Genomic DNA, 576716 nt, shown 5'->3' with positions numbered 1-576716 from the left:
AATTGTATGTTCAGTGCAGTTCCAAGAAATAGTCCTGTTGCTTTTTTTTTTTTTTTTAGAAACTCTATGATCTTCTAAAATGTCTATGAAAGAATAAATGGCCATAAGTACCTAGGTTGTTTTTGAAAAAAAAAAAAAAGAAGACTCACCTCCTAGATATTAACATACACTACAAAGCCATGTTAACAGTAACAGTACGGTATTTACAATGAACAGACAATAGCCCAGTGAGACAGAACAGAGAGCTCAGAAATAAACTCATGTATACATGAGAACTTGACATAAGATAAAGTTGGCACCACACATCAGTGGAGGAAAGACATTTTCACTGTTGGAGAAAAATAAAATTGAGCCCTTACTTCACTTCATTTATGAGGGTGAACTACACACGGACTGAGGCCTATGGAAAGATAGAACTCTCAAGCTAATAGAAGAAATTGTAGGATGGTATCTTCGTGATTAGAGAGGAGGCGAAGGATTTCTTTAAACAAGACCCAGAAAATACAAACCATAAGGCAAAAAAATCAATGCATTATATCAAAGGAAACCCTGGTGGTATAGTAGTTAAGAGTTTAGCTGCTAACCAAAAGGTCAGCAGTTTGAATCCACCAGGCGCTCCTTGCAAACTCTATGGGGGCGGTTCTACTCTATCCTATAGGGTTGCTATGAGTGGGAATCGACTCAAAGGCAATGAGTTTTATTATATCAGAATTAAGAATTTATTTTAAAGATAATACAATAAACAAAGTTGACAATTAGCCAACAGATAAAGAGATTTGTACACCATGAAAAACTGGCACAGAAATAATATCTAGACTATATAGCGAATGTGATGGTTGATGCTGTGTGTCAACTTGGCTATGATTCTCAGTGGTTTGGTGACACTATATAATCACCACCTACTTTGTGATCTGATGCGAGCAACCAGTCAGTTGGAAGAGGAGTTTCCTTGGGGCCTGCATCCAGGATAAAAAAAATGCTCTGGCACGGCTCTCTCTGTCCTGCATTCGTCTCATGTCATCTGACCTCTGATTCTTGGGACGTTAGAAGCCTTCAGCCTGCTGCCTCACCTGTAGATTTTGGGTTCCTTGGCTCCCACAACCCACTGAGTGAGCAGTCTGCCACCTGACCTGCAGATTTTGGGTTTGTTAGCTACTGCAACCCTGTGAGTCAGGAGCAGCCTCCAGCCTGCTGCCTGGCCCACAGACTTGGGACTTGACAGCCTCCACAATTGCGGGAGCCATTTCCTTGAAATAAATCTCTCTCTTGATATTTATATATACACTTCACTGGTTTTGCTCCTCTAGACAACCCAGCCTAAGACAGTGAAGCAGAACAAAATAGGAAATTCCATAGAAAAATGCACAAAATGTGTGCATAACCAAAAAACCAAGCCCATTGTCATCAGGTCAATTCTGACTCACGATATCTCCATGTGTTACAGAGCAGACCTGAGTTCCATCGGGTTTTGTTGGCTATAATCTTTGCCAAAGCAAAATGCCAGGCCTTTATTCTGTGGCACCACCGGGTGGGTTTGAACCACCAAACCATTGCGCAACCCAGGGACCTCTTAGAAAAATGGACAAAAGGTATACATAGGGGATATCTAAATGGCTAACACATTGCTTAACTTCATTAGGTACCAGAGAAATGCAAAATAAAACAATGAGATACCACTTTATGGCCACTGAATTGACAACGTGAAAGTAGAGAGTTGGGCAATACCAAGTGTATGCGAGGATATGCCGGTACTTAGGGGCACTGCATATACCCCATGACCCATTATGGCTTCTTCTGGATAAATACTTCCGAGAAACTTCCTCACAGACTGACGAAAGGGCCTATCCACAGACGTTCATTCTCAGCACTCACAATAACTAACTCAGTTTTTTGTGTCTGTTTTCCAAGAACACATTGAGATGTTATAGTTATGGTGTCTTGCCTACAACATTAATTGTTCATATGTCTGTCTGCTCTGCCAGGCTGTGAAGTCCCTCTGAGCGGGACCCACGTTTTCTTCTCCAGTGTTCTCTGGGTACCTGGACCACAGCAGGTGATCAAGAGTTCTGTTGAGTGAAAACTCAGAATGTTTGAAAACCATGCATGAGTTCCTCAGAAGCTTAGAACTGAAGACTGTGGTACCTAGGACCAAGATTGTCTGGTTCTCCTTCTGCATATTTTCAAGGCAAGGTGGTTCAACATTGAACAGTAAGTACCATTTCTGTCCTTATTTTCTGTCTCCCTCAGTGGCTCTCTGCCTTCTCCCTTGGGTCCTCAGTCATCCTCTCTACTTGGGCAGGGATGTCAGCCAGCAGTGGAATTAATGTGCCATCCTTCCTGGTTATATAAGTGAGAGGGCAGGAGTTTACCTATCATGGCAATAACCCAGAAAAATCAGGCCAATAAAATGTGCTGCTCCCTGCTGGAGGCTAACCTGTGGGTCCTCAGGACACAGTCTACCTGATGTTCAAGTCCTCCAAGATCCACTCAGGTCTCCAGCCTCGGCTCTTGCCGCTCTAAGTGGCGTGATCTGATTCTCTGACAAGGGGTGGAACGTGGCCACCTGTTTAATTTTCTTTAATTCAGTAATTAATGCTTTTAAATAAAAATGATTAAAATTACGTAAGTAGGTAGGTGTTCTCAAGTGCTGCTCTGCAGAGGTGGTGTTTGCTGCAGGCGCCAGGTCCACAGCCCTCGGGTCTGGTGTTCCTGCTGTGCTGTTTGTATCTCACCCTCCCGGGCCCAGCTGTAGTTGTGCAGAGAACAGCCACTGTGCCAGGTGAACAGGTCGGAAAGAGCTCTCAGCATTACCCAGTGCTGGGGGTTCCCACCCTGTCCTTCTAGACCTACTCCTCTTCTGTCTCCACTCTTCTCTGAGCCCTGGGAGGTTGACCTCAGTGGACAGCGCCAAGCGGCTTCCTTGCCCTCAGCTTCTCACTGGGTTCAGCCAGTGAAGACACAAGTGTCCTGTTTCAGTGTGCAGGACCCTGAGTGATACACAAAAGCCACTGCTGTCCAGCCAATTCCAACTCACGGAGGCCCCATGTGTTAGAGAGTAGAATGGAGTTCCATAGGATTTTCTTGTCTGTAATCTTTCCAGAGGCAGATAGCTAGGACTTTGTTTTGCGGAGCCACTGGGTGGGTTCACACTGCCAACCTTTTGGATAGCAGCTGAGCACAGACTGTTGGCACCCACCAACCAGGGACCTTTGAATGATACAACCCATTGCTAAACCCAGTTCTCCTTTAGGAGACCACCATGTTTCTTAGTGGCAATTTGATTTCAGGGACTTCCTTGACCTTTCCTGCAACTCAGCATTGGCTGGAAGTCAGCCTGGTTGCCTGAATGCTCTCAGGAAACAAGATGGAATGGTTCAGGGCAGCTTCTACAAAATCGCTTCTCTTCCTCCTCAGGGATCTGCTTTGCAAACCAGGTGCCTTGGGAAATGGCAACATAGTGGAATTCTCCTTCAGCATCCCCTCTGAGGGTAACTTGCTATTTATTTTCATATACCGAGGAAAAAACAAACAAAAAACCAAATCCATTGCCATCAAGTCAATTCGGACTCCTGGCAAGCCATGTGTTACAGGGTAGGACTGCTCCATTGTTTACGGAAGCAGACTGCCGGGCCTTTTCTTCTGTGGTGCCATTGGGTGGGTTTGAACCGCCAACATTTAGGTTAGTAGTTGAGCACAAACCATTTAACACTGCCCAGGGACCTTACATAGGAAGATCTCTCAAATAAAGGTCAAACAAAGAGCACACGTTCCACGGTGACCTGTGCCTTCTGCCCTTAGACATCGGAGAGTCTGGTGTCAACTGTAATCAGCTCTGTTCCGCGGTCTTCCCCCAATGTTCTAGGCTTTCTGTTCATCCATCCTCACCAGCACTTGCGATTGCTGCAATGAGCCAGCCTCTCCCTCGCTCTTGTGCCTTGCTGTGCTGGAACCACTGGCCTGTCTGCAGTTCGCCAAGCTCCGCTTTTTCCAGCTGGGAAGTTGGCCTCCTGAGGGCAGTCTCAGTTAAGTCCCCCATCACAACACACTGTGTTGTAATAACCTGATTGTCCACCACCCCTACTGAGACTGGGGAAAGTAAAGATTAGGCCAGACTCTAAAAGTCTGCCTGATCACTCACCAGGTGGAAATAAAAAGACACAGATAAAATCAACGGCAAAGTTAACAACAGGTAATATTTTGCCCAAGGACATGCGGTAGCTGTAAAGTGCCCCCAAACTCCCTTCTTGGAATATGTAGTTTTCTTAATTGCTGAAAAACTTTTCTCTAAGTTTACAGACTATCAGAAAACGTGCCGTTTGAAATTACGTCAGTAAAAACGTAACGCCTTGCTCCTACCTGGAGGGTCTAAGTCACTTAGACACAGAGACAGTCTCCATTTGCGGCCCAGGTGCAGAGCTTCGGACAAAGGGTTGCTAGATACAACATTTCACAGCTGTCCTTCTTGTTTCCAGGAGAAGAGGTCCCAGGGTTCACTTTACAGTGCAGATCTTAGGATGACACCTTTACACACAGCACAGCTTTGCTTTGAGTCTATGAAAACACTGCATCGCTTAACGTAAATGCCACCCTTTTCCTAAATTCTCGAACTCCATCTTTTCTTTTGTTTGGTGAGGTATACCCCATGGACCTTCTGGTATGCAGCGTCTCTCCTTGCAAAAACCCAGGTGGATAATCTGGCTTTGTCAGACAACAGGCTTATTCCTGCTCGCCTCGGGCTGATCGAGGCAGGACAGACAGTAGGCTTTTCAAGGGCAGGACTGTGTCTCTTCTATCACTGTGGTGCTAGCAATGATCACAGTACCTAGAACAGAAGAGATAAGCAATATCTGTTAAAGGAGGGAGTGAAAGAGTGGATGATGCATTCCCCTAGACTAGCATGAGCCAGGAAGTGTATCTAGGCCTTAGCCAACTTGGATGGATGTAGATCAGGGTTTTGGAGTTGGAGTTGTGTCTCAATCCTGATCCTGATCCTGCCACTGACTAATTACGTAAGCAGACAAGTTTCCTACCTCTGTGAGCCTGAGAATGATATTTTATTGAGTATAATTTTCTCTCTCTTGCAGGGTTGTTGTAATTGGCAGAAAAAAAAGCCTAACTCTTGGAAATAAGCAAAAAAAAAGATGGCTGGGTGTCCTTTCAGGGGCGTGCTGGCCCTTGCTAAGGGATCTTCAGGGATATCTGATGTCATGGGGTTGTCTCCTTTGGATTAACTTCCTGCCCACTGACCTTTTTACAACTCTGTAGGGGTACAAGTTAAGTTGTAGAAAACTGATTGGAATATTTCCTGTTGTTAACAACGCTAACAATTCCCGCTCGTAGCCAGGCAAATTAATTTTGTCTGGAAGAGAATATAAATCTCTCAAACCAGCTTTAACATCTCTCTGGTATCCCCATTATTAATGAGTTGAATAAAACCCTCGGCAGGTGCTCAACTCACATTTGCATTAGAGTCATGGTTTTACCTTTTGAAATTATTATTCAGCATAAAGAGTGATAGTAGATGTTAAATATTTACTCTGCCGGAGACCCTCAGGTAATAGCTACGGTTATTATTTTATCGGCAGGCTGAGACCCTAGGCAGACAGGCCACTAGATCAGCAAAGGCACAGGGGTCATTACACAGCCCAGCCTTACTGCTGAGGCCAGGGAAGGGTTGACGATGTGGGCAATTCTCTGGCTGAGTGGATAGCATGTTTGCCCTTCATCTAACGTTTCTCTTGGTTACAAGCACAGGAACCTGCCTGGGACAATGGGGGCAGCTCATGCCACAGAAGCAGGCAGAGCAGCCAGACGTGTGCCTGGACCTGATGGGACACAGCCTGGTGACAGTGCCACCAGGGCATTTTCTCTGCATCTTTCCACTCTGCCTCTGCCTGTTGGCTTGATCTCTACTCCTGCACAGTGTCCTTGTCTGCACAGCTGGAAGCATGGCTGCCAACCGCTCCCAAGCCTTCCTCCCCAAGGCTGTGACCATGGGAGAAGGATAATGTCTCTTCTCAATTCCAGTTCAAAAGATCTAATGAGCCTAAGTGGGCTGCCTGGGAAGCTCCATCTCAGATAATTCAGTTGTCACTATGTAAGAGAAAGGTATTTCCTGTGTGACCTTATGACTAGAGTCAGAGAAAGAGCAGTTCGAGGGACAAGGGGGAAAGAGCCGAGTCGAGCAAGCAGCACGTTCTTTCTGTTCCCTGTTGGGACTGACTTGGAAGGTGAAGGGCAACCTACATAGACCCAGTCAGATGGCATTGCGTTGTAGAGCTAGCAATGGCAAGAGGAGGAGTAACAGTGCAAGGTGGGGCTCACACACCCTGCTGAGGGCATTGCCATGAATTCACACGGAAGATATTGTACAAGTGCTTTGTCTTAGTCATCTAGTGGTGCTCTAACAGAAATACTACAAGTGGGTGGCTTTAACGAAGAGAAATTTATTCTCTCACAGTCTAGTAGGCTACAAGTCCAAATTCAGGGCGTCAGCTCCAGGGAAAGGCTTTCTCCTATGTCGGCTCTAGAGGAAGGTCCTTGTCATTAATCTTCCCCTGGTCTAGGAGCTTCTCCGAGCAAGAACCCTGGGTTCAAATAATGCACTCTGTTCCCAGTGTGCATTTCTTGGTGGTATGAGGTCTCCCCGCTCACTCCCCTTTCATCTCTTGTAATGATAAAAGGTGGTGCAGGCCACACCCCAAAAAACTCATTTTATATTGGATCAGGGACACAACCTAAGGTGTTACAATCCCACCCCAATCCTCCTTCACATAATCTAATTTTGCCTCATTACCATAGGCAGAGATTAGGATTTACAACACCTAAGAAAATTACCATCTCAAATTGGAGGACAATCACAAAATACGGGAATCATGGCCTAAACAAGTTAACACATATTATGGGGGACACAATTCAATCCATGACAGGCCTGTAGAGTGAGTTAGATAAATGAAGTGCTCAAATAGATGTGCCGACTACCCTCTTTATGCCAGCCAGTGTGATGGCTTCCTTACTAATCTCATTTAACCCTAACAGAAGCCCACTGGGTAGGTATTATGATGTTCACTTGGCAGATAAGGAAACTGAGGCCCAAAGAGCTCGTGTAACTATGAAGTAGCAGTACCAGCTGGAGACGCTCTGATCCTAAAACCTATTTGGGATGGCCCTTTGGTCTCTGCAAGCACATATTATAATACAAACTGGACATTACTGTGATCTACTGTTCTTCCTTCATCTTGAGTGGGAACTCATTCTGAGCTGGATGGCCATGCCATGATGAAAATATACAAAAAGAGAGTGGTCTGATATTTGTATGTCGTTGTTGTTGTTGGGTGCTGTTGAGTCTATTTCAACTCATAGTGACCTCATGTAACAGAGCAGAACTGCCCCATAGGGTCTTCTGGGCTGTAATTTTTATGGGAAGAGATCACCAGGTCTTCTCTTCTGCAGATAAGACCCAGGAAAGTGAACGCTCACTTACTGGGTACAGGAAGAAAGCCTCAACTAGAGTAAACTGAAATGATTAAGGAAGGAGAAGTGAAGGCTGACATTTCCATCAGGGAGATGATCTCACCTACAAGATCAGGAATGAGAAGCAGACCTTGGCTGTATATTTAAAATGATAGGGGCCCTCATGGAACATGCTGAGTGGTTTTGTTTGACAGCCTGAACCTCCAGTGGTCAGACATGCTGATGGAGAGTATAATTTGATGGTGAGGACATTCCTTACCTCTTCCTTTTCAGTTGGGGGCAAAATAGGTTGAAATGAAAACAGAAGCCCACTCTCTCCCACTTTATAATACTTTACCATTTACAAAGCACAATCTTGAGCCTTACAGCAATACCATGAGGTGAGTAATGTCTTCCACCTGAGGCTCAGAGAGGTGAGTTGCCCTCACGGCAAGGAAGAGGCGAAGCCAAACGCCCTCTTGAGTCCACTGGACCACAAATGCCACTAGCCCCCATCCTTCCATCTCCCATCCCAAAATGTTCATTTGATACAATTTGTTGTAAACAGTCTATTTGATGTGAAGATTTAAAAAAAAAAATCCTTTTTCTCTCTGACATCTGCCAGTTCACTAACTTTTCTCTAGCCCTTTAAAAATGAATGATGATCATAAATGTTCATAAGGAGACTATCAGGACTCAAATACAGTCTATTGACATTGTAATAGTCCTACTTAGAGGGCTCAGTTATGCACATAAATCCGGCAAGCTTTTAGAGCCAGAAATAATTTACTGCATAATGTCTGCTAGTAAATTCAAGCATACGGTGATCCTGAATGTGTCTTGTCAGAAAGCAAACCATTCAGCTGTAAGAAGGGCAGGGTATCTATAAATACAGACACCCACCTTTGCATCAAGATAAATCCCCACCATCACGTCCTTCCCTCTAGCTTCTAGCCTTGTGGGGAAGAGGACAGAAACCCTTTTAATTTGCTTTAATTCTCCGAGATTCACAGCCTCATTGCCATTTGGAATGGAATTCACACAAAACTGAGCTTTCTACCTGTCCAAATGTACTTGTCAAGTTTGTTTCTTCTTTTGTCTTGTTTTGTTCATTCTATTCTCTAGGGCTGAGAATGGGATCTCTTTCCTTATTTACTGCTTTTTGGCCTTTTACATCAGGAAGTCTTGTTTTCTTTCTTCAGTAGTTTTAACCTACAGAAATCAAATTGAAGGTTAGGGTTAATTCAAAAAGAAACATCAACATGTGGCAGCAGCTTCTTTCTGGAATTTTTCTCTTTTCTTAGACAAGAGAGTACAGAGATGCATTACAGATTTTCTGTAGAGTGTTTTTTTCTCCTTTTTAATCTTCGGGAAAACCAGTTTTTAGATCTGTGGATAAAGGCCTAGTAGTCCACTAACCCCCCTCCTTCTTTGGCAATTTGTATTAAAAAAAAAAAAAAAAGAAAGTGTAGATCTTAGCAGCCAGAGAATAGCTCATATTTAGAGGTTGAGAAGCACTCCAAGCAAAATAACCCACAATCGTGCCATTATCTTCTTACATAGGAGAGTAGACAGAAATCAAGTACTCCCCCGGAAGATGGTTCCAAAAAGAAAGTTACAATTCTCAGTTCAATTTAACAGGTTTCTTTGAGCCAAGTTTTCCTTTACAGGAATGTTACGTTGCTTTTTTTTTTTTTTCGCTCTTTTATGACTCTTGACAATGTTTTGGGTAACCTGCCTGTTTGGTCATTTGGGTTGAGCTGCTGGGAAGTTGGAACGACTATTTTGCACACCACTTAAAACTGTCATTGAAAGGGAATGGGTCAGGAACCTTCTACAGTGAGTCTGATGGTACCAACTCACAGCAAGGCCCTGGCACGTCTCTGCTCTTTTTAGGTTGCATTTTCCCTATCAGTAAAATGCTGATATTGGTTTCACCCCTCCATTTCCAAACCTCCACAGTACATCTTGGCAAATGACAAGTTGGGGAGGGGAGATGCCACAGGTGATCATGAGTGGTGACTTTGTACTGAACGTACATTGATCACATTGTCTGCATATCACCTCATCTCTGGATTTGTTTTTCTTAACATTCTGTGGTGCTTGTCTTGTGGCTTTTTGAGAGCCTAACGTTGTCGAGAAACAAATGAATATCTAGATTGTTCCTTCTGTTAGCAGTAAAAGAGCTGGCATTTGTAGTATACTCTCAGTTTACAGAAAACTTTCACAGTTGCTGTCTTATTTAATCCTCAGATACCCACTGTGATATAACTTGAGTGGTGTGCAGAAAAGACACCTGTCCTCCTATCCAAAAGGTCTGCGTAATGTCACCTGAGGAACTGAAAGATTTGAGTAACTGATGATAAGTATGTAGGTAGGCAGACATCCATCCATCCGCCCGCCCACCCATCCATCCAATCGTCCAATCATCCATCCAGCCATCCATCCACCCACCCCCCACCCCCCACCCACCCATCCATCCACCCTCCCACCCACCCATTGATCCATCCATCCATCTTTTTGTTTCCGAACTAGAAAACCCATTCCCTAACGCAGGACACTGGAGATCTGATATACCTTTCCTTTCTTTTTTTTTCAAATTTACATTTAATAAAACTCACTGTTTTGTGGTGGACAAAAAGAGTTTTGACAAGTGCATGGAGTCGTAACCACCACAATCAAGATAAAGAACAGTTCTATCACCCCCCCTTCAAAAATTTCTCTCCAGTTACCCCTTTGTAGTCAAACTGTCCCTGCACCCTTAACTTCACCCCCCCTTCAAAAATTTCTCTCCAGTTACCCCTTTGTAGTCAAACTGTCCCTTCACCCTTAACTTCACCCCCCCTTCAAAAATTTCTCTCCAGTTACCCCTTTGTAGTCAAACTGTCCCTGCACCCTTAACTCTTGGCAACGACTGATCTGTTCTCTATCCCTGTAGTTTGGCCTTTTACAGAATACCATATCAATGGAATCATATAGTATTGTTTGAATCTGGCTTCTTTCACTTAGCCTAATGCATCTGAGATTCATCTGTGATGCCATATATGTTAATGGCTTTTATTGCTGAGCCCATTATATGAGCGTACCACAGTGTTGTCATTACTATTTTAATCCATTCCCCACTTGAGGGACGTTTGGATTGTTTACAGGTTTTGGTGATCATGAATAAAGTAGCAGTAAACATTCACATAAAGATTTTCCGTACATAAACATAGGTTTTCATTACATTTGAATAAACACCTAGGAGTGGGATTACCAGGTCATATGTTAAGTGTATGTTTAACTTTAAAAGAAACTGCCAAAGAGTTTTCCAAAGTGGTTGTACCATTTTGCATTCTTACCAGCAGTGTACGAGAGTTCCAGTTACCTTGCATCCTCACCAGCATTTGATACTGTCAGGTTTTGTTTGTTTGTTTTCAGTCATTCTAATTTAATAGGTATGTAGTAGTAATTCAATGTAGTTTTAATTTGCATTTTCCTAATATCTGTTGCCCCACTCATCTGTCATTTTGTTGTACTGTGGGGGCTTGTGTGTTGCTGTGATGCTGGAAATTACGTCACCAGTATTCAAATACCAGCAGGGTCACCCATGGTGGACAGGTTTCAGCTGAGCTTCCAGACTAGGACAGTCTAAGAAGAAGGACCCAGCGAAAACCTTATGAATAGCACAGAATCTTGTCTGACATAGTGCCAGAAGATAAGCCCCTCAGGTTGGAAGGCACTCCAATGCAACTGGGCCTCCTCAAAGTATGGTCGACCTTAATGACGTGGATGGAGTCAAGCTTTCTGGACCTTCGTTTACTGATGTGGAACAACTCAAAATGAGAAGAAACAGCTGAAAACATCCATTAATAATCTGAACCTAGAATCTACAAAGTATGAATCTAGGAAAATTAGGAATTGTCAAAAACGAAATGGAATGCATAAACATTGATATCCCACACGTTGTTGTTGTTAGGTGCCGTTGAGTCAGTTCCGACTCATAGCGACCCTATGCACAACAGAATGAAACACTGCCCGGTCCTGTACCATCCTTACAATCATTGTTATGCTTGAGCTCATTGTTGCAGCCACTGTGTCAGTCCACCTCACTGAGGGTCTTCCTCTTTTCTGCTGACCCTGTACTCTGCCAAGCATGATGTCCTTCTCCAGGGACTGATCCCTCCTGACAACATGTCCAAAGTATGTAAGACGCAGTCTCACCATCCTTGCTTCTAAGGAGCATTCTGGCTGCACTTCCTCCAAGACAGATTTGTTTGTTCTTTTGGCAGTCCATGGTATATTCAACATTCTTTGCCAGCACCACAACTCAAAGGCATCAACTCTTCTTCGGTCTTCCTTATTCATTGTCCAGCTTTCACATGCATATGCTGTGATTGAAAATACCATGGCTTGGGTCAGGTGCACCTTAGTCTTCAGGGTGACATCTTTGCTCTTCAACACTTTGAAGAGGTCCTTTGCAGCAGATTTGCCCAATGCAATGCGTCTTTTGATTTCTTGACTGCTGCTTCCATGGCTGTTGATTGTGGATCCAAGTAAAATGAAATTCTTGATAACTTCAACCTTTTCTCCATTTATCATAATGTTGCTCATTGGTCCAGTTGTGAGGATTTTTGTTTTCTTTATGTGTAGGTGTAATCCATACTGAAGGCTGTGGTCTTTGATCTTCATTAGTAAGCGCTTCAAGTCCTCTTCACTTTCAGCAAGCAAGGTTGTGTCATCTGCATAACGCAGGTTGTTAATGAGTCTTCCTCCAATCCTGATGCCCCGTTCTTCTTCATACAGTCCAGCTTCTCGTAGTATTTGTTCAGCATAAAGATTAAATAGGTATGGTGAAAGAATACAACCCTGACCCACACCTTTCCTGACTTTAAACCAATCAGTATCCCCTTGTTCTGTCGGAACAACTGCCTCTTGATCTATGTAAAGGTTCCTCATGAGCACAATTAAGTGCTCTGGAATTCCCATTCTTCACAGTGTTTTCCATAGTTTGTTATGATCCTTTGCATAGTCAACAAAACACAGGTAAACATCCTTCTGGTATTCTCTGCTTTCAGCCAGGATCCATCTGACATCAGCAATGATATCCCTGGTTCCACGTCCTCTTCTGAAATTGGCCTGAATTTCTGGCAGTTCCCTGTTGATATACTGCTGCAGCCGTTTTTGAATGATCTTCAGGAAAATATTACTTGCATGTGATATTAATGATAAACTGTTCTATAATTTCCACATTCGGTTGGATCACTTTTCTTGGGAATAGGCATAAATATGGATCTCTTCCAGTCAGTTGGCCAGGAAGCTGTCTTCCGTATTTCTTGGCATAGATGAGGGAGCACCTCCAGCGCTGCATCTGTTTGTTGAAACATCTCAATTGATATTGCATCAATTCCTGGAGCCTTGTTTTTCGCCAATGCCTTCAGAAGAGCTTGGACTTCTTCCTTCAGTACCATCAGTTCCTGATCATATGCCACCTCTTGAAAGGTTGAATATCGACTAATTCTTTTTGGTATAATGACTCTGTGTATTCCTTCCATCTTCTTTTGATGCTTCCTGCGTCGTTTAATATTTTCCCTATGGAATCCTTTACTATTGCAACTCGAGGCTTGAATTTTTTCTTCAGTTCTTTCAGCTTGAGAAATGCCAAGCGTGTTCTTCCCTTTTGGTTTTCCATCTCCAGCTCTTTGCCCATGTCATTATAATACTTTATTTTGTCTTCTCAAGAGGCCCTTTGAAATCTTCTGTTCAGTTCTTTTACTTCTTCAATTCTTCCTTTTGCTTTAGCTGATCGACGCTCAAGAGCAAGTTTCAGAGTTTCCTCTGCCATCCATCTTGTTTTTTTCTTTCTTTCCTGTCTTTTCAGTGACCTCTTGCTTTCTTCATGGATGATGTCCTTGATGTCATTCCACAACTTGTCTGGTCTTCGGTCACTAGTGTTCAATGCGTCAAATCTATTCTTCAGATGGTCTCTAAATTCAGGTGGGATATACTCAAGGTCATATTTTGGCTCTTGTGGACTTGTTCTGATTTTCTTCAGTTTCAGCTTGAACTTGCATGTGAGCAATTGATGGTCTGTTCCACAGTCGGCCCCTGCCCTTGTTCTGACTGATGATATTGAGCTTTTCCATCGTCTCTTTCCACAGATGTAGTCAATTTGATTTCTGTGTGTTCCATCTGACGAGGTCCATGTGTATAGTTGCCGTTTATGTTGGTGAAAGAAGGTATTTGCAACGAAGAAGTCGTTGGTCTTGCAAAATTCTATTATTCGATCTCTGGCATTGTTTCTATCACCAAGGCCATATTTTCCAACTACTGATCCTTCTTCTTTGTTTCCAACTTTCGCATTCCAATTGCCGGTAATTATCAATGCATCTTGACTGCATGTTCGATCAATTTCAGACTGCAGCAGCTAACAAAAATCTTCTATTTCTTTATCTTTGGCCCTAGTGGTTGGTGCATAATCCTACGCATTAGTGAGCTGAAATGGACTGGTATTGGCCATTTTGAATCAGGCAATCATATGGTCTACTATGCTGGGAATGACAACTTGAAGAGGAATGGCACATTCATCGTCAAAAAGAACATTTCAAGATCTATCCCGAAGTACAACTCTGTCAGTCATAGGATAATATCCATATGCCTACAAAGAAGACCAGTTAATACGACAATATTCAAATTTACACACCAACCATTAAGAGCAGAGATGAAGATATTGAAATTTTTATCAGCTTCTAAAGTCTGAAATTGATTGAACATGCAATCACAAGATGCGTTGATAATGACTGGTGATTGGAATGTGAAAGCCAGAAACAAAGAAGAAGGATTGGTAGTTGGAAAATATGGCCTTGGTGACAGAAATGATGCCGGAGATTGCATGACTGAATTTTGCAAGGCCAACAACTTCTTCATTGCAAATACCTTCTTTCACCAACATAAACAGTGACTATACACATGGGCCTTACAGATGGGATACACGGGAATCAAACTGACTACATCTGTGGAAAGAGATGATGGAAAAGCTCAATATCATCAGTTGGAACAAGGCCAGGGGCTGACTGCAGATCAGACCATCAATTGCTTATATGCAAGTTCAAGCTGAAATTGAAGAAAATTAAAGCAAGTCCACAAGAGCCAAAGTACGACCTTGGGTATATTCCACCTGAATTCAGAGACCATCTCAAGAATAGATTTGACATGTTGAACACCAAAGACCAAAGACCAGGTGAGTTGTGGAATAACATCAAGAACATCATCCATGAAGAAAGCAAGAGGTCATTAAAAAAACAGGAGAGAAAGAAAAGACCTAAATGGATGTCAGAACAGACTATAAAACTTGCTCTTGAATGTTGAGTAGCTAAGCAAAAGGAAAAAATGAAGTAAAAGAGCTGAACAGAAGAGTTCAAAGGGTGGCCTGAGAAGACAAATTGTTATGATAACATGTGCAAAGAGCTGGAGATAGAAAACTAAAAGGGATGAACATGCTCAGCATTTCTCAAGCTTAAAGAACTGAGGAAAAATTCAAGCCTCGAGTTGCAATAGTGAAGGATTCTATCGGGAAAATATTAAATGATGCAGGAAGCATCAAAAGAAGATGGAGGGAATACACAGAGTTACTATAGCAAAAAGAATTGGTCAACGTTCAACCATTTCAGGAGGTAACATGTGATCAGGAACTGATGGTACTGAAGGAAGGAGTCCAAGCTGCACCAAAGGCACTGGTGAAACACAAGGCTCCAGGAATTGATGGAATACCAATTGAGATATTTGAACAATCAGATGCAACGCTGCAAGTGCTCACTCATCTATGCCAAGAAATTTGGAAGACAGCTACCTGGCCAACCTGGTGGAAGAGATCCATATTTATGCCTATTTTCAAGAAAGGTGATCCAAATGAATGCGGAAACTATGAAAAATATCATTAATATCACATGCAAGCCAGATTTTGCTGGAGATCATTCAAAAGCGGTTTCAACAGTACATCAACAGGGAACTGCCAAAAACTCAAGCTGGATTCAGAAGAGTACATGAAATCAGGGATATCATTGCTGATATCAGATGGATCCTGGCTGAAAGCAGAGAATACCAGAAAGATGTTTACCTGTGTTTTACTGACTATGCAAAGGCATTCGACTGTGTGGACCAAAACAAATTATGGATAACATTGCGGAGAATGGGAATTCCGGAACACTTAATTGTGCTCATGAAGAATGTGTTCATGGATCAAGAGGCAGTCATTTGAACAGAACAGGGGATACTGCATGGTTTAAAGTCAGGAAAGGTGTGGGTCAGGGTTGTATCCTTTCACCATACCTATTCAATGTATATGCTAAGCAAATAATCCAAAAAGCTGGACTACATGAAGAAGAACGGGGCATCAGGATTGGAGGAAAACTCATTAAGAAGCTGTGTTATGCAGATGACACAACCTTCCTTGCTGAAAGTGAAGAGGACTTGAAGCACTTACTGATGAAGATCAAAGACTACAGCCTTTAGTACGGATTACACCTCAGCATAAAGAAAACAAAAATCCTTGCTACTGGGCCAATAAGCAACATCATGATAAACAGAGAAAAGATTAAAGTTGTCAAGGATTTCATTTTAACTTGGTTCCACAATCAACACCCTTAAACAGCAGTCAAGAAAACAAAAGATGCATTGCATTGGGAAAACTGGCTGCAAAAGACCTGTCTAAAGTGTTGAAAAGCAAAACTGTCACCTTGAGGACTAAGGTGTGCCTGATATAAGCCATAGTGTTTTCAATTGCCTCATATGTATGAGAAAGCTGGACGACAAATACGGAAGACCGAAGAATTGACACCTTCGAATTGTGGTACTGGCGAAGAATATTGAATATACCATGGACTGCCAAAAGAATGAACAAATCTGTCTTGGAAGAAGTACAACCAGGATGTTCCTTATAAGCAAGGATGGCAAGAGTACATCTCACATACTTTGGACATGTTATCTATCAGGAGGGATCAGTCACTAGGGAAGGACATCATCCTTGGTAAACTAGAGGGTCAGCGAAAAAGAGGAAGATCCTCAATGACAAGGATTGACACAGGGGCTGCAACAACGGGCAGAAGCATAGCAACAATTATGAGGATGGCACAGGACCGGGCAGTGTTTCATTCTGTTGTGCATGGGTTTGCCGTGAGTAGAAATCAACTCAATGGCACCTAAGAACAACGAACAACAATATCTGTTCGGAGTCCTGGTGACGCAGTGGTTAAGTGCTTGGCTGATAGCCAAAAGGCTAGCAGTTCCAATTCACCCGCTGCTCCTTGGAAACCCTATGAAGCAGTTCTACTCTGTATTATAGGGTCGCTGTGAGTCTGAATCGACTTGATGGCAACTGATTTTTTTTTTTTTAATGTCTAAGGATGTTGAACATCTCTTCATGTGCTTATTTGCCATCTGTGTATCTTACTTGGCAAAATGCCTCTTTAAATTTTTTACCATTTTAAAAATAAAGTTGTTAATCAATGCCCATAGAAGCAGTAGCCAAGAAATCAAAAGACATATTGCATTGGGCAAATCTGCTGTGAAAAATCTCTTTAAAGTGTTAAAAAAAAAAAAAAAGTGACTTTGAGGATTAAGGCGCACTTGACCCAAGCCATGATATTTTCAATTGCCTCATATGCATGTGAACGCTGGACAATGAATAAGAAAGACTGAAGACGAATTGACGCACTTGAATTATGGTGATGGTGAAGAATATTGAATATACCATGGGCTACCAGAAGAAGGAACAAATCTGTCTTGGAAAAAGTACAGCCAGAATGCTTCTTAGAAGCAAGGATGGCAAGACTCTATTTTACTTGCTTTGGACACGTTATCAGGAGGGACCAGTCCCTGGAGAAGGACATCATCTTGGTAAAGCAGACGGTGAGTGAGAAAGAAGACGACCCTGAACAAGATGAATTGACATGGTGGCTGCAGCAATGGGCTCAAACATACCTATTATTGTGAGGATGGCACAGGACTGGGCAATGTTTCATTCTGTTACACATGGGGTGGCTAGGAGTTGGAACCAACTTGATGGCATCTAACAATGTTTTTTATTGATGTGTTTTCAGAGTTTTAAAAAACATATATATATTCTGGAGACAAATTATTTGCAATTAGTTGATTTGCAAATAATTTTATCCAATATGCATCCTGTCTTTTCATTCTCTTATGAGTCTTTTGCAGAGCAAAAATTTTAAAATTTGGCAATTCTAATTTGTCACTTTTTAAAAATGGATGATGCTTTTCGTGCAGTGCCCAAGAGCTCTTTCCCTAACCCAAGTTCGGAAAGATTTCTCCTTTGTTTTAGTCTAAAAGTTTGCATTGCATGTTTCACGTTTTGGTTTATGATCCATTTGGAATTCATTTTTGTACAAGTTGTGAGGAATGGGTCAAAGTCCACTTTTTTTGGCATACTGATGTCCCATTTTGTGAACATCATTTATTGAAAAGATCATCCAGGTGTAATCAGAAGAGGCGTGCAGGAGGGCCAGAGTCAGAGGAGGACCTGTGTCCTGGAAGCAGAGGTCTGAGTGACGTCATTGCTGGAGGGGGCCATGAGCCAAGGAATGCAGGCAGCCTCTAGAAGCCTGAAAAGGAAGGGATTCTCCCCTCCTAGAGCTTTCAAGGGGCACAAGCCCGCCAACACCTTGATTTTAGCCCTTAAGCCCTCTTTTCAGACTTCAGACCACCAGAACTGTAAGATAAGAAATTTGTGTTGTTATAAAAACCCCCTTAAAACCCATTGTTGTGGAGTCGACTTCCACTCATAGTGACCTTATAGGAAAGAGTAGAACTGCCCCATAGCGACCCTACTGGAAAGAGTAGAACTGCTCCACAGGGTTTCCAAGGAGCGGGTGGTGGATTCCAACTGCCGACCTTTTGGTTAGCACTTAGTGGTAGTTTTTTATACCAGCAATAGGCAAGTGAGGCGCCTAGGTAAAAAATTTAAGGCAGTACCTGCATGAAGCTGAGGGTTCGCCTGCCTCAATCCTGTCCCGGCTCTGGTGTCCATTGCGTGTTTATCAGCATTCTCACGCTCGCAGCGAGATTACCTGCGAGAGCGATTCGCAGCAGAAGCCGAGGGCCTCGGTGCCCGGTACCTACTCTGCCCAGGAGGCTGATTTCCAGGTTCCTGCCTACGTGTGTCTGGCCCACACTCGTGCGCAGAAGAGAAGGGCAGTGCTCTTGGGCTGTGCTGGGTCGGCCGGGTCCATATCCGGGCGGATGGGGTGGGTGGGGCCGCCCCCCTCCGGGTCCCGAGGTGGGTTGGGGGTGGGGAGTGACGCGCGCGGTTTTCGTTTTGGCCCCCCGTGATCAGACAGGGGGCTACGCAGGGAACGTGGGGTGACCGGGCGTGCCTTTCGGACGTGCCCGCCCTGCGGATCGCGCCCCGGAGCGCCCTCGCCCCCAGGCCCGGGCAGTCGCAGAGCCACAAGGACAGGGAGTGGAGGCCAGCGCTGGGGCGCGCCGAGCCGGCCACCGCTCCGAACTGGCCCGGGAAAGTAGTGCGGAGGGCGGAGCCGGCCGGGCCTGCGGGAGGAGGGGCGGCCGCAGCTGCAGCCCGCGCTTGGCTTCCGTCCCAGCTCCCCTTCCCCTCCTCCTCCTCGTCCTCCTGTATGAGTCAGGCGTTTCCCGGGGATTGGGAGCAGCCGCGCGCCGCCTGGCCGCCGGGAGCTGCAGCCGCCGCCGCCGCCACCGCGCCCCGAGCCTAGCGCCCGGGCTGCCACCGCGGCGGGCACTCGCGCCCCGGGCGCGCACGGACCATGGAGAGGACGGCCCCGGGCGTGGAGGGCGGCGGCGGCGGGGGCAGCGACAGCAGCAGCCGCAGCAGCAGCCGCGCCACCTCGGCTGGCTCCTCGCCCTCCTGCTCCGTGGCGGGCCGGGGGGTCTCCGGCAGGTCGCCGGCGGCCGGGCTCGGCGGCGGAGGCAGCCGCAGCAGCCCGGGCTCGGTGGCCGCTAGCCCGTCCGGGGGAGGCGGCCGCCGGAGGGAGCCAGCGCTCGAGGGCGTGCTCAGCAAATACACCAACCTCCTCCAGGGCTGGCAGAACAGGTAACGCGCCCGCCGCCGCGCAGTGTGTGTGCCGTGTGCGCGCGCGGTGCTGCCACCGGCGGACCGGCCGTGCCTCGGCACCGGGCCCTTCCTGCGTCCCGGCTCCCCCTCGAGGTGGGGTCCCCAGGTGCGGGCGCGCCAGGACCCCACCCGGGACCGCACCGCAGTGGCAGAGAGAGGCCAGAGCCCTGGTTTTCTTCTGTGCTGGCACTTGCAGGCACTGGAGTGGCAGGGGAGCGTCCTGGTCCCCGTGCCTGGCCTGCCAGCGGTTTCCCCCACCGGTGAAAATAGCCCAGAAAGGGAGGCAGAGAGGGCCGGCTTTGGGCTTGGCAGCAAAAGCGTTAATAGTCTGGTCCATTCACCGCAATTCTCTTCACAGAATAGTCCGGTTTAAACTTTGGTGATTAAAACAAGAGCAAGCACCACAAAGCCCCTGCCACTTGTCGTCCTCGGCGCCCCCTAACGCGCGTGTAGCACCCCCTCTCCGGTTGGCCATTCGAACCTCCAATCTCTGCAAAGGAAATTTAGTGGGGTTTTTGTTCGTTTGTGTGTGTGTGTGTGTGTTTTAAACACTCTCTCCCCTTTCGGTATGGGCGGCTGGCTTTTTACATTGTTGTTATTTCCCCCCCTTGATGCTTTTTGAAGTTTTCTGCTCACTCTTCTACAGCTGGGAATATGGACACGTGGGCGGATGAGAATGTCCTGGGAAGCGACTCCAGCACACTTGGGGTGGTAGTAGTGCATGGACTATTGGAATGAGGAAGATTTTCAAATGAGTAGAAGTGGTATTACTCTTTAGAACGTTTTCCTTTGTTTTTTAAAAAGAGGAAAAAAAAAAAAAAAAAGAAGCCAGAGGGAAATATGAGTTGTCCATGCAAGTCGAAGAGGCCTTTCTGGAAAGGGGGTCTTGTCTTTGCCTTTAATAGCGGCATGGGTCTTAATAGACGAGGGACTCTTAGTGATGCTGTGCTTTCTGGATCACCCTGTGGGGGGTCTTGCTTATCTCTCCGTTGGTTAACCCAGATTATTGCTTGGTGGTCTGTCTTCCTGTAGCTTGTTTGGAAATGTTCAGCTTGGACATCCCAACTGAAGTATGACCTGCAGACGTGCATGAAACTCCACTAGGAAGGTGATGACTTCCAAAGTATGGAAACTAGGTGGTTTTTATATTGATACAGAACTTTCCCAGGCTCCTGGGTTTCCTTGGAGACCTGTTACTAAGTTAACCAAAGTTGCACTTTAACTTTTGAATCCTTGTATTTCTCAAAATAACCACAGTGTTGGCTCTTGCCTCTCCCTGGCCCCTTTCAGTTCTTGAGAGCTGAAAAAGACTAGGTAGAGTGGGAAGGGTGACGGAGAAGAGGTGACCAAATCTGACTTTCGTTCTTGGTTATTGTGTCTGGTTAATGGCGTCCCAGGGTGCCTTGTCAGTGACAGCGTTTTGTTTGTGTGTTGAGCAATCACTTTTAATGCTTTTTCTTCAAGTACCTTATGATGCCAGCAGAGCTTTTGCCCTGGATTACAGTTACTTTCCTTGCTTGGGGACACTGATGGTTTCACCTAATTGTAAATCCACTGGGGAGTGTAGATGGGAGGCAAAGTTGAGAAGAGGTAAAATCGCCGTCATCATCTTGTGTGATTGCAGGGTGTGTAGGTGAAAGAGGTGTCTTGTACACTGTTGCATTTATTTACTGTGATTTACAGCTGTCTGCCAATGTTTGTTCTACCGACCCTAGAAGCATTGTCTCAGTCTAATGGTTAATGCTTTAGTGTCAGGGTTTATACTTCCCACATCCGCGTTCTCTGAACGATGGCTGAGGGTTCATCAGTGGTCTGGAAAACATTTATGATGGCTCTGTGATTGCACACTCTTGCTTCTCAAGGAGTCTTCTAAAGAGAGACCTGGATTAGTGACTAGAGAGAAGAAAATGAAGATAAGAAACTTGGAAATGTGTTCATTTGTTCATTAATAGATTCAGTGATTATTTTATTGAGCACCTGGGCGATCCGATTCCAAAAGTTCACAGCCTTGGGAACCCTGTGCAGCAGTTCTGTTTTGTAGACACAGGGTGGCCATGAGTCGGAATCCACTCCAGGGCAACTAACAACTACAAACCAAACCCATCCTTCATACTCACAGCAACCTACAGGACAGAGTAGAACTGCCCCCATAGGGTTTCCAAGGCTGTAGTCTTTGTGGAAACAGACTGTCACATCTTCCTCCCGTGGCAACTGGTGGGTTCCAACCACTGACCTTTTGGTTAACAGTCAAGCGCTTAACTACTGTGCAAACAGGTCTCCTTTAACAACAACTATGTACCAAAAAGGAGTCCCTGGGTAGTACAGTTAAGCACTTGACTACTGGCCCAAAGGTTGGCAGTTCGAATCCACCCATAGGTGCCTTGGAAGACAGCCCTGGCAATCTGCTTATGAGAGGTCACAGCCTTAAAAACCCTATGGAGCAGTTCTGCTCTGTACTCATGGATTCACCATGAGTTGAAATTGACTTGACGGCAGCTAACAACAATAACACTCTGTACCAACACGGTTCCAGGAGCTGGAGTTTCACCAGGGACGTCTTCTCAGGAAGCAGTAGAGGAGACTCAGAATTAAGAAGTAGATGGAGCCCCCTTCCTAGTCCAGGGGGCCCAGGGGAATGCCTTGGTGTGAATAGGTGGGTTAACTGGTTCACGCTACCTTCCTTTTTGGTCCTTCCAGTGTCTTCCTTTGGCAGCTCTTTTCAAATCCCCTACAGTTAATGACGAATCACCAAATCACTTCTTTGTAAATCCTCCTAGGTTGCTGTGCTGTTTGTAACGCCCTCCAACTGCTCCCAGGGCTTAACATCCAATCAGCCACTAGTATGTTTTACCCTGATATCCTCCTGCGTGTCCTCAAGTTGCTGTGAAACTTCCACTTAACAGTCAGCATCATATTCTGCCTTTGTTCATTGCAGCACCTTCAGCCCCGTCACCAGGCCCTTAGGAAGGCAGCTTGGGCCAAAGCACAGAATAAATGGCATAAAGAGAGGGCATGGGCGAATGGTGCAGTGGTTGAGGGCCACAGCTGCTGGCCAAAAGGTTGGCAGTTCGAATCCATCAGCCGCTCCTTGGAAACCCAGTGGAGCAGTTCTACTCTGCCCTGTAGGGTTGCTATGAGTTGGAATTGACTTGATGGCAATGGTTTTTTGTTTTTGTTTTTTTAAAGGGAAACATTTCAGATAGAATTGTATAGACTTACAGGGTGGCATTAAAGAGTACATGCATCTAAACAAGTGAACAAGAAAATTGCATAAAGTGGCAAACGCTGTGAGAATTAAGTAGGGATGATGAGATAAAGGCAAGAGTTTGTAGAAATAATTTTAAGTGTGGATCTAGGGTCTTTACTCGGAGTCCGTGGGTGGCACAGGTGGCTAAGTGCTCAACTACTAGCCTTAAGGTCGGCGATTCAAAGCTACCCAGAGGTGCCTTGGAAGACAGGCCTGTGATCTGCTTCTGAAAACCCTATGGAGCAGCTCTACTCTGCACACGTGGGGTTGCCATGAGTTGGAATCAACTCAACCGCAGATAACAACAGCAGGGTCTTTACTGCTATTGACTTTTTAATCTAGAGTTCTATCTTATTGCTTATTTTTTTTGGTTTTCATAGTTTAGATCAGGGAGGGTGTCTGAGGAGGTGACGTCATCTGAGCCAGTCAAGAGAAGAAGAAGGCAAAGAGCACTCCAGGCAGGGGGCCCAGTAAATGCAAAGGCCATGCGGTGGGAACAGGTTTCAGGTGAAGCACAAAAACCCAGTGGCTGGATCGGAGTGAACCAGGGGCAGAGGGCGTCCCCGGAGCTTGGGGAGGCAGGTTGGTGCCAGAAGGGTTAGCATTTCATATGGTGTTCTAGTCGAGCAGGAAGGATTTTAGGCTGGGGAGTGACATGGTTTGATTAATGCTTACAGACGTTCACTCTGGCCACTGGGTGGAGATGAGGACAGAGAGTGGAAGCGGTGAGACCAGTTAGGAGGCCATCGTGGTGGCCCCTCCAAGAGATGCTGGGGGCTGGGACTCGGGGAGGTAGGGAAGTGGATAGAAAGGACAGGTTTGGGAGAGTTTTGACTCATGGTGACCCATGTGCGTCAGGGTAGAACTGTGCTCCATAGGGCTTTTAACAGTTGTGAGCTTTTGGAAGTAGGTCTCCAGGACGAAAATGGCTTGATGGGCTGGTGATAGAAAGAGAGAATAAAGGATAATGCTGGAATAGTAGGCCTGAGAGGTGGGGAGGGTGAGGTGTTATTTATGGAGATGAGGATCACAGGGTAAGAACGATTTGTGGGGACGTTGGGGAACCACCCAGAGCTCTGTGTAGACTATTCAGTGTGAGATGCCCACTCCATGTAAGAAATCCGGTGTGTAAACTCATATAGCCTAAGATAGTCTTGAACCAAAATGGAGCTACTTTGTTTGGGGTTGCCCATAAAGGCAAGTGTTCTAGGAAAGAATTTCTAATTAGATCTGGGAACTGGTATTTAAATATTTTGGGGTCTTCGCTGCCATTCAATTTTGGTTTTGTTTGGAGAAAAGTGGATGGCAGAGAAGACCCCAAAATATTTAAATATAGAACCAGCCTCCAATTAATTTTTTGGTGGTGGGTGGAACGTTTCATTTGGGAGCTGTCTTGGTTATCTAGTGCTGCTTTAATACAAATTTCTACCACAAGTGGATGGCTTTAACAGACATTTATTCTCTCACGGTCTAGTAGGCTAGAAGTCCAAATTCAGGTTGTCAGCCCCAGGGGAAGGTTTTCTCTGTCAGCTCTGGAGGAAGGTCCTTGTCATCAGTCTTTCCCTGATCTGGGAGCTTCTCCACACAGGAACCCTGGGTCCAAGGTGAGCTCTGCTCCTGGCACTGCTTTCTTGGTGGTATGAGTTCCCCCAGTCTCTCTCCTCCCTTCTCTCTTTTCTATCTCAAAAGAGATTGATTTAAAACACATCCTAATCTTGTAGATTGAGTTCTGCCTCATTAACATCATAAAACCCCCCAAAAAACCCAGTGCCCTTGAGTCGATTCCGACTCATAGCAACCCTATAGGACGGAGTAGAACTGCCCCATTGAGTTTCCAGGGAGCGCCTGGCGGATTCGAACTGCCGACCCTTTGGTTATCATCATAGAGGCAGGATTTACAACACACAGGAAAATCACATCAGATGCAAAATGGTGGACAATTACACAATACTGGGAATCATGGGCTAGCCAAATTGATACACATATTTTTTGGGGACACAATTCAGTCCATGACAGGTGCCATCAAGTTAATTCCTGACTCAGGATGACCCCATGTCTCAAAATAGAACTGCCCCCATAGGGCTTTCTTAACCATAGTCTTTATGGGAGCAGATCACTAGCTCTTTCTCCTATGGAGTGGCTGGGTGGGTTCCAACCTCCAGCCTTTCACTTAGCAGCTGAGAGCTTAACTGTTGCATGACCAGTCAAATAATGAAAAGCAAATCTTGAATAGGATGAGGAAGACGTGTTGGCAGAAGAATAGCTCAGGCTACTAAACCAACTCAACCCAGTGCCGTCGAGTTGATTCCGACTCGTAGCGACCCTATAGGACAGAGCAGAACTGCCCCACGTGTTGGGAGAAGTATTAATAGCTCAGGCTACTGGTGGACATTTATTTGGAGACGTAGAACGGTGTGGCCTACAGACTCAAATCCTGATACCACCACTTAAGAGGCGTAAGGTCTTGGACCAGCTTCTTAAGTGCTCTGGGCTTCCACTTTCTCGTCTGATAAACAGGAAAACGATGGGAATCTTACTAGTTCGCTGTGGGGATTAAATGAAGATGCTAGCGTGTAAGGGATTGAGAATATTGGATAGCAAGAAACAGAAGTGGTAGCTGATATTGGACCTTCAGTTTGTCCCTTCTTAAATGGACCCTTTCTGGTCTTAAAGGTCTTGGTTTTAATTTTTGAGTGCTGCGCGGTGTAGAGGTTAAGAGCTCCAGCTGCTAACCAGAAGGCTGGCGGTTCGAATCCACCAGGTGCTCCTTGGAAACTCTGTGGGACAGTTCTGCTCTGTCCTATAGGGCTGCTGTGACTCAGAGTTGACTCCATGGCAACAGGTGTGGTTTTTCTGGTTACCTTGAGGAGCTCTGGTGGCACAGTGGTTAAAGCTTTAGGCTGCTAAGCAAAAGGGTCGGTGGGTTGAACCCACCAGTCTCTCCTTGGGAGAAAGATGTGGCAGTCTGCTTCTGTAAAGATTGCAGCCTTCGAAATCCTATGGGGAAGTTCTACTCTGGGGTCGCTGTGAATCAGAATTGACTCCACGGCAGTAGATTCGGTGTTTGGTTTGGTATGGTTACCTTGAGGAGTCCGTGGGTGGTGCACATGGTTAGCACAATCAGTTGCTAATTGAGGCCACCCTTAGGTGCCTCGGAAGAAAAGCCTGGCAATCTGTGTCTCAAAAAGCAGCCAATGAAAACCCTATGGGGCATAGTTCTACTCTGACATCACATGAGGTCGTCATGAGTCCACTTTGACTCCTTGGCAATTGCCGTGTGGTCTGTGGGCGTTCGGTGACCAAATATCAAGGGCTTGGTTTTTTTGACTCAATCTGCATAAACAGTAGGCTTCGAGAATGTACTCTTTAGCCTCTAGCCATGATTTCTCAGCATTTTGGAGCCACTTTTCCTATCCCCTCACCCCCAACAGTGGAAAAGTCTGCAGCCATAAAACTCTGTTCAAGACCGATCACTTGTTCTATTTTAAAAAGTCACTAGGACAAATATTAACTTTTGAAACTCTCATTCATTACAACAAGTGTTTTTCTTTTTTTAAGTATCCCAGTAATGCTAGAGGTAATTGGTGATACCAAGGTTGAGGCTCACTGCTCTGGGTTTATGTTCTTACCTGTGTGTACTTAGGTCTTAGCACATTGTGTTTTCTAGGCTACCTGATTCGTCTGAGCCTGAGCACTAAAGTCTTTCAGGGACCCTCGATTGTTTCATTGACAATAAAGGGCTGGTTGACTACTGCTACAAAGCAGGGTATATGATTTATTCATTGATTGTTCAAAATATTTACTGAGCACCTACTGTGTGTTAACCGCTCCCTGCTGTATCCCCCTCCCCACTTTTTAAAGTGTCTTGTATTTGGGAAGATTTATACCAAAATGATTACTGTGGTTTTCCTTGGTCAGTGTAATTATGAATGAGTTTTATATTTCCTTCTTTTTTCTGTTTTCCATTTTTTTTTTAACCTAAAGTGAATGTGTATCCATTTTGCAGTTTGAAAAAATTATTGAGAAAAAGAAAAGCTGCTTAAGCTTTTCACGTAATCTCTGAATAATTAAATTTTGGGGGTAAATTTGAAGTCTAATGTATGTTTAGAAAAATACACAAATAAGTGTGCATTTCAATGAATTATCACAAATGGAGCACAGCCGGATCAAAAAATAGCAGCCAAATACTCCCCCTGGTTTTTATAGCCATCCCCCTCGTAAAACCAAACCCACTGCCTTCCAGCCGATTCCAACTCGTAGGTGCCCTAGAGGAGTGAGTAGAACTGCCCCATAGAGTTTCCAAGGTTTCTGTAAATCTTTATGGAAGTCAGCTGCCACATCTTTGGGATCAGCTGGTGCGTTCGAACCACTGACCTTTTAGTTAGCAGCTGAGTGCTTAGCCACTGTGTCACCAGGTCTCCACCCCTCTGTCAGTACCCACTATTCTGACCTTCAACACTGTAGATTAGTTTGAGCCTTTTTCAGCTCCTTATGAATGGAGCCATACAGTATGTCATTTTTTGAGTTTGGCTTCCTTCTCTTAGCTTTGTGTTTGTGAGGTTCATGCATGTTGCTGTGTGTAGTTGTGATCTTTTCATTCACACTGCTGTTTGGTATTGTACGAATCCATTTGGTAGTCCGTTACGTAATATATTTATATCTGTGGGAGATTGACATTTGGCTTTGTCTCAGTTTGGGGTTCTTATGAATTATGCTGCCATCAACATCCTGTTGTTGTTGTTAGGTGGCATTGAATTGGTTCCAACTCATAGTGACCTCACGTATAACAGAATGAAGCATTGCCTGGTCTGGTGCCATCCTCACAGTCATTGCTGTGTTTGAGCCCGTTGTTGCAGCCAATGTGTCAATCCATCTTGTTAAGGGTCTTCCACTTTTTTTCTGACCCCCCTACTTTACTAAGCATGGTGTCCTTCTATAAGGGATTGGACCTTCCTGATAACATGTCCAGAGTAAGTGAGACAGTGTTGCTATCCTTACTTCTAATGAGCACTCTCGTGTTTTAGAGAACATTTTGTATGCATATCTAGGGGTGCGTACCTAGCAGTGGTAATACAGGGTTATTAAAAAAAAAACAACCCACTGCTGTTGAGTTGATTCCGACTCCTAGTGACCCTATAGGACAGAGTAGAACCGCCTCATAGAGTTTCCAAGGAGTGCCTGGTAGATTCCAACTGCTGACCTTTTGGTTAGCCCCTGTAGCACTTAACCTCTGTGCCACCAGGGTTTCCAGCTGGGTTATAGAGTTGACAAATGTCCAGCTTATTAGATACTGCCAGACTGTTTTCCAAAGTGGTTGTATCAGTTAATGGTCTCACCAGAAGTGTGTGAGAGTTCCAGGTGCTCCACATTGTCACCCACTTGGTATCATCTTCTGTTTTCATTTTAGCCAATCTGGTAGATGTGTGAAGTCCTAGTGGTGCCGTGATTAGGAGTTCAGCTGCTAACCAAAAGGTCGGCAGTTCAAATCCACCAACTCTTTCTTAGAAATCCTATGGGGAAGTTCTACCTTGTCTTATAGGGTCGCTATGAGCCGGAATTGACTCTACAGCAATGGGCTTATTTTGGTTTGGTGGATGTGTGGCGTGATATCTTATTATGGTTTTAATTTGCCTTTCCCTGACGACTAATAAAATTGAACACCTTTTCATGTGTTTATTGGCCATTGGGATGTCACTTTTGTGAGTAAATGAATAATGTATTTTATAAGGATCAGCACAAAGCTGGTTCCTATGAGGCGGAGGTTGAAGACTTCCCAAATGTTCAACTTTTCCAAGCTGCGGTCCCACTCCATCATCGCAGACATCAACTACTCCCTCTCCCTCAGTACTCTCCCTCCTGTCTTTGGGTTCCCTAATTCCCTGCAGCGTCTCACAGAACTCACAAACCCATGAACTGTACTTACAGTTAAGTGGTTTATTAGGGAAATAACAGGGTACAATTCAGGATCAGAGTCAGAAACGACTCAGGATACAGATCTTTGATCAGGACTGCTGCTTCTTGCCCTCTGCTACCGGGCCCTGCTGGGGTCTCCTGCTGCTGGTCCCTGCTGGGACCCCTGTGGGCAAGCGTTATACCTCTTAGCTCCATGGGTCAGTAAGTCTGACAGCAGCTGTCTTGTGCCGGTCTCCTGGTTCTTGCCATCTCCTGCCTCCATGTCTCACTGTCTTGCATGTTACAGCTCCTCCCACTCTCTCCGTGTCTCCCTAGCAGAATGGCAAAACTGACCAGTTCACTTGTTAGTGTTCCATACACCTTATTTGCATGACCCCACTCCAACAAGGATGCCATGCGCCTTATTTACATTATTAGCAAGCTGTCCAATCCCCTTGATGGGCCACAAGCACCTCATTTGCATAGCCCTACCCAGTCATTTGGTGGGAGTTACAAAGACTGTGGCTAAAAGGTCTGTGTTAAGCAATCCTTTGCACCGCAGGCCACCACCTGGCTCTTCTAGCAGTTGGCCCTTTCATACTTGAAGGACTAACTTCCCTCTTCCAATCCTTTTACCGGTCTAAAACAGCCATTAACAATTAGTCCTGCAGTAGGGCGAAGAGTCCTCAGGGTGAGGTTATTCAGGTACCAGCCATTCAGGTCTGTGGCAATTGTCCATCTGATCTGGTCAGATTCTCCAAAAGTCATCTCAACTTTATCCTCCGTGGTATCTGATAGTATTTAACTGAGAGAAGATTATTCCCTTGCTCTAAGCCTATCTTCGGGTATCAGCATAATGTTAGATTTCCCCTGCTGCATAACCCATTTTTTCATTCCTTTACCATCAGCTATTCTTTCTTCTTCCTTCCATGATACCCCCTCTGCTCTGGAATTCTCTTTTAAGCCTAGCTGGATGGCAAAAATGACCAATCCTCCCAGTAGATTTTCATACACCTTATTTGCATGGTCCTACCCCCGCAAGGGTACCATGCAGCTTATTCGTATTATTATCAATCTCTCCAATCCTCTTGGTGGGCCACAAGCACCAGTCATTTTGTGGCAATTACAAAGTATGGCTAGAAGGGCCATATTAAATAATTCACTGCACTGCAGTGAGGTTCTATTTAAGTCCTATGCCCAATTATCTATTGAGTTGTCTGGCTTTTTCTTATTGATTTGTAAGAGTTCTTTTTATATTCTGGGTATGAGTCCTTTGATGGATACATGTACACTCCGCACAGAAACCATGTGTATAGAGAGAGCAGATATTTTCTTTCACTTTGCAGTTAGCCATTTCATCTCATAGTAGGTTCTTGATAAACAAAAATTCTTATTTGTAACGTAGTCACATTTGTCCATTTCTCCCCTGTTAATGAGTAGTTCTTTTTGAGTCCTCTTTAGGAAATCTTTGCTTATCTTGAGGTCATGAAGATGTTCTCTGATGTGTTCTTCTAAGAAAAAAAAAATTTTCTATTAATTTGAATATTTCTTAGATGTTTTGAATTGATATTGATGGAACGCAGGCTGCCGGCAGGGCAATACTGGATTTTACACTTGTAGTCTGTATTGGTTTCTTTTGACTCCTGTAACAAATAACCATAAATCTGGTGGCTAAAAACAACAAAAATGTATTCTCTTAGAGTTCTGGAGGCCAGAAATGGAGGAGGGTTGGTCACACTTGCCTCTTCTGGTTTCTGGTTATGGCCAGCATTCCTTGGCTTGTGGCAGCATCACTCCAACCTTTGCCTCCTTCTTCATATCACCGTCTCTTCTGTGTTTGTCAGATTTCCCTCTCATTTAGGATTCACTCAGATAATCCAGGATAACGTCCCCAACTAAAGATCCTTAATTTAATCACACTTGCAAAGTCTTTGCCATAGAAGGTCACATTTGTAGGTTCCAGGGACTAGGGACTGGGCATCTTGGGACACCATGATTCAATCTCCCACACAGCCGCAGTTCTGTGGTTGCTCTTAAGATTTTCGTCTCCCTTCCTCCCTCTACTTTTTCCACCCTTCAGTGGTTGCCATGGTGACAGGCACCTCTTGCGTGGGAAGGCACAGGTTGTCACGACTGTAAGCGGGTTGGTTAAGAAGGGTTGGTGGACGTGCTCATCTCTGTCTACTAGACAGGCCCCACGGGCAAATGGAAGGTAATATTGTGAGGGAAATTTGTTTCTGATGCTCATGAATAAACTTAATTTCCTTTAACAGCAGACAAGAGTTTCTTTCAATATTAATGAGCAGTCAGTTTTGGAAGGATACATGTAATAATCCACGTTTTCGGTTTTATCCTCAGAATGACTCATTAGCCTGAGGGCTTATTTGAAAGATGTAATTAACATATAGTACAAGGCCCAGGTCTTCGCATTCTCTTGGATGAATTCTGACAATTGTTTATACCACATAACTACTACTCCAAGAGACAGAGAGCATTTCCACCCCCAGGAAGTTTCCTTGCATTCTTTCTAGTCATTTCCCCTTCCACTGCAATCCCTTTCTGATGTCTATCACCGTGAATTAATTTTGTCTCTACTTGGATTTCATACAAATGGAACCACGCAGGCAGAATACCCTTTCTGGAGTCTGGCTTATTTAGCTCAACATAATGTTGTAAGATTCATCTGTGCTGTTGTACCTATCAGTAGTTTGCAATTTCTTCATTTTGATTGATGATAATTAACTGTCGTTACACCACAATGTGCTTATCCATTCACCTGTGGACAAGCATTTAGATTGTTGTCAATTTGTGCTATTATAAATAAAGCTTCTATTGTATTCTAGTCATTTCTCTTGGGTAAACACCAAAGATTGGAATTGCTGAGTCATAAGGTGGGTGGGTGTATGGGGCTCTGGTGGCACAGTGGTTTAGAGTTTGGCTGCTAACCAAAAGGTCAGCAGTTCGAATCCACCAGCCACTCCTTGGAAACCCTATGGGGCAGTTCTACTCTGTCCTATAGGGTGGGTATGAGTCGGAATCCACTCAACAGCAATGTTTTTTTGTTTGTTTGTTTAGGGTAGGTGTCTATTTAACTTCATTAGAAGCTGCCATACGGTTTCTCAAAGTGGATGAGACATTTCACACCCCCACCAGCAGTGTGTGAACATCTGGGTCACCCCCTACCCTCGCCAGCACGCTTGTTGTTACCCTGAGAGCTTTGGAAAGCAGGAGCTGTCTCTTTCTCAGCTGAGCCACATTGCTTCTGAGAGTGGCAGTCTGTTGGGGTACACGCTGGTGACCTCCTTCCCATTCTGGCTTTGCCTGCTTTTTGCTGTGTGGCCTTGAGCAGGTTACTTAGCTTTTTGGGCCTTGGTCTCCTTGTCTGTAAAATGACACTAACGTTGTAGTAGTGTTGTGAGGCTACCACAGGCTGCAGCTCCAGCACAGTCGTTGGGCTCACAGTAGGTCTCTGGCAAACATTTGTCACGCTTGTGCTTTAGTTAGACCAACGAGTAGCTTCACGGAACCTGTTGTTGTTAGGTGCCGTCAAGTTGATTCCGACTCATAGCGACCCTGTAGGACAGAGTAGAACTGCCCCATAGGGTTTCCAGGAGCACCTGGTGGATTTGAACTGCCGACCTTTTGGTTAGCAGCCAAGGTCTTAACCACTGTGCAACCAGAGCTCCACTCATGGAACCTAGGGTTGAGTTATGGCTGCCAACCGAAAGGCTGGAGGCTGGAGGTTCAAGTCCACCCAGAGACACCTCAGAAGAAAAGACTGGTGATCTACTTCCGGAAAGTCAGCCACTGAAACACAGTTCTACTCTGACACAAATGGAGTTGCCATGAGTTGGCATGGAATCCATGGTGACTGGTAAGGAAAGTGAGGGGTGATTTGGTAGTCATAGGAGACCCAGCCTTAGAAGTTACGCAGGCATTTCTCAGCTCTTCCTCCCACTGAGTGGGGGACTTAAGCTTTTTGAATTGCATTGTAGGTGACTGTCCACATTTGCTCCTGAGCCAGGGGCTCCTCTGTGTCTGCTCGGTGGGCAGTTGATGAGAAGTCTGGAAAAGGAGAGAAGATGTGTCCCAAAAGGAGGGGATTGAAATGACTGTGCCGGAAACACAGGAGCCTTTTTGCATTTCTGCCTGGCTCCTGACTGATGGGATTTGGGGCCAGGCCAAGACAGAATTAAAAAGAAAACCATCCAGAATTTGATTTTTGAAAACTCTGATTGGCTTGAATATGGTCACAGCCCAGAAAAAAAGTGCTTTATTTTGTGCCTCACGCAATTATATCGATAATAATGAGAAAATTAAGAAACAGCCCGCACGGTTTTTTGTTACAAGCCTTGTCTTTGAAGGTCTAAGAAGGTATTTGAATTAGGAATAACTGTTCCACAGTGTGTTGTAGTTTTCAGGGAACTATTTGTGCTTTTGTATGGTTTTGGTCCCTTCCTATAAATATTTTGATGGCAATATAAAAAATGGAAAGGTGACCAATCTCAGTTTTTTATAGCTCTTTTCCAGGAGGTATTAAGTGTTGATCTGAAATGCTGGCCGTATGACCAGTGAACTACAAAATCAGGCCAATGTGGGAGTTAGGACGTTCCTGGGAAATGGTGAAATTAGTCCTCTCCCCAAGTGTGTATAGAAGTGGGCTCTGCCACGCCCTCTTTCCTAGGAGCTGAATGGATTAGGTAATATAGAAGTTACCCTGCACTCCTTTTCTACACAGGTTTTCTATTAAAGCCATCGTGGGCCGCTAACAACGTAACAAAAACCTCCAAGCACTGGGCCCTAGGTTCAGAGCTGGGAAATTGTCCGTATCTGAAATGAGCTGGCAGCATCACCCCCCAGCCACACTCTCTGCATGTAGTTAGGGCTAGTGAATGTTTAATATCCCACATTTCTGTTGAGCACCTTTTCTGTATATGCCAAGTAGCATGCAAAAAGCAGGAGACACAAGGAGAAGAAATACAAGCCCTGCCTTAAGGAACGTAACGGTCTAACCTGTTACTGTGTGCCATCGAGTTGATTCTGACTCATAGCGACCCTATAAGACAGAGTGGAACTGCCCCATAGCGTTTCCTAGGTTGTAATCTTTATGGGAGCAGATTGCCAGGTCTTTCTCCCATGGAGTGGCTGGTGGGTTTGAACCGCAGACCTTTGACTTAGCAGCCGAGCACTTAACCATTGCACCACCAGGGCTCCTATAGTGTAAAATAACCCATTGCTGACTCATAGTGACCCTACAGTATAGAGTAAAACTGCCCCTTAGATTTTCCAAGGAGCGCCTGTAGATTCAAAGTGCTGACCTTTTAGCCATAGCTCTTAACCACTATGCCACCAGGTTTTCGTGATCTAAAATAGGGGTTGGCAATCTTTGTCTGTAAAGGGCCACATAGTAAATGTTTCAGGATTCGTGGGCTATATGGTCTCCATGGCAACTACTCAATGCTCCCATTGTAAAATTGTGGATGTAGCTGTCGTCCAATAAAACTTTATTGACAGAAACAGGCAGTGGGCAGGATTTGCCTGCAGGATGTCTAAAATGTCACACAAAACTAAACCCGTTGCTCTCAAGTCACTTCCAACTCATAGCGACCTTACAGGACAGAGTAGAACTGCCCAATAGGGTTTCCAAGGCTGTAAATCTTTATTTATTTATTTTATTATTGTACTTTAGATGAAGGTTTATTGAACAAACCAGCTTTTCATCAAACAGTTAGTACACATATTGGTTTGTGACATTGGTTAACAACCCCACAACACGTCAACACTCTCCCTTCTTGACCTTGGGTTCCCTATTACCAGCTTTCCTGCCCCTCCTGCCTTCTCGTCCTTGCCCCTGGGCTGGTGTGCCCCTTTAGTCTCATTTTGTTTTATGGGCCTGTCTAATCTTTGGCTGAAGGGTGAACCTCAGGAGTGACTTTATCACTGAGCTATAAGTGTGTCTGGGCACGATACTCTTAGGATTTCTCTAGCCTCTGTCAGACCAGTAAGTCTGTTTTTTTTTTTTTTTTGTAAGTTAGAATTTTATTCTACACTTTTCTCCAGCTCTGTCTGGGACCCTCTACTGTGATCCTCATCAGAGCAGTCAGTGGTGGTAGCCAGGCACCATCTAGTTGTGCTGGACTCAGTCTGGTGGGGGCTGTAATACTTGCAGTCCATCAGGCATTTGGACTGATATTTCCCTTGCGTCTTCAGTTTTCTTCATTCTCCATTGGTCCTGAAGGGGTGAGACCAGTGGAGTATCTTAGGTGGCTGCTCAACTATATGATGCTAGTTGAGCTAGATGTTCCCCAAGACCATGGTCCCCACAGCCCTCAGCCCAGTAATTCGGTCCCTCAGGGAGCTGGATATGTCTATGGAGTTTCCATGACCTTGCCTTGGACAAGTTGTGCTGGCTCCCCCAGGATTGTGTACTGTCTTACCTTCACCAAAGTTACCACTTATCTATTGTCTATTTAGTGTTTTTCTGTCCCCACCCCTCCCTTCCCTTGAACCGTCATAGATTGTTTCTTCTTGTGTGTAAACCTTTTCATGAATTTTTACAGTAGTGGTCTCATGCAGTATATGTCCTTTGGTGATTGACTTATTTCACTCACCAAGGCTATAAATCTTTACAGGAGCAGACTGCCACATCTTTCTCCCTCGGAGCAGCTGGTGGGTTCGAACCACCCATCTTTCAGTTAGCAGCCAAGCGCTTAACCACTGTGCCACCAGTGCTCCTTAAAATGTCGCACAGATGCCTTATGTGAGCAGTTGTGGCAGCCTGGTGTGGTGGCTGAGAGCGCTGACTGGGATCTGGCAGACCGGGCTTGAATCCCAGCTCTGTCGTTCACGACCAGTGTGGCCTGGGACAGGTGGTTTAACCTCCCACTCTCAGTTTCCTTGTCTGTAAAAGGAGGGCTGTATAGTGCCTGTGTCTTGGGGTTGTGGGGATCAGTGGAGAAGCTGTGTGTAAAAGGGCTCAGGATAGTAGCTGGCACAGAGAAAGCACTTAGTAAACGCAAGCTGCTTTTAGGAGACGGGGTGATGAGAGCAATTGTGGAGGACGCATCTGAGATGAGACAGCACCAGGCTGCCTGTGCACATGGAAAGTGGCAGAGTAACCAGGTGGTGCTCATGCAGACCGGGGCTTGTGATGGCTTCCCTGGCTCCTTGAGTGCAAAGGCTTGGAGACATGAAAGAACAACTTCTGTTTGATGTGGGTGTAAAATGCAGGCTGTGTGGGGCGTGGCAAGAGGTGAGGCTGTAAAAGATAGACCAGGCTGTGAAAAGACCTTGTAAACTGCTGAGACCACAGATCATTAAATGCCAGTGTTATCAGCAGGGGAGGGAAAATATCCGTGGGCCCTGGAAGCACCAGACCCTTTACATATTTTATCCAATTTAATCCTTAAGTGGTCTCAATAAGGTCGGGAGGGGATTGTCGTTATATCCATTTTCCTCTTTCTTCTATAGAATCCCAGTTTTTATTTGGATACATGGCTGTCCAAAATAAAACAGAATTTGGTGCCCCCCACTCGACGGCAATGGGTTTTTTTCCCCATTTGTAGCTAGGGATGCCGTGTCATTACATTTAGATATAAGCAGAGTTGTCCCACAGTAGTTCGCTGGAACCTTCGTTTGTATGTTCTTTGTACCTTTCCTTCTTTTTCCTTTCCTCTTGGAATACAGACATGAGGATTGACACTGGAATACAGACATGATGGCTGGAATTCCAGCAGCCCTTTTGAACCTTCAGGTGACTGGGATGAAGGCCATCAAGGCAGAAGAAACCTGGCCTCTAAGTACTTTGTGGATCAGAGCCACCTGGGCTGCTGACCTTTGGAGTATTCCATGAGGGAGAAATACTCTTCTTGTTTAAGCCAATAAGCCAGTTGCCATTGAGTCAATTCCTACTTGTAGCAACCCCATGTGTGTCAGAGTAGAACTGTGCTCCATAGGGTTTTCAGTGTCTGATTTTTTGCAAGTAGATCACCACACCTCTGGGTGGACTTGAACCTCCAACCTTTTGGTTAGCAGCCGAGCATGTCAACAGTTCACACCACCCAAGGTTGCCGAACCTATGAAAAATCCTTATAAATGAGAAAGTTCCTTGGTTACCTCTTTTCCAGATAGTGGATGGAAGTTACAGGCTATCCATTTATTTTCTTGAATTTTTAATGTTCCCTGGTCCCGTCTTGAATGGTCTGGGCTCCATGGTGAACCGTTAAGACTCCTGTGTCATAACTTTTGCATTGGGTCATATGGCCTTGTAGAAACCATGTTTCAGACCCTGAATAAGCGCTCACTCCCACACTCCAAACATCCCCTCATTCCGTGCCAACATCTCCGTAGGCCCTTCTGTACCTCTGTGCACATGACCTGGTGTCTTAGTTATCTAGTCCTGCTGTAACAGAAATACCACAGGTGGATGGCTTTAACAAGAGCAAATTTATTCTCTCACAGTCTAGGATGCCTGAATTCTGAATTCAGGGTGCCAGCTCCAGGGGAAGGCTTTCTCTGTTGGCTCGAGAGAAGGTCCTTGTCATCCAATCTTGCCCTGGTCTAGATGCTTCTCAGCACAGGGGCCTGCATCCAAAGGATGTGCTATTTTCCTGGCTTTTATATCTTGGTGGTATGAGGTCCCCATGTTTTTCTGCTGGCTTCTCTCTTTTATATCTTGAAAGAGATTGATTTAAAACACAATCTAATCTTGTAGATTGAGTCCTGCCTCATTAACATAATTGCCACTAATCCTACCTTATTAATATGATAGAGGTAGGATTTACAACACAAAGGGAAATCACATCAGATGACAAAATGGTAGAAATTCACACAATACTGGGAATCATGGCCTAGCCAGGTTGACAGATAGTTTTGGGGGACACAATTCAATCCTTGACACCTGTCATCCTGGCACTTTTGATACCAGTACTTGCAGCCACCTCTAACCCCTGCCAATGCAGGCAGGATCCCAATTCTTCAGATGAGGAAATGGGGGCCTAGGGTGACGTAAGCTGTACAGTTCATAAGTTGTGGAGCTGGGATCTGTTTTACCCCAAAGCCTGTTTTCTTTCTACTACTCTGCAGAAGAACTTGGTGATCTTCAACCCCCTCGTTGTAGAGATGAGGTCACTGAGGGTTTTGCCTCAGGTTAAGCCAGTACCAGCATATTCCACTGCAGGATAAACATTATTCAGGCTCCAGTAAGAGCCTTCCCTAAAGAAGACATCTTGGAGCCCCATGTTTTTTTTTTATTAATTAAATTTTTTATTGTACTTCAGATGAAGTTTTACAGAACAAGCTAGTTTCAAATTAAACAGTTAGTACACATATTGTTTTATGACTTTGGTTAACAACCCCATGACCATGACCCTTCTCAACCCTGGGTTCCCTATTACCAGCTTTCCTGTTCCCTCCTGCCTTCTAATCCTTGCCCCTGGGCTGGTGTGCCCCTTTAGTCTTGTTTTGTTTAACGGGCCTGTCCAATTTTTGGCTGAAGGGTAAACCTCAGGAGTGACTTCATTACTGAGCTGAAAGGGTGTCTGGGGGCCATAGCTCTCCAGTCCGTGTCGGGCTAGCAAGTCTTGGTCTTTCTTTTTGTGTTAGAATTTTGTTCTACATTTTTCTGCAGCCCTGTCCGGGACCCCCTATTGTGATCCCTGTCAGAGCAGTCAATGGTGGTAGCCGGGCATCATCTAGTTGTACTGGACTCAGTCTGGTGGAGGCTGTGGTAGATGTGGTCCATTAGTCCTTTGGACGAATCTTTCCCTTGTATCTTTAGTTTTCTTCATTCTTCCTTGCTCCTGAAGGGGTGAGACCAGTGGAGAATCCTACATGGCAGCTCACAGGTTTTTAAGACCCCAAGTGCTACTCACCAAAGTAGAATGTAGAACATTTCCTTTATAACCTACGTTATGCCAGTTGAGCTAGATGTTCCCTGAGACCATAGTCTGCAGCCCTCAGCCCAGCAATTTGGTCCCTCACGGAGTTTGGATGTGTTTATGGAGCTACCGTGACCTTGGCTTATACAGGTTGTACTGGCTTCCCCAGTATTGTGTACTGTCTTACCCGTCACCAAAGTTACCACTTACCTATTGTCTATTTAGTGTTTTTCCATCCCCACCTCTCCCTTCCCTTAGAACCATCAAAGATTGTTTCTTTTTATGTGTAAACTTTTTCATGAGTCTTTACAGTAGTGGTCTCATACAGTATTTGTCTTTTCGTGATTGACTTATTTCACTCAGCGTAGTGGGGCCCCATGTTTTAATTAGTGATTTTGGTGCTCTCTCTGGGGGCAGGATCTCTTTCTGTGAATCAGTGATGTTTGGTGCTTTTTCCTGGTCAGGAACCGTAGCTCACACAGCTGTGTTAGGGCTGTGTGTTCAGAGCTTTTGTCTTAGACACTCTTGTCTCCTCCGGGCTGGTCCTTGGTGAGGGCTTTCCTTGCCTGTGCTGTCCTTTCTTTACGCGCGCTTTTGAAGGGTTGAGTGAGGAGGTGAATCATTTTGGCCCGGTAACTATTCGTAACAGGAGCTCTGGCGTCACAACAGTAAAGCGCTCGGCTGCTAACTGAGAAGTTGGAGGTTCAGACTCACCCAGTGGGTCTGTGGAAGAAAGACCTGGCAATCTGCTCCCATAAAGATTACAACCGAGAAAACCTTACGGGCTGTTCTATTCTGTCACATGGTGTCACTAGAAGTCGAAGTCGATGCGACAGCACCCAGCAGCAACAACAGTTTGTGAGTGCTGACCGCTGAAACTCGATTAACATGGAGCTCTCCCAATTCAGGAGGCTCAGAGTGTGGACTTCAGCTGAAATGGTCACGTGTTTGCAGCATATACTCTGCTTTTGGGATTCTAGTGTTTCTGAGTTCCACCCTATTACTAATACCTTAAAAATGGGCCCCCTGATCCTCTGGGCTAACCACAGAGCACAGAACTTTTCTGAGCATATTCCAGCTGACTAATACAGAGGATTGGTCCCTCAGTTTTGAACAGAACGAAGCCAGTTTATGTTGGCAAGAGCTGTCAAGGGTAATCATTGCACATTCCTCCTATAGCATTTCATACTTGGGTCTCTCTTCGCACCAGCAAAGTCCTTTGCGGCTAATTTTTATTAGCCTGGCTAACGTGCACCTTTTTCTTTCTACGAGAAGCCCACTGGTGGTATCTTGGCCCCAAAGGCATCGTATCACTGTTACAGTTGCTTAGTTCAGTTAGAGTTTCCTGTAACTGGAATTTTTCTATCAAATGTCAGTTTTCATGATTTCCTCCGGATTCAGCTGAATTTCAGGAGAATGTATTAAAAGCCAAAAATCCTCTTTTTTTTTTTTTTTCCCCATGCTGAATAACAGGATTAAAAGAAGAAGAAAAAAAAAACCCATTGCTGTCAATTCTGACTCATAGCAAACCTGTAACACAGGCTGGACTGCCCCATAAGGTTTCCAAGGAGTGCCTGGTGGATTCAAATTGCCAGTCTTTTGGTTAAGCTGCTATAGCACTTAACCACTACACCACCAGGGTTCCTGAGTAACGGGATACAGGATAGGTTGTTTATATAGGGCAGATATAAAGGTATGCTTGAGAAGGTCTTTGTATCAAAGAAAGAGGACTAAACCAATATCTGTGAAATCAAGTTTATGTCTGGATGAAGTCGTTTTTTGAGTAAAAGCAAAGCATGACCTAACTTAGAAGAAGCTAAATTGCGGTTTTCCATGTCATGGGATTGTCTGAACTTCTGTTTATCTCAGGGGTTCTTTCCTTTTCCTTCACAGCATTGTAGCAGCTTATCAACATCTCTAACGTTTTGTTTGCTTGTTTTAGCTTTGTTTCTTAGTTTGGAACTGTAAATGTAACTACATGTAACTGGTGACCTGATATGTTCTTTTTCTGTAAGTGACATTATTGGGACACTTGGCAAACACTGTAGACGGTCGGTTGCTGTGGTTGCTGTTAGCTGCCATCGAGGAGTCGACTCTGACTCACGGCCACCCCATGTGTGCGGAGGAGAACTGCTCTTTAGGGTTTTCAATCCTGCGACATTTTGGAAGCAGATTGCCAGGACCTTCTTTCAAGGTGCCTTTGGGTGGATTTGAACTACCAATATTTTTGTTAGTAGTCAAGTGCTTAGCCATTTATAACACCGACGGACTAAAAAAGCCACTTAGGGGACTGATGAAGCCTTCGTGGTGCAATGATTGAGCACTCAGCTGCTAACCAAAAGGTTGGTGGTTTGAATCCGCCCAGCAGCTCCACAGCAGAGAGACCTTGGTTATCTGCTCTCATAAAGACTAAAGCCTGGAAAACCCTATAGGGTAATTCTCCTCTGTCACACGGGGTCGCTATGAGTTGGAATCAACTTGATCGAACCCAGCAACAACAACTGGGGAGTGATAATGAAAAAAAGGTCGAGAAACATTGTTTTAAACCAGCGATACCGAAAGGTGTTTGAGCAGGAGAGCTATGGGATTTGAACAGTTTCGAACTGGGAAGGTGTGGAAGGTGATGCCATTGAATTATAATTACAAGAAAAGATTCTTATCCAGAGATTTTCAATGACTGTGGAACAGAAGGAAGTAGAACTAAGTTGTAACATGGAGAAAGCGGGTTAAATGTGAGGCAGTGGTTTCCGCTGGAGGGCCTCATTAAGTCACACAGGAAGGAGTTTTAAACTAATGAGCATTTCCGTCTGCCAGGAGTCCTTCAGGAAAGGCCCTGTGGAAAGGAAGGGGGAAGCTAAGTCTTCTCAGGTGCTTTCGGTCCGTTGGTGGTTGAGGAGTTGAGGGCCTGGCTTTCCTCTCCCCACTCGTAATTTAGACAATAGGCGGAATTTGAATCTAGACTGCTTATTAGGGAATACTACTGAATCAGTGTTAAAAATTGCTAGAAATTGACAATGATGTCCTTGTTCTTGGAAAACATCCACTGAAATATTTAGGGATAAAGGGCGATGTCTCCAACTCCTTCTCAAATGGTTACAAGAAAACTTTATATATGTGAAGAGAAAGAGAGGGAAAAGGGGGACGGAGTGGGAGGGAAGGATGGGGGGAGCAAGAGAAGGGAGGGGGGAGAGAGGAGGGAATCTGCAGGAGGAAGTTCTTTGCAATAGTCTTGCAACTCTGCTGTAACTTTGAATCATTTTAGAGTACAAAGCAGGGCAAGGGAGGGAGGAAATAAGAAAACACTTGGCCCCTTGGAGAAGCAGGAGTCACACCACGTCCTGTAATGTCATTTGAAACTGCTGGAGAAGTCAAGTGTTTTGGCCGAAAGCACGTCATTAGATGGCAAGATCCCTGAGGGCAGGCACTAGACCCGGTTCTGGCACTCAGTAAATGCTGGAATAATGAGAGCAGCAGCAGTGCTTTGGGCGGCCACGTTGCTGGCTGCACAGGTGCCTTGCACCTGGCCGATGAGGGTGTGCTTCCCGAGATGCTCCTTCCTGCACCTCTGTGGACGTCCCGAAAACCACCAAATAGGAACGTTTATCTCGGGACCTCACGTTACAATTAGTGCCACAGAAATGGTGGCCGCCCAAATCTTAGACTTCCTGCTGGTAAAGGCAGAGCTGCTACCACGTTTCCCCTGTGTCAGGTCCCATTCGAAACGGAGGAAATAGCCAAAAAAAGAAAAAATATTTAGGTAGAAGCTGAAGTTACTTTTATTATTATTGATATTTTTTATTTTATTGTGGTAAAATATATATAACACGACAATTGTTGTCTTAACCATTTTTTAAAATAATTTTTATTGTGCTTTAAGTGAAAGTTTACAAATCAGGTCAGTCTCTCACACAAAAACCCATATACACCTTGCTACACACTCCCAATTACTCTCCCCCTAATGAGACAGCCTCCCCTCTCCCTCCACTCTCTCTTTTCATGTCCTTTTCGCCAGCTTCTAACCCCCTCCACCCTCTCATCTCCCCTCCAGGCAGGAGATGCCAACATAGTCTCAAGTGTCCACCTGATCCAAGAAGCTCACTCCTCATCGGCATACCTCTCCAACCCACTGTTCAGTCCAATCCACGTCTGACTAATTGGCCTTGGGAATGTTTCCTGTCCTGGGCCAACAGAAGGTCTGGGGGCCATGACCACCGGGGTCCTTCTAATCTCAGTCAGACCATTAAGTCTGGTCTTTTTATGAGGATTTGGGGTCTGCATCCCACTGCTCTCCTGCTCCCTCAGGGGTTCTCTGTTGTGCTCCCTGTCAGGGCAGTCATCGGTTGTAGCCGGGCACCATCTAGTTCTTCTGGTCTCAGGATGATGTAGTGGCTGGTTCATGTGGCCCTTTCTGTCTCTTGGGCTCGTAATTGCCTCGTGTCCTTGGTGTTCTTCATTCTCCTTTGACCCAGATGGATTGAGACCAATTGATGCGTCTTAGATGGGTGCTTGCTAGTGTTTAAGACCCCAGACGCCACTCTTCAAAGTGGGATGCATAATGTTTTCTTAATAGATTTTATTATGCCAGTTGCATCTTAACCATTTCTAAGTGTACCACTCAGGGACGTGAATTACGTTCACGATGTCATGCAGTCATCACTACTGTCTATTGCCAAAACATTTTCATGTCTCCAAATAGAAACCCGGTACCCGTAAAGCAATACTTCACCTCTATGAATTTGCCTATTCTAGATATTTCACATACTTTTGACATGTTGTCCGGAGGAATCAGTGCCTGGAGAAGAACATCATGCTTGTAAAGTAGAGGGTCAGTGAAAAAGAGGAAGACCATCAATGAGATGGATTGATAGAGTGGCTGCAACAATGGGCTGAAGCATAACAATGATTGTGAGGATAGTGCAGGACCGGGCAGTGTTTCTTTTTGTTGTACACAGGGTTGCTATGAGTGGGAACCAACTTAACGGCACCTGACAACAACCGGTATTTCACATAAGAGCGATTATACAATATTTGTCCTTTTGTGTCTGACTTATTTCACTTTTCATAATGTTTTCAGGCATCATCTATGTTGTAGCATGTATCAGAACTTCATTTCTCTTTGTGGCTGAATAATATTCTATTCCATAGATATACCACGCTTCGTTTGTTGATTCATCTGTTGATGGACACTTGGGTTGTGTGTACGTTTGGGCTATGGTGAATAATGCTGCAGTGAACATTGGCTTACGTGTAACTTCTACTGTTTTTTAAATATAAAAATGGTATTTGTCTGTTGAAATAGTATTCAGAGATGCTAGTCCTCTGAGCTTCAGAAGACATTTTTCTCCTGGAGCCTTCCCTGGCTTGCCTGACCAGTTGAGACCCCTCCAGCTCAGGTTCTTCTACCGTCCGTCCTGACTGGTGGCTCATGACGTAGTTCCACCATGAAGGCAGCTTAGTTTACAGTTGTTGTTGTTAGGTGCCATTGAGTCATTTTTGACTCATGGTGACCCCATGTGACAAAGTAGAACTGCCCATGGGGTTTTCTTGGCCGTAATCTTTATGGAAACAGATTACCAGATCTTTCTCCTGCGGGGTGGCTGGATGGGTTTGAACTGCCAACCTTTTGGTTAGCAGTGGAGCACTTAACTGTTTGTACCACTAGGGTTCCTTTAGTTAGTAGTCGGTGCTCAGTACTTGCTTGTTGAATGAATGAGTTTGCACAGTTCCAGAACTTGGTTTATTGTAGCCTGGATTAGAAGTATTTTGGGGTGGGTTGCACATGAAGAATATTTAATATAGAACAGCCCTTGTAGGAAAAAAAAAAGAAAAGAAGCAGCACCAGCTTGAGCAAAAGGTTGACAGAGGGAGTTCTCCTAGGGCATACATGAACTACAAGGTGGTTTACATCCATTTTTCAGGCAGCCTTGGTGTGTATGTGGAGCTCTGGTGGCACAGTGGTTAGGAGCTCGGCTGCTAACCAAAAGGTCAGCAGTTTGAATCCACTAGCTGCTCCTTGGAAACCCTGCGGGGCAGTTCTACTCTGTCCTACAAGGTCGATATGAGTCGGAATCAACTCAACAGCCCAGGTTTTTTTTTTTTTTTTAATGTATGCTTACATTGTGTTTCTACCCTTTGTAAGTGAGGCTTTTGGACTTTGAAATATATTTTCTCTTTGAAAGGAGAGAGAAGGATTAAAAAGGGGGATGGTTTGTGCAAAAGATTGAGAGCAGGTAATTCTCCCCTAGGTGGTGACACAGGAGAGAGGAACACAGATGCCACATGGCTGATGCCCCTGAGGGAGAAGTGGGTCACACAGTGTCTTGTGGCAGCTTTGGGGAGGTTCAGAGAGGCTTGGCTGGTATCTGAGCTGGTGCAAGGGGAGGCCAAGAGAGGGAAGGGTAACTCCATTCTTACTAGGAAAAGGATAGCTTGAAGCTGGGGGTAGGCCTGTGGCATATAAACTAGCTTGCAGACTTATGGTGTTCACGTCGCCTTGCTGTCTCATTTAGATCGATTAGATCTGATTAAGGAATTTGGCCAGATGACAAAATATTGGAACTGGTTCCTCTATTGCATCTCATTTCCATAGTCTGTTTACAATGCCAGTTGATGGAGATGCTCTTGGTATCTGGAATGTGAACTGAATTCAGGGCTCTGGTTTGTTTAATTTTCAATCGTATTATTGAGTGTGGGCTGGGTAGCTGAGGGTCTGAATGATAAACCAGGTCTAGCCAAGGACAGTCATGCTTTATATGTCACCTCTGGCATCCAGGGCTACCCTGATAAGGCGCTGTTAGTTGGGAGGATGATAAAACCCCAAAATGACTTCAGGAAGGGGATCTCTGAGGCTCCCTGTTTGCAGAATGCTTGGGTCTCGAGCTGTTTATTGCTCACGGAAGCTTTGGAGTATGTGTGTGTGTGTGATTTATTAAGCATTTATGGAAGGATTAAAACGGCCCTCCTGTCCCAGGGAGTTTTGAAGAACAGTTTCACAGTTGACTACATCAGACTTCAGGAAGGAGAGTTGACTTTTTCTTAGCTGATGGGCAGCCTTCCATCTCTGCATTTGAGAGAGCCTGGTTTTAAGAAGGCTTAGAACCCAGGAAAAATCCTGGCTTTTTATATAGATTTTTTTCCTGGAAGCATTTTCTGAAATAAATCAAAATATCTTATCACCAAGGGAAAGGCTAACATTTCCCTTTGCAAGACATTGTTTTGTGGCCTCGAGGGACCTCAGGTGAACCGGCCTGACCTTCATTTTACAGGCAAGGAAACAGCCCCAAAGAGAAGGCATTGAATTCAAAGTTGCATACTGAGTTTGTGGCAGAGCGAGAGCGAGAAATCTCAGTTTTGAAAGAACTCCGGAAGGGCAAAGCTAAAAACGATTTTTCAGCCCTGTGGGTTTTGTTACATAGCAAAGAATACCCACTGGCTTCTCATTATCCAGCCAGTGCCCTGAGACTCATCTGATGTTCTGGTTTATTTATTAGCTGTTTTGAATGATGGAGAGAACTTCAGAACGTAGAGAGAGGTTTTCTTGAACCCTGTGTTCCTGGGGTATTAAAAGATGGCATTTGGGATAGCATATCTTCAAGCCTGTTGCTCATTTCCTCTAGTGTATTACAAAGGGAGCTGGGTGCAACAGTAGCTTCAGTGATGAGCTTGCATTTATCCCCATTCCACCCCACCCCCCGCCCCAGATTATGAATCAAGAGCCAGCCTTTAGGTCTGCTTTTAATCTATTTGTAGATAGCAGGCTGTTTTCGGTGCTGCTAAAATGAAAGGCAGACTCCTAAAAAGTCAGAAAGTACGTGGTTAAATTTGGTTAGACTGGATTAAAGTCATGAGACTTCTCTCTACGGGCTGATGTTTCCTCGGTGTTCTTTAGGGTATCTTTAGGATAGTGCATTCTTTAATTGCTCGGGATTCGTTCTTGTCTGGGATGAGACTTGCGGGGAAATGTTGCATGTTTGGTTCAAGAGTCCACCACTCTTGAAGAACTGCTCTTTGGACTGTAATGAATGAAGGTGTCTCTTAGGACCCTGGCCTCTTAGAGATGTACTTGTCCTCTGGGGAACATGTCCCATGGGGCGTTAATAAGCTCCCCGTGGGCTCCAGGCAGTGCATCTTACCCTTTGGTTTAGTGCAGAGCTTGGCGAACTTTTTCTGTGAAGGGCCAGAGAGTAAATAATTTAGGCTTTGCGGGCCAGATGGTCTCTGCTGCAGCTAGGCAGCTCTGCCCTTGTCGCAGCAAAACAGTCTTAGGCAATACGGGTGTTCCTATAAAACTTTATTTATCAAAATGGGTGGTAGGCTGGATTTGGCCTGTGGAACATGGTTTGCTGACCTGTCGCTTAGTGGCTTTTCAGAAACAAGGAGGAAACATGTTTGACTCCTGTAGGTGATGGAGAGAAGAACCCAGTACTCAGAACATAAACATCCGAGTTAAGGCTTAGCATCCGTGGTGGTGAAGAGGCTTTTGTAGAAATTGCAAAGTGGAAATAACTAAAAGGTTTTTTTTTTAATGAAAAAATGGTGTGTGTTTTTTTTTTAATCCCATCGCTCTTAATACCACTGTATTTTCCTTTTTGTATGTTTCTTCCAGTCCTTGTCCTCTTGTGCATGTACTTTGCAAAGCCCTGAGCCCTGGTGGCACAGCGGTTAAAGCGCTCAGCTGCAAACCAAAAGGTTGGTGGGTTGAACCCACGGGCCACTCTGCAGGAGAAAGATGTGGCAGTCTGCTTCTGTAATGGTTTATAGCCTTGGAAACCCTGTGGGGTTGCGATGCGTCGGAATCAACTTGACGGCAGTGGGTTTCGTTTTGTTTTTTTGGTTTTAAAGTCTCAGTTTGCATTACTACAGAGCGTAAAACACCACACACCTGACAGTGGTCTCGACATCGGTTTCAAGTGAGACCCAAAAGGTTTAAACCAGGTTTGGTAGGGAAGATATTTTTAAAGTCCAATTTGTGAGGGACACTGACATTTTCTGTGTTTTGATTTTTTTTCCCGGTAATTTCAAAAATTTGCTCTTTGTACTTCAGCCACACAAAATAACAATACCCAGAGGACTAAGTATTGGAAATTGGAAACACTTAGTAAATCGGGTAATTGGCTATTCAGGGGCCAAACTATTGTCAGTGCCAAGATCAGGCTTTAGCTCTGTCTTCTTCACCTTGGTCACCAGCGGATCATGGCAGCTTGAGAGCCAATATGGCCTTGCACGTGGCTGCCATTTGACTAGACAACAGCAGATTTTTAGTTTTTTCTTCCTTGGGAGGCGCACACCCAGTAAACCAGCAAACAGGTGCCCAAACTTCAGTCTCGCTCGATAAGATGTGACCGGAAAGATGTGGTTTTTGGTTTTGGGTAGAAAACGTGTGTGTCCCCAAAATACCTGCCACGTCAGCATTCTTCGTAAGTACAGTTCAGTGACATTCATTTCTGGTCGTCCTGTTGTTCAGCCATCACCCTTGTAGAGGTGTAATTTTCTAGACAGGAATCTCCAAATATGTCTTATCCAAGTAGGAGAAGATTCTTTTTTATAACAGGCCTGCTGTTGCTCAAAACATTTTGAAGCACCTGTTTTTGGAATTGCCCTCAGAATAAGTTAGAAGCCGCAGCAGAAAAGAAATCTGCCTGCTTCATCGTCTTGCCTCATTGTTGACTAAACATGGCGTCAGTCAGCACAGCTCCCTGACCTTGGCTGCCACCCTTGGCTCTAAGTTGTTGTTAGCTGTTTCCAGATCCTATCGCCATGCTCAGAGGAAGTGGATTTGCCTCAACTGAGCTGAAGATGGTGGATGGTGATGATAAACCAAACCCATTAATGTCGAGTCCATTCCGGCTCCTGGTGACCCTATAAAACAGAGTAGAACTGCCCCATAGGGTTTCCAAGGAGTGGCTGGTGGAGTTGAACTGCAGACCTTTTGGTTAGCAGCTGAGCTCTTACCCACTGTGCCACTATATAATTACTGTACTTATTATCATTAGACCAGTACTTTCAGGGCCTCCACCTTTTTGCCTTTTTTTCCATTTCTTTTCCTCCTCTGATCTCTGAATAATAGCGCCCCAGAGATACACGTGTCCTAATGCCTAAAACCCAAACCCACTGCCACCGAGTGGATTATGATTCATAGCGACCCTATAGGACAGAGTAGAACTGCTGCACAGGACTTCCAAGGAGCAGTTGGTGGATTCGAACTGCCGACCTTTTGGTTAGCAGCCAAGCTCTTAACCACTGTGCCATCAGGGAAACTGGGGTCTTCCTTTGGAGGGCAAAAAAATATTTATTTGTATGTGGAAGTTGTGATAGTTAAAAAGAAAGAAAAATCATGCCTTTGTCTGTCATTAGGCTGTCCCTAGACCACCAGGCCAACAGAGTGGCTTTTGAATGAGATCATCATGACATGAAGTGACCTCTGAGGTTGACCAGCGTGTGCTTGAAAGGCCCTTGTTTTTATGTGCTTTCTTGTCCTCTTGACCTGAATGGGTGTTCTCAGTTTACTTTTCTGGGACACTGCATGTATCAATAGAGTCTGAGACATGGTACTGTGTTCTCCCTACTTGTCCTCCTCTATTTTTCCTCTAACATGGGAAGTGGGAAGCTTTGGTCCTAAACTAGGGAGATTTGTTATCTGGTAGGCAGATGTGGAGGCTTAAAGCTTGAAAGGTGGGATCAGAACTGTTTAGAAGGCATATTGGTTAGGGTCTTAACTGCGGAAAATGGACTCCTTCTAAGTAGTCTAATCAGTAAGAGGTTTCTTAGACGGCTTTACAGTGTTTCTGGGAGAACCAAGCTTGGATGCTCCATGTCCAGGAACAACATAGCTTAGTGAAACATCCAATCATACCATGGTGCTAGTGGAAACCCCACTTCTACCTGGGTACCAGGGATGCCAGGAGGAGAACACTAAACTCTCTGCCACAGCCGCCCCAAGGAGTCAAACTTAAGTATCACCGTCTTGCCAGAAGACACGATCTCCCAGTGGCTGGCTACTGCCTCCTGTGGCTCCTCCTTGCCTTTCGAATCTCACATGGATGTGCCTGCTTGGAGGAACCTATCTGCAAGGGAGTCAGTGAAATGTGATTTTTAGCGTTGTAGCCTCTGTAGACCAGGAAGGTGGGCTAGAAAGCTGTTGGATGGTGCTGAATGAGCCACATTGAGGTGTTTGTTACTAAGGATGTGTACATGGAAGTCATGGCTGAATCCCTGATGGGTGGATTCTGCTTGTAATGAGAGGAGCAGAAGGTAGAAGACTAAGTATAGGAGACTCCATAAGGGCTGTTAGGAGAATTGAGATCAGTGTGTTACCAGGAGGCGGCTGCTCACTGTGAGGTGGGGGGCTTCACTGGGTAGAGGCTAGGTGCCTTGCCATGCCTATGCCCTTGTTATCCTCCTGGCCTTAGTAAGAGAGAAGAAGTGCCAGGCTCACAGCTCTTTTTCTTATGTAGCATAGCAATTTTGAGACTGGAAGAACCAGCCTCCAGTTCCAGCTTGGCTATGTGTTACCTGTGTGTGTTTGAGTTTTATTGCACCTTCTGAGTTTCAGCCTGCTTACCTGTAAAATGGTGCTATGCCTATCTTGCAGGGAGGTTGTGAGCATAAAATTAGAGACCACGTGATGTTCTGGCATAGGCCTCTGCCCAGGACATTGTTACTATTGCGCTGATTATCCCATCTTTCTTTCTCTTTTCCTTTGTCTGAACAGTTCATGGCTGCCTTATACCCCAGCAGATACAGTAGCTTCTATGCTTTTTATTATCAATTAGCTTATTCTTTCTACCCCCTGGATGGCTAGCTTCCACTCTGTCCCCCCCCCATTTTAAATTATTAAATCTTTCAAAAATACAGGAAAGTCGAAAGAATTGTACAGTGTGCACACATGTATCTACCACCTCGATTCTACAGTTAAAATCTTATTACCTGTCTTATCACACATCTACCCACCTATTCACCAATCAACCCGTTTTATTTCCTTATACATTTCAAAGTAAATTATAGACACCGGTACATGTAAATATTTCAGCAGGCATATCATTAACTAGAGTTCAACTATTGTTTACAGTTTTTTCTTTTGATGTGAAATTTCACAATGAAACACACACAGCTAAAGTGTGCTTTTGCTGACTTTTGACACTTGTGTACACCTGTGTCCCCCAAAACCTTTTCGAGATCTAGAACATTGCCATCTCTCTGGAAAGCTACCCGTGCCCCCTGCCCCTCCCACCCCAGGGCATCAACGTTCTGATTTTTTCCTCCACTGTAGGTTAGTTTTGTCTGTTCTAGAATTTCATATAGTTGGAACCACATTGTAGATGCTCATTTGTGTCTGGCTTTCTCTAGTGAGCGTACTGTTTTGAGATTCATGTACAGAGTCCTGTGTATTGGGAGTTCATTTCTTTCTATTGCTGAGAAGGCTGGCCTTAAAATTCGGCCTGGCTGCCGCAAACAAGGAAGAATTGTAAGCCCTCCTCATGGATTCAGAGAGTATTTCTTCTTTCTCCTCTTCAGGCTAGTGTTATCAAGGCACAGAGACTCTTTGTAAACTATTAGAGTTGAAGGGGGTTAGAGGCCATTAAATTCAGTCCCCCTCCTCTCCCGTGGCATCTCGGACTGGACAGCCTTTTCTCCTCCCTCTTGGGACCAGCGTTGGTGGGATTCATGTACATGAGGAGTGGGCCAATGTATGGGTACATCAGACCTTTTATTGCTTTGTGGTTAAAAATGGGATGAATCCAGCCTTACTGTTGGGGATTTGGTTATGCTGAGTATATGCTAGAAATGATAGGGCCAGTCTGCTGCGAAGGCTAGAGCTGGATAGAAGGTCCTATTTAGCTTTTCTGTTAAGGAGTTAGACAGGATTCTGAAACTGCTTAACACCGTGATGGAAAAAGGAGTCGTTTTCCTGTCTCCTGTCCCCATTTCCTCCCCCACCCCTTCTCCTAGTCCTCCTGATCCTCATCCTTCTCCCTCTCTCTCTCTTTCTATCTCTGGTCTCTCTCTCTTATATATACACGTGCTCGCACACACATGCACACGTGCATTTTGTGCCCATTTATGTGTAATGCCTTCTCTGAAAGTTTGTGGTGGTTGTTGTGTACTGTGGAATCAACTCTGACTCATAGCGACCCCATGCGACAGAGTGAAACTGCCCCCAAGGGTTTTTTAGGCTGTACTCTGTACGGATTCCTTGCAACGTTAGGCAATATTGCGAAGAATAGAAGTTCCAGATCACCTAACTGAGCTCATGAGGAGCCTGTACATAGACCAAGAGGCAGTCCTTTGAACAGAATGAAGGAATGCTGTGGGGTTTAAAGTCAGCGAAGGTGTGCGTCAGGGTTGTATCCTTTCACCATACTTACTCAGTCTGTGTGCTGAATAATCCAAGAAGCAGAACTTTATGAAGAAGAATGTGGCATCAGAATTGGAGGAAGACTCATTAACAACCTGCGATATGCAGATGACACAACCTTGCTTGCTGAAAGCGAAGGGGACTTGAAGCACTTACTGATGAAGATCAAAGACTAAGCCTTCAGGATGGATTACACCAGAACATAAAACAAAAATCCTCACCACTGGGCCAATAAACAGCATCATGATAAACGGAGAAAAGATTGACATTGTCAAGGATTTCATTTTACTTGGATCCACAATCAACGCCCATGGAAGCAGCAGTCAAGAAATCAAATGAAATATGGTACTGGCCAAATCTGCTGCAAAAGATCTCTTAAAAGTGTGGAAAAGCAAAGATGTGATTTTGAAGACTAAGGTGTGCCTGACTCAATCCATGAGATTTTCAGCCACCTCACATGCGTGTGAAAGCTGGGCAATGAATAAGGAAGACTGAAGAAGAATTTGAATTATGGTGTTGGTGAAGAATATTGAATGTGCCATAGACTTCCAGAAGAACAAACAAGTCTGTCTTGGAAGAAGTACAACCAGAATGCTCCTTAGAAGTGAGGATGGCAAGACTTTGTCTTATGCACTTTGGACATGTTATCAGGAGGGACCATTCCCTGGAGAAGGACGTCATGCTGGGTAAGGTAGAGGGTCAGCAAAAGAGAGGAAGACCCTCAGCAAGATGGATTGACACAGTAGCTGCAACAGTGGGATCAAACATAGCAACGATTGTGAGGATGGTGCAGGACCGGGCAGTGTTTGGTTCTGTTGCACATAGAGTCGCTGTGAGTCGGAACCAACGTGACGGTACCTAACGACAGCCACCTTCATGGAAATAGACATCCAGGTCTTTCTCCTGAAGAGCTGCTGGGCGGGTTCAGACCACCAACCTTTGGGTTAACAGCCAAGTCAGTCCTTCAGCCATTTGTGCCACCAAGGCTGCTGATCTGAAAGTTTAGGTAGATCTTTTTTGAAGGTGATTCACATGTTTGAAGGGAAGAGGGAAGATTGATAAGGAATGGTCACTGCTTGGTAATGGCAAGGCAGCATTTTGGAAGGATACCCGTTGGTGTAAAATTCTGGCTGCCTTGGCTAGCAAGGTGCTAGACTTACATCGCCTCAGTTTACCCCTGTGTAAAATGGGGTGAGCACCTACTCTATGGGGGTACCCCTTACCTGTTGCCATCAAGTCGATTTCAACTCATAGCAACCCTATGGAACAGAGTAGAACTGCCCTGTAGGGTTTCCGAGGCAGTAAATCTTTACAGAAGCAGACTGCCACGCCTTTATCCTGTGGAGCAGCTGGTGGACTTGAACCTCCAACCTTTTGATTAGCAGCCCAGTTCTTAACCACTGCGCCACCAGGGCTGCTTCTATGGGAGTAGGTTATTAAATAATCTAACTGTGGCAGCCAAGTATTGGGCTCAGAGAGGTTCTGTAGGTGCTGTATCCTTCCTTGTCACACATCAGTGCTTTCTTTTTTCCTGTGCAGAGGTTCTGGAATCTGACTGCATGTTAGAAGTGTCTGGGAAGATTTTACAAAAACATTACTGCCAGGTCCCACCCTGGACCACTTGAACCAGAAGGTTCACCTTCCTCCAGGCAGTTCTGAAGGACAGGTTTGGTTTAAAATCACTGACTTAGTACCTTAGAGACCTGTTTTTACCCGTTTAATTCTAATAACCATATAAAGCAGGTAGGTTTTAGTAATACAGTACCTTCATGTTTTAGCTGACCAAGCTGAGGCCGAATAGAAATTCTAAGGAAGCTGAGTCTGATTGCAAATGCCACGATCTTCCCTTTCTTCCGTTTTCCCTCTGAGCCCCATTGTGTGCAGAATTTCACTTAGTGGAGGGTTCATTGCTTTGTTCACTTGCTCATTTATTCTTAGCTATTTTTTTTAGCACCTGCCAGGCACTGTGCCTGGAGTTACAATGGGAAATGCTGTGGACAGGGGCCAGACCTCAGGGAGCAGGGCGGCTAGGAAAGAGACAGTGAACGGGCACTCAGGCAGCAGCATGGTACTGCTTTGTGGAGGGCCAGGGCTCTGTGGGAATGTGACGAGGGGTGTCTGTCTAGTCCAGATGTGGTGCACAGGGAGCTCATTCTGGAGGAAATGCCTCCTACGCCTAGCGAAGACCTGGAGGCATGAGAAAACAAGCAAGGGCTCTGTGGGGACTGAAAGAAGCTCAGAAGCTGAAAGCAAGAAATAATAGAAGGAAGAGAAGCTGAAACTGATTATCACCTGAATTGACGTGCTTCAGGGAAGAAGAAATTTCTCCACCCAGCCAATCTGCATTGAATTCATGATTTCTTATTTGATGGCAGGGTTCTTTATCTGCATTGGTGGAATAAAACAAAATGCTTGATATAGGTTTTCTATAAATTGCAAATTTCATTGAATTTAAAAAGGTTAAAAAAAAATTGTGTTGTTGTTTAATATGACTGTATGTTAAGAGGATGTGAGTAGATTTCTGACTTAAGAGCTAAGAAACCTGGATAAGTAATGCCCATTTGCAACCACTTACATAAGGCACAGTTGCTAAGGGAAATTTTGAGTTCATCATTTTGCCATTTTATAAATAAATTATTTTTATAATAAACATTTTAAACAAATTATATATATGATCTCTAAATAATGTATCATTTTAGTTTTGTTTTTCCCTTTTATATATTTAAAAGAAAACATGTATAATTTTCTGCAGCTGTTTTTTTCCACTTGTTATAATTCCAAAATGTATCCCTGTTGTCATGTTTAGTTGTGGCTCCTTTGTTTCCAATGCCGTATAACACTCCTTTGTGTGACTATAAGCCCCTCCACGCCAAAACAACCTAAACCCGTTGCCATCGAGTCGATCCTGACTCATAGCGACCCTATAGGACAGAGTAGAACTGCCCCATAGAGTTTCCAAGGAGCACCTGGTGGATTCGAACTGGCGACCTTTTGGTTAGCAGCCACAGCACATAGCCACTGCACCACCTCCAGTTATTTATCCCGGTGATGGACATGTAGGTTGTTGACCATGTGTTGCTCCTGTGACCAGTGCTGCTGCTCTGTACATGCTTGTACACGTACTTGGGGCACATGGGCAAGTATTTCTCTATGATGTACACGTGGAAGTGGAATTGTTGGGCTTTAGGGCATCTGCACGCTCCCCTTTATAAGATAATGCTAAACTGTTTTCTAAAGTGGCCGTACCTACCAGTTTACTGCCTGCCAGCACAGTGTAAGTGTTCCATCCTTCCACATCTTTTCCGATGTTTAATATTGTCAGACTTCTTAATCTTGTAAATGGGTCCTCATTATTATCTTAATTTGCATATTTATATCCACTAAACCAAAAACCAAACCCATCGTTCAGTGACACAATAGGACAGAGTAGAACTGCCCCATAGTGTTTCCAAGGAGCGCCTGGTGGATGTGAACTGCTGACCTTATGGTTAGCAGCCATAGCTCTTAACTACTACATTGCCAGGGTTTTCTTATATCCACTAGCTTGACAAAATTAGAAAGATCCCTCGTGGCACAGTAGGTAACTGTTCCCACCAGCCACTCCTTGGAAACTCTATGGAGCAGTTCTACTCTGTCCCATGGGGCCGCTATGGGTTGCAATCAGCTTGATGACAGTGGGTATTGTTTTTGGTCTTGATTGTTAGAAAGATGGACCCCGCATCATGAGCTTAAGCATCATTCTTCTTCTTTTGTGAAATTTCAGCTTGTGTCTTCTGCCCAGTTATCTATTAGGTTTTTTTTTTTCCACATTGTTTTGTAGGAGTTCTTTTTATATTCTGAATACTTGTCTTTTGTTCGATATAGGTGCTGCAGATATCTTTCCTTAGTTCATAGCTTGTCTTTTTACTTTGTGATGCTTTTGAAATTAATTCTTACTGTTTTCATATTATCTTCATAATTATGCTGCCCATTGTTGATAGCTGCTCCACTCACTGACAGAAACACCCATCGCTCCCAGTAGTCCATCTCAGATGCCTGGGAAGCCAGCAGAAGCATATAAAACCAGGATTTCTCACAGGCACCTGCTTAGAAAAAACTGCTGACTCTCAGATCTCTACTTCAATCCATAGCAGAACTGACAACTCGAATTTTTCACTAAGAGTAGCTCCCAGCTCTGATTCAAAGCAAGTCAGTCCGTAGACATGTCAAGAAGTTCTTAATTTTAGTGTGGTAGAATTTCAGTATTTTCTTTTATTGATAGCTTGAAAGATATTCTCCTGTATTTTCTGCTGAAGATTTTCGAAGTTTGCCTTTCTCATTTAAGCCCTTAATCATCTGGAATTTTGAGCCTGTGATGTGAGGTGGGGAATCCAATATCCTTTTATTTTTCCTGCCATGCACAGTGTTTTCATGAGAATGGAAAGTAATGTAAGCACCCAGCTCCTTGCCCAGTTCCAGCCACATGAAGGTTGCTTCTTAAAGGTTATAGTTGTTATTGTTTGCTCTTGAGTCATGGTGACCCTGTGTACAACAGAACAAAACATCGCCCAGTCCTGCACCGTCTTCACGACCATTGGTATCCTCGAGTCCATTGTTGTGGCCACTGTATTTCGAGTGCCTTCTAACCTAGGGGGCTCATCTTCCACACTGTACCAGAGAGCATTCTGTTGTGATCCACAGGGCTTTCATGGGCTAATTTTGGGAAGTAGATCACTGGGCCTTTCTTCCTAATCTGGCTTAGTCTGGAAGCTCTGCTGAAACCTTTCCACCATGGTTGACCCTGCTGGTATTGGAAGTGCCAGTGGTAAGCTTCCAGTATCACAGCAACACACAAGCCACCACACTATGACAAGCTACAGATGAGTGGTGATCCTAAACCTTAGCAGTTGCTATTTGAACTCTTACTTGTATGTCTTTACGGTTGATTTCCTAGTGACCCGATAGGACAGAGTAGAACTGCCCCATAGAGTTTCCAAGGAGCTCCTGGTGGACTTGGACTGCCAACCTTTTGGTTAGTAGCTGTAACACTTAACCACTATGCCTCCAGGTTTTCCCATGAAATCGTTAGTGTGTGCTTTTTAGGAGAGAATTGAAGGCTTGCGTTGGTGAGAAACCAACCTGGTACAGCCTTCTCCCCCCCACCCCCAGCTTCCCCCTAGCATTACCAGAACCTTGATCTGTTAATTAGTAAATCATAATTAATGAGTTAATTGATTGAGCACTGATCTATTTATTTGTTTTGACCTAGCTGATAATCCAAGAATTTCTCTGCTATCTTACAAAATACCTACTTCCCCCACCCTGCATAATCAGATAGTCTTTCATTATAGGGTTCATCCTGCTAGTTTGGGTTTAGTTATTCTACTACTTATTGCCATAGATATACCCTCTAAATACATCAAGATCAGTGCTGGGGGCTCTAGCCGTGATGCTGGAAGTTAGGACCAGATTGTACATGCTGGACAGAAAACTTGCTTTGGGGCCTTTTCCAGTTTCTTAGCCGTGCCTTAGTGGAAAGGAGAGGCGGAGAAATACTTGGTGGAAAATGAAAACTGCTTAGCAGCCCTCCTGGGGCACGCTGAGCTCATACAGTGAAAGGTGGATAGTAAAACACGGAACTTTATAAAGTGTGCGTGAAAGGCTACATAAAAATTGGAGGAAAGTTGTCAGTTATATGGCCGAGGATGACTGTCTGTTTATTGCCCGAGTGCGGTCATGGAGGAACCCCTCTGAGGCTTGTGGGCTCCTAGGCAGAAGGAAGCTGAACTGCAGGCTTTGCTGCTGCTTTTAACAGGGAGCAATAAACCTTCTACCTGGGAGTTAAGCTTCAGTCTGACCTGTAAAATTACACTTCACGCTCAAGGCTTTTCAGGAATGCTCAGCCACCTTGTGGAGATGAGTTTGTTAACCTTCTGAGCAGTTTCCAGGGAGATAAAAAGATAGATTCATAGTGAAGAATGACCCTTTTTGCTCCCGCACGTGTCTTTGTTCTCCTGGACTTCTGGAATGGTCTCAGTAGCAGATGTTGCTGGTACCCTGCCCAGATCCCCTTTACTGGGCCAGTGCACCCAAGCCTCAGCTACTGCAGGTGTTGGTTGCTCACCTGCTGTTAGCTCACACCTGTCCCCATCACTGGACAGTTGCTGGACAGAAGCCTCCTAACTGGACTTGACTGGGAGTAACACCCCATCCTCCACCCTGGGTGGCCTGTACCCAATGACTGACTGAGGTGGGGTATAAAAACCCAGCCCCTGTCCTCCAGGTAGGACAAAATCTGCAATGCAAACCACACTCCAGAGCTCCCCTTGGGATCAGATGGAGACTAAGGCTCATCTCAACTCACACCGTGCTGTTTCCTATTTGGCTTCCCTCACCTTCTTACAAGTTTCTTCGAGAGCACTCCCGCATAAATTCGCTTGCACAGAATCCCCACATCAGGCTCTACTTCTAGGAAACCTGATCTAAGACAGATTCTTTGCCTGCTTCTGTTATGTTCTGTGTTCTAGTTTTGGGTTGTCATCTGATATTACTGATTTTCTAACCGGAGGACTCCCTTTAGTATTTCTTGTAATTTTGGTTTGATTTTTGCAAATTCCCTAAACTTCTTTTTGTCTGGAAATGTCGTAATTTTGCCGTCATATTTGAGAGTCAGTTTTGCTGGATATACTTGGCTGGCAATTTTTTTCCTTCGAGCCTTTATATATGTCATCCCATTGCCTTCTTGCCTGCATGGTTTCTGCCGAGTAGTCTGAGTTTAGTCTTATTGACTCTCCTTTGTAGGTGACTTTTTGTTTATCCGTAGCAGCTCTTAAAATTCTCTTTGTCTTTGGTTTTGGCAAGTTTGCTTATAATATGTCTTGGTGACTGTCTTTTGGGATCTAACATGTGTGGGGTTCAGTGAGCATCTTGGGTAGATATCTTCTAATCTTTCACAGTATCAGGGAAGTTTTTTGCCAACAAATCTTCAACAATTATCTCTGTATTTTCTGTCCCCACCACCACCCCTGTTCTGGTACTACAGTCACTTGTAGGTTATTCCTCTTGTTAGGGTCCCACATAATTCTTAGAGTTTCTTCATTTTTTAAAATTCTTTGATCTGATTTTTCCTCAAATACCTTGGTGCCAAATGCTTTATCTTCAGTCTCACTAATTCTGACTTCCATTGCTGCAAGTCTGCTCCTATGACTTTCTATTGAATTGTCTAATTCTGAAATTTTATTGTTAATCTTCTGAATTTCTGTTTGCTGTCTCTGTATGGACTCTTGCAGCCTATTAAATTTGTTATTTGCTCTTATCTAATCTTCATAAGTTCCTGTAATGCTTTGTCTGCATGCTGGCACTCCACTCCTGGCACTTCTTTCTTGGTGGCATGAGGTCCCTCTCCTCTCTGCTTGCTTCTCTGTTTTGTATGTCAAAAGAGGTTGACTTAAGATACAACCTAATCCTGTAGGTTGAGTCCTGCCTCATTAACATAAGTCTTGCCTCCTTAATATCATAGAGGTTTGGATTTACAACATATAGGAAAATCACATCAGATGACAAAATGGTGGACAATCACACAATACTGGAAGTCATGGCCCAGCCAAACTGACACATATTTTGGGGGAATACAATTCAAACCATACCCGTAACACCCCTCGTATCCGTGAACAAGATTTTGTCTGGCAATAGGATCTCTGAAGATGTTAACGGTTAAGTTAGCATGAGATCATACCAGAGTAGGGTGGGTTATAATCTCATCTGAGTTACAAGGGATGTTATGGTTTGGTTTGAGTTGTGTCCCACCAAAATATCTGCCAATTTGGCTAGGCCATGATTCCCAGTATTGTGTGGTTGTCCACCATTTTGCAATCTGATGTGATTATTCTGTGTGTTGAAATCCAAACCTTTATGGTGTTAATGGGAAACCCTGGTGGCATAGTGGTTAAGTCCTACAGCTGCTAACCAAAAGGTCAGTGGTTTGAATCTACCAGGTGCTCTTTGGAAACCCTATAGGGCAGCTCTACTCTGTCTTACAGGATCGCTATGAGTCGGAATCAACTTGATGACAGTGGGTTTTGTTTTGGGTTTGGGTGGTGTTCATGAGGCAGGATTAAAGGCAGTTATGTTAATGAGGAAGGACTCAATCTACAGGATTAAGTTGTATCTTGAGTCAATCTTTTGAGATATAAAAGAGAATCGAGCAGAGAGGAAAGGGACCTCATGCCACAGAGAAAGACAGACAGAGGAAAATCAGCCACATGACTACAGAGTTATGCTGCAGAGCAAGCCAAGGAAGGCCCGGGGCTACCAGAAGCTGAGAGAGACAAGAAAGGATCTTCTCCTAGAGCCTTCAGAGAAGGCATGGTCCTGCGACACCCTGAATTTGAGCTGCTATCCTCCAGAACTGTGAGATAATAAATTTCTGTTGTTTAAAGCCCCCACTGTGTGTTATTTTGTTACAGCAGTCCTAGGAAGCTAATAAAGTGGTTTCCAATCTTTTTTTTGTAATTATCAAAAAAGTGAAAATTTTACATCTCCACTCGCAATTTTAGTAGCTCCTTGAGTATCTGTTGTTTTAGGAAATACCTAATGACAAAAGGCACTCCGAATTCAGTTATGCTCTTAAGTAATTTGGGTTTTATTACTCAGGACAGCATCGGCAGACATTTGAAAAATAGCCATATTATGTGCATAACACATGACTCAGATTAGACCAGGGGTCACAAATGCATGTGGTTTATGGGGCCCAGGCCATGCCACTGAAACTAGGTGTCAGGAAAATAGTACAAACCTGATGACCGAGGGCTGTTGACCCTGCCTCGCCGTCCATCAAGTCTGGAGAAGGCAGAACTGTGGATACCTGGAGAACGGGTCTCATTTGACAGAGTGGCTGCCTCTTGCCTTGGCCTGCAGTTGTCGGGTGGTGTGGTGGACGCGGCCCAGTATTGACAGAGGCATGGACTTCTATAAGATGCTACCTTAACTTATTTATTTTTTAAATTGACTAAAATCCATACATATAGTCTATTTTTTAGCTATATAAATTTACCCAGATAATCTGATTTTTTTAAATTTAAATTCTTAAAAAATTTTATTGTGATAAAATAGAAATCACACAAAATTTGCCATTTCAGTCATTTTTTAAGTGTACAATTCAAGGGCATTAAATTGCATTCACAATGTTGTGCAGCCCTTCATTGCTGTTTCCAGAAATTTTTCCTTACTCCAGACAGATGCTCTGTACCCATTAAGCAGTGGTTCTTAGTTCCTCCCACTCCCTCCAGCCCCAGTAACCTGTAATCTACTTCCTGTCTCTATGAATTTGCCTATTCTAGATACTTCTTATAAATGGGATCATGCAGTACTTTTGTGTTTGACTTATTTCACTCAGGTTCATCTATGTTGTAGGATATATTAGAACTTCATTCCTTATTATGGCTGAATAGTATTTCATTGTTTATGCGCCATATTTAGTTTATCCATCCATCTGTTGACGGGCACTTGCATTGTTTCCACCTTTTGGTTATTGCAAATCATGCTGTAAGGTACATTGGTGTACAGTATTTGAGTTCCTCCTGAGTATTTTGGGTATATACCTAGGAGTGGATTTGCTGGGTCATATGGTAATTCTGTTTAACTTGTTGAGGAACTTCCAAAATGTTTTCCATAGCAGCTGCGCCATTTTACATTCCCACCAGCATGGATGAAAGTTCCAATTTCATCACACCCTCATCAAACTTATTACTTTCTGTTTTTCTGATTATAACCATCTTAGTGGTTGGCACAATTTGTTAAGCACTTGCCTACCGACTGACAGATTGGTAATTTCAACCGACCCAGGGATGCCTTGGGAGAAATGCCTTTTCATCTGCTTCCGAAAGGTCACAGCCTTGAAAACGCTATGGAGCGCCGTTCTACTCGGCACACATGGAGTCACCATGAGTCTGAACTGAATCAAGACAATTCTTTTTTTTTTTTTAAGTGGGCGTGAAGTGGCATTTCATTGTGGTTTTGATTTGCATTTCCCTAATGACTTTTGATGTTGAGTGTCTTTTCATGTACTTAGTGGCTGCTTCTATCTTTCTTGGAAAAATGTCCATTTAAGTCCTTTGCCCATTTTATTCATTCATTTATCTACTGTGAAAAGATATGCAACAAAACATACATCAATTCAAACGTTTCAACATGTACAATTCAGTGACATTGTTTACATTCTTCAAGTTGTACCACCTTTCTTGATATCCTTTTCCAAATTATCTCACCATTGTTGACACAAACTGACTGCCTCCTGAGCTTCTCAGCTAACTTTTCAAGTTGTTGTTTTCAATTTGATCCCATATAGATCATTCTTTAAAAGAACACAATGTTCAAGGTGGACATTCTTTTCTAATTAAGCCAAACAACTATTGTTTGGTTTAAAGATGACTTCAGAGGTTAGTTTTGGTTTACAGTTTAAGGTTTAAAGATTTTGTCAGGTCAGTAGTTTCAGAGGGTCATCCAACCTCAATAGTTCTAAAAAGTTTGGGTTTCGTGAGAATTTCAAATTCCATTCCGCATTTCCCCCCTTTTGATTGGATTCTTTCATAGAATCTTTGATCAAAATGTACACAGTGGTAGGCAGGCAGCATCCAGTTCTTCTGGTCTCATGGCAAAGGAAGAAGTTGTTCATGGAGGCAATTAGACTCACATTCCGGCTCCTCCTTCTCTTCCTGATACTCCTTCCTCTGTTGTTCCAGGTGAGTAGAGAACAATTGTTGTGCCTTGGATGGCCACTCGTGTGCTTAGAAGGCCTCAGGTGCAATACAACAAACTAGGAGGTAGAACAGAAGCACTAAAAACAACATTAGGTCAGTTGACTGGAATGTCCCATGAAACCATGACCCTAAACCTCCAAACAAAAAATCAAATCCCTGAAGTGTTTGGTTGTACATAAACAGTATCAGCAGCTACTTTCTGTTGTTGTACAAAGGTATATAATACAATGTGTGCCAATTCAACCTTTTTCAGGTATAGTTTAATGATATCAGTACCATTAGTCATGTTGTGCAATCATTACCCTTAATGGATGCCAGATTTCCCATCACCATAAACAGAAACTCACTGCTTCCCAGATAATGGCCCCCCCTTTCCCTTCTCTCCCCACCCCCAGGAACCACTAATAAACTTTGGTCTCTATACATATGCCTGTTATTGTCATTTCATGTAAGTGAGATCATATTTGTCCTTTTGCGATTGACTTATCTCACTCAGCATAATATCTTCAAGGTTGATCCATGTTGTAGCATGTATCAGGACTTCCTTTTTCTTTATGGCTGAATCATATTCCATTGTATGGATATATCACATTTTGTTGGTCCATTCATCTGTTGATGGGCATTTTGGTTGTCCTTTGCCCATTTCTTCAATTGGGTTGTTTGTCTTTTTGTCATTGAGTTGTTGCCTTAATTCATCCATTAACGGACATTTAGGTTGTCCTCTGCCCATTTTTTTTTGATTGAGTTGTCTTTTTGTCATTGAGTTGTTGACTTAATTTTTAAAGATTGGCAACTGATTCAAAATTAAAAAACCAAAATGAAAACAAAACAAAAAAATCCCAAACAAACAACAACAGCACAATGAACAAAAGAAAACACCGTGTTTTGGTAAAACAAAATGGATGTGAAGGCTGGCTCCTGTCTTGCCTGCTGTCATTTTTTTTTTTTAAATAACAACTTTACTGAGATATACTGCTAACTGTCATTTTGAGGCTCTGGTCCAGATGGCGTGGCCTGAGTGTGTCTGTAGTGATCCTGGGGATTCCAGAGTCTCTAGAGCTGAGCTTTGGGACTACAGCTTCGGACGAGAAGTCCTGGGGGTGGAAATTTGGCACCCCGTTTGACTGATGAGGGAGGGAATTTTAGGGAAGCCCCTGCTCCCAAAGTGACCTCTGAACCCCTCCTGTTATTCGGGCTGGTTCCCTCTTTCCATGTGAAGCAGTCAAATTAGCCAACTGATGAGCTGGGCATGGGGGTGAGAGATGGTTCTCTCCAAGGTGATAAGTCAGTGCTAGAGATTGGAATTGTTTTTTTAAACCACCATTTGTCTTTTTTTTTTAGGTGTTTGTTGGTAAAGTTGTAGAGGGTGAACCTGCCCTTTTTACTAAAACCCAGTACTGGGTCTTTCTTAAGGAAATAGGCTCTAGGCATTAGAATTTCCCCTTGTTATTGTTAGGTCCTGTTGAGTTGGTTCCAACTCATAGTGACCCCACGTACCAACAGAACAAAACACTGCCTGTTCCTGCACCATCCTCATAATGCTTTAGCCCATTGTTGCAGCTACTGTGTCAATCCATCTTGTTGAGGGTATTCCTCTTTTTCCCCAACCCTTTACTTTACCAAGCATGATGTCCTTCTCCAGGGATTTTCCCTTAGTTTATTTAAATTGGGTGAGGAGAGTGTTGGGAAGATTTGGGGATGGGAGCAGCCATCAGGAAGGCAGTGTTTTATTTAAAGATTTCTGCCAACATGTCTATATGAGGAGCCCATGGGCACAGTGGTTACGAGCTACAGCAGCTAACCAAAAGGTTGTCATTCAGATCCACCACATGCTCCTTGGAAACCCTATAGGGCAGTTCTGCTCTGTCCTGTAGGGTTGCTGTGAGTCAGAATTGACTCGATGGCAACGGGTTTTGTCTATATGTGAATATATCACTACTTTATGATGTCTATTTATTAGTTTAAAATATGGACTACCATTTAAAAACTTAAGCATTTTCATCGATGCCTAACAGGTCTTTGAGCCTGGTCACATCTTTTAGAAGAAAAGAACTAGAGCCTACAGAGGTTAAAAGGAGGTGTTACCACACGGTCTACCAGTTTGCTAGCAGTTCTTTTATATTGGGGCCCTGGTGGTGCAGTGGTTAAGAGCTCAGCTGCTAACCAAAAGGTTGGCAGTTCGAACCCACCAGGCGCTCCTTGGAAACTCTGTGGGGGCTGTTCTACTCTGTCGTATAGGGTCGCTATGAGTCAGAATCGACTCAATGGCGGTGGATTTTTTTGGTTCCCGCCCTCCAAAAAAATCTCACTGTTAGTTGTTTTTTTTTTAATATATTTTTTCACTCAGCATTATACCAAAAGCATTAATTCCACTGACACTAAGTGTGTTCAGAAATATCATTTAATAGCTATCTAAATAATATTTCATCAGGTGGATAAAGCATAACTTTATTAACCATTCCCCTATTTAGGTTGTTCCCTATTTTTCAGTCATAAATAACACAGCAATGAACATCTTCGTATATGACTCCTTGTTCACTTCTTTGATTACTATCTTAGGATATATTCCTAGAAGTAGAACCACTGAGTCAAATACTGTGAACATTCTTAAGGCTGTTAATAAAGATTATTATTAATTATTGTATATAATAATATATATTAATTACTATTACATTTGTCTTCCATAAAAGTCATACCAATGGTGGTTTAATTATTTTTCAGATTTTCCACAATGAACAGGAAAAAATTCGTTTTTTTTTTTTTTTTTAGATTATTGAGTGTTTTATATAGAACGTCATGCGAGTTAGCCACTTGTACGTCTGTTTGCTTCCCTCCACACTGTGTTTGCATTGAAATGACAGTGGCTGTTGCTTTTTGGTTCATTAATTTCAATTTTTGATTTTCACTTTTATCCCTACAAACACTCCTGAGTATATAAATGTGTTTTTTGTTTGTTTTGAAGGTTTCAGATGCTGGGCTCAGACTTTTGATAATGAAACAGGGGGTTAATAAGGCATCTCTAGTTACCATCGGGTCAACCCTGACTCATGGCGACCCCGTGTGTCTCAGAGTAAAACTGTATGTCGTAGGGTTTTCAATGCTGATTTTTTGGAAGTAGATCACCAGACTTTTCTTCTGAGGTGCCTCTGGGTAGACTGAAACTTCCAACCTTTCAGTTAGCGGCTGAATGTGTTAACTGTTCTGTACCACCTGGGGACTCTAATGAACCACCTAGGAGGATGTCTTAGTTATTTAGTGCTGCTATAACAGAAATATCATACGTGTTTTTTTTTTAAATAGTTTTTGTTGTGCTTTAAGTGAAAGTTTACAAATCAAGTCAGTCTCTTACACAAAAACCTGTGTACACCTTGCTACACACTCCCGATTACTCTCCCCCTAATGAGACAGCCCGCTCTCTCCCTCCACTCTCTCTTTTCGTGTCCTTTTCGCCAGCTTCTAACCCCCTCCACCCTCTCATCTCCCCTCCAGGCAGGAGATGCCAACATAGTCTCAAGTATCCACCTGATCCAAGAAGCTCACTCCTCACCAGCATCCCTCTCTAACCCATTGTCCAGTCCAATCCATGTCTGAAGAGTTGGCTTCGGGAATGGTTCCTGTCCTGGGGCAAGGGAAGGTCTGGGGGCCATGACCACCGGGGTCTTTCCAGTCTCAGTCAGACCATTAAGTCTGGTCTTACGAGAATTTGGGGTCTGCATCCCACTGCTCTCCTGCTCCCTCAGGGGTTCTCTGTTGTGTTCCCTGTCAGGGCAGTCATCGGTTGTAGCCTGGCACCATCTAGTTCTTCTGGTCTCAGGATGATGTGGTCTCTGGTTCCTGTGGCCCTTTCTGTCTCTTGGGCTCGTAATTGCCTTGTGTCCTTGGTGTTCTTCATTCTCCTTTGATCCAGGTGGGTTGAGGCCAATTGATGCATCTTAGATGGCTGCTTGCTAGCGTTTAAGACCCCAGACGCCACTGTTCAAAGTGGGATGCAGAATGTTTTGTTAATAGATTTTATTATGCTAATTGACTTAGATGTCCCCTGAAACCATGGTCCCCAGACCCCTGCCCCTGCTACGCTGGCCTTCGAAGCATTCAGTTTATTCAGGAAACTTCTTTGATTTTGGTTTAGTCCAATTGTGCTGACCTCCACATGGGTGGTTTTAACAAACAGAAATTGATTTTCTTACAGTTTAGGAGGCTAGAAGTCCGAATTCAGGGTGCTGGCTCTAGAGGAAGGCTTTCTCTCTCTGTCCGTCTGGAGGAAGGTCCTTGTCTCTTCTGAGCTTTCGCTTCTGGGCCGTCTTCATATGCTTGGCATCTCTCTTCCCCTCTGCTAGCTGGCTTGTGTGTTTAATCTCAAAAGAGATTGACTCAAAACACACCCTATACTAATCCTGTCTCATTAACACAACAGAGACAACTCATTCCCATATGGGATTATAACCACAGGCATAGAGGTTAGGATTTACAACACCTATTTTGGGGGACACAGTTCAATTTTAACAGAGGGTTTAAAATAATTTGTAAAGGAAAATGTGTTAGTTTTAATACTGTGCCATACATTGAGTTCTTGACTGGGAAGAGAAGGAGGAAGCAAAAGAAGCCTTGGTGATAACCAGCAGCCGATAATAGTTCTGAAATGTTAAAAAGTATTCTGGCAAGTCAGAGAGTACTGGAAGAAATACAGCCAGCACTTTTTTTGCTTTGGGGATTTATTTGGCAGTGGGAAGTGCTATAGGAAGATCTTCTATTCTCTGCTTCCTGATATTTAAAGAATGCATCTCACTTGTCATTTAACACTAGTCCATTTTCTTTGCTTTACAAGGGAAAGGCTGTGGCCCTCCGAGACGAGAAAGATGGTGGTGACTGAAGCTGCTTCCCTTGAACTTACTTCTCAGCAATCCATCTAAACATGATATGAGAAGCAAGAAATTGGGGTCAGCAGGGATCTTGGCAATGGGCAAGCAGCCAGACCCATCTCTGGGGAGTCTGAGGTGTCTAGACTTAATGCTTTTGGACTCTTGGTACACTTCCTGATCTTTGTTTGGCTTTTAGCTTCTTCTATTGGAATTTACACAGTTTGAGAGGTTTGTTGGACTAAGTAACAGCTCCCCTTAAATCGTCTGAAGACCACTTTTATATTCATCGAAGAGCCTTTTCTTTGTTCGCTATGCCTTCCTTGGGATTTATTTATTTACCAAAGACGCCTTCCATTTTCCTTTTATCTTGGATTTTGGAGTTAGCAGAGGCTGTTTGTCTTTTCCTTTCTGTTTCCACCAGGTCTTGATACAATACAGTCTCCTGTCTGTATGTGGTTACTCAAATATTAAGTATAAAATATTTACCTTTTGTTCTTTTGGAGTTATTTCCTTAAATATTGATATGGCAAGTTTCTGTATCTCTGGGTTTAGTTTGAGAAGGAAACATTTTTTGAGCATTTATTCACCCATTTAACAAATATTAATTGAATACTTGGTATTCTCAGCAGCTCACACATCCAGCAGTGATTAGCTCCCAGGCCCTATCCTACCCTCAGGGAACTTACATTCTAGTGGAAATGGAAATAGGAATTTCAGAGTTAAAACCCCAAACCAAACCCATTGCCATCGAGTCCATTCCAACTCATAGCAACCCTATAGGGCAGAGTAGAACTGCCCCATAGAGTTCCGAAGGAGCAGCTGGTGGATTTGAACTGTCAACCTTTTGGTTAGTAGCCATAGCTCTTAACCTCTTCGCCACCAGGGCTCCTTCAGGGTTAAAGGAGTTGTGATATCAGTAAGCACTGGGAGTTACAGCAGCCCAAGGGGAGTATCTAACTAAACTCTGGGGGAATGGGAAGACTACCTGGAGGAAGCGACATCTACACTGAGTCTTGAAAGTCAGTAGATCTTGAAAGTCCCCAGTTAATCAAGGGGTGGAGGCTTTCCAAGCGAAGGGGCACACATGGAAAGTCCTATAGATGAAGGAGACTGTCCTCTGTTTGGGAAAATATAAGAACTTCTGGTGTGAGAACAGTGTAGCCCAGGGGGGAAGGTAAGGGAAGAAGGGGTAAGAATGAACATTGAACGGGCTCGTTGGTACGATGTTCCAGAAGGCTTTGTCGTGAGGTCACGAGAGCGTTCAAAAGAATTTAAGCTGGGAGATGACTTGATCATCTTTTAATTTTTGCAAACTTACTGTGGCTGGCTTAAGAAGAAAACGTGTGTGTGTTTACACACAACGAAATGTAAAATGCCCAGATCTTAGGTGCTCGGTATGATGAATTTTGACTCATGTTATCACTACACCAAATCAGTTCTAGAACATTGCCATCACTCCAGAAAGTTCACTCGAGTTCCTCTCCAGTCAGTTCTCCCCCTTCCCACCTCCCTACAGCCACTTTCTGACTCCTGTCACTAGCTTTGTCTTTCTTGAATTTCACGTAAATGGTGTCATATGGTAGGCACGCTCTTGTGCCGGGCTTCTCTCAACTAACATAATAATTTGAAATTAATCCACATTGTTGCGTTAATCAGTAGTAGGTCCTTTTTTACGGCTTAGTAGTATTCCATTGTAGGGCTGCACCACTGTTCGTTACCCATCCTTCTGTCGGTAGATGCTTGGATTATTTCTAATTTTTGGCTTTGATGAATAAAAGTGCTATGAACCTTCTTGTACAAGTCTTTTTGTAGATGTATCTTTTTATTTCTCTTAGGTGAATACTTAGTAGTGGGGTTGCTAGGTCTAGCTGTCTTTTAAAGAATATATTGGAGTTAAAGGGCTGGGGACAGAGAGACCATGGTATACAACCTAAGTGAGAGATGAATTCAAATGAGAGAGGTGGTCAGAACTAAAGTAATTTAACACTGGAGGTGGGTAGGAGGGAAAAGCTGCCTCTGTTCAGAAGGTTGAATTGACAGGACTAGGCGATGGAGCCCTGGTGGTGCAGTGGTTAAAGCCACCAGGTTTCCAGTGGTTAAAGAGCTCGGCTGCTAACCAGACCCCCACGTGCCTGTCAGTTCGTGATACTGTGGGGGCTTGTGTGTTCCTGTGATGCTGGAAGCTGTGCCACCGGTATTCAGATAACCAAAAGGTCAGTGGTTTGAAAACACCAGTGGCTCCTTAGGAGAAAGATGTGACAGTCCGCTTCTGTAGAGATTTACAGCCTTGGAAACCCTGTGGGGTCACTATGAGTTGGAATTGACTCAATGGGAGTGGGTTTGTTTTTTTTTTTTGGAGGGTAGGTGGTGGATAAAATGAGTGACATGAGAGGGGTTATGGATTGAATTTGTTTTTCCAAAATATGGGTTGCAATCCTTACCCTTATACCTGTGAATGGACTAGGATGGAATCAACTTCCACACAGACGTCTAACGTAATGTAACAGTCGATCAGTTGATTTCAAACCTAATCACTTCTGAATTCTAAAAACAGCTAGACTAGACACAGACACACACACCGGAAGACAGTTGCCATGCTCGGATCATCTACAAGTCAAGGAAACAAGGAACGCCCAAGCTACCCTACCCGCAAGGAAGGAATCAACACGGCCAAGATAATGATTTGGGCTTTCAGCCTCCAGAACTATGAGAAAATAAATTTCTGTTCTTCAAAGCAACCCACTTGTGGTATTTGTGTTACAGCAGCATTAACTAATGAAGACAAGAGGAAAAGGAGTCCTTGTGTCTGAGGGTGAATGGAAATGTTTTCCCTTAAGCCAAGGAAAGCAGCATGTGAAGGGTTGGGAGGATGGTAATGAGTTTAGTTTGGGACACACCGAGTTTGAGATGCTTGTAGGCAGGGGAGAGGTGCAGGAGACAATTGGCTCCATGGATCTGGAGGCCAGAAGAGACATCTGACCTGCAGGTGTGGAGCAGGCAGTGGTCACCATGGGGAAGGTGATGGAGGCCAGAGAAGTGAACAAGACTACCAAGGAGGGTGAGAAAAACCACAGACGAGTAGAACATGTATATGAGAGATCATAATCATCACTGTATTTGGTTTCAGAATACATTAAAGAGCCACTACAAGTCAGTAGGACAGAGGTAAACAAACTAATAGAAAATGCACAAATAAGAAATGGCTTCTCGGCGAAGAGGAAACAAGAATAACCACTAAGCCCATCAAGATCTGTCACCCTCACTAGTCATCAGGGAAATGCAAATTAAAACCATAAAGGCATACTATTTCACTCCCTTTAGATTGGCAAAAATAAAAAAGTCTTGACAACAAGTGATGGCAAGGATGTGAAGTAACGGGGCTCCTGCTGATAAACTGCTGACAGGAGTGCAAGTGGGGATGACCTCTTTAGAGAACAATTTGTTGTAAGTAATAAGTTGGAAATATAAGAGGGCAGTAATTCTACCCTTGAACATACATCCAAGTGTATCTGTCGCATATTTGCACCAGTAGTAGGCACACAAATATTCGTGGTGGCATTGTTTACGTAGATACAAATACGGAGACAGCCCAAGTGTCCATCAACAGAAGGATGAATAAAGTGTGTATTCATTGAGTGGAGTACTATTCAGCCGTGAAAATAAATCTAGTAGACGGGAGATTTCTACACAGATGAACCCCACAAACGTGACGTTAAGAAAAAAAGCAAGGTGCAGAAGACTACATGTAACATAACATTCTTTTGAAACATTTCAAACCAAAGAAACCAATAATATATATTGCTTTAAAGACCCACATCCACACATAGTAAAAATATGAAGAAATGCATGGCAGAAATAAATTACAGTTGTGATTTCCTCTAGGAGTGTGGGAGGGTTGGCTGTCAGCACTTTTTAAAGCTCTGTTTACTTGATCAAGGTGTTGAGCACGTGAGTATTCATTGTGTTACTCTATGCATTTTTCCACTGCTGAGTGATTTAAGAGAAAAGGGGAAAGGCATGACAAAGCCTCGGAAACTCCAACAGGGGGTTTTAAAGTGTTTTGACTCTGATGCACAAAAAGAAATATTTTATATAGCACACCTACATGTGTACAAAAGTAGAAACAAAGCACCAGAAACAAAAGTTTCATGAAAAATATTCATTCTTTCTTAGGTGATAAAAAAAAAACACTCTGGTAATTTCTGTTTTATTTCATTTTGTTAAAACGGGTATTGGTTGTAGCCCTTAAGTCAGTGGTTCTCAACTGAGGTAATTTTGTTTCTCAATTTCTTGGGCAATGTCTGGAGACATTTTTGATTGTCATGACTGGGATCTAGTGGGTAGAGGCCAGGAATGCTGCTAAACATCCCACAATGCACAGGGCAGTTCCCCTCCACAAACAGTTATCCCGTCCCAAAGGCCAATAATGCCAAGATTGAGAAATCCTACCCTGGGCTGATTTCCTGACTTAGCTTCAAGACCTCTAATTTGAATTTGAAGCAGTGGTGCAAAAGGCAGCCAGGGAAATGAGATTAAAGGGGTGAGGTAGTATCTTACTGGAAACCCTGGTAGTGTAGTGGTTAAGGGCTACGGCTGCTAACCAAAAGGTCAGCAGTTCAAATCCACCAGGCGCTCCTTGGAAATTCTATGAGGCAGTTCTACTCTGTCTTATAGGGTCACTGTGAGTCGGAATCGACTCGGCAGCAGCGGGTTTGGGTTTTGGGTAGTATCTCACAGTACCTATCTAATGGCTGATGACGTTGAGCATCTTCTCCTGTGCTTGTTGGCCGTTTGAATGTCCTCTTTGGTGAGGTGTCTGTTCAAATCCTTTGCCCAATTTTTTGATTGGGTCGTTGGTCTTTTTGTTGTTAAGTTGTAGAAGTTATGTATATATATTTTATATTAGATCGTTATCAGACATATGGGCCCCCAAAATTTTCTTCCAATCCGTAGGTTGTGTTTCACTTTTTTGATAAAGTCCTTTGATGAACAAAAGTGTTTACTTCTTACGGGGTCCCATTTATTTTGTCTTTTGATGCTTGTGCTTTTGTTGTCATGTCTAATAGTCCGTCATTAAAAGCTAGGTCCTGAAGTCATTCTCCTATGTTTTTTTCCTAAGAATTTTATGGTTTTAGTTTTCACACTTAAGTCCTTGATTCATTTTGGTTTGGTTTTTGTGTATCATGTGAGGCATGGATCCTGATGAATTGTTTCACCTGTGGAAATCCAATTTCTCAGTACCATTTATTGAATACTCTTCCTTCCTCATTGAATGGACTTAGCACCTTTGTTGAAAATCAGTTGACCATAGATGTATGAATTTATTTCTGAACCCTCAGTTTTATTCCATTGGTCTGTATGTCTATTATTATACCTGTACCAGGCTGTTTTAATTACTCTAGCTTTATTATATGTTTTGAAATCAGGAAGCATGAGTTCTGCTTTATTCTTCTTCAAGATTGCTTTAGCTGTTCAGAATCCCTTGCCATTCCATATAAATTTGCAGGTTGGCTCTTCTGTTTCTGTAAAGAAGACCATTGGGATTTTGATGGGGATTGCCTTGAATTTATAGATTGTTTTGGTAGTATCGACTACCCAAAGAGTTGGTATAGAGAAGAGTTTGAGGGTATAAGTGAGAGTTAACTTAGTGCCTGAGAAGGCAGGAACGGATGAAGTCTTGAGAGGGGTGTGTGTTGAGTTGACCCTTAGGTAGGAGGGAGGAAGAAGGACATTTTCCCACTGAACAGGAGGGAGGGTGTTAGAGCAGTTCTGAGTGGTGGCTGGTAAGTCCAGAATGGGTCTCTGGGAGGAAGCCAGTAATACAGAGGAGGCGGTTACAGAATGAGGTCAAGTAACCGACAAGCCAGTGTGCTTGGTGGGTTGTCACTGTGGACCCTAGTTTCTTTCAGAATGATGGCTGGCCTTGGTGTCTCAAGGTAGACTGAGCCAGGGGACAAGGTTTTCAATGAATGAGGGAGAATGGACTGATAGAGGTAGGTGGAAGTTTCACCCAAGGGTGGAGGAGTCTTATTTTTGAGCCAGCTTTGGGGAATGAGAAGAGGCTGCAGTAGGTTTCCAGCAGAAGTTCCAGGCTTTAACCAAGACAGGAAGAGAGGTTGTAGTTGGGTGTAGTCTTCCAAGTATATACAGTAGAAAGATTTAGGAAGGTGAGAGCAGGGGGAATTTAGATGGATCGGAGGGAGCCTTTAGGAGTGTGAATGTGAGATGGTGGGAAAGGATGACTGGAGGGTGAGAGAAGCATGACGGGAGAGGGTAGCTATATGGTTCTCTGAGCTCAGCTCCCGTGGTGCTTGGGAGGGTCCAGCCTGCTTTCTGGAAGCAATTTGAGAAGTGTTCTGCTGCCCTAAATTGATGTTTTCCAATTTCCAACTTGGGGTGAGTTAGCTGCACCTTCTCTGTAAGGAGTAACCACAGCCTCTAGAGAGGATGGAGAATCCATATAGCCAGGAGTTGGCATTAAAAGGCCTTTTATGGCATTTGAATGTTTTATAGTCCTTTGGCTTCATAGAGGCTTATCTCCTGGAGAAGTGAATATTCTCAGTGGCTTTTTTTCTGACTTCTAGAAAGCAGTGGGGGATAATTTCATAAAATGGGTGATAAGCCATGTCTGGTCCTTCAGAGTCAGCAGTGAATAAACCTTTCCCAGTATAGAACATGGAATTCCACTGGGGAATTTTAACACATTTTTCTGTAATGACTTAAATGAAGTGTTGCTTTTTTCATGAAAATTTTATATATTTGACCTATTTTTTTGGTCTTTTCGAAATAAAAGATGGCATTTTCTGACTTCCTTTCTAAGAAAAGAGAACCACTGGATTTTTTGGCAAGGAGATACCTGTGTGCACCGTAGAAATGGATATTTGCAAATGTGAAAAATGCACTTAACCTTTTTTTTTTTAACTATCAAAGTAGATTTTTAAAAAAGTGAATATTTTAATGGAAGTGGATATGATAAATGTCTTTCTTTTGAACACTTTAGAATCAATGAAAAATTGTTTTGATTTTTTTTCCCCCTTCATTTTCTAAAAATATAAACATTTCTTCTTGGAAGTATACTAGAATCTGCAGCAACATTTCATTGGCAGCAGCCTACATAAGGTATCCATGGGTGGTGGTTGGAAAAATCAAATGAAACATATACAGGAAGGATTGACTCAGTCAATAAATGCTAAACCCTAAATTGTTTTGGTGGTGTAAATACGATAATGGGCAAAGAAAGAAACAATTAAAGCGTGGTAAGCTGTATCAAATTACGAGCAAAACCTTGCAGAGCCTCTGAAACTGACACGTTTAAGGGCAGATCGAAATGCTAGAACGGAATGGAGTTACATGAAGAAATGAGGTGTGATCATCCTGAGACCAGAAGAACTAGTTGGTGCCCAGCCACAATCGATGACTGCCCTGACAGGGAGCACAGCAGAGGACCCCTGAGGGAGCAGGAGATCAGTGGGATACAGACCCCAAATTCTCATAAAAAGACCAGACTTAATGGTCTGACTGAGACTAGAGGAATCCTGGCTGCCATGCTCCCCAGACCTTCGGTTGACACAGGACAGGAACCATCCCTGAAGACAACTCATCAGAAATGAAAGGGACTGGTCAGCGGGTGGGAGAGAGATGCTGATGAAGAGTGAGCTAATTATATCAGGTGGACACTCGAGATTGTGTTGGCATCTCTTGTCTGGAGGGGGGATGGGAGGATAGAGAGAGAGGGAAGCAGGCAAAATTGTCAAGAAAGGAGAGACTGAAAGGGCTGACTCAAGAGGGGAAGAGCAGGTGGGAGTATGGAGTGAGATGTATGTAAACTTATATGTGACAGACTGATTGGATTTGTAAACGTTCACTTGAAGCTTAATAAAAGTTATAAAAAACAAAAAGGTAAAAAAAAGAAATGAGGTGTGATGAGGAGGAAATAAGGTGTGGCATAAAGGGGAAAGTGGAAAGATTTTTCTCACCTGGATCGTGATTTTACATAAAACGTGAAATCACATCAGACCCTGCTTGTAGAATTTTGTTATCGCCTCAGTAATTTTATTTGCAGATCTCTTTGCTTAAATACAGCACATTCCCTTTACTAATCTGAAGTATGGAAACTAACTCTTATATAGTAGTAATTTTTCTTCTTCTTTTAGTTGGAAAAGAGCATTTTCCAAGATGTGTTTCACCAAATGCCGTTCCAACAGTCTGTTCAAAGAAGATAAAGAGTTTCGTAAGCTAATAAGTTTGAGAAGTTCTGTGTTAAGAAAGAAAGAAAAAGTTAAAGAGGTTTATGTACTGCCTGGTTTTTGAGAGTCCTTAATATCAAGTATCTGCGTTTTGAATTTCTAAGAGAAACGGAATGGCCCTTGTTAATTCCTCCTCAAACACCCAATCTGTCTTTCTTTTTTAATGAAACCCTGGCTTTGTTCTGGGTGGCAAAGAACCTAGTTAAAATTTCTCACCTCCTGGACTCCCTTGCTGCTAGATATGACCTACTACTGGCCAATGAGGTATAAACAGAAATCTCTGCAGGGTGGGGGCTTCCAGGAAGGTTACTGTTTCCCAGATAAAAAAGGTCTAACAAAGCTGACACGTCTTTGCCTTTGCCCTTTCTTCTTTCTTCCTGCCTAAAGGAGCGATAGCCGGCTTGCAACCAAGTAAACAGAAGCCACGTGTTAACCGTTGCAAATCTCAAAAAGATTGAAGGAGTTCTCTGTGGCATCATGAAGCTACTCTACTGCCAGCCCTGGAATCTCCATCTTCAGACTATCTTTGAGTAGAAAAATGAAGCCCTATTTTTGGTTAAACCATTGTAGTTGGGTTTGTATTATACATGCAGCCAAATGCCATCCTAACTCACAGAAGGATGATGTAGTAAGAATAAATTGAACTTTTTTTTACTATATGGAGTCCCTGGGTGGTGTAAATGGTTAAGTGCTCAACTACTAACCGAAAGGTTCGAACCCACTCAGAGGTGCCTCGGAAAAAAGGCCAAAGCCCCCAAAACCTGTGGAATACAGGTCTGCTCTGCACACACGGGGTCGCCATGAGTTAGAATCAACTTACAGCAACAGATTTGGGTTTTTTTTTTTTTAATTTTTACTATGGAAATTTTTTTTTTTGGTCTACATAGAATAGACTTTGGTAGATGCTGCCTTAAAGAATGTGACTAGAAATATATTCATATATCTGGTCTTTTTTTTTTTTTTAACAATTACAAATTTTTATGATGCTTTGTGATTGTGGAATTATAGGTTTGAATCTTTGTCTTTTTCTGCTGCTCTAACCCTCTTGACCCCTCACATGAGAAGTTTTTGCATCTTTGTTTTTGTGTGTTTGTAACTTTTTTTTTTTTTGGCCTTTTACCAAGTCACTTTACATACGCCAGATGTTTAGAAAACTGTCTTGTTAGCCTGTACTTGCCTCCTTAACACAGTAGAACTCTTCCAAAACCTGTAGGTGAATTGACTGAGAGGTACATGTACCTCCATCATCATAGCAGAGATGGTTTCTTTTGAATCGTTTTATTCTCGACTGGGGCACTTAACATTTTTCTGTCTTCTTTCCTTTCAAGGTTAATGTTCTATAAGCCAACACCTAAATGTTCCTAGGAACCTCTTCATGTGGATGCTTTTTGTAAAGCAGAGAATCCTTTCGTAATTTGATTGAGCACCTCGTAATTACTCTCCTTCTGTAGGCAGGGTTTTTTTAGGGTTTCTGATAGCATTAGGCTCAGTTCTCCGATACAAGAATTTCAAGTCTGTTAAAGGGTATTCAAGGAAAATTTCAAATCTCTAGTAGAATATAAAATCAGAATGCTAAAGTTGAAGGGGACCTTAGCAAATGAGACCAACCTCCTCATTCTGTGGCTTGAAGGGACTGAAAACTTAGTCAAGGCCTCACTGTTGAGTTAAATGGTGACAGGAGTGGGATTCCAGCCCATGAACCTTGCTTTTTCTGATGACGGCCTTGACAATAAAGTTAGGAAGTTATGCAGTTTTTTTTAACTAATCTGAGCCTCAGTTTCCCTCAGAAAACTAGAGTAACGCCTCATTTTTCCAACTCAATAAAATCTGTGACGTGTTTTGAGTGGCATGGAATTGAGTATTCTTTGTAGTATACCATATTTGTTGGGAAACAAGGATATTTGGTTTCAGAAAGGTTTATTTTTTTAAATCTGGTTTATTGTGGCAAATGAAATTCATTCTTTCCAAGAGTATCATTTGATGAGTTTTGACAATGTGTATGGTTTGTGGAACCACCACCATAACCAAGACAGAATATTTCCACCATCCTAAATAGAGAAGTTTATTTTCCTTTGATTAATATGAAACAATACTCTTTGTGTCTCATCTTTCTTGTTCCTTTATTCCTCCTTTACTTCTTTCTTTTGCATTAAGTAAATATTTTTTAATGTAGCATTTTAATTTCTTTAATGATTTTTTTCATTTTTGTTTTTAAGTGGTAGCCCTAGGGTTTACCATATACATCTTAATTTATCAGAATCATCTTCAAATATATACTAGCTTAATTCCAGAGATATACAGAAATATTACTCCTATATAGCTCTGTTCTCTTTTCCCTCTTTTTGTGGTATTATTGTAATACATATTATATCTATTGATGTTACAAACGCAGTAATACGTTGCTATAATTATAGCTCTACCATCTATGTAGTCTTTTTCTTAGCCTATTATAGCTTTGCTTCTACCTGCTTTGCACTCTTTGTAGCAACTATATTACACATATATTACATTTCTATATGTTATAGGCCCTGGAATACGTTATATATATATCTCTCATATATACATATTATTTCATATGATTACTTTATAAGCCAGTTAAGAGAAGAAAGGAGAAAAAAAATGCATTCACAGTGTCTTTTATAATTACGTACCATATTTTTACGTGAATAATGCGTGCCTTCTATGTTCGCCAACAGCACCCTACCCCCATGAGGTATTTTTAGAAGTGTACTATGCTAATTTTTAAAACAGTAAACATGTTAAAAAAAAAAAAAGATAGTGGCGCTTATGAAAATACCTTGCGAGGGGAGGGTATGGTTGGCAAACAAATGTAGAAGACATGCGTTATTTGTGTAAAAATACGTAATTACCTTTACTTGGTAATTGTTTGTAGGTGTGATTTATTTGTTCATGTGGATTCCAGTTACAGTTTGGGGTCATTTGCTTTCAGCCTAGAGAACTGCCTTTAGTATTTCTTGTCAGGTGGATCTGCTGGTAACAAATCCTTTCAATTTTTGTTTATCCTGGAAAATTTTATTTCACTTTCATAAAGATGTTGTTAGTTGGTGTTGAGTTGATTGCAACTCACCGTGACCCCACGTGTGCAGAGTAGAACTGCTCTACAGGGTTTGCAGAGAAGTGCTGCATAGCATTTTAGAGGGTGACCTTTAGGAGAAGGAGCCCTGGTGGTGTAGTGCTTAAGTGCTCAGCTTCAAACCAGAAGGTTGGCGGCTTGAACCCACCAGCCGCTCCGCAGGAGAAAGATGTGACAGTCTGCTTCTGTAAAGATCACAGCCTTGAAAACCCTGTGGGGATAGTTCTCTGTCTTTTAGGGTTGCTATGCATTGGAATGGACTCAACGGCAACGGGTTTGGTGTTCTGTTTTGTTTTTTTACCTTTAGAAAACAGGTCACCAGGCCTTCTGAGGCACCTCTGGGTGGGTTTGAACTGAAAACCTTTTGGTTAGTAACCAAGTGCTTAACTGTTGACTCTACTAAGGGACTTCTTTTCGTAAAGGTGGCTTTAGTGAATATAGGATTCTTGATTGACAGTTTTTTCTTTGAACACTTGGAATGCATTATCACATTGACCTCTGGCTCCATTGTGTCTGCCAAGAGGTCAGCTGTTAACATTATTGGTTTTCCATCATGAGTAATGCATTGTTTTTCTCTTGCTTTCAAGATTTTCTTTTCGTCTTTGCAGCATTTTTACTATGAGGTGTCTGTTTTTTTGGGTCTCTTTGCATTTATCTTACTTGTACTTCATTGAGATTCCTGATCGTGTAGGTTATTGTTTTTCAATAAATTTGGCAGTTTTTCAGCCATTATTTCCTCAAATATTTTTTCTTCTCCTTTCTTTCTCTCTGCTTCTTCTGGTAGTTCCATTATGTACGTATTAGTATGCTTAATGGTGTCCCACGTTTCACCGAGGCTTTGTTCATTTTCCTTCATTCTCTTTTCTCTCTATTTTTCAGCTTGTGTAATTTGCATTGATGTATCCTCAAGTTCACAAATTCTTCTGTCAATTCAAATTTACCGTTGACCTGTCTAGTGAATTTTTTATTTCAGTTATTGTAGTTTTCAACTCCATAATTTGCATTTGGTATTTTAAAAAATATAATTTCTGTCTTTATTGATATTCTCTTTGGCATGACGTCACCATCATATCTTTGGTTACATCTTTAATCATGCTTTCCTTTAGTTATTTGAACATGTTTATAATGCTTACTTTGGAATCTTTTTCTGTAAATTCCAATACCTGCTTGCTGTCACAGGCGGTTTCTGTTGGCTGCTTTTTTCCAGTGTATGGGTAATACTTTCCTGTTTGTTTGCATGCCTTATAACATTTTATTGGTAACTGAACATTTTAAGGAGCCCTGGTGGTGCAGAGGTTAAGAGTTCAGCTGTTAACCAAAAGGTCTGCAATTCGAATCCACCAGGCGCTTCTTGGAAACCCTGTGGGGCAGTTCTACTCTGTTCTATAGGGTCGCTATGAGTTGGAGTCGACTTGATGGCAGTGGGTTTGGTTTTTATTTTTTGGTTTGGTGGTGCAGTGGTTAGGAGCTATGGCGAGCTACGGCTGCTAACCAGAAGGTCGGCAGCGTGAATCTGCTAGCTGCTCCTTGGAAACCCTGTGGGGCAGTTCTACTCTTCCCTGTAGAGTTGCTATGAATCAGAATCGACTTGACAGCAATGGGTTTGGTTTTTGGACATTTTAGATAATATATTGTAGGGAAAAATATCACAAAGTTTAGTAAAGCAAAAAGAAAGTTTTATTTGGCATATATTCAAAAAGGCAAAAGTGGGAAGCGGACAAGCATGCTGCGAGAGCCGTGTCTGTCCGAGTCCAAGGAATTATTACAGAATAAGCAAGGAGGGGAAAACGGGCAAGCATGCTGTCGCAGCCATGTCTGCCGGAGTCCAAAAACAGTTGCAGAACCGTCAGAGTATATTAACATTACAAATGGGCAAAACCATTGAAAGCTTCACCTTTTCACAGATTGGCTAGAAAGTGAGATCCTATTTTTTTTTTTTTAATAATTTTTATTGTGCTTTAAGTGAAAGTTTACAAATCAAGTCAGTCTCTCACATATAAACTAATATACACCTTACTCCATACTCCCACTTACTCTCCCCCTAATGAGTCAGCCCGCTCCCTCCTTCCAGTCTCTCCTTTTATGACCAGTTTCTAACCCTCTCTACCCTCCCATCTCCCCTCCAGACAGGAGATGCCAACACAGTCTCAAGTGTCCACCTGATACAAGTAGCTCACTCTTCGTCAGCATCTCTCTCCAACCCATTGTCCAGTCCCTTCCATGTCTGATGAGTTGTCTTCGGAAATGGTTCCTATCCTGGGCGAGATCCTATATTTTGAACCATCTTTCTTAACAATCATTGGTACAAGTTTCAGTAATGACAGTCAGAAGGGCCTTCACTGGTCCAGCAAGTCTTCTGTTCACTAAGTGTTAATAGAAAAAGAAAAGAGTGGAAAGTCTTTTATGTTCGTTTGATTGGCTTATGTGAAAGGTTCCCTAAAAGATATTTTCCAAGATAGCCCTAGGTATTGTCTGTATACCTCAGGGCCCACTTAATGTGTCCTTGTGAGTCCTTGTGAGCCCAGCTCCAGCTGGGTCACATTCTCTATGCTCAAGGACAGGAAATAATGACTCTAAATACTTCCTAAATCAATTGTAATAACCCTGGATGCCAACTCCTCCTCCACCTGGGGCTTGTTATTTTTATTTGTTTAGTGACAGGATGGATTATTTTAGTGAAGTCTGTCATCCCCCCCTCCCCCGAAGTGTTAAGTCCCTAATGTTCCTCCTCAGGGAGGTGCAGCTTTGAGTGTGTCCGGAGTCACCCTGGAATGACAGTGTTACTGGTAAGGCTTTCTCGCAGCCTTTCCCTGAGCACGCTTGGCTGTTAAGCTTCACTAGTTGCTACACAATTGCTGTGTCGGTTTTAACAATGCCTTGGGGCATCAACTTCACTACTAATTCAATCAAATTGTGGCTCCTTCGAAGGAATATTTTCTGAGGTCAGTGTTTTATATTTGTTCTGACCCCTGAAGGGCTCATTCCTGCTGTCCTACTTCCCAGTTCTCTCCTGCAAACTAGCTGTCCTGTAGCCTAGACTGTATCTTCATTGTTGTTGTTGGGAGCGCCAGAGTCAGTTGTGACTCATGGAGACCCTGTGTACAACAAAACACTGCCCGGTCCTGCGCCATCCTCACAGTCTTTGTTATGCTTGAGTCCCTTGTTGCAGCCACTCTGTCAAACCATTTCATTAAGAGTCTTCCTTTCCTTTGCGGACCCTCTACTTTACCAAGCATGATGTCCTTCTTCAGGGACTGATCTCTCCTGATAACACACCCAATGTGAGACATAGTCTTACCATCCCTGCTTCTAAGGAGCATCCTGGCTGTACTGCTTCCAAGACAAATTTGTTCATTCTTTTGGCGGTTCGTGTGGTATAATCAGTATTCTTCACCAACACCATGATTCAAAGGCATCAATTCTTCTTCTGCCTTCCTTATTCATTGTCCAGCTTTCACGTGCACACCTTAGTCTTCAGGGTGACATCTTTGCTCTTCAACACTTTGAAGAGGTGCTTTGCAGCAGATTTGCCCAATGCAGTGTGTCTTTTGGTTTCTTGATTGCTGCTTCCATGACTGTTGATTGTGGATCCAAGTAAAATGAAATCCTTGACAACTTCAATCTTTTCTCCATTTATCATGATGTTGCTTATTCGTCCAGTTGTGAGGATTTTTGTTTTCTTTATGTTGAGGTGTAATCTGTACTAAAGATCCGCAAATTTTCTCCCAGTGCGTTTTACTACAACCTCTACTGTTGGTGAGAACGTCCTTATGCTTAAACTTCTCTGTGCCCTGTTGCAGAGAAAGCTATTTCCTTTAGGAAGAGATTAGGAGGTATCTCTTTTACAGCCTGCTTCTCCCCCCAGGCAAATTCTCTGGAGTTGGGGATGGGGATGGTTAGTTGTAAGTTTTTCTCTGTGTGACTCCTGCGCTCCAGGAGCTGAGTCATTGTAGAGGAAGGGCAGCAGCCTGAGCTTCTCTTGGCTTCCCTGTCCTGGGATGGAGCCACTCCTCTGGAGCTGGGACATGGACTCTTGGGGCCCCAGTATTCTCAGTGTGCCATGCCCAATGTAGACCTCTGCTTCATAAGTGGGGGTTGAGAGAAAAAAGGGACCCCACACTGCATTGCCTGGGACTTAGCCTGAGCAAAAGGTAGCTGGGGCAGGGTAAGAAATACTGGATAATGAAAGAGGAAGATGGGAGAATTGAGGCGTTCACACTGTGATGTTGGCGAAGAATATGGAATATACTGTGGACTGCTAAGAGAACGAACAAATCAGTCTTAGAAGAAATGCAACCAGAATGTTCCTTGGAAGCAGGGGTGGTGAGACTTTGACTCGCTTACTTTGGACACGTCATCAGGAAAGATCAATGCGAAGTGAAAAGGACATCATGTCTGGTGAAATGAAGGGAACCCTCGGTGAGATGGATTGACACAGTAGCTGCAACAATGAATTCAACCAATTGGTGGTCACGCAGATGGCGCAGGACGGGGCACTGTTTCATTCTGTTATCTATGAGGTCACCACGATCTGGAGCCAACTTGATGGCAACTAATAACAACTCACTCTTCATTACCTTTGTGTTTAGAAGTTTTCTGGCTATTTTTTTCCCCTTGGTATTTCATAGAAATGTTAGATATGCTTGTCCACTGCCAGCATCACCCAGAAAGATTTCCTAGTACAGGTAGTCCCTGAATTACGACGGGGTTCCGTTTGGACAATTCTGTTGTAAGTCCGTTCTGGCGTAAATTACATACCTCATTATCTTTGTTGTTGTTGTCGTTATTACTGCCTTTTATTATCAGTATCCTTATCAATCATAACATTGAACATCTTCGAGTGAACATCTGAGAACGCTAACATCAGCAAATTACACCCCGTACCATTGTAGGTAGCACGTATTACTAACGCTAAGATGTACAAAACAAAAAGAAAACAGATGGTTGTAATTGAGGTTCACAGTAACTCGAATACGTCGTAAGTTGGGGACTACCTGTACTTTTATTGAAATCCTGTTGGGTTCATAGATTAAGTTAGAGAGAATTGACATCTTTATGATGTAAAATCTATCTTCCAAAGATAGTATATCTTTCTTTTGTTCTTTTTAGGGATACCTTGTAGTGTTTTAAAATTTTCTTCATATGTCTTGAACATTTCTTATTAAGCTTATTGCTAGATGTTTTACCTTTTTGTTTTGTATCCATCAGGAATGGGGTCTTTTCTTAAATTACATTTTATGATTGGGTACTTTTTTTTTTATCTGTACTAAAGCAACTTATTTTTTGTGATCATTTTGTATTAGTAAATTTCTTTTTTGTTTAATTATATTGGCTAGGATCTCCAAAGCCATGTTTAAAAAATACTGGCAATAGGTGATATTCTTGTTTTATTCCTGACTAGAATTCCTCTGTTAAACACCATGCTGGCTTTTGTGCTGAGATGTATTTTATGGTGTTTGTAAAATACCCACCTCTGTCTTTTTTTCCCCCAAGCGTGGATGTGGCGTATTTTCAGATGCCTTTTCAGTGCCTCTGGCAATGATGTGTTATCAATCATCTAAAATATATATATTTTTTCTGAATCCTAGTTGGATCTGAAGGAGGTGTAGTCTTGGGAATGAGATGGTTGGGGTGGCTGTCTCTGTGCTGCTGTTGTGCAACTCCACCCTTTTATCAAAAAAAAAAGGGCTCTAATATTTCATAAACACAGGCCTGATAATAGATTGGCTTTGGATTTTGATTTTAATATGTCTACCTATCCCTGTCAATGCTCTTTGGTTGCTTCTAGTTAAATTTCTAGTCTTAACCAAACCAGATGAGTCGATTCCGGCTCATGTTGACCGTAGGTATGTCAGAGTAAACTATGCTCCATAGGGTTTTCAGGGGCTGGTTTTTCAGAAGCAGATTGCCAGACTTTCTTCCAAACTGCCTCTGGGTGGACTCAAACCCCCATCCTTTTGTCTAGCTGCCAAGCATGTCAATCATTTGCACCACCCAGGGACTCTACAATTCTACTCTACCAGTTACCAGTTATACTTGATTCCAACTCATACCAACCCCATGTGTGCAGAGTGTAACTGCCCCCCATAGGGTTTTCAGGGCTGTGACCTTTCAGAAGCAGATTGCCAGGCCTTCTGAGGTGGGTTTGAACCACCAACCTTTTGGTTAGCAGTCATGTGCTTAACTGTTGGCACCACCCAGGGTCTCCATATTTCTAGTCTAGATGATGTTAAATGGGTGTTAATGTGCATTTTAGACATTCTTAGCTGAACAAGTTTAAGGTAGATGAGAAGGGCTGAGCCTTCTGAATCAAGAGGAAAATATTGGAGGAAGCGGGGAAGGGCTGGCTCACGCAATAGTTATTGTCTGGGAGCATACACCTAAACTTAAAAGTCACCTTGACGTATGAGTTGTTCCTGAAACTCTCAATTAGTGGTTTTTTCAGGCGGTTTGAGACAGATGCCAAATACACAGGATGTTTTGGTTATGCGTTGCCTGTTTTAAAAAAATCAATACGTTGGTATTAAAGCTCTGTAAGGACCTAAGTACTCATTTTCTATAGAGTTTTAAATAACATCTGCAAATCTCAGTTATTTTCTTTCAAGGTATTTGTGCTTTAGGAGTAAATGCGATCATTGTAAATATAACTAACCCGACATCCACCCTTGGGACTTTAATGACCTTATGTTTATTGATTGTGGCTTGCTTTTAATTTTTTCTGCCTTTTTGTCCTTGATTTTGTCCATACAACCTATCTTTTTTTGGGCCCCTTTTTATTTCTAACTCCTTCCCTATACCTCTGCCTTCCTGTTGCTGAATACAAGTGTTGGGGGAATGAGGAGGAGGAGCCGCAGGGCAGTAACACATGCAGATATGATGAGTATTCACAGGCTCTGAAGCTCGTTAATGGTGATTTGTAGAACTTCTCAATGGTTCAGTCACTCAACCTCTCACCCATGTTTTCGATAAGATGTTTCTGATGAGTTACTTTCATACCAGATTTCTAGAAGAGCTAAATGAGAAGAAGCTAAGCTGAATGTAAGCTACAAGAGGCCAGTACATTGTTTGCAACAAGGAGTTATAGTTTCAACTTAATGGATGATGCTTAAAAATTGTCACAACAGAGAATGGGATCTCTAAAACTATAGCCATTTGGGGGCATTTAGTGAAGGGGCAAGCATTTGGGCCCTTTTGAACAGGTGGCAAAGGTTGTATCAGTATGATGTTGTTTGTTGTCAGTTGCCATCGAATAAGCTCTGGCTAATGGCTACTCTGGTGGCGTGGTGGTTAAGTGCTACGGCTGCTAACCAAGAGTTCGGCAGTTCGAATCCGCCAGGCACTCTTTGGAACCTCTGTGGGACAGTTTCTACTCCGTCCTATGGGGTCGCTATGAGTCGCAATCGACTCGATGGCAGTGGGTTTGTTTTTTTTTTTTTTAATGGCTACTCTGGCTCGTGGTGACCTTATATATAATAAAATGAAACATTGCTTGGTCCTGCACCACTTTCGTGATCATTGGTGTGTTTGAGTCCATTGTTCTGGCTGTTGTGTCGATCCATCTCATGGAGGGTTTCCCCTGTTTTTGCTGACCCTCTGCTTCAGCAAACATGATGTCCTCTTCTAGAAATTGATCTGTCCTGATAACCTGCCCAAGGTAAGCGAGTCCAAGCCTCACCATCCTCGCTTCTAAGAACCATCCTAGTTATATTTTTTCTAAGACTGATTTGTTTGTTCTCTTGGCAGTCCATGGTATATTCAGTATTCTTAGATAACACACAATTCCAACGCATTAATTCTTCTTCTGTCTTCCTTTTTTCATTGCCCAGCTTTCACATTAATATGAGACAATTGAAAAGACCAGGGCTTGGGTTAGGCACACCGTAGTCATCACAGTGAAATATTTTCTTTTGAAACTTTAAACAGGTCTTTTGCAGCACTTTTGCCCAATACAATATGTTCTTTGATTTCTTGACTGGTGTTTCCATGGACATAAATTGTTGATCCAAGTAGAATGAAATCATTCACAACTTCAGTTTTTCACCCTTTATCATGATGTTGCTTTTCGGTCCAGTTGTGAAAATATAATACAATATTGAAAATAGTTCAGATGACCCTGGATGTCCAGGAGAGGTGAACTTGATGCTGTTTGTTCTGTTTATGAAGGCAGAGAGTCCTGTGGTATGTCTTAGGCTCAGTTATTTGGAAAATTTACTGAGTGAAGGCTGAAGTATGTAGATTTGTGTTAATGAAAGCTTAAAGGGTTTGTTCTAATGGAAGCAGTTAAATAGTTGACGGCCAACTTTTCTTTAAAAATTAATTTTGTAAGATTGCTGTTGTGGTTAGGTGCTGTCGAGTTGGTTCTGACTCATAGCGACCCCATGCACAACAGAATGAAACACTGCCTGGTCCTGCGTCATCCTCACAATAGTTGTTATGTGTGAGCTGGTTGTTGCAACTGTGTCAATCCATCTCGTTGAGAGTCTTCCTCTTTTTCACTGATCTCTGCCTTACCAAACATGATGTCCTTCTCCAGGGACTGGTCCCTCCTTGTAACATATCCAACGTACATGAGACAAAGTCTTGCCATCCTTGCTTCCAAGGAGGATTCTGGCTGTATTTCTTCCAAGACAGACTTGTTCATTCTTCTGTCAGTCTCCATGGTATATTCAGTATTCTTCTCCAACATCATAATTCAAAGATACCAATCCTTCGGTCTTCTTTATTCATTGTCAGCTTTTGCATGCACGTGAGGTGATTGAAAACACCATGGCTTGGGTTAGGCACACCTTAGTCCTCAAAATGACATCTTTGCTTTTTTAACACTTTAAAGAGTCACATGGTTGAAAACATCCTCTAAATAGTCTGAAGGTTCTTCAGTGGCATTTGAGTCTCATAGTAGTTGAGAAAGTTTCAAATTGAACTTTTGTAACAAATGCAATTTTATCTATTTTAGATCCCAACTGTCAGTAACACGGGAAGAGTCCAGAGCCTGTAACTTTCACTTCACCTTTGTTTTTGTGTATGGTTGAGGAAGGTGCCCTTGTATTACTACTTTTTCTGCTGCCTATGTTCTGTATCATTTGTATGTCAAATTAATAAACTCAACACGAGAATAACATGCAAAGCACTCTGTGTAGCGTTGTGTATCCACGCTGCCTTTCAGAACAATGCATGAATCTGTATAAGAAGTTTGAGCCGTTTTCACTTGTTCTGGATTGTGCTAAATCCTTGAACGCTATGGCTTTCTGAATATGTTGATGGCATATGTGCTGAAAATTGTCATGACTTTCAAGCTTCTTAATTCAATTCAGGATTTGCAGTAAATTGAAGAGGGGAAGTGAGCTGAAATTTTAAGTTGATGCTATGGTTTCTCAACCTCAACACTATTGGCAATTTTGACTAGATAACTCTTTGTCTTGAGGGGCTGTCATGTGCATTGTAGAATGTTTACCAGCAGCATTCCTGGCCTCTATGTACTAGATTCTGGTAGCATCTTCCCTAGTTGTGAAAGCTACAACTATCTCCAGACATTTGCAGATGTCCCCAGGAAGGGAAGAAAGATCCCAGGTTGAGAATGACTGGTTTATACTATTTAAAGAATGGTTTTGAGGACAAATAAGTAGTTTATGTTATTATAATAACCATTTGTTGAGCATAAACTCTAAGGCAACCCTACTGCAAAGCCAGGGTACAGAGGAAGTATCCCTTTCCTTAAAGGAAACATAGATGTGAACAATTAAATATAATACTGGGTGATAAAGGCTCTAGTAGATAAAAAGATGAGGAACGTTAACCAAAGCAAAAAACCAAACCTGTTGCCGCTGAGTTGATTCCAACTCCTAGTGACCTTATAGGATGGAGTAGAACTGCCCCATTGGGTTTCCAAGGAGCAGCTGGTGGATTGAGCCTTCGACCTTTTGATTGGCAGCTGAGCTCTTAACCACTGCGTCATCAGGGCTCCAAGGGAATGTTGCTTCTGCCAAAGAGGGGTCAGCAAAAGCACAGAAAGGGGACGGGGGGATTTAACTCGGGCCTTGAAGAATGAGTAGTAGTTCACCAGAGTGGCATACCAAGGACTTTCACACAGAGAAGTCATGAATAAAGGCTCAGTGACTCTATGCTTTCTTTGGGCTATCCTTGTCCAAGTTTAATTATTAATAGCACTCTTTTCACTCTCAAAATCAATAAATTTTTTTTGAACCTGGTTTGAACAATAAATTACATAGTCACTCTGTAAGGGCCCTGAAGTGCAATTAGTTACTTTTGTGTGTGGTCTTTCTAGCCATGGCCTTGTAACTCCCACCCAGGTGATTGTGTGATAGGGTAATTGTGGCCTACCAAGGAGATTGGTCAGTTTTGCCTTAAAAGAGAGCCAATTCCAGAGTAGAGAGGAGGAGCCCACCACCATCACCAAAGAAGGAGAGACCAGCAGCAGGAGATGGTGAGGTGGGCTTCCTGGCCCACAGAGAGAGAAAGCTGAGTGTCTTTAGGCAGAGACTAAGGGCCAGGGAGAGGTGTGCCTGTGAGCAGGGCTGTGGAGAGGCTGTCCTGATGAAAGAACTGTATCTTGAGTGTTCCTGAGCCTGAAATGTAATGGTTACTTCCCTTGTAATAAACCCCATAATTGCGAGTATGATCTTTGAGTTCTGTGTGGCCATTGCAATAAATTCTCAAAGCCAGTAGAGAAGTAGAGAGTGCTGTGGGAGGGATGGTTGGTGTCAGAATTGGTAAAGATGGTGGAGAGGGAAGGCTTGTCTGGCCTCTGCCTCATGGGAGTCAGCCTTACACTGTTGACCTTGGTTCTCCTTCCCTCTTGTCGGGTTGGAGGAGGTCAGACACTGCCCCCACACTGTTTTTGCAGGCTCAGAAAGTTGAAAGCACATGAGCGAATGATGAGTTTGAGGTGCAGCGAGTCCTCTTGGGTTGCCGAAGTGTGGTTTAGGAGTGGGAAGAGATATGGAAGATGTCTGGAGATAAGATTGGGACCAGTTGTGGAGGGTTGTGGAGGGTCTTATGTGCCACGTTACGAAGGTCGGACATGCTGTGGATACCCTAAGAGCCAAACAAACTTCCAGGCAAGGGAATGTGCTAGGAGGAGAGCAACAGAGAAAATGAGCTGTTGAGACACTCGAGAGGTTCCAGTCTGATCCTTATGGTTTGTGCTTCATCCAAACTCTTCATCTTAGAGAAATTCAGTCCTGAGAAATTCTCCTTGGCTGGACTTTGTTTGGTTACGTCCAGGTGTTCACAGTTGTGCTACTTTCAAATAAGTGTTTTAAGGAATGTATAAAGGAGACGTTTTAGGAGATCCATGTTGAGTTCCTTCCTTGTTTATGAATGCATGAGCATTTGCTGTTACTGAAGTTTGAATGGATGGTTACTGTTTTAGTTTTAAAAGATGGAATTATCTATTCCAGGGGTCGGCAACGTACATTCTGTGGGCCAAATCCAACTGCTTGTTTTTATAAATAGAGTTTTATTGGAATGTTGCCACAGGTATTAATTACGTATAGTCTCTGATTGCTTTAGCGCTACATTGCAAAGCCAAGTGTACAGAGCTGAGTAGTTGTGACAAACACAGTATGGCTCCCAATGTCTGAGATTACTCTGGCCACCTGGAGAAAAAGTTTGCCAACCCTTGGTCCAACCGAATTTGATAACTTTTCTCTTAAAAATCACTCAGGTATTTTTCACATCCTCACTCTGGTTGAGATCGTTTTAGAAACAATCTAAATAATGCTGTTTGGGGCACATGTTTGTTCCAAGCTGGCCTTACATTTCATTTTACAATGGCAATGGTGGTACCCAGGATTTTACCTGAGTGAGTGATAAAGCTCTAGAACTGGCTTTCCTTTCTTCCCGGAAGTCCTGAATCTACTCACGTGATCTGTGACTGAACTTACAGGGGGTGCTGTGGAGGAAGTGCTAACCAACCTCAGGCAGGCTCTGTGTGAGGTGTTCTCCATGCTGGATGCCTACATACCTGCACACCTAGGACATCACTGCCCTGACAGGCTTTGAGCATGTCTGACAGCTTTTCTTTTTCACCATCACCGTTAGAGCCATAAAGGACAAATATATTTCACAACTTCAAGTTTTTTTTTTTTTACGTGTTATTTTACTTGAATTTGTATGTTTGAGAATATTACTTGAATTTGTATGTTTGAGAATGTTATGTTTTTAACAACACACAATGAAAAAGAGGCAGGTTTTTGGTCGACCTAGTGTACTTCCTTCCCATAATTCTCTGGTCTCTTCATTTTAACCATCATGTTTGTTTACTGCCTTTCAAAGTGACTCTTGTGCTCTGATTAGGGATGGTCTGCACATTGGTGTCTGGGTTGGAAGCGGATCTTTGGAGTGGGAGCCAGGGACAGCAAGATGGACGCCAGGGGCGATGTTAATGCAGCCAAAAATCCAGTAACAGCCCCTCCCCGCTTTTCTCCGCCATGCTGGATGCCCGGCTTTTTATAGGGTTTGGTGCTCACCTTCAGGGACTCTTCAATAAAAGGAGGGTGGTTACCTAGGAAAGCAGTTCAGATAAAGGAGGAATGCGTGTTAGTCGTTTATGGCCTGGGGCTTGCCCTTGTCCTTTCTTTGAAAAGTGTTCAGGTGATGGTTTCCCTTGTATTTTAGTGGCTCCTTTAAAGCCCCAAAGTGATTTTTACGCCCTGCAGAACCTTTACATCAGCTGCTTGAAATGTTTCTGGAGATTCCTATCATCACTTGAAAATAGCTTCTGTTTTCTGCTCTAGAAGGTTCTCGTTGCTGAGTGCTGGTGGCTATGCCTTCAAGGTTTTCTGTCCAGATGTATGTGCCCTGCTGGGATGAAGAATTTCACCCCAGCAAGACAGAGCCACCCAGAAGCCATGTGGGGGGTGGGGAGGGGGTGGGGCAGACCACTTAGCATTATCTGGAGAGTGACAACCCCAAATCTTTGCCCTGTGCTTCTCCTGATTCCTACTTTTCTTTAATTCATAGATTTTATTGAAAAAAAAAAAAAAGGGGGTTAGATTTACAGAAAAATTGAACAGATAAAGAGTTCCCCTACAGCTTTTCATTCTCACCCAGCACACACTTTCTCCAGTTATTAACATCTTAGCGTGGTACATTTGCTACAACCAACCAGCCAGTGTGAAAACACTGTTATTAACTAAAGTCTGTAGATTACTCAGATTTCATGGGCTTTTACCTAGTGTCCTTGTTCTGTTCCAGGACCCCATCCAGGACACCGTATTATGTTTAAGTTGTCATGTCTCCTTAGGCTCTGTTGGGCTGTAACCGTTTCTCCACATTTCCTCGTTTTCGATGACCTTGACAGCCTGGAGGATTACATTGTGGGATGCCCCTCCACAGGAACGTGTTTGTTTTTCTCATGATTAGACTGATGTTATGGGTTTGGGGAGGAAGCACAGTGGTATTTTTATCACATCATATCAAGGGCACATACTGTCTGCATGACTTATGACTGTTGGTGTTGGCTTTCATCATCTAGCTGAAGTAAAGTTTGCCAGGCTTCACCTGTAACTTGTAAAGTAACTGTGAAGTTATTCTCCCCCCCCCACTCTATTTTTGGAAGGAAGTCACTATGTTCAGCCCACACCTAAGGAACGGGGGCTATGCTCCCCTTCCTTTACCCATTGCCGTCCAGTTGATTCCAACTCATAGCGACCCTGTAGGACAGAGTAGAACTTTCTCACAGGATTTCCAAGGCTGTAATCTTTACGGAAGCAGAGCGGCTGGTGGGTTCAAACCTCCAACCTTTTGGTTAGCAGCCAAGCACGTAACCACTGCTCCACCAGGGCTCTCCCTTCCTTTAGGGTGAAGTATTTACATAATATGTGTGGAATTCTCCATGAAAAATTTGTCTCTTTATGAGTATTTCTGCATGTAACCCAACCATCTGTATCCATATTAAGTTAGCTGAGTTCTTACTGCTGTCTCCAATTCTAATTCATTACCATATGGATTGTTCCAACTTCCTCCCCTTGCTTATCTGTAAATTCCCACTCCAACAGTAGGAATCTGCCATCCTTTATTGTTCAATTCCATCATGCATGGATACCAAAAAACCAAACCAAATCCACTGCCATCGAGTCGATCCTGACTTATAGTGACCCTGTGTATAGCAGTATCAGAATTGTTAACCTGTACCCTTGTGGGAAATGACTTTATCAACTCAAAAACAGTGCGAATGTGCAGTTGCTTCTGCCCTCAGTTTTACAGACTCATTTCCAGCGATACTTAGGTCAGCACCTTTTCTCCCACACCCTTCAGTGAGGTTGTCTCCTATGTGTGTAATACAATTACGTTCTTTCGTCACAGTCTGGATTCCTTCCTAGGAGCCCTGAACCTCCTAAATGGTTTTTTAAAACTTGCATGTATTAAGATTTACTCTATGTCTTGTTCACATCTGTGGAATTTGATCAATGTAGTATAATGTCATGTACCCACCACTACAGGATCATACAGATTCATTTCACCACTCTAAAAACTCCCTGTGCCTCACCAGTTCATCCCTTCCTTCCCCTGAGCCACTGGCACCCACTCATCATTTTTCTCTCTATACCCACTAAAACCCATTGCCACTGAGTCTATTCTGACTTGTAGCGACCCTGTAGGACAGAGTAGAACTGCTCCATAGGGTTTCCAAGGAGACCCTGAGGGATTTGAACTGCCGGCCTTTTGGTTAGCATCTGTAGCTCTTAACCACTACACCACCAGGGTTTCTCTCTATAGGTTTCCCATTTCTATCTTCTACCTTTCAAATTCTTTCTTAACATTTTAGTCTCTTAGGTAAGTATCCATTGAAGATGGCTTGCCATTCAAAGTTCACAGTCATTAACTCTGCTCTTCTGGGATGCACAGGAAGTTGGGCTTCTTTTTGGAATAAAGGAGAGAATAATTATGACAGCTAAAATGCGTTACCTCGACACCACCTCTACATGTTATAATCTGTTTGTGCCATTGTCCTCTGATAAAAAGTGTATTTGTTCCAACCTTCTGAGCAGCCTGGCTTGGTGAGCCGACCTGCCCCACCTGTGTTGTACTTCTGTGTTTTCTCAGCCCAGGATAGTGATCACCATTTACTCAGCAAAGAGTTTCAGAGACACGTTCTGGAAGCCATTCTTCGTTCTCTGTGAACTGCCTCTCATGGACCTTTGGTAACCATGTGTGTCCTTGGCAATATGATTGTACAGGACAAGCCAATCAGATCATCCCTGGAGAATTTTGATTTAGAGAGACAGCCAATCATGTTCCTGGAACTCTAGAAGGTGCTGCCTCGGGAGCTAGAACAGTCATGTTCATCTCTCGAGAGACAGGTGAGAATCAGAGAGAGAGGACAGGTCTCTCTGTGGGTTGGATTTCCAGTCTTGGCTTCCAGGCCCTTCCTGAGGCCTGACCTTGGCTTCTGTGAGATGCCTTAAGCCCTTCAGTAAGTCAGCCCTGTACTGATTTGCTTACAGACTCAAATTGGTTTCTGTAATTTGCATTGAAGGCACCCTAATGGAGTCATCTGTGCTTTAGTTTGCTTTTTACTCTGCCTGGTGCTTTTCTAAGCATATTTGATGCGTCACACTTAAATTTACAGTGGTACTGAAGTGTGATAAGGGTGGGATGGAAGTCAGTGTAAGAGGCACAGGAGGAGTGGTTGAATCTACCTGGGGCAGGAGAACATGGGCTGTGAAGGAGGCAGTCTTGCTAGGTGGCCAGGGTGTTCTGGGTAGACGGCACGGTATGAGTGAAGCCCCAGAGTTGGGAAATGGAATCGCCTTCAGGAGCTGCAGGATGTTTGACATGGGTGTGATGAGGGCCGTGGCTGCAGTGATGGCGGGTAGGTGGGATCCAGGCCATGGGAGTCTCCTGCTGTAGAATCTGACTGTATCCTGTAGACAGGGCTGGATTACCCAATAAGCAAGGTATGCAGAGGCCTAAGGGGGCCTTCCCACCAATCTGCAGTGCACAATTTCCCCTATCCCCCGCCACGTCAAAGATGTGGTGAAACCCATGTGAAATTGCTCACCACAGATTAGCAAGTAAATACAATCAAGCCCACTCATACCTTGCTCAGTGCAAGCTGGTGCATACCATGCTTACTAGTTAATCCATGCCTGCGTAGGTCAGAACCCACAGATGGGCCTTGGTTGGGTCATCTGCGGCTCACATGTGTGTTTTGTTTTGCTTGTGCAAATATTTTTAGTCATTAGTTGCTATGATTTTCACTTAAAAATCTGGGTGTGTAAAAAAGCCACTGTTCAAAATTTTCTGGAAGAATTAGATGGCATAACAGCAGTAGCTTGCATTCCACATGGCATTAGCTAACAAAATATGCATGCTCTTTGCCATGGTGCCCCGCCTGGTCCACACCACACGTTGCCTTTGCCTCCCTGGTCTTTATAGACCTTGCCCCCCAGCTGGAGGTAGCGGGTTAGTGACTTTCCTGGACTTCCATTTGGTTCTTCTTTAGTCAGCACTGGTGCTGATGGTGACCACCTTACATCTCATTAACCCTTTTCCTTTCTGCGGTGACTTTCCATTCCACACGCTTTAGGTGAAAGACATTGCCAGCCTGTGTCTAAGAGGACTTATTTCATTTTTCAGGGGACTTGTTGCCTTCTAACTTAACTTCGTCATTATTACTGCTACTTTTTTTTTTTTTTTTTTTTTACAGCCAAAAGCAAAGGTTTAAAATAAATAAGATAAAGGTTAAACAAATTGTTACTGTCTTTTTAATACCCGAGGGGGCTTTTATGATCCTTTTCAATTATTATTCAGTTTTTTTAATTTGAAATTTAAAAGCCTAGTGTTTCTTAAGCTTTAAGCTCAGCTTGTAGACATTATTTATAAACTAGTAATTTTCACATTAAGAATGGTTCCATTGAGTCATTGATTAACATTCATTTCTAAATTTCACAAATTAAAAGTTTCTAAGGCATTCAGCACCAAGTACAAATTTAAATAGACTCCTTTGATATTTTAAAGTATAATCATGAGTTTAAAATGTTTCTCCCAAGCAATTAATGCAAACTAAGAAATCCAAAAAAGCAAATTCCTCAGTACTTCAGTAACTCTTGAAATTCAGTAAATCAGACATATCCATTTAGTAAAATAGTTTTTTAACATGATTCAAATATCTTTAAAATGTATTCATAAAGTAACATAGAACTTAAGTCACCCCCTCTCAAAAATAGTATTTTTAGTATGTGGGCTTTAAATTACTTGTTTTCGTATTTATTTTTATATGGTCGAGGGCTGTGGTAATCCTACTGTATGTCAAAAGAAAAAGAGTGTGCCTTAGCCTAGTCAGGAAACCCTGGGCTCAGTGGTTAAGAGCTACGGCTGCTAACCAAAAGGTTGGCAGTTCGAATCCACCAGGCGCTCCTTGGAAACCCTATGGGGCAGTTCTCCTCTGTCCTATAGGGTCGCTATGAGTCAGAATCGACTCCACGGCAATGGGTTTTGGTTTTAGTCTAGCCAAGGTTGCACGTTTTGACATATTGATTGGTTGAGTCTTATCTGCTCACCCTCCAAGGTGACTTACACTAAACAGCTGGCTGGCCGATGATAAACAAATTTACATCAAACTTTGGGATGTAGTGGGGAGCTATCCAATTGCATTAGCGGTGCCTTTCTGCAGCCAGGTGTCCTAAAGCAGGGGCTCTTGAATCTTCTACAATCAAGATGCAAGAATTTATTCTTTTTTGTTGGTTTGTTTTCTGGAAAATAGCAAAAATCACCTCAGTAGCTTTTCACTATAAAGACTGAATTACTTCCTCATCCAGTTAGGATTCCAGTCGGAGTCTGGCACTTGAATTTTAATTTCTTGTCCGAGGTCCTGTGATCCCACCTCAGATGGATGCTGTTACCCTATCATGTAACATATATTCAGCCTGCGTGTTTCTTAACAGGAGTTGAGGCTGACCATAAAAACATTTATTAAGTGGACAGTTAAAGATGCCAAAGGAGAGGTAGTCAGCCATATTCAGGAGGGGCTGAGCAGAGGAATCCTCACCATTGGGTTCTTTGGCAAGAACATGAAAACCCAAAGATTCTAATTTTGTTAATTAGAAAGAGCAAGGGAGATTTACAGGTGCCTGAGAAGCAATTAACCACTGGAGCCCTGGCGGCGCAGTGGTCAAGAGGTCAGCTCCTAACCAAAAGGTTAGAAGTTGGCAGTTGGAACCTGCCAGCTGCTCCTTGGAACCCCTATGGGGCAGTTCTACTCTGTCCTGTAGGGTCGCTGTGAGTTGGAATCGACTGGACAGCAACGGGTTTGGTTTGTTTTTTGGTTGTGTGGGGGCAGGGGGAAGGCGAGTGTTGAGTGGAACAAACATTTATGTTTTTATTGCACTGATTAACATACTCCACGAAGAGCTGCTGAACTGCAGAAGATGATCATTTTAGGGGGTAGCAGGAAGACTAATTCGGTTCAGGGGGTATTTGGTGTATGGCGAAGATGTAAGCTCTGTCACTTCTCTTCTCTTAAGAACAGAGGCATCATTACTGCTCCAAACCTGTTGTTACACTTGACCCTTCTGTTTTTAGCAGCAGTGGGCTGTCTGCTTACTCTACACCTGCCAGATCCACTCAGCCAGGAAAACAAACTGAGAAGGAACATTTTAGGGTTTCTTTTAGAATTGAGAAATATGTGGGCAGGAAGCTACATAAAGTATACTCGTTGGTTTTTTTTTTTTTTTTGCATGTTGAGTAGTTTGTAGGTCCTCTGATTTGAGTCTGATATCAGTGATTCCACATTTGTGTGTTTAGCCCTTTTTTGAAAGAATTCAGTGTTGAAGAAAATACTTACTGTGCATTAATTATTGACCTCTTGGAGACAGTGCTGGATCCACGCTAGGGGAATATGGATTGCACGACTCATTGCCAGAGAACTTGAGGTGAGTTGGGGTTGGGGTGGGTAGGGCTTAGAACAACTCCAGGGAACTGCAGACAGAGCAGGGCAGGGTTTATTCACTGTGGTATCATTGGTTTTCCCTTACCATTTGTCTTAGCCATCTAATGCTACTATAACAGAAATACAAGTGGATGACTTTAGTAAAGAGAAGTGTATTTACTCACAGTAAAGTAGGCTAAAAGTCCAAATTCAGGGCGTCAGCTCCAGGGGAAGGCTTTCTCTCTCTTGGCTTTGGAGAAAGGTCCTTCTTGTCAGTCTTTCCCCGGACTAGGAGCTTCTCTGTGCAGGGACCCGGGGTCCAAAGGACATGCTATGCTCCAGGCACTGCTTTCTTGGTGGTATGAGGTCCCTCTGTCTCTCTGTTAGCCTCTCTCTTTCATATTTCAAAGGAGATTGCCTCAAGGCACAATCCAATCTTGTAAACTGAGTCCTGCCTCACTAACACAATGCCGCCCATCCCGCCTCATTAGCATTGTGGAGGCAGGTTTTATAACATATAGGAAAATCACACGATACTGGGAATTGTGGCCCAGCCAAATTGATATACATATTTTTGGGGGGACATAATTCAATCCATGACACCATTCAACAGCTATTTATTGAGCACCTGCTGCGTTCCAAGCATTGTGTGAGTTGTCGCTGGAATACAGTAGAAAATACAGCAGATAAATCCCTGAGCACGGAGAGCTTGCATGTTAGGGCAGGGCTGTCAATAGAACCTTCTGCAGTGACGGAAGTTCTCTGTAGCTGTGCTGTCCAGTACAGTAGCCAGTGGCCACATGTGGCTCTTGAGCACTTGAAAGGTGGCTAGTGTGACCGAGGAACTGAATTTTTAATTTTATTTAATCTTAATCAATTTAGATTTAAATAGCCATATGTGGCTACTGGTTAGTGTATTGAACCCAGGTATAGTGGGTCAAATAGATCCTAATTAAAAAAAAAAAAAAAAACCAAACCCAGTGCTATCGAGTCGATTCCGACTCATAGTGACCCTATAGGACAGAGTAGAACTGCCCCATGGAGTTTCCAAGGAGCGCCTGGCAGATTTGAACTGCCGACCCTTTGGTTAGCAGCCGTAGCACTTAACCACTATGCCACCAGGGTTTCCAGATCCTAATAATCTTCCCAGTTAGACTGCCTTATTCTAAGAAACTAGAAAAATTTGTACTAAAGACCGGAGTCCCAGGTTCAAATAATCCCACATGTTGGGAAATCAGAGCTCCATCCAGGGCTTTAAAGTGGTTTGTTCTGGTTCAAACTTGTGCTGAGAATTTGCATTTCTAACAAGTTCCAAGGAAGTTATACATAAGAATCACCTGGGGATTGTGTTAAAGTATGAATTCTGATTCAGTATATCTGGGGTAGAAATGCAAGCTCTTGGCAGGGAACTTGCATTTCTACTGATATACTACATCAGAATCCAATTTTAACAGGGTCCCCAAGTGATTCTTACGTACAACTTCCTGGGAACTTATTAGAAATGCAAATTCTCAGCAGGGGCTTGAACTGGAATGAACCAGTTTGAAGCCCTGGTTCCACCTTCAGTATATTTTTTCTGTGGCATTTCCCAAAGTTCTGTGAAACACTAGTGCTATGACATATGCTGCCAAAAAGAGTGCTGAGTTATTAATTATGGGAAAAACTATCCTGCTGCCATATTCTGTGGAGCTCCATAATACACATGGCATATCACAGATTCTTGTAAGTCACTCAGTAGAGGAACAGATGTTTGGCTCAATTTAGTACTGGCTTTGTCAAAACTCAGCTGACCACAGCACCCTTTCATTCACTGACACCTGTGATCACACAGGACACTTTGGGAAATGCTATTCCAGGGAGACAGCTGAACTTGATTTAGGGTGGTTTAAATGCAAAAAGGAGCCCTGGTGATGCAGTGGTTAAAGCACTTGGCTGCTAACCCAAAGGTTGCTGGTTCAAACCCACCAGCAGCTCCTCAGGAGTAAGATACGTCAGTCTGCTTCCGTACAGATTTACAGCCTTGGAAACTCTGTGGCATTGCTATGAGTCTGAATCAACTCGACGGCAGTGGGTTTTTGGTTAAATGCAAATGGGAGAAACTGTTATAATTCTTTGCTTAGGTTTTGGTTTCCAAGAAAATGGGAATCCTGCCATTTTCCTAGATTTGGGCAGGTAGAGATGCGACAGAATCAGGGGCAAGGAATTGCAATCTGGATACTGGACACCTGCTTCTTATCAGTAATGACTAAAACCTTCAGAGAATTTTACGTATACACATTATTTTGTATTCACCTCGTCTGGTCAACTTTTCTAAGTTTTTCTAAGCTGGCCTGTGGTTGAAGGTAGCCTGAATTAATACTAGGAGCCCTGGTGGCACAGTGGCCAAAGCGCCCGGCTGCTAACCAAAAGGTTAGGGGTTTGAACCCACCAGCTGCTCCGTGGGAGAAAGATGTGGCAGTCTGCTCCTGTAAAGATTTACGGCCTTGGAAACCCTATGGGGCAGCTCTACTCTGTCCTGTAGGGTTGCCATGAGTCGGAATTGACTTGAGGGCAGTGGGTTTCTTTTTTTTTTTTTTTGATTTTGAATTAGTATGTGAACAGAAGTTAAACTGTTTGATTTTGTTTATCCCTTTTATTTATTTGGATTCATAAGCCTAGTACTCAGGAGGCCATTACCATATTCTGACTCAGTTCACAAAGACCTACATGGATTCCACGGTTGTTGTTGAGGTTCCCTTATGTACTTGGTGTGAATTAGAAGCACAGAGCTTAGACTATATCAACCCTGTACAGTATTTTGAGAGCCCCTGGGTGGCACAGATCACTCGACTACTAGCCAAAAGGTAGGCGGTTTGAACCCATCCAAAGGCGCCTTGAAAGACAGGCTGGTCGATCTGCTTCTGAAAGGCCCCAGCCATGTGAACCCTATGGAGCGGTCCTACTTGGCACACATGGGGTCACCATGAGTCAGCACAGACGCAAGGGCAACCAAGAAAAACAACATACAGTATTTTAGAAATTCTGGTTAAATTGAATTATATATCAGTCTCACTCGTGTGTATATATATGTGTGTGTATGTATGTGTGTGTGTATGCATGTACCAAAACCAAAAAAGCAAACCCATTGCTGTCAAGTCGATTCTGACTCATAGCGACCCTAAAGGACAGAGTAGAACTGCCCCATGGGCTTTCCAAGGCTATAGTCTTTACGGAAGCATACTGCCACTTCTTTCTCCTGAGGAGCAGCTGGCGGTTCGAACCGCCAGCCTTTTGGTTGGCAGCCGAGTGCTTTAACCACTGCACCACTGGAGCTCCAATGTATGCAAGTACACACATATACAAATAATAAGGTATCCAAGTTTGTTAATGACTTACTTTAAAAACAAACAAAAAAACACTTGTTAGACTAGATTCAAGGTTATTCATACAATAATGTAACACTTTTTCACCTTCTGAAATGCTTTCTTGAGTAGAGAGAAGGAAATGGAGTGAGAAGCCGTGGGAGTGGATCCCGCCTCATCCATCATGCTTGCGAACACCATCCATCGCGCACTTTGTGGTGGGGAAAAGTTGAGAGCTGCCGAGTAGTGTATCTTCCCAGGTCCCTTTCAAAGCTGAAATTCTGTCATTCCGTGACAGCTTTATGGAGAGGTGTCATTGTAGTGAAACAGTGTTTCGTGGGCTAACTTAAACCCTAGCATCAAAGGAAAGACGTACACACGATACTTAAAGGCTTCAATAAAGAAAATGTGATGTAAGGAAACCCCGGTGCCGTAGTGGTTAAGTGCTGTGGCTGCCAACCAAAAGGTTGGCAGTTTGAATCCACCAGGCACTCCTCGGAAACTCTATGGGGCAGTTCTACTCCATCCTATAGGGTTGCTGTGAGGCAGAATTTACAGCAACGGGTTTTTTTTTTTTTTTTTTTTAAATATGATGTGAAAGGGCCAGAGCTTCTTGGATTCCTTAAGCGTTCTATTTTGTTCTGAGTTTAGAAAAACCTTGATTTTGCCATTTGGGACTTCTTAATAACCAAGTCTTCCTCAGATTTACCTTTTTTAATCAGTGCTTGTTTATCATGGAAGGTGTGAGGGAATTAGGTCAGCCCTGGTGGTGCAGTAGTTAAGTGCTCAGCTGCTAACTGAAAGATCAGTGGTTCAAACCCACCAGCTACTCCATGGGAGAAAGATGTGGCCCTCTGCTTCCGTGCGGATTACAGCCTTGGAAACCCTCTGAGGTACTTCTACTCAGTCCTATAGCATCTCTGTGAGTTGGAATCGATTCGAGCGCAACAGGTTTGTTTTGTTCTTTTTTAAATGGAAAATTGCCTACTAGGACCTGCTCTTCCAGCACCTGTCCTGTATAATATATTGAAACTACTGTTTATAAGCAAGGCCTGCCAACTAAAATCAGCTATTTCTGTAATATAGCTATATTTACAAAAAGAGAATGATATTTGCCTATTTCTTGCTTGAGGCCACTTTGCTTCTCCGACAAGACATGGGGGAACGATGGAAATATTACCCCAAGTCCAGTGGTGTTTGCCATTCCCGTGAGGGTGTATGGAGATTTCACCATAAAGCCCGCAATCGCTGACCCGGAATAGGTGATTAAAAGGCTTAGAATGTGTTATGGATTGAATTATGACCCCCCAAAATATGTACTGTAAATCCTAACCTCTGTGGTTATAATCCCATTTGGGAATGGGTTGTCTTTGTTATGTTAGTGAGGCAGGATTAGTGTAGGGTATATCTTGAGTCAGTCTCTTTTGAGATATAAAAGAGATTAAACAGCAAACAGAGGAGAGATGGGGTAAGATAGACTCCAAGACACACAGAGATCTCCAAGAAACCAGGAAACAAGCTAAGGAGACAAGGACCTTCCTCCAGAGCTGACAGAGAAAGCCTTCCCCTAGAGCCAGTGCTCTGAATTTGGACTTCTAGCATCCTAAACTGTGAGAAAATAAATTTTTGTTTGTTACAGCCACCCACTTGTGGTATTTCTGTTATAGCAGCACTAGGAGACTAAGACAGAACACCTCCTTTATTTGTTGTAGCAGTAGGTTTGAGATTATCTGTCAAATCCTGCCTACCGCCTGGTTTTGTTAATAAAGTTTTATTGGAACACAGCCGTGCCCATTCTTTTACTAGCTATTTAGGAGTTCTGGGTGGTAGACACGATTAACCCGCTCACAGCTAAGGAGGTTCAAGTTCACACAGAGGTGCCTCAAATGATCTACTTTTCAAAAATCAGCCATTGAAGAATCCCCAATGGAGCAGTTCTACTCTGACATGTATGTGGTTAGAATTGACTAGGTGGCAACTGGTTTGGTGTTTTTTTTTTTTTTTTTTTAATAGCTGCTTTCCTGTTACATTTGCAGAGTTGGGTAGTTGTGACAGAGACTGTTTGGCCCACAGAGCCTAAAATATTTACTGTCTGTCCCTTTACAGAAAAAGTTTGTGAACTCTGGTTCTTGGCCTCAAGTAAGTCTGCTCTGAGTGCCTTTACAGTTCCACCTCAGGCAGAGGGCGGAAGCAGGATGGGCCAAGTGAGTACCCTCTGGGCCTTGCATTTAATATGGAACCCTGCCAGGGTGTCCTGAAAGGCTGCGCTGTTGTGATTGGAAGGATCTAAGTACCAGCCCAGGTGTGGCAGGCCTTGAAGCAGTGTGCCCTGATTAAGGAGAACATTTTGTTTTGTAGACCATGCTGGAGAAGAAAGCTTACTGAGTTATGTAATGATTTGAATAAAGGGATTGTGGTCCCTTTAACTCATGAAGTGGCTTATTAGGAAGGTAATTTAAGCATGCTATAAATATTTGTAAGGCTTGAGAGATTTATGGATTCCATTGAAGGAAGTGACGGCTGCTCATTATTTTATAACGGCAGCCTGAGCAGTATTTCAACACTACTTTTGATTCGTTATGCACTCCATTTGCCAAGTGCAACGGTACAGAATCTCTGGACTCCTTGCGTCTGAATTCTGCAAATGTTATCCCTTACTCATGCCCCTGTCCCTGTGTTTAGCGGCTGGAAGGCAAGGATGCAAAGCACTTGTCTTCCCAGTCCCCAGGACAGCTCGCCTCTAGGTGCCCTGGATAACTTCATTTCAGTGTCTTCAACGTCTCAGATTTTCAAACAAAATGGATGTTAGGTGGTTGATTTCCAAGCTGCTACTCAGAGTGGGGGCGACTCAGCTCCATGGATGTGAGGTTCACAAAAGGCGGAATAGGATTTTTGTTTCTCCTGGGATGTGGGGAGCGGCCCTGGAAAGAAAAGCTAACGTGAAGGAGGAGGGTTTTTAAGTCACAGGGTGCTCATTTGATGTGAGACAAGGAAAGGGAAATTGCTGTGGTATCATGGTGGCTCTGCTGAACTGGTGAGCCACTGTACAAATGTTCACTCGCATTTTTTTGCTGATGAAATAATTTGCTGAGAGGAGACAGTTTATCCAGAAGGTCCTCTTCTCTTTTCTTTTTTTTTTTTAACCTTGACCTACACCAACAATAGCTTTCATTAGCCACAGAATCATAGAGTTAATGGAATCTTTTATTTGCCATTATGCTACTCCCCTTTTCCAAGACTCATCTCCAGGTGCCTTAAAAAACAGCCTCACAAGACACCATGCAGAAGACTAGAAACCAAATCAAGTTGGCATTCTGGTTGAATGTCAATAGATTTCTTTTGGTGGAGAATTCTGTTTAGCAGCTCTAGGTCTTGGTGATAGAATAATTTGTTGCCTTCGCAGCTACAACAGAAAGGAGATTGCTTATGGAAATGCAGCTTTGAGAGACCACCTGAGGGCCAGGGCCAGCTCTCTGAACAGGTAATAGAAGCCTACAAATTACTTAGTTTTTTCATTAACCCCTAGGTAAGTTTCACCAAAGCTCAATCTGTAGAAAGGAAAAGGAATTAACACAGCCATTAAGAATCCTGATGAATGCTAGCCGTATTTCTAACGTTTCGTTCTTTTAAGACACCTCTTTCTAAGCTGAGCGATACTGCTCTCCAGTGACTTGAAGTTATGTCTTTAGAGGGCCCTTGATGAACCTCGCTCTCTGAAGAATGCTGTTGCGAAAGTGATTTCAAGGTTTCCTGTTGGTTACTAATCACCAGTTAAGTGAAAGCCAGATAAAACAATGCTACTTGTAGGGTCCCAGGGGAGCTACTCAGCTCCTCTTTCCATCTCTTTGTCTGAAAGTGCTGCCATCATCCATAGGAGATCAATATTCTCTGGGTACTTAAGAAATATCTTTGCCTATGGAAGTGGAGTATTATATCAGCCAATTGATCGCCATAACCCAAAGAATTGTAAAATACTGAAAGACAAACATCCTGAAGTAATAGGAAACCAGAGTCGACGCCACACCTTTTGGGTGTTCAGTTGTCTCCTTAACCTCATCCTCGCCGGTGATCCTCAGCCGATACAAGGAGGCAATTTATGTGGGAAAACCGCTGTGCATGGTCGTCCCAGGCTGACCTCCTGGCCTCTAGATCAGGTGGTAGTGCAGAAAGTTATCTGACTGCAGACAGAAGAGAAGGGGGTAGCTGTATCAGCTCCGCTGGAAAAAAGAACAAAAGGAGAGCCTTGGTGACATCTCTCTATATGTTATATATTGCCTTAAATTGCTGCCTGGGCTGTTGCAGTCAGCTGTTAAGGAACCTCACTCTTGTCTACCCACCCATCCACTTCTGCCATCATTCCAGAGTGGTCCTCTGCAGTCATTCCAGGGGCCTCCCCTCTCATCTGGAATAAAGCCCCAGTCCTCACCATGCTCAGAGGGAAGGCCCTGTGTGATCTGGCCCCAGCTGCCTCTGTATGGCTGTCTCCCATCACCCCCCTTGCTCACTCTGCTCCTGCCGCCTGGCTTTTCTTCTGCTGGTCTCCAGCACGCGGGCCTGTTTCCACCTCGGCGTTTGTATTTATTGCCTAGAACACACTTGTTTCCTTCAGCCTGCACTGCAACCCCTTGCCTCAGGTCTCTGCTCAGATGTCACCTTACACATACCTTACTTCCGTGAAAGTTAGAATGCTCCACTGCACCATTTCACTCTCCAACATTATGTTATTGTCGAGCTGGTTCCGACTCAGAGCGACCCCATGTGCAACAGAACGAAACACTGCCTGGTCCTGCACCAGCCTCAAAGTCGTTATGCTTGAGGCCGTTATTGCACCACTGTGTCAATCATCTCCTCCAGGGTCTTCTTTTTTTTTGCTGACCGTCTCCCTAGCATGATGTCCTTCTCCAGGGACTGATCCCTCCTGATAACATGGCCAGAGTACATGAGATGAAGTCGTGCCATCTTGCTTCTAAGGAGCATTCTGGCTGTACTTTTTCCAAGACGGATCTGTTTGTCCCTGGTTCTAACACTATACCTACTTTTACTTATTGACACTGAACACATTTGCTTATAAGTTTGTAATTTGTCTCCCCCCACTGGAATATAAGCCCTGTGAAAGCAGGAATTTTTATTGCTTTGTTCGTTGCTCTGTTGTCAGCATCTGAAACAGTAAATATAAACATAAAGTATAGATAACCCCATAACTTAACCAAATAAGCTGTAGATCCGAAGTCAAATATCTGGTCCTAGTCCTGGCCCTTCTACAGAGCAGCTGTGAGACAATGAGGAAGTCACTTAAATTTACTAGCTTTATTTTCATAGCTGTGAAATGGAGTGAAGACCACCTGTCTTATTTATGAGAAGATCAAATGAGTTATTCAAATATGTTGGAAGCTTGTGATGCTCAGAATTAAAGTACTTTTGTGGGTTACCACAGGGCCTTTGCATAGAGCAGATGCTCAAAGACAATTGGCTTGACATTGCCTTTACCCCCAGCCACAGCCCCCTTGGGTACGTGATGTTGCATTCAGCAGGGTGACTTATGACCTAATGCAGACCTTTTGATAAAGTATGACATCAGTAATTCAGAGGCAGAGGTGTGTAATTTCACTACTTCTCCAGAGGACTGGAGAAATGTCCTGCCTCCCAGAACCATAAAAAGTTATCTCGAGATAAAATCTTCTACAGAAGTGGATTTGGCAGGCAAACTGTCTTAAATGACTTCAGTGATGGCTTTTCAAAATTGAGTTTTACTTCAGCGAGTTCTTTGTTAGCCGTGGATGATCTAAAAACATCATTTTAGCCCTCAGGTACAGCCTCATTTTTCCCCTGAAACTTGAATCCCATCTGCTAGTGGCCAACCGTGCTTGGCAGGTTTGGTTCTCACCATTTCTTTCTGCTCAGAGAAGAGGAATGGTGGTGGGAGAGGAGAACCAGAGGGTCAAGGTGGCCCCCAGATCCATGAATCCATGAATGGGCTCCTGAATGATTGGACATTGATCATTTTGCGAACTGGTGGTCTCTGACCAGGAATAAGTACACTCGGTAAGATGCAGAATTCGTTTTAATCTTTCTCATCCTGGTGCTGGAGCCTTGAAAACATAGAGTTGCACAGGTATCTGGATGTGGAGAATAGTTTCAGCTTTAAAGAGCTTACATAGTGTGATAATGATAAATGAGGGCGCTAATAATGGTCGCATTTTGTTTGCTGATCTTTTTACCCATGGCCCAGCAGGGAACATGTGTTAGACTCCTCTGCGAGCACAATAGTGTGCCAAGCCCAGAGGGAGCTTCATCAAATGACATGGCCCCAGAGGACTTGTCAGAGGTAGCCACATAAAGTGATAATAAAACAATAGGAGACTGTCATGGATTGAATTATGTCCCCCCCCGCCGCCCCAAATGTGTGTATCAGCTTGGTTAGGCCATGATTCCTAGTATTGTGCGGTTGTCCTCCATTTTGTGATTGTAATTTTATGTTGAGAGGATTAGGGTGGGATTGTAACACCACCCTTACCTAAGTAAAGGGAGTTTCCCTGGGGTGTGGCCTGCGCCGCCTTTTATCATACCAGAGATAATAGGAAAGGGAAACAGGCAGAGAGTTGGGGACTTCATACCACCAAGAAGGCACCCGGAGCAGAGCCCATCCTTTTGACCCGGGGTCCCTGCACCGGAGGAGCTCCTCAATCAGAGGAAGATTGAAGTCAAGGACCTTCCTCCAGAGCTGACAGAGAGAGAAAGCCTTCCCCTGGAGCTGACACCTTGAACTTGGACTTTTAGCCTACTTTACCGTGAGGAAATAAATTTCTCTTTGTTAAAGCCATCCACGTGTGGTATTTCTGTTATGGCAGCACTAGATGACGAAGCAGAGACCCAATGACTTCCCACTTTTTCTCACTACATCAATATGCTATTGGGGAGTTGAGAGATTAATTCTGGCCGAGGGTGGTAAGAGTAGGTACCATACCATACTTTCTGCCGTCGAGTCAATTCCAACTCATAGTAACCCTATAGAACAGAGCAGAACTGCCCCACAGGGTTTCCAAGGAGCGGCTGGTGGATTTGAATTGCAGACCTTTTGGTTAGCAGCCGAGCTCTTAACCACTGTGCCACCAGGGCTCTGTAAGAGTAGGTGGGTCATATATATTTGATGACAAAAAGTATTTAACAGGTGGTTGTGGAAAGGGTATATGTGAAGAACTAATCGAAAAGGAATTAGTTCTTTGGCTCCGTTACTGTGAAGTAGGTTGTTTTGTTTTGCTCTGGGCTGGTGAACTAGAGTGGCAGATAACCTGCAGTGTGAACTAAAAGGATAGAATACCACCCTTCAGTATTTGCTTCTTTGAGAACATGAATTTGGTTTGCAGTGTGAAATCTCAGACAGCTTAAGGGAAATCCCAAACTCACATTGTTTCCATAGGCGAGTAGATTAATAAGGTTCATCAGTGGCAGCTGGTGCTCAAAATACAGGCTAGAACTTTCCCGTGGGTGAAGAACACAACTCTTCTCATTGCTTGCTTGCTTCTGTTTCTCTCTTCTTCAAGGTGGTGAGATTAGTCAGAACAGTTCATCCAGAGATAGATTTTTGTCAAGGGATGTGTTGAATATTTATTATTAGAGGTGATATAAAGGAGATTTCAAACCAGGTTTGGAAAATCTCATAGGCAGTGCTTGGCCTTCAGTTGCTATTAATCTCTGTCCTCATCTGTCACCAGGCCTTCATCTTATCTATTGAGATGAGTGATGGTCAGGTTTGTTGACATGGTGTCACCTGTGGTAGGTGCTGTTTGTGGAATGCCACACAGTCTTTGACACACTGATAAGTGCTGTGCCATCATGTGATTTGAAAGACCAGTTTACCAGTAGAAAAAATGGCTGTGTATGCAGAATGCAGTCACAAACACATGTCTCTGAAAAAACAAAGCTGTCTATGTAGGCAAGACGAGTATTTTTAAGGGTGATTGGTTAGTATTTATGTTATTTGACAAACATTGTAGGTCAGTTTGACGGCAAAAGGTTTATATGCCAGGCACCGTTCTAACAAATAATAATTTCTTTTAGGAGCCCTGGTGGTGCAATGGTTAAGCACTTGGCTGCTTAACGGAAAGGTTGGTGGTTCGAGCCCACCAGTGGCTCTGTGGGGGAAAAGACCTGGCAGGCTATTGCTGTGAAGATTCCAACCAAAAACCCCATTGCCGTTGAGTTGATTCCAACTCAGAGACCCTATAGAGTAGAACTGCCCCGTAGAGTTTCCAAGGAGTGGTTGCTGGATTTGAACTGCTGACTTTTTGGTTAGCAGCTGAGCTCTTAACCACTGTCCCACCAGGCTTACAGCCTAGGAAACCCTATGGGGGCAGTTCTACTCTGTCTTGTAGGGTTGCTGTGAGTCAGAATCGACTAGATGGTACATAACAACTGCAGCAATTTCTCTCATCCTCACAAAAGTCCTGTGAGGTAGACACTCCTGTTACCTTGTTCCTTTGCTGTTTATACATTTATTTTGTGTTCAGGCAGCACCCCGCAGACAGATGTTTGCAGCTGCTTCTGGCTTAAGAAAAGTTCTTTGGCGAAAACCTCAAAACTGAGAATTCTGTCCATTAACTGTCACCCCTCTACCCCCAGGAAATTGGGGCTTTCCACCTTTAGTTGGGCTCAGCGGCCAAGCGCCGGCTGTCACAGATTTGGACAAGTTCAGCCGCGGGTGGGAAATGATTCTGATAACAGGTCGCTCGTGAGTCTGTGGTGTGTACCAAGGTTTGTTGCTAAAGTGTCTGCCCACTCTGTCCTCAGTTTGGGATTATGTGTTCCTGAGAGCCAGCCCCGTGCCCACAGTCACTCAGGAGGCCCTGCGTGACCTCCAGGCGGTTTTGTTTTCTGACTCGGTGTCTTTGTCACAGTGGATCATGTTGCAGACAGGATTTGGAGCAGGTGCAGGAGGGACAGTTGGGATCTTAATCTTGCCTTGGTGGCGTTTTTGGCATTTGACTCTTTCATGTTAGTTGAATTAAATGCCAGGCGGATTTCATTTGGAAAACATGTCTATTTCCCCAAAGCCCTTTGTGGCAGCTCCATCTGATTGTCCATGCATCATCTTGGCTTCTTGCATTCGTGCCTGGACCTCACTGCCTTACCAGTTCGAATCTTCTCTCCCCAGAATGTTTGAAAAGAGCTCTGAGACCCTGGGACTGGGTGGCTGTTATGCCCCCGCTGAGAGTTTTGGTTTCCTGCCAGGCTGGGAGGCTTGGGAGCCCATGCTGGGGAAAGGTAATCAAGCAGTAAAGCTAATTCTGGGTGTGAGAAGGCAGAGGATTAAAGTAGGAGCCAAAGAACCAGGGAGGGGGGAGGGAGCTAGCCACCCACAGTGGCCGGAAAACCCAAACCCACTGCCATCAAGTCGATTCTGACTCATAGCGAGGCTATAGGACAGAGTAGAACTGCCCCTAGGGTTTCCAAGGAGCACCTGGTGCATTTGAACTGCTGACTTTTTGGTTAGCAGCAGAGCACTTAACCACTGCACTACCAGGGCTTCACAGTGGCTGGAAGAAGTGGGATATGTGTTTGATCCTGGAATAAAGCCCATCACCCCTTGAGGATTTCTTGGACAGGTAGTTTGGCTTTTCCCCTTTCATCTGCTGTTCTTCTAGATTTTAAGTTGCCTGTGTAATCCTTTGAGGAGAAATTATTTCCTGACAGCCTCAGTTGCCTGGTTGTAGCAGACATTTCACGTTTGACATTTCCTGACCAGTCTTCCCCCTCTCCCCAGTCCTCCACCTTCAACTTTAAAAAATCTTCATTGTTGGGACCCCTTGTTCTAATCTGGAAGATTTAGTATGTTCTTATCTTTCTGAGGGGAGTCACTGGGTGGTGCAAACAGATAACGCACTTGGCTATGAACTAAGAGGTTGGCGTCCACCCAGAGGCACCTCAGAAGAAAGGTCTGGCAATCTACTATCAAAAGATCAGCCATTGAAAACCCTATGGAGCATTGTTCTACTCTGACATGTGGGGTCACCATAAGCTGGAATCAATGCAACTGGTGTCTCTTTTTGAGAAAGGAGAATTCGTAGTGATTACAAACACAATTCTGGGGCCTGATTGCCTGGGTCCACATCACCTCCGACTGTGTGACCCCAGGCAAGTGAGAGACCCTTGCTGAGCCTCAGTTTCCCATCTTTAAAAAGGAGCACTAATAATGCCATATAATATATATACATAGGGTTAGGCAAATGTTAGTAATTCTTATTTTCTCTACCTCCCCTGGAGCCCTGGTGGCGCAGTGGTTAAGAGCTGTGGCTGCTAACCAAAAGGTCAGCAGTTCGAATCTACCAGCTGCACCTTGGAAGCCCTGTGGGGCAGTTCTACTCTGTCCTGTAGGGTCACTGTGAGTCGGAATCGACTTGACGGCAATGGGTTTTCTATCTCCCCTGTGCCCCCTCTGTAGAGGATCCATGATATGAAGGCAGAAATTTTCTCTGTCTTTTTCCCACTGCTGTATCCCCAGCACCTAAGAACAGCACTTGGTACTTAGTAGGTGCTCAACAGCTCTGCTGAATGAGAGTAGGAGATCCTGTGTGAAGGCTCTTTTCTGTGGCCTCTTGGCATTTCACGTGTCTTTGAACTAGAGAGAGGATGAACGTGGAAGGGCCTGGAACTGTCCATCAGGCAATGTGAGAAAAGGGTGAGAACTAATAACCCCCCCCCCATTTTTCCACACACTCCCAGCTTTCTCCATGGCTGAGCTGTCCCCTGTGGAACCTGAGACTTCCTGGAAGGGTCCCTGTGGGCTTTGGTGACTGACTTGGGGACCTGTCAAGAAGCAACTTCTTAGCACTTTCTTGTGCTGGACACAGCTTTAAAGTGCTCATTTAAGGCTTAGTGTAACTCTGCATGGTGGGGTTTTCCTAGCCCCATTTTACAGATGAGGAAACTGTGGCACCTAGAGGTTAAGTGACTTGGCAGAGACCAGGCAGTATTGAAAACAAACAAATTGGCTGCCATTGAGTCGGCTCTGACTCATGGCAACCCCGAGTGTGTCAGAGTAGAACTGTGCTCCATAGAATTTTTCAATAGCTGATTTTTTGGAAGTAGAGCATAGGTCTTTCTTCCGAGGCTCTTCTGGGTGGTCTCTAACCGCCAACCTTTTAGGCAGTAGCCAAGTGCTTAACTGTACCACCCAGGGAATCTAGGCAGTATTAATAAATAATGATCAAATGCCGGGAGTTTGTGCTGAGAAGGGCACTGAGGAGCCATCAGTGAAGAAGCTCGACATGGTTCCTGCCCTCAAGGAGCATCTAGTCTAGCGAGTGTGTGGGTGTTAACAAATGATCGTACAGGTAACTACTTACTTACATATGGCTTGTGAGAAATGCTAGGAAGGAAAAAATGCCATGAGAGAGTGATTGGGGTGCCTGGTGTAGACTGGTTGGGAAGGGAAGGCTTCGTGGAAGGGCAGACACTTTTAAGCTGAGATCTGAGCAGACAAGTGGGAATTAGGCAGGCTAGGGGTAGGCAAGAGGTTTCCAGTCAGCCACAACAGCATGGCAAATACTCTGAGGCCAGGTATTCCAGATGTGGGAACAGTGTGGAGGAGCCAAGAGAGTGAGGAGTGCGGTAGAGGAGACTGGGGAAGTGGGTAGAGCTACACTGTGTAGGACCCTTCAGGATTTTAGATTTCATCTTGGAGTACAGTGGGAAGCTAGTTAAGGATTTTAATCAGAGGCGGGAGGGCTTCTAATTTACAGTTTTAGAAAAGTTAAGTGGAGTAGAGGGATTAGAAGTAAAGGCAAATAGATTTGGGGAGATCAGCAGGACAAGTTTATGCTTTGACTGCAGGGTTGAAAAGTTATCCACAATCCGTATGATCTCTTCAATAGATGCTGAAAAGATAGTTCATGCAGCTCAACATCTATTTTTATTAAACTTTTTATTTGGCAATAATTTTAGATTTACAGAAGTGCAAAGAGTTCCTATGTATTATATACCTGGCCTCCTCTAATCAGCATCTATTTTTAATTAAAACTCCCAATAAATTAGAAATGGGTATTTTCTTAGCATAGTGAAAAATTTCTCTCTGAAACCAGCCACCAACGTGGTACTGCATGGTAAAATACTTCGAAGTGTTTCCGTTTAATACGAGAATGATACAAGGTTGCTTGCCCACTTATTTCAGAACATTCTGTGCTATGCAATAAGACAAGAAAAGGAAACGAGAAGCAATTAGAGAAAGAGAAAGTGGTCTTTCTCAATACCTGTGACACCCAAAAAAGTTGATTGAAAATCTCTTAGAGTTAATGTGATCAGTGAAATGACAAAATGGCATATAAATATCTGAAAGTCTACACCAGTGCCAGAGAGAGAAAATAAATTGCTATTTAGAGCAACTGACTACAGTAGCTTTGGCCCTTAACGTGTGCTATTTTCCCTTTGGAGGAACAGCCTGAGAAGTGGTGAGATTTGAGGAGAGATCTTGGGTACCAGTGGGTCTAGATGACAACAGGCCTGGGATTAAGTAGGAAAACTGTCTAGGGAAAAATTCCTCCTGGTGGCCACAGCCAAGGGACCAGGAGGTGGAGCATTCGGCAGGGCGCAGCACTGCAGGATACGAAAGGACAATGCTGTGGTCACTGATTTGTTTTTAAAAGTTCCATTTCTAGCTTTGTTGGTGAATAGAAATGCAGTTTTTTAAATGATAGAATCTAATACATTGCTAAAGCCCTTTTAATCGTAGTTATTTCTGTAGAATTTTCTCTATGCTTTACATAGGCAATTCTTAGAGTTTCTATTTTGTTTGGGCTCTTGCAGACTTGTTTTAATTTTCTTCAGCTTCACCTTGAACTTGCATGGGAACAACTGATGGTCTGTTCTGAGGTTGGCCCCTGGCCTTGTTCTGACTGAAGATACTGAGTTTTCATCATCTCTTTCTGTGGATGTAGTCGATCTGATTCCTGTGTTTTCCATCTGGCCAGGTCTGTGTGTATAGTCACCATTTATGATGTCAAAAAAAGGTATTTGCAATGAAGAAGTTGTTGGTCTTGCAAAATTTTATCATGCAATTTCCAGCATTGTGTCATATTTTATAACTACTGATCCTTCTTTGTTTCCAGCTTTTGCATTCCAATCACTAGTAATTATCAATGCATCTTGATTGCATGTTTGATGAATTTCAGACTGCGGAAGTTGATAAAAATCTTCTATTTCCTCATCTTTGGCATTAGTGGTTGTTGTTTAAATTTGAATAATAGTCATATTAACTGGTCTTACTTGTAGGCATATGGATATTATCCCATCACTGACAGTGTTGTACTTCAGGGTAGATCTTGAAATATTCTTTTTGATGATGAATGTGACGCCATTCCTCTTCAGTTTGTCATTCCCAGCGTAGAAGACCATATGATTGTCTGATTCAAAATGGCCAACACCAGTCCACTTCAGCTCATTAATAGGATATCAATCTTTATGTGTTCCATTTCGTTTTTGCCAACTTCCAGTTTTCCTAGAGTCGTACTGCATACCTTCCACGTTCCAATTATTAATGGATGTTTGCACCTTTTTTTCTTATTTTGAAGTCGTACCACTTCAGCAAATGAAGATCTTGAAAGCTTGAGTGAATCCACGTCATTAAGACTGACTCTGTTTTGAGAAGGTAGCACTTCCCTAGTCATCTTTTGAGCGCCTTCCAACCTGAGGGGCTCATCTTCCGGCACTATATCAGACAATGTTCTGCTGCTATTCATGACATTTTCACTGGCCAGTTTTTTCAGAAGTAGATTGCCAAGTCCTTTTTTCTAGTCTGTCTTAGTCTGGAAGCTCCGCTGAAACCTGTCCACCAAGGTTGACCCTGCTGGTATATGAGATACCGGTGGCACAGCTTACAGCATCGTAGCAACACGCAAGCCACACTGACAGACACATGGTCTTTTCATATGTCGTTCATCATATTAGTTCTGTCTTAAACAACACACATTAGACAGCTTTATTATTTTATGCAGACAATATTGTTTGCATTTTTCTCTATATCATTTCATTCTTCATTTCAGACTTCTTCGTGGAATCCTTTTTCTTTTCCTAAAGAACTTAAAAACTTCCTTAAATGCAGGTCTCTTGGCAATAAATTCTGTGTTTCTTTATCTATAAATGAGTTTATTTCATCCTTATTTTTAAAGATAGCTTTGCTGGTACACAATTTTTAATTGAAAGCTATTTTCTCTGTCTTTCGAAGACAATATTCTACCATCCCCTGGCCACTGTTGTTTCTATGGGAAATCCTGCTCTCATTCTGGTGGTCCTTCCTTTGAGGAAGACCTGAAATTTCTTGCTGCTTTCAAGATCTTCCCTTTGGTGTTTGCAGTTTTGTTATGATGTATTTAATTGTTCATTTCTTTTTATTTATCATGTAGTATCATATACTGCAGAGCCCTGGTGGCACAGTGGTTAAGAGCTTGGCTGCTAACCAAATGGTCAGCAGTTTGAATCTACCAGTGCTCCTTGGAAACCCTGTGAGGCAGGTCTACTCTGTCCTATAGGGTTGCTATGAGTCTGAATTGACTCCACAGCAGTGGGTTTGGGTTTGGTTTATCGTATGCTGCCATCAGTTTTGGGAAATTCACAGTCCTACTTCCTTAAATATTGCCTTTCCTATATTCTCTCTGTTTTGTTCTCGGGCAATCTGAGTAGATCAGCATTAGACCTCCTGACCTCCCAGTGTATTAAAAAAAAAAGTTATAGTCTGAATTTCTGGAGGTTGCATTTGGCTTGCAAATCTGCCCGTCCTCTCCTGATAATCTCTCGTTAGCTACGCATGTTTATGTTTGCGCCTTTCTTTCTTTAAATATTTCAAACCCAGCTGTTTTGTATTTTATAATCTGACAGTTTTAGTATCTGCGGGTCTTGGAGGTCTGAGTGCATTGTCTGTTGTTTCTGCCAAGCCTCACTCATGGTGGCTTGCTGTCTCTTGTGCTTGGTGATCTTCAATTATGAGCTTATTGTTTGAGCTTATTCTGTGGGAGCCCTGAGGATATAAATTAGGGAAGTTTCCTCCAGAGAAGATTTACTCCTCCCCCCTACCATAGTAGCCAGGAGGCGCCTGTGATCTGAAGCCACTTCCTGTTGCCCTTGAGTCGATTTCGATTCATAGTGATCCTGTAGGACAGAGTAGAGCTGCCCCATAGGGTTTCTGAGGAGCAGCTGGAGGATTCAAAGTGCCTACCTTTCGGTTAGCAGCCGAGGTCTTAACCACTGCACCACCAGGGCTCCAGAAGCCCTTCAGCCCCTCCTTGAATATCTTGGCTCAGAGGGAAATCCCAAGCTGGGATTCTCCCAAATCTGGGAGGAGCCTGGCTCAAGGTCCAGCTTGCCAGGAGCATGTGTTCTAAGGGCATGCCTTCATTAATCTTCCAGCTCACCAAGTCATTCTTCTATCACGTTCCACTCGTCCACCATTCTTTTGGGTTCCTTTTTTCAAAACCCTTATTCTCCAAACACAGTATTTTCAATTGAGCGTTCTCAGTGCTCCTTCCACTCCACATTTTCAATTGCTTCCCATAGTTCACAGAGGCTATTTAAGATATTCATTTTGTTTTAGTTTTTATTTATTTACTACTAGCTCTGCTTCTGGTAAAAAATTGTTCCATTCTTCTTTCTCACTTTCATTGTGCTTAAATTCCTCCTATGTAGTTATTTTTTCCCATGGCACACACCTTTTATTACCTTGTGATGTTCAGCTGATGCACTGCCTACTTGGGGAGGTGTGACTGAAGCTCAGGCACTCACTTGTGCAGGCAGGTGAGATGACCTGTTGGGGAGGAGAGGCTCAGGACTGAAGTGCAGTCTGGGTCCCTTCACTCCCTGTCTTTCCTCCCCTTTCACCACGGATCCTCCAGAGGACATTGACCCCAAGGACTCTGACTCCTGTTTTTGTTAACTGCCTGGCTGTAGGGCTACTGAGGTGTGGAGCAGGGGAGGAAAACATGGTCAGGAGTTGACTGGCCCATCCTCCTTGTTCCCGTTGGTGACTCACCTGAGCCAGGCTCCTGCAGTGCCCTGGTGTCTCAGCAGCCCTTCAAGCTGGTGGCTCTGCTTGTCTATCTGTGATAGTGATATGCGTGACCCAGCCAGAGGGCTCTCTTGGGCTCACCACTGCGCTGTGCTTCCTAATCCTCTTTAGCTTCAAACTGTCCCTGCAGTTCAGAGCCCATCCACCTCTGCTCTGCATGGTTCCTTCAACTCTCAGCTCCTTTTGTCTGCTGTGGCATCTCCAGAGTTGGATTCCAAGGAAGGAGCCAGAAGGGATACTGATTCTCCATCTTGCCCAGAACTGGAAGTAGTGATCCAAAATCCATGTATTTGTAAAAAAAAAAAAAAAAAAAAGAACCTTCCTTTGTAGAAAATAAAAGTTTCCTTTTGATTAGATCCTCTGAAATGTAGAGTCTTCATACTTAGAACCTGGTACATTTGACCCCCAAATCAATGTTGTTTTTAACAGTCTTTTGGGGAGTAATTATTGTTTTCTGGTGAAGTCTGAAAAACGATGCAATAACTCTCTACCTTCTACAAAGTTTTTAGTGGCTTGGCAATCGATCATGTGAAAATCTAAAGGGAGTCTGTGTTTTGAAAGTTTTATGACAAATGGTGAACAGTTCGTTCATGCATTTGTCATACAGTTCTTGGAGTTTGAGTTTCTTGAAATTACAGTAGCATTGTTCCTAGTTGTCATAAATAAAATGTGTAGACTGTACTAAGCATCATTGTTAGGGCACAGTGTGTGTGTATATATGTGTGTGTGTGGTGGGAATACAGCAGTAATATTGAGTTGCCTCAGTTATTAATTACTGAGTGCTTTGCCAGGCGCTCCTTGGAAACTCTATGGGGCAGTTCTACTCTGTCCTTTAGGGTCGCTATGAGTCGGATTTGACTCGACGGCGCTGGGCTTGGTTTTTTGTTTTTGGTTTGCCAAAACAAGGAGCTAGAATTGTAACTAGTTGTTAACTTTCATTGAATGTGGTGGCATAGTATGATTTCGTCTCATCCACCCCACTTCTCGCGGGCCCTGTATTATGATTCCCCTAAATAATCGTAGTCATTGTATAGTTCTGTGCTTTTGATCGTAGAGGAAATTCATGTAGCTTTTCAGAAAACGTACCTGTAAGTTTCTTGAGGGCAGGAAATGTGACCTGTGTATCAGTGTATCTTCAGTGTCTGGTGTGTAGTGTTGTTGTGTGCTTTCGAGTAGATTCCGACTGAGAGAGACCCTATAGGATAGAGTAGGACTGCCCCTTCGGGTTTCCAAGGAGTGGCTGGTAGATTCGAGCTGCTGACCTTTTGGTTAGCAACCTGAGCTCTTAACCACTGTGCCACCAGGGCTCCAAGTATTTGTGGAAGTATTGAGTATCATAGCCCTGTTTTGAAGATTTTCATACTGTTATAGGGAGGTAAAGTCCCTAGGTGGCGCAGATGGTTTGCACTCCAGTACTAACCTAAAGGAAACCCTGGTGGCGCATGGTTAAGTGGTATAGCTGCTAACCAAAAGGTCGGCAGTTCCAATCCACTAGGTAATCATTGGAAACTCTGTGGGGCAGTTCTGCTCTGTCCTGTAGGGTTGCTATCAGTCAGAATCGAATGGACAGCAACGAGTTTGGTTTTTGGTTTTACTAACCTAAAGGTTGGTAGTTTGTACCCACCAGTGGCACCGTGGAAGAAAGACCTGGTGACCTGCTTCCATAAGATTACAACTAAGAAAACCCTGTGGAGCAGCTCTGCTGTGTAACACATTGGGTCACCGTGAGTCTCAATCCACGTGATGGCAGTGGGCTTGGTTGTTTTCGACAGAGATGAACCCAATGGTTTGGTGTATCAGTTAGGAACTGTGTTCAGCTGTGAGTAATAGAGCTGCGTAAGGTGGATTCAACCACTGGTCCTGCAACGAGGCTGCAATTGCAATCACCTGGGGAGATTTTTAAAACCTACCAGTGCGTGGACATCCTCGTTTAGTTGGTCTAAGCGCAGACTGGGGATTGGGAGTTGTAAAAAGTCTCCAGGGGATTCTAACGTGCAGCCTTTATTTTTCTGTCACATAAAAAGAAGTTTGCAGGTAAACTTTTCAGGGTTGGTTTGGGGGTTCCACAGGTTATCAGAAGCCCAGCCTCCTTCCAACTTCCTGCCATCCCATCTCTAGAGTGTGGTCATGTCCTCCTAGTCCAAGAGGACTTCTGGAATTCCAGGCATCACATGTGTCTTCTAAAAAGCAGATGGAGAGAGGGAAGACATCACTGATTCTCATTAGCAAGAACTTAGTCAAATGACCACATCTAGATGGAATGAAGGTTGGGGACTGTATTCTGATGTAGTGTGTTGTGCCCAGCTAAAACTTTTTTTTTTTTTAATTTGAGAGAGAAGAGAAAATGGATGTCTTGATGGGTAGCCAGCTGTTTCCACCATACTTGATTTCAGAGCACAGATTATCATTGGCAGAGCTGAGGTTGCAGACCCTGGATTCAACCCAATAATCTTTCCACTGTCATTGTTGGTGGGTGCTGTTGAGTTGATTCTGACGTCTAGGGACCCTATAGGACAGCGTAGAACTTCCCCATAGGGTTTTCTAGTCCGTAATCTTTACAGAAGCAGATTTCCAGGTTTTCAGAGCCACTGGGTGAGTTCTAACCATCAACCTTTTGGTTAGCAGCTGAGTGCTTAGCCATTGTGCCACCAGGGCTCCTTAATCTTCCCACATCTCCCAGAAAAAATGGAACATGGATATTGGAAAACAGCCAGTGGACTTTGGCAATAAATATTTGGAAGAGAAGTTATTTTTCTGTCACTTGGGCTTACTGCGTCAGTAAGAACTGATTTGCTGACAGTAAAGTTAGGGTCTTGGGAATTCTCAAATCTAGAAATATACGGAGAGAGAGAGAACAGTGTATGGTCACAAAGAAGACATATTTTGGTTTTTACTGTACTAACATTTTGTCGGTATCTGACAGATCGACCATTCCCTCCCTTTCATTAAAAAAAAAAAAAAAGTCTTACTGTGGTAAAATACATATAGCAAAACACTTGCCACGTCACCCATTTTTACGTGCACCGTTCGGTGACATGGATTATGATCACTGTGTTGTGCAAGTATCACCACTGTTCAATTCCAGACTTTTCCATCACAGTTAACAGGAGCTCAGTACCCCTTAAGCAACACCTTCCCTTACCCCTTCCTACCTGGTAACCACTAATAAACTCTGGTCTCCATGCATTTGCCTGTTCTCAGGATTTCATATAAGCAGCTCTATACAATATTTGTCTTTTTCTGTCTGACTTATTTCACTCAGCATATGGTTTTCAAGGATCATCCATGTCATCGCATGCATCAGAACTTCATTTCTCTTTGGGGTTGAGTAATGTCCCACTGTATGAATGTGAGATATGGAGCCCCTTTGCAGTGGACGATTTGGCCTTTTGGTCCTGGGTCTGCGGGTTGGACCACACCTGAGGCCAGTGAGTGGGGGCCGATGCTGACTAAGCCTCAGAAGGCCCGTGGTGGGGCCAGGAAAGGCCTGGGAAGACCAACACGCACTGGAACTTCCCAGGCTAGAGAGTACAAACATTCTGCTCTCAGAGAAGGGGTGAGCACGTCTCCTGGGGACACGGAAGCTGGGTGCTAAGCAGTGCCTCTTCTTCCTCCAATCCTTGTCCCAAATGGAGACAGCAGCCTGGGGGATGAGAGATTGAAAAAGACTGACAGCAGTAATAGCAAAAACCCTGAACCCTGGTGGAAGACAAGAGGTGGGAGAAACAGGCAGAAGCCGGGAGAAAGTAGAAGCTGGTATCCACTGATCAGAGGAGAGGCAGCAGAGTGGTCTGAGGAGGGGGCTGAGAACTTAAAGGGCTTCGGGCTGCTACAGCACTGGAAGCAGCAGAGACCACCAAGTGGCCCAGGTAGTGGTGGAAACCCTGCTAAGAGCGCAAGGTGGCCTGTCCCCAGTGCAGAGGGGGGCCTGCCTGCTGAGCCTGGGTGCGCCCAATGTAGGGGTTTGTCTTCAGAACAGCTCTGCGTCAAGAGTTGTGACACCAGCCCAGGGCTGGCCTGAGGCTGCTGGGTGAGACTGGGCCAGCAGCGAAGGGGGCAGAGCCAGCCAAGATGGCCCGTCCAGTGATATGAGTTAATACTGACTTTCCATCCTGAAAACGTTATTTAAGAGTGAACATTGATTTCTGTTTATTGTTTGCTGTCTACTTACTGTGTGCTCACATTTTGGGAGTGTCTTGTGTGTTCTGGCTCTGACTGGATGAATGTGGTGGTAAGTGAGCACCTGAGTTTACAATACACAATACGTTTACATTGTCTAAACAACCTGTGAGTGGACACCACATAGATACACTCATTTGTTTATCCATTCATCTGTTGAGGGACACAATAGCTTTTAAAGCTTCAAATTTCTAATCTCTGCTTTTGCTGCATGTCTTAAATTTCAATATATTGTTTGATATTCATTTATAGTTTCCCTTTAGATGCTTTTTCAATCCATGTGTTAACTTAGAGGTGTGTTGTTTAAGTTCTACATATTTGGAGTGTTTCCAGATTTCTCTCTGTTGTGTTTTTTCTAATTTAATTCTGTCAGAGAATATGCTTTGTACGGTTGCAATCTTTTTGAAATTTGTCGAGATGCGTTGTGGCCCAACAACTTCAGAACCCACATTCTTTTCAAGCATACGTGGAACACACTCTAGGACTGTTCACAGGATATCTGGATCATGGTTCCTGGATCTGTAGACTTATTTGGCAAGTTTTTGGCCATTTCTATACAGACTTTTTTGCCCCTTCCTATTTCCTCTCCTTATGGGATTCTCATTATGTGTATGTTGGTATGCTTGATGTTCTACAAGCCTTTAAGGCACTGCTCATTTTTCTTCAACATTTATCCTCTGTTCTTCAGATATGGTTAACTTGTATCAACATACCTTCGCATTCATGGATTCATCTGCCCTCTCAGATTTGCTGTTAGCCCCTCTAGTCATATTCTCATTTTATTTATTGTACATCTCAACTCTAAGATTTCCAAATGGTTCTTCTAATCTCTGTGTCTTTATTGAGATTCTCCATTGGTTGAGGTGTTTTGATCCTTTACATAGTTTCTTCCTGTGTACATATCTATAATAGCTTCTTTGAAGGCCTTTGCAAACTCCAACATCTGGGATCAGAGTTTCTATTGGTTGTTTTTCTCTCTGAGTCTAAGTTATACATTCCTGCTTCATTTCATATCTCATCATTCTTTGTTGAATACTGTATGTACATTTTTGATCGTGTATTATACTCTGGAGTTCTATTCCTGAGAGTTTTGGTTATTGTTGTTGCTAGTTTTTTGTTTAGTAACGTGTCTGAACCTAATCTGTGAAGTCTGTCTTTCCTAAAATGAGTGGCTACTGAAATCTTTGGTTTTTTTCCCTCTTGTTTTTTGTATTTAAGTCTGGTGTTCTAGGCATTGCCCTTTGTCTACATAGCTCGGTGTTCAGCCAAAGGTTGGTCAGAAATTTTGCTCAAAATCCTTTAGCCAATCAGGCATCCACTATCAGTTGGATAACAGTTCGTGGATTGGGAGCACACAGCCCTGACTTCCGCTTTCCATTAGGCTTTCTCATGTCTGCTTTGCATGTGAGCACAGACTCCACTGGCCAAGGCAATGTGTGCGACTTGGCCATGCTCTGGCGTCTGCTGCATTTGAGCACAGCCACTGGTCAACCATGGAACGTAGAGAGCTTATCAAGCCCTATGGTTTTCTCATGTCCTGGAACTCTTAACTGCTGGTTGGTCTGCTGGTCCATTGCATGCTCCAGTCAGAGCTACAACTTTAGGCTAGCAGAGCCCTGTGCATTTGCAAGCAATTTTGCCACTTTAATGGACATTTCAAATCGCGTGAGCCCCTCCAGCAATGACTGCAAAGCTGCTGGTTTTCACGGCCTGTTTCACCCTGGTTGAATTACCATGCCATCATCCTGGGGTGGGGAGATGGGAATAGTCTCCGGGAAGATTACCATGGACGCATGCTGTTCTTATCAAAGTTCAGTAGTTTTCATGAATAACTCCTGGTCGTTCATTTCATGCCTTTGGTTGAGATGGATTTTTTGACTTTTGTCCGGCTTTATAGTTGATTTTGGGGGAGAGAATTTGTTAGCCTCCTCCCTTAATGATGCTGAGAGTGAGTCTCGGCAATAACTTTGGATCTGCTCTCTGCTTGCACCCTGGCTCCTGTCCAAGTTTTGCACTCTCCTATTCTTGTCTCTGCTTGAAGCCCTCCATTGGAGTCCCATTGATGGTAGAAGATGGCTAACTCTCCCTATCAGGCCCTACATGTTTTGCCTTCTCTATGCATGTCCTACAGCACATGTTTCCTCATCTCTGCTCCAGCCACCCCGCTGCACCCACTCCGATCCACAGGGCCATTGCACTTGCTGTTTCCTCTGCCTGGATAATTCTCTCTCCTCTCAGCCAGTTCCTCCTTATTCTTCAGCTTTCTTCCTTTGCACATGTGAAAACCAAGGCTCACAGTGAGTAAGCATCTAGGCCAACATTATAAAATTGAGAACCAGTGGTTCTCAGTGTTCCCAGATCGTTTGTTCTCAGGAGGCAGCCTCTGATCTTCCTGGCTGGGTCAGATTCTCCTAATTTAGTCACTTCTGTGTGAGACTCTTATCACAGCTGTATTTTTGTATCTCTCTTAGTGAATAATTGATTGTCTGCCAGCCCCGTTCCCCATCCCCCACATCAGAGCAGTGTCCTTGTTTGCTGTTGATTCTAACTTATGGTGACCCTGCACATGTCAGAGTAGAACTGAGCTCCATAGAGCTTTCAATGGCTGATTTTTTGGAAGTAGATCTCCAGGCCTTTCTTCCCAGGTGCCTCTGGGTGTACTCCAACCTACAACATTTTGGTTAGCAGCTGAGTGTTTTAACCATTTGCACTCCCTTTTACACACCTACCCATACCCACAGACACACTCACCCACCCACCCATATGTCCTTAGCACTTAGCACAGTGCCTGGCACATAGTAGGCACTCAGTAAATTTTTTTAAATGAGTGAAAAGTTTTGCAAACAAAACTGAGTTTTGAGACTAGAGCTAACTTCAAAAAAAAAAGGTTGGGCTTGTATGAATTCTCTTTAACCAAAACGTGAGTAAACATATCCGGAACACTTATATCCGTATCACAGGGCCTGTGTAAAGCCAACCATGTTGAGAACTGAATGTGGGTCCCTGACAAATAATATACCCGTGGCATCTGCAGAAAGAACAAATACAGGCTCTCATTTTGGGTTCTGTCTGGTTGGCATTGTGGTACCTTAACTGGACCGCGGATACAGGAGCATCAGCGTCAGATCTGATTTCCTGTCTACATTTAGAAACACGTGTACTTTTGGAAGTGCTTGTCTGATAACCAGACAGGCCTTTAGGCACTGAGATGGTGGAATGGTCTGCAAAAGGGAATTAGCCAGCTTTCTACTTTTGCAGATGTGGAAATTAAAGCTCACAGTGGTTAAGTATATTGTCCAACATTCCGTAAATGAGAACCAGTGGTTGTCAGTGTGTGGTCCCTCACCAGCAGCACCAGCTCCACCTGGGAACCTGTTAGAAATGCAAATTTAGGAGCTCTACCCCAGACCTGGAAACCCTGGTGCCATAGTGGTTAAGAGCTACAGCTGCTAACCAAAAGGCCAGCAGTTCGAATCTACCAGCTGCTTCTTGGAAACTCTATGGGGCAGTTTTACTCTGTCCTGTAGGGTCGCTATGAGTCAGCATCGACTCGACAGCAACAGGTTTTGTTTTTTACCCCAGACCTGCTGAATCAAACTCTGGGGGAGGAGCCCAGGAAGTTGTGTTTTAACCAAACTTCAGATTATTCTCATGCAGCTAAAGTTCGAGAACCACTGTATTAGGCCACAATCAGGACTCTGACTTGCAGATCACACCTTTCTCCTCACCACCTGTCTGTCTGTGGTGGTTTGCATGTTGCTATGACGTTGGAAGCTTTGCCACCAGTATTTCCAATACTAGCAGGGCCACCAGGGGCAGATTTTCCAATAGACAAGGTAAGTATGGTGTTTACCTTGTTACTAGACCATCTGCAGTGAACAATTTCATTTTTTTTTCACCATATCAAAGATTCTGCTTCTAAGGTATGGCTGGCATCTGCCTTCTTCTCCCAACCCCACAGCACCTTCCTACAGAATCAAAGTCTCTTTTCAAATTTACAGTCCCTCACAGGGGTGGATGACCCAGTAAGGGACTCACAGCTTACTAATCTGTAGTGAAAAAATTTCACACCAGAGCCTTTATGTGGTTAAACCTGTGTGAAATTGTCCACTGTGGATGATGTGGTAAGCAAGGTAAGCACCGTACTTACCTTGCCTGTTGGATAATCTGCCCCTGTGGGTCACCCATGGTGCACAGGTTTCAGCAGAGCTTCCAGACTAAGACAGCATTGGAAGAAAGGCCTGGTCACCTACTTCCAAAAAATTGGCAGCGAAACCTTGTGGATCACAACAGAACATCATCTGACCTGCTTGGTTTGGAAACCGTATCAGGAGGAATCAGTCACTGGAGGAGGACATCATGTTTGGTGAAGTAGAGGGCCAACCGGGATGTGTGACTTGGTACCTCAAGCTTATAGTACAAAGCAGAGATTTGAACTAAGACCCGGCCCATCTCCAGGATCCCTAGGCAAGTTCCCGGCCTTATTGTTGGCAAGAATGAAAATGTAAGTTGTGACTATTAAGACACAATGTTGGGATGTTTTAAAAAAATCCTTAAAATTGTGGAAACCCAAGAGTTAAAACAGTTCAGAAGATGATGAGGCAATATTCTGAAAGCCTGCATTAATCCTGGTTATTAGGCAGGTCTCGGTTCTCAGTGCTTACTTTCTGTGTTAAATCACCTTATCTTTAAAAGCAGATCGAATCTCATCATAGATCAAGTCCAAGTACAGTGTGTCAAGCCCTGTGTTAAAAGCTCCCTTTGACAAGGTCACACGATAACTATGATGAGCCCAAGAGACAGAAAGGGCCACATGAACCAGAGACTTACATCATCCTGAGACCAGAAGAACTAGATGGTGCCCGGCCACAACCGATGACTGCCCTGACAGGGAGCACAACAGAGAACCCCTGAGGGAGCAGGAGAATAGTGGGATGCAGACCCCAAATTCTCATAAAAAGACTAGACTTAATGGTCTGTCTGAGACTGGAAGAATCCTGGCTGTCATGGTCCCCAAACCTTCTGTTGGCCCAGGACAGGAACCATTCCCGAAGACAACTCATCAGACATCGAAGGGACTGGACAATGGGTTGGAGAGAGATGCTGATGAAGAGTGAGCTACTTGTATCAGGTGGACACTTGAGACTGTGTTGGCATTTCCTGTCTGGAGGGGAGATGGGAGGGTAGAGAGGGTTAGAAACTGGCAAAATGGTCATGAAAGGAGATACTGGAAGGAGGGAGCAGGCTGACTCATTAGGGGGAGAGTAAGTGGGAGTATGGAGTAAGGTGTATATAAGATTATATGTGACAGACTGACTTGATTTGTAAACTTTCACTTAAAGCACAATAAAAATTATTTTAACAAAAAAAAAAGCTCCCTTTGACTCCTGCTGGTGCTTCATCTGGTGGTTCCTCGGTGCGGCTGTTAACCGGCAGGTGCGTGATTCCACCTGGCCCCCTCCCTTCCCGTGAGCATCTGCAGATGGGAGCTGTTGACCTGATTCTGCTGAACTCCTTGGCAAGTGATTTTGTAACGTTTCTTTAAAACCTTTCTCAAAAAATGACTTCCGGAAGCGAGAGAATCAAGAAAAGCAGCACATGGGCTATCATGAATTAGGAGCTGGGTGTTGGCTGTTTCAGACCTAGACAAAATGAGGCCGGCTGGCGTTTACAGTGCTTCGTTCTGTCGTACATAGGGGTCACATGAGTCAGAGCCTACCTGTTGGCACTGAACAATGTTTAAATAAACCGGGTCATTATAGGGGTCTGTGTGTGCTCAGATGTTGAATGAATGATTGGGGGAAAGCACAACAGAGAAGAAAAAGGTAACCAGTGGTGTCCCGTCTAATCTGGATTCCGATTTTGCAGTGGCTTTCGTACTTCAGAGGGCTTCAGAATCTCTTAAACAACGTCTTGAAATTTCACATTCCTGATTTCCTGACCTCATCCACAAGGATTCCGATTTCTCTAGGTGTCAGCTGGGACTCAGGAACCCACATTTTTAAGCAGATCCCAACTGATTTCAGAAGCAGGAAGTAGCTGGATCAAACTCTTAAAAGAAGCACTGATTTTAGAAAGCAAGACTTCAATCTTTTAAAAACTATATTGGCTTTTAATGTTCTTTATTTTTTGCTTTAGAGATACTTTTATATTTTTTATTTAGAAATGTGTCAGTGCTTTATGGATTTGCTTCCCTTGTCATGTCTTCCTACTAGGACAGTTGAAAAATACCCACATTTTCTCTTTGCACTTATTTTAAATGTCAGCCTTTAGCATACCACTTTTGTATTTTGCCATGAGATGTAGTTAAAGAATATAACCTGTAAGAGTTCTGCTTTTTTGGTATTGGATCTTTTTTTTTAGCCAGAATTTTGGAAAATGTTGAGTGCACATTCTAAAAAGTCATATTCTTCATGGGGGTTTATAATTTGTAAACTCTTAAGTAAAGCCTGTGATTACATTGTTTTGAATCTGTATATTCTTAGTTTTCTCCACATCTGTCAAATTTGGGCAATAGGGGGATTCTGAAAGCCTCCAGTGTGATTGTGTTTTTTTCCTGTATTTTGTTAGTTTTTGTTTTATTTATATTTGACCTTGTGTTGTTGAGGGCATATGAATTTCAGCTGTTCTTTTCACTGAAACTTGTATTTTAATCAGTACACAATATCTCAGTGGTTTAGAGCCAGATATTAAGGAAAAAAAAAAAAAATCTGTTGCCATCGAGTGAATTCTGACTCATAGCAGCTTTGTAGGACAGAGTAGAACTACCCCCATAGGGTTTCCAAAGAGCAGTGGGTGGATTTGGACTGCCGACCTTTTGGTTAGCAGCCGTGCTCTTAACCACAGCACTACCAGGGCTCCAGAACCAGATTACCTGGGTTATTTCTTCTCTGTAAGATCTTGGTTAAGTTACTAACTATTCTGCATTTCAAGTTTTTCTTCTGTAGAAGTTACCATCGTGTCTAATTCTAGGACTGCTGTGATGTGTGAATTATATGTGCAAGGCACACAACTCATGGCACAGAGAAAATGCTAAATATTAATAATTACTTTATTAATGGTTGAGTTTATATCTTTCAAGATGTCCATAAATAAGCATAATGCTTATACTATAGACTGGGTCACATATTATATAGTTTTTCTTGATATAGTTTAGATTCAACTTGCTGCATTGCATGTCTGAGTATGTTTAGATTGGATTGTGTTCTAATGACATTTTTATGTACTTGAATATATTTGTCCCCAGCTTGGTGAGGAGCCTTAAGCCCCTTTGATAACTTAGTGTTTCCTGGACTGTGTTGAAGTCTTTGTCTCTTGGTGGTTTTGGAAACTGAAGGTAATGGTGGTGGAAATCACTGGCCACTAGTTGAGTAGTAGGATCACAATGGCTTTAAGAAGGCCACTGCGTTTATCCAGCGATTGATAGCATTCCAAGAACAGAATTCCAGACTTTAAAGCTTGGCTAGGCTTGAGGTTGCCTCCAGGTGTTTTGTCTTGAAACCTGTTTGTAAGGTTTTGTCTATTGTTGTTAGGTGCCATGGAGTCAACTCATAGTGACTCTATAGGGTTTCCAAGGAGCAGCTGGTGGATTTGAACTGCCAGATCTGGTTAGCAGCCAAGCTGTTAACCACTGTGCCGCCAGGGCTCCAGGGTTTTTTCTGTAGGATCCAGCATCTTCTCTCAGGGAGGGTTTATCATAAGAGAAATTTTTGAACATTTATCCTCCTCTCCCAGGCCAGGTGGACACTCTAAGAGTCGAGTATGAACTAGTCAGAGGTGACGAGACCACAAGGATCAAGGAATTATAGGTCCCACCTGGGGATGTGCAGACATTTTCTTATGTGAGCCCGGTAGCTCCAAAGGAGGTAACTTTGGAGAGCTTAAATACATGGATCTCCAGAGATGGAAAGAATTTAATAAATGATAACTAGATTATATTAATTTCGAAGACTATAAGGTAAACTTAGGAAAATACACCCACAGTTTTATATTTTTCTCACTTCATATACGGGATTTTGCTTTTTTTCTAGTAAGCAGTAGATTGAAAGTTTTAGAAACACAGTGATTCTAGAAACAGTGCTTCTAGATCTCAGAAATGATTTTTCAGGGTTTGTGGGTGGAAGGGAATTGAAAACCTCAACAATCAGATTGCTCAGTGGGGCATTGAGTCTGTGCCACTTAAGGCCTGGACAGTGGAAGCAGGAGGAAGAGATGGTGCTGAAGGGAGAGAATGCCAAGTGTCTGTGCCATTTTGGTGTGTTGGTGGGGCGTGGAGCTGTGATTCTGGAAGAGTCAGGCAGCAGATAATCCAACCTGGAGAAGGGGAAGACAGGGTGAAGGACAAGGTCACTGCTGTCATTGTCAGGTCAAGGCGAGGCGTGGAGCCCTGAGCAGAGGCCGTGCTGGTAGGTTGGGGGCCTGGACTAAAGCCTGGCAAGATGCAGCCCAGCAGTTTGGAGCAGGTGCTTCTCAGGGGAAGGTGAGGCAGAGCCCAGCAGGAAGGACACCTGCCACTGAGGCTGCAGGCCAGCCAAGAGCTTGGCTTTCGTCCCTCCCTTGGGGGATGGTGGGCTTGGGTCAGCAAGGGATGCCCATGGCTCTGGTCCGACACCTGGTGTGAAGACGGCGGTGCTGGGGATCACGAGGGATATCAGGAGGTCCTGAAACCTCTTGGGAACTGGGTCTGAGAGGCATTCTGCTTGGTCATCAAAGAACGGGTGACAACGTTTTCCCAGGCCCTTTATTCTTGTCATTTTTAGTTTTCGCTTTTAAAATCAGATGAAATGATTTAGCTTTTTGTCAGTACCAGCCTGTCTAGCAAAGCTCCTTTTCAAAGGAGGATTTTTTCATTCCATTTTTTTTTTCCTTCGTAGTTCTCCTGTAGCTGGAATCGTAACTTCTGCCGGTCCGTAACGAGTGCCTCCTCCTCCCCCATTTGTCTCCTTTATATTTCTCTTCCTACAAAGTTGGGCTGGTGGCTGGTGGTGTATTCCTAGACCCCATTCGGTTCTTCCCTTCAAAGTAAAAATGTGTTTTTCAACTTGTGGATCCTGAAGTCGAACTGTAACCTGTGTCAGGCAGACGGGGGTGGGAATTAAAGAGCCACAGGTGCAGAGAAAACGACTCATCAGAGATGCAAGACTTAGAAAACATAAGGAGTAGGTAAGGTCATCTGCTGTGTGTGTGTGAGCGCACACGAGTGTGTTGGTGTGTGCATGTATGTGAGCTGAAGTGAGCACATATAAGTATGTGAGCGTGTGTGTGTGCATCTGTGTTTGTTTCTAAAGCAGTAGGGTTTGTCTGAAGGGTATAAGTAGACAATGGCTTGTCCTCAGCCCTTCCAGGAAGGGGCCTGGTGACTACCATGGCTCCCAGCTTTGAAAATGGGCAAGGCCACCACCAAGAAGGGATTCCTGGGTAGACAACGGTTAACACACTTGGCCGCTAACTGAAAGACTAGTCATTTGAGTCCATGCAGAGGCACCTCAGAAGAAACGCCTGGTGATTTACTTCTGAAAGATCAGTCATTGCAAACCCTATGGAGCAGCCTCTGCCCCGACAAACATGGGGTTGCTCTGAGCGAGAGTCAGCTCGATGGCTGGTGCCGCTGAGAAGCCAGCCCGATGCGAGTTCAGATGGCCTTCTTCACAGGCTGGTTTGATTTCCTCCTTCTTTCTCCCCCAGCACACTCTTGTTAATGTAGCAGATAAGCTCTCTGGATACAGTTAAGTTCATACATCAGTCAAGTTCATACGTCAGTCTAGTTGCACACTTAAGCTCAAAGATGCTTTTCTTTTTTTTAAGCAGTAATTAAGTTTGTCTTACTCATTTCTTTAGAAGGGAAGACCTTTAACAATATTTGAGGATTGTATCTAGCAATTTCACTTGGTTTAATGAAGCCTAGCCGAGAAATACGTAGAGTGAAAGCCATGACTTTCAGATGTAGCTGCGGACGCCAACCAGCAGCACCGGACAGAGCCGTGACGCTGCAGGAAACCCAGTTTAATTTCTTTCCTCCCAGGGGATATGACCCCGGGAATTGCCCCTCTTAATGCCTTATGGACAGCTATTAGCCGTATGTGACACACCCTCACTTGGCTTTCAGAGGCCGTCCTGAAAGAATGCTGGGCTTTGATGCCATTTTTAATCGTTCTCCCATCACCCCTTTCCAAATACGATTGCATTTTTAACTGCCTTTAGCAGAGGAGTGATTTATTGATGACCTTCTTTAGTCCATGGGATTCAAACCTGTGCATTTGCATTTGAACTATTTTAGGAAGCAGTGAAAACATGTTTGTTTTTCCATCAGAGGCAGGAGGTTAGAAGTAAGACGTCAGTTTGAGCTAGGGACTATGAGAATCACTGTGTCCCCGTATCCTGCAGTGTGACATCAGTCGGCCGTTCTGCCACCCTTACTGAAAAATAAACGGCATTCACTTCATTTCTTTGTACCAGCTTCTGAATAATGTCCTCTGCAGATACTTAGTTATTTGTTTGAATGGGGTGCCATTTGGGAAGTGGCCCCTGGGGGAGAGGGTGGGGTGACAGGATGGCAGTTGATAGGTCGGTGGAAGCAGTTAGCAGGAAGACCCCAAGCCCTTTCACCATTCCAACCAAATGCATACGGTGGATGGAGAAATTGAGGAAGTTGAGGGCAGGTTGCTCATGCCTTGTCCTTGAAGCCAGTTCAGATGACGCCTTACTTTCCTACTTCCCCAGTGTAGAAATGGTCTGCCTGTGAACACTGGGTGTGGTGTCTCCACCTCTGTGTGTGCAGACACAGTATATACATTGTGTTACCTTGTATCCCTTTCCTACATTAGTAAGGCTCATTGCTGTGAACGCTCTGACTGGCCAGGAGCAGTGTCTGCAGACCTGTAGTCCAGGGATCTGAAATGTAGGTCAAGGTGAAAGGTGTGGAGAGAAAAGTCTGGGCAGGCACTTTAATCGACCATTGGCAGGTTAGATGTCATCCTGGTTCTTTTCTTGAATTTAGTTTTTGCACCACTTAGAGGTAGGGGAGCCCTGGTGGCGCAGCGGTCAAACGTCTGGTTGCTAACGAAAAGGTCAGCAGTTTGAATCCACCCTACCCTATGTGGCAGTTCTACTCTGTCCCATACGGTTGCTATGAGTCAGAATTGACTGCATGGCCACGGGTTTGGGGTTTTTTTTTTTTTTTTTTTGTGGGTGGCGGGGGGAGTGGGTTTAGAGGTAGGAGCAAATTTCACATAGAAGGATATGAAAATAAAACAGATTTTTCTTGAATTAGTCCAGGTAAGCCTAGCTACAATGATAGATCTCAGTCTTAGTGGGCTGATTAAACAAAAGTTTCTCATTTATGAGCAGTGCGATGTGGGTGTTCTTTGGAAGGCTACTCTCTTCCAGGAGGTGATGCAGGGACCCCAGTTTCTTCCCCCTTGTGTCTTTGCTGTATCCATCATAGGGCTCTCTAAGCCCTGCAGGTTATCTGCATTCTAGTCTCTCTGTCTGTCTGTTTCTGTGTGTATGTATGAGACTGTTTTAGGGGCTAGGCCTGCGTTAGTTCTCCTTACATTTTGTTGGCTCTGTCAAATGGCCACACCCTAGAGGGCTTCGTTAACAGTTTCCTGGGTCCTTCCCCTAGAATTTCCAATTGAACAAGTCTGGGGTGGGGCTCAAGAATGTATACTTCTAACAAGTTCCCAGGTGATGTTGATATGGCCGGGCCAGGGACCACACTCTCAATACCCTGGTCTCTGACACATCTCTGTGTCTTGATTTATCTGTGTCACTCATGAGAAATCCCTGAGTGGTGTAAATACTTAACATGGTAACGGAAAGGTTGGCAGTTCAAGTCTACCAAGATACGCTTTAGAAGAAAGTCCTGTTGATCTGCTGCTGGGCAGTCAGTGAAAACCCTGTGGAGCGCCGTTCTACTCTGACACACCTGGCGTTGTGATGAGTCAGAGTCCATGTCGTGGTAACTGGTGTTTTGGTTTTGATCATGAGAACCAGAAGTGTCTTGATTATAGTGACTCAAGACAGGAGGGAAGGAGAGGGGTGAATTAGCCTTGGCCAGGCCGTGTGAAATGATGAACATAATTCATTAAAAGTGGAAGAGCTGGCGTTTTGGAGGACTGAGAACTGCACAGTCACGTGCTACTGAGATGAGTGCACCTTGATCCGCAGGACAGGGTTGCTGCTCCGCAAAGGAGCTTTCAGCTGTATTAGCACGTGGGAATCACGTGACTTGGATGGAGCAGGAAGGTTTGGAGAATAAAGTACACACGTAGGTACAGGACAGGTGACAAGGAGAAAGTGATGCTTCCTCCTCACTTTAGGGAGAACTCGAGTGAGAATCAAAGGGGAGTTAGGGATTGCTAGAGTGGACGAGCCTGGCCGTTGAATGCAGATGAGCTGGGCTTAGACTCACATGATATTGAGAGGTATCACCCTGGGCAGGTTGGAGTCGCAGGATAATCAGTAAAATGGGGGTGATAATGTCTGTCTATTGCAGTTGCTGGGTGATGCTAACAGCTAATGTGTTCAGCTGCTAACCAAAAGGCTTCTCAGAAGAAGGGCCTGGTAATCTACTTGTAAAAACCACCCATTGAAAACCCTATGGAGCACAGGTTTACTCTGACATACATGGGGCTGCCACGAGTTGGAATTGATATGTTGGCAGCTGATTTAATGTCGTTAGGAAACCCTGGTGGCATAGTGGTTAAGCGCTATGGCCGCTAACCAAAGGGTCGGCAGTTCGAATCCACCAGGCGCTCCTTGGAAATTCTATGGGGCAGTTCTGTTCTGTCCTATAGGGTCGCTATGAGTCAGAATCAACTCGACGGCACTGGGTTTGGTTTTTTTTGGTTTGTTAGGTTGTTAGGAGAATGAATTAGGTTGGAGGGACCCAAAATTTTTTGGTTCATGATGCCTCTAGGCTAAAAGAAATAGCTAATAGTTTTACTTATTAGTTAGGTCCAAACAACTTCCTAAGTATTTATGTCCTAACAACTCAGTAGCCATTTGAGAAAAATAATACACAAATTGAAAAACAATTTTTTCTTAAAAAACACATTGACTTATTAATGGGGTGTGTATATCTATGGGGGGTTGCACAGCTTCTCAGTCCTTGGATTCAGATTAGACATACTCTCTGGTCCTGGGCCACAGTGAAGCTTGCTTTTTATCACAGCAGTGGCTGAAAACCCAGCTTTGCCAAGATGTGATTCTGTGGAAAGCAGTGTCGCCCAGTCTAGTGTTGGAACTGTGAGGACCACGGTTAGTGTGGACGGTATCTGACTGATGCTGAATGTTGCTGTGTGTTCCTCAAAAACGTGGTATACAGTTTACAGTGGCTCTGAGTTCACCGTAGTCATCCAGGAGTCTCGCTGCCCGCATTGGGAACTATGGAGGGCTGTTTTCCTTTATTCATTTAACAGATGTTAGCCGAGTATCAGTAAAGTGTCAGGCACTGTGCTGGGCAGGGTGGGGCGGGGGCGGGGAGAGGGGAGGCATCCTGCCTCCAAGGAACGTAGTGTCTCGTGGGAAAATAGACATTGAAATAGGTAATCCCACAAATGTAGGCTCTCCCACTGGGACCAGTCCCGTGAAGATGTTCAAGGTGCTGAGAGAGAGAGAGTAGGAAGAATATTTGACCTGATTGGGAGGGACTTTTTCACAGGGTTGACACTTGAGCTGTTCCTGAAGGCTGAGAAGGTAACTAGGCAAGAAGAGGAGGGAGCTGTATTCTAGGCAGAGGGACTTGCATTCTGGGCAAGTATTTCTCCAGCTGTCAGTGGTGAAGGGCTTGCCTTTATTTTTCATTGCACTGTGGTCGAGTTACAACCAGCATGTAGCTTGTGTGTGTAGTCGTGTTTGATATCTGAGCTACCTCATGAAACGACTCCCCTGGCCATGTTGGATGTTGAGGTGAAGCCAAATTGCAGGAAAACTTTTCAAAAGCCCATAATGGACTGGTAACAGTTTGTGGACCACACTTTGAGTAGCTGCTTCAGACGGGGCAAAGAGCACATGCAAAGGTCCTGTGGTGAGAGGCACCTTGAGAATGAAGGAAGAGTAGGTGAGGAATAGGATGCCAGTGTGGGTGGAACAGAAAGTGAGAAGGCTGGAGAGCCTGAAGAGGTGCTTGGCCTCAAGGCCACAGGAAGAAGTAGAATTTTTATCCTGGTGTGAAGGGGGAGTTGTGTTGACTACTTCCTAGTTGATAGACTGAGAATGTAGACAGGCCAGATATTTGGCGAGGAAGATTCGTTGAATGATAGGTGACTTGCACTTTCCCTTCTGTTACCTATAATCTATGGCATTTCAACCTCCTAGAGCACAGAGGGAATTCTTGCCTGTTTGTTGCGGAAAATTATGAAAGAACTTACTGGCACATGCCCAGGTGGTTGCATAAGTACTGTAGGATTCTCACAGAGCGATACCCGGGAAGCAGCTGACTGGAGCCCCTGAGATTAGCCAAGTGCCAAGGCTCCTCAGCACCTGTGCTACCTGGGTATAAAACGACCTCACTAGCTGTTCCTGTGAAGTCATGGAACCCGTGACGAGAAGCCATCCGTTGCCATCCTGAGGTTGAATGTGACATCTGTGGGCGCTGGGAGGAGTAGTGGACATTGCACCGAGTCTGAGTGGACCAGCATTGCCCGCAGTAGCCTGTTACAAATGCCATTCTTGTTTAAGAATCAAAGTGCTCTCCCCCTGCTCATGGGCTGGGCTGACTTCCGAGGGGCACCCGGGAGGGATTTTGTTTTCCAGCTCCATGAATTCGGAGCCTGGTGTTAAGTAAGGATTGCTTTGTTTTTCCGCTTGGGCGTGCGGAATGGGCTGGGGGAGAAAAACGATGCACTGTGGCTTCTCTCTCTCGGAATGGGCTGGGGGAGAAAATGATGCACTGTGGTCTCTCTCTCTGCGCAGGTACTTTGTGCTGGACTTCGAGGCTGGCATCCTGCAGTATTTTGTAAATGAGCAAAGCAAACACCAGAAACCGCGGGGAGCCCTGTCCTTGGCTGGAGCCATCGTGTCCCTGAGTGACGAAGCTCCCCACATGTTAGTCGTGTACTCTGCCAACGGAGAGATGTATAAACTGAGAGGTAGGATCTTCTGAGAACTTTGCAGACAGGCCTCATGGGCTCCATTCATAGCTGCCATGGTGATGACGGGGGTGGGGATGTTAACCACCTTTACGAGTTTGCTGTGTTCTGGGGCTCTGTGTAGACAGACTCCTGTCTTACCCCTAGGGCGGGGAGATGGAGCTGACATTAGAAATGGGTTGTCCTAATTAACTGAGGAATTAAGGACAAAGAAAAGGTGAGGGATTTCAAAGCCAGCAGAGCCTCAGAATGTTTGCAGACTTTTTCTATTAGCTCAGTATGTATTTCCTTTGACTTTGTGGTATGAATCTTCCCAGCAGTGCCCCCGAGGTGGGGGGGAGGGGCTGTGGTTTGAGGATAAGGGGAGCTTTTAAGGTCATAGTCCTCTCCTGAAGTCTCCCTAGAACCATCTCTTGGTAAAGAGCCCCATTTGCTCTAGAATTGTTTTCACTGAAGTTTCTTTCAATCCATTGTAATATCCCAGCCTGTTGAGGCAACTGTTGTTGAGTTAATCTTTCTTTGTATGCTTTCTCCCATTCTCTTTGTTTCTTGAATTTGAGGTGTGCTCAGCATTCTTGGCAGTAAAGGTGGTTCTTGAGGGAGCCCAGCATTCAGTCGTAATAGGGGCCCCAAAACCCACTGCTGTCGAGTCCGATTCTGACTCATAGCGACCCTAGAGGGTGGTTCAAATGGCTGCTAACCAAAAGGTTGGCAGTTCAAGTCCACCCAGAAGTGCCTTGGGAGAAACGCCTGGCAATCTCCTGGAAAATCAGCCATTAAACCCTATGGAGCACAGTTCTACTCTGACACACGTGGGGTCATCATGAGTTGGAGTTGACTTGATGGCAACTGGTAGATCCCCTAAGGCAGATCCACCGCACAGGTTTTCAGAGATGCCAGACTTGACTGTAGCAGTATGATTTGATCACTAGATCATTCTACCAGGATTCTGATATGGTTGCCTTGTCATGATTCCACTGTCAGTTTTCTTCTAATAATAAACAAAACAAAACAGCAACAGACTAACAAAAGTCCAAGTGTGCACACACATGCATACTTAATATTATTTAAGGTCTGTGGAAAGGTGGTATGTATTAAGCTTTGGGGGGTGCTTAGTTATTCTGCCTTTTTGTATATAATGTTTTTCTCTGCTCAAGTAAAGCTACAGCACAAAGAAACTAAAAAAAAAAAAAAAAAGCCCACTACCGTCGAGTCTATTCTGACTCATAGAGACCCTATGGGACAGAGTAGAACTGCCCCATAGAATTTCCAAGGAGTGCCTGGCGGATTCAAACTGCCAACCCTTTGGTTAGCAGCCATAGCGCTTAACCACTATGCCACCAGGGTTTTGCACAAAAAAAAAGGTCTGTATTATCTCTCTCCAATAACGGGGGAGCTGACCATGACAGGCAGTCTCTGCAGAGCCAGACTGAAGGCCTAGATTCCTCATCTCTTGGTCTAATTCTCAACGTTCTAGCCGCAAACTTTATATACAATAGCACAAACCCATAAAAAAGAGATGGAACCAACTAATTTTTTTTTAAATCTATATACAAGTCATATTTTAGAATCTATAAAAACAATCCAAAAATCTATGAAATAAAAATGCACACGGTTGGAGAAAGTTTTTTGGGTTTTGGGAAAACGTGCTAAGATTCCTGCTGTCTTGGTTAGATTCATGCAGTGCACTTTCCCACCATTGATGTTTATGTAGCGCTGGGCTTTGCCTTGCTGCTTACTGCTTAATAAATCATCAGATCAGAAACAACAGCAGGTGAAAAACTAAATGACACTTTTTTTTTTTTTTTTTACCCCTGCCTGTGGTTTATAAAATGACATAAAACCCATTACCCATTGCTGTCGAGTCGATTCTAACTCATAGCGACCTTATAAGACAGTAGAACTGCTCCATATGGTTTCCAAGGAGTGCCTGGTGTATTCGAACTGCTGACGTTTTGGGTAGCAGCTATAGCTCTTAACCACTACACCACCAGGGTTTTCATAAAATGACATAAAACCCACCAAAACCCACTCCATTCAAAAGAAAAAGCCAACTAATAAGACAATCGAGGCATCTCATTTTGCCTTTGAGTTGTTATTCTCTGGATGATTAAACCCCAGGTTTTTGTTTTTTTAAGGATAATTTTAATAGCAACTACTTTGCAACCATGGTGGCGCAGTGGTTAAGAGCTCGGCTGCTAACCAGAAGGTTGGTAGTTCAAATCCACCAGCTGCCCCTTGGAAACCCTATGGGGCAGCTGTACTCTGTCTGTTAGTGTCTCTATAAGTTGGAATCGACTCCATGGCAACAGGTTATTAAAATTTTATTATCTGTGTGAAATAATCACAAGAGCTGAATTTGGCTTAAACTTCATCAACTACAAAAAAAAAAAAAAACGCAGGATACGTTGGTATGTATTTAGAACAAGTCCTCAGGCCATCCGACAAGGAGCTGGGCGTTAAATTTTTTCATTTCCCGTCTTACCTACGTGTCCCCAGATTCCTTCAGTGTGATGCCTTCGAGGAGAGTTCCCTTGTGATGTCATGAGAAACACAGCTTTGGTGAACATGTCTGGGTCCAGACTTCTGGATAGTACTGCTGCAAATTGGCAATTCTTTAAGTTTCCTAAGGAAACAAAGGCCCTGGTTCCTGCAGAACCCTTTGTCTGTCTTTGGAAGTTGGGTTCACCTGGTCTTATTCTATATTTACCAATTTTGTGCCCCAGGCCTCCTGATGGACCAGCCATTCTGGTTTTGGAAGGACCGTCTTCACGCCCTAAATGGGACTGAGCTGAAGAATATTCCTATTTTTAGTGCTAGATCTCTTCACCCGAGGAGCCCTAGTGGCGCAGTGGTTAAGTATTTGGCTGCCAACCGAAAGGTCAGCAGTTCAGATCTACTTGTCGCTCCTCGGACACTATATGGGGACAGTTCTCTGTCCTATAGGGCTGCCGTGAGTGGGAATCAACGTGATGGCAGCGGGGTTTTTGGTTTTTTCTTCACCTGAAGGTTCAAGCTGAAGTTGGGTTTTATTTACTAATAACATTTAGACCCATTTTTGTCAACAGTTAGGATTTCCAGGGGTCATTCTGTATGTGGGCTTTTTTTTTTTTTGCATAGTCAACATTTATGCAGTTAATAGTTAAATTGGTGCTTTAGATTTTGTTAGAATGTGCTGCGTGCATGTGATTATTTTAAGAGAATAATTTTAATAACTACTGTTTGAGTGATGGAACACAGATGGAAGAATATGACTGTGTAATTGACTTGATCTTCAGTGTCTCCGTGGGGGAAATTTGAGGATCTCTGAGGCAGCGTTTGGCACCTTAATTCTGTCCAATCACGATATGAATCCTTGAGAACACATATTAAAATGGTAATTCAACCCAGTGCTTATTTGGTAAATGATACTAAACTCCACGGTACAAGCCTGGTAGATAACAAAAGGCCGTGAAAAACTGTGCTTTGTTACTGATATTAAACACCTAAGGTGGAGGCGTTTAAAAATAATCATGTTTTCCCTTCGCAGCTGCCTATTTAACAGTAGAAACGAGTTTTTCAGAGGAGGTTAAAAAAAAAAAAAGGCAAAATTGCTTTATAACAGACATTTTAGAATACATTTTTCCCCCTGTGTTTAAGAACCTTTATTAGTCTCAATCGGGACGTAGTCTGGCTGAGCGAAGAAACCATACACAAAAGTGTACATTCTGTATCAGTGGTCAGTAAACCCTTTTCTATAAAGGGATGGATAGGAAGTAGTTTAGGCCATGGAGCCACGTAGGATCTGTTGCCTATTCTTCGTTGTTTTGCTTCCTAAATTTTATTTATCTTGTTGTTCTTGAGAATATACACAGCAAAACATAGAGCAATTCGACAGTTTTCTACACCTACGTTTTAGAGACACTGATGACATACTTCAGGCTGCACAACCATCCTCACCCTCCTTTTCTGAGTTGTTCCTCCCCCATGAACATAAACTCACTGCCCCCTGAGGTTCTGCCTAATCTTTTGAGTTGCCGTTGTCAGTTTGATCCCAAAAAGTTCTTAAAAAGAGCGAAATGCTCAAGGCAGGCTTTTTTTTTTTTTTAACTAGTTAAGCTAAATTACTGTTTGGTTGTAAGATCATTTTGGGGGATGTTTTCAGAATACATTTTTTAGCGTGGTTCAAGAGAGAATTTTCTGTTGAGATTTAGTGTGATTTGTTTTTTGGTGTAAGTACAGGCTGGCTGAGTATATCAGCATCTGCATTTGCTTTGCCTTTACCCCTGGCTCCCCCTGGCTCCCCGGGCCCCTCATCCGCTCAGGTGGGCGTAGAAATAGATCGTGCGTGTTTTGGAACAACTCTGCAAGCATCGCTTTCTCTGTTTTAGCTGCCGACGCAAAAGAGAAGCAGTTTTGGGTGACTCAGCTCCGAGCTTGTGCCAAGTACCACATGGAAACGCATTCTAAGGTAAGTAGCAACAGGGCAGCCGGGAGGTTCTTGAATAACACGGATGGCTACCGTTCCAGCCACAGTGCTTGGTTTCTTTGGGGAAAATGGTTTTTCATGTTACCTTCTAAATTATCCCCGCAGTGGAATTCATACTTGTCCTGCTGTGTTTAAATTTAAAGCCAGGAAGAGTGGTTGGATTCTCTTGTAGGTAGAACACAGAGGCAAGCAGAGAGTCTACAGACACAGATTCTAGAAAGACACGTAGGTTGCTTTCCATGCTGTCCATGGAGGCAGCTGTTAAGTGGTCTGTTGAGAAGTCGCAGTAGATGATTACATTCTGGAGGCAGGACTGACAGTTCACGACGACTAGCTGTTGTCACTGATCCTTAAATACGATCGAGACCCCAAATTGATGATGGACTCTGCAGGGATCTCTCCTGAATTTTAAGCATGTAAAAACGTTCTCGGGTAACTTGGCTTCTAAAAAAAAAAAAAAAATTGGCTTCTAAGCACGACTTATTTTCTCCTCCGGATTTGGTATGACATCTCGCATTAGATGTGTGGGAATTACGAGGTAGGCGCTGTCGTGGATTCTCGTGGATGGTTTCCTATCATGAAAACAAATCATTGCAGAATAATTTGAACCAGGCCAATAAATACTGGTTACGATTAAGGTTTAAAAGGCTATGCCATTGATATCCTTAGCTCAGATCTAGTTACTGTATCCAGTTGCTGTCTTTTTCTGCATTCTGGCATCTGGTAGAAAGACTCTTCACTTGCTAAAGATTGCATATATTATGCCTGTCTGCTTTCTCGCTCAGGGCTGTGTGAAGTGTCTTGCATAGTTAGACCTCTGTTACATCTTTGAATACAACTCGAACTGGTTTCTTACAGTGAAGTTGGTTTTATTGTTTGTTTTTGATATAGAGCTGACCCCTTTCTGAGACTTGCTCAGGACCGCTCTTGACTTGCGCTAAAGCTGAATCTTGGGGGAACCGTAGATACGGCTCTACTTCTAAAGCTTTTTTCCTTCTGGTCTCCTTTATTTTCCAGGATTTAATAGTTCTTCTGGACTTTCCATCAGTATTGTATACACAACTAGGCAGGACAGGTTTCTTCCTCTTTTATATGTATCTTTTTGCTTTATTTTTATAAAACACAACAAAAGAGGATAAAATGAAAAGGACCTGTCCCGTCCTATTGCACTTGTGCTCATTAGAGGTAATCACAGTCATGGTTTCTTCTCTGGCCTCCTGGGGATGTTTAGGGATGTGTCAGAAAGTTTAGTGTGTGTACGCCTATGTATCTATCTCTGCCTATACCTACATCTGTATTTGTACAAATGGGGTCATTGATAAGTACACTGTTGTGCTTTTTGGTACTTTTTTCTCTGTTAATAAATTTTGGCAATCTTTCCCTATGAGATAGCATGGCTCTACTGCAGATACATGGGTCTGCCGCAGTCTTTGTAGGATGGCCAGATGGTGTTCGGAGGGATGGGTGTCAGTGCTTTATTTAACAGTCCTCTCTGATGGACAGGGAGGGTGCTTCCTTTTTTTGTTGGTGCGCTGTTGGTTTGTTTAATGCTGTAAGAAGCACCTCCATATGTACATCTTTTTGCACCTCTAGGCGTTTATCTATAGGATGGATTTATGCCAGTGGAATTGCTGTGTCATAGGATATACGTCTTCTAAATTTTCATGTTGTTACGTGCCGTTGAGTTGGTGCCTACGCATGGCAACCTTATGTTATTATAGAACGAAACCTCGCCTCGTTCTGCACCATCTCAGACTCGTGGGTATGTTTAAGCCCAAAGCCCATTTTCATAGACATTGCTAAATTGTCCTCAAGAATTGCCCTTTTTTGTAATCCCACCAATACTGTGTGTGAGGCTGTTTCCTCTCTCGCTAAATGTGGGTAGTATTAACATTTACGGTTTGAGAGTTTCACAGGTAACAAATGGATACCTTGTTACTTTCATCTCTGAAATCATGACTGGGGCTGGGTATGTCCCTAGGTGTTTATGTGGCCACTTCTATTTGTTTTATGTGAACTGCTATTTATATCCTTATGTGTTCCATTGAGGTCATGTTTTTCCTGATTTGTAGTAGCTCTATTTTTTTTTTTTTTGGTTCTATGTATGTGAAGGCCATTTGTCCTTTGCCTGGCATCTCTACGGTAGATGTTTTCTGGTAGGTCGCTTGTAGTTTGAGTCTGTATAGATTTCTTGCTATGTAGAATATTTAAAGTTTTGTAGTCACATTTATGAATATTTCCATTTTTGACTTTCATTTTATGTTATGTTTAGAAAGGACTTCTCTGCTCCAAAATTATGAAAATCTTCTTCAGCGTTTTCCTCCCATGATTTTATAGTTTAATTTATTATGTTTAAATAATTGATTCAGCTAGAATTTTATTTTGGGAGTAGGAAGTGAGGTAGGGGAACCAGCTCTAAGTGCTTTGGTATTTTGATGACTCACTAGAGAGAAAGCAAGAGAAAAGCTCCTAATGAGTATTTCTGAGGGATTTGATTTTCTGATACAATCTCTATTTAGTTTCGGGAATACCAATAAAATTATTAAATTTATTAGGGCCAAATAATTAATGGTTTAGAAGTTCAGGCCTATAGGATTCCTTATCTGAGAACTGGAGGTGAGATTGCTACCACCTCTAATTTTATAAAAATAAAAATGAACTATCTTTATCTTGGTAACATAGCTACAGTGATAAGAAATAATAATTTAAAAAATGTGTGAACAGACCTTGTTATTCAGCAGATACACTGTGAAGCCAAAGGCTGCTTGGGCTGAGGTTAGTAGTGAGAATGAAGTTAGACTTAATGTGAGTATAAACTTGATATCAATTTAGCTATAGGATTACTGCTCAGTTTGTACCATAGTCATTAGGAATACATGCTAAGCTGAGGCCTTCTCGTATTACTGTGTATTCCTCATTCTCCCTTAGCCAGCTAGATCCCTCGCCAGTACATTATAGAGAATATTCTCCCTACAGTGGCTTGAGATTTCACTTTTTATAACCTTTTTATTTAAAATCAAGTGCTCCCTGGAACAAATACTAGGCAGATGAGATGGTGCTATCATTCAGTCTCACTTTAGTGAGAATTACAGGATAACCAGGCTCAAAGAGAGAACTCTGGAGCTGAAAAGGGCTTTAAAGATAACCAGTGCAGTGGTTTCTAAACCCAGACCCGCCTCTTGTCAGTCCCTGGTGAGGCTCCCCGAGTTCAGAAGTGAATGAGGAAAACAAGGAAGGAGTAGTTCCTGAAGATACCTTTATTCAGCGTAAAGGACTGTTCTTTGTTCAGAACTTAAAGTTGCTTTGCTTTTGGAAGATTAAAATATTCCTTCCTTTTCATTGTAGAAGATGGTAGGGTATTTATTGCCTTAAAAAAAAAAAAAAAGTCAGGTTTAATGAGGTCTGTTTTACACCCAGTAAACAAATGACATATCGCTTAAAATTTTTAAAAGCAAAGACGTCACTTTGACTAAGGTGCTCCTGACCCAAGCCATAGTCTTTTCCATCACCTCATACACATGGGAAAGCTGGATAATGAAAAAGGAAGAGTGAAGAATGGGTGCATTCAAACTGTGGTGGTGGTGAAGAATACTGAATATACCATGAACTTTCAGAAGAACAAGTAAATCAGTGTTAGAAGAAGTACAACCAGAGTGCTCCTTAGAAGTTAGGATGGTGTGACTTCGGCTTGCTCGTTTTGGATATGTCATCCAGAAAGACCAATCGTTACAAAAGGACCTCATGTTTGGTAGAGGGCTGTCAAAAGCAAGGGAAACTTGATGGGTTGATGCAATGAGATAGACTGAGACAATAGCCAGCACAGTGGACTCAAACATACCCGTGATCCTGGAGATGGCCTCGGACCCGGAGCCATTTCATTCTGCTATACATACGGTCACCATGAGTCAGAGCCGACTTGATGGCAGCTAACAAAAACAGACAGTGAGGAGATGGGATGAAGTGGTTTAAAATCTCGATGGAGCTCAGAATTCCTTGCTGCCTCACCTGGCTTCTTCCTGGCCAGTAGCACCCACCCACCAGCACCAGTGTGAACAGAGTCTTACACTGTGAATTCACTGCTGACAGCTTATGAAAGACTTTTGTTCCGTAATGGAAGTATCACTGTTTTTTTTTTTAATTATGAAAGTGTCTTAGTCCGGGTTCTCTAGAGGACCAAAATCAACAGAGTATTATTAATCGGTTGTGAATTATGTCCCCCAAAACCATGTGTTGTAAATCCTAACCTCTATGCCCGTGGTTATAAGCCCATTTGGGAATGGCTTGTCTTTGTTATGTTAATGAGGTAGAATTAGCGTAGGGTGTGGCTGGAGTCTCACCAGATATAAAAGGAGCAAATGAAGCAAGCAGAGATGGGAAAGAGTGATCCCAAACCACATGAACATGGCCCAGAAGCAGAAACTCGAGAGACAATGACCTTCCTCCACAGCTGACAGAGAGAGCCTTCCCATAGAGCTGGGAGGCTTGAATTCAGACTTTTAGCCTCCTAAACTGTGAGAAAATTTCTGTTTGTTAAAGCCACCCATTTGTGATATTTGTTAAATAAAGCAGCACTTAGAAAATTAAAACCCATATAAATACCATGTTTTTATGCAAATGACACACACCTGCCTTTGTTTGCCAACTGTGCCCTCCCCACATGAGGTATTTTTGAAAGCATGCTATGCTAATTTTTTAATAGCAACATGTAAAAAAAAACTGGCATAGCAGCACTTATGAAAATACCTCACGGGCGGAGGGCGTGTTGGTAAATGTAGAAGGCACATTTTTTTTGTGTGAAAATATGGTGTATATTTTTTATGTAGAGAGAAATTTACTTCAAAGAAATGGCTCATGCAGTTGGGGCTGGCAAGCCCCAGATCTGTGGGTCAGATGACAGGCTAAAGACTTCTACTGGCTCACCTGTGGTTGCAGGGGCTGAGAGGCTCAAAATCTGCAGACCAGGCATCAGGCTGGAGGCTGCTTCTGGCTCACAGCATTGCAGGGGTTCGTGAATCCAAAATCTGCAGGTCAGATGGTAGGCCAGAGACTTTTGCAGGCTCAGTTCCAAGAGCCAGAGGACAGGTGATAAGAGTGCAGAATCTAGAAAAAGAGTGAGCTTTACCAGAGCATCCATTTATATACCGGAGGCTGGACGTACCCCAAGGAAACTCCCCGTTCAACTGATTGGCTGCTCACATCAGATCACAAAATGGAAGGTGGTTACATAGTGTCTGCCAAACCACTGAGACTCATAGCCTAGAGGAGTTGACACAAAGCCTTAACCACCACTGAAAGTTAATCACAGTGTAGAACATTCAGGAGATAGGGTAATATTTTTGTTTTCTTCCTCATAATTTCCTAAATCCCACCTCTAGACATAATCTCTGAAGATACCGTGAAGATACCATTTGGGGATACATTCTTCCAGCCTTTTTTTCTGTGTATGTCTTTCACCTTCCATCCATCTCCCCTCCACCCATCCCCCCAAATCTATCTACCTTCCACCTGTCCCCCCTCTATCCATCCCCCCAAGTCTATCTATCTATCCCATCCATCACCCAACACCATTTAGTCTACATCCTTCCAGTCATTTTTCCGTGTGGGTAAATACAAAGAGATCACATGACATCATCTGGAGGTCCATTCTTCCAGTCTTTTTTCTGTGCAATTGTATGCATAGAAATCACATGCATTTGTTTTTGCAAGCACCTTACACCTCTGTGAGCATGGGCTATAAATGCAGGATTTGGCCACAGACCCATTCTTTGGGTCTGGGTTGTTTCACTTTTAAAAGGACCGTATGAGGGTCTGGTTGGGGACCTGTTCCTTAGACTATTTCTCTGGTCTCCCCTAGGCTTTATCTTCCAGTCAACTACTTGCCCTTTCCTCTCTGCCAGTTCACATCTCTTATTCCTTGTCCTGTTCTTTAGATCCAGATGGGAAGTTGAGGGAATAAAGGGATGTCCTTACTGTTATTTCACCCATCTAACAACACAGAAAGTCCAGCATATTTCTTTCACCTATGGGGGAGACCAAGTAAGGCCATGTAGATACTTGAGGCATTTGAAGTAGTTTACAATGTGGAAATACTCATTTTAACACCTGTTCATTTTTGATGTGGTCAGTGCAGGCAGCCCCCCTTCTGTGGATGCCTTCCTTGAGCCCTCATCCTTCCTTGGAGCTCACAGAGCCCAAGCCTGACCCCATCCTTGAACTTAACTATGTTGGGCTGTAATGAGCTGATTCCCTGTCTGACTCCTACACTTGACCTGTGTTCCCCGAGAACAAAGACTGGCTACAACAGTCACTTAGGAAGACGAGTTACTGAGGAATCTTTGTCTGCCTAAGGGGTCTGAAGATACTGTGGTTTGATCGGAGCCCTCGTGGCGCAGGGGTTAAGAGCTTGTCTACTGACCAAAAAGGTCAGCAGTTAAAGTCCACCATCTGCTCCTTAGAAACCCTATGGGGCAGTTCCACTCTGCCCCGTAAGGGAGGGCGGCAACTTTTTTTTTTTTTTTTTTGGTGGTTTGATAAGATTGGTATGGGGCTAGGGCTTGTTGTCCTTGCTAGGTATTTCTAAATTAAAATGCAAATTTTCAGATAAAGTCTTATGCTAATTTTGTCACGGAGGAATGTGATTGTCTAATACAGAATTTTAAATTCATTGTAAGTCTTAAGAGGTCTTGAATGAACAGAAAGCTACTGAGTTTTTGGGACTGTATATATAAATATTCATGTCAGAAGCTTCCCAAATCACAAGTTTTTTTTTTTTTTTTCCTTTTCCATCCTGTAGAATGAGAGCTGCATATTAATTCGTGTGAGGCTGTGTGGTATTTAAGCACTGTCTCTTCCGTGGGGGCTGTTGAGACAGCCCCCAGAGTTGGTGGGGCAGCTCTTTTCTTCCCTTAATACCTGAGAGGAAGGTAATGCCCATTAAGGACCTACCTGTGCTTACATAACCTCCCAGTGCCAGCTGACACTGCTGATCTAGTCTCTAACTCTCACCTCCTTCTCTTGCCACTAACACCTAATAACCCCCGCAGAGACGTTGAGGGGTCACTCAGCACAACGGGGCCTTAGTAGGTGAAAAAGGAGGCTGGAGAGTGATGGGGTGGACAGGCAAACTGGGTGATGCTGGTTGGTTCATGTCTGGTCTGACCTGGGAGAGCATGCTCTTTGTTCTTGTGTGCAGTTCAGTCAATTTCGACTCGTGGCAACCTCATGTGACAGAGTAGAACTGCCCTGTTGGGTTTTCTAGGCTGTAATTTTTACAGGAGCAGATTGCCAGGTCTTTCTCTTGCAAAGCCACTGGGTGAGTTTGAACTGCCAACCTTTCAGTTAGCAGCCGAGGGCTTAACCGTTGCGTTGCCAGGGCGTGCTCTATGGGTAGCTTTTGTCTCAAAGGCCGTGTGTGTGGCCACCTGGCCACCGTTCCCACCAGCCTAGTTCTGTGCACAGGAGTGGGTGGGGTGGAGAAGCCCAGCTGGTGGCCCCACTCCTTGGTAGCCTAGATACACAAAGTGTGCAGATACCCCTGTTTGGAGGCATTCAGGAACTTTATCTGGAGACTCTTGGGGGATGTGTAGACTACTTCGGGGAATTACAAGGTTTGTGTGTGTAGAAGGAGGAGGGGGGGGTTTCTGACAGTATGTTAAATCCACAGCAGGATGAGAAGATTTGAAGTTACTGTTTAATTATTCCTCTTAGCAAATCTAGTGTTTTCATGGCAAAAAGACTAGAAACTGTCCTGATTTTCTGCTGCACTTGGGGCCTGTGAACTAGAAGGGCTTTGGAGAGGTGCTCTGACATCTTCGATAGGTTGCTTGTCCTCAGCACAGCCAGAGTCACCAGCCTGCTGGGACTAACCTGATGACATATTAAAATCTAAAACTGTGTGGTTATAAGGGACCTTAGACATCATCCCGTCAACCCCCCCCACACCTCATTCCACCACTTGCACAAAAATGTACAAAATGTATGTTAATCATGAAGAAATGAGTTTATTCTAATGAAAATGATACCCAATTGTATTCCCCCAGAGAGAGTACATGCAGCACTGTTGGTAACTCCTTGGCTGAGTTCTAAGAATTTTGGTGGTAGCCTGACCAAAAAAAAAAAACAAAACATTGCTGTCCATTCAATTCTAACTTGTAGCCACCCTATAGAACAGGGTGGAACTGCACTATAGGGTTTCCAGGGAGTGACTGGTAGATTCGAACCGCCAACCTTTTGGTTAAAAGCCTGAACTCCTAACCAGTGCACCATCAGGGCTCCTTAAAAAAAAAAAGTCTGTTGCTATTAAGTCAATTTTGACTCATAGCCACCCTATAGGACAGAGTAGAACTGCCCCTAGGTGTCCAAGGAGCAGCTGGGGGATTGGAACTGCTGACTTTTTAGTTAACAGGTATAGCTCTTAACCACTCTGCCTCCAGGGAATCAACCATTGAGGAGTAGCATTCAAGCAAAATGTATCTTGGTTATTTTTTTTAAAGAGAGAAAAAGAACAATCCTAAGGATCACATTTTTGGGAAAAGGAGACAATAATAAATGGCATCTTTTAACGCATTTCTAGGTGGCTGATACTATGTTAAGCAAGTGTTTTTTAGATTATTTTGCGTATTTCTCATGACAGCTACGAGACAGGTGCTACCGTTACGTTTTACAGGTGAGAGAAGTTAATGTGCTGAAGGTCACATGGCAAGTGGTTCACACTTTTTTAATTGAGATATAATTTATATACTGTAAAATTTACCCTTTTAAAGTGTTCAGTTCTGTGGTTTTTAGTATGTTCACAAAGTTGTACAACCATCACTATTAATTCCAGATGATTTTTATCACCTCAAAAAGTCCCGTATCCATTAGGAATTACTCCCCATTCCTGCCCCCTCCTCAGCCCCTGGTAACCACAAATCCTCTGGACATTTCATATAATGGAGTCATATAATCTGTGACCTTTTGTGTCTGGCTTTTTTCACTTAGTATAATCTTTTCAAGATTGATCCATGTTGTAGCATGAAATTAGTATTTTACTGTTTTAAGCTTGGATATTCTATTGTATGGATAGACCACATTTTCTTCCTTCATTCTTCTGTTGATGAACATTTGGGTTGTTTCCACCTATTGGTTATTATGAATAGTGCTGCTATGAACATTTGTGGACAAGTTTTTGTGTGGACATTTCTGTTGGGTACATACCTAAGAGTGGAATTGCTAGGTCAACTGGTAACTCTCTGTTTAACTATTTAAGGAACTACCTGGCTGATTCCAAAGTGGCTGCACCATTTCACATTCCAAGCAACAATGTATGAGGGTTCCAGTTTCTCCATATCCTCATCAACACTTGTTTCTGTCTGTTTGATTCTAGCATCCTAGTAGGTACGAAGTGGCATCTCATTGTAGTTTTGGTTTGCATTTCCCTAATGACTAATGATGTTGATTATCTTTTCATGTGTTTATTGGCCATTTGTATATCTTCTTTGGAGAAATGTCTTACTCAAATCCTTTGTACATTTTGTAATTGGGTTATTTGTTTTCATTGTTGTATGAGTTTTAAAAAAATATATTCTAGGTACTAGACCCTTATCAGATACATGATTTGCAGATATTTTCTCCTATTCTGTATGAGTTGTCTTTTTACTTTGCCCATCTTTTAAAAAAAATTTTTTATTGTGAGTATATAAATAACAAAAAATTTACATTCCCATCTTTTTTGACATAAGCACATTTTTAAAAGGGTGTCTGGTACAGTGGACAAAGCAGAGAATTAGAGCCCAAGGACCTGGTTTCTGACTGTGCCTGGGCTACTCATGAGCCACTGACTAGCTGTGACCTCCAACAGTTTAATCTTTCTGAGTCTCAGTTTCCATTTCTGTAAATTGGGCAGAGTAATGGCATCAGCCCTACAGGGTGGTTGTTAGGATTAAGTGACAAAAAGCACATCACAAATATCAGCTCTTTGTAATCAGGTCGACCCAGCTCTGCTGGGCCACTCGGTTGTTGAGCCGGGCCACTGGGTTGTTGAGCCGGGCCACTGGGTTGTTGAGCCGGGCCACTGGGTTGTTGAGCCGGGCCACTGGGTTGTTGAGCCGGGCCACTGGGTTGTTGAGCCGGGCCACTGGGTTGTTGAGCCGGGCCACTCGGTTGTTGAGCCGGGCCACTCGGTTGTTGAGCCGGGCCACTCGGTTGTTGACCTGGGCGCCACCTGGACGTGGCTCACTCAGAAGGAGCAGCTGAGAAACTCTCCTAAAGCTTGATTGTAATGACTCTCCCCCAAAACATTTTAATGGATTGCTCAAATGCTCGTATTCCTCATGTATTAGAAAACTCTAGTATAATCCAGAGTAAACCACTTTGTCTTGTTCATATTGTGTGGTCTGGCAGTGTGTGGCTCTGGTCTCATTTTCTGTTAGACTACGAGATTAAAGGCAAGCAGTATAGGCTGAGGAATGGGATAGTACTGAGTTTAAAATCAGCCCTGCCAACTAGTGCAACCCTGATTAAGTTATCCTCTGACCCTGTGTCTCCGTCTGTGGAGTGGGGGCAGTAATTGTTGTTACTGGGATTGAATCATGGGTTGTGGTGAGGATAAAATAAAGATCACGTTCGTGGAGGTCCGAGGATGTGTGAGCCGGGCACTTAGTTTCCCTGAGAGGTGCTGGGCTGATGGAGTGACCCCAATAATGACCTCATGAAGTGATCACTCTGGAAAAGAGACAGTACTGGTCTGTGCAAGACAGGAAATGCAGAGTTTGTGAAATGGAATACTTCTGGTGAACCACTGAGTCTCTCAAATAGTCAGGACATATTGTTACCTACTTATACAACCAGCCTTATTAAAATTAATGAAAGGCTGAAAAAAGGTGTACTATTTTGGAATCAACCAAAATCTATGAAAAACAGAGTCTCCTCCCTCCCTCTTCCTCTTAAGTGCGTGCGTACATCCCTACAACCACCCCACCCCCACCAGGGCTGGGAACAGTGTTTGCCTTGGGGAGGAAAAATTTGGCAGTGATTCAATTAATTACATACATTAAAAAAATATATTTGCTAAAATAGTTAAAATTTAAACTCATAAAAAAAAAATTTTCTTTTTTTAAAGCTAAGCAGAGATTGGTTTTGTTCAGTGTGTGCTTTTCTCAGGCCACTGTCAAGTCGGCCCTTTTATCCTGCGGGGGAAGCTCGCCACCAGGCAGTCACAGGTGAACGTGCTTCTCATTATATTCTTCACTCAACAGTCTTTAACACCAAATGACCTTGAAGATATTCAATAATTCCAAATTCCTGCCTGTTCAGAGTAGGCCTTTATTCTCATTAGACAGGATCGATTTTACTTGATACGGTTTGAAGTGTTTTAAAGTTTAATGCTCTTTCGGGGACGTGCTACTTTGTTCCCATTTATCTGAACCAAATAGTGATTAATGATGAATTTAGAGTGGCCTCTTCCATCAGCTGGGCTCCTCTGTCATTGGGATGATTGGTTCATTAGCATAAGAATTAGCTCCTGTCCTTGGGTGGTGCAGCCAGCTAAGTGGTTTACTACTACTAACTGGAAGGTTGGTGGTTCAAAGCCACCAGAGATGCCTCAGAAGAAAGAGCTGGACATCTGCTTCTAGAAAATCAGCCGTTGGAAATCCCGTGGAGCTCAGGTCTAGTATGAAACACATGGGTCACCGTGAGTCAGGATTGACTCGAGGCCAGTGATTTTTTTTTGCTTCCATCCTAAATTCTACAAGCAGAGTTTCCTCGAACACCAGATGACAGAGAGAACGAATGCCACTGGAGATTGAAGGGGGTTCATGCTGCCCACCTGAAAATATTTTTAGAAGTCCCATGTATCTTTTAAAAAATTCAACTTGTGTATCCTACTGTATAATATAATAGTAGTGTTTTATTTTCTTTCCCTAAATTGTTGGGTAAAAAGCAAGATGTGCTGCATCCCCCATTGAGAGCCTGACATATAAGGTGCCCCAGGTTGAGAAGCAGAGCAATATGGGAGTGATGTGTTTTCCTAAGTAGCAAGTCTTTGGGTGGATAGAATATGATGTTTTATGCTTGATAAACTGTCAGTAAGTAATGTTGGACAAGCCCATCAGAGGACTGACTCTTCCCTTTCTGTTTTCAGCTATTGGGCAATTTTACTTTCATGTTATATGAAGCTCAGTGCCATTTTTCTTCTGGAAGTTTTCATAGGTAATTACTTTTTGGGTATTTAAGTGTAAAACAGCGCCTTCCTAACCACACCATCAAATTAACTAAATAAAACACAATTTAAGAACAGCTTTTATTAAAACGATAAAGTTGGGAGATTTATTATCGTCTTTATAAAGTGCAGTGATTTTGCTAACTTTCTCAAGCATAGTCTTAAAATTAGACTGACTGCCTTACCCAACGGGAAAGTAATAGTGGTATCCAGGAAGGCTGAGGTCCCGGAGATCTTCACACATTCTTTTAGGAAAAAACAAGACAGTGCAATTTTGATTGAGTTGAATTAATTCATTGTACCACTTATCTGTACTTAAGTAAAGCTTTGTTTCAGTGTAAATAATTCAGTTCTTGTTTTCAGTCCAGAGTATTGGTGGGTGACTTTATGTAGATAGCTCCTGTCCTTAAGGTGGGATGGACAACCCCTGGAGCCCTGGTGCACAGAGATTAAGAACTTGGCTGCTAACCAAGACGTTGGCAGTTTGAATCCACCAGCCACTCCTTGGAAACTCTATGGGGTAGTTCTACTCTGTCCTTTAGGGTCTCTTTGAGTCAAAAACCAACCAGACAGCAACAAGTTTGATTTTGGCTTGGACAACCCTTAGTCTGATAGCCCATTCTTTGTGCTAACTTTCACATTTATCTCTCTTTTTTTTTTAAAACAACTTTATGAAGTATAATTAACATAACATGAAATTCACCCATTTTAAGTATAAAATTCAGTGATTTCTAAGGAGTTGTGATGATTGCACCACAATTCAGTTTTAAGAACGTTTATTTCCATCACCCCAATAAGATTCCCTTTGCCCATTTGGTTATTCCCCTTTCTTGATCCCAGGCTCAGGCAACCATTAACCTATTCTATGTCTCAATTGATGTGCCTTTTCTGGGCATGACATATAAATGCAATCATAGTATACGTGAGCTTTTGTGTGGCATCTTTTACTTGGCGTGATGTTTACAAGGTTCACCCATGTGATAGGATGCATCAATGCCTCATTACTTTTTGTTGCTGAATTGTATTCCACTGTACAGATATGCCGCATTTCATTTGTTAATGGGCATTTGGGTTGTTTCCACTTTTTAGTGATTATGAAGAACACTGTTGCGAACCTTCATGTACAAGTCTTTGTGTAGACGCTTCTTTCATTGCTCATAGATGGCCATCTGGGAGAGGAATTGCAGTAGCTTGTGGTAAATTTATAGCCTTTTTGTTTGTGGTGCATCTCACATTCTGCTTTTGCAGTACAGTTGTTAGTTCTCTTGCCTTACTTTCTTCACCAGTCCTAAAATGCCTGAGGGCAGGAACCAACCCTCATTCATGTCTGTCTCCCCCATAATGCCTTTCTTACAGTATGGTAAATGAGCTATACGTTCTGCCCAATTGCTCTGATGCAGGAAGGAAGCTGGTATTACTCACAGCTGGGCTCTGAAGTGTGAGGTTGTGGCGTATCAAGGACAGACAAGAAGCTGAGGATCAGCAAGCTGAGTATAGGGAACTATGATCAATTGCGTTACTGCTGCCAGTTCTTCTTCCCCGTATCCACGCTCTCTGCTGTGTGACTTTCCAGACCCTTCCACTGAAGGCGCACCCTGTATCCCTGCCTCTTTGATGTTGGGCATGGCCATGTGACTTTTTCAGGCCTATGAGGTGTAGCAGAAGTGACAGCATATCAGTTCTGAGCCCAAGCCTTAAATGGCATGCTGTGTTTTCATTTGCTCCTGCAGGAGCTTCTGCTGTCGCCATGAGAAGAGTGTGCCCTAGGTGGCTTTTGGTCTAAAGATGGTGAGAGAGACACCTGGAGCAGACCTGGACTCAGTCTGCGGCTTGAAGCCTGACCAGCCTATAGATACCAGAATGAGAATAAATGATGGTTCTTTTAAGCTGCTGAGTTTGGGGTGTTATGTATGCAGCATTATGGTGGCAATAATTGATACAGAAGTAAAATAAACATTGTCCTAGTCAGATATAAAGCAATGATAATACAGACTTGGGATCCTGACTATGGGCCTGGTTGGCATAGGGGATGAAGCTAGAAATATGCAAATAGGGCTGGAGGAAGACACATTGGGATAATAAGGGTCTGTCAGTAGAAAAGACTGAGAAAGATGTGGATGACCAATGAGGATAATAATTTATATAAATATTATAAAATACACAATTATTATGCCAGTAGCTGTCCTTCATTATCAAATTAGTAGGCGTAGTGGTAAGTACTTTAACAGACATTGTTTCATTTAATCCTTACAATATTCCAAGTTATTTATAACCCTCCAGGGCTTCATTGACCTCCCAATGAGGTCAATGAAGCCCTGGAGGGTTATAAATAACTACCTTAGGTCACATACCTGGTAAGGGGCTGAATGTTGAATCCAGGTCTCTAATACTCCACAGCACATGGACTGGGCTTCCTCCCCATGTATGTGATCCCTGATGCATGAATAGCACAGGCAAGATGAACACACAGACTCCTTGTCTCTAGTACTTTAGAAAATAATATGGTGGTACTTCCCAAAATGTGGGAGAAGTAAATCGATAATTCTAAGTGCAGGAAAGGAAGAAAGATTTTGGTAAGTAGTAGATTGGTGACATCAAGGACATCATACATGAATAAAGCAAAAGGTCATTTAAAAGGTAGAAAAAAAAGGAAAGACCAAAATGGATGTGAAAAGAGATTCTGAAACTTGCTCTTGAACATAGAGCAGCTAAAGCTAGTAGAAGAAATGATGTGAAGTTAAAAGGGTTGAACAGAAGATTTCAAAGGGCAGCTCGAGAAGACAAGGTAAAGTATTAAAATGAAATGTGTGAAGAATTGGAGTTAGAAAGCCAAAAGGGAAGAACACGCTCGATATTTCTCAAGCTGAAAGAACCGAAGAGAAAATTCAAGCCTCAAGTTGCAGTATTGAAGGATTCTACGGGTAAAATATTGAACAACGCAGGAAGCATCAAAAGAAGATGGAAGGAATACAGAGTCACTGTGACAGAAAGAATTGGTCAACATTCAACCATTTCAGGGAGGTAGCATATGATCAAAACCGACAGTATTGAAGAAAGAAGGCCAGGCTACACTGAAAGCATTGGCAAAAAACAAGGCTTCAGGAATTGACAAAATACCAATTGAAATGTTTAACAAACCGATGCAACGCTGGAAACACTTTTCTATGCCAAGAAATTTGGAAGACAACTTCCTGGCCCACCAACTGGAAGAGATCTGTATTTGTACCCACTCCAAATGCAGAAGTTATCCAGCAATATCATTATCACACGCAAGTAAAATTCTGCTGAAGATCATTCAAAAGCGGTTGCATCAGTACATTAACAGGGAACTGCCAGAAATTCAAGCTGGGTTCACAAAGAAGACATGGAACGAGGGTATCAGTGCTGATGTCAGATGGATCTTGGCTGAAAGCAAAGAATACCAGAAAGATGCTTGCCTGTGTCTTATTGACTATGCAAAGGCATTTGACTGTGAATCATAAATTATGGCTAACATTGGGAAGAATGGGAATTCTAGAACACTTAATTGTGCTCGTGTGGAACTTGAATGTACATCAACAGGCACTTGTTCAAACAGAGTAGGGACACTGCATGGTTTAAAATCCAGGAAACGTATGCATCAAGGTTGTATCCTTTCACCATACTTATTCAGTCTCTTTGCTAAGCAAATAATCTGAGAAGCTGGCCTGTGTGAAGGATGTGGCATGAGAATTGGAGGAAGACTCGTTAACCTGCAATATGTAGATGACACAGCCTTGCTGCTGAAAGTGAAGAGGACTTGAAGCACTTACTCATGAAGATCAAAGAGTACAACCTTCAGTATGGATTACACCTCAACATAAAACAAAAATCCTCACAACTGGACCAATAAGGAACATCATGATAAGCGGAGAAAAGATTGAAGTTGTCAAGGATTTCATTTTACTTGGATCCACAATCAACGCCCGCGGAAGCAGCAGTCAGGAAATCAAACGATATACTGCATTGGGCAAATCTGCTGCAGAAGACCTCTCTAAAGTGTTAAAAAACAAAGATGTCACTTTGAGGACTTAGGAGTGCCTGACCCAAGCCGTGGTGTTTTCAGTCGCCTCATATGCATGCAAAAGCTGGACAATGAGTAAGGAAGACCAAGAAAGAATTGGTGTCTTTGAATTATGGTATTGGTGAAGAATATTGAATATACCGTGGACTGCCAGAAGAACGAACACGTCTGCCTTGGAACAAGTACAGACAAAGTACTCCTTAGAAGCGGCAATGGCGAAACTTCATTTCACGTACTTTGGACATGTTATCAGGAGGGACCAGTCCTTGGAGAAGTACATCATACATAGTAAAGTCGAGGGTCAATGAAAGAGAGGAAGACACTCGATGAGATGGATTGACAGTGTCCTCAACGATGGGCTCAAGCATGGGAATGATTGTCAGGATGGCGTATGTCTTAGGCTGGGGTTCTCCAGAGAAGCAAAACCAGTAAAGCGTATAAATACATATATAGAGAGAGAGATACCTGTTGCTGTTGACTCAATTCCGACTCATAACCCCTATATATAGAGAGATTTATATCAAGGAAACAGCTCATGTAATTGTAGAGGCTGGAACGTCCCAAGTCCGTGGATCAGGATAGAGGCTTTCCCTGATTCATGTAGCCACGGGACTGGCAAACCCAAGATCAGCTGGTCAGAGAACAGGGCTCTTGTTCACAGGCTGTGAAGGTTGACAAATGCCAATCAAGATAGGCAGGTAAGACTGCAAGGCTTCTCCTAATTCACATAGCTGCAGGGGCTGGCAAACCCAAGATCAGGAGGTTGGAGAGCAGGACTCTTGCTCACAGACTGTGAAGATTGACGAATCCCAAGATCAGCAGGTAAGCTGCTTGCTCAAGTCCCAAGAACAGGAGGTCAGATGAACAAGAGGCAGCTGCAGGATCCAGAGCAAGCCAAAAGCCTTGGTAAGGCGAGCAGGAAGTAAGTAAGTGGAGGAGGGTGGAGAGATGAAAGCTGAGGGGGTGGTCAGCTGCCACAGCCCTCACCCCTCACCTCACCATTACCACTCAGCAGGTTCCATCATGGGGGTAATCACATAACCAAATTTAAACAGGGAAGTGATCACAACGGTATAGAGCTGCCAAAACACTGAGAATCATGGCCCAGCCAAGTTGGCACAAAATCTTAACCATCACAGAGCAGGACCGAGCAGTGTTTCATTTGTTGTACATAGGGTCACTGTGCGTGGGAATTGGCTCAACACCTAACAACGGCAGTAGATCCTTACCATGTTAAGCAGGAAAACGGAAGATGTCTGGGAGGTTAATTGTACATTTTTGGGTTAATATCAGTAGGAAGGAGCCCTGATGATGCAGTGGTTAAGAGCTCAGTAGCTAACCAAAAGGTCAGCAGTTCGAATCCACCAGCCACTCCTTGGAAACCTTATAGGGCAATTCTACTCTGTCCTATAGGATCACTATGAGTCAAAATCGACTCGACGGCAACAGGGTTTTTTTGTTTTGTTTTGGTTATCAGTAGAAAGAGTTCTGGGCTGGATAAATTTTCCCATCTAGTTATCTAATGCTTCTGTAACAGAAACACAAGTGGATGGCTTTAACAAAGGGAAGTTTATTTTCTCACAGTAGAGTAGGCTAAAAGTCCAAATTCAGGGTGTCAGCTCCAGGGGATGGCTTTCTTTCTGTTGGCTCTGGAGGAAGATCTTTCTCGTCAGTCTTCCCCTGGACTAGGAGTTCTCTATGCAGAAACCCCGGGTCTAAAGGACACACTGTGCCCCCAGGGCTTCTTTCTTGGTGGCATGAGGTCCCCATGTCTCTCTGCTTGCTTCTTTTATGCCTCAAGAGATTGCCTCAAGACAGAATCCAACCTTGTAGATTGAGCCCTGCCTCACTAACACAACTTCCGTCCGTCCATCTTCCCTCATTAACATCACAGAGGCAGGATTCACAACGTATAGGAAAATCCTGCAATACCAGGAATCATGGCCCAGCCAAATTGATACACACATTTTTTGGGGACATAACTCAATCCATGACACCATCCATCCATCCATCCAAGCTGTGTTCCTGAGGTGGCCGTCTAACCCCGATTTGCAGGTTTTTGGTTCTTCCAGGCACCGACATTCCCAATTTCTCTTGCATGTACTACAAATTTTGTGATACAATTTCTCTACTCCAAACTTCACCCCCATCATCTTTGGCTCTTAGCTGCTTTTCTAGCCTTCACGGGCTCATTGATACCTACTCTTAATAGCCTAGGGAGGTTATCAAGAACTACATTTGGGGTTGGGAGACAAGAAACATTTTAAATGGATCCCTGAGTTCCATTAGTAGGTTGGCACTGCCTTCAAGATCTTTCTTCCCTGCTCTGAACCCTCCTTTGGCCAAGTCAGCAACTGGAAAAGGTTGCTGTTGCTTGATACATGTATTTAGGATACTTTTCATTCATCTTCTTGGCTGCTTATCTTAACGGCATCTTTCCATCCCCCGTAAGCCTTGCGACTTGGCAGATCTATATACCTCTTTGGAGTACAAGCTCTTTTCCCTGTTCATTGGCCAGTAGGCATTTAAAACCTGTCTTACTGTGTGTAGGCTGCTGTGATTGGGGCTCTTTCCTTTAGTCCTCACAGCATCGAAGCTTTCAATTTTCAGATTCTCATCGTGTGCTGATAATAAAAAAAAGGATAAAACCTTTTGTCTTAATGGAGGCAGCTGGTTCTAATGCCCCATAAATGTGTTCTTCATTGATAATAATTATAAAAGGTACATTGCAGTGTATGAGGTCCTTCCACGTGTCTCATCTTATACCAGGGTTTCTCGGCCTTATGGACTACTGACATTATGGGCTGGATATGTCTTTGTTGTAGGGGGCTGTCCTGTGCATTATAGGATGTTTAGTAGCATCTCTGGCCTGCACCTCTCCACCTCCCCCACCCCCCTGGCACCTTTTGGTTGCAACAACCAGAAAAGTTCTCTAGGCTTTGCCAAATGCTCACTGGGGGCCAAAAATCACACCCAGTTGAGAACCACTGCCTCATATTATTCTCACAACAGTCTTATTAGGTAGATATTATCTCCATTCTGCAGATGAGGAAACTGAGGCACAGAGAGACTAGATGGCCGTTTGGCTCTGGAGTAACAGAGGTGAGCCTTGAAGCCATGGGCCCTTCATCTGAGGCCCCTCTCTAGCCCACATCTTCTAGAACAGTGCTTCAGTGGATAAGAGAAGAGCTAGGCCAGTAAGGCTGTTTGCAGACGAGGCTTTGCTCTTGGGAAAGGCCCTATTCCCTTTGCCAGATGCGAGACAGCCGATCCATCACAACTCACGATGTCTGGACATCTCCTCCAGCGAGGAACACAGACGCCAACTGAGACATTTAGCAGCGAAGCAAGAAAGCTCTCTTGGTCCTGCTGCAGCTGGCCAGCAGGCTCTGTGCTCTGGGGATCCCCAGGCCCAGCTACAGGATGGAGAGAGCCCCAAACTCTGCAGCCCGGGATTCTGCACAAATCTGAGAAGCACTGGGTGGCGTCTCTCAGCATGTGTTGCCGCTAAGGAGGCAAATTACGTATTTTCTCAAGCTTTATTTTCCCCCATGCTCTGTGCCGTACTACCAAAGTGGAGAGGAGACCAGGGAGAATGTATGTTTGAGGCTGCAGCTTGACAGCCCTTGTGAGCTAGAGCTGTGGCCGGGCAGGACTGGCGGGCTTGGCCGGGGACGTCTGGGCCTCCTTATGGGCTGCACCCACTCGGCTGCAGTGAGGACCAACAGCAGCACCTCCTGCCTCATCCCGCTGTGGGCGGATGTGGAGACGGGTTCTTGCCACTTCCCTCACCCTTGGTCATCTAAGGTAAATGGGAACGGGTGTTTGGGGGTTGCGGCCGGAGGGGGGCGGTTATTCTGTAGCTCTTCTTCACCGCTTTTTGGCTGTGGAATAAGCACTTCTCTCTTGGGACAGCCTAGACGTAGGCTGCGAGGGCAAAGGGGACTTCTGCAAATCGTGAAGCCGCAAATGTTCTTTCCCCAGTGAGATACATGGTACCGACAGCTAAGCTGTGGGTGTCGCCTCACAATGTGATTGGTGAAGTACAAAACCCAATATTCCTAAGGAGTTGGCTGATGCTTGAAATAACAAGAAGCAACCCCTGTACCTTTTGACTCGTGACGTCTTTCTGCATCTTTAGATACCCACCTCAGAGAACTGCTTTTATTCGATGACTTTGGATGCTGACTTGAATTGCCGTGTTGTTACTGCTTTCCTCATTACCTCATGCGCCGAAGTAACCTGCAGACACCACATTGGTGGGTGTAATATAAGACTGAAAGTCAAGAAGCTTGAGTGTTCCGATGATTCCACCATTGGCCTTGACCTTAAGCTCTTTGCATTTTTTTTTTGTACCACAGTTCCTTATTCTTTGAAGTAGGCAGAGCATTTCCCCACGAGTATTACACGGAGGTACTGCCAGGTAAGCGAATGAATACTTTGGGAGAGGCTTCATGAGAACAGGCAGTGTGGCTACAACACCATGATTCTAATGTGACGGCTGCTGGCATCGTCGGGTTTATATGCCGGACGCGCTTCTCTGCTGACCTCTGTGGTTTCCGTGGGAAGGGAAGGAAGAACGTGGCTCTCTCGCTCTCTTTGTAATTTGGTTGTGTGCATAAAGTAGAATTGTGATTTGCTTTTTTGCATGTTGGAAGCCCTTCAGTGCCCCCTCACTCTCTGCCTTTCTGTCCCATTCTCATGCTCCAAAGTGACCATTCTGGGCATGTGCACGTGTGTATTGTTCTCAAAGAGGGGGGAAACGGGACCACATCTTACATATTGTTTTGTATTTTCTCACTTAATATGTCTTCGGAATCTTCCAATGCCAGTGTATATTTGTGTGTGTGTATATCTGTCCATTTTTAAAAATCAGCCTCGTTGTATTTAATGGAATGTATGTGCGATAATTCCTGTAAGTGTCTCTTGATGGGCATTTTTTGGGTACATAATAACCTCTTGAACCTAGAAAAGGCCTTGTTATGGTATGGAGTGGTAAGGCCAGTAAGACCTAGACTGTCTAGTCCTGGCTGTGTGCTCAAGAAGTATTTGCTCAGCCTCTCTTGGACTCACCTCTTTTTTTCAGGGGGGGGTGGGGGGGGTGGGTGGGGAAGATTTGAACTAGAAAGTATTCTCATATCTTATCCAGCTTTAAATGTTATAAATTCATCCTTGTGTATTACTTAACTATTGCTACATGACAAACATTCCTAAAATTAAATGTCATAAACAACCACCATTTATTTAGCTTACAGTTATGCTGGCTATTTCTTCTCACCTGGGCTGGGCTCAGCTGATACTGTTTGGGCTTGTTAGGTGTCTGCAGTCAATTGGCAGGTGGGTGATGGCTTGGCCGCCTCTAGGTGGCCTCGCATGTCTGGTGGCTGGCTGGTCGTTTGGCTGGGCTGTGGGGGGTCACTGAGCTGCATACATCTCATCTTCTAGCAGTTTCACCTGGAGTCTGTTTACAGGTGACTGGCTGGGGTTCTGCAAGCAGCAGAAGCAGAAAGGCCTCTTGAAACCTAAGCCTTGAACTGACATAATATCACTTCCTTTGCGTTCTGTTGGTCACAGCAAATCACGAGGCTACCCAGGTTCAGGAGGTGGGGAATAAACTAAACTCCATCTCTTGATGGGAGGAACCGCAAAGTATTATGGCCATTTTTACCATGTAGCAGCATATCCTTTAATCCGAGCCTTACAATGTCGATTAAAGACTGTAGGAATAGGAGGAAGAAACAGCCAGAAGCTGAATGAAGAGATTTCAAGAACTTCCCAGTCACTTCTAATGACCCTTGATGTGAAAAACTTTCCTCAGGCAAACACAAGTGATGGATATAGATACATGTGACATTCTGCCCAACACCAGAGCTATGAAGACAGATTCCACGTGGCAGCTGCTCCAAGACTGTTGAGTATGGGATTTGATAACTAAGCTGATAGAATGTAATCCAGAATGAGTGTTTCTAGTTGAAATATGCACCCAGTGCTGAGCAAGCCCAAAGGAAGGGCCCATCAATTCCATCTGACAGAGAAGGTTTTGTTGAGCTACGTCTAGCAGTATGAGTTGGTATTTACTGAGCAAAGAGGAGATGGGGTGGGTGTGGGGAGAGGTTTGCAGCTAAAGGAAATGGCATGAATGACAGTGCTGTGTTGGGAAGGTGTCACTGGGCCATGACAAGAAGTGCTTATGTCATCACTAAGAAGATGGAACCAGACAGTCCTAGGAGTTCTTTGGACCTCTTCTGAATGGATGAAAGTGAACCAGAAGTTCAGCATTTTCACTGAGTTTGTCCTTGAATGTTCTGGAAGCCAAAAAGGTTGTGTATTTATGTCTTTCGTTGTGTAGGTAGTTGTTGAGTCTACTGTGTGTATGCCATATACCAAACATATTATAATGAGGGAAAACAATGTCTGTCTTATTTGGCCCTGCCTGCTTGTAAAATGAGTTTGAGGTAGCTAAGAATAGCCGTGAAAGCCAAATAAAGAGGCTAATTGTGCCATACGGTTAGAATGCACTCAGAATGTGCTCTTGCTCTCAAGAGGCCCAGAAACGTGGTTCAGAAGCTTCTGTGACAGAGCTGTTGGATGCCAGCCCAGTAGCGATTCCCCCTCTGCTCTTGCCAGTAGAACCCTGATGAGTCCGTGAGCCACTTGTCCCTGGCCCAGAGATGAATTACTGCTTCTTCTGTGTCTCACAGGGCTTCTCCTGGTGCTCACTCTATCGGTTTCCTCAGTCTGCCATACGAATCACCACAAACTGGGGGGTTTAAAGCAACAGACATTTATTCTCTCACGGTTCAGAACTCCAAAATCAAGTTGTCAGCAGGGCCACGCTCCCTCCGGAGGCTCTAGGGGAGAATCTTTTCCTTGCTTCTTCTGGCTTCTAGTGGCTCCAAGAGTTCCTTGACCTATGGCAACATCACTCTAGTCTTCTGCCTCCCTGGTCACGTTGTCTTCTCTTCCATCTCCTCATCTCTTGTCTGTCTCAAATCTTCTCTGCCTTTCTTTTGTAAGGACACTTGTTGGATTTAGAGTACATCTGGATGATCAAGGGTGATCTCCCCATTTCAGGATCCTTAATTACATCTGCAAAGACCCTTTTCAAATAAGGCAGCATTGATAGGTTCTGGGGATTGGGATGAACACATATATTTGGGGGGCCGTTGTCTAACCTACTACACTAACTTACTAGCCCCTTTTGCAGCCAGGGGTGGTCACGAGACCCAGTTCTCACCAGTGGGTCATTAGGGAAATCTGTTAGAGTCAGAAGGGAAGGATTTTTATCCCTGGTAAAAGGAGAACACTACAGGATAATGCCCCTTGGTCTCTTCCTTTCTTCCTAGTCTGGATATTGATTGACGTATGAGGATGGCACCTGGAGCTGTGGCAGCTAGCTTATCACTGTGAGGGACTTGTGCCTGAGAGCCAAAGTCAGTATGCAGAAGGTGGCTGAGCACAAGGCTGGGAAGAGCCACCAAACCTTCTGGGACCACCCAACTTTGGACTTCTATTAAGTAACGAAAAGAGTCCTAAAGTTGAGGCCACTGTCAGTTGGGTTGCCTGTTTTATTGTAGCTGTGAGCATTCCTAACCCATAACAGTACCTAGATCATGAGCCAGGGTTGTGATTAAATAAAGGAGAGGAACAAATAGGGTGTAACTTTCACCCTATTCCATTTTGCTGGGTGGGACAATATTATAGACCATTTGGCTATGCTTTAGATGGGCCTCGCATTCTGGGTTTTTGTCTAGAGAAGCTTTTCCAGCTGTTCTTGTCTTAATTCTAAACTTTGGGCGGAGAGGTGGTGGCAAGGAGCAGGCACGTGGGAGGCAGGCAGTGCTCCCATTTATTCTGGTCTAAGAGCACAATTAAGAGGTTGAAGCAGTTGGTTTGAGCTTTGGTGCAGGAACACGTTGTTCTAGAAAATGTAGGCTGCTTTTTGTTTTAAACACAGTAGGAGGTTTGAGAATGGTTAGAGTGTGAGGTTTTTTTAAAGAACTGAAAAAAAAAATCACTGAGTAGAATTGGAACTAAACTAATGGAATTCGTGTTTGAAATGAGAATCATAAAATGTTTTTAACCATGACCTTGTACTTGCCATATGTCTATATTTGAACAAGCTGTTGGGGGGAAAAATGTGCAATTCTTCCAGGAAGAGCAAATAGCAATAGCAAAAGAGGAAATGAAGTGTTTCTCCGTGAAAGGGTGGGCAGTGCCACAAGAGGGAAGAGCAAAGGCAAAAGACTTGAGGAAAAAGCAACACGGAATTATACCAAAGTGTGTAGAACCTGACCATCACCGTGCCTGGGCGCAAACCAACAGCAAAACTTCATCGCGTGTGTCCTGTGGTGTAAAGCCTGATTCTGAATAATCTCGTACAGAGCAAACCTCCAGTGCTTCTTCTACTTTATCGTAAGGAATGACTTTGCCAGGCACCCTTGCTCTCTGTTTCCAAGTAGGTTTAACCAATGGGAGTGTCTTAGCTTCCCAGTGCTGCTATAACAGAAATACCACACATGGGTGGAAATGGATGGCTTTTAAGTGTAGAAATTCCTGGAGGCTAAAAGTCCAAATCAGGGTCTCGGCCATGTCAATTCCTTATAGGAGTCCTGGGAGTTCCTTAGTTCCTTGGTTTGTAGATAATCTTCACATGGCACCTGTCTTCTGCCTGTGTGTGTATATTCCAAAACCCAACCACACCAGTTGTGGTTGAGTCGATTCCGACTCATGGCAACCCCATGTGTGTAGAATGGAACTACGCTCCGTAGGGTTTTCAAGGCTGTGACCTTTGGAAAGCATATCACTGGAACTGTCTTCCGAGGCACCTGTGGGTGGGTTTGAACTGCCAACCTTTCAGTTAATAGTTGAACACATAACTATTTGGGCCGCTCAGGCCCTCCCTGAATGTGTGTGTTTTTGGGTCTAATCTGCTCTTATAATTCAGAAGTGATTAGATTTAGAACCCGTTCCCCAATTACATAACAAAGAAAATTCTATTCTCAGACAGGATCACTTCCACAGGCACAGGGGTTAGAATACCAACACATATTTAATCCATAACAGGGCAGTACTAGTGGAAGACTCACGGGCAGGAGGAGGGAGAAGCTGGCACGTTCCTCTCCTTCTGGCTGTGCCTTGGGTGAGCCATGGCTGTGTCTCCTGCCTCCTTCTCCACTGGACAGCCTCACCCTCCTCCGTCCCGGCTCCCACAGGCAGCCCTCACTGCGTGTGTCGAGCTCCTGCTGGTTGACTACAGCTACTGGGCTCTGCTTTCACCCCCTCCTCCCATTGCCCTTCCAGCCCAAGAGGTTGCGGTGGTTTCCTGATACAGCTAGTCTCTGAGTTGCCTTATCTTTCCTCAGTTGTTCTTTCTGCTCTTCCATCCTCTATAACCAGTTTCTCGTATTGAATTTAATGTGAGTGATTTCTGATTTCCTAAGTGGATCCTGGTGACACCCCTAATTTCGTGGGTGTATTCAAAATATACTGTTTCTCATAGGTGAATGTGGAAGGGGTCCCTGTTTTGAATGCTTCTTTGGACAACTAATTTGGTCATCAGCACAAATGTGGATTTGGGGTGGTGGCAATGAGCCAAACAAGGAGTGAATAATTCTGATAATGGAATACCAGACAGAGACAGGAATTGTTCTCAGAATGTGAAAAATGAAAGAACGAGTCGGGGAGGATCTAAGATAACTCTTGAGTGGAGGCTGGGATAGGGAAAACCATCCTGTGTAAATGATGTAATAAGGATGAGCCATGCCTGTGTCCCCAACGTGTGTATATACCAAAACCAAACCAAACCAGTTGTTGTCGAGTTGATTCCAACTCATGGCAACCCCATGTGTGTAGAGTAGAACTGCACTCCATAGGGTTTTCAAGGCTGTGACCTTTGGGAAGCAGATCACTGGGCCTGTGTTTGAGGCACCTCTGGGTGGGTTTGAACTGCCAATCTTTTGGTTAGTAGTTGAGCATGTAACTGTTGAGAGACCCTTTAGAGAAAAGCATTTGGTCGAGAGACACCTCAGACAGCGTTTTATAGATTCTTTGGAAATACGGGGTTCTTTTGAGTGCTGATAGTGGGTATTTGAGATTCCTCTGAGAAAAAGTGACCATTGAAGACACAAATGAGGAAAAGTTCTCTGTCAGGAAAAGTATATAAAAGGAACTGAAGGCTGTGCCTAGGGGCTCACCCACAGTTAGATGATGGAGGATAAAGAGAGGACATTGATGAGATAAAGGAAATGCACTCAGATATAGGAGGAGAGCTGGGGTAGTTTATTATCCCAGATGCTTTAAAAGGCAGGAGTGCTCAGTAGCATCAACAGCTGCAGACAAATAAAGAAGAACGATTGGGAAAAGGCCTTCAGATTTGCCCAGAGGAGGGTCAAGAAAATGGTATGTTTGTATGTGACCTACAGCACTAGGTTCATTGTTCCAAGTAGGACTTTAAAAACAGGCATTTCCTCATTTTGTCATTGCTCAGTTACCTCCAGTTTGCCCTATCCAAGGCACATTTCTCATCTTCTCTGTGCCCTGAGCACCGTTGTGCAGGATCCTTCTTGAATTCAAGTAACACACAGGCGAGCCATGAAAACTGTCATAACTTTGTCGTGGTTGCTGTTAGTTGCCTAGTCATAGTTGTAGTTAGTCAGTTCTGGCTCGTAGCGACCCCACATACAACAGTGTGAAGTGTTGCCTGGTCCTGCACCATCCACGTGATTGTTGGAATGCTTGAATCCATTTTTGTGGCCACTGTGTTTCGAGATCAGAGCCCTGGTGGCGCCGTGCTTAAAGCGTTCAGTTGCTAACTGAAGGGTCAGTGGTTTGAATCCACAGCTGCTCCTTGGAAACCGCGTGGGGCGGTTCTTCTCCGTCCTACAGGGCTGCTATGAGTCGGGCTCAATTCAATGGCAATGGAGTTAGTGTATTTTGAGTGCCTTTGAACCTTAGGGAACTCCTCGTCCAGCACTGTATTGAACAGTATTCTGTTGTGATCCATGGTATTTCACTGGCTAGTTTTTGGAAGTAGATGGCCAGGTCTTTCTTCTTAGTCTGTCTTAGTCTGGAAGCTCCACTTCTCACCATGGGTGAACTGCTGTATTTGAAATACTGGTGGTAAAGCTTCCAGCAGAATAGCAATGTGCAAACAACCACAGTGTAACTGACAGATGGGTGGTGGATGAAAATTTTCAATGTTAGCAATAAACGAACAGAAAAGAGGCTGCCTACTGGCTCTAACAGGAACCCTGGTGGTGCAGTGGTAAAGAGCTCGGTTTCTAACCAAAAGGTCAGCAGTTCGAATCCACCAGCCACTCCTTGGAAACCCTATGGGGCAGTCCTACTCTGTCCTATAGGACCACTGAGTCGGAATTGACTCGACAGCAATGGGTTTTGGCTTGGCTGCCTAGAACAGAGGTTTGAGGAGCTCTGAAAAGAATCAGCTTGCCTCCCACTTCCCTCTCTGTGGCGTGCGGAACAGTGGAGAATTTCAAACTCGAATGAGTAGCCATTGCTTTTGCCCTTTTTTCCCTTTTAATTTGTGCTGTCTGGGACTCTGCTTTGCTGCTCGTTTGGGTGAAGTCTGAGCCCGAACTACTTCCTGCGGAGTTCTGCTCTGTATGTTCTGAACAGTGGTTTCAGAATAATATAATTAATCCATTAGTTTAATTTTCTTATTACAAAAGTAATATAATTCCATATGAGAAAATTGGGAAAAGAGAAGACCAGCATGGTCTTCCTGCTCTAAAACAAGCAGTGTTAACATTTTGGGATAGTACCCTCAAAAATTTTTTCCTCTTGTGTTGGTGGATTTACTTCCTATTTTAATAAGAATTTTTGAATCCTTGTTTAGAATGCCTCACAGTCTTTATCCAGTAACTCTGGATATGTAGATCTGCTCACATGAAGGGGGAGTAAGACCAGCCTTTTAATAAAATATTCTATTGTGTTCCACACACGTTGTGTAAAAACCCAGCCTGCAATAAAGGAAAGGCCTTTCAGGATGGGGAGGGGGGGCGTGGGGAGAGGCAGACAGATCATGCTGGAGTTGTCCATGTGAAATTGCCTGATCCGTTAGGGGTCAACCTTATTCCTCACCCCTTGGGTCGTGAAATAACTCAAGTGGTGGCAGCTCACTTGATTTCTGGCAGCCCCCAACTGGAACCCCCACTTTTTGTCTCCTCTGAAGCACTCTTATGCGTTATATTGATCTTGGGTGCAGTCCCACGTATAATACACAGGGCCTCTTTTGCTTCACGGAGGGTGATTGGTGCTTTGTTACAGGAACCCTAGTTCAGCATCTTTCAAGTACAGTATAAAACATAAGCCAGAATATCATCTGTTTTATCACGATTGCTCATGGGAATGGACCTTCCTTTCCTGCCATGCCCCTCAGCAGACCTTAGTTCCGTAAACCCAGAGTCGAGTGTCCATGTCTGTTGCCTTTTCTACCCTCTGTCTGCTTAGAGTGTTCACGTTCCTGTCTGCCTCCTTCATTTGGTTCAGACTGCCCAGGGCCTTCAATGACTGTGGAGCCATTAATGTCCAACTCCCACAAGCATGTCCTAGCCACTGTATGCGTGTCCTGGAGGTAGCCTACCATGATCTACATACAGTGTCTAGATTGGACCTTTGTCTGGACATTTGTCTCTGTATTCCTCAATATAGTTCTTGATAGACTTGAACAAATGAACACTGGAGTCATGCCAACTGGGAAGTCTGCCTCTAGAAAGTAAATTTGGGTGAGAAAGGAAGGAAGGAGGACCAACAAATGTCAGAGATGACAGATCTAAGCACACGTAACATTTTGGTGCTGTCCAAGTCTTCTTGCCCCAGCATCCTGTGCAACAATGCATACCTATTGTTTTAGGTAAGTTCTTCCAGAAAGCAGAGTCTAGGATGAAAGCGTGGATGCAAGAGTGTGATCCTAGGCAGGTGGAGTTAGGGAGGCTGGGAAGAGTGAAACGTGGAAAAAGGCAACCAAAGGTGTGTTGTTGGCTTGGGTTACTGCTGTGAGCAATTAGAGGTGAATCCCACTGGTCACTCTCTTCGGAACCAGATAGAATATACTTCAGCATTGTCTACCCCAGCCACAGGAGATGGATTTATTTACCCGCTGGCTCCCATCTCCCACTGGTCAAGGGTTGCTCTACGGGGTGTTAACTCTTTTGTACATCTAGGTTTGCACATGTTCCTGGCTGAGCTGTTCCTACTGACTTTCCAAACTGTCTTCCGTAGAATAGTCCCAGGCCAGAAAGTAGGAGGTAAAATAGTGCAGCCAAGGCTTGGTACCAACATCTCTGCACCCCTGGAGTTAAACGGTGGGCTGAGAGGGTGTAAGGCGGGACACAGGTGTACAGCCCATGTAGTTGGCATTCCTCCATGTCTCTTTTTGGTTGTCACCCGAAGTCTTTATTTCCCAAGGCCTCAGGAGTATCCAGAATTGATAGTACCTTATCACGGATAGCTTTCTCATGCTGATGCCATGTGGTGTCCGTGCGCTTGTCCCAGTCCTTAACCTCCCTTTTCTCTAACTACATTGGGTGGAGTTAGGCCAAGTGGTCCTTTAGACTCAAAGCCACTAAGTCTGTTAAAGCTGTAGGAGTCCAATCAGATTATAACACAAAAGCAAAGCCCTTTAAAAAATGAATAATTTAGACTCTTCAACAGGAAATAAGTAGAAGCTCGGGAGATGGGGAGAAACGTGGGGAAATCCTTCATGCAGTCTCATGCAGAGTGATAAGAGCTTAATTTTCTCCTTCGTGTGCTCTAGACTCTGTTGTGACAGTGACATACTGGCTCAGAAACAGCTGAGTCACGGTAGGAGCTATTGTGTTTCTGTAAAGCCCAACGACTTTGCTTCTGCATTGCCATTGAGGATCTGGCCATCTTCCTCCCTGTCCCCAGAGTAGTGACACAGACCTGACCTGCCTAGGTGCTGCTACCTGTTAGCAATACCGTGGGCTCCTTGCTGAGCCAGCATGAGCGTAGTGGAGAATGTTTTCTTGCAGCTCAACATTGGAAGAGAGGCCCCACCAGGGCTCTGTCACCCTACTGCTGGGATGCTCTAGAAGTCTTCTTAACCACTGTCATTTGGAAACATCATCCCTCGATTGAGAACAGTTGGCTAGAGCAAGTGCTTTCAAACTGTAGCAGATTGAATGGTGGCCCCCAGAAGATATGTCCACTGGAACCTGTGAATGTGGCCTCATTTGGAAAAAAGATATAATGAAGTTAAGGATCCTGAGATGAGACCATCCTGGGTTAGAAAAAGAAAAATATGGGTTAGAAAAAAAGTGGGCCCTAAATCCAATGACAAGTGTCCTTAAAAAAGCAGGGGAGAAGGCACAGAGGGGAAGGCCATATGGAGGTGGAGGCAGAGACTGGAGTTCAGTGGTCCCAAGCCAACTAACACTTGGAGCCCTCAGAAGTGGGACAAGGCCAGGAAGGATTCCCCCCTAGAGCCTTTGGAAGGAAGGAGCACATGCTGACTTCCTGGCCTCCAGAGCTGTGAGACAGTAGACTTCTGTTGTTTTCAGCTACCAAGATTGTGGTGATTTGTTATACCAACCCTAGGAAATTAACACACAAACCTTAAATTGAGCATGTATGCTATTGAACTGAATTTTGATGTAGTTCCTAGGCCCTGTTCGACGATCCTGGGTTTACTGGTAGAGAGCCTGTGTTCTGTACCATCTCCCTGTATAAAGCGTATCTATAACACACCATCTATCATTTTCTGTTTTGGTTTATTTAAAATGCAAGGCAAACTGACTACAAGATCCTTCTGGATTTTTATAGGTGCTTTCTAGTCTTTCGAAGGAGTCGCTGGGTGGTGCAAATGGTTAACAGGACTGGTAATCAACTTCTGAGAGATCACAGCCCTGAAAACCCCATAGAGTGGTTCTACCATGCCCGCATGGGGAATGGCAGCTTAACAGCAACAAGAAGCCTGCAGGCTTTCTGGTTTGCCAGATGTTCACTTCCTGTGCCAGGTTCTGCAAATTTCAGTGACAGGAATGACAGGCGCTTAGTGCTTAAACTGCTGATTCTTCTAATATTCCCTGTCTTAAGTTTTTTGGTAAAAGTCAAGAGGCCTTAGAGGAATCTGGTTCTTTCCTTTGCAGTTCAGAAATTAGTAGAAAGCGAAAAAAAAAAAAAAAAAAAGGCTCTACGTACTTGTCCAGTCTTATATTTAGGTTCAGGATTCTTAAAAAACTAAGACACAATCTAATCTTCTTTGTGTTTACAAAAAATATGTCTACTTTGTGTTAACACAAACCTATGAACTTTTTTTTTTATGAACCTTATGGTTTATACTTTCATTGGCAAGATTAGGGAGGGGTTAAGTATATGTGCATACTATACCTGTATATATGTGTTCCATACATACAAAGATGCTACAGAAAAAAAAAAGGCAAATATCAATAGCTCTTAGGTACTGGTCCAACACAGTGTTCTCAGGAAAATTAATTAATTGATGTCCGCAGCTGCCTTGTCCTGTCACACAGCCCATCACGTGGGTTAGTAAGGTGCTGCCCACCTGGACCCACTGAGTTATCAGCAGATCTTGCCCTTCTGTCGTAGTCTCATTGGCAATACTGTGGTTTGAATAGATCCTGGAGAATTCTGCACACAGCTCAGGTGTGTTGACAATGGCCTGGTTTGATTTTTTTAGTGTGAAACATTTTGGAAAGCTGGTAGGAGTGTCCTGTGGAGCCTGGCACTTTTGTGCCTGAGCATTTGAGGAGATAATGATGTCTAGGTAGGTAGAGACGCCTCTGTCAGAGATTACCCATTGATTCTAAGAAAATCAAATTTGCTTCTTGAAATTGCGTTGGACTCTTCATCCCCATGGCTGGTTTGACCCGCTGGTAGGTAACAAGTTTAAGCATAAAAGTAGGAGCTGTCATGGCTCCCCTTTTCCCCTCTTATTATGGAGTGATCGTTTATAGAATTCCTGGGTGCTCGTTTGCCTTTTGTTCTGTGATTCATTTCTGGCATAAAATATCTTCTGGGTCGATGATCGTGAGACGTGAGAAGAAATAGAGAAGGGAATAAACCATGAAATGCCCGTCTTCAGGGCAGTAGTAATGCGATTTTACCGTGAAAATGATCCAAGAGAGATGATGCGTGCCATGTAGACATATGCTAATTGTATGCAAATAGAAATTTAATACCTGAATATGGCCCCAAGGAAAAAGCTTATTAGAGCCCATTGTTCTAATTGGCTCATCATTTCTGAGCCTCTGTACTGGCCCCAGAGCCCTGGTGGTACAGTGGTTAAGAGCTACAGCTGCAAACCAAAAAAGGTCGCCAGTTGGAATGCACCAGGCGCTCCTTGGGAACCCTGTGAGGCGGTTCTACTCTGTCCTATAGGGTCGGAACCGACTTGTCAGCAATGGGTGCTGGCCCTAGGTGATACCAGGGAGCTCTGCCGGCTGGCAGTTGCCCGTCATTTCTAATTCAGAAACTCGTCTCTCCTATCTGCTACTGCGCTGACCTCACTGCCTCTTGCCGTCTGCCATGCTCACTTCCACCCCAGCCACGCTGCCTCCTTGCTCAAGCACATCAGGAGGACGTCCACTCCGGGATCTTGGTACCTGCTGAGCTTCTACCTAGAACGTTCTTCCCCGATACCTACCTGGCTGGTTCCTTTGCTTCATCTGGATTTTAATCAAATGTTATCTTCTTGAGAGGCCTTCCCTGGCCACCTATCTAATATTGGAAACCCCACCCACCTTTGCCCGTCTCTGCTTTGTATTTTATTATCTAAAACACTTTGTATTTTACCTCCTTCAAAAAAAAATTTTTTTTTGACACAGTAGTTTTAAGAGCCCAGCTGCTAACCAAAAGGTCACAGTTCGAATCCACCACCTGCTCCTTGGAAACCCTGTGGGGCCGTCCTGCTCTGTCCTATAGGGTCGCTATGAGTTGGAATTGACAGCAGTGGGGTTTTTGTTTTGTTTTTGTTTTTGGTTGCCTCACCAGAGTGCCTTTTCCATGAAGGCAGGGATATTGGTCTGTTTTGTTCATTGATCTTTATTGTCTAGAGCAGTGCCTGGCACATAGTAACAACCAAAAAACAGTTGCTATTGAGTTCATTTCCAATTCATGGTGACCCTACGTGTGTCAGAGTAGAACTGTGCTCCATGGGGTTTTCAGTGGCTGATTTTTCAGAAGTAGATTGCCAGGCCTTTCTTCTAAGGTGCCTCTGGGTGGACTTGAACCTACAACCTTTCAGTTAGCAGCTGAGCACTTAACTGTTCGCACCACCCAGGGACTCCAGGCACAAAGTTGTTGTTAGATACTTCTGAGTTGGCTCTGACTCACAGTGACCCTATGTACAACAGAATGAAACAGTGCCCGGTCCTGTACCATCCTTACAGTCATTGCTGTGTTTGATCCCATTTTTGCAGCCACTGTCTCAAGCCATCTTCTCGAGGGTCTTCCTCGTTTTCACTGACCCCTTACCAAGCATGATGTCCTTCTCCAGGGACTGGTCTGTCCTGTCCTGATAACATCACCAGAGTAAGCAAGACAAAGTCTCACTGTCCTTGCTTCTAAGGCACGTTCTGGCTGTACTTCTTCCAAGACAGATTTGTTCATTCTTCCTGCGGTCCATGGTATATTCAGTATTCTTTGCCAACACCATGATTCAAAGGTGTCAGTTCTTCTTTGATCTTCCTTATTCATTGTCCAGCTTTCATATCCATATGAAGTAACTGAAAAATACCATGGCTTGGGTCAGGCACACCTTAGTCCTCAAAGAGGCATCTTTACTTTTTAATGCTTCAAAGAGGTCTTTTGCCACAGATTTGCCCAATGCAATCTGCCATTTGATTTCTTGACAGCTGCTTCTGTGGGCGTTGATTGTGGAGCCAAGTAAAACGAACTCCTTGACAACTTCAGTCTTTTCTCTGTTTATCATGATGTTGCTTATTGGTCCAGTTGTGAGGACTTTTGTTTTCTTTATGTTGAGGTGTAATCCATACTGGAGGCTGTGGTCTTTGATCTGATCTTCGTCAGTAAGCGCTTCATGTCCTCTTCACTTTCAGCAAGCAAGGTTGTGTCATCTGCATATCGCAGGTTGTTAATAAGTCTTCCTCCAAACCTGATGCCCGGTTCTTCTTCACATAGTTCAGTTTCTTGGATTAATTGCCGAGCGTACAGATTGGATAAGTATAGTGATACTCAGTAGCTGGTTGTGGCACCAGGTTGCATTTTGGACATTTACTGTTTTTGTTTAATTAAGTGTGGGTGTTGGCTCTTTTCTAGACCCATCTGCCTTCTAGGAAAAGGAGAGCTATGAGCCAGTGTTCTTATTTTTAAATTAGGTTGTCAGGAAAAAGACCGGTTGGGCGGGATTCATTGCTCTTAAGTATCTACTGTGTTCATAGCATTTGCAAGGTATGAGGCCCTGTGTCAGGTTACAGAGCGTAAAGTGGCCAGTTAGACGCAGTCCCTGCCTTGTGGAGGTCACAGTCTGGGAGAAGGGGTAAGACATGAAAACAGATGGCTTGTAGATAAAACAACATTCAGTGCCATGAGTGGTATGAACTACATTTTATCCTTACATCTGTAGATATGCTATTCATCAAACATTGCCCCTGTTCTCATGGTTAATTGGCTAAAAGCCATTTTGAAAAATTTAAACTATTAGCTCTAGGTATCTCAGCTCTAATGAGCTTAGTGTTTAAGTACCTGGGAATTGGCATGCTGTATGGGACTTTGATATTGAAAAGTATTTTTTTCCCCCAAATGCTAGCCAAGCTACCAGTTACGTAAAGAGTTGTGGGGGCTTTGGTGGTTCAGTGGTAGGATTCTTGGTTCCTATGAGGGAGACCCAGGTTCGATTCTTGGCCAGTACACCTTATGTACAGCCACCCCCTATCTGTCAGTGGAGGTTTTGGTCTTGCTATGATGCCGAGAAGGTTTCAGCGGAGCTTCCAGACTAAGACAGACTAGGAAGAAAGGCCTGACTGTCTACAGCACTTCCTAAAACCACCCAGTGAAAACCCTCTGGGTCACAGTGGTCTGATCTGCAACTGATCATAGGGCTGGTGGAGGACTGGGCAGCGTTTCCTTCTATCGTGTATGGGGTCGCAGTGAGTTGGGGGCCAGCTCCACTGCAGCAAACAACAACAGCAGTAAAGAGTTGTGCTGACTTTTTCGGACCTCAGTTGAAGAGAGTCGAGTGAGTCATGTCTAGCGGTGCAGGGCGGTGTAATGGCTGAGAGCAGGACTGGGCAGCTAGCTTGTATGGATTTGAGTCTCAGCTTCCTTATTTACTATCTATGTGACTGGGGAAAGGCACTCAATCTCTGTGCCTCAGTTCCCTCATCTGTGAAGTGGAAATCATAGTATTTTCCTTATAGGGTTATTAAGGGATTAAATGACTTAAGTGTATATGTAATACTTACACAGTCCGTGGTACAGTGTTACGTAAGGGTTAGGTATTATAATTATTACCATCATCATTGGATCATGGCAAACTCATCAGTTAAAACAAAGGCCACTCTTTAAAAAAATTTTTTTTACATCTTATAATTTTTTCCCTTTTATCTCTACTCCCATTCCCTTGGCCCTGTTAGCATCGATTCCTTGGGTACCTGTGGATCTTCGTTTTGTTTATGCATTTGTTTTAAATTTACCAAAATATGGTATTGTCCTGTGCATCTTGTCCTTTTTTTCTTTTCTGTATTTTTAAGTTGCACCCATGTTGCTCTACGTTCCTCTCAAGTCATTGCTTCCAACTGATGTATGCCCATACTACATTCCACTTACAGAAACTCAGTGGCGGGCACCTTTGTGCCTCAGACTCCCACCCTCATAAACAGTGCTCTAATCAACATTCCTGTATGCGCCTCTTTGTACAGTAGACTTGCTAGATCATTAGGGGTAAGCATATTTATTTCCACTAAATTCCCTGTTGCTACCAAAAGAGCTGTGGCAATGCAGGAAGCTCCAGTTTCTCAGTACCCTTGCCACACTACTTCCTGGTATTTGACGTCTTCGTTTTGGCAGATCTGGTGGGTATAAGGTAGAATCTTCTAGTTGTTTTAATTTGTATTTTTCTGATTACCTTGCTATACTCGTTAGCCATGCGTGTTTCCCCTTCTGTATATGCAAAAACAAAAAACTCATTGTCTTTGAGTCGATTCCGACTCGTAGCGGCCCTATAGGACGGAGTAGAACTGCCCCATAGTGTTTCCAAGTCTGTCATCTTTATGGGTGCAGACTGTCACATCTTTCTCCGTCAGAATGGCTGATGGATTTGAACTGCTGACTTTTTAGTTCGCAGCCGAGCGCTTTAACCACTGCGTCACAAGGTTCCTTGAACCTGGTATTATATATATATATATATATATATATATATATATATCTTCATTTTCTCAATTCTTCATTAATTTCTTTCCACAGAGTTTAAAAACTTTCTCCGTGAAGATATGATGTATTTCTTACTGGGTTAAAACCTGTACTTCATAGTTTTTATTGATATTGCGAATGATGTTTTATTTTCTATTAAAGTTTCTGGTTGGTTATTGCTGGTAGAGAAGAATACTATTGATTTTTCTGTGTTTGCTTCATATCTGACAACTTTGCTGAACTCGGTTTTCTTTCCTCATTTTGTAAAACGTTCACCTCATATAGTCAACAGCAATTTTGTTTCTTCCCTTCCTTTTCTTCTACCTCTTCTTTTTCTCTTGTCTTGTTGCGTTGGCTAGTGCTTCCAATACTGTCTTAAACAGCGATGATAGTGGCCATCCTTATTTCTAACACTGAAAGGAAAAAAAAAATTTCTACGTTAAGTGGATGGTTACCCAAGATCATTAGTATGTAATCTAATTAAGTTACAGAAACTTCTTCTATTCCTTGTTTTCAGCATTAAAAAAAAAAAGTGGCACATCAACAATTAAAAAGTCTCTGTTGTGTTACCTACAAACAATGTATATGAAATAAAATCCTGTGAGGATCTGTAATTTCAAGAGAGTATAGTGCACAAGTCCTCTTTCAGAAGAGAACTATGTGCGTATTTCATGATGACAGAGGATTGGGTTGAAGTTTTGGGTAAGGGGAAGGGTATAATGGATATCAGCTTTCCTCCTTCCTATCAAATATTCAGATGTCTACCGTGTCTTATTTTAGATAACTAGGCCCTCATTTAATTGAGAATGAAGGAGAGCTGAGTCTTGAATGAGGTTTGTAATTTGGACCCTACTTTTTCATGATTCATTTTCCTTTCGGGGGATGAGTTTTTAGATGTATAAAAGGAGAGGGCTAGGCTAGAATCATGTCTGAGGTTCTTCTAGTTCTAGAATTCCATAGTTCCATGGCACGAGAAATGGAGGGACTGGGGCTTGATCAGCAGAAAGAGAAATTCTTTTTTCATGCTTTGAGGATAAAGCATCCAAAAGGAAGCTTGGTACTCAAAATTGCAAGATCTTAAGCAAGGGGTGTTGGCTGGAAGATGCAAAGACTGAGAAAGTGACAGGTGGATGCGTGGAATGTTTTGAAGTCAACACTTGATGGCTTCTGGGTGGATTTGGAAGATGACAAGAGCTTGGGGAAGCAGAGAAGAAAGGGTTGTGTGTGATAAGGGGGCCAAGTGGACAAGACTAATGCTTTCAGCAGAGTTGGGACCTTCACACTTGACCTGGAGAGAGAGGGTGGGCAAGAGCACGGGTTAGGGATGCTGGAGTGGTTGGATTGGCTTTTAGAGAAGAGTTCACAGGATTGATGTGGGGCTGAAAATGTTGAGAGGAAAGGGTGACTAAAAATGTCAGGTTGTCTTTCCCTTTATTTGCAGGAAATGAGATGATGTGCGTTTGCCTGCACTGGTATTTCAAAGACCTGGTATTCACATATATAATCATCAGATTGGGACAGTATGTTTAGACAAGGCTAGAGATTGTTTCTCTGAAGAGAATCACAATTTTCCCCTCACGCACGCTTGTGCTTGCATTTGTGTGTGTGTGTGTGTGTCTTAAGAGTGTCGGTATAAAGTTAGTGGAAGATGTTTAAGGTATATAGTAAAATATTTGCGGATGACGATGGGAGAAAATTTCCTAGGCTCAGTAACGGTAACGTAACGGAAACTTAACCTGAAACTTTTGTATCTGCAAGAAAAAGCAGAGAGAGCTAACATGATTTTGAAAAGTTGATCATGGAAAGGAACTTGGAAGATGTCCCAGTTTTTTAAAAAATTTCCACTTTAGTCTTGTCTTAAGCTTGAGATAACAGAAAATTTAAAAAACAAACAAACAAAAATACAGGGTGAGTGAGAAAGTCGTTAAGCTATTAAGCATAACGCTGGAGTGGATTCATTTTTAAAAAATGACACGTTTTATTCAGATGTTGACTGTCAGGAAGGTGAAATTCTAATATTAAGGCTCCAAACGCACTATTGAAAAAATGGTTCTGATTTTCCTTTTGCTGATTTTCGGGTACATGTACTATTGAAGGGAGCCCTGGTGGCGCAGTGGTTAAGAGCTTGGCTGCTAACCGAAGGGTCAGCAGTTAGAATCCACCAGCTGCTCTTTAGAAACCCTATGGAGCAGTTCTACTCTGTCCTATAGTGTCGCTATGAGTCAGAATTGACTTAACAGCAACGGGTATATTGAAAGAAAAGGAATAAATCATCATTTTTATGTTTAGCTTTCACATATTTAGAAATGGTACATTAATTTTTTAGAGGAAGAGAGAAAGAATATAATGAAACGGTTGCAGTTGGTTAAAGTTGTTCTTCAAAATACATAACCAGATGGGTTTGATTTTTTTTTTTTTTTTTTGCCTCCCTTGGGCTATTTTCTTTTGAAATAATGGTCTTTTTTTTTTCTCACTATGAAAGAATTCAAAGAAATGAGAAAAATATGCTCCAAATTAAATATCATTTGGACGCTATGATAATTAGTTGAGTCTCAGAAATTTTCCAATCGGAAAAATTTTCAACAGTAGAAGTGGTTGCCACAAGCACACACTTAAGATATTTAGACCTGTGTTTTGAAAATGAATTTTCCCCTATCCCTTTCAGCTTTTAATTACAGAGCAGCAAGCCTTACTATACACATCTGATACAGGTTTTAAGAGGTTTTCAGGACCAGCTGACGATCTGTTCAATTTGGGACTTAGTATTTTATTCAAAAATATTAACAGAAAACTGCCCGTAAATGTTTTTTCTTAACTAGGATGATTGACTCTTAATATACCTTTTTTTTTTTTCTTTTTTATGTTCAAGTTTTAAGGCCATGTCTGAGTAAGGCATTATTGACCAAAAACAGCCTCTAAAAAGTGGACATATTTAACAGTTTAACAACCGCTCACCTAAAGTGGTACCTGAAGCCTCGTTCTTGTTAATTTATTAATAGTGATGACATTTATTGAGTGCTTTCTCTGTGGCACGTGCTTGGTGTACCTTTTGTCATTTTGTTCTTCAACCACTCGGTGAGGCAGGCAATACTAAAATTTTGGAGGTGAGGACGCCTAATTTAGTCTCGTAGGCTTCACAGTTCACAAGCTGTAGAGCCCAGACTTGAACTCTAGAAACTGTTGAGAGAGACTCCATCACACTGGCACGCAGACCACATAGATAACGGAATGGCTGAGAAGTCTTCCGACAGCCCAGGGCTTTTGCTCCAGGCCTTCCCAGACTCAACTTCTGTTTCCCTGGCTTGTTCTTGACTTGCCTGGTTGGATAGTAACCTTCAGTGCTTCCTCTCCCTTTCTAAGCATGGCTTTCCTTCATGCCAGCTTGGCCAAAAGATACAGAGTTTGTCCGTTAAACCCTCTCCCACAACCTTGGGAAATTTAGCCATCCAACAGTGTAGGGAAAAAACGAGAGGTTGGTGTCTTAGTTCTGAGAGGTTGGTGTCTTAGTCCTGAGAGGCTGGTGTCTTAGTCATCTCGTGCTGTAGTAACAGAAATACCACAAGTGGATGGCTTTAACAAAGAGAAATTTATTCTCTCACAGTCCAAATTGAGGATGTCAGCTCCAGGGGAAGGCCTTCTCTCTTTGTCGGCTCTGGAGGAAGGTCCTTGTCCTCAGTCTTCCCCTGGTTGAGGAGCTTCTCAGGTGCAAAGGACTCAGCTCTGGTCCTGGTGCTGGTCTCTGCTTGCTTCCGTTTAAAGGGTGGTGCAGGCCACACCCCAGGGAAACTCCCTTTACACTGCATCAGGGAGGTGACCTGAGTAAGGGTGTTACAATCCCACCCTAATCCTCTTAACATAAAATTACAATCACAAAATGGAGGATAGCCATACAATAGTGGGAATCATGGCCTAACCAAGTTGACACATATTTTGGGGGGGACACAATCCAATCATGGCAGTTGGTAAATACCATAAAACCCGATGGCATGTAGCATGCCCTGACAAGGTGTGAGAGTCAGGATTGTTCTTCCCTTCTACCAGGTTCTCTTTTTGGTGGCGGTTATCGTTAGTTGCCCTCGAGTCGATTCCAACTCATGGTGACTGTCTTAGTTATCTAGCGCTGCTGTAATAGTTAATGTAGTGGCTTCAACAAACAAATTAATTTTTTCGTAGTTTGGGAGGGTAGAAGTCCGACTAAAGGGCGCCACCTCTAGGGGAAGGTTTTCTTTCTGTCAGCTCTGGGGGAAGGTTCTTGTCTCCTCAGCTTTTATTACTCATGGTGGCATCTGTTTCCCCCTATCTCTGCTTGCTTGTTCCTTGTTTAATCTGCTTGTTTATAACTCAAAAGAGATTGATTTAAGACATATCCTACACAAATTCTGCCTCATTAATATAACAAAAATGAGTCCTGGTGCCACAGAGGTTAAGCGCTTGGCTGATAGTTCAAACCCACTAGCTGCTCCAAGGGAAGAAGATGTGGCAGCCTGCTTCCGTAAAGATTTACAGCCTTGGAAACCCTGGGGGGCAGTTCTACTCTGTCCTACAGGTTCACTGTGACTTGGAATCAAGTCTACGGCAATGGGTTTTTAAAACATAGCAAAGAAAATCTATTCCCAAATGGGATTATGACCACAAGTATAGAGGTTGGGATTTACAACATTTGTGTTTGGGGGGACACAATTCCATCCAAAACAGTGACCTCATATGTGCAGCATACAGCTGCTCCGTGGGGTTTTCAAGGCCATGACCTTTGGAAAGCAGATCACCAGGCCTGTCTTCCAAGGCATCTCTGGGTGGGTTCAAACCACCAACTTTTCGGCTAGTAGTCGAAACCTTAACTGATCGCTCCATTCAGGGACTCCTTCCTTTTTGGTAGCAGGCAAGAGAAAGGCAGGTGCTTCCTGAGGGAGGGGTACCGGGGAGCCAGATGAACCGCTGAGGGAGATATGAAGAGAATGAACTACTCCCAGGTACAAACTGTTACCCTTGACTCGGAGTTTTCTGCATATGGCATGCTTGCCATTTCTAGTTGCCTCCAAAAAAAAAAAAAAAATTTTTTTTTTCCATTGGAGTAAATATTTAGAACAAAACCCTGCCATGTTGTTCCTCAGACTCTGTTAATATTTTATTTTAAATTAGAAGCCAGCAACAGTTTTTATGACATTTAAGCACAATTTCAACACAAAACCTGGAGATTTTAGACAGGCTGCCTTTTGGAAAGACAGCCCACACTCTGCAATAACAATTGCTGTTTGCTGCCTTTTCTCGCCTTTTCTTCTGGTGTCTGATTACTTTTGGGATTCACCAAGAGTGAGACTTTTTTTTTTGCTCACATTTACCCGGAGAGGAGGCATGAGTATGAATTAAACCGTAAGAATCCCACAGTTAATGGAAAATTAAAGGTTTTTCGATTCATATTTACTGCCTGTAAATTCCAGTGACAGCCGTTAGTTAAGTAATGATCATGGGGGTAGACATCCACAGCAGGATAATTTGGTTCCTGGGTGACTTTCTTGATTCATTGCTACAGGGAAAGGTTGTCTATTACCTGATCTGTCTTCCTCTCTGATTGCTGATGGGTCCTGATTTTTACTCAGAATTTAGGAATGTTTTGCTCCTTCCCCCTGCCCCCATCTTGTTATCTAATCTCTGACCATGACCAGGAATTATTTAATTATAATTTGTGGTTCGTCACCATTTTGACCCTATAGAAAATAAAGAGCCAGGTCAGTGACTCCTTAGGATTTTGTGCTACGTGACTTCCTAACATTTTTAAAATCAGTAAGGTCTTCATTGATCAAGTTGAAGCAGGAAGCTTCAGAGCCCAGCCCTCCTGAGAGACACCTGCTCTGGCTTTTGCTCCTACACTGAGCAAAGTAGGCTACACATTCTTAAATTGTCCTTGAGAAGATAGCTCTAGAATGAGCCAGAAACTGTCCCCTTGGCAAGATAACCACAGAACAGCTAGTGGGCCCCAGCTGGTCTTAGCAGGCTTTGTATCTCAACACCCCAAGTGACCTATTACCTCAGTAAGTACAAAATACATATAAACACCCTGCCAGAGAATCGAAACCTTGTCTAGAGAAAATGCATAATCACCCTCAAGTCCGAGCACCTGCGTGAGGGTCATTCCTGAATATTCATGATGAACTTGTATTTCCTTGTCTGCTCTCTGCAGAAGCCCGCCGCCCCAAGCTGCCTACGAGCAGTCTTGGAGGCAACAGCCAGATTGCTCCTTTCCTCGAGCAGCAAAATAAAGGTGTCTTTCTGATCTCTCACCTTGGCCTCTTGTTTATTGGCTGTAACAAGTCCAGCCAAGCAAAACCTGTCTGGCAACAAAGTTTCACGTGAGGAAGGAAGGAAGCAGACACTGGTTGTGTGGCTCCTGCATGCCAGGCACTGTCCTCAGCGTTCTACGTGCAGGATGTAATTTAACCTTCATGATGACTCTTAAGGGTCAATATTATTAATCCTCTTTTAAAGACTGGAAAACTGATGCTTAATGAGAAAGCTTAAATAACTCGCCTGAACCCACACAGATAGAACCCGGTGGAGCTGAGAATAAAACTTGTCTGTCTGGCTTCAAAGCCCAGTGTAAAACCTGCCTTTCCTTGGATTGGAATAAGCCTCTCAGAACAATCAGAAGATATTTTTGTAGACTATTAATGTTTAGGCAAATTGACTGTAGTTAAAGAATTAAAGTCTCCCCCCCCCCCGCCCAAGTGTAAAGACTGTTGTGTTTCATTGTGACCAAAATGTATGTAAATCTAAGGCCACACATTTCTCCAATTACTTGTATGGACGGTTATTTAAAATGCAGTAGACTGCTTCCCAACCTTGTCTGTGTTCCTGTTAATTATAAAAAAATTATACTCACATTCAAATCCAAAAAACCTTTTATTAAGCTACTGTGGTATTGAGAGGTAACTCGAAATTCTGACTTCAATCTTACAGGGTTGCTGTGAGTCGGAACCGACACCGCGGCAATGGGTTTGGTTTGGGTTTTTGATCTTGGCTCTTACCAAGTTTCTAATCCTTCGGTGATTTGTGAAATTATAAATCATAATATTGAGCAACTTCTAGAGCTGTGCCTGTTACCTGTGGCGGGAGATTAAGACGGTTTCTCCTTTCTGGACCGTCTGGGTTTTCTGCTGCTTCATCTGTCTTCCCAGATCCTGCTTCAAGTCCTTCAGCCTCAGAATGTCCTTCTGGGGTGACTTCAGCCCTCATTTATCTTTTTCTTCTGAAGCTTTTTGGCATATTCTGGGTGTATTCCCAAATTAGCACCTAGGGTCACTCTGAGTCGAAACTGACTTGACAGCACCTGACAACAACAATACACACAGTCTTCCTCTTTGAATATGTTTGTGCGTGTTGTGTGATGTGTGTGTCTCTGTGTTCTGTGTCTCCAGCAATATTATTAACATCTCTTGTGAAAGGCTTTCTCATATCTTGTTTCTTCTTGACACCACACAATAGACAGATAGTTGTACTAGGTACATAGTAGGTGTTAAGTAAATATTAGATAATGGAACTACAGAAACTGGTATAACTCCAGCATAATCTTGTAACTGCCTTTTATACAACTGAAATCAAGTGTAGGAACAATCAGAACGTGAAGTTTACATAGGCTTAATTTTTTTTTTTTGAGTATGTGATGCATTTCCGTGGGTCAAAATGAAAGAATATAAAAAGCTACACAGTGTAAAAATCTGCCCCTTTCTTGATTCCCACCCTCCGGTTCCTTACTTCACAGAGAGGTTAGCACTTTATTAGTTTTATCTGCATCTTTTTAAAGTAATTTTGTATAATTTTAAATAAATAATAATATTTTCCACAGAACTTTGCATACTTTCTTTTTTTCACTTAGCTAAATAGAGACTTTTCCAGATCAACTCCTGGAGTTTCTCATTACATTTTTACAGCTCAGGAGTATTCTACTATGTCGGTGTGTATCATTTATTTCACCTGTCCCACAGTGACTGGCATTGGGGTTGTCCCCATTAAACATCCTGCTGTGGTGACTAACCATGTGCACGTGCTGTCTCACCTGGTGCAGGTGTATCCAGAGGATCCATTCGCGGATGTAGGGTTGCTGGCTCCCAGGGAAATGCATTTGCTATCGTGATAAGAGCTGCCAGGTCACCCTCTCGGGGGTTTTAGCCGCCTTACACTCTCCTAAATCTGTTTCTCTATGGCCCCATCAACACATTGTATTATTACACTTTTGGATTTTTGCCTGCCTTAATGAGTAAAAGATGGTACCTAAATGTGGTTTGAGTTTACATTTAACTTACGAATACAGCTGAATGTATTTTTATATAGTTAAGGGCCATTTATGTTTTTGGTGACCTATCTGTTCATATCTTTGCCCATTTTTATAATGGTTTGCTTTTCTGCTTATTAATTTCTAGGAATTAATATACCTGATACGTAAAATTTTTTTAATTAGGATTATTAGCCTTTTGTTTGTGAAAAAACTTGCAGATAGGTCCTAGATTATTGCTTGGCTTTGCTGGTGTGGTAGTGGGTCTCGTTCTGTTTCCCTTACCCAAGTTTTAAATTGTTAGGTAATCAGAATTTTCAAGCTTGCTCTTCTGTGCCTTTTGGATTTGAAGTATTGGGCCTTTCCTATGTGTTTTCTTCTAGTGTGTTATGCTTTTGTTTTTTGTTTTTTTGGCTGCTTCTTCCATTTAAGTTTTTGATCGATTTGGTATCTATGACCTGAGGATTAAATCCAGCTTTGCCTTTTAAATGGCTACCCAGTTATCCCAACACCATTTGTGGAAAAGTCCATCTCATCCTCACTGAGATGAGACGCTATCTTTATCATATATTGCGTTATCATATGGATTATATATTATCATAGGATGAAATGTAAACACTGGACTGACAAATGAGGATTAATGGGTGGGTAATTAGTTCATGCATTCATCAGCAAACATTTATTAATCACTTAGTAAATTAAACACTATGTGCCAGACTTGGGATATAAACATGAGTAAGGAAGACTCTTAAAGTAGCTGAACAATGAACAGGATCTTGATGTGGTGATATGAGCAGCAGAGAGACTGAGGAGTTGAGGGGATGCTTCACAGATCAGGGGACAACTGAACGGAGTCTTTTTTTTTCTGCTTTAAATGGTTTATACAACAAACTAATTTCTCATTAAACAGTTAGTATACGTATTGTTTTGTGACATTGGTTGCCAACTCCATGACATGTCAACACTCTCCCTTTCTTGACCTTGAGTTCCCCATTGCCAGCTTTCCTGTCCCTCCTGCCTTCTCATCCTTGCCCCTGGGCTGGTGTGGCCATTTCCTCTTGTATGGGCCTGTCTAATCTTTGGCCGAGGCATGAACCTCAGGAGTGACTGCAGTACTGAGTTAAAAGGGTGTCTGGCGGCATACTCTCAGGGTTTCTCCAGCCTCTGTCAGACCAGTAAGCCTGTTTTTGTGTGTATGTGTGTGAGTTAGAACATTGTTCTACATTTTTCTCCAGCTCTGTCCGGGACCCTGTATTGTGATCCCTGTGAGAGCAGACAGTGATGGTAGCTGGGCACCATCTCGTTGTGCTGCACTCAGTCTGGTAGAGGCTGTGGTAGCTGTGGTCCTTTAGTCCTTTGGAGTAATCTTTCCGTTATGTCCTTGGTTTTCTTCATTCTCCCTTGCTCCAGATGGGGAGAGACCAGTGGAATATCTTAGATGCCCACTCACAAGCTTTTAAGACTCCAGATGCTACTTACCAAAGTAGGATGTAGAACATTTTCTTTATACACTATGTTATGCCAATTGAGCTAGATTGAACGGAGTCTTGAAGGCTCAACATGGACTTGCTAGCCAGGAAGGGAAGGGTGTTCCAGGGATAGGAGAGGATGCGTGCAGAGGCACCAATCCGTGGTGTTTGGGGGAGATTTTGAGTAACTCTTTGTGGCCATAGTACAGGACATGTTTGGAAAAACACAATTGGGAATGGGACCAGAAGGATAGTTAATGGAAATTGTCTTTCTTAAGCAAGTATTTATGGGATTTGGTGATGTAATATTGTACCTCCTCCATGCTTTCATCTTTCCAAATTGATGAAGGGGAAGGATTAAGAGGTCCAAAACAAATGGGAACCAACACTTAGTCATGTTTTCCAGGTCATATGTTGAGTTCTAACGCCTGTTGCTTATTCTAGAGTGCTCCAAGCTCCCGAAGCCGAAGTCTCACTTTGCTCCCCCATGGAACACCCAATTCTGCATCTCCATGTAGCCCAAGACACCTCATTGCGGGGGCCCCCGGTGTTGTCACAGTCACGCATCACAAGTCGCCTGCAGCCGCCCGAAGAGCCAAGAGTCAGTATCCTGGACAGCTTCACGAAGTCAGAGAGGTAGGCTATGTTCTCTTACTAGGTTGTGTGGTCCATGGGAGCTGGGGGCCATGGCTGCTGCTCTGCCAATTTCTCTCTTCCTTCGTTTCATCTTGATTTATGAAGAGAGTGGACCCCACAGCCATGGCATTCCGTCCTGGTTAAAAAAAAAAATCGTTTTTGTTTCTTTGGTTAAGTAAGTTGTTAGCAAGCCCACACACACAAAAAAAAGAATGGAAGTACAATCAGATATGGCAAAGAAAAAAAAAAATGGCAAAGAAAAGACAGTACAAAATAATAATCAGGAAATAATTTAGGGATATTCTGAAGCTTGGGAAGCGTTAGACCTAAAACTTTTGCCCGCTCTCTCCTGCCCTTCTTCACTTTTCTTCCTGAAGTGCTTCTCTTCCTTCTTTCTGACAGAACACACTCAGGAGTAGTGTGGGGTAGCGTAAAGAGATTCTCCTTGGAGTCAGAAGACTCTCTTGTTTTAAGAACAAGTCTTTAAACAGCACTAAATCTCACTTTCTGTACCTGTAAAATGGAAATAACACAGACTTTATCATCTTTTCAAAGGAGCCCTGGTGGCACATTAGTTAAGTGCTTGAATGCTGACTGAAAGATTGGTGGTTTGAATCCACCAGCCGCTGCACAGGAGAAAGATGTGGCAGTCTGCTTCCGTAGAAATTACAGCCTTGGAAACCTTATAGGGCAGTTCTGTTCTGTCCTGTAGGGTCGCTGTGAGTCGGAATCGACTGGACAACAACGCATTTTTTTTTTTTTTTTAAATCACCCTGTGAAGGGTGATGCAAGGATCACTCATAATAACGCACATAAAAACCCTTCAGCTGGAAGTGCCTTAGGAATGTGATGTGGGGTTGTGTTTTATTTTTACACTTGCTAAACTGGGAAGCCAGGAGTTTTGGGCCTCCCCAGTGATATGATCCCTTAGTGTTCATGCCATCGTTTGCAGCTATTGTTGAGAATAAACTCTGTGTATAAAAAAAAAAAAAAAAAACTGTGTATAGGAAATAAATAATGCTGGTCTTGGTTGCCTAACCTCGTCGAGTGCTCAGGTTATTTTGACCTGCAGTTGGCTTGTATACAGACCAGCTGTTTTCTCAGAGAAGGTAGCACAGCCCTTCCTCTGTCGTGCAGGAGAATGCGACTCGAGGATAGGATTTCGGTGCTGCTTGAGTCGACGTGCATCTTGTTGTATTTTTTAAATGCATGAGCCAGGTTAGGTAGTGCTCTGTTGGCTGACTCTTTTGGCCTGATTTCTGGTGCAGGACAGAAAATCTAAAAATCTTCTGAATCAAATCTGTAGATGCCTGTGGAAGACGTTTCTTTCTTGGTAGATTTATACTTGCGTATACTGTTCAGTGCCTGTGAAAAAAAGGTACCGAGACAGAATTCTGAAATGTGAATTACAGGTAAGGTGCTCGCCTTGGAATACCTAGTCACTCTGGCATTTTAAAAAAAAAAAAAAAGCTTGGCTATTAGCTGAAATTCGTTCCATTATCTGATAGGATGAATGGTTTTGCACATACGTATATTGCCTTTCACTTGTCACAGCACCTGCTCAGGACGCTGTAAACCGTAACCTTAACTGGTTGCCATGAAGTCGATTCTGACTCATAGCGACCCTATGGGCCAGCGTAGGACTGCCCTGTAGGGTTTCCAAGGAGCGGCTGGTGGATTCGAACAGCTGAACTTTCAGTTAGTAGCCAAGCTCTTAACCACTGTGCCACCAGGGCTCTGTATTATGGAAAAATTTCAAATATACACAAAAATAGGATAGTATAATGTACCCTTCTCCCAGCTTCAACAGTTTCAACTTTATGTTCTTGTCTTCATCTATTTTCCTCTAGCCACCCTCTCCCCTGCCCCTTTTTTTTTGGTCTAGAGCATTTTAAAGAAATCCCTCAGCGTTGTATCACTTTGCCATCGCTAGGAAATGGTTCAGTATTTATCTAACAGATAGGAATTCAAACAAACAAAATTTAACCATTTGCCATCATCCCACTTTTCTGTAGATCTTGTTGTAGATGTTTTTACAAGTACTTTAAAGACTACAGCCTTAAAAAAAAAAAAAGAGTTGAAAGTTCATGGTATTTCACAAATTCTTTTTATTTTATTTTAATGAATCTCTGTTAACCTTACCGTTATGACTGATGATGGTGGGCCTGCCACTTACGAGGAGAAAAAACAATGGGATGGTTTATGGATGATGAGCAGTGGCTTTCATAAAAGTTGAGGCACTTATCGCTTGGTATGTAATTGCATTTGGTTCAATATAATGCCAACGTCTTTTCTACCTCCTTTTTTTAAAAATATCAAGTTAAAAAAAGTATATATATATGGTCTTTGTAGATTAAAATATTTAATTGTATGAAGTATATAATACAAGTATATATTGCAAAAGAATATGAAGAAAAAATCAATTACTATAATCCTATCTTCCACAGATAATGACTGTTAATTTTCAGTGCCTTGACTTCTGAGGTGTTTTTATATATATGCCTACATTTATAGATAATATAAGAACTCTCTATCAGTATGAGCTGCAGTTTGTGAATAATTACATGTACGTTGCCTTTTTATCATTCTGTGGGAGGGAAACATTGAAATTTCCTGTGGAGTTTCATTATAAAAAATAATTAGGCAAAACATCTCCATAGCCATTTTGATGTCTTTTTTTGTACTCTTGGGAAGCAGTATAACACTTCAGGTGATTGCTTTTGTATACCTATGACCTTTCTTGCTGAAAACTGTGAGTTTGTTGACGTGTGTGCAACACTGGTGTTGGAAAGAAGTGTTTAGCGCCAAACCCTTCTGACAAAAGAGTTGAACGTTTTGGTTCTTGGGTCGCGTGTCTGTCTCCTCTTCTGACTGGAGAAGTGTAGCTGTTTTGTGATGTCTGATATTTTCTGATGTGGAGAAAGCCACCTTGGGAGGTATCTTAGCAAATTTCACTCATACCAGAAAGTTCTTCAGTTCTAAAAGTATATTAGTTTCGGAATACCAAGGTCTCTGCTTTTAGATGCCAGTGTATTTATCTATAAGATAAATACAGTGAGGAAAATGGAGTGCATTTTTATTTCAGCTGTAGAGAGAAGATAAACTTGAGATCACTGAAGCGATGAGGGAAATCATACTTAAGACAGATGTGCCTGAATATCTAAAGAATAAAAGTCATACAGCCAAAGGCAATTGAATAAATATTAAATGGAATACCACAGCATGGGTGAAAATAATGGGACAGTTTAAAAGATTAAATGGTTATCATCCAAAATATAAAGAATCAAAATACCAAAGGTCGGTACCCAAAGTTCCCTCAGGAAGCAGTCAGGAGGGATGGAGATGGGGAGTTCTAGCACAATCTCATTGCAATGAACGAGCATAATCCTCACTAGCAATTCAAGAAATGAAAAATAAAGCAACTTGGTTGATCAAATTATCAGAAACAATTACAAAGCCATTATTGGTGGGGGTGTTAAGAAATGATGGGACTACTGTGTATTGTCTTTTTGCTACAATCTGGTGACAGAAGATAACTAAATTTGAAACAGAATTGTGTGTTGCCATTGACCCATAATTTTCTTTTGGGGACTGTTACAGGTTGAATTGTGTCTTCCCGAAATATGTGTTTTAAATCCTAACCTCTTTGCCTGTGGTTATAATCCCCTTGGGAATGGGTTGTCTTTGTTATGTTAATGAGACAGGGTTAGTGTAGGTTGTATCTTGAACCAGTCTCTTTTGAGATATAAAAAGAAATTAAACAAGAAAGCAGAGCAGAGATAGGAGAAGAGAGATGCCAAGCCATGTGATGATCACCCAGGAGCAGAAACTCAGAAGAGACAAGGACTTTCCTCCAGAACCAGCAGAGAGAGAAAGCCTTCTACGAGAGCCAGCACCTTGAATTAGGACTCCTAGCCTCCGAAAATGTGAGAAAATACATTTCTGTTTGTTAAAGCCACCCACTTGTGGTATTTCTGTTACAGCAGCATTGGATAACTAAGACACAATTTGGTACCAAGGAGTGGGGGTGTTCATATAACAGATATCTAAAATGTAGAAGCGGTTTTGGAATTACGTAATACGTAGAGGCTGGAAAGGTTTTAAGGTGTCTAACAGTAAAAGCCTAGATTGCCTTGAAGAGACTGTTGATAGAATTATGGATGTCCAAGGCAATTCTGGTGAGGACTCAGAAGAAAGTGAGGAGAGCTATAGAGAGAAAGTCTCTATCGTCTCAGAGAATACACATGGTGCTGTCAACAGATTGTTGCTAGAAATGTGGACATTAAATGTGCTTCTGGTACGGCTTTAACAGAAAATGATGAACATGTTATTGGACAATGGAGGAAAGGTGATGCTTTTTATGCAGTGGCAAGGAACTTGTCTAAACTTTGTTCAAATGTTTGGTGAAAGGTAGAACTTGAAAGTAATGAGCTTGGATATCTGGTAAGGAGATTTCTAAGATCCTAAAGGTGCTGCATGGTTTCTCCTTGCCACTTAAGTAAAATGCAAGAGGAAAGAGAAGGACTTAAAAATGAACTGTGCAAAATGAAAACAGAACCTAAAGATTTAGAAAATTCTGTTGCATAAACTGAGAACACATGTCCTAGAATGTTCGCCAAGGATGTGGCTATACAATCTTTTGTGAAAGAGATGAAGCCTGTGACTGATAGGTTTTCTGCTGCAGTAGTTGGTTAGATCTATCAGCTTGGACTGAAGGGGACAGAAAAAGAATGAAAGGAGAGAAAACTAAGTTGCCATTGAGTTGATTCAGGCTCATTATGACCCCATGTGTGTCACATTAGAGCTGGGCTTCACAGGGTTTTCAAGGGGTGATTTTTTTAGAAATGGATCCCCAGGCCTTTCTTCCGAGGGGACTTGGGGTGGACACAAATCTCTAACCTTTCAGTTAGCAGCTGAGTGCTTAACCGTCTGTGCCACCCAAGGCAAACCCTCAACCATATTTTTAGCAACTCTTTCCTTGTGTTTTAATTATTTTTCTAATCTCCCCACTAGTCTATAAACTCTTTCTCCAAAGGCATAAGCCCGTCAATAATAGTAGCTACTATTATACGAACATATGTGGAAACCCTGGTGGCGTAGTGGTTACATGCTACGGCTGCTAACCAAAGGGTCGGCAGTTCAAGTCCGCCAGGCGCTCCTTGGAAACTCTATGGGGCAGTTCTACGCTGTCCTATAGGGTCGCTATAAGTTGGAATCAACTCAATGGCCCTGGGGTATTATACGAACATAATATTTCATAGGTATTGAGATCTTACGTGCCACGTACTGTGCTCAGTGCCTCACTTGTGCTATCCTCATGTCAACCCTGAGAGGTAGACACTGTTATTGTCCCTGTTTTACAGACAGGGAAACTGAGGCATAAAAAAGCAAAGAGATTTATCAGTCCAGTTTAAACAAAGACACAGAACCAGGAGATTTATTGCAAGGCATTGGCTTACGTGATTGTGGGGCCTGGCTAGGCAGGTCCGAAATCTGTAGGCCAGACAGGAGCTCTCAGGCATAGGCTGGTGAAGGTGTTAGCTGCAGGCAGAAGTTCTTCAGGGAAGCCTCATCTCTACTCTTAAAACCCATTGCCTTGGATTTGATTCAGCTTATGGTGACCCCATATGTGTCAGAGTAAAACCACGTTCATGGAGTTTTCAATGGTGAATTTTTTGGAAGTAGGTTGCCAGGTTTTTTTTTCCGAGGTGCTTCTGGGTAATGGACTTGAGCCTCCAGCCTTTTGTTTAGCAGGTGAGCATGTTAACCATTTGCATCACCCAGGGCCTCCACTCTGCTCTTAATTAAGGCCTTTTAATTGAATCAGATCCGCTGCCATTGAGTTGATCCAACTCATAGCAACACTGTAGGACAGAGTAGAACTGCCCAGTAGGGTTTCCAAGGAGCTGATGGAGGATTCAAACTGCCGACCTTTTGGCTAGCAGCTGGCTCTTAACCACTGCACCACCAGGGCTCCAACTGAGTCAGGCCTACCCATATTTTCTAGGCAATCTCCCTTACTTATTGTGAACTTTACTCACACCTACAAAATACCTTTGTGGAAACATCTAGATCAGTGCTTGATGCAGTACCTGGGTACTGTACCCTAGCCAAATGAGCCCTGGTGATGCAGTGGTTAAAGCACTTGACCGTGGTTTGAGTGGAGAAATCAAAAAGAACATCACAAGAGGTCACATAGATATTAAGTGGTTGATTCTGGCCCAGAAAGTCTGTCTCCAAAGTCCACGTTGGTAACCAGACACTTAATATGCCAAGTGCCAATTCCTGTGTTGGGAGCTGCTAGGCAATGGCTGCCAAGAGCATGGCAGTCTTTGCTCTCCTAGAGTGTGGCATAGACTGCTGCCCTCTGTATCTCTCACTCCTACGTAGCCCCTGGCATGTGTGAATGAGTCACCAGGACACAGCACTTTTTAGGAGGAAGGGCATGGACCTTGATTCAGGTCCTTGGGGGCAAGTCATACCGCCTCTCAGTTTTCCTTTCTTTGTCTATGTAGGTGGAAATACTGCAATTTAACTTCTTCTGTTGTTGTGGGTGGAGGAGAAAGCACCAGAGTAGAGCATTAAGTAGGCGCTCAAGCAAACGATCAGAGATTCCTGAACATGTCAAGGTGACGTTTGAAAAATGGAAAATACCAAAAGCTGATATAATAGCTCTGCTGGCTTGTCAGGTTGGCTTGCCAAGAGTAGAGAGAGGAGGGGGCAGCCTAGAAGTGGCGCCTAACAGAGGAGCCCTCCTCTTTGTCCCCACTCCTTTGGGGAGCCACAGCCCCAGCTATAGCAGCAGTTCAGTTGTACCAGGGATCTACTTCCTTGTTGCATACCCTGAGTGTAGGCATACCCTTCCCTGAAAACGTGGGCCCACCAGTCCCAACAGGTGTGCGCTTGGCAGAATACGAGGTGGTGGTGGTTGTTAGTTGCCATCAAGTTGGCTCCGAATCATGGCGACCCCATGCACAAGACAGCGAATGTTGCTGGGTCCTATGCCATCTTCATGAGCATTGGCATGTTTGGGTGCATTGTTGCGGCCACTGTGTACTTTGAGTGCCTTCCAACCGAGGGGACTCGTCTTCCAGCACTATATCAGACAGTATTTTGTTGTGATCCACAGGGTTTTCATTGGCTAATTTTTGGAAGCAGATTGCCCAGGCCTTCCTTCCCTAGTACACGTTAGCCTTGGACGCTTCACTGAAACCTGTCCACCTTGGGTGATCTTGCTAGTGTTTGAAATGCCAGTGGCATAGCTTCCAGCGTCACAGCAACATGCAAGCCACCACAGTATGACAAAGTGACAGACAAGTGGTGGAAGTCCAGGGAGTCCTGGTTAACTGGTTAGTTTGTATAGGACATGCTATGATTAGTTCCTGGAGACTGTCTGCCAGTAACACCAGTAGCTTCTGAGAAGCCTCTGAGCACTTTCCACCCTAGCAAGTACTGATAAAAAGGTTTGTGTGGTTAAATTGTGACCAGCGTACTGAGCTTTATACCATGTGACTGTACCAACCTGACCAAAGCTGATTAGATCAGCTCTTGCTGCCTCGTCCCATAGCTCGCCGTTGGCCTGTGAGGTGGTCTCAAGGGGGAGCTCCATCCAGGAGGGCCTCTGAGTTAGATTAACTGCTGAGTTGGTGTGTGAATGGGAAGCATGCAGAGGCTCAGAGGCGCAGAGGTACAGAAGTAGTTAGAAGCTGCCAACAGTTGGAGTACAAGCAGCCTAGTCACAAGACGATGGGCTCCTACAGGTGGTATGAGGACATAAAACTTGTTATGGCTTCCTGTTTTGTTGTTGTGTGCCCTCGAGTCAATTCCAACTCATGGTGACCCTAGAAGACAGAGTAGAACTGCCCCATAGGGTTTCCAGGGAGCGGCTGGTGGATTTGAACTGCCAACCTTTTGGTTACCAGCGATAGCTCTTAACCACTGTGCCTCCTAGATGTCTTATTCCCCCTTGTGGTCTTACTGGATGTTTCTATCCCCTAGGGTCCCCTGACCATGTTCCTAGAAAGCTAAATGAGCCTGACCAACACTGGTCAAACTTAGCTATTGGACCAACTTAGTTGCTGAACACTTACTCAGGGTCCAGCACTGATCTCTGATGTGGGGGATGAAGTAGTACATACAGCCTGGCTTTTGTCCAAGGATGTGATGATCTACTTGGTTGGTTAAACTTTGCTGAAAATTATTAGATGTTTGCTTGGCTACCAACCGAAAGGTTGGTGATTCTAACCAACACACTGGCTCCATGGGAGGAAGACCTGGCAACCTGCTTCCATAAAGATGACAGCCAAGAAAACCCTGTGGGGCAATTCTACTCTGCTAGATGGATTGCTGTGAGTTGAAATGAACTCAGTGGCAGCTGGCGACCCGGTAGTTAACAGCAATAAGAATTTACCAGAAGGCGAGGCCAGTATGTGGGCTGGCTGACCAGCCAGGTGGACCTCCATTCTGTGGGCTCCACAGGTCATCTCTGGAAGAATCACTGCTGAATTCAGCATCCAGGTAGACTGAATTTGTGCCTTTCTTGCTTATGACTAGAATGTTCTGAATAAGGTTATACACAGGGGAGAGTATCTGTCTCTCCTCTCTGGCTTGCAGAAAATTCATGGTTTGGATGCCTTTTGCGCTCAGTAGGATGCTAAGTGAAAAGTTCTTTCATGTCACAGGTGATTCTGTGGCAGAAAAGGCTGTTGTGCCTGTTTTCACCTCGTGTGGCAATTTAATACAAGATGCCCTCCTTCAAGTGCTTTAAGACCTCGAGATAATAAAATATTTTGGATATTGAGTGAGTGGGCAAGGAGGGAATTTAACTAAGTTCATCCCATGGCACTGAAGCCAGCCTTGATATATCTATGTTTTCTGATCCTGTTGGAGATTTCTGCAGAGTATGAGATCCTCCCGGCCCCCTGCAGCGGCGCAGTCTGTTATTTCAGGCTAAAACAGATTCTCTCTTCTCGAAAACCTAGTCGTCTTGTTCTGTTTTTAGCAGAAGCAGGCTACTCTGGTTGTTCCCCCTCCCGCCCCCATCAAGTATACCTGTACATTATCAGCTTGGAGGTTTAAATACTGTGGTTTGCTTGCTAGGCAGCTTCCCTAGCCACTTCTCGGCCATCCAGCCAGGACCTTAATTGCTTATTACATTCATCTGAATTTTCTCTAGCTCTTCCTTTTTTTGCATCTGCTTTTATATGACAGGTTGAGCGTTATAAGCTGCCCTGCCTATTACTGTATGACAAAACTCCCCAAACTTAGCAATCATTTATTTTGCTCAGGAATCAGCTATTTTGGGCAGGGCTTAGTAGGAGGACTTGTCTGGAAGGATGATTCGAAAGCTTGGGGACAGGAACAGCCAGAGGCTGACAGGTATCTTTCTCTCTTCATGAATTCTTGGGGCCACTCCATTTTGACTCTTCAGCTTGGAAAAATCAGGGTAGTGAGATGTCCTATGTGGCACCTTAAGGCTCCAAGAGCAAGTGTTTCTGGGGACAGGAAGTAGAAGTTGCCAGTTTCTTAAACTTTTGCTTGGAAATTGGTGCACTGTCATTTCCACTGTATTTTATCGGTCATAGGGCAGTTACAGAGCCTACCCAGATTCAAGGGGACAGGACATTGACCCCAATCCTCCAATGGGAGGAGTGGCAGAGAACCTGTAGCATCTTGTAAGATACAAGCAAACCATATGTGTATCTTCTGTATGTAAATGAAGCCTGAAGAGCCCCCACGTCCTTTTCTCTTTATCCTTCACCTCTGGGATTTGAACCCTTGTGAAGCTATGTTTTTTATGTCATAGTGTTGAAGATTATTCCATTTTTGACTTTGTGTTGGTGACGGTGCATATTCCATTTTTGACTTTGCGTTGGTGACTGTGCGAAGAGCCGTCCCGCACATGTTCCAAGCTCTTGCCTTTGTTTTCGACTTTGGAAGCCCAGGCTTCACAGCATGGCTGGCCTGGCCTCACAGTTGGGGTGCCTGTCCTCTGTGTCTGGAGTGGTTCCAGTCCAGCAGGATTTTGTCAGGTACACAGAGAGTCTGCCCTGAGCCCTGGCACTCCCTCCTGCCACCTTTAACCTGTTCTAGGGTGAGAGAGGCCCTGAGGAGAGTTGGCTGCGAGCCTAGGCTCTCTCAGAGATTCTGGCTCAAGGCTAGTTAAACCTTGAACAGTGGCCCAGCCTAGAAGCCCAGGTGGTGCAGTGGTTAAGCACTTGAGTACTAACTGAAAGGTTGGTGGTTCAAACCCACCAGCAGCTCCATGGGAGAAAGACCCAGCAATCTGTTCCTATAAAAAAAATTATAGTCTAGGCAACCGTATGGGGCAGTTTTACTCTGTCACATGGGGTTGCTATGAGTTGGAATCGACTCAAAGGCGTCCAACAACAACAACAGTGACTGGGCCCAGTGCATGTACCCTTCGAGTTCTGGCTGTGCCGTGATGATTCCCTTGGATGGTACAATTCAGTATATACCTGCATACGTGAAGCCAGCTCACACTTACTGAATGCCTTATCCTGTGAAATAGGTTTCACTCCCACTGGACAGATGAGGACATTGAGGCTTAGAGGGCTAAGACAGACACTTCAGCTCATGCAAATGGGAAATGGCAGTACTGGAATTTGAACCTGGGGAAGGCTTATTCCGGAACCCTGCTCTTAACCATGTACACACAAAGCCCGATGTAGGTGCCCCTGCCCCCTCCCTACCCCAGTTTGCCTCCGTTTCTAGGTGGTAACTAGGCAGGAATGGTGCTCCCAGCATCTAGCGCAGAATTTGCACAGACGGTTCATTTTGTGTGTAATTCTCAGGTCGTATGTGGTATTAAATGGCAATAACAGGAAGTTTTTGTTTTCATAGCTTTCACTTATATTAACGCTTTTGTTGTTTTATTAAAAAAAAAATGGCAGAGAGAAAACAACTCTGCCTGCGTTCTGTAGGTAGTAAATGAATAACTGGTGTGGGCTACAGTGCTGGGTAGAGACCCATGTGAGGGAATGAGCCTGCCTCCTGGGTCCACCGGCTGCCCTGTGACCCCAGAGTGGGTCCTTGACCTTTGTTCCCACCTGTGAAATGAAGGTGCCAGGCGGGGTCACCAGCTTGAAGATGCTTTGATCATCTTTAAATCAGAGCTTGATGCCGCAGTGACAAGGACTTGATAGGATTTCTTTCCAAAGGTTATTCTTACCTCCAGTTGCTGCTTTCATACTTTTATGATTTTTCTGTCCAGTACAAGGATATACAGTAGTTTTCAAATGGATCTGTGAAGAAAATGTTTGTATTTTTATTTTTGGAGAGATTCCCTATATATCTTATATGTGTGTGTATGTGTATATATGTGTGTGTTTATACACATATATAACTGTATACCAAAAGCCAAACCCAGTGCCGTCGAGTTGATTCCGACTCACAGTGACTCTATAGGACAGAGTAGAACTGCCCCATAGAGTTTCCAAGGAGCGCCTGGCGGATTCGAACTGCCGACCCTTTGGTTAGCAGCCGCGGCACTTAGCCACTTCGCCACCAGGGTTTCCATATAACTGTATATGTGTATATAAATTCTTATTCTTTGTATTGGAGAGATTCCAATATAAAACATACGATATATGATTTACATTGATTGTCTAGTAGGGAGGAAATAAGAATCATAAATGTAAACAAAAACTTGTATCCTATAATTTTGGGAGAAAAACTACAACTTACATCATTTTAGTACAGATTTTTATCTCCAACAGAGAAATAATCGTCTTTCTGACACGTTATCGTGGAAATCATTTTTTTTGCCTGTCGTATAGCTGTACCAGCACACCTCCAGGATAAACATCAGATGGTGTAACACTTGAGAATAAGAGGAGCTGAGGTGAGGATTTCTCGCTGACAGGGAAATTGTCACAGGAAGGAGCGTTGTTTAGAATTTACTAACATTTAGGCACGTAAATCACAGCAGTAATGCTTCATAATTACACAGCGCCTTTCATTTGCGGTTTTAAAAAGAATTTATAGACCAACTTGTGAGATGTGACAGTTGTATTAAACTCTGTGCTTGGGATATATTGACAGAAAATTCCAGAGCCAGAATCTGGATGTGAGGAAAGCACCAGCTGTGGCCGTGCCCTCCAGTCCTGCCTTGGGGGGAGGCCCGGAAGTTGACTGACCATCAGGTTGTGTGTCTCGTAACAGTTTGGCCATTTGAAATCTGGAGTTACCTTTGTCCAGAGGTAATTTCTATATTAAATTTATTTCTTTATAGTTAAATTAGAGTATTGAATTGTTAATAAATGCACAAGGACCAAATTTAGAAGGTGCGTGCATATTTATAGAGAGATGTTGGCCATACGTTGACACAAGTCTTGCCCGACTCCTCTTGTCCACCTCCTACCCTGACCAAAAGTAACCACTATTATAGCTTCTTGTGTGTTCCATACATGTATCAACATATATGTTTATGTGTACCTGTATGTATATGTATATTCTTAGGTTTAAAAAATAGATCTTCCTGTTTCAAACACCAACTGTAGCTTATTATACACACTGTTATGTACTTGGTTGTGTTGTATTACAGGCTTGGCTTCTTTCCTTTGGAAATAGGTCCTTATCAAGGACTGCCTTCTGTAAGAACTGCCTCTCTCATTTTAATGTCTATGGAGTGCTCCATTGTATGGATAAACCCTAACATACTTCCTAACTTCTCTCTTGATGAACCATTAAGGTGTTCCCAACATTTTGCTTTTACGAACAGTGCTCTAAGGAAGAGCTATGTCCCTGAGTCATTTCACAAAAGTCTGGTGGATCCCTAGGCACAGTTCACAGACGGAGAATTGCTCCATGAAACCATTTACACCACTCCCAAAATGCTGGGGAGTGCCAATTTCTGACACTCCATGGACTCACTGTGCTATCATACTGTTTGACATTTTGTCAATTGGCTAGGGAAACATGGTACCTCCTGATTTTAATTTAAATTTCTCTTAAGTGCTGTTGAGCATCATTTCATATTTATAAGAAAACTCTTCATGTTCTTTGCCCATTTTTATTTCATATGTGTTCCTTTTCTTACAAATAGTCTAGGAATTATCTTTGAGTTCGTCATTGACTTGCCAGCAATGTGTTTTTTTTTTCCCCCAAGGAAATTAACCTTTCCTAATTTGCCAGCTATATTTTGAATGTCTTTTTTGCTGTGTTGACTTTTTAAAATTTTTTTGTAGTCAATTTACCAATCTTTTCTTTAGAGCTTTAATGTTCTGTGTCATAGTTATAAAAGTTCTTGGCTGCTCTTGGATTATTAAAAAAAAAAAAAAGTATTTTCAAATACTATTATGGTTTCATTTTTTAAACAGCTTTATTGAGATATGATACATACCACAAGATTCGCTCCTTTTAAGATTACAGCTCAATGAGTTTTAGTACATTGATGTAGTTTTCGCAGTATCACCACGGTTCAGTTTTAAAACACTTCCTTCACTATGGTTTTATTTTTATATTTGAATTGTGTTTCAGCTGGAGTTTATTTTGGTGTGAAGAGAGAAGGGAGTTCCTTCCACTTTGTCTTACTTAGCCATCCAGGCTTCCAACGCTGTTTATTGACTAGTTCATCTTCTTCACCACTGATATTTCAGTGCCATCTAAATTACATACTAAATTATGTATTTGGATCTGTCTCTTTTTTCTCATTGATTTGTTGGCCTGTTCGTTGGCCAGAGCTATAATGTTTTAAATATTGTCACTTTAGAGTATGTCTTCATACCTGGTAAGGCTAGTATACACTACTGAGCTTAGTCATAGCTTGTTTCAGCTGTTGGATGGTTGTTTCTCCATAAGACCTTTAAAAACAGCTTGTCTGGTTCTAAAAACACCACAGTGCCACTACCCTGTCAGCATTTTTATTAAGATTGCATTAAATTCATATATTAAGGACTGACATGTGAACGATACCCTTTTTTGGGAGTATTGGGGCATAGCTATTCATCTTTCAACTCACTTCGGTGTTCTTTTGTGCCCTCAAGCATTTTAAAGTGTACAGATCCTACGAGTTCCCTTTTATTGCTCAGTATTTTATCCTTTTGGTTGCTGTTGCAAGTGAGATTTTGTTTTCATTATATTTTCTGCGTGATTTGGTGACGTGATTGGGTGACTTTTGAATAGGGAGGCTATTGTTTTCTGTGGGTTGAATTTATTCCCAGAAATGTAAACAAATTCTCTGTTTTGTTATCGTTTCCCTGTATACCTTGAGTTTTCTAGGTATAAAACCTTATCTGTTGCTAACAGTGATAATTTTACCTCCTCTTCTGATGTGTATTAATTTCTTTCAATAATTACACTGGCTAGTATCGCCAAGATAATGTTAAGTTGTAGTGGTGATATTGCTCTTCCTTGTTTTAGTTCTGATTCTGCAGAAAACGCTCCTAGTTTCCCCATTAGGCATGAAATACACACATATATTTTTACTTGACTAAGTGTTTTTTTAGGGTCCCTGGTGGCATAGTAGTTAAGAGCTTGGCTGCTAACCAAAAGGTTGGCAGTATGAATCCACCAGCCACTCCTTGGAAATTCTATGAGGCAGTTCTCCTCTGTCCTATGAGATCGCTATGAGTTGGAATCGACTCAACGGCAATGGGTAAGCATTTTTAGAAACTTAGAAGTTATTCATTCCTTCATTTGATAAATATTATTGCAGGCCTACGATGTGCCGGGCAGGATTCTAGGCTCAGGAGGCCTGATGGGAGGTGAAACAGAGACACAGACCCTCTGCTGTCAAGAAGCTTAAAAGTCTAGTGGAACAGACAGAAACAGAAATCAAATAATAAATAAATGTCAGGTTCTGTGAAATAAAGACACAGAATAGAGAACGATGCAGTGAATTTAGCTAGAATGGTCAGAGAGGAATGTAAATTTTTCAAGTGTCTTTTATTTTTTAAATTTTTTTATTAATTGTGTCTTTTTGTTTTTATTTCATTTGAAAATTTGAATGCATTAGATCTCCTCTGGGTCCCTTTCCCCCTGCAAGTCTCCAGCATTTTTCCCAGCCATGAGGACTTCAGTGCAAACCCAATGGTTGACTCGCCCCCTAAGTCCACGGCTTGGTATTTGCTTGTTTTCATATTATTTCCAGCAAATCGATTGTTTAAGAAATGAACTGAATTTGAGAGTAGGGTAATTTATCACCTTGGATAGAGATACTGTTGCTAAGGCAACTGGCTACACTCAGGGACCACAATCTCCTCATGTGACACCTGATAAGATCTCGCATCCTTGTGAGCCTTCCCCAGCCACCCGCTCTCCTTGCTTGCTTCAGACCAGGGAAGCCTTTGTGTACCTTTTCTCTCTCTGTTGGCTTCTGGAACATTCCACCTTTGTCTCTTTTCTTTGGTCCTCCTTCCTCCAACCCTGTCAAGCTGCCGGGAGGATAGGAGTGAGACAGGGGCTTATGGCTTTAGTCTTGGTGACAGTACAGGGTGAATGCAGAGTAATGGCTGCTTCCCTCCACTGTACCACCTGGATCCAGGTGACCAGTCTTGAGCGATGCTCAGGGTTATTGTAGCTAGTTGCTCAGCTGACCAAATCGGGGTAGAAATGTAGACTGTGGCACCTTCATTCTTTATAATTTAGGGCAAATGGCTCTCCCATCCCCTGTGTTGTTCTTTGTCGGTAAAGATGAAGTTATTAAAGCATTATGGCCCACCATCTGTATTCCAATTCTTAAATAATTTCTTAAATGCCCTGGTGGCACAACAGCTAAACACTCAGCTACTAACCGAAAGGTTGGTGGCTTGAACCCACCCAGTAGCTCTGCAGGAGAAAGACCTGGTGATCTGTTCTAATAAAGATTCCTGCCTAGGAAACCCCATAGGTCAGCTCTACTGTGTCACACGGAGTTGCTATGGGTCAGAAATTGATTTGATGGCACCTAACAACTACTTTTTTTTTTTTTTAACGACTACTATCACTACTATTACATTCTTATTTCTTATTCTTTCTTCCCTAGAAGAGTTTGATTCTGAATTTGGGAAAACCATGTCTTACTGCCTCCACTGTTACTGCTGTGGTCCCAGCCACCGTCATCTTGTCTTTTAACTGTCCTTGCTTCTGTCCTTGGCCTCCATCCTGTATTCTCCACCCAGCAAGATAAGGTACATGTCAGATCGAGTAACTGTTGAAAAGCTCCAGTGGAGGTCATGGAAGCTCCATAGACATGTCCAAACTCCCTGAGGGACCAAATTACTGCGCTGAGGATTGGGGACCATGGTCTCAGGACATCTAGCTCAACTGACGTAGCTTATAAAGAAAATGTTCTACATCCTACTTTGGTGAGTAGTGTCTGGGGTGTTAAAAGCTTGTGAGCAGCCGTCTAAGATAACTCCATTGCTCCTACCCTGTCTGAAGCAAGAGATAATAAAGGAAACCCAAAGACACAAGGAAAAGATTAGTTCAGAGGACTAATGGACCACAACTACCACAGCCTCCACCAGACTGAGTCCAGCACAGCTAGGTGGTACCTGGCTACCACCATTGACTGCTCTGACAGGGATTACAATAGAGGATCCCTGACAGACCTGGAGAAAAATATAGAACAAAATTCCAACTCACAAAACAAAACAAAACAAAACACCAGACTTACTGGTCTAGCAGACACTGGAGAAACCCTGAGAGTATGGCTCCTGGACTCCCTTTTAACTCAGTACTGAAGTCATTCCTGAGGTTCACCCTTCAGCCAAAGGTTAGATAGGCCCAGGAAACAAAATGAGACTAAAGGGGCATACCAGCCCAGGGGCAAGGATGAGAAGACAGGAGGGAACAGGAAAGCTGGTAACGGGGAACCCAAGGTCGAAAAGGGGAGAATGTTGACATGTCATAGGTTGGTAACCAATGTTGCAAAACAATATGTGTATTAATTGTTTAATGGGAAACTAATCTGCTCTGTAAACCTTCATCTAAAATATAATTACAAAAAAAAGAAAAGAAAAGCTCCAGTAGCTTTTGACTGCACCTACAGTAAAACCCCAAATCCCAGCCATTGGCCTGCAGGGCTTTATCTGACCAGGCCCCTGGTTATGTCTCTGAACTCATTTCTTACCACTCCCTCAATGCTGTTTTCTGGGTTCCACCACACAGTAGAGAGCCTGATTTGGACTTTTCAGCCCCCAGAACTGTGAGAAAATACATTTCTGTGCTGTAAGGCCACCCGCTTGTGGTATTTTATGTGAGAGAAGCACTTGGAAGCTAAGATTGTTCTTAGTTTGCTGCTTCTTAGGTTTGTTTTGAGGGCTAACAGAGAAAGGCATGTGAAGAGCTTAGAACAGCGCCTGACGCTTAGTAAGGTCTCTGTAAGGATGACATACTGCTGTTGTCATTGTCATCATCTTTTTCATCATCGCTGTCACCTTCGTCATCGCTCGAAGTCTGTAAATCTCCTTGGGGAAGAGCTGCTCTTTCTTCTTGTTGAGTGATCTTGGGAAGGTCTGCCTGAATCTGCTGACCCTGTGGATCTCAAAGAGAATTTTAATTTTTTCTTAAGTTTTAAAAATATTTTATTGTGTCTGGGTGAAAGTTTACACAGGAAATTAGGTTATTTAATGATTTCTTTTTTTTTATATACATATTTTTCAGTGACATTTGTTACGTTCTTCACAATATATCAGCGTTCTTGTTATTTCCATTTTGGTGGTTCTGTTGCCATTAATATAGCTTCCCTCCATCCCACCCCCATCTTTTCATCTTTGGTCTAGGGTAAATGTTAGCCTTTTGGTTTCAACCAGATAATTATTTTGAGAAGCATAGTACTCACAGGTGGTGTTATTTATTTTAATGGGCCAATCTGTCCTTTGCCTGAAAGGTGACCTGTGGGAGTGGCTTGAGTTCCAAGTTTAAACAGTATCTCAGGGCCATAGTCTTGGGGCTTTATCAACCAGTCTGGCCTTTTTATGGGAATTTTGGTTTTGTTCTACATTTTTCTCCCATTCTATCAAGTCTCTGATCAGAACTGTTGATAGTGGTAGCCGGGCACCATCTAGTTCTTCTGGTCTCAAGGTAGTCATGTAGACTAGTGGTTCTGTAGACTAGTTTCTTCTTTGAGTCTTTGATTTCCTCCTCTCTAGCTCCAAATGAGTAGAGGCCAATAGTTGTATCTTAGAGGGCTGCTCGAAAGCTTTTAGGCAACTAGGATGTAGGACATTGTCAAAGAGATTTTTTTTTCTTACTTAAATTTTATTTTATTTTTGGTGAAAATATACACATCAAAACATGCTCCCATTCAACAATTTGTACACATATTGTTCAGTCACATTGGTTACATCTTTTACATTGTCTGAATATTCTCGGTATTTCTGCTCTAGTTGTTTCAACCCCACTGTCCTTAAACTTCTTATCTACGCTTTGGAGTTACTGTTGTCCCTTTGGCCTTGTAGAGATAATTTTTTTTTTTAAAGTGCAATAAATAAAGATGATATTCTTTACTCTTTGAACTAAACTGCTTGTTTATTTAAAGATGACATTAGGGAACAGTTTCATTTCAAGGTTTGAAGAGTACCCCAGAGCAATAGTCTTGGGGGTCAAAGAGAATTTTTAAAAGGAAGGTACATTTATATTTTACAGACGCTTTTTATCTGTTAAATGAGGTGTCTCTGTACTTGGCATTTTAACATACTTTGGTATTTAATGTGGATTGTTGCTCTTTAAGCCTTGCCCATAAGAACAAGTAGGCCTAATTTGTTAGTTGAGCATGCATGAAGGAGTGAACCCATTCATTAATCATTCCAGATTATATAAATAAAAACACGTATGACTGAACACTCATGGGAAGGTGGGAGAATGAGGAATATGAGGCACTTCACAGTCGCATTTACTAGTTTCTTTAAGCTCATAATAAAAGTCTTCGTCTATGTGAAGCTCTGAGCTTCTGGAAGGGCACGCTGTAGATGAGAGAACAGGAGGTATTTATTTAGTCAGCCCTTCACCTGTGCTTAAGGAGCTCCGGTGGCCCAGTGGTTAAGTGCTCAGCTGCTAACCAAAAGGTCAGCAGTTTGAACCCAACAGCAGCTCCACAGAAGCAGCATATGGCAGCCTGCTAGCACAAAGACTGGAAACCCTGTGGGACAGGCCTGCTCTGTCCTATAAGGTCACTATGAGGTGGAGTTGACTTAGCGGTTAACGAGTTTGGTGTTTGGATGTGAGGTTGAGAAGCCCTGGTGGTGCAATGGTTAAAGCACTTGGCTGCTAACCAGAAGATCTGAGATCTGAGCTTACCAGATGCTCTGAGGGAGAAAGATATGGCAGTCTGCTTTTGCAAAGATTACGGCCTTGGAAACTCTATGGGACAGTTCTACTCTGTCCTACAGGGTTGTTATGAGTCGGAATCGACTCCACAGAAACGAGTTCCACGTGGCAGCTACTGACTTGTCCACAAGACCCACATTTCAGGTAATTAGTATGAGGGCCTTCTGTGAAGAGAGAGTGCTGCACATTCCGAGAAGGGGTTAACACATGTAACGTCTTGGCAGGTTGTGGATTTTGCTTCAAAGCTTCCTTCCAAAGGAGGAGCCTGAAGTAACTTGCACAAAATAATTTGAGTAGTTCATTTTTAAAGAAACCACAAACCCATTACGATTCATACTTTTTAAGTGTGAGCAAAAAGATACTTCTTGAAGCTGAGAATGATACATCAGTCCCCAGGACCTTTAAAAAAAAAAAAATCAACAATAGTAGTGATGAGTTTGGTCCATGATGTTGAAAACCAGAAGGAAAGTCGGGCGTGATCGTGAGAACCTAAGTCGTTAGGGAGTTCGATCGTTAGGGAGTTCGATGTTCCTTTGGCGGTAGCATGGCTTGTTTGAATTAAAATCTAAATCATTCCCACTGAGCAAGACATACAAAGTGAGACTTGATCATTTAAAGAGTCCGAATAAATTGCAGACCCGAGCACATTTGGTCTTGGGAAAGTGAAGTCTTAAAGTTGAGTAACCTCTGAAATAGCTGAATTTTTTCAGCTTCAGTTGGATCACTAGTGTTGCTGTTCATCGCTGTTGGCAGTCAGCACGGGGTTTGCTGGTTGAACCCTCTGACTCCTGGTGAAGGGCCTTTGGCAGGATTATTCTGTTGTAACCACTGTGGGGGCGGGGAGCTCTCCCTTTAATGGTGCTGGGCCAGAAAGGTGGCAGGTAATTTCGAAGCAAGTAATTCTGCTTGTTAAAACAAAAAGCTCTAGATATTTCTTTTCCTTCTTCTGTCCTAGTATAGAGGAGCCCTGGTGGCACACTGGTTAAAGCACTCAGCTGCTAACGGAAAGGTGTACAGTTTGAGCCCACCAGCCGCTCCGCTGGAGAAAGACATGGCAGTCTGCTTCCATAAAGATTTACAGCTTTGGAAATCTTATGGGGCAGCTCTATAAGGGTCACCATGAGTTGGAATCAAATTGATGGCAGTGGATTTTGCTTTTGGGTCCTAATACGTGTCTACTTAGTTTTTGGAACACACTGCTTTTTTGTTAATTGATGATGACATCGTTTTTTTTGTACTGGAGACCAACTGGCTAATTCAGAATTTGGACCTCTATGTCAAACTGATGGCTTTGAATTTCTGCTGCTGACTTGCTGAGGGACCTTAGACATGTTTCATAACCTCTCTCTACCTCATTTTCCTAATATGTAAAATGGGGATAATATCAGAATTCACTATCGGGATTAAAAATGACTTATGTTGGTAGTGTCAGATTATAACCCATAAAAAAAAAAACCATAAAAATCCCATAGGATAAAATAAATATCCGTGATTCACGCTGATGTAAATACTTGAATAAATAAGTGGGGGAGAAGAAAGAACTCTTCCTTACAGTAAAATTTCAATTAATAAATGTAGAAGGAATGAGAGGAATAAAAAATTACCTTTGGGCCAACACCATAGTACTACTTGTTGTAGGGACAACCATTGATGGATACTAACATTAGTGGGTGAAGTATGGTGAGAAACTGGTTGTTTGCTCCCTTTGTATAATTCCAAGAAGTGTTTTGTCTTAGTTACCTGGCACAGCCATGACCAAAAATACCACAAATGGGCAGCTTTAAAGAACAGAAGTTGATTTTCTCACAGTTCTGGAGGCTAATAGTCTGAATTCAGGGTGCCAGCTCTAGAGGAAGGTCTTCTTTGTCTCTTTTAGCTTCTAGTAAACCAAAAAAAATCAAACCCATTGCCGTCGAGTCGACAGCTTCTAGTAGCTGTCAGCAACCCTTGGCATTGCTGCACTTGTCGATGGGCCTGCCTCTGTCTTCACATTGTGTCTACCCCTCTGTGTGTCTGTGTCTGTTCTGCTCTTTTTATAAGACAACACTCAGAAGGGATTAGATTTAGGACCCACCCTACTCTGGTATGACCTCATGAGCATAAAAAAAGAAAACCCCGATTTCCAAACAGGGTCACATTTATTACAAATCCAGGGATTAGGACTTCATCATAACTTTTTCGGGGACACAGTTCAACCCGTAACATCTTTGTAGAGCACCTCGAGTATTGGTTTCCATACCTTCAGCCTTACCCCTTGCTACCCGTCAGCGAATAAAGTCTAGCCCCTAAAAGCACAGGGGTAATAGTCCTGTCATAACTCTAGGGCATGAGAAGTTGGTGGGGCATCTCCTAGCGTAATACACCGTTGAGGGCTTTCATGGCTCTTAGTTTCTAAGCTGGTTCTTTTTTTTCCTTGCAGTGGAATTTGCTAGCTCTTGTAGGAAGACCTTTCTCGATGTTGACCCAGGTCCTTGCCTACAGTGCGAACGAGGCCACGGCTATCGATTTGATCCCTGCAGGGGTAGACCCTGGAGGCTGGTCCTGCTGAAGCAAGCCTCTGCTCAGAAGTTGACTTCTGATTTGCCCACTCTCCTAGTAAACACTCAGAAATGACCTGATTGTTGTTTTGCCCCTGGTTAGCAAGGCAGGTGGAAGCCAGAATCTCTAGAACTTTGGCATGGCAGGAGGTTATAGCCTACTGTCTCCATGTGGTCCAGGGTCAACTTTTCTTGCCTATTAGTCCTCCATCTGCTCGGGTAGAGTCTGCAGGAGCTGCTTGTCTCTGTAGGAAACGTCAAACTCAGAGCCTGGAACACTCACGCTGTGGAGATACACATGCCGTCCTATACAAACTGGTTTAGTTATAACTGAGGAAGGAGAGTCCCCATCCCATGCTCCTAGAAAGTTGCTAGTTCTCGAGCCTGACATTCAACCTCCAGGGACCTGTCAGAAAGTCAAGATGGCGAATCCTAAGCCTCCCCAGCCCTACTAGACAGCCCAGTTATGGAAATGCCTGTAGCATTATCTTTATCTATAAAGAGCACTTAAGAGGTTAACTTTTTCTTTTTTTGGTCAAGGGGATGATAAAGGATTATCTTATAGCTGAATTAAAATCTAAGAAAATTAATGAAGCCTGAAGCACGGTCCTTATTTTAGGCTCACATCAGAAAAACCTAACATGAAAAGCCAAAGGGCATGAAAAAAACGGAATTATTCTGATAACCTTTTTCTTATTATAGACACTTAATTTTGGTGTCGTCTTAACTCTTATCAGTATGGTTTTCTTTTTTTAAATAAAATTTGAATGTGTACCGTAAGTTTTTATAGCATATTGAATTTTATGATGCGGCTACGAAATTTAACTTATTCCCCAAATGTGGTTCATTGGACGGCTTTCCTTGCTGTAAACCGGTGTGGTTTTGTGATGATTGTGTATTCCTGTAAGCAGTGGTGCTTTACCAGCCCATTTGCTTTCAGTAAGAGAAGGTGCTTGGAAGGATGGAAAAGGAAACAGTTTTTAGATTGAGGGTTTATCATTAGTTGACAGCCTCTGGGCAGAAGTTCTTTTTATTAGTGTCTTAGTTATCTAGTGCTGTTATAACAGAAACACCACAAGTGGATGGCTTCAACAAATTTATTTTCTCACAGTTTGGGAGGCTAGAAGTCCAAAGTCAGGACGCTGGCTCTAGGGGAAGGTTTTCTCTCTGTTAGCTCTGGAGGAAGGCCCTTGTCTCTTCATCTTCTGCTCCCTGGTCCTTGGAGATCTCCATGTGTCTTAGCATCTGTCTCTGCTCTGTTTGCTTGTTTAATCTTTATATCTAAAAAGATTTTATTGACTCAAGATACAGCCTGCACTAATCCTGTCTCATTAACATAACAAAGACAACCTATTGCCAAATGGAATTATAACCACAGGCATAGAGGTTAGGATTTACAGCACATATTTTGTGGGGACACAGTTCAGTCCATAACAGTTAGCACACCCGTGAGGGGTTGGGACCCGGGCCTTGTTTGATGGCATGGGCTTCTGTATGGCAGCCTGGTGTCTGGACTGGGTCAACAGGTTTCTGAGACTCAGCATTATTACCTTTTCTCTGTTCTCCCAGACACTTGGGCTTTAATTGTACTTAGGTGTGATCAGAGACGGCATAGTACAAGAAATGTTGTTGCGTCCTTGTCCCATCGGGCTCATTTGGTGACCTGAAATAGTTATTGCGATTCCCACTTGGAAAAGGACAGGAGAGAATGAGGAAGGACCTTCCATTTTAGAAATACATGGGTTGTACTAAGACTGCACTACGCTTAACACCTCATCATCACGTGATTCACACCAACATGAGAAGTTGGGCAATCACTAAAATTATTTATCTGCTCAGAACTTCTTGCCCTTATACCCTTTGCATGACCGAACTGAACCCAGGCAGAGGGCATTAGAGAAAATAGAACCTTTTGCTTGTAGGTTTAAGCTTTGAGGTTGCTGCTTAGGAATTGGGTAATTTGGAGTAAGTAGCTTAAGTTCCTCCAAATTATGAGGAATTTGGAGGATGAGCTGTGCCCTGCAATGATCTTTATTTTACAAACAAGGAACTGGAGGCCTGGAAAGGTTAACTTGCCTCAAGGTCATGTTGATAATAAATGTGGAGCTGTAATTCAGACTTGAGATGATTGCCTTCTAAGCCCACACTGGTGATTGTGGCTGTAATATAGTCTTTCACTCTCTCTTGGCATATCTGAGAATAGGACCCAGACGATAAAAATGACATACCTCTCAAGAAGCATCAAATGAGATCAAATTCAAGAAGAGCCTTGCTTGTAAAAGACCTTCTTCCATCTGCCTTAGGTTGGCAGTTTCTGCAATTCAGACACAAACTCTTTGCATAGAGAAATTGAAGACTCCTCCTCCCTCCCTCCCCCACCCACATTAAATAAAATAGGAAGTAGATGGGATCTCTTTAGATGTTTACTTTGTTGGAACTGAGTATAGCATTCTGCAGGGTAGATCAGCATGGTCCAATCAAAATAGAATGTGAGCTATATATGTAATTAAAAAATTTCTACTAGCCACCTTAAAAGTAAAAAGAAACAGATGAAATTTAACCCAATGTATCAAAATGCTATCATTTCAACATGTGATCAGTATTAAAAACTATGAGATATTTGCATTCTTTTTTCATATTGTTATCACTTGCCATCGTTGGCTCCAACTCATGCGCAATAGAGGGAAACGTTGCCTACCCCTGGCCATTTTCATAATCGTTGGTATGCCCGAGTCCATCGTTGTGGCCACCGTGTTTTTTGAGCGTCTTCCAACCTAGGGGACTCATCTTCCAGCACTGTATCAGACAGTATTCTGTTGTGATCCGTTAGGTTTTCAGTAGCTAGTTTTAGGAAGCAGAACACCAGACCTTTCTTCCTAGTCCGTCTTAGTCCAGAAACTTTGCTGAAACCTGTCCACTATGGGTGACTCTGCTAGTATTTGAAATACCACTGGCATAGCTTCCAGGATCATAGCAACATATAAGCCACCACAGTATGACAAACTGACACACAGGTGATGGTTTTTCATGTTAAATCTTGGAAATTCAGTTTATATTTTACACACACTGCATAACCTCAATTCAGACCAGCCATGTTTCATGCACTCAGTAGCCTTCTGTGGCCAGTGGCTACCATATTGGACCGTGTAGAGGTAGGTATATGTCTTAAGACAGCCTTGCAGGCAGCTTCTTGTTTCTAGATCCAGAACCTGCAACAATTTGTGTAAAAGTGAAAATTGTTTCAGTTCACAAAACAGACTCAATGTATGAAGATCCCAGATTGTGGTAGCTAAAAAGAGCCATAGCTATTACTTTTCCCAGTGTCTACCCACCCCCTTGCCCTTTCACAGACGAGGCACTGAGGGTCAGGCAGAAGTCTGAGGTCACACATGAGTTATTGGCTTTGCCAGGACTCAAACCCAGTTGAACTTTCTGATGCACTGTATCACAGAAATGGCAAAAACTGGCCATGACTCACCTCAGTGTTCAGATGGAAGAGCTGCGTTTTTATTTTATATACCTCCTCTTGTGTGGAAAAATGGCTGTGACCCTCTACAGGGTTCACAGAAGTTGTAGAGTGGAGAAATGGAAACATCCTCTGAGACCAGCTGGTTCAACTTCATTTTCTATCCTGGGCCCTGAGGATCAGGGAGGTTAAGTGGGTTGCACGAAGTCACGGGGTTGGGTCTCTTGACTTGAAGCTGTTATTTTGCCATCGCAGTAAGGGGACGATCACAGGAATCAGTGGCTTTAAAACACCACAGTGTAAAGGCGGGAAATGCCGTCTAAGTGCTCGGGGTTATTCGTTTAGTATCTTTATATATATTTTTTGAAAACTTGAGCTTCCTCCCAGCCCTGAAGTAATTTGCAAGGTTTGTTCATCTGCCTGGGAGCATCCTGTGTGAAAAGGAAGTAAAATGTTTTGCTTTGTTTTTATTTTTTGGGGGGGGGGGTAGGTAAGGGGAGGCAGGAGGGAGGGTCATTACTGCTTGAAAAGACCATGAATGAAGTTGACACTTTCTGTGTTGGAACGCTGTCTTAGTCGTCTTAGTCATCTGCTGTAACAGAAATATCACAAGTGGATGGCTTTAACAAAGAGAAGTTTATTCTCTCATAGTCTAGGAGACTAGAAGTCTGAATTCAGAGTGCCAGCTCCAGAGGAAGGCTCTCTGACTCTGTCGGCTCTGGAGGAAGGTCCTGTCATCAATTTTCTCTGGTCAAGGAGCTTCTCAGCTCAGGGACCCTGGGTCCAAAGAATGTGCTTTTCTCCTGGCTCCTGTTTCTTGGTGGTATAAGGTCCCCATGTCTCACTGCTCGCTTCTCTCTTTTATATCTCAAAAGAGATTGATTTAAGATACAACCTAATCTTGTAGATTGAGTCCTGCCTCATTAACATAACTGCCAGTAATCCCACCTCATTAACATCACAGGTAGGATTTACAACACATGGGATAATCACATCAGATGACAAAATGGTGGACAGTCACACAGTAATGGGAATCAAGGAGCAGCCAAGTTGACACACATTTTGGGGGGGGGACACAATTCAATCTATAACAAACACCTAAGGCCAAAGCCCCTGGTGGGTGGTGTTCCCATACCAGGAGAGTGGCCAGCTCTAGGAAATGGCCTACAGCAGTAGTTCTCAACCCAGGCTTTTAGCAACATCTGGAGACTTTGGCTGCTGGTGTCTGGTGGGTAGAGGCCAGGGATGCTGTTAAACATCTAGCAACATGTAGGATAATCCCCCCAAAGTAAGAATTATCTGGGCCAAAATATCAATAATACCAAGGCTGAGAAACCCTGGCCTCTAGGGGATGGGGGAAGTAGGTATATGTCAGAACTCTCTGGATTTGAAGAGGCTAGTTTTCTTTAATACAGTGCTCTTAACACTCTTGTTTCTCCTGAGCACGAATTTAATTACAGTTGTGTTTTCACTTGAGAAGCTTCCAGCGTCTTCAAAATCCTGTGTTATTTTGTAAACCAGAGGTACTTTTTAAGAAGACCATGGTTGAGAATAGTCACTGTGAGTTGTGAGATCACCTCTTTTCAAGAAGGCGACTGTGTGTTTGGTGCTGAGTTTCTTAGCATTAACTTGTATGTATGACTCCTCCTTGAACCTACAGCGTTAAAGCCTAACAGCCCGGTAAATAAGCAGTTAGCAGGTCCATTGTCTGACATCTTTTGCTAATTAAATTACATATGAAGTGTAGAATTGTATTAAACCTTCCATATGTTTTAATTTCCTGTATACATTATTTATGCTGAAGGAGTCAGGCACATGGGTACTTGATTGCGGTGCTGAAGAATTCCAGCCAGGTGGAGGCAAGTCGCAGGGCTGGCCGCCTCTGCTGTTGGAGCTGTTCTAGGCAGAGAGCAAAGGACAGGCGCTTTCCCAGTCGGTCTGGAGTTCACAGCGGGTGTAGAGGCCGCAGGGAGAAGGAGACAGAACATGAAAGGGGATGAGTTGGTTTGTGAGTAGGGTGTGCTGGGGAAAATGTCAGAGCTCTGAAATTGGCTATGTAACTGTAGCTTTGAAGTTATAACAAAAAGGGACTAAAACTTGCTTATGCTTGTTGTAAAAAAAAAAAAAAAAAAAGTTTTTTTTTTTTTGTTAGTTGCCATCAAGTCAGTTCTGACTCATGTCGACCCCATGTGTGTCAGAGTAGAACTACCTGACAAAGTTCTCAAGGCTTCCTTTGGGAAGCACAGATCACCACACCGGGCTTCTGTGGTGCCTCTGGGTGGTTTGAAGCACCAACCTTTGAGCTCATAGTTGGGTACTTAACCATTTGCACTCCCCAGTGTGCTTGTTTGTGCTTAGCTTCTAGGAAACCCAAATTGTGTGAGTCCTTGAGGGCAAAGCCAGTTCCTATACTTTCCAGAGCAGCCAGTGCATTCGGGTAGCAGAGGGTTTAAAACACATACGCACACACACATATACCCCAAAACAAAAAGCCTGCTGTGGATTCTCTCATCTTCAGGTGCAGGTAGGCTTTGACTTATGATGGGCTTCCCTTCCAATGACTCCGTCATAAGCCAGTTCTGACGTAAGTCTATTTTTTAAAATTTTCATTATTTCCTTTTATCATCAGTATCTTTATAAATTCAATGTTTGTCTTTGGAGGTTGGCATGAGAATAACATCAGCAAAGTATACTCTGTGATATTGTATATAGTACATTTACAAATAAGATGTAGCCCCCCCCGCCAAAAAAAAAAAAACCCAAAATAGACGGTTGAGAGTGTGGCTGGTCGTAAGTTGAATATATCGTAAGTCGAGGACTACCTGTAATTACCAGCCTTTCAATTACCTCATACTTCAGGGGAGGGGGTCATTTTACAATGTGCTTAATATGGGACGTTTGAAAGCTGCCCTCAGCTTTCTCGAGAACTTAGAAAACTTCACTGAAATGATTGATTTAGCAGTTTTATAAATGATTGTTCCCTTCTTTGAATATTTACTGAAAGTTGAATGTAATATTTGATTCTCGAAAGCTCAAGGAACGGTCTATGAGTTTCTAGATTATAATACAGCTTGCTCATTTTTAAATCCCTCACAGCACCTCCATCCGCTGCCTTCCACCTTGCGTGGTCTTGGTAAATGTGGAAGTTAATGGGATGTCCCTGTGCTTTCTTTTCTCCTCATAAAACGTAGCCTTTGACATCACTTTTTCATTGTCAGCACTGTGTGCTTTTAAGACCATAATGAGTTACTTCCATGATGATCTGTTTTTCTCAGCTTGTCGTTACTAGCTCTTTAGGACATAAAGATATATATTTTTTAATGGATTCCAGGTTATTTTGGCCATATAAAGCTCAATTCAGTAAAGCTTTGTGGAGTAAAAAAAGGCCTCAGTAGTGTTCTCTGCTCCGTGAGCCAGCAAGAACTCAAGTTTTCACTGGGCCATGGCTTTAAGAGAAATACACGTTAGACTGTAAGTCCAGTGAGCTACCTCCAGGGTGGAAGTAGGAATTTATCCTGGCGTGAATGAATAGTTTCAGAAACAACGTGAGGCTATCGGAGAATGTCAGAACCTTGGGGGTAACTGCTTATTTTCATTTGCTGTTAATCCTTTATAACTCGGTCTTGGAAACTCCTCCCCCAATCAGATGCATACGAAATACCAGGCCAACTGGCTTTTACTAAATGGGAATTTTAATCCCAGGAATGTGCCCTCCACTTTAATTCTTCCACTAAAAGCCACGACAACGCATGTACTCCCAGTCTCTGATGCTTGAGAAGATGCGTCATGGTTTTTAAACGCTGAGATTTTTCACCTGGCTTAACAGCCAGATCTTTAGAAGAACAGGCTGTTGGGGTATTAAAAATGACACTTCTATTTGAAAACAGTACCATTTTGTTTTGCAAAAGGGTCACATAGGTTTTTTTTTTTTTTTTTTGCCTGTGACGTTTATTTTCATGATCCAGGTGGATCCAGAATCAAGCCCTCTCCATCCTTTTCGCCTTCTGCCTTTGGTAAGTCGTTTACGGGTCTCAAGTGTCCACTTCCTCATGACAGCCATTCAGGGAATCCTCTACCATATGGCCTAGATTTGGGGGATTGTCTTAGTCGTCTGGTGCTGTTATAACAGAAATACCACAAGTGGATGGCATTAACAAAGAGAAATTTATTCTCTCACTGTCTGGTAGGCTACAAGTCTAAATTCAGGGTATCAGCTCCAGGGGAAGGTTTTCTCTCTCTGTCGGCTCTGGAGGACGGTCCTTGTCATCAGTCTTCCCTTGGTCTGGGAGCACCTCAGCACAGGTACCTCAGGTCCAAAGGACACGCTGTGCTCCCAGTGCTGCCTTTTTGGTGGTATATGAGGTCCCTTTATCTCTCTGCTTTCTTCTCTCTTTTATATCTCAAAAGAGATTGGCTTAAGACACTACCTAATCTTGTAGACCTCATCAATACAATTGCTGCTAATCCATCTTATTCCATCATAGTGATAAGAATTTTCAACGTATAGGGAAATCACATAAAATGGTGGACAGTCACACAACACTGAGAATCATGGCCCAGCCAAGTTGACAGATATTTTTGGGGACACAATTCAATCTATGACAGGGATAATATTAAAGTAAGTTCCAACAAGCATATCTGTGTTTTCTTTACCATTTGGCCTTCGCACACACATGCAGTAGTAGATTGTTCGTGTCTCAGCTGGGTGATCTTATTTGAGTGTTGTAAGCCTGTTATCGAGTACCTTAGCTTCCTTGGATGCCGTAACAAAATACTACAAACTGGATGGCTTAAAATAAGAGGAAATGTATTCTCTCAAGACAGTTTTGGAGGCTAGCAGTCTGAGACCAGCAGGGCTATGTTCTCTCTGAGGGCTCTAGAGGAGAATGTTTTATGCCTTTCTTTCTCTTTGCTTCTGGTGTTGCTGGCAGTCCTTGGGTTCTAGGTGCATCACCCCTGTCTCTGCCTCCATTGTCCCATGGCGTTTACCTGTGAGTCTGTCTATCTCTTCTTATGAGGACAGTAGTCATATCGGATCAGGGCTACCCCATGACCATATCTTAACTTGATCCTATCTACAAAGACCCTAGTTCCAAATATGATCATGTTCACAGCTACTGGGGATTAGAACTTCAACATACCTCTTTCAGGGACACGATTCAACCCATAACACCCAGGGAAGGGTGTTGTGTAGGTTTCATCTAGTGGGTGGGTATGTCCTGTTTATTGCAAGGGCTACCAGGTGGCAGGGAGTGACTGGAGCCCTCAGACTTTGAGATTCAAGATTTGGGATCAGACTCCAGGGATTGGTCCTGGTTACAAGGAACCTCGGCACTGCAAACATCTCAGTGATGAGGGGAATGCCGCAAGAACCATCATCCGGCTGCTTCATCTTTAGCCCTACTTCATCCCCATCAGCATTTGGTGCTTGGCAGGTGGCGGATCCTAACATCTGTGATTCAGAGACATGAGAACTTTCTATATGTGGTACGTAAATCAGCTTCTCACTAGGGTAATTCAGGACACGTTTCTTCTGGAGCACATACTCGGGGGTTCACAAGCACCGCCACACACAAATGGTCTTTTGAAGGCTTTGGGAACATGTTGCCAAATGGCCCCAGAGAAAAGTCATCCCAATTTATATCCTCAGTCAGCCGTCTCTTTGCTCACTCTCCTGAACCCTTGCAACACCAAGCATTATTGTATTTAACAATTTTGCCAACTTGCTAAGTAGACAAAAAAAGCATCTAATTGTTCTTTTAATTTGTGTTTCTTTGATAACTTAGGAGATGGAAAATTTTCATGTGTTTATCGACCATTGGCAATTTTTATTTTGGTAATTGTGTTTACTGTTTGATCTGTGATTTCTGTTTCTTAGCTACAGTAAGAAACATCCATATGGTGCCATACTAGATAGCCTTTAAGATCATGTTTTAAAAAAAATACTTAATGATGTGGTGAAGTATTCATAATACGTTAAGTGAAAAAAATCAGGATTAAAAATGTGTCATAAAAAAATGTGCTTCTAATTTAATAAAATCTCAGTGGACTAGGGCACAGTGGTTAAAGCGATCAGAAAGGTCAGCAGTTCGAAACCACCAGCAGCTTCACGGGAGAAGGATGTGACAGTCTGCTTCCATACAGATTTACAGCCTTGGAAACTATGTGGTTGCCGCCTTGCATTGGAATCGGCTCGACAGCAGTGGTTTGATACAAACATGGCATCTGTATCTGAACGAGTCACAAACTGATACATCCTACAACTCGTTACGAAGAAGATATATTCTCTTTATTTTTGATGAGTGGTCCAATCACTTTCATGAGCTCCCACCCTAGCAGGAAGGAGAGAGTATTTTAGTCTCTTCTAGCCTGAGTCTTTTGGCCCTGCAAGGGTCTGATGATTCACCTGAGACATGGCTGTGCCTCAGTTTCCTTGAGTGCTGCTCACCCCCTGGCTCTCAGTCACATTCTGACTCCTCCCCCCCACTGGGCTTTTCAGCACCCACCTGCAGTGTCCCTCCCATGGTGGTGCTCCTAACTTTCACTTTGGCCCCCAGTGCTTCTCCCATGGACACTGTTATGGATTGAATTGTGTCCCCTTAAAATATGTGTTAACTTGGTTAGGCCATGATTGCCAGTATTGTGTGGTTGTCCTCCATCCTGATAGTAATTTTATGTTAAAGAGAATTAGGGTGGGGTTGTACCAGCTTTACCCAGGTTACATCCCTGATCCAATGTAAAGGGAGTTTCCCTGGCATGTGGTCTGCACCACCTTTTATCTTACAAGAGGTAAAAGGCAAGAGAAATGAGCAGAGAGGGGGACCTCATACCACCAAGAAAGCAGCACCGGGAGCAGAGCACGTCCTTTGGACACAGGATTCCTGCACAAAGAAGCTCCTAGTCTGGGGGAGGATTGACAGAAGGCTGACAGAGAGAAGCCTTCCCCTGGAGCTGATGCCCTAAATTTGGACTTTTAGCCTGCTTTACTATGAGGAAATAAATTTCTCTTTGTTAAAGCCATCCGCTTGTGGTATTTCTGTTATAGCAGCACTAGATGACTAAGACACACCTAGTTAAGTTCTTGCCATGCAAGACATACGTGCCACGCATGCTCTGGAGCCCATAGGGACATCCTGCAGTTCAGACTGCCAGGCTTTGTTCTGGAGATGGTAGGTTTCAATGAATTTCAGAACCTGCTTTCTCTTCCAACAAAGCCTGGTTAGACTAATGTCTCATGGTGAACTGAAACAAGACTTGGTGTCTGCCACATCCTGCCAGCCTAGAAATACTTGCATTGCGTCTGCAGATGGGGAGTTTCAAGGCCACATAATTTATAGGACATGAAAGTACATCTGAATGTATTTCATTAAACATCCCTATTGCATATACATTTGAAAGAAAAAATACTTGAATATACACCAAAATATTGGCAATTTTCTCTGGATTAATGGGGTTATAGGTGAGTTTTATTTTTTTTAATACATTTCTGTGTTTTCCAAATTTCCTACAATATCTATATAAATGGAGTTTTTCTCTTAACTTCCTTAAAATGTTATATAAAAAGAACAAAATGAATGATTAAGTATCATATGTTCCGTGGAATATCTGTAATTTTCAGTCATCCCTGTTTTTCTTTCAACTTCCCTACCAAGATTTGTAAAAGAAGATCAAGTATTACATGCATACCTGTCACAGATGTTACCTGGAACCAGGCAGAGGACTAAGTGGGATTATGAATTAAGGAAAATAAGTCTTGTGTGTTTCTTTTGACATTTTGATGTAAAATAGTTATCTTCTATTAACATTTGGAGGTGATCTTCTTATAGGATAAGACTTGATATGTTTTTTTTTTTTTTCAGTGTTTCTATAATATTGGTCTAGAAAAATAATTTATGTAAACCTACCAGCATTAAATTGCTAACACCTAAATCTAAACTTAGGTTGGTTCCTGAACAACTTTAAATTTTATTCTGTTTTGGGAGGAAAAAAATGTAATAAATAATGTGAAAGGAAATTACAAGAAAAACCAATTTTAGTGTTTTCGTAACATTTTCTCATTTTTGTCAACATAAATTGGTATTTTTCATATGGTTATACTTGTGGGTGGAAAACTTAATGTTTTTCACTTATATCTTTGTATTTATATTCTTTATATATATTAAATTAAAAACATAGACATGCTATACAATTTATTTAAACAACACATCCTACTGCTGGATTTTTGGGCTGTTTGCCATTTGAAAGTTTCTTTTTGGGAATTCCTTTAAAACTCTGCATAGATCGTATGTAAATGGCATGTTTTTTAGCAATACACTATGTGAGGTATGTAGCCTTTGAATGAATTTAGGGGTGACAGTGGTCTGCCTTTAATGTGTCATCCTGTTTATCAACAAGGTTGATGTGGCTGATCTGACCAGCCAATGCTTCTCAGAGGACACAGAAGAACATTAATATATCTTTCAAATCCATTATATATGGTTAAAGGGACCAGACTCGATGTGGCTAAATCAACCCACAAATAGCCTGGAAGCCTAATTTTAGTGTCTGTTGGATCTTTTTTTTATGACTTTAAAAGAAGGAGATGACTAAGTTGAGTTTTGCGTGATACTTATGTATTTTTTGGTAAGCAGTGAATTGCTCAAAAAGGCTCACAGACGAGGGGGAAATGAATAAGCAGGAGGGACAACTGTGTCTTGGCTGCCTAGTCTGTGGTGGGCACTGTAGGGGATGCCTTTCCATAGCTTTCTCATTTAATCCCAGAATAACCCTGTGACGCCGGTAATGTCATCTCACTTTATGGAGGACAAAATTGAGGGCCAGAGGAGTTTTAATCATTTGCCTCAGATTGCAGCTAGTAAGGAGCTGAGTTGGTTCAGAGCTGTATCTATTCAGTCCCAAAACTTCTGTGGTTGGTCTGGACCATGTTACTCACATAGGGAATACTCGGGGTCACAGTCGCTGGGAGTTATCAGAGAAATGAACTATGATGCATTCCAAATAGAGCAAAGGCTTAGGTGTAATAAGATGAAACTGTCAAAGTGCTTGAAAAAATCAGGCAAGAATTCCCTTATCTTGGAGTGGGGAAGACCTCTCTAAACACAACTCAAAAATCTTAAGCCATAGTAAAAAAAAAAAAAAAAACATAAATCTGACTTGATAAAAATAAACTTCTGCATGGCTGAAAATACACCGTAACAAAGAGGAAAGATAAACACAACCTTGGGGAAAAGTTGAAACACTCATAACACAGATAGAGGGAGAATCCCTGTGTTATATAAGGTTCTACTAGGAATTGGTAAAGAAAAGGCCAACAGCCCAATGAAAACGTGGGAAAAGAATATATGAAGATGGCTCACTGAAAAGGAAAGAAAAGTGGCATTCCTGGGCCAAGTTTGGGCCCTCCCACTTTTTAGCAAGCTGCCTCTACCTAAAATGATGAACAACTTGGGTTTGAAGCCTTTCTGAATCACATTTTGTGAATCATACCGTTAGTTGCTGTCGAGTTGGCTCCAATTCATGGCGACCTTATGCGTAACAGAACAAAACATTGCCCCGTCCTGCACCATCTTCGTAATCATTGGTATGTTTGAGTCCATTGTTGTGGCTGTGGTGTAGTGCCATCCAACCTGGGGGCTCATCTTCCAACACTATTTTGGACTGTATTTCATTGTGATCTGTAACCTTTTCATTGGCTAATTTTCAGTAGTAGGTTGCCAGGCCTTTCTTGGTTATGAATCATAACTGTGGTTATATTATGACCAGAAGTTTCAGTTACCAGCATTCCAAAGCCAGGATAAGAGTGCATTTCTCTTAAATTCAGAACACAGTTCGTTAAGGGAAGGGTAGGAATTTGAGATTATCATCTGTACTGGGAAATATTCAGGGATTTCCAGTGCTTGAGGACTAGCCTTCCAAAAGAAATCAGACTGGATCATTTTTAGAACTGTTGGAGAATCTGAGACACGCTGGAGTCAATCTAGTTCAACCTCTTCATTTTACAGATGAACAAAGTATGGCTCAGGAAGATCAGGTGATCTGTTCAAAGTCACACACGGTGTTTATGGTTGAGTTGAATCTCTTGACAACCAGACCAAAGTTCCCTCCATTGCATCGTGCTTGGAAGTGGGCCTGGGGGCCTCTTGAAACAGTTTTAAGACAGTTTCAAATCTGGAAATTCTTCCTCACTGATGACTATTTCTCCGACAATTGCCTGGTGAGACCTGAGTTTTTTCTTGGCTCCTTTGCTGCCTCTCTCCCTCCTACAAATACCAATCGAATGCCTACTGTGTGTCGGCACCTCCTACTCTTTAGTAACCATTGTCTAGTGGGACAGTAACAGCTCACCCCCTCACCTTACAGAGTGGGACACTTCTTTGAAGATGAAAAAACTTACTGGGCTTTTAAAAGTGTTTTCTGGTGCTCTAATAACTAATTAGAAAACAATTGCTAAGCTCTGTCACCACTGTGATGCTTTCAGTAATCAGAGGCCATGAAGAGATAAGCCGCAGGCATGGATCTGGTTGGGAAGTCCCTTCACCATCTGATTTTCAGAAGGCTTTGTGTGTTGAGAGAACCTAGTTCCAAAGCCGTCAGAACTTTGGACAACTTGGGGGGGAACCTTTTGAATCACAGTTTATGAATCATAATTTATAGCTATATTATGTCACAGGCATTCCAAATGCTCCCAAATCTTGGTATTCTTTGTAACTTCAACTCCTTCATAATCCCAAGGCATCCCATCCCCTGGCCATTGCTTCTTTTTCCAGATCTCTCCATCTAGCACCTTGATCTTTGACTTCGACAACCTTTTAGCTCTCCAGGATCCTACCGCCTTTCACTGTGGGTCCCTCCTTATACATTTTTGTTTTCCTCCTTAAACAGCTTAGATTCTGTGGCCATCACTGTAAGCATTCCCTTGCAAACTCAACTCCCTCAGCTATCTGCCCTTTCCCACTCGGCTTTATTCCCCTGACAGAACCCCAAATTTGGTTGAATTCCCAGCTCTCCTATACTTCCTTCCCCATCTTCACTCTTAGGTGATGACCTTGTTTCTTGTTTCACTAAGAAAATAGAAGCAACCAAGAGAGAACTTCCAACAAGCTCCTGCCTCTGTTACCAAATACCTTACCTTTGCCGTCTTAGGCCAACCCCTTGCATGCGTGTGCTCAGTCCCATCCTCTCTCACTGGCTGTAGGACATTGTTCTTAAAATTCTTCCTTCTTTCTCCTATCATATCAGTCTCCTGGGTTATTTCCATCAGTGTACAAATAAGCTTCTATCAAAACTCTTGACCCTACAGTCTCCGACTATGGGTCATTTCTTTGCTTCCCTGTAAGCAAAGCTCCTCAAAAGAATTGTCCGTATTCATTGTTTTCAGTTTTTCTTAAGCCTACCTTAGTATTGTTTTCCCTCCACAATTTCCACTGTGTTTTATCAAGGTTACCAGCCATCTCCATGTCAATACATTCAGTGGTCAGTTCCCAGTCCTTGTCTCAAAAAGATAATGTAATAGCTTGTAACATATGGAATATACTCCATGAGTCTGTATCAATAGCAAAAAGAAAACTTGGGGGAGGGGTTGGAATGTCAGCTAATAAATATGGAGTGATAGAATTAGAAAATCACTGTTGGCACCAGATGGTCCCTTCTTCCTCCCTGAAACACTGTCTTCCCTTCTAGCAGGACACCGTGTTCTCCTGATTTTCCTCCTGTCTCACAGGTCTCTTTTTAGTTTCCATTGCTGGTTTCATCTTATATATCCTATCTCTAAAATACAGGACTTCTCTACCTTTAGTCATTCTTCTGGTGATCCTTTCCAGAGTTATGCCTTTAAATATCATCTATATGCTGACAATCCCCAAGTTTATGTCTTCAGTTCTGACCTCTTTCTGAATGTCATGCTCAAATATCTAGCTGCCTCTGTGACATCTCCATTTGGATGTTGTCTTAGTTATCTAGTGCTGTTCTAACAGAAATACCACAAGTGGATGGCTTTAATAAACAGAAATTTATTCTCTCACAATCCACAAGGCTAGAAGTCCAAATTCAGGGCACCAGCTCCAGAGGAAGACTTTCCCTCTCTGTCGGCTCTGGAGGAAGGTCCTTGTCATCAGTCTTCTCCTGGTCTAGGAGCTTCTCAGTGCAGCTGTACTCCTAGCTCTTCTTTCTTGGTGGTAAGAGGCTCCTTCTTCTCTGCTCACTTCTCCCTCCTTCTATCTCTTGTAAGTTAAAAGGTGATGCAGACCACACCCCAAGGAAACTCCACTTACAGGGATGTGACCCTAGTAAGGGTGTTGCATCCTACCCTAATCCTCTTAAATATAACCCAACCTTGCCTCCTTAACTACAGGCAGAGATTAGGATTTACAACAAATAGGAAAATTACAGCAAATCACAAAATGGAGGACAACCACACAATACTAGGAATCATAGACTAGCCAAGTTGACATGTATTTTGGGGGGACACAATTCAGTTCATGACAGATATCTAGTAGGTATCTCAAAATAACATATTCATGTACCCAAAATCTAATTTCCAACTTTCTTCTCACATCCCTTCCCCCCATCCTTATAAACAAGTTGTTCCTCTGTCTTCCTGTGTTAGTACATGGAAACTCCATTTATTCCAGCTGCTCAGACCCCAAACCTTGGGTTGTTCTTTGTCATTGATTCCATTCTTACATTCCACATCAAAATCGTAAGAAAATTCCATCATTTCTTCCTTAAAAATATATCCAGAACCTGGCCCATTGTCACCACCTCCACTACTAACAGCACTGTCCTGGATGCGTGGAGGAGCCTTGCTTCCATCCTTACTGGCAACAGTGAATTCTCATTCCAACAGCTGGAGTGATCCTTTAGAAAATTCAGATACTGTCTCTTCTTTACTCAAAACCTACTAATGCCATAATGGCTGATTCCAGGTCTTGGGCAGGGGAAGTACAAAATGAACCTGAGACATAGAACCAGAAAGCAAGGATGTGCTCAGTGATTCGTGAGAGTATGTCAAAATGGATAGAGGACAGGTTGAAGGATGGTCAGTGGCCAAATATGGGATAATTAAAACATCAAAAAGTTAATATAATAGGTTATAACATTTGGAATAAAAAGGTACGCCATGAGTCTATGTTGATAGAAAAAGAAAAGTTGGGGGGAGAGGGTAGAATGTCAGCTCATAAATGTAAAAAGAATGATAGAGTTAGAAAATCACTATTTTGCAATCCCCAAAGAAATCATTGATTCAGGCAAGAGTCATTATTGAATGCTAAAACCACTAAGTAAAATAGTTGGAGAATGGAATATTTATAGGGTACCAAAAGTATCACTCCAAAGATAATTGACTAACCGATTGGTGTTTAGATGACCCCGACTCATGGTGAACCCATATAATGTCAGAAGAGAACTGTGCTTCGTCGTGTTTTCTTTCTTTTATTTTTTTAATTTTATTTATTTTGTTACCGTTGTTGAGAACGAACATGCCAACACTTTCAACATATGTAATTCAGTGACATTGATTAGTCTTTAAGTTGTGCAACCACTCTCATCCTCCTTTTCCGGGTTGTTCCTGCCCTATTAACATAAACTCACTGCTATGGCTGCTAACCAAAGAGTCAGCAGTTTGAATCCCCCAGGTGCTCCTTGGAAACTATGGGGCAGTTCTACTCTGTCCTGTGGGGTCGCTATGAGTCAGAATCGACTGGATGGCACTGAGTTTCTGGGCACTGCCCCCTAAGGTTCCTATCTAATCTTCTGAGTTGCTGTTGTGAGTTTGATACAGGATTTTCAATGAATTATTTCTCAGAAGTAGATTGCCAAGGCGCGTCTGGGTAGACTCGAACTTCTACCTTTTGGGTTAATACCCAATTCCCAAGGGTGTTGACTGCACCACCCAGGGACTCACAAAGATAATCACAAATGTAAAAATGTAACTTTAAGTGGAGGGACCTGGCACTGTCCACCTTATTTAGTGTTCAAACTTTGCATCACTTCTGTGGGACAACGTGGCAAGATGTGCCTGCTGACGTCTTAAAATCTGATGTTCTCAGCAACACTTATGAAGTATTTCCCAATCCAAATCTAATTACACTTCTGGACCTACGGCCTGGTTTACAAAACACACAGGGGAGAGAGGAGCAAGTGAAATACTACCGTAAGGAAGCAATCAGAGAAATTCAGAATGTGGGACCTTCTGTAAGACCATAGACCTTATCTCTGCAAATGTTGTTATGAGAGAAAAAATGAGAGGGAGACCTTGTGGCTTAAAGAGTCTAGCAACATAGCAACTACATTCTATATGCGATCTTTATTTTGGACAATTGGGGACATCTGAATATGGACCGTGTATTAGATAATTTAATGGAATTGTTAGTTTTATGGAATGTGGTAGTGGAGTTGTAGGCAGGTGTGAGAATGTCCTGGCTTTTAGGAGATGCGTGTGCCAGAATATTTAGGGGTGAAGTATCAAGATAATCTGTAGCTTAATTTCAAATGTTTCAAGAAAAAATGTACGTGAGAGAGAGACACACAAACACACATGCGTACGCTGTTAGGGCAAGGATGGCAAGGTGTGGGGTTTTATTCTTACAGTTTCTCTGAATACTGAAATTTAACAAAGACAGTAAGTAAACCCACCTTAAACCAAACCAAACCAACCCTCCGATGGCTTCCCTTTTCGCACAGAGTGAGACCAGGCCTTACGAACAGTCCAGAAGGCCCCATACCTGCAGCCCCCGCCCTGCCTCTCTGGCATCTTCTCTGTCGCTTCTCCTCCTTGTCCACAGGGCCGCCACGGCACTGGTCTCCTCACCGTTTCTGACCATTCCCGTCTTGCTCCCACCTCAGGGCCTTCGCACTTCCTATCACCCCTTCCTGGAGCACCCTTCCCTTGGCTCTATAGTGGCTTCTTCTCTCATTTCTTTGAAGTGTTTACTCGAAGTTCGTGGTAGTAAAGGTCTCCCCTCATCACCTGCCCTCTTTAAAGCTGCAACCCCCCTTCCCGCTTCCTTCACTCTTGCCCTTTTCCCTGCCTGATTCTGCTCCGTTGTGCTCATCCCATCCGACATGCTGCACACCTGCGTGTTTATTTACAGTCTGTCCTCCTGGGGGCAGGGATCCTTGATTTGCTCAGTGCAGTCCCTCAGTGCCTAGGAGAGTGCTTGGCATGTAAACCTGCTGAGGCCTAAAATGTGTTCTCAGTTTTTCTTCTCAGAAACTTTGTTGTTGTTGTTGGCCATGGTTGAGTTGGCACCTGACTCCTGGCGACCCCACGCACAAATGGGACGAAAGGCTGTCGGTCCTGCATCATCCCGTTGATCAGCTGTGGATCAGACTGTTGTGTTTTCATCGGCTGATTTTTGGACGTAGATCACTAGGCCTTTCTTCCTAGTCTGTCTTAGTTTGGAAGCGCGGCTGAAATCCATGGAGCATCACAGCAACACATAAGCCTCTGCTGACAAACGGCTGGTGGCCGTGCATGAGGTGTATTGGCCAGGAATCGAACCTGGGTCTCCTGAAAGACGAGGATTTAATGCTGAAACACCATGCCCCCTTGAGAAACTTTAAATAGCCTTAAAAAGAAAGCTGCCTCTGTGAAGTGTGAGGAAAACTGCAGCTTTTAAAGGCAGTGGAAGGTCATCTACAGGTGAACACCATTTTGCAACTGAAATCATGGTTTGAGCTGTGAAATCCAATAAAATCTTTTGTATAAAGGCTGCTCAGAAAATGATTCACCGAAAAAAGGTATTCGAAAAGCTTTATTCTACATCAGAATCAATACCTTTAAAGCTTTAAGACCATGTCTTTGAGTATATTTTTCTGAACTTGAATAACTGTGTTGGTAAAAATTGTTCCCAATTTACTCTTCATCAGAGAACTTCAGAATAATTGAGACACGTAAAGCTGCCTGTTCTAAAGCAGGAATAGCGATGAATGAGAAGTGTCTTTTTCTCTCAGTACCAAGTTGTTGTTAGGTGCCGTCGAGCCGGTTCCGACTCCTAGCGACCCTCTGCACAACACAAGGAAACACTGCCCAGCCCTGCGCCATCCTTGGAACCGCTGTTATGCTTGAGCTCACTGTTGCAGCCTCTGTGTCAATCCACCTGATTGAGGGTCTTCCTCTTTTCTGCTGACCCTGTACTTTGCCAAGCATGATGTCCCTCTCCGGGGACTAATCCCTCCTGACAACATGTCCAAAGTATGTAAGACGCAGTCTCGCCATCCTTGCTTCTAAGGAGCAACAAGAGAGGCTGGAAATTACGTGAAAGGAGAACAGAACTGAATAAGAGTCTCGTACAACCACACGCGTGTGTGTGTACATGCACACACACCGGTGTGTATTTCCCTTTTGAGATTTGAGTTTATGTTAGTTTGAGATATCTAGGCTTTAAGAATATTGGAACAATTTAAAAATATTTGGTAAAACTTTTCAAAAATAAAAGCAGCAAATACTTTTAGGCAAAAGATTCTGCAAGAAAAGTGTAATATGTTTTACGTTGAATATCTTGCTGCCTTGCTACTTAAATAAGTTCCATGATGTCAGGCTAAGATGTCACAGAATGGAAATTTCATGTCTGTGTTTACTTTCCCACCGGCGTTCACCATTACCATTGTTGTTGGTAACATGCCTATGGCTATTGTAAGCACTTTGTGTGGAATCTCATCTAATCTGAGTTCAGAATAGTATTAGTGGACGCAGGGATGGGGATGGCGGCAGCATAGCGCTTGCTGTGTGTTAGGAACTTTCTAAGCAGTTCACATTTATTAACTCATTTCATTCCTTAGCAGAAGCCTGTGTAATAAGAACTACTATGATCCCCATTTTACAGGTAAGGAGACTGAGGCCCTGAGACTCTATACTCCCAGACACCCAACTCTGCTGCTTCCTAGGGTTCTGTCCACCAAAAAACAAATACACCAGGTAGGAACTTGCACCCCCTCTCCACTTTGTATTTTACATTCTTTCTCATGGTGGATGGCTTTGCAGAAATGTGAGCATCTGAAGTCAAGCTCCAAGTTAGTGCCCGAAGGCATTTTGGGGGATCCGTTTTCTATAGGCCATATTGCAGCAGATGTCAGATAATAAACTGCTGTTGCCCAGACCAGCTTTGCAAACGGACGGACCTGTTCGCCAAGGACAAGTGACCGCACAGGATAAGTAAATGGTTAGGAATTGTGGCCTGTTGGGGGCTGCTCCTCCCCACCACCTGTTTTTAATCTTTGAAATCCTTGACCCGGGAGTTAGTATAGAGGATTAAAGTATGGTGGAGTTGGAATAATGCCCCTCACCATTTTTATTGCCCTCCAGAGGAAAGGAAGAGCAGAAGTTTTAAAATTTTATTTTTAGTGAAATTATACATGACAAAACACACACCCATTCAACAATTTTTACATGTTCAGTTCATTGTCAATGGTTACATAACATTGTGTCTCCATTCTTCCTTTCTCTGCCCATACTGTTTCACCACTGTTAACTTAGACGCTCTGCCCATCAAAGTTCTCGTCTGTGCTTCAGAGTTACTGTGTCCATTTAATCTCATACAGATAATTCTTTAAAAGAACTCAGTGCTCAAGGCTAACATTCTTTATTAAGTGATCTAAATTTTTGCTTAGTTTAAAGATGACTTCATGGGATAGTTTCAGTTCATGGCTTAAAAATTGTTTCCAGGCAATAGATTCCAGAGTTCCACCAGTCTCAGTGAATACAGTAAGCCTGGTTTCCAGTAAGACTTTGAAGTTCTGTTCCGCATTTTCCCCCTTTTGATCAAGATTCACCTATTGGGTTCTTGAGCAAAATGTTCAGAGATGGTGGCCAGGCACCATCTGTTTTCTTATGGTCTCATGGCAAAGGAGTTAGTAGTTCATGGAGGCAATTAGACCTACAGTCCAGTTGCTTCAATTCCTGAGTCTCCTTAGGAAGAGTAGATAGCTATCTGTTCAATTTAAACGTGAACATCAGTCTCTCAGTATTAGGAATTGGAGAACATGGCATTTCCCCCTGAAATGTTGTTTTATACCCTTTCTCCCTATCTGTACGAGAAGTTCCTAGTCTGAGATCCCCGGGCCTACGTATTTTAATTTTGTTTATTGATTGATTGATTGACCACCAGTCCTTTTGACAACCTAATGAAAGCTAAGGATTCTTTCTGCATGAGAAAAATGCCCTCTCACTGAATACATTTTTGTGAGTATTTCTAGAACCTTGAAAAGCCCAGTGAGACAAAAAGGGCTCATGGATTCCAGATTTACAATCCATTACCTCTTTTCTTTGCTGCCCTGACTAGAATTAGATGAACATTTGGGAACTCTGGGTTTTTTTTATGCAGATAAATTACTGAGAGCAAGGAATGCATGGTGAGCCGAGTGGGATTCCTTAGTGTGAAAAGGTGGGAACCACTGGCTTATATGGAGCTTCCATCTTCGTTGGCCTCATTCTTCCTAGAATCCTTTTTTTTTTTTTTTTAGCCCTAACTCTATAGCTTAGCAGTATAATTTTGTACAGTTCTTTATTTGATAGGTGTATGTTTTTCGTCCTCAGTTCATTCTTAAGACTCTTAAGGGACTGTGTCTATTGCCCCATTAGGCCAATTGGTTTCTTTTGTCCACAGCTACCATTTTTTTCTTAAGAGGGAGCAGTGTCGGGCAAAATTATCCACCCTTTCGTCAGCAGAGGGCAGCAAGGCAGTGGGTTAAAAATGGCCATTGTTCTTCAGATTCTCCAGGTCTTTCCGAGCTGTGATAGACTTTAGGGGAACACCTGCCTAGTGTGAAAGCTGAGGAAATTGTTCTTAAAATAAAATGCAGCTTTATTAAAATCTAGCATATATTTCGATTTTAAAATAATACTTTAAATTATTTTTACTACAGAGATTGTATTTTTTTAGATGCGTAGTTTTTTGTTTTCCGCCTGTGTATGGGGTGGAGGGTGAAGTACGGTGTGGGAAGCCTGTGAGGGCAGCTAGTGGGTAGTTCCCTGAAGCTGTTATCTTTTATTGCTGCTAAATTTACATGGAAACAAAGCCAATTTATCCCTGGAGTAAAATATGTATTTACATTGTAGCTGTGGAGAGAATTAAAGTGTGTGTTTATTTTGCAGTGGGGAAACATGAGACAATATATGGAAGAGTAGCTAATGTTACACGTTTTCTAAAAGGTTAGTTTAAAGGTGGTGGATTAACAACGCACAGTGAGTCTAGAGAGACATCATTGTTTCTTAGTTTTCTCTGAAGGAGGAAATACGTTTTCCTTCTGTAAATGCCCAGATTACCCAGAACTGTTGTGGTACACTGCCGACATTGATTCTGACTCATAGCAACTCTATAGGACAGGGTAGTAGAACTGCCCCCATAAGGTCTCCGGGACGTAATCTTTATGGAAGCAGGTCAGCAGGTCTTTTCTCCTGCAGAGCGGCTGGTGGGTTAGAACCCTCAACCTTTCGGTTAGGAACTAAATGCTTAACCATTGCACCACCAGGGTCCTTAGCCAAAATGAGGCAGCCCCAATTGTTGACAGAGTGTAACTACTGAAGTAGGGCATTACATGGAACATTTTTTTCCCCCATAAGCAGTTTTGGCTGAAGGAACTAACCTGAAGACCGAAACAGTGGACCCAGAGCTGAAAGATGTTTTCAGTGGTTCATTAAAAAGCTTATTTAGCTTCTTCCTGCACTGGTCTCCCCTGGGTGGCACAAATGTTAACACGCTTGACTGCTAGCTGAATGATTTAGTGGTTTGCGTCCACCAGGAGCACCTTGGATACTTCCAAAAACTTAGCCGTGGGAAGCCCTATGGAACACAGTTCTGCTGTAACACCCAGAGGGTCGCCTTGAGTTGGAATTGACTCAGTGGCAATTGGTTTCCATACTAATCAGGTGCTAAGGGAACATGGACATGGGTCTGCTCCCCACACCTCAAGGTCTAACAGGAGAGAAAGGCCAGTGCTCACAGGGGGCTTTGCAAGGCTGGGAGCATGGTGACTTCTGACTGGGGACATGGGGAAGACTTCATGAAGAAAGATTGCCCTGTGCCGGGCTTAGTAATTGGAAGTTTAGTAGGATTTTGATAGTGAGGAGGAGGGGGAAAGGATTTCAAGGCAGATATTACCTGGGGGAAAGCCAAGAGGTACAAAATCATCTTAGTAGGTACAGGCATTCCCCAGGTGACAAACAAGATCGGTTCCTAACTGTGTCCTTACATCGCATTTGTAGGGAAGTCGGAACAGTGCTTAGTCTGCCTTGCTTTAGTGCAAGAAAAGCCTCGAAGCCTCTTCAGTGATTTAAAAACTGCACGTCCAGCAAGGGAAGGTGACTGATGAATTTGTTGCAAGAAGAGGTTGGTTCAGTCCTTCCAAAGTGAGGGCAAATTTACATAACATTTTAGGACAAGTACAAGTTGTCCGAAGTTGGATGTTCATACCCCGGCGGGGCTTTAACTGTAGTTTATCTGTGAGGAGGCAGGCACAACAGGTACAGACCACCTTTTCCGAGAGTTACAGATGGTTCTTTTTTCCAGGTCCTGTACTTTCCAAGTGTTCATTGCCAGATTCAGGCATTTTTCTTGTAACTCTTGTTTTTGGCGATGGCCCTGGGAAAAGAAGAATTTATTCCCATGTAAGAGGGAACTGTTTTAGACACAACCGTACTGGGAAGGGAAACCCTGGTGGCGTAGTGGCTCAGTGCTACAGCTGTTAACCAAGAGGTCAGCAGTTCAAACCCGCCAGGCGCTCCTTGGAAACTCTATGGGGCAGCTCTACTCTGTCCTATAGGGTCGCTATGAGTCGGAATCGACTCGATGGCACTGGGTTTGGTTTTTTTTAGTTTTGCATTGGGAAGACTCAAGGGGGCTCTTGAGGCAGAATTGGCTAATGTTAGAGCAGAACTCAAAGCTCCTTGGTGGTAATCTTAATTCCCACAGAGTTAAGGAAATGTTAGACCCATGAACCCAATGTGAGAGAATAGATAACACAGCTAAGTGAGTTGTTTTTTTTAGACTTTGGAAATCAAGAGTCTCTTTTTAAACTCCTTTATAACCTGACTGACTATTGGCTTTTCATTATGAGATGCTGTAAGAAATTAAAAAATTTTTTTAAAGATGTGTGTGTTTCACACAGTTGGAGGTGAGTATTTATCATGGCCATGTATAAGAAGTTAGTATAGGGTTGCTGTGAGTCGGAATTGACTTGACGGTGCATAGCAACAACAGTATCCTTTTGGGACCCTCTGAAGGGAGTTGTGTAACCCTGGAGTTCATGTCACACAAGCATTAAATTTAGGCAACCATTTCATTATTCGGCTGATTCAGTTAAAGTGTAGACTCATGTTCCAATGGACGCATAAATCTTTTGAAGTGAGTTTTAAAAATACTCGTAAGGTAAATATTGTGTGTTTCTTACATTTCATGGATGTCAGAATCCTATATCGGGTTAAACATCAGCGTCAAAGAGAAACGGGTAGAGGGGAGACCCCATACTGGGAGGTTAGGTCTGTGAATTCAAATGACCGCTGTCTGACACATGCCAAGTGTCAGCCGATTGGACCAGCGAAGGCACCTCACTCAAGGCCAGCCAATCACATTCACTTTCTCTCAAGAGAACAAAAGTCATAAGATTGGATGTATTTGAATCCATAGCTCTGCTGGAATTTGTACAAGTAAAGCAAGAGAAAGAGAGAGACAAGAAGAGAACTTCGAGACTCTGAGGAGTAGAGATAAGAGTCTGTGATGTCTCTGAAGGCCAGAGAATAGCCCTTCCTGGCATCTCTTTCCCATGTTCGTGCACCAACACGCTTGCTATATTTACACAACAAATCCACTCTTCTTAAACTAGCATGGGTGAGCTTCTGTTCTTTACAACTAAACCTTCTCTATGACCATGATCAACCAGATTCTGAGAAGTATATAAGGGAAATGTGAAACCTTGTCCCTTGACTACAGAGGTTTCCAGTCTTGATATGGCCAGAAAAATTCAACCTGGTCCCATTCATCCCCAGAAGTGGTATCATGCTTCGTTCTTCCCTTGTCGATGTTAAAGGTCCACTGACTGTAATGTGGATGTAGTTTTTGGTTCCTTTTCCCATATGGATACATCTCTGAGTGGCATTCCGTTCTACCAGTCTTCTTACATGCCTGAAAGGGAGAAGACTATTCAGCTCCTGTCTCTCAAGTAGATGCCTGGGTGACCTCCTTCATAGATTCATTTATTCAGTCATTCTTTCAACTACTATGTTTTGCCTACAGTTTGTCAGGCCATGTCCTGGGTGCTGGAGAAGCAACTGTGAGCAAAAGAGACAAGGTCCCCGTCCTCGTGGAGCACTCAGAGCCTGATGAGAGTGAGAGATATCTACCTGCTAATAACACCAATTACTTAATTACAACCGCAATGAGTGCTACGGGTGATGGGGAACGTGACCTCTTTGGGGGGTGATGGAAGGCTACCTGATTGAAGCAACCTGTAGGCCGAGTTCTGAAGAAAGAGTACGAATTAACCAGGAGGAGGGATTCCATGGGCTGGATTGGAAGTTGGGCCTAGAGCCCATTTAGGGAGAGTCTTGTTATCTCCAAGATCAGATAGGTTAAGTTGGAGGCTTTTAGACACTTGGGACTATTGTTTGCCCAGAAGTGTCTAATGTGCAGTTGAAATGTTTGCCTCACTTTGGAAGAATGGTGCTGGAGAGGACTAATGGTTAGGGCAGAGTTTCCAAGGTCCCAGGCTAAAGGGGGAAAATATGCTTTATTCCTTGGGAGAAAGCAGTAACAATAGACTAGTGGAAACAAAAGGGAGTGTTTGGCTTTGCTAAAGAACCCTGCCAGCTCATTAAAACTTCCAGAAGCCTTGGAATTCTATACTTACTTTCCCCCTTCCTCTCCTTTCTACCCTGTTTTCATTGCCCTCACTTCCTTTCTCTCTCCTTTCCTATCCTCCACCCATCCACCCAGCAAGCACATATCAGCTAGCTCCTGTAATAGTGCCCTTTGATTAATAGTATCCCATGGATGCCAACTTCAGCTTAAAACACGGCAGGGGGTCAGTCTCTGGATGGTACAAATGGTTAAAGTGCTCCGCTGCTAACCCCAAGGTTGAAGGTTCAAGTCTACCCAGAGGCACCTTGGAAGAACGGTTTGGTGATCTGAAAAATCAGCCATTGAAAACCCTGTGGAGCACAGTTCTACTCCGTCACACACGGGAATCGAGAATCGACTGGGGGGCAACTGGTTCAGCTGGTTGTGGCAGGGGATTAACTGATCGATTCAGTCATTTTTGCTGCTGACACCTGACTTGGCCCTGGGGACAGATATGGGGTCAGTTACAATGTAAATCCTTGGTGGAGCAAGTGTTTAAGTGCTCGTCTATTAACCAAAAGTGTGATGGAAAGTTCTACTCTGAAACACGTGGGGTCGCTGTGAGTTGGAATCGACTGGAGGACAATATTGTAAGTTCTTTTTGTGTGCCTATTTATATGACTAGTGGCCTTGAATTATACCCCTTACACTGACTTTCTTAAAAAGTCTATGCCCATAAAAAAAACAAAAGCCAAACCCACTGCCATCAAGTCGATGCCAACTCAGTGACCCCAAAGGGTTTCCAGGGCTGTAAATCTCTAGGGAAGCAGACTGCCACGTCTTTCTCTCAAGGAGCTGCTGGTCATTTCGAACTGCTGACCTTTCAGTTCACAGTTGAGCACGTTACCCACTGTGCCACCAGGGCTCAAAAGGAAATTGGGGAAGAAGTTGGAATGGTTCCAGGCCAGTTCATTTTCATCTCAGCAAAGCAATTTCAAATGCAAGTGTCTGCAAAGCGTGGGTCCTCATTTTGCAAAGCGCATTGCAACATGTATTATTATTCTGTTTTCATAGTGAAGCGCGTTGAGGATGACAGTGTGAGCAGTTTATGCCCTGGAATTGTGTTCTTCCTTCTGTAAAACGGTGACTGCGGTGTCTTTACCCAGTGGGAATACGGCAAGTGTTAATTACTGGTGGCTTATCCCTTAACGGAATTTTCCCTTTCAGATTAATGAAGCAGATTCCTGATAAATGCATTCCTCTCTCCAGAGTTCCATTTGCCAGGTCTCAAGTGCTATAAAGGATTTGCCTGGAGGAGTGAAGTTCTTGCCCAATTTTTTTTTCTCTATCTCAAGCACCCTTTGGAGATGTATTTCCTTCCTGAAAATAATTGACACTAGTGAAATTAATTTTAGCTGGAAAAGAAGAACTGTGATGTCATGTTCTTTTTTTTATTTTGATGGATGTTTGAACTTAAAACAATACGTTTGACAGAGAGTACTACCAGTACTGGGTTAAGCTTGTTAAAAGTAAAATTTCCACAAGATTAAATGTGTGTACAGACTCAGTAAGCTTTATTTGCAATTCTAGAATTGGGGAGCGGCTGGTCTGGAGTCAGACAAGAGCTCTCGAGGACAAGCGGAAGAGACCCAAGTTATAGAAGCAAAGTGGCATAAGAACAAGGAAGCAACGTGGGGCAAAAAGTGACTGGTTAACTCTGAGTTACTTTCCTTGTAGGGTGTATTGGGAGCTTTCTTAGCCAGGTTTTATCCTGTAGCTGAAGCGGCAAGTGTGGATTGGTTCACTTAGGTCTTGGCTGCTGACATGGGGCTTAGCATAACTTAGACCTACTAGAGTCAGGTTAGCAAGCTAAAGGCCCAGCTGGAGATAAGTATACGCTACACAAGCTGAAGTTAGAATCTAGCCGTTTTCTTCAGGAATTCTTAAAGAACAATCTACTCTGCTGCAAAATAAAAGAATTTACCTAAAATAGAGATTAAACCAAAAAAAAACCAAACCCACTGCCGTCGAGTCGATTCCGACTCATAGCGACCCTATAGGACAGAGTAGAACTGCCCAATAGAGTTCCCAAGGAGAGCCTGGCGGATTCAAACTGCTGAACTCTTGGTTAGCAGCCGTAGCACTTAACCACTACGCCACCAGGGTTTCCAAAATAGAGATTAAACAGATTAAATACCTAGAAATTTAGACGTTCTTTGAGATAGGCTGAACCTGTATGTGGTATATGAGTATGTAAAGATGAAAAGATCTCACGAAATGGTTTAATTTCGTACTTGTTGCTTTTTTGTTGGTAAAGTACCATTTGGCAAGAGACAAAAAAACTCATGTATCATCTTGCCTTTGCTGAGAAGTGGCAGTAGATGAACCAGGAGACTTCGAAGGTGGATCAGTAAAGCAGTACTTTAGTTTGTTTTTGTGTTTTAGGTGATATATGTAAACTATTTCTGATTAGGCAGCTTCCGAGAGAAGCTGACACACTTGGGGGAGATGCCCATGCCATTTTGCAGAACAAACTCTTATTCTTTATTATTCAGTTTTTGTTAATTATGGATTAAATTGTGTCCCCCCAAAATGTGTGATAAATTCTAGCTCCTATACCTGAGATGAAAGCCCTGGTGGCATAGCAGTTAAGTGCTATGGCTACTAACCCAGAGGTCGGCAGTTCGAATCCACCAGGTGCTCCTTGGAAACTGTGGTGCAGTTCCACTCTGTCCTGTAGGGTCACTGTGAGTCGGAATCACTCCAGGGCAATGGGTTTGGTTTTAGTTTATACCTGAGATGCAATCCCGTTTTGGGAACAGGATTTTCTTCGTTATGTTAATGAGGCTGTATCAGTGTAGGCTGTGTTTTAAGCCAATCCCTTTTGAGATATAAAAGAGCAGATGAGTCACAGAAGCAAGCATTGATAAGGGAAGATAGATGCCGGTCACATGAAAGTCACCACGGAACCGAGGAACAGAAGCTGAGAAGAGACAAGGACCTTCCCCCAGAGTCAGAAGAGAGAGAGAGCCTTTCTCGAGAGCCAGTGCCCTGAATTTGGACTTCCAGCCTCCTAAACTGTGAGAAAATGGATTTGTTTGTTAAATCACCCACTTGTGACATTTTTGTTATAGCAACACTAAGAAACTAAGACATTTATGAATCGTGTGTTTTCTCGGGGTTTCACCTGGGAAGAATTTGTGTTCTAACCGTGTTCTCACTTAATTCAGGGTGAATTGGCCAGTGGAAAAGCTGGTTTGCCCCCCAAGCACCTCCTTAATTTTGGTGGAAGGTTGTGCCAGGTGAACGTCAAACAGAATGTGTGAGCCTTTGTGCTCTGATCTTGAAGCCCCTGTGGACCAGTGTTCTCTGTGCATCCTGGGCATGAGGCAGAGAGAGGGACAGAGAATTCTGGCTCTAGAACACTGGGTTCTAGTCCTCACACCTCCACTTCCGTGGTTATTATTTAGACAGATGATTTATCCTTTTAGCCCCAGGCCAGGGGCAGATTAACCAATAAGCAAGGTATGCACGGGCTTAATTGTGTTTACTTACTCATCTGTAGTACATAGTTTTAGAAGGGTTTCCCCACATCTTTGATGTGTTGAAAAACAGGTGAAATTGTGCAACTGAAGATTAGTAACTAAGCACGAGTAAGCCCACACGTGCCTTGCTCATTGGGTAATCCGTCCCTGGCCCCAGGATTGGATAAAATGAGAATAAAAATACCCTTGCCTTGTGACCAGGACAGAGTTCATGAATGTGAAAGCACTCCTGTAGACTGTAAAGTCCCCAGGAGCTGTGAAATGGCCCTGCTTCTGTTATTCATGGAAGTGACTCTTACTGGTAGAGCTTTTATGTTGGACGTGAATGAAGGGAGCGCGAAGAGAAAGGGAAATTTGGGGACGGCAAAGAGCTTCTCCCTACTTTTTCTTAAGCTTTAATGCTGGGCTGAAATCAGACCTGGGGGCCTCAGGCGGGCTTGGCAAAGGTGAGAAAACACCCATCCCTTACCAGTGGGTCTGGGGACAATATATTTGGGCCACAGGACCTCAGGGTCCAGGTAGAACTACTCCCTCTGGTAATATGAGTACGTGGGAATCTCAGGACCTGTTTCCTGTTGTCCTGGAACCTTTTAGGAGATAACTGGCTTCTTCCAGAGCTTTCTGGATTCACCTGGGTCTCCCGTAGCCCTCTTTTTTTCTCAGAATGTTCACTTTCCTTCCGTTGCTGGGTACCACCTTGCCCACACGCCTTGCTTAGTGCCCACTCCCAGTCACCCACATTGCTGCTGCTTCCTGAGGAAGGAAAACACACTCGCCTGTTCACGTTGGTCTTACTAGTTTAAATTTTCTTAACTCTCTATGAAAACTTCTTTCATCTTTCTTTACCCCACATTATGCTGGTACATGTGCAGTGAATTAAAACAATGAATTACTGCTTTGCTTTTTCCTGTGAAATTGGTTAGGGGAAAAAAAAAAAAAAGGTCTTGGCCAGTGATAAGGAGCAGAGCAGCTTACCCACTGCTGAGGGAATACAAATGGGTATAATTTTTTTTTCGATGGCCAGTTGGCAGTATTTATTGAAAGCCTTAAAATGTTAAATACCCTTTCATCTAGCAAATCCTCTTCTAGGAGTTTATTCTGAGAAAAATCATTAAAAATATATGCTGAGATTTAGCTACAGAGAAGTTCATTGAATTGTAATTTATCACAGAGAAAAACAGGCAGAAATCATTATGTCCAGCAGTGAGGAACTGGGTGATAAATGATGGCACATGTCTTAGTGATCTAGTGCTGCTATAACAGAAATACCACAAGGGGATGGCTTTAACAAAGAGAAATTTATTTCCTCACGGTAAAATAGGCTAAAAGTCCAAATTCAGGGCATCGGCAATGGAGGAAGGTCCTTGTCCTTAATTTTCCCCTGGTTGAGGAGCTTCTCAGGTGCAGGGACCCCAGGTCCAAAGGACGTGCTCTGCTCCTGGTGCTGCTTTCTTGGTGGCATGAGGTCCCCAACTCTCTGGGTGCTTCCCTTTCCTTTTATCTCTTAAGAGGTAAAAGATGCAGGCCACACCCCAGGGAAACTTCCTTTACATTGGATCAGGGATGTGACCTGGTATGGGTGTTACAATCCCACCCTAATCCTCTGTAACATAATATTACAATCACAAAATGGAGGACAATGAGAGGGTACTGGGAATCATGGCCTAACCAAGTTGATACACACATTTTGGGGGACATAATTCAATCCATGACAGCACATTTACGTGGTAGATTTAAATGGTATGAGAAAAGTTTATTGACATCGTACACTGAATGAAAAAGGATTACAAGGAGCGTTAGGGTGTGCACCTATTTGCATAAAAAGTAAAAGTACATAAATATTCAGAGAAAAAAAAATGTAAGTACACAAACCCAGATTTTAGTATCTGTTTCTCTCTGGTTTTGGATGTATTATGAGTCTTTTTTGTTTGATTATTTGTTTTTTCTAAAGTGCGTATTGCTTTTGTACTGAAAAAAATTTCTTAACTAAAAGCAGAGGGTGACCTGGTGAAGAATGGAACTGCCGCAGAAGCCCTGGTTTGGGGTGTTGTACTGGGGGGTCGAGATCAGGGGATAGGGAATTGGGGGCGGGGTCAATGCCGTGTCCAGGGAGCACAAGCACCCATTGGTCTGTGTTCAGGACCCCACTCAAGCCAGCGTCTTGGTGGGAAGCAGAGAGTGGATGAATGAGTACTCAATAATTGTTATTGTTAGTGGCTGCTGGCTCGGCCCCTGACTTATGGTGACCTCACGTACAACAGAAGGAAATGCCGCTGGGTCCTGTGCCATCCCCATGATCGGTCACAGCTTGGAGTATTGTGATCCATAGTGTTTTCACTGGCTGATTTTTTTTGAAGTAGATTGCCAGGCCTTTCTTCCTAGTCTGTCTTGGTCTGGAAGCTCCGCTGAAACCTGTTTAGCATCATAGCAACATTCAAGCCTCCACTGCCAGATGGGGGTTGTGCATGACGTGCACTTGTGGGGAATTGAACCCATGTCTCCCGCGTGAAAGGTGAGAATTCTACCACTGAGCCACTACTGTACTTGTTCAATACTAAGGCTTTTATTCTCCTGATCCCTTACCTTCTGTTTAAAATCCATCTGCTGGCCTGTGGTGTTCACTGTGGGAACAAGGTAAGAGAGATCGGCGGGCGTTGTGTCTTACACACTTGTTACCAACACATTAGCATTTAGTACTGACACTTGGCATTAAAAAGTAATAGTTTTTAACCTTTGTTCAGGGATCTTCTGTCACATAATTCCTACAGTGCTACTTTGCATGGAGTTAAAGCTTCTTATGCAATGCAGCCATTAAAATCAGAGCTATGTCTATTGATGTGGACAGATGTCTATAATGTATTTTCCCCGTGCGTCTTAAGAACGTATTATCATGAAAAACTTCAAACGTAAAAATAGAGACGATGATTTTAAACCACCATGTCTCTATCCCTAGCTTCAGTAGCCAATATTGTCACATCTATACTTCCCCTACAGTCCCTGGTGGTGGTACCCAACAGTCAACAAGCTCAGCTGCTAACTGAAAGGTTGAAGGTTCAAGTGTACTCAGACGTGCCTTGGAAGACAGGCCTGGCGACCTACTTCCAAAAGGCCAGCCATTGAATACCCTATGGAGCAGAGCCCAGTTCTGACACACAAAGGGTCGCCATGAATGAGAACCAACTCGACAGCCCCATGAGTGAGAACTGACTTGACAGCTGTGAATCCTGTGTCGTTTCTCCTTACTACTTCAGCATAGGTTTGCTTTTTAAAAGTCTGTCAAGATAAAACTTGCATTTTGTATTTGTGCAGTGTGGAGTTGTTATTGGAGGAGGTGAGGAAATGATTGTAGAAAAGCCTAAGGTGAAGAAATGATGGAAAGGAATCAGTTTTTAAATATTGCCGAGGGGCTGGTCCCCGTATATTCAGAAGGTGTCTCTGAGCGATGTGTGCGGTTCGGAATTTTACTTTTACCGTGGTTTGGCTTGGTTTTATGCGTCCTCACATTCCACTGGATTATTTCTGAGCAGAATCCATGCATTCTAAGTTATAAAAGGTTACGAAATTGTAAAGAACGATCCCTTTTAAATTGCCCTGGACAACGTGGGCTGATCTATAAACTGCAGTGCAACTTTGTGATAACGCTCAGCACAGGCATCATAAACTACCAAGAGACCAGAGCAGACTTCGGGCATCCTGTATCTCAGGGTTGACCTTTTAACCACTCTCGTCTTTCATCTTTTTTCCTCTCATCGTGTATAATAAAGGCCAAGTGTCATTATTGAACGTGAAGACCACATCAATCTGTCCTGCCTCTCAAGGGCGTGGGCGCCCACCCCCTGTACATATGTATAAATAGAAGAGAGTAATATGTACCAGAATGTTAACAGTGCTTATCTTTAGAAAGTGGGATTGCAAGTCATTTGTCCCGCCTTCTTTGTCATTGCTTTTACTGTCTGATCTTATTGGAGTGGCTGGTGATGGAGAGAGCCCGATCTTTTGTAGTCAGACAAAAATAAAAAAGCAAATTGGTCCCAGGTGGTAAAGAAGGATGGTGGGGTGAGGGGTGGTGGGAAGAAGATTTACAATGGTGGTTCTTTGAGCCAGGAGGTAGTATTTGCTTCCAGAATATGTGACAGTATCTGTCTAAAAAGCGAATTTACACAGGATCATGTCTCATCATAAAAAGGGGGGAGGATTGAGTGCCAGTCCAGCTTTACCACTACAGGTGTTGTTGTGTGTCCTTGGCAAGCTCACCAGGCCTCTCTGGTCTGATGTTTCTGCCAAATGAAGCAGAACACGATGGAGTGGTAAGATTCTTTCTGCTGTGAATGCTAGGATCACATTTTTCCTTAACATTTCGGCACCGGTTTGCTTTTTAAAAGTCTGTAAACATAAAATTTGCATTTTGTCTTTGTGTAGTCTGTGGAGTTATTATTGGAGCAGGTGAGGATATGATTGTAGAAAGGCCTAAGGTGAAGAAATGATAGAAAGGAATCAGTTTTTAAATAACGCAGAAGGCGCGTCCCCGTATCTTCAGAAAATATTTTTGAGTGTTTGTGTGCAGTTAGAAATTTTGCTTTTACCGTTTGCCCTAGACAACGTGGGCTCATCTGTAAGCTGCACTGAAGCTTTGTGATAATGCTCAGTACACTCTATTTAAGCTACCAGGAGACCAGAGCTTTGGATGTCCTATAACTCTGGGTTGTCCTTTTGGTCACTGTCTTCTTTCACTTCTGTCCTCCTCATCTCACATGATGAAAGCCAAGTGTCATTGGGGCCATGGCTTACATCATTTGCTCATGGTCATCCTCAGTAATGGCACCTTGAAATCCAAAGGCAAAGCGGATACACAGCCAGAAAGTAGGGGGAAAGCTAGAAATGGTGAGTGCTGTTCTGTCCGTCTTTAGCAAGGAAGAGTAGCTTCTCTTAGCCAGCAGTTAACGGAAGGTGCTCAACAATCTCCAGCTGGCCAGTTAGATCTCTTAACTGCTAAAGGGCTAGTTAGTCTTTAACTTGGAGATGGAAATAGGATGTCTGCACGTTTGAATGGAAAGTAGATTTCCGTGCCCTACAGCATAAATATGACTTCAGACTTGAGATTCCCCTCTCTAACCCATAGACACTGCAGGTGGGGGCATGGGCAGTGACAAGGGTGATCCTGCCACAACAAGGCTGGACCCTCTTTCCCTACCTAGGAGCACTAGTTGGCGGACCTGGGGAAGTTGGTTCTGTCCCCCCTCAGGCAGCACCAGCAGGGACCAGTGGGAACTCCAGAACGACTAGATAAACCAAGTGTCCTGGATTGAATCGTGTCCTCCAAAAATATCTATCAACTTGGCTAGGCCATGATTCCCTTGTATGGTTGTCTACCATTTTATCTTCTGATATGATTTCCCTATATGTTGTAAATTCTATCACTATGATTTAATAAGATGTATTCGTGGCAGTTATATTGATAAGGTCTACAAGATTAGGTTGTGTCTTAAGCCATTCTCTTTTGAGATATAAAAGAGAAGTGAGCCAAGAGACTGGGGGACCTCATACCACCAAGAAAGCGCACTGGGAGCAGAGCGCGTCCTTTGGACCTGAGGTTCCTGTGCTGAGATGCTCCCAGACCCAGGGAAGGCTGATGACAAGGACCTTCCTCCAGAGCTGACAGAGATAGCCTTCCCCTGGAGCTGATGCCCTGAATTTGGACTTGTAGCCTACTAGACAGTAGAAGATAAACTTCTCTTTGTTAAAGCGATCGACTTGTGGTATTTCTGTTATAGCAGTTCTGGATGAGTAAGACACCAGGCAAACCAAAATAGCACCACAGAGGCTCTGAAAATTGCCAGTGGAAGCACAGTTCACAAAAGTATTCTGGGACCTATGTGCTGAACCTAAAAAGGTGACTGCCTGCTAAAATGAGAACCTCCTAACGTAATAGCCAGATGTCCAGAATACAGTAGAAAATTACCTGTCATACCAAGATCCAGGAAAATCACAAATTGAATGAGAAAAGATAGACAATTAACTGATGCCAAACCCAAGATAGCTTCAATGTTGGAATTAATCTGACAAGGATTTTTAAAGCAATCATCAACGTGATTCAATAAGCAGTTACAAATTTGGCTGTCTGTTTTGTAAATAAAGTTTTATCAAGACAGCTGTGCCATTTGCTTATACATTGTCTATGCTGCCTTCGAGCTACAGTGGCAGAGTTAAATAGTTGTGGCAGAGACCAAATGGCCCACAAATCCTAAAACACGAACTCTCTGGCCCTTTACGAAAAGTTTGCTGACCCTGCAGTTTGGTCATTGAGGACCTTCGAATGATCAGTTTCTTTGAGATATTTCGTTCTTTTTACCTTTTGTCTTGGTTTCTTACTGCTGGTGTAACAGATACCACAAATGGGTAGCTTTTTAAAGAACAGGAATTTTATTTTCTAACAGTTCAGGAGGCTAGGAGTCCAAATTCAGGGCACCAGCTCTAAGGGGAAGCTTCTGTGTTGGCTCCGGAGGAAGACGGGATGATCCTTGTTCCATCTTCTGTGGTCCCCGCATTCCTCTGTCCCTTGGTGATCCTCCTGTGGCATCTGTGCCTGCTCCTGTGTCTAATCTGGTCTTTTTATAACTCAGCAGTGATTAGGTTTAGGATGGCACCCTACACTGATACAGCCTCATTCACAGAACAAAGAAAATCCCATTTCCAATTGGGATTACATCCACAGGTATAGATAGGGGTTAGGATTCCAACACATATTTTTTTGGAGGGGGACATAGTTCAATCCTTAACATCTTTTTTTATCTGTTTCATTTGATTTAACTGTAGTGTATTAATGTTCCTTATATTGGTGTCTCCATTCTCTTCCTGTGTCGTCTTACTTGATCCTTCCTCACTGTAACCTCACATTGGAGGTGGACTCCATTTCCTCCTGCTCAGCCTTGTCCCTTATTGCCCGTTTCAGTCTCTTAACCTGACTGAGAAATGTGACTTCTGTGGATTTTGAAGATCTGGGCACTAAATAGGATTTTCTTTCTCCATTTACTTAAGAAGCCCTGAGAGATACTGGGGAATCAGGAGTTGTTAGGACTGTTCTACACAGTGGTGTGTTTGGCAGTACAGGGAGTGATGTCCCAAGGGGGTCACAGGACCCTGCCTTAAGTGAACTCTCGGTAAGTTAGCATTCAAGGTAGGTAGTGTACCAGGAGGTAGGACAAGAGACATGACCCAGAAAGTTCAGGAGGAAGATTGAATGTCAGATAGAAGAGTCAGCAGCACACTGGGAGAAGAAATTGTTCAGGTGTGAGGCAGGACTTAGTATGCACCAAAACTCAGAAATTTGGGGAAAGACATTGGAAATTTGAATGCTGGCTTCCAAAATATCAACAACACATCCTGTCGATAAGCCAAAATTGAGTTTATTCTTCACTGGTGTAAAAGAGAACACCACCTCCATCGAGTGTTGGCTGTGTCTCTGAGTGAGGAGGGCAACGTCAGAATTTATTGAGAATTCGAACTTTGGTTTATGATGGGAGGACTTGATTAGGATTAGGTAAGAATCACAATACAACAGTCCAGGGTTTGTGGAAACAAGTCAAGGATTTTGAGGCAAGGAATTCTATGGATCTTATGGTCTAAATTGTTGATGATTTCTGTTAAAGAGTTGATGGGTCTTTTGGGTAATTCCTATAACGAACAGCCAAACAATTTCTGGAGGGGATTCTCCTGGAATATTAAAATAATACTAAAGGGGGTAGTGGAACGGTAAAGTCATGTTAATGGAGATAGTAAGCTCTATGGTGTGTGTGTAGATGAATTTGGTTTTGAAGATCTTTGATGCATAGCTTTTAAGCCTAGGTGAAGATTTTGGCCTAAGTGGATAAGTGTCTCAGTTAGCCAGGGACTGACTCCCCTGCTGTAGAGGGGATTCTTAGAAGGGGCTCAGGAATTCCACCAGACTGAGGAGAAATGTTCAACCCAGGCTACCTTGAGCTTGGCATCAAATCGTTCTGTCCACTTCCAGGAAGATGGATTGAGTTACCAAAGGCACTGGTGACCAGTGAGCCTGGGAGGCTCTGCCCACCAAGGCAAGAAGCCTTGATTGCTTCAGGATAAGAAATCTGTGGTCAGGAAGTGCATCACGCTAATCCTTTGATGAGTAATGGATGAGTGGCTGAGTATCTGTTGACACTTCACCTGCCAGGACTGGGCCTTTCAGGTGCTTCTGAAACCTGATCCAAGGTTTATAGCTCAGAAAAAGCAGAGCAATCAAGTTAAACGAGACCCTTCTCCCCTTGCCGCCCCCTTCAGTTCCCTGTTTAGCCTGTCTTGGAAGAAGTACAGCCAAAATCTTCCTTAGAAGGGAGGATGGTGAGACTTCGTCTCACATACTTTGGATGGGTTATCAGAAGGGACCAGCCCCTGGAGAAGGACATGATGCTTGGTAAAGTAGAGGGTCATCGAAAAAGAGGAAGACCCTCAACAAGGTGGATTGACACAGCAGGTGTAACAATGGGCTCAAACACAGTAGTGATTGTGAGGATGGCGCAGGACTGGGCAGTAGTGTTTTGTTCAGTTGTACATAGGGTCGCTATGAGTTGGAACCGACTCGATGGCATCCAACAGCAACAACGGACTTGTTCAGCTGGATGTCATTGGGTTTTGGTTTTTGTGTCTTGGTTTCAGGCTTCATTGACTGTGGTCTTTCATTTTCAATAACCACTGATCCTATTAGCATTAAACTCCTGTGACTTGGTTTTGTAATGGATGTGACGTTGTTTGTGCTGTGGGAAACAGGCCATAGGATTTACTCCCTGAGAAGTTGGTTTGCTTAACTGGTCAGTTGAATTTGACTTATATTTAGTCTGTTTCACTACCCTAGAGTTGACGTTTTTAAGAGGCAGATCTCTGAAATTTAGTTTGGGACCCCATTTCTGTACCTGCGTTAAAAGATGGTGAGGCCTCTGACTGTGGAAGCCAAACACCAGAAAGAAATGGAATTTGTGCATTTTTTGTTTTGATTTGTTTTTAAACACCACAGGTAATGAATGTTGGTGGCGCCTTGGAAAAAGTATCTAGGGTTCTGGTGTGAAACTTATGTAATTAAAGCAAGCGATTCGACGCGTTTTTAAGGACTGGTACCAGTAGGTGTGCTCAGTGACGACGGCTGTGCTTTGCTCTTGTTGATTTTACTCTTAAGTTGATAAGCTTTTAGGAACCTTGAAGGGGGCGTGAAGGGGCTGCTTGAAGATTTGCTCTTGGTGTTTTTCGGTGCACATAGTCTTTCGGTACCACATTCATCTTCTCATCTGTGCCCTTAATTAAAAATATTTGTTGTTAGGTGCTGTCGAGTTGATTCTGACTGATAGCAGCCCTGTGCACAACAGGATGAAATGTTGCCCAGTTCTGTGCCATCCTCACAATTCTTGCTATGTTTGAGCCCATGGTTGCAGCCACTGTGTCAGTCCATCTCCCTGAGGGTCTTCTCTTTTTGCTGACCTCATACTTTACCAAGCAGTCCTTTTCCAGGGACTGATCCCTTCTGACAACAGGTCCAAAGTATATGAGACATAGTCTCGCCATCCTTGCTTCTAAGGAGCATTCTGTTTGTACTTCTTCCAAGAGAGATTTGTTCCTTTTGCTGATAGTCCATGGTATATTCAGTATTCTTCACCAACACCATAATTCAAAGGCATCAGTTATTCTTCAGTCTTCCTTCTTTGTTGTCCAGCTTTCACGTGTATATGAGGCAATTGAAAACACCATGGCTTGGATCAGGTGCACCTTAGTCCTCAAGGTGACATCTTTGCTTTTTAACACTTCCAAGATCTCTTTTGCAGCAGATTTGCCCAATATAATTAAAAATACAGACACACGGAAATAGCTGAAACCTTTTCTTCGTGGGCTGATTAAGACTCTTCATCAGTATCTCCTCGTCTTTGCAAATGTTAGAAGACTAATAACTGTGATATACAGCTCCAGGGGTAGGAAGCCTACATTTCCTTCAGAGTTCACTCAGTTTCTTTTGGACCTAATTAAGTTGATGTAAAGTGCAGGTTGGCACTGATTGCGTCATTAAAGACTAGAGTTATGTTTTGCGTCACATGGAAAAATGGGAGAAAATGAATCTTGATGAGATGTCTACTATGTGCCAAGCTTGTCTTATATTTTAGTGTTCAGTTTGCCAAGAAATATGTGAAACCCATGAGGTGCCTGGTAATTGAAATGTTCTAGCCCAAGGTCACCCAAGGGGGTGCTGTTGTCATTTTGAGCCAGAAAGTTCTTCGTTTTCTGGGAGCGTGCCCTGACCTGCAAGAAATTGAATATTCCTAGCCCCTACCCAAGGAGCCCTGGGGGCACGGTGATTAAACATTTGGCTACCAACCAGAAGGTCAGCGGTTTGAACCTACTAGCTGCCTCATGGGAGAAAGACCTGGCGATCTGCTTCTATAAAGATTTACAGCCTTGGAAACCCTATGGGGACAGTTCTACTCTGTCCCATAGGGTTGCTATGAGTCGGAATTGACAGCATTGGGTTTGTTTTTTTGTTGTTCGTTTTAGCCCCTACCTACGAGTCTGGATAGCACAAGTGGTTTGCAGTTGGCTGTTAAGCTAAAGGTTGGTAGTTTGAACCTGCTCAGTGACTTCATGGGAGAAAGTCATGGCAAGCTTCTTTCATAAAGATAACAGCCAATATTATGCTAAGTGAAATAAGTGAATCACAAAAGGACAAATATTGTATGACCTCACTTGTATAAAAAGACAAGAAAAGGCAAATGTATAGAGAACAAAATTTGTTAGTGGCTGCCAGGGGCTGGAGGGAGATGAAGGGGGAGGAGGGTTAATGGTGATGAAACAATCACGTTGATTAAGGGAAGAGTTGTACAGCTGATTATTGTAATTGTTGTCAATAAGATGTACACCTATAAAAAGTTGAATTGGCAAAAAATACAGTAGTTTAGCTTAACTAGTAAAGAATGTCTGCCTTGAGCATTATGCTCTTTTAAACCCTTAAAACCAAACTCACTGGCGTCGAGTTGATTCCAACTCATAGCAACCCATAGGGTTTCCAAGGCTGTAAATGTCTATAGAAGCAGAGTACCACATCTTTCTCCCTCGGAGTCACGGGAGGTTTCGAACCACCAACCTTTCGGTTAGCAGTTGATTGCTTTAACCACTGCACTGCCAGGGCTCCTTATGCTCTTTTAAGATCTATCTGTATGGGATCAAATTGACAACATCAACGCAAAGGATTAGATAGGAACCTTAGGGGGCAGTGAGTTTATGTTAATGGGGGAGGAACAACTCAGAAAAAGAGGGGGGTGAGAATGGCTGTACAACTCGAAAAATGCAATCAATGTCACTGAATTGTACATGTAGGAACTGTTGGATTGGTGCATGTTTTCCTGCATATGTTCTCAACAACAACAAGAATAAAAATATAAAAAAGGAAAAAAAAGATCTACAGCCTAGAAAACCCAATGGAGCTGTTCTACTCCCTAACACATGGGGTCACTATGAGTCAGGGACTGACTCAATGGCAGCTAACGACAACAGCCCCTGCCCCCACATGCCGGTACCCCTCCCCAGTCACTGTAGTGCCAAATCCGCCCCCCTTCCATTTCCAGATGTCCCCTCTAAAAAGCAGTTCTGTCTCAACGCGTTGGCAATAGGCTTTCAATAAATACTCTTGAATTCTTTTCAAAGAGCAGATGTATGGATTCCATCTCTGGGGACACACTTCTCGTCATAGAGTGGAAGAGTCTGTAAGCCAACTTCATGTTTTTAATTACCAAAGATTTATAGTATTTTATGCTTGTGAAATAAGTATTTATCCTATGCCATGTAAATGGTGTACAGTTAGTTCCGTTGTTGAATTAAAAACAAATGTATTCCATATAGTTACAACATCACTCATAATTGTAAAAAACATAATCTATTACAGTTTTCATCATGATATTTTCTTCTCTCCTTCAGTGCATCATTTTTGTAAGGCAAGATTTTATGGTAGGAATTTACAGAAATGCTGACCACTAGAAATAGCCAGTCCACTTCTCTCTGTAACAGCTCTACTTAGAGTTGACTGTCAAAGAATGTATGGACGCTTTGTTTTGCTCGAAGTGAAATTTAACCAGTCGGCTGCATTTCTTGACAAACTGATCATGGAGGCTTGCTCCTTTACTAAGCTGCCAGCCGTATTATGCTAATTGATTAATAATTTATCTGGTCAGAGTGGTTTCTGCAGAATTTTGTGTCATAAATGGGTTCTGTTGCACTTTCAGTGAGAGAAGAGCGGTATTGGGGATTCATTCAGCAGGCATTTACTGTACTGGGGATAAGTCAGTGAAAACACAGGGAAGGATCTGCCCTTGTGCAGCTTACACACTAGTTTAAAACCAAAAACCAAACCCACTGCCATCGAGTCGATTACAAACTCATAGCGACCCTATAGGACAGAGTAGAACTGCCCCATAGAGTCTGACCTTTTGGTTAGCAGCCATGGCTCTTAACCACTACACATAAATGAACCTAATAATGAAATCACGAGCTAGGTTGGAAGGTGGTAAGTGCTATGGAGAAAAATAGGGTTGATAAGGAGAACTGAGATGTCAGGGATTGGCTGGGGATGTAATTATAAATGAGGTGGTTTGGGAGGGAATTTTCTTGAAAAAGTAACTGTTAAGCGAAAACCTGAAGGAGAAATAAGTATTGATATCCTGTGTTGCACAAGGCGTCGTGTTAAGATTTGGAATAGCTAGGGGTAACCTCTGTAATCTGCAGAAAACAGCCTGGGTGGCCAAATGAGGGGTGCGTATGTGAAGGTGAGAACTCTCCAAACCGTGTCGGTGCAACGTGTCTACTAACACTGATTTTTTAAACCTTTCTGAAGTAGCAGCACCAGTTTTGGTAAGTAGAGTTGCAATGGCTGAATGTCTTATTTTAAGCAGACAACTACACAGCGTGATTAAAAAAAAAAAAAAGGTATTTGTTATGAAAGGAAAGAGAAAAACAAATCTGAACATGGAATGAGTTTTGTGTCCAAGTCTGGAAACATGGCCACTAAGTAATTGTTGTTACCCCAGCCGACAGCTTCATGATGGCAACAGGGATCCTCCAGGGATGACAGTGCCAAAGCAGCAGATAGACGTTGCTGCAAATTAAGGATGGCTTTTGTGGGGGGAGCTTGAAGAATGGTGGACTGGAGCCCAGAGAACAGGATTCTGTCCCTGCTTCTGGTGCTAACCAGCTCCGTGACCTTGGGCAGCTTGCTTCCTTTAGCTCCTCTGCTCCTCGCTCAGGGCGTATTTGCTAAGCATGGTGCTAAGCACTTCATGTACAGCATCTTGTTTAATGAGATAAGTTTTAAAACGTGAGGGGGATGAACTTCACAAGATAACCATTAAAGTCCTTTTCTAGTGCCCAGCTCCTTTCTCCTTGATTTGTGAAGTTAAAGATGCAATTAGACTATCTCTTGTCTGTAACTTAGGAGTTGGAGCCAGGACATGAAATATGGTTATCTTGGATTGTATTAGCTTAAGCCATGGACCAGAACTAGAATCTCTGTGGGGTTTTTTTTTTTTTTTCTTCTTCCTTCTTTCTGACATCTTATACAGTGTTAAGAAAGTCAAATTCTTTGGGGGTATTTTTTTTTTTGGAGAGGGTGTGGTGGTTCTGTACTGGCTTCAGTGTGATCTCCCTACCCTAGATTTCACTTCTCTTTTTTGAACTTTGAATGGGACTGCCAAGGAGTCTAGAATTGGAGTTAGAGGGAAAGTGAAGAATTAATTTTGCTCTGAGACAAAGCCACTGGTGCCCCCACAATCTCAGATGACCTTCCATAGTAAAAGAGCTTTAAAGTGGTCACAAGGACTTATGCCTTTAATGTATCTGTCATTCCCATATCTTCTGAAGCTCTGTAAAACCACACACCCAGATGATCCTGACGGTCCCTTTCTGCTCTAATGTTCTAAAATTCTCTTTTGATTAGATTTGCGGGTGTGTGCAACTGACAGGCAGTGGTTTGGATAGACTTACCTGGTAGATTTCACCCAGGACTGCGTCCCATCAATGAGCATTAAACGTCCTCTGAGCTGATGCTCAGCTCACCCCTCTGGGTGATGATGGTTTCTCTCGCCATGTTCATCCAGTTCCATGGTTTAAGCGCGGGGCTCCAAGGCTGTTGAAAGGAAGACTTTCGAATCTCACTTCGTTGCTGTATTTTGCTTCTTGTAGATGATGAGCCAGGTAGAAGGACAGCAGAAGAACCTCGTGCATGCCATCGAGTCCCTCCCGGGTTCTGGCCCCCTCACTGCCTTGGACCAGGATCTGCTGCTCCTGAAAGCTACCTCTGCTGCGACCCTCAGCTGCCTTGGCGAGTGCCTCAGCTTGTTACAGCAGAGTGTACAGCAGTTGGGCCAGCACAGCCACAAGCCAGGGGCCTCAGGTAAGAGTCCCAGTGGGCGCTTCGGTGTTTGCAGTGAGTCCTGTCGGGTCTCTCTGTGTGTGTTTCCCATTGCCTTCCTCCTTTAAATCAATCCATTCATCCACCATCCATCCACCTATCCTTTTTCCCAAGTGTCTTGCCATCCACTCCTTCTTCTTTGCTCCCTACTCTGGCATATTTTTTTTCTTTTACAAATTAGAAATTTAACATCCGGTTAGAAATTTAGCTGACCATGTTTTCATGAATACTATGGATTTGTTTCAGACTTGCTGGCATCACATTATAGATTTCATTCCACTTGTTACTTTTTTCACTTGGCATTCTATTTGTGGAAACCCTGGTGGCATAGTAGTTAAGTGCTGTGGCTGCTAACCAAAAGGTCAGCAGTTCAAATCTACCAGGTGCTCCTTGGAAACTCTATGAGGCAGTTCTACTCTGTCCTATAGGGTTGCCATGAGTCGGAACTGACTTGATGGCAGCGGGTTTGGTTTTTTTTTTTTGTTTGTAAGATCCATTGCTATGTAGCACCCCCTCCATTAATTCTAACTGTGCAGACTTCTCCATCGTGTGAGTCTGCCATATTGTACCAACTGCTCTCTGATGACGAATACCCACACTTCCTCCAGCTCTCATCCCTGCTGACCTCGCTGCAGTGAATGTCCTCATGCGTGTCCCTCATGAACCTTGCGAAGACTTCTCTGGAATACAGACCAGAAGCATTTCTAATTCTTTATCAGTGTGTTAGAAAATATAATGCACTCCCTAATTATGCCTCAACCTTTTTAGAGGAGAGTTTAATGAAAAAATTAATTCATTAATAAAGGTGAAAATAGCTTGAGGTTGTCCATGTCATATATAATTATTATTATAATTAACAGAATAATAGAAGCCTCACCGAGCTTTGTTGCTCGGAGATCACTTAATTCATGAAGAAATGAGGGCAACATGGGTGATAAAGTGCAGCTAGGATAAGCGATGGTCTTCATATTTCATGTTTTCCTCAATTACTCTTTGCTCTCCATATCGCTGAAGGTTAAAAGTCATGGTTGGTTTTCCAGAGTAGATCATGTGGGGTAATTTGGGTTTCTTCTTATAAATCTACCATCATTTATTGAGCTCCGGTCCTGCCACTGTTTGGCCTGAAATCTTCACGAGGTAGATAGTATCACACCCATTCTTCAGATGTGGTGCTGAGATGCAGAGAGGTTAAATGATTTGCCTGAGGCCCTTGAGTAACATGGCAGAGTCAGGCTAGAGGTGCAGGCTTCCCACTGTGATATCTACCTTCCTCTGCTTGTGGTTCTTTGTTCATCCAGAGCAGGCCATCGAGCAGGCTCTGGGTTCTCCATACTGGGACCAGGAATACAGTCTGCTACCTTCACAGTTCTCTCAGAGCAGGGATATTTATTTTATTTTATACAGTTTCAGACTTCCAGAGAAATTGCAAGAATAGCATCAAAAATTTCCGTATACTTATGTCCGAATTCCCCAGATGGTAATGTTTTAAGATACTTGTTTCATTGTTTTCCCTCTAAGTATATAAGCATATTATAATTTTTTAACCACTTGAGTAAGTTGCAAACATGATGTCCTCTCACCTTTAAATTACTTCAATGTTTGTTTCCTTAAAAAGGACACTTTCCTGTATAATGCAAGTGCAGCAAACAAAATCAATAAACTAACGTGAACCCAATCCTATTTCTGTATCTACAGACTTTATTAAATTTCGCCAGTTGTCCCATTAAAGTCCTTTATAACAACAACAGCAAAATTTCTGCTGCAGGGTCCAATCCAGGAAAGAACATGTGTGTATTCAAACACAGTGAAAATGCCCAAATCTGGTTTTCTGCCTTTTCTCATCTTTTTCAGTCTGAAAATGAAACCCTGATCCTGCAACTCCAGTGAGACTCCTTGACATTTCCACATTAGAACAGATCCTTAGTGACCGCCATTTGGGCACAAATTCAGAGCTAAACCTGGAGGCTTTTCAAGGCTCTCCATGGTCTCTCTCCCCCCCTGTGTCGTAACTTCGAGCCTCTGCCACCTCATAGGCTCATGCCAAGAAAGAATCTTTCTACTCTAGATACGAGCTTGACCATTTTCTTATTCCTAAAATTATCCCCTTAAAACCTCTTTCCTCAAGGCTGGTCTCTAGCAAATTTTCAGTTTCCTTTTATAGAGTTCATTGAGCCTTTGGTGTTTTTCTGTGGGTGGTTTACACTCGACTACTAACTAGAAGATTGGCAGTTCAAATCCACCCAGAGGCACCTCAGAAGAAGACGCTGGGGATCTACTCTGTAAGATTCCCATAACCAGTTGTTGTCGAGCTGTTCCCAACCCATAGCAACCTAATAGGACTGCGTAGAACTGTCCCATAGGGTTTCCAAGGAGCAGCTGGTGGATTCGAACTGCTAACCTTTTCTTCAGTTAGCAGCTGAGCTCTTAACCACTGCGTTGTTGAAAACCCTGTGCAGTACAGTACTACTCTGTAACACGTGGGGCCACCATGAGTCGGAATCGGCTCAAGGGCAACAGGCTTTTGAAGGGACAGAAACTAATGGAGGAATTTCAGATGTGGTGACAGGTTGAAATGAGAAGTGTTTGGGAGGAGGGGAGTCCAAGCAGAGTCCCTGACATTGTGCCACTTAGAGTATTACCTTCCTCGTGGTCCCTTCCCTCTCCCCATTTCCCCATCCCTCTTCCTTTTGGCCATTTTGTATTCCAAGGAACCTGGCTGGAAGCTGGAGAATAGGGGAAGCATGAGGCATCACAATGGCTAATTTGTTTCCTTGTCTTGTTAACCCCTATGAAAGTTATATTCCCTATAACATAGCCCCTTCAGTTTGAAAACATTCTGCATGTATTTGTTAAATCCATGCCGTGCACTGGGGAAAAAGCTAAATTACTTCCTGCAGCCACAACATCTCAGCTGCCTGCAGTTAAAACAGAGTTCCGGAATCTCAAGCCAGCGGAGTGAGAACGTGGCAGCTCTGGGAGTATCGGATGGGATGCGTTTGTGTAAAATCTCGGGGCTCTCGAGGTTGATAAGAGCTATCGCAGCCTGACTACCACCAATAAAAACATAATGGTTATGCCTAAGGAGAGCCAGGCTGAGCTGATGGAATAAAAATCTCGTTAAAGTAAAACCCTGTCTGGGTTTCGTGTGAGTGTTCAACGGGCCGGGAGGTCCAGATTACCCGCAGCAGACCCAATATCCATACCGATTGTTCCTGCTTAGAGCTTCTTTGCTTTCTGACCCTTGCTCTGTTTTTTTTTTTCTACTAGCCCTTTTCTGAATCAAAAGTTAATTTGTGGTCTTGTAGCATTTGATCTTCTGTAGCATTTCATTCTGACTTCCAGGGAATAGGTTGGCTTTGGAGCCTTTGGCTAGAAATGTTGTCTGATGCTCATTTTATTTCAAACACTCAGCAACTAGACAGGCATCTGAAAGTACTTCCGTATTCATCTGCCTCCCATCTGTGTGTTTTGACTCACAGACCTTTCCTTGATGACATCTCTAAGATATGTCGTCGTTGTTAGCTGCCATCAAGTCAGTTCCGACTCACAGCGACACTATGTACAACAGAGCAAAACACTGCTGGTCCTGTGCCAGCCTCATGATGGTTGTTATGCTTGAGCCCATTGTTACAGCTACTGTGTTAGCCCATTTCGTTGAGGGTCTTCCTTTTTTTTTTTTTTTTTCGCTCACCCTCTGCTTTACTAGGCATGATGTCCTTCTCCAGGGATTGATCCCACCTAATAACATGTCCAAAGTATATGAGATGTGGTCTCGCCATCCTTGCTTCTAAGAAGCATTCTGATTATACTTTTTCCAAGACAGATTTGTTCGTTCTTCTGGCAGTCCATGGTATATTGAATATTCTTCGCCAACACCGTAGTTCAAAGATGTCATTTTTCCTTCAGTCTTCCTTATTCACTCTCCAGCTTTTACACACGCATATGAGGTGATTCAAAGTACCATGGCTTGGGCCAGTTGCACCTTAGTCTTTAAAGTGACACCTTTGCTTTTCAACACTTTAAAGAGGTCTTTTGCAGCAGATTTGCCCAGTGCAATGCATTGTTTGATTACCTGGGTGCTGCTTCCATGAATGCTGATTGTAGATCCAAGTAAAATGAAATCCTTGACAACTTCAGTCTTTTTTCCATTTATCATGATGTTGCTCATTGATCCAGTTGTGAGGATTTTTGTTTTCTTTATGTTGAGGTGTAATCCGTACTAAGGCTGTAGTCTTTGGTCTTCATCAGTAAGTGGTTCAAATCCTCTTTGCTTTCAGCAAGGAAGGTTGTGTCATCTGCATATTGCAGGTTGTTAAACAGTCTTAGTCCAATCTCAATGCTATATTCTTCTTTCTTCATATAGTCCCCCTTTTATAGATTGAATCGTGTCCCCCAAAAATATGTGTTAACTTGGCTAGGCCAGGATTCCCAGTATTGTGTGGTTGTCCTCCATTTTGTGCCCTGATATAATTATCCTATGTGTTGTAAATTCTAACCTCCGTGATGTTAATGAGGCAGGACACAATCCACAGGATTAGATTGTATCTTGAGTCAGTCTTTTTTGAGATATAAAAGAGAGAAATAAGCAGAGAGGAGAGGGACCTCCTTCCACCAAGAAAGAAGAGCTGAGAGTGGAGCGTGTCCCTTGGACCTTGGGTCTCTGTGCTGAGAAACTCCTAGATGGAGGGGAAGATTGATGACAAGGACCTTCCTTCAGAGCTGACAGAGAGAGAGAGCCTTTCCCTGCAGTTGGCGCCCTGAATTCGGGCTTCTAGCCTCCTAGACTGTGAGAGAATAAATTTGTTTGTTAACGCCATCCACTTGTGGTATTTCTGTTATATCACCACTAGATAACTAAGAAACCCCCTAAGATAAAAACGAAAAACACCTGTTGCTGGCGAGTTGCTTCCTACTCATAGCAACCATATAGGACAGAGTAGAACTGCCCCATGAGGTTTCCAAGAAGTGGCTGGTGGATTTGAACTGCCAGCCTTTTTTGTTAGCAGCCAAGCTCTTAACCATTACACTACCAGAGCCCCTATATAAAAAAGCCAAAAACCAAACTCATTGCTGTCGAGTCGATTCTGACTCGAAGCAACCCTACAGGACAGAGTAGAATTGCCCCATAGGGCTTCCAAGCAGCAGCTGGTGGATTTGGACTGCTGTCCTTTCGTTTAGCAGCCATAGCTTTTAACCACTATGCCACCAGGGTTTCCTTATGGAGAGGTTTGTAATTAAAATTAATAAAGTAACTTGGTGATGTTACGCGGCTCGCTTGCATTCTTGGTGTCTACTAAATCCAATTCACCAGCTTGGTGGAGGCAGTTGACTGCTGGGGGACTTGAGCATGCGTTTTTCCCAGCCTAGATGTGTGCCTCTAATTCTGCCAAGAAAAGGTAGACCCGTGCTCCCAACTGGAAAGGCTGCGTTCCTTGGGAGTCTGGGTGGTGTATTAGTTTCCCAAGGCTGCCATAAGAAGTTACGACAAACCAGGTGGCTTAAGACAACAGAAGTTTATTCTTTCACAGTTCCCAAGGCCAGAAATCCTAAATCAAGCTGTTGACAAACAAGGTGGTTCCTCGTTGGGGGCCAGGAGGAGAATCTGTTCGATGCCTCCCTCCTAGCTTCTGGTAGCTGCCGGCGGTCTTTGCCATTCACTGGGTTGTGGCAGCCTAACTCCGATCACTGCCTTTGCATCACGTGTTGTTCTCCCGCATGTCTGTGTGTCTGTGTCCAAATACCCCTCTTATTATAAGGATACCATTTATACGGGAGTTAGGGCCCTCTCTAACCCTGTATGACATCACCTTAACTTGATTACATCTGCCAAGATGTAATCCAAATAAGGCCACATTCACAGGTTTCAGTGGACATGAATTCTTGAGGGACACTATTCAACCCTGGTGGCACAATGGTTAAGAACTCAACTGCTAACCAAAATGTTGGCAGTTCAAACCCACCAGCCACTCCTTGGAAGCCCTATGGGACAGTTCTACTCCGTCTTATACGGTCTCTGAGTCAGAATCGACTTGATGGCAACGGGTTTGTTTTGGGGTTTGTATTCAACCCAGTTACAGAGAGATTTATAATGGTGTTGGGGTACAGAGTACTGTCTTCTGTGTTTTCTGGTAGCTACAGACCTTGATCCAGGGAATATGGTTCAAATTCAGAGCAGATACCTATAACCAGACAAGCACATTCTAGCACCAGATAAGAAGTGGGTGCCAACAGGATGATTAACGCAACGCATGTTTAGGAGAGGAACCTGGAGCCAGCACTGTCAGAGCAGGTGATGGTAGAGTCTTGGGGAATCCCTGTGGTTGACACATGTGACCTTGGGCATAAGTAAGAACAAAAGAGCTGACGACATGTATTTGAAGGGAGGAGGCCAGAGCAGAATTTAGTATGCTTTCCTTAACTCATCCTTCTAATAACTTTTTCATTTTCTTATAAAATTTGTGGAGCTCGAGTTAAATAAGCCATTAGCATGGGTGTTATGGATTGAATTGTGCCCCCCTCCCCCAAATGTGTTGGAATCCTAAACCCTGTAGCTGTGGGTGTGATCCCATTTGGGAACACTGGGAATAGGGTTTTCTTTGTTATGTTAATAAGCCCATATTAGTGTAAAGTGTGTCCTAACTCTAATGGCCTGATGACTTCTGAGGTATAAAAAGAACAGTTTAGATACAGAGAGAAGCAAACACAGATGAGGGAAAGTTAGAGCCTTGTGCATATCACCACGGGACCAAGCAACAGTGGGATTACAGAAGCTGCGACAAGTATCTTCCCCTAGAGCCCGTGCCCTGAATTCAGACTTCTAGCCACCTGAACTGTGGGAAAATAAATCTTTGTTCTTTAAAACCCCCCACTTGGTATTTCTGTTACGGAGACTCAGACAGTTGGCCTTCTCATTTTGGAGTTTGGCGAAAAGAGTCAAAAAGCCGAGATGTTTGTTCTTAGTTTTTTTTTAGTTTTTAGGAGGCTGTGAAACTCACAGTCTCTGAAATTGACAATCTCTAAATATATTAGTAGGTGCTCATTCATTCCTCAGTTATTTATTGAGCTGATACCCTGCCCCGCCAGCCTGTGTTCCTAGGTCCGGGGACACTGCCACGGGCAAGGGCAATATTGACCTTGCCCTCAAGGAACTGACCTTCTGGGGTGGAGAGAAAAACAGTAGCCAAAGGAAGTAGGTGAATTCAGATAGTGCTGAGTGCTGTGACGACCGTGAGCAGAGCCATGTGACCGGAGAGCGTCCTGGAGGTGCTCCTTTGGCTCAGGAGGTCCCACGAGGCCCCTCTGAGCTAGTGATGGTGGAGCTGACCCTGAGTTCACACAGGAGACCTCTTCCACCTCCATGTAGATGAACTTGGGGAGAGGAAAATGCACCTGCAAAGCCTCTGAGGCTGTAATGAACTTGGCTCATTCGAGAAATGGAGAAAATGCCCGTGTGTCTTGAGCATAGCGAGCCAAGGGAGAGAGGAGAGAGAGATGGTGTTGGGTGGGCGTGTGGCCTTGGGAGGTAAGCTGAGTAGTTTAGATTTTATTCTGATCGCCATGAGAAGCCATTTGAAGCTTTTCAGTAGCAGAGTGATGTGATCTGATACTTGAACTTAAAAAGCCAAAAAAAAAAAAAGATTCTTGAATAAAAGTATACTTTTTTGGGTAATACAGTGCACACTAACACATCCATGAGCACACGTACACCCCTTTGCAGCTGCCTGTTATTTGGTTTCTGTGAACTGGATTCCCTGGGGGTGTTAAAAGTTTGGGATACTTAGAAATTTTTCTTTGGGTAACTCTAGTGAAAAGGCTGACAGAACTATTTTAGGGCGAAAAGGTCGAGTTCTAATTCAGACAAGTCGGCCTCCACTTCAGCCTACGTTTTATTACTTATTCTCGTTAGACTGAGGTGGAATGTGCGTCTCCTCTTACCATCCTATTAGCTTCTTATTCGCTCCTTTGAAGAAGGGGTTTAGAGGAGGATATGGACAGCTTTTATTTTCGTAAGCTCCTTTGTGTCTTCCTCTTGTTTCAAAATAGAAACTTCCTTACCTGCATTTTTTGGTTTTTGTCTTCCTTGTTTTCATACTTTTTACTTTTGACCTTGTACGCAGTGGGCCCCTGGCTGTGTGTGGTAGTTGTGAGATGTCAGGTGTATAATAAGATCAGTTCACCTCCTCTGGGAGACCTGGCAAGAGCAGATCAACCCAGCGGGGCGGGTACCTGAGATAGACCATGTTATTAGCACTTGAGGAGTCGTTTATCCCCCAGTTCCATGAGAGAGAATGGTACTATTGCTAGGATAGTACCAACCAGAGATAAGATTTCTCTCCTGGCTTCTGGGATTAATGAGGGTGGGGAGAAGAGGGGAGGGTGGGCATAGAACCACAAACAGGGCATCCAAGAGATACAAGCAAATCTATAGACTGTAAATAGCTGAATTTGAGACCTGTTCAAATTCTAATAAGGAGACCTGGTGATGCACTGGGGCTGGGCTGCTAACTGAAAGGTTGACAGTTCATACCCACCCATTGGCTCTGCAGGAGAGAAAGACCTGGTGATCTGTTTCCATAAAGGTTAAACCAAAAAACCAAACGCATTGCCATGAGTTGATTCCAACTCATAATGACCCTATAGGACTGAGTAGAATTGCCCCATAGGGTATCTAAGGCTATAATCTTTACAGAAGCAGACTGCTACATCTTTTTCTGATGGAGTGGCTGGTGGGCTCAAACTATTGACATTTCAGTTAGCTGCCAAGTGCTTAACCGCCACGCCACCAGGGGAAACCCTATGGGACAGTTCTACTTTGGCATATGAGGTTGCTGTGAGTTGGCATCTACCCAATGGCACCTAACAACAACATATTCTTTTTTTTAATTGTGCTTTAAATGAACGTTTACAGTTCAAGTTGGTTTCCCATACAAAAATTTATACACACATGGTTATGTGACCCTAGTTGCTCTCCTATAGTGTGATAGCACACTCCTCCTTTCCACCCCAGGTTTCCCGTGTCCGTTCAACCAGCTCCTGTCCCTTTTTGCCTTCTCACTTTGCCTCCGGACAGGAGCTACCCATTTAGTCTCATGTATCTACCTGAACTAAGAAATACACTCTTCACGAGAACCGTTTTATGTCTTATAGTCCAGTCTAATCTTTGAAGAGTTGGCTTTGGGAATGGTTTTAGTTCTGGGCTAACAGAGAGTCCGGGGGCCGTGACCTCTGGGGTCCCTCCAGTCTCAGTCAGACCATTACGTCTGGTCTTCTTTACTAGAATTTGAGTTCCACACCCCACTTTTCTCCTGCGCCATCAGGGACTCTCTGTTGTGTTCCCTGTTAGGGTGGTCATTGGTAGTAGCTGGGCACCACCTAGTTCTTCTGGTCTCAGGCTGATGGAGCCTCTGGTTTATGTGGCCCTTTCTGTCTCTTGGGCTAACGGTTTCCTTGTGTCTTTGGTGTTCTTCATTCTCCTTTGCTCCATGCGGGTTGGGACCAATGCATCTTACATGGTGGCTTGCTAGCTTTTAAGACCCCAGACACCTCTCACCAAAGTGGGATGCAGAACATTTTCTTAATAAACTACAACATATTCTAATACAGAATTGTATAAGGTAAAGAAACTCACCTCTGATTACTTGTCCCATTGTTAAAAACCACCAAAAACCAAACCCATGCTGTTGGGTTGATTCCAACTCATAGCTGCCCTATAGGACAGAGTGGAACTGCCTCACAGGGTTTCCAAAGAGTGGCTGGTGGATTCAAACTGCCAACCTTTCAGTTAGCAGCCATAGCTCTTAACCACTGTGCCACTAGGGCTCCTCCCTTCAAAACAAGTCCCATTTAAACCCACCCTGCATTAAGTTGGGCCCATTTTAAGTAGGTCTCCTTATACAACAAGGTACAAATATTTCTTAAGCTATAAATGTTTAATTTGGAAAATACTTGGCATCATTCTAGGTCTTTATTTCAGAAAACATCCTGGGATGGCACGGGCCCAAGTCACATTCCACAGAGCAGCTGAAAAATGGGACCCTTGGCTCTTTGCCATCAGCCAGTGCCAACATAACCTGGGCAATTTTACCAGACTCCACTGAAGACCATCAGTCCTTACAGCCAGAGCCGGAGGTAAGCTAGCCGTCCTCTCTCAGTGCGTTCATGGCTCGTGTTATTGCTTGTTTCGAAATACAGTAATTATATTTGTAACTTGCTCATCTCTGTGTTTTAAGAGAAGACAAATTGTAAAAATGGAAGAATGGCCAGGAGAGACAAACTCTGCTACACGCACGCTTGCCACTTCTCTCATTCTCGTATCTGGCAGCTGCCGAGGGTGAACTGTTGATCCTGCAAATGAGGGATCTCCTATTTTCATTGAAATGGGGGTCATTTTAACTTCTAGTTGGAGAAATTCCACCAGGCCGATGAAAATGATGCCTGTTGACGTGACGGGAGCAGTTACAATATATGATGTCAGTCCATGCAGAGTAACGGCTTCGTGGTGTGGTTCATGCTGACACAGCCCCTGCCTCACACGCTTGGCTGCTGCATGCTCAGAAGCAGCCCAGGATCCAGGGGGTGGCGGGAGGGCAGTGGCCAAGGCTCTTGGTAGGCGCGAAGCTGCAGCCCAGGCTCAGGCTGCAGAGGATAACTGCCCGGCCTTGTCAGGGAGGAGCAGCCCCTGTAGATCTTAAGGACCAGCCAGGCTCCTCTCGTTAGACTTGATGGACATTATGTCGTCTGCCCACACCGCTCCCCGTGTAACTGCCTTTAAGCGACAGGCCCAAAGGGAGCCAAATGCAGTGTTTCCTTTCATCAATTTTACTGTGTCATGAGTGAGTTTTTGGTTTTTCTCTTTATTTTGATGCATATGTCTTCTTGACATGGTCTCTTGAACTGGACTGAGACCCACTTAACCACGAGTTTGAGGGCGTTCTTAATTTTAATCGAAATTGTTTTACCCTGAATGTTATAGAGCACTCACAAAATGGACTTTGTAAACTTGAAAGGCCCAAGGCAGCTTCTTCAATCAAATGGTCTTGGTTACCAGTCACGTTTTTTTCTCTAAGCTTCATATAATTGTATTTTCACAATGACTTGGTAGGTTAGCTCTTTTAGGGGCAAGTGAATCTACTTCACTGCACTGGGTTTTATTAGTCTGCCCACAGGTATTTAATTAGCATCTTTAAGGTGCCTTAGCAGAGTCTGAAGGGAATAAAACCAAAAAACTCCTTGCCATCGAGTCGATTTTGACCCACGGTGACCCTATAGGACAGAGTAAAACTGCCCCGTAGGGTTTCCAAGGAGCAACTGGTGGATTTGAACTGACCTTTTGGTGAGCAGCCGAGCTCTTAACGACTGCACCACCAGGGCTCCATGAAGGGCATAGGGAATGTGAATTTCTAGAAGGCATTTGGCTTCAACCTGTATAAAGAGTTTCAGGTTGAAAGAAACATTCAGCTGATGTATAGGTGAAGTGGAAGGTAAGTCGGTGACTGTGTAAATGGTAGGAGCCCCGTTGTCATGTTGCTCGTTTGGGAGACTTAGCTGGGTTGGCGTTTGAGGATGGCTGGCTGCTAAAGGGTTGAAAAAATGCACTATCCTTTTTCTCCTGGAAAAGAGCCTTTGTAGGCTCACACTGTAATATATGTATTTCAAGGCTTGCTCTAGAGGGAAATTAAGAGTAGAGAAATGAGTTATTAGATCTTCAGAAATCATTTTTTGAATCCTCATTCCCAGCAGCACTCTGGGACAAAACCAAACAGGTTCCATAACCTAATAAACTTACTTATTAGAGCTGGTTATTTTAATCCCTTACTCTCTGAATTCTTCTTAGTGCTCAGCTTTTCCCTGACAGGTGCTTCCTCTTATTTTTGAAGCTTGGTTGGTGTCTTAGTTATCTAGTGCTACTATAACAGAAATACCACAAGTGGATGGCTTTAAAAAAGAGCATTCTATTCTCTCACAGTCCAGTAGGCTAAAAGTCCGAATTCAGGGCGCTGGCTCCAGGGAAGTCTTTCTCTCTCTGTCAGCTCTGGAGGAAGGTTCTTGTCATCAGCTTTCCCTTGGTCTGGGAGCATCTCCGTGCAGGAACCTCAGGTCCAAAGGACACGCTTTGCTCCTGGCCCTGCCTTCTTGTTGGTACGAGGTCCCCATGTCTCTCTGCTTTACGTTTCTTTTTTATATCTCAAAAGAGATTGGCTTAAGACACTATCTAATCTTGTAGATCTCATCAATATAATTGACACTAATTCATCTCATTACCTCATAGTGATAGGATTTACAACACATAGGGAAATCACATTAGATGGCAAAATGGTAGACAATCATGCAATACTGGGAACCACGACCTAGCCAAGTTGACAGATATTTTGGGGGGACACAATTCAATCCACGACAGATGGCCAAGTCTCTTGTTTTTTCATAAAATTCTTACCCTGTTTGTCTTACCAGTCAGTAGAGTTGGCAGAAAATAGTACATAATGGCCCGTGAGGAATAAGTAGCTCTCAAGTTCAACTTTTAAAAAACACCCCGAGGACTAAGAACTAGGGAGATATTTTTCCCTTAAATTAGGAACAATTAATTTCTGGTTGTCATTTTTGCCCATACTCCTTTTATCAGAGTAATATTATAAGGTTGCTGTTGTTGTTAGGTGCCGTCGAGTTGGTTCCGACTCATAGTGACCCTATGCACAACAGAACGAAACACTGCCCGGTCCTGCGCCATCCTTAAAATCGTTGTTACGCTTGAGCTCATTGTTGCATCCACTATGTCAAGCCACCTCGTTGAGGGTCTTCCTCTTTTCTGCTGACCCTGTACTCTGCCAAGCATGATGTCCTTCTCCAGGGACTGATCCCTCCTGACAACATGTCCAAAGTATGTATTATATAAGGTATTATTTCATAATTTTTTATAGCAATGACAGACTTATGGAGTGCGATGCCGCTTTGATGATTTTCTGAGGAGAGAGAATTGAAGTTCTTTTGTGGAGGTTCCTCTCATCTTTTCCAGTGACAGCTCTGGTAGATGATTCTTACAACTCTAACAGCTAGTGTTGGTTGGACGCCATTTTTCTTTTAGGCCCTTGTGCTTTGTGATATATCTTTCTTTTTGTCTTATTAGTTGAAGAAGTTAGCAGTATCTACCCAATAATGTTCCTGTCAGAAGAAGGAAAATGTTTTCATTGCTTCCCTTCTCTACAGTTTGGAGAATTAACCCAAGAAGGAACGAAGTGAAATTAGTTCTAAAGACTAAAATTTCCTTAGGAGAAGGTTCCTTAACGCTTTTGATATATAGAATATAGTTATTTATGCAAGGAATCTGTTAGGCAACTAACTGTAGTTACGGTTTAATGGTTAATATGGTTTAATTTAGTTAAGCAAATTATTTTCTTCTGGTTTATTGTTTTAATAATGTTATTTCTTTGGGGGTAGTAATTAGGGTACAAAATGTTCCTCCCCTCCCCTGATTCTGGCTTATAAAATAACTCACAGACATCTGAAAAAGGAAAGCATTTTCGAGCTTAACCTGTTTTAATTCTCGGAAGAACTGAAGCTCTAAGACCAGTGTGTATTTAATACATAAGCTAAGAGAGATTTGTAGTTGGGTCTGTTATGAAATGATGTGATCTTAAAATTTTATTCTGCTGGAGCTGGAAGTAACTAAATGTGAAAATGAAACATTCTTTCATAATAAAATGAGTTAGGATCTTGGGTTTATCCATTAGTGGAACAAATTTTTAACTCTAACACCATTTGAAACGGAAATTTAGATAGAAAGGGTTTTTGTTGTGCTGTCTTATTTGAAGAAGGCTTTGTTTTGGGACACGAAGGATGGTCATTATGGCATATACTGTGGGCTGGCTCTCTCGACCTTCATTCCACCTTCCTGATTGGAGAGACTGGAAACCTAAAAACTCCATGTCCCAGACATTTCTTGGAGCTAGGTTTTTACATGCAGAAAGAGTGAGATGCATTTGTGTGAGATTTGGAAGCCTGAGATGGAGACCCGCTGCTGGTGGGCAGGGCTGTGAGGACACGAGTATTTAGAAGCAGTTGCAGTGGTCGAACCCAGTGTTCTAGGTCTTAGTGCCAACTGCATGGGTGTGAGAAGCCATGTGCCCATGGCGGCAGCAGCTTCTCCGCCTTTGAATCACGGCTACATATAAGGAATTCCAAAGTCTGAGGAGCTGCTGACTTCTTCCAGTGGTTCTACAAGCATCTACTTCTGCTATCAAGTCCTTTTCCAATGAAAGCACCTGAAGCGGGTTCTGCTTCCTGCACTGGATCAAGAGCCCAGTGGTGGGCTGTTGGGATGGGAGAGCATAGTGCTACCAGGAGACCCATCTTGAATGAAAGCTTATGTGTGATCATGCGTATTTCTGGGAGATAGATCTGAAGGAGAAAACCTTACATTAAAAAGAAAAAATCAAATTTATTGAGGTATAATTTGCAAACAATGAAATTCACCCTTTCTAATGCAGTTCTCTCCGTTTTGCCATCACCCCCCAGAATTTCCCCATGTCCCATTATAGTCAACTCTTCCCCCCAACCCTTGGCCACCACTGATCTGTTTTCTGTCTCTAGTTTTACCATTTCCAGAATGCCATATAAATGGAATCATTAGTATAAGACCTTTTGCTTAGTGTAATACATCTGAGATTTATCCATATTGTTGGCATGGATCAGTAGTTCATTCCTTTTTAGTGCTGAGCAGTACTCATTGTGTCCACAGTTCATCCATTCACCAGGTGAGAACATTTGGTAAACCTTAAGTTTGAGTTCCCCTACCCTCCTATGTTGTTGTTGTTAGGTGCCATCAAGTCGATTCTGACTCAGTGACCCCAAGTGACAGAGTAGAATTGCCCCATAAGGTTTTCTAGGCTGTAATTTTTGTGCGAGCAGATCAACAGATCTTTTTTCCCACAGCGCTGCTGAGTGGATTGAAAAACTTGCTCGGTTCTGGAGTTTTTAGGTCCCAGCCTCCTTCTCAGATGCTGTCATCTGCTCCTCTAGTTCCATAAGGTCTTCATTGGTTAGTTCTTCAATGGGAGTCAAATAACTCTACAGCATCATTTTGATTGATGTCTCATGCCAGTTGAATACCAATATCAATCTTAGCTTGCCTGGCTTTGGTGAAAAACATGCACAGATTAGGGGCACAATTTGTTCCCCACTCCTTTCATATTTGACTGCTTCACTTTGCCCCAAGAATCAATTATTTTTGATGGTATCATAGGTGTTATAATCCCTCCAGGACTCCCTTAAGCTCATCACATCATCTTGGGTAGCCCTGATTGCTTGTGAGAAGGTCCAGTGTAAATAATAGGCCTTATAGGAGGCTATGTGTCTTAGTCATCTAGTGCTGCTATAACAGAAATACCATAAGTAGATGGCTTTAACAAAGAAAAAATTATTCTCACAGTCTAGTAGGCTGGAAGTCTAAATTCAGGGCATCAGCTCCAGGGGAAGGCTTTCTTTGCCAGCTCTGGAGGAAGATCCTTGTCATCAATCTTCCCCTGGACTAGGAGCTTCTCTGTGCAGGAACTTCAGGTCCAAAGGACATGCTCTGCTCCCAGAGTGGCTTTCTTGGTGGTATGAGGTCCCCCATCTCTTCTGTTCACTTTCTTTTGTATCTCAAAAGAGATTGGCTCAAGACACAATCCTATCTTGTAGATTGAGTCCTGCCTCATTAACATAACTGCCGCCTATACCACCTCATTAACATCATAGAGGTAGGATTTGCAACACATAGGAAAATCACATCAGATGGCAAAATGGTGGACAGTCACACAATACTGGAAATTATGGCCTAGCCAAATTGATAAAAACGTGTATTTTTGGGGGGACACAGAATTCAATCCATGACACTATGACTTCCTGATCCATTGGCTGAAGTAGCCAAGTGGTGTTGGGGTGTAAAAATACGACCTTTACATTGGGGTGAAGGTCATCTAAAGTACTTGGATGTCCGGGCACATTGTCAAGCATGAGGAGAATCTTGAAAGGAATTTTCTTGGCCAAGCAATAATATTTAACAGCAAGGGCAGGATGGTTCAAGAACTAGCCTTTGAAGAGGGCAGCTGTAACCAGGCCTTCCAGATAACAGGAAGAGATGCCTTAAAGATACAGTGAAGTGTCCAAGGATTTAGGGAGCGATACACAAGCAAAGACTTGAGCTTGAAATCTCTAATGTGTTATCCCTAAGCATTAAGGTTAGTCAGCCTATCCTCTTTGATGTCTTATGCCCTGGTTCATTTTTTTCATCTTTCAAAATGTAGGTCCTTTCAGGCATTTTTTTCCCAAAATAAGCCAGTCTCCTGTACATTAAATATCTGGTTATCTGGCAGATAACCTCCCTCTTCAATTTTTTTCAGCATTTCAGGAAAATCTCTCACAGCACTTACATTGGTACTCACTGCTTCACCTTGCACTTTAATGTGATGTAAATTTGCCCTCACTTTGAAACAATTGAACCAGCCCCTAGTCCCAACAAATCCTTCATGGCAATCATCTTCACTTGCTGCAGGTGAAGCTTTTAAATATTGAAAAGGCTTCTAGATTTTTCTTACACTAAAGTAAGGTTAATAGGCATATTATGCTGATTTTGATCATCTAGCCAAATTATCAGTAGCCTTTCCATTTCAGTGATTAAACCAATGCATTGCTTGGTTTAATAATTGTAGGTTTCACTGGGGCAGAGTCTTTCACATGCTCCATTATTCTTACTTTAGCCTTTAAAACTGTTCCGCTTATTGACCGACTATAGTGTAGTGCTTTTCCAATGACCAATGACGTTCTGCCTCTTTTCAATCACTTTATTATTTCCACTCTATTTTCAATCGTGATTGCTTTCCTTTTCCTTGATGCATCACTAGTACTGGCATCCAATTTACGCTCTGGAGGCGTGGTTAAAAGAGTAAATAAGAGGAAAATTTAAGCCAAATACAAAGTTACACACTCAACACAGTGATAATGGCTTCGTGATCCAACCTAAAATGGCGGACAGCATTCTTCCCTAAACCTATGGACCGCTGAAGCCATGTAGTGTTTTCCTGAGCATCACAAAGTAGTACATGCATTCGTTATTAAGAACCATTGTATTTAACTCAGATTTTTAGTACAGTAGGTTTTACAGCAGTCCATTCTTAAACACTAGTTGTCTGTAAGTCAGATGTTCTTAACCAGGGAACTTATTGTATGTTGACCTGGTTAGAAACTTTGCCTGGCTAATTGTATGAGTGGCAACAGCAAATATGCTATCAAGAGGCCACATACTTTTCTCCCAAATTCTAGCAGGTGGCCTAGCTTACCTTTAGAAAGACTTCTCATAATGGCTGTGTTATGCTTAGCACTACAATCAATGTGTAAATTAGCCACATAGACTGTGGTTATACAATTGCATAATTGCATTTTGAAGTAAATATGTCATAATCCCTTCTTTACCCAAGAGAAAGAAATACTTTTTTAGAATAAAAGAAGGAGACTGATATAAAAGACTTGGCCGAGATCTGTCCTAAGAAGAATTTTCATGCCCTTGGTTGAATTGTCATTTTTAGCACTGAACTTTTGAACCACATAGCAACTGTCAATTTTGAAGTCCTCTGACATTCAACTTGAAGCCTGGCCAGTTCAATCCACTCAACCCGTCTTTATCACATCCTACTCTTTTTTATCCCCATGAAACATAAATGCATAGGTAGGTATGATTGAGGGTGTGTATCACACATGAGATGGCGATAGATTTTGAAGATAAACTAGGTAATAAGTTGTTTTCACCCTTTGGATGATTCTTTTAACACAAGTTTTCAGTCTTAACAGATTTGTTCAGAATATTTGACACATATTTATTTGTTGTCAACAGTTTGACCAAGGAGTGAGGCAGCTATCAGTGGCTTATAATGAATGAAAATCACTTTATTAAATCCTGTGATAACCATAGAGAGTGCAATTAACTCCAGTTGGCTGCTAAGTAGGAAATGTCAGTGATCACATTTAGAATTTAAGAGTAAGTTCCTGGGTGAAATGATTCCCCTCCTCACTGCGTTCCCCATCTCATCATCGCATACTTTGATTGCATCTCTTTCCCAGAGCCTGTAAAACAGACTTTTTTTTCTGTCTTTGAATTGTGGCCTTTGAATCACTAAATCTTAGAATAATTAGAGTAGACTTCAGGGGTCATATGGCTACTCTCCAAACTGGAGTCGTTGACTGACTTGCCAAACCTGTTGTGGTCAAGTCAGTTCCAACTCATAGAGACCCTACAGGACACAGTAGAACTGGCTCATATGGTTTCCAAGCCTGTAATCTTTTTTTTTTTTTTTAAATCATATTTTAGATGAAGGTTTACAGAGCAAACTAGTTTCTCATTGAACAATTAACACACGTATTGTTTTGTGACGTTGGTTGCCAATCCCAAGACATGTCAACACTCCCCTTTTTGACCTTGGCTTCCTCATTACCAGCTATTCTGTCCCCTCCTGCCTTCTTGCCCCTGCCCCTGGGCTGGTGTGCCCATTGAGTCTCATTTTGTTGTATGGGTCTGTCTAATCTTTGGCTGAAGGGCGAACCTCAGGAGTGACTTTCAGTACTGAGTTAAAAGGGTGTCCAGGGGCCATACTCTCAGGGTTTCTCCAGTCTCTGTCAGACCAGTAAGTCTGGTCTTTTTTTTTGTGAATTAGAATTTTGTTCTACATTTTTCTCCAGCTGTGTCTGGGACCCTCCGTTGTGATCCCTGTCAGAGCAGTCGGTGGTGGTAGCTGGGCACCATCTAGTTGTGCTGGACCTAGTCTGGTGGATGCTGTGGTAGTTGTGGTCCATTAGTCCTTTGGACTAATCTTTCCCTGTGTCTTTGTTTTTCTTCATTCTCCCTTGCTCCTGATGGGATGAGACCAGTGGAGTATCTTAGATGGCCACTCACAAGCTTTTAAGATACCAGACACTGCTCACCAAAGTAGAATGCAGTGCATTTTATTTATAAACTATATTATGCCAATTGAGCTAGATGTTCCCTGAGATCATGGCCCCCAACCCTCAGCCCAGTAGTTTGGTCCTTCAGGGAGTTTGGGTGTGTGTATGAAGCTTCCATGACTTTGCCAAGGCTGTTGTTATCTTACACAAAGCAGCTGGTAAGTTTGAACAACTGACCTTTTGGTTAGCAGTGGAATGCTTAACCACAGTACAACCAGGGCTCCTCCTCACTTGCCAGGTGACACAAAACTGTTGTTACGTGCTGTGGAGTCCGTTCTGACTCACAGGGACCCAAGTACAACAGAAAGAAACACTGCCCGGTCCTGCACCATCCTCACAATCATTGCTATGTTTGAGCTCCTTGTTGCAGCCACTGTGTCAATCTGCCTCATTGAGGGTTGTCCTTTTTTCCACTGACCCTCCACTTTACCAAGCACGATGCCCTTCCTGGTAACATGTCCAAAGTGCATGAGATGAAGTCTCACCATCCTCGCTTCCAAGGAGCATTCTGATTGTACTTCTTCCAAGATAGACTTGTTCATTCTTCTGGCAGTCTGTGGTATATGCAATATTCTTTGCCAGCACCACAATTCAAAGGCATCAATTCTTCTACGGTCTTCCTTATTCATCATCCAGCTTTCACGTGCATACGAGGTGATAGAAAATACCATGGCTTGGGTCAGATGCACCTGAGCCCTCAAGGTGCCATCTTTGCCTTTTAAGACTTTAAAGAGGTCTTTTGCAGCAGATTTGCTCAATGTAATGACACGAAACTGGTCAGTGGTGAACACGAGATTGGTATCTGGACTTCCTTCTCCCGAGCTACTGCCCTTTCCTTTATACCACGCTATCTCCTGTATTGGGTAGGATTCTTTCAGTTGCACACAAAAAAATCTGACAGTTAGTAGCTTAAGCAATAATGTAATTTTCTCACACAAGAATTCTGGTAGTTAAGTGGTTTGGTGCAGCAGAGATCCAGGTTTCTTCATTCTTCCTGCTCTGCTCTCCTTGGCTGTTGGCTTTTTATCCATATGTGTGTCACTTTATGATTGTGCCATGGCTACTGCAGACCCAAGTGCTGCGTCTTCATGATAGCATCCTTTAAAGGAAGGAAGAGGCAGGAGATTTTCTCAGGGCTCTGCCTGTTCTCAAGGGAAGCCCACACGTACACTTCCCCTTCATTCTCACAGCCAGAACGGGACCACATATTTACCCATAGCCATGTAACTGGCTGTCATGGATTGAATTGTATCCCCCCAAAATATGTATCAGCTTGGCTAGACCGAGATTCCCAATGTTGTGTGGTTGTCCTCCATTTTGTGATCTGATGTAATTGTCCTATGTGTTGTAAATCCTAATCTCTGCCTGTGGCTGATAAGGCAAGATTAGGTTATGTCGAAGAGGATTAGGGTGGGATATAACACCCTTAATCAGGTCACAGCCTGATCTGATGTGAAGGGAGTTTCCCTGAGCTGTGACCTGCATCGCCTTTTATCTTACAAAAGATAAAAGGAGAGAGAAGTGAGCAGAAAGAGGGACCTCCTACCACCAAGGAAGAAGGTCCAGAAGCAGAGCACTTCCTTTAGACCCAGGGTCCCTGTGCTGAGAAACTCTTAGACCCAGGGGAAGATTGATGACAAGGACCTTCCCCCAGAACCGACAGAGAAAGAAAGCCTTTCTGTGGAACTGGCATCCTGAATTTGAACTTCTAGCCACCTAGACTGTGAGAGAATAAATTTGTCTGTTAAAGCCATCTACTTGTGGTCTTTCTGTTATAGCAGCACTAGATAACTAAGACACTGGCAAAGAGTACCTGGATTTCCAGGACTATTTTAGAGCAATCATGAGTCACCCTCCAAGGCTGTGAATGGGGTTTTTGTTTGCAAGAGAGAAGAGGGCAATATCATTTGGAGTGGTAACAGACAGTGTCTGCTGTCTCCCCAAATTTGTCTGGCGCCAATGATCTTCATGCAGTGCGTGGTCATTTTCAGCTTCCCCGGGACTTTCCTAACCTGGCTGCTTTATCTCATAGATCAAATTCTTTGAGGGAAGACTTCACAACTCATTCATTGCTGAAGACTCTGAAATATTTAACAAAGTACTTCTGCACATAGTGGACACACTATAAATATTTCATGAATGAATATATGTGAATAGTCAGGGCTACCTGTGGTGTTCGTGACTTAAGGGTATGCTTTCCCTTGTTCTCATTTCTGTCCCGTGCTCTTCTCTGGGCATGCTGGTAGCCCCCACAGAAGTAAGTTTAACTTACTCAGTGGCATATGGTTTGTATGTACTACTGCAATGAAAGATTCATTATGGCCAGTGTCCTGAAGCTCTCCAGGTAGAAGAGTCACCTACTGTTTGGTCCATTGCTTAGCCATTGGCCTTGGCCATCTACCCAACAGACAGATTGTGACTTGCGGGGTAAAGAATCTAACTTTACTCAAAGAATTTGGTCTTTGTCCTTGATTCCTGAGAGATAACCTCTAAAACCTTGGAATTTCCCCAGTGATTGAAGTGTCTTTGGTGTGGCCTCCAGACCACAGAGACCACACATGGGGGGTTTTGCTAGCAGGGTGCCTTTTGGGTGAGGGCTGGCCAGGCCAGAATGACCCTCCATGTGACGTTATCCCAACCTCATAGGAGGGGCCGAAGGTTGAGTTCAATCATTCCTGGTGTAAAACAACATAGGGGCAGCGCCTGACCTCCTCTAACTTCACAGGGGAAAGGAGAATCATGATTCCCATGAGGCGGAGGTCAGACATGCCTCCTCTCTCCACCATCTTTACCGGATTCTGACACCAACCGTCTCTCCCACAGCACTGTCTACTCCCCTGCTGGGTTCAATAATTCATTGCAGTGACCACACAGAACTCATCGTACTCACGATTATGGAGTTTATTAGGGAAGTAACAGGTTACAGTTCAGGCTCAGAAACACTCAGGATACAGTTCTTCCACCAGGACAGCCTCTTCCCAGCTGTGCTTGCAGGCCCTCTCCTGTGAGTTTCTCCTGCTGGTCTCTCATGCCTTGGTGCTGGCGGGCTCGTCCCTCTATTCTGGAATTGGCTCTCTTTTAAGGCAAAACTGACCAGTCCCCTTGGTGGGCCACAATTATCTTATTTGTACAGCCCTGCCCAATCACCTGGGTGGGAGTTACAAGACCATGAAGAGAAAGGCCGTATTAAGTAATTCATCAAACTACACCTGCCTAGGTAATAAGGCCCCAATAAAGTCTCTAGATACTGAATCTTCAATGGGCATCCTGGTCGATGAGAGACATTGATGCACATTGGCGGGGGGCGGGGGGTGGCACGTCCTTTCTGAGACACGGATCCTCTGCTCTGGGAACCCTCCCAGACCTCGTCCTATGCATCTCTTCATTCAAACCATTTTTGCTATAGTACAGGAGAGTCATTATATTGAATTATTGGACCTGAGGGAGTAGTGGGAGCCAGCAGGTCAAAAGTGAAGGGTGCTTGGGGATCCCTGAGCTTATAGCAGGTACCCTAAGAGGGTAGAAGGAACTCCCGAGTTTGCAGCCAGCAGGTCATGGTGTCATGGGAACTGCTGAGCCTGCAGCTGGTATCTGAAGTCTTGGGCAGGCTTGTCAGTCTGGAGGACTGTGCCCTTTAACTTGAGACCTGACCTACGTCTAGTGGTTGGAGCCAGAGGAAGTTGTACTGATTTGCTCTGTTGGTGTCAGCACTGAGTGTAATAGATTGCATTGATTGGATTTCCAACACAGGGTATGTGTGTAACTCTAACCTATTAGAAGAGCCACTGAGGGCCATTCCATTTAGGTCTTGACATTACAGGTATGAGCAATGGCTTGATCATCTGGATTTTCTTGTTTTCTGGCTGTTGGTCTGGAGATAAACTAGTACATTCATCAGGCAAATGTAGAAAGTAGACCTCCTAACAATCAGATCCTCAGGACCCATTAAACAGCAGAAGGATCTGGGTTGTTACTGGTGTTTGAAAATGCAGTGCTGGCCCATCAGTTTGCTCTGTGTCGCAGTGGAATAAGACCGTGATTATTAATCCACACAACTGGTTACTCATCCATGCAGCAAATATTTATGAGCTCCCACTATGCGCTGAGCATTGGCTGGAGGGTTCTTCAGTTTGGCGGATGGTTCCATAACCCAGTTTACCAGTGCTGTGCATATTTCACAACAGTTGTAACTATTTTTTGTATCTTGAGATTAGAGACAGAAGAAATGGTTCTAAACAGAGTGAGGCTTCCAGGTTAGTATGCCAAAGCCATAAAAGTCCTGTTGGTATGTGATTATGGGACTACTTGCATCCCAGAGCAATTAAAATGACCGTCTGTGAGATGACATAGTGTTTAAAGACGTATCTTTGTGGTGCTGTAGTTGTTGTGCTGCCCATAGTCAATAGCTCCTTTCTGCCTTGCAAAATACGGCATTTTCTGCCCTCCTTTTTCTTTGTAACAAATCAACGGCAAACAATCCTAACTATCACAACACAAACCTAAGCTCTGTAGGTGTTTTTCAAGAACTTGGTTGGATGACCCAGGATTAATCCTTCTTGGACTTGGCTTCTGGCAGCATTAATGAGCTCTCTGAGTACAAGGCTTTATGGGACCTTTTCCTGTGCAGCTTTGGGGGTTATTTTCTGTTTATGCTATGTTTGCAAGGACTCCTTCACCCCTTCTTCCTACCTTCCCCTTTTTCCTTTTCGTGGGTGATAATAAGGGTTTGTCTTCTTGGCTGGGTGTTGCTTTATGAGAGAGGGGTGGAGTATAGTCAAGACTCTCAAATCATACCTTCTTAGGGGCCCAGTAGTTGTGTCCTGGGCATTCAACCCTGGAGTAAGCCAGTCTTAGGGAGTAGCCGCACGAGTGTTCACCATGTTGCCTCCCTTCTCTCCCCTCCCCCCAGGACAGTGTGGCTTTGTGACATAAACACCCAGCAGAGTGTTGGGGAGGTAGCCAGTTTGGATTTGCCAATTGTGAGCTGAAGACATATGAAAAAAAAATCAGCACCAAGTGGTACAATTTCACCTACCCTGCAGGAGTGCCAACGGGATTAAGCGCGTTGAAACTGGTGAATGAAAAAGGCATAGAATGCTGCAATGTTTAGGATAGGTTTTCGCTCCCTCTTCCTCCTTTCTCTTTTCCTTTCGGTCATTCCTGCTGCCACCAAGGGACAAAGTCAAATCTGAACCCGAGGTGCAGGATTGAGGAGCTTGTAGCCATGTGGTATGACAGGTTTTAGTATTCTGTTCTTCTGGCAATTTCTTCTCACCCTATAACTGTGGCCCCAAATTCTGCAGCTTCCTCTGGTTTCCTGCTCCCTGCAGAGTCCCATGAGATTAGACCTTAGAAATGACCTTTCCGCTGTCTGCCTGGCTTACATTTTTATTTGCCTGTGATGAATAACAATTCTCAAGGTGATTTATACACCGGCTCTGATGACGTTGTCTTTCCTAAGATGGAAAGTCCGTGCTCAGAGATTTACAATTTGGGGGAAAGACTGTTGTGGAAGAAATAGTAAAAATCTTTTCTCACATGTACTTTGGACTTTGCCTGACTTAACCGTTAAGCTCTTGTGCCTCTTTTTGCAATTTGGATTGAGTTTTGTGGACAGCGTAGGAGGCTGTGCAGTGCAGGGCTTATTGTATGCTGAATCGTAATTATAAATTTTCTGGGTTTTGGGTACTGATGACAGGTGTGAGCTATGAGGCCGAAAATGATCGTGTGTGTATGTGACTGAGGAAGAGAGCGCATTGTAGAGTTGTCTTTAAGTTCTAGGCAGTGTTTGGCAGACCCTATGGACATAGTACTCAAACAACCATGTCTTTAACTTACAAACTTGAACATATTATACAAGCAGCTACTTAGCTGCCCACTGTGTTCCCCAGTTAACCCAGGCCCAAGCTAGTGGGCTTCGTGGCACCACCATGAGGCAACAGGTGTGGTCAGGTGTCATAGGATACCTGGTCACCACCATCTTCTTTCTCCCCCTGATGACAATGCACTTCCATCCCTTCCTCCCAGTCCCAGGCCCTTCCTTCTCCCACCAAATCCCAGCCCCTTTTCTCTGTTGTTCACTGTCTGCAGCCAGCTGAACACACGCTGGGCTGACCTTACGTCATGCGTGATTTCCTGGTAAATGGCCTCACCACTGGTAAATATAAGAAGAGTGGCAGAAATACAGTCGTGGAAGAAAAGGAAGCCAGGACTTTTTCTGAAAGAGAAATTAAACATAATGGAGAACAGTGTATCCCTAAAACCATGGGTTGCTTTTCAGATCACCCCAAATCTCCATGTAGATCTTCCTTGACCTCCTCATCAGAACTGTTTTGCTGTAAGAATAGAAAACATATGACTTTGTGACTTTGAACAGTTTTGAAATTAATGTTGCAACAGTTTAAAATCTCACCTTATAGCAAACGTGCAGTATTTAAACTACATTATGTGTTTAAGAGAGCTCTTTGGGTTACTCTGGAAATGGACCTTCCTCTGGAATGACATTATTTCTCGGAAAATATATTTCACATTCCAAATATCTGTTAAAATGCAGGGCCAGCTTGTATTTCTGGCTTAAAAAAAAAAAAAGTATTAGGTAATTCAAGGAGAAAATGACTCCTCTGGGAGATGTGAACCTTTCTCAGACTAGATTGATACAATTTTCACGTGCTGAGTTGAGAAAAAAAATGGAAGCAAGAGGAAGGGACTTACTTTTCTGGTAACCTGCCTTTTCAAAAATTTCATTATGATAAATTTTTAAAGTTAAAAATTATTTAGAATGGAATCTTATGTAGGAATTCCCTAAGTGGGAAAATACATGCCAATTTTAGGTATTCTGCAAGGTCAGTGGTTCTTGACTGGAGGAGCGGGGACTCCCAGGGCCCTGCAGAAGTGAGGGACAAGATGCTGATAACAGCTACTTCCCGAGATGTAACGGAAGGCCTTTGTATACATAGGAGCACCCACCTCACAGAAGCAAGCTTTTTGTTTATATCCTGTGAAGAGACGGTTTTCTTGAAGAAGCAGTTGGTAGAACATAAGATCTCCCCGCCAAGAAAAAATTAGTAATAATAATAAAAGCAACCAGAGATCCTGTTATAGATATTTTGGCTCTTCAGGTGAGTTAAAAAAAAGTTGTCCAAAGTCCCAGGGGTACTTTGGGGAGGTGTGGTAAGATGATTGTATGTCTAGGGCCATAGAAATGAAGTCAGTGTTCTCTCTTCCATCTCTCCAGCATTTTGGTATAAATGTCAGGATGGAGGTGGGCCAGCATGCTGTCTCTTTCAAGCTCTACCTATGGAGTCTGAGAGAGCAATTCAAACCCCATCAGTTAGTTACTACCTGAGAGAAAGTAACCCATTGCCATTGAATCAATTCCAACTCATAGCGACCCTGCAGGACAGAGTAAAACTGCCCCGTAAGGTTTCTAAGGCTGTAAATCCTTATGGAAGCCGACAGCCACATCTTTCTCCTGTGGAGCGGCTGGTGGGCTCAAACCAACAGGCCTTTCGGTTAGCAGCCAGACACTTTAACCACGGTGCCACCAGGGCTCCTACCTGTGAGAACGAGAGCATGTTAATTATCAAATGATCGTAATGATAGTAATTACCTGATGGAGATGGTATGAGGATTATGAGATCATATGTTTTCAGCATTTGGCTCAGTCCTTGGCTCTAGGAGGTAAGGACGTATGTACTCAATAGTAAACAAGTTCTCATTAAAACTCTTCTTTGGCCTCCCTAGTGTGTCCTTGTTTGTAAGTACAAGATTTGCTGAGAAAGCCATCAGCGTATTTGTTCTTATGCTATTTAGGGTTTCTTAACAGAGGTTTGCTTCTCTTTTGGTTCTTTCAAAGAGTACTCTTGGTGTAATTAATGGAATTCACCGTTTGTATGCTGGGGCACAATTTACAAAGGGTTTTCCCTAATAACTTATCCAAACATGGCTTCTCCAGATGTCTCATAGCGACCCCATAGGATAGAGCAGAACTGCCCCATAGGATTTCCAACGAGAGCGGCTGGTGGATTCAAACCGTTGTTCTTTTGGTTAGAGTCAAGCTCTTAACGACGGCACCACCAGGACTCCATTCTCCAGATGTAGCTAGTTTAATAATGAAGGCAGTTTTGTTGCTGGCATTTTGCCTGACTTCTCACTAAGAGAGTCCCAAAATCATCTAGCTAGGTAACAGTGTGGGCCCAGGTCAGTGGGCTTCCATGGGTGGAATGCCCAGGTATGCTAGTTTTCATAGCATGCCCCAGGCTTGCCTGCCAGAGGAAGCCTGGTGTAGAGAAATAAAATATAGGTAGGTTATATTAGTTTTCTATTGCTGCCGTAACAATTTACAACAAGTTTAGTGGCTTAAAACAACACAAATTTATTATCTTCAGTAGGTTGGAAATCAATATGGGTCTCACTGGGCTGAAACCAAAGTGTCAGCAGGGCTGTGTTCCTTTCTGGAGGCTCTAAGGGAGAATCCATTCCCTTGGCTTTCCCAGCTTCTACAGGCTACCCACATTCCTTGGCTCGTGGCCCCTTTCCTCCTTTTTCAAAGTCAGCAATACTGAATCTCTTTCACCCTGCATTTCTAGTCTAGTCCTAGCTCCCTGCAAATCCTCTTTGACCTCCTTCTTCACTTTGAAGGACAGTTGTGATTAGGAGTCCCTGGGTGGTGCAAACTGCTAAGGTGCTCTCTAACCAAAAGTTTGATGGCTCAGGTCACTCCAGAAGGTACTTCAAAAGAGAGGCCTGGCAACCTGCTTCTGAAAAAGTCAGCCATTCAAAACCCCACAGAGCACAGTTCTACTCTGGCACACATGGAGTTGTCACGAGTTGGAATGGACTTGACATCTGGTTAAGGGATGATTACATTGGGCCCATCTAGAGAATCAGGATTACCTGCCTATTTTAAGATCAACTGATTACCAACCTTAATCCCACGTGCACCTTTCATTCCCCATTGCTATGTAACCTGACACCACCCAGTCCTGGGGGTTAGAACTTGGGCCACCATTCTGCCGACCAAAGCAGTTGAGTTGGCTGGCATTCACCCAATACATTAGATGGATCATGGAAATAAAACTGGGATTGACCTCTGGCTTGAAACAGAGCAAGTCATTAAATTGCTGCCTTTGAGGAAAGCAATCAGCTCAGCTAGATACAGCACTGGAAGAAAAGTCACTGAGTTCGATTGTACACAGTGAAACTTTTCAAACTTGCTTTTTACCAGTCTGCCACTGCGTACCACCCGTTCACCTCCTCCAGCTTCCCAAGAGCCTCAGAATTAAACCAGACATGAAACCACGAGGTCTCATCTTTGACAGCTCACACAGTTCATAGCTTGGCAATAGGAGGAGGAGGGCTTTTAAAAATGATTGTAAACATAATTATTGCATAAAAATTTTGGTATAGCCTTGTATGAGGTGGGAACTCAAAGTTCATTATTTTGACCCTTTCTTCCAATCCCAGCTTCTGGAAGGGCTACTGTGTGTGTCTTCTGGAGATTTTGTTAGCACAGCAAACATATATACACTTTTTATTTGTTGCACCAATGAAATCATTACAGACAATGTTCTGTGGCCTTGTAAATTTTAATTTAACAATATGTCTTAGCTTTTCCCCCATGTCAGTATATAGAGAGTGTGTATATCCTTTTTAACAGCTGCAAAGCATTCAGTTCTATGAATGAGATAGGACTAGAGAAGCAGGGTCAAAGAGATTCAGTATTGCTGACTTTGAAGGAGGCGGAAGGGGGCCACGAGCCAAGGAATGTGGGTAGCCTGTAGAAGCTGGGAAAGCCAAGGGAATGGATTCTCCCTTAGAGCCTCCAGAAAGGAACACAGCCCTGCTGACACTTTGGTTTCAGCCCAGTGAGACCCATATTGATTTCCAACCTACTGAAAATAATAAATTTGTGTTGTTTTAAGCCACTAAACTTGTTGTAAATTGTTACGGCAGCAATAGAAAACTAATATAACCTACCTATATTTTATTTCTCTACACCAGGCTTCCTCTGGCAGGCAAGCCTGGGGCATGCTATGAAAACTAGCATACCTGGGCATTCCACCCATGGAAGCCCACTGACCTGGGCCCACACTGTTACCTAGCTAGATGATTTTGGGACTCTCTTAGTGAGAAGTCAGGCAAAATGCCAGCAACAAAACTGCCTTCATTATTAAACTAGCTACATCTGGAGAATGGAGTCCTGGTGGTGCCGTCGTTAAGAGCTTGACTCTAACCAAAAGAACAACGGTTTGAATCCACCAGCCGCTCTCGTTGGAAATCCTATGGGGCAGTTCTGCTCTATCCTATGGGGTCGCTATGAGACATCTGGAGAAGCCATGTTTGAATAAGTTATTAGGGAAAACCTTTTGTAAATTGTGCCCCAGCATAAAAGAAAACAAAAAATGAATTCCATTAATTATACAAAAGGACCAAGAGAGAAGCAAACCTCTCTTAACAAACCATGAACAGCATAAGAACAAATGCGCTGATGAGATCTTGTACCACATCTCTCTCCGTGGAGTAGCCGATGAGTTCGAACCACTGACCTTTCGGTTAACAGTTTAGTAGTTTTAACCGCTGTGCCACCAGGGCCCCTGAAATTTATTTAGCCAGATCCTACTGAGAGACATTTAGATTGTCCGGTTTTTCACTATTGCAAACACATGTAGGGAAATTTTCTAGCATTTGAATTTAAGTGGAATTAAGTTAACAAAGGTGTGAATTTAAAATTTTGATAAGTATTACCAAATTTCTCTCCAAGATGGAGTCAGATTTACACACCTGCAGCAGTGTTGGTTCAGTGGTAGAATTCCTCTCTGCCATGCAGGGGACCTGGTTTGATGCCTGGCCAGTGCACCTCAAGAGCTGTCACTACTGGTCTGTCGGTGGAGGCTTACATGTTGCCATGATGCCGAACAGGTTTCAGTGGAGCTTCCAGACTGAGACAGATAAGGAAGAAAGGCCTAGCAGTCAGCCAGTGAAAACCCTATGGATCGCAATGGTTCCATCCAATGGTGCACGGGGTCACCATGAGTCAGGGGCCAAATCCATGACGGGTAACAACGACAGCTGTTACCCTGTACCTTTGTCACTAAGGAGTGAATTTGGCTATTATCAAGCTCGTATTTTTTTGCCAGTTTTTTTTTTTTTTTTTTAGAGAAATGGTATTTTAAGTTCTACTTTTTATAATTGAAGTAAAGCATATTTTCACGTATTTATTGGCCATTTATATTTCTTTGGTTCTTAACATCTTTGCACATTTTTCAATTTGTTGGACTAATTAACATTTTGTGAGAATTCTTTTTGGAGCCCTGGTGGCACAGAGAAGCCCTGGTGGCATAGTGGTTAAAGCGATTGCTATCTGAAAAGTCGGCAGTTCGAAATTACCAGCAGCTCCTCGGGAGAAAGATGTGGCAGTCTGCTTCCGTAAAGATTTACAGCTTTGGAAGCCCTATGGGGTCACTATGAGTCAGAATCAACTGACTCATAGGTTGGTTTTTTTGGTGGCACAGTGGTTAAGAGCTCGGCTGCTAACCAAAAGATTGGCTGTTCGAATCCTCCAGCTGGTCCTTTGAAACCCATGGGGCAGTTCTCTATCCTGTAGGGTCTCTATGAGTCAGAATTGACTCGACAGCAACAGGTTTGTTTTTTTTTGTTTGTTTTAAGAATTATTTTTATCTTAAGCCAATTCTATATAATATGGAGCACGTAGTTTTTCCACTTTTTGGATGCACTTTTGAACGTAAGAAGTAACGACAAGAGTCATGATTATAGTCACCACGTGAAGATCCCTTAGTTTGAATGTTTGAGACCCAGGCTCCCCTTACATCCTTTCATAACTTAGCATTATTTTACAATTGGGCTGCAGAATTTTACATGTTGCTGTCTAGGATCACTCACTGGGATGAGCCACCATTTTGTTCTATTTTTTTTTTCTTTTTAATTGTACTTTAGATGAAGGTTTTCAGAGCAAACTTGTTTCTCATTAGACAATTAATACACATACTGTTTTCTGACATTGGTTGTCAACCCCATGACATGTCAACACTCTCCCCTTCTTGACGTTGGGCTCCCCATTACCAGCTTCCCTGTCCCCTCCTGCCTTCTCGTCCTTGCCCCTGGGCTGGTGTGCCCATTTAGTTGCCTTTTGTTTTATGGACCTGTCTAATCTTTGGCTGAAGTGTGAACCTCAGGTGTGACTTCATTACTGAGCTATAAGGTGTCCAGGGGCCATACTTTTGGGGTTTTGTCAGTCTCTGTCAGACCAGTAAGCCTGGTCTTTTTGTGTGTGTATGTGAGTTAGAGTTTTGTTCTACATTTTTCTCCAGCTCTGTCCGGGACCCTCTATTGTGATCCCTGTCGGAGCAGTTGGTGGTTACTGGGCACCATCTAGTTGTGGTCGACCCAGTCTGGTGGAGGCTGTGGTAGTTGTGGTCCATTAGCCCTTTGAAGTAATCTTTCCCTTATGTCTTTGGTTTTCAATGTGTTGGCTGTTTTGTACAGAGGTACAGCAACTCTGGGAATATTTGTTAACCGACATATACGTTTATCTTTCCTGGAGACATCACCCAGCAAGAGTTGAGCAGTCCTCTCATTTCCGTCTTTGGCTACGTGGAGGGGGGTTGTTATCCCTACCCTCACCTGCTCCCCGGTCCAACCCTTGCTCTGTAGCAAATGAAGAAAATGTGCAGAGGCTCGTTCTGCAGAGGTTCTGATTTTAACCTGCAATTTCCATCCATGGTCTGATGTTGCTGGTTTTTAAGGCAGTTTTATGCAGGAAATTTGTTATGTTGAAAACAAACAATAGTTTTGTTTCTAACAGTGTAGCACATAATGAAAGAAGTTAAACTTTTTTTAGTTTAAATGAAAAACATTGGATTATGGGTGGCATGATAAAGTATCCAATAAAATATCAATTTCAAATAAAGTGTCACTTACCGTGGGTTATTTTTAAATTTGCACAAAGGTTGTGTTTCATGATCCTGCTTTACGAGTGGGATGAACACTTGTTGCGTAGGAGCAGAGAATTCTGTCAAAATGTCTCCCCAAGTGACAGAAACCCTAGCTTGGAGAATCACTGTAGGACCATTTTATACCGGAGAAAGGAGAATTTTGTGCATCGGAGTGATCCAAACAAGAACTAGGACTTAATACTTAGAAGGGAGCCCTATTGGTACAGTAATTAAGAGTTCGGCTGCTCACCAAAAGGTTGACAGTTCTAATCTACTGGCCGCTCCTTGGAAACCCAGTGGAGCAGTTCTACTCTGTCCTATAGGGTCACTATGACTTGGGATCATCTTGATGGCAACAGGCTTGGTGATACTTAGAAGAGTAGATTCTACCTGAGTAGATTTATAACTTCAAATTCACTTTCTTCTTTTTGCGTTAAATATAATAATCCCACAGTACTGGTCATTAACAATGCATACCACACACTGTTCACATTACCGCGGAATGATTGCAGCTGTCTCATGAATTTCCCCTTGAAGTTTTCATTGAATGAAGCGTTTGAGAGCGGGGCAAAGCAGAGCATGATACTGTGACAGTTTTTAAAGCAGAGGACATAGTGAGCCTCATTTGGGTTTTATGGCAGTGGAATAATATGAAAAAAAAAATGAATTGCTGCAATTACTCTCTTTGGTCCTGAGTATCAATTCACATTTGAATGAAAGTACAGGGAGGCCTTCGTTTAATACCCTCTGTCACAGTGGTAGAAAAATGGACACGTATAGTGCAAATTAAAAACAGAGAGAAGAAGCCTGCTATTTGAGCCAAAAGGTATTGAGTGGGATTTAGAGATTATAGCTGTAACAGAGCCATTTTCCTCATTGTGGAATTAAGAGCTGTTGTTTTTGTTTTTTCTACAAAACACTAGAGCCTATCTTCTCCTAGATGTTTTTGTTATCAGGAATGTACTAGGCCTATACCAGAACCGTTTTTAAATGCAAAATCCAAGGTTGTCTGAGCTTTGGGTTGCTTCGAGAATTCCTCGCTCTTGACCTGCTTGTGATACTAAATTATTGGATCTTTTGAGAGCCGGGAGGTAATGGTCCAGAAACTCCATCTCTTGAAACTAAATGGGGTAGATTTGCTTGATTCCGATGTTGGAACGCTGGGGTGCCTGGCACAGGGAGGACCACAGTAAGCGTGCCTTCTCTGTAGCCTGGAGAGAACGTGGCCTTCACAAGAGGCCTTAGTGTACTTCGCTTTTTCCATCGTTCATGATGCAATCCTTGTTGGTCCTGCAAAGAACAGTAAATGCCTCTTGCTGTTAATGACTTGTAAATGCAGACCATTCTGTGGTTTGTGATGTCACTGGTTATTTCTTTTGTGGTGTTGTACCCTTCCCATGAAAACCCTGGTGGTGTAGTGGTTAAGTGCTATGGCTGCTAACCAAAGGGTTGGCAGTTCCAATCCACCAGGTGCTCCTTGGAAACTCTATGGGGCAGTTCTCCTCTGTTCTATAGGGTTGCTATGAGTTGGAATTGACGCCAATAGGTTATGGGCTACCCTTCCCAAATTTCCATTGGAGAGAATCAGTTGGGAATTTCCAGGTAAAAGGCATAAATGAATGAAATGGACAGGTAACAATGAGAAGTTAGAACTGAAAGACTGTCTGCTGTGACCACGGATGAAGATACAATCGCACCCATCCTATACAAGTTCACAGCTTTCCAAATCTGTTTTAGGGTCAAGTGAGATTTCCAGAACCTGGCCTAACTAGAATTTCCTTCTGAACTGCACCCGCACAAGTTGATGGAAAACTCCATTTGTTCGTGTCTAGATCCCTTTAGCATCTAGCGCAGTGCTGTGTCTACACTGGACACTCGGGATTTGGTTTTGAGACTCGCAAGGCACCAGTAACACACCATCCCATGTGCTGTTCCCTGGTGCTGGGCCTTGAACGTGTCTGCTTTCTGGCCTGTGATCATTAGAGTGGTGCTTCTCAAACGTTAGTGTGCATCAGAATCACCTGGGGGGAAAGATAGACAAGCTAATTGCCGTGGTCATTCCAACTTATGGCGACCCCGTGTGTGTCGGAGTAGAACTGCGCTCCATAGAGTTTTCAAAGGCTGTGATCTTTTGGAAGGAGATCACCAGGCCTCTGGGTGGACTCGAACTGCCAACCTTTTAGTAGCCCAAGCACTACTCAGGGATCCCCCAGAGAGCTTGTTAAAATGCAGGTTCCTGGGCCCCGTCCCCAAGGTTTCTGATTCAGCAGGGCTGGGGTGGAACCTGGGCCCTTGCCTGTCTGCCGGATTCCCAGTTCTGATGCTGCAGGTCCAAGCCCCACATGTTGAGTGGGCCGGCCCGACTGAGATCCTCGCTGTTGGCATCTTTTTTCTGTCCTTGCCTTAAAGTTGAAGCCCTTGACTGTGCATATTTTGTGAACGAAGCAAGGCTGTCTAGCAATTAGCTGCATCAAGTATAGCTAGTCTGAAAGAATCGCTACGCCTTACCGTCGGCTTCAGTTTCGTTGTGTTCACTTCGTGGACAGAGGCTTTTACTATCTGCACAATCAGAAGACACCCATCACCCAGCAGAAAAGCATAAATCAATCATCGTTTAACTGTGGATAGTGAAAGCTAGAATTCTGTTTTCGGTGTGCATCTTTGGTTACTATAGAAGCAAATCGTAAGTAGTGGGATTCATTTGTTTATAAGGTTTTAGGCACAGAGCCATTTTGTTACTACTAGTCACCCCAGATACGTTATTCCTTTATTGCTTTGCTTCTGAGGTGGAGGTGTAGTAAAACCGTTCGTGTTTCACTAGTAATTTCAGAGTTTTGAAAGGATCTGTTTTCACTGAGCTTTAGTATCAAGAGATTAAGATAGGCATGGCAGGAACCTGAGTAACTCAGGTGAGGCTCACAGGTGAGGCTCACAGGTGGGCTTTTAGAGGAGGCTGGGATGGCTCCTGCCTGGGGTGGTTACAGATGGCATTGTGGCACAGATTTTTTTTTTTTTTTTTTAACTGTGATTTAGGTGAAAGTTTACAAGAGCAAATTAGTTTCTCATTAAACAGTTAATACACATACTGTTCTTGGACCTTGGTTGCCAACCCTGTGATGTCTCGGCATTCTCCCCTTCTCCACCCCAGGTTCCCTGTTGCCATTCGTCCAGTTTTTCTGCCTCTTCTTGCCTTCTCGTCTTTACTTTTGGGCTGGCATGCCCATTAGTCTCGTATACATGATTGAACTGTGAACCAAGTTTTCTTCACATGTGTTATTATTGGCCCTATAGACCTGTCTAATCTTTGGCTGAAGGGTGAGCCTCAAGAGTGACTTCAGTACTGAGTTAAAAAGGTACCCAGGGGCCATTCTCTTGGGGTTTCTCCAGTTTCTGTCAGACCAATAAGCCTGTTTTTTTTGGTTGGTTGGTTGGTTTTGTTTTTTTGTGTGAATTTGAATTTTGTTCTACATTTTTCTCCTCTGTCTGGGACCCTTTATGGTGATCCCTGCCAGAGCAGTTGGGGGTGGTGACCGGGCACCATCTGGTTGCTCTGGACTCAGTCTGGTAGAGGTTGTGGTAGTTGTAGTCCATTAATCTCTTGGGCTAACTTTTCCCTTGTGTCCTTGGTCTTGTGTTCTCCTTTACTCCAGTCAGGTGCTGCTTTTGCTGAGCTATAACAAATGATAGAAGGAGTTAAGATCAATTGGGAGGCATTACAAGTTTAGAGCAACAGTGTCCGAAAAAACTTTCTGCCGTGATGCAGGGGAGCCCGATTGAGAAGCTCTTATGGTAATCGGGTGAGAGGTGATGGAGCCTTGTGCCAGGGTGGTGGAGGCCATGAGAAGTGATCAGTTTCTGGATACAATTTGTAGCACTTGCTGATGGATGGAATTTGCAGTGTGAACGGGAGATAGGAGTCAAGGATGACGGCAAGGCTTTTGGCTGAGTGACTGGAAGAATGGAGTTCTCACTTCCTAAGATGAGGAGCATCACGTTTGGAGGTGTGAATTGAGAGGTCTGTTTCGGGTATATTAAGTTTGATATACTCATTAAATAGTCTGCAAGTTTCCTCTTGTTGCCGTACAAACTATCAGAAACTTAGTAGCTTAAAAAAACACAAGCTTATCAGCTTACAGGTCTGTAGGTTAGAACGCCAATATGGGTCTCGCTGGTCTAAAATCAGTGTTGGTAGGACTGTGTTCTTTTTGGAGGGTCTAGGAGAGACTTTGTTTCCTTGACTTTCCCAGCTTCTAGAGGCTGCCCACCTTCCTTGACTTGTGGCTCGTTTCTCCATCGTCAAAGCCGAGCAATGCTGCATCTCTCTGACCCTTCTTCCATTGTCACATCTCCTCCTGAGCACAGCCAGGAAAGATTCAACAATTTTAGGGCTTCATGAGAGTAGATTGGGTTCACCTGCATAATCCAGGATTATCTTCCATCTCAAGGTTCTTCATTTCATCATATCTGCACTTTCCCTTTTGTCATGTAAGGTGTCATATCCACAGGCTCTGGGAATTAGAAGGTAGACATTTTGGGAGGGCCATTCTGCCTACCATGGATGGCTAAGGAGGAGAGGTTGAGTAGGCAGTTGGATACACAAGACTGGAGTCAGGGGAGAAGGCTGAACCTATGCTATAAATTTAGAAGACACCAGTGTATAAATTGTTTACAGCCATGGGATTGGATGAAATCTCTGAGTCTGGACATAAGGTCAAAGGCACGTACCTACTGGCCTCAGCCAAACTTCCCTACACTGGCCCTGTTTGCACTTTTGGGTCATTCCTTCTGGCGGAAAGCCCTCTTCTCCAGCTGTTCTAAGCCTGCTCTTCTGTGAGACTCGGCCCAAAGCCCCCCTCCTCCGCCCAAGCTTCTCTGATCCTTCTGGCCTTTGCTGTTTGACTTTACATTATTTGCCCTTCCATTTGTTTATTTTTTAAAATAGCAGTTTTATTAAGATATGATTCACATACCATATAATTCATCCATTTAAAATGTATAGTTCAGTGGTTTTTGGTTTATTTACAGGTATGTGTAACCCATAACACCACAGTCATCACCTCAGAAAGAAACCCCGTATCCTTTGCTGTCAACTCCCAAGTTCACATCGCCCCCAGCCCTAAGCGACCACTAATCTACTTTCTGTTCCTATAGATTTGCCCATTCTGGACTTTCGCAGAGATGGAATCATATAGTATGTGGTCTTTTGCAACTGCCTGTCCTTTTATTTTTAAGTCTGAATTTTGCCCTTGCACACCCAACCCCCCCCCCTTTTTTTTTCTAAAGTTCAATCCTTTAAACTTTTTTTTTTTTTTTTTTAACTGACCACCTATCATTAACGAACCTTTGTGCTGGGATTGTAGAAATGAAAGCCTGAAACGGAGAGAATTCCTGTCATTAAGGAGTTCCTAATTGGGTAAGATAGCAACCACCTTCTATTCCTGGACTCCTAGCCAATATTGATAATGGATCAGATTCTTTCTTCCCAATCCTGGAGGTGGCAAGTAAGGACATCTCAAACCAGAGCCCTAAATAGCCAGGCCCGAATAATCAGTGTTCCTCTGCCAAAAGAATTTAGATGTTTGTGGTCTAACGGGGAAGCAGATATATAAGGGCGTAGTTAAGTACAGCTTAATAAACGCCAAATGGGCGTAGGCAAAGTGCTTAGGGATACTGGTTAGGATGGAGGTACCTCTGCCCATGTGAAATGTGTTTGAAGTAAATCTCGAATGGTGAGTTATAATTTAGTGGTTGGACTCAGGGCTAGGAGAAGGACATCTGTGTGCTCTTAAGCAGATTACCAGCCTGTTGAATTCAGAGAGCATTTCTTAGCATCCTTTTATCTTCAGTGTCCAATATGGTGCCTTGCTAACTGGGGATTCAAGGGATTGGAGTGATGGTAACTCAGTCATGGTCCTTACTTACCATTCCACCCACTCTTATGTCTTTTTTCTCTTAAACTATTGCTCTTCCTTTTAGCAGTTCTCCTGGGAAGCTAGAATGGAGCCTTGAAGAAGCTTTCTCCCTACCTTTCCTGGCCTTCTAGAGAACTTGAGTAGGCCCATGCTGCCGTCACCTCCAAACCATAGCTGGTCTTCTGAGGCCAATTGATGGATGCCCCTGCTGATTCATGTTCCGTTGCTGCTTTGTGTTTGTCTCTGTAGTTCCCAGATCTGCATGTGACCCTGAGCTGAGATGTTTCTTGACGTGTCTATGATCCCCTTCCCTTCCTGGTACAATAGCCCAGACCCAGGAAGTGATGCTTCTGTATTGTCAGGGCCCCGGGAGCCTGGGCCTTTGCAGCCCCAGCCACTCAGCAGCCTCATTACTGGAACAGGCCTAGGAGTGGAGCTGGCTGGTGTTAGAGAGCTTTGAGAAGGATACTGCTGGAGAGGGAGGCTTGAAGTGGCAGAGGTAGGAGAATGTGGCTGCTGTAGCGAGGGCTTCTAGATAAACAGGCCCGTGGGCACCATTGTGTACCCAGTGTGGAAACTGTAGGCTAATGAAAGGAGTGACCATGTGTGAAGCGTTTCCTCTGTGGCAGGCTCTGTGCTAGGTGGGTTACGTGCTTTGTCTCATATAGGCTTCTCAGCAGTCTCTAGGTGTGGGTGGTACCATCTCCATTTTATAGATGAGGAAACAGCCTCGTGGGTGGAAGGTAGTGGATTCAGGATTTATATCCAGGACTATCTAGCTGCAGTCAAAGCTCGGAGCTTTCCCCATCATGCTTTGTTGCCTCCTCAAGCTCTGGTGATTGTGTTCTGTGCTTTGTGGCCTCTTTCTTTTCCTTTAATCCCAATCTCAATGAGCTCCCTGTGCATTTAGAAACATGGTTCTTGTGCCATACTAGAATTAGGGTCGTGGTAACTTGGGCCCCTTGGCCACACACAGCTTTGCTTTCAGGAAGTCTTGCAGCATTCTTGCCCACCTTATTAATTCAGTAGTGGATTTGGGTTTAAAGTGCTAGACTTCCTGCTAATTGAGATCATGTCCTACAGCACCTAACATAGTGCCTGGCATTTAGTAGGTCCTCTTTCTTCCTCACGTTTGCACGTCTTCCCTTTAACCTTTATTCTTGGTGGCCGATGATGCTAAAGGAATTTGAAAGTGTGATTTGTAGCCTCTCGGTTCCTGCATGCTGGTAGATGGTGTTCTCACTGGCTTGCTGCAAAATCCACAACTGCAAAATAATTGCCTGCTCTTTCATTTGCTTCCTTTTTTTTTTGGTACTTTCTTTAGGTTTTCTTTGCTCCTTCTCAATTTCTTCTTTTATTTAAAAATGATTAGACTAATTTCTACGGAGATATGTGGAAATTAATTAGAAAAGGGCTGATGCTTCTTTTATGAATTGAATGCTTCCCTCAAATGTTCTTAGAAGAACCCCCATTAAATCCTCTTGGTATAACTGCTCCTGATTGTCCTGGCTGGTGATAAATGCTCCCTGTCCCCAGTCTCTCCCCTCCCCAGAAGTGACTTCTTTCTACCTTCCAGGGCGTGTTTGATTTAAAATTAACCTTTCTACAGGTCGGCCCCTTTGCTCAGGAAGAGTACCTGTCCTTCCAGTCTATGAGAGCCAAGTGTGGTAAATGTGTATGTATGTGTGGTTAGAGCAAGAAAACCAGCACATCCACTGGGAGGCGGCAGAAGGATTGTGATGTCAGTGGCAACCAACTCAGCATCTCCAAGATGGCAGCTGGGACCAGCCTGCTGTGTGGACATGCTTGTACTTGGACCTGCCGAGGATAAGAGCCAACTTCTTCATTGGGTTGTCCCCGCCGTGGCCGCATTGTTGAACCTACTTCCAAGTGGCAAGATAAGGTCCCCAATGCACCGTGGTGGCCTTCAAGGCACAGTTGGTTGCCTGGCTCCAGAAGTGGCTGCAGACAGAGGGTAGTTGCATGTGCAGGAGCTTTCAACAGCTGCCCCGCATCAGGGCCAAGGGGCATCAGCTGTACAAGACACCATCCGAAGACATGTGTCCACGACATCAAGCTCTTTGGCATGATTTCTGACCAGAAGGGTGCATCCATCTGTTCAACCGAGAGATCCTCCAGCCAGCAGGATGTCCTGTTTGTGGGGATTTAGAGACAGGCACAGGAGAGACTCTTCCAGAGGAGAAATCCCACCTGTGCTAAGTGTGGGAAGGACAGTAGGTCACCAGGAGCAGCCACTTTGCATTCATGTGACAAACCTTGATATCTGTCTGTGTCCTCAGGGGAAGTAATTTTCCAAGCATGTGATAATGAGTACCCTGTATTTGGTGGTTGGTAGTCATGTGACAGAAGTTTCTTGTTAGGGAATGAGGGACAAAAAGGCCAAGTGAATTCTACTGGACTGCTGGCCATCTTTTGTATGCCCTAGGCTCTGCTGGCATTACTGACGTGTATGTAGAGTTGGACTGGGTTTCCAAGTGTGGCCAAGCCAGTTTTCATGACCTTGGGCTGTTAGACGGGGCATCTAAGGTTATAAAATGTTATTGATACTCTGAGGATTAAGCAATGATTGTGATAATTTGGTTAAATATGCTTATAAATATTGAAATGAGAAAATGACCAGAGGTAAAAAGGGCTAGGTTCTTGCTTTTATGGATTCTTTGTGTCATCAAGAGCAATAACACCACTATCATTAGAATGGAAATGGCTCAATAGTTGGTCCCTGAGCACCTGTACCTCTTGGACACTTATATATTCTTGCTGCTTTTCCAGCACTCACTGGGTATCGTTATTCATTTCACCTCTGTCTTCCATTTGCCTTCTTTCTTAACACCTCCAGCCCCCAACTGCTATCCATGTCTTAACTGCACACAGACTTTTTCTAGAACCTCTCATTACTGGCAAACCAGCTTCTATTGTCTCATATCCCTCAGTGAACAACAGTGTACTTGCTCTGTGGCTGTCATTGCATGTTACTGCATGTTCTGTGTAGTCATGAAATTGAGAAGTTACATAAGAAAGGACATCGTTCCCTGGCTACTACTTTGCCGTGTTGCTGTGTATCATGACATTCTTCTCATCTGGGAAGACCTGAGGGTCTTCTCTTCCACTGCTCGCCTTTCTGTGATCCTGAGAATACCTGTTTTTTTGGGCATGGCTTAATTTCCTTAAAGTCAGTGTCTAGACCATGTTCAGTTGTCATTCATACCCAGGTTCTTTGGTATGACTCAGTTCACCCCAGCGCCTCCTTGCTAAGGTAAGAGTTTTAGGGGAATATTACCAGGCTTCAAAAATGACTGAATGACAATATGCTTGCTGCTGGAAGAGAATTTGATGCTTATTCTCTGGCCAGCTTTGTTTTCTGTCCTTGATCATGGAGCTTTTTAGGACAGTTGCAGATCACTTTAACTCGGTGGGCTCTGTTTTCCTGTTGAAGATGTCTATTTAAGAATACATATTCCAGGAGGCCTATTTCCTTGAATGGCTGTAGGAGCCCTTGCTTGAGTGGATTCCTCACACCTGTGTGTTTGTGACTTTGGGGCTCTGGCATGGAAAAGCCCCCAGCCCAAAGATAAAAAAAAAAAAAAACCAAACCTGTTGCCGTTGAGTCAATTGCGACTCATACCCACCAAGAAAAAAAAAAAAAAAGAAGGCACCTTAAAAGATTGGGTAACACAACCGTGTAGGCCTCTACCGTAATGTGGTATTATTAATGCCTCAACTCTAACCAGGAGCCCTGGTGGTACAGTGGTTAAAGCTCTCGGCTGCTAACCCAAAGGTTGGCAGTTTGAACCCACCAGTGGCTCAGCTGGAGAAAGATGTGGCAGTCTGCTTCCATAAAGATTCATAGCCTTGGAAACCTTACCGGGCAGTTCTGCTCTGTCCTGTAGGGGCGCTATGAGCTGGAATTGACTTGATGGTGATGGGTTTGGTTTTGGGGTTTCAACTCTAACCAGTGGAAATTTAGCCCTTTAAGTTAACACGTGAGGTTATCAGACATATACAAATAAAAGGGAAGTCAGTTGATCAAACTGCCTATGTTGGTCATAGCTATTTGAGGGCCAGGTCTTAGTTAAGAAAGGAGAGATACTTGTGAACCTTGGGGATGGGTGTGTACTGTCTGGGGAAGGGAAAATACGTGTAAGGTGCTGGAAAGGGGTGTATGTTTTGGGGCATGGGATTGAGTGAGGCCTGAGACAGGAAATTGAGTGGGCAAAATTGAGTGGACCCTGCAGATAAATCTGTTTCATGGTTTTTACTGCAACTGAACTAAGCTGTAGTTAAATTACATACGTATATTGAATAAAAAAAGATTGGAGTTTCAGTCTTGCTCGAAATTTGCATTGGTATTGAAGAATTAAGATTTAAAAAAGAAAAGAGTTCAACATGAAGTTAAATGTTTCTCCTACTCCGGTGGCCCTGTTGGGAAGATGTTGAGCCTGTGTGAACCTAACACAAGCCATTGCTTTTGCCTTCTGGCTTTGGTCCTCAGACATAGTCTCAAGGATGTTAAGGAGCAGAGGTCTGTGGTTAAAGTCACAGCTGCGTATGTTGTGACCGTCTTTGACCAGACCCCTTTCCACCCTAAGAAACCCATGTCTCTTACATGGTCTCAGATCCTTTGATCTTTGAGAGGCCTGAGATCAGCTGAGGGTCAGACCTTTCAAAGAACCTCCAAGGAAAGCTAATGACCCTCTCGTCAGAAAAATATCCAAACGTTTTTTGCATAAAATTTTGAGGGTGGTGATGGATATTTTCAGGGGTGTCATGGAGCCCACGTAAGAACCTTCGCTCTGGAGCGCGGGTCACTGCTGAGCCACCAGGGAGTCCTGCCCCTACCCATGAAGCTTGTCCTTGTCCATCAAATTTTCACTTGTCTTTCCCCCATTTGGGGCCCTGGTGGTACAGTGGTTAAGAGCTACGCCTGCTAACCAAAAGGTCAGCAGTTCAAATCCACCAGGCAGTCCTTGGAAACCCTATTGGACAGTTCTGCGCTGTCCTGTAGGGTCGCTGTGAGTCGGAATCGACTTGACAGCAACAGGGTTTTGTTTGTTTTTCCCGTTTACTAATAGGCCTGAGTCACTTGCTTTTTGCAGCACCAATACCCTGAGGTGCTCCTGTGGTAGAAATATTGAGTCATGATTTTTGTTTTTATTGAAAACCTCATTTTTCCAAGGCCTGCTTCTCTTTAAAACGTAGTCCAGTTCCATTTCCGCTTCAAGCTTGTGCTCATTTTTTGTGGCTGGGCGGGCTTCATGTGCAGTGGTTTGAGGAGGGAGAGAGCAGAGGATCTGAAGATGCTTCTTGCTTACGCCTTATGAACTTTCTCAGCATTATGAAACCATTTCTCATGTTCAGTTTTCTTCTGAGATGGAGAAATGCTATTCTGCTACCTTTGATCCCCTTAAGACAGTTGTTATTGTTTTTACAAATGAAAATCCCTCTGAGCTACAGAGTATGGGCAGGCCAGGGGCACTCTGGAGAGGATGAGGACTTCACGGGGGGCAGGCGAGAATATGGGTGGGCCCTTGGGCCTCATTAATGAAAATAACACCTAGGCCCAGCCACAATTATTAGTATCTTCAGATTTCTTCTTAGAGTAGCAGAATCAATAAACCCTCCACCCAAAATGAAAACAAGCTTTTCTGCCTTTAAAATTCTTATCAAAACCTGGTTCTTCAAAGCCTCGGTTCTTTGCAGTCAGTACCTTCTAATGGTGAGTGCTTTGTGGAGGCTGGCAGTTTTGTGTTTATGTTGCTAATTGACCTCTTTCAAACTGACTTGACCTTTTAAATGCTCCCATCTTTCTACCCATGCCACCATCCCCCCCACCCCCCGCATTTGGACCCACAACAGAGGGTCTTAACCTTTCTGCCCGTAGAACCCCATGCCGTCGAGTGGAACCTTTCTGCAGATGACTGAAATCCACCGTTGGCCACGGAAGGGTCTTCCAAGACGCTCGTGAACAACACACAATGAGTGAGATCAGCCTTTTTTTTCTCACTCTGATAAGAAGAATTGTTGACTTGACATTGGTTTGGAGAAGAAGTATTTGCATCTACTACTGGAAGAAAAAGGGCAAGTTCTCAGAAGCGGCGAGAGGCAGAAAGTAGTGCTGGGTCCTTGTTTAAGCTTAGGGCACAGCTTGCACTGAGAGGATTGGCGCCACCGAGGGAAACGCTGGTCAGGCTCCCTCCCTGTGACCTTTTCTTCCCTTGGCAGGACTTCAGGAGCCCCTGCCCTGAGCTCTGGCCACTGGTTGTCCTGGGGTCGAGTCAGTTTCTGGGCCCTGGGCACTAGCCTTCATTTTCTCTGCTAGAGCCAGTGTCTTTGAGATGAATCATAAGAAACGGAGGAAATGTAATGTTGATTGGAAGTGGAAAGATGAATGTGTGTACTTAGAGTTATATGGCAAATATCTTGCAGAAGGCTTCCTGGCTGCTGGAAGTCGGGGACAAGCTGGGTTTAACTTTTTAGTGGCATAGACAATAGCTGGCTTGAAGGGAGCTCTGCTAATACATATTACCATTCAACAGGTTTTCCAGAAAAGAAGTACCTTTGCATGGGGAGGGATTTGCCATTGGGCATTGTCCCATCTCTGTGGCAGTGGATTGGAAATGCGAGCTCATAGTGGGCAGAGACAGCCACCCACTTTCCACCTCCCCTGACATCCAGAGGAGGGCAAAGGGAAGAGTCAAAGGGTGGCTCTCCTAATCCAGGCTCATGACTGCATTGGCCATGGCAGTAGCAAGCCCTGTAGCAGAGCAGACGGAGCAGAGGCTGGGTGGCCTCAGAGTCGCTGAGTGCCGAGCTCTTATCTTCTCCCCCGTCTCTTCTTCCCCTGACTTTCCAGTGTAGAATCAGGGCGGCCCAAGCTCCCCGACTTCCCTCTGGTTGTTCTTCTTGGGAAAAGGATGGGGTAAGGGTTCCTCAATTATTTCAGTGTATTCTAGCCCAGCAACTTGCTAATGGTGTCAGATAATGCAGATTAGGACAAGGCACATGATGGAAGAAGACTCTGACTCTTGGCTGGGGAAAGCCCTGTGGGCTTGACTGAGGTCTTCCCAAGTAGCTCTCTAAAATTGGGCTTGTTGATTGTATTGAGAAGAATTTGCAGCTGTGTTTATGGAAAGTGTCTATTTAAGTTGAAAGAGATAACAACCTGCCTCCCCCAGGCTGACGAGATGCCTGGGGAGGGAATACCATTGCTTCTCTTTGGAGTCTTGGTAAGGCATGGCCAACACCTGTATCTAGGCTGGACAATTGCAAACATCTTGGTCACTGAAATAACCTTTGCGTATTGGAAGTACTTTCGGATATAATGAGATGTTTCTGCCTAATGAAGTTTATAAATCATTAGTGTTTACACAGACCTTTGGGCAAGCCTGTATCCTTTTCTGTCTGTAATAGCTTTGAGCCCCTGCATTTCCGTATATTAAGTTCATTTTGTCCGACCTGTCATTGATAATTAGAAAAAATGTGTAACGTTGTGTGCAGCTTGCTTTTGCTCACACATCAATGAGTTCTGCGAGAACATCGGTGCGTGTGGATTGGCGTTATTTCTTTCAACTGAATTCCTAGGGCAACTTTCCATTGTAGCCAGACTCTTGACATTTGGACACTGGAAAACCAGGGGGTTGGTAATTCCCCATGCACATTTTATTAACTTGGCCTGTTGTCTATGTGATTTGAAAAATTAGAATCAAGCAATTGAATTAATAAACTTTCATTAAGAAAAACAAGGTCTGTTGGCCAGCATGAATCCTAGCATTGTTATAAAATTTCAGAGTTGTTGCTTAAATTTTCATTTTTCTCTTCCACTCTGAATTAATGCCAACACTCAGACTTTTCCGACTCGTGCCATAGTGATATTAATTGATGTGTAAAAGTAGCCTCAGGGTCCATTTTCCTATAAATAAGGTAATTTCAGCCAGTACAAGGGGCATCCAACTTCTACTTATAAATAGAAGATTTTACATAAAATATAAACTGTCCTGGACTGTGCAAGATAACAGAAGTCCTTAGGGAATAGGCTGGATTAAGGGAAGCATACCTGTATACTATAGTTAGTTTCTTGAAGTACAGGAAACTCTTTAGTCAGAGCGAATTATAGGCCAGGAGATTCACTATGAGGGGAACAAAGGGGACGATGAGGGGGACACATAGTGACTGAAGCATGGGACCTGTACCCCAAAGAGGGTCATCTTTAGCCCCATGGGCACTGGGACTGAGAAAATCTTCCTGTGGCTGGATTGGGCTCCTTCTGTCATTGCTAAGCACACGGGTTTCTATGCTCTGTTTTTAATTTCTACTAGATCTGCTGATGATTTTTATTGATTTCATTTTAGCCAAACTCAGGCCCTGAACTGGTTTTGTCCGAAGATGAAAAAAGCGACACTGAAGATAAGGAAGAGACAGAACTGGGTGTCATGGAGGATCAGCGAAGTATAATTCTTCATCTCATTTCACAACTCAAACTTGGAATGGATTTGACCAAGGTAGGTTGGCATACCCCACTGGGTTTGTGGCCAATTGTTTGGGTTCCTTCTCTACTCCAGAGCTGCCTCTATTCACATTTCTTTTCCCTATGGTGAGATTACTGAAGTAGAATGGGGGATATGGCCAGGATTGCTTTTAAGTTTGGCCATACCAGCTAAAATTTGAAAGGATAGTTCTATGTAAATGTTCATGCTGTAATAGGGAGAGCCTTGGATTTGATTCTCAGGATGAGAAAGGCTTGCCAGAACGTTCTTTTATTTTTTTTCCCCTTGCATACGTTGCAGGATTGGAAAGGGTCAGTGAACACATTGATCGAGAACTCTTAGGAGTCCAGGGCTGTGTGAGAGAGGCAAAGTGGCAGAGGACAAAACCCACTACTTGGGTTGTATGCTACCCTACAAGGGCAGGGGAGGGTCAGAAAAAGCATATGAGATGATAAGGAAAAATGAAGGTGTTATTTCCTTGTTTCCTAGGGTGTTCTAGCAAAGATTAAAGGTGACCCGTAGAGACAGGCCTTGTATGGCACAGGGGCTGTTGAGAGAAACAGGAGGAGGGAACACGGAAAATGGCAGATGGGGAATGAGGCCGATGTGCAAAGAACGAACCTGCTGGTTGATAGAAGTGCAACTAACTCTTCTTGGTGCTGAGCTCAGCCAAGATTCTTCCTGAGTAACCAAATCAAGAGAACCCAGCATTCTAACCACTGATGGCATGTCAAGGGTCCCGTATATATCCTCCCTCACCTCAAGTCAATAGCTTCATTCCAGAGACAATCAGGAAAAACAGTTGTGCGCATAGCTTAAAGATTTTCTGGTGTCCAAGGGGCATTGGGGGGTGATGAAAAGGGCCTGGACTTTGCAGTCCAGCTCACCTGAGCTTCATTTCAGTCAGTTACTAAAATCACGATGCCTCTCGGGAAGGGTAGTGTGAGAATCAGGGGTGGTGTGTAAAGGGGTCCTAGCGCTGAACTCACGGTAGGTGTGCCGTCGTTCTTATTATTAAAAAATCCTTTGGTGTTGAGTTAGTCTGACTCATGACGACCCTATAGGACAGAGTAGAACTGTGCTATAGGGTTTCTAAGGACCAGCTGGCAGATTCAAACTGCGAACCTTTTGGTTAGCAGCTGAGCCCTTAAGCACTGCACCATCAGGGCTTATCATTACAAAGGACTAAATTGCGTGGTTTGAGGTGTGGTGTGGTAGAGGAGTAGCCCTCAGGGAGAGAGGACCATGACCCCTGTGGAAGATGGGCTGGGGAGTGAAGTCCTACCTTCCGCAGGCCAGCCAGAAAAATGTGGGCGTACTTGAAACAGAGCCACTGAAGGCACCTCCTGGTGGGAACAGCCTTAAGGGGCAGTCACTTTGTTGTCTGGAGCGAAGGGTCTGGAATCCAGGGTCTGACTGGCCTGGAGAGAGGGAAGGGGCAGGGCATGGGGGTGAGAGAATCTTTAAAGGAGGAAATGACAGAACATGGTGAATAGGCCATTTGCAGGAGACAGAGGTGAGACAGAGAAGGCGGAAGGCTCCAAGATGACAGAAAAACCTTTTCTTTGAAATGCTTTTATGTATTTTGAATATGAGTGTGTCTGATATTCTGGAAGATTACACCGCTTCAGACAAAATGGTGGCCCCACGCTGAGGAGGCCAGACATAGAAAGTTGTCTGACTTTGCTTTTCTCCACCCTTAGCTTAGGTCTTAGTCCCGCTCAGCACTCCAAGCTGTGAAGACTGTTTTGCCCTAGAAAAACTGCCTTCATTTAATTTCAGACTTCTCTCTGTATGATTCTTGTCTGTTTTCTGCTAGAAAAAGCATTTCCATGGTCAGCTTTTTAAAAGCTACCTTTTAAAAAATTCTTGTGGATGGCACAGACCTAACTCAGATGAAGCTTGAGTTAAGGGCTGATGGATGGAGTCTAGCAATAATATGTACAAGAATGTAGAGCAGTACTATCGAAATTCATGGTCTTGCCAGACTGTGGATCACAACCCATTAGAACCCAAACCAGTTGCCATGGAGTCATTTTAGATTCATGGCGACCCCGTGTGTCAGAGTAGAACTGTGCTCAGTAAGGGTTTTCAAGGTTTCCCAGGTGCCTCTGGGTAAACTCAAACCACCAAACCTTCATTAGCAGCTGAGCACTTAACAGTTTGCATCACGTAGGGGAAAAAAAAAGACAATTTAGTGGGTCAGATATCATTACCAAAAAAAAAAAAAAAAGAAGTGCAATGAAATATAAATATCAGAATATTGTACTCAGGAAACTTAATTTGGTTCCGTTTATATGTGTGTACTGGGTCACAGCATAAAATGTATTCTCGTTGCAAATCATGGATTAAAAAAAGTTTGTAAAACACTGACTTGGAATCATGAATGATGGAGGAGACAGACCTTATAAGTAACTGAAACTAAGTTCATATGGGGAGAAACAGTAAAATGCTAATGAGACCGTATTATGGCCAGTTGAGTGTGTCAGAGTCTTTGTGGTGTGGCTCAGTTGTTTTAAAATACAAAATCATTACAGCTGTGCATTTTCTATTTTATTAGGATATGATTGCTTTGTGTTTCTGGAGCCACCCTGTATTCCTAAAAGAGCAAACGTTGCGTTTATCCAATACTCAGTTGAGTACCTGGAAGAAAAACTTTTCCAGTCTGTCGTTTATGAACTTATTTACTTGGTAGAAGCTGTTATTCAAAAAACCAGGGAAAATTTGACAAGCTGAAATACTTTTGAGAGGAAGAGGGGAATCTTTTCTTATCTGAAGAGATTTCTTGGCCTTTCTTGCCTGCATTGTAAAAAGATTGATGGCACTCTCTGGTCACTATCGGCTTCTCTCTTCATGGCTCTCGCCATATCATTAGCTTAAGCTTGTGCTAAATTGACAGTGGAAGAATTTAGCCTGAATGGAGGAGGGTCTTATGAGCAGGTGCCCCAAAGGTACAACATTCCTGGCTTTACTAATGGACTCAAGGGTAAACCTCTGGACTCTCTCCATAAAACAACTGGGCTGCCCTACCTTTGAGGACGGGACTGATATAGACACATTGACAAACTGTGCCAGCCTGACTGGGCACCTAGAGTTGCATCTTGCCTTTCTTTAACTAGTGGTCTCCAGGCAGGGCCACTTCATGGGCACGCGACCTATGGAGTCGCACAGAGTCCCATGTTCTGAAGGGCCCCGCGCTTGGTGTAGTGCTCTGCTGTTGCTGTCTTGAAATTCCTAGTATTTAAACAAGGGACCTCGCAGAACACCAGGTCAATGCCAGCACCGCGAACACACTGGGCAAGGTGTCATACTGTTCACAAAAGCAGAGTTCCTGGTCTGGTCTGGTATCACTTTTTTCTCTCTCACACTCTCCCTGGCTTTTTTTTCCCCCCTTCTTTTTTTGATGCATTTCCAAGTAAGTCACTTAATCATCTGTTTCTTGGGCGGTGAACACTGGAGATCCAGCGCCAAGAAGTGGTGAGCACTAACTGGGCTGTCTGCCTCCGACAGAGGGGTAAGTGATGGCCCAGCTGTTCAGACTGATGGCATCCAAATGGCCTGCAATTGCTACACAGATTTATCGAGCCATCAATAAGGCCTGCCTTTTCTCCCATTAAAATAATTAAGACAATCAACTACTTTAGGGACAGAAAGAGAGAGAGGATCTTCACTAAGGGACTCAGAGAACAATTAATTACATTTAACGCTGCATCAATCTCAGAGTGAATAACTGAACTTCACGCTGGGCTCTTCAAACATCAGATTAAACCATCGAGCAGCTTGGGAGCAACAGGAACCCAGCAGGAATGGTAGCTCCCACCCCGCAAAGGAGAACACAGCAGGCTTCCGCAAAGGCCAAGAGTAGGCGTCATTTTCTCCAAAAAAAGTAGTTAATTTAATAACCTTGGGACCATCTGTATAATACTCTATCCTCAGACACTGAAGCCCACCCAGTGCAAACAAGTGAGCAGAGAGAGATGGACCACCCACCTAGGCTAATTTTTGTAATACTCTGAGGAAACCAGGTGCACTAACAAAAACCTAACCTTACAAATTAAGGGTAGATAGGTCACGCTGCCAAAGGTTTCTGTATTTAGCCAACAGGATGCACTTGGGTTTCCTCAAAGTGCCAGCTTCCTTTCACACCCACCCCACAGGCCTTGGAACCGCGCAAAAGGCATTTATTAAAATTTTGTTAGGTAGAAGAGAGTCTGAAATAAAATGAGTCCCTGTATTCCCTCAGAGTCCCTGACCTCAGCTTGCAGAGAGGAGTCAATAGTGAGCTGAAGTTTACCTCTTGGCAGCTACTAGCCATGTGACCTTGGGCAAGTTCATCTCTCCATCTCCAGCTGTAAAATGAGGATAAGAATATCAACCTCCTGGGCTTTTCTGTGGGCCAGAGAGATTTCATAACTTGCAGGTGGCTAAATCAGTAAGAGAGCTGAAATGTGGTCCAGGCCCATGCTGAATCGTTCATTGTCCCCATGGAGCCTGAAGACACACCACCACTTCGTTTAATTTTCTTTCTGATGGAGCAGGATTAATGAGTTCCTGCCAATAGTGCAGAAAGAGAAAGTGGAGATGACTCAGTGCTACCGCTCAAGATAGAGATTTATACACGGTACAGATTTACAGGGACGCACGTCACTACTGTGTTCTCTATTAAAAGGCAAACATCTCGGAATAGGTAGCAAATTTTCTCTGACAGCAAATTAAGAACAAGATTTGAAGGGAAGAGTTGCTGGAAGCTTTAAGAAAGGGAAGTAGAAGCAAAATATGGGAGATCGGAGGGCCCTGAATGTTCACAACTCTGCCTGGTGAGGCTTGCTTCCAGGGTAAACCCTGAGCCTGCCCTCTGACCTTTTCATAAAAATGTCCCCCTTATTAGAAGGAACTTAGTACAGCAACGTTAATCTCTGCATATTCTGATTGGCCCTGGAAATTTAGCCTAAGGAAATAATTCAGTGAAATGAACAAAAGTTATATGCCCAAGAAAATGTTCAATTAATTGCTATCTACAATGTCAAGAAGCCGGAGAGAACCAACTTGACCAGTTAAACAACTATTTGTTGAGGAAGTAAATGACAATGCAACAGCAATTTGGTGGACTGCTAAACACTCATGAACTGCACACAGGTAATGGTAATGTTCTTTTCCTTAAACTCCAAACCAAAACCAATCCCACTGCTGTTGAGTAATTCTGACTCATAGCGACCCCACAGGGTACATCTTTACGGAAGCAGACTGCCACATCTTTCTCCTGTGGAGCCACTGGGGGTTTCGTACTACTGACCTTTTGGTTAGCAGTCGAGCAATTTAACAACTGTGTCACCAAGGTTCCTCTTCATGAAACTCAGTGGTGAGTATATGGATGCTTGTTGTAGTGTGATTCTCTCTATCAGAATCAGCAAACTACAACCCAAGAGCCAAATTGCCATTTGTTTTTATAAATAAAGTTTTATTGGAACACAGCTGTGCCCATTGATTTCCACATTGTTCACGGCTGCTTTCATGCAGAGTTGATTAGTTTCGACAGAGGCCTTATGGCCCTTGCAACCTAAAATGTTTATTATCTGGCCCTTTACAGAGAGGGTATGCTGACCCCCCTTACTCTGTACCATTCAGATATTTTATATTCTTTTGAAACAATGCAATGTTTAATTTTAAAATCAATTAAAAAAAAAAAGCTTTGGTGAGCAGGTCTATGATTTTTAACACTTGTTAGCTAATTTTTTTCTTAAAAAGTTGAGATCAGTTTATAATGCTATCAGCAAGGACCTGGAGTATCATTTTCATCCCGTACTTACTAGGTATAATGTATATCTGCTATTTTGTTGCTGATTTAGAAGGCATAAAATGAGTGACAACATCACTTTATTTTTACTTTTTTTTTTAATTGTGGTAAAAATACATATAACAAAATATTTGGCATTTCAACGATTTTTACATGTACAATTCAAAGACATTAATTACGTTCATTATTTACATTTCTTTGGTAAATAACAGTTTCAACAATTTTTTAAGAATTGTAGAAACTTATTATCTCAGTCAGATTCTTCTCCCTCAAAGCATGTATCTTGTCTAAAATATCCCTGACTGATGGGATATGGATTGGGTATCTTTGGGGTTAGGGACCTCATCACCCTACGACAGCTCAATTCACTCTTTGCCTTGTGCTAGTTGTAAGCATCCCCCCGAATCTTACCCACTCTCTGGAACCAGCTGTGTTCTCTGGAGGGAATCAAATGAAGCCTGCTCTGTGGTTTCTCTCAGCAGTCCATCAGTGCCAAAATGAACTTAGGCATGCAAAGAGTAGTCCTGTTGCTGCCTTGTCATGGAGGAGCAAGGCTGGACACGGGAGATGACAAGACACCTGCACATGAGTGTCAGAAGAGAGGTGGCCCTCTTGTGTCCCTCTCTAGTCACTGAAGTCTCTGGACTTTGGGACTTATGTGTTATTCAGTCTTATTAGGGCTCATCTCAAACCTCAGTCATCTACAGAGCCATGAAAATAATTAATGTACCCCACTTGTTTTGTCCAAGTCACTCTTTAAAGCTCTGCATTGTCTCTTTAAAAACTGATCGGTGACCTAAAGCCAGACCAACCCCTGAAACTACTCCTCGTGAAAGATTAAGGGAATCTGGCCTATAAAATCCTTGGAGGAAGTTTCTCTGATAGACATCTGACCAACTTCTGACTTCTAAGAGGATGTTACCAAAATGTCTAGGGCAGCTGTTCTCCTTTGTGCTCTGGGAGTCACCAGCCTTTATAGAGAGCCAGCAGGTTGGGATTTCCTTCCTCAGCTTGTATGCAGAATTGGGAACAGGTCCATGGAAAGACTCCTGATGCCCTTTTCAAACTCCAGGTTATCACTCGTATATAAACACATTAAGTATTTCTTATGACAATGAGTGGATAAAAGAGTTGAAACCCACTGTTCTAGAAGATCTCCTCCCATATGAATCTGAAACATCGTAGTTTTGACTAAGTCTCATGAGGAACCCATGTAGGTTACAAATAGGCACACCCTAGACTTTATCATTAATTACTCCCTCATCATCTCAATTTTAAGCATCCCAGTTTCCGACCATCACCTCTGTATGTCCAGCTCGCTCCGTCTAGTCCACAGTCCCACCAGGACTTAAAGCCTGTTGACCTTGTACTCGCCTTGTAGCCTCACTTCCCTTCATACTCTCGTTAGAGTCCACGGCCCAACACTACACTGACTCCTGTGGATAAGCCCTCAGGAGCCCTGCCACTCTCCCTTCCTCTGTGGTACTAACCCAACAAACCGCAACTCCAGTTTAATCTAGCTCTTCATGTTCTCCATGGCTGAACCTGGCAGCTGAACCTTCCTGGAGAAAAACAGACAACATGCTGACTGGTCCAACTCTAACTCTTTGACCTGTTAACCTTAAGTAAGGAGTCTTGGTGCACTGCGGTTAAGTACTTGGCTCCTGCCCATTCTTCTCCACCTCTCCAGATATTCCACTCTTCCCAGCCACAGCATCATTTTCAAGTGCAAATACATGCCTAGGAGGTTGGGCCTGCTGTTGACTATGAACCTGTATTTCCTGAGTCCACAATTCTGGGACGGTTGTTTTTGAAAATGGATCAGTTCTCATGTACAGGAACCCCAGTGCAGCCTTTTTTCTTTTTTTCTCCAACCTTTTATTTTGACCATTTTCAAAGTGGCCATATTCAGTCTACAGATGAGTTGCAAGAACAGTACAATGAATGCCTGTATCCTTCACCTTTACTGGCCAATTGTTAACTTTTGCCACTTCCCATTTCTTTTTCCTTCTGACTGTTCTCTCCCTTTTCTCCTTCCCGTCTGCCCTCTCTCTCCTTACTTCTCTTCTCCTTCTCTCCTCTCCCTTTCCCTTCCCAACCTGACAAATACACATACATACCTATATATGTACATTTTTTGATGAACCATTTGAGAGTATATTGCAGACATCACAATAATTCTCCCCTGAATCTTTTAATATTTCCGAAGAATAAAAACATTCTCCTACACCATATATTTATTACACAATATACTTATTAATATAATACTTTATTGTGTATACCAAAAAGAAAACAAACAAAACAAAACCCGTTGCCATCAAGTCGATTCGGACTCAGCCCATAGTAAAATTTTCTTGAAATGTCCCAGTAATGCTTATGTTGTACATGTGTGTGTTTTAAATCTAAGATCTAACCAAATTATGTTGCCTTTGGTTATCATGCCTCTTTAATCTCCATAATCCGGCAACATCCCCCTCCTTTTTCTTTCCTTGCGGTGACATTTTTGAAGAGTCCAGGTCAGTTTATTGCATCATGTCCCTCAGTTTGGATTTGCCTGATTTTTTTCCCTCATAATTAGAGCCAGATTAAACACTTTGGACAGTAACAACACATAGATGATGTCTTAGTTTTCCAGTACCGCCATAACAGAAACCCCGCAAGTAGGTGGCTTTAAAGAGCAGAAATTTATTTTCTCGCAGTCTTGGAGGCTAAAAGTCCAGATCAGGGTCTCCGCTCTCCATTCCTTCTGTGAGCCTCTCAGCATCTGTTGTCTCTTAGCATTGCTTGGCATTTCCTGGTATCTGTTTTCCTTTTCCTCCTGTGTATGTCTCTGTGTCTATCCTGGTCCCTTCAAAACTCAAGTGAGTAGATCTTGGATCCACTATCCTATAACATGACCTTTTTAACATAACAAAAGAAAATCCTTGTTTCCAAACAGGGTCATATTTACAAGTACAGGAGTTAGGATATCAACACATATGTTTGGGGGATACAGTTCAATCCAAAACAGTTGATGATGAGCAGAACCTTTTCCCCTTTGATAAAGAGAAGATGGAGATGCTTTTAGACTATGCTGTATCTATTGTTCATTCCTCCTGGCTCCTAAGGAGCCTTTGAGGCTCATTGCGGAGCCCACACAGGCCAGTTCTTTGGCCTTTAAGGAGGTGGGAGGCAGCAGGAGGTGGACCTGGCGTGTGTCCTTTCATTCTCGAGACATCAAGTGAGCATCTCTGTTGCCCAAGACTCTGTTCCCCTGCCCCAGAAAACACACCCCTAAAATAAGCTAGGTTCCTGGCCAAGCTGCCTTAGGCGTGCTCCTAGCCAGCCCTTGAGTTCCTTCATAGGTATCCGCATGTTTTGAGATTCCTGGAGAGACTGCAGTATTTGAAATCTTGACTTGAAGGAGTCTGAAGTGTTAAAAGCACAATGCAAGAGACCCTGCATGAAAAAATATGGAATAATTCCACCTAACACCTCAAAGGAAATAAAGACGTCTCATTCTTCCACTTGCAATTTACCGGTTTGTCTTGCCTCGTGCTAGGCACTAGAGACTTGGGTCTGTCTGCAAAAAGCTTTCAGGTTGGAAACTTGTGCATGAATTAGAGCCAAAACAGCATTGTAGGTGGGTGATGGAGAGGTGTGTGGGGCGCAGGGAGGATCTGAAGAAGGGGGTTGTTTTTAGCCTTGGGAACCGGAGCTGTCAGGAAACACTTCATAGAGGAGATAACTCGTGAGCTGAATAATAACTCTATCATTTAGTCATGGCAAGAGAGGGCGTGAACACATGGACAGAGGAGAGTATGTGTGTGAGTGCATGTATGTATGCGTGATGGTGATTCTAGAGAAGGCGGGGCTGGAGCAGCCTTCATTTCCTAGAGTGATGAACTAGTGTTTGCTTTTTGGAATGAAGGATCTGGTTGTGGTGTGGAGGGAGGAGGTAAGGGTGAGCATCTGTCCACAGGAGCCTAGAAGGCCAGTAAGAGGCTGCACCTTTCCAGGGCAGAGGGAGGGTGCTGTGTCATTAACTCTCTTAATTACCCATGGTCTCCTTCCATTGGTATTATTAATGATAGGTTTCAGGATGGTGGATTACCTTGCCATGCCAGGAAGAGTACAGAGGACTAGAAGGTAGGGCTCATATCCCACTCCTCCCCCACTACTCTCTGACCCCCACTTATTAATCGGATGAGGTGGTCCAGGTGTCCCAGTTCTCACGTCCCTAGTCTGCTCAGGAGACGAAAACGTTCTCATTAACCAGAAGCATGTAATCATGACATGTCATGGGATAATGGAAAGATCTTTGGGGTGGCAGTGGGGAGCTCTGAGGTCCCCTCCTGGCTCATCCCCCACCAGCGTCTCTGTCCCGTCCACCATGAGACCAGAGCGTTGAACTTATATGATCTTGAGAGGCCATTTTGGTTCAGTGATTCGGGATTCCCAGTGGAATTCTTTCTCTTGTTTATTTACTTTAAATCCTTGAGCTTGTGAGTTTGAAATGATAACTAAATTAGGGGAAATGCCTGAAATTCTTGTCCTTTTCAAAAGTATATAGTTAGAGATTAAATGTTGGAGCTGATACTTGCATTGTATTTTCAATCTTGGGTGCAAATTCGAGGTGGATTTTTTGCCAGAGAAGCCCCATTGCCCCAGGGTGGGCAGGAGGATGCTAATCAAGGTCACGAAGTCACCCTAACCTGAAGTTGCCTCTGTCAGGGCTGACCGCCCTTGATGTGAGCTTCTGCTGTTTTCTCCCTGGCTTGCCTTCTGATCTCTAGGCCCCCCCGGACCGAGGAAAAGAGAAAGCAGGCAGTGGTGTCATTTGGGGATGGTATAAAGGTATAGATGTTTGATATAGCTCCTTTTCCTTCTTTGATTGATGTGGTCTCCTTGGATGTTTCCAAACCAAAAAACCAAACCCGTTACAGTCAAGTCAGTTCTGACTGATAGCAACCCTGTAGGGCAGAGTAGAACTGCCCCACAGGGTCTCCAAGGCTGCAATCTTTGCAGAAGCAGGCTGCCACATCTTCCTCCCGTGGAGTGGCTGATGGGCTCCAAGTGCTGACCTTTCAGTTGGCAGCTGAGCACTTAACCATTGCACCACAAGGGCGCCTTGGACGGTGCCAGGCTACTGAAGTCTGCCCTCGCCAACCTCCGCAGCCTGTCTGGATGGCATTCATGGAGGAGCCCTGGGGTGGCTCTCTGGTGGGAAAGGTGGTGAGCGTGTGGGGTTACTTTGTTCTTTATGCTGCTGTTGAACAGCTGTGTGGTGGAGGCCCTGGGGAGAGCACAGCAGCCCACCCCAGAGAAGCCCAGATCCCAGAGAGCACTGTAGTGGCTGCTGAATGACAACCAGAAAAAGACACAGGACTAGAAGGGGCATCTAGAGGCCATTCTAGCAAGGGCGTACTTTTCCTGGCCAGACGAGCTCCTCAGGCAGCCAAATTCTCAATTTTGTCAGGTTCTGGTTAAAAGAAACCATTGATTTGCATACCAAAAAACCAAACCAATTGCCTTCAAGTGATTCTGCCTCATAGCGACCCTATAGGACAGAATAGAACTGCCCCGTAGGGTTTCCAAGGAGTGGCTAGTGGATTTGAACTGCCGACCTTTTGATTAGCAGGCTAGCTTTAAACCATCTGTGCCACCAGGACTCCTTTGATTTGCATAGTTGTGTTTTAAATAATGTTCTTCTTTTGTGTGATAAAAGCAAAGCAGAAGGATACTCAGAAAACACTCAGTCCATCACCTACGGGGACATGTTAACCTTCTGGGTCTTTTTGTGATAATTAGACGCCCAGTTTTCTATCTGGCTTTTTTTCTACTTAGCATGGGTACGTTTCCCTCTGTCTAGCTTATAAAGGACGGATGTTGTGTGATTCCGACTCCTAGCCACCCCACGTGACAGAGTAGAACTGCCCCTGTAGGGTTTCTTAGGCTGTAATTTCTTTACAGGAGCAGATCTCCAGGTCTTTTCCCTTGAGAAGCGGCTGTGGGTTTGAACCACCGACCTTTCGGTTAGCAGCTGAGAGCTTTAGAAACATTAAAAAGATACTAAACTTAAAAAAAAAAAAAGATACAAAACTTCACATCTCTAGCTAGCTGGGCTTTCTTTACTTCAAAATCTCTGTGCTTTGTGTCTGCCTTTCGGTCTCTTTCTCAGGACATCTGTTCTCCCTTTCATTTCATCTGCAAGAAAGTATCTCTGAAACTGGAAGTGGAGTCGGGGATACAGATCTCCTATAAGACTGTGTGATATTCATGGTCAGTGATTATACTCCCTCAAAAACGCTGTCATGGGAGTTAGGGAATCATGGAAGAAGGACAAAATTGGTCACATATGGAGGGAGCATCAACCTTGATCAACGTGCTTGAACCTGGCTTGGCTCTGCCCTAGCATGGGGCACGCTGAGGCAGGCCAGTGGGTCTCGAACCAACCTTCCTGCCCAAAATCCTATGGCTTTGTGTTAGAAGGAACCATATTAGATGCTTCAGGTTAAAGCTAGCTGTGTCTTACAGCTACCAAAAACCAAACCCATTGCCGTTGAGTCGATTCCAACTCATAGAGACCCTATAGGACAGAGTAGAATTGCCTCATAGGGTTTCCCAGGAGCAGCTGGTGGATTTGAACTGCCAGCCTTTTGGTTAGCAGCCGAGCTCTTAACCGCTACACCACCTCGGCTCCGTGTCTTTCAGCTAAGTGGGTGGTGTATTAATATACAACAAATTAAGTGCACCCTAGGGCAGTGACAAGCGGGCCTGTCTCCTTTACAGGACAGTAATAGTAATGAATTACCTGCTTTTCAGTTCTTAGTTTGCTTTAAATGACTTCATCCTTGAGTTTGGGGGCATACAGCACCTGAGTGGCATCAATTGAAGAGTCTCTTTGTCCCATTGTTGAGAGAATCATCCAGGTTCCTACTTAATATCTTTTTTTTTTTTTTTAATAACTTTTATTAAGCTTCAAGTGAACGTTTACAAATCCAATCAGTCTGTCACATATAAGTTTACATACGTCTCACTCCCTACTCCCACTTACTCTCCCCCTCTTGAGTCAGCCCTTTCAGTCTCTCCTTTCTTGACAATTTTGCCTGCTTCCCTCTCTCTCTATCCTCCCATCCCCGCTCCAGACAAGAGTTGCCAACACAATCTCAAGTGTCCACCTGATATAATTAGCTCAGTCTTCATCAGCGTCTCTCTCCCACCCACTGACCAGTCCCTTTCATTTCTGATGAGTTGTCTTCGGGGATGGTTCCTGTCCTGTGTCAACCGAAGGTCTGGGGAGCATGGCCGCCGGGATTCCTCCAGTCTCAGTCAGACCATTAAGTTTGGTCTTTTTATGAGAATTTGGGGTCTGCATCCCACTGATCTCCTGCTCCCTCAGGGGTCCTCTGCTGTGCTCCCTGTCAGGGCAGTCATGGATTGTGGCCAGGCACCAACTAGTTCTTCTGGTCTCAGGATGATGTAGGTCTCTGGTTCATGTAGGCCCTTTCTGTCTCTTGGGCTCTTAGTTGTCGTGTGGCCTTGGTGTTCTTCATTTTCCTTTGCTCCAGGTGGGTTGAGACCAATTGCTGCATCTTAGATGGCCGCTTGTTAGCATTTAAGACCCCAGGCGCCACATTTCAAAGTGGGATGCAGAATGATTTCATAATAGAATTATTTTGCCAATTGACTTAGAAGTCCCCTCAAACCATGTTCCCCAGACCCCCGCGCTTGCTCCGCTGACCTCTGAAGCATTCATTCATTTTATCCCGGAAACTTATTTGCTTTTGGTCCAGTCCAATTGAGCTGACCTTCCATGTATTGAGTGTTGTCTTTCCCTTCACCTAAAGCATTTCTTATCTACTGATTAATCAATAAAAAACCCTCTCCCACCCTCCCTCCCTCCCCCCCTCGTAACCACAAAAGTATGTGTTCTTCTCAGGTTTACTATTTCTCAAGATCTTATAATAGTGGTCTTATACAATATTTGTCCTTTTGCCTCTGACTAATTTTGCTCAGCATAATGCCTTCCAGGTTCCTCCATGTTATGAAATGTTTCAGAGATTCGTCACTGTTCTTTATCGATGCGTAGTATTCCATTGTGTGAATATACCACAATTTATTTACCCATTCATCCGTTGATGGATACCTTGGTTGCTTCCAACTTTTTGCTATTGTAAACAGAGCTGCAATAAACATGGGTGTGCATATATCTGTTTGTATGAAGGCTCTTGTATCTCTAGGGTATATTCTGAGGAGTGGGATTTCTGGGTTGTATGGTAGTTCTATTTCTAACTGTTTAAGATAACGCCAGATAGATTTCCAAAGTGGTTGTACCATTTTACATTCCCACCAGCAGTGTATGAGAGTTCCAATCTCTCCGCAGCCTCTCCAACATTTATTATTTTGTGTTTTTTGGATTAATGCCACCCTTGCTGGTGTGAGATGGAATCTCATCGTAGTTTTAATTTGCATTTCTCTAATGGCTAATGATCGAGAGCATTTTCTCATGTATCTGTTGGCTGCCTGAATATCTTCTTTAGTGAAATGTGTGTTCATATCCTTTGCCCACTTCTTGATTGGGTTGTTTGTCTTTTTGTGGTTGAGTTTTGACAGAATCATGTAGATTTTAGAGATCAGGCACTGGTCGGAGATGTCATAGCTGAAAATTCTTTCCCAATCTGTAGGTGGTCTTTTTACTCTTTTGGTGAAGTCTTTAGATGAGCATAGGTGTTTGATTTTTAGGAGCTCCCAGTTATCTGGTTTCTCTTCATCATTTTTGGTAATGTTTTGTATTCTGTTTATGCCTTGTATTAGGGCTCCTAGGGTTGTCCCAATTTTTTCTTCCATGATCTTTATCGTTTTAGTCTTTATGTTTAGGTCTTTGATCCACTTGGAGTTAGTTTTTGTGCATGGTGTGAGGTATGGGTCCTGTTTCATTTTTTTGCAAATGGATATCCAGTTATGCCAGCACCATTTGTTAAAAAGGCTATCTTTTCCCCAGTTAATTGACACTGGTCCTTTGTCAAATATCAGCTGCTCATACGTGGATGGATCTATGTCTGGGTTCTCAATTCTGTTCCATTGGTCTATGTGTCTGTTGTTGTACCAATACCAGGCTGTTTTGACTACTGTGGCTGTATAATAGGTTCTGAAGTCAGGTAAGGTGAGGCCTCCCACTTTCTTCTTCTTTTTCAGTAGTGCTTTGCTTATCCGGGGCTTCTTTCCCTTCCATATGAAATTGGTGATTTGTTTCTCTATCCCCTTAAAATATGACATTGGAATTTGGATCGGAAGTGCGTTAAATGTATAGATGGCTTTTGGTAGAATAGACATTTTTACTATGTTAAGTCTTCCTATCCATGAGCAAGGTATGTTTTTCCACTTAAGTATGTCCTTTTGAATTTCTTGTAGTAGAGCTTTGTAGTTTTCTTTGTATAGGTCTTTTACATCCTTGGTAAGATTTATTCCTAAGTATCTTATCTTCTTGGGGGCTACTGTGAATGGTATTGATTTGGTTATTTCCTCTTCGGTGTTCTTTTTGTTGATGTAGAGGAATCCAAGTGATTTTTGTATGTTTATTTTATAACCTGAGACTCTGCCAAACTCTTCTATTAGTTTCAGTAGTTTTCTGGAGGATTCCTTAGGGTTTTCTGTGTATATAATCATGTCATCTGCAAATAGTGATAACTTTACTTCTTCCTTGCCAATCCGGATACCTTTTATTTCTTTGTCTAGCCTAATTGCCCTGGCTAAGACTTCCAACACAATGTTGAATAAGAGCGGTGATAAAGGGCATCCTTGTCTGGTTCCCGTTCTCAAGGGAAATGCTTTCAGGTTCTCTCCATTTAGAGTGATATTGGCTGTTGGCTTTGCATAGATGCCCTTTATTATGTTGAGGAATTTTCCTTCAATTCCTGTTTTGGTAAGAGTTTTTATCATGAATGGGTGTTGGACTTTGTCAAATGCCTTTTCTGCATCAATTGATAAGATCATGTGGTTTTTGTCTTTTGTTTTATTTATGTGATGGATTACATTAATGGTTTTCCTGATATTAAACCAGCCTTGCATACCTGGTATAAATCCCACTTGATCAGGGTGAATTATTTTTTTGATGTGTTGTTGGATTCTATTGGCTAGAATTTTGTTGAGGATTTTTGCATCAATGTTCATGAGGGATATAGGTCTATAATTTTCTTTTTTTGTAATGTCTTTACCTGGTTTTGGTATCAGGGAGATGGTGGCTTCATAGAATGAGTTGGGTAGTATTCCGTCATTTTCTATGCTTTGGAATACCTTTAGTAGTAGTGGTGTTAACTCTTCTCTGAAAGTTTGGTAGAACTCTGCAGTGAAGCCATCCGGGCCAGGGCTTTTTTTTGTTGGGAGTTTTTTGATTACCGTTTCAATCTCTTTTTTTGTTATGGGTCTATTTAGTTGTTCTACTTCTGAATGTGTTAGTTTAGGTAGGTAGTGTTTTTCCAGGAATTCATCCATTTCTTCTAGGTTTTCAAATTTGTTAGAGTACAATTTTTCATAATAATCTGAAATGATTCTTTTAATTTCATTTGGTTCTGTTGTGATGTGGTCCTTCTCATTTCTTATTTGGGTTATTTGTTTCCTTTCCTGTATTTCTTTAGTCAGTCTAGCCAATGGTTTATCAATTTTGTTAATTTTTTCGAAGAACCAGCTTTTGGCTTGGTTAATTCTTTCGATTGTTTTTCTGTTCTCTAATTCATTTAGTTCAGCTCTAATTTTTATTATTTGTTTTCTTCGGGTGCCTGATGGATTCTTTTGTTGCTCACTTTCTATTTGTTCAAGTTGTAGGGACAGTTCTCTGCTTTTGGCTCTTTCTTCTTTTTGTATGTGTGCATTTATCGATATAAATTGGCCTCTGAGCACTGCTTTTGCTGTGTCCCAGAGGTTTTGATAGGAAGTATTTTCATTCTCGTTGCTTTCTATGAATTTCCTTATTCCCTCCTTGATGTCTTCTATAACCCAGTCTTTTTTCAGGAGGGTATTGTTCATTTTCCAAGTATTTGATTTCTTTTCCCCAGTTTTTCTGTTATTGATCTCTAGTTTTATTGCCTTGTGGTCTGAGAAGATGCTTTGTAATATTTCGATGTTTTGGACTCTGCAAAGGTTTATTTTATGACCTAATATGTGGTCTATTCTAGAGAATGTTCCATGTGCGCTAGAAAAAAAGTATATTTTGCAGCAGTTGGGTGGAGAGTTCTGTATAAGTCAATGAGGTCAAGTTGGTTGATTGTTGTAATTAGATCTTCCGTGTCTCTGTTGAGCTTCTTACTGGATGTCCTGTCCTTCTCCGAAAGTGGTGTGTTGAAGTCTCCTACTATAATTGTGGAGGTATCTATCTCGCTTTTCAATTCTGTTAAAATTTGATTTATGTATCTTGCAGCCCTGTCATTGGGTGCGTAAATATTTAATATGGTTATGTCTTCCTGATCAATTGTCCCTTTTATCATTATATAGTGTCCTTCTTTATCCTTTGTGGTGGATTTAAGTCTAAAGTCTATTTTGTCAGAAATTAATATTGCTACTCCTCTTCTTTTTTGCTTATTGTTTGCTTGATATACTTTTTTCCATCCTTTGAGTTTTAGTTTGTTTGTGTCTCTAAGTCTAAGGTGTGTCTCTTGTAGGCAGCATATAGATGGATCGTGTTTCTTTATCCAGTCTGTGACTCTCTGTCTCTTTATTGGTGCATTTAGTCCATTTACATTCAGGGTAATTATAGATAAATAAGTTTTTAGTGCTGTCATTTTGATGCCTGTTTATGTGTGTTGTTGACAATTTCATTTTTCCACATACTTTTTTGTGCTGAGGCGTTTTTCTTAGTAAATTGTGAGATCCTCATTTTCATAGTGCTTGACTTTATGTTAGTTGAGTCGTTATGTTTTTCTTGGTTTTTATCTTGAGTTATAGAGTTGTTATACCTTTTTATGGTTACCTTATTATCTACCCCTATTTTTCTAAGTAAAAACCTAACTTGTATTGTTCTATATCGCCTTGTATCACTCTCCATATGGCAGTTCAATGTCTCCTGTATTTAGTCCCTCTTTTTGATTATTGTGATCTTTTACCTATTGACTTCCCTGATTCCCTGTTATGTGTATTTTTATTTATTTATTTTTAATTAATCTTAATTTGTTTGTTTTTGTGATTTCCCTATTTGAGTTGATATCAGGACGTTCTGCTTTGTGACCTTGTGTTGTGCTGATATCTGATATTATTGGTTTTCTGAGCAAACAATCTCCTTTAGTATTTCTTGTAGCTTTGGTTTGGTTTTTGCAAATTCTCTAAACTTGTGTTTGTCTGTAAATATCTTAATTTCGCCTTCATATTTCAGAGAGAGTTTTGCTTGATATATGATCCTTGGCTGGCAGTTTTTCTCCTTCAGTGCTCTGTATATGTCGTCCCATTCCCTTCTTGCCTGCATGGTTTCTGCTGAGTAGTCAAAACATATTCTTATTGATTCTCCCTTGAAGGAAACCTTTCTTTTCTCCCTGGCTGCTTTTAAAATTTTCTGTTTATCTTTGGTTTTGGTGAGTTTGATGATAATATGTCTTGGTGTTTTTCTTTTTGGATCAATCTTAAATGGGGTTCGATGAGCATCTTGGATAGCTATCCTTTCGTCTTTCATGATGTCAGGGAAGTTTTCTGTTAGGAGTTCTTCAACTATTTTCTCTGTGTTTTTTGTCCCCCCTCCCTGTTCTGGGACTCCAATCACCCGCAGGTTATCCTTCTTGATAGAGTCCCACATAAATTCTTAGGGTTTCTTCATTTTTTTTTAATTCTTTTATCCGATTTTTTTTCAGCTATGTTGGTGTTGATTCCCTGGTCCTCCAGATGTCCCAGTCTGCATTCTAATTGCTCGAGTCTGCTCCTCTGACTTCCTAGTGCGTTGTCTAATTCTGTTATTTTATTGTTAATCTTTTGGATTTCTACATGTTGTCTCTCTATGGATTCTTGCAACTTATTAATTTTTCCACTATGTTCTTGAATAATCTTTTTGAGTTCTTCAACAGTTTTATCAGTGTGTTTCTTGGCTTTTTCTGCAGTTTGCCTTATTTCATTTGTGATGTCTTGAAGCATTCTGTAAATTAGTTTTTTATATTCTGTATCTGATAATTCCAAGATTGTATCTTCATTTGGGAAAGGTTTTGATTCTTTTGTTTGGGGGGTTGGAGAAGCTGTCACGGTCTGCTTCTTTAAGTGGTTTGATATGGATTGTTGTCTCTGAGCCATCACCGGGAAACTAGTTTTTCCAGAAAATCCGCTAAAAAAAAAAAATGCAGTCAGATCCCTATCAGAGTTCTCCCTCTGGCTCAGGCTATTCAGATGTTAATGAAGCCGCCTGGGGAGGGTGGGGGAGGGAACAGAGAGATAGGAGAGTAGCACCTCAGAATATAGCCAGAGTTGCTTGTCTTGCTTGGAATGACTATTATATCTGAGATTCCCGCGGGCGTGTCGCCTATGTGTGCTGGCTGTGTGGAGATTGCCCCCGGGGGGTCTGGCCCGCTGGAGTCACAGTCAGATCCTCCGCCTCCAGCCCCATGCCCAGCGTCAAGGCTCCCCTACTGGGACGGTGCACTCTCGACTCCAAAATCAGTCGCTGCCTCCCGGGGACTTCTCGTCCCTCCAGCCGCGTGGCCGTGCCGCCCCCGAGAACCAGTTGGGCCTCCTCCCGGGGTTAGTTCAGGTGGGTGGAGCAGGTCCCCGTGCTTGTGCCGTGACCGAGTGTCCCGGCTGGGACGCTGTTCTCCCTGCTCCAATACCAGTCGCTGCCTCCCGGGGACTTCTCCTACCGGCTGCGTCCCACGCCGCCCACGCGACCCCGCTGGTCCCCTTCCCGGGGTTAGTTCAGGGGGGGTGGAGCAACTCTCCGTGTTTATGGCGTACCTGCGTCCAGTCCAAATCCCTGCAGGACGGTTCCCCGGCTCGGATGCTGCTCTTTCTGCTCCAAGACCAGTCACTGCCTCCCGGGGACTTCTCCTACCGGCTGCGTCCCACGCCGCCCGTGAAACCGGCTGGTCCCCCTCCTGGGGTTAGTTCAGGAGGGTGGAGCAGATCTCTGTGCTTGTGCTGTACCTGACTGGTACGCTGGCTCCAGGCTCTGGAAACAATCGCTGCTTCCTGTATTAGTTCGTTCTCCGTCTCTAAATCTGTGTTTGTTGTTCAGGGTTCGTAGATTGTTATGTATGTGATCGATTCACTTGTTTTTCCGTGTCTTTGTTGTAAGAGGGATCCGAGGTAGCGTCTGCCTAGTCCGCCATCTTGGCTCCGCCCCCCCACTTAATATCTTAAGTGTGCTAGGGCCCCACAACAAACCTTGGGGCAATCCCTATGCCAGTCCATTTACCAGAAGGTTCTGTGTGGTAAGTGCCAGACTATGTCTTTGTAACTTGTGCTTGTTTCCTCTGGCCCTGCCTTGCGGAACAGCCTCCGCACATGGAATATCCATGGTCCCTCTTTTCATGGCAGCTCTGCTGGGCAGCCTGCCCCCTGGGCCTCTGGACCAGGGCCCTTTCCACAGCTTTACCCTTCCTTGGTCATGTCAGGGTTTCTATATACTATTGTCCTACCAGAGATCTCCACACTCTTATGTTGGTGGTGGTCACTGGTCGGCCTGGACCCCTCTGCAGTGGCACAGACAAACCTCAGTATTCATGTTCATGAGAACCTCTGAGCACCCCCCTTGGTTGTGCCTGGTGTCAGGAGGAATACAGAAAAGCCTTTCCAACCTTTTTCCTTTATGTCCATGAATAATGGAGGGTATTCATGTGTGAGCAGAGCATTGGAGTGGAGGAGGGAGAGACAGCGGCTGGTGTTTCAGCCCAGACAAGCAGAGAGGAAGGTTACTCAAAACAGTCTTAGCTGGGTTGGCTGTGACATTGCGCCCACAGCAGCCATGTCCAGTCTCTTTGATACTGTTTCCTCTGATTTGTCGTTTGTGCTTCAGCCATGGTGAATTTGCCTGATGGTAGCTGCCATGGTGTTTTCCTTTTTGTGTGTGTGATCACAGGGATTCCTGTCTGACTATGTCTCCTTTTGCATGCAGGTGGTGCTTCCCACATTTATTCTGGAGAAGCGGTCCTTGCTGGAGATGTACGCAGATTTTATGGCACATCCAGACCTGCTGCTGGCTGTAAGTGCTGGAGCCACGCCCGAGGAGAGAGTCATTTGCTTCGTGGAGTATTATCTCACAGCCTTCCATGAGGGCCGCAAGGGGGCCTTGGCCAAGAAGCCCTATAACCCCATCATCGGTGAGACATTTCACTGCTCCTGGGAAATCCCCAAGGACAAGGTCAAGCCAAGGAGGACTGCTCCCCCCTCTCTGGCTGGCTGTCATGACAGCGCAGTGGCCGATGACCCTTCAAAAAGCTACAAACTGAGGTTTGTGGCCGAACAAGTGTCCCACCACCCACCCATCTCCTGCTTCTACTGTGAGTGCAAGGAGAAGAGGCTATGCGTCAATACTCACGTGTGGACCAAAAGCAAGTTCATGGGCATGTCCGTGGGGGTCTCCATGATAGGGGAAGGTAAGCCATGTTGATTGTTGGAGTTTGGCTCTTAACACGGTGATCGTTGTCTACCCCGTTGGCGATGGATGGTCATGGGTGTGGGTTTCTTTGTTTTTATTTTGTTTTGGAATGAGGTGGGGGTTGTTCACTCTGGATCATGTCTGCTTTCTGGTTCCAGTAATTTCCCAGTGGGACTAAGGTGTTGGAATAGATAGACTGCAGCTGTTTACCTATCAGCTGCCCAACCTGGATCTTCACGTGCAGTGGATATGTGTGAACCGCGTTACATAGAATTTTTTTTCACCTTTGCGTGAGTATTGGGGTTGGCTCCAGATCTGTGAAAACACTTTTTTTTTTTTCATTCTCACCAGTGTTCTGGCTCATAGACAAGGAGGATAATAGTGCTGCCTATTCAAAATTTGCTCCTAAAAATTCCCAGGGCAAATCTTTGGACTCTGTGCTAGAGATTCTGAAGCAAGGATGTGGTATAATCACCCCACTGGTGGATTACACGTTCTTATTACAGCAGATAGCTGTGAATGAAGTTTATTCATTGTTTGAAGAAGCCTACAACAGTCCTGGTTAAATTCAAGCATCTGTGTTAGTGGTTCTTCAACTTTTTTTGGTCACAAATTCCTTTGAGGCTCTGAGTCAGTGGACTGTCTTTCCAAACAAACAAAAAATACCTATCACAAGATTTGGCTTTCAGTTTCTGGGAGTACATGGCTCTTTGGAAACCCTTCTAAAACCCCGTGTGGTAAAAACACCTTTCATTTAATTAGCACATTTATATTGAGTACTTGTTAGGTGTCGGACACTGTTTCAGGAGCTATGGATACTTCAGTGAACAGAACAAGAAAAAATCTCTGCCCTCATAAAGCTTCTAGTCTGCTGGGGGAATAAAATAAATCAGCCAGCTATGTGATACATGGAACCCTGGTGGCGCAGTGGTTAAGAGCTTGGCTGCTAACCAAAAGGTTGGCAGTTGGAATCCACCAGCCACCGCTTAGAAACCCTAAGGGGCAGTTCTACTCTGTCCTGTAGGGTTGCTATGAATCAGAATCGACTCGATGGCAATGGGTTTTTGGTTTATGTGGTATGTTGGGAGGTAATCAGTGCTATGGTGAAAAATGAAGCCCGGAAGGGGCCTGGGGTGTGCTAGGGAGAGGGCAGGTTGAACTTATAGAAGGGATGGCTGGGGAAGGCCCCACCGAGAGGGTGACATTTGAGCAAAGACCTCAAGCAGTGGTGAGGGATGAGCCTTGTTGGGTTATCACTGAAGAGTGTGAAAGGCAGAAAGAACCAGGAAGAGACCTAGTACTGGTATGTTTGTGGAAGGCTGAGGAAGCCTGTATAGCTGGATCAGGGTGACAAGGGGGAAAGGTTGTAAAAGAGGTCAAAGGGCTGACAGTGGCTAGATGGTAAGGACCTCATGGACTGTTATTGGGGATCTTGACTTCTCCGTTGAGTGAGCTGGGGAACCATTGAGAGCTTTGAGCAGAAGAGTGTCATGAGCTGACATATTGTAGTAAGATGGTTCCAGCTGTTGTTAAAAATAGATTATAAGGTGGTAAGGATGGAAGCAAGGAGACCAGTTGGGGGATTATGATAAATCCAGTCAAGAAATGATGGTGGCTTCCATGGACCAGGGTGGAAATGGTTGGAGGAAGTGAAATGTGATAAGAGCCTGGATGGATTCTGAAGGAGAGCCGCCAAGAGGACTTGCCTCAGGATCATATGTGGGGTCCTGAGAAGAAGGGGAGGCCAGGGCTTCTGAACTGGGCAAGCAGAAGGACGGAGTTGGCATTAGGATGGAGTTGCCGCTAGCTGAGTTGGGAAGACTGCGGGCTGGTGGGGGAGGGAGGCGGCATAGGAGACGGGATGTATAGATAACTCTTCCTTGCTTATTGTTTGAGTACAGTTGTACTGTTTAGAAAAAAAACCTACTCTTGGATTCCAGTTCTCTGTTCTGTCTTTGGGCTGTAGCTTTGCTCTCTGAAATGCTTCTTATCATCCATTCAGAGATAAGACAGCAACTCCAGAACGCCCCCAGCTGACACTGCCCTGATTGGCACTTGAGAAAATACCTTCCTCTCCAGGATCATTTGGGATCAAGAAATTCACCAGAGACAGAGTCGATTCGTGAAGAAGGCTGGGGATGACCTGGGCTCCCTAGTATTAGGCCTTTTCTGTAATTCACACAGGGTGGGAAGATATATGTTGGGGAGGGATGCGTATATTCCCCTTTACGTAAACCTCACCAACAAGAAATGCTGCTCTTCCCTTAAACGTTCTCTTTGGTGGGAGCGCAACATTGCAACCGTTTCCTAATGAGGAAAAATCCCAGCACAAGACTGGCTCGCCTAGCTTTGCCTGTTGTTTAAAACGGCAGCTCGATGTCAGAAGTGGTCTTCCCTCTTAAGGAGGATTTATTACTAGTGAAGACAGGATGCCGGAATCTGGTGGCTGAGCGAGGAGGTACCCATCTGTCCAGCTCCCTGGTTTTCAGCCGTGCCTACACGAGACAAAACGGACTGACACAGTGGCTGCAACAGTGGGCTCAAACATAGCAACAGTTTTGAGGGTAGTGCAGAAATGGCAGTGTCTCCTTCTGTTGTACACAGGGTCACTGTGAGTCGGAACCGACTCAGCGGCACCTACCAACAACAAATAGAAGCTCACTTCAAAAAGCATTCAGTTGCTAAAAAATACTTAGCAAACCTCTGATGAATGAATACAGCTATCCCTTACTTTACAGATGAGGTGAGCGAGGGAAGCAAGTTGCCTAAGGACACATGGATGGCCCCAAACAACATACATCTGACCCTCACCACAGCCCAGTGAGGAGGGTGACCCTCACCACAGCCCGGTGAGGAGGGTGACCCTCACCACAGCCCAGTGAGGAGCGATGCAGTCCCTGAGGCATGCACCCTCTTCCACGGACTCGACTCTGATCTGTGGATGAAGAACCTGTGTCTGAGAAGGTTCGGGGAGTTGAAAGTCCAGAATATAGAGTGGAGTGGTGGGAAGCAGCAGATGGGGGACCAGGTTAGGGTGGTGGCTGGCACAGAGGCTCTTAGCGTCCCTGTAGGGGCAGAGGAGGAGCCCTGGTGGTGCTCAGTTAAGCACTCAGCTGCTAACCAAAAGGTGGGTGGTTCGAACCCACCAGCCACTCCATGGGAGAAAGATGTGGCGGTCTGTTTACATAAAGATTTCTACCCTGCCTTATAGGGTCCCTGTGAGTTGAAATGACTCAATGGCAGTGGGTTAATGGATGAGAGCGGAGTCAGGCATGTGGATAGACATCTGTCTCCCTGTGCCCTGCCTATCTGAAGCCTAGAAAACCCGCTTCAAGTGGGTGTGCTTCCAGAGGGCGGGGTCAGGGTATTAGGTCAGGTGGTTCCTCCAGGCCTCTCTGACCTCCGTGACCGCTTGTTCCCCTGCGGTCAGCCTTCTGCCCACTCCGAGCAGCAGGGAGCAGACACTGTACAGTGCTGTTAAGGTCTAAGCTGTGTGGTAGATCCCAGCAAGCAGGTCTCAGGCCAGGCCTGGGTCCGGAACCTCTATGAGCCGCATGACAGAACTCGGGTGACAACCTCAGGTCGTTCTTACTGTTGAAGATGAGAATAATGCAAGGAAGAGAATTTCCGAGGGCCCCGTGTGGGAGGTTTATATTTGCATTGACGTGGATACTTGGGTTTGTAATAAAAAACGGGAGCGACATTAATCTTGATTTTGACTTATCTGGGGCTCCAGGTTTTCATCGGTTGCCAAAAGCCCCAAAGCGCACCTATGTCATACAGCTTATACCAATAACAGTCTTTCCCTTTATTTAAAAACAAAAATTGGTATTCAAGAAGCTCATCTCATTCTGTTTAAGTTATTGAATATTTATTTTTATTTCCCACGTGATAAATTCCTGGAAGATGAAATATGTTTGTCTGCCAAACAAGGCAGAGCATTCAGGCAGTTTATACCTTCACACCGTTAGTTGATGTGTAGGCTTTTATATGAGTCGGTAATTACCCCCCCATTTCATAGAGATACTGTTTTAAATGTGTTTGCTTCTTTATCTGTAGCAGTGGGTCAGTCAAGTCATTCATGGGTGTGTTTATTCATCTGTTCATTCTTTTGATAAATGGATGTCCCTGTCCTCAGTGCTGGGGACGCAGCAGTGACCATGACAGACAAATCCCCTGTCCTTTGCAGAGCTGACGTTCTAATGGGGCAAGTCAGACAGAAAACGTGCATGAAATCTGCAGCGTGAAAGATGATGGCTGCTGCTAGAGAGACCAAGCAGAAAGGGATGTCAGAGGGGGCCAGGAGCCAGGGGATTTTGCAATGTTAAATAGGGCAGTCTTCAGTGAGGATGGAACACTTGAGTAAAGACTTGAAGGAGGTAAGAGCGCAAGTCAAGTGGATGACTGGAGGTGTTCCAGGTGACAAGAACAGCACGTGTAAAGGCCCTGAGGCAGAAGGGTGACTGGATGTTCCAAGAACAGTGTAAAAGCCAGTGTGGCTGGAACAGAGGGAGTGAGGGGGAGAGTAGGGGAGATGAGGTCAGCAAGGAACGGCCAGGTCATGGGGGGTCTGGTGGGCCATGGAAGGATTTTAGCTTTTATTGTGAATGAGATGGGAGTCATCAGAGGAAAGGCGTGATTTTAGCAGCATCACTATGGCTGCTGCTGTGTGAGGGACAGACTGAAGGCAGGGACAAGGGGCAAAGGTAGAAGTGTTGTTAGGTGCCCTTGTACCATATACAACAGGACAAAATACTGCCTGGTCCTGCGCCATCCTCACAATCGTTGTTACGCGTGAGCCCGTTGTTGTAGCCACTGTGTCAGTCCATCTCATTGAGGGCCTTCCTCTTTCTCACTGACCCTCTACCAAGCATGTTGTCCTTCTCCAGGGACCGATCCCTCCTGATAACTTCTAAAGGTAGAAGTAGAGGGACCAATTATTTGTTTTCTCTCTTCCTCAATCTCAGACACACACATGCGCGCGTGCGCAAAGTTTAAATATGTTATTAGTCAGAATAAGTGTTTAGTGAGTATAGTGTCTTCTTGTCTTAGTCGTCCAGTGCTGCTATAACAGAAATACCACAACTGGATGGTGTCTTAGTCATCTAGTGCTGCTATAACACAAGTGGATGATTTTAACAAAGAGAAATTTATTCTCTCACTGTCTAGTAGGCTACAAGTCCAAATTCAGGGCTTCAGCTCCAGGGGGAAGGCTGTCTCTCTCTGTCGGCTCTGGAGGAAGGTCCTTGTCATCAGTCTTCCCTTGGTCTGGGAGCATCTCAGCACAGGAACTTCGGTCCAAAGGGTGTGCTCTGCTCCTGGTGCTGCTTTCTTGGTGGTACGAGGTCCCCACGTCTCTCTGCTCGCTTCTCTCTTTTATATCTCAAAGGGATTGGCTTAAGACACTATCTAATCTTGTAGACCCCTTTAATATAACTGCCACTAATCTATCTTATTACATCATAGTGATAGGATTTACAACACATAGGGAAATCATATCAGAAGATAAAATGTAGATAATCATACAAGGGAATCATGACCTAGCCAAGCTGACCGATATTTTTGGAGGACACAATTCAATCCATGACACTTCTGATAAAATTAAATGTATTTCCTGACATCTAGAAAATGTTTATTCAAGTTCTTTACTCTGAGGATTCCTCCGCACTCAGCAGAGATGCTTGTTGGCACTTGTCAATTCCTAGGAAAACCACAGATTCTGCCAATGGAGTATAGGGTAGATGCCTCCCTGTCTGTGGGCCCCTAAGGCGGGTATTCTGGAAATTCTGGTATAGGTAAGGACTTGAAAATCCATTTCTAGTGCTTTAGGGAACTCTCCAATCAGAGAACCTCAGTCTCCCCCTCCCCGATGGCGTTTCCTTCTCCACTCCCAGTGGTCATTCTGGTGTGGGACCACCTCATTTGTGATTATGCTTCATACCTCCTCCCTCCCAGCACATTTCGTTCTCCTCCCCACCCCCCACCCGCCTGTCTGCCCCCTCCTCTGTCCTGCTGCTCCATTGGTGCCTCCAACCCTTCTGCTTAAAAGCCGCGCCACACAGGGCTCCTTCCTTAGCCAGGTATAACGCGTTGCCTCCTTTTCATCTCTTCTGGAATTTTCCTAGCCCTGAGAGACTAGTGAGGTCCCTGTACCCCTACTTCCCTGACTCTGGCCTATGAAGTGGACTGACATCTATACCTTCTCTTGTTTGGGGGAGTTGTTGAATGTCCTTCTCTATTGGGTAGGCACGTGATGCCTCAGGATCTTAGCTCACCTGTCCCTGGGGTCAGGGGCTGGGCTTAGAATTGACTGTGCACAGCCCGGAGCCTGAGTGACGTGTTCTCAGATGCTGTGGGTGGGAGCCATTTACCACCGTCTCCCAAGGCCCCCAAATGGAGTCATTCCTGAAGCAGAATTAGGATTTACTGCTCTTACTTCTACCTGCTTGGATGTTCTAGTTAGAACTTCTCAGTAACTAGGGTGCTGAATTCAGAAAGAAGGTTCTAGAGGGACTCTCGTAGCCTCCCCCCCCCCGCCCCCGGACATAGGACACAGCCCTTTCTGGCCACCCACCTCAGTGTATTCCTGCTGTGGGTGGACCTTCAAGGCCAGGGGGTGGTCGGCTCACTAAGCAATGCTTTCCACCCAGCGAGGGGGCCTTAAGTTTGCCGAAGCCCTTTCGGTAGCTAAAACCCCCCTGTCACAGATAGGATCTTATTTTTCACACGAAATACTTCTAAGAACCCTCAAACTTCAAAGCAGAAGGTTCTAGCACCTGTAGTCTGAGCTCCGTGGATGGGTTGGGACACAGGAGGTGGGCAGAGACCCGGTTCCTTTTCCTCCAATTTGTCCCTGCACTGATCCAGCACATTCCATGAATCTGTTGACTGGAATTGAAGTGAACATTTTGCACAACCTCTCATTTTACAAATTAGATCTTCGATGGGTCCCCTTGAAACTGAACATAAATACAGGGGCTTCTTTCAAATTACTGCCTTTAGGCTCTGGCATGTTTGACTGCAATAAAAAGGGTCTTATAAAGTGCTTCATCCTGCCCTGAATTCACTCATGCTGCCGCTCAGGGACCACCTGCCTTCTGCAGCTCTCACACAGAAAGCCCCCAGTTGAGACACTGTTCTTTCAGCCCTGCAGTTGATGTCCGGGGAGAGCAAGGGCCCCCCAGCCACTTCCCTGTGCCCCACTGCTGGGAGCGAGGGGCCTCCAGCAGTTCTTCCAACAGGCTTCCCCCCGCCCACCCCCGAGAAGCCATAAGAGAAAAAAAAAAAAAAAACCCACATTGTCTTAGGGTCAGTTCCAACCCTTAGCAAGCCTATAGGACAGAGTAGAACTGCCCCACAGCGTTTCCAAGGAGTGGCGGGCGGATCTGAACCACCAGTCTTTTGGTTAGCTGCAGAGCTCTTAACCACTGCGCCACCAGGGCTCCTGCAAATGGCGTAGCCTCTTAATTGAGATTGTTTCTGGGGAATCTGGGGAGGGCAGTTAGCTCTTGTAAAAGAAGTGGCAAGTTTGCCTGGAGCTGGTGAGCTGACCCTGCAGGTGCTTGCAAGGGGATTCCCCAGAGCTGCAGCGTAAATGTCCTACAGGAATGTTTGGTTTCACTGATGGAGATCCCGTGCAAGATGATTTAATCAGTTTGAAAATCTTAACACTTTGCCTTGTGCTTACTGGTAAACCAATTTGTGGAATTTAAAATGAAAAATCTCCCAGCGTGAGGACTAACTACGAAAGGAAAGATTGATTAAATGGAGTTTCTCAGCTTCTCTCAGCTCCTCTGGTGATCCCATTTGTAAGTCTACTTTTATTGCAGTCTTTTATTCGTATTAGGGACAGATACTTTTTTTTAAGCAACTCTGAAGAAACGAGTTAATGCAGAGAAGGCATCATCATGGCGATGTAATGAGTGAGCACCCATTTATGGATTTAAAGGAATGCGGGCTCGGCTTGCCAGCACCTTCCATCAGCTCAGCTTGCTCACAGACTTCTGAGGACTGGAGGGAAATGTCTTCTTTTTCTTTTATTGTGCTTTAGATGAAAGTTTACAGAGCAAATTAGTTTCTCATTAAACATTTAATACACAAATTGTTTTGTGACCTTGGTTGCCAGTGCTTCGATGTGTCAACACTCTCCCCTCTCCACCCCAGGTTCCCTGTTTCCCTTTGTCCCGTTTTCCTGTCCCTTCCTGCCTTCTCGTCTTTGCTTTTGGGCTGGTGTGCCCATTTAGTCTTGAGTACGTAACTGAACTATGAAGCCCGTTCCTCACGTGTGTTTTTGTTGGCCCTATACCACAAACCAAACCCGTTGCTGTCTCATAGCAACTCACGGCGATTCACAGGGACCCTATAGGACAGAGTAGAACTGCCTCATAGGGTTTCTCGAGGAGCAGTTGGTGGATTCAAACTGCCAGCCTTTTGGTTAGCAGCCGAGCTCTTAACCATTGATCCACCAGGGCAGATTAGACCTGTCTAATCTTTGGCAGAAGGGTGAGCCTCAGGAGTGACTTCAGCACTGAGTTTAAAGGGTGTCCGAGGCCCATACTCGGGGGCTTCTCCAGTCTCTGTCAGACCAGCAAGCCTGGTCTTTTTTTTTTTTTTTGGGCGACTTTGAATTTTGTTCTACATTTTTCTCCCCCTCTGCCTGGGACCCTGTATTGTGATCCCTATCAGGGCGGTCAGTTTGATGGAAATTTCACCTAGACTTAGAAAAGGTTTTCCTGGAGATGAATGGGAGGAAGATGCTGTCTCTTACCTAAATCATTACATTTTCACAGTCTCATCCCACCTGTCTCTGCCATCCCCCTATGCGCATAACCCGAGGCCACACTTCCTGATTTCTTCTCTGTTCCCAAATGAGAGCTACTTAAGAGAAAAAAGAGCGCTGGGTAATTAGAGCAAACTGGCAGGATTCTGGCAGTAGGTCAGGGCGTGTGCTTTTAACTGAGTGTTGTGATGGCCTTCCCTGTCCTTGTGGCAGCCCTGTGAGGTGTGGATGCTGGTGTCCCTGTGCCACAGATGAGGAAACTGAGGCTCAGACAGGTTAAAACCACCAGGGTGGCGAGCGACAGAGGATTTAAAATTCTCTAAGGTCTCGCCCAGATCTTTAAGACAATGCTGTGGCATATTCTCCATGTAAATATGTTGGAAAGAAAGTAGTAGTCGTTCGGTCTCAGCGCACAACCTGCTGCCAATTCCGACTAGTAAGTTTATTAAATGTGAGCAAGCCCAGGACTCCGCACGCTGAGATCATGCCATGTGGCGTCCTTTCTGAAGAGACAGCCTGCTGGCTAGACTAGGAATGGGTGGGAGCCCCCAAGGACCCCAACTAAGGTCAGGAAGGGTTCACCACAAAATAGGGACAAAATAGAAATTGGAGTGAGGTTGTGGTGTTGGGGAGACATATTATCCACCTGGAAAGCTTTACCACCAAGCAGTCTGTTAGCAGGGGGCCAGTTAGCTTAGCTGGTTAGAGTGGGGTGCTAATAACGCCGAGGTTGTGGGTTCCGTCCCCGTACGGGCCAAGGAAAGACATGGCTTTTGGAGCCCTGGTGGTACAGTGGTTAAGAGTTCGGCTCCTAACCAAAAGGTTGGCAGTTCAAATCCACCAGCCACCCCTTGGAAACCCTATGGGGCGGTTCTACTAGATTTGTCAGCAACGAGTTTGGTTGGGTTTTTAGTCTGTTACAGCAAGGTCCCTAGATGGCACAAACGGTTTGTGCTCAGCTGCTAATCTAGAGGTTGGAAATATGAACCCACCCAGCGGTGTCTGGAAAAAATAGGCCGGGCACTCTGCTTCTGATAAGATCACAGCCAAGGACACCCTACGGAGCAGTTCTACCCTGTAACACATGAGGTCACCATGAGTCAGAATCAACTGGACGGCAGCTAGCAGCAACAACAAAGTCTGTTAGCACCGGTGGGACGGATTACCTAGTAAGCAAGGTACGCACGGGCTTGTTTGTGCTAACTTACTAATCAGTAGTGCACAGTTTCACCTGTTTTTCACCACATACCACCCCCCCACCATGTGAAATTGTGCACTACAGATTACTAAAACAAAAAACCAAACCCATTGCCCTCTAGTTGATTCTGACTCATAGTGACCCAGTAGGACAGAGTAGAACTGCCCCACGAGTTCCCAAGGAGCTTCTAGTGGATTTGAACTGCTGACCTTTTGGTTAGCAGCGGTAGCTCTTAACCACCGTGCCACCAAGATTTCCCAGATTAGTAAGTAAACGCAATTAAGCTGTATGTACCTAGCTTACTGTAAGTCTATACATACCTTATAGGGAGACCTGGTGGCAAGGTGGTTAAGAACTCAGCTGCTAACCGAAAGGCTGGCAGTTTGAATCTACTAGCCGCTCCTTGGAAACCCTATGGAGCAGTTTTACTCTGTCCTGTAGAGTCCCTTTGAGTTGGAATCAACAACAATGGGTTTGGTGGTTTTGGTGCATACCTTGCTTACTGGTTAATCTGCCCCTGGGTAGGGTGGGTGTGGATAGGGTGGGCATACGGGAAGTGAACCTCCTTCCCTGGGACTTTGAAGCAAGATGGCTGGCAGCCTGCCTCAGGGTGGGGGAGGGGCTAGATGCCAGGGGCCTCTCAGTTGCCAAGGTCTCTGAGTCTGTGATGTTGTAGGGGACACTCAAGGGGTAGAACTGGGACAGGAAGAGGCATCCCAGGTGGCCTCTCTCTTCAACTTTCACACCTAGTTCTTAAGTGTCATCTCATGTCTATATTTGGCCTTAGCCGGGTTACCTCATCTGCCCAAGCAACCCAATTTAAGGAAGTCAGACACCAAGTGGGCTTGGAAACAGAATATTTCAGACCTGACCATTCTCCTCCAGGGGTCCTGATCAGAAACTGTAAAGAATGAAACACCAGCACCATCTTCTCATGGACACCATGGCCCTCCCTTAAATGCATGGGATAGGAAAACCAAAAAAAAGAAAAGAAAAAAACCATACCCATTGCTGTCGAGTCGATTCCAACTCATAGCAACCCTATAGGACAGAGTAGAACTGCCGCATGGAGTTTCCAGGGAGCACCTGGTAGACTCAAACTGCTGACCTTTTGGCTAGCAGCCATAGCACTTAACCACTATGCCATCAGGGTTTCCATGGGATGGGACGGGGGCTTAAAAGTCATCTGGGGCAGTTCTACTATCTAAAGTGTGTGTATAGGGAGGGGGATGAGTGTCAGAGTGAGAGCAGTAGGTGGCCCGGGGCTTTACTTTTAGGGAGCAAAGTTAACTCGAGAGCTGCAGCAAATCAGAGTAGGGGAGGTGGGGGAGAAGTCTCATCTGTTCAGATATTCCATGTATTTGGTGTAGTGGAGTCATGTCATTGGGGCATTGAAGTTACACGGATTCAGTTATATCCTGACCAGAGAGAGAGAGAAGGCTTTAAATGCTGCTGAAGCGTCTGTTCTTTAAGCCCTCATGATTGTCAGGGGCCCACAGATCTGCTTTTCTTTGGTGATCTCAGGTCCACCTGTACCTCTCATGATGTGGGCCTCCCACCGCACAGCGGGTGATGAAGACCCCTACACATAAGCCAGTGTTTCACCTTGAGTTTACAAGATCAGGGATATATTTTGGTAGGTGGGGAGAACTGAATTGGATGGACTTGACTGAGAGTGGGGTTGGTGGTTCCAGAGAAGTCTGCTGTTGTTAGGTGTGGTGGAGTGGGTTCCGACTCATAGTGACCGTACGTACAACAGAACGAACAAAACACTGCCCAGTCTTGCATCATCCTCACAATCGTTGCTATGCTGGAGCCCACTGTTGTAGCCACTGTGTCAATCCATCTTGTCGAGGGTTTTTTTACTGACCCTCTACCTTACCAAGCATGGTGTCCTTCTCCAAGGACTGGTCCCTCCTGATAACATGTCTAAAGGATGAGTCCAGAAGATTATATATACTGTACCTCGTGGGCAATTAAGGAATTTCCAAGGGTAAATTTGAATGCACCTCGGTATTGACTTTAGAAACCAACCGTGATCACGACTCCTGTGGGCACACTAGCCCATCTCTCCTCTGGTTCCCTTGGCAAGCTCCCTGTACTGGAGGACATACACACACTGTGGGGCAAATTCTAGCTTTAATTGATTGAGATACTTGTTTAGCCTGACAGAAGTGCTGACCTTCCGAATGACTTAGTCTCTGAGTTTCGGTTTCCTTTTGCCTCCTAGGGTAGGTGTGTGGGTTAAAGGAGACAGGGCGCATGCAGCCCCCAGGAGTATCTGGCAGCCAGAACATGCTCACACATGGGGGCGTTGACCCGCCTCCTCACACATGGCGGTAGAGAAACCCCAAGCCCAGCAAGAGAAAGTCACTAACCACTTCTGGCTGCATGTGCCTGATTAAAGGGCAGATCTATCCTTCCTGGGGCTCACAGTGCCATGGTTAATCATCTGACCTGAAATGAGCTGGAGTAGAGCTCGGGGAGTGGGGGGAGGGGGGTGTTTCTTAGAGCTAAAGCCCCGGAGAGGCAGAATGGAACACTGAGAAGGTGCTTTAATGGGGTACATCTTAGAAAGCCTGGAGCACTGACTCTCAGGGCCTCCATCAGCCTGTATGGGGCCTCACGTGCATTAACAGTGGTGCTCCCTGTGCATGGAAGCAGCCCTGGGGGTGCCCAACTTGAAAGCAAGACAAGGGCTAGATTTTGGTTTCCTTTGCAGGCTCCTCCTGAGTGTGGTGCACAAACTATACGGCGGCCCTGGGGCTTTATAAGTTTTTGGTGGGGCTGGAGGGGCATCATATCAGCCTTTGAGAACCTGGTTAAAGCCATGACCCATTTCTCTAGAAAAATAGACCAACCCACATTCTCGTGCCTTGTTTCAAGAGGATCACACCTACTCCAAGCCTAATGCTTAGATCCTAGGCTTGAGAGCCCTGGAGGTGGGTAGATGGTGATGTCAAGCTCCTGCTCTTGGCCAAGGCTTTGAACCCGTCAGTTCTTTTTCAAACCTCAGCTGAGAATTTGCATTTCTAACAAGTTCACAGGCCTTACCACTGCTGCTGGTTAGGCACCAATTCTGTGAACCACTAGTAGAGCAGCGGTTCTCAAAATTTGTTATACATAAGAATCACCCAGGGATCTTGTTAAACTATAGATTCTGGTTCAGTATATCTGGGGTGCAAAGGCAAATTCTTAGCAGGGTTTTGAACCAGAATGAATCTGTTGGAAGCCCTGCTCTTGTCACAGGTCTCCCCTGGGTACTTGGGAGCACCTACCTGTGTTTTGGGAAACCAGCCAAAACTGATTTCTCTAGCTTCATGAGAACCACTGAGGTTGACTCTGTTGTTCTCAGGACAAAGACAACTCCTTAGCATGCTCTTTAGAAGTTTAAAAGACAGGGTCTGACCCCTGTTACCATGGCCAGCCTCCACACCAACATACTTCACCTCTGGTGCCCCACGTGGGCCCTTTTTTCCAGCCCCTTCATGCTCACAGGCCCCCTTCCCACCACGGGGCGTTTGCTTGCGCGGTTCCCTCTGCATGAAACGCTCTTTCTTACTCAGCTCTTTCTCAGGTCAAGCATCACTTCTTCAGAGAAACCTTCCTGTTGAGGTCAGCTCCTCCAGTTGGAGGCATCCATGTCCCTGGGTGTGTCTCCCTCCTTACCTTTATCACAGTTATAACTTTGTATTCATTTGGTGATTAATAATGTCTGCCTTTCTCTTCTGTTCGCCGAAGGCAGAAACTGGGTCTGTCTTAGTCGTTGGTATATTCTCGGTGTCTTGCACAGTGCCTGGTACACAATGAATAACATGATGTATGAATGGCTGACCTGTGCAGAGGTAGGAGATGTGACACCTGTCCCACGACGCTGTTTGGTTTCTCCATCTTCTTGTCATATGGATCCCCAACCACCCTTTTCCCACGTCTGTGTGCCTAACTCTTGCCTCCTCTCTCCCCTGGAGGTGTGCTGAGGCTCCTGGACCTTGGGGAGGAGTACGTGTTCACCCTGCCCAGTGCCTACGCACGTTCCATTCTCACCATCCCGTGGGTGGAGCTCGGAGGAAAAGTCAGCATCAACTGCGCCAAGACTGGGTACTCGGCGACGGTGATTTTCCACACGAAGCCTTTCTATGGAGGGAAGGTCCACAGGTAGGCAGCCAAGGGCTTGCAGAGACAAAGCCAGGGAGGCTCCACCTTTGCCCTGGCTGCTTTCTTGCATTAGAATATGGAGTATCCAGTATTGAGATGAGATGGAAATCAAGATGTTAGCTGAGAATATTCCCGTGAGCTTTGAGGTATTTAACCTGAGACAAGTGTTTTGAGAAAGAGGCAGCTCTTTTCCCCGTCTCACGTGGCAGCTTTTTGGAGCCCTCCCCAGTCTGAATTAATGGTGAAATCCAGTGGTGATGGGTTTGTAGCACACACATAGAGATTAAAAGGCACCTCCGTTTGTTACAATAAGCTCTCCTTGCTGAGCCCACAGCCTGCTTCCCGCTCTGAAGTGATTTGATCTGGGTACCCGGATACTGCCTGAGAGTTCACCATTTCATGGTGAATTGGCTACATTAGAGAATCACAAACCCCAGATCATGCATCTCGTGTGGTGACTCTGAGGTCATGTGTCTCGCGTGGTGACTCTATAAGCTCACGAGTGCTTCTTTCCTCTGGGGAGCCTGATTCCAGCAAACTGAGAGAGAGAGCTGCTCTTTGAGGAAGCAGTCATTTTTATTGCTCTGGTTATAAAGTCCTTTTTCAGAGCAGATCTACTGTATAAGCAATCTGTGACTTTGTTCTTGGGAAGTGTTCATCTGCATATCACAGGTTGTTAATGAGTCTTTCTCCTTCCTGATGCTGCAGCCTTCTTCACAGTCCAGCTTCTTGGATTTGCTCAGCATATAGATAAAATAAATATGGTGAAAGGATACAACCCTGATGCACACCTTTCCTGCTTTTTACCCATGCAGCGTCCCCTTATTTGTTCGAATGACTGCCTCTTGGTCTATGTACAGTTTCCTCGTGAGCACAATTAAGTGTTCTGGAATTTCCATTTTGTAATGTTATCCATAATTCGTTATGATCCACACAGTCAAATGCCTTTGCATAGTCGGTAAAACACAGGTAAACAGCTTTCTGGTACATTACTAGTAACTAATCTATAGTCTTTATTCAGAGTTTACCAGTTTCTCCACCAGTGTCATTTTTCTGTTCATAATGTTAGGTCATATCTTAAGAGCTAGTATGGGAGCAACACTGCAAAAAGAATTCTCCCTTTTGCCTTAAAAAATCTCCTCTAAATAGGAGAGTGTACCTTTTGAAGTCTCTGTTTTGATAATCTAGCAAAGTATGTTCATTTGACTCATTGATTAATCCAGGGTCACAGCAGAAGTGAAGCACAATCCAACCAACACCATTGTCTGTAAAGCCCACGGGGAATGGAATGGTACCTTAGAGTTTACCTACAGCAACGGAGAGACCAAAGTCATCGACACGACCACATTGCCCGTGTACCCTAAGAAGATCAGACCTCTTGAGAAGCAGGGACCCATGGAGTCCAGGTGGGAATCACACTGTTTCTCTCTCCAGCTTAGCTGTCCTCAGAGCTGGACACAAGTGACAGAGGAGAAGTCTTTGAATAATCAGCCAAATACTGTGTTCTTCTGACTCCTTTAAATGTTTGGATTTTCCTCTTTGTGTCACTAGGGGCAAAGACTTTGTAGCTTTCAGTTTATTATTCTGTGGTTAGGGGGAGGAGTGTAAAGATAGTCTACGGCTGACTTTTAACGCCTGCCCTGAAAGAGTCTGTCAGCTCCACTGGTCTGTTGCTTGATTGCAAAGTTAGAGTTGAAGTCAAAGAACTGTGCAGTGAATCAATGAGGTAATATTTTTTGTTATCAGACTAGCAAAGCAATAAAAATTTAAAAAATGAAAAAATTCAGTGCTGGCAAGGATGTGGCAATCTTTATACCCTGTCCTTCCAATGGGCATGTAAATGGGTACAACCCAGTAGGCTTGTAACTCACCTGCATGGATCAGTAGTTTTAAACTCATGAATTCACTTTAGTCTTGTATTCTACTTCTGGGAATACTAAGGGAAAATTGTTAGGTTCAGAAAAGATTTTTAAACATAAATTTGAGTGTATTTTTTTTTTTTAAAGAAAACTAAACAGCAAAAAAAAAAAAAGAAAGGAACAAAGAATAACCACCTAACTGTCTGAAAATAGGAAAAGGGTTAAGTGAATTATGGAATGTCCACTGCATCAGTATAGCCGTTCTGTGGTGTGACTATAATGCAGCCATTTAAGTGATGTTTATCCAGGGACACAGCAGAATCTTCTTGGAATATTACGTTTTTATTTTTTAATCTATGGAATTGGCGAACTATGACCCAGGGGCCAAATCCAGCACCTGGCTGACTTTTGTAAGTAAAGCTTTATTGGCACATAGCCATGATCATTCATGTTGTCTGTATATCATCTGTACATACTCACGTGGTCTCTGGCTGTCTTTTTGCTACAATGGCAGAGTTGCATAGCTGCGACAGAGACCTTGTGCTCTGCAAAGCCTGAAATATTTACTATCTGGCCTTTTACAGAAAAAGTTAGCCAATCCCTGCTCTAATCTAAAAGCTCTGTAGAAATATGATGGAGGGTAAAAATGAAATTACAAGTGATGTTTTGAAAGTGTTTGCCGTTGTAAGGAGAGTTCGCATCTGAATAGAAAAAGTGCTTGTTAGGTGGAGACAAAGCAGGATTCAGGCTATGTATGAATAATGCATCGTGACTCAACGTGACAGAAATTAAGCTTCAGTGTCCTGGGCACCTTTGCTTTGTTGTAGGATCAGGACACACTTTCTCGTTAATCGGTTTCTTCAGGCACAGTGAGTGTAACCTTCTCGGTGTCTAAATGGAGAGCCTGACCTCTTGAGCGTTGTTTTTCAGCCCAGCCTGTTAGGCATGGTAGCAAGAAAAAGGGGAAGGCTGTCAGGAGGAAAGAAGTCCACCCCTCGCCCACATTGCCTCTGCTGAGTGTCCCCGGAGTCAGGAGTCCTGGTGGCGTTTAGCTCACATCATGACTGTTGTTTTAGCTTGGCTATTGAGAAAAAGCTATGATTACCTTCTGCTGTTCCCCCAGGAGGATGAGGCTGGCTTCTCATTATATCTGCTGCCTCAGTCTGTGGGAGTTCAGGATTCAGCCTGGAGTGGAGAGGGAGTCTGGTACAGAGCAGGAGACCAAGGGGCTACCTCCTTATTTTTTTACATATGTAGAATTTCCTGAAACGTGGAGCTGGGCGATAGGGACATCTAGCCCACTATTTTCTGTGGAGGAAACAGCCCCAAGAAGCAGAGTGTATGGTCAGAGGTCTTCCTTGCTGCTCGGAGCCCACAAGCCCAGTCACCCTGGGATCCGCCTGGCCTTTCCGGCAGAGGCAAGGGAGGGGTCGGCATGGCTGGTGGGGCTGTGGTAGCTGGTGTCTCCGCCCTCACAGTGGTGCCACCTCCTTGAACGGGAACAACTGCTCATTAGGGTGCAGTTCCCCCAGGAGTATCAGGCTAGCTTCTGTCCCCCTCCTGTAAATCTCCTCCTGGTGCTCAGAGCCTGGTCTGTGGATGTCCTGCCTTGGCCAGAGCTGCCAGGGCCCCCGTGGTGACAGGCAGAGCCAGTGCCCAGGGATACCAGCCATGCCCTGCCTCGACCACTCACCAGCCCTTTGCCATGATGACCTCTGCTCCTCAGAGGTGGCTCCCCTTGGCTTTGTTTTTGCTTTTCTCACTTTCTCTCACCCCTCCCCACCCTGCAGACTTTTTCCTCTAGCTCAGCATTCAGAGCCTTTCCCACCTGCAGGCTGTCTGGCATCTTGATGCTCTTGGTTGGTTCCCCGTGTTTCTGGGTTTGTGGGCCACCACCCCCTCTAGTCTTTGGGGCTTTCTGCCCTCTCAGCTTAGGACCACTGGCTTATGATGGGGCTCACCATGGGAAGTCCTGCCTGAGAGCACCCCACGACCCTGGCTGTCCTCAACCCAGCCTTTCCCTCAGCACCATGATGTATGTTGAAGGTGTGGGTGATGATGAGGACTATGACCAGGCCCCCTCCCTCACTGTTTCCTCCTCTGCCTCAGTTTACTATTTAGGCCAGTCCTTCCTTCTTACATCAGGTATCAGGGCACAGTAGAAAGGGAAAGTGTGGTTGAGGCCAATCCCACCTGGCTTTATATCCCAGTTCCAGAAGTTTCTCCTGCTGTAAAATCGGGCAGGAGTGTCACTCTCCCTGGGTGTCTGTACGGTGGGGTTCAGGGTGGGTCCAGTGGGTGGGCCAACTTTACAGCAGGATCTTGACCGTTGTCAGCTGCTTCCCATGGCTTCTTGCCCTCCTCAGAAGATGCTGCTCCTTGTCCCTGGCAACTGAGCCCCATTTGTCCTTCCCAGTTTGATCATACCAATACTCAGGGCTTCCTTCTGTGGGCAGCTAACCCCTCGTGTGAAGAGAGTCAGGGGTGCTCCACTGTGGAGGTGCTCCCTGGCCCCGGTCTAATAATGGGAGTGTTTGTTCACTGTTAGGTGCAGAGGCAAAATATCCTCAAAGTCAGGTGCCACTGAGAATTCTGATACCTCCCGTTGTGTGAAAGCCCAGTCTCTGACGTATTGAAGTTTGAAGTACACAGGCAATGGACGTTGTCTTTACCCTTCCTGACCTTCTAGAACAGAGTATGAATCAGGGGTGCCCCCGGGAAGCCCCTGCTGAGGAAGCTGCACATCAGATAGGCATGAATTCAGGCTTCTTTCTACAGTGGACGAGGCAGAGAAGTGGCTTTCAGTGCAGATATGTGAAGATGGCAGATCCTGCAGGGCACACACACACGTGTGCACACATGTCTGTAACTCATCATTCTGAGTTCCCTTGTGGGGAAGCATGCATTGTTATTTACCAGCTTGGTGACCTTGGGCTACTTGCTTAATCTTAAGTGAGCCTCAGTTTTCCCCTCTGTAAAGTGGGGATAATAACACAGCATCTATGTCATTGGGTTGTTGTGAGGATTATACGCCTATATGCAAAATGCTTAGAAATACGGTGCCGTGAGCGTCTGCTATTACATGTTGTTCGTAGTAGTAGTAACACTACCACCCGCTACCACCATTACTGTTAGATTTGATCACTAGACACCCAGGGCCCTGAAAAAGCATGTTGCTGGGGTCAGTATTTTTATGGAGACAGCAGACTTGGAGCCAGCAGCAGCCCTGGGCTTCAATCCTGCCTCTAAGTGCCCCAGAGGTAACTGGAATGAGCTACCCCTATCGCTGGCTGGTCCAGGTTGCTCCCTCCCTCTCAGAGACTGTCATCACGGAGCAGGCTGGCTACCCTGACCGTTTCCTCTCCTGCATGTCTCCCTAGGAACCTCTGGCGGGAGGTGACCCACTACCTGCGTTTGGGGGACATCGATGCAGCCACCGAGCAGAAGCGGCGCCTGGAGGAGAAGCAGCGGGTGGAGGAACGGAAGCGGGAGAACCTCTGCACGCCATGGCAGCCCAGATACTTTGTCCAGGAGGTAACCCAGCTCTCACCCACAGGAGAGCTTGTCCCGTCTTGGAGTAGGGTGCGGGGAGAGAGGCGTCTTGGTTTTGGCTCCAGCTTTGGACTAGATTTTGGGACAGTTTCTCTGCAGCAACTGATATTTCTGGTTGGAAAAGCCCCTCAGCCTGGCCTGGAGGGAGCCATGGCTTTGCACAGCTGGCTGTTATTCCAAACCCCTGGTACCTTGTTATCAGTAACCAGATTAGCTGGGAAGCACCTCCCTGCCCATCTCCACACAAGGGTGGCTGCGACCCTCACAGTTGAGAACCACCGTTTCAGAGCTTTGCCTCCTATAGGCCCAGTGGGATGGGTCTGCTCTGGAAGGCCAGGGTGCATCCTGCATCTAAGGTGCTGTTGCTGTCACCCAGGAAAGTGGCCTTGGAAGGCAGAACTCCTGTCCACATGACTGCCTACCCGCCAGGCAAGGGGCAGGGCACCAGATACCCAGAGGAGGCCTTTATGCTCTTTGCTTGAAGTTGTCTGTGGAGAAACTGGAGATGTGCTCTGAGAGCAAAACTAGCAGTTACAGAAATACCGGAGCTGCAGTCTTTAAGGCAGGCCCTCAGGAGCCAAGCAAGCTGGTGAGTCTCGGGCGGAAGGGAGAGCCCATATCTAAAGGGGTGGATGCCACTCACCTCCAGGCAATGACAGACTGATCATCCAATTCTTCAACCAGAAATCGGAATTTATGAGAAATCTGACTTTCACATGTTGTGAATAAATTAAAAATATTTAAAAATTTAAAGCCAGCGGGAGTATGTCTGTGGGCCCTCTTTAGCCCATGTGCTGTTGAGTTCTGCTACAAGAAAAGATTACTAGTTGGGATTATTTGTCTAGACATAAGGTTGTGGGGTGAGTCACAGCAACAGTAACTGTCAGCCAGATTTATGACCAAAAGCAAGAAGCAGCCACTGTGTTCCCCAGAGACAGGAGGCTGAAGGGATGGAGTGCCTTCAAGGCTGGACTCTGGTTCAGACAGGAAGGCTGGGGGCAGACTGCCTATGTGTGTCACTGACCGGGGACCCTGTGTGCAGGTCTTGCCAGCTGAGACCACTCGTCTGCCTGGGTTTGATGAAAACCAGTACATTCGTAACAGAAGCCTCGGGGGCGTCTAAAGAATAAAGTTCATCCCAACACCGGAACTGTCAGCATTCAGTTTAGGACATGATTGTGTATATAGTGTTTTGATTCTTGCCTTTTTCTAAAATCTTGATATTTGACTGGTGTCGGAATTATTTGTGACTGCTGGGTGTTCCCCTCCAGGTGGGTGGGTTATGTATGGGTCACTGCGTTGTCCAAATTCCTCATATTCAGGCCTCTTTAGTCTCCATCCGACTGACTGCCTCCTTTTTCTCCTGTCCCTCTGTCTCCATGAGGTTTTTTGCCAAGTAATCTTCCTTGATACAAACCAACAAAATCCCTTTTCTTTTTGTTGTTTTGGTTTACTTCATGTTTTTTTTTCCTTGAAATGCCAAGATACGTATGTAAAGAGCAGCGAGGTTAGGGGGCCGGCGAGTGAGATCACCAGTTCGGCCTGGCTATGAGCTGTCAGGGGCAGGACAGACACAAGATTGGCAGCTGCTTGTCCAGTGCTCTGCTCCCAGCCGGCTCTCTCGGAGTATCAGAGGCCTGGGGAGTACCCTTGCTTCTCTTAAGTTCTCCCCCCGAGAGGTCTCCATGTGATATCTCCCTCCTTCTCTTGCAGGGTGATGGCTGGGTCTATATCAATCCCCTCTGGAAGGCCCACTGATGTGGAGATGCAGAGCTTCCCGAAGCAGCCCTGTGTTTGTAGGAATTAAAGTGGTACAGTATCAAGTCTCTGCTGATATTCACTGAAGCCTCTTGCTGTCATCCAAGAAATGGTAACCAAGAGGGGAATTATATACTGTGAAATACGCACCCCCAAAACTCTGCCACGGGATCGAACTTATTCAGGAGCCATTTCGGGCATGTGTGTGGGCTTCTAGCACACTGTATATGTTCACACGCACGCACTATTTACACGTCTGCTGGGTATTTTATATGTGTAAATACTGTGCCCCCAAGGTCTAAGAGGGTAACTATGTGCTCCTTTTTACCAGTGAGGTTTTCTACTTTTCACTCACAAAGACAAAGCTATTCTCACCCAGTCAACTCCTGGCAAAAGAAAGGTGAGTTGGCATGGCTGACATTTCAGAATTGTTGATTCTCACTTCCTCCCCACCCCACCTCAACATTTTGTCTGTCTTCACCTGAGAAAGATAAACTGCTGCTATTTCTTGCTGGATCGGGGGTGAGCAGAAACTTGAAGGTTTAGGCCAGAGTCTTCCAGGCTGGAATGGAACAGCTCTGGGAGAACCTACAGCCAGGTGCCACCCTGGAATTTTCTTCCCCGTCTACTTGCCCTGGAACCTTTCTGACAATTTCTCTCACTCTCAAAGCACGAGTCACGCACCTTTCAGAGCTGCTGCTTTGTTAGCAGAGAATAAATCATATGGCGCCTTCATTACTTTTGTGTTTTTAAAAAAGGGCTTTAGAAGTTGAATATACACACACGTATGTACCTGCAAACACGCACCACAGCCGCAATCTTGTATTTAGTTTGGGGAAAGAGAAAATTTCCTGTGGATTTTTTCTTTTAAATGCACCTCTCTGGTTTGACCCAAACTCTGCAAGAAAACCACTGTGATTAAGATACACATAAGCCTGTGTAAGTGTCCCATGGGTTCAGTTCCCATTCTCAGCCTTTACAAATGAGGTCAAAGAAATGACTAAAATACAAGGAAAAATGGAAGTATTTGATTTTTGCTCAATGCTTAATTTATTTTTTACTGTACCATTCCAATGATATTTATAAAATTCAGTAGCATGAATGCCTCTCCGTAGTAATAACTGATTTTGTGCCTTTTGTCTGCTTTCTTAAGACCAATTGTTCACACTTTGTAGATATTAGACAAATATATTTCGATTAAATACTTATCTGTGTGTCTATGTTTTTTCAGGAATTCTTAAAAATCCACCAAATATCCATGAAGTGTATTTTCTGTCAAGTTAATAAGAATATTTAACCCATATTCAGTGAGCAGTGTGTTTTGTGATAAAGTCCCTGCCAAGACAGTCGTAATGTAGGCCTGTGCAGGTCCCTAGTCTTAAAACATCTGAGGAAATGGGGTGAAATGCGGCTGATTCACTTCTGAGGGAGAGCAGAGGCTATTTTGAGGGGGAAGAAAAAAAAAGTCTAAAAAGTCATCACATCATTGTGGTGCTCTTGGATTGTCCAGTCTTACGCTGAAGGATAAGTAAACCATATGGGAAATAAAATATACTGAAGGTTCACCTTTTCCTTGGTGGTTGGGTAAATGGGTACATTTTGCCTTGTTAAGAAAATGGTGAAAAACCAACTTTAACTGCCATGGTAGTCAAAGCAGCCTGGTACTTGGTATGACGACAGACACATGGACCAATGGAACAGAATGGATACTCCAGACATAAATTCACCCACCTGTCATCAGCTGGTCTTTGACAAAGGACCAAAGTTCATTAAATGGGGAAAAGACAGTCTTTTTAACCAATGGTGCTGGCAAAATTAGATGTCCATCTGTTAAAAAAAAAAAAAAACAGGACCTATGTCTCACACCATACACAAAAACTAACTCAAAATGGATCAAAGACCTAAATATAAAACTTGATAAAGATCATAGAAGAAAAAATGGGGCCATTAGGGGCCCTAATACATGGCATAAATATAATAAAAACCATAACTAATGATGCATAAACACTAGAAGATAAACTAGATAACTGGGAGCTCCTAAAAATTAAACACACTCATCAAAAGACTTCACCAAAATAGTAAAAACCTATAGAACCAAAAGATTTTTGGCTATGACACATGACAGAGGTCTATAAAACACATCAATGCCTCAATGGAAACAAACAATCCAATTAAAAAAATGGGCAAAGGATATGAACAGACACTTCAACAAAGAAGATATTCAGGCAGCTAACACACATGAAGAAATGCAATCATTAGCCATTAGAAAAAGGCAAATCAAAACAGCAATGCTGTATCATCTCAACCCAACATGACTGGCACTAATCAAAAACAAAAAAAATCCAGAAAATAAACACTGGAGAGGTTGCGAGGAGACTGAACTCTTCTGCACTGCTGGTGGGAATGTAAAATGGTACAACCACTGTGGAAAATGATATGCCGCCTCCTCAGAAAACTGGAAATAGAAATACCATACGATCCAGCAATCCCACACCTAGGAATATATCCTAGAGAAATGAGCCGTCACAAAGAGCTTGACGTCATATGAACAGACATATGCACAGCCATGTTCACTGCAGCACTACAACAGCAAAAAGATGAAAACAATCTAAGTGCCTATCAATGGATAAATGGATAAATTATGGTACACACATGCAATGGAATACTATGTAACCATAAAGAACCATGACGAATCCATAAAACATCTCACAACATTGATGAGTCTGGGAAGCATTATGCTAAATGAAATAAGTCACAAAAGGACAAATACTGTATGAGATCACTATTAAACGTTTATAAACAGAAAAAAATCTTTGATGGTTACAAGGGAGGGGATGTTTGGGGGCAAGAAGTCACTAAGGAGATAGCAGACAAATGTTAACTCTGGTGAAGGGAAAGACAACACGATGTAGAGGTCAGTACAACCTGACCAAGGTGAAGTCACAGAAGATTTCTAGACACATCCAAACACTTCGAGGACCAAGTTGCTGGGGACCATGGTCTCAGAGGACAGCTAGGTCAACTGGCATAACATAGTTCATAAAGAAAATGCTCTACATCCCACTTTGGTGAGTAACGTCTGGAGTCTTAAAAGCTTGCAAGCAGCCATCTAAGATACATCTATTGGTATCATCCTGTCCAAAGCAAAGAAGAATGAAGAAAACCAAAGTCACAAGGAAGGTATTAGTCCGAAGAACTAATGGACCACATGAGCCACAGCCTCCATCAGCCTGAGCCTAGAAGTACTAGATGGTGCCCTCACAATAGAGGGTCCCAGACAGAGCAGGAGAAAAATGTGGAACAAAATTCAAATCCACAAAAAAGAGAGACCAGAGTTACTGGTCGGACAGGGACTGGAGGAACCCCGGAGACTCTGGCCCCTGGACACCCTGCTAACTCAGAACTGAAGCCACTCCCGAAGTCCATCTTTCAGCCAAAGATTAGACAGGCCTATAAAACAGCAACACGTGAGGAACATGCTACTTAGTTCAACCAAGTATATGAGACCACATGGCCAACACTCGTCCAAAAGCAAAGACGAGAAGGCAGGAAGGGACAGGAATACTGGACCAACAGACACAGGGAACCCGGGGTGGAAAGAAGGAGAGTGCTGACACATTGTGAAGATCACAACCAATGTCACAAAACAATTTGTGTATGAAATTTTGAATGAGAAGTTAATATGTGCTGTAAAATTTCACCTAAAACAAAATTTAAAAAGGTAAAATATCACATAAGCAAAAGACATATTAAACACGCACAACTTCAAGAATTATAAACACATACGTACCCACCGCTCAAGTAAAGAAACATAAGGTTTCCTGTACTTTAAAAGCCACCTCTGTGCCCCTACGTACACTATAGTACCCTCCTCAACAACAGCACTACCGCTGTCTTGGAGTCATCACCCCTTTTATTTTCACCGTATATACTATTGTATTTCTAAACAATGGGTTTAGTTGTACCTGTTTTTAGACTTTTTACAAGTAGAATCCTACTGTATTATACCATAGCTTGAGTCAACATTTTGTTTGTAGGTCAGTCCATAGTGCTGAGTTGCTCTATCCGTCGTTAGTCTTATGTTTGTGATACGTAACACAAGCACAGTACAAAAACCAAATGCAGAGGGTAATGAATTATTTTAAAGCAGAGGTGCGTGTACCTACAACTCAAACAGAACATTGCCATCCAACCCCCTGCATACCCTTTCCTAATCAAAGCCTCTATCTTCCTTGCTTTGCTTTATAACTTTAGCACTTACGTATATATTCCTCAACAAGAGAGTTCTGCCTGCTTTTTGAACTGTATATAAATTCAATCACATGCTGGCTTTTTATTGTTTTGGAAGATCAGTGCTGTTCTTATAAACTTTATTTCAATTTTTTTTCCATTGTAGAATACTCCAATATATGAATATGTTTTTATCCTGTCTACTTCTGACCTTTGAGTTGTTTCCATTTTTTGGTTATCATGAACGATGTTGCTAAGAACATTTCTTGTATTAGATCTCCGTAACCACAGTGCACGAGTTTGCACTGCCGTGCAGCTCACTGATATTCTGTTTTTCTTTCATTTTTTCCCTCTATTTCATTTTGGATCATTTCTATTGCTGCATCTTCAAGTTCACTTACTCCTCTGCAGTGTATGATCTGTTAATTCTCATCGAGCGCATTTTTCCATTTCAGTGTAGTTTCCATCCTCAGTTTGGGTCTTTATGTCTTCAGTGTCTTCAGTTAACATGCTCAGTCTTACTTCCGTGAACATCAAGTGTAATAACTATTTTAAATGTCTGTTATCATGTTTTTCTGTTGATGGCTTTTCTTCTTCCTTTTAGGCTGTAATTTCTTCCTTTTGTGCACACCTGGGAATTTTTAATTGGATGCCAGACATTTTGAGTTTTACCATGTCGGGTGCTGCATTTATATTCCTGTATTCTGGAGCTTTGTACCACGGCACCATTAAATTATGTAGAAACACTTGATCCTTGAGGCTTGGCGTTAAGCTTTGTTTTGCAAGACCAGAGTAGCTTTCCATCTAGATCCGATACTGCCTTGCTACAGAGGCAATGGTGGTATAGCAGTGAAGAGCTTGGCTGCTAACCAAAAGGCTGACAGTTCAAATCCACCAGCTGCTCTTTGGAAACCCTATGGAGCAGTTCTACTCTGTCCTGTAGGGTCGCTATGAGCCAGAACCGACTCGGCGGCATCTAAAAACAAAGGCAATACCACTACCCTTCTTTCGAGGTTCTCCACTCTCGAGGTTGGGAACGTGAGGACTATTTAGGGCCCTATGCGACCACCGACCACCCACCGGTGATTGTTCATTCTGCTTATCAGGTGGTTCCTCCCCTGGCCTCAGGGAGTGTCGTCGTCACAGGCATGCGCTGCAGCTGAAGACTCCCGGGGTCCCCTCTGCAGACCCCAGAGCTCCTGTGCACACCTCCCCTCTCCAGTGCTCTTCCCGTGAACTCCGACAACTCTGGCCGCCCTGGGCCCCCAGCTGCCTCAGCTCGGGGGGTTCTTCCACTGTCTTCCGATTTTCTCTTCAGTCTTTACGCTTCCTGCCCCTGAGCTTATTAACTTCAGCAGGCGTGCATCTTATTTCTAAAAGCTCTCTTCAGCCTTTTCTCCCTCCTAAACAGCTCGATTTTCTTCCATAATTTATTCCCTGATCATTTCATACTTTTACAGATTTCCTCACACGGGCTAAATGGTCGTTACTGCCTAGTTTCCTTAGGTGCTTTTGGGTCTTTAATTCTGAGATGATCATACTTCTTAGGAAGAAACCGTGGGAACTGTCCCAGATGCAGTATCATTTGAAGAGGATTCTCAGTCTCTCGTGGATACTATTTTTCAGAGCCAGTTTAAATTTATGACTTGGTTTTGTAGACCACGCAGGTAATATGAATTTGATCTGCAAATCCACACGAGCCTTCTCATCCTAAGAACCTTCTTGGGGACGTGTTTCTTCACCAGCACCCTTCCCCCCACAGCTGTGAACAACTTCCCATGAAGTTCCTGGAAGGATAGGGCATGTTTACTTTTGATGTATACTTGCAGTGAACATGTAGTTCACGTTCACTTTGCAGCCAAAGCCTTAGGCCAGCAGGGGGTCTTCTATCAGACACCCTACGATGAGCCACCCTTAGCCCTTTATCTTATCTCCCATGCTCACCTGGCTGTGAAAAACAAAGCCCAGTTTCAGCAGATTCACCCGGCTTCCCTAGGGTAAAGTGGCTTAATTCTGAGTTCTTGCTTTCACTAAATTTTGGCCTAATAATTTCCTTGTCTCCTGTCAGCTTTTTGATGCTTTTTAAAATTTATTTTGTTGTTGTTTAAAATATACACAGCGACACAGATATCATTTCAGCCATTTCTACGTGTACGATTCAGTGGACACTGATTACATTCTTAGAGTTGTGCTACCATTCTCACCCACTTTTTCTGAGTTGTTCCTCCCCCATTAAAATAAACTCTGCCTTTTCGATGCTTTCAGGATAATTTTGCCCAGCACTTTGTTTCGAGCCAAAGGGTTAATCTTGAATAGCTTACCCTCCTCACCTTGCTTTTGCAAGTTATATGAGATTCCCGAATTTGCTCACTCTTCCCTGAGAAGCTTGCCCACTGAAAGAGGTCTTTAAGTGATTTTTTTTCAGTGTTTCATTGGGGAAAAGGAGGTAACAGAAGCTTGACTAATGCCTCTCCTCTGCAGTGTTTGCTAGTGCAGGCTGTCATTAACAGCCAGGACCATAAAGTCGTTTTTGTTTTTTAAATGTTTCCTTCTGCAGGACACAGGCCTCAGAGCTGATCCACACTAATCTAGTTTTGTCAAATGAGGACTAGATGATGTCTCTTCCGTCTAGCGTGTTCTGAACAATGAAGACAGTGTACTGCGCTTACAAGACAACGCACTGTTGTCACGGTCACGGCCATCTGATCTGGAATTTTCATTCAGTCTCCTCATCTCCAGCTTCCACTAAAGCCAATTTCACAAAAACAGATACTTCGTGTTCTAATCAAAATGACTCCAGGCCTTTTTTAAGATTTAGAAATAGTTTAGATATTTATAACTCTCCAAGAAAATGCCGTATTTTCTGAGTAAATGAAATATTAAGAGATTGTGACTATCTCTATACATCTCTGGGAGGCACAAATTAGGATCGGCATATCTGACACAGAGGTGAACATACTATATGCTATTTAACTTTTAGGATCCACAGAGCTATAGGTAATTTTGTTTCTAATATTCCACTTCTGATAGTGGACTAAGTTTAGACCAACTTCCTTGCTAAGGAAAACCAGAAAAGCTGGACATGAAATAACACTTGCTTGAGTCCATTATGGAAACCTTGGTGGCATAGTGGTTAAGAGCTACAGCTGCTAAAAGGTCCCCAGTTCAAATCCACCAGGCACTCCTTGGAAATTCTATGGGGCAGTTCTACCCTGTCCTATAGGGTTGCTATGAATTGGAATCGACTCGACAGCAATGCATTTTTTTGTTCAGTTTTGAAGCCATTATAGACCCAAAATAGTGCAGTATCACCAGGCCATAATCTAGAAGATGGAAACCCTGAGAGGGAAGCCTGGCACTTGTTGCCAATTTCCCAGGGGGAAAAGTGGACAAGGATGAACAGCAATTTCAGTTACTTTGTAGGGGTAGGAGGACAAATGTACTTTTTCAGATGTGCTTGTTATGAGTTTCAGCCTGGAAATAACAGCAGGCTAGCTTTGTGTATCGTATCAGTTCCTTGAACTGGCTAGAATGGTTCTGGTGTGCTAGTTCAGTTTCCCCAAATACCTGGGTGAAACAAAGGAAAATCCTCTATAGAGCAAAACATCATCCCAGGCCTAAACTTACTCCTAGAATTTCTCAAATATAATGTCTAGAACACACACATTAGGAAATAAGACCACATAATGACTAGCAGAAAGAGAACACATAATAGAAATAAGAACTCTCGATACTGAAATTATCAGACACAATTTGTAATGACGCTCACTATGTTTTATAAAAGACAAGACTGAGGATACACAGTGGGCCAACTGTAAAATATAAGAAAGGAAATAGGTTTGGGGGGGAAAAAATAAATTCTAGAATTGAAAAACAGCCCAAATGAACTCAATTGTCGGGTTTAATAGCAGATTTGCCATAATAGATGAGGCAGTTGAGTGAGTCAGGAGGAAATGGACAGAAACATCAATGGAGAGTCAAAAGGAGACACACGTAGAAAACACAGTGGGATGGTCTAACACATGTTTAATTGGAGTCTCAGAAGGACAGTAAAGAGAGAATCTGTAGAAGCAGTATTTAAGGACATAATGATGGAGAGCTTTCAAAAAACATGGAAACCAACTAGCCACCAAGTTAGAAAGAATTGATGCCTTTGATTATGGTGTTGGTGAAGAATACTGAAATACCATGGACTGCCAAAAGAATGTACAAATCTGTCTTGGAAGATGTGCAGCCAGAATGCTCCTTAGAAGCAAGGATGGTGAGCCTTCATCTAAATACTTTGGACATGTTATCACAAGGGACCAGTCCCTGGAGGACATCAAGCTTGGTAAAGTAAAGGGTCAGCGAAACAAAGGAAGACCCACAATGACATGGATTGACACAGCGGCTGCAGCAATGGGCTCAAGCATAACAATAATCATGAGAATAGCACAGGACCGGGCAATGTTTCGTTCTGTTGTACACAGGGTCAGTATGCATCAGCACCGACTCGATGGCACCTAAAAACAATGACAAATTTAAAAAGCTCCAAGAATCAAAAATAGGATACATTAAAAGAGTATCTAATGCAAGCACCGTAAGAAAGCTGGTATAACACTATTACTGTCAACAAAATAGGCTTTAGCAAAAAGCATCACTGAAAATAAAGTATTTCCAAGCAACAGAAGGTTCAATTTACCCCTAAGATATAAATTCCAAAAATGTATACACTTAATATGGATTCAAAACATACAAAAAAACTGACAATTCAAGAAGAAATAGACAAATCTATAATAGTTTGAGATTTCAAAACACGCTTCCCAGTAAACAACAAGCAGACCCAAAAAAAAAGATTACGAAAGTTAGAAAAGCCCTATGATTCATAACCTTACTTTGTGGATACTCTATGCCCACCAACTGCCAAACAAGAGACACTGTGGTAAAGGACACATGGATACATATATATATACACACACACACATATAAATTAGCCCTAGCTTGGGCCACAGAGCAAGTGTCAACCAATTTCAAAGGACTAAGACTATATATATCTGATAACAATGCAATTAAAGTAGGAATTGATCATAAAAGGATAACCAGAAAACCATCATGTTTAGAAATCAAGAAATGTGTATCGAAACAACCCACCATTCAAAGAATTTACAACGGGAATTAAAAAATAGACTGAACGACATTCAGTTCCCATCAGAACCTTAGAGAATGCAGTGAAAACCATGTCTGGAGGGTATCTATAACTTTAAATTCACATATTAGGAAAGAACTCAACACACTAAGTTTAAAAGAACAGCAACCCTTCCCCCCGAAGAAAAAAGAAAACAATAGGAGTGTAAATTAATGAAATAAAAAACATATCAACAAAGTTGGTCTTTATAAAAAAATAAAACTGATGAGGGAGGACATAGATACACACAGAGAGGAGGAAAGACAGAAAAAATCAGTCTTAGGAATGACTGAATATCATTACAGAGCCTGCAGACGCTGAAACAACCATTAAGTGATATTAACAAATTTATAGTTATACTTGAAATTTAGACAAAATGGACAAATTCCTTAAAAAACACCACTTACCAAAACTGACACGAGGGGAAAAAAAAACTATAAAATAATTGACTCTGTAATTAAAAACCTTTGCACAAAGGAAATTCCCAAGTTTCACCAGCAAATTCTACCAAACACAGATTATTCCAGGAATACATGTTCACTTTAAAAAAAAAAAAAAGTCTCTGTAATCTATTCTATTAATAAGGAGAAAAACCATGGGACCATCTCAATAACTGAAGGAAAAAATTTTTTGATAAAGCCCATCCATAATCAAAACACAGGAAATCTAAAAAAAGGAAATGTTCTTAGTATGATCAAGGATACCTAAAAATCTACAGCAAACATACCTAAGGGTAAAATATCAAAAACTTTGCCTGTGAGAGAATGAAACAAGGATATTATGGAATAAACTCAAAGAATTTGGTCTTTGTACCTGGTTCCTGGGAGGAAACCTGCAGACAGGATCATTTAGATTACGATCTATAACTATATATGACAACCCAGTGCCGTCGAATGATCTATATGACTGGCGTGATTACTTATTTATAAGGGGCTCCAGACCACGTTTACCTAACAGGTTATGCTAATGAAGTGACTCTTGGGCGAGGGCTGGCCAGGCCAGAAAGACCCACCGTGTGATAGCAGTGGGGTGGAGGGGGACTGGTGTGGAATGGAGATTGAGTGTCACCACACGGGCAATGAGTCAATTTTTTTTTTTATATAATGAAGCCCCAATGAAAACTTGACACTGAAGCTCAGGGAGCTTCCTGATTGGTGAAAGACACCGGTGGTTGGGAGGGTGACACACCTCTTTTTAGGGACATGGAAACTCTCCTATGGGAATTCTTCCAGGCCTTGCCTTATGTGTCACTCCATTTGTATTCTTTTTGCTATAATAAAACTAATTTTAAGCATAGTGCTTTCCTGAGTTCTGTGGGTTGTTCAAACAAATTATCAAACCAAGTGGGTAACGGGAATCCCCAAATATGTAGCCAGCAGGTCAGAAGTGAGGGGGAGCCTGGGGAACTACAATCTTACAACTGGCATCCTGAGGGGAATACCTTGAATACCTTGTGGAAAACCTTTAATTCCTAGCCAGCACGTCAGAGGTGAGGGTGTCACGGGGATGCCCAAGACTGCAACTGGCATCTGAAGTCTTGGGCAGTTTGTGACAGCCTGGAGGACTGTGTCCTTTAATTTGTGAGTTCTTAGTTCCAGTGGTTACGTTCAGAAAAAGTAATACAGCATTTGCAGCTGGTGTCGAAGAAAAGGATATTTCAATTTAGAATTACAGCTGGTGTGTGTCAGTCGAGGCATATACAAAGAGACACCCAATGTGGGTGTTATCACCTCTTCTATACCAGATGTCCCAGTCAGTGCAGCGAAGCAAGGAAATACGTAATCATTGTTACATGCTGTCCAGTCGATTCTGACTCATGGCGACCCTACAGGACAGAGCAGAAATGCCCCATAGAGTTTCCAAGGAGCAGCTGGTGGATCTGAACTGCTGACATTGTGGTTAGTGGCCAAATGCTTAACCACTGTACCACCAGGCTTCTATTGTGCCACCAGGCTTCTATTGTGCCACCAGGCTTCTACTGTGCCACCAGGCTTCTATTGTGCCACCATGGCTCCTTAAATAACCATCAGAAAGGAAGAAATAAAATGGTCATTACTCAGATTATGGTGGTGTATGTTTACGTTAAAACACTGAATAAACTGTTAAAATAAGTTTAACAAGGCCGTTGGATACAAAGTCAATATAAAAAAAAAATCACCTGTAATATCTATATATTCACAATTAGAAAATGAAATTTTATAGGACACGGTATTTACTACTGCACCAAAAAAGCACAAATACCCATTAGTAAAATTTACTGGAATGTGCAAGACCTGTTCAAAAACTATACAACACAGAAATTAAAGAAAACCCATGTAAGTTGAAGGATGTGCCATGTTCATGGACAGAAGCCTTAACAGCCCACAGGTTTTTAACCTCCTCCCCCAGAACTTACTCTACTACACACTGAGACTTATCGTAAAGCTACAGTAACCAACACACAAAGATAAGCGTTCTGCAGAATTTAACAGAGGGCCCAGGAATTGACTCATGCAGACACCTGATTTACTACAAAATGAGTACTGCAGAACTGCAGGAAGGGACGGTCTTTTCAATAATTGGTGTTGGAAAAATTAGGTATACATATGGGAGGAAAACCCACTTAATTCACACTATACTCAAAAAATGAATTCCAGGTGGACTGCAAAGCTAAGTATGACAAAATAATAAAGCTTCTGGAAAATAACAGAGGCCTCAGGAAAATAATTCTTAACAGGGCACAGAAAGCTACATACATACTAAAGATTGAAAAATAACTCTACACTAAAATGATGAACCCCTAGGCAAGCTGCAGAGCAGAAATCTGCAACACATGATTTCGGACTCATATCCAGTATATATAAAGAACTCCTACTGATAAATTAAAAAAGGAAAACCAATAAAAAATGTGTAAAAGGCTAGAGCTGACATCTTACAATTGGCAAACCTCATTAGTAACCTGAGAAAGACATTTAACAATGAGATACATTCACCCACTAGAAAGGCAAGATTAAGACAAGGGCTGGTTAGACTACTGAGCAGTAAGAACGCTAACATCCTACCCGCAATCCCACTTTTAGATAAATACCTACAGAAATGCATGTGTAAGAACACCACGAGAGATGGAGAAAATAGTCCTTAAAGCATTCTTCCTAATTCCCTCAACCTAGAAACAACGCAAATGTCTATCTACAACAGATCGTATACACACGTACATCAGGAATCCGACACATTAATGAAAATGGATCAACTTAGAGTCATGTGCAACAATCTGGATGGATTTCATGAATATGATACTTAGGAAGAAATACTCAGGTGGTAATACCACTAAACAAAGGTAACTAGTAAAAAAACTAGAAGACTGATTACCTTTTGGAGGGGGAAGTGGGACAGGACAATGATTGGGTGGGGGCATGAAGAAACCTCTGGGGTGGGGCCACCGTTCTCTTCCTTGACCTGGACTGTGGTTACGAAGTTGCTTGCTTTGTGGTAATTCACTAAGCTACACATTTTTGTGTTCTTCTCTGTATTACATTTTACAATAAAAAGGGCTTAACTTAAAAGATTAGAAAGCAGGACATCGTGAGATGCAAGAGGACAAATACTGTATAAGACCACTATTATAAGATCTTGAAAAATAGTTTAAACTGAGAAGAACACATTCTTTTGTTGAGAGGGGGGAGGGAGGGAGGGTGGGAGAGGGTTATTTACTGATTAGATAGTAGATGAGAACTACTTTAGGTGAACGGAAGGACAATACTCAATACAGGGAAGGTCAGCACAACTGGTCTGGACCAAAAGCAAAGAAGTTTCAGGATAAACTGAATGCTTCGAAGGTCAGCGGAGCAAGGGCAGGGGTTTGGGGACTATGGCTGCAGGGGACATCTAAGTCAATTGGCAAAATAAATTCCATTAAGAAAACATTCTGCATCCCACTTTGAAGTGTGGCGTCTGGGGTCTTAAATGCTAACAAGTGGCCATCTAAGATGCATCAATTGGTCTCAACCCACCTGGATCAAAGGAGAATGAAGAACACCAAGGTCACACGATAACTATGAACCCAAGAGACAGAAAGGGCCACAGGAACCAGAGACTTACATCATCCTGAGACCAGAAGAACTAGATGGTGCCCGGCCACAACCGATGACTGCCCTGACAGGGAGCACAACAGAGAACCCCTGAGGGAGCAGGAGAACAGTGGGATGCAGACCCCCAATTCTCATCAAAAAAGACCAGACTTAATGGTCTGACTGAGACTAGAGGAATCCCGGCGGTCATGGTCCCCAAACCTTCTGTTGGCCCAGGACAGGCACCATTCCCGAAGACAACTCATCAGACATGTATTAGACTGGACAATGGGTTAGAGAGAGATGCTGATGAGGAGTGAGCTACTTTTCTCAGGTGGACACTTGAGACTGTTGGCACCTCTTGTCTGGAGGGCAGATAGGAGGGTAGAGAGGGTTAGAAACTGGCAAAATCGTCACGAAAGGAGAGTCTGGAAGGAGGGAGCAGGCTGACTCATTAGGGGGAGAGTAAGTGGGAGTACGGAATAAGGTGTATGTAAGTTTATATGTGAGAGACTGACTTGATTTGTAAACTTTCACTTAAAGCACACTAAAATTAAAAAAAAAAAAAAAAGCAAGCAGGACATCTTATTAGTGGTTGCTACCTCGGTCTCAACTGCAGACCATAGCTGAGCTCTGCATTTATCCATTACTCCACCTACCTCAACTCAGGATTGTTGGCAGAGCAAGGCAGACTTCTGAAAACAAACAAACAAAAACCAACCCACATTGAGAAGCCAATCCAAACCAAACCTAATTATTGTTCAGTTGATTCCAACTCATGGCAACACATGTGTGTCACTGTAGAACTGTGCTTCATAGGGTTTTTAATGGCCGATACTTCCCAAGACTGCCAAGCCTTTCTTCAAGGTACCTCTGGACTCCAACCTCCAACGTTCTGGCTAGCAGTCAACTGCGTTAACCATCCGCAGCACCCAGGGACTCCCACCAAAAAGCAGCAACTCCAAGTTCCACCATCTTATGGACTCTTGGCTATGGAAACAGTAACGGAAACGCTATAGAGTGCTTTTACACCATCTTGTCTTCTGGCGCTTGGTCACAGCCTAGGGACTCAAATTAAAACTCTACAAGTGCAGATTCAGGTAGATGAAAATATAAGCCTGAAAACTAAATCTTGTCTTTGGATTTGCTGCCCCAGCTCCTTATTTAGACTACAAAGCATTATAGCTGTGTTCACTTCTCAGTGGAATAAAAACAAAAGCCATTTTACAGTCTAAAACTTAGAGGTTATGATCTTTAAAATTTTAACGCATGAACTGAATTTAGCTATCTAGTAAATGCTGTGAGCCAATGGCCCTAATTCCAGTGTATTCAAACTACTATACTGTCACTTTTCTTCTGTAAGAAAACCACAAACGGCTAAGCAGCTACAATGTTTTTTACCGACCAAATCCACTGAACCAAAACCGTGTTCCCCGAAACCCAGAGAGGTGAGGCGGTCCTTCCTGCTCAGAATAGGAAACTACTGAAGACCTGACTGATTATCAGGACTTTACAGACCAGCTTTTCTTAGATTCCTGTTATTCTCGTTTAAATTAAAAAAAAAAAAAAAAAAAATTCCTATCTAGCTAGGTATCGTCCTCCTACTGGGGTAAAGAAGGCAAAAGAAAACTGCTGTTTAAGTTGACTAATTCAGCATTTCCTTCCTGTATATGTTCTCAAAAGCTCTTGTAAAAGTGAACCAAGGAGGAGGTATATGTTCAGTACTGCGTAATTCCTTTCAAAACAAAACAATTTGTAAAAGACAACACTTAACACAAAATCTGAATGAACTTTATTTCCCCTACAGTCAACAACTTCTCTGCATTGAATTTTAAAGCAACAAAGTAAAACAGAACCCCCCCGCCCATGACAAGGTATCAGAAATCCAGATTTAGTTACACTTTATTTGTGAAAATGTTACAGCCATTTTATTGGTCTGTAAAAGAACCATCATCTGGGTCAAAAACGAATTTTATAAATCAAAGAATATTCTACACCTTGGAAAAGAAAATCAGCAGTAACATTCTCACGGAACATTGTAAATTACATTTTTCTTCATAAAAGGTACATACTATTCTGCACTTTTCCACCAAAAGCAGTGGTGTAAGTTATGCTTGTTATATAAAAAAAAAACTTATTATCCTGTGGCAGGAAAAACCCTTTCTCTTTCACTAAACAACTGGAGAAAAATTTCAAGTCTGTATAAAGTTGCCTATAAGCTGGAAAGTGAACATGTTCAATCTCCATTTATATTTTAGTGCATTTTTGACAACTGTCACATTTTTAATAAAAGTAAGAAAATGCATATAGCTCTAAAGAGTGTTTCATCAAATGCTTAAGGGATTCAAAAATACGGAGCAGAGAACAAAACCAGTGACAGGTAAAGTTTTAAAATATGAGCAATCCAGGCGAAGTTTACAAATCCTTTGTCATGCTGAAGCATCACAGAGATGAAGTCTGGACACCTGTCGCCTTTAAGGGTTTTTCCTTAAACTTTTGCACGTAAACAGTGCTAACCTCAGTATGAAGGTCCCCAACTCCAGCCCGGGCAGCAACGTTCGGCGCTGTAGCCGTCATTTCCAAAGGATATGAATTTAGCCCTTGAATGAACAATGCGTGACGTCTGCTCTGTAAGTACCTGATGAAGACAACTGCTGACGGAGCAATCATGTCAACGTAAAAGCACTATCTCGATCGATCAGCTACTCAGAGGTCCGTCTTTGAAACAGCAGCTGCTTCTCAGACAGAGGCAACAGTAAGCAAGAGAGAACACACATTTGATGAAACATTCTTTGCACTGGAGAAACACGAAAATAAATATATTTCAAGGAAGTATAATTACTTTTCTAATACCTCTTTCTCAGGCCTGTACTAGTTTACTGGTTCAAGAAGCTCATCACTCTCTTCCGTTTGTATTTTACATATTGCTATTTGGGTAATTCAAACGAAATGCAGGTCTTGGAAAAGAAGAGCACTGACAAGGATGCATGTGCCAGGGACCAAATTAGAGGGTTCTTTGGTGCATTGAGTCCAAATTCTCAGATTTGAAGGATAATATGTACCAATACAAAAAATCTGCTGCGAGACATTCACAGCAGTGCTCTGTCTTGCTTCACATTACAGATCGGAAACAGCTGTTCTCAACAAGCCAATTTTATTATTATTCTTTTTTAATCAGGCATTGTCAGGAAATTTTGTACATGAACCTGGACCAGTGATGGTTCGGTACCCTCCGTTGCTGTGAAACATGACATGAGCTAAAGGCAAAGACCGGTTCTCACAAGGACAACTGCTTCAAGTCAGGAACCAGAACAGTGTGTTTAAACAGTCTTCTTAGGAATCTTCTTGCCTTTCTTAAAAACTAGCTTATTTTTAATGTAGCCACGCTTCCTTTTGGTCGTCTAAAAAGAAAACAGAACACGTGGTGTTAGTGCAGTTTCTTACCAATTCAAAAACATACACGTGTGGCTGAGTGCATGAGATGAACAGCACCTTCATAACTCAGCTCCTCTACGGCTGGACTCCTGGACAGTCAGTGAGCACCGCTAACTACCTTTACGCCAGGTACGCTGAGTGACCCAGGAGGAACTGGCCTAGGTCCTTAGCCTTAAGATGAAAGAACTACCAAAGCATTCCTCCAGCGCAGAAGTTCCTCACCATCAGGCCGATGAACCCACGCTCCCCTTTCTACCACTGAATGCTTAGCTGTAGTGACTACTCAGCCTTCCCGGCCCGACAGACTGCAACAACGCCCGGCCAAGGCGTCGGGAAACGTTAACGCAGCTCCTGATTCAGCTCCAGGCCATCAGCTGCGTCAGAAATGCAAGCTAACTGCACAACTTCTGGAGCCCCAGTCCCTTCTCTGTCAAACGAGGATGACTGTACCAATCTATGATATTGAAAGAGAAATACAATTGCTTGGCCCATTCCCCAAGAGTGATCTTCTAGGTAAGAAAATACATACTTAAAAACGATTAAGCAAAAAACAAAAACAAAACCCAAACCCCGAGTTTCACAGGCGCCGCTGCAAACTTGTTAACTACAGTGTTTGTTACCTTATTATTAACTTTCTACTCCGGAAGACACAATTTTTAAAAATTGTGGTCAAGGAGTTAGCTCCTTTATTATCATTGCCCACAAATTTCCACCATCAAACCTTTTCCGTGAGCTGTGGTCACACGAGCTAGGTCTATGCGGGCACGCGTCCCTGAGCCCTGGGGGGGTGGCGAGTCCTGCCCACAGGCTTCCTGCAGCCCCACAGACGCTCCTAGCACGTCCGCAATGGCAGCTCTGCAGCGACAGGAAACCTCTCAGAATGCCTGCTGCACTCCTCCCACCTCCCCCTAAAGTCAGCGCTGACACGGAGGAAGAAAGCAGACATACGAAAAGCGTCCCTCCCATGCCAGGACAAACCACGAGGCTACAAAAGCCATGGAAATCAGAAATTCAAAAGCCATGTTACTGGCTACTAGAATATACGCTTGGGGCACAGAAGACAGATTTTTATTTTTCCATTCATATATTTATCTGGGGAAAAGAGGAGAAGACAAAAGAGGTCAGATTAAGGAAACTGACTGCCTCTGCGATCTATATGATCTGTTAGAAAGTCCAAAAGCCCCATCTTTTTGGTGGGGGGGAACCCTGAACTGGGCTTGACCGTCTCAGGAGTGACTGACGTGCCAACAGCAGCACCTGCTGTGACGCCTGCCTTGGTGTGACTCACCAGTTTCTCCTACCAAGTGCCTGTGAGAAACCACATCACGTAACTGCTTGATCATGTGATCTAAAGACGGGTAAGTGAATGCGAAGCAGGTCCCTGGATCAAAAACAGGCCTTCACACTAAAATACTAGTTCTTCTAAGGTTCTGATAAGCCTGATAGTGACTGTCAGCTGTATGTGCCACCTTAGACTCGTGAAGACACGGCAACTACATCTGGGCACAGAAAGTGTTCATTAAAAAAAAAGTTTCCATTCACAGAGCATACCGCTAATATTCAAGCTCTCTTACAACATGAATGAAAACACCAGTATTCCACATGTATTTGCAGCGTATCTTAAGTAACACAAAAGGGTAAGTCACGCCTCAATGATTCAGAATAACGGATCCACGCTACTTAAACCTGAGTGCTATGGACTGAGTTATGCGTTGGGGTCCTAACCCTTATACTTGTGGACGTGGATCCTGTCTGGGAGTTTGGTTTTGCTACATTAATGAAGCCGTATCAGTGTAGGGTATGCCTTAAACTTAAGGACTTCTGAGATACAGAAGGAGAGAAGCAAGCACGAGTCGGGGAGAGACAGAAGCTCTGTGAAGACTGCCTGGGACTCAGGAACATTGAGGCTACAGACGCCAAGACAAGGATGCTTCCCTCAGAGCAAACGGAGAGCAGGCGTCCCGGATTCGGACTTTGAGCCTCCTCAACCGTGAGAACATAGATTCCTGTTCATGAAAGCCACCCATTTTAATACTGGTCACAGTAGCATTAAGAAACTAAGACACTAATCCTAAGTCAAGACTAAAATCAGTCCTTCAATAGGTAGTACCTTATCATACGACCTTAACATGTCAACTGACGGCTAATTATTCTCCATCTCTTACAACTGGGCAATCTATATAAACGTTCATGTTTAGAAGCCTTTTATAGAAAAGATCAGAGATCTAGTAAACTCAAGCAAGCAATAATGACCGTGATACTTCAGTATTAGATATTTGTTACAAAGGAATTCCAATAGTCTCATCATAATTCCTACTACAAATTTGTCATAATTACATTGACAAAAAATCTTAAATGATTTTTTTGGTGGGGAGGGCTTCAGAAGAACTCGCCCAACTCAAGCCTGTTCTTTATTCAATACGCACAGTCACATATGCTAAAGGGGAACATGAAAATCCTGTATCAGTTTACACTGACTGAAAAGATGCGGAGGCAAACACAAGTCTTGTTACTAAACTATGAGACATTTGTACTTCCATGCAGATTCAGAAAGTGATGGCCACAGACGTATCTTACTCACTAATAAGACTTACTAATGAGACTGGCACAAACTAAAAGCCCGAATGCCTCTGAAAATCTTGGTTTAGAAAGTGTTTGCTTCACTGATAACCATTACATCACCCAGAAAAAGTCGCTGCTTGGAATATCTGAGGTGCTCAGTTAGAAAGGAAAGCTCCTAGCAGGCTAGCCTGATGTATCTACTTTGTCTTAGTCTTATAAATTTGGCAAATGAAAATTTAAAATTCTCATTATTCTTCATATACACCATCCAACCTTGATTTCCCCGCTTTTATAGAAATGAGTTCCCTTGGCACCCACCTTCTTTGACAAATACTTCTGTTTGGGGATAATGTTGGTGACTCGAGGTTTGTGGTCTAGTGTCTCCCTGTTATCAGGTGCTTTCACTTTATATATTCTAACAAGCCAGTGTTCTGATGTAAAGGCTTCCTCCAAATGTCTGAATTTAATGTCCTTGTTTCCAATCTCGGCATTACGTGTTCGGTCAAAACCTGGGGGTGTACGAAAATCCAGCTGCAAAAGTGAGATCCATATTAGGTGTTAGCCATAGTAGAAAACACTCAGTATTAGAAGGGAGGAAATGCTAACCCTCTCTACTTAAGCTAGGACAGGAGATTTGACTAATTACTAGCTCTCATATGTTGCTAATTAAAAATAACAACAAATAAACAGTGGCCCTTGTTCTGACTCACGGTGACTTCACGTGTGTCAGGCTAAAACCGTGCCCCATAAGGTTTTCAGTGGCTGGTTTTTAGGAAGTAGATCATCAGGCCTTTTTTCCAAGATGCGGCTGGGTGAACCTGAGCCTCTGACCTTTTAGTGAGCAGGTGAGCGCATTAAGTGTCTGCACCACCCAGGGACTCTACACTGCTACCTGGATATTCAGAAATCAGGAGAAAGAACCTCATACACCAGAACTAGAATTTTACTTAACCCTCAGAGTGGATCAACAGCCTGCAGGCATAAAAAAAAAAAAAAAAACACTGAAATGAAATCATCAAAGAACCTTCTTTAGGTATGGAGATATGACACACAGACAGGAACTTCTTTTCTGCCGCAGGGCGTTGAACTTACCTATTCTCTCTGCCTGAGACAATCCTCGTTTAGCAATTTTTCTTAGCTAGCTCCTTTCTGTCCTTTGGGCTCAGCCTAAACACCACTTCTTCAGGTAAGTATTTTCTCTAGGTCAGCGGTCTTCACCACTGTTTCCTTACAGCACCTCGTTCCTTTACAGCATGCACTGACATTTTTATTTTTCCAATGACCTGTGTCCTCCACTAGGATGCAAGCTGCTGTGCTCATCTATCCTATTCACAGTGCAGCTTTATATCCCCCAACGTTGTGCTTGAAGATGTTCAACAAATATTTATTAAATAAATGTATGAGCAAGCAACGATACTACATTCAGAAGGTGACAGCTACAAAGGAGGCCAAAAAAGTTGAATAAACCAAAAACCCAAACCCACTGCTGTCGAGTTGATTCTGACTCTAGGCGACCCTGTAGGACAAAGGAGAACTGCCCCAAGGCTGTAAGTCTTTAGAGAAGCTGACCGCCACATCTTTTTCTTGCAGAGCGGCTGGTGAGTTCAAACCACCGACCTTTTGCTTAGCAGCCAAGCGCTTAAGCAATGTGCCACCAGGGTTCCTTTTTATGAGGAATAAAAAGAAAAATAAAAGGGGAAGGATTTTAAGAAATTCTCTAAGTTATATTAACACAAACCTAGCACAAGTGAATTCAACTTTAAAATAAAAAAACCAAATCTACCCAAGTAAGGGAATAATCTTGTTCTCACTTATCTACACAGGAGCAAACGTTATACTTCATGTTTTATGCATTTATTATTCCTGAGTGGGGCAGGCACCAAAATGAATGCATGCTGGAAGCCTGCCTTAAAATTGTTGATAAAAGGTAGAAAAAAGGTTCTTTGCTGATACCATTAGTGAACACAGAAGCTAATCATTGACTCATTTTCTGAGGTAAATAATTATGGTCCTAGTGTTTCTTTCTTAACAAGAGTTTAGAGACCAGACAGTGGTCATCAATGAGAAACCACAACACAGACAAAAACCTAAATCTAGTAGTTGTTGTTAGGTGTCGAGCCGGTTCCAACTCGAAGCAACCCCACGCACAATAAAACGAAACACTGCCCAGTCCTGAACCATCCTCACGATCGTTGTTATACTTGAGCCCGCTGCTGCAGCCACTGTTGTCAATCCATCTAGTCAAGGCTCTTCCTCTTTTTCGCTGACCCCCTACTTTACCAAGCATGATGTCCTTCTCCAAGGACTGGTCCCTCCTGATAACACGTCAAGCACATGAGATGAAATCTTGCCATCCTTTCTTCTAAGGAGCATTATGGCTAAATTTCTTCCAAAACAGATTTGTTCATTCTTCTGGCAGTCCATGGTATACTCAGTGTTCTTCGCCAACATCATAATTTAAAGGCAATGTCTTCCGTCGTCTTATTCATTGTCCAGCTTCACATGCATGAGAGGCGATTGAAAACGCCATGGCTTGGGTTAGGCGCACCTTTGTCTTCAAGGTGACATCTTTGCTTTTTAACACTTCAAAGAGGTCTTTTGCAGCAGATTTGCCCAACGCAATGTGTGCTTTGATTTCTTGACTGCTACTTCCATGGACATTGATTGTGGATCCAAGTAAAAATCTAGTAGTACAGTTATTTTTAAAAAGTCACCTGCAGGAAATTCCAGGTGAAATCATGATGAAACAAATCCCTGGTTTTGCAAATCTACCTTGAAGCAACACAACGAATGGAACAGTGTGACATGCAAAACCATCTGCAAACTAACTGAATGTTTTAGCCATGTCAGCCACCATGACTGTATTTTATAAAAGGGTAACATTTGCTTCACAGAGGCTCAAACAAACCCCTCTAGTTGGGACAGTTATCTTGATCTCTACTGACGGTATAAAATGAAACAAAGCAATTCTTCTCTGCCTTCCAGGATAACTTAACCAGAGAGCAACAGGAATTGGGCGGTTTTCATGAAAACCATCGACATGAAGGCATGACTTGGTATTAGGGCCGTGCAATCTAAGAGCTATGAGAGAACCTTAGGAATCCAGTCATCAGTCCAACACCCATATTCATAGACAAGAAAAAAACTCAAGTGGAGTCCAGGGAGGGTGTGAGATGTTTAAGAGCAATGCGGCCTGACAGAGCCAGATGTAAAACCCAGTCTATTAAGACAACCAAGACCAGTGCCCATTCTTTCTGCCACAATGCCTGTTTGCACATTCACTGCTTCTGAGATCCTTAGCCTTTTGTACCACAACATCCTAATTTTCCAGGGAACTGACCCAGAACTTCCTAGTTATCTGTGGTAATGGTGAATGGAATAAAGCAGGCCTGTGACTATATAATCCAAACCTTTAATTTCAGGCTTCTCTCGAACAAGCAGCAAAGTGAACTACCTAAGATCACACTGTCTTCTAGCCAAGAGACCCCTTCCCGGGAGCAATGTCTTTCAAAAAGCATGAGGTAAAAAAGATGGGTTGGCAAGCAAAGGGTCAATTTGAGCCTAATTAACATTTTGGAAGGACATCCTTAATCCAATAGTTTTTCCCCCCTAATTTTTCACAAAGACGTTTCAGAAATCTAAATTTAAGGAAAAACAACAACAAAAAAAACCCTTTTTGGGTAGATGAGCACATTTCTCTAGACAACACACTCAAAACATCCTTATCCTATGGCTTCCAGAGGCAAACAAGATTATTTTTAAAACAGTTTTTTGAATAAAGATTACAGAAAACCAACTGTAACTAACCTGCATTTCTCCGAACCTGTAGTATGACATTTTATACATAAGGCAATTCAACAAAGTGGGGGATCCTGCTTTGTCTACACGGAACTCTCCCTGCGGGGTGAAATAGTCACTTTCCTACAAGAAAGAAACAGGTTTCATGTCAGTCCAATTAACACTTGTCAGAGCTACAGCTTCTCCTTTTCACCTCCCCATAAGAACCAGCTTTTGAAGTGTCTTCATAAGGACACTAAGTTATAATAGCTTTTAAAAAAATGGTATCACGAGATTAATATACAAGTTTAACATGATCCCTTTAAAAAAAAATCACTGGTGTTTTCAAAAGCTGGTTCTAGAGATCATCTTCAAAAATATAAATACAAATACCTAAGAAAACACAGAAAAAAGATCCTGGCAGATTTTAAACCATGTTATAAAGCCTCAATAATTAAAAAGAATGGTACCAATACTGGGTAGGCCTGGCTCTCTCCAACTGTCCCCTCCCTGCCTCAATCACTCCTTTCAGAATTTTCCTAACTGTTGCTCTTTATTTTTCCATATGAACTCTAAAACCAGCTTTTTTAGTTGGGGGTGGAGAAGGTGTCCCAAAAACCCCTGTGGTTATTTTTATTGGAATCTCATCAAATTTCTAAATTAATCTTTAAGAGGGACTGTTCAGCAACACAGATAAAAAATGTAATTTGTGACCTAGTAATTCCTTGCCTAGGAATTTATCCCGCAGAGATACTCGTATATGGGCAAAGTGATCACCACAGAAGGTTATTTATTGAACTACTCTTCATGAGACTAAAAACCTGAAAACAACCTAAATCCTAAATGGCCATCAACAGGATAGGTTAAATAAATCACGGTACATACATGTGATGGCACACACTGTGCAGATGTAATGAAGGAATGAAAAAGCATTCCATACTCTAATACTGAAAGATTTCCAAGGTATACTGGGAAATGAAAAAAGCAAGAACAGGGTGTATAGCTTGCTACCACTTATCTGCTTGAAAAAGAATCGTAAGAAAATAACAGTCATTTACCAGTGATTTTTTTCTTCTTTTTGGGAGGTGGGGTAAGCTTTTACTACATACTCTTTTATACTTTATTTTTGAACCATGTGAATGTATTACTTATTCATAAAGTTTAAAAACAATGAATTTTTAAAAAGCACAGAAATGCAGGCTGTCTGTATACCTACTTCAAAGCATACATTTAGAAACATAATGGTTTCTCGTTCACATGCCACCATTTTAACACGGCTACAGCAAATCCACAAGTGGAAATCACATACTGGGAGAATTAACTTTTAGAAGATAATTTAATTCAAGGAAATAATGTTGATTTATCACAGCTAAGGGAAAATGTCATAGCATTTACATTTGACCAGAAAACTCAGAGCTTCAGTCTACTTCATTCCCATGACACACGCATACATTTCCCCTAGAGATTCTTTTATTCTGGACTAGTGGGGACTTCTTCTCTCGTCTTTTACGTGTTCGTCACATAAAGCATACTGTTGGGAGCCCGTCCTCTAGGAGCTCCTAACTAACTGGGAGAGAGAAGATAGACTCTAGCTACCAAACAGGCTGTATGTGATGTGGTGACAAGTACTGACACAGGTGCACCAGAGCAGGGCTTCTGGAGAGGTGACAAGTCTGCCGCAGAGAAGGGGACAGTGAAACGTGTCAGGCAAGTCAAAGAAAATAAATCACAAGGAAGTTTCCGTGGACTGGCAGAGCAAAAAACAGCTAGTAGAAGAAGAAAGGGCCAGCAAAAGAAGGTGAAGACGAACTATGAAAAGGGCTGAATTCCAAGCTAAGGACTTTGGACTTTCCAGCAATACTTCATTACAGAGACTATCTATTTCGTACCAGCCACTAAGCAGAGGGTTCATCTACGTTACTACACATTCCTGTAATAGCAATACAAATTAGCTATTCCTGGCATCCCCTTTAGATAGATAACATAGTCTGCCTTAATCACCATTATAGCTCTAGCACCTAGAACAGGATCTAGCACTCAAAGCAGTGACTGGCCACAAATAACTTGCTCATAGCGCCAAGTTGACAGTGGCAGGGTTTTAGTTCTAACTCAAGTCTGTGTGGCTTCAAGGCCCTCTCCTAAGATCTACTGAAGGCCTATAAACATAAGAGTGACATAATCAACGTCATATTAGATTGGAAGAAGGAACAGATGAAGGCGAAGACAGTAATTTCAAGGTTACTGTCCTATTTCATGTTTAAAATCACAAGGCTCAGCACTGGAAATAGAAGCAATGGAACAGAAAGGAGCAGAAGTGAGAGGCTGCAAAGAAGCGGATGAGGCCTTGACAAGGGATTACTTTGTAGGGAAAAAGAAAGTAATGGGTATGAGTTTTAAACCAGGGAATATTCTTCTAGTATCCTTAAATAGTAACATCAGGGCAAGGAACTAATTTTGGGGACAGAATGATGACAACAAATACAACACAATTAGCAAGATAAGAGAATTAGGTGGCTACTGTGAGTTGTCTTTCACACACCAGGAATTATCTTGTTTCTTACCCGAATGTCTTTTGGATGCTCCCCTTCAGCTATCCTAACCATCCAAAGAAACTTGTTGATATCATCACCAGAATAGCCAATAACGCCTCCAAAAATAACCAAAACATAATCTACATCCAGAGTCCTCATAATTTTATAGGCCGCTGTTTCATTTGAAGACATAGCTTTTCCTACCTACAGAATAAAAAAAAAAAAAAGCGAATGTGTGTGCTTATTACCAGAACGTGCCCAAAACAAACGTGAGTGTATATATATGTATGTATTTTACCACAAGGTGGAAAGCATCTCAACAGTTTGATCTACGTGGACTTTGTTTTGTTGAAATGATTTCCGGTAAATTTATTACAGATTCAAGAACATCTCACCAACTGTAACCAATTTACAGAAGAAACGTCAAAATTAAAGTACATGTTCTAATGTCTTGCTAATAATTAAATTTCATGAAATTAACATTTTAAAATAAAAAGCAGGGAGGCTTAAAGGAAACTAAATTTCTCATAACCTTAGGCCAGGGCTGGTCAGAGCTCTTTCTAGCACATACATATTCTTACCCCATCTACAACACTGATACAAATGGAATTCATTTGGTTAGATAGGTTTATCTATTCTAAATTTTTAAAGTACAGAGGTAATAAATTTATGCAGATTTGTTATTTCAAAGCTAAGAGAGAACAGAATTTGCATACCTATAAAATACAGTGCTCTTGCTCTACATATTTGGAAATAATTTTCTTCATGTATCAAATGGATACAAGTCAAACATAAGAATTTAAAAGTGTTTTAAAACGTTTTGCCTAATTCTCCAGTAAGCTAAGTATATCACAGAATCTGCCAGAAACTACCCTACAACTCTGAATGATACTTGAATAAATAAGTCAATACCAGGCTTAAAATCAAAATAATTAAGCACGCCTTGAACTCACTTCATTGAATAAATGTGTAAAGAAATATTTTGAGAACTCAGCAAGCATAGAAAGTACTTTCACACACGTTTTTCCTATCTAATCCTAAGTGAAGCTGGATTGCTGTAGGATTTGGTATTTCTGATCTTCCGTTTATCAGATTCTTACCAGTGCAATGTGGCTGTTGTTCCATGTGTTATTATCCACCAAAGTAGTTCTATTAGCCATTCCAGCTATCTGATAGCCATAGTCCCACCAAGACATCACTCGGGCATGTTCATCCGTATTCTGCCTTAGCCAAAAGTAAGCTTCTCTAAAATCGTCTAAAATATTCCTGGTGCTGAAAAGAATCACAACATTCTGTTAAATGAGGCTTCATAAATGCGAAAAGGATAACTTCAAGTCTTGAGGTGTCAATCATTAAATAATTTCACATTTTAGGATGGTGGTTAAAAGCCTCGACTAACAGAAAAACAATCAATAAAGAGCTAGAGACTAGTGCTTCTCAAACTCGAAGGCGCATACAAATCACTTGGATCTCTTGTAAAAACAGCAGGATTTAGGTCACTAATTGTGGGGTGAGGGCTGATACTCTGCGTGCGGAAAGCAGCACCAAGTGCAGCAGAAGCTGGAGGCGGAGGCGGTGTGTAAACCGGCTGCTCTCCAATTTTAGCTGAATCAGAGTCACCTGGAGGGCTTGTTAAAACAGGCGCTGGGGCAGCCCCCAGGGTCACTGATGGAGTGGATTCCGGGTGGGTCAAGAGTGTGCATTTCTAACAAGTTTCCTGGTGACGGCAACGGTGTGTGTGTCCAAGGACCACGCTTTTGGGGAAAACCGATATATACGATTATTTTGTAGGGATGGATATTCTGGGAGACAGCGTGAAATGTAAATGATTAATCCAGGGGGCGTGGGGGGCGGGGAACACAATAGACTGAAATGCACAGCCTGGCCAACAATGTTCTCCTTGCATTCTACCTCCTGCGACACGGGAAGAAGGGCAGGTGTGAAACCTTCCGCAGCTGAGTCACCGCCTTACCCGTCGTGGTTGTAGGAGGCTAGGACCACGCTCGGGCTGGAGTAGGCGTTGCTGGTGACCCAGGTACAGTGGACAGCAAACATCATCAGCAGCATCAGCATCAACATGGTGACAATGCTCTTTATATTGGGGCCCAAGCCCTCTTCAGTCTTCTCCTGTTCCGTTACATGTTTCCTCACTTTACCTGCCTGAAGACACAGAACACCCGTCAGAGAAATTCACCACTGGGCTTGTTTCAGTAACACACTCATGGCTAAAGTCAGGAGAATGTTAATCTATGAATTTAATTCCATGACTCAGAAAACATATAACCGTCAGGTATTCTTGTGCGGATGACACAATATTTTCTAAAAATTATCAACAAAGATTCTAACGTCAAATGTGAATGAAGATAACACACCCAATCCGGGAGCTGGCCACACAGCAAAATATTATCTCCAGGAAGAAGTTGCTTCCAAACTTAGTTGTCCTTATGTTTTGTTTAAACACAAACGGAGATAACTGAATGGCCCCATTCTGGCAACCTTTCCTTATAAAAATTTTAACTCAGCACCATGAAAACGGCAGTCTCCGGCCATAATCCAGAACCATGGATGACTTTAGTACATAAAAAAACTGCATTACCAGAAATTATTCTTCCAATTTTCAAACTTCAAAACCAATACTTGTTAAAACTAAGATGACTTTATACAATGGTAAAGAACAGTGATGAACCTGTGAAACATCTCACAACATGGGCGAATCTGGAGGGCATTACGCTGAGTGAAATAAGTCAATTACAAAAGGACAAGTACTGTATGAGGCCACTACTATAAAAACTCAGGGAAAGGGTTACACACAAAAAGAAACAATCTCTGATGGTTACGAGGGAGGGGATGGAAAAGCACTAACTAGACGATAGGTAAGTGGTAACTCTGGTGAAGGGTAAGACAGTGCACGATACTGGGGAGCCAGCACAATGTGACCAGAGCAAGGCCATGGGAGCTCCAGAGACACATCCAGACTCCCTGAGGGACCGAATTACTGGGCTGAGGGCTGCAGACCATGGTCTCCGGGAACGTCTAGCTCAATTGGCATAACATAGTTTATATAGAAAATGTTCTACATCCTACTTTGGTGAGTATCATCTGGGGTCTTAAAAGCTTGTTATCGGCCATCAAAGATACTCCACTGGTCCCGCCCCATCTGGAGTAAGGGAGAATGAAGAAAACCGAAGGCACAAGGGAAGATTAGTCCAAAGGACTTATGGACCACAACTACCACAGCCTCCACCAGACTGAGTCCAGCACAACCAGATGGTACCCGACTACCACCACCACCAACTGCTTTGACAGGGATCACAATAGAGGGTCCCAGACAGAGCTGGAGAAAATGCAGAACAAAATTCTAACTCAAAAAAAAAAAAAAGGAAAAAGACCAGACCTACTGGTCTGACAGACTGGAGAAACCCTGAGAGTATGGCCTCTGGCCACCCTTTTAACTCAGTACTGAAGTCCCTCCTGTGGTTCAGCAAAAGATTGGACAGGCACATAAAACAAGACTAAATGGACACACCAGCCCAGAGGCAGGGACAAGAGAGCGGGAGGGGACAAGAAAACTGGTAATGGGGAACCCAAGGTCAAGAAGGGCAGAGTGCGGACCTATCATGGGGCTGGCAACCAAGGTCACAAAACAACATGTTTATTAATTGTTTAACGACAAACTAATTTGCTTTGTAAACCTTCATCTAAAGTACAATTTAAACAAACAAAAAAACCCTAAGATTACTTTAAAAACAAACAGGAAGAGAGATTAAAAGACCAGAGTCACAGGTTTTAGATTATAAGGCTGGTTAAGAAACCACAAAACAATAACAAAAAATATAATGACACACACAAACACCAAAACAGCCGTGTGCTTTATTAACTCAAATCTTTATGAATTATATTTGCCTAGAATAAGGAAAGAAGGCATAACTTCAAAATTAATACTTATACTAGAAAGTTTCATTGCTTTTTGGTAGTTAAGAACCTAGCCAATATTCAGTGGCCAAGTTAATATGTCATCCAAGACAGGTGCTCTAATTCTTAAAAGTCTTTTCCACGCTTGCACCAAATATACTGTAATCCTGCTTTGCTACCTGAAAGACTGTAAGTTAACGCAGAATTACATTATATGGGCCAGCCACCTACTACTAAAAATCTGGAGTTTTTTCTTTTTAAGTCACTTTTTTTCCCCTTATTTTGCCATCTAATCCACCTAATGTCATTTTCAAATATAATTTTAAAAATCTACATTGCATACAAACCTCAAGGATAAGCCCTTGTTCATGTGGTTTCAGAGGGGTTTACAATGCCGAATTTCATGCGATTAAGTAGAGCACAAGGGTTTTCGCTCGTAAAAACAGTAGGGTATCACGAAGACTTAAGTATTTAGAAAACATCTCACCAAAAAGAAATAAGGACTTCTTCTCTGATGACATACTATTTTCATACTCTGAGCTAAGGAAGACTCAGCAGTATTCAAGCTCTGAGGCAAATGGTAGAGACCACAACTAGAGGGGCACAGCTGGTCTAAGGCCCTGTTTAGTCACAAGTCTTATACACAGATAGCTCCTGCTGGGGTAGAAAGACGAAGCAAGCACAGAACATTCGTAAAGGCCTTACTTTCCATTCCCCACCTTATCATACAAGTTTCCTGGATTTCTTTTGTCATCCTCATCACTGCTGTCCTCCACAGGTGGGTTCTCCCTTTTCATGTCATCCCCCAAATAGTGCTCAAACACATTGGAGAAGGCAATTGCAGACAGCATACAGACGACCGGAGTCAGCGTCAACATCAGCCGCACCATCACGCCGGCAAAGTAGACAGCGCTAATCGCATACAGAGCAACTGCAAAGACAAGTCCTCTTGTGACTCTCATGGAAAGCGTGTTCACAGGAAACAAAACGGGAGCGTTAACACCATATCATAAACCCAATTTAAAAGGGGACAAATGTCTTCAGAGATCTGATTGTTTTTAAATTGATAACATCTTTGTATTAATCGTCATATTCAGAAATTTTACCCTAGTGTTGACTAAATAAAAACTGCATGTCAACAGTTTATGGAAATGGATCATGATTCGAATTACAGTTCCTCGGGGAATCACACGGGATTAATTAACCGTCGATCGTGTAACATTTTAGAAAATCCACAGCTGACAGATGAAAACACACTTGTGCATTACATCATTAGGCACAGTTAAGTTTACAAACCCAAATAATGTCTAAGAAAACCCAGTGCCAAAATCCAGCGTAAAGCCTGTTTAAGCAAGAATGGGATAAGAAAATAATTTATTAAGCAAAGTAGGAACTTGAAAAGTTACTCCCAAGATGCTTTAAAAAAAAAAAAAAAAAAGAAAGAAAGAAACAATTGTCCAACAGCCAGAACCTTCTGGATAATGTGCTAACCACAGGGAAAGGCTCTACTGCTTTCTGGCCAAAGGCTATGATTTACAAAGTCAGTGAGTCACACTGAGCTGCAATCTTATTATCTTAAGCTAATTAAAAAAATTTTTTTTTAATTTTTCGGAGACACATATGTATTTATTATAGCATATTCTTAAGTACATGGTTCAATGAACTTTATACATGTACACACTTCTGCAATTACCGCTCATATCGAGATAGAGATCATTTGTATAGCTCCTCAGGGGGATCCTTCACGTCTCTTTACAGTCAATCACCGCCCCCCAATAAAGAAGGTAACCTTTATTTGAACTTCTGCTACTATAATTTATTTTTGCTTTTTCTTAAACTTCATAGAAATGGAAACATATAAAACTGTTCTCCTCTGTACTGGCTTCTTTTGTTTACCCATGCTGCTCTTTTATTAATTGCTGTGCTGTATCTCATTGTACAAAAACATGAAAATTTACCTATCTAGTCTACTGCGGCTGACATTTGGAATGTTTCTAAGTGGGGGCTATTAGGAATAAAGTTGCTACGTGTGTGCATTCTTAAACATGTTCTTTGGTGGATATAGGCATTCACTTTACCTAGGAGTGGAACTGCTGGGTCATGAGGAGGGTATAAGTTTAAGCTAAATTTTTTTAAACAATACATTATTCACACGGCCAGATCTAAAGGCCATTAATCTAGAAAAACTAGAGAAAAGCGAGTGCCCGTCCTTTAGTTAAAGCTCCTGCAAGTGCTCGTCCTTCTCTCCTGACTTCCCTCTAGAATAGTAACTCATGCTATTACCTAGAATCACCTCACTCAGGATCCAGGCCCCATACTTGGCACGTGAGTCCAAGTTCTACCACCTGTGGGCTTGTGTGACGCTGTCCATGCCACACAGCTTTTCCTCGTTTCAGTTTTCTCACAAGTACAGCAGCACAGCGTACTTCTGGTGATGATTAAATCACATAGGAGGCTTTGGGGTCTGCTTGTTCTGTCCATTATTGTGGATGTCAGATCCTCAACACTGGGCTTTCAAGTACAATGCTGTGTATTCAAAATCGTATCTGAGATATACACACCTCTATCAATGAGGACAGTACTTACGTAAAGGTGATTTTTATACCATTATATAATGGACTTTCCTCTAAGAATCTGGATGATGGACACCCTTGCAAACTTCTTTCACCTTAATCAGATCTAACTTAGAAAACAAAGAAGACTATACTGTCAATAAAATTATAATTTCTAATTCTCGGCCAAAGACTATAATAATATTAACTTTTCAGAAACCATACTATATTTTTACACAAACAACATGTGCCTTCTATGTTTGTTTGCCAACCATGCCCTCCCCCCACCAGGTATTTTTGTAAGCACACTACATTAATTTTTTTTTTAATAATAACATTTTTTTAAAAACTGGCATAGCAGTACTTATGAAACTACCTCACGGGGGAGGGTGTGGCTGGCAAACAAATGTAGAAGGTGCACATTATCTGTGTAAAAATAAAGTAATAAATCAAAATTCAAATTTATATACCACCGCTAACATAAAACATTTAATAGAGTATATATTACAAAAACTCACCGAATTTTTCATGGTTAAGTAGCTATGCAAAATAGGGAAGAAACTTTATTTTGAATATGTATAGAGTTAAGCAAAGAAAAAGAAATCGTCAAGGGAAATTAATAATCTCCATAAGGAACATAAATAATTACTTCAAAGTAAGGAATTCATTAAAGTTTCTCTTACCAAATACTCTTTCGTCGTTGACGTTTTTGATGCAGAACCACAGGCCTGCTGGGAAGGTGCACACAAGGATGTGGAGATCAAAGAAGAAAGACACCCAAGTCGTAGGCTGGTGCTCAGACACCGACGCAATAATTGGGATGTGTATCTTGGCGTACCTGGTATTAAAGAGTTAATATGATTTACAACGAATGAAACAGTAAACGGGAGTTGCTTTTAGAAGAAGAAACATCCTCTGATTGTAAATACAGTTTCTGTTCCCCAGGTAACCAGGTATACTGGAAGTAAATCTCTTTCCAGTCCACACGAGTAAAACTGAAACTACAACCAGCACGCCCTCCTTCAAATCTGGAGAACCATCTTTGGCCAGTCACAAAACTGTTAGCTCTGACTTCTAATAAAAATATCAAGTAGGTATTTGTTCTGCAGTTTATTTTAAATTTAGCATCTCCTAGGCATTCGTTGAGTTCACTATTCCTTCTGGACTTACTATTAGCAGAAATACCGTACTCCGTAGACACCATACTGTCACAATTCCTTGCGTGGCTAGGAGACAGCATGTGGTGGTGGGCAGGGGGGTGAAAAGGACTGGACAAATTATTCTGGGAATACCCTGTGATTCCAAATTAGTAATTTAGGTTTTTAGAAAGCAAGAATGAGTCAATAATTCAGCCTTATCAGAATAACTGTCTACAAATGGGATTATCCCTCAAGCTCTCCAGTGATCTCTGGGGCTGATCCATCGAAGTATGTGCCTGTTACGGCTTTAGTCGATCACACGGAGCTTATGCCCTTAATCAGACCTGGACAAGTGACCTTTTGGTACAGCATCAGAAGGTTGTTGTTGCTGCTGCTGCTGCTGCTGCTGCTGCTGCTGCTGCTGTTAGGTGCCATCAAGTCAATTTAGACTCATAGCAACCCCATGTGGCAGAGAAGAACTGCCCCGTAGGGTTTTCTAGGCTGTAATCTTTATGGGAGCAGATTGCTAGGTCTCTCTCCCTTGGAGCCACTGGGTAGGTTTGAACCGAGAACCTTTCAGTTAGCAGCTGAGCATTTAACCATCATGCCACCAGGTTTCCTTTATCAAAAGGTACCATCCAACAGTAGTAGGTGTTTTTATGGGGCCACGTGGGGAGCAAAGAAGAGAACAAAAGAGCAGGAGCAGCGGGGAGGGGTAGGTTATCATCAATCAGGTATTACTTTCACATCCTTGGGAAAACATTGTAGAGGCAAAAAAAATTTTCTGAACTTCTCTAATTCAAAATCAAATACATTTATTAATTTCCTCTGCAGTGGCACTCTATAAAACACAATAAGTGCTCTCTAGGATGCTTCATAAAGGAAAAACCTAGACGCTGTGGCATTAGAAAGGAGATGGAATTTTTCATTTCTATGATTTATGTATTTGTAACATAGTTCTTTAACGACTAAAAGTTATATTTACTAAAAAGATGGAAATTTTGAAAAATCCTAGTAAAAACAAAAATTAACCATTAAAATTGCAAATATTACCTGTATGTTCTGACAAACTAAAATAAGACGTTGCCCACGCAGAACAGAAATGTGTGACTTTTATATCATAGAAAAGGTACATTCAAAACAGGCATTACAGCTAAGACAAAACACAAGAGATTAACATGTACTAAACTAGAATGTGCTAGAAATGTCGCCCAAGTAATGGCTGAGACACCCCATGCGAAGACAGAAAAGGGGTATGCTGGTATACAGGAAGTCCGTGACCTGTACCGTATTCGAGTTACAGCGAATCCGTTTTCTTTTTTCGGTACATCTCATCGTTAGTAATACGTACCACACACAATGCCGCAGCCTGTAATCTGTTTATGTTATCATTCTACTCCCAGATGTTCAAAGATGGGATTTATAAAGATATGGGTAAGGAAAGGCAATAATAATAAAACAACAACAAAAAAGAGGTATTCAACTGAACATCATAACCGACTAACGATGCAAGTCGTCAGAAGAGGACCCTGTCATAAATCAGGGACCACCTGTAATACGAGGGCAAACAACAGATCTGCACTTACCCAGTGTCCCACAATGAGTAAAACCTGCCACTCCATGGTGCAATGTAACCTTGGAAGGAAAAACAGGAAGTTAATCTGCCTTTTTAGAAGTTTGATTATAGATTGATTTAAACTAATATTCCAATAATTTCAGTGTTTCTTTTGTAGATACTAACATATTTCAGATAGCTGGCAGTCAGACGAAATACAGCTAACAATCAAGTAAAAACAAATAACCGTGGCGAAGGTACTTCCAGAGAAATACAACACTTAAGTTGACAGACAAAAACATTTCTAATTCTTTCTCAAGTTTCTAGTTAGTTAACTAGTAAAATCAGGCTGAGACCTTAAAACCACATTGGATAATTTAATAAAAAGGAAGGGGGTGGAATTATCCAATTCAGTACGCCAAATTCCACCAGGTAAATTACAACAGTGATTTTAAACATCCATGGCTTTTATTCCTGTCAATTAATCCTTCAGGATTTTATGACCTAAGGCTGGTACATGAACCTGACAGGTGGACTACCTTTAGAAAGAATTTGACTTGTTTCCAGGGACTGGATTAGAAAGTAATTTAGAATTTAGAAGCAGACTGAAACTGACTTGGCTGACTGTTTACATACATCTATGTTCTTATATAATTAGAACTTGAACCGGGCATACAATCACTACATCTTTAAAAAGAAACTCTATGAGATTAGTATCCAGATTCCAGACCCACTGCTTTATATGCATTCTCAGAACTACCAAAGCAGCAAAGAAAGGAGGAGAGACAGTGAGCACCGGGGGCCACACATGAAGCAGGCCAACACTGCAAGCTCTGAATTTTATACACAGTTTGAGCCTCTCTCTCAGCAAGGGACACATGCTTTAAAGTGGATCTATCAGAGCATGAAGAAGCAAAGTTATGTAAACGTACAATCTAGGTAAATTCAGTTAAAGTGGATCTATCAGAGCATGAAGAAGCAAAGTTATGTAAACGTACAATCTAGGTAAATTCAGTTACTAGTTATAAATTTTCAAAATAAAATTTTTTCTGGTGGTTTGACAAAAAGCTGACATTAAAGGCTTCGTTTAAATATGAGAGTATATTACGACAGCAAGAAATTTCATAATGCTGTGGGATCGTAGAAGAAAAATTTACTGACACCCGGGAGTTGGGTTAAAGGACAAGTCTTGGAAGTTAAATGACTGACTAGATCGTGAGAATTCCAGAGAGATGGAAGAATATACCTTCCTGTAGGTATGTGCATAGATTTCAAAGGGGATAAAACCCAGAAACATGGAAACATTCCAAAAGGTAAGAATCCAGTTCTTTCCCTTCTCTTCCAAAGAGGCATCTGTTTGTACTAGGAAGATTCGTTTCTCTCCTTTCAGTAAGGGAGATGGGAAACGTGCACCTAGGCGCCCAGATTCACGTGGGCGGGGCTCCTCTCCTACAGTGTAGACCCCTCTGTACCAAGCCTGTCAATCAAGCTGGACCCCACTGCACTAACCCAGAAGAGGGACACAGGGGGAACCTGTGTGGTCACTGCTGTAAAGAAAAAGAAACTTAACTTAAATGTCTCCAGAAATTGTGTTTACTTTCAGGATAACATGAGTAACTATAGATATTAAAAACTTATCAAATATACTTTACTCAAAATAATAAATAAGATACATTCTAAAAAATTCACGATTTGTATTAACGCTATTCAGATTTTAGAACTTTTGGTCATTATTTTTACATTGTTCATAAAGAACACAACCACAGTATTTGACCAACTAGGATAAATGGAACCCATAAAAGTATTAGCTTTTTTGAATACTAATATAGAGACAAGATTCACATCCTACAGGTATGAACACCTACCTGTGTAAGTCAAATAGATGACGCTAAGAAACACAGCACCTGCAGCTAATGATACGCCCAAAAAGAAAAGGGTCTGGAACTCCTGTTTTGTCAATCGGTCTCTCAAATATTGCAGGAAAGCATAAGCTTGCAGCAATGCAAAGACACCTAATTAAAGAAGAGTCATATAAATAAAATAAATAAATAAACCAACAAAGCACTTTTCTAAGGTCATTTACACATATTTGAAAGAGCTTTTTAAAAATACCCTATACAAATCATATCAAACACTAACCGTTCCACCTAGCCAAGATTTCCTTTGTCAAATGTGACAGCTGAGCAGCGTAATACACCCAAACAATTCTGCTACACGTTTCTCCCCAAATGATCAGCCTCTCCACACACGCCATCTATACTACCACTGACCACCAGGCAAAAAAATCCCATTTGAAGGCCTGAAGCCTCTAATCAGCACGTTGAATTCCAGCCTCTCCCCATATTTTAGTCACATGTTTAATGGTGGAAAAGTAATAAGGACATCATCAGAAAAAACTCCTAAGATTTGCTTTTCCAAAGGATGAAAGTGCCTTGATTGGAAAATCCTGATATACGGGCACTGCTTACAATGGAGTGACACGATGTGATCTTAATTATACAATTAGACAAGAAATATTCTAAATTAGCACAAAGAGTGAGTGCTAAGATACCCAAAATTAACGCAGTAACAGGGAAAAGTATGTAATCGTCAAATGCAAGAAACACGATAAAAGCACTAGGGGTAAACCTTTAAACAAAGGGGATAACCTAACCCATATCTGGACTAACGATTAAAGAAAAAAAATTTTTTTTTAATATTAAGAGTTCTTAAAAATTCATTTTAGAATGTCTAAGTAAATACTGGACACCCCGGTGGCATAGTGGTTAAGCGCTACGGCTGCTAACTAAAGGGTCAGCAGTTTGAATCTGCCAGGTGCTCCTTGGAAACTCTGTGGGGCAGTTCTACTCTGTCCCATAGGGTCGCTAGGAGTCAGAATCGACTCGACGGCACTGGGTTTGGGTTTTTTTTTTAAGTAAATATTATCAAAGATTTAGATTTTAGGAAATATAACACATATTCACTAAAAAGTCAGGTGACTGTGTACTTGCATAAATATGGCTTTACATTTGCTCTAGGGGACTGTATACTCAAAACCGAATACACATTTCTCTCTGTTTCAAAGTACTACTTGGAAAACTTATATCAAATCAGAAACGTAAATAAAAGTATTTTATAGATTTTAAAATGCTATATACCAGTAGGAGCCCTGGTGGCACAGTGCTTGAGAGCTACAGCTGCTAACCAAAGGCTGGCAGTTCAAATCCACCAGCGGCTCCTTGGAAACCCTATGGGGCAGTTCTACTGTCATATAGGGTTGCTATGGATCAGAATTTTTTTTTTTTTATGTAACAGTAAGGTGAAGTTCTTTAACTTTAGAGGGATGTTTCACGCTCCACTGAGAAACTAATAATAAAAGTTACGGAACTCATGCATAAAGTTACATATACCCACACTTATAAAATGCCATACGTGAAACAACCACCCACAGCCTTGTATGAGTCAGGAGCTCAGGGTGGGAGATGACAACGTTGCATTCACAGGTCTCCCGTTATCTCGCCAATTCTGGCCCAGATTAACAGCAGCAAAGTACTGCTTACATGGAGGAGAAGTATAAAAAATGACTGTATAATCAATATAAAAGCCATTAATTAAAATTAGTACCTATAGATAGAATATCATTTCAGAGAGATGTCAGAGACATACAAATTAAATGCTCCATCTAAATTCAGTGAAATGGAAGCTCAGTGGTACAGCTTAAATTTTGTTTCTACAAAACAAACGTCAGTTACTTAGTGTTTGCAAATAGCATGGATTATGCAAAAAGAAATGTTTTTACCTTTTTAAAAACAACAGTGGCTGAGTATATACACACTTTGGAACACAGAAATTCTCAATAAAATTCTGTAGGATATTCATATTTTAAAACACCTTCATTCCCTCGGAGGATCGGCCAGTCACACATTCACACATCCTTTATAAGAAGGAGAATGAGTGTTTTTTTCCTACCTGCCGCTGCCATGTGTTCACTTGTTCTGATTGGCTGGAATCCCACAAAGGGTATCTGCATGGATAATATTAAACCCACAATGTAGAAAGTGCTATATGCTATGAAGACAAAATAGGAAACAAGGACAATTTACTACTACCATTAAGTATTCAAGATGTAACTGTGTACATGAATATTTTTAACAAAATTTTAGCCAAATTAGACTAGAATATTGAAGTGACTGTTCTATCTGATACATATTTGATGGTGAATCCTACATCCTAAATCATGAAGATCCTGTCAGTTAAAAAATATTATTTTAACGATTCTGCAGGACATCCTTTGCTTTCCTTCTCTTCCAAACGGAATTAAGTTCTGTTTCAATCTACCACGAGCGGTCACTGCTGTGACCCACCAAGCCATGGCACCTACACATGAAATAAACAAATATCATTCCCACCAGCACTAACCCAAAATAGTCACGCACTAATGAATTCTTACCACTGTCAGAATACACGATTAACTGCTCTTTTCCAAAAAGCTCTCTAGTATTTCACACCCTTTTTATAGTCTCATTTTATACTCTTTGCATGGTGCTACTTATGAGTAAAATAATTAAAACATCATATGTCCAGTAAGATTCTTGTGATTAAAGAAGAAAAGCGGTGCACCGACATCAAGCCATAAAACAGACCAGTTACTGAATTCAGACGCTAATAAAGGAAACCTGTTTGCTCTTGGCACTCAGTACACTACCATATTCTCAGCTGATGTCCATCCCAACGTATAGGCAAATTGGTGAGGGGTTACAATTTGCACAGTAACAGTTTCTGGAACTGTTTTATATTAATTCTTCACAGATCACTACTAGGAAGTCAACAGCATTCGGAATTGTAATTAAAAATTTATCAGAAATGAAGATAAAGCCCTCTGAAATAAGTTAATGTGAAAATTATTCAATTTATCAAGTTTATTCACATCATTTTATGAAGCATATTCAATATTTAGCTGTTGGCAAATAAGCTAATCTACTAACAACAAAGACTGGCGGAATATTTAGGAACAGCAAAATGTTGTACCATATTAATAATACACTTCTCCCGTTCGCCCGAGTTAAGAAAAGAATGTTCATTTGCTTTTAAAAGAGACTTCATCTACAGAAGGTAAATTATGGGCTACTACTTTAATGTTAAGTTGCTTTCCAAGTTGACTGACAAGAGGTGACTAAAGACTGTTAGGAAAATCACAGGAAGCTCGAGTAAATTTAACAAAAAAGACCAATGTATGTGAATAAGTTTCCAAAGACCTCAAGCTAAGGGAGAAAATGGCTATCTAGGAGACTGCAGAAGTCATCCATCCAATAATGTACTTTCCAGACACATTCCCATTGGAATGGAACACTCTCAGTGAGGTAGGAGAACCCAAATACAGTCAAAGTTAAGTAAGTAATAATTACTAAGTCAGAGTGGAAGCTCTGGTAGTGTAGTGGTTAAGAGCTACAGCTGCTAACCACAAGGTTGGCAGTTAGAATCCACCAGGAGCCGCTCGGAAATCCTATGGGGTAGTTCTACTCTGTCCTATAGGGTCACTTTGAGTTGGAACTGACTCGAAGGCAATGTTTTTACTTTTTTTTTTTTTAATGTCAGAGGGTACTCAGTGACATGATTTGAATTGTCAACCAATTTGGTTGACAGGTCTCCTGCTATCGATATATTTTTCTTACAAATCAGACTTATGCTGAAGCCCTGACAAAAGAGAATCACTGAGGTAGAATCAGGAAAAAAAAAAAAAAAAGGAACAAGGTCAGTATGTGAATTTCAACAACTACTTAACAGCAAAAAGCTTCAGTTTTCTCACAACACGATGAGGGGTTTGGACCAGGAGATCTATCTGTAAGATCCCTCCTGACGTTAAGCTAAGGTTCTATCATCAATAGGCATTTTAGTCCCCCAGACCTGGAAAGATCAAGTCCCAGACAAATATGACCACACAGAAACACAACCAGAAAGGTCAAGCTTGAGAAAATCTCATGTCATTTAGGAGGTTTTATCACAGCCCCAGTGGTTAAGTGCTCAAGTGCTACCAGCAGGGCTGCAGGAGAAAGATGTGGCGGTCTGCTTCTATAAATATAAACCCTACGGGGCAGTTATACTCTGTCCTATAGGGCCGCTATGAGTTGGAATCGACTGGATGGCAAGGGGATTATAGCTAAGTTTACTTACCCTAAAACACCACAGTCACCTCTGAGGTTGGATTTCTCTTTCTTATAAACACAAATGAAGGCAGGCCTCAATATGGACTGAACATGATTTGAATATGATCAATGATGGAGCCCTGGTGGCACAGTGGTTAAGAGCTCGGCTGCTAACCAAAAGGCTGGCAGTTCGAATCCACCAGCCGATCCTTGGAAACCCTATGGGGCAGTTCTACTCTGTCCTATACGGTTGCTGTGAGTTGGAATCGACTTGATGGCAATAGGTTTGGGTTTTTTCTTTTTTTGTTTTTGGTTATAATCAATGACTAGTATATACTGAATGAAAAGGTAAGCCCTTATTTTTTGAGGTGAAAGGCGTAATATAAAATTAACCATTTGAAATTTAGTGGCATTTGTTGTGCACCTTTATCGAGGTACAAAACATTTTCATCAGCCCCAAGGAAAACCCTCTACCCATTAAGTAATTGCTCCCCATTCTCCCCTCCCCCCAGCCCCTGGCAACCGCCAATCTGCATTCTGTCTCTATGGATTACTGGTTTGTTTTTAATTGCTAGGTAAAACACGTTTACTGTTAAAAAAAAATATATATATATAGTAAAAAGTGAACGTCTCCATCCTTTACACTTTCTTCCCTCTAAACCACATTCTCCAGCAATAATCACTGGAAGCCACACACACATTCGTATTCATTCGTTATGCATGACCATGTAAAAGTTTCAGCAACCACCTCCTTGGTAACTATAGGTGAAGTTTCTTCTTAGCCATTTGTTCAAGTCCATTTCCAGGAATATTCAAAAAAGACAAGCCTGACAGGTAATAGTCTGGATTCAGCAGTTTTACTCAACTTCACAGAGACTTTCATTGTCATCAGTAAAGTGTACACCATGACACTTTTTACTTCAAGGACATACAAATGCTGGAGGATGAGTTCAAGGAAAAGGAACCCAATCTCAGGAAATAAACACAGCAAAAGGTCAAGTGGCACTTTAATCTGTATTACTTTGTAAACCTAGGTTAATGTCAAAAAAAGCGGAACTAACAGAAACAACCAAGTTGTCAAAATATTTTACCTTTGAAATGTCCTCTATCCAAATTAGTCTCACTTATACCAAAGAGACAAATCCGGCAAATGTGATATTTGCAATAATCCAAAGATAACCATCTTCTTTTAGAGAACTGGATCTATGTTTTCCCTATTTTTACTTGTATTTTTTGGCTCATTGATTCCAAGATGTTTACATAAGGTGATTACATGTTCTATCTCACTGCATCCTTTAAGAGATAGGTTAGTATTTCCATTACCAAGTTCAGGATTGCCTGCCAGGTAACATCAAATGTCAAACACCACAAACTCACTTTGCTTAATACTGCCCTTCTCTTGAGTTTTTAAAATCACACATATATTTCAATTCAAAGCCCATTTTAAAATCCACATGTTTTAGAAAATAAAAAATAAGAATTAGATATACTTGAGTAGAAAAAAAGTGACGTAACTCTCAATGCTTAATATAAACCCAAATCTCTGCTGCAAAATGAAAACGTGTTTTTTCTGAACTTTATAGTACAGCATTTAATAGTGTGTTTAAAATTACCTCATTAGTTTATTCATTCAAATAATAACTGTATGTTGGTTATGGTCAAGACATTCTAAAAATAGGAAACCCTTTTTAAGACCAATCCTACCCTTTGAGAGCTAGATAGCTAGTTGGGAAAATCAGAGATGTACACAAACCCCAAAACCAAACCCAGTGCCGTTGAGTCAATTCCGACTCACAGTGACCTTATAGGACAGAGCAGAACTGCCCCTTAGAGTTTCCAAGGAGCGCCTGGCGGATTCGAACTGCTGACCCTTGGGTTAGCAGCTGTAGCACTTAACCACTACACTAACAGGGTTTCCAATATGTACACAAATGGCCCAAATATATAACACGGTAAGCGGAACGGTTGGTACACCTCTCTAACATTCTCAGAAAGCCTCAACACCACGAACCCATAGCTAGGGATCACTCTCCCCACCAACGTGCCTGCTTATGACGTCTCTAGGAACCCTGACCAAAGTACTACCTACATCTATCACAACTTCCTAGTCATCTATGTTAAGCTACTTTCCTTACACTTTAAGCCAAAAGAATAAAGGCGTTCCATCAAAGTTGGAGTTGTAAGAAAATGCACACCACCAGCAATGTCATAAATCATTTATTACATCAGGAACACGTTACCACACTGCCATCCTGTGGAAGCACAGTTGCTGGCATTCACTGCTGCGGATCAAACTTCTGGTGTGTTGGAGAAGTTCCAGAAAATTTACCATTAGAAAGACATAAACAAAGGTCTATTGTTCTGTTTAGAGAAGTCTTGGTGCTACAGTGGTTAAGTGCTCGGCTGCTAACTGAAAGGTTGGCAGTTCAAACTCACCAGCCGCTCTGTGGGAGAAAGATGTGGCAGTCTGCTTCCATCAAGATTTAGAGCCTTGGAAACCCCATGGGGCAAGTTCTGCTCTATCTCATAGGGTCACTAGGAGTCAGAATCAACTCAACGACAGTGGGTTTGGGTGGCCTGTTCTGTTTAATTCTTTTTAACCCAAGAAAATCTCTTTGATTCGGGACAAACAGTATTAATGCCTTTTAAATACAGCGTTTTCAAAGTGCTTTATTTATACTCAAGTATGAGGTGGGGCAAGATTGGTGCAGAGTAGAAATAAACCACTGCCCTTGCCTTAATGTACTCAACTGAGTACCTAAAAAATAAAAGGCACTGAAAGGTCTAAATCAAGTTCCACTGAAATTTCACGTTTGGGAAAAGCTCCTGCTATTTCTCAAACTAAAAACTTTATGTATCTTCTCCTGGATGAAGCATTACAACTTATGCTGACAGTGCTCTATACTTTCTCCCAAAGAAAACAGTATTAACCAACAGAAACACAGCAGGAAGGTACTTTCAAATAACTCTCAGAATATTTATGATGTATATTCAAAGGCGAACATTCTCCAATTTATAAAAAGAAAGGTTAGATACACCTGTATCTACTTAGATTTTAGGTGTCATCTGTAATTTCTATTGAAGAAAAGAGCCTTTTTACGAGATAAAGACTTCTGAAGATTTCCTATTACAGGTAATTCAGCCTCCAATGTAGAGGAAAAAATTCATTATGTAAACGGCTTATTATTAACCGGCTATGAAAAGGTAAGACAGCTAGATAACTGCCCTTGAGTCGACTCATGGCAGCCTTGACCACAACAGAACGAAACACTGCCGGGTCCCGTGTCATCCTCAGGATCACAGCATGGCTAAGAAAACAGGCATTAAAAATAGCTGTGCTGCATTTTCACAGAGATAACACACGTTATACGTTTTCATCAACCAAAAACACTAGCATAGCACACTTACGTAAACACCTCAGGGAGGAGGGCGTGGTTGGCAAAGAAAAGTATCACATGGGTCTTATCTGTGTAAAAATATGGTAACTGCAACCAATTCTACTTTATTTTTAAAGAATATGATTAGCAGCTTGTAAGAACTTAGAAGCTTTTGATTACTGAGGAGATTTACTACGTTATGAACACTTTTGACGACTGTGAACCCTGGTAAACAAGCCGGGTGAAGAACTGTAAGGAGCTTAACACACAATTAACTTTTTTCTTTCCCCTGAAAGAACTGCTTCTTCTGGATCAGCAGAAATATGTGGTTAAGTTAAAAGGCATAATTATAAGAAAAACTTCTTTTCCAAGGATGCGGCTCATAGTAAACTCTGTAGGGAATGAGTCACTAAAATTGATTTTTTTACAAGCTTGAGTTGTATAAGCAGCAAGAATAACTTGCTCAAAATACCTGAGTAGAAAGACACTCACAATCACAACATTCTAACATGGAAAATACATCTTGTGTTGATACCTAAAATGAACTAAAACAAAACGAAAAAACATTAGATAATGCTTCTCAGTACCTTTTGGAACTAATTAGCAAAACTAATATGTCAAAAAGCAGTAATAGAACTAACACCAGCAAACTTAATTCACTCATAAACTAAGAGTAAAACAAGCACAAAAAACATGGAATCACAAATCACATACCGACTAAAACAGCACAGGATTTGTTTAGGTCCTTCTTCACACATCCTTCCCCTAATGTCAGTGACCATTGCAGGCAGGCTTCTGAATTCAGTTACCTAATACCACTAGGAATCCACTAACTTCTACACAAAAGCAAAGTTTCTGAACTACGAAACAGGTACAGTTCTCAGTAAGAACAGACCCTTAAAGAAAATCTCTCTCAGGTCTATTCTTCTAGATAAGGAGCCTAAATGAGTCATCACGTCTGTTTAGTTTGTAGAAGGGAGTGGAGCGTAGCGGCGCAGTCGCTGCCAACCCAAAGGTTGGTGGTTCAAGCCCACCAGCTGCTCCACGGGAGAAGGATGTGGAAGTCTGCTTCCATGGAGATTACAGCCCAGCCTGGAAAACCCCATCGGGCACTTCTACTCTGTCCTAAAGGGTTGCCAGGAGTCGGAACTGAGTTCACAGCAACCTTTTTTTTTTTTTTAAGTTTGTAGAACATTAAGATTCTTTGTTACTGTTTACTGATAAAACCTTTCTGACCAAGCCAATGATTTCTGCTAAATCACAGGTTGGAGACCCTTGCTCTAAATACCCTGGGTCTTAATGCAGGCAGCTCCCACAAGAGCAGCCCTTTGCCGACTAAATAAGCCATTAACAGTATAGGTGGCAGAAACAACAGCATCTTTCCTTCAAGTACTCACCTGAAGTAAAAATTTTCCCTCTAAAATATCCACTGACAAAGCTGTAAAGGGGATCCTTAGCATTATAAACCAGTCTAAGGAACTCCTCCGTCCCCAATAACTACCTTCAATGCCTATTATAGGATACTCATTCGGAAAATTCACTTTATATGATCAATAGGACAACTACTGTCTAAATGATCTTGTGGGGTAACTACCATAGTCCCATTTGCCTGTCTGCTCTTGGCCTGTGTCTCCTGAAGGTACAATAAGTAGGAAAGGCAAAACAATGAACTCAATATAGAACATCGCTGATAAATTTAACATTCTAGGTAAAGTAATAGGAAACTCGTAGTTCAGTGTTATATGTACTTGTTCCATTCCTGCAGATAATGTATTTCGTCTTTGGGCTCTAAGGGTCATCTCCTGTTTGGTGTGTTCAATTGCCTCATATGCATGTGAAAGCCAGACAATGAATAAGGAAGCCTGAAGAAGAACTGATGCCTTTGAATTGCGGGTGTTGGTGAAGAATACTGACTCTACCATGGACTGCCAGAAGAACAAACAAATCTGTCCTGGAAGAAGTACAGCCAGAGTGTTCCTCAGAGGCAACAATGGCGAGACTTTGTCTCACATACTCTGGACATGTTATCAAGAGGGACAAGTCCCTGGAGAAGGACATCATGTTTGGTAGAACAGAGGGTCAGCGAAAAAGAGGAAGACCCTCAACAAGATGGACTGATACAGCGGCTGCAAAAAATGGGCTCAAGCACAACAACAACTGTTACGATGGCGCAGGACCAGGCGGTGTTTCGTTCAACTGTTGTACACAGGGTCACTATGAGTTGGAGCTGACTCGATGGCTCCTAACAAGGTTGTTTACTATATTCTTTAAAAAACAGTTATTTAAAAATCAACAAAAAGCTGCAGTTAACAAGTCTGAAAGATGTTCTATCACAAGTGTCATCACATAAGGCAAAGGTACCTTGATATTTAGCATTTCTATTCCATAAACTTAATAGCAACTTTAAAGACATTTCTGCAGTTAAAAACACAGCAACTTTTATACTGCTGTGAGCTCACTTACAGCTCTAATCTGAGAAAAAACAATTCTATTCTATGTTTAACCATGACTTTTTCATAGTTGAGCTCTCACTGACCTGTTGAAAAATGCAGGTAACTTTAATTTCGGGGGTAAATTACTCTGTAAGCAGCAGCAGTTATGTGGAAGCCCAGAAAACATTCCTTCTCTTCGACTTTATCAATTAACCCAATGCCCCTACCTCAGTAAGATGCTGCTTGTCTTGTCTTGGTTATTTCACAATAATCCTAGCCCCTCTTCCCAGAATACAGACTGCCCAAGGCCTGGAATGGGCCATGTTATAAAAGTGGTAAGTACTAACACAGATAATAAAGACCCAACCACATAAATAATACTTAGCTTTACCTATTAAAGGAGTACCTGGGCGGTGCAATGGCCAAAGTGCTCAACTGCTGATTGAAAGGCTGGTGGTTCGCACCCACCCAGAGGCACCCCACTAGTTTGGTAGCTAACATGTAGCTTATGTTATTATTGTTGTGTGCCACTGAGTAGATTCTGACTCATCGCGACCCTATAAGACAGAGCAGAACCGACCCACCCGTAGGTTTCCTAGGCTGTAATCTTTATGGGAACAGATCACCAGCTCTTTTCTCCCACGGAGCTGGCTGGGTAGGTTTGAACCACTGACCTTTCGGTTAGCAGCTGAGCACTTAATTGTTGTGCTACCAGGGCTCCTTGTGGTAATAAACTTCATGGGAACATATGGGAGTTATTTCTGATCTGAAGCCCCCAAAATTAAGTCCTTTCTAATGTTTTTCAAGCAACACTACTCAAAACAAAGAGCATAATTCTATATTTAAAAAAAATAAAATGTGGTAGTATTCTTCCCTGCTTAGACAGTTACTAGATTTTATTTTTTAAAAAACTGTTAAAATGATATAGAAAAAACCTTTGAAAACCAGAACCTGTGTAGGGCAGAAACCTGTCAGAGAAGGAAAACTCAAATATTTTCTACTAACACGAGCAACTGAAAAGTCCTAAGACTGAACCCTGTCAAAGGAGGAAAACTTGGCAAGACCTGGAAAACCAAGGCTGTTCCAGCAAGTTCCAGCCCTCACAGGTTTCACTGCATTCAAAAACTGTAATATATTTGGAAGCAAAGAGGTATGAAACAGTATATGATTATGTACCTATTTTTGTGTGTATGCAGAAATTTATGGATGCCACCTCAATCCTAAATGGGTAAGGATTAAGAGATTAACAGATGACATCTAAAATTGAAAAAAAGAAATAAAAGTGTAAAGTACATTAAACCAAACCAAAGCCCATTGCCGTTGAGTCAATTCAACTCATAGCGATCCTCCAGGACAGAGAACTGCCCCATGGGTTTCCAAGGAGTGGCCGGCAGATTCAAACTGCCAACCTTTTGTTAGCAGCCAAGCTCTTAACCACTGCGCCATCCATGCTCCATAAAGTACATTAGTGGTTAAAAAACAAAAAGAACTAGAAGAAACAATTTAAAAACGGAAAGTGGTTGCTTCTGGGAAAAAGAATTTAAAGAGTAACTAAGAAAAAAGAGGAGGAAAGCACTGCTGATTTTGTCATACTAAAGCCTTGTGGTAATATTTGACTTTTCAATTATATACATTATCTGAAATTAAATTTTAAAATTATAACTAAAAATAGCATATCAATCTATTTATTAGAAGTTATGTTTTAATTGCTTTCTTGTACTTTACAACACACCAATGTTATTTCTACGCTGTATTTTACACAATAAAAAAAATCGTAATCAGACCTAGAAAGAGATTGAATCTATAATCAAAAAATATCCTAACAAAGAAAAGTCTGAGACCAGATAGCTTCACTGTGGAATTCTACAAAAATAAAGAAAGAAAGAAAAATTAACCCTAATCCTTCACAAACTCTTTCAAGAAAAATAGAAGAGGGACTACTTCCTAAACTCGTTGTATAAGGCCAGCATTACCCTAATAGCGCAGCCAGATATAGAAACCACAAGAAAACTGCAGACCAATAATATCCTTCATGAGTACAGATACAAAAATCCTCAACAAAACACTAGCAGACTGAATCTGACAGCATATTAAAAGGATTATATACCACGATCAAATGGGATTTATCTCAGGAATGCAAGAGGTGCCTCAACATAAGAAAATCAATTTAATTAACACCGCAGAAGAAAAAAGAAACATGATCATCTCAATTGATGCAGAAAAGCAACCTGACAAAACCCAACGTTCTTTCACGACAAAAACACTCAACAAGCTTGGACAGAAGGGAAATTCCTGAACACGACAAAGGGCGCTTATGAAAAACCCACAGCTAACGTCACACTCAATGGCGAACGACTGAAAGCTTTACCCCCAAGATCTGCAACAAGACAAGGATGCTGGCTTTCACCACTGCTATTCAAACTGTACTGGAAGTTCTAGACAGGGCAATTATGGAAGAAGAGAAACAAGAGGCATCCAAATTGGAAAGGAAGAAGTAAAACCATCCTTCTTCACAGATGGCAGGATGCTATATATAGGAAATCCCAAAGAACATGTAAGAAAGCTACTCGAGCTAATAAACAAATTCAGTAAAGATGCAGGGTGCAATATCCACAAATAAAAATCACTGCTGAGGTGTCAATACTAGCCACAGTGACCTACAGAAAAAGAACAACGAAGTGAGAGAACAACGAAGTGAGAGAATGCACGCTTCCTGATTTAAAGACTTACTACCCAGCCCGGTGCCGTCGATAAAGACTTACTACAAAAAGTAATAGTAATCAAAATACTGTGGTACTGGCATAAACACAGACCAATGGAATAGACTTCAAAGTCCTGAAATAAACCCAAACATCTATGGCTAAAAGATTTTCAACAAGGGTGCCAAGTCTATTCAATGGGGAAAGAATAGTCTTTTTAACAAATGGTGCTGGAACAAAGGAATTTCCACATGCAAAAGAAGTTAGAACCCATACCACATAAAAAATCAACTCAAAATGGATCAACAACCTACATGTAAGAGCTAAAACCATGAAACTTTTAGACGGAAACATTGGGTAAGTCTTCACGTGCTTGGATTTGGCTGTGGATTCTTAGATATGACACTAAAAGCACCAGCAACAAAAGGAACAACAGATAAACTGGACTACGTCAAAATTTAAACTTGTGCATCAAAGGACATTATCAAGAAAAGTGACAAGATGACCTACAGGATGAGAGAAATATTTGCAAATCACACATTTGATATAGGTTTAATACCCAGAATATACAAAGAAATCCCTCAGCTCAACAAGAGAAAGACAAACAACCCAATCAAAAAAAGGAACAAAAGACTCGAACAGCCGTTTTTCCAAAGAGCTACAAATGGCCAACGAGCACCTAAGAAGATGCTCGAAATCATTAGTCATTAGGAAAGTGCAAATCAAAATTGCAATGCACCAATTCACACCCTCTTAGGACAGCTATTATCAGAAAAAATGGAAAAAACAAGTGTTGGCAAGGATGTGGAGAAACTGGAACCCTTTCTGCACTTGCTGGTGGGAATGTAAAATGGGGCAGCGGCTGTGGAAAAGTCCGCAGTCCTTCAGAAAGTTAAACACGGAACTCTGATATCACCCAATAATCCCACTCCTAGGTGTGTACCCAGAAGAACTGAAAGTGGGAACTCCATGAGGAGAGTGGAGACCCCCTAATTTTTACAGCGCTTGGCCATAGTAAGGAAAACTAGGGCAAGTAAGGTCCAATTGTCCTTTACTCTAGTTATGTGATAGAAAAACCAGCACAACAAGTTTCGCTGCTGGTTAATAAATAAGGGTACCTAAGTAAAACAACGGTAACCCTACCCTGGTGGCGTAGTGGTTAAGAGCTATGGCTGGTAACAAAAAGGTCAGCAATTTAAATCCACTAGGCGCTTCCTGGAAACCTTACAGGGCAGTTCTGCTCTGTCCTACAGGGTTGCTTTGAGTCGGAATTGACTTGATGGCAAAGGGTTTTTCAGTAAAACAAAGAAGGAAATGCTCCATGATGCATGTTATCTGGTTTAAGTTAAAGGTATTATCCTGGTATTATCTTATAACCACCTTGTGACTATGACTCAGGACTGCATGATCATGGGTCAACCCCAGCCACCACATAGCCAGGTTATTAAAACCCCAGAACCAATCCTGTAACTGTTTTAACCTGTATTATGTACGTATCCTAGTCTTGGTCCTCTCCCTGCTTCTGTACCCCATCTACGACAGCGATGAACTGACCTGGTACCAACCATGACCTCACGATGATTTTCTTTGTCCTCTATAGTATATAACAGACACCATGACCATGATTCCTCCAGCCTCTGTACTGGATACATGCTGATGATCTCTCTCATTCAAATGATTGCCTTTGTCTTGGCTTAGTAAAAATCTCTTTTGATTAAATTTGAGTTTGGAGTCTTTTTCCCCTACGACAAACTCAAACAGTGCTTGTACACCAGTGTTCACTGCAGAATTATTCACAACAGCCAAAAGGTAGAAACAACCCAAATGTCCATCAACGGACAAATGGATAAGCAAATTGTAGGATATACATATAATGATTATTCAGCCACAAAGAGAAATGAAGTTCTTATACATGCTATGACACAGATGAACCTTGAAAACATTATGCTAAGTGAAATAAGTAAGACACAAAAGGACAAACACTGTATGATTCCATTTACGTGAAATATCTAGAACAGGCAAACCGATCGAGACAGAGAGCAGACCAGAGGTTGCCAGGGGCTCTGAGAGGGGACGAGAGGAAGTTACTGCTCACTGGGTGCAGAGTCTGGGATGACAAAAAAGTTCTGGAACGAGACAGTGGTGAAGGCTGAACAACTTGATGAATGTAATTAACGCCCCCGAATTGTACACTTAGAAATGGTTAAAACGGCAAATTTTATGTTACATATAATTTACCACAATAAAATTAAAAATTGTTGTTGTTAGTTGCCACTGAGTAGATTCCAACTCATGGCAAATAGCTGTAGCAAAATTTATTTTCCATCCAAAAAAGGGAATAATCCCGCACTTACATTAGGGTTTTATCCCCTTAGTCCTTATAAAAACCCCTTCTCAGCCTCTGGAACCCTTTCTACTCTTCTGGCTATTTTCAGAACTTTAACGCCAACAGAAGCAAACACTTAAATAGCACTCTGTGTTTGCCCTATTGTAAGTACCTATCATGACAGTAAGTCACTTATCCTCATAACTGACTCCGCAAGGTAGGAACTATTATTATCTCTGTTAGACCCATGAGGACCTTAAGGCATAAAGAAATTAGTTTTCTCAAAGTTACAAAGTTAGTAAGTGACCCGGCCAGAAATCGAATCCTGGTAGTTTGGCTCTGGAGCCTGTTTTCTGAATAGCTATGTTATATAAATAAACAAATAAAAGCAAACCAAAACCATTGTCTTCAAGTCAATTCCAAGTCAGAGCAACCCTACAGAAGAGAGTAGAACTTCCCCTTAGGGTTGCCAAGGAGCATCGGGTGGATTCGAACTGCTGACCTTTTGGTTAGCAGCCAAATGCTTAACCACTGTGCCCCCAGAGCTCCATCTGCGCTAGGACACCTCTCATTTGTGGTTACGGCATCACAAAACCTCTGGAAATCTGTTTCCATACGATTTTCTCCTCTCAAGATCAAAATCATCTCCAAAATTTTCAGGACACGGTTAGCTGGGAAGCCTAACTAGACTTTCAAAGTCCTGAAACTGGTTTTCACAAACTTCCTCCTGTTTCCATTTTGTTCATATGCAATAAAACTGATTACACTGCATAATATAAGTATTGGTCTGAACCCATCAGCAATCTGCTTCTGTGAAGATTTACAGCCTTGGAAACCTAAGGGGCAGTTCTACTCTGTTCCACAGCGGCGCTATGCATCGGAATCAACTTGACAGCAAAAGGTTTGTGTGTTTTTTGTTTGTTTGTTCTAGAGGCAGGCCATTTTTGTTAGTCTTTGTATCCTAACGGCTAGTACAAAACTTAGTATCTATTAGACAAAATAAATTCTAGAGCTTTCAGCTCTTGTATCGTGGCATTACTGTAGGCAATATTTTTAAGTTTGTTATTTAAGGTTAACCAACTTTAGATATGTTCTGCTGACAGCTGCCAGGTATAAATATGACTGTGGTTGCTTTTTTTTTTAATTCATCCAACAGTAGAATTATGTTTTCTATATTCACAAGATACACAATCCCAGAATAATTTCTATGAAACGACAATATGTGTTATGCCTGGAATATTTTATTCTTTTTATGATGGTTACAAGCAAATATTACCATAAAAAAATACATTCTAGATAACATAAAAACAATTCTTTTACTCTTGACTCAAATTAATTCATGAAAAAAATGTAGATAATACCATAAACAAGCTGTTTTGCTACATTTGAAAATCATCCATCAACACAAGAAACTAGTATTTCTTCCCTCTTCTTAAACTAATATTCAAATTCAGTGAATGCAGCCCTTATAAGCCCTGAAAGTTAAAATTCACGTCTATAAGCTGAAAACCAGTTACTAGATTTTATTTTTTAAAAAACTACTAAAATCATATGCCGCAAAACCTGTCAAAAGGAGGACATTCATTCCTTGTGAATTTAAAACATGCTTGTACTAAATCTGGAAAGCAAAGTACATTAAAAAAAAAAAAAAAACCCAATGGTAAGTAAACCTTATTGTTCTGCTCTTTATTAACATTTTCCTATATCATCAAATATTCAAAAAGATCACATTTAATAGCTACATAGTGTTTTATGACATGGCAACAATAGAATTTAAGCAATTATTTCCTTATTGGGCATTTGTTTTTACAATTAAAAAATAACGCCACAGTGAACATCCCTAAATCTTTCCATGTTTAACAATTTCTTTGTAACATATTATAAAAAACAAAAACCAAAAGGTAGGCAGCTGGAATCCACCAGCCACTCCTTAGGAATCCTATCAGGCAGTTCTACCCTGTCCTGTAGGGTCAATATGAGTCAGAATCGAATCAACAGCAATGGGTTTGGTCTTGAGTTTTTTTTTTTTTTAAATGACATAAAGGCAGAGTGTGATCATTTTCAACTTGTATCAAATGAGAAAAGTTAAATCATTTTACATCTCATCAGAGTTATGTAATAATTCCTACAAACCAGTCTTTCTGTAAATGCAAAATAAGATTTGGGTGTTCTTGTTAAAACATTATTTATAACTTAACTTGGTACAATTCACTTCCTAATAGTAAAACTCAACAAGTCCTGTACATACCTTTACAAAATATTTCAATTTATACTCCCCCCCAAATTTCATGCAGCAGAGAGGCCCCCCACCTCAGTTTTCCTCGAACCCTCTCGCACTCCCATGCCACTCCTCTCCTTCCACGACACCCACATGGCCTTCTGTGTGCCCTCGCGCCACGTGTGAACCAAATGATGCTTCTCTCTGGCTGAAGAGCCAGGTCTAAGGAAATACGGAAATATGTATTCAAAGGGAAAGCCATTTTCATGGTTATTTCAAATAATTCGTGTAATGTGGTTTGTGGAATACAGCCATACTTAGGGTTCATACAATTTTCTGCGAGATTACCACTTAGAAATCCTATTCCTTCATCTAACTATTTCTGCTTAAGGGGAGGGATGATTACAAAGGACGCTATGGGCTAAAAGCAATGGACAATTGTAAAAACACTTTATGGTGCCTTCCATGTTTCTCAGAGCCATTAAGTGAAATCTAACTTAAACCCTGATACACTGAAGATGGACGAGAAACACTGGCTCTATGCCACCATTTTCTATAAATGCTATAAAAACCCAAACCCACTGCCATCGAGTCAATTCCGACTCATAGTGATCCTATAGGACAGAGTAGAACTGCCCCATAGAGTTACCAAGGAGGGCCTGGTAGATGTGAACTGCCAACCTTTTGGTTAGCAGCCATAGCACATAACCATTAGGCCACCAGGGTTTCCAAATGCTATAAAACAGCATAAAAATCAGCAAAAACACTCCTAGTGTTATCCAGGTAGAGAGAGAGATCAAAGCGAACAGGAGCACCTACAACACCCTAAGCCATCTTGTTCTTCTCCCTTCAGAAAAGAAGAAACACTTCCAGAGTCAACCAAAGCAGCACTAGTTTCATGCTACTCTACAGTGCCTGCGGAAAGCCTAGTCACCAGATCCAAGGCTCCTTCTCACTTCTCCTCCTTCAGACCTTGGTGCTAACATTCAAAGGGACTTGGACACTGCTTGCGTTTGAAATTTTTATATTGAAATATTTTCATTTGATCTCTTTGACAATGTATTTATCTGGCTACTTTTGACTTCTTTGGGTTTTCTTCCTCTTAATTTATGGGCATTTAACAAAAATCTTCTTCCCACTCTATCCCCATGACCATTTAATTTCCAGGACCCCAATTTTTTAAAACAAACTTTTAGTTCCTCTCCTGTAAGCATTTTACTTTTTAAAAATATTTTTATGCTCTTAAAGAAAAAATCCGAGAATTATAGTTTAAAATCTATCATTCATTTTTCTAGGTTCCAATTACTGCTTATAGTTTTTCAGCTTAGAGTGCTACCACAGGTTATCACGTTGCAACAGTAATGTATTAATTTATACGGGAGACAGCAACACACTGGCTTTGAGCATCATGGGCTCTGGAGCGAAAACTTCTCAATTCAGACCTCAGCTCCATTACTGGCTACGTGGTCTGGAACAAATTATTGTGTCTTCACCTGTTTTGTCTGTAAGATGAGGACAGTAACAGTACCTACCCTCACAGTGCAGTTCCGAAGAGTACTCGCATAATGTAATGTAAATTAATGTAAAGAACTTGGAACAGTTTGCAGTGCTTATCAAGAACTTGGAAATCCTGGTGGCGTAGTGGTTAAGTGCTACAGCTGCTGACCAAAAGGTGAGCAGTTTGAAGCTGCCAGGCGCTCCTTGGAAACTCTATGGGGCAGTTCTACTCTGTCCTGTAGGGTCGCTAGGAGTCAAAATCGACTCGACGGCAACGGATTTTATTAAGAACTTGACATATGTTACTATTACTGTTTCAAGGGTGATTGCTAAAATGGTTATAAATGTAACCAATACGTGGCTTCATTTTTTATTTTTAATTGAAGACATAATTCATGTTCACACTCTAATTCATAAATTCACTGTAAAAGTCACTATTTTAAAATATACATTCCAGTGGTTTCTAGCATACTGAAAACAATGTGCAACCATCACTACTATCTAATACCAAAAACATCTCATCAATGCAAACAGTGACCCTGAATCCATAAGCAGTCACTTTCTACTCCCCTCTTTTCCAATCCTCTCCAAGTCCCTGGCAACCACTAACCTACTTGCTTCCTCTGTGGATTTGCCTATTTTTATCGTCTCACATAAAGAGAATCATAATCTGTGGCCTTCTGAGTCTGCTTTCTTTCACGTACCATAATGTTTTCAAGATTCATCCCTGTTGTAGCATGTTATCAGTATTTCATTCCTTTTTTACGGCTGAATGGCTATACCACATTTTGTTTATTCATTCATCAGTTGATGGACATTGGGTGGTCTTCACTCTTTAGCTATTACGAATAACGCTGCTATGAACATTCATGTACAAGTTTTTGTGTGAACATATATTTTCAGTTCTCTTGGAGCAAATTAGGAGTGGAATCGCTGGATAACATGGGTAGGTGAGGAACTGCCAAACTGTCAGTCAAAGCTACTATCTTTTTAAAGATGAATTTCTAATCGATTAAGTAGGCCTTATCTTTGTGCCACTGCTGTTCAACAACGTTTTTTTATGGAATTGGAATACAGGCAGTCTCGGGTTACATACGAGATCCATTCCTAGGTCAGTCTTAAAGTCGAATTTATAAGTAACTCGGAACAGGTACATACGGTTCTTATTTAGTGTCAGTTAAAGGTCTGTCTTAGTATGTGGTATGTATCTTACCTTTCTATGCATATGAAACACTTAAACACTTCCAAACTGTGTAACATCTTCATAAGCATCACAAAGCAGTGGTTGTGTTTGTTATTATGAACCACTGTACTCAACTCAAATTTTAATGTAATAGGCTTTATGGCAGTCCATTCTTAAGTGCCAGTTGTTAGTAAGTTGGACATTGGTAGCCCGGGTACTGCCTGTATTTTCCTAAGACTGTTGTTTTCAGATCACAATTTCTCTCTGATTAATTCAACAGAAGAGCCTATCTCTATTATAGAAAATGAGTTAATCCATCACTAAACATCTTATTCGGAAGATATGTTTTAAAACCTGCAGAAAAAATAAAAGCTTTCTAAAGAAAATAGACAATCTATTTGTATATTATACAAAATAGGGCTTTCAAAAGTTTGTCAAAATGTTTACTTTGAGAATGCTCAATCTCTTGTGGTCATTAATCTGAATTGGAATAATGTGTGATATAAAAGATGTCAATGATTTTCATGCTAAAAGTGCCTATTTCCAAAAATAAAATGGCTGACAAATATTACACCTAGCCTCATTTCTACACTAACAAAACAAAAACTCAAGGAAAAGCTGGTAACAGAGCACTTAATGTAAAAATGCCTAAGCTTCCTTATTAATATAAAAAGCAAGACAAAGACAATCATTTTTACTTTTTCATGCCAACAAAAACATCTTTTCAATGAAAAGAATGTACATGTGACACCTCTCAGAGGTTTGAAAAGCCAAATCACTCACCTATGTAGACTCTTTTGCTGTACCTCTGCATCAGTAACAGCACAAACACATGCAGTGGGATGAGGTTGATGATAAACACGTAACCACCCCAAGCAGAGACCTATGAGGGAGGAAACGCTTAGTTTGTATTTTTAGCTTTTAAAATAGATAAAATTACTTGTCATGACAATCTAAACATGTAATGAGCAAATACAGAACACTAAGATTTTTAGCAGTTTTAAGAAATGCTTAAATATAAACCTTATAAAACTTCTTAACAGCCTATTCTAATTTTTACTGACGATTAAGTAAGAAATAGCATGATCCCAACAAATCCAACATTTTTCTACATAGACTGGAGAAAACTTTTCAAATTAGATCAGGTTTAATAAGAACGTTGAAAATACTATAATCTGCGAACTGACAAGCAAGAAGACTCTCACAAAGAGTTTTATGACTTTAAAGCAAAGATGCTTTAAAGTCCTCATAACAAAGGGTACTATTCAGGTATAAACGGTTTCCTACAACATATTACAAAGCAAGATCCAATTTTAATGTTTAGTCTATACCACAAAGTTAGACTAATTCTATTTAATCAGAATAATCAAGAATGTTCTGGTCTAAGTTAGTAAAAGTTTATAATGAGAATGTTCACTTTTAGCCAACAGAATTAATGTTTTTAGTGTATTTAAAAATAGGCAATAAGGTCTTGTCAAGAACAAAGTTCTTGAATGTGCTCTGGCAGTTGAAGTTTGAAATAACCGTTTGTACCAGTAATCACCTCAGGGTCCCACAGCCTGACTTCACTGACGTGCCTGCTACTGGCATAGAGACACTGTGGGTGGATGACGAGCTGCCTTGTATCTTTCCTGCCTTATTGCTTTGTAGGCTTTTAAGTCACCCAAAATTAAAATCCTAAAGATTTCACGAGAAAGGAAGTGGAGAACAAGCCCTGGATGAGAAAGAAGAGGAACCGGTCCAACTGCCAACGACCCGTCAGGCCTCACGTAGTCTCAAATACGAAATCTTACCATGTAGAAATATGATAAGCAGCAGCACACTGTCCAAAAAACCGACCCAGTTTTTACAGATTTTACCTAAAAACAAAAATAAAGCAACTGAGATGAATGTTTATAAATGCTCCTGCTGAATTTAAAAAAGTTAAATGTTTAGCAAATTTGAGTTATAAAAAGCCAAGTCTTATTTTAAAACATGCACTCAAGTGTTATTTAAATTCACTTACTATATATATATAAAACACAGGTCAGGGGTCTGGCATTTTTTATTCTTTTTTTCTCATGTAGTTTTCAGTAAAAACAATCATCTTAATAGCAACAATTTTTTTAAATTACATTTTCTATCTTAAAATGATTATTATCAACCAAATGAAACCTTAACTAAAGAATTTCCAGAATTTTCACTGACTTGCTACAGTTACTCCGAAACAATTTTTGTACATCCTATTTTAACTGCCGTCTTTGGAAGGCTCATTGTCCAGAGGCTCCTATGGGTGAAACTTCCACAGAAAGCAATAAACATCCTATTACACATTTGTTCAGCAAATCTGCGTTTGCATATGGTTGGTTAGACACGGTACCTTTACATATTTTTTCCATTTGAATGTGATTACATACAACTCTTGTATAATTCAAATTATGACCATTCATTGTTGAAACTTTTCTTCACTACATTTAGAAATTTGCAAATACTATAATCAACAGCTTCAAAGACCTATACTCCTAATTTCTATAAGGTCTGATGATATGTAAGTAAAATTCTTAATTTACTCTGATCTAAAGACAACTGGTTATCAATGAAAGTTTAAAAAGTTGACCAATTTCTACTTCCTTAAAAAAAAAAAAAAAAAAGCTAATCAAATAAAACCAAGAAAAAAACAAATCCATCGTCACTGAGTTGATTCCGACTCACAGTGACCCTATAGGACAAAACGGAACTGCCCCATAGAGTTTCCAAGGAACGCCTGGTGGATCCGAACTGCCGACCTTTGGTTACCAGCTGAGCTCATAACCACTGCACCACCAGGGCTCCTAATTTCCAAATAGAAGCTTATATGCTCATCTGAAAAAAGCTAAACATTAGCACCTTCAGAAAACAGAATTTTAATTTCAAAAACACAAATTCTAAATAGAATCATCTCTCAGATGAATCGAGTATCTTCAAGAAATGGACATAAAAAATAAAACAAAAAATTTTATTTTTTTATTCCTATTATATAAGCAATTCTGTATTAGAATCTCTTTTTTTTTTGTATGGCCTGGTAGGCAAGTTTAAAATTAACAGTGTCTCAGAGAGCTGATTTCAAGTAACTCTTTACTTTTAAAATAAGACTGTACTAGAATAATACCATTAAAACAAACTACAGGTGGTATCCAAATTCTGGGGGGTGGGGGGGCAGGGGCGAGGGGGAGAATTGTAAAAAAAATACAATGGGAGGGAGGAAAATGGAAATAAAAAAATTCCTAGTTTCCAACACTTAAAAAATGTGGTAAGCTGACTTCTTTTAAGACTAGTGAAAAACAGCTTTGAATTCAATATCATGGTATCTGTACAACAAAATATACCCTCCCCTCTTAAAAAACACAACAACCACCATGAGTTTGAAAAAGAAGGGCCAGGGGCTACCCTTGATGGGTGAAATAACAAGGGAGGGGTGAATAGGGAAGGGGATATATTAAAATGTTGCAAAATGCTAAAAGTGAGAAAATTTTCCAGGGCAGATTAGAGATTATTCCTATTATACCTGACCTCCAGAAACTGGAGAAGGGAGTTAGAACCAAGTGGCATTGCCAAAACTGTATCCAAAGGACCGAGAGAGCCGGGAAGATAATTTTTAGGAAGGGGGGCCCGTCCTAGAGAAACGGAAAGAACGTTCCAAAAGGCTGGGATAAACAGTGTTCCCAGATGATGAGGTGGGCCGGAAGCACACAGGAATCCCAAGGACAGGGACAGGCAAGGCTACAGCTCCAACAAATGATAAAGGGGGAGGTAGATCAGTGAACAAATAAGAAATAACTAGTTCAGCCTAGAGCTAGAGGGAAGAAAGAAGGGTTGGCTATCCAATAGGCTGAAGGTAGAGAAGAAAAATATCAGGGAAAGCCTGAAACTCTCAGGGAAAACTTGAAACTGACCATTCAGTCTTTCGTATCTGTGTGTCGTTATCACTTTTTTGCCTATCAGTTCTGAATGTACCCTTCGGGTTTATGTTTACAATTCCTTTAGGCTTTTCTCCTTTAAGATGAGCACACAGTTAAGCTTTTTCAGTAGAGGGCGCTGGAGGAATGCTGCAGGAGAGGAGGATGTCCTTCCTTTTCCAGTGCAGGCTGCGGGTCAGCAGTGTGGGTCTGAGGACCATCTAGTGGAGCCCACACCAGTCACTGGCCCAGAGCAGGCTCTTGGGCCCTGATCTGATAATAACCTCTGCAGCCCTCTTGACACGCATTCCGAAGGCCTCCTGCCCCCAGTTGAACCCAGACTTCCACTGCACACCCGTGCCAGAGATTGCCAACGGCCAGCCTCCCCGTGCACACACTCGGAAGGTGGCCTGCTGCCTGCCAAGCAGCTCCAGACCCGCTCTGGTGGCAGAACCAGGGAACTGTGCCATCAGGAGGCTGAACCACACCTTCTCCATTGAGGTCTGAACCCCTTCTAAGTCTGTCCTTCCTTGGGTACTCTCTCTCAGCCCTCAGATACCATGCAGAGTTTCCTTACATCTTAGTTACTCTTTTATAAATAAAAAAGTATTAGCTATGATAAAACATCGATGTAACCTATTGTGTCATTCTATCTCCTGACTGGAACCAGATTGCTACGATCTATGACAAAAATTAAGATAAATTTTATAACTACTAAATACAGTTTATACTTTAAAATTCTCTCAGGCTAAAGCCAGTTGTATGGGCTGAAAGAGAATGAGAAAAGAGTACCTGCTGTAAGTCAAACACATTCCTCAGTGTTTACTAATACACGGAAAGCCCTGCTACACTGTGTCAGACGACACCATGCACACACTCAATCCTACCCCAGCTGGAGAGCGAAGACTCAGAAGCAGGATATGACGCAGGCCACACAGTGATTACAGACCACCAGTGTCGAAAGGTCCTTGGAGACCCCAAATGCTAAAAGAGCTCGAAGGCAGGAAAACACTTCTGGCTGGACGATTAAAATTACAAGACGCTTCAGTCAGCTGGTGGCATTTCAGCAGAACCTTGAAAGCAATGAGACAGGAAAGATGCAGCGTCCCATTATCCACCCACAGTAAATTTATTCCCCAGTAGCAGGTATACAGACGTAAGGGTGTGGAATTTAAAACCTGCGACCATCTACAAAGCTCATAACCTAGGAGAGTAAGTAAACAGAAAAGCAACTAAGTAGGATACCCTATTTCATAGAATCTATGACTATCACCTGCAACACAAATCCCAATTTCAGAGATGCTAAAATGTTTTTAAAAAAAGCATACATACATCTTAGAATTAGTGAACTATAGTATACGCCAAGTGCTATAACAGAGAGAGGTAGTATGAACTAAGCGCTACGAAAAACGAGATGAGAGTAACAAAGTCTCCCTGAGAGAATGGTCAAGGTTTCCAAAAGGCAGGCCTTGAGGGGTCAGTATAAACGGGCAGAGGCAGAGAGCAGCAGCTGAACGACTCAGAAGGGAACGGACAGTCACTTTAAGACAGGATGCTCGAGAAGCAGGTTGGGACTTCAAAAGTCAGGGGCAGGATTTAGCCTTCATCTATGGTTGATGGGGAGTCCAGAAGTGGAGGCTTGGAAGAGGGAAGTAGCATGATCAGTATGTTATTTTAAAAGAAAACTCTTTAAGGAAGAGATGAGAAGGATATGCCATTGGTAGCAGAAGTCAGTCAGACTGTCAGACTAGGTGAGTGCTGAGATCCAAAGCTGAAGTAGCAGGAATGCAGATGGAAAGGAGAGGCTGTGTTCAAGGGCCACACAAACAGTTTCTGATGAGCTGCTGGATTTGGAGAGTAAAGGAGAAAAGGAAGATAAAGAGAATTCCTACTTTCCTGGCTTGAAACATTAACGTGAGAAAGAAGGCCAAGAAAACAGGGAACAGGGTGGTTGTTTAACTCAGTGTTTGACATGTTGATACTGAGATGCCTGAGGAGAGTGACACAGCAACAACACGAGTTTGAAATTCATGAACGTCTGCATTCAAAACCTAGCTCTGAGCGCTTACGGAGTAAATTACCTAAGCTTTCGAGCCTCTTACGTCTTAACCAATAAAATCTCTCTTCATAAAGTTCTGAGAATTAAATAAACAACAATACATCTTGTGGATGGTAACCAGAAGACATTCTAACATCAGACCTCTTCTCCTTATCGCCAAGACATTGTGAAGAAAATACTGAGCCAGAAGATGGAAAATTAGACAAGGGGCGAGCCTTGGGGCCAACAAATAGCCAGTTCAGTTTGCCTAAAGTGGACAACTTCGGCAGAAGAAAATAAAAAGACTAGAGGAGTTTAAGCTGCAATCAGATTAAGTGGAGGTTAGAAAACCAAGCTCATAAGTTTACATTAATGTTTCCCAAATCAAATTACTTTACCACGTTAAGTTTATTATCTAAATTCTCAGCCATAAGCCATTAAAGTTCTATTTATTAAATTAATAAAATAAATCTTTTCCCCTCCTTCTAAAGCTGTTGAAATAATATCACTCATCAGCAAGATTCTTTAAAGACAAATTTCTGGTTATGGGTGGTATGAAGTTTAGATACTCCTCTCAGTAGGAAGAAAAAAGCAGGAAAATACTGGATAAAATTGTCTAAAACCACCATTTCAGAGCACTGGAAACTGACTAAATGCAGACAAAGTGAGAAGTACTTATTCTTCAAAAACTGTTAGAACTTCCAGGAGGAACAGCTGGAGTCCACAGCCTTCTTGCCTGGGGCTGCTCCCCACTCAGGTTGGCTGGCAAGTGTGGCAGTTAAATCAGCCTGAGACTGGGCAAGAAAACTAGCAGCTTTGGTGCCTGAGGAGGCAGACATGATGCAGGGGTGGAGGTGGGGAGGTGAGAGTGAAAACAAACAGCTTTTCCAGCTAAGAGTGATAAACTCTGCAATAAATGGGAAAACCCCTTAACTCTGCTAGGCCAAAGCTGCAGCACTCGTTGGGGCAAGTGGGGGGCTAGTGGGGGGCACTGGAAATGAGAAAGGCATAGAAGGGTGAAGGTAAGCTTGCCACACATCCCCCAGATGACTGGTCCGTGCATGGAGAAGACGGAGAAAACTGGCTAACAGCAAAAGCCAAGGAGACTTGAGAACTGGCTGCAACTTTGATTGGATTCATCAATCCACAACCTGACTGACCGGCAGAGTAGCAGCCTTAACAGCTCAAGGTATGTGAGCACGAACTCTGCCCAAATCTTTGGTTCAGCTATAAACTATGCAGACACAGGGGCGATTCCTAGGAAACAAGTTAAAATATACAAATGAAAATTAACAAAGCAGAGACATCAATGGATACACACCACGGAGAGACAGATTCATTCTTTAGTTCAAGTTCAGGCGCGTTACTAAAACAAACCAACAAACTTCACAAAAATGAAAGAGAACCCAAAGTGATTACAATGTACAGAAACAACTGCGAGAGATGGAACCTGCGTAAAGGCAAGAAACTTGCAAGACCCAGAAAAAACACAAGGCAGTCCTGTTGAGTTCTGGCTCTCCCAGGTTTCACTGTATTATCAAAACGTCCAGCTCCAACTAAAAACTACAAGACATGAAAAGAAACTGGAAAGCACGATTCATAGTTGGGAGAAGAGGGGCACTCAATAGAAACAGACTGAGTAAGCCCAGATGTTGGATTTAAAGGACTAAGACTTCAAAGCAGCTGTTATAAATACATATAAAGACTTAAAGGACACTGTATCAGAATTGGAAACCCTGGGGGCGTAGTGGTTAAGTGCTATGCCTGTGAACCAAAGGGCTGGCAGTTCGAATCCACCAGGCACTCCTTGGAAACTCTATGGGGCAGTTCTACTCTGTCCTATAGGGTCTCTTATGAATCAGAATCGACTCAACGGCACTGGGTTTGGGGTTTGGATATCAGGATTGACTTAACAGTACCCAACAACGCTGCTCAAGAAACTAAAGGAAAATATGGTGACAGGGGATTTCAATCAGGAATTTTATATACACAAACACACACATCTATATGTATGTACTTAGGACCGAATATATATACATATATATGTGGGTATGTGTATGAGTGAAAGAAGAACCACGTGGAAATTCTAGATTGAAAAGTTCTACAACCAAAATGAAAAATTCATTCACTAGACTTAACAGCAAAATTGAATGGCAGGAGAAATCAGTGAACAGGAAGATATGTCAGTACAAATTATCCAAAGAATACAGAAAAAAAATGGAAGTCCAAAAAGGAGTCTACATGAAAGGGACAGAAAAAATATTTCAAGAGACAGTATCTGAAAACTTCCTGAATTTAATGGTAAGCATTAATCTATAGACCCAGGAAGCTAAGGAGCCCCAAGTATGATAAACACAAAATAAACACAAAGAGAACCACATCGAGACAAATCATAATCAAACTGCTGAAAGACAAAGATAAAATTTGATAAAAAGAGAAAACCACAGCATAGGGGGACAATATAAGCAATTGCTAATTACTCTTCAGTAAAGAATGTAGTAGGCCAGAAGGTGGAGTAGAATAACATCCTCTATGTGCCGAAAAGGGGAGCCCTGGTGGTGCAGTGGTTAAGAGCCTGGCTGCTAACCTAAAGGCCGGCAGTTTGAATCCACCGGCCGCTCCTCGGGAGCCTTATTGGGCAGTTCTCCTCTGTTCTATAGGGTCACTGAGACGGCACCGAATCCACGGCAACACGTATAGATCGAAAGAAAAAGCGCCAACTAAGAATTTTCTATGCAGTGAAACTTACCTTTCAAAGATGAAAATAAAACTGAGAGAGCCCATTACTACCAGACTCGCTCTACCAAAACTACTGAAAGAAGCCCTTCAGGCTGAAAGAAAATGACACCCATAAGAAAGAAGGAAAAGCACTGGAAATGCTAAATATATGGGGTAAATAAGACTGTCTGAATTTTTTTCTTTTCTTAATATCTATTAAAAATATAAGACAAACTAGCAAAAAACCAGAGGAATTAAAATGGCATACTTAATAATAATGAAGACAGAGGAAGAGAGGAGTAACAAACCAATGCGACACACAGAAAACAAATAGAAAGTGGCATATACTAATCCAATTCTATTAAAAAACTGAATTAAACATGAATGGACTAACAACCCCCCTCCCTCCCAAATCAAAAGGTAGAGATGTTTAGGCTGGATTAAAAAAAACAAACAAGAAAACCCACCAAGATATAATTACATACAACTAACAAGATAAACCTTTACACTCAGATACAAATAGCATGAAATAAAGGACAGAAAAAGATGTACCATGAAAACAAATCAAATGAGATAAATAAAGTGGCTTAGTATCAGGCAAAACAGATTTTAAGATAAATGTTTCTAGGGACAAAAAAATTTTTTTCATTATAATAACAGGGTCAACACACCAGGAAAACATAAAAATCATAAACGTATAAGCGTCAAATAGATCCCTAAAATGATAGCAGAAACTAATGAAATTGAGAGGAGAAAACAGATTATTCGACATTTGTACTTGGAGATTTCAATAACTGCCTCTCAGCAATTGACAGAACTTGGAAAAAAAAAGGGGTGCCTTAATGACACTATCAATCAACTTGATGTGACATTAATGTACACCTTAAAAGGGTGAATTTTGCTGTATGGAAATTATACCCTGATAAACCTGACCTAAAAAAACATCTATAGGAGGCAATATAACTGCATTGTTTCAAGTACTATTTTATCTGCACGATTTTTCTAAGTCATGTCCTCTAGTGTTGGTGAATAACAGAAACAACAACGATCGTGTGTTGATCACTGGCTATGTTCCCCCATACAGGTTCTATACCTTTAGATACATTACCTTATTTAAACCCTACGAGGCAGGTATTATTATTTCCATTTTAGAGTTGATGAAACAGGCACAAGGGCTTCAAACAACCTGCTCTAGGTTACACTTATACTAAAGTGATCAAGCTGGAATTCAAACCAAGAGGAAACCAAACTATGGCAGTTTGACTCCAGAGCCTCTACTCTGTCCTAACGAAAAAAAGATTAAAATCTCTACAGAACATTTGCAAGACCAATGACTTCTTCATTGCAAATACCTTCTTTCGCCAACATAAAAGGTGACTATTTTTTTTATACACACGCACCTCGCCAGATGGAACACACAGAAATCAAACTGACTACATCTGTGGAAAGAGACAATTGAAAAGCTCAATATCATCAGTCAGAACAAGGCCAGGGCCAACTGTGGAACAGACCATCAATTGCTCATATGCAAGTTCAAGCTGAAACTGAAGAAAATCAGAGCAAGTCCACGAGAGCCAAAAGATGACCTTGAGTATATCCCACCTGAATTTAGAGACCATCTGAAGAACAGATCTGATGCACTGAACACTAGTGACTGAAGACCAGATGAGTTGTGGAATGACATCAAGGACATCATCCATGAAGAAAGCAAGAGGTCACTGAAAAGACAGGAAAGAAAGAAAAGACCAAGATAGATGTCACAGGAGAGACTCTGAAACTGGCTCTTGAGCATCGAGCAACTAAAGCAAAATGAAGAATTGATGAAGTAAAAGAACTGAAGATTTCAAAGGGCATCTAGAGAAGACAAAGTAAAGTATTATAATGACACGTGCAAAGAGCTGGAGATGGAAAACCAAAAGGGGAGAACACGCTCGGCGTTTCTCAAGCTGAAAGAATTGAAGAAAAAATTAAAGCCTCGAGTTGCAATAGTGAAGGATTCAATGGGGAAAATATTAAACAATGCAGGAAGCATCAAAAGAAGATGGAAGGAAAACACAGAGTAATTATACCAAAAAGAATTAGTCAATATTCAACCATTTCAAGAGGTGGCATATGATCAGGAACCGATGGTACTGAAGGAAGAAGTCCAAGCTGCTCTGAAGGCATCAGCGAAAAACAAGGCTCCAGGAATTGATGGAATATCAATTGAGATGTTTCAACAAACAGATGCAGCGTTGGAGGTGCTCACTCGCCTATGTCAAGAAATATGGAAGACAGCTTCCTGGCCAACTGACTGGAAGAGGTCCATATTTATGCCTATTCCCAAGAAAAGTGATCCACAGAATGTGGAAATTATAGAATATCATTAATATTACAGGCAAGCAAAATTTTGCTGAAGATCATTCAAAAATGGCTGCAGCAGTATATTGACAAGGAACTGCCAGAAATTCAGGCCGCTTTCAGAAGAGGACGTGGAACCAGGAATATCATTGCTGATGTCAGATGGATCCTGGCTAAAAGCAGAGAATACCAGCAGGATGTTTACCTGTGTTTTATTGACTATGCAAAGGCATTCGACTGTGTGGATCATAACAAACTATGGATAACACTGCGAAGAATGGGAATTCCAGAACACTTAATTGTGCTCATGAGGAACCTTTACATAGATCAAGAGGCAGTTGTTCCGACAGAACAAGGGGATACTGATTGGTTTAAAGTCAGGAAAGGTGTGCGTCAGGGTTGTATTCTTTCACCATACCTATTTAATCTGTATGCTGAACAAATAATCCGAGAAGCTGGACTATATGAAGAAGAACGGGGCATCAGGATTGGAGGAAGACTCATTAACAACCTGCATTATGCAGATGACACAACCTTGCTTGCTGAAAGTGAACAGGATTTAAAGCACTTACTAAGGAATATCAAAGACCACAGCCTTCTGTATGGATTACACCTCAACATAAAGAAAACAAAAATCCTCACAACTGGACCAATGAGCAACATCATGACAAATGGAGAAAAGATTGAAGTTGTCAAGGATTTCATTTTACTTGGATCCACAATCAACACCCATGGAAACAGCAGTCAAGAAATCAAAAGACGCGTTGCATTGGGTAAATCTGCTGCAGAGGACCTCTTCAAAGTGTTGAAGAACAAAGATGTCACCCTGAAGACTAAGGTGCGCCTGACCCAAGCCATGGTATTTTCAATCACATCATATGCATGTGAAAGCTGAACAATGAATAAGGAAGACCAAAGAAGAGCTGACGCCCTTGAACTGTGGTGTTGGCGAAAAATATCGAATATACCATGGACTGCCAGAAGAACGAACAAACCTCTCTTGGAACAAGTGCGGCCAGTATGCTCCTTAGAAGCAAGAATGGCGAGATTGTGTCTTACATACTTTGGACATGTTGTCAGGAGGGATCAGTCCCTGGAGAAGGACATCATGCTTGGCAGAGTACAGGGTCAGCGGAAAAGAGGAAGACCCTCAAAGAGGTGGATTGACAGTGGCTGCAACAATGAGCTCAAGCGTAACAATGATTGTAAGGATGGCGCAGGGCTGGGCAGTGTTTCGTTCTGTTGTGCATAGGGTCACTATGATTTGGAACCGACTCAACAGCACCTAACAACAACAGAACACGAATCCAAAAATGTCTTTGACAGCTCCATCCTATAACACCAACAGTGCTTCAAAAACAATAATACTATTAACAGAGTAAGTTGGTTTATGCCAGTTAACAGGTGGTGTTGAATCAGCTCCAACTCATAGCAACCCCACAAAAAAACACCAGACAAGAAATCATTAGACAACTTACATTTATATCATATTTTAGAGATTACAAAATGTTTTCCCTTTCATTACCTCATTTGGTCTTCAAGTAACTTTTCAGAGTAGATAAAGCTTTTATTTATCTTTTTTACTTCCAAGTGGCAACAATCAAGCTTTAAATAAAAATCAATATCTACGACAACTCTGTAATCGAAACATTTTCTCTATTTTACTAGCGAGGAAACTGAATGAGATTCCAAAGTGTTAAGCAACTTGTCAAAAACTCAGAAAGTAACTTTCTATTCTAGAACTCAAGTTTTTTGATTTCAAACAGGGCAGTTGCTTCTACTTTAAATCTAATTCATTTTAAATGGCTTGCATTAAAAAACGGGACAAAGGAAAACGTTACAGGTAACAATCTCCCAGGTTCTGACAATGCTTTATCATTGTGTCACTCTGGAATCCTTAACAGCAGTATGATATCTAAAATTTCTCCTACTAAAAACTAGCTTACTGTTAATAGACTGAATTGTGTTCCTCAAAAATACGTGTTGCAAATCCTAACTCTTATACCTGTAAAAAAGGAGCCTTGGTGGCTTAGTGGTTAAGCACCCAGCTGCTAACCAAAAGACTGGTGGTTTGAACCCACCGGCCACTTCATGGGAGAAAGTTGTTGCAGTCTGTTTCTGTAAAGATTTATAGCCTTGGAAACCCTATGGGGCAGTTCCACCCTGTCCTATAGGGTCAGTATGAGTCTGAACCGACTCTACAGCGATGGGTGTTTTTGGTGTATCTGTAGATGTAATCCCATTTGGGAACAAGGTTTTCTTTGTTATGTTAAAAATATAAAAGAGCAGATTGGGCACAGAAGAAAGCATGAGTGAGGGAAAAATGGAAGCCATGTAGAGATTTCCAAGGAAGAATGCTAGAGAAACTGAGACAAGTATTTCCCCAAGGTGACAAAGAGAGCCTTCCCTTAGAGCTGAAGCCCTAAATTTGTACGCCTAACTTTCTAAACTGTGAGAAAATGTCTGTTCATTAAAGTCACCCCTTGTGGAATTCCTGTTACAGTAGCACTAAGAAACTAAGACAGTTACCAATTTCATTTAACCCTGTAAAATCAACATATAAAAGGACATCTGGTTCATACTGCATTCTAGAAAAATGTCTGTTGAATTAATAAAACAATATCATGGGTAAGGCAGTACACAATACTGGGGAAACAGGCACAACTTGTCCAAGGCAAGGCCATGAAATCTCCACAGACACATCCAAACTCCCTAAGGGACTGAATTGCTGGGCTGATCATGACCATGATCTCCAGGAACATCTAGCGCAACTAGCAGAAAAGTTTATAAAGAAAATGTGCTACATTCTACTTTGATGAGTAGCGTCTAGGGTCTTAAAAGCTTGTAAGAGGCCATCTAGGATACTCCACTGGTCTCACCCCTTTGGGAGCAAGGAAGAATGAAGAAAACTAAAGAGACAAGGGAAAGATTAGTCCAAAGGACTAATGGACCACATCTACCACAGCCTCCACCAGCCTGAGTCCAGTACAACTAGATGGTGCCCAGCTACCACCGATTGCTCTGACAGGGATTGCAATAGAGGGTGGCAGGCAGAGCTAAAGAAAAATGTAGAACAAAATTCTAACTCACAAAAAAAGAGACCAGACTTACTGGCCTGACAGAGACTGGAGAAACCCCAAATTATGGCCTCCGGACACCCTTTTAGCTCAGTAATGAAGTCACTCCCGAGGTTCACCCTTCAGCCAAAGATTAGACAGGCCCATAAAACAAAAGGAGACTTTCGGGGCACACCAGCCCACAGGCTAGCACCAGAAGGCAGGAGGGGATAGGAAAGCTGGTAACAGGGAACCCAAGGTCGAGCAGGGAGAGTGTTATCATTTTCAAATGATGTGAACAGACATTTCTCCAGTGTCATGGGGTTGTTAACCAATGTCATAAAACAATGTGTGTATTAATGTTTAATAAAGAAGCCAGTTCTGTAAACCTTCATCTAAAGTACAAAAAAATAAATAAACATAAAGAAAGTGAAGACAACTCACAGACTGGGAGAAAATATTTGCTGGTAAGATTTTAATAGCCAAGAAAATATATAAAGAACTCCTACAACTCAGCAATAACTAGACAAACAGCTCAATTAAAAAAGAGACAAATGATGTGAATAGACATTTCTCCAGTGAAAATATACAGATGGCCAATAAGCACATGAAAAGATACACAACCTCATTAGTCACTAGGGAAATGCAAATCAAAACCTCAGTGACATACTGCTCACACCCACTAGGACGGCTATTATAAACACACGCACACAGAGAGAAAGTGTTAAGTGCTGGCGAGGATATGGAGAGATTGTAACTCTCCTACACTGCTGGCAGAAATGCAGAATGGTGCCAGCCGCTGTGGAGAACTGTCTAGTGAGTTAGGACACGACCCAGATGTTCCACTCCTAGGTACTTACCCCAGAGAATTAACAACATACACTCAGATAAAAACTTACACACAAATGTTCACGGCAGCATTATTCATAATAGCCAAAAAGTGAAGACAACCCAAATGTCCATCAACTGATAAAATGGATGAACAAAATGTGGCATTATCCATACAACGTAATATTATCCAGACATAAACCAAAACCAAATCAAACCTATTGCTATTGGAGTCAATTTCGGCTCACAGCAACCCTATAGGACCGAGTAGAATTGCCCCATACGGTTTCCAAGGAATAGCTGGTGGATTCAAACTACTGATCTTCTGGCTAGCAGCCGAGCTCTTAACCACTGCGCTCCCAGGGCTCCATTCAGACATGAATAGGAAGGAATTACTGATCCATGTTACAACAGGCTGAAACCTTGAAAACATTATGCTAAGTAAAAGGCGGCAGACAGGAAGGGCAACATACTGCAGGATTCTGTACACAGAAAATGCCCAGTATAGACAAATCCATAGACAGGAGTATTAGTGGTTACCAGGGGATTAAAGAATGAGGGAACTGGAATATATGGGGTTCCTTTCTGGGATGATGGAAAAGTTCTGAAATTAGATAGTGTTGATGGTTTTTAATATATTCAATACTGAACTATATTAAAAACCATTCAATTAATTATACACTGTGAAACGGTTAAAATGGCAAATTTTATGTTAGATGAATTTTGTCTCAATTTTAAAAAACTAGATATAAAAATTGGTTGAAGGGTAGTGAAGGTACCAGTTAGGGGACTACTGCAGGGGTTCAAACTCAAGGTATGATAAAAGAAAATAAAGGATGCAGACCTATACGGACAACACAATACCTTTGTTCCTTAAAAGCATAAAAAATTTAGAAATATGTAAAAAATATGAATGGTAGTTGTCTCTGAGTGATTTTTTTCTTTACAGGTATTTTTCTATATTGTCTTAATTTCCCACAAATGGGATATACCATTTTTTTAAATTCATTACAAAATATTTCAAACATACAGAAGAGCAGAGAATAATTTAACAGTCATGAACCTAGTCATTCAGACCTATAAATGCTAATTTGCATCAGATAGTTTTATCAAAATCGTTTTTACTGACATAATCAAAAGCCCTATTCATACTGTTTCCCAATACTACTGACCCATCCTCAGAAGTAACCACTATCATGAAGCAATACACACGTTTCTATGTTTTCATTATAAACATGTACAAACAAACAATACACAGTATGGCTGTACTGTTTAAAATCTAAATAAATGGTATCATACTGTACATTCTACCGCACTTTATTTTTTCTACTTCACATTATATTGTCGAGATCTACCCATATTTACACCTATTATTTTTATAACTTAAGAAAAGTATGCATTTTTAAAAGGCATTATTAATGACAGGGGTCCCCAAATTTGAAGTTTTTTTTTCTTAGCTGTACACAATACATAAAGTTTGTTTTTAAACATTTTAAGCATTTTTTTTGATGAATACAACACAACAGCAACATCGTGGTTTATCACCTTCATTTCCATATGTACTTTTTTTTTTTTTTTTCTTTAAACTGAAGATTAAGTGACTGTCTTTACTGAGTGACAGCAACATTCTCCTCTGGACTTCCCTGCCATGCAAGTATACCCACTAGTCAAGTACTTGGAAAATATGTAAAATAATTGTTAAAAAATCATGCTGCCATTCATCTAGCTACCTAAACGATAATTATATATAAAGTATTGACATAAAACTTTTTGACAAATCCTAGCACTAATAAGCATGAACACAAACTAAAGCTCAAATAATGAATAAATGCAAGCTTTAAGTTGAACTCAGTAAAAAGCAGCATCATTTTCCACATAAAAATAACTAACTACACTTAAATAACTTGGTAACAGCAAAATAAATAAAATGCTAGTTTTGGAAAGAGAATTTGAAATCCCAAGTCACTGAACAAAATTTCAACTTCCCTAAGTATTTCTTATTCCTTTCCCCTTAAACAAATCAACAGCTTGTCTTCTGATAGCCTTTTTTTGGGCTGTAACTCCAAAGTAAAGATATTATCATGAATCACGCTCTGTAAAATAGACACGACAGTACATATCTCACATGATTGTTGTGAAAATTAAGTTTTATGTATACATATATATAAAATTAGAGGCAAAAACAATGCCTGACATTTTTAATTTTACCAATTATTAAATTTATTATGAACAGTAACAACAATCTCTATATGCAACTATAACTGATGAAGTACAAATGTGGGGCTAAACTTTTTACCTCGGGTATTTTTTTTTTATCTAAGTAATACAACCTACAGTATGTCAGGAGAAAGGCCACGGGCATCAGTGGTAACAAGACATTAAGTGTCACTTACCCACAAGTAATATGTGAACTGAAGTGCAAAAATAGCAATGCCTTCATTATCAAAAGATCCAGCTACTGACCGAGATATGTAACCTGGCACAATAGCAATGAAACAAGCAGCTAAAAGTCCTGCTCCCTGGTTCCAAAGTTCCCTGGTAAGCAGGAAAGTAGATATAGATGTAAGGCCGCTAAAAGTTGGTGCAAGGAACACACAGACGTCTCTTATATGAACTGTTATGTTCAACGTATTTAAAATCCAATGAATAAGGCCAGCTGTTATCATCAATCCTGGGTAAACCTAGAGAGAGAAAAAAAAAAGGAAACTTTAATTATTACATATAAAATGAAGTATCTGAAAAAACTAACATTAAGTTCTCTTCTTTATTATCATTACACAGTCTTTGTAATAAGTTTGAGAACAAGACCTCAAAACTGTTGGCCTTTGTTGTATACTACAAAATAAAATGTTCATTTTGGACTGGGTACTAAAAAACAAAGTTCAAATACAGAGGGATACATATATCAATAGAAGGGGGGAGATCACACAGAATACAAAGGAGGAATGAGTAAAATTGAAAATGTGTAAGAATGAAAACTATAGGTAACTTTCCTATTGATCTTGCTAACTCCCTTTTTTTTTCCCTTCACTTCAAAACAGGTCCTAGTCTAACTTATCCTCAAATGTTTTTTTTTTTAAACATTCCAGTTTCACCCATAGGTATATGTGTAAAAGGAAACGGGAAAAAAGGAGAAATGGCCAAGAAAACTTAGGCAGCAAAATGAATTATGTGGTGTTTATGAAGAAGCTTTCCCTCCTTTCAAGCCCAAGATTAAGAAAGTAAATCCCTAACGGAGCAGGAGAGCAGTGGGATGCAGACCTCAAATTCTCATGAAAAGATCAGACTTAATGGTCTGACTGTGACTAGAGGGACCCCAGAGGTCATGGTTCCTGGACCTTCTGTTAGCCAAAACTGGAACCATTCCTGAAGCCAACTCTTCAGACAGGAATTGGGCTGGATTATACGATAGATAACGATACTGGTGAGGAGTGAACTTCTTGACTTAAGAAGACACATGAGACTATGTGGGCAGCTCCTGTCTGGAGGCAAGATGAGAAGGCAGAGGGGTACACGAGCTGGCTGAATGGACAAGGGAATACAGGGTGGAGAGGAGGAGTGTGCTGTCTCGTTAGGGGGAGAGCAGCTAGGAGTACATAGCAACGTGTATGTAAGTTTTTGTATGAGAGACTGACTTGATTTGTAAACTTTCACTTAAAGCACAATAAAAAAAAAAAAAGAAAGTAAATAATTTTAGTTATGAAAAGAAGGACCAAGCAGTTAGTGAATTCAAAGATCAATGATTTAGGACTCCTGGAAGGATGAAAGTTTTCATGTCACTTAAAGTGATTCGGGATGAAAGGAAACACTACACCAGTAGGGGCCAGTTCCCAGGGGTACTCCTTCCCTCACCCTTACAGAGGAACAGCACGCAGGAAGTATTCAACAGCAGTCAACAGTACATTGTTTCTGAGTGATTCTTCAGGGACTAAAATGTGCATTTACATCTGCACCCTTAGCTAAGCCCTAAAAGACCCTTTACTTCCTCCATTGTTGAAACTACAAAGGTAATGCTGTAAATTTTTCACCAGTTACACTATTTAACACTACGAATCCCTCATGTCCTTAGCCCACCTGCCTGACCTTTCTTTGTAGGACTTACCACCATCTGACATACTCTTTATTTTACTTATTTATTGTCTGTTAACTGCTCACCCTCACTAGAATATAAGCCCCAGAAAAAGCAGGGAATCTTCCCCAGCCATCTAGAACAACGGCCGGCAGAAAACAGATGCTCCATACCAAGCGAATGCACGAACAGAAGGAAAAATGGAGGAAGGGCAAAACTATGGCAACTTTACATCTGTCTCAAAACAAAAAAAAAAGAAAATGAAAATTTTGTTCTACATCACATTTAATACCAGGTCCCAGGGTATGATTCCGTCAGCAACCTTCAAAGAAAACAGAAGTGAATTTGAAAATGCTGCTCAAGGTACGTCAATTATTTCCATGCGATACGGTAGACTGAGCTGACACACCAAAATACATCACGTAGAAGTATTGAGGAAAGAAATTTCTCCCACAGCATATTCAAGCTCAAAACAAAGAATTCTCTGGATGCTAAAAATGAAGAGGAAATGCAAAGAGGTACTGACGCCACGGGAGCCCACAGGGAAAAAAAAAAGTCAGACCTGTTACAGGCCTTGGGGGCTGGAAGCTAGGGAGTTGTCACCCAACATAGACATCAGAGAGAAAGTCGTGTTTCCAGCACAAGCCAAGCCCTGGAAGGAATGTCCTGTTTATGAAACTAGATCAGACAAGTTCTACTCATCCACTGAGGGAAGCAGTAAGACGCTTGCCTTCCTTCCTGCAGTGGATTAATTACTTTTCTGTGTGGCCTTTCTGGCCATGGGCTTATCATTCCCACCCAGGTGACTGTGTGATAGGGTAACTGTGACCTACTAAGGGGATTGGTCAGTTTTGCCTTGAAAGAGAGCCAATTCTAGAGCAAAGAGGGGAGCCCACCACCACCAAAGAAGGAGAGGCCCACAAGGACAGTGCAGTGGGCTTCCAGCCCCCGAACAAGAAAGCTGAGTGCCTTTGGGCAGAGACTGACCCATGAATTTGGGACGTGCCAGCCTCCAACAACTGCATGAGCAATTTCCTTTATGTGGTCCGTGAGTTCTGTGGGACCTTGCAGTGAATTAGGGAACCCAAAGACAAGAGGGAGAGCGCTGAGGGGAGAGGAAGTAGTTGGTGTTAGAGATGTTGGAGTGGGACAGCAGCTTGGAAAAGTTAGACACCTGGGACGTCTTTAACCTCTGTGTCACAGGAACCAGCTCTGTGCTGAGGCTTCTGAAAGAAATTATTCGTTGACTTCCAAAGCTCTGAGTAGAAATGAAACACTACAGGAGACAGAAGCAAGTCATTCACGTGTGTGAATGTGGGCTCCACATTTATAACAACGTTAGGTGTAAGAAACCTCAAGATGAGAAATGGCCTCTAAAAGCTCCCCTAGAACTGGTGAAATCCCTAAGGGCTCCAGCAAAGGCAAATGAAAAAGGTTATTACATGGATGGTCCCAAACCCCAGGGCACTAGGAGTCTCAGAGAAAACAAGCCTCCACTGAGGACGACCTCAAGATGAAAAGTTATAAAGCACACACAGAAACTACAGTCATCAAATACGAACACAATAAAGTACACGTGTAAAGTCCGTTAGCACCACGAGCGCTGCAGGTAACAGACATCTACCACACCCGCCCTTCAGTACTCAGAGCCTCTCCGTCTGCACACTGCAGACCATCACGACCACTCTCATTGGGCCTTTATCTCTACTTATATCAAAGATAAGAAGACCCCCCAAACGAGAAACGCAACAACACTTTACCAACAAGGAAAACACATTGTTTCCAAACACAAGAGAGAATGTTTATAAAATCTGGCTATATCCTAGCTCACAAATCAAGTCTCAATAAATTTCAAAGAACTGAAATACACAGAATTTATTCTCTAACCACAAAATATTTGAAGCAGAAATCAAAAAAAGATAACTAAGAAAGTCCCCTATGCTGGGAAATTAAACGCAATTCTAGATAACCCATGAGTCAAAGGGAAAATTTTAACAGAAATTAAAAAATATTTTTAATTAAATCATAATGAAAATATTACAGCTATCGAAACTTACGGAATTCACAATCAGAACCACATTAGATGGACTCTAGTAGAACGGGAGAAAGATGTGGAAGAGAACCTCAAGTACCCCCCAGCCAAAAAAAAAAAAAAAAACAAAACAGACTTAGTAGACTGGTTGAGACTGGAGGGACTCCCAGACTACTGCCCTGAGATACTCAAATGAAAACTAGCCCAAGATCACATTTTAGCTGAATAAGAGATTGGCTCGCAAAATAAAGAATATCACTGCGAGTACTGAGCTCCTTTAAAAAATATCTATAAGAAACCGAATGGTCAGCAATTCTTTAAAACAAAGATGAGAATCTAAGAGAGCAGGGAAACTAGATTAATGGAAACTAAACTAGAATGGAAATATTGAGAATGTTCACACATAATGAAGAACGTAACCAGTACCACGAAATGTGTGTAGAAATTGTTCAATGGGAATCTAAACTGCTGTGTAGTTTTCACCAAAAACAATAAATTATTATATTAAGAAAAAAAAAAAGCTACTTATGGAATGCAGCTAAAGCAGTGACTGGTGAAAGATTTATAGCTTTAAAACGCATATGTAAATGAAGTTAAAAATTGAGCAGATCATCTCAGGAAGTCAGAAAAAGAACATCAAAATAAACTCAAGAAAGTGAAAGAAGGAAATAACAGAAATAAAATAGAAAACAAACAACAATCAGCGGAGTCAAATTTCCTTTGGGTTTAAAAAAGCTAATAAAATTGATAACGCTCTCCTCTTCAAAATCTTCCTTACATTCCAAATTCTAAAAAAAATAATCATTATTTTCATGTCATCTGGTCATCAGAATTCCTCATGAACTATATTCAAATACTACTCAGTTATGTGGAACACTTTACAGCAACTGATCGCTAACCAAAAGGTCGGCAGTTTGAAACCGCCAGCGGCTCCGTGGGAGCAAGGTGTGGCAGTCTGGACAGATTTACAGCCTCGGAAACCCTGTGGGATCGGGGTGAGTCAGAATCGACTTGATGGCAGTGGGTTTGGTTCTGATTTTTTTATGGAAGATTTGGAACCTAGAAAATTAGAATTATCCGGTTATTGTAAATTTCAGTCTCTTTCCAAAAAGATTATTTTCAAGCGAGTTGCTATAAAAATTAACACAAAAACATACAAATAGCGTGAACTTGACATGCAGACCCCATCATTTGTCAGAAATAGTGGCTAATGTTTAAGATAATCCAAACACAGGTGGTGAGGAAGAAAGAGGGGTCAAGAAAAGAGTCTAAGTTAATTATTAATCGGCCATGGAAAAACAGATTAGCCAACTATACAAAACTTTCAACAATCTCCACCACCACCTTCTCAAAGAATGATTTAGTCAAAAAACCACAGAATTTTCTGATGAACATAAATAACTGCTAATATACTTACAGTACCACCTACTATTCTTCCCAGTGGATACCACGCTCTTTCATCAAACCAATTTAAAAACTCATAGAACCCATGAGAAGCAAGATGATGTGTTGATCTGTAGTTAAACCTAGAGAAAAAGAGGAAAAAAGGAGTGTTAAAAAACAGCTTAACAGAAACACACAGCTTTATCTTTCCCTATACTTGCATTATATTATACAACTCTGTGGCTACGTATTTTAGAGCAACTTTTCTGAAATTTCAATTTTTTTTAAAGGAATATGATTACAACTCTAACATAACTAAAAACAAAAAAAACCCCACATCCAAAAGAAAACCCCACACCTACGAAACTGAAAGACCAAAACCAAACCCATCGCCATTGAGTCGATTCCGACTCATAGAGACCCTACAGGACAGAGGAGAACTGCGCCACAGTTTCCAAGGAGCGCCTGGTGGATTCGAACTGTCAACCTTTTGGTTAGCATCCATAGCACTTAACCACTATGTCACCAGGGTTTCCCCTACAAAACTAGTAACGTTCAAAGTAAAGATTGTCCGTTGCTTAGGGTCCAGGTGGGAGAGGGCTATAAATATGGATATAAAAGAAAGTCTAGGTCCCTAAAATTCATCAAATGGTAAAAGAAAGAAGTCCAGGACTCTCAGAAGATTAAGAACCACTGACAGAAGATAGCATCAAAATAGAAGGAGCTCACTTGCCACAACCAGCTCCAGTTCTAAGGCCCCACAAGTTACAGGGATAAAGAGTAAATTATAATACCACTCCAAAAGCAAAACAAAACACAACCTGTAGGAGAACCATAACAGCACTGTAAACCAAGAATATGACCTTAAAGAAGGAGAGTTTATATCGAATTCTGGAAAGAAGACAAACTTGAAGATAAGAAATTAAAGAAAGTACAGTTCAAACTGCAGGCAGAAGAAAACGCTGACCACAGGGGCAGTCCCAGGGATATTCCACGTTTAGTGCACAGTGGCTATGGGGACAGGAGGGAAGCCTGGAGCAGTCCTCAGCGTAAGAGCATTAGAGGAAGACAGCCAGGCAGATGGATAACTTTCTCCTACTTTGCCAAGCAGGAAAGGGGGCACCAGAGGTATCTGCCTGAGGTAGAAGCACTACACATAGTGAGTCAACAAGTCAAACAACACTGGACACACAGAGGAAGAACAGGAAATCCCACAAGTCCTGGTCCTCACCCCCACAATCACTAGGCTCAAGCTGTGGAGCACTTACAGACAGACTTACCAAACACAAAAATAAGAGCACATCCAAAAAGCAAACATTTGAGGTAAGTAAGTATAATGAAAGCTAAGTAACAAAATCAACAAATAGAAGAACTAATACCAGAAAGGAGCCCTGGTGGCATAGTGGTTAAGAGCTCGGCTGCTAATCAAAACGTCAGCAGTTCAAATCCCCCAGCCACTCCTTAGAAGCCCTATGGGGCAGTTCAACTCTGTAGTATAGGGTCGCTATGAGTTGGAACTGACTGGATGGCACTTAACAATAACAATACCAGGAAACCAAAACCTGGCCATCAAGTCGATTCCGACTTATAGCAACCCTATAGGACAGGGCAGAACTGCTCCACAGGGTTTCCAAAGAGTGGCTAGTGGATTAGCACTGCTGACGTTTTGGTTAGCCAGCCAAGCTCCTAACCACTGCACCATCAGGGCTCCAATACCAGGAAACAGAATTACGAATTAATATCTTCAGAGAGCAAGGACAAGTCAGAGCAGCCAGAGAAAGTATAACCTAGAGGTAGAGAGTGCATGCTCTCGAATTATAGCCTGGGATTGAATCTTAGTTCCTTCATCTGTAAAACAGGGATAACAACAGAAACCGTTACCTAAGGCAGCTATGCTGAGTAAAAATATAAGTGTCTCTAAAGCACTGAGAGGCTACTGCTACTATTATTAATGAAATAAAGGAAATATTTAAGATTCTGAATGCCAAAAATACGATTGTCAAGGTAAACAAAATAAAAAGATAGGCTAAATAGCAGAAAAGACAAAAAATGAAAAGGTTAGAACAAGATTAAAAGTATTATGAAAAAATTAAGAAACCTAAAGAAAAATTCAGAAGTTCTTACATCTGTCTTTAAAAAAAAGACTGAATGCTACAAAGGATTAAAAGGAAAAAAAAAAAAAAAACTCCATATACATTCCAATAAGTTTCAACACACTTATGGATGAAAAACAACTTAAAATCATGCAGAGGAAACAGATTCTCTAAAAAAGAAAAATCAAACTGATAACCATGTTTCTCTCTGGAACCACTGAGCGGTCTAAGGCAAAGGAGTAATATACCCAAACTTTCGACTGAGGGAAATGGATTTTAAGAAAACAAAATAACTTAGTGTACTAGCTACATGGAAGACTAAGCTAAAGTTAGGAATGCTACCGCAAGGAAGTCTTTACCTGAACTGAAATATCTCAATGCCAGAGACAAAGAATTTATTACACTTACAAAGCAAGGACCATGGAAAGGTTGTCACTTTAGTAAAAAAAAAAAAACTTTAGTAAAAGGAGATGGAAAACAATCTATTCGCCACCATGGAAGTGACAAAGTTTATTGTTCCCCAAGGAGGGGGGGAATTCCATGGAAAAACTACACTGCCTCACCTTTGCACCATGCATGAGGGTAAAGTCTAAATTTACAAGGTCCCTGGATGTCGCAAACGGTGAAGCCCTAGACTGCCAGTCGAAAGGTTGAAAGCATCCATTAAGGACACGTGAGTAGTGCGCATTCTTTTTGTAAGATGGGAGAAAGATGACTGGGCAACTGACAGATGGGAAAACAGAGTCAGCTTGACAGCTGGACCTCAGGCTTAAGAAGCACCTCAAGAAGGTGAGGACCTGAAACTTCCGTGAGAACTGCTTGTACTAACTCCCTTGAATGGAGAAGTCTTCAAGCACTGTATATGCAGACTTTCCTTGTTAGAACGCTCCACAATACTGGTGCCAAGGCTTGGTCTTCATTCTCCTTGTCCATTCCCTGAACTTCAATTACCACATACGATTCCTTTCTCTAAGCTCTAAATCCGTATACCGAATAGCCTACTCAGACATCTACTTAGACGTCTCCACAGGCACCTCAAGCTCGACACACCTAAATCTGAACTCATTTACTCCAGCCTCCAATACTAAAGCTGGTGTCCATCCTAGTTAAAATGTTACCACTCTCACATATGTCTAGGAGTCATCTTAGACTCCTCTCTCTCCACGAACCCAGCTCTTACATTCCTCTAAGTAATGCCCTCTTCATGTTTTATCTAGACTATTTTACTTGCCTCCTTACTAGGTTCCCAGCTTCCAGTATCCCCTTCCTGCTTACCAATCCATTCTCCACACAATGGGCAATCTTTAGAACTCTTAGCTTTCTACATTAATCCTTCGAATGTTTCCCCAGACCTACAGGAGAAAATTCTAATGTTTTAAGGCTCCCTTTCCCTTCCCATCCCCCCCATGAAATGGTCCCCACCTACCTCTTTCTCACCTTATATTCCTAAACTTCTGGCTCTTCCTTGAATACACATTGTTCATGCTGCTTCACACTTCTTTAACTTTGCACAAACTGATCTTGTTCCCTGAAGAACCATCCTTCCATATCCTCCCTAACACCTGCCTTCCAAGATCTACATCAAAAGATACCTCCAGCTAAGCCTTAACTATCCTTTCCAGATAAGGATCCCTGCGTGGTGCAAATGATTGAGCACTCTACCACCAGCTGAAAGGTTGGTGGTTTGAACCCACCCAGAGGTGCCTTGGAAGACAGGCCTAGCAATCTGCTTCTGAGAGGTCACAGCCTTGAAAACCCTACAGAGCAGTTCTACTCTGCACACATGGGGTCACCATGAGTTGAAATCAACTAGATGGCAACTAACAACAACAATCCTTTTCAGATAAGAGTTGTCATTCTCCTTTACACCTCTACTGTATCTTGCACTTAGGATTCTATCTCTTCCAAACCATCCAACATACCAACTGCGGCGCTAATTTACCTATTTGCCTCCTCCACTAGATTAGAAGGCCTTTAAAAGCAGAAATGCCATCTGAAGTGTGTAACAAGAATGAACATTTAAAGAGTGCTTACTATGCACCATGCACTGTTTTACTTTGTTTATCTGTATTAACTCATTTAATTTTGAGGACAACTATTCCCAACTTACAGATGAGAAGAGGAAAGCACAGGGGGTTAAGTAACTTGCTCAAAGTCGATCAACTGATGAGATGGATTCCCGGGAGACTATCTCATACCGTATGGCCCTCTAGGCAAGTACGAAACGAATCAACCTGCCTACCTCAGCACCAGGCACAGTTCCCGCCATACAGTAAGCCGTCCAACAAATGTTGGCTAAAGCTCCTCTAGAACATTTTATGTATGATCCAATTTTAAAACATATTTTCCATGAATGTATCCCGAGTAACACGATTTAGTGCTAGAGTGAGGTTATGAGCTGTGTTTAACTTCCACTGTTAAGGTAAACTAGCCTTTCCATACAAATACACTATTCAGGTACAGAATAAGAAAAACACTGTAACTGGTTTAATTATCATTCAGTGCACATTCCATGTACTGTATTCAATGCTATTTAGTTCCCTCTCTCTGTTTTGGCCTCTAAAATCTCTCATCAACCTTCTATATCACTCACAAAACCATTCGGTATTGTAAACAAAAATGAAGAAATCTGTTGCAGCCAAATGAATTTCTGACCCATTTTATTCTTTTTTAAAAAATTAGTCTGAATAAGGATTTAATTCCTCAACTACCCATCTCAGCACTTGATCTGGCCCTATCTAACACTCTCCACCTTCCCCATTACATCTTGGCCACAGTGACCTTGCTTTTGTTCCTCCAACATGCCAAGCTTGGTCCTGCCTGCAGGAATGCTTTTAACCCAGATCTTCACAGGGCTAACTCCTTCTTGTCATTCATCACCTCAAAAACACCTACTTCCACATCTAAAGCGGTGGCCCTATATTATACCCCATAAATGCACATCAGCCACTAGCTAGCATATTACACTTTAGTTTTTCATAGCCTTTATAACTGAAACTTAGGCCCCTTGGCGCACAAACAGCTTACACTTGACTGCTAACTAAAGGCTGGCAGTTTGAACCCATTAAGATTGTTGTTATTTACGGACAAGTCGATTCCAACTCATGGAGACCCTATGCGAGCACAGTAGAACTGCTCCCTAGACTATGACCTTTCAGAAGCAGATCACCAGGCCTGCCTCCGGAGGCACACCTCTGGGGGGGTTTGAATATGGGTAGGTTCAAACCATCAACCTTCCGGCTAGTAGTTGAACACTTAACTGTTTGTGCTACCAAGGACTCTGTTCAGATCAGAGCCAAGAAACCCTACAGAGCAGTACTACTGTTACACATGGGGTTGTCATGAGTTGGAATCAATTCAATGGCAACTACCTACAACATAATGGAAATTATCTTGCTTTTTTTTTTGTCTGCTTGCCATTCTGGAAAGAAAAGTCCCATTACAACAGGAACTCTGCCTATATCACCAACACTTGGTACTGTACATAGTTATCACACGGTAAATATTTGTTGCCTGTTGAGTAAATGTTGAAGGTATCAGTAAGTACTAAAAGCACTGCTTTACCATAGTTTAGATATGCAATCAAAGTCCACAAAATCAGTGCTTTTAAAAATTCTAAAATATATACAATATCTTAATTTATCACCTTCTCCCACAAAAACACACAATAAAGCAATGGCAAGATAGAAAAATGAAGGGATAGACATCTACATATGAAAAGTCAAGACCAGATAAAAATGCACAAAGAATGTAGGTCAAAAGGGCCTGGGAGTTCAAACTTTAAATCTGTATTCAATTCCCAGCAATTAGAGCAAAAAAAGGGAGAGATGAGCACCATGACTCTCAGCAGAAAAGGACAAAAAAATGCCATTTCCTTAATCAAACTAGGTTTTGATTGAAAGTAGTACCAACATCTGACAGTGTTTTTAAAGAAAAAGAAAGTACAGGTATTAAGTGCAGTGATTCTAACATGAATTTTCTTAAAATATAAAGTTCATCCCCAAAACTAATTTTTTTTGCAATAATCATACTCTTATTTTATACGTTTTAGAGACAGGTATCACCCCAAGGCAACAGCAACAGAGTTAGAAACAGGAGTTAGCAGGTGACAGGCAAGATACACAAGCAGCCAGTTTCAGATTTTGCATTCCTAAACATCTTCCCAAGTAGACTGAACGCCCGGCCCCCACTCCCCACACACAACTCGTATTACACATAGTTAACAACCAGCATGTCTGGCCAGAGATTCCATGACAAGTATTAGGTATGCTGAAGGAAATATTTACAAAAAAATCAATCTTATAAGTATGTGTGGGATGGCTGGGTACACAGGGGCAAAGGCCGGTCAATGGGTCTAGTAAGGATCTGCAACCAAAAAGGTCAGAGAGACAGTAAAAACAACAGTAAAGAAAAGGAGCCCAAAAGATACATTAAATACACTTTGAAGAGTGTTCAGTACAGGTAAACACTCCATATGAAATCATTTATTATCAGTCTTAGTGTTGGCTGTGTTCCTGAAAAGTTGGCAAGACCACCAGCCGACAATGCAGAAGCGTCACAGAAAACAGAGGGAGAGGCAGTACTTTTTTTAACCTTTCTGGGTGACAGTCTCTGAGAATTTGATGAAAGCTATGGAGTCTCTCACCAGAAGAGTGCATAAAAATTTTGCAGAATTTCAAAATTATTTTTAGAAGAACCCCATCACGTAAGTCACAATAGAAAGGAATCTACTTCAAGAACAAATTACAATCACCAGCAATGAACAATCAGCCTGTGTCGTCCTGTTCAACAGTGCAGGAAGAACTACACCTGTGACCTCCTGGGGCAGTTTTGGGAAACGCAGGCTTCACGGACAAAAATCAACATAAAACCAACCCTCAAAATGCAAAGATTAATCGAGTTCCCACCTTCCCACCTCTCAATCACCTGTGGTATCAGCCACCCACACAACACTCTCTCTGCCCCTGGCCACCTCATGCTAGATGAGAGCTCATAAACTGAAAGGACACTGTTCCTCGGACCGCCAAACAGGCACATGCCAGCCACAAACTCAGGAGCCCACACCACACCCTTACTTCTGACCTGCTGCCGGCACACATGGGGTTTTCCCACAGCCCCTTCAGGATGTCAGCAACAAGCTCAGGGGCTTACCCTTGGCTCCCTCGCTGTCACCTGCTGGCTCCCACTACTTTGGGTCTGATAACTCGCTGAACAACTCACATAAGGCGCAGAAGTACTACAGCAGTCCCTGGGATGAGAACATCTTCCAGCCAACTCGAACGTGCGCTTTAATGTAATGTAAATTCGCCCTTGATTTGAAAAGACGGAACCAACCCCCACTCAGCCCTCCTGGCAACAGTTTTCACAGTCACCGTCGCCTGCTGCACGCGGAGCTTTTAAATCGTTGAAGAGGCTTCGAGCCTTTTCTTGCAATAAAGTAAGGCCAAATAAAAACCGTATGCACCTGTTCCAACTTCCCTACAAATTGAATTTAAAGACACAGGAACCTGAACAGATCTCATTCATAACCCAGGACTACCCATATGACTACAGATTTATCAGAGCCAAAGGACACAAGTCAACATCATCTAAAGAAGAAATGCATGAGGGAGGCTTGGAAGGGTTCCCAACACAGAGCGTCCAAGTCCCAAAGCGGGGGCGCATCACCCTCCCAGGGGCTGATTATCCAACAGGCAAGGTAGCCATGGTGCTTACATTGCTTACCAGATCATCTAATGAACAATTCCCCATTTTTTCACCACATCAAAGATTCTGCTTGTAGGTATGTCTGGCATCTGTCTCTCTCCCAACCCCACAGCACATTCCTACAAATCAAAGCCTCTTTTCAAATTTGCGATCCCTGGCAGGGGCAGATGGCCCAGAAAGCAAGGTAAGTACAGGTTTACTTATACTTAATCGTGTAGTGAAACTGTTCACTACAGGTGATCTGGTAAGCAAGGTAAGAACGGTGCTCGCTTCACCAATCTGGAAGCTCTCTCAGAGGCTCCTTATTCACAGCCTTTATTGGCCTCCATCATTAACGTAGTCATGACTGAGGCCTTATTGCATATGCGTGATAGATTAAGTCATGCCTCCTGAGGTTAGCTGATAGCAGCTACCAGGTGGTCTAGCCACCCCCCGGCCCCCCCCCACTAGCACAAATGAATGTCAGATGTGGTCTGGATTAACAAAGGTACCTCAATTACTCAAGAAATTCCAAGGGTTTAGTTATCTTCTAAAGGAGCCCTGGTGGCACAATGGTCAACCCTATGAGCAGCTTCCATGGGAGAAAAGAACTGGCAATCTGCTCCCAGAAAGATTAGAGCCTTGGAAACCCCATAGGGAAGTTCCACTCTGTCATACAGGGTTGTTATGAGTAGGAATCGACTCAATGGCACACAACAACAACAGAGTTATCTTCTCAGGAAACAAGGCACATCCACGTCACTTTTAAGTTAAACTCTTTACACCAAACATATTTTTCAAGATTTTGAACAGGTCCTTAATCATTTAAAGTTTAGTATTTTTTTCCATCAGGGAAAACAACAAAAACAAGGGAAAGCACCAATTAATAAAATGATTGTGTAGCCCCTCGATTCTTTTTCAAATTATTGTGGTGCTTAAGGGCTTTCTGTATCAAAGCAGTCTTTGCCCTATCTCAAAAAATCAAGGAAAGGTGTCAGGGAGAGATTCAAGAGAAACGACGGTTATTATTTAGTTTGCATTTGTTTATGGGGGATGAACACGTTAAAAAAAAAAAACTTCAAATTTACAAAAAATAACTGATATCTAAATTTTGGTATACAAATATAGCACTGCGCTATCTCCAAAGTCTGGTGGCAAAGCAGTAGATGGAGCGGGACTACTCTACCAAGACTTAAACAGATGTCCTCCATGCATCCTAAAACAGAAAAAGCTGGAAGCCACATAAACGAAAACCCTGAATATAAGACTCTGTAATCATGCAAATATTTTCTTGAAAAAGCAACCATAAAATATGGATATCAATCTATGAGTAAATTATTGTTCTCAAATAACTTTTCACCTCAGAGCCGATAAGCCTGGGCGTTCTACACAAAAGTACAGAATTCTAACTGAGAACCAAATACAAACTTGGCCCCTGCCTTCACAGAGCTGACCACTGAACCATCTGAGGAGGGAAGGGCAACAAGCAAGCGGAGAAGGGAACACACAGGGTACTAAAGAGCACCTGGCCTGTTACACTGTTCATTTTTAAAAGCTGAAATATAAACTTAGATACAATACACAGATTCTATGAATTTTGTCAATTGCATGCATACATGTAACTATCATCCAAAACCATCACCTGAGAAAGTTCCCTCATTCAATTTTTCATTCAACTTCCTTTCCCCTCCCTCTCCCAAACACTTTGTGACTATTAGCATAGATTTACTGTGCTTGCTTTCAGAAGTCATATAAATGAAATCACACATTGTTTTCACTCAACCTAATTTTTTAAAAAATAATTTTTATTGTGCTTTAAGTGAAAGTTTACAAATCAACTCTGTCTCTCACACAAAAACCCATATACACCTTGCTACACACTCCCAGTTACTCTCCCCCTAATGAGACAGCCTCCCCTCTCCCTCCACTCTCTCTCTTCGTGTCCTTTTCGCCAGCTTCTAACCCCCTCCACCCTCTCATCTCCCCTCCAGGCAGATGCCAACCTAGTCTCAAGTGTCTACCTGATCCAAGAAGCTCGTTCTTCACCAGTATCATTTTCTATCTCATTGTCCAGTCCAATCCATGTCTGAAGAGTTGGATTCGGGAATGGTTCCTGTCCTGGGGCAACAGAAGGTCTGGTGGCCATGAACACCGGGGTCCTTCTAGTATCAGTCAGACCATTAAGTCTGCTCTTATGAGATTTTGGGGTCTGCATCTCACTGCTCTCCTGCTCCCTCAGGGGTTCTCTGTTGTGTTCCCTGTCAGGGCAGTCATTGGTTGTAGCCAAGCACCATCTAGTTCTTCCGGTCTCAGGATGATGTAGTCTCTGGTTCACGTGGCCCTTTCTGTCTCTTGGGCTCGTAATCGCCTTGCGTCCTTGGTGTTCTTCATTCTCCTTTGATCCAGGTGGATTGAGACCAATTGATGCATTTTAGATGGCTGCTTGCTAGCTTTTAAGACCCCAAGACGCCACTCTTCAAAGTGGGATGCAGAATGTTTTCTTAATAGATTTTATTATGCCAGTTGACTTAGATGTCCCCTGAAACCATGGTCCCCAGACCTCTGCCCCTGCTATGCTGGCCTTCGAAGCATTCAGTTTATTCAGGAAACTTCTTTGCTTTTGGTTTAGTCCAATTGTACTGACCTCCCCTATATTGTGTGCTGTCTTTCCCTTCACCCAAAGGAGTTCTTATCTACTATCTAATTAGTGAATACCCCTCTCCCACCCTCCCACCCTCCGCCCTCTCGTAACCACAAAGGAATGTTTTCTTCTCAGTTTAAACTATTTCTCAAGTTCTTATAATAGTGGTCTTATACAATATTTGTCCTTTTGCAACTGACTAATTTCACTCAGCATAATGCCTTCCAGGTTCCTCCATGTTATGAAGTGTTTCACAGATTCCTCACTGTTCTTTATCGATGTGTAGTATTCCATTGTGTGAATATACCATAATTTATTTATCCATTCATCCGATGGGCACCTTGGTTGCTTCCGTCTTTTTGCTATTGTAAACAATGCTGCAATAAACATGGGTGTACATATATCTGTTCGTGTAAAGGCCCTTATTTCTCTAGGATATATTCCAAGGAGTGGGACTGATGGATTGTATGGTAGTTCTATTTTTAGCTTTTTAAGGAAGCGCCAAATCGATTTCCAAAGTGGTTGTACCATCTGACACTCCCACCAGCAGTGTAGAAGTGTTCCAGTCTCTCCACAGCCTCTCCAACATTTATTCTTTTGTGTTTTTTGGATTAATGCCAGCCTTGTTGGAGATGAAATCTCATTGTAGTTTTGATCTGCATTTCTCCAATGGCTAATGATCGTGAACATTTCCTCATATATCTCTGTTAGCTTCCTGAATGTCTTCTTTAGTGAAGTGTCTATTCATATCTTTTGCCCATTTTTTAATTGGGTTATGTCTTTTTGCAGTTGAGTTTTTACAGTATTATGTAGATTTTAGAGATCAGGTGCTGATCAGAAATGTCACAGCTAAAAACTTTTTCCCAGTCTGTAGGTAGTCTTTTTACCCTTTTGGTGAAGTCTTTGGATGAGCATAAGTGTTTGATTTTTAGGAGCTCCCAGTTATCTAGTTTTTCTTCTATATTCTTTATAATGTTTTCTATACTGTGTATGCCACGTATTAGGGCTCCTAACGTTGTCCCTATTTTTTCTTCCGTGATCTTTATCGTTTTAGATTTTATATTTAGGTCTTTGATCCATTTTGAGCTATTTTTTGTGCATGGAGTGAGGTAAGGGTCTTGTTTTATTTTTTTGCAGATGGATATCCAGTTATGCCAGCACCATTTTTCAACCTAATATTTTGAGATTCATTCATGTGGCAGCAGTTTTTTATTTACTGAGTAGTATTCCATTTTATGAGCACTACAATCCACTCTACTGAAGGAGATTTGGGTTGTTTATAGTTCAGACACATTTTTGTAAAATAATCCTTGTAAGTCTTTTTTGAAGACACGTTTTCATTTCCTGGGGTGAATACTTTAGAAATCTCACTCTGAAGATATACCAAAAAAAAAAAAAAAAACAAACCCATTGCCTTCAAGTCGATTCCGACTCATTTGCAATCCTATAGGACAGAACAAAACTGCCCCACAGAGTTTCCAAGGACCGTCTCACAGATTCGAACTGCCGACCTTCTGGTTAGCAGCCATAGCACTTAACCACTACGTCACCAGGGTTTCCTTGAGGTTATAGGCAGACATATTTAAAGAAAATACCAAATAGCTGTCCAAAACAATTCCATTTACACTCCCACCAGCAATGCCTAAAAGTTCCAGTTCCTCCATACCAAGTTGTTTTTGTTTGTTTTTTTAAGGCCCGACTTCAGTCACTGTGCTGGGTGCTGGAGATACTAGTAAACTGTATAAACCTGTCTTCACAAAGGGGACTCACAGACGCATTTACAGTAAAATCTGCAAAAGCCGAAACCTGTGTAGGAAGAAACCTGAGAAGGAAATTCAAATATTTTCCACTAAAAGGAGCGATGCAAGTCATTAAGACTGCACCCTGTCAAAGGCAGAAAACTTGTGAGACCGGGAAAAACAAGGCAATCCCGTCAAGTTCCGGCTCTCACAGGCTTCACTGTCTAATTCACAAAAAAAAAAATCACAGATCATCTAAAATCTGGTTGAACTGTTGAGGGCAAAGGCAGGAAGAGAAGAAGTGTTCTAGAAAGAGGAAAAGGTATATGCAAGAGCCGAAAGAATACACATGGACCATTTTCATAATACTAATAGAAAATAAAGCTAGACCAAGTTTAGCAGGGATACACTAAAAAAAAAAAAAAGGGCGGGGGAAGGGAGACAGAAAAAAAGCAATGTAGGAAGCATGAGTTTTAAAAAAGTTGAAAAACTGAAAAGACATAAGTTTAAATCTTCCCACTAGACACACTCACTGTAGCACACACCTACTCCTCCCCTTCATGTCAGTTATCCTTCCTGTTTGTTTCCTGTCTCTCTCTCCCCCTAAACTACAATAACCATTGGGATCACATACCCACTGCATCTGCAGTGCCTGGCACATAATAAGTTAAGTCAACAAATAATTCCTGAATACATGAGATCAGGGAGAAGTCAGGTAGTAACACTCAGAGACGGGAAGAAAGGCTTACAGAGGGAGTCTCTACCAGTTTCCTAATGCTGCGTAACAAATTGCCACAAAAGTAGCTTTTGAAACAACATACGTTTATCATCTCAGTTTCTATGGGTCAGGGGTTCAGGCACGGCTGAGCTGGGTCTTCTGCTTAGGGTCTCACAAGGTGCAATCAAGGCATTATTAGGACTGGGTTCTCATCTGGAGGCTCAATCAGGGAAAGAATCCACTTTCAGGTTCACTCAGGTTGTTGGCAGAATTCACTTCCCTGAGACTGTAGGACCAAGGCCCCAGCTGCCTGCTGGCTGTTAGCTGGAGGCTACCCTCAGCTCAGAGGCCACCAGCAGGAATTCCTTGCCGTCTGTGCTTCCCCACCATGGCCATTTACTTCATTAAACCAGCCAGGAGGCTCTGTGAGTCTGCTGTAAGACGGAGTCTTATGTAAGGTAACATGTCCTTGGACGTTACGTCACATCCCACCACCCTAGAAGTCTGTCTGCCGCTCTGTTCTTCAAAGGCTATGAACAAACAGGCTCTTTCAAAACTAATCCATCTTGTGAAAAGATTTTGCATAGTCACTTATAACTCTAAAAAATTTCTTTGCAAAATGTAGTTTAAAATTTTACACATATAACTACTATATCAAAATTGGGCAGGTTAACATATAAGGCCCCTAGTGCCACCAACAGAGAACCAATTATGGATGCCAATTTAGCCTAAGAGAATCAGGAAAGAAAGAAAAAATGAGTAAATTTCAACAAAGGGAAATTAAAACAGTGATGAGCAAAGTTTCAGAACACCAATGATTACCTCAAGGCCTTCTAGTCCTTCTTTTCCCCTTTACCCTGTCATCACTAGGCACTCGCAGGGTACAAAAGGTCCTGGACCTTATTTATACATCTAAGACCCACTACCTCAGAGGCTTCATATATTGTGTAACCCAAATTCTGCACTAATGGGAACATGCAACAACCAAGGTAAAGGAAAAGTACAAAGCAGCTAAGACTACCAGCTGAAGTTGGCATTTCAATCTACCTTTTATTCTTCCTGGAGCCCTGGTGGCAGAGTGGTTAAGAGCTTGGCTGCTAAACCAAAAGGTCACCTGTTTAAATCTATCAGCCATTCCTTGGAATCCCTATGAGGCAGTTCTAACTCTGTCCTATAGGGTCGCTATGAGTCGGAATCGACTTGACAGCAACTTTTTTTTTTTTTTTTTATTCCTGCCATCTAGTGGCTGGACCAAAAAACAAAAGCAGGCCAGACTGATACACTATCTTATTAAAAGTTCCTGTTTTTAAAAAGAAGGAGTCCTGATGGCACAGTGGTTAAGCATTCGGCTGCTAACTGGAAGGTCAGTGGTTCAAACCCACCAGCTGCTCCACCAGGAGAAAGGTGCGGCAGTCTGTTCCTGTAAAAAATTTACAGCCTTGGAAACCCTAGGGGGAAGTTCTACTCTGTCCTATACGGTCACACTTAGTCAGAATCAACTTGATGGCAACAGGTCTGGGTATTTTTTTAAAAACACCTTATTAGGACTACTAAAACTAACAATATAAACCCAATCCTACCAAGTGATACATATGAACGCTACCTAGATAATGACATTAAGCACTCTAGACAATGACATTGAACACACAGCCAATTTTAGAATTTAAACCATGGAAACTCAAACATGTGGATATGGTCAAGCCTACTACGATTGAGAGATTCATATCAGTGTTGAAGCAAAACAAGACAAATTCCAAAGGAATATTAGTGACACAAGGACAAGAACTCTTCCCACTTTTACCAGGTCAACTCTAAAGGAAAAGACAACTATACAAACAGGCACTACCGCATGGCTGAATCACCCCGCTCACTATGTACAGGTCAGCTAGCTCCCTGACCTCCCTGTGTTCCTACAGCTGATGGGTGGGTGGGCGGTTTGATTCAACACCTTCAATAAACAGAGCGTGCTGTACGTATCGGATGAACAAAGTACTTGTTTTTCTACTTAGAAGCTAACACATGGAGAAAAACAAGAGTTGTTCAAAGGCTGAAAATGTCTTCCAGACTCCTTAGAGCTTCTCTGTATCTCCCGACTTAAAGTGGGATTCATGTACACGTCAAAAGGTATTAGCATTCATAAGAACACACAGCAAAACTTCTTCCAAACACACATAAACTGCAAACAGAATTCCTCTTTTAGTCACATCTCGACCTTTGCCTTAACTCACAATTACCACTAACAATTTTCATCAGTATCCATTTGAACCAGTGCTCTGAGGAGACAAGCGTGTTCCTTTATCTGAAGAATCTTCTGTTTCAGCTGGAACTTTGAGCACCTGCATCAATAAGCAAAGTCCAGTCCAGAGAAAGCCATCAAATTGCAGCAATCTACACCAGCTCACGGTGTCAAACATCGTTCTCTTCCTTAGGTTATGTTCTGGTCAGCTCATACCTAGCCATCCAAGTTAAGACAAAAATAGCAGCCTTGGCCTCTCAAGTTCACACACACCTCCTGGCACTTCAGACAGGCTGCCCCTTCTTCTCACTCTCTCCTCCCTATGGGCTAGGTCGACAGGTACCAAAGGAACATGTCCAAACTCAGCCTGTCTCTGCACTTCCCACAATTCCACTCATGAGTGGACCCAGGTGGCCACCACAAACGAGTATACCAAGCTGTCTACTCGCCGGCTCCCTTTAACTTCCAGTCCTCAAAGGGGGTTGTAATGGTCACTGACTTTTCCTGCCTGGATGCATCCAACAGCAAAGAGCTTGCTGGAAATTCAAAAAGCGAAACACCTTTTTTTTCTGCACGCCCTTCCTTCAAATGCAGATCTGCTGTTCTCCCAGCAGTCCTAGGTGGTTCTGCTTGTCTTTTCAAATGCAAATTCTGAGCAAGGTTCAGGTTTTCCACCTGAGCCCCCACTATACACAAGGCTAAAGGCTTGAAAAAAAAGCCCATGTTACATCAAGCAAATCCTAGTCCTCTCTCAGTATATCCAATCAAGTATTCCCCTCAACATAAAGAAAGCAAAAATCCTCACAGGGGGACCAATAAACAATATCATGATAAACGGAGAAAAGACTGAAGCTGTCAAGGATTTCATTTTACTTGGATCCACAATCAACACCCATGGAAACAGCAGTCAAGAAATCAAAAGACCCACTGCATTGGGAAAATCTGCTGCAAGAGATCTCTTTTAAGTGTTACAAAGCAAAGATGTCACCTTGAGGACTAAGGCGCACCTGACCCAAGCCATGCTGTTTTCAATCGCGTCATATGCATGTGAAAGCTGGACAATAAATAAGGAAGACCAAAGAAGAGCTGACGCCTTTGAATTGTGGTGTTGGAGAAGAATACTGAATATGCCATGGACTGCCAAAGGATGAACAAATCCATCTTGGAAGAAGTACAACCAGAATGCTCCTTGGAATCAAGGATGGCGAGACTGCGTTTCACATACTTCAGACATGTTGTCAAGAGGGATCAGTCCCTGAGGAAGGACATCATGCTTGGTAAAATAGAGGGTCAGCGAAAAAGAGAGAGACCCTCAATGAGACAGACTGACACAGTGACTGCAACAATGGGCTCGAGCATAGCAACAATTTTGAGAATGACGCAGGACTGGGCAGTGTTTCATTCTGTTGTGCACAGGGTCGCTATGAGTCCGAAATATTGGCTGAAGGTGGAGTTACACGCTCTGATATCTATGATATCCAATATTCATTTCTATCATAGACTTACGTCTGCTTTACAACACTAGGCAGGAGAAACATTCAATATCCAGAGTACATTCAAATAAACACATAACCCTTTTAAACACATTCCAGTTGCATCTTCTCTTCTCTACTCCTTGACTACCTTCACATTGGGCCTCTGGCTGGGTAGAACCAGAAGACCCTGGCCAACTATTAATCATCCCATTTAAGCAGCCTGGCCCTTGCACAAGCCACTCCAGATGCGGCTTTTCTCCCCTCAGCTGCAGCATAACGTTCCTTTCAGCCTTTACAGGTAACAAACAAAGTAACCATCTAAGAACCAAAAGTTTCACTTCCCAAGTCCCTTCCTTCCTTCTCTCACAATGCGTATCATGCTTTCATGAGTCTGCAGCCATTGCAAAGAATCTGTTTCTGATACCAACTGTAAAAACAGTGTGGGGGCAGCATCTGACCTCCTCTAACTTCACAAGGGAGAAGGAGAAATCAACAGCCCAAGGCTGATTCCTATGAGGCCGAGGTCAGACACGCCTCCTCTCTCCACCATCTTTACCATCTCTGACACCAGCCGTCCCTCCCAAAGGACACTCTACTTCTCTGCTGGATTCCGTAATTCATTGCAGTGGTCACACAGAGCTCAAAGACCATCCTCATGATTACTGGGTTTATTAGGGAAGTAAGAGATTACAGCTCAGGTTTAGGAACACTCAGGATACAGCTCTTCCATCGAGACAGCCTCTTTTCAGCTGTTCCTGCAGGCATACCGATCTCTGGCCCCTCAGCCTCGGCCCCTGCTCAGGCAAGTGTTACAAAGCTCTTTGAGCTCTGTTGATAAGACCTCAGAGGCACTCCGCTCTGCCCTAAAGCCTTGGCCCCAAGGCGCTCAGCTCTAGCTCAGTGGGTTGGCAAGCCTAGTTCGACCTAGTGCCTGGAGGCACTCTACTCCTCTAGCAAGCCTCCTGCCCAAAGACACTCAGCTTTCTTGCTCCATGGGCTGGGAAGCCCAAGACGCCAGTCTCCTGCCACTGTTTCTCTGCCACCACATCTTGCAGTCTTCAGGGTTACAACTCACTGTCTGTCTCCTGGTGCCAGGAGCTTCTCAGCACAGGAATCCGGGATCCACAGGACATACTCCCCTCCTGTCTGTTCTTCGGTGGTTTGAGATCCCCTTCTGCTCTGGAATTGGCTCTCTTTTAACCCCCCGGGATGGCAAAACTGACCAGTCCCCTTGGTGGGCCGCAATTACCTTACTTGCCCAGTCTCACCCAATCACCTGAGTGGGAGTTCCGAGACCACGGCGAGAAAGGCCACACAAAAGCAATCCGTCACACTGCACCGGAACGTGTTTTGTGGAACACACTTTGGAAAGCACTCTAAAGTAATTTATATGTTCTCTTCCGTGGATGAGGTTCATTCTATACTCCAGAGAAACCAAAACTATCCAACTTATCTAGTTTCTTACTCCTCTTGAACATCTTTGCTGATAGCTTCTGACTGAAAATTGAATTCCGTATTCCTCAACCAATTTCCAATCAGAAGGTATCAGCAAACATATTCAAGAGAAAGTAAGAAAAGAATAAACAGTGAACCAGTATTCTCCTTTCTGAAAGGGGAAAAAGAAGAGGTGATGGGAAATACTGACCTAAATGAAAGTTTTATTACCTTTAACACATTTGAAGTAACTTCATAATTTCTATAAAATAACGCATACTAAACTCCTCTGATATTAGCACATGTGGTATACTGTATTTGAAGCATATTCATTCTGGGAAGTATAAATATTACAAAATGCATTTATGGGATTTTCTTAATTTTTCTCTCTTTTATACAAATGGCTTTATACTGTGCTTAACCTGGTAGAATCTAACATTTTTTGCCATTTTTTGATAAGGTCTTGACACCCACACTTTATCACGGTATCATAATCAACATAGCAAATATGCTGTATACTTCAGTTCTTGAATAAAGGAACTAATTCTTCAGTATGACACTGAAAATGAATGACTCTGGGGCAGGAAAGAATAAAAATGAGTGAGACTTAGTCATACAATGGCCGATGTGACCGGTGGAAGACACAGTGTATTTCACTACATGTCAAAGAGCCCCCCAATGAGTAGCACTCTCATTCTGCCTTTGAATTTTAGACCCAAGAAATCTGAAATGACATAAATAAGCCACGCTACCTGAAGCACTATCACAATGGAGAGCTACACTGAGATGTAAGTCTTCAACATACACACCTGTAATGACTGGAAACCATACTTCAACATGGAACAAATCGTAATTGGAAGGCTGAAAAGAAGAACTTAAAAATTTACTTGTGTATCTTTTTGTATTTTGTTCAGACAGGAGAGAAAGATATTACATTTTACTCAAAGCCTTGCATCTTGGCCACCATCCTTCCGTCAATTTGTTACACTGTCTTGTGGCTTGCGTGCTGCTGTGATGCTGGAAGCCATACCAGCAGGGTTACCCACGGTGGGCAGGTTTCAGTGGAGCTTCCAGCCTAAGACAAACGGGGAAGAAAGCCTGGCAGCCTACTTCCAAAAATCAGCCAGTGAAAACATTACAGCTCACAAGAGAATGCTGTCTGAATTGCTTGCTTTGAACATGTCATCAGGAGGGATCAAGTGCTAGATGAGGGCATCATGTTTGGTGACGCAGAGGGCCAGCGAGGGCAAGGCAGACCCTTGGTGAGACTGGCTGACAACACAGCTGCAGCAATGGCCTCGAATACGCCAACGATCATGAGGATGACGCAGGACCGGGCAATGTTCCATTCTGTTCTACACAGGCTGCCGCGAGTTGGGAGTCAACTTGGTGGCAAGTATCAATCTGTCAGTCTATTTATCTGTTTCTATCTTGAAATTCCAAATTGCTGTGGCATTTTCTGTTTTAAAGCGGCTTAGCTGCACTTTGACACACGCCTGAAGTCTTCTTTCTGACGTACATAAGGCAAACCCTTGAAAACTGTGAATCTCTGGCTTCTAGTCATAATTTCAAAAAATTATTTTGGCAACATCATTTAAGAATCATAATTTCCATGATAAAGTTTAGAAGTAGGGGCAGGCGAGGAAGTCTCAAGTATCAGCCAACTCCTTTTTACTGTCTTCTGAGAACACAGCACATATCTCAGAGAGGGAGGGAACTGACATCAACTAGTCTGGCTATCTAAAACACGGGCTTTGAAACGCACTGGCAGATCCTGACTGACTGAACTCAACTGAATAATTTTTAAAGTCAAAAGGAATTGAGGAATGGAAAGAGGAGGAGGTACAATTAGAAAGAACTTGGGGCTGAGTGTACCGGTTGTAGTAGCCCTATCACTTTGGGCAAGTCTTTTAGCAGCATCTGGCTACAACATACAGATTAAAAAAAAAAAAAGCTACATTTGTCTAAAACATTATGACTGAACATAAATTAAAAAAAAAAAGTACAGCTTTTCAAGCTTCAACTTTTGGGGGAGGGAGGATACCACAAGTCAGTTAATGGAAGCATTGTGCTGTTTCATAATTGTATACTTTTGCACACATGTCACCCTCACAGCTGTCTTATTTTCTTGACAAACCAAGCTGTACTTCCTCCTCTCATCAGCAAAATGGGGTCATAAAATAATCTCATAATTGTAAGGACTAATAACCCAGTTGCAACTGTAAAAATGGCGTGGCAGAGGTGTCTGACCTCCTCTAACTTCACAAGGCTGAAGGAGAATCAGATCAACAGCATAAGGCTGATTCCCGTGGGGTGGGGACCAAACCCGTTGCCGTCGAGTCTATTCAACTCATAGCGACTCTATAGGACAGAGGAGCATTGTCTCATAGGGTTTCCAAGGAGCCTGGTAGATTCAAACTGCCAACCATTTGGTTATCAGCCGTAGCTCTTAACCACTGCGCCACCAGGGTTTCCTGTGAGGCAGAGGTCAAAGATGCCTCCTCTCTCCGCCATCTGTACCAATTCTAACACCAAGCATGCCTCCCACAGCACTCTACTTCTCTGCTGAGTTTGATAATTCGGTGCAATGGCCACACGAAGTAAGAGGTTATGATCAGGTTCAGAAATGCTCAGGATAGAGCTTTTCCATCAGGACAGCCTCTTCCCAGCTGTGAGCGTTGGCACACCTCTCTGGTCCTCACCCTCTGCGCTACTTGGGCAAGTGTTACAGAGCTCTTTCAGCTCTGCCAATAAGCGCCCAGACGCACCCCACTCCACCAGGCGCTCAGCTCTAGTTCAATGGGTTGGCAAACCTAGTTCCACCAAGTGCCTGGAGGCACTCTACTCCTCTAGCAAGCCTTCTGCCCAAAGGCACTCAGCTTTCTAGCTTCACTGGCTGGGAAGCCCACTGCTTCTGCTGCCTCTTCTCTACCACCACTTCTCACCATCTTCAGTGTTATAGATGGCTCTCTCTTGGGTCTCCTGGTTCCAGGAGCTCCTCAGCACAGGGATCCCAGGTCCAAAGGATGCATTCTGCTCTTCTTCCTTGGTGGTGGTGAGATCCCCTCTTCCTGCCTCTGGGATGGCTCATTTTAAGCCTCATGGCATGTCAGTACTGACCAATCCTTTTGTTAGGGTTCCATACACCTTATTTGCATGGTCCCACCCCGACATGGGTGCCATGAACTTTATTTGCATTATGAGCAAGCTATCCAATCCTCTTGGTGGGCCACAATGACCTTTTCTCCTGTATAGTCTCACCCAGTCACTTGGGTGGGAGTTACGAGGCCATGATGAGAAAGGCTAAAAGGCCACATAACAGTGATCCATCACACCACTGTAACAGATTAAACCCAGCCTTAGTATCCCCTCCTTCTCTCCCAATTAAGGCCTGGCAGCTTTCTCCCTCCTGAAATGCTTTTTCTTGGAACCTCCACGCTGGGAGGTAGTCCAAACAGCCACATGGACAAGAATCGAGGTTGTCTGGTCAAAAAGCCCAGGCTGAGTTCCAGACATCTAGGCATCACACACATCCTAGCCCCAGCTAGAGCCTGTAGATAACTGTAATCATCATACCAGCCCAGCTAACACAAAGCAGCAGAACCTCCCACTCAACCCACAGAAATGTGAGATAATAAACTGTTGCTTTGTCATTAAGTTTTGGGGTGGTGTTATAGATCTATAAATAACTGAAACACATAATAACGAACTTTCACTTCCAGGTATATACCCTAGCAGACATACACATGCATGTATCAGAAAACATATTTTTAAACATTCATCACACTGCTGTTCATAACAAGAAAACAAGAAAAAACCCGAAGGTTCATTGTGTAACAACTGTATACACGCAACCACCGTGCAATGGGTTTTCTTTCAGGCGGCCTTTCGGGCACTGGGTTTGTAATTGCCCCAAATCATTGGTTGGGCAGCGATCTGCTAAATGACTGGTCGGTTTGCTAGCAGCCTAAGAGGCTTTCAAAGATTGGTCTGTTTGCTCTCCACCTTTACACGGATTGGCTGGGGGTGCGGTAGCGAAATTGACCTTTACCAGGATTGGCTGCTCCCCTCCCAGTCCGGCCTTCACCCGGATTGACTGAGAAAGCCCTGCCAGGCTGACCTTTACCAGGCTTGGCTGAGGGGCCCACACAGTGACTGATACAACTCTGAACACAGAGGCTCAGATGGGACTTCCTGATCAACGAGAGCCAGGCGACAGTCCGGCCTTTGGGCACAGACCCTGCACGGAAAACCTAGGAGAGATGCAGTACAGGTCAAGGGGCTGTTAACACCGAACGCTGAGAGAAACGACAGCAAGCACAGCAGAGGTAGGCGGCAGAGAAGTGGTGGCAGCGGTGCGAGTAGTGGCAACCAGGGGACTGGCAGACGGGTACGGTGGGCAGAGCCTGCCCACGGAGCAGAGACGGGGTCGCCAGTGGAGCAGAGCCTCGGGCATCCACCGTGCAGGAGCTGCCCGCAAACGTTCTGCCTGGAGAACGGTCAGAATGTCAGCCTAACCCTGGCACTGGCTGAGAGCTGGACCAGCAAGAACAAGGGGCCAGACCCGGCCAAGAACAGCCACGAAGAGAGACGAAGAGAAGAGTTCAACACGCTGCGCTCTACCTGATCTGACGACACACCTGCTGACACCTGGTCAAGGGCGTGCCCACCTGGTGACAGAAATGGACATGGGTAATTTGGCAAGGGTGAGCGGGGCTCTTTCCCTATGATGGATACTAAATGGGGTGCTGGTAGGAACAGAAGGGCCAGTTCACCTCAAACCTGTTCCTCCTGTTTACTCTTTAAATAATAACAGCCTTCAGTCGCCAGCACTGTGTGTCTTGTGTGTAGGACCCACTCAGATCAGAGCCGAGTCCTCATCTCAGCAGTCTCACTGCTGCTAGTGGTACTGAGGCAACTGGCATGTGTTTGTACACACAGTTCAGCAAGTCAGAGACGGTTACATACAAGACGGTATTTTTTAACGCTTCACATGAAGCAAAATTTAGCAATATACTGTTTACGGATGCATACAGATAAAGTTTTTATTATGGCAAAGAAATGTTAAAGAAAACTCAAGATAGTGGTTTCCCAGTGCTAAGAAAAAAACAAGAGGATAGGCTAGAGAAGGAGCGCCGACGGACGTAATGAAACTGGACATGTTCTAGTTCTGTAACTGGGTCGGGGGTTCACGGGTGTTATACTACATATACATATATCTGTCATAGCTACATATATGGTAAACACATTCTTCTGTATGCAAGCTACATCTTAAATATAATCAATTTATGAAAAATTTACGTAAGTTTATATTGTGGTTCAAATACAAGTTATAACATCGAACACTTAAATTACAAACTCTTAAAACATCCAGAATAATTTTTATCTTATTTCAAAAGGAAAAACCATTTTGTTTTAAATGCTGTCTACATTAAGTACTTCATTTAAATGAATTATTTTAACAGCCAAAATAAAGTATCAATCAGCAGAAAAGATCCTCCCTTCCCAGTGAAGCCACTGACTGAGTTTAACATCCTTCAAAAAATACAGAGATTTTTAGTTGCTCAGGTTCATTTTTCTACTTTGGACACATGACTAACCTTTATGCATTTTTGAGACTAGATTTATTTCATCTGCCTCACATTGTTTCATTATCCTGGTCCATCAAATGCCAGAAGATTACTTAGCATATTAAAATAAAAGCTTTCCTTAGCCATGGTCTACAGTAAAGATGATCTTGGATTGAAATTAAATTCCCATGAAGTAAGTTTATTAAATTTTTAAAATTAAGAACATACACAATGTTTTATGTGTCAATGTATTCAAGAAACCCTGCCCCCTATAATCCAAAACCAAACCATTGTCATCAAGTCGATTCCAACTCACAGAGACCCTACAGGGCAGAGCAGAACTGCCCCACAGGGTTTCCAAGGAGTGGCTGGTGGATTCCAGCCACTGTCCTTGTGGCTAGTAGCCGAGCTCTTAACCACAGTGCCGCCAGGGCTCCACCCTATAATAGATTTTTTTTAAAAAACATACTGATGAATAGATTTGTTTTTTTGCCAAAGGTGCACGTCGTTTCTAAGCAAAAACACCTTGTGAGATCATTACAGCTCTTCAGTTTTAGGACTCAAAAGAAATACTGCTACTATTACATGGACAATATAGTATGACTCATTTGTTGTTAGGTTCAAGCCATAGTAAACGAAGATGGAAATTTTATATCTTGGTTTAACTCTCAAGATATACACTAGTCAATGATCCTCCCCCAAATTAGACACAGACAAACCTATTTTCACTGCATAAACATTTTAACTGAGATAAACAACTTATTTTATTCCTAATGAGTATTTTTATTTAGTACCCTTTAACCTCTTATGGCACTGGGTTTAACCTCTTATTGGTAAAGTTTCAGTGAGATCAGTCAGTTGTGATTCCTTCCAAAAGTGTTGTATAATTTGCATATTAATTACCTAAAATCATATGATCTGCGTGAATATATTCCAGCTAAGGCCCGTGTGTGCAGTGACAGTTTGAAGTCTTGCTAGTCCTCCACATCAGAATGGATTTCTCAAGTTCAAACAAAATGCCGGCTGTAAATTTTACTTCCATTTCTTTTTTCATTTATAATCTCAGAAATTAACAACGTGGAAACATAATTCATATAGTTTTGGGATATTAACCAGTCGGTCTTCTCTTATTCAGTGTTCCTTAACTGGTGAGTTAAAATTTGGGGCAGAACTCTCTAACAGTTATTTGTATTTGGAAGAAATACTCATGAAACTAAACTTTTCCTCCCTGAAGAGCTCTTTCTGAAGCAGGTATCCAGCCAGCCACCTCCCAATTGCTGATGGCAATCACAGACGCACACAGAGATCACTTTCTCTGTGAGCATTATCATCTTCCTTCACCAACCCTTTCTTTCCTAAGATTAAAATGACACCTTTATTGCAAATGAGATTGTTGTGTTCACTACACACATGGTTTTCCTGACATCACAGTCAAATCAAAGGTTTATCAAAGTATTACACAACGGAGCCCTGTTGTGCTATCACAATCACCATCAGAACATAAGATGTGGTCGTCACTGAGGATAAAGGTCCGGTTTAACATTCACTGAGCACTCACTATATTCCCAATACTGCCTATGATTAGAAAATACAGGACACTGTAGGAACATTAAAAAAAAGGCCTGCTTGTCCTAAAAGATCTTCTGTTTTGTCACTGACATCATTATTACTAATTGAGGAGGGGGAGGATCCAAAAAAAAAAAAAAAAACTCATAGCGACCCTATAGGACAGAGTAGAACTGCCCGGTAGAGTTTCCAAGGAGCACCCGGTGGATTCCAACTGCCGAACACTTTGGTTAGCAACTGTAGCTCTTAACCATTGTGCCACCAGGGCTTCCGAGGGGGAGGATATAAGCACCAAAATTCATATTACTGTAACTGTATCTTAACAATTTAGGCAAAGAACAAATAAGTTTCCTTGACTTTATACTACAGGTGTTAAACTCTTGAAACGACTCTGATCTACTTAGTCAAACAACAGCCCTAAACAAAAAGTTTGCTTTACACTAGAATTAATAAAACCTGTACCTATACCTCTTACCCAAGGCAGATAAGCTATAATAGATTGTAGCTTCTGAAAGAGGTGTACCTGTACATGTTTCCTAACATTTAATACTTTTCAGAAAATTACCTTTGACTCCCTAGGGAATTCACATAGGCTGAACACAAGAGGTGCTAAGGTAGCTTAAATCATTATGTTACATCATTATCCAAATAGAGCCTCATTTGTTATTTATATTTCTCTTTGGCATGTATCACCTGGGATTTCGGAGAGAAGGGATATTTGCATACTTATGATACTCAGTTTAAATTTTAAGTCTGAAGTCTATAGAAATACCGGCTGACTAAATTGAAAGTTTGAAGAAAGGTAGTCTTCGATTTAAATTCTTCTTCAACAATGAATTAACAATCATAGTCCCTTATCTGTACACAAAAGAAACCAACTGTTACTCATTCAAGTAGTATAGGTTTCATTCTAATGTCCAGCAGAAAAATATCATCAAATTTGATCAAAATCATTCTGACCAAAAATAGAAACGGATTAAGCAGTATTTATGTTTACTGTTTCACTTAAATACTATCTAATTAAAAGAAAAGTTTATCTGTATCGCTTGCTAACGCAGAACACCAAATTCTCACACCTCAATAGATTTCAAATTCCTACATAAAGACCCCTGACCTTTCTTTACCATCCTTTGAAAAAAGCTCTTTGTACCCTGAGGACAGTCTCTGAAAGGATCCTACTACCACCATGCTTCTTCCAAAACCAAGTACTAAATCCATAAAGGAAAGAGAGATACGGGAAAGAAAAAAGTGGTGGCCATGAAAGATTGGAAGAAGAAAGCAACATAGAAAACAGTATGAGTAATGAGAGATAATCAAGATCCCATCACACAGTCACATACACACAACCCACAACCCAAGATACAACAAATAGTACATTCTTAGGTTTCCTAAGTCCCTTCAGCTCAGGTCCTCTTTCAGCGTTCTGTTTGCTCCTTTCAAGAACTACCAAACACTCCCTTCCTTTCCCATTGTCTCTTCCGTATGTCAGTTCTAAAACATTCTTTAAAATGAGTTTTAACAGTAACAAAAGTCATAATTTTAAAACTAGCAATTCTGCATTTACCTGGTTCGTTATTTGATTATTGTTTGTCCAAGAGTGGTACTCTTCCCCCATCCCCCCTTCTTTATACCCTCAGTGTCAACTGAAAGACTGAATGTCTCTGGCCAGCTAGTATCCCTTAAAAAGTTGTCAAGGTTGACTCCAGCTCAAGAATTAAGCCTTGAGAATTTTTTATGTCAAGAGAAGAAAATCGTAGCCTCCCCTTCTGTTTCCTACAGGTGCTTACTGCTAGAAAAGAGCAGACAACCTCCTCAGGTGGATAAGTAGCATGGTTACTCAAATTATTGCTGAACCTTGTAACTCATGTACTCAATCACCATCTCACCAGCAAAGATGAATACTAAAAACAATGTTGAGCAAAACAAGCAAGACACAAAAGCCACAATTCTATTTATCTAAAGTTTAAAAATAACCAAAACTAAATTATATTACTGAGGAAGGGGCACAGAGTTTTATTACCCATGAGCAAAAGCAAGGATGTTAATTACAAGTAGCCCCGGACTTAGGATGCATTCCAGTTATGATGGACCATCTATCTTTTTTTTGGTGGGGGGTACATCTTATCGTTAGTAATATGTACTACATCCGGTGTTGCAGTGTGTAATTTACTGACATTACTCTCAAGATGTTCAAATATCAGATTTATAAAGATACTGATAATAAAAGGCAATAATAATGAAAACTTGAAAAAAAAAAGAGCATTTGACTTACGTCAGAATCAGCTAATGACAAAGTCATCAGAGCAGAACCCCGTAAGTCACGGACTACCCATTCTACAGAAGTCTGGGTAGGGACAGATTCAGAAATTAGGCATCAGGGCTTCTTGAGGTGGTGGCAGTGATCTATTTCTTGACCTGGATAATGGTCACATGGGTGTCTACCCTACAGTTCTTCATAATACCGTGTATTAGGTTTATGGAACTTTTCTGTACGTGTTACATTTCGCCTCAAAAGAAAATGTTTTCTTTTAAAAAGACTGAAGCTGAACACCTCACCTATGATAAAAAGTCTTTACAGGACACATTTCTTTGCTCTTGGTTATGTAAACACTTAAAGTATATTTTCAAAGAATATCTCGGATATTACACAAGTGCTGCCTTCTAATAATTCTCTACTCCCATTATTTTTGCTGGGGATCAAACAACATGGTGTAATACTTTAATAATTATTTTGTCCACCTCCAGTCCCTCCGTTTGGCCTATGTTCCTCTTAAAACAAACCTGGCTAGTAATAAACAATACTTCAAGATGTGCAAACACTGAACCCTTATGGAAATTAATTACTAATCAGTGTACTTATTTTAAATTTTAAAATGGCAGGGAAACAGTATAAGCTTTTAATTCGCACATTACTATGTACATGTGTCTCATACACTCAAACATTATCCATCCGTCAGTCTATGGAGAGGAGACACAAAGCATGCATTTTAGGGTTGAAAATTTAAAAAAATCTAAGTCTCTGGGGGGTGGAGGGACTGCTAGGTATCACTAAAAGAAAAAAAAAGCCACAGCATGGAGAAAAATGTTCAAAACCCTGAGACTATCCTATAAACCTGCAAGGCATGAAAAGAAATTAAAAAGAACCTCAAATTGATTACCAACTAAATCATTAATACTTTAACACTTTACTAATACAAACATAAAACTTTTCACAAAAACTCTTTGAAAAAAAATTAAACTGTATTTGTTTCCACAGCTAGCCTTGAGTTGCCAACATTTCCAGTACTGTCCATTTAAAGTGAGTGGTAGAAAGTAACTTACCCTCATCTTCTAAGTCAACAGTTTTCAAGTAACTTCTCAAAAACCTTCCTCTAAGGCAAACACAGGTGGGAAGATGTATAAAAGACGACTCTAGCCAAGCTATAAGTGTACCACCTTAGAAAAAAAATACTTTACCCCTCTGGTCCTCAGCTTCTCTGGTCAGAAAACATGAAGACAGGGCAAGATACACTCTAAAAATCCTGTAGGATAAAGAATTGTAAGTTTACTCTGAAAGTATAGCTGCCTACCTCATAGTTCCTTAACTGGAATGGCTTAATACTTCCAATCTCATTACTATAAACTTTTAACAGACAAAACAAATCTAAGTGGACATACCATTTGATTAGCTTCAATCATCTTTTCCTCCCATTTTGCCATTACCTTAAAGCCCCCAGGTCTAAAAATTCCCTAGCCATTCAGGTTGAGTAACTTCAAACCACCTTCAACTCCTCTCTCTTCCCTACATCAAAACAAAGCAGTCGGCCATCATCCAGCTACTGAGGTTAGCTAGACAGAGCATGGGTTGTGACCAGGCGTTCTGATAGGCCAGTGTTAAGACTGAAATCAGGGTAGCTGATTAAAAACAAATTAAGTGGAGGACACTTTCATTTAAGCCTGCCTTAGAGGCAGAGGGTAGAGTTAGAGGACACAGACTTCGCAGTCAGGCCTGCAAACCTGTTGCCATCGAGTCGATTCCGACTCATGGCACCCCATGTGTTACAGGTGGAACTGCTCCACTGGACTTTCTCGGCTGTAATCTTTACAGATGCACGTTGCCAGGCCTTTCTTCCATACCACCACTGGGTGCGTTCAAACTGCCAACCTCTAGGTTAGCTGTTAAACGCCAACCACTTGTGCCACCCAGAAGTCAGGCTGACCTGTATTATTCAATCCTTGTGGGGCATACTGAATTGAAATCTCTCATCTACGGAAATAAAAGATGTTCACATTACCTTATCTCAATTCTAAGATATTACTGCTTGTAAGACACTCTAAAAACTAAGTGTCCTCTACCATATAGTAAAGTTATCCAGCAACAATAAGTTCCATAGAAAGGGGGGGAAAAAAGGTCACAGATGATAAGCTCAATTTAATTAGTGTAAACCCGTTACCTACGAGTAGATTTGGGACTCATAACAACTCTATACCCACTGCCGTCGAGTCGATTTCAACTCATAGTGACCCTATAGGACAGAGTAGAACTGCCCCACAGGGCTTCCAAGGAGCGCGTGGTGGATTCGAACTGCTGACCTTTTGGTTAGCAGCTGTAGCTCTTAACCACTGCGCCACCAGGGTTTCCTAGGCTGTAATCTTTATGGGAGGAGATTGCCAGGTCTTTCTTTCTCCCATGTAGCAGTTGGTGGGCTCAAACTGCCGACCTTTCCATTAGCAGCGAAGCACTTAACCACTGCGCCACCTGGGCTCCTTTAATTAGTGTACTGGTCACAATTGTTTAGAGAGTGGTTTATCTACAAATAGTGCAAACTTCACCGACATAGAGGTAAATCACCAAACAGGTTATTTTCCAAAAAACATCAGGGTATCTTTCATTTCAAACTTCAAATAAGCAGTTTTTCAAAGAAATAAAACTCTAAATGGTGGTTAGGTTTCCTGGCAAGCCTACAAAAGCCAGTGAGCCTACATTTATCTGAACTATGGGAGCCTCTAAGGATGCTGCTAACCGAAAGCTGGTGGTTCGAACCCACCCAGCGGTTCTGCAGGAGAAAGAACTGGCAGTCTCTTCTGGTAAAGGCTACAGCCTAGAAAACCCTATAGAGTCATTCTGCTGTCTCATGGGTCACCAAGTCGAAACTGACACGACGGCACACGACAACGACAGCAACAACAGCAACGGTGAAGCCTCTGGCACAACTACCGTTCTCTCCCAACCCTAACCCTCCACCTACCTAAGACATTCCATTTTCTAAAAATTCCCACTGTGCTGCCATTATTCACAGTCAGAAGTAGTAAGGTAACAACAAAGAAGCCTGCTCAGGAAAGACTAAGTGGTTTAAGAACAAAAAATATGCCCCAGACAAAAAGGGCACGCAGACAAGCCACGAAGAGAGAACAGCAGATGAACCACTGAAATTGGCTCCTTTCAACAGTATTCATTTGGTCCACGCACTCTATTTGAGGGTCCTATAAGATTTGAAAACCCGTTTTCTTTTTTTCCTACTTATCGTAAAGACTGACCAAAGTCCTTTTTGCAATCATACATAAAACTAAATTAAGCATTACATCTGGAGGAGGCGTGGCAGAGAACACGGTGAATAAGACTCAGAGTAAGCAGCAGGATGACCGACAGGCTCTGAATAATTTTTAAAAATTTCAGATTTCCACTGATAAAAACACCGATATCTTCTGACCACTTCAGAGCTTTTCCTGAGACACCGGTTATAGCAAAGTAAAGTAATACAGCAGACCTGGGCGAATTAATAAAAGGACTTAAGATACACTCAGGTAAGTCACTAGCCAAAGCCTGGAACGATGGGATCTGATCCTAACATAAAATCCGGTTCAGAATGATGTAGAAACAGCACTCACACACATTACACTCAAGTATTGTAGAGAACAAATATTACCCAGAAGTAAGAGATTCTCTTCACAATGAAGTCGGGGAACAAGGATAACGTTCTTCTTATCACAGTGAACAACGTACTGTGTGTGTGTCTCCAAACGGGCTTTAAAAGCAGGAACAGACAAATGGAAAGATACAATAAACTAATGTAAAATGTTAATTGTAGAATCTAGGTGGTGAGTATGGGTGTTCACTGTAAATTTCTATCAGCACCTTTTTATGTTCGACAATTTTCATAAGACAACAGTTGAGCAATATAACAGATCTGTGTAGTTAAAGGGCGCTTTAAAATTCAGGTAAATTGCAGTACTGTCCTTCCCCGAGATCATTACGTTTTCAAAGTAAACAAACTAAGGGAAAAAAAAGATTCAGTCACTGCAGAGTAACACGAACCTTTCCATTCTTTATTTCTGAGCGCATGTGCGCACCGATGAACACTCAGAGAAGGTATTACAATGAAGAGACATCTTCACATTTACTCATATCCCAAAACACTCAAAATTCACCGACAGCATAGAATCAGACGCACATTAGGCACAGACAGGTTAGTGGGTAACCCCATATTCAAAACAACTGGGTCAAAGGCCACGCTACAAATCCTTGTGCTAAGAAGTTTGCAAAGCTTGGTCTACCAAGTTTGTTTTTATGTCAACTACTCATGGCAGCCAGGGGCCCTACGTCCTACCCACATTTGTATTCAAGATACAAATACTCCAAAGGGAAAGAAAAGGTTCCAGGGCCTAGGATATGCCTCATGAGGCCCGTGATTACTACCTACAGGAGTCACCACACTTAACCAAAATGGGAACCAGTCCAATCCCATCAGCCGATTCAGCTGCTCAAGGTACTTCCTGCACCTGGGACCTATGGTCTACCTGTAATTTGTAATGATCTCGGAGCTCAAGGCTAGAAAGATTTCAAATTACAATGAAATCAGTGACAGCATGCCTGTCCTGCAGTGCAGCTGGACAGCTGTTGCTAATGATTTCACAAACCAAAAACCAAAACCCGCTGCCGTCAAGTCAGTTCCGACTCATAGCAACCCCATCTGCCCCACAGAGTTTCCAAGGAGCACCTGGTGGATGTGAACTGCTGACCTCTTGGTTAGCAGCCGTAGCACTTAACCACTACACCACCAGGGTTTCCAAAGTGACTTTTTAAGATGTGGGGATGTGTTCTAAAACTGGTTTAGTTACCCATTTTGTCTTCTTCAAGTACTGAGGTCAAGAGCCTCTTTTTGTCTCCTGTAAAGTGAAGGAAAACACCGAGACCTCAAAGTACAGAAAGTAGGCTCCAACTTACAAATAAACTTGTGTTCCAAGGAAACATGAAACACGTCTGTACTAAATCACCTATTAATACCATAGTTTCTATGGAAAAATTACATTCCAAGTTTCAACTCTAAACTGCAGCTTTCTACCCTGCAAAAAGGTATCTGCTGCCCTTTTACAGCTAGCTACAGCCAAAACCCAAGGTTCAGAGATCTCTCTCCACCGCTAGGGAGAACCCACCACAACCTGCGAAGGCAAGGAAAAGAGCATCTCTCCTTACAAAGGGAGGTTTTACAATGCCTCTAGGGGAAAAGCTACCACAATTTAACAAGTTAATAGCTATGGAAAAGGTAACCGACTAATACTATATAAAAATATTAAAAGTTACAACAAAAACAACTAGAACCTACCATGTGCTTCAGATAAAAGGAAGAAAAAATTAGGTACTGTTAGACTCGTTCCCTCAACTACATCAAATGTTTGGCCAAGCACAGACAACATATTCTCAAACTGCTTCCTCATGTCTGCTCAACTCAAGTGTTAAGGATGGAAATTACTGAAGTGAACTGGTGAGAAGATCATTACCAAAAGTGTTGCTAAATTCTAAGTAAGTGCAGCATACTTTTAAATTCAATAAATATCCAATATTCACCATTAGAGACCACCTCTTTTAACAGTTGGTAAGGTTTATAAAACAATTTCAGTGACACATTTTAAAAAAACCAGCATAACATTGTGAAAATGAGTCATTTTGGGCAGTTAACTTCAGTCTTACGCAATTTAAGAACTCTTATAAAATTTATAGAAATAACTCACAATCAAACAGAGAAAGCAAACCTTTCACTAAAAAGACTGGAAATGAAGACAGTGACAGACATGGAAAAAAGGGTAGGGAAAGGTGTGGGCAGGCCAGGATAGGCTGGTTTGTGGATACGAGCCTAAGAGAAACACTTAAATATTATTAAAAGTTAACGTCATTGGGACATGGTAAGAGAGTAACCTGTGAGGCTCCCACACTAAAGTCAGATCACAGACCACTTAAAGCATCGGCACCACTAGCAGCTTTGCAGGAAAACTGCTTTAAAAATTCAAAGTAATAAAGACAAGCAATTCACCCTCCACTCTTCACTTCAGATTTTGAAAAAATTTTCAACAAGAATTTAAGGATGAGATGTCTAACTACTTGAGATCTTTAAAAGATACCAAAAGAAACACAAAATCGGTCTCAACCCACCTGGAGCAAAGGAAAATGAAGAACACCAAAGATACAAGGTAATTATGAGCCCAGGAGACAGAAAGGGCCATATAAACCAGAGACTACATCAGCCTGAGACCAGAAGAACTAGATGGGGCCAGGCTACAACTGATGACTGCCCTTACAGGGAACACAACAGAGAACCCCTGAGAGAGCAGGAGAGCAGTGGGATGCAGATCTCATATTCTCATAAAAAGACCAGAGTTAATGGTCTGACTGAGACTAGAAGCCCCAGAGGTCACGGTCCCCAGACCTTCTGTTAGCTCAAGACAGGAACCATTCCCAAAGCCAACTCTTCAGACAGGGATTGGACTGGACTACAGGATAGGAAATAATACTGGTGAGAAGTGAGCTTCTTGAATCAAGTAGACACATGAGACTATGTGGGCAGCTCCTGTCTGGAGAGGAGATGAGAGGGCAGAGTGGGTCAGAGCGGAGGGAAGCAGTGTGCTGTCTCATTAAGAGGGAAGAGCAACTGGGAGTATAAAGCAAGGTATATATAAATTTTTCTATGAGAGACTGACTTGATTTGTAAACTTTCACTTAAAGCACAATAAAAATTAAAAAAAAAAATTTTGACCAAAAAAAGGTTTTTTTTGGGGGGGGGTCTGCAACCTGATTCTCTCATTCAGTCACCTGAACGATTATACTTAGATACTGGATTTATATTGGCAAATCTCCATTCACAGTAAGAGACAATTCCTTTATTATGTAAATCTGTTTTCTACTAATCAGAATTATCTAATATTATGAGCATAAACATTTAACCAGGAATAAAATAAAACATAAATATGAAAACGTCATCAGTAAGTAGAACACTGAAATCTATTAAGTAAGTTTTAAAAACAGAAAAGGTGTATACTTTTAGATTAGTATGTAAGAATTAAAATCCAAATGTTATGAATTTAGCTAAAAGATAAAGTGACAGAAATGGGTTTTTATATTTATAGAAAACTAGCAGCAAAATGGTTTCATATAAATGAAAAAAAGGTTATGCCCACCAACCATATTCTTGAAAATGGAGAAAAATCAACTTTCGATTATTTACCATATTTTTTAAAAAGGAATCCTTAACTACTTTATCTGTGAAGCAGCCGGATAAGCCTTTTCATGAGTACATTACTCAATTTTAGTAGTAATTGTTGGCTGACTTCATGCAGATTTCTAACCTTCCTTCAAAATAAGAAAAAATGACAAAATACCTTCACCATTCGGCTGTGAATTTCTCTATGATCCTTACCTTCAGCCTCACAGTGACTATTAAAGGTACTCAGGCTTCTATTTTTAAGACTGATACCCTCCGGAAATGCTGTGCACAGCTCTTGTTACCCGTAATGGTGTCTGTGATCCATTTCTGCTGTTCTAATCTGAAAAGACAGAACTTTCTCTTTTCACAATGCTCAGTAAAATATGAGCAGTTTGTATTTTCTGGTTCCAATTTCAGTTTTATCTAATTTGCTTAAGTGATCCAAAAACAGCTAAGACTACCTAAGAATACTGTATCTAGTTAATAAGCCTATCAGAGAGATCCCGAGGATCATAAATAAGCCACACTGATTTATTTTCTTCTATGATTTCAAGTAGCATAAAAGTTATTTAAAAACAAAAACTAATCCTAGGGCAAAAAAAAAAAAAAAGGCTAAAATAGGATTAAAATATTTCAGGGGAGAATGTAATAGTAATTAACTGTTTATCTAAACTGAATTCTCCAAGAGTGGGCCCCTCTGGCGTTCAGTGGGAGATATACTGCCAATGTTTCTCTATCAGAACTTCACTCCAGCTTTTTAATACACGGGTAAAGAACATTCCCCATCCAAAGAAATATTATCCATGTATTTCGTGACGCTCAAGATTCTCTCCCTGTATTTCAAGTGACAAAACAAATATCCTAGAATTTAATTAGTTCTAATTACAAAGTAAGGCTAACTCGAAGTTGATAGGTCAACAAGATGAATTAAGTCAGTTTAAGAGGTATGCTCTCAGAGAAAAAGGACTTCTCAATTCAGGTTGGGCAAGTTGGGGGGAAAAAAAAATGAAAGCAATCTTCCTTACCTAACAATTCACGGACCAGTGGAGTGTCTACATGAGCGCTCTTAAAAATGGGGCAACTTCCTGCAACAGCCAGGTCAGTCCCCGATCGCACGTCCCGCTCGGACATTACAGCCTAGGGCCCCCCACCACTGTAGCACTGTTCTTCGCTCATCCACCAGCCCCCTCAAACAGCAATGAAGGAACTAATGCAACGCTTTCGAGTACCGTGCACAGCACACTGAAGCTGACAGTTTGCTAACGGAGTAACGCTCTCGCTCTAAAAAGCACCCCAAGACGACTGTGGGAAAAAAGCCACTCTTGCAAATACCTAATGCTAAATAAATAAGAGTCCCCAGCTTTCAGATCAGTTTCAGAGATACCATTTCTTTTCCTACACCAGCCCGCTCTCCTTCCCCCTTCTGCTACAATGAGAGCGAAAGGAGACACGGCGGGAGCGGAAAACCGCGGGGCTGGGCTGACAAGGGTCCAGCACCGCAGGGCACCCGCGGCCGAGCCCATCGGACGCAGCAACCCGGGCCGGCAAAATTAAAGAGCACGACAGCCGCGGGCGGACGAGCGACCTGGGCTCCCGGCGTGGCCGCTCCGGACTCTGCCCGCGGCGAGGGGCTGCATCCACCCTCCCTCCAGGGCGCCGCCGCACTGGCCAGGCCCGGGCTCCCGACGCCTCCGCCTCAGGCAGCTCGGGGCAAACCGTGCCGGCGGGCAGGGGGCGCGCCCGAGAGCAGGGCCGGGATCGGGGCGAGCCCGGCGGGCAGGGGGCGCGCCCGGGGTCGGGGCTGAGCGCGGGGGCAGAGGCACTGTCCTGGTCCATGCGGGCAGGGAGCGCGCCCGAGAGCAGGGCCGGGATCGGGGCGAGCGCGGCGGGCAGGGGGCGCACCCGGGGCCGGGGCTGAGCGCGGGGGCAGAGGCACTGTCCTGGTCCATGCGGGCAGGGAGCGCGCCCGAGAGCAGGGCCGGGATCGGGGCGAGCGCGGCGGGCAGGGGGCGCACCCGGGGCCGGGGCTCAGCGCGGCGGGCAGGGGGCGCAGCCGGGACCAGGGCGAGCGCGGTGGACAGGGGGCGCACACGGGACGGGGGCGAGCGCGGCGGGCAGGGGGCGCACCCGGGGCCGGGGCTCAGGGCGGCGGGCAGGGGGCGCACACGGGACGGGGGCGAGCGCGGCGGGCAGGGGGCGCACCCGGGGTCGGGGCTGAGCGCGGCGGGCAGGGGGCGCACACGGGACGGGGGCGAGCGCGGCGGGCAGGGGGCGCACCCGGGGTCGGGGCTGAGCGCGGGGTTCAGAGGCACCGTTCCGGTCCCCGCGGGCAGGGGGCGCACCGGGGGCCGGGGCTGAGCGCGGCGGGCAGGGGGCGCGCCCGAGGCCGGGGCCGGGGCCGGGGCTGAGCGCGGCGGGCAGGGAGCGCACCCGGGGCCGCGGCTGAGCGCGGCGGGCAGGGGGCGCACCCGGGGCCGGGGCTGAGCACGGCGGGCAGGGGACGCACGCGGGACGGGGGCGAGCGCGGCGGGCAGGGGGCGCACCCGGGGCCGGGGCTGAGCGCGGCGGGCAGGCGGCGCACCCGGCGCCGGGGCGAGCGCGGCCGGCGGAGGCGCAGTCCCCGTCCCCGCGGGCAGGGGGCGCGCCTGGGGCCGGGGTCAGGGCCGGGGCGAGCGTCGCGGCCGCGGGAGGCGGAGGGGGAGGGGCGGCGGCACTCACCACGGGTCGAACTCGTGGATGATGCTTTCGAAGCGGATGACGGCGAAGAGGCGCGAGCTGAAGCCGGCCAGCCAGGCCAGGAAGAGGATGGTGAAGGAGAGCAGCGACTGCCAGCCGGCCGGCTGCGACAGACCCCCGGACAAGCCCGCGGGGGCCGGCTTCGGCGTCGCCGCGCCGCCCGCCGCCTTGTGCGCGCACTGGGCCCCGGGCCCGTGGTGGCCGTGCCGACTGTTCCCCAGGGCCATCAGGCCGCTCCACGGGGACGAGTTGAGGGACGACTTGTGCTTGTTCTCCGGGGCCGAGGGCTCCGCCATGTTGTGCCCCGGCGGCGGGTCTCGCTCCTCGCAGCCGCCGCCGCCGCCGCCGCCGCCGCCTGGTGCGAGGGGTGCTGGGCGGGGACCGGGAGGAGGAGGAGGAGGAGGAGGAAGAAAGAGGAGGAGGAGGGAAGAGCTGGCGCGCTCCCGCCCTCAGCGCCGCGAGGCTGGGGGCCGGGGGGTGGAGGCGGCGGCGGGGAGTCTCCGCCTCAGCAGCGGCCGCGACCGCCGCTCTCTCAACGCGGATGGCCCCTGCGCCCCACTAGCCATCCGTATCCCCAGCGCAGCTGCGGCGGCGGCGAGAGCCGACGGGACGAGGGCGCCGGAGCAGGGGCAGGAGCAGACGGAGGCGGCCCCGCGGCCCCGAGCAGCAATGACATTCCCCCTCACGCCCGTCGCCCGCCCCGCTGAGAGGAGCAGGGGAGGAGCCCCGGCGTCCGGGCGGAGCTCAGGCTACCGCTGGCTCCGCCCCCGGCCCAACAGGAACTGACCCCTCCGCCTGTCACAAAGCGACAGGTCCGTTAGGGGGCGGGCCCAGAGCCGCGGCGCCCGCCAATAGGAGCGCGGCCCGGGCGGGGCTTGGCCCAACCGTCCTCCCCCTCCCCCTCTCGGCCTCGCGCCCATTCGCCCGGAGCGGCCGAGCTGCGCGGCTACGGCTTCATTGTCAGTTGAAAGACGCGGTTTCGCGCGCGCGTGCGGCCGGCAGGGAAGGAGGCTAGGAGGCTCCGCTGGTCTCATGGAGCTCAGCCCGGCCGAGGGGCCAGGAGGTGGTCGAGAACAGCGGCGCGAGCCCAGCCGGACTCGCGTGAAGGGACGTGGGCAGCGCCGCGCCGGCCGGCCAGCGCACGCGGGCTCCCGGCGGGCGTGGCTTAGCCCGCTGGGCGAGGAGCTCGCGTCACGTGACCCGGCGCGCAGGCGCGCTGCGCTGGCCTCCGGCGCGTGGGTCGGGCCGGCGGGGCTTAGGCGCTCGGGGCGCGCGGCGTGCAGGGCGCTGCGGGGCCCGGTGGTGGTGGCGGCCCGGCCCGGCCCGGCCCGGCCCGCGGGCTGCGCCCCGCGTTCGGCCTCCACTGTGCGGCCACGGGAATCCGCGGAGGCGGGCGAAGGCCAGCTTGCTGGCGGCGAAAACTGCCCGGAGCCGGCAGACGCGTCCCTAGCGCTGGGAAGCTGTAGCGGGGTGGGCAAGGCGCGACCTTCTCCCGCCGTCCCGATTCTCGTGTTTCCCTGATTGCAAAAGTAACGCACGTGCACTGCAAATACAAGGCAAGAGTCATTGTGAAGCCCTGTATGCCTTCCATAAAATGAGTGAAACTAACTTTCCCTAGACTTTTCACGGTGGAGCCCCCGTGGCGCAGTGGTTAGGAGCTGGGCTGCTAACCGAGAGGCCGGTCGTTCGAATCCACCAGCCACTCCTTGGAAACCCTATGGGGCAGTTCTGTACCGTCCTGTAGGGTTGCTATGAGTCGGGATAACGGGTAGACTTTCAGCCACTCCCAGTTCTGAGTGTGGTAAATAATGGAATGAAGATATCTGTACAGGAACTTTCGCAGATCTATGTCTAGTTGCGGGTTTAGGTTGTATGTCTAGGAGTCCCTGGGTAGCGCATAAAGGTTAAGCCGTAATACTAGCTACTTTTATTTTATCAAAAGGTTGCCTTGGAAGACAGGCCAGACGTTCTGTTTCCGAAAGGTCGCAGCCTTGACAACCCTGTGAAGCAGTTCTGTACACATGTGCTCACCGTGAGCCTGAGTGGGCTCCAGGGGCAACTGAAACATTGTATTTCTATACCTTCTCTCCTTTACCGCCTTCCTTCTCCTCTTAAGGAAAGTGGTTCCCAGGTAGAGGAAACTCGAGGCCAAATAAGTGTGTACACAAGTTGGGTAATGGGGAGACTAGAATTGCTGTAATACAAACCCCATGAAAGGCAGGGAGCTTCCAGTATAATCAAGACTGAGTACTTATTAATTTGTCACGTATATTCACAGCTGTCCGTTTTATTAGGTAAATAACATCTGAACTTAAGAGGGTGTATTGGTGGAAAAAAAAGGTAAACGTCCTTAATAATTAAGCCATTTACAAATTTCTCTTTAGAGGTTTTAAGTAGTCGGTGTTCAAAACGTTAGATAAATGGACAAGTGTACTGAGTTTGAAGATGCTTTTGGAGTTAGTTGGTCCAGCTACTCTTTGAACCTGGTAAGTGATAAATTTTTGTTCCTTACCAAAAAAGGGAAAAGTCTTATGAAGGATGAAAAGGTTCCCAGGAATAGACTTTCCCACCAGCAATTTCACAGGCAGCATTTATTGAACCTCTAGATTTTAATGAGAGTTATGACAGAGTATTAACTGATCCCCCTTGCACGGACTAAGGTGACACGCTCTTTCTCAGAGCTCAAACAGCAACTGCTAAAATGCAGCATTTAGAGTACGTTTGCCCATGTTCCCTGAACCAAAGTTCCATCAGCCTAAAATAATAAAATTTGTCTTGTGGCTTTAGTTAAGCTTGATTGGATATTTCTATTTTATTGTCTTATGCGTAGGTGCCTTCTATTAAATTCTACATTATGGTTTGTTTTCTTTTTGGTTGTTTAATGGCCAGAGGCCTGCTGTAGAAAGTGAAAGGCTCTGTTCTAGTCCTAAATTTCTGTTGACTAGCCACGTACAGGGAAGGCTGGGTGGCACAAGCACTTTGCAGTTGGCTACCAACCTAAAGGTTGGCTCTGTGGAGAAAAGCCTTAGCGAACTGTTCCCTCAAAGATTTAAAAAAAAAAAACCCATTGGCGTAGAGTCAATTCCTACTCATAGCAACCCTTTAGGACAGAGTAGAACTGCCCCATAGGGCTTCCAAGGAGCAAATGGTGGATTCAAACTGCTGACCTTTTGGTTAGCAGCAGAGCTTTTAACCACTGCATCACCAGGGCACCTCCATAAAGATATTTGCGAGAAAACCCTATGGAGCATTTCTACTCTGTGACACATGGGGGGAAACCCTGGTGACGTAGTGTTAAGTGCTACAGCTGCTAACCAGAAGGTCGGCAGTTCAAATCTGCCAGCCGCTCCTTGGAAACTCTGTGGGGCAGTTCTACTCTGTCCTACAGGGTCGCTATGAGTCAGAATCGACTTGACGGCACTGGGTTTGGTTTTGGTTTTTTTTAACACATGGGGTTGCCAGGAGTTGGAATCGATGGCAACAGGTTTTTTTTTTTAGTCACGTAACTTTGGACAAGTCACCTGCATGGGTTGCCCTTTCTACTCTCAATGTCAATTGCGAATGTTAATTAAATGAGCTAGCCTTCTGAAAACACTTTCTAAAATTATAAAGGAACATACATAAATGTAGGGTAGAAGTGAGGGTAAAAGCAGTAAGAAAAATCCCTGTTATTCTTGGTCTTCATTCCTTCGTTCCCTCCCTTGTTCATTCAAGTATTTATTGAGTTCCTCCTACATGCCGAGCGCTATGTGGGCCCTGGGGTACAGCAGGAAACATGAGTGATGTTTTTCTCGCCCTTTTGGGGTGCACCAGTCAGCCTTGGGTAGACAGACATTGACTAAATCATCACATTTTTAAGAATCAGAATGCAACGTAATGAATTCCATGGAGGAGAGGTACATGGGGGATTGAATCCTCACAGGAAGGATGGAAAACACAGCCTTGATGAAGCAACACTAGGGCTGAGGGCTGCGAGTGAGGACGAATGAACCAGAGGAAGAGAGTAGGGAAGAAGAGTGGAAAGGGGTAGGGAGAAGCGCAAGGAACCCAGAAAGGAGCCAGCATGGCTGCCATAGAGATAAACAGTAGGGTAGGAGTCAAAGGAATGGCCAGACAGTGTGACTCATGTTAACAGGTGGTGGTGTTTAACTTAAGGGTAATGGGACTTACTGAACCAGTAGAGACTAGATGATTCCCTGAGACTATCACCTGAGATAACTCTTTAAACTTGGAATTAAACCATTCCCAGAGGTCGCCTTTCAGCCAAACAACAGACTGGCTTTTAAAATTAATAATCACTTAGGACTACGGTGCTCCTCAAAATCATTGTCTAGATGAAACCAAATGGTTAACATTTATCCTAGACCAAAGATGAGAAGGCTAGGGGGGACAGGGAAGCTAGAGAACAGCCAAGATGGAAATAACGAGAATGCTGATATATTTTGAAGAGTGTAACTGATGTCACTGAACAATATGCATAGAAATTGTTATATGAGAATGTAATTTCTTATGTGAACTTTCACCAAAAAGACAATAAAATATTAAAAAAAAATAATAATGGAGAGCCATAAAGGATTTTAAGCAGATTGTGGTGGTGTGTGTGCAACAGACTGAGAGAGAAGATCACATGTGTGTTTTGAAAAAGTTGCCGAGACTGTGCTGTAGAGACCACATTGGAGAGGAGACCGGTAAGAGATATCATCCTACCTGTGCCAGCATCTGAGATTTCAGAGGTTACTTTTGTGAGGAGTACATTACTGGGGAACCACTAAGGAATCCATAAAAATAAATTTCAACATTTTGAATTCTCTATTTCTAGCCCATTAGCATAGAAAAATGGTTTCCAGGTTGTGCATGAAGTTGAATGAGCTGCTTGGCCTCTCTGTGCCATTCTTAATGGTGCTAGGTGCCTACAGTGTCCTCCCAGAGTTCAAATCTCTGCAGAGTAAGATAGTCAAACGGTGAAGTATCGTGGGTAGAGTGGTGGGACATCAGGAAGAAAGGAAGAGGGCCCAGGTCTGTTTGGGGGCTTCCAAGGGGAGTTATTCGAGCTGAAACTTGAGGGATAAGGGGTATACCAGACATATACTGGGAAGAGGGACAAGAAAGTCTTTCAAGTTAGTACCCAAAGTTTCATAACGAGGGTGCATTGAGAGATGTAGCCCGAAGGGAGAAGAACCAGATTACCAAGGACTTGTCTGCTTGGTTGGAGCCCTGGAGGCACAGTGGTTAAGAGCTTGGCTGCTAACCAAAAGGTCGGCAGTTCAAATCCACCAGCCACTCATTGGAAACCCTATGGGGCAGTCTACTCTGTCCTACAGGGTCGCTGTGAGTCAGGATCAACTCAATGACAGTGGGTTGGGTTTGGTTTTGATTTGTCTGCTTGGTGAAAGAGTTTAGATACTAACCTATAAGCAACTGGGAGCCATGGAAGCATTTTGAAAAAGGATAACTTGATCAGACCTGATGGAAGAAAATATTTTGACAGCGGTGTGAAGGATACATGGGAAAGGCTGAGCGTAGAAGCAGGGAGACCAGTCAATAAGGAGGCATTTGCAGGTGTTCAGGGGAGAGAATTGGGCGCCAGGACGGGGACGTGGAGCCCCTATGGGAGGGGACAGACAGGAGAGGTGTGAAGAGGGTGGAACCTGCAGAAACTGATGGTGCAGGTGAGCGTAAAGGAAGTGGGGGTTGGGATGGCTGGAGTTTCTGACTTGGCACTTGGGCGGGAGGTTGTGTCACAGAAATGGGGAGGGGAGTCCTGGTGGCGCGATGGTTAAGAGCTTGGCTGCTAACCAAAAGTTGGCAGTAGGAACCCATCAGCCACTCATTGAAAACCCTACGAGGCAGTTCTACTCTGTCCTATAGGGTCGCTATGAGTCAGAATCAAACCAACAGCAATGGGTTTGGTTTTTTGGTTCGCAGCTTTGGAAGGAAGATGACCAGATTAGCATTTGACATGTCCCATTTTAAGTGTCTTTAGGACACCCTTCAGAGCCACATCCAAGAAAGGTAGCTACCAGGCACTTAGATAAAAAGATCTGATGCACGGGAGGAAGATTTTTTGAGGGGATAAAGGTTTGGGACTCCATGGTCATGGATGAAATTTCACTGGAATCAGATTTAGAGTGAAGGAGAGGAAAATTCAGGACTGAACCCCCAAAATTCCCAAATTAAGAAGTCAGAAGTGTCTTGAGATAGAACAACCAAAGAGACAGGGGAAGAACCAGCAGAAAACGTGATGACCCAGGAGCTAAGAGAGGTAGATACAGTGAGGCTGGCATCAATAGCACAGGGCACAGAGAAGTGAAGTGGGACACAGACTGAGGAGTGTACCTTGCATGTGGCAACCAGAAGTTCACAGCCAACTTTAGCAAGATCAATTTTAGTGGAGTCAAAGGAGACCGAAACCAGATAGCAGCAGGTGAGAAGGTAACAGGAGCAAAGGACTTGGAGGCAGGGGAGTGTAGACCACTCTTTCTGTATGTCCAGCTTTGAAAGGATAGAGGATCAAGTCAAACCAGGAAAAGACAAAATTACTGAGCACAGGCTCAGGAGACATACTGCCTGAGATCAAATCCTGGCTCCACTCTTCTAGTCACTTCCTCAGTAAGTTTACTTCACCGCTCTGTGCCTCAGTATCCTCATCTGTAAAGTGTGGATAAGGATACCGCTTTCCTCTTGAGGCTGTAATGAAGAGTAAATGAACTAATAGAACAGTGTCTGGCACAAAGGAAGCATTCAATACCTGTTACTATTGTCATGGATTAAATTGTGTCCCTCAGAAACACATGTCAACTTGGTTAGGCCATGATTCCCGGTATTGTGTGACTGTTCTCCATTTTGTGATTGTAATTGTCCTATATGTTGTAAATCCTAATTTCTGCCTGTGGTTAATGAGGCAAGATTAGATTATGTTAAAGGCAATTAGGGTGGGATGTAACACCCTTACTCAGGTCACATCCCTGATCCAATGTAAAGGGAGTTTCTCTGGGGTGTGGCCTGGATCACCTTTTATCTTACAAGAGATATAAGGAAAGGGTAGTAGTGAGCAGAGAGTAGGGGCCTCCTACCACCAAGAAACAAGAGCCGAGAGAACAGTGCTTCCTTTGGACCCAGGGTCCCTGTGCTGAGAAGCTCCTTGACCAGGGGAAGATTGATGACAAGGGCCTTCCTCCAGAGCTAACAGAGAGAGAAAGCATTGCCCTGGAGCTGATGCCCTGAATCTGGACTTGTAGACTACTAGACCATAAGAGAATACACTCCTCTTTTTTAAAGCCAGCCACCTGTGGTATTTCTGATATAGCAGCACTAGATGACTAAGACAGCCATTGACTTATTACGAGAACTACTGCAGTATCCACATCAGCGGCAGATGGGCTGAGACTTACCTCCCTGGACATCCTTAAAATAAACGACCTGAGTCCATCTGAATGCCACTCTGCTTCCCTAAAACGGAAGCGCCTGCCTGAAAGCAAATACTACTTAGGAATGCTGCTTCACTGAAATGTCTGCTTGTTAAACTAGTGGGCGCCTCACGTGGGAGGAAGACCTTGGACACTGAGAGCGGTAGGTAGCTTCTAAAACAGCTCCCAAGGACCCTCAACTCCTGGTATTTACACTCTGTGTCATCTCCTCCACTTGTGTGTGGGCTGGACCTACTGACTCGTTTCTAACAAATAGAAAAAAAGTGATGCGAAGTCACTTCCAAAACTAGGTTATAAAAGAGTAGTCTCTGTCTTTTTTTCTCTTTCTCTTTCTCTCTCTCACAGTCTCACACGGCGAAGGACTGTTATCTCTGGCTATAAACCAGCAAGGACCTGAGGCCTGCCGACAGTCACGTGAGTGAGCTGAGAAGCAGATCCTTCCCCAGCCGAGCCTTGAGCAGGCTGCAGCCTTGGCTGACACCCTGATGGCGCCTTAGTGAGAGATCCTGAGCCGGAGGACTTAGCTGAGCTGCACCCAGATTCCTGACTCGTAGAAACCTGAGATAATAAGTGCTTGTTGTTTTAAGCCTCTGAGTGTTGGAGTAATTTGTTTTGCAGCGCTGGATAACTAATACAGTAAGAATGAAGAATGACAAGGTTCTCAGCAACCCTTTTGCTATAATGTTTCCAAGAATGTATCCAAACCAGCAGCAAGCCTGAAAAGAAACAACCCACCACTATCACCATTGCATTACTCAAAGAACGTTCTAAGGAGGCCTAATGCATAAGGTTAAAAAAAAAAGAAATTTTTTTGTCTCCTGGTCCAATAAATCCACATGCTTTTGTCCCCTTCGGAGATTTATAATGAATGTTATCATATTAAATGCTCTAAAAAGTCCCATAGTAACTTATTCAAGCCAGCATTTCCTACACCTATTTGGGGGCCCTGGTGGCGCAGTGGATACGCATTTGGCTGCTAAAACCAAAAGGCCTGCAGTTCGAATCCACCTGCTGCTCCTTGGCAACCCTATGGGGCACTTCTACTCTGTCCTACGAGGGTTGCTGTGAGTCCAAATTGACTTGATAGTAATGGGTTGTTTTTTGTTTTTTGACCTCAGGATGTCTTTTTGTCATAACTCTTAATAATGGACAGAGATATACCTAACCCTCAGAACACATTTTTGGAAATGCTGTATTTGTTGAACGTTGACGTTTCAACTTCAGCTCTCAGAACCCGGAGGGCTTTTCATGGGTAGGAGCCCCGGACTGGTAGCTGAGAGTCAGTTTCCGGATCAGGTACTGCTAGTAACTCAAATGATTTTGAGTATGTCATGAAGCTTCCTGGGTCCATCTGTACAGTACGTGAAGCTGCGTCATCTGAAATTCCACAGCTCTGCTATCTTACGGCGTCATTCAGTGCCATCTCAGAAGAGGAAGCTAAAGTACAGTACAGGGACCACACCTATCCTTTCACTGCCCCAGTCCCAGCCCCTATTGGCAGGTGTGGCACACAGTAGGGAATGTAATGAACCAATGAGTGAGTTGGCGTGCACTACAGTAAAGGCAGAGCCCTGGTGGCTCAGTGGTTAAGAGCTCAGCTGCTAACCAAAAAAGGTCAGTAGTTCGAATCCACCAGCTGCCCTTTGGGGCAGTTCTACTCCGTCCTATAGGGTCTCTAAGAGTCAAAATTGACTCCGTGGCACACAACAACGGTAAAGGTAGTCTCCAATTTACGATGTATTCAAGTTACAATACCCTCTGTTTTTTTTGGGGGGGGGGCTTTATTTGTGTGTGTGTGTTCACATTTTGGAACCCTGGTGGTGCAGTGGGTAGGAGCTTGTCTGCTAACCAAAAGTCTCGTTGTTCAAATCCACCAGCCATTCCTTGGAAACCATATGGGGCAGTTCTGCTCTATATATAGGGTTACTATGAGTCAGACTAGACTTGACAGGTATGGTTTTAGTTAGTGAGCATAGAGTATACATTGTATCATTAGTAGTAGGTTTACTATATACATAGTTGCAGCTTGTAATTTGCTGATGTCATTATTTTCAGATGTCCACTCCCTGGTATTGATAAGTAATGCTTCCAACCCCTAAAGACAAATAAAGATCGGATTTATAAAGATACTGACAATAAAACACAAAAATAATGAAAACTAAAAAAAAAAAAAAAAAAAGAATTCAGCTTATGTCAGAACTGGTTTAAGACAGAGTCATCTGAATGGAGCCCCACTCTAAATCGGGGGCTACCAGTATTGCATTTCTATTTCATTTGCTACAAACAATGTTAATTAAAAAAAAAAAAAAAAAAAAAAACCATTGCCATCAAGTCAATTCTGACTCATAGAGACCCTGTAGGACACAGTAGAACTGCCCCATAGGGTTTCCAAGGAGAGGCTGGTGGATTTGAACTGTTGACCTGTTTTTGGTTAGGAGTTGAGCTCTTAACCACTGCGTCACCAGGGCTCCTATGTTAGTAAAGCAACTTGGTAAAATTATTCCTTTTTCTCAGGCTGGTCTATTCCTAAATTCCCACGGGAGAAAGTTTCTATGAATTAATTGAGAATTTTGGATGAGAAAGGGACTAAGACAATGACTCAGCGTTGCCAAGTTAGGCAATGTCTATGTGCTGTAGGGGGATGTGAAAATGAATAACGCAAGAGACTTACTTTCCAGTTTATGATCCAAGAGAACAGGGGTCTGCAACTGTAAACTGCATTGTGTGCCAAAGAGTCTCTGGCGACTACTCAACTCTATCACTGTATCATGAAACCAGCCACAGACGACATACAAGAGAATGGGCATAGTCGTGCTCAAAAAATATGGCCATGCCCACAGGCCTTGTGGTAGAAGAATAATAGTCTCTTAGATCAGATCTAGCTTAGAAATCTAGAATGAGGCAGAGGTTGTTCTTTACCATGATCATTGAAAAGACAGCTTTTTTGGGGTGGTTGATCAAGGATACTTCCATGAAGTGACTGACGTCCAACCTAGTCTTAAAGAATAGGTAAGATTTTGACAACTGAGATTCAGAGGGTGGACAGGGCGCATTAGAAGCAGAAGAAAAGGAAAAAGAAAGCCACATAGGGTGCATGTGGGAATCAGCCAGTAATGTGGAGCTGAGATGCATCATCACGTTTTATCTTTATCTGCTGCCATTCGAACAATGGAGCCCTGGTGGCAAGGTGGTTGAGAGCGCGGCAGCAGTTTGAATCCACTCCTTAAAAATCCTATGGGGGCAGTTCTACTCTATCCTAAAGGGTTGCTATGAGTTGGGATCAACTCGATGGCAATAAGTTTTTTTTGTTTGTTTGTTTGTTTATTCAAACAATGACACTCTCCACCCTTCAGATTTCAGGTTATATAAAACAAACTAATTTTCTATTTTAGTAATTCTAAAAGTTCACATTTCTGTGTCCACTATCTCATGGTTTCTAGAGAAGGAAGATGCATCAGTTAGGCATGCATTTGGCTGTAAGAGAAAAGTTCACAGGACAGTGGCTTAAACAAGTAGGGGTTGATTTTCTCCTCTAACACGAAGCCCAGAGACAGATTGCTGGTGGTGTTCCAGTCGCTCAGCCATGCCTTCAGGGTATTCTGTCTTTCCTCTCTGCTGGATTCTGTTGTCATCTCTGTCATCCTTACCCTCTTCTTTGGTCTTCTCTGCATTGCATCAGAAAAGCTAGGAGTTCTTTTCCCAGATCCTCTTCCCTGTATGGTTCCAGGTTAGAGTTTGCCAATGAGAGATCAGTCAAGATTTGGAAGACAGAAGAGAGGTGGTTTCAGACAGAAGGAGGAGAATGAGCAGTTATAAGGTTTGCAGCGTTTTTTGACTGGTATAAGAACCACTCATTTTACTGCTGTGGATTAAACATTTGGTGGGAGCTTTTTTGGGAATTACTGAAAATTGTAGCAGTTTTCTAAAGCGCTTTTGAGAACTACCTGTTTTTGTTCTTTCAGGTTGAAGTTTTCAAAATCTACTTTCCTGATCCTGACTTTCAGGTAGCAGCTTCCCTGATCTTTGTTCCTTCTGTTCTTTTGACATTTGTATAAGTAATCATTCTGTATTAAACCCTAAGATAACCCTGTTTTCCTAATTGAACCCAGCAATAACACTCAACTGCCTTACTGTGTTGTTTTTCATTTTCCTGATTGTCGCCTCACTACTATAAGATGGCTGCCGCAGCTCTAGACATCACTTTAGCAGTTAAGGCAGGAGGTCAAGAGATGCCAATCACATGTGTCCTTTTTTTTTTTTTTAAAGGGAAACAAAAATTCTCCCAGAAATACCCTTAGCAGACTTGCTCTTAGGTCTCATTGGCAAGAACTCACCAGCCCCACTTCCCATGATCACATTGTGAATTTCTCCTTTTCCAGGGCTACACACTTCACTTCTTTAGGCTTCCTGATAGCTCACATAAAACTCCTGAAATTGGGTTTCAGTGGCTCTGACTGGCCTGACTTCGATCGTGTACCAATTCCTGACCAAATGGCATGCCCAAGAGTCAGCCAGGACCCCACCCCCACAGAGCTTGAGTTGGGTAAATCCCACATAAAATTTGCTTGTGGGAAATTTGAGGTACTGTTACTGAACAGAGAAAGCAGGACTAGATCCTAGGGAACAAAAGATAATTCCCTGCTACACCTAGGATCGAGAATTCCGACCAAGATGAAAGCAATCTGTGTGTAGTTATTTATGTTACACTGTTCATATCAGATGGAATAACACTAAAGAATTTAAAATTGGGAGAAAATGTAAAAGAAGTATTTTGAGGTGGTGGTAGTGGTAGTGGTGGGGACACCCTTCCTTGTTCACTTGTGGCTTGATTTAGACCTAATATCAATCCAGAGCAGAGATTGTAAAAGTTTTGCTATAAAGGATCAGATAGTGAGTATTTTAGGCCATCTGGTCTCAATTACTCAGCTCTGCCATTGGAGCATGGACGAAGCCTTAGCTATGTGTAAATAAGTGGAGTAGCTATGTTCCAACAGAACTTTTTGTACACAAACAGATGGCAGGTCAGATCTGGTCCACGATGTAGTTTGCCGACTCTTGATCTAGAACATTCTTCATCTCTAAAGTGAAGTGACGTTGAGAGATGAGATTTTTCTGCCTGTGTTTGACAATTGGTTTTATTATTTAAAAAAAATTTTTTTTAACTTAATTATATCAATAGAAAGTGTATTCATGGTGAAGACTCTGCCTCCTGCCCTGTCTCCTGACTGCCAAATTCCTTCCTCCTCCTCCTCCCTGTGTTGTTGTTGTGAGGTGCCACCAAGTCCGTTCCAACTCATAGCAACCCTATGTACGACAGAATGAAAACACTGCCCGGTCTCACACCATCCTCACGATCGTTGCCTTTTGAACCCATTGTTGCAGCCATTGGGTCAGTCTATCTCATCGAGGGTCTTCCTCTTTTTCACTGACCCTCTACTTTGCCAAGCATGATGTCCTCCTCCAGGGACTGGTACCTCCTGATAACATGTCCAAAGAACACGAGATGAAGTCTCACCATCCTCGCTTCTCAGGAGCATTCTGGCTGTATTTTTTTCAAAACAGATTTGTTTATTCTTCTGACAGTCTATGGTATATTCAATATTCTTTGTCAACACTATAATTCAAAGGCATCAATTCTTCAGCCTTCCTTATTCATTGTCCAGCTTTCCCATGCATACGGAGCAATTGAAAATACCATGGCTTTGGTCAGGCGCACCTTAGTCCTCAAAGTGACATCTTTACTTTTTAACACTTAAAAGAGGTCTTTTGCAGCACATTTGCCCAGTGCAGTACGTCATTTGATTTCTTGACTGCTGCTTCCATGGGCTTTGATTGTGGAGCCAAGTAAAATGAAATCCTTGACAACTTCAATCTTTTCTCCATTAATCATGATGTTACTCAGCTCTATAGGTAAGCATTTTTGTTATTTCCTCTTGTATCCTTTCAACACTCTTTATGGACATGTAAACACATATGAACATATTTTCTTACTGTTCCATTCTTTTTATATACTCTGCACACTTCTCCCCATCTTGAGTATTTTCTTTTCTGAACACTTGTTTCTGAGATCTTCGTACACCAGCTCCTAAAGAACTCTTCATTCCTTTTTATGGCTGTATAATATCTCATGGGAGGGATGTACCATAATTATTTTAGTCAATAACCTATTGGTGAACATTTGGGCTTTTCCCAGTATTGTGCCTATTACAAACAATGTTACAATGAATAGACATAAAGAAGTAATTTTGCCCAAGTGCAAGGATATTGGTTGGAGAAATTACCATGAGTGAGATCTGATGAATACATCTATTTGTAATTTCATATGGCGTTGTACCAGTTTACATTCCCCCAATGTGTGAGTGACCCATTTTCCCAGGGCTCACCAACAGAGTGTGTTAATGAACTGTTGGCTTTTTGCCAACCAGTGAGGCGCAAACTGGTAGCTTTCATTTGCATTTCGCTTATGAGTGAGGCTGAGGGTACTTGATTCTATATTTAACATTTAAGGCAGTCTTTAAACATCCTCAACGAGGCGAAATTGCCATCACTGATTGTGTATCCTTAAGCATAATTACTGGAGAAGTATGCTTCTGTTACTGAAACCATTAACATGTAGAGTTGTATTTGCTAGTTGCTTGGAAAACGAGGTCATATATTAAATTGATGCAAATCTGTTCTGAAAAAACAAACCAAAAAAAGAACACAACTTCCCTACTGTTCAATTCAGCACATCCCCTAGATTATCTCTTCTAGATCACGGACTTTACGAAAGCACCTTTGAAGTAATGAAGTGATTTTTTCGTGGTGCATTAAGACATTCGGGTAGAAATTTTTTTAAGGTAAAGGAACTGTTAGCAAACAATGCCCTTGACAGAGAGGTAGTTGTTTGGCTTTGTTTTAATGACCTTCACTGTCATGAAGTTTTGTACCTCCCTGATTTGTAGCTAAACTGTCCGCTTCTTCCTGAGAGCCTTTATAGGAGAGGACATATAAATAGGTCAAGCTAATAAATAATATTTTCTTTCAGTGTTTTTCAATTACAATTGCTGTATTCTTAAGGAAATAACACGTACCTTATATTTTTTTAACCGAGCAGCCCCCGTGTCATTTTTATAAGCACTCTATGCCAGTTTTTTTTTTTTTTTTTTTTTTTACTTGTTGCTGACTGCAATTTCTATTTCTGATCACATGGAAACTTCATTTAAGGTAGGGATTATCAACTTAAATCAACAGAAACAAATGCAGTTTCTATAGTTTATTTTCTGATTAACGGGGAACTATCAAACTCAATCCATGACTTCTTGACTGTGGCTTATACCTTTATTATACAATTATGATTAAAAGTAACATTTTCAGAGTATTTTTATAAACATAAGCAGGTTTTAAGCAGGAGATTAAAGAAAATGAACAGAACAAAAGAAAATGATATAATTTACCTCTAATATGGGAGGAGAGGTAAATGAAGCTGAAATTCACTTCTTGAAATGTCACCAGACATGCGTGGTATATGCACGGGCATGCTGTGTCAGGACTGTTTCGCTTAATTTAGTCATTTTTGCGCTGTTATATGTGTGGACGTATTACTTACGTGGGTGCATTATTTAAAAAAATATGGCACAGTGATTCGGATGCAGTGATGTCACCTATCTCAAAACATTAAAAAAAAAATTAATCCGAGCAATCACAGAATCAATAACTGTGGTATATTTGAGAGATAATTTATTAAATTATGTTCTACTGTGGTGGACATCGCAACATAAATAAGTCAGAATGAAGTTCAGAGCAGAAGTGTATAAAATGCAAAAGTGTTATTATTTCATCCTACAGGTGTCAGGAAAACAGGAAACTTGCAACAGGGACTCTTTCTGGCTTAGCAAGAGAATAGGTATTGAGATAAGAGAATAAACAGTGAGCTTCAGAATTTGCGTATACACAAAATCTCCCCACTTCTTTTTATTGTAAACTGTTGATATCTTCAATGATTAATTTTAAATTTGGGTACAATAAATACTATACTGAAGAAATGCACCCCACTTAATAAAGAACAAATTTTACTGAGGAATTAGAGGGGATTTTTTTTGGTTATTAAATTAGTGACACATTGAAGAATGGAGACCGCATTAGCTGGAAGTTATAAAATAGAAGAGCACATTATAATTTTGATAATAACAACAAAATTAAAAGGAGCTGAGGAGATATATTAATTATAAAATTTCACCTAAGGCATTATAAACATATTTATGTTTGGGGTGTTAATTATACTTCCGATAGTGTAGACGTCTTAGGCTTTTTCAGTTTTCGAAGAACAGAGCTATGTGTGGGTTACTGGGTAATGAAGTTTATTGAAAGGACGCACAGAGGTGTAAGAGAGACAGGAATATGTCTCCACAGCTGCACGCACAGCCAGACCTTGTAGAAAACAGGAAGTTATTTTGGGACACACAGCAGCTGTGGTGGCTCAACAAAACCCTACTAGGTCAACGGTATGACACGTCACCTTCCCTGTCCCTCAGCAGCTCCAGTGCCCTGCCCGTCTGCTAACTCCACTACTCCGTCTTGGTTCCCAGGATGACTACATGCCTGCCTCTACCCTCTAACTCACTACTCACCCTCCTGCACTCCTTTTTGTGTTTCCTACGGCTCCTGATGCTTTGTGGCTTTTGCTTACTGCCCTCTCTCGAACATCTCCCTGCTTCTCACAAAAGCTTTGCATGTCTTAGACCAGTTTCCTAGAAGCAGACCCTGAGATGAGGTTTCGTGTGATTTCTTAAGGTGAGTTATTAAGGAAGTACACACAGGAGACACAAGTAAGGGAGAGGGGGAAGCCGGTCAAGGAAGGAGAAGAAGCCGAGCAAGGACGCAATCTCAGGCAACGTTCATGGACGGTCCTTTAACCTGATCCTGCAGCGGGTGGTGGTGGTGGTGGGTGCTGGAGCTCAGGAGTCTAAGTTATGCCTCAAAGCTGTCACAGCTGGAGGCAAGGGACTGGGCATTTCTGTCCCCACACCTGTTAGTCACTGCTTAAGGGCAGTGGGGATGCACGAGCTTCTAGGCTCCCTGGTCAATGGAAGCAAAACTTGGGGAGGGGAGGCACACACAACAGTAAAGAGCGATCTGAGGAGAGCTGAGTGGAGCGCTGCTTCAGCATCCTTCTCAGTATGGTTTAAGCTCTAGCTCCCCAACAGCGAAGATTTGATATGGTCAAGAAGGTACCCTACAGGATGGGGTGCTCCTATGGGACTGTTGTGCTGGGTCGCTCAATAGAATACTGGACACCTGTGGGCCTTTGGACCAGGCATCTTTCTCTGGCCTAGTGAGTTGGGTGTTAGGGTCACATGTTATGGTGCGTGGTCCTGGTCACCTGTGTGTAACAAGCCTCCAGTAGGTAATGATGACTCTGGCAGAAATGCTAGAGCTTCTTAGAAGTGGGTGGAGTAACTGGCCTGCCCCTTGCACGGTCTGTTCCAATACAGACTAATTTAATTTTAGTTTCTTTCTTTGTACCTAGATGCATACTTATTACTGTAACTTTTGTTTTGTTTTTATTTTCCATCAAGTGTGTCTCGAAAATGGAGTCCTTGGGTGGTACAGATGGTTAGGTGCTCACCCGCCAAACTAAAGTTTGTCTGTTTGAATCCACCTAGAGGTGCCTCGGAAGAAAGACCAAAGATCTACTTCCAAAAAATCAGCCATTAAAAACCTCATGGAACACACAGTTCTACTCTGGCACACATGGGGTCGCCATGAATTGGATTTGACTCAATGGCAACTCAATTGATCTTGATCTCAGATATGATTTTTTGGACAAATAAGTTGTTCTAAATAGTAATTACTATTCATGTACCGTAAAGGGAACGTGTGCTTAATATTCTTTCTCATTTAGTTTCATTCTTCCAATAGTGTTTCTCATAATTAGACTCCAAATAGCCAAGGCATTTCTTAAAAATGCATATTCTTGGGCCCTATACCCAGTACGTTTGGGGATGGCACCTGAGTCCTCGTTTTCAACAAGTACCCAGATAAGCTGATTCATATCAGAGTTTGAGGGCCACTGCTTTACAGAGTGGGTAGTGTCCTTTTCTTTCACTGTCGAGGAAATAGAAGCTTTGAATAGTTAAGAAATATACCCTGGTGTGATACAGCTTACACATAAGGTGTCTTAAAATTTCTTTTCCATGAAAATGTTTCATCAATGCTATCTTTGCAATGTGAAAGTTCACTAGTTTATAAAAATGTTTGCTTTCTCCTTGAAGCAGCAACGGGTTTGGTCTTGGTTTTGGAAGCGTATAAGATTCAATGAGATGAATTATACACAAGTTACTAACACATGTATCTCATTATTCTAAGGAACTCAGGAATCTTAAAAAGCACCCAGGATCCTCATACTTTGAATTCTTATTTTATCTATATTCTAAAATATATTAACATATGACATAGACTTTATATTTAATTTTTATGTAAATATTTTACGTGTGAGCAATTTGAAAACCACAACCATAACATTTTTGGTTCTAAAGAATCTAGTTCAACCTATTATTTTATAGATAACAGAGAGGTCCAGAAATGTTCAGTTAACTGTTCAGATTATGCTGTTCTCATGGAAGATGGCAGAAACTCAAGAACCAAGCCAAATCATGCAAGTGTATTTAAAATCACTGTTTATGTAGTGTCAGCTGATATTTTATTGATAAAAAGTAAGTCATATGGCCAGCTCCAGCATCAGTGGGGTAGGGCTGTCTACTCCATCAAATCTTCTGGGAAGTACTGCAAGATCTCATGGCAAAGAACATGGGTGTACAGTATAATCCTATCTCAGGAGAATGATGAAAACAATAATCCAACTTACAAAAAATATCACTTTTGGTTTCTGATTATGAGAATATCGTTTATATACTGCCATGCAGCGATTTTACGAGCCGAAAGTGAGAATAAAGTCTACATGCTGCATACATTTTCTTTAAGATAAAGAAAGAGTATTAATTAAAAGTTCTCTATTTCTTGAGCTAGGCACTCATCTGTCAATCAGAGTTCAGTAGTTCTAATCCGCTGGCCACTCCACAGGAGGAAGGTGTGGTAGTCTGTGTCCAAAAAGATTATAGCCTTGGAAACCCTATGGGGCAGTTCTACTCTGTCCTATAAGGTCACTATAGTCAGAATTGACTTGACTGCAATAGGTGTTTTTTATATTTCTTGAGTAAAATATATGTCTCCTCTGAAGAATGTCCGCCCTACTTAGATACAATGTTTTGTTTAAATGAGAGAAAAAGAAATACAGTCTGGTTGTAAAGTTGTTGTTTTGGAAAAAAATTAACTATGCTAGGAGTTTTAATGCTTAGGGAGTGTAAGCCTAGGTTTGTTTACCTAATCATAGAACCAACTGTTAGATAAAAGTTGGATTGTGGAACTAGGAAGCAATAAAATAAAGAGGTCAGTCCAGAGTCCAGGAAGAACAGCAGAGAAAAAGCTTTGTAGAGATCCAGGAACAGGAAGGAATCCTATATAGACTCTTGTGACCACAATTCTATCCCCATCTAGTCAGAATTGGGCACTTCTCTTTTGGGATGCCTAATCTTCACTTCTGAACAAGATCTCATTTCAAACTAGATTAAGCAAAATGATAATCTATCAGCTCACTGAAGTAAGAAGGCCATGGTTTGTTTTGATTTCAGGTGCAGCTTGATCAGGGGCTCAACCAATGCCACTAGAACCTCATTTCTACATCACAACCATCCAGCTGGTACCATTCACCTTTATGTTGGCTCCATTCCTACACAGGCTCTTCCCTTGTGTTTCAAGATGGCTACCACATCTTCCAAATATCTTAACATCTTATGTTCAAATGAGAAAAGAACAATATAACCTTTTTCTCTGGATTCTCATTGCAGGTTATTGGCTTTGAGAAGACAATGTGCCAATCTTTGAATCGATCACAGTGGCCAAGGAAATGAATTATGATAATTGGCTTAGCCTTGAGTCACGTGCTCCCTCTTTGATTCTGGATGAAGCACCACCTGAAGTATGTTGGTCGAGAATGGGGGAAGAGATCTCAGTCAACAAAAGGAAGGAGTGTAGATGCTGGGTGCTAAAACAAAAGATATTTATGTAATGTGTGCACTTTATGAGTTTGTATTTGTATATGTGTTGTTGGAAATATTCTTTAGCTGTTTTATTGTTATAAGCCATTTATAGGAATCCAATAATAGTCTCTGCTAAGAATATATCATTCATGTTCTGTATATATGTCACTTGAGCTGTTGTGTTACTTTTATGTAATGTAATACTGAATAATTGTAATAGCTTATATTTATTGAGCATCTCCTATTTACCTAGCACATCAAGCTTTCTCATTTAATTATCACAACACCTCTGCCAGGAAAAGTATTATATTAGTACCTTAAAGAGAGACAATTGGCTCATCACACAAAAAAGAATGAAGTTGTACCCATCCATACCTCATGCCATGTATAAAAATTAACTTGAAATGGATTAATGAACTAAAAGTAACTAAATGTAAGAACTAAAACCATAAAACCCTTAGAACAAAACAAAGGGTTGCTTCAGCAGCTAGTTTTTGACAATGGCTTCTTAGATATGATACCAAAAGCACAAACGACAAAAGACAAAATAGATAAATAGTACTTTGTCAAAATTAAAAACTTTGGTGCATCAAAGGGCTCTATCAATAAAGTGAAGAGACAACCTACAGAATGGGAGAAAATATCTGGGAGCCATATATCTGATAACAGTTTAATGTTGACGATGTGTAAAGAACTCTTACAACTCAAAACAAAAAGACAAAACAACCCAATCAAAAAATAGGCAAAGGACTTCAAAAGATATTTCATAAAAGGAGGTACACAAATGGCCAACAGGCACATGAAAAGATGCTTAACATCTTTAGTCATTGTTGTGTGCTGTGGAGTTAATTCAGGTTCATGGCAACCCACATGACAGAGTAGATGAGCCCCATAGGGTTTTCTAGGTAGTCTTTACAGAGGCAAATCTCCAGGTCTTTCTCCTGGAGAGCCACTGGTGGGTTGGAACTGCCAACCTTTCGGTTAGCAGCTGAGTGCTTAACCATTTGTCTCTATAACAAAAAACCAAACCCGGTGCTGTCAAGTTGATTCTGACTCATAGTGACCCTACAGGACAGAGTAGAACTGGCCCATAGAGTTTTCAAGGAGTACCTGGTGGATTCAAACTGCCAACCCTTTGGTTAGCAGCTGTAGCGCTTAACCACTATGCCATCAGGTTTCCTTTGACTCTATAGACAAGGATAAAAGTAAGGCATTTATTCAATTAATATTTATGTCCCTCTCAACTGGTTTGAATTCTTATTTTTGTGCACTTAACCATTTCGCCACTGGGGCTGCTTCATTAGTCATTAAACCTGTTGCCACTGAGTTGATTCCCACTCATAGCAACTCTGAAAGACAGAGTAGAACTGCCCCACAGGGTTCCCAAGGTTGTAACTTTTATGGAGGAGCCCCGGTGGTGCAGTGGTTAAATGCTGAGGTGCTAACTGAAAGGTTGGCAGTTCCAGCCCATTAGCAGCTCCGAGGAAGAAAGAAGTGACAGTCTGCTTCCATAAAGATTACAGCCTTGGAAACCCTATGGGGCAGTTTTGTCCTGTTCTACAGGGTCACCATGAATCAGAATTGAGCAGAGCTCCTCTCATTAGTCATTAGGGAAATGCAGATCAGAACCACTTCACCCCTGCTATGATGACTATTATCAGAAAAATGGAAAATAGCAACTATTGGTGAGGATATGAAGAATTTGGAAACTTCATCCATTTTTGGTGGGATTGTAAAATGGTGTAGTCAATGTGGAAAACAGTTCGGGTGGTGATTAAAAAAGTTAAACATAAAATTACTATATGACCCAGCAATTTCACTCCTAGTATGTATCCAAAAGAATTGAAAGCAGGGACTCAGACAGAATACTGTAAACCAATGTTCATGGCAGCATTATTCACGATAGCCAAAAGGTTGAAATAATAGATGAATGGATAAACAAAATATGGTATATACTTGTAATGAAATTTTATTCTGTAAAAAAGAGAAACGAAGTCCTGATACATGCTACAACATGGATGAACCCTGAGAACACTATGCTGGGTGAAATAGGTCAGACATGAAAGGACAAATATTGTCTGATTCCATTTACATCAAATATCCAGAACAGGTAAATGCATAGAAACCAAAGTTTATTAGTGGTTACCAGGAGCAGAAGGGAGGGGAAAAAGGGAAGTCATTCCTCACCCCCAAAACCGACTGCATCCTGTCGATTCCGACTCTTAGCAACCCTACAGGACAGAGTAGAACTGCCCCATAGTGTTTCCAAGGCTGTAATCTTTACAGAAGCAGACTGCCACATCTTTCTCCTCTGTCATCGTTTGGGGGGCACCGAACTTCCATTAAGAGTGATAGAAAGATTTAGAAATTAGTAGTAATGAAGATTATACACCATGATGAACGTAATAAATATCGCCGAATTACACATGCTAAGTGGTTGAAATGGCAAATGTTTAGTTACATATATTTTACCGCAAATAGATAAGGAAACGAGACTAGGAGGGGTCAGATAACCTCTTCATGAATGCATAGAAAACCCGGTGAAACTTGCAGACTGTATTAGTCAGACAGTATCAGAAACAAATTAGCCCTTAATCCCAGGGGCTTAACGCAACTAAGGTTTCTTTCTCACTCATGGTTTATATCCAAGCGAGCTTTTAAGGGACTCTGTTTCATGCAGTCGCTCAGGGACCTAGCTGCATATTCTAGATCACGCATGTTAGCAGGTGAAGAGAGAGCTGTCGATCAACACACACACACAAAAAAAACAAAAAACAAACCTGTTGCCACCCAGTTGATTCCGACTCATAGCGACCCTGTAGGAGAGAGTAGAACCGCCCCATAGTTTCCAAGGAGCAGCTGGTGGATTCAAACTGTTGACATTTTGGTTAGCAGCAGAGCTCTTAACCACTGCGCCACCAAGGCTCTGGTGGATCAACACACCGGCTCTTAAATTCTTCAGCCTGGAACTGGTCTGCATCACTTCCACTCAGAGCCCATTGGCCAGAACTTGTCACATGGCCTTAACTAATATCAAGAGAACTGGAGAATGCAGGTAAGCACTTGGCTATCCAGTGAGCAGCAAAAACCAGTACCGCCAACACAACCCCAGATCTTTCTGACTATGGAATATTCTGCTCGTTATACCCAAATTTCCACTTTCTACCTACCTTTTATTTTACTTTTTAAAGATTCCCCTTATCGGTAGGATACAATATAATGGTGACAGTAGTATAATGATTAAGGGCATGGATCTTAGAACCAAACTACTTAAATGTGTGTCCTTGTTCTTTATACTTGCTCTGTGCTTTTGGGTGAGTTACTCAACCTCTCTCTGCCTTAGTAAAAGGGGAATAATAATGATATTAAAAACAGTGTCTATATCACAGGATTACCTGGAACTGATGAGTCACTTGAAATTTAGCACAAGGGCAGGGCTTAATACAGTCGGTGCTCAATAAATGTTGCAGCTGTTATTATGGAGCCACTTAGCTTTTCACTGAGAAAAACTGTTTTTCAGCTGCAAAATGTAACTTCAGCCAGGAAATCTGGAAACTTGTGTACTGGATCACAGAGGCAACCACACAAGAGGGAGTGACAGTGCAAATCTCATACCGCTATTGGAAAAACAACTCGAAGTTTATGTTCACTTGAAAGTGGTTTAGCAGTGTGGTCTTTATTGGCAAAGTGAGGATGTGTGTGTGTGTGTTTGTGTGCAAGGTGCCAAACTGTAAGGCAGCAAGCCGTTCGACAAGCCCCACGTGAAATTCAACCTTGGTAGTCTTGCTTCATGTATCATATACATAATACATACACATATATTTAGACTTGGTCTTGTATATTCATGAATCAAGAAGTAAAACCAAGGCTCAAAATATAGATTTTATTTAACTGACTTTCATTTCACACACATACACAAAAGAAATATTTCCAATCTCTCCTTGGCAACTCAGGCCTGAAAACATTCCAAAGAAGCCCGATACTTCTTGTACTCTGGTCTCTGAGGAACGTCGTGTCTCAGAGGCTTGTGTGGAATTAATGAGCATCGTTAGCTCTTCACTCCCCCCACCCCCAGTGGTGTAGGACTGAAAATAACCTACCAGCTATTTGCCTGACCTGCCACTGCAGCCTTCACCCTACTCCCAGTGTCCAGAGGACACACCCCACTCCCTTTTCCTTTCAACATCAAGAACCTGGACAAACATTTGTGAGGATAAAATCTGGTTCAGCTATGCCAGCAGACCTGAAGCATTAGCTTTAAGATTAAATTTATTTTAGTTTGAATTTATAAAGTCCATGTGTCCAGATGTTTACTATGTCACATGTACAAGAAAAAATGCTCAAGACTCTGAGTGCACTTTAAAACCTACTTTTGAAAGTAATTGCGAAATAAGAAATCCAAATCTCTTTCTATGTACACTCTTTAGCAAAAATAATGAACGGGTAACTTCTATGAGTATAATAAGGGCCATAATTTAGTTCTCTTCTGTTTTCCCCTATTCCTCTTTGTGCCCTTTGATAAAAAGATTTACTTTATACTGTACATATAATTATGGTTTCTTGCCTCCACTTTGGCACTAGGAGATGCCTTGTTCTATCTCTACCTCAAAGGAAAGTTTTATCATTTCAGAGAAATAGTTAAACATCTTGAAGACAAAGCATGTAAGTACAGATTATTTAGTCGGTACTGACAACACACTGTCGACGTTAGGATCTGCACAGGGTGAGCGGCCGTCTAAGATACTCCACTGGTCCCACCCCATCTGGAGCAACAGAGAATGAAGAAAACCAAAGACACAAGGGAAAGATCAGTCCAAAGGACTAATGGGCCACATCTACATAGCCTCCACCAGACTGAGGCCAGCACAACTAGGTGGTGCCCGTCTACCACCACTGACTGCTCTAACAGGGATCACAATAGAGGGTCCTAGACAGAGCTGGAGAAAAACGTAGAACAAAATTCTAACTCACAAAAAAAAAAAAAAAAAAAAGACCAGACTTACTGGTCTGACAGAGACTGGAGATACCCTAAGAGTAGGGCCCCCGGACACCCTTTTAACTCAGTACTGAAGTCACCCCTGAGGTTTACCCTTTAGCCAAAGATTAGATAGGCCCATAAAACAAACAATAATACATGTAGGTCAACCATGGACATGAAACTAAATGGGCCAGCTCAAGGGCAAGGACGTGAAGGCAAGAGAGGACAGGAAGTCTGCTAAAGGGGAACCCAAGGTTGAGAAGGGGAGAGTGTTGACACTTTGCAGGGTTGGCAACCAATGTCACAAAACAATGTGTATTAATTGTTTAATGAGAAACTGATTTGCTCTGGAAACCTTCACCCAAAGCACAATTAAAAAAAAAAAAAATTACATAGACCAAAAAAAAAAAAAAAATCTGCACAGGGGACTAAGCCAGATAAAAAAGGACAGATACTGTATGATCCCAGTTATATGACATCTCTACCCACACCCACACCCATTCCCGTTGCCTTCGAGTTGATTCTGACTCCTAGCAACCCTACAGGACAGAGTTGAACCAACCTATACCATTCTTTAGGCTGTAATCTTTACCAGAGTAGACTGCTACCTCTTTCTTCCACGGTGCAGCTGGCGGGTTCAAGCTGCCAATCTTTTGGTTAGCAGCTGAGTGCTTAACCACTGAACTACCGGGGTTCCTATGACATATCTAGAATAGGCAGAAGTACAGAGACAAAAATTCACTAGTGATTACCAAGGACAGGAGGGAGGGGGATGGAAAGCCACTGCCGAGGGGGCACCAGGTTTCAGTGAAGGGTGGTGGGAAAAATCAGACATGGATAGTAGTGAAGGTTGCACAACATGATGAATTACTAATTAATAAATTAGTAATTAATGCCATTGAATTATACATGTAAAAAATGTTGAAAGGGGAAATATTTTACTACAATTAAAAAAGATATCCATAGGAATTCATAATGTTCAGGGCAAGTAGCCAGAAATATCCCTCAAAAAACCCAAACCCCTTGCTGTGGAGTCAATTCTGGCTCAAAGCAACCCTATAGGACAGAGTAGGAGCAGCTGGTGGGTTCAAACTGCCAACCTTTTGGTTAGCAGCTGAACTCTTAACCAGTGCTCCACCAGGGCTCCAAATACCCCTGAGAGCTCCCAAAAAGTTTAAGAGGTTTTTGACTCTATAGACAGGGATAAAAGTAAGGCATTGTTGGAGTGAATAGTGTTTTCCAAAAATGTGTTTAAATTCTAACCCCTATACCTTGATTATAATCTCATTTGGAAATGATTTTCTGTGTTATGTTAATAAGGCAGTATTAGTATAGGGTGTGTCTTAAATCAATCTTTTCTGAGATATAAAAGCAGATTAAGCAAGTAGAATACCAAAAAAAAAAAAACGGCTACTGTCAAGTTGATTCTGATGCATAGCAACCCTATAGGACAGATTAGAACTGCCCCGCAGGGCTTGCAAGAAGTGCCTTGTGGATTCAAACTGCTGACCTCTTGGTTAACAGGCAAGCTCTTAACCACTGAGCCAGGAGGGTTCCATACACTGGGGCTAAGCAAGCAGAGATGAGGGAAGATAGATGCCACACCACATGAGATCTCCAAGGAACCAAGCAACAGAAGCTGAAAAGAGATAAGGACCTTCCTTCCTCTACAGCCAATAGAGAGAGAAAGCCGTCTAGAGCCAATACCCTGAATTCGGACTTCTACCCTCTTAAACTGTGAGAAAAATAAATTTCTGTTTGTTACAGCAGCACTAGATAACTAAGACACACATTTATTCAGTTATTATTTATGCCCCTCGAAACCAAGTACAAGGAACCCTGGTGATGCAGTGGTTAAGCACTTGGCTGCTAACCAAAAGGTCAATGGTTTGATCCCACCAGCTGCTCCACTGGAGGAAAATATGGCAGTCTGTTTCCATAAAGATTACAGCCTTGGAAACCCTGTGAGGCGGTTCTACTCTTTCTTACAGGTCTCTATGAGTTTGAATCTACTTGGTGGGAACTGGTAAACCAGTTACAGGGAGCCCTGGTGGTGTAATGGTTAAGCGCTCAGCTGCTAACTGAAAGGTCAGTGGTTGGAACCCACCAGCAGCTTTGTGGGAGAAAAGACCAGTGATCTGCTCCTGTAAAGATTATAGCCTAGGAAACCCTATGGGGCAATTCTGCTCTGAAAAATATGGCTGCCAAGAGTTGGAATCAACTCGACAGCACACAACAACAACAAAACCAGGTACAGGACATTTTCACCAAGTCAGTAGTATCATTTGTTAATCTGGTTTTGTTTGGGGTTCAGGTTTTCATTTGAGCTATCTATTTTCCAAAAACCAGCCTATAAAAATGATCCCTTTTAAAAAATAACTTTGCCTGGCTCTTCCCATTATTTTTCTTTCCAAGTTGAATACCTGATCTACATTTTAAAAGGTGGTTACAAACTTCCTTTGAAATTGTAAAACCCTCTTGAGGCCAAGAAGGTGCAATATCTTGGCACATTTCCCCCTGGGCTGAGATGCTGCTGTAGAGGTTTGAGTAGATGAAAGTGATTAATTCTGGAGGCAATCTAAGCATGTTATTGTTGATAGTTGTCATCGAGTCGATTCCTACTCATGCCGATCCCGTGTGCTTCAGAGTAGAACTGCTTTTTTTTTTTTTTTGTAAATCGTTGTTGAAAATATACACAGCAAAAAATATACCAATTCAACAATTTCTACTTGTACAATTGGATAACACTGATTACAGTCTTCAAGTTGTGCAAACATTCTCATCCTCTTTCCCTGAATTGTTCCTTCCCTGTTAACATAAACTCATTGCCCTCTAAGTTTCCTATCTAATCTTTCAAGTTGCTGTTGTCAATTTGGTCCCATATAGATAGTTCTTAAAAGGGCACAATGCTCAAGGCGGACATTCTCCACTAATTAAGCTAACCTCCTTGGCTGTAATCTTAACAGAAACAGATTGCCAGGCCTATCTTCTGTGGTATCACTGGCTGGGTTTGAACCCCAAACTTTAGGTTAGTGGTCGAGTGTAAACCTAAAATTTTGAGGGGGCGAGGGTGGGTTTTGTGTGCTGTCCAGAGTAGTAATATAATAATGCAATACAATAACACACCAGGATCCTTGTTTCTCCGATACTGGTGATTCCTGTCCAACCTCCCTTAGAAATTCCAAACCAAGTGAAGAAAAAGGTGCTGAAGAGAGAGAAAGAAGGCATGGAGGGAGAAGAAAAAGATTGATGTAGTTGTGGGCAGAAGTTTTTGTAAAGACACAAACAAGAAAAATTTCTAGGGAGAAGGAGGAAAAGATCTTCTATAGAAACAGTTTTTTCAAATAATCATGATGACCAAGAATAAAACCACAACTAACTACAGCTGTGAAATATCAAGTGACTTATTGAAGATAAGAAATTTGTGTGTCAAAGGAAGCAAGAGCGCTCACGTGTTGACTTGAGTGGACGGACTTGGGCAAGAGAGACAGCAGGCTGTCAGATACGGAGATGTGATGCTGAATAGTCCATAATTTTTCTTTTTTACCTTGAGGAATGTTTTGATATTTTTACAGGATTGCTAACCAGCACAGCCAAGGCTTATTTTTCACAATTTTTAGAGCTTATTTGTGTACTTTTAAATTTATTTTTAACTTTTTATTTGGAGATGGTTTCTAACGGGTAGCAGAGTTTTCCCACATCCCTTTACTCAGCTTCCCTTGGTGCTAACGTCTTACAGAACCACAGTAACCAGGGGCTGTAGAGTCCATTCTGACTCATGGTGACCCCATGTGTGTCAGAGTAGATCTTTGTTCCATACGGTTTTCAATCGCTGATTTTTCGGAAGTAGAACATCAGACTTTTCTTCTGAGGTGCCCCGGGTGAACTCAAACCTCCAACCTTTTGGTTAGCAGCCAAGCGTGTTAACCATTTGCACCACCCAGGGACTTCATAGTATAATGACAGAAAATAAGAAATTAACATTGGTATAATTTTTTTTTTTTTTTATATAATACTGTTAGCTAGATGACAGGGTGTTTTTTGTGTGTTTTTTTTTTGGATTTCTCCAGTTTTCCCGTTGATGTCCTTTTTCTGTTCCAGGATTCCAACTGCATTTAGTTATTGTATTTAAAAAAAACCATTCCTGTCCAGTTGATTCCAACTCATAGCAGCGCTATAGGACAGAGTGGAATTGGCCATGGGGTTTCCAAGGAGTGGCTGGTGGATTTGAACTGCCAACCTTTTGGTTAGCTGCCAAAGCTCTTAACCACTGCGCCACATTGGGTAACTAATGGCCACACACTTAACAGCTCAAAACATACATTTATTGTCTCACAGCTTCTGTGGGTCAGGAGGTTAGGTATAGCTTATGTGGGTCCTCTGTTTAGGGTCTCTCAAGGCTGCAATCAAGTTGTTAGCCAGGCTGCAGTCTTATCTGGAGGCTCAACTGGGAAAAGTCCATATTTAAGCTCAGGTTGTTGGCAGAATTCATTCTCTTGAGGTTGCAGGATTGAGGACCCCAGATTCTTGCTGGCTGTTGGCTGGAAGCTGTCCTCATGCCCCACACGCTGCCCTCAGCTCCCTCCATGGGGGCCTCCCAGCACAGTCACTTACTTCTTCAAAGCCAGCTGGGGAAAGAGAGTCTCTTGCACGATTGTACAGTCAAGATGGAGACATATAACGTAATGTAATCATGGAAGGAAGAAGTCCTGGTGGCACTTGGCTTCTAACCAAAAAGTTCATGGTTCCAATCTACCGAGCTGCTCTGCTCCTGTAGAGATTACAGCCCAGGAAACCCTATGGGGCAGTTCTACTCTGTTACATGGGGTCACTATGAGCTGAAATGGACTCTCCAGCACCTAACAACAACAAGCATGGAAGTGACATCCCATCACCTTTCTTGACCTTGACTGTTTGAAGAGTACCAGTTAGTTATATTGTCAATTTGTTTACTTTTAATATTTGTGTTTATAAGAGTTATTCCAATGTTTTCTCTGGGCAAATTGTAGGCACATGTGTGTTACATGTTTGAGCAGTAACATGTCTCTTGTATCTCTTTGTTCTTATTTCCTGAGAGATATTGGAGAAGAGAACATATCAAGCACATAACGAGAGGTAGCAGATTAGATACAGAGGGTTGTGAGCTGAGAAGAATGAGTGCATCTTTGACAGAAATCACAAAATTTGGGAGCAAATCTGGCTTGAGAAGCATAGTGGGTATTTCTTTTTTCCCTCTCTAATAACCAAAACCAAACCCATTGCCATCAAGTTGGTTCTGGTTCATGGCAATCTCCCAGGACAGAGTAGAACTGCCATGTAGGGTTTCCAAGGAGTGGCTGGTGGATTTGAAATGCCAGCCTTTTGGTTAGAGGCCAAGATCTTAATCACTGTGCCACAACAACACTCTCAGTTCCAGGGGACTGAACATCTCAGTTCAACCAGTCAGAGCCCCAGGCAACAGGAATTGGTTCAGGGTTTGGCCGATGACCCAGCCAGAGCCATTGAGATCTGCTCAAAGGAAACTGTTTCCAGGGCCACTGAGAAAGAGGCAGGCATAGTTTGCTGATGGTCTTTTACCTCATGGAATATAAGCCTGGAACTGCCATGGGCATTCTGCTATGTGTATTAAGACCAGGTTTTGGTACAAGAGATGAAAAGCCTCAAATTACAGAATTTAAATAAGAGAGAAAGGTATTTTCCTTCATGTAATGAAGTCTGGAGGTAAGCAATCCAGGGTTTTGTAGTGGTCCCGGGGTTATCAGGGAGTTTTCCTTCTCTCTAGTTCTTGACACACATTTCTACCCAATGGTCCAAGACGGCTGCTTGAGCTTCCAGGCAGCAGGGAGGAGGAAGAGGTGAAGACGGATCCTTCAAGGACATTTTCTGGAAATTGCTCATGACATTTCTACTTGCGTCTCATTGGCCAGAACTTAGTTACACAGCCATGCTAAATTGCAAAAAAAAAAAACCCGAACCCATTGCTATCAAGTCGATTCAGACTCATAGCAACCATACAGAACAGAGAAGAACTGCCCCACTGGGTTTCCAAGGAGTGGCTGGTGGACTCAAAGTGCCAACCTTTTGGTTATCAGGCTGAGCTCTTAACCACTGTACTACCGGGGCTCCAAAAGAGGCAAGGAAATGTAGAGTTTATCCCTGGGGACACTGAGCTGTCTCTACTGTACCTCCACAAAAGAGGAAACTGCCTGAGAACGGAGCCAATGCTAAAGAAGCAGAGCCAAAAGATGAAAAACAAATCTTTCCCTGATGGTATCTGTGAATCTCTGGATCAAGCTGCACCTGAAGCCAAACTACTGCTGTTGCTTAAATTCATTTTTTTTTTTTCTTTTCTTTTTGCAACTGAAAGAATCCTGGCTCATATTGAAAGGAAGATTCTCTTGACGGGGAAGATAAGGTCATCTTTAATTGCTTGTCCTCTCCCCTCCCTGATCCCTTCACAGTGGATCGGAAGAACTACTGAGTTTTCACTTAGATCTCCTAAGCGTCAAATTATGCATGTCTATTTTCCATTTCCTTTTAGCCCAAAGGAGGAGGAACTGCTTGTGTCTCTTAGAACCCACCTTCTTGGTTTTGATGAATATTTAAAAAATATGTTGATTTGGAAATTCTCACTAAGACCCATAAACTGGAATTTTCGGCCTTACCTCTACTCGGCATATTTATTAATTGTTAGCAAATGGTTCTTGGGATTCTTTTGCTACTCAGTAAAAACTCCTGTGTCAAAATAGCTTGGCTGCATACCTACCTCCTCTTTCTCAGTTATGACTTTTATTAACATTAACAGTACCTGGGAGAATTAGAGCTTAATGGATTTCTTTGTTGATCTGAGACTCCGGCCCCAATTGTCTCATTTTAAGGGGTTCCAAACAGTTGGTCAGCAGCATAGCATTCTTTTTAAAGTGGCTTTGCTAATAGTATCAATTTGCCTAGCCCATTCCCTTGGCATCTTTCCTTCTGGGCCTTTCCTTTGAGGCAGAAGATGCAAAACATTCAGCTTGGGAGTTTTCCTATCAGATCCTGAAAGCATGGTTTTCACTTCAATTATGCTTCTCTGTACCTACTTATACCAGCAAAGTGATTAGGAGTGTCTACCAACTGCAACTTTCAGGCTATGAAATTTGGCTTTTTGAATTTACATTACACCGCAGCACCATATGGCATAGGGGGAAGCAGTGCTCAATTTCTTATCTCCCAGAGAGTCCCTCTCAAGCAAGGGAAATTGCTGTCACAGTCCAAGTTTCACCCACTCTCTGAGGCTTGGTGTTACTTGCTGCCTCGAGAAGCACACACAGGCAGGATTTTCTGAAACCACTGTGAGAAAAGTAGCTAGAAACCATCACAGACAAGGAGAACCCGTCTGAGTCAATCACTGCCTGTCTTCCCCCAACCAGATGCTGAGGGAGCCCTGGCTACAAACTTCCAGGAACGGGAGAACTCTGGATGTCTTTCACATGTCCTGACTCTTTATACGTATTATTATTATTTTTTAAAATGTATTTAACTGGAGGTAGAGCCATCTTACAGAATGTCAATCATGTGCCCCAGGGCATTATAAGCGGTTCCTACCAGCCTAATGTAATTATGCCTGGGAGCACCAGGGAGACTCCCAAAGCCTCTGAAACACAAGATCAAACACAAATGTCCAGGTATGTGTGTGTGTGGGGGGGGGCCCTACTAATTTTTTATTATGGGGACTCTTCTCTCTCAGTCTGTCACAATTAAAGGGAACTCAGGGAGCTACTCATCCTCTTTAGGATTATAAATGGGATCCTGATATTTTAGACTCTGCCATTATAGGGACAGAGTGTCCTTTCTCTCACACTTGATTTTAGGGGTCTCCTTACTGCCTGATGAGTTGGCGGACTTCTACTTGCCCTCTTTCGAGCAGGCATCAGGATAACCCAGAAAGAGCAGCGACACCATAGAGATGGTGGCCTCATATAACTTGCAGATGAATTAGGCAAAGGCATCTCGTATGATGGCTGTGCTGGATATTTTCTTTGCCCTGTCAGATCTGCGTTCCACCCTGGCCTCTGTTCCTGGTGGTAAAATATTTCGAATCCTAGGTATTCTTATGGTAGCTTTGGGCCAGGATTCAATTTCACCCAAATGGAAAGGACGTGGGGCAGACGCTGTAAATGCCTCCTCCCCTCCCCCTGGCCACCTCAGAGGTTGCCTGCAGCTTTAGCAGACAGTTACTATACTTGCAAATGGCTTTCTCCCTCCTACATTTCTCCCCCAGAGGGCTTTTCCTGGCTGTGGGATTGTGCTGGGCCTGCGAGGATGCCAGCAGAGCTTGGGATTGTCCCTAAAGCAATCCTCAGACATGTAGGGACAGGCAGGGAAGGATAAACATCCGTGCTTCCTCACCCCCTTGCAGGAGAAACAACTCTGAGATGTGTTCTGTGTAGTCTGTCGTGGGGGCCCCAGCATGACCCAGCCCCTCTTGCCCACAGAGGTAACCTGCTTATTAACAAATGCTTTACTGGTTTTCTTCCCTTTTCTTTCTTCTTTCTCCCCTTCCTCCTTGTGCTTCCTGGGGTCACCTCCCATATAAACAACTTGAACCCAAACTCTTGTCTCGGGTTCCGACTCTGGGAGAACCCACTAGGATAAGAGAAGGATGATGACAGATGAGTAATATAGAATGAATAGATCACACCATTTGAAGCTTCGAGAGAACAGTGTCTTTTCTGTGCTTCTGAATCATCTCTGTCTTTAGATTATTAACTTTTGAGAACACCGTCTGCTTCTAATCAACTCCATAAATTTCCACACTCTATGCACGCAATGAAGGACTCAATAAATATTTGATAATGACCACAATTCTAAGATCATACTATTTATGTTAGCCATTATCAAAGTGGAGGGGTATAATTATTGTAAAAGAGCAAACAGTGTTTTGCCTTCTTTTTTTTTTTTTAAGGTAAGTGCAATTAACTCCTTTTAGTCATCTCTGTAAGCTAAAAAATAGAAATGTCTTACTCTGATGAGCACTGTTAGGGGATAAGCTTATACAATTGTGTTCAATAGAAACTGAATTTCTCCTCAGGTATCTTGTCAATTTTTCACTTTCCTCTGCCCATGTAAGAGCCTAAGCATCATGGCAACATTTCTGCATAGTTCTATTAGACAACAACACAGTTCTATTAGACAACAGCATGGTTTGTCAAGTGCATATCAAGGGCGTAGATTTGGATACAGACTCTTACCGTTTAGAACTGGCTACACACATTTATGGAGCCCTGGTGGTACAGTGGTTAAGAGCTTGGCTGCTAACCAAAACATAGGCAGTTCAAATCCACCAGCCACTTCTTGGAAACAATGTGACAATTCTACTCTGTCCTATAGAGTCACTATGAACCAGCATCTACTTGAGGGCAACGGGTTTTTGTGGCAGAGACTTTCATAAGGCATTGGTGTTTCAGTGGTAGAACTCTCACCTTCCATGCGGGAGGCCTGGGTTAGATCCACAGCTGATTGTGGGGATGGCGTAAGACTGGGCAATGTTTCGTTCTGTTGTGCATGGGGTCACCGTGAATTGGGGGCCAGCCTGACGTCAGCTAATGACAACAGAGGGCTTTATAAACCCTACTGAAAAGAGCCCATCCCAGACAAAAATGGCACATAGTTCAATGGAGAAAACAGGAAGGAAACAAGAATTATGTGCATTATTTCAAGGTAAGCAACTGTTAATATTTTGGTCTTAATTCCTTGACTTTTCACCCATCCCTCGTTTATTGAAATCAGTCATGGTTTTGGCATACTGTTTTATGAAGTTTCCCCCGTAGATAACTCACTAGCATTCATCAGATAGTGGAATAGTAAAAACTCACATCCAGAGGATGATACCAGACAAGTTCTTCATCTAGCCAACATTGGTGGAGTTAGTGAAATTGTACAGACTTGCTCTGAAATTCACTGGAAGTCATTATTCACGGCTCTAGAACGTGTTTAATCACTTTCAGTTGTCCAAAGATTGTATCACAGTTCTCTGAGGAAGGACCATCATGGGATAAGAAGCTAGCATCTTCCAGGTAGTACGCAGCAGGACAAGATATGCAAACACCACTTTCGGAAACCAAAAGCAAGTCAGCTTCCTTTAAAAAACTGCTTAATTTTAAAACATCAAGCCAACATGTAGCACATCACAGCAAAACAAGGTAAAGTGCTCGTTCAAATTACCACACATTTCATCCCTTCCAAATGTATTCTTTATTCACTTTTGAAATTGTCAGTCTAACTACATTCGGGTATCACTTGCAAATAAGCTAATGGCATAGCCGCACCAAATGCTGAGAGAACCACAATTATCTCTGAATTACACACGGCCAGCTTCCAATGGGTGCTTCCTCCCTGCCCCCCTTCTGAGGATACTTCACGAGAAACAAAGAAAAGTCAGGCAAACCAGTTAGAGATTCCATGCAGGCCTCTTGAATACAGGTTTACTCTGAAACACCGGGGGGCAAGATACAGTAACAGCAACTGTCACCAGGCGGAGCTCGCCCAGCCAAACCAAATCTGATTATTCTGTCGACATTGAGGGGCTGGAGGAACTAGGAAACAAAGCGAGGGAGATAATCCGATTGAAAAATCAATGGTTTACAAGGAGCCCTGGCCCCTGTGCGTGTGAAATAAGGAAATTTGGGGGAACTCTTTCACCTCAGGTTATGTCGCTCAGGGCGGGTTATTTTTTTTATCTTCTTTGAGAAAGAATCAATATCTCCTTGTTAATGTGAGATCATGTATTTACTAGGGGAAATGGTCTAAGACCAGAGATGTGTCAAACAACTCCATTTCATCTTCAGGGGAGATTAATGTAATTGGAAAAATTCTATCAATTAATTAGTCAATGAAAGCTTATTGCATGACTATTAGTTGCCAGCACCATCCAAAACAAGGTTGATAAAAACTGTGTGTGTGCTCTGCCTTTTCACACATTCTGTGACAAAGCTGCTGGAGGAATGGAAGTAGCACCCAGATGTGTGGACAGTGTAAACGTGAAAATGGATCCACTGATGGAGGGTGATCAGAATTATTCTGTGTGTATAAATCACCTGCCAGACAACAAAGGACGTTCACAAGCTTTCCTTTCTTTGATTCATACCACAGCCCTGTGGAATGGTTAGGGAAACATATTAGTAATCCTTTTCTACAAATGAGAATGTCTTTTGATCTATGGTCTAGAAATTCCCAAGAGCTATGGGAGGTTGAGCAATTATTAGCTGAGCACCCAATCCACGGAGCCCTGGTGGTGAAGTACACACCAATTACTGTGTCTAGTGGCTTAGTTATGTAGTGCTGCTATAACAGAAATACCACAGGTGGATGGCTTTAACAAAGAGAAGTTTATTCTCTCACAGTCTGGGAGGCTAGCAGTCCAAATTCAGGGTGCCAGCTCCAGGGGAAGGATCTCTGTCTCTGTTGGTTCTGGGGGAAGGCCCTTGTCACCAATCTTCCCCTGGTCGAGGAGCTTCTCAGTGCAGGTACCCCAGGTCCAAAGAACATGCTATTCTCCTGGATCTTGTTTCTTGGTGGTACGAGGTCCCCATATCCCTATGCTTGCTTCTCTCTTTTATATCTCAAAAGAGATTGATTTAAGGCATAGTCTAATCCTGTATGGAAACCCTGGTGGCATAGTCATTAAGTGCTATGTCTGCTAACCGAAGGGTTGGCAGTTCAAATCCACCAGGCACTCCTTGGAAACTCTATGGGCAGTTCTATCCTGTCCTATAGGGTTGCTATGAGTTGGAATCGACATGATGGCAACGGGTTTTTTAATCCTATATAGTGAGTCCTGCCTCATTAACATAACTGCTGATAATCCCACCTCTTTAACGTCATAGGAAATCCTGGTGGCATAGCGGTTAAGAGCTACAGCTGCTAACCAAAAGGTTGGCAGTTCAAATCCACCAGGCGCTCCTTGGAAAACCCTATGGGGCAGTTCTACTCTGTCCTTTAGGGTTGCTATGAGTCAGAATCCACTAGATGGCAACGGGTTTGTTTGTTTGTTTTAACATCATACCAAAAAAAAAAAAAACCCCACTGCCATCGAGTCAATTCCGACTCATAGCTACCCTATAGGACAGAGTAGAACTGTCCAATAGAGTTTCCAAGGATTAACATCATAGAGGTAGGATTTACAACACACAGGAAAATCACATCACATGACAAAATCACACCATACTGGGAATCATGGCCCAGCCAAGTTGACACACGTTTTGGGGGGACACAATGGAATCCATAACACCTGCCATAGGAGGGTGCAAGAGTGGATTATTGGAGGCTTGTGGAACCAGACCTAAGAACAGCTGTAACACCCTCATATCCAGCTCCATTTGAGAAATTTCAATTAGCCCCACGTGAACCTTCCAATCCGACTAAACCAAAAAACCCCAAACCCACTACCGCCGAGTCGATTCTGACTCAAAGTGACCCTATAGGATAGAGTAGAGCTACCCCATAGGGCTTTCAAGACTATCAATTTCTATGGAAACAGACTGCCACATGTTTCTCCCAAGGAATGGCTGGTGGGTTTGAACCGCTGACCTTTCAGATAGCAGCCGAGCATTTAAACTACTGTGCCACCAGGGGCCCCTCCAATCCTGCTACCTCATCTATTTTCACAGAACATTTTCATGTCTTTAACTCAGTCTACCATATTGATCCTCTTTCTTTGTTTTGTGTCTCTTCTGCTAGACCAGCAGCCTCAAATCCATCTTTAGAATTTCTGGGGACAGTGATTCTGAAAGGAAACTGTCTGCTCCCAGACCTGCCGGTGTTTTTTTGGAACCCCCGGAAAAGACCTTGAGCTCCTTTGGGGCATTCGCTTTGTCTTCTTCATCTTTATGATCCCAAGCTTGATACAGTGTTAGTACTGGAAAATAAACAATAAAAATTGATTGTAGAATCTAAGTGAAGGTTGATAAAGGTGTTCATTTGATTATTCTCACAACTTTTCTGTGACTTCGACATTTTCAATATGAAAAGTTAGAGCAAGAAGATATGAATGGTTAAATAATCATTAACAAATTTGGAAATAGTTGGAAAAAAGAAAGTATATTGTACTTCGATAACAAATAAAATAGATAAAAAATAAATATTTGTTAAACAAATAAATGAGCGATCTGGTCTCCAATCTTTTGTTTGGAAGAAGACATTAAAAGTGAGAACCATCAGACAGATAATTCCTTTGAATCAGGGAAAGGTAAATGGTACCAGGAAGATCTTAGAAATGTGGAAGAGTTGGAGACTAAAAAAAGCTTCTCTGCTTAGTTGTATTGTTGGAATCCACAGACCAATTATTTTCCCAAACAATTCCTAATTCCAGATTATCCTCTAAATAGAAACTTGTTTCTGCTTTAATTTCCAGCAAAAACCACCATTGTCTATACAAATGAACAGGGAGCAATAATGTGGATCAACAAGAGCAGCCAATTTGTAGAGCACAAGCCAGGAAAGGCGCTGGCTGTTCCTACTACTCCTTTCTGAGAGGTCTCAGAGTGCCTGCCAAGGCCACGGCACCTTTCTGCAGAGTTCCTTACACACAAGAGAGAATCATGGTTTGTACCATATGACCCCCACCATCTTGGCTACACCTGATTAGAGCAGAGGTGGGATCCAGGTTCAAAGATAGCCAAAGGCCAGCTGTCTTGGAGGTGGACAATGGCTGGCCTCTATCCTGGATGATGGCTGGCCTCTCTCAGGATGCTGGAGTATGAGACAGACACAGAAGTACAGCAAGAACAGGGCAAGTTGGAAGCAGAAAGGTAACAAAAGGATGACAGGATGCAGAGAGTACTGTCAGCCGACCATGGCTGCAGCAGTGGACACAGAAACGGTAGATAATTATTTGCTGGGATTCTTTGGCCTCAAGGAACAAAAACTCAACTTGAACTTGCTTAGGCAAAAAGGGGAATTTATTGGACAATAGAACCTCTGACCATGTGTCTGCTCTTTGAAAATTGAAGGACATAAAAATCCAACAACATGTCATAAGTCATTGTTTTTAGGCTTTCAATGGATTGTGGCAATTCTATTAGAATATGAAGGTTTCTTTCTTTCTTTTTTTTTTTTTGACATTGTGGAAAATCACAGTATATCAAACTAAATAGCAAGTCCATTTACATTATGAAAGTACAGTGCTAGAGGAACTAGAAAGTGATCCAAAGCCCTCATTCTTTTTTCTATGACAAGTTGAAAAGGGTGGCATTCTGCTCCAGAACAATGTAAAACACCTGTCTAAAGCATGCCTCGTACGTCACATCAATCGCCGAACTTGCTACTTCACACTTGCTATGGGATTGCAGAGTGTTTAGATATTTCAATGTTTTTTTTTAAAAAAATGATATTGTTTGTGGACCGTTTTGGAGATGAGAGATCAGCCAATAAGACACGACTCCCATTTTCTCAGGAACGTCTCCCATTCTGAAGCCAGGATGGTTATTTGGTGTGACCTCGTCCCTGGCCATGGCCGCCTGGACCAGAGCTGAATTAAATCCAAACTAGCCAATCTTCTGAGCGTTTGGGGTTGAGACTGAAAGGAAAATCAGTCTCTTGGCTAGATTTGCAGGTCTTGAGAAGACCTGGTGGTGCAGTGGTTGAGAGCTTGGCTGCTAACCAAAAGTTCAGCAGTTGGAGTTCGCCAGCCACTTCTTGGAAACCCTATGGGGCAGTTCTACTCTGTCCTATAGGGTTGCTATGAGTTGGAATCAACCCCACAGCAATTTTTTTTTTTTTTTTAATTTGAGAAAACGACAGAGCTGGTTTATGGAGAGAGAAAGCAGAAGACATTCCCGCTGAATGAGACTCCTCTTGTTTTGTAATTCCTGGGCTCTTTCCCTTCCCAAGGCCCTGTCTTCTACCTTGAGGTCCTCAGGGCCCTTGAGTCATTTCACAACCTCATCATAAAGACTCCTCCTTTCAAGCCTGAGTTTATCTCATTGTATTTCTGTTGTTTGCAGTTAAAGAACTTTCACGAGCACACTTTTCCTTTTGCTGAGCTAAGTTAAACCCAAAGCTTATTTGTATCAACAAAGGACTTAAATAAGCTGAATGGGTAACAGCATCAAGAAGAACTTGGATCATCACGAGCAGCTGATAGTAGTTACTTTGAAGGAAAAGAGACTGTAGCGTTGACTACACGTTGAGTTGCAAAGCCCCAATCTATAGTCTGTGCACATCAAACTGCCTGTGTGAAGTGCTGATTGTTTATATGAGACCAGAATCAGAAACAGTTATGTCCTCACTTAATGAACGGTGTGAACAAAGGAAAGAGAACTTTCACAGCTTGCATGGAGCAACTAAGCATTTAGAGGTGGAGGGGGTGCATGACAGCGAAGTTTTCACTTCAAACATAGGAGGATTTTGTGCTGCTTATTATTTTAGGCTACCAGATTGCCTGCTTTCATGTATTGATACATTGGCTTTGTAAAAAAAAAAAATTAAGTTTGATCACATGTTCATAGCCATCTGCTCCTGGTGACTAAGTTGGGGGTACAGAATGCCAAGAAAGGATGTACTATCTTTTATCAACCGAGGCAAAAATAAAAATCTCAGATCAAAAATCAGAACTTGGGGGAAGAAGCATCCGGATTTCTCAAATAACTCAAGGAATATGCGAACAGCAGATCTCTTTTGAACTCTGGAAAAGTCTCACTTTTGGGGGTGACTTTTGTCTGCTTAGGAGAAGATGAGTTGTGTCAACGTGGGTGTTACAGGACCAGACCGTGGTGTGAAGGTCCAAATCCAAGTTCTCTCTCATTACCCGTTACCATCAAGCCGATTCACACTAACAGTGACCCTATAGGACAGAGTAGGACTGCCCCATAGGATTTCCAAGGCTGTAATCTTTACGGAAGTAGATTGTCACATCTTTCTCCCATGGAGAGGCTGGTGAGTTTGAACCACTGACCTGTAGGTTAGCAGCTGAGCGCTTAACCACTGTGCTACCAGGGCTCCTCCCTCTCTCGTGCTATTTGAAGATTAATTTCTGCTTCCCTACATCCCTTCCACTAACCAAAATAAAAATTTTAATTGAGCCTGAATCCCCCTGAAATTTTGCCTGATCTAAGTTGTTAAGTACTTCATTTAAAGGCTCCAGTTCCCTGGCACAAGCCCCAAGAAAACACTTGCTCTCAAAAGAATGGGGTGCCATGATCACATTTCACATTATTGGCCAACTAGAGCAAATAGCTTTTCCTAGAGGCAGTCTCTCTTTTGAACCACGTTTCAGTTCTTTGTGTTCACGGAACTAATTATTCTTAGGGATAGCTTTAGAGTGTAGCAGTAGAACATTTATTCTTCACTCTTCAACTTCAGAATTTATTTAACTTCCAAGTCTGCCCTTGGCCCTTGGCCCCACTTCTTAAGTGTTAAATTTAGTTCTCTGTGATTGCTGTGGACAAGACGAGTTCTAGACAAAATTGGAAGAAGGTAACATTTGTCGCTGGCTCATCTTCATCTCCACCGTTAACACAATTCCCTTTTCTCTCCTCTTACAGCCAAGCCACTCATGTTGCCTGGGTAATGCATCTTAAACAGACCCTACTTTCTCTCTAGTGCTCAGAAATCCTGCTTCTACACTTCCTGCAAGCAAAATCATATATATTTTGTTGTTGTTAACTGAAACCAAACCAAACCTGTTGCCATCGAGTCGGTTCGGACTCCTAGAAACCCTATATTACAGAGTAGAATTTCCCCATAGAGTTCCCAATGAGTGCCTGGTGGATTCGAATTGCCGACCTTTTTATTAGCAGCCAGAGCACTTAACCACTACGCCACCAGGGTTTCCTGTTAACTTAAAGACATACAATTATTGAACACATATTGGGTGCCAGCTATGTGTTTTAAAATGTGTTAGGCATATGTATATAAAAGCAAATACAACGAGGTCCCTGTTTTCAAAGTCTGGGCAATGAGGGGGCGTTGGTGGTTCAATGGTAGAATTCTTGTCGTCCATGCAAGAGTCCCAGCTTCAATTACAACCAATGTACCTCATTCGAAGCCACCACCACCCATTCCTTAGCGGAGGCCTGAGCATTGCTATGACATTGAATAGGTTTCAATGAAGTCTCCAAACTAAGATGGACTAGGACAAAACGACTGGTGATCTACTTTTGAAAATCAGCCAATGAAAACCCTATGGATCTCAACAGTCCAATCTGCACCCCGTCATGGGGACGGCACAGGACCCAGCAATGTTTTGCTCCATGGTGCATGGAGCTGCCATGAGGTGAAGACCTACTTGATGGCAGCTAACAACCACATAGTGTAGGCAAGCAGACAGATACATACAAATGTACATCTATGCATAAGCCAAACCAAGCAGCTCTAATAAGTAACTATAATGCTTAGGTAAATAATAGAAACGTGACATAAAGATTAGGCTTCTTGGAAACAAGAAGGAAGAGGTGGGTTTGGAACAAGGAAAGATTAAGGTTCAGACTGTTCTAATCCAATGCATTCCAAAAAAGTGAGCTAGATAGTGTTTGAGATAGTGGGAGTTCATATTACATTATTTTAAATGGGAAAAACAAGAAGGCACTCTCTGACACAGGAGTGAGTCACCGGCCAGGACCTGAGGATGACAACTGAAAAATATTTGAAACTGGATTGGCCCTGGAAGATCTAGACTATATGGTCACCGTATCCACATTTCTTAAGAGATTAGGGGATTGGGTCATAACCTAAATGTAAGATGTTGGCTGTTTCTTTTTATAAATATAGTGTGCAATAAGATGGATATATCTTTTTGAAATTAGAGCTGGAGAAAACCGGAATTGAGATGAACCACACTGCCATAGTTATCGATCTGCTCTGGCTTAGCAGTTCATCCTTCGCAATACGAGTTTTCATAAAGAAAGATAGTAATATGATAGATTTCTTCAAAAGTTTATTATGAAATTTGAAAATAATTTTTTTTTCCTTCCTGGGTAGATTTAGCCTGATTCTGCCACATCTGTCAGGACATTTCTTCACATACTGTATTTATCGAAGGGCTTGATATACGCCATTGTTGATGTTTAGAAGATGATGGAGGAGTGGAGGGGAGCTTAGAAAAGCCCAAAGGTCACACACTGAACAGTCACCTTTTTATTCACGAGCAAAGTTGCTATCCAGGGGAAGCACTCATAGAAAAACGATACAGAGTTCTCCTAAAATTTTGCCATTAAAATGATGTATTTTTGGATCTAGAATTTGGTTATAGTCATGGGGTATCGGCTACTGTAATAGAAAAAACCAAAACCAAACCCATTGCCATCAAGTCAATTCCGACTCATAGCGACCCTATAGGACAGAGTAGAACTGCCCCATAGAGTTTCCAAGGAGCGACTGGTGGAATTGCACTGCCAACCCTTTTGGTTAGAAGCACTAGTTCTTAACCACTATGCCGCCAGGGTTTCCACTGTAATAGAGGGACCCGAAATAACCGTGGCTTAAAGAAGAGAGACGTTGCCGTGTAAGCAGCAGAGGGCTAATAGGGCAGCTCTCTTGGGTCAGGAACCCAGATTCTTCTCTCTTGCGCTCAAATGCTTTGAACCCCCTTGTGTCTTCCTTAACAAAGTGGGAGTGATGATGCCTTATTCTTCTTGGGAAAGTGATAGAAGATAATGCATGCAGCCTGCAGGTTGCATTGTAGGGCCCCAATATATGGTCCTTACATTCATTCCTAGTTATGCAACTTCATTTTTTCAGTCCAGGTGTCCTTTTTAAATAAATGCAACCTAACACTACTCTACTCTCTCTTCTCAGTCCCTGGAGAAGAACATCATGCTTGGTAAGGTAGAGGGTCAGTGAAAAAGAAGAAGACCCTCAAGGAGATGGATTAACACAATGGCTGCAATAACGGGCTCGAGCATAATAATGATTGTGAGGATGGTGCAGGACCGGGCAGTGTTTCATTCTGTTGTACATAGGGCCACTATGAATCGGACTGCCTTGACGGCACCTAACAACAATACTCTCTCTTGGACCTTGGAGCCCATCTCTCTCTCTTTCACTGGAACTATTCTGTTTTTCACTTGATGTCTTGTGCCTATTTTGATGAGTAGGGATGTTGCTGATTGGAAAGCTTGACCCTTCTGGGAAAACCTAGCTGAGAGGATTTCTGTGGCGAGCCCCAGAAAGGGAGAGCTCTATGGATTTTAACCTAAGAAAGTTTCTCCCCAAACTTTCTTCCTTATCACAATTACGCAGAAGAAGTACTCTACCTTGGAATTCCAAAATATCTGAAAGGTTTCCAGGTAGTAGACATCTCCAGCCTTTTGTGTCTGAAGGAACTGCTCATTCAAAAGACCCCAGGGACAGGCAGAGCTGTGGCCCTAAGCGCCACGAGGCCCAAGATTTTTCAACTCTAGTTTCCAGATGGCTGAATCATAAATGTTCTAAGTTATGTTGGTAATTGTGCCTTTTATTTTAAAGGCTCTCCCTGTATCCCCGCCTTCCAATCTTCTGGGGTCCCAGGAGGCATCTAACTTGGGTTAGCTGCTGGGGAACTGGGCTTATCTGGACAAACTGATGACTCTGGGTGTCACCAGATATTTATTTGCCTAAGATGATTTGCCTGTCGAGAGAGAGCTTGCAATCTGGAAGAGAACATTCCTGTAGAACTGGCTTTTGAGCTCCATGGACTGTGCCTACTCTAGGGAATATGTTTCTCAGTCTTATAAAGAGCTGAAGGACAACTTTTCTCAAAGTGTGGACTCTGAACTACCTGGGAAAAGTTGTTGAAAACATGGATTCCCAGGACCCACTCAGACACTCTGAATCAGACTCTCTGGAGAAAGAGCCTGGGAATTTGCACCCCAGGGGATTCTCACATCAGTTAAAACCTTGCTACTGAAAGTGTAGTATGGGGGCCAGCCTCACCTACCTGGGAGTGTGTAAGAAGTGTAGACTCTCAGGTCACACTCCAGATTTATTGAATATCAGGATTTTAACAAGATCCCCGGGTGATTCTTCTGCATGTGACACTTGAGACGCATTGGCCTAATTGTTTGAGAGCCATTGAGCCCAGAGAAATCTTTTCCTGACTGGCTTGGTGATATGAGGGCAGGGAACAACAACATTTGCGGTGTCCACACAATGCAGCATAAAGAACAGACACCCTCCCACAAGGATCCCAGAATGATTCAGGTGTGGTGAGGACTCTGGGGAAGGTGGTATCAATCTGCCATCTCCGGGGCTGGCATCTCTGAGACGTCCTGAAAAGCACTGGCAACAGTGACACGGCCAGGTGCCTCAAGTGGCTTCCCAGGCAGCAGACATGACAGAGGGAGCCGGAGCAGAGGAAGATAGAATGGCAGCACCATATGGTAGGCGAAGACTTCTGCCAGGATGCATGTGGGACAACCCCTACTGATTCCCAGAAGGAACAAGGTGAGACTCTGGGACTTTGAGGAAAGCTGACAGTCTATGCAACTTCAGTGGGGGCCAGGTCTGGTGAGTACCGTGTTTTTCACGAAGAATGCACCCATGTAAATAATGTCCCCATGGATATAACATGAGGAAATGATGAAATTAAGTAAAACAGTTCTGGCATAGCACACCCATGCCTATGTCACTCATGTCTCATGACATTTCCAGAATTGAATTTTAACCTCATTCACCTGTCCTCCTGTATTACAGGTAAATCGTATCGTTCTGTTCATTATCTCTCATTCCATTCATTTTCTTTAATCTCCTCATGTGTATAAAAGATAGTCCAAAAATGTTACTTTTTACCATATTTGCATAATAAAAGTATAAGCTATGGTCAAGAAGTCATGGATCGAGTTTGGTAGTCTCCCAGTAATCAAAAAATATGCAATTAAAGCTGTGCGTTTTTTTCTGTTAATTTAAGTTGATAATTATAGCACATTAGGTCAACAGCTGAACGCGAAAACCTTATCAGATCGTCTTAAGTTAAACGGCTGGAAACATTTTTAGATGTAAATTTCTTCCGGAGACTTTTATTTGTTGAATTCAAAGACCAATTATCCAAAGTTGTTACGGTTTATGATTTATGAAAGCAATAAAATATAAACAACATCCCATTCTTTTAGTTTTAGGCCTAAGATCATTTCTTACTAACTAGTAGTTCTTCGTGCATGCATACTCCTTGTTTTCAACATGGCTTCCCTCTGCTCCATTCTCGAGAATGACGATGATATTTTATCAGGAAATTACAAAAGTTAAATTTTGTATATCACTTCTGATCTACCGGTAAACACTTTTAGCTTAAATTTAAAGTAAAATAAAATCAATACATACCTTAAGTGATGTTTCCATGTGATCAGAAATAGAAATTGAAGTCAGCAACATGTGAAAAAAATTGGCATAGCACTTACGAAAGTAATGTGCAGTGGGGGATGGGGTGGGTTGAAGTTAGCAAAATGTATACCACGTGTGTTATTTGCATAAAAACTACACTCTCACAGGCTGGTAAGGCCCAAAGAAAGCAGGTTACATTACAGTTTGGCATACCAAATAAATGCAATTAGAGGAAGTGTATATGTTTCCCAGGTCCCTGGGTGGTGTAACTAGTTTGCACTTGACTTTTAACCTATAGGCGATCTGCCTGGCGGTCTGCTTCTTTAAGTATTATAGCCAAGAAAAGTTGATGGAGCAGTTCTACTCTGTGACACATGGGGTCTCCATGAGTCACAGCTGATTCCATAAGGAGAGGTTTGTTTTTTTTTATATGTGTCCCAGTGTTTCTCAACAGTAGGAAATTTTGCCCCTGTAAAGGCATTTTGCAACGTCTGGAGACATTGGAGGGAACCCTGGTGGCACAGTGGTTAAGCACCTGACTGCTAACCAAAAGGTTGGTGGTTGGAATCTACCCGTTGCTCTGTGGGAGAAAGATGTGACGGTCTGTTTCCGTAAAGATTTTGAAACCCTATGGAACAGTTCTACCTTGTCCTATAGAGTCGCCAGAGTCAGAATTGACTTGAAGGCAACGAGTTGGGTGTTTGGTTGGAGACATTGGCATCTAGTGGGTAGAGACCAGGGATACTGTCAAACATCTTGCAATGCACAGGGCAGCTCCCTCAATAAAGGGTTATACAGGTCAAAATGCTAATAGTGCTAAAGTTAAGAATCTCTGAATTGTCTTCCAAAGATGAATATACAGAAGCAGTGTTCCCTATCCACCTTATAACCATCGCTGGTGATGCTGAACGATTTACCATGGAGTGTTGAGCTAGCAAAGTAAGTGCCCTTCTGGCTGGCAACTTGATCATCGTTTCAGATTGGCTATTTGTTCTAACACCTTTGCAGATGTTGAAGTTAAACTGATCGATCTCTAATAACTAGGGGAGTCTTCTGGACACTGAATCTCTCCTGTTTGCTCATTTTCCAGGTATAACACCACCAATTCCTGCCGAACTCTGAGCACTGTATTATCAGGGCAAACCACTCGGAATACTTAAGCTTTATCACACACTCTGTCTCCAGGCTGGAGTAGTGGAGGAAATGATTATCTATCATGTCCTTGTACCCAGTACTTACTCTTCATATATGATCAGTTTTGAGCCTGAAAAACAAATTACATTTTTGGAAGAACCAGTTATTAGTTTTTTATTCCTGTTATCAGTGGGCCACATTGAGAACTAACAGAATAAAGGAAAGGCATGATTCTAGGATGTCAAACTTCTGCATAGGAGAAAGAATACACTTTTTTAAGGAGAGCTAGAGCCCTGGTGGTGCGGTTGTTAAGAGCTTGGCTGCTAACCAAAAGGTTGGCAGTTCAAATTCACAAGCCACACCTTGAAAACCCAATTGGGCAGTTCTACTCTCTCCCATAGGGTCACTATGAGTCAGAATTGACTTGACGACAATGGGTTTAGTTTTTTTTGGTATGGACCACAGTAAAATTCACCTGAGAGGCACATGAAAGTAAAAAATCAAATATATTTTGTTTATTCTATGGAAGGAGCAATATAAAGCTTAGAGAGGCTGCATGCTGTAGTTAATAGAGTTTTGGATTCTAGGTGTAAATCCTGGTTCTTTAGCATTTTAGTTGTGAGACTATGGGCTACCCTCCGTTTCCATTTTGGTTAAATTCTATTCAGCTCATAGGATTGTGTATTGGTTAGTTATTGCTGTGTAACAAAAGCCACAAAACCTAGGATACTCGGGTAGCTCAGTCAGTAGGGCATCAGATTTCAATCTGAGGGTCCAGGGTTCAAGTCTCTGTTTGGGCGTGTTTGGCTGGGAGACAGTTGATGGAGCCTAGAGTAACTTTGTTCTCTGAGAGTCTCCTTCTTCGAGAGTCAGAGGGCTAGACTGAGTGTGTTTTTTCTCGGGGCACAGCAGAAGCTAGTGGGCAAGGTCAGTCGTGAAAGCACATTTCAAGTCTCTGCTTGCCTGACATCTACTCACATCCCATTGGCCAAAGTATGTCATGTGACTGAGACCAAAGTCAAGGGGAGGAGAAGTACAACTTGTCCAACAGGAAGCCAAAGCAGCCACCTGGGTCAGCCCAGCGTTGGAGGGGAGGGAAGTATACTCTTCTCGTGGACCTTGAATTCTCCACTCACCCCTCTGACCTCTTTGTTTTTCCTTAAACATGCCAAGCTCGTCCCGCCTCTGGACCTTTGCACTTGCTGTCTGTCTTAGTCATCTGGTGCTGTTACAACAGAAGTACCACAAGTGGATGCCTTGAACAAAGAGAAACTTATTCTCTCACAGTCTAGTAGGTGACAAGTCCAAATTCAGGGTATCAGCTCCAGGGGAAGGCTTTTTCTGTCTGTTGGTTCTAGAGGAAGGTCCTTGTCATCAATCTTACCCTGGTCAAGGAGCTTCTCAGGCACAGCGACCCGGGGTCCAAAGGACACACTCTGTTCTCAGTGCTGCATTCTCGGCAGTGTGAGGTTTCCTCTCTCTGCTCCCTTCCGTTTCCTTTTATCTGTTGTAAGATAAAAGGTGGTGCAGGTCACACCCCAGGGAAACTCCCTTTACATTGAATCAGGGATGTGATCTTAGTAAAGTTGTTACAATCCCACCCTAATCCTCTTTAACATAATCCAATCTTGCCTTATTAACCACAGGCACAGATTAGGATTCACAACACATAGGAAAATTGCAATCACTAAATGGAGGACAACCACACAATACTGGCAATCATGGCCTAACCAAGTTGACACATATTTTTGGGGGACACAGTTCAATCCATGACAGCACCCCAGATTGAAGGTAGAGATTTCTTTCTGTCCTGTGTAGCAGTTCAGCGGGAGGTGGGAGAGCCACTCTGAGTTGCTTTGCTCCCTGAGATTACAGAGGGCTCAGCAGACTCCTCCTGTCTTGGTGCTCTGCCATTCCACGAGGTGTGGTCCTCCTCTGGGGACTATGGTGGTTGAGTGGTAGAGGTCTTGCTTTCCATGCGTGATACCTGGATTTGATTCCTGGCCAGTGCACCTCATGGACAGCCACCACCCATCTGTCAGTGGAGGCTTGAATGTTGCTATGATGCTGGATAGGTTTCAGGGGAGCTTCCAGATTAAGATGGCCTGGGAAGAAAGGCCCAGCAATCCACTCCTGAAAATCAGCCAGTGAAAATCCTATGGGTCACAATGGTCCAATTTGCAACCAATCATGGGGATGGAACAGGACCAGGCAACGTTTTGTTCTGTTGTGCATGAGGTTGCCATGATTGGGGTCAACTCCATGGCAGCTAACGACAGTTTAGTTCCACTTATGCATTTCAATCTGTGTAACGGATGAAATAGTAGAAGGAAGAGACCTGGAAATGTCACGTACCACTTCTGCTCAGAGGTGTTCCACCGGCCAGGACCTAGACACACAGCCACAGCTATCCACGAGGGGAGCTGGCAGGCTGTGGGAGAAAGTGGGGACAGATGCTGAGGGACAACCAGCAGTCTGCTATAGGGAGAAAGCTGGAGGCTGGGATTTTATGAGGATGTGCTTGTAGCGGCCAAGGTGAGAAAACATGATGTCCTGGAGAAAGACAGTATAATTGGACATAGAGAGGAGAAGGCAGATTGAAGTTATTTGTGAATCGAAATGGACAAGACTTAGCCCATTTGATGTAGAGAGTGAGAAAAAGGAGTGGTTGATGATGAATCCTTGGTTCTAATTTGGGCAGCTGGGTGAGCTGTGGTGCTAGTTGCTGGGTTTGAGGATATAGGAAGAGCTGCAGGTTTGGGGAGTGATTCGTTCATTTTGGCCACATGGAATCTTGGAGCCTATGGACATCCTTATGGAGACACATAATGGAAACGTGGCCCTAGAGCTCAGAAGAGAGACCTGGAATGGAAATGTAGGTTGAGAATCATCAGCACTGTTGCAGGCTGGGTTCCTTGGAAAACAGACTTTTTGATAAAAACCATCTTGCAGGAGGTGAATTACAGTGCTTTTGGGATCAACGCCTATGGAATGGAAGGGAAGGAAGAGCAACTGGGTAAAGGGAGAAGTCAGTCTGACAATTAAGGCCCAGTGAAGACCTCAGCCTACAGACCCTGCTGAGAATACTGAAAACTTAATAGCTCTGCAGAGCTGTCTTGAGTGAGGGCTGGGCCTTTATATCCTCAGTTCAAGCAGTGATTTGACATGGATGGGAAGAGGCCAGCTTTCTTCTCTGAAGGAGACTGACTGTGCTTTCTGCCAGCAGTGCTCCCAGAAGCGAGGTAAGCAGTCTTTTCTTGAAGGGGGGCCTGGGTGGTGCTCCACTGAATCTATCACAAGCACATAACTCTTAAAATGCACCCTGGAGAACACCAGCATTGAAGGAGTGGCCGAAAGCAAAAGCCCGCACTGGGCATTGGGAAGGAATTGCCAGAGAGGTCACATCTTTCAGTTTCTAGTTGCTGTGGAGTCGAAATGGCGACTCCATGTGCGTCAGAGTGGACTTCTGCTCCATAGCGGTTTCAACAGCTGAGTTTTTTGGAAGTAAACTCCCAGGCCTTTCTTCCAAGGCATCTCTGGGTGAACCTGAACCTCCAACCTTCCAGTTAGCAGATAAGCGCTAACCATCTGCATCACAAGTCTAGAAATGGTCAAATCATGGAAGTCAAGTGAAAAGTGAGTGTTGAGAAGGAACTCGAGTCAGTAGCGGCTAACGCTTCAGAAAAGTTGGCAAAGACAAGGATTTTGCAATCAGGAAGGCATTAGCAACTTTTTAATAAGCTATGTCAATGGAAAGGTCCCACCTGAGGAATGAGTGGCAAGTGAGGAAGTAGATAAACCTTTGTTGACGTTTGGTTGTGAAGAATAGAAAGATAGGTTTGACAGAATTCTAATTCTTAATTTCAGGGTGGGAGAGATTTAATCTGTATATATGTCAGTGGGCAGAACAACAGAGATGGAAAGATTAATGATACGGGAGAAAGGTGAGTAACTGATGGCAACGAGGAGCTTGCGGAGCAGAAAAAAATAGCAGAGCACCCGTGGAATGATTAGATTTGAACAGAAGAAGACAAGAGTGACACTGACATTTATTTAGTGCTTTTTAAATGCCAGAGACAGCTGGACCATTGGGCTTTATTTAATCCTTTTGACAAAGCTTTCCAACCATTATTTTGCAGAGCAGATTCAGAGAAGGTAAGTAACTTGCCCACGGTCACACTGTTCCCAGGAAGCTGTGCCAGGATTTGAGCCTATACTTTGTGCAGTGAGGAAAGGACAATTCATTATCTGAAATCTCAGGAAGAACAAAGATGAGTGAAGATGGGGTAAGAGTGCAAGTTGGGTAAGAGGAGGAAGGCTGCTGTAACAGAGACACCTAAAAGCATAAGGGCTTAAGTAGCTAAAAGTGTGTTTATCTCCAAGAAACACTCCAGGGTGAGCTATCTTGGACTGGTGGGGGTGACTCTGGTTTACAGGGACATTCAGTGACCCTAGTTCTTCCTATTTTATTGCTCTATAATCTCCTTGAATGTTGTCATTGTCCACAGGCTGAGGTTGGCTCACTTCCATATTAGTGGTCTAGCCTGGGGCAAGGGAAGAAGAGAAGGCCCAGGTCCGTCTTTTAGCAAGTGACTCCAAAATTGTACACGTCATGTTCGCCCACATTCCATTCGTCTTAACTAAGTCACTCGGCCACGCTTTGCTGGAAGGGAGGCTGGAAAATGTAGTGTCTCCTTGGGGGCCACGTTGTTGTTAGTTGCTTTATTGTCGATTTATGGCAACCCCACGTGTGCAGAGTAGAACTGTCCTGCACAGGATTTTCAAGGCTGTGACTATTTAGAAGCAGATTGTCAGGCCTGTCTGCTGAGGCACCTCTGGGTGGGTTTTTGGCTAGTAGTCGGGTACTTATCTGTTTACACCACCCAGGAACTCATGGGTGGATATACATACCCAAATAAAACTCAGGGGTTCTGTTACTAAAATGAATTAGGAAATTCTCAAATTCCTAGTGGATGGAAAATTCAGGATGGAAGTTCCAAGGAAGATGAAGAGGATAGAGTCTACAACATTTATTGGAATTAACTGTCTTGCTTCATGTTTTCAAAGTTACTCTATTTTACACTTACCAACACTTCCTTCTGGAGGTATCATGGTCAAGAATTCGGGTAATAGCTGATCAGCTGGTTTGGATTAGAATTTACCCTTTGTTTGTTCTGTGACTTTGGTTCAGTTACTTAATAACATCCCTCAGCCTTAGTTTTCTCATTTTAAAAATGAAAATAATAATAATCTACTTCATAAGACAGCTGTCAGGATGCAGTGAGATGATACATATAAAATCCTTAGTGTATATGGCTTGGCATAGAGTAAGCAATCAATAAACATTGATTATAATTAACTGTAGCTTCTTACCCAAGTGGATGATACATAAAATAGGTTCTTTTAAAATTGTTTTGGTTTTTGATAAAGCTTGTATTTTCAGGCAAACCGCCTTACTTAGTCAACATTTTGAGTTGCTTTTTTTCTGGGAGAATTTTGATAGTGTAATGGATAAAATCTTAGGAAGTATTGCTTAACATATCCTTTGTGCAACTCCCAAAGATAAAAGAATAGTGTCAGGTGTAAAGTGCTCTAAAACAACAAAGTGACCTTTAAAGAAAAGCAATTTATTCATAAAGTAAATCACAAAAAAGAAGAGGGCGGGGAGAGGTCTTCTTTTATATTGCTTGTGTCGGATCTCTTGTTTTGCATCGCTTGTGTTGGTTACAAGCTATGTATAAAGAGTTTCTTATTTCAGGGCTGATGGAGCCTGTGAAAGGGAATATTGAAATTTACTGTAGTGAGAAATATACTATCTGTTCTACAAAAAACCCCAAAGGCAAAAACAGCTGATGCAAAATACAAACGGCGAATAAACATGTCCAAGAAATAGTAATAGAAAGGTAATGGAAATAGAAACAGTAACAATTGTTGATGTTTGCTGGGTTCTTCCTGTGGGCCATGTGTTGGGTGAACCACATTGCATGCCTTTCTCACTGAATTCTCTCAGCAGTGCCATGAGTTACTATTATTATTATTGCTCCCATTTTTCAGATGAGGAGACAAGAATATTAGGAATGTTAAGTATTGTGTGCAATTCCATTGGCTAGTAAGGGCCATGGCTTGGATTCTGATCTAACACTGCGTGGCTCCAATGCTCATGGTTCTGTGATTTTTTTTTTTTTTAATTGTGCTTTAGATGAAGGTTTACAGAGCAAATTAGTTTCAACACTCTCCCCTTCTTGACTGTGGGCTCCCTATTACCAGCTTTCCTGTCCCCTCCTGCCTTCTCATCCTTGCCCCTTTAGTCTTATTTTGTTTTATGGTCCTCTCCAGTCTTTAGCTGAACAGTGACCTCAGAAGTGACTTTAGTATTGAGTTAGAAGAGTGTCCAGGGGCCACGCTCTCAGGGTTACTCCAGGCTCTGTCGGGCCAGCAAGTCTGATCTCTTTTTGTGAGTTAGAATTTCATTCTACACTGTTCTCCAGCTCTGTTTGGGACTGTCTGTTGTGATCCCTGTCAGAGCAGTCGGTGACGGTAGCTGGGTGCATCTAGTTGTATTGGACTCAATCTGGTGGAGCCTGTGGTAGTTGTGGTCTGTTAGTCCTTTGGACGACCATGATTCTATGATTTTGATAAGAGAAAGAAAGAGAGAAAAGGAGACATTATTTATTTTTGGAACTGTAAGCACTTCCCTTGTAAGACAACTACCTGGCCAACCGACTAGAAGAGATCCATATTTACGCCTATTCCAAGAAAGGTGATCAACCCGAATGCGGGAATTATTGAACAATATCTTTAATATCACATGCAAGCAAATTTTGCTGAAGATCATTCAAAAGTGGCTGCACCAATCTATCAACTGGGAACTGCCAGAAATTCAACCTAGATTCAGAAGAGGACATGGAATCAGGGATATCATTGCTGATGTCAGATGGATTCTGGCTGAAAGCAGGGAATACCGGAAAGATGTTTACCTGTATTTTATTGACTATGCAAAGGTATTCGACTGTGTGGATCACAACAAATTATGGGTAACATTGCAAAGAATGGGAATTCCAGAACATTTAATTGTGCTCATGAGGAATCTGTACATAGACCAAGAGGGAGTCCTTCGGACAGAACAAAGGGGTATTGTGTGGTTTAAAGTCAGGAAAGTTGTGTGTCAGGGTTGTATCCTTTCACCATCCTATTTGATCTGTATGCTGAGCAAGTAATCCAAGAAGCTGGACTATATGAAGAATGAGACATCAGAATTGAAGGAAGGCTCATTAACAACCTTCCATGTGCAGATGATACAACCTTGCTCTTTGAAAGTGAAGAGGACTTGAAGCACTTACTGATGAAGATCAAAGACCACAGCCATCAGCATGGATTACACGTAAAGAAAACAGAAGTCCTCACTGGACCAATAAACATCATGATAAACAAAGAAAAGAATGAAGTTGTCAAGGATTTCATTTTATTTGGATCCAGAATCAACACCCATGAAAGCAGCAGTCAAGAAATCAACAGATACATTGCATTGGGCAAATTTGCTGCAAAGGGACTCTAAAGTGTTGAAAAGCAAAGATGTCACCTTGAAGCCTAAGGTGAGCCTGACCCAGGCCATGGTATTTTCAATCACATCATATGCATTTGAAAGCTGGACAGTGAATAATAAAGACTGAAAAATTGATACCTTTGAATTGTGGTGTTGATGAAGAATATTGAATATACCATGGGCTGCCAAAAGAATGAACAAATCTGTCTTGGAAGAAGTACAACCAGAACGTTCCTTAGAAGCAAGGATGGCAAGACTGCATCTTACAATACTTTGGACATGTTGTCAGGAGGGATCAGTTCCTGGAGAAGGACATTATACTTGGTAAAGGAGCGGATCAACAGAAGAGACGAAGACCCTCAATGAGATGGACTGACACAGTGGGTGCAACAATGGACTCAAGCATAACAATGATTCTGAGCATGGCTCAGGACTGGGCAGTGTTTTGTTCTGTGGTATGTAGAGTTGCTGTGAGTCAGAACCAACTCGACGGCACCAAACAGCAACAACGACAAGACTTTTCCCAGAGGATATGCCTGAATTGGGTGCTTAATTATGGGGTTTCCTATAATTGAAAGGAGACGGCAATGTTGGTTCAGCTGTAGAATTCTCACCTTCCATGAGGGAAACTTGGGTTTAATGCTTGACCAAAACATATCAAGTGCAGCCACCATTGCCTGTCAGTGGAGGCTCGTGTGTTGCTACGATGCTGAACAGGTTTCAAAGGAGCTTCCAGACCAAGACAGAGTAGGAAGAAAGACTTGATGATCTACTTCTGAAAATCAGCTGTATGAATCACAATGGTCCAATGCTGTTCTGCATGGGGTTGCCATTAGTCGGGGCTGACTTAGTGGCAGCTAGCAACAACAACGTAGATGAAAGGAATCTCTGTGGTCCAAATAGTTAAAGGGCTTGGCTGCTAACTAAAAGGATGGAGGTTTAAGTCTACCCAGAGGCACCTTGGAAGAAAGCCTGATGATCTGCTTCAGAAAAATCAGCCATTAAAAACCCTATGGAGCACAGTCAGTTGTACTCTGAGCACACACGGGGTCTCCATGAGTAGGAATCAACTCAGTGGCAACTGTTTCTTTTTTAGATGAAGGAATTGGGCTGTTGGAGCTGAGGGGCAAGGGAAAAGGAAAGCCAGAAGGTGCAAGTGGGGAGAACAAGCTATGAAAGCCCTCGAAGAGCAACTTTAAATGCTTTGCAATTTGGCAGCAGCGCTGACATTTCATGCTCACCCTTTGCTATCCCAACCTACTTGCTCTGGCTGACAATTACTTAAAAAATTTTTTTCCACCATTTATTTATGACTCCTTTATCTCCTACTGTCTTAGTGCTGCTATAACAGAAATACCACAAGTGGATGTCTCTAACAAAGAAAAATTTATTTCCTCACAGTCTAGTAACATAAAAGTCCAAATTCAGGGTGTCAGCTCCAGAGGAAGGCTTTCTCTCTCTGTTTGTTATGGAGGAATGTCCTTCTTATCAATCTTCCCCTGGTCTAGGAGCTTCTCTGCACAGGAACCCTGGGTCCAAAGGACTTGCTCTGCTCCCAGTGCTGCTTTCTTGGTGGTATGAGGTTCCCACCTCTCTGCTTGCATCTCTGTTTTATATCTCAAAAGAGATTGGCTCAAGACACAATCTAATCTTGTAGATCTCATCAACCTAACTGCTGCTAACCACCTCATTAACATCACAGTGATAGGATTTACAACACATAGGAAAATTACACTGGATGACAAAATGGTGGACAATCACACAAAACTGGGAATTGTGGCCTAGCCAAGTTGACAGATATTTTGGGGGGACATAATTCAATCCACGGCACCTAGTTTATCTCTTCTTTTTCCTTTCTTTCTTTACATTTTTATCTTGTTTTAGGTGAAAGTTTACAGTGCAAGTTAGTTTCTCACTGAAAAATATATACACAAATTGTTTTGTGACATTGTTTGCAATCCCCATAATATGTCAACACTCTCCCCCTTTCCCTTTCCACCCTGGGTCCTCCATGTCCTTCGTCCACATTTCCTGTCCCCTCCTGCCTTCTCATCTTTGCTTTGAGGCAGGTGTTGCCCATTTGGTCTTATATACTTGATTGGGAATGACTTATTATCCATATTGGTAACTACCATTCTGGAATTCCTGGAGAGTCCTGCTCTCAAATTCCCTGTCCCATTGTCCTCTTAAGTACATTCATTCACACTTGTCAGACTAGTAAGTTTGAGGGACATGGTCTTGCAATTATGGGCACCGTTTTTGGAGCCTCTCAGTTCTAGTTCATGGACTCCAGCTGGCAAGGTGGATCCTCTCTCCAAGTGTAGTCAGCCTCTGTCAGAAGACAAGAACATCTTGGTGACAGCTCTGACAATTTCCTGGTCTCCTGTGGAGGAGGAATGTTGTTTAGGGTTCTATATTGTTGGTTATTTTATTTGCAATGTCACCATGCTTAATTCATGTTGTTTAATTAAACAGTCCGAACCCTTTTAATAATAACACTTTAACATAAATCCTTATGTCAATCACATTTAAACACAATGGGTGGTTTGGATGAATTTATTTATAATTACAGAATGTTGTCCTTGACCATGTCAAGGGAAAATTTTTACAAAGAAACTACTATGAGTTATGAAATTGTTGTTGACCTTGAATTGGATAAGATACAAACCAGATATACACCTATAGATATAAGGGACAGAAATATTCTTCTTTATAGCAGACTGGAAAGAAAACCCCAAACGTTCTATTCATTGTAAAAGCAAAATACATTTTTTATTTTTTCATGTGGGTTTGGGAGTCCAAACAGACACATCTTGCTAGGTAGCACTATGGGAAGAACAGTAGATGTTGGGACCCCAGCCTCTAGTTTTGGCTTTGTCATTGTGTCAGTCCAAATTCTTTGGGCTAAAAGTTGCAGAAAGCACAACTCAAAATGACTTAAGCAGAAAGAGAGTTTACTGCTCAGGCAGCCTAGATGTTCAGGGGTGTATCTGGCCTTAGGCTCTTCAGGGGTCTAAATTATGTCATCAAGACTTGTTTCTTTCCACCTCTTAACTCTACTTTCTGCTTTGTCTGCTTCATTCTCAGATGCCACATAACGGAGTACAGCAGCTGTTTCATCTCCTCCCAGGCTCCGTTGTTATTAGTACCGTTGAGTCTATTCTAACTCATACCAAAACCAAACCTGTTGGCAACCCTATATTATATGACAGAGTAGAACTGTCCCGTAGTGTTTCCTATCCTGTAATCTTTGCAGGCTTGAGTATATTCCATCTGAATTTAGAGACCATCTCAAGAATAGATTTGATGTGTTGAACACTAATGACCAATAACCAGGAGAGTTGTGGAATGACATCATGAACATCATACATGAAGAAAGCAAGAGGTCATTAAAAAGACAGACAGAAAGAAAAGACCAAAGTGTATGTCAGAAGAGGACTCTGAAACTTGCTCTTGAATGTCGACTATTTAAAGCAAAAGGAAGAAATGATGAAATAAAAGAACTAAACGGAAGATTTCAAAGGGCGGCTCAAGAAGACAAAGTACAGTATTATAAGGACAGGTGCAAAGACCTGGCAATAGAAAACCAAAATGAGAGAACACGGTCAGCATTTCTCAAGCTGAAAGAACTGAAGAAAAAATTCAAGCCTCGAGTTGCAATATTGAAGAATTCTACAGGGAAAATATTAAATGATACACGGTCATCAAAAGAAGATAGAAAAAACACACAAAGTCACTATATGAAAAAGAATTGGTCGATGTTCACCCATTTCAGGAGGTAGCATGTAATCAGAAACCGATGGTACTGAAGGAAGAAGTCCAAGCTATGCCGAAGGCATTGATGAAAAATAAGGCTCCAGGAATTGACAGAGTACCAATTGTAATGTTTCAACAAATGGATGCAGTGCTGGAAGCACTCACTCATCTATGCCAAGAAATTTGGAAGACAGCTACCCGGCCAACTGGCTGGAAGAGATCCATATTTGTACCAATTCCCAAGAAATATGATCCAACTGAATGTGGAAATTATTGAATAATATCATTACTATCACATGCAAGTAAAATTTTGCTGAAGATCATTCAAAAGTGGTTTCAGCAGTACATCAACAGGAAATTGCCAAAAATTCAAGCTGGATTCAGAAGAAGACATGGAATCAGGGATATCACTGCTGATATTAGATGGATTCTGGCTGAAAGCAGAGAATACCAGAAAGACGTTTACCTGTGTTTTATTGACTATGCAAAGACATTCGACTGTGTGGATCATAAAAATTAGGTGTAACATTGCAAAGAATGGGAATTCCAGAACATTTAAATGTGCTCATGAGGAATCTCTACATGGATCAAGAGGTGGTTGCTCGAACAGAACAAGGGGATACTTTGTGGTTTAAAGTCAGGAAAGTTGTGTGTTAGAGTGGTACCCTTTCACCATACGTATTCAATCTCGAGCAAATAATTTGAGAAACTGGACTATATGAAGAAGAACTCAACATCAGGATTGGAGGAAGACTTTTTAACAACATTCATTATGAAGACAACATAACCTTGCTTGCTGAAAGTGAAGAGGACTTGAAGTACTTACTGGTGGAGACCAAAGACCACAGCCTTCAGTATGGATTACACCTCAACATAAAGAAAAGAAAAATCCTCACAACCGGACCAATAAGCAACATCATGATAAACAGAGACAAGATTGAATTTGTCAAGGATTTAATTTTACTTGGATCCACAATCAACACCCACTGGAGCAGCAGTCAAGAAATCAAAAGACATATTGCATTGGGTAAATCTGCTGCAAAAGACCTCTTTAAAGTGTTGAAAAGCAAAGATGTCACCTTGAAAACTAAGACCTAACCCATAGTGTTTTCAGTCACCTCATATGCATACAAAAGCTGGATGACAAATAAGGAAGGCTGAAGAATTGACACCTTTGAATTGTGGTGTTGGAGTAGAAGGTTGAGTATACCATGGTCTGCCAAAAGAGTGAACAAATCTGTTTTGGGATAAGTACAACCAGAACGCTTCTTAGAAGCAAGGATGGCGAGACTTTGTCTCACATACTTTGGAACTGTTATCAGGAGGGACCAGTTCCTGGAGAAGGACAGCATACTTAGAAAGGAGAGGGTTGGTGAAAAAGAGGAAGACCCTCAACGAGATGGATTGACACAGTGGCTGCAACAATGGGCTCAAGCATAACAACAATTCTGAGAATGGTGCAAGACCAGTGTTTTGTTCTGTTGTACATAGGGGTTGCTGTGAGTCGGAACCGACTTGATGGCACTTAACAACAACAGTACTTGGTTGGTTGGCTTATTATGGATATTCACTCCCAGTTTGTGGCTTGTCTTTTGACATTTTTTGGTGTCATTTGATGAATATAAGTTTATAGTTTTAGCAGTTGAACTGATCAATCTCTTCCTGTAAGATTTGCTCTAAATTGGTGCCTTGTTTAAGAAATCCTCACCCCCTTCCCTAGGGTCATAAAGATATTTTCTTCTAAAAGTTTCAATGTTATACCTTTCGTATTTAAGGCCTTAGTCCATTGGGGAAATATTGTTGTGTATGTTGTAAGGTAGATATCCAATTTCACATTTTCCATATGAACAACCTAGTGTCTACTGTCTTTCCCTATCGCTGCGAAGTGCCACCTCTGTCATACATGGAGTGTCCTTATAGACATACTTCTGTTTCTCAGCTATCTGTTCTGTTCCCTTGGCCTGTTTGTCCATCCCTGCATCGACAAATATGTTTTATTTTAAAGACAGGATTTATACATTGCCTGTAATGGGATGTGAGCAGAGTGTGGCATAGAGAAATCAGCACTGTACCTGTGAAGGCCCTTTCTATGTCTCCTCATATATCCCAAAGTGCTTTGCTGATCTGTTTCAAGATGTTATATTACATCCTATCTAATAGGTATCATCTCGAGGCTTGAATTTTTGACAGGGGGGATCAGTCCCTGGAGAAGAATATCAGGCTTGGCAGAGTACAGGGTCAGCGGAAAAGAGGAAGACCCTCAACGAGGTGGATTGACACAGTGGCTGCAACAATGAGCTCAAGCATAACAACGATTGTAAGGATGGCGCAGGACCGGGGGCAGTGTTTCATTCTGTTGTGCATAGGGTCGCTATGAGTCGCAACCGACTCGACGGAACCTAACAACAACAACAAGAGCAGGGACATCGCTAGTCCCTGCTCTTGTCCATTTGTTTTGTAAGAAAGGCACTGTTTTGCCTTTTTTGAAATCACCTCTGGTATTTGACTAAAATAAAATTGAGTTAAAATATCAGAGAGATTTGAGGAAAGGTTATGTATGTGTCTTTTTAGCTGTAGAATTCCTGGAGAGTATGAAATTCTTTTTGGGGGGCTTTGAAAAGATAACGGTTTCAGGGTGGATTAGTTCAGCTGCATGAGAAGGAGATGTGAGGAAAGGGTTGGTCTTACGCTGGGGTCTCAGGGTGTAAACAGACCCCCAACATAAGCAACACCCAGAAGGAAAAGAAGCTTGTGGCTCTTTTAGCCTATAGCATGCTATTAATACTCAATGAAGTAAATGGTAATACAATAACAGATAAATATTAACTAGATAGGATGTAGCTAAAAAATATACGGCTTTTGTGAATAAGACTTTTAGCTGATAAAATTAATTTCTCCTTCTGTGAATAGGTTAGCCATCTTTTTATGTACTATCTTAATGCGATTTTACAGGAATATAAAATAACATGATTCTTAATTCCATACTTTAATTTTCTGTCCCTTCTCCAGTGGCAATGGCCGTCTTTGTTGTTCCTCCAAGAAATGTCTTTGCCTGCAACACTCCCAAAGGACAGGCTTGAGCAAAATTTCATGGAGAGATGCATCTGAAAAGCTACCTGCTTTAAATAAGCTAACCTTATTAGAAAAAAGTGGGGGAGGATGATCCTAGGACTGCATGATTTAAATAGTCAGAAACTAAGCTTTTAGCTGAGAGATCCTGTCTTTTTAGTCTGTAGTGCCTGGCACGTCGTGACCATATGAGGTGGTTATTGATAATAATTTTATGTACGAATTGAAGAATGTGTAGGAAAGCAGCTGCCCCAAGATGAATTGGACTAGAGCCATGGCGAACAGCGTGTGATTAATTAAAAAACCTGGTCCTTGTTAAAGTCGCCATTCTATTCAACAGAAGCCAGCCAAGCAAATATACAGTGAGGCTAAAGACTGCGTGTGCTGTTCAGAAATCAGCGGTGCTCTTGGCCTTGGGCTCCTGCATCTGAACACGTTGACTCTCTGCCAGCTTGGCTGTAGAAGTCAATTCCCTTCTACTTCACCAGCTGGAATCCCCTCACCCTGGTGCAAACGTTTAGTAGAGAAGGTGGAGGATTGGGGTTTATTTACATTGTACATCACACGGCAAGCTAGTTAAAAAGCCCCCCTTAAATATTTCCAGTTTCCCCAATCATTTGTGTCCACCCCCAACGGGAGAACATCTCTCTAGATCCTTCCAGGTAGCCCTCTCTGTGCACTCTCTCTCTTCAGAATATCTTAAGTTCTCCTCTTTCTTTTAACCATAGCAGGTTAGTCAGCATCTTTCATCACTTGACCATGTCCTGTGGGCTCTTACGTCTACTGTAAGGGGCTTAGTGACTCATCTAACACGTATTTATTGGGTGTCCACTGTGTGCCAAGCACTGTTCTAAGATTTGGAGATACAGCAGTGAGCAAAACAGACAAATATCCTTACAACCAAGGAGTTTATATTATAGTGGGAAGAGGCAGACAAAAATAAATAAATACAGTAAATAAACAATAATTGTATAATATGTCAGTTAGTGATAACAGCTATGTGCAAAAATAAGGTAAGGGTGGGTGAAGAGAGTCTGGGGAGGAAGCCACAATTTTTAATAGGGCGATCCAGGAAGATTTTGCTGACAAGGTAATATTTGAGCAAATTCCTGAAGGAAATGAGAGAGTGAATCAAGGATCTATCTGGGGAAAGAGCATTCCAGGTAAATGGAAGAGCAAGAGCCCAGGCTCTGAGGCAGAAGTGTGTCTGGCTTCTTTCTGGAACAGCGAGGAGGCCAGTGTGGCTGAAGGTGAGTAAGCAAGTAGACAGCAAGTGGCCATGAGGCTGGAAAGATCACTGGACAGGATCTTGAAGGGCCTTACTCTATGAAGATCTTGGTTTTTACATAGGGCAAGATAGAGAGACATTGAGGAGTTTTGAACAAAGAAATGATGTGATCTGATATATATGTTCAAACCTCACTATGGCTGCTGAGTTGGTTAGAAGGGTTAACACAATGATCTTGGCTAGAAATAGCAGTGGTTTGGAAAAGGGTGCTTGAGGTCGAGGTGGTGAGAAGTATTAGATCCCAGATACCTTTTAAAAAAAAAAAATAAGGAAGCATTAAAAGGCCTTGTTGGTAATTTGGATGGGAATGTGGGAGAAAAAAGTGGAGCATAAAGGATGACTCTAAGGTTTTTGGTTTGAGTACCTGAGAGCGCGGATTTTCACTTACAGAGATGTGGAAGATTGTGGCAAGAGGGATGGGAGAAAACTGCTATTAGATATATTAAGCTTGAGATGTTGTTGTTGTTGTTAGTTGCCATCAAGTTGGTTCCAACTCACGGTGACCTTATGTACAATAGAAGTAACTGTTGCCCAGTCCTGCTCCATCGTCATGATCCTTGGTGTATTGAATCCATTGTTTCAGCTGTTACGCCAATTCAACTCTTTGAGGGTTTCACTTATTAAATACTCCAGGGGAGATGTTGACTAGGCACTTGGATATAAGATTCTGAATTTCAGGACTGGAAATATAAATTGAGAGCTGTCAACATATAAATACTTGTTAAAAGTGTTAAAGAGTTGTTGAAATCACCAAGGTGGCTAGTATAATCTGATGACATGAGATTTAAAGCTAATCAGAATATGTCATCTAAACAATTAAGATGTTCTTCCAAAGTGGATGTCTCCTTACATGTTGCAGACACCTAAGACAACGTGATCTGACCCCATATTTCCTCTCTGACCAATCTCCTCTTCCTCTTGCCCTTGTCCATTCTGTTCCCGGCACAGTCTTCTTTGCTGTTCCTTGAACATGCAACACAAGCTGCATTTTTATGGCATTGGCATTTGCTGCTTCTTTGACCTGAAATCTTTGTCCCCAGACATATGCATGGTTTATTTGCTTATTTCCTTTAGGTCTCTTAGTGCTACCCATGTATTTGTTATCTCTTGCCACATAACAAATTATTCCAAAACTTAGTGGCTTTCAACTACAATGAGCATTTATTATCTCATCTTTTCTGTGGACCAGGAATTCGGAAGCAGCTTAGCTGGGTGGTTCTGGCTAAGGGTTTCTCATGTGGTTGCAGTCTAGATTTTAGCTGGGGCTGTAGTCATTGGAAGGTTTGACTGGGACTGGAGGATTCACTTCCAAGGTGGCTCACTCACATGTCCGACACAGTGGGGCTGTTGGTGGGAGGCCTCAGGTCCTCCATACATGGTCCTCTCCCAAGGCTGTTTGAGGGTCCTCACAACATGGTGGCTGGCTTCCCCCAGAATGAGTGATCCAAAAGAACAAAGTGGAAACTTCAGTGCCTTGTATGACCAGTGGTTAAGAGTTCGGCTGCTGACCAAAAGGTTGGCAGTTTGAATCTACCAGCTACTCCTTGGAAACCCTATGGGGCAGTTCTTCTCTCTCCTATAGGGTTGCTATGAGTTGGAATTGACTCAATGGCAACAGGTTTGGCTTTTTTTGGTTTACAGTACTTACCACAACCTGACATTTTCTCAATTTATTTGTTTATTGCACCCTTACTAGAGTGTAAGGTCCTTAACGGCAGGGGATTCGGTTTACTGCTGAATCCACAGTGTCAAAAACTTGCCTGGCACACATAAAAGATGCTCAAAATTATTTGTGAAATATCAAGGAATGGGTAGATATTTGACTTTATTTTATTTCTCTTAATCATCACCTTGGTGGTCAGGGTGGTTCTTTCTTTAGATAAACTCAATATTCATTATACTCCAGTACCAATTTTGAAATCAGCCATGAAACAGAAATATTTTTAAAATCCCAATTTATCCAGCATAGTAAAACCTGCCAAAGCCAGAATCTGTGTAAGGTGGAAACCTGTCAGAGAAGGAAAACTCAAATATTTTCCACTAATAGAGAGTGATAGAAAAGTGGGAAGACTGCACCCTGCCAAAGGTGGAAAACTTGCGAGACCCAGGAAAACATGTCAGTCCCATCGAGTTTCAGCCCTCACAGGTTTCACTGAGCTTGTATTATTAAATTTTAATGGGTTATTTGAAAACTAACGCAGTGAATTATAAGCCCATCTGAAGCAGTTTTGAAGTTGCCCCAGATTAAAGCAATAAACTGTTGGGAATTTGGAAATCTTAGGTTGTTTTTCCTGCCAGAGGGTGCAAATTCTGCACAGTCGTCGAGAAGTGGAAAAAACACGGTGACTAATTCTGATGAAATACTATGTGTTTTTGTGCACATGTAATAATAACAGAGGGTGAGGCTGGAAGGAAATCCAAAATACATTCTGATTTTTCTACCATGCTCATGTATTTACTTCCATAATTAGAAATGAGAAAGTTACAGAAGCTGAAATCAAAGAAAGAATAATGATTTGGAATTAGGATAAGCTCTTTCTGCCCTCCTTCTTACTGACTGGGGGTAGTTATGTAATCTCTCAGAGTCTCAGTTTCCTGCTCTGTAGATAGGAGAAATTCATATAGAACCTCAGCCTTGACTTAGGTAGCAAAATGTCCCAGTGTTGGAATGTGTTGGCTCATTCATGTAATCTACTGTAAAGTTCGAAAAGAAAAGGAAAAAGTTTAATCCAAGCCAGCTCTCATAAGAGGAAGCAGGATATAACCTTGCTACGCAAAGTCCTTGCTGCTTGCACAACCAAGGGCAGCCAGATTGGCTGACCAAGGGTATCACTTCATTGCCAAGGAAGGAAGTTTCTGCCAGTCTTCTCTGGCTGGATATAGCACGGCTAAGAACTGGTTGTTCTGGGTTGTTCTCCCTATTTGCTTTCATCCAAGAGGGAATCCAGTGTGGTCACCTTATTTTTATCCTACCATTATTTTGTTGAGGATGGTGTATTGGAAATACTTAAATGTATCATTTAGCTATATGTTGCTGGACCTGACTCAGAGGTAGCACAATTCCCAGAAATGCTGGGCTCAGAGGTAGATGTAGTAACAGGGTGAATTTTCTGGTTGTCTCTCACGTAAAGCACCTTGGCCCAATTATAAATCCTCAGCAGGTATCTGCTACCATCATTGTCCTCATTATTAATGCCACTATTTTCTCTTCCTCTACAATAACACAGACACCACCATTAATCTCACTTCCATCTGGGCTTACTTAATGCTGTATGCCCAAACTCCCATCGAAGCCTGGTTGTGGTTACAGCCAAGTTTTTTTTTTTTAAAGCTGGAGCAACAGGAAATCAGCACACTTTCAGCCAACAGGCTGCTAGGAGAGTCTAAGTTAGGAGGGAAAAATTAGTCACAAGGCTGATATTGATGTACTCAGACAAACTCCAATCAGACTAGAATTAGGAACATGGGATTCAGACAGGCAGATCAATAAACAAGAAAACTCAACAACCAAACTACCTGTATAACGATTAGATTTCCACTCTATGGTGTCTTGGCCATCCTCCTGAAATGGATCAACACTGTGGTTCTATTCTTTTTACCCCTCTTCCTCCTTTCACTTGCTGGCCACGCTGGGCCTGCATTTCTGTAGGCCAATGGTTGCTGAAGCTGAATTGTGACTTCCCTCTACTTGTGGCAGGAGCACAGTCCCCACCTGGACCACCTCACATATTCATGGTGCCTGCCTGTCATGTGTGACCTCATTGTTAAAGAAAGTGTCCTGTAGCTTCCCTTAGAACCCTTGTCACCTCCCTGAAGCCAAGTTTAAAACAGAATTGTGTTCATAAATTGGGAATGGTGGCGGTGGGGAGCTAGGAGCCCTAGCAGTTCAAATCCACCAGCCACTCCTTGGAAAACCCTATGGGGCAGTTCTACTCTGTCCCATAGGGTTGCTATGAGTTGGAATCGATTTGATGGCAATGGGCTGTTTTTTTTTTTTTGGTGGGGAGTGCTTTAACTATGAGAAAAGAGGTAAGGACATTTTGTTTCACTCATTGATTTATCCATTCAGTCATTCAGTCTGAGTACCCTATTTTCTTTCCACCATTGTGTATTACTTAATACTTTAAATAGATACCATAGAAATTCAAACAGTCCAAAAAAGGCATATATGAAAAGTTGAATGTCTCTCTCACTCCAAACCCCTCGTACTCCTTCCCAAAAGCCACCTCCGTTACGAAATTTTTTGTGTGTGTATTACTTCCCCAGATAGTCTATCCATGTAAATGGGTTAATATATATTCCCCTTTATGTAATAGAAATAGTGGCAAACAGCACACTGTTGCTTTTCCCACTTAATGATGTATCTTGCAGATTATTTCATATCAGTGTAGATTTGCCCCCATCTTTCTAAGCCTGCACAATATTCCATTTTATTGGTATACTATGATTTGTTTAACCTTATTAATTGGCCCATAGCTTGCTTTTAATCTTTTATGAATATGAACAATGCTGCAATGAACATCCTTATACATATTTGGGGGTGGGAGGCCAATGTGCCTGCATATCTGTCAGATTAATTTCTAAAAGTGCAATTGCTTGGTCAAGAGGTATGAGCAGTGTATGTTGGAGTCGGCTTGCCCAGGCTCACACAGAGCCAATTGCTTGCATCTCTTTCCAACTCCATGATCACTATCACTGCCTTGGTGACTCGAAATTGGCCGTAGCGAGGTATTTACATCACAGAAATTGGCAAAGACTACAAAACAGGGCTTCTCCCCCACTCCCGGAGTGCCAATTGTTAAACATTTATCAGCACTTCACAGAGTATAAGCATTACTGTTTTGACAGATATTTCCAAATTGTCTTCCAAAGAAGTTGGACCATATTTTCATTCCCACCATGCTTTTGGAAGGACCATTCTGACCACAATGATTCACTGTATCAGAGCACTAGAGTATGCCAGCTATTTCCTTGAGACTGAGCACAAGGAACTCTTAGTTCTTTATGTCTCTGAGCGCATACATTTATTTTGCTGAGATCTTCAAATTATGAAACTCAACACTTGCAACCCTTTCTCATGGCTCTGTTTCCACTACTTAGGCAAAGAGTTGTTGGTGAAAACTACCAGCTATTGATGGGAATGAGAGGAATTCAATGTCCTATATTTGGTCTTTAGCCTTTTTAAAATTATTATTCTTTATTAGAAATTTTCTTAGAAACTTGTCTTGTAAGGATAGATTCCATGCATGACAAAACCTCACAAATTTGGGTGGGGCCATTCTGAAATAGTGACAAACAGGAATAAGGCTGTTTTGAAAATGTCATTGTTCACTTTTACCATTTTCCTGCACAGGACAATGTTAATTTGTTCCAAAGCATTGCCAAATCCTGCTTTAGTAGGATAGGTAAGAAAATGTATGTAATTATTAAATGAAGATGTCTTATAATCGTTGAAGCTTAATGACTATGTTATTCACATTAATTCCAGTCTTCAAAAATAGCTTGGGTAGTAAGTTAAACATTCCTCTTGAAATTATAGATTGGTGCTGTTTAATAACACTTCCGGTGATATTGGAAATTTTCAGTATCTGTGCTGTCCCATATGGTAGCCATTGGTGTGTGACTAGTGTGACTAAATAACCAAGTTTTTAATTTACTAGCAAGCCCCTCCTGCTACCAGAGGAACTGCAATGATGTGAGGAAGAAGAGCCTCAGCCCTGGTACTTGGGAGAGCCTAGAGTGGTGCTAACCTTCCTATTAAAACAGTTCATAATATTTATTTTCTTGGCAACTTCCCACTACCTCTGTCCCGACAAACTGCAAAGAGAAACTCCAGCCTTTATTTGCCAAATTCTAATTCAGGGCCTTCAGCCAAATGTTCCCAAGGCTTCTGGACGCCCTCACCACTGAGCTTGCCTCAAGGTGATGAAATAGACTGTTCACTCGTCTGCATCCCCTGCCTCACTGCCAGGTCTGAGAGGTTGGACGCCACCCCTCTGGTTTGCTGCTCTTTTCCTAGGGCACTGTACCTGAGGGCAGGGGCTCAATAAAGGTTTGCTGAATGAATGAACCGGGCAGTAGTGGCTCACTGGTAGAACTCTCGCCTTCCATACTGCAGACTGGGGTTCGATTACCAGCCAGTGTACCTCATGCACTGCCCCACCCATCTGTCAGTGGATGCTTGCGTGTTGTTATGATGCTGAACAGGTTTCAGCAGAGACTCCAGGCTAAGATTGTCTAGGAAGAAAAGCCTGGCGGTCTACTTCTGGAAATCAGCCAGTGAAAACCCTAAGGATCACAGTGGTCCAATTTGCAACTGATCTTTGGGATGGAAGTGGACCAGGCAATGTTTTGTTCCGTTGTGCATAGGGTTGCCATGATTGGGGGCCAACCCCACGGCAGCTAACCATAACAGCTTAGCATGAGGTTACCATGAGTTGGAGGCTGAATGAATGAGGGAATGAAAATGCAGGCTTTGAATTAAGGGGGCATCACTGTGATGGGGAGCAGGGATATAGCAGACCCCTCTGGCCAGACTTCCTCGGGTCCCTTCTACCTTTTCTATGTGTCTCTCCCTCTACTTCAGTGTGTTTTTATTTCCAAAGATCTACACACACCACTCTTCTTCATGGACGGTCCTCAGGCTGTGGAAGCCAAGTCAAAAATGCTTGGGAGTTTGTCCCCTCAAGGCAGTCCTTAGACAGCGACAGGCTGGTGTGAGGTCATCCGGGGAAACCTGAGGCATAACTTCTACTCCAGCTCTTCCCTGGAGATCAGGCTGGAGCCACACTCTGTGGAGGCCTTGATTGGCTTCATCCTTTTGTGCTTTGCCCATTCCTACAGAGGCCTCCATTAGTTGCACGTCTGTAATAAATCACCAACATGTGAATCCTCACCTTAGGGCACACTTCTGGAGAAACCAACCCAAGACCATTGACTTCTAGCCTGGTTTGCTATAAAAAACAAACAAACACCCAACCCATTGCGGTTCCCACTCATGGCAGCCCCAGGTGTGATTTAGAAAATAATATTGGAATCATTATTCCCTGTTCTTGAGCACAGAGAATGTGACCCAACTGGAGCTGGACTCATAAGGACACACAAGAACACATCAACTGGGCCCTGAGGTATAAAGACAATAGATCGGATAATCTTGGAAAATCTTTTAGGGAAGAAAATATCTTCTAAGGAACCTTTCACATAAGCCAAACAGAACGCAAAAGATTTTCCACTTTTTTTTCTATTAGAATTTAGGGAACAGAAATTTTTTTGGACCAGTGAAGACCCTCCTGACTGTCCTTACTGAAACCTGTACCAATGATTGTTAACGAAGACAATTCAAAAGGTAAGGACCATACTTTCTAGCCAATCTGTGGAAAGATGAAGCCTTCAATGTTCTTGCTCATTTGTAATGTTAATATACACTGATGATTCTACAATATTCTCTGGACTCAGGCAGACATGGCTCTAGCAGCATGCTTTTCTGTTTTCCCACTTTTGCTTATTCTGTAGTATTTCCTTCGACTTGGGCAGACATGGCTCTGGCTGCACGCTTGTCCACTTCTCACTTTTGCTTTTTTGACTACATACCGAATAAAACTTTCTTTTTGCTTTACTAAACTTTGTGATGTTTCCCCCTACCACAGTAGAATTGCTCTATGGGGTTTCCTTAGCTGTAATCTTTATAGAAGCAGAGCTTTTCTTATTGTGGTGCAGCTGGATGGGTTCGAACTGCCAAACTTTAGGATAATAGTCAGGTGCAAACTGTTTGTGCCACTCTACTTTGACTGTTGATTCCGATGAAATGCAAGTCACAAACACCAGGATACTGAAGGTAGGTAAAGGGTTTCGTTTGTCCTTTATTCCTTGCTAATGAAAGTGAAAGACATGGTCTTATCATTCTATATCTAATCAGGGAAACAGAAACTTGGTTTGCAAATATAGAGTTAGTTATGAAGGTGTTTGAAGGGCTGGAGAAGAAAAAGTGGGAAGATAAGATTTCCCAAAGATTCGTAACTGAAGGAAGCTGCTACCACCTCTAGGTCTGAAAGGGCAAAGGGAACAGTGGGTTATTCAGAACTGACGATGTGTTGTTGTTGGAACCAAACTACCTGGGACAAATCCAGAAGCCTGCACTCATGACAGCTACCACCGCGTCCGCTGCCAAGGCAGCCACCATTACCGTGGCTATTGCATCTGTGAGAAGCACAGCCAGATGTACAGCAAACAGGCTTCTTCCTTCCTCCCCCTTCCCAAACTCCTGCCAGTGCCTCCCATGGGTAGCATCTGACAAGAAGCCAGCTGGAAGGGGAGTCTGGGAGGTGTAGTTTGTAGGCTTCTTTCCTTGACAGTAGAGACGAGGGTATAAAAAGGTAAGCAAGGGGCTGAGAGAAAAGAGACACTGTCTGCCACTTGACCCTAAAGTTTCTGTCCTCTTCCTGAAGGTAAAAGGCATCCAAAGACTTGCAAAGCCCAGAATTGACAGAGGATGACCTTACTGGAGTGAATGAGTTGAGGACGGGGGAAGATGGGAGGGAGGGCAATGAACAGGACAGCAACAGGCATTGCCTGCGGTCCAGAACAGAATGTTTAGACCTCTTCATTGTCCCTGTAGGGCAGAAATTTTAAGGGTCCAAGCCTTTTCTCTTCTTTGAAACACAGATGGCTAAGCTTTCCTCTAAACTCTTGATAGAAACTTGCACATATCCCAGGAGCTAGCAAGCACGGTTTCAAATACGAGTGAGTTTTAACAGGAGACTTGCAGACCCTGTAGACTCTCCTGCTTGGTTGCAAAATGCAGCTTATCTCCTGGAATGGGCCCAGAGACCTTGGCATTTGTCGTTTAAGAATCAAGTCACAGTTGATTAATCCCATCTGCTTTCGAGAAATGGGAAAAATCACTGCCCCTGTGTCTCAGGCCCCATGCAAGACATTCTTCCCTGGCTCTCCCGTAAGTCATTTTTTGTTCAGAGAATTTTAAGCTTCATCGTAAGAAAGGTAATTTAGAACCCCACTGTACTAATTTTATATTTCTGCTGTAACAAGCTATCACAAACTTAATGACTTAAAACAACATGGATATATTGCCTCACACTTCTGGGTGGATATCACTGAGCTAAAATCAAGTGGTCAGTACATCTGTGTTCCTTCTGGAGGCTCTATGGGAGAATCTGTTTCTTTGCCTCTTCTAACTGCTGATGGCAGATGGATCTTGGCAGAAAACAGAGAATACAAGAAAGATGTTTACCTGTGTTTTATTGATTACGCAAAGGCATTTGACTGTGTAGATCATAACAAATTGCAAAGAATGGGAATTCCAGAATATTTAATTGTGCTCATGCAGAACCTGTACACAGAGCAAGAGGCAGTTGTTTGAACAGAACTTCAGGAAAGGTGTTGGTCAGGGTTGTATCTTTCACCACACTTGTTCAATCTGTATGCTGAGCAAATAATCTGAGAAGCTGGACTATATGAAGAAGAATGGGTCATCAGGATTGGATGGAGGCTTAATAACAGTCTGAGTTATGCAGGTGACACAACCTTACTTGCTAAAGTGAAGAGGAGTCAAACCACTTATTGATGAAGATCAAAGACTACATACAGGCATCTAAATTTACAGCCAACATGGTGCCATAGACAGAAGCACTACGCTGTCCCTCCAAAGCAAAGACCTGAAAAACTAAGTAAAACAGAGACAAACGTCATTCCTGGTACCTGAAGTGTCAAATGGAGAGGTAAAGAGCTCAGCCAAGCACCGAATGAAATAAGAAACTGACAGAACAGAGAGAGAGGAGAGACACATGCAGAGGGCCTCATCAGCTACTGCAGCACGGATCCGCCATCTTGGACTCCTGTTGGGGATTGGCAGACAGGGAGCTTGGGAAAGCAGCTTCATGGAACTCCCAGCAGGAGACAGAGCACCCAGTAACCAGTGATACGTGCTTCCTCACCTCCCATTCTCTCCCTGTTGCTCTACATCCGAGCTTCCTCGCTGGCTGGGTGGCTCGGTCGACTGGGGAGTGTAGCATCCGTGCCCCTTGGATTTACCCCACCCACGTCGGAGATCGGCAGACAGGGAGTATGGGAAATCAGCTTCATGAAGTTCCCAGCAGGAGACAGAGCACCAGCTCCACACATCCCTCTTTCCTGCCTACTTGCACCATGCACTGAACATCACACCACTGAGCATAGGTATGACCTACTGGAATCTGCCCAGCACTGATTCCTGGCTCGCCCTGTTGGCCCTAGTATGTGCCACAAACAACCCATCCCAGCCCCTCCTCTTCAGCTGGACCTGCTCTGCTGCACCACAGCTGAATGACTGGCCCTGCCCCTTGGACAAGAAGGTGAAAAATATCGTGAGTACAGATGAGCAAACAACAAAGAATGCACAACCCGACTGCTCAGACATAGTCAAATAAAACAAAAAACCAGGATGAAACAAACAAATCTACAATCAAGAAGCAAAGAAAATAACTACTGAATGTTCTGAAGACAGCAGACAATATCAAAACATATTAAAAAAAAAGGACAGAATGATTCCAGTAGGGAGCCAAAATAAAACACCAGATGACTTTCCAGTATAAGAAAAGGCACTAGAACTACCTGACAGGGAATTCCAACCTCTCATATGCAGCACAATCTGAGAGTTGAAGCAAAAGCAGATAAAAAAGAGGAAAAAATAGACAAATCTATGGAAAAGGCAGACAAATTCATGGAAAATACACATAGAAAAATGGAACAATTCAGGAAAGTAATACAGGAACAAAATGCCAAAATAAATTCACAACTAGAAATCATAGAAAAAAAAAATTAGAAATCCAAAAGATAAACAACAAGATTTCAGAAATGGACGGTGAAAAGACAGAATCAGCAAAATTGAAGACAAACACTTGGATACAACTCTGTTTGAGGAAAAATCAGAAAAAGGAATGAAGAAGCCCTGAGAATTATGTGGGATACAATCAAAAGCAAAAATTTACGAGTGATCAGAGTTCAGGAATAGGGAGAAAAAACGGAAAACACAGAGAGGATCAATGAAGAATTGCTGAGAGAAAACTTCCCTAGCATGAATGTCGAAAAGCTGATCATCCAAGAAGCTCAATGAACCCCATATAGCATAGACCCCAAAAGAAAAACACCAAGGCGTGTAATAACCTCACTCGCTAAAACCAAAGACAAAGAAAAAATCCTGCGAGCAGCTCGAGAAAAACAAAAAGTCACATACAGAGCAGAAACAATAAGACTAAACTCTGATTATTCAGCAGAAACCATGCAGGCAAGAAGGCAATGGATGACATATATAAGACCTTGAAAGAAAAAAATTGCCAACCAAGAATAACATATCCTGCAAAGCTTTTGTTCAAATATGATGATGAAATTAGGACATTTCCAGATAAATAGAAATTAAGGGAATATGTAAAAACCAAACCAAACTTACAAGAATTATTAAAGCAAGTCCTTCAGTCTGAGAACAAACAACATCAGACCACAGCCTGAATGTAGGACTCAAGGTTGTACCAGCCAGATACCTACATAGGAAATGAACTCTCAAGGACTATCCAAAACCAAAACGATCACAACAGGGAACCAGAGAGGTTAATCTGTAAATGACAACAATGTCAGAACATTAAAAGAGGGAATAAATGGTATAGGTATAGAACTTTCTAATGGAGAGGAAGACAAGGTGATACCAAGTAATAATAGACTGGTTCAAACCTAGGAAGATAAGGATAAATTTCAAGGTAAACACAAAGAAAGTTAAATACTCATCAAAATAAGAAAAACATAAAGTCTGAATAAAAACAGAATCTACAAAAACAAAAGAAATGAAAAAGATATCCACAAACAAAAGAAACTCAGCACAGGAGAGTAAGAGGAACGAAGAAAATGTTAGCACCACAAAAAAGCACTACAAAATGACAGCAATACACTCACACCTATCAATAATTACACTGAATGTAAATGGCCTGAAAGCACCCATAAAGAGACAGAGTGACAGAATGGATAAAAAAACAGGATCCATCAATATGCTGTGTGCAAGAGACAGACCTTAGAAACAAAGATATAAGTTTATTAAAAATCAAAGGATGGAAAAAAATATATCAAGCAAATAACTACCAAAAAAGAGCAGGAGTGGCAATACTAATCTCAAATAAGATAGACTTTAAAACAAAATCCACCATAAAAGTGTCTGGAGGACATTATGCTGAGTGAAATAAGTCAGACACAAAAGGACAAATATTGTATGAGACCACTGCTATAAAAACTCATGAAAAGGTTTACATACAAAAAGAAACAATATTTGATGGTTACGAGGAAGGGGAGGGGTGGGAATGGAAAAGCACTTGATAGACAATAGATAAGCGGTAACTTTGGTGAAGGGTAAGACAATACACAATACCGGGGAAGCCAGCACAACCTGTACAAGGCAAGGCCATGGTCGCTCCATAGACACACCCAAACTCCCTGAGGGACCGAATTGCTGAGCTGAGGGCTGTGGGGACCATGGTCTCAGGGAACATCTAGCTCAATTGGCATAACAGAGTTTATAAAGAAAATGTTCTACATTCTACTTCAGTGATTAGCATCTGGGGTCTTAAAAGCCTGTGAGCAGCCATCAAGGATACTCCACTGGTCTCACTCCTTTGGGAGCAAGGAAGAATGCAGAAAACTAAAGACACAAGGGAAAGATTAGTCCAAAGGACTGATGGACCACATCTACCACAGCCTCCACCAGACTGAGTCCAGCTACCACTGACTGCTTTGACAGGGATCACAATAAAGAGTCCCGGACAGAGCTGGAGAAAAATGTAGAACAAAATTCTAACTCAAAAAGGAGGACCAGACTTGCCGGCCTGACAGAGACTGGAGAAATCTTGAGAGTATGGCCCACTGACACCTTCTCAGCTCAATAATGAGGCCACTCCTGAGGTTCACCCTTCAGCCAAAGATTGAACAGACCCATGGAAAAAAACAAGACTGAAGGGGTGTACTAGCCCTGGGACAGGGACTGGGAGGTAGGAGGGAACAAGAAAGCTGGTAGTAGGGAAACGAGGGGTGAGAAGGGAGAGTGTTGACATGTTGTGGGATTGTTTACCGATGTCATACAACAATGTGTGTACTAACAGTTTGATGAGAAACTAGTTTGTTCTGTAAACCTTCATCTAAAATTCAAAAAAAAAAAAAAAAAAGACTACATACGGCCTTCAATATGGATAGCACATCAACATACAGAAAACAAAAATCCTCACAACTGGACTAATAAGCAACATCACAATAAACAGAGAAAAGCTTGAAATTGTCCAGGGTTTCATCTTACTTGGATCCACAATCAACCACATGGAAACAGTGGTCAGTAAATCAAAAGACACATTGCATTGGACAAAAGACCTCTTTAAAGTGTTCAAAAGCAAAGATTGAAGCCTTGGTGTTTTCAATAGCCTGATATGCATTTGAAAGCTGGATGATGAATAAAGAAGGCTGAAGAATTGACACCTTTGAATTATAGTGTTGGCAAAGAATATTGAACATATCATTGACTGCCAGAAGAATGAACAAATCTGTCTTAGAAGTACAACCAGAATGCTCCTTAGAAGCAAGGATGGTGAGACTTTGTCTCATATATTTTGGATTTGTTATCAAGGGGGACCAGTCCCTGGAGAAGGACATCATGTTTGGTAGAGGATCAGCAAAAAAGAGAAAGACCCTCAACAAGATGGATTGACACAGTGGCTGCAATAATTGGCTCAAGTATAGCAATGATCATGAGGATGGCACGGGACCAGGCAGTGTTTCATTCCGTTGTACATAGGGTTGCTATGAGTCAGAACTGACTTGATGGCCCCTAACAACAATAACAAATTCATCTCTTGGTGGACATTTTGGTTGTTTCCACCTTTTGGCCATTGTGAAAAGTGAAGACACTTCACTTCTTCTGGGCATATATCTAGAATTGGGATTGCTGGGTCATATGGTAACTGTAACCTTTTAAGGAATCACCAAAATGTCTTCCACAGTGGCTGTACCATTTTACATTCCCACCAGCATTGGATGAGGGTTCCAGTTTCTCCACAACCTTGTCAACACTTGTTGTTTTCTATTTTTTTGATCATTGCCATTCTAATGGGGGTAGGTGATATCACATTGTGATTTTGATTTGCATCTTGATGAAAACCCTGGTGGTGTAGTGGTTAAGTACTATGGCTGCTAGCCAAAGGGTCGGCAGTTCCAATCCGCCAGGCACTCCTTGGAAACTCTATGGGGCAGTTCTACTCTGTCCTACAGGGTTGCTATGAGTTGGAATTGACTCGATGGCACTGGGTAATGGCTAATGGTTTTGAACATCTTTTCATATGCTTGTTGGCCATTTGTATAATCTCTTTGGTGAACTATCTGTTCAAGTCCTTTGCCCATTTTTTGATTGGGTTGTTCGTCTTTTTGTTGTTAAGTTGTAGAACTCTTTACTAAAGTAAACTACTTTAGCCCTCGGTTCCTTTTACTCATTGAACAAACATTTTTAGAGTAAACCAAAAAAACCAACTGCCATGGAGTTCATTCCAACTCATGGCTACCCCATGTGTGTTAGGGAAGAATGGTACTCCATAGGTTTTTTTAAAAAAAAATTATTATTGCAGTAAAAATATATGCAACAAAGCATTTGCCAATTCAACAATTTCTACATATGTAATCCAGTGATATTGATTACATTCTTCATGTTGTGTAACTATTATTTATAGGGCTTTCAATGGCTGGTATTTTGGAATTAGACTGCGAGGCCTTTCTTCCAAGGTGTCTCTGCAAGGGCTCAAACCTCCAACCTTTCAGTAAGCAGCCAAATACATTAACCATTTCCACCACCCAGGGACTCCATTTTTGGAATAGTTGCCCCATATGGGTACTACCTGGGGTTCTGGGGCATAAGGAGTTCTTGGAGGGGAAAAAATCAGATGGATCACTGCAAAAACAGAGTTGGTGTGAAGATATGCCCAACAATCAGTTGCCCATATTTTTGGCTGGGAGTGTACAGCCAGGTGTCTCTGGATACTTGGCGATAAGCTGTGCACAGATGCTGGACTTAGGAAATCTCACCACCAATGTGCCAACGTGCTCGCCGTGGTTCACTGTAGTTCTGAAACCACCCCTACAGTGTTGTTCATTGTAGGCAACAGAATCACCCTCAGAGCTTGTTAGACATGTAGACGGCCTCTGCCACTCGCCAGCCTCAGAGTTTCTGAATCAGAAGGTCTGGGCTGAGACCCTGGGGTTAGTATGTTTAACAAGTGCCAAAGATTATTCTCTCTAAAGTTTGAGAATTATTGCCCTCCTGTATAGGAGCCCTTATTCGCATTAAAAACGCAAAGGCAATTTTTTGTGAGATGGGAAAAGTGTGTCATAGGATCCCAACCAAATGCCAGCAGAGTAATTGCAGTATTTATTACCAGGAAGCTACATTTTCAATATAGTCTGTCTTTCAAGGCTCATGCCCAGTATGGTCAATACCCTGGCAATTGCTGTAGATGAGAGATAGTATATCACCTCCAAATGGTACTCTAAGCTTTGGGCATGTCTGTTTGCTCCTGGAACGGTCCAAAAGGGGCTACATCAGAGAGAAAATTCAGTTCTTTTTGCTCTTCACACACCTGCATGTTAATCTGAAGTCGATTTCATTCTTTCTTTGGCTGGGTCGATGTGGATTGCCACAGTTCACTAAAACAGACATCATGAGTTTTCAGGTGTACCACTGTTTTATACACCATAATGAAAGCTAAAACACTGCCAATTAAACTATGACAAGCCTTGGATGATAAGACATATCCTAATTTCAGAGAGGTTAAAATTCCTGGGAGGGAAAGTGCAGCGTTGAAACTTGGGATTTCAAGATTGCTGCTTCCCATGAGAAAAAAGGAGGCTTATTTCTGGGATGAGATCAAGTTTCCCTCAAACTGTTTTTACAGGTTATCTTCTCTACACTTGGCACCCATGCGTGGGAGAGCTGAATCAGGTCCTGTATTGGCACAGGTTTATATTACATAGACCTCTATCTTGCTAATTAAAACCCAAAGTTTTATAGACTCGAATCCCTTGATTATAGGAAACAAATTGAGATTTAGGACTAAGGATAAAGCTTAACAAGAAAATATAATAACAAGAAGTTAGAACTCTGTTTTCTCTGGTATCATTTAAAGGTTTACTGGCTTAGCAAGAAGAAAATGAAAAGTAAAGTCCTACATTTTGTGGACTTAGTCTGGAAACATGTTTGCTGGTTATTTATGCTCTGAAATATCCTTCTAGACTACAGAAATTTAGTAGGCAGATTTTACCCTAGAAGCTTATAAATGACATTAGAAGTCATGTGTTTTCCAACTCAGGTGTCAATACAATCAAGATTGTTCTTTGTGCCTTGGGAAGACAAAGCTCGGTATTACTAAGGCTATAAAACACTAGTGGGATTTCGAAATCACATTCAATATGCTGTGTGCCAAAGGCAAAGGGTACATGGCGACTGGAATTTGTTTTTCTAAACCAGGAGAGTATATTTGACTTTTATTCAGCCAAGACAGATACGAGAAGCCACCCACACCTAGATCTGACAATAGAACAACTGGATTTGAAAACCAGATTTGCAACCCATGCTATCTGATGGCAGTGATAAAATTTGGTCCCCAAGGCAAGAGGTGATTTGGCCAAGGATTGCTTTTTTTTTTCTCTTCATGGGACACCTTGTGGCATTTTCATCCTTCCTTCCCCACACGCACTTCTCATAGCTTCGAATACTTAGAACAGGTTCTTAACCCTGGCTGTACATTAGAGTTGGGGGTGGGGGAGACCTTTAAAAAATACCCATGCCTCCATCTCTATCCAGCCCAATTAAATCAGAATCTCTGAGGCAGGACCCAGATTTTGGGTTTTTTTTTTTTGGATCCCGCAAGAGTTTGTAATGTGCAGCCCAAATTGAGACGCCCCAGTTTGGAGCAATAACGTTTGCTCCTGGGGTTTTGAAAAAGCATCTAGGATGGTGATTGGGATTTGGCCTGTGCTGATAACAAACCTTCCGGAAGAAGTAGCTGGCACATTTGGGTTGCCATAACCCTTGTCTTAGGGTCACGTTCCTCAGAGGCAGACTCCGAGACGAGCATTTGTGTGCATGCGATTTTAATTAGAGAGTGCTCCCGGGGAGACTTGTAAGGGAGTAAGTAGGACAGGGGAGTGCAGTGCGGTGGCTGGTCTTGAACGGTGGCAGCCCTCCATTCCTCCCCTCCCTGCTCGCACACTGCACTTGACGCATCGATGTGTGGCCTATTTCCCTTGCCATCAGGCCTCCTTACAGCTGGCTTAACCAACAGAATGTAGCAGAAGGGACACTGGGGCAATTCCAGGCCCGGCTGTGAAGACGCCTAACAGCTTCCGCTTTTCCTTAAGCCTACCCAGCCGCCGGGTAAGAACTCCAATCACCCTGAGACCACCTAGCTGTGACCAGTCCCAGCGAGTGACCTGAAGAGGTTACGTGGTGGAGACCTGAGAGGAGCTGCCTGAAAGTGAAAATCGAGGCCCCACACACATAACCCCAGTCAAGCCAGCCAACCAGCCCCCAATCATTTAAGTCACCCCAGCTGAGACCCCCAAACACCAGGGAGCAGAGACAAACCGTTACTGAAGCTGCCGCCGCCGAGGCTTCCCTGCTCCGCCGCAGTTTCCTTCTCCTCTAGCGACCCGCCAAGCCTCGGTTTTTAGCCCAACAGCACCGCTGGGGTCCTAACCGTGGTTTGAATTTGGCGCCGAAATCCCGCACATGCGCAAAGCAAGACCTTGGCGCATGCGCAGTGCCTGGAGAGCCGTGGTCCACCTGACTCCCGACCTGCGCTATGCTGGAGACGAAGATGTTCTTTGCAAAGCCTAAGTTCTCGTTCTTTGCAAAGCCTAAGTTCTCATTCTTTGCAAATGACTCAGCACCTGAATCTTTACGTATGGACATGGAAGGGACTGGGTTGTCGAATTTTGGGCGCCAGTCACCCCCCTCCCCCCCACAACTGGAGGGCGTAAAAGCTCCAAGCTCCCCTGGGGCTGGGAGCCCATGGTCTTTGGGCTGTTAGGCCCCACTTGCTCCTTGTTTTCGCAAACAAGAAATTTCCACTTTCTGTTTCCCTTGCAACTTGGTGGTGTGGCCTCCCTCTTATTTCCATCTGCTAATAAGGCAGGGGCTTAAGGCAGGACAGGAAGCCTGGTTTGGGCACATCACCACCATATCTTGTCCGAATTCTTGACCGGGAGAAGAATGAGCAAATAAAATGGTGGTGGTTTTAAGCTTTCAGAGAGTGTGTTATGTAGCAATAGATAACTGAATTTGGGGGCAGTTTGTTGGGCTGTATGAGATGATGGAAACAGGAAGAAATCCAGGCTGGAGGAGATTTAAAGCAAAACTCTTGATTCCCTTGAGAAAACTTGAATTATGTCTCAGACTTATCCTGACCTAAAGCTTTCATATCCGGATTATTGGATAAGGGGCTGTTGGATTTCACTCTGAGACGGGGTGACACAATCTCCCAGGCCCTTCTTTCTGTGTAGATCATCCAACCTCCCAAGGTACACCTGGCCCAGGGCGTGTATTGATTGTATCACCATATCAGAGCAAGTGATAGTAACTGTTGCCTGATATTATGACTCAATGCTGAACAGACCACCCAACCCAAGCAAAAATATATGCAAGTATGGTAAGACTTAAGATAAATCAATTAAAGGGGATCAGGACCCTATTTAACAATAACAAAATCTGCGGATAGATATATATAGGTAGGGCAAACAGGTAGGCGCAGTTCCTTTTTTGCAAGTTAGGAAAAATAATGCGGGTGGAGGATGCTTGCGTAGCAAGACAGAGGAAAGCAGCTTTGTGACAAGGCTTAGCATTTCCTGCTGTTTAGAGAAGCATGAAGCGGGAGATGTTAAATCATTGGCAGGTGTATTTGACAGTGGTGTCGGTATGTCTGGGCTCCTCGTTTCTGACCCAGTTGAAGAAATGCTTGTGGTCTTTTCTTTGGGCTTAATTAGAGCATGAATACCATCTGTTTCTTAAAAAGTGGAAATTGGTTAGAATTCCATTACTATTTCTGTAGAGAGAATTCTCAACAAAGTGTTACGGAAAATGCATGCGGGCGGTTTTGGAAGATATCAGATTTTTAAAGGCAAATTTTGGCTACCTCTGTCCTCTTTCTGGTGGTGGTGGTGGTGTGTGCTGTTGAGCCGATTCAACTCATAACGACCCCATAGGATGGAGTAGAATTGCCCCATAGGGTTTCCTACACTGTAATCTTTACGAGAGCAGGTCTTTTCTCCCTTGCAGTGGTTGATGGGTTTAAATTGCTGACCTTGACGTTAGCAGGTGAGAGTTTAACCAATGTGCCACCAGGGCTCCATCCTCTTCTTTCTAGCTCCCACATTAAAAACGAACAAATAGAAAACAGAAACCAGATTTATTTGCCCGTAATATAAAGCAATACGTTTTGTGGTATTCCTAGGCTTAGCTCACATCCAAAAACAATTCTTTACTTGGCCTCGTGGTTTTTAACATGCAGGTGTTCATACTAAGTGAGCTTCACATGCAACCTTGAAGAGCAAATCTATTCCGCATGCTGTCAGATAGAACCTGGGCCTCTGCTGGGCGTGGGAGTGCTGCCTTTGGGGTTTTTCCAGGGTGAGGTGACAGCTCTTGGCAGTGCCAAAGAAGAGCTCTTGGTAGGTAAATGTGGCCTCTCAACAGCCACTGGCCCCAAAGCCAAGTTAGCCAAGGAATCAATTACCCTGAAATGGCTGGCACCAAGCTACTGTCGCTGGAGCTGCTGGGAGAAGAATCTCAGGTCAACCCAGGCATCTGATGCTGCAAGGGAACACAAGACCCATCTATTTCGTGGGTAATTGTTTCCCTTCCACAGGCTCCGGCCAGCAAGGCAAGGCAGCATCCATCTGCCCCGAGTCAGCAGCCATCCCAACACCTGAACATCGTTTCCTCCTTCATTCAGATCCCTTCTCTGGAAACGGTGAAATTTTGATGGAAGACCACGGGACCCCAGGGATTTCTAAGCGATAGGTGATGGAGAGAGGTCTTCTGGGATCACAGACGCAATCACTGCAGCTATCAGAACTAGCTGTGATTGCTCACTGCTGGGGGTGATTGAGATTTGCAAGTTGATTAAAGCTGGAGCTTTCGTGGGTGGAATAGAAAGTCTCAGATAATTGCTGGCAGTGGGCCAAGGCTTTTGCTGGCCTGAGCTCTGTATGGCTGATTATATGCTCTGCTTGAAACCAGGTCCACAATAGACGTAAGAGCTTCTTCAAAGAGGAACCTTCCAAACAGGTGCTTTGTCTTCTGCATAGGGCAGGAGAGGAGATTGGGGTGCTTCCTGCGTTCCTATTTCTTTGTGCTAAGGTGTTCACCAAAGGAGTGTCAAAGCCTATTCAGGTTTTTTTTTTTTAATTGGTGTCATGGATTGAATTGTGTCCCCTCCCAAAATATCTGTCAACTTGACTAGGCTGTGATTCCCAGTATTGTATGATTATCTACCATTTTGTCATCTGATGTGATTTCTCTCCGTGTTGTAAATCCTATCACCATGATGTTAAAGAGATGGATTAACGGCAGTTATACTGATGAGATCTACAAGATTAGATAGTGTTTTAAGCCAATCTCTTTTGAGACATAAAAGAGAGAAGCGAGCAGAGAGACTTGGGGACCTCATACGACCAAGAAAGCAGCACCAGGAGCAGAGTGTGTCCTTTGCACCTGAGGTTCCTGTGTTGAGATGCTCCCAGACCAGGGGAAGACTGATGACAAGGACCTTCCCCTAGAGCAGACAGAGAGAAAGCCAGGAGCCGGCACCCTGAATTCGAACTTCTAGCCTACTGGACTGTGAGAGAATGAACTTCTCTTTGTTGAAGCCATCCATTTGTGGTATTTCTGTTATAGCAGCACTAGATACCCAAGACAATTGGTATTTGATACCCCAGTCTTGAAGTTATAAATAGACTCCTTGGGGTTGAGCACTAAAGAAAACAAAATCAGAGCTAAGATGACTGTGTTCCCCTCTGAAAACAATTTCAAAGGCCATCCTATTTCTTTCTTCACCTGAGCATTTTCTTTTGTAATTTCATGGTTTTCTCCTTGTAAACATTGGCATCTTCCACGATTTTTCCTGCAAAAGAACACCTCTGCCTCTCACAGTAGGCCCACTTATTAAAACACTGTGCCAGTATTGTGGATTGAATTGTATCCCCCAACAGGTGTGTCTTCATGGCTAGGCCATGATTCCCAGTGTTGTGTGGTTGTCCACCATTTTGTGATCTGATGTGATTTTCCTATGTGTTGTATATCCTCTGTGATGTCAATGAGGTAAAGTTAGAGGCAGTTATGTTAATGAGGCAGGACTCAATCTACAGAATTAGGTTGTATCTTGACTCAATCTTCCTTGAGATATAAAAGAGAGAAGCAGGCAGAGAGGAGAGGGACCTCCTACCACCAAGAAAGAAGTGCTGGGAGTGGTGTATGTCCTTTGAACCCGGGGTCCATGCACTGAGAAGCTCCTAGACCAGGGGAAGATTGATGACAAGGAACTTACCTCAGAACTGAGAGAGAGAGAAAGCCTTCCTCTGGAGCTGGAGCCCTGGATTCAAACTTCTAGCCTCCTAAGAGAATAAATTTTTGTTTGTTAAAGCCATCCACTTGTGGTATTTCTGATACAGCAGCACTGGAGGACTAAGACAGCCAGAAAAGCTATTAGATCTTATACCCCCAAGTAAAAACCCCAGACAGCTTTGTGCTGCACCAAAGTTGAAAATATTTAAATGATGAGCTTGAAAGACTTAAAAGAAAAAAATTATGCCACCCAAGATTGGTGAGAGGGGGTCTGGAAAAAGGTAGTCCCATACCCTATAACCTCTCCCAGAAAACCATTTTGCAGTATTGGTCAGCAGCCTTAAAATGTCCATGCCTTTGACCCAGTACTTCCTCCAGGATTTAGTCTTTTAGGAAGTAACCAAGGATGTGAGCAAAGGTGTAGCTTCTCTGACGTCTGCTGCTGTTGCCTTGTCTTTTTATAGTAGAAAAAGCTTGGCAACAGCGTTCAACTTTGTAGCACTGGAATAGTGTGGTCCTGTAACAATGGATGGAGGCAGTAGGGGTTCAGTGGGGCAATTCTTGCCTTCCATGTACAAGATCTGGGTTTGATTCCCGGAAGTGCACCCCATGCGCGGCCACTGCTCATCTGTCATTGGAGGCTTGCGTGTTGCTGGGTGCTGAACAGGTTTCATTGGAGCATCCAGACTAAGATAGACTAGGAAGAATGGCCTGGTGATCTACTTTCAAAAATCAGCCAATGAAAACAGCCTGATCTGCAACTGCCCATGGGGAAGGTGCAGGACTGGGCAGTGTTTCATTGTGTTGTGCATGGGGTCACCATGGGTCGAGGGCTGGTTTGATGGCAGCTAACAATAATAACAAATAACAATGAAAGTGGATATGTTAATACTGGTTGTCTCCACATGGTGGAATTACAATTTTATTTTGCTTATCTATATTTTCCAAATTGTCTTCAATGAACATGTCACTTATTTTACAATGTTTTCAAAAACTGTCCTTTGAACTGTAAAATATTTTTGTTGTGGAAGTTTGTCTATTGATGTGGAAAGAATGTTCACAAGATAATAAATATCAGTAGAAGAGTATTAAACTATATGTGATCTGATTCTGCTGCTTTAAAAAAAGAAATCAATTCTCCCATTTGCTTCTTTGTCTCTCTTTCACACACACACACACACACACACACATTGGAAGCACCAGTATATTGCAGTGGTTATCTGTTGGTGAAGACATTATACTAATTTAAATTTTCTTCTCTTTGTTTGGAGCCCTGGTGGTGCAGTGCTTAAGACTTATGGCTGCTAACAAAAAGGTCAGCAGTTCAGATCTACCAGGAGCTCCTTGGAAACCCTATGAGGCAGTTTTGCCCTGTCGTATAGGGTCTCTATGAGTTGGAATTGACTGGAAGGCAATGGGTTTGGTTTCTGTTATTTTTTTTTTTTTTTTTGGTTCTCTTTGTTTATGGGTATCATCTATCACATTTCCGCAATGAACAGACAATACTCATGTAATTCTGAAGACTATAGAGCTTAATTTTACATGCAATAGATAGAATGTCAAGTGTATCCATGAAGGAGCGTCAAGTGGCTCTGTTCTCTGCCCCCCAGCCCCCCTTTTGCTTACAATGCACTGACATAGGTTTAGGACCCCTTCTTAGGTAGAATGGAGCCTCCCCTTAGCTGAGAGGTGGTCTGGGCAAAACACCTCAGAGGACCATTAGGTAGCTACCCAATGGCCTTTGGGGTAATTTTATATATATATATATGTATATGTATATGTATATGTATATGTATATGTATATGTATATGTATATGTATATGTATATGTATATGTATATGTATATGTATATGTATTATGTATATGTATTATGTATATGTATTATGTATATGTATATATATAAAATATCCGGTACTTAGAAGCAGGGACAGGAAGGGGTGGATTGGTAGCCTGCCACCTCTAAAATTTACCTCAGCTGTCCCACTCTTACTCACCTTTGCCTAGCTCAGCACACTGGTTCTGGTGGTGGCTCCCAGCTCTCACACCTGGGCTGGGCAGGAGGCAGACGCTGTGTACAGGGTGTAGATCTACTGGAAACAGAAAGCTCTCTTCAGGCTCCCACAAAATATACTGCACTTGACGTCACCCCCATTAGGTATCTGTTCCCCTGGAGAAGTCTCTGTGAGAGGGAGGGATCAAGGAGGAGCCAGAGCGGTGATCCCTACACGCTGGGTGCTGTGGACGGGCAGTACTGCACAGTAGTTAAAAAAAAAGGCAGTGGTGGTGTCAGATGTCTCTGGGTGTGCAACACTCTGCCACATGCTAGCTGTGTGACTTTGGGCAAATAACTTAACCTCTCTGGTTTCCTCACTTGTAAAATCCCAACAAAAATGTTCTGATGATTAAGTTAGGTGATACATACACAGCGCTTTATGGAGCCGTGGTGGCATAGTGGTTAAGAGCTATGGCTGCTAGCCAAAAGGTCAGCAGTTCGAATCTACCAGCTGCTCTTTGGAAACCCTATGGGGCAGTTCTACTCTGTCCTATAGGGTTGCTATGAGTTAGAATCGACGCGACGGCAACAGGGTACACAGCACTTTGAGCAGAGCTTGGTACTTGGCAAGTGCTCAGCAAATATGCTACAACTTCCACAAATGTTACCAAATTGTTGTTCTATATGTCCTTACTTATTGTTTTAATTATTTTTTTTGAATAGGTAATACAGACACAAGGAAGAGATTCAAAATATAAAGAAAAATTTGTAGTAGGTCTAACAATGCCCCCGCAAAGATGTGCACACCCTAATCCCGATAAATGTTACATTAGGTATAATTCGGGGCAGTGGTCGTTCAGCGGTAGAATTCTCACCTTCCACGTGGGAGACCTAGGTTTGGTTCCCGGCCAGTGTAACTCATGGGCAGCCACCACTGTCTATCAGTGGAGGTTGACACATTGCTATAACGTTGAGCAGGCTTCAGCGACACTTCCAGACTGAGACACTAGGAAGAAGGGCCTGGTGCTCTACTTCCGAAAATCAGCCAATGAAAACTGTATGGATCACAATGGTCCAGTCTGTAACTGACCGTGGGGTTGGCGCAGAACCCAGCAGGCAGCATTTTGTTCCAGTGGGCATGGGATCACCATGAGTTAGGGGCCAACTTGATCACAGCTAACAACAACAGATGTGATTAGGGTTAATTAAAAAAAAAAAAAATCTGTTTCTGTTGAGTCAATTCCGACTCATAGCGACCCTTTAGGACAGAGTAGAGCTGCCCCATAGGGTTTCCAAGGAGTGGCTGGGGTGGGTTTAAACTGCCGACCTTTTGGTTAGCAGCCGAGCTCTTAACCATTGGCTGCTCTCTGGATTTCTGACCTTCCAATAGGAAGAGGAGCCTAGGTTTTCCAGGTGGGCCCAATCTAATCAAAGGAACCCTTAGAAACAGAAATTTCTCAGACCGGAGTCAGAGATGCGGCATAGAGCAAGGCAGGAAGGAAACAGCAGTAGGGGGATGTCAGATTTGAAGCCTGAGAGACTCGAGTACCACTGCCAAAGGGGTCTCGTGACATGCAGGCAGGCTGGAGACACAAACACTGGCCCCCTGGCTGACAGCCAACAAGGAAATGGACTTCAGTCCTACAACCACAAAGAATTAAATTTGGCCAACAACCTACATGAGCTTACAGAGGGATTCTTCCCCAGAGCCTCCAGTAAGGAATGCAGCCTTGTGAAACTTGGAGCAAGAAACCAGCCAAACCAACCTAGACTTCTGACCTACAGAACTGAGAGATTATGAATTTGCATTGGTTTAAGCTGCTGAATTTTTGGTAATGTTTGGCAGCAATAGACTACCAATGCAAGTGAAAAGTCAGTTTCAATCCCATCTTTATTCCCTGGTCTCCCATTTCCTTATGTCAGAGGTTACAATCTGGATTTGTTGTTGTTGTTTTTGGGTGCTGTCAAGTCAGTTCTGACTCATAGCGACTCATAGCAGAACTGCCCCATAAAGTTTCCAGGGAGCACCTGGTGGATTTGAACCGCTGACCTTTTGGTTAGCAGCTGTAGCAGTTAACCACTACACCACCAGGGTTTCAGTGAACGTAACAGTGAACTTAGAAGACAGGAATGTATCAGAAAGGAAAGCGCCCTCCATGAAACTGTACGAGGATTTCTTGCTCCCGCCTTAGGGAAGCTTCTGGATACTCAAGTCATGTCCGTCCAGGAAGGCCTAGGAAAGTGGGGAGAGAGAAAGGCAGGGAGAAAAGGAAGAGTCAATTTGAAGAGGAGAATTACACGAACAGAAAAGAATTGTAAATGTTCCAAATGGCATCCGAGCTGGAATCATTTCAAACCAGGTCTCTAATGAGGTAGACAAAAGACAGTCCTTTAGGCAGACTGGGGTCATTTTGTACGTCCCCGCTTCTGGTGACAGTTAACCCAGTTCTCAGTCGGTGGCCTTTTATTTCTCCCATTGACATTTGGAAAGTTGACAATCTATCGGCTGATATTTATATATTAAGCCTGGATTTTTGGTAATGGGGGGCAGTAAGTGAAGGGATGCGATAAGTTGTCCAGTAGATACGTTGGCATTTTGGGAAGAAAGCATGAGTCTGCCACAAACCACTGAATGCTGAAAACTGACTTGCATGTTGAAAATTCTGCGTTTTACTTGATCCAGCTGCTTCCTAGTTGAGACCTCAATTTTTAAAATGCTTTATGAATATTTGAGGGGAAACGAAGTACCCTGACTAATTTGATGAATGCTAGCCCCGGTGGGAACATTGTAACCATCCCTACAAGTATGGATGGTGGAATTATTGTTCTCGTCACATTTCATTTAAAGCAAAATGCACAGCCCCTTAAACTATGGCCCTAAAACACCCCTCTGAATTGGAACGGCGGCCATTCTCAGAAACCACCTTTCAGCCAAGCAATACTATAAAATAAACAATAACTCTCAAAAAAAATGTGCTCCGTAGAACAAACAATTATACAAGATCAAAAGGGCAACATTTGCCCAAAAGTATGGATGAGAAGGCAGGAAGGGGTAGGAAAACCAGACGAAAGGAAAAGGGGAACCCAGGGTGGAAATGAGGAGAGTGCTGACACAGTGTGGGGATGGCAGCCAATGTCATGGAGCCCTTTTGTACAATTTGTTGAATGGGAAACTAATTTGCTCTGTAAACTTTCACTTAAAACACAATAAAATATTAAAAAAAAAAGCAAAGTGCAGCTTTCTCATGACAAAAATATCAGAAGATCAGAATAGTTCTTTTTAACTTTTAAACAGAAGACAAAAAAAATTCTATTGCTTTACTATAATATTTTCAAGAGATTATTACTAAGAAGAATAAGACATAAGTCCTAGACTTTAATCCCCACCCAGAGGCCTAACGGGGGCAGGGGCAGTGCCGGGGGAGAGGTAGGGTGCATGCCCTGGTGGGCATTAGGTGCGTGTCCTGGGTGCCACGTGAGGGGGGCGCTAGTGAGCGGTTTCCATTGGCCATCATGGCTTCCGTTGCCCCCTGTGAGAGATCATTCAGCAGTTTAACACTAATTGCCCTAGATGCTGTTTTCCATAGTTTGGCCTGTATTTCCACCCAATGAATGCATCATAACCTGTGAAATTACCCAGGAGTTCACTTCTGGGCTTGTACACATCTGAACTCAAAGTTATAATTACATTTATTCTGAAGAAAGACCAGAAACCATCTTCTGTGAAGTCCTTCTGCCTGCTAACACAGAGGATCAGGAATGACATACCCCATGTGACCTCTTTTTTCCCAGCAGTTGAATCTCTGGGTGTTGAGTGAGTGCTTACTACAGGCAGGGTTTCTTGAGTCCCTCTGTTTGCTTTTGGCTGAATAAGAATGGTGTCCCAGCTAAAGTGGTGTTGATCAATGGGAGAATGCCTTCAAGGTTAGCAAAGTGAACTTGGTTTAATTTGCTTTGGCAGAAGAGTGAGGACACTTGGGGCCTGGTATAGGTAAAAGGAGAAGGCAGACAGATGTGCTTGTGACATGGAACTGAGGGCCACTGTTTGGGCATGGAGAAGACACTGCGCGTGGTTAAAATAACCTCGAATAATACTGGCATCCTAATTGTGGGAATTACATGAAGGAATATTTTTTTATCTGTTACTATCATACATCTTCAAAAAGCAAACGATTAATACTCATGCAGTTGTCTTTTATAATCAGTTTGCCAAGAGCTCTCTGTATCCGGGATTGTCAATTAGATCAAACCGCGTACATCTGGCTACCATCTGGGTTATTGCTGGTTAAACTGGGTAGTTGCTCATTGATGTAGGAGAACTATGGGATCAACTACTCTGGTTTTGACTAAAGAAAGGCATTTTAGAAAAGCAATGCACATTTTGTCTTTAAATCTAAGGCTGATATTGACTGTTGATAACAGCTGCTGTTATTTTTCTTTTTGCACCAACCTAAAAGGAAGGTTTTCAAATACATGTGTCGGGAGATTGACAAGAAGTTCCTCCTCCTTGTTCCATTTATAAAACTGCAGTTTCGTATCTCATTATCTTTTACAGGCTATCAAAGGAAGTGGAGCACTATTTTTGACTGCAGCAAGGTATAGTTACCTTGATCTTGGCAGGAGTTCATGACTACCTACTTTAAACAGAATCCAAATTAGTTCACTTCTGTGATGACCCATCTAGTAAACTTTGGGGTTTTTTCATCTAAACTTTCTTGGACTGAAAATAGTTCTCAGGCTGATTTCTCCATTTATTTTTCTTATTGTCTGCCTAATGGAACAAGGTGGGTGGTTTGCTGCTCAGCTACGATGGCTGTGATGCATCATGCTTGATGGGAGCGTCTTGGATATAAAGGTGGGGGAGCTGACAACAGTGTGAATCTTTGTAGGCTTGCCAGTATGAACTGCCATGTGTTGTAATGAATGCCCCATAAATCTTTTAGGTTTCAGCTTTCAAGCTACTTCCTTGAGGGAATCTTTCTGACTCCCTCAAATTAAATGTCTCTGCTCTGTATTCCCCAGCTCCCTGTATCTCTCTTTCCACAGAGTTTATCAAATTCTCAAATACTTGTCTTTCTCCATAGACTGTAAGTTCCATGAGGGATAGAGATCATGTCCATCTTTTTCCTGGTTATGTCTCTAGCTCTTAACCCAGTACTTTGCAAATATTAAGCACTCAATAATTATGTGCAGACTGACTGTGTGCCCACCATTCTTTCTTCTTTGATTGTGCACTTCTACCATGACCAATAAAACCATTTGCTGTTGACTCTGACTTGTAGCAACCCAGGTGTATCAGAGTAGAACTGTGCACCAATGGGTTTTCAATGGCTGATTTTTTAGAAGTATATTGCCAGGCCTTTCTTTTGAGGAGCCTGTAGGTGGGTCTTGAACCTCCAACCTTTTGGTTAGCTGCTTTAACTGTTTGTACCACCCAGGGACTCAGCGTGTACCTTCTTCTTGTGCTTGTTGGTTCCAACTCATAGCGATGCCGTGTACAGCAGAATAAAACACTGCCTGGTCATGTGCCATCCTCACAGCCATTGCTGTGTTTGAGCCCGTCGTTGTAGCCACTGTGTCAATCCATATTGTTGAGGGTCTTCCTCTCTTTCACTGACCCTCTACTTTACCAAGCATGATGTCCCTCTGCAGGGACTAGTCCCTCCTGATAACCTGTCCGAAGTACATGAGATGAAGCCTCACCGTCCTTGCTTCTAAGGAGCACTCTGGTTGTACTTCTTCCAAGACAGATTTGTTCCTTCTTCGGGCAGTCCACGGTATATTCAGTATCCTTCACCAACAACATTTGCACTATGTGAGATCATCTCTGTAGCCTAGATTTGAGAACATTTCTCACTTTACCCCTAGACTTATTTTATTAGGGTTCTTCCAGATTTCCTTGTTAATAAACTCAAGCCAATGAAAATGCAAATCTCCTCATATTTTATGGCAGGGATTTATCTAAGACCAAGACAAGCTCATTTACTTGACCCGTTTGTCCAGTATGTATACCTGCCCTGAGGTGAATGTCAGGGGAGTGCTTCATTGCCTGGTAGGTAAATAAATTCAGTACCAAGTCAGCGTACAGCCCTCACATGCTTGATAAGTACCTGCTGCGTTGAGGTATCAGTGGTAAAGGAAGTACTAACACAGGCTCAGAAGCATCCCTCTTGAATGCAAGAAAACACATTTGACCTCCCACATTCGAATCTTGATGAAAGGTGTTAGATCCATGTCTTGGTTATTTAGTGCTGCTATAACTCGACGACATTGGGTTTTCTTTTTTTTTTTCATTATAACAGAAATACCACAAGTGGGTGGCTTTGATGAACAGGGATTTATTTTCTCATATTTTAAACCCCAAAATCCATTGCCATGGAGTCAATTCTGACTCATAGCGACCCTATAGGACAGAGTAGAACTGCCCCATAGGGTTACCAAGGAGTGCCTCGTGGATTTGAACTGCCAGCCTTTTGGTTAGCAGCTAAACTCTTTTTTTTTTCAAGTGCGGAAGTTTTATTGTTTGAATAAAATCTTGAAATAGAATCTACCATGCTTTTATAGTGTCAATCCTTGCACAGCAAACCCCCGAAAACAAACAAGCCCACTGCCGTCAAGTCAATTCCAACTCATAGTGACCCTACAGGACAGAGCAGAACTGTCCCATAGAGTTTCTACGGAGCACCTGGCGGATTCGAACTGCCGACCTCTTGGTTAGCAGCTGTAGCACTTAACCACTATGCCACCAGGGATAACTGCACAGCAAAAGCCAATATAAATTTTGAATCCAATGAGCTAATCGTGCCCTTTCTCTATTTCTTTTGCAGGCAAACTCAACCACTATGCTACTAGCGTTTCTCTCACAGATTAGGAGTCTAGAAATCCGAATTCAAGACGCTGGCTCTGGGGGAAGACTTCCTCTCTCTGTTGGCTTTGGGGGAAGGTTCTTGTCTCTTTTCAGCTTTTGTTTCTTGGTTCCTTGGAGATCCCATGTGGTGTGGCATCCATCCACATCTCTGCTTGTTTAATCTGTTCCTTTATAGCTTCAGAAGAGATTGACTTAAAAACACACCCTACACTAATATTGCCTCATTAACATAACAAAGAAAACCCATTCTCAAATGGATTATAACCACAGGTATAGGGGTTAGGATTTATAACATATTTTGGGGGGGACACAATTCCACAACAGTCCGTAATAACAGTATTTCTATTTTCAATCACGTTTTCCCATGGAATTAATGGTTAAGGGTCTATAGTAGAGTAATTTTGGGAACCTCTATTTCTGTTTGTTTGGGGCTGAAAGCAAACTAATGAAAATACAGTGCAAATCAGGTTGTCTGCAGATCTGGCTGAATGCTTTAAAAGCCTCAGGGTTACTCCACTCTCCCTGCCCCTATTTGAGGTTAAGTGACTTGCTCTCCCAGATGAAAAGAATTCCTTTCTTGCTTGGAAGACACTTGTGTATTTACAGTCCTGTGATCCCTGCATGGAGCCCTGGTGGCGCAGTGGTTAAGAGCTTGGCTGCTAACCACAAAAGGTCAGCAGTTTGAATTTACCAGCTGCTCCTTGGCAAACCTATGGGGCCGTTCTACTCTATCCTATAGGGTTTCTATGAGTCAGAATTGACTCGATGGCAATGGGTTTTTCGGTTTTAGTTCCTGTGCAAGGAGCCCTGGTGGCACAGTGGTTAAAGCACTCGGCCACTAACCAAAAGGTTGGCAGTTCAAACCCACCAGCTGCCCTGCTCAAGAAAGATGTGGCAGTCTGCTTCTATAAAGATTAAAAAGATTACAGCCTAGAAAACCCGATGGAGCATTTCTGCTGTGTCCTGTAGGGTCTCTGTGAGTCAGAATCCACTCAAGGGCAAGGAGTTTGGTTTGGTTTTTTCCCCAGATCTCTATGAATCACACAGCTGCCTTCTGCCATCTCTATTTTACAATTTCTGCTGGTGAGTTTTTTTTTCTTGGGAGAAAAGGTGAGAGTTAGCTTGGGTGGGAAGTAATTATAGTTTTCAATTCCCCATCTTTATCTCCTGCTAAGGAGGTGAAGAGGGAACTGAGGCCTTTTGGAGAGTTCAGATTGTAAACCTGTGAGTGGTCTTGGAGAGAGGCTATACAGATGGAAATTAGGGTAGACCTGAAGGGAAACTGGAGAGAAAGACAATTTTCAGAGCTTAAAGGGAGTTCATTCAGCATTGGCGTTTCCCAAGATTTCAGGTAAGCTGAGTGGATTTCATTTCAAACACTGTGTAATGAAATGCTGTGCTAATTTTAGAAGTTATTATTCATCAATCAATTAAGTCAGGAAGTGATTTAATACCTTCCCCCCACCCCTCCACCCCCGCCAAAAAAAAAAGCAATTTCCGAGGCTTCCTGTTTCAGTCACTTTGCTGGGATGAGCAGGCAGAGGAGCGTCACCTTGGCAGGCGGGTCATGACACACCATGTGAGGGTCCATCTGCTCTGTGAGGAAAACATGTGGCCAGCGCCGGATCCAGAGGAACCAGGAGACCCAGCTGACTTGGCTTTCCGTGTTCTTCCTTTTTGATATGATTTGCCTTTTAAATTAGAGACTGTCAATATCGTGCAGATAGGATTTTTTATGATAAACTTATTTTCATTTTGATCTCTAGGGACCAGATGGCCCTCAGCATCCAGCGCCTTTGATTGTACTGCTATTTGTGATAGATTGTTATTGTTCAAAATATTTATTATCTGCTATAGGGTCGCTATGAGTCAGAATCGACTCGACGGCACTGGGTTTGATTTGGTTTTAGCCCCTGAGGTGCCCTCTCTGGCATGCCCATCCTGGCCCCCCTCCTTGCTGGAGAATTGTATATCCTTGCCCTGGTGAACGCAAGTGTGGCCGAGGGACTTGTTTTGTCCAAAGAAATATGAGTGAAAGTTATATGTAGACTTCCAAGCAGAAGATCTAAGGCTGTTGTGTGATTCTACCAAGGACCCCTGGTGGCACAGTGGTTAACACGCTCATCTGCTAACCAAAAGGTTGGTGGTTGAAACCATTAGTCTTTCTGCGGGAGAAAGATGTGGCCATCTGCTTCCATAAAGATTACAGCCTTGGAAACCCTATGGGGTCGCTGTGAGTCAGAACTGACTGGACAACAGTGGGTTTGGTTTAGGGGTTTGGTGTGGTTCTACCATAGCTCTTTCCTTCTGCTACAATTGTGTCAGGTCTGTCAACTAGAGATGACCGCGGCCAGTTAGACCAGCCCTAGGGACTTCCACCTAAAAACGACTCTTACTGAACTCGTGTTTTCCAAGCCCACATTCTCTTGGGACTTTACCATAGCAAACTCAATGCCGTTGAGTCGATTCCAACTCATAGTAACTCTATAGGACAGAGTAGAACTGCCCCATAGGGTTTCCAAGGAGCAGGTGGTAGACTTGAACCGCTGACCTTTTGGTTAACAGCCGAGCTCTTAACCACTAGACATCCAGGGCTCCTTTTGACTTTATCATAGTAAAGCAAAGAACCCTTGAACCTACTACAAATAAAAGAAAGGACACATGGCCCAATCACAAGTTTGCCTGCTTCGAAAGGACCTGCCTTTGCTTAAATGACAGCTTTCTAGGACCCATTCCTTTTTTTTTTCCAACTCATTTCCTCAAAGGTTCTGTAAAAAGAGATTGCTGACTTTCTTACGTAGAAGTCTTTAGTATCTCCTCTTGAGTGCCAGGTTTCCTTGCTGTAGCAGTTTGGCTTGGTCTCAAATGAAACCTTTGCTAAAATTTTTTATAACTTGACCCCAGGATCTGTCATTTGGTAGGTCACAGACAGACACTGCTCTGTCAGTGTGGGTCCCAGGGAGATTTAAAGAAGAGCCATAGCTGCTCTGTGATAAAAGTATAGCTTGAACAAGAAATAAAACCAAAACCCAAACCAAAACCACTGCCGTCCAGTTGATGCCAACTCATAGTGACCTATAGGACAGAGTAGAACTGCCCCATGTCATTTCTAAGGCTATAGGGTCAGTAGCCAAGTGCTTAAACTCTGTGCTACCAAGGCTTCTTGAGCAAGACGTAAGCCATTGAAATTTAGGGTCATTTTGTTACCACAGCAGAACAGCCTAAATTGATACAGTAGGGAAAATATTTGGGGAATATTCAGTGAAAACAATGTTTGCCCTCATTCTCATTGATTTCCTCTCATAGAAAACATCCTTATTACCATATTCAGGGATACTTTTCTGGATGTATACAGGCTCAGGAGAAAGCTGTAAGTAGCTCACTGAAAAATGAGGCTCCTGTATAGAAGTATGTTGTTGACGTTGGGTAAAGTTGAGTCGATTCTGACTCATAGTGACCCAGTGTGACAGAGTAGAACCGCTCCATAGGGTCTTCTTGGCTGTGATTTTCACAGGAGCAGATTGCCATGGATCTGCTGGGTGAGTTTAAATCACCAATCTTTCAGTTAGCAGCGAAGTGCTTAACTATTGCCCCACCATGGCTCCTTATATAGAAATACACTGCAGTTAATTTCTGGAAAAGAATTGAAGAGAGAGTGTTTGCTTCATGAGGGCCAGGACCATGTCTCTCTTGCTCATTGCTGTATCTGTGGTGCTTAGCACTGTGCCTTGCCCATATCAAACCCATAAACCCTGCCATTGAATTGATTCTGACTCACTGTGACCCTATATGATGGAGTAGAACTGCCCCTTAGGGTTTCCAAGGGGTGACTGGTGGATTTGAACTGCTTACCTTTTGGTTAGCAGTCAAGCTCTTAACCACTGCACCACCAGGGCTCCCCTTGCCCATAAGTGCTCAACAAACATCTGTGGACTGAATTACTGAATGACTGAATAAATGAGAAATCGAACATCTCTATCCTTATAGGTGGCATATACCACGCTGGATTTTCTTTTAAAAATATATTTACTCTTATATTTAGGGCTTGAAGGAAATCCTGGTGGTGTAGTGGTTAAGAGCTGCGGGTGCTAACCAAAGGTTGGCAGTTCAAATCCACCAGGCACTCCTTGGAAACCCTGTGGGGCAGTTCTACTCTGTCCTATAGGGTTCCTATGAGTCAGAATTGACTCGATGGCAACAGGTTTGGTTTTTGGTTTTGGTTAGGGCTTGAAAGGTGAGTTAAATCAAAGAAGTGAGAGGTTAAGGAGGGCCTAAAGGAGTTTCCTATGGTCAGACCGGGTATCACAAACCCAAATATCATTCAGGACTATGTAGAAAGCTGAATGAGGGAGGCAGGCTGGATCACCCCAGCACAAAGGTATGCTCCCTCCTCTTTTTTTGAAGCATGTGTTTCTCTTAGTCTACCTGTGATTTTCCCACCTGCTGGCAGAGACGTGTATGAGAAATACATTCTCTCTAGCTTGATAAATGCATACACGTGACGGCAGTCAGGTGCTCATAGTCAGCCTCAGTTTCTAGGGGACAAAAGTGGAGAATGGAGTAGCACGTGTCCTGTCAAAACCAGTCCGTTATTTCTCAGCTCTTGTCGAGTGCTGCCATGTTGCTACAGGGGCCCAGTTTTTCCAGAGCTCCAAATTTTCAGGAGGAGCTGGTAATTTTATTGTGGCTTTGAATTTCCCGATTTTTTTTAAATTATTAAACGTTGGTAACTAAAAATAATATTAAGAGCAGTTCAGGTGAATCGTGTATAACCAGTAAAACCAGTTGCCATCGAGTCCATTCTGACTGACAGTAGCCCCATGTGTGTGATAGTAGAACCATGCTGCTTAAGGTTTTCAATGGCTGATTTTTTTTTTTTGGAAGTAGATGGCCAGGCTTTTCTTCCAGGGTGCCTCTGGGTGGATTTGAACGTCCAACCTTTTGGTTAGCAGCCAAGCAAGCCTGTTTACACCACCCAGAGACCAATCCTTTTCCAATCCTGTATAGACCCCACAATACACCCTTGCAAGGTAGCAGATTTGGCCCATAGTCCACCAGTTGCAACTCTGGCCTTTTTGAAGTCTGACTTCTGGAGTAAAAGGTGTGGGCTTTAAAATGGTACTTGCACAGGTTGTGTGTATATGATTTTTAGGAAACACATGGAAGAAGGGTTGATGCCAGTTTCTATTGCTCCCAAACCATGGATTGATGACTCATCACCCAAGCTACCATGAGGATGGCAGGTGGCTGCTGAGTCCTTTCTGAGTGTCTCCTTGCTTCTGGGCAAGGTGCTTTGACCTTGGGCATTTCTACAACAAAACTGGAGACCTGGGTACCAAATTATATATTCAAAGTATCCTTGAATATAATGAAAGCTTTTTTAATTTTCACAAGCATGTTCAATCATTCCTTGTTTCCATATCCTAGGTAATATTAGGGAATGTCCAGTTTCCTCCAAGGGCAAAGCTTTGGTCAGGTTGAAGATGGAAAGATTCTGGAGGCCCAGGATAAGGAACATTTTAGAAGAGGAGAGAAAGGCCTGTGTATCAGGAGGTATCTTCACGGTTTTCAGCTTTTCTGTCATTGCAAAGTTGTGGGCCACAGCTGTGGTTGCTGCCTCAAGAGGTCTGTGATCTTCAGGGACATCCAACTGTGGTGCTTAAAGAGGACAAATGTCCTATTTGTGGCCACCCAGCATCACTTGAACGCCTTTCTTCTATTTTGGATATTTCACTTGTTTTAAACTTGTATCCTAAAGGTAGAAGGCAGAGCTCACCTTCCTGGCCACTCACCTTCCTGAGTCCCAGCCCAGGCTTGTGACCTAGGCCCTGGTGATGGCTATCTTCTGTTGGCCCCTCCACATCCCTTCTGCACTCTCTCTACTTGCCCAGGAGGCTGACCTGCATGGGTTGCATCACCAGGGTTTCCTTGCCTCTAGCTTCTGGTTGGGTTTAGCCAAAGGGATGTAACAATAGGAGATTGGAGAGTGGGAGGAGAAAGTGGGAGGAGCATTAATTCCCCCAGACCTATCCTTGCCAGGAAGCGTCTGACTATTGCTACATTTCTGGAGGGAAGCCCCTCTCCCGCCCTATAGCTCTCACCAGGTTCCAGGAACAGCTCCTTCCCCTTGGCCCTTCAGACCTAAGTGGAGTCACAGTTTCCACTTGTTGTTAGTCCTTGGGTGCTTCACCATCTCTGCCCACACCCTGGTAGCCAACCCTTTTAATAAGCCCTCTTGGATCATCCCCCCGAGTGTGCCATCTTTTTCCTGCTTGTGCCCCCACCGATTTCCTCTGCCAGTCAGATGTGTCCTTACCCAACTTTGACTCAAAAGCCGGTGACAGAAGAGGGCTGGGGTGGTGAACTTTCTTTCTCTCTCTCTGGAGGTGGAAGCTGTGATGCAAGATTCCTGGCATGGGCAAGGCAGTAGTCCAAACTGCACAATTATTGCCTGATGGTGGTGGTGTTGGCAGTGGCTTTCTCATCAGACCTGCAGTGTGGGTTTGGGCAATGTCCTGGGAGCTCATCTCTAGCCCAGCTCCCCAGCCCTCTGAAGGATTCTGTAAACTGCTTAACACCCTTTGAATATTCACCTTGCTTTTTTTTCTTTCACCTTTTTTTTTTTAATTGTGTTTTAGGCAAAAGTTTACAGAGCAAATTTGTTTCTCATTACACAATTAATACACATATCGTTTTGTGACATTGGCTGCCAACCCCACGACATGTCAACACTCTCCCCTTCCCAACCTTGGGTTCCCTGTTTCCATTCGTTCAGCTTTCCTGTCTCCTTCTGCCTTCTCATTCCTGTTCCTGGGTTGGTGTGCCCATTTAGTCTCCTTTACATGGTTGAACTACGTGTGTTACTGTTTGTTTTATAGGCCTGTCTAATCTTTGACTGAAGGGTGAGCCTCAGGAGTGACTTTAGTACTGAATTAAAAAGGTGTCTGGGAGCTGTACTCTCAAGGTTTCTCCAGTCTCTCTCAGACCAGTAAATCTGGTCTTTTTTTGTGAGTTTGAATTTTGTTCCACATTTTTCTCCAGCTCTGTCCTGGACTCCCTATTGTGGTCCCTGTCAGAGCAGTCAGTGGTGGCAGGCAGGCACCATCTAGTTGTGCTGGACTCAGTCCGGTGGGGCTGTGGTAGTTGTGGTCCATTAATCCTTTAGACTAATCTTTCCCTTGTGTCTTTGGTTTTCTTCATTCGCCCTTGCTACAGATGGGGTGGGACCAGTAGATGTATCTTAGATGGCTGCTCACAAGCTTTTAAAACCCCAGACTCTGCACACCAAAACAGGATGTAGACCATTTTCTTTATAAACTATGTTATGCCAGTTGTGAACACTCACCTTTTTGCTTAGTCAATCTGAGTCTAGCTCCTATTGCTTACAGCCATTAGTTGTGACAGAAGCATGGACTAAGTAGGGTTGGAGGCTAGCTCAGATCCTTAAAAAATATTTTGTTTATGTTGGTTGACTTAAAGAGTAGTTATAAAATGTGGTTTCATGGGATCGTTGTTGTTGTTAGTTGACTTCAAGTTGATTCCAACTCATGGCGGTCCTGTGTGTGCAGAGTAGGACTGCTCTATAAGGTTTTTAAGGCTGCGATCTTTCAGAAGCAGACTGCCAGACCTGTCCTGTGAGGTGCCTTTGGGTGGCTTTGAACCGCCAACCTTTTGGGTAGTAGTTGAATGCTTAACCCTTTGCACTATCTAGGGACTCCTTTCATGGCATTAGAATAGTTCATTTTTCTGGCCTTAAACAATAAATATGCTACTATTCAGCTGTACTGTTATTTCTTTTTGGGGGATAGAATGTACTTTTCCAGACACAAATGATAAACTATTCAAGCAGACTTGTTATCATCCCCTCATTTAATTTCTCTCCTGAATGTGCCTGTGATATCGGTTCAGAGAGAAGGACCAAATGTGATCGTGTTTGTAAGAGGCTGCGTTCCAAGCTGGTGTGAGCGTGTTGGCCTGTGTTCCTCCTCCTCTTCGTATAAATAGAAGTTAAGCTTACAGTTTCAGTGATGTCCATGGAAGGATTAACTTCTTCAGAACAGCAGATTTTAAGACATTCCTGAGGAATAGTTCTCCTTGCTGGGTAACTCATCCAATGGTTTTACTTCTTATGTGATAATGCTTAAAGTTTTTGGCTTCCATGTGAATATATGAAATGATGAAATGTGTGAGAAAACATTGGTTCTCTCTCGTTATGTGGATTAATAAATTAATGGCTCAGTCCTTTAGTTGAGCATTTTTTTTGGTTTAAGTCTTGTATATTTTTACAGATATTCTGTCAACTTTTAATTTTTTTTATAATTTTTATTGTGCTTTAAGTGAAATTTTACAAACCAAGTCAGTCTCTCACCCCAAAACCCATATACACCTTGCTACATACTCCCAATTACTCTCCCCCTAATGAGACAGCCTGCTCTCTCCCTCCACTTTCTCTTTTCATGTCCTTTTCACCAGCTTCTAACCCCCTCTACCCTCTCATCTCCCCTCCAGGCAGGAGATGCCAACACAGTCTCAAGTGTCCACCTGATCCAAGAAGCTCACTCCTCACCAGCATCCCTCTCCAACCCACTGTCCAGTCCAATCCATGTCTGATGAGTTGTCTTCGGGAATGTTTCCTGTCCTGGGCCAACAGAAGGTCTGGGGGCCATGACCACTGACCGGGATCCTTTTAGTCTCAGTCAGACCATTAAGCCTGGTCTTTTCATGAGAATTTGGGGTCTGCATCTCACTGCTCTCCTGCTCCCTCAGGGGTTCTCTGTCAGGGCAGTCATCAGTTGTAGCCGAGCACCATCTAGTTCTTCTGGTCTCAGGATGATGTAGTCTCTGGTTCATGTGTCCCTTTCTGTCTCTTGGGCTCGTAATCACCTTGTGTCCTTGGTGTTCTTCATTCTCCTTTGATCCAGGTGGGTTGAGACCAATTGATGCATCTTAGATGGCTGCTTGCAACATTTAAGACCCCAGATGCCGCTCTTCAAAGTGGGCTGCAGAATGTTTTCTTAATAGATTTTATTATGCCAATTGACTTAGATGTCCCCTGAAACCATGGTCCCCAAACCCCTGCCTCTGGTACACTGGCCTTCAAAGCATTCAGTTTATTCGGGAAACTTGTTTGCTTTTGGTTTAGTCCAATTGTGCTAACCTCCCCTGTATTGCGTGTTGTCTTTGCCTTCACCTAAAGTAGTTCTTATTTACTTTTTAATTAGTGAAAACCGCTCTCCCACTCTCCCTCCCTCCCCCCTCTCGTAACCACAAAGGAATGTTTTCTTCTCAGTTTAAACTATTTCTCAAGTTCTTATAATAGCGGTCTCATATGATATTTGTCATTTTGCAACTGACTAACTTCACTCAGCATAATGCCTTCCAGGTTCCTAGTTCTTACATTCATTCTGAATGTAACAATTTTATTTTTTGAAGAAGATGACACCTGGTCTACATTTGATTTTAACAGCTGTGTATATCATGGTAAGGCTAAATAGCACAGTTAAGAGCAGAACAAGAGCACAGCAAATTCATGAATTACAACGTCTGTGTTTTCTCCTCGTTGGCCGCTATGACATTCTTGATCTCCTTGCTGCTCCCCAAAGTACATATTCCTGAATATATTCTGCCCCAATTATACTTTTGAGAACTCTTTTGGCTTCCAGTGCACGGCATCCCCAGAGACTGCACGTGGAGGTCTACTCCCCCTATATTCCTAGTCTGTATCTAATAGGAAAATAGAAACTTTACTAAATATCCCAAGCAGAGAAGGATTTAAGGCAGAGGATGTCTGAAAATTCAAGAAGGAAGGTGGTATTGCCCGTAGGTCAGGAAGCTACCCCCAGCGTTGGAGGAACCAGGAGCCATCACTTGCTGCCATTGTCACTGGATCTAGGGCTGATGCTGCTGGAAGTGGCACCAGAAGTGGGATGGCTTCCACCTCCTTCCAGCCTTCTAATCCAGCATTATGCTAACTGTGATATATGAACCACCGGCATCGACATCACTTGGGAGTTTTGTAGAAAAGCGGATTCTCAGGGCCCATGCAACATCTGCTGAATCAGAACCTCTAGACGTGAGGCCCAAGAATCTGTTTTACTAGAGCCCATCAGGTGATTCACATGCAGCTAAGTTTGAAGACTGTGCTCTTTGTCATGCGTGCCTTCCATTGGCAACTTTTGACTAAGATCTCACTGATAAGAGAGTCTAGAAAATGTAATTTGCAGCCTTGCAGCCATGGAAATGGAGAAGCAAGGAGGTAGCTCTTGAAGCTGTCTTTTCTTTCTTTCCTGTATTTTGAATGACCTCTTGCTTTCTTCATGTATGATGTCCTTGATGTCATTTCACAACTCTTCTGGTCTTCAGCCATTAGTGTTCAATGCATGAAATCTATTCTTCAGATGGTCTCTAAGTTCAGGTGGGATATACTCAAGGTCATACTTTGGCTCTCATGGACTTGTTCTAATTTTCTTCAGCTTCAGCTTCAGCTTGAAGTTGCATGTGAGCAATTGATGGTCTATTCCGCAGTCAGCTCCTGGCCTTGTTCTGATAGATGATATCGAGCTTTTCTATCATCTCTTTCCACAGGTGTAGTTGATTTGATTTCTGCGTATTCCGTCTGTCGAGGTCCATGTGTATAGTCACTGTTTATATTGTTGAAAAAAGGTATTTGCAATGAAGAATTCGTTGGTCTTGCAAAATTATGTCATGCGATCTCCAGCATTGTTTCTACCACCAAGGCCATCTTTTCCATCTACAGATCCTTCTTCTTTGTTCCCAAATTTTGGATTCCAATCACCAGTAATTATTAACACATCTTGATTGCACGTTTGATCAATTTCAGACTGCAGAAATTGGTAAAAATCTTCAATTTCTTCATCTTTGGCCTTAGTGGTTGGTGAGTAAATTTGAATAATGATTGTATTAACTGGTCATCCTTGTAGGCCTGTGGATATTATTCTACCACTAATAGCATTGTACTTCAGGATAGATCTTGAAATGTTCTTTTTGACAATGAATGCAAAGCCATTCCTCTTCAAGTTGTTGGTCCTGGCATAGTAGACCATATGATTTTCTGATTCAAAATGGCCAATACCAGTCCATTTCAGCTTACTAATGCCTAAAATATCGATGTTCATGTGTTCCATTTCATTTTTGATAATTTCCAATTTTCATAGATTCATACTTTGTACATTCTATGTTCCAGTTATTAATGGGTGTTTGCAACTGTTTCTTCTCATTTTGGGTTGTGCCACATCAGCAAACGAAGGTCCGTAAAGCTTGACTCCATCCACATCATTAAGGTCAACTCTACTATGAGGGGGCAGCTCTTCCCCAGTCATATTTTGAGTACATTCCACCAACTTGAGGAGCTCATCTTTGGGCACTCATCAGACAATGTTCCACTGCTATTTGTAACATTTTCACTGGCTAATTTTTCAGAAGTAGACTGCCAGGTCCTTCTTAGTCTGTCTTAGTCTGGAAGCTCCGCTGAAACCTGTCCACCAGGGGTGACTCTGCTGGTATTTGCAGTACCAGTGGGATAGCTTCCAGTTTCACAGCAACATGCAAGCCACCACAGTATGACAAACTGACAGACACATGGGGTTAGGGCTAGGCTTAAAGTGAAAGGAATAAATGATGAAGTAAAAGAACAGAACAGAAGATTTCAAAGAGCAGCTTGAGAAGACAAAGTAAAGTATTATGATGCAAAGACCTGGAGTTGGAAAACCAAAAGGGAAGAACATTTTGGCAACCAAAATGTCTATCAGCTGATGAATGGATAAACTAAATGTGGTAAATTCATGCAATGGAATGTCATTCAGCCTTGAAAAGAATGAAGTGCTGATACATGCTACAACATGGATGAACTTTGAAAATATTATGCTACGTGACAGAAACCAGACCTAAAATGCCACATGTCGTATGATTCCATTGATACAAAATGCCCAGAACAGACAAATCTCTAGAGATAAAAATGTTATTAATGGTTGCTAGGGGCTGGGGCAAGGAGGGATAGGGAGTGACTGCTAATGAGTATGGAATTTCTTTTGGGGGGTGATTAATTAGAGCTAAATAGTGGTGATGGTTGTACGACTTTGAATATACTAAAAACCACTGAATTGTACAGTTTAAAATTATAATTCTATTGTATATGAATTATGTTTTAAAAAATCAGTGTCTGAAATATTTTTATTATGTAATTATTTTTCTGAAGAACCAGATAGCATGAAAGACCTACAGAGGGGAGATATAATCATAAAATTAAAAATCTATGTTGCTAGTTTTGATTAAGATGGAATAAGCCCACTACATCCTACGTCTCCAACTAATTACAACCAAAAAACCCTGAACAGAATATATAAGGTACTGTATGAAGTCTCTGAAAAGTCAATATTAACATGTACATTGGGAAGGAAAACCAAAACTTGGAGAAATATGGATATGGTGGTGAATTTACAGTTTTTATTCCCTCTTATATTTTATTTCCAGTTTTTATTTGGACTTAATCTCGGGGTAGCTCAAACCCTGGAAGCAAGCAGCAAGTGCAGACAGAAAAAACTGCAAGAGAAACTTTTTCTGTTCAAAGGGCCAGAAAGGAAGGCCCCCGTGGGTTGGAGAGAGTGAGGGAAATCCCATTTGTTTTTTCATTCTGGACCCTGTCCAGAGGCCAGCTTTTGTCCTGAAGCTGCATAGTTATGACAGTGGCCACAGAAGCACCTATACTTCTGAAAGAGAGAAAAAATCCTTCTCCCGTTGTTAGAGGGGCTTGGAAAATGGGCTCCTGTGGTCTGAAGACTTTGTAAGAATCTCTGTTGTTTTTAGTTTTGCTTCTTTTCTTTATCTCTTTTCTGCAAAGGTGGAACTAGTTGCAGCAAGTATGCGAAAGACTGAGGAGGCTCGGAAAAATGCAGAACAGAATTTCAAATTCTTACGGACTCCAGACTTTCTGGAACCAAGGGGACTGGATGAACCCCTGAAACTATTGTCCTGAAATAGTCTTTATACGTTCAACCAAAAAATCCCCTTCAGGGACTTTAGTCTTAAAACAAAACAATAGTTTAGCTTAATTAGTAAAAAAATGTTTGCCTTGAGCATTATTCTCTTTTAAAAACTATATGGGGTCAAAGTAACAGCATCAACTTGAAAGATTAGACAGGAACCTTAGGGGGCAGTGAGTTTATGTTAATGAGGGAGGAACAACTCAGAAAAGGAAGGTGAGAACGGCTGTAAAACTTGAAGAGTGTAATCAATGTCACTGAATTGTACATGTAGAAACAGTTGAATTGGTGTATGGTCTGCTGTGTAAGAAGCCCTGGTGGTACAGTGGTTAAAGTGCTCAGCTGCTAACCAAAATGTTGGCAGTTCGAACCCACCAGTTGCTCTATGGGAGAAAGATGTGGCAGTCTGCTTCTGTGAGGACTTACAGCCTTGGAAACCCTATGGGGCAGTTCTTCTCAGTCCTACAGGGTCACTAGGAGTTGGAATTGACTCAATGGCAGTGGGTTTCTGGTTTTTTTTTTTTTGGTTTTCTGCTGTGTATACTCTCAACAACAACAACAACAACAAAGAGTGGGAAGGCTAAAACCCAGGCTTTCAAGGCACAGAACCAGGAAAGAGGTCCCTGGGGAGCCATGAAGTATAGGGAAAATCACAGAGAGGACAAGACTCCAGAAAGAGATTCCGTAAAGCTGTGCATGAAGTCCTAGGCCCACGTCCAAGATCTACATGCATGGAACTGACCTGAAACAGCATATCAGAGGCTGGGAAATAACAATTCCTATCCAAAATTCTATATCCCACAAAAATATCCTTTGGGAATGAAGGCAAAATAAAGACATTCTCAGATGAAAGAAAGCTAGGAGAATTCATTTCCATCAGAAATTCATTTCTCATAAAAGAAATGGTAAGGAAGGTCTTCAGAAGGAAGGTAAATGATACCGGAGGGAAACTGGGAACATCAGGAATGACTTTGGTAAATGATAAATATCTGGGTAAACATGATAGATTACTTCCTTCTCTTAAATTTAAAAAAATGTATATAAGGCCTGATAGCAAAAATGATAACACAGACTGATGGAGTTTCCAATGTATGTAAATAAAGAGTATGACAACTATATCATAAAGGTAGGGGAGAGTTAAAGGGACCTATCTGATTGTTAGGTACCTACATTTCATTTAGAAATATTAATTCATAGTAGATTGTGAAAAGTTAAATTATATGAAGTGATATAGTAAAAACTCAACAGACAAATTAAAATAGAATACTGAAAATTATTCAGATAATCCAAAAATAAGGCAGGAAAGGGGAAACAGAGGAACAACAATGGAAAAGAAGAAAAACAGAGTGACAAACAGAAAATAATAATAAAATGGTAGACACAAGTTTAACCATACTAGCAATTACATTAATAGTAAGTGGTCTAAACACATCAATTAATAAAAACGGATCATCAGTTTGGATGAAAGAACAAAACCTAGCTATATCCTGCTTCTAAGAAACCTGTCTGAAATATGATGGTCTAAAGATTTAATCTCTAAAATCTATAGGAAAATCCATTTCTACGACAAAAAGATAAATAACCCAATTAAAAAACTGGGCAAAGAAAATGAATAGACACTTCACCAGAGATGACATTAAAGTGGCTAATAGACACATGACACGTGAGGAAATGCTTGGGATCACTAGCCGTTAGAGAAATGCAAATCAAAACCACAATGAGATACCAGCTCATTCCAGCATTACTGGCACAAATTAAAAACAAACAAACAAACAAACAAGCAAAAACCCAGGAAATAACAAATGTTGAAGAAGCTGTGGGGAAATGGGAGCTCTTATGCACCGCTGGTGGGAATGCAAAATGATAACAACCATTTTGGAAAATGATATGGTGCTTCCTTAGAAAGCTAGAAATAGTACAATCCCACTCCTAGGAATACATCCTAGAGAAATAAAAGTCATCATATGAATAGACATGTGCACACCCATGTTCATTGCAGCATTGTTCACAATAACAAAAGATGGAAACAACCTACATGCCCATCAACAGATGAATGGATAAACAAACTATGGTACATACACACAATGGAGTATTATGCAATGATAAAGAACAATGATAAATCTGTGAAGCATCTCATAACGTGGATGAATCTGGAGGGCATTATGCTGAATGAAATAAGTCCATCACAAAAGGACAAATATTGTATGAGACCACTACCATACTGAAAAGTTTACACACAGAAAAAAACAATCTTTGATGGTTATAAGGAAGGGGAGGGGTGGCATAACATAGTTTATAAAGAATATGTTCTACATTCTACTTTGGTGAGTAGTCTGGGGTATTAAAACCTGTGAGCGGCCATAAAAGATACTCCACTGATCTCACCCCTTTGGGAGCAAGGGATAATGAAGAAAACTAAAGATACAAGCGAAAGATTAGTCCAAAGGACTAATAGACCACAACTACCACAGTCTCCACCAGACTGAGTCCAGTACAACTAAATGGTGCCTGGCTACCACCACTGACTGTTTTGACAAGGATGGTAATAGAGAGTCCCAAATAGATAGAAAAATGTAGAACAAAATTCTAACTCACACAAAAAAGACCAGACTTACTGGCCTGACAGAGACTGGAGAAACTCCAAGAGTATGGCCCCTGGACACCCTTTTAGCTCAGTAATGAAGTCACTCCCAAGGTTTACCCTTCAGCCAAAGATTTGACAGGTCCAGAAAACAAAAGGAGACTTAAGGGGCACACCAGCCCTGGGGCAAGGACTAGAAGGCATGAGGGGACAGGAAAGCTGGTTATAGGGAACCCAAAGTCAAGAAGGGAGAGTGTTGACATTTCATGGGGTTGTTGACCAATGCCATAAAACCATATGTGTACTGACTTTAATGAGAAGCTAGTTTGTTCTGTAAACCTTCATCCAAAGTACCATAAAAGAAGTATGATGGTCTAGACAGTTAAAAGGAAAAGGATGGAAAAAGATACACCATGCAAGCACCAATCAAAAGAAAACTGGAGTGGCTATCCTGATATCGAGACAAAGTAGACTGTAGAACAAGAAAATTATGAAACATAAAGAGGGACGTTATACAAAGACAGTACACATAAGAGGGCCAATTCACCAGGAAGACAAAGAATCGTACATGTGTATGCACCTAACACAGAGCTTCAAAATACACGAAGCAAAAACTGATAGAACTGAAAGGAGAAATAGACAAATCCAATTATAGATGGAGACCTCAATGCTCCTCTTTCAGTAATCAATAGAAAAAATAGACAGTAAATCAGTGTCTTAGGCTGAGTTCTCTAGAGAAGCAAAACCAGTGAAATACACACACACACACACACACACACACACACAAACACACACACATATATTTATCCCAAGGGAATGGCTCACATGGTTGTAGAAGCTGATAAGTCCCAAGTCTGTGGGTCAGGTGTTAGGCTGGAGGATTTTCCTGACCCACATAGCTGCAAGGGCCGATGAGCCCAAGATCAGCAGGTCAGACGCTGGGCTGCTGGCTCACGGGCTGTGCAGGCTGACAAATCACAAGACTGGCAGGTAAGTATAGCAGGCTGCTGTCTCATGTCCCAAGAACTGAGGTCAGATGATGACAAGCCAGATGTAGAATCCAGAGCAAGCAAGCAAACTTTGCCAGAATGTCCATGTATTTATTGGATGCAGGCTACATCCCCCAGTAAACTCACCTTAGAATTGATTGGCTGATCACATCAGATCATGTCATGGAGGATGACAACATCATTACATAACTGCCAAACCATTGAGCATCATGGCCTAGCCAAGTGGACATACAACCTTAACTTTTACAATCCGTAATTTTAAGGGTATAGAAGACCTATACAACACTGTGATGGTTATGATTGTGTGTCATCTTGGTTGGGCCATGATTCTCAACAGTTTTGCCAGTTTTATAATGTTGTGATCACTTCCCTGTTGAGATCTGATATGCGATCACCCCCATGATGGGAGTCTGCTGTGAGTGGCCAATCAGCTGAAAGGGAGCTTCCTTGAGTGTGTGGCCTGCATCAAGTGTGGGCAGACGTATTGGCAGGGTTTGGGGGATTTATGCTCATTCTGGATCTTGCAGCTGGCTCTTGTTCGTCTGACCTCTGGTTCTTGGGACTTCAGCTAGCAGCTTACCTGCAGTCTTGCCTGCCAATCTTGGGATTCATCAATCTTCACAGCCTGTGAGCAACAGCCCTGCTCTCTGACCTGACAATCTTGGGTTCACCAGCCCCTGAGGCTACATGAATCAGAAGCCTCTATCCTGACTCACAGACTTGGGATGCTATAGCTTCTACAACTCTGTGAGCTGTGTCCTTGCTATAAATCTCTCTCTCTCTCTCTATGTGCTTTACTGGTTTTGCTTCTCTAGAGAACCCAGGCTAAGACAAACACCATTAACCAACTTGATCTAATTGACATTTATAAAACACTAAAAAGTGGAATACACTTTCTTTTGAAGTGTACATGGAACATTCATTATGATGGACCATATCCTGGGTCATATGATTAAGCTTAACAAATTTAAAAGAATGGGTATAATTCAAAGTATTTTCTCTGACCTTAATGATATTAAAACTAGAAATTAGTAACAGAAAGATGTCTGGAAAATCCCCCAATACTTGGAAATTAAGTGCACAGAGATAAATAATATACAGGGCAAAGAGTAAATCTCAAGGTAAATTAGAACATATTTTTAAATGAATGAAATAAAAATACAACATATCAAAATTCGTGAGTCTCAAATTTGCAGGATTCAGAATTTATGGGACTCATTTAAAGCAGTGTTTTGAGGAAAATTTATAGTATTAAATGCAAATATTAAAAAGAAGAAAAGTTCCAAATCAATAGTCTAAGCTTTCACCTTAAACAACTAGTTAAAAAAGAGCAAAGTAAGCCCTGAGCAAGCTGAAGGAAGGAAATGATAAGGGTAAGAAATCAACAAAATGCAAACCAGAAAAGCAATAGAGACAATCGATGAAACAAAAAATGATTTTTCAAAAATATTAATAAAATGGATATACCTTTAGCCTTGTTGTCTAGACCCAAAAGGGAGAAGGCACACATTACCAATATGTGGAATGAAAGAGGGGGTATCACTATAGAACCTGCACACTTTACAAGAATAATAAGGAAAAACTACAAACAACTCTATGTGCCTAAATTCAACAACATAGATGACATGGAGCAATTCCTTGAAAAAAACAAATTACCAAAACTCAAGAAAAAGTAGATAACCTTAGTAGTCCCAATTAAATTCACAGTTAGAGAATTTCCAAAAAAAGAAAAGTCCAGGTCCGGAAGGCTTTACTGTTGAAATTTGCCAAACATTTAATGAAGAAATAACACCATTATTACACAATTTCTTCCAAAAATTAGGGAGAAAGTACTTCCAAACTCATTTTATGAGGCCAGAATTATTATTTTTTTTTAATTGTGATTTAGGTGAAAGTTTACATAGCAAATTAGTTTCTCATTCAACAGTTAATATACAAATTGTTCTGTGACATTTGTTGCCCACCCCACAATGTGTCAGCACTCTTCCTTTCTCTACTCCAGTTTCCCTATTTCCATTCATCCAGTTTTCCTGTCCCTCCCTGCCTTGTCTTTGCTTTTGGGCTCGTGTGCCCATTAGTCTTGTATACATGATTGGGCATGTCCCTCATGTGTGTTATTGTTGGCCCTACAGACCTGTCTAATCTTTGGCGAAAGGGTTAAACTCAGGAGTGGCTTCAGTACTGAGTTAAAAGAGTGTCTGGGGCCATACTCTTGGGGTTTTTCCAGTCTGTATCAGACCAGCAGGCCTTGTCTTTTTTTTCTTTTTGTGAATTTGAATTTCATTTTACATTTTTCTCCTGCTCTGTCTGGGACCCTGTATTGTGATCCCTGCCAGAGCAGCTGGTGGTGGTAACCAGGCATCATCTGGTTGTTCTGGGCTCAGTCGGGTGGAGGTTGTCGTAGCTGTGGTCCGTTAGTCCTTTGGACTAATCTTTCCTTTATGACTTTGGTTGTCTTCATTCTCATTTGCTCCAGCCGAGATGGGACCAGTAGATGTATCTTAGATGAGGTCAGCATTATTTTGAATCAAAGACCAGACAAAGACAGTGCAAGCAAACACAGACCAACAACTTTCATGACATAGATGTTGAAATCTTCAACAAAATCTGAGAAAACTAAATCCAGCAATATATAAGAAGAATATTCCATCACAACCAAATGGGGTTTATCCTAACAATGCAAAAGAGGCTCAGTATTCATAAATCAATCAATATAATCTATCATATTAACACACTAGAAAAGCAAAAGCTTATGAACTGGTTAGAAAGTTCTTCTGGCTTTGTCTGGGCTCCCTCATGTGTTTGTGATCAGTTGTGGATTGGATAGGCAACTTGGTGACTTTAGGTGGTCTCTCTTACCTGTTTGGGGGTCACTTGCTGATGGGAGATGACATTGGGATGGCTGGAATAACTTGGTTGTCCTCCATGTGGCTTCTCTTACTCTCCAGCAGGCTAACTTGAGCTTGTCCTTGTGTTGGGGCAAGAATGCACAAGAGAACACAGAATTGTGCACCTCCTGAGACTCTAGTTTGGAACTGGTGCACTGTTAACTTCCATTGCATCTTATTGTCAAAGGAAGTGACAAGACCAGCCCAGATTTAGAGTATGGAAATGGATACATTCTTTGACTGGAAGACCTACAAACTCACATTGTAAAAGGGCATAGATGCAGGGAGGGATGGAGAATTCAATCCATTTTTTGCAATCAGTGTGCATACAGAAAGTCATTTAGATATCTTAAAAAAAAAAGAGAGAGTTCATTATAAAATGCACATGGCTAGATATTTTAGCTATGCACCTAGACATAGAAACTCAGTTTCCCTCTCTGTCTTGCCAATTGGTATGTTTCTCTTTTTCTATCACAACTACCGGTGAACCCATTATCCAGATCTTTGTTGCTAATTTCTGAGAGAGAATTTGATAGGTCATTTCTATCATGGACTACCCACTGACCTGTAGTTTGACTAGTGCGTCCCAACCATATCCCCTCTGCACTCACCATTCCAGTAATTGCCAACAGTGACCTATTCTTAAGTGTCTGTAACTCTCTGCCTAAGGGCTTTCTCTTGGCCCAAGCTTGTGGAGGCAGTCTGGCAGTGCTAGGGAATTGTCCTAAGTCAATGACATGACAATTGGTAGATATGGCACAGTAGTTGTATCGATGGTCCCAATTCTTTTGACCTGCCTGAGTTCATGTCCTTTGCCTTCTGACTGTGCAGTTTCTCCCACTAAAGAAATGGTATCTATTTCCCAACTCTTGAATCTGGGCTTCAGATGATTTTCTTTGGCTTATAAGATGTCAAGCTGGATTCAGAAGAGGATGTACAAGGAGGGATATCACTGCTGAAGTCAGATTGATCTCGGCTGAAAGCAGAGAATACCAGAAGTATGTACCTGTATTTTATTGACTATGCAAAGCCATTTGACTGTGTGGACCATAACAAATTATGGATAACATTGCAAAGAATGGGAATTCTAGAACACTTAATTGCGCTCATGTGGAACCCGTACGTAGACCAAGAAGCAGTCCTTCTAATAGAACAAGGGGATTCTACATGGCTTAAAATCAGGAAAAGTGTATGTCAGGGTTGTATTCTTTCACCATGCTCAGTAAATAATCCGAGAAACTGGACTATATGAAGAAGAACAGGGTATCAGGATTGGAGAAAGACTCATTAACAACCTGTGATATGCAGATGACACAACCTTGCTTGCTGGAAGTGAAGAGGACTTGAAGCACTTACTGATGAAGATCAGAGGCTACAACCTTCAGTATGAATTATACTTCAACGTAAAGAAAACAAAAATCCTCACAACATCACGATAAACAGAAAAGTTTGACATTGTCAAGAATTTTATTTTATTTGGATCAATAGCCAACAACCATGGAAGCAGCAGTCAAGAAACCAAATGACGTATTGCATCGGACAAATCTGCTGCAAAAGACCTCTTTAAAATGTTGAAAAGCAAAGATGTCACTTTGAGGACTAAGGTGTGCTTGACCCAAGCCATGATATCTTCAGTGACCTCATATGCATGTGAAAACTGGACAATGAATAAGGAAGACTGAAGAAGAATTGATGCCTTTTAATTACGGTGTTGGTGAAGGATACTGAATATACCAGAAGAATGAACAAATCTGTCTTGAAAGAAGTACAGCCAGAATGCTCCTTAGAAGCTAGGAAGGTGAAACTTCATTTCATGTACTTTGAACATGTTATCAGGAGGGACCAGTCCCTGGAGAAGGACATGATGCTCGGCAAGGTAGAGGGTCAGTAAAAGAGAAGGAGATCCGCAATGAGATGGATTGATACAGTGGTTACAGTGATGGGCTAAAGCATAGCAACAATTGTGAAGATGGTGCAGGACCAACTGGGCAGTGTTTTGTTTTGTTGTACGTGGGGTCACTATGAGGTAGAACCAACTGGATGGCACCTAACAGCAACACAAGATGTTAGCCAACTTACTGCAAGTAGAGGCTTGAAAATCATTTGTGTATTTCTGCTTTCTCCCCTATTCTTCTGGGATTGCTGTGAGAACATGACCAGGCTAGCCTTCTGGAGGATGAGACGTGGAGAAGCCAAGGCCACTCACTGTAGAGCAGTTGATAGTTGGATGACCTCTGGGCATGTGAGAGAGAGCCCAGCTAAGGTCAGCAGAGTCAACTAGCCAATTGACAGCTGGACTGCAGATGTGCGAGTGAGCTTAGCTGAGATCAGAAGAACTTGCTCAGCTGACTGGCAGACTCATGAATGGAATAAATGACTGTATTTTAAGCTTCTGAGCTCTCCTTGAACTACCAGCCCAGAGGCTTATTGATTTAAGCAGGAAAGGTTAGGTTCTTGAGTTCTTTAGCAAAAGCTAGGCTTGGGCATAAGGCATTGTTGGAAAGATTTTTCTAAGTTCCTCACATTCTCTTTTGGCATAGGAAAACCCAGTCTTCTAGAGTTTATCTTATTTAGTAAAGAAAGAAATACTTATCCACATTAATGCTTAGCCTTGAGGCTAGGGTTGGGAAGAAGGAGGATATGACATGGGAGAAAGCCTGGTGAGATGTATGACGGGCAAAGAGGAGGCAGACAGAGGGAGAGATAGAGGCAGAAAAGGGAGCCATTGGGCCTGTGAGTCTGGACATTGTCTCTCATGAAGATGAAGGACACCATTAGAGAAGACTGTGCAGATCTGAAGACACCATTATGCCATTGCCATGAGGACACTTGAAACACTCCTCCTCATAGCCAAATGCCATTCTGAAAAGGTGTGTTTGTACAGAGGTGTGTTGGGTGTGAATTTATGTGAGGTTGGGGAACGCCATAAATAAGACAGACTGAGCAGAATAGTGATTACTTCCAGTAGGAGAGAAGAAATTGTGATCCAGAAAGGTCACATGAAGGATTTCTGGGGTTGTGGCAATTTCCTATTTCTTGGCTGGGTGTTCATGGCCGTCTTTAGTTGCAAAGTGGCTGCTACACCTCCAAGAAGCATGTCTGTGCCCCACACAGGATAAAGCTGAATCTGTTGAAGAGCTTTCCTGGAGGTTGTAGCCAACAGATTCCACTTACATCTCGTTGACACAAGACTGGGGTAAGTGGCTGCATCCAGTTGCTCGGGCATCTAGCACAGCATCACCCCCAGCTGCCCCTGAGTAGATTCCAACTCATGGGGACCCCATGTGTGTCAGAGTGAAACTGTGCTCCACAGGGTTTTCAGTGGCTGATTTTTTGGAAGTAGATCACAAGGCCTTTCTCCCAAAGCACCTCTGAGTGGACTTGAACCTCCAACCTTTTGATTGGCAGTCGAGTGCATTAACTGTTCGCACCAGCCAGGTACAAAGGAATCTAGGAGGTCAGTGTTGTTCAGGGTACACATTGTCAACCTAAACCTTTTGTGTTTAGGTTTTTAGGATTCCGTTAGTAAGGAAGAAGGGGTAAACATATAACCTAGGGTAATGCTAACAGCTTCAGCAAGGAAACTCTAAAATTTCAATGGCTTTACACAGTAGAATTTTATTTCTAGGTCATAAGTTCTAAAAGTCCAATGTCGGTGTTCCTGGTCAGTCGACAGTGTTCCATCTTTCTGCTCTACCATCTCCTAGGGCAATGGAATCCTCTACATCCATTAGGTGGCTGGGGAAGAGAGGTTAGAAAAGGTACCCAGTGTCTTACCCATGGTGGCCTAGAAACGACATGTTTCACTTCTGCTCCTATTCCTTTGGTGAGAACTAGTCACATGGCTCCATCTAGTAAGCGGTTCTGGGAAATGTAGTCCTTGGTTAGGCGGTTGCTTCCAGTGACAACTCTATACCTGGAAAGAACTCAGCTTTTTTTTTTTTTTGTCCATTTTATCCTTTTTATTTTCTTATATTGTGTGGACTAGCTAACTTTTTTTATTTATTGAAGTGTAGTATACGATCAGAAGGATGCATATATCGTAAATGTACGCTGTGATTCTTCTGTACGCTAAAGTATGAAAATCGTTAACCACTGGACAACTCCGAATCTAGAACCTCCTTCTTTTTTGTGCTAGAATCTATCTCCCTTGTATCCACCCATTTGTTCTTCTTTTTCTCATGTAGAAAAACTCTGTGTCTTTTAAAACTGGAATAGAAGCACTGTGAGAATTGGGATTTTTGTATGTTATATTTATTTTAGGACCAGTGCAGTGGTTAAGAGCTTGGCTGCTAACAAAAAGGCCAGCAGTTCAAATCCACCAGCCACTCCTTGGAAACCTTATAGGGCAGTTGTACTCTGTCCTACAGCCTCGCTATGAGTTGGAATGGACTCAACGGCAATGTTTTTTTTTAAATATATATTTATTTTATCCATAGTACCTAAAATAATGTCTGGCACATATTGCTGAAAACTTATTTGAATAAACAGATGAATGAAGGAAAGGACAAACCCATCATGCTTTAGAGCCATTCAGACACTTGATAATAATTTCTATCTAAGTACTCTTTTGTTTGAGAGCAATGGTGGTTCTGTGGTAGAATTCTCACCTCCTACGCGGGCGACCTGGGTTCGATTCCCGGTCAGTGCAGCTCACACACAGCCTCCACTCATCTGCCAATGGAGGCTTACACGTTGCCTAACGCTGAATTGGTTTGAGTGGAGCTTCCAGACTGAGATTAAAAAAAAAAAATCAAACCAACCAAACACATTGCTGTGGAGTTGATTTCAACTCATAGTGACCCTGTAGGACAGAGTACAACTGCCCCATAGGATTTACAAGGCTGTAAACTTTATGGAAACAGACTGCCACATCTTTCTCTTGT

General features: G+C 42.9%; 2 protein-coding genes across 2 annotated transcripts; one reads left to right on the top strand and one right to left on the bottom strand.

The window, feature by feature from the left end:
* The first annotated feature begins 136259 nt into the window (after positions 1 to 136259).
* OSBPL10 (oxysterol binding protein like 10) lies at positions 136260 to 344134 on the top strand. The gene is made up of 11 exons (XM_023554884.2): positions 136260 to 136389; positions 140760 to 140839; positions 187651 to 187842; positions 253649 to 253859; positions 263851 to 264005; positions 300075 to 300224; positions 321059 to 321539; positions 335487 to 335673; positions 336897 to 337079; positions 340913 to 341066; positions 342798 to 344134. Exons 1-11 carry the CDS (start codon positions 136344 to 136346, stop codon positions 342840 to 342842), a joined length of 1884 nt encoding a protein of 627 aa, XP_023410652.2. The 5' UTR covers positions 136260 to 136343; the 3' UTR covers positions 342843 to 344134.
* A 13917-nt stretch (positions 344135 to 358051) lies between these two features.
* Positions 358052 to 459678, bottom strand: STT3B (STT3 oligosaccharyltransferase complex catalytic subunit B). The gene is made up of 16 exons (XM_010595536.3): positions 459308 to 459678; positions 422012 to 422120; positions 416887 to 417174; positions 401393 to 401458; positions 400383 to 400482; positions 381694 to 381792; positions 379611 to 379757; positions 377777 to 377825; positions 375735 to 375889; positions 373219 to 373430; positions 370560 to 370747; positions 369688 to 369859; positions 368618 to 368791; positions 366087 to 366200; positions 362598 to 362810; positions 358052 to 359683 (listed from the first exon to the last, which is right to left on the bottom strand). Exons 1-16 carry the CDS (start codon positions 459619 to 459621, stop codon positions 359603 to 359605), a joined length of 2481 nt encoding a protein of 826 aa, XP_010593838.2. The 5' UTR covers positions 459622 to 459678; the 3' UTR covers positions 358052 to 359602.
* Positions 459679 to 576716: the final 117038 nt, after the last annotated feature.

Source organism: Loxodonta africana, chromosome 27 (genome assembly GCF_030014295.1).
Source record: "Loxodonta africana isolate mLoxAfr1 chromosome 27, mLoxAfr1.hap2, whole genome shotgun sequence".
Taxonomy (NCBI): Eukaryota; Metazoa; Chordata; class Mammalia; order Proboscidea; family Elephantidae; genus Loxodonta; species Loxodonta africana.
Note: the sequence above shows the minus strand (reverse complement) of the source record. Positions and strands in the feature narration are given on the sequence as shown.

Coding starts and splice junctions, on each gene's coding strand:
- STT3B (XM_010595536.3), bottom strand. CDS start 459,621: ATGGCGGAGCCCTCGGCCCCGGAGAACAAGCACAAGTCGTCCCTCAAC. Junction 381,793..400,382: donor CAGCAAAAGAGTCTACATAG/GTGAGTGATTTG, acceptor TTGTCTTCATAG/CATATAGCACTTTCTACATT. Junction 369,860..370,559: donor GCCTCCTACAACCACGACGG/GTAAGGCGGTGA, acceptor GATTCTTTTCAG/CACCAGGAATATTTTAGACG.
- OSBPL10 (XM_023554884.2), top strand. CDS start 136,344: ATGTTAGTCGTGTACTCTGCCAACGGAGAGATGTATAAACTGAGAG. Junction 335,674..336,896: donor TATGGAGGGAAGGTCCACAG/GTAGGCAGCCAA, acceptor TGATTAATCCAG/GGTCACAGCAGAAGTGAAGC. Junction 337,080..340,912: donor CAGGGACCCATGGAGTCCAG/GTGGGAATCACA, acceptor ATGTCTCCCTAG/GAACCTCTGGCGGGAGGTGA.